The sequence below is a fragment of the Pseudorca crassidens genome, chromosome 15 (genome assembly GCF_039906515.1).
Source record: "Pseudorca crassidens isolate mPseCra1 chromosome 15, mPseCra1.hap1, whole genome shotgun sequence".
Taxonomy (NCBI): domain Eukaryota; kingdom Metazoa; phylum Chordata; class Mammalia; order Artiodactyla; family Delphinidae; genus Pseudorca; species Pseudorca crassidens.
The window spans coordinates 75,811,146-76,387,861 of record NC_090310.1 but is presented as its reverse complement, the minus strand read 5'-3'; the positions used below and the strand labels follow the sequence as shown (position 1 = coordinate 76,387,861).

At 46.7% G+C, this 576,716-nt stretch overlaps 2 protein-coding genes, 7 long non-coding RNA genes and 1 pseudogene across 24 annotated transcripts; 4 read left to right on the top strand and 6 right to left on the bottom strand.

Moving 5' to 3' along the window:
• Positions 1–55,334: 55,334 nt before the first annotated feature.
• On the bottom strand, positions 55,335–97,854 carry LOC137206470 (uncharacterized). Of its 4 annotated transcripts, none has more exons than XR_010934663.1 (5): positions 97,715–97,852; positions 71,177–71,295; positions 67,420–67,550; positions 66,611–66,724; positions 55,335–56,109 (listed from the first exon to the last, which is right to left on the bottom strand). It is a non-coding gene; the product is annotated as an uncharacterized lncRNA (long non-coding RNA). The 4 variants fall into 4 exon arrangements; XR_010934662.1 differs by having other exon boundaries at positions 55,335–56,072; XR_010934660.1 differs by having other exon boundaries at positions 55,335–56,072; positions 66,649–66,724.
• Positions 97,855–160,905: 63,051 nt separating this feature from the next.
• On the bottom strand, positions 160,906–163,447 carry LOC137206469 (uncharacterized). Its single transcript, XR_010934659.1, has 3 exons — positions 163,045–163,447; positions 161,978–162,155; positions 160,906–161,395 (listed from the first exon to the last, which is right to left on the bottom strand). It is a non-coding gene; the product is annotated as an uncharacterized lncRNA (long non-coding RNA).
• Positions 163,448–217,238: 53,791 nt separating this feature from the next.
• LOC137207957 (uncharacterized) lies at positions 217,239–227,351 on the bottom strand. The gene is made up of 7 exons (XR_010935393.1): positions 223,928–227,351; positions 222,460–222,559; positions 222,039–222,175; positions 221,652–221,809; positions 221,211–221,312; positions 218,631–220,222; positions 217,239–218,409 (listed from the first exon to the last, which is right to left on the bottom strand). It is a non-coding gene; the product is annotated as an uncharacterized lncRNA (long non-coding RNA).
• Positions 227,352–227,396: 45 nt separating this feature from the next.
• On the bottom strand, positions 227,397–230,942 carry LOC137207959 (uncharacterized). Of its 2 annotated transcripts, none has more exons than XR_010935399.1 (4): positions 230,806–230,942; positions 230,328–230,596; positions 229,301–229,433; positions 227,397–228,546 (listed from the first exon to the last, which is right to left on the bottom strand). It is a non-coding gene; the product is annotated as an uncharacterized lncRNA (long non-coding RNA). The 2 variants fall into 2 exon arrangements; XR_010935400.1 differs by having other exon boundaries at positions 230,328–230,407; positions 230,806–230,932.
• A 634-nt stretch (positions 230,943–231,576) lies between these two features.
• LOC137207958 (uncharacterized) lies at positions 231,577–261,257 on the bottom strand. 5 transcript variants are annotated; one of them, XR_010935398.1, is made up of 7 exons: positions 261,123–261,257; positions 253,133–253,931; positions 239,999–240,170; positions 238,307–238,469; positions 236,214–236,351; positions 233,087–233,932; positions 231,577–232,183 (listed from the first exon to the last, which is right to left on the bottom strand). It is a non-coding gene; the product is annotated as an uncharacterized lncRNA (long non-coding RNA). The 5 variants fall into 5 exon arrangements; XR_010935396.1 differs by lacking the exon at positions 261,123–261,257 and adding an exon at positions 259,969–260,815 and having other exon boundaries at positions 231,577–232,186; XR_010935394.1 differs by lacking the exon at positions 261,123–261,257 and adding an exon at positions 259,969–260,815 and having other exon boundaries at positions 231,578–232,183.
• A 9,384-nt stretch (positions 261,258–270,641) lies between these two features.
• On the top strand, positions 270,642–285,840 carry LOC137207956 (uncharacterized). The gene is made up of 3 exons (XR_010935391.1): positions 270,642–270,737; positions 276,618–276,694; positions 284,979–285,840. It is a non-coding gene; the product is annotated as an uncharacterized lncRNA (long non-coding RNA).
• An 11,456-nt stretch (positions 285,841–297,296) lies between these two features.
• SULF2 (sulfatase 2) lies at positions 297,297–437,960 on the top strand. Of its 5 annotated transcripts, none has more exons than XM_067708374.1 (21): positions 297,299–297,580; positions 328,232–328,507; positions 346,941–347,180; positions 388,769–388,920; positions 401,009–401,178; positions 405,770–405,920; positions 407,111–407,286; positions 411,529–411,657; positions 413,082–413,138; positions 414,335–414,464; positions 416,364–416,556; positions 431,067–431,283; positions 431,408–431,504; positions 431,970–432,064; positions 432,967–433,026; positions 433,434–433,603; positions 433,806–433,948; positions 435,008–435,131; positions 435,829–435,862; positions 436,104–436,157; positions 437,120–437,960. In XM_067708374.1, the coding sequence occupies exons 2-21, from the start codon at positions 328,333–328,335 to the stop codon at positions 437,148–437,150; spliced, it is 2,598 nt and encodes an 865-aa protein (XP_067564475.1). In that variant the 5' UTR covers positions 297,299–297,580; positions 328,232–328,332; the 3' UTR covers positions 437,151–437,960. The 5 variants fall into 5 exon arrangements, with proteins under 5 accessions (XP_067564476.1, XP_067564475.1, XP_067564472.1 ...); XM_067708371.1 differs by having other exon boundaries at positions 297,299–297,817; XM_067708373.1 differs by lacking the exon at positions 297,299–297,580 and adding an exon at positions 297,857–298,022.
• LOC137207955 (uncharacterized) lies at positions 418,960–428,116 on the top strand. Its single transcript, XR_010935390.1, has 2 exons — positions 418,960–419,557; positions 420,919–428,116. It is a non-coding gene; the product is annotated as an uncharacterized lncRNA (long non-coding RNA).
• A 597-nt stretch (positions 437,961–438,557) lies between the features above and the next one.
• Positions 438,558–560,915, bottom strand: NCOA3 (nuclear receptor coactivator 3). 4 transcript variants are annotated; one of them, XM_067708368.1, is made up of 24 exons: positions 560,756–560,915; positions 498,835–498,915; positions 478,114–478,198; positions 467,170–467,274; positions 466,117–466,289; positions 465,541–465,641; positions 464,156–464,330; positions 463,294–463,482; positions 463,021–463,122; positions 461,775–461,915; positions 461,356–461,503; positions 460,218–460,609; positions 459,166–460,037; positions 458,001–458,136; positions 456,838–457,032; positions 455,476–455,742; positions 455,251–455,377; positions 453,841–454,012; positions 446,977–447,270; positions 445,775–445,879; positions 443,961–444,192; positions 442,984–443,158; positions 442,358–442,499; positions 438,558–442,039 (listed from the first exon to the last, which is right to left on the bottom strand). In XM_067708368.1, the coding sequence occupies exons 4-24, from the start codon at positions 467,253–467,255 to the stop codon at positions 442,028–442,030; spliced, it is 4,236 nt and encodes a 1,411-aa protein (XP_067564469.1). In that variant the 5' UTR covers positions 467,256–467,274; positions 478,114–478,198; positions 498,835–498,915; positions 560,756–560,915; the 3' UTR covers positions 438,558–442,027. The 4 variants fall into 4 exon arrangements, with proteins under 4 accessions (XP_067564469.1, XP_067564468.1, XP_067564471.1 ...); XM_067708367.1 differs by lacking the exon at positions 478,114–478,198; XM_067708370.1 differs by lacking the exon at positions 478,114–478,198 and having other exon boundaries at positions 443,961–444,189.
• On the top strand, positions 469,979–470,535 carry LOC137206468 (ubiquitin-ribosomal protein eS31 fusion protein-like; annotated as a pseudogene).
• Positions 560,916–576,716: the final 15,801 nt, after the last annotated feature.

Genomic DNA, 576,716 nt, shown 5'->3' with positions numbered 1-576,716 from the left:
CATTGCAATACGAATTCTGGAACCTCATCTTCAGCAGATAATGAAATTACTTTTCAATTACAAACAGAATATGTGTGCATTCCCCTGAGTGGGCTCAGGCGGGTGTGGAGGGGAGAGAAATGAAGACAGCTAAGCAGGAAGGGGCCAGGCTGGCGTTTCCCGCCCACTTTCCCGCACGTCAGAATCAACACGGGCCGCCCTGCTGGGGCCCAGCGAGAATGGTCCCTTCCTCTGTCATGTCTGAAGGTCGTGAGCGTGTCCAGGTGCCCCTCCTGCCCGGTCACCAGTCAGACCCCTCAGATCTTCCCTCGGGCTCTGCTCCACGTGGGCAGCACATCCGCCCCGCAGCCCGCCCCCTCCTAAGGCCTGCAGCAGCTCCAGAGGGAGCACCGCCGAGTTTCAGCCTAAACAGGGAAAAGCAATCACTCTGCGCTGTCAGATGGGCTCAGGCTCCGGCCCAGAGGGGCGTCCGCAGTGAGGGAGCGGGTCCTCCTGACCCAGGGGCATCTGAAGCCAGTGGAGAGGCCGCCCCAGTGTGCGGTCCCTGCAGATGGAGGGACCGCAGACCTTCCTTCCTGGAGACGCGGGTCTGCAGTGGCGCTGGCACAGGATGGACCGTCCCCTCCTGCTTGCTCCCTGGGAGACCCCCTCCCTGCGCCCTTGACCTGGGCCGCCCCTGGCTGGAGTGTCCAGGCTGCAGGCCAGGTCAGTGCTGAAGGGAGACTCCCAGGGGGGCAGCCAGCAAGTGCTTCCTGGGGACTGTCACCAGCTCTGGCCACCAAGTGCCTGAGGCAGGATGGCCTGGTGGGGAGACCCTACAGCCAGAGGAAGCCTGTTCAGACCCTGGCTCCGTGGCTGCCCGCTGGGAAGGGTCGAGCACCCGCTGCATCAGAGCAGCCTGGCCCTGGGCGGGGAGGGGACATCTGAGAGGAGCTAGCCCAGAACCACCCGGGAGGGACGGGCACAGATGGTGACAGCGACCCCAAGTGGCCCTGCCCCTCAGAGCCACCCTCGTCCCTGAAAGCGCCTTCTGGTGGCTTCCTGCTCATCCTCGACCCTCCGCCCTTGTGGTGGGACCTGGGGTCCCAGCACAATGTGCTCCACGAGCAGATGGCGGCCCCCAGTCCCCGTGTCATGTCCCGCCTGCCTTTCACATGAAAATGGGGGGAGACAGCCAGACAGATGTCCACCAAGCTGGCCTGGCCGGGCAGTGAGGACCCGAGGCCGCGTCCACACCAGGTGCCTGGAGTGGCCCCTGGACAAACGGCCTCTGGTCGGTGCTTCTTCCGCCCGTGGTCTCGCTCCCTCCCAGCCCTGTCCATCCTCTACCCAGAAAAATCACACCTGTTTCCTCCCCCTCCCCCAACCCCAGCCCCACCTCTGAGGCCACAGGATGGGATCACCCAGTGGGCTGGACTGGCTGGGGCCCGGTGAGTGTGGGCAGGGCCTCCCATTTTGAGGGGATACCCAGTGCCCCCGACATAGTGAAGAGCAGAGCGGGCATCTCTGCTGGAGCAGAAGCAGCCCCCAAGGAGGGACTCCCACCCGAGCCCATCACAAGCCCCTCCTCTGCTCCCTCACAAGACCCCGGGGCAGCGGAGAAGGGGGTCACCCCACTGTTCTTCGTTCATTCAAGTGCTATGGAGTTTCCCCAACCAGAAGGTGAAGATGACAACAGTCCCCACTGAAGGGCCGTTGGAGGATTAACTCGAAGGTGCTGGGAGCCCCTGGCGGGGCCTGGCTCAGAGGGCACGGTCGCTAGTGTGTCCTCCCAGGCCGGGGTGCTCCCGGGTGCCGTGGGAGCCACAGGCGGTTCTGAGCAGGGAGGACGAGATCAGATTTAGGTTCCAAAGGGATCCCTATGGCTACACGCAGAGCGCAGTGCAGGCAGCGAGGGCGGGGGCAGGAGCCCAGCAGGCCCCTGCCCACGGGAGAGCAGCTGCCAGCGGAGCCTCCTGCCGGCCTAGCTCGAGCCGGGGTGGCAGAGCCAGGCACAGCCGGCTCTACCCTCCACACCGCAGCCGGAGCCCTGCCCGCCACCTGGAACCAGCTACTGGCACCTCCACCAGCCCACCGGGTCCCCGAGAGGAGGCCTGGCCTGTGTTCCCAGAGAGCCCTCAAAGTCACTCACCCCCCGAGTGTCTGCAGTGTAACGGGCCCCCCCTTCCTGGTGCGGGGTTCTCCTGCTCCTCAGTGGTGGCCAGCGCAGGGCCAGGTGTGGTCACAGCCGTCCCTGGTTAAGAGGAGCTGCAGGATGCTTCTTGTCTAAAGACTTCCCCAGAGCTTCGTGCCAGCGCCATGCAAAGGAGAAGAGAGTTCATTCTACTCCCCCAGATCTACAGACTGTGTAGAGAGGTGAAAAAGCAAAAGACGGGATCCCTGCCCTGAAGGATCCTCAGTTTCCTCATCTGCTAAACGGGCTTAGGGAGAAGACAAGGGTCACTCAAGAGCAATGAGAGAATTCTGCTGGGCTTGTGCGCCTGGAGGTCAGTGGGGATGGGGCTTCCCTGCCCCCCTCGGGAAAGTTACCCCCAACCCCCATCATTAGTCCCTGTTTTCTCACCCTGTGATGAAGCCCTTATCCCTGCCTGCCCATTTCCTCTACCTTATGTCTCCAGATCACTGTGAAATTACCTTTTTTATTTGTTTATTTACTTTTTCTCTATTTTCCCCCCAAAATGTGAGTTCCTGAGAGCAGGGAACTTGCTTGTCCTGTCCACTGGTGGATTTCCAGGGTCCAGATCTGCAAGTGCCCGGCACATAGTAGGGCTTCAGAAATATCTGTTGAGTGAACGAATGAATTGGGAGGTGAATGAATGAATAAGTGGGCTTTATGTGACCTTGGCCCTGCTCGCTCTCTGGACTCACTGCTCGGCACTTTTCCTCTAAGTCACTCTGGCCACACCAGTCTTTGCAGTTTCTCAAATGCCCAGAAATACCCCTGCCTCAGGACCTTTGCTCTTGCTCTCCCCTCTGCCTAGAAAGTTATTCCCCTAGTTATTTCTCATGGCTCCTACGCTCACCTCCTTCAGGTCTCTGTATATAAATGTCACCAACTGACTACCTACCTAAACCAGGAACTGGCCCCACCTCCTGGCATTTCCTCCCCTCCTCTCCATCTTTTTGCTTTGTTTTCTCCATAGCACTTGCCATCTTCGAATGCACTGATTTCTCTGTTTTGCTTATTGCCTCTTACTCCTCACAGGCAGGCCTGAGTGCCTGGCACATAGCCGGTGCTCAGTAAATATTTATTTACTGCATGAATGAGGCCATTGGAGGTCAGACAAAGGAGCATTCCCTGCAGGTTGGGATAAGCAGAGAGGGCTTCCTGGAGGAGGGGACTTGAGATGGGGTTGATGGGACTAAGAGAGGCAGAGTCTAGATGGGAGAAAATTCCAGATAGAACCAACAAAATACTAAAAACCAAATGCAGTTTCTGGGGCCATGAATAAGGGTACCACAGGCCCAGTCTCAGGTTATTTTGTGCTTTCTAAGGGGCTCAGATCTCATGCAGGCTGGTGACAGTTCTTTGGCAATTAATTCAATGTTTTATTCATCCTTGAATTCTTTAAAGCTGCAAATCAAACAGTCACTGGGTGCTTTGCTAACCATGTTCCCGGCTCTTGTGTTGCAAGTAACTGTGCTTTTTTGCATACCAAGCAGACCTTTCTCTGTCCCCGGAAAATGAATTTCTCATGGTGTTCATCACTCTAATTGCATCCACAGCGAGCCAGACCCAATATGTTTCCATCCTGATTCGCATTATGCAAAACCTTCATCTCCCCAAGTTTCCTAAATCGCTGTGAGTGATTCACAACCTCCCAATACCTGGAAATGCACTGTTTGATCTGCCAGTCCATGCAAATTAGATTTATTGGAGGGAAATAAAGGAGCCTTGATACCATAAACTATCAGGAAATAATCGCCCATGTGCACGTGTACCCCATAAATTAGCTACCTAGGAGGAAAATTGGGCAGCTGACCAAGCGCACGTTGCTGAATTTATGTCCTCAGTGCAATTATCAAAATAAGGAGGATGATAGACTTCTGTCTTCACAGAATTATGTGCAGTCGAGTGGGGGGGGGGCAGTCAACCCTCACATGCCCTGAACTGGGGGTAATTGGCCTAAGTAAGGCCCTGGAAAGACAGCAGGGATGCAGGATGCCCAGGGCTGTGGCATGACCCCAGCATAAGGAATGCTGGCTCTGTACTCTATTTGCTGTGTGACTTTGAGGAAGTCACGTACCTTCTCTGAGCTTTAGTTTCTTCACCTGCGAGTGTGGAGATCACAACATAACAGACCATGTTTGTGAGGAAAAGCTGAGGTCTTGGATGGAATCATTTTGGGGTGTCTTCTCTGTGCCAGGCTCTGGCCCATGCTCTTGGGGGGAGTAGAGGAAAAAGGCAGGCTAGGCCCCCACCTTCAGAGCTTAGAGAAAGCAGACCGGGGAGCAAATTCACAGCCTGGAGGAGCTCAGACAATAAAAAGTGAGGTGGTGCCTTGTCTTTATCCTATAATGCACTTCTAGTTGGATTTTCTATTACTTGCAGTCCAAAGCACTCCACCTGCGATAGTCAGAACTACTTTGCCCTTGTGCACAGTCCCTTCCATTAGGTGAGCAAAGACTTTGTAATTTACAAAGCACCAGGACTTGGTATGTCTGAACCCCTGTCAGGCGTGGGTTATGATCCCCATTTACAGACAGGAACACTGAGGCCAAGGAGGAGCCAGAAGGACTTGCCCAGTGTCAGATGCACATCAATGGCTAAGCTGGGACAGCCCTGGTCCTGTGCTGACCCCCTGTGCAGAGCTCCTCCACCAGCCCACACTGCATCTCGGAAGTCTCCTCACTTCTGTGATTTGATGCCTCTTACAGGCCTCCATGCCCTAAATACCCACGCCGCCCCCACCTCCATCGCCATCATTTTACATTCTCATTATTACTTCCTGGGGTTAAAGAACTACATCCCTGGGCATTCCTTATTGATAGCTACATGTGTCACCTAGAGAGAAATGGTACACATCCATTGGCACAAAGCTGTTCTTCAGATTAGGTCTAGAGGTGGTAGGATTTGGAAGAAATGGGACAGGTCAGTTTTGGGCAGAGTCTAATCGTGGTGCCAGGGTACACTTTCATTCATTTATTTATTCATTCATTTATTTATTCAACAACCACGTGTGCCCTAGATACTGAACACTGCTGTGTGCCACAGCAGAGGACCAGCCATGGCTCCTGCCCTCATGGAGCTGGTGAGTAGAGAGAAGACAGCAATCGTATAAACAAGATGATTTCGAGATGTGATATGAGCTATAATGTAATAACCCCAGGGAATGTGACAGAGTGACTGGTGAATCAGGTTTGGGTTCCCTAGAAGAAGACATCAGGCAAAGATTCCAGGGCAAGGGTGGTTTATTTGGAAGGTGATCCAGGCAACACAGGGAAGAGAGTGGGGAAGCAGGGAACTCTGGGAAACACACACACAGGCGAGTAGAACACACACCTCTTGAGTTCCCAGCGGAGGGGAGGGACCTGCGCTATTCGTTCAAGAACTGCTGAGAGGGCTTCCCTGGTGGCGCAGTGGTTGAGAGTCCGCCTGCCAATGCAGGGGATGCGGGTTCGTGCCCCGGTCTGGGAAGATCTCACATGCTGCGGAGCGGCTGGGCCTGTGAGCCATGGCCGCTGAGCCTGTGCGTCCGGAGCCTGTGCTCCGCGGCGGGAGAGGCCACAGCAGTGAGAGGCCCGCGTATCGCAAAAAAAAAAAAAAAAAAAAAGAACTGCTGAGAGTCGTTACTGAGAGCTGCTCTGCTGGGTGGTAAGTCTCTGGCATTTCCAGCCTGCGGAAAAGATAGAAGTGCCTTCCATGGTTCTGGGGCAGGGGGAGGTGGCTGGACGTCTGCAGTGCACACTCAAAGTTCTGAGCTTTATGAGGTTACTAGTATCTTCCATGGGGATCTACATCAGATATCTTGGGCCAGGTGCAGGGTCAGCCTTCATTCATTCATTCATTTGTTCACTCAGTGAATACCGTTTGTTTGGTTTTTTTTTTTGCGGTATGCGGGGCTGGGAGGGAAGTGCTTTTATTTATTCCCATTTTACAGAAGAGGAAACTGAGGCTCAGAATGGTCATGCATGTACCCAGGACCACAGAGCCAGTAAGTAGCAGAGCTGGAATCTGAACCAAGGCCCATCTGACTCCTCATTTCTGGTTCCCGCTGAAGTCACCCTGGGCACTGGAGGTGACCTAAGGGCTAGGACAGGCTGTAGGGTGCAGATGCCCAGGGGCTGTGTGTTCTACACCCTCTGCCACGTCCAACCCTGAGGGTGCCCACCAGGAGCAGCACAGGCTTGAGTCTTGCAGCTCCTGGCGACTGGACGGAGGTGACCCCCGTGGGCAGGGGGCAGCGTGGTCAGCACAGCCCTTCACCCACTCTGCATTCAGCCAGGCGGTGCTCCTCCACAATCTCCACGCCTCCTGGTCTGGAACGGACCCCTCCCTGGAGCTAACCTCATTGATTCCTCCTAATTAGCTCCTCCAAGGGAATCGTGGGTTATTTTGGGAGCAGCGACCTCACAATGTTTCCCTGGAGCACTCAGCTGGAAAATGCAGATAGACACACGTCTTTGTCAAATAAATGAATGCAGGTCGTCCCCAGGGCCCAAGCCTATCCCAGGCCCTGAGCTTCACTTTCACAAAAGGCGTGAATCTTAGACTTTTGGAGGTGCCTCCAAATGAGGCTGCGTCCTGAGTCAAAGAGAAACAAACTGTGGGCTGTGTGGCCGAATAACCATCGCAGCAACCTGGGCGGTTCCCGTGACCCAGCGCTGCTGAGGCTTTACCTGTGCTCACTCAGCCAAGCCCCAAACCAGCCCCGTGAGGAACTTGCTGTGAGCCCATGCTACAGATGCGGAGACTGAGGCACAGAAAGTCACGTCACTTACCCAGGAATTTGGACTCAGGAAGTCCAGCCGCAGAGCTCAAGCGCTAAATCACCTACGTCTTCACCCGTCTCTCCGTCTTCACCTGTCCCTCCATCCCCGTCCTCATGCCTGAGCGCACCTGGAATTGGTGTGGTTGTTTTTAATCAATGTAGTTCTTACTCTGTGAATAGCACCACGAAATGTGTTCATTTGTCCATCTCAACCTTTCAGACGGCCCATGGTTTTCACAGGCCTGTTTTGCCATTTCTTCATTTGTTATACACCAGGAGGCCCCCAGGAGAGACCCGCCCTGAGGCTCCCCTCTCTGATGGACCCTGCGCTCAGCAGCAGCATCTCTCATTCCACGAGTGGCGGGCAGGCCTGGGGATTGGGAGCAAGATCCTGGGACCAGACACCATGCTCTCAAACTTCGGCTCTGCTGCTCCGGAACCTTGTGAGGCTGAGCGAACCCTCCGGCCCCCCACCTCCTCCATCACCTCCGCCTGCACAACAGGAAGCTGGGGATCACAGTGCCCCTTCCTTGGGAGGAATCAAGGAAGTGACATGCACATGTGAACACCAAGCCCAGCACACAGTAGGTGTTCAAATAACACTGCATATCACATCGACTCTCCAGTCCCAGACAGGCACGGGGATCCCACTCCTTTATTAATCAGGAGGAGAGAGGCTAGATTTCCTCTGATGCCCAGCAGGGAGGGTCAGACATTCTGGGCCGCTGCCACTGGGTCGGACCCAGTTGGAACAGAGAAGCGGTTCGTGGGTGAGGGAGGCACCGTGGCCTGGGCCCCTTTTTACAGCTGAGGCTCTGCACACAGGACCCTGGTCTGGCTTGGGCCCTGCCGGGACACAGACTTGGCAGCCCTTCCCACAGCCCCCCAGGTGACAGCAGCCAGGACCCCCGCCAGCTCCCTGACAGCGGGTGGCATGATGGATGGAGGGGCAGCCCTGCCACCCGCACCTGAGCTCCCCCACCCCCGGCTCCAGGCGGGCTGGTCCCCAGGAGCCTGTAGCTCCATCGTCCTCCGGTGTCAGCCACACACCATGGAAACAAGTCCCACCTGCCACGGTCACCCCGCATTCTTTTCCTAAGGGCTGTTTGGGCCAAAAGCCAAGAAAGAGAGCGGCAAGTCTGTGCAGGCCCCCAGGGCTGGCCCTCCTCCAGCCTGTTGGCCTGCAGTGCTCCTGTCCCTGGAACAGCCCATCCCCCGCCCTGTCATGGTGTCTGAAAGACCCCCACTTGTCACTCCCACAGTCAAGGGGGGCTCTGGTGAAGCACAGATAGGGAACTGGGGGCAGCTCCCCGTTACCCATGGGCCCCCGTGCACTGTGATGTCCATGTCCCTCAGCAGGGCCAGAGCGAGGGGGACAGAGGGTGCATAGGCTTTGATTGGAGAGAGGGTGACGTGGCCAAAAGGATCTGGAAAGATCTGGAGGCCAAACCCAGGTCAGCAGGGACATGATGGGGATTCTGGGGCAGCTCTGTCCTGGGAACCTGGGCCTGGAAACTGCTGGACGGCAAACAGCAGGGAGGACAGGGCGGGGCCCTCCCCACACGCTGGGCAGAGGCTGAGGTCTGCCCAGGAGGGGACTGACTGGTGGGACCAGGCCCCTCACTGGGGCCCCTCGGGGCTTCTGGGCAGGAAGGCAGAAGGGCCGACCACTGCCGCAGGGATTCAGGGAGCGGAGCCTCCGACCTCCCCAACCCTTTCACCCCAGGACCTGCCCCTAGGCCACACCCCAACTGGAACCCTGGGCTCAAATCCCAGCCATTGTCCCTGTGAGAGGATTTTAGCGGCAATAACAGGAGATGAAACTGGTGAAGGTGCTGACACTTCCTCACCTCCGTCAAGGAGAATCTGGAACAGGAGGGCCCCGGCTGGCAGGAGCTCTGCTGAGTCATCGGGGTCCCGGCCCAGGCTCCCCATTCAGCTCGGGGGAGGGAGCTGAGGGGATTCCTGGGGAAGAGCATTCCCAGCACAGGGAGCAGCTTATGCAAAGGCCCTGAGACAGCTGCCTGGTGATTTCAGTGAGGCCAGAGTGGCTGGAACAGAGCGAGTGAGGGGGAGAGAAGCAGGGCAGGAGGTCATGGGGGGAGTGGAACAGGGGTCGAGTGGGGTCTTGTAGGGGATGGGGGGTTGGGCTCTCACTCAGAGTGAGATGGGAAGTCCCTGGAGGGTCTGAGTGAGGAGGGACATGGCCTGACTTAGATTTGACAGGATCCCTCTGGCTGCAGTGGGGGTGATGGGTGAGTGTGGCAGCAGGGATACCAGTGAGGAGACTGGAATATTCTAGGCAAAAATGATAGTTTAGATCAGAGTGGTAGCAGTAGATGTGGACAGAAGTATCCAAGTGTCCAATATCCAAAGCAGGAAGGCACAGGCATGGGGAGGAAAGAAACGTTCTTTATGAGCCCCGTCTTTCCAGGGAAAAAAGATTTTCCCAGAATCCCCCAGAGCATGACCCTTACACCTATTTGTCAGAAGTGGGTCAATGTCTACCAATTACAGGCAAAGGGGTGCTATCCCATGATTGGCTTAGGACTCTCTCTGGGATGAGTTCCAGAGAAACAGCGTTTCCAGCAGAGGAAGGGCTGTGGGGAGGTGATCACTCATGTTAGCCGTAAACAGTCACCCGAGCGAGGCCCCGGTACGTAAGTTTTTGTGCCTGTGTTTGTCCATAAAAATGAGGTTAACGCCGCAAAGAATCATAGGAAAGTTTAAATGAGAAGATGCATGTGGAGAGCTTAGAACAGTGTCTGTCATAGCTTAAGAGCTCAATCAGTATCAGCTAGTATTATTCTTGTGTCTTCTAAGGACCCAGATCCATCTCTTTCCCAATCTAATGGTGTCACATAATTGTAACCACAGTATTCTTGTAGAATTTCTCCTCCCTTCACCCTGTCACAGTGTCTGAAGTTCCTCTATTAGTCACACATCTAGCAGAAGGACCACGGATACCCAATTTTGTAGTTCACTTCAGAGACAGCTATGGAGAATAGAGGGGGAAATGTCTATATCATCACAACTCTACAGAATTCATGAAATTCGGACAATAAGGTATTTGCCATACCTACAAGCACAATAGAGAGAACTTCCTGCATCATTGGTGTGAATATCACATTGGCCATGGCACCTGCAGTGAACACCTGGTGTCCCCCCTCCACGTCTACTCCCCCTTCTCCTGATCAGGGCATGAGTGTCGTCCCAGAGACCACTTTCCTCTCTCTGCCATAGGTGGAGCTGGCCTCCACTCGCCTGGCGGTTGACATAATACCTAAGACTAGCTAATCAGAGAACTGCATCATTCCCTTAACCATCATGATTGGTTCATAACTCAAGGCTATCCAATCAGATTCAAAGAAGGTGATTCCAAGCCTTTCCCTGTAGGGATTAGAAAAAAGGCTCCCTCCTTCTTGCTGAGTTTAAAGCTGGAATTAATAATGAGCCTGGAGCTAGTGGCACCTGTCTTGCCACCCCATGGTGCCTGACACTGCAGCCCACACAAAAGTAATCAGAACTGAACTAGGAAAGAGACCTAGTCCTGATACCGTTGTTTGGGGTTCTAGATGCAGCCATGCCTGAAGTAAGGCAACACAACGTCTGACTTTTCCTTTTAGCTGAAGCCGGTTGGGGATGGCTTCCTGCCACTGGCAACCAAATGAGTCGTAACCTACACACTGTAACCTGTCACCCTCTGCAGCCTTGTCACTGTCCCCACCTCCCTTCTCATTGAATGAGAGTCAGCCACACCAAAGGGACAGTCTGGAGCAGTGGTCAGAAGCCAGACAGTCTATGTAAGCCTGGACCAGATATTCAGCTGCTCTGTGCCTCAGTTTCCTCATCTAAACAAACAGGGATAACAGTACCTACTCTGGGGTTTTGTGACGGAATGAATTAACATAATCTAAAGTGCTTGGCACGATGCCAGGCAAATAGTAAGCGTTGTGTGTTTTTAAAGAATTATTAACCTTAAGCTGCAGAAGGCTCCCTGAAGCAAGCCTCAGTCTTACTGCAAGTGGAAGGCAGCCTGGGAGCCAGTGGGAAGAGGAGTGGCGTGTGGGCCTACAGGAGAGACCCTGTCCTGGGCATCTCATGTGCCAGAAAGAGCTTACGGGAGCAAACTTCCGGGGGGCCTTAATGCCAAGTGTGAAAGTGCTGGGCAGCACCTTCCACCGGCATTCAAAGCACAAATGCCAGAGTCAGGTGGGAAATGGGTATAAAAATACAGGACAGAATCACGTCATTGGAGGATTAAATGAGATAACATATGTGAAGCCCTCGGAGCAGTGACTGGCACAGACTGGATGTTCTCTGGGTACTGGTTATTATTATAATTATTATCCCCTTGCTAAAATATTATTGTCTGGGGTGAGCCTATTCTTAGTGAATTAATTCTCAGTGAATGAATCAATCCCCTCCCCTGCAAATGGTCATTGAGCGTGTGCTGTGTGCCGGTCATGGTTGGAGATGCAAGGGAGACCTCAGTGCATTAGACTGACAGGTCCTTGTCTCCCAGATCTGACGTTCAGACCCACCAAGGAATCAAACAGATAAGAAAGGTCAAGCAGTATGAAGGGCCCTGAAGATGAGGACATGATCATGTGACCACAGGGCTGTGCTCAGTAGGGTGCTTGGGGAAGGCCTCCCAGGAAGATGTTGCTATGGGCTGAAAATCTGTGTCCTTCAAAATTCATATGTTGAAACTTATTCCCCTAACGTGATGGTATTAGGAATTGAGACCTTTGGGAGGTGATTAAGTCACGAGGGTGGAACCCTCATGAATGGGGTTAGTGTCCTTATGAAAGAGACTCCAGAGCGCTCTCTCCCCACTTCTGCCATGTGAAGACACAAGGAAAAGAGGGCCATCTATGAACCAGAAAGTGGGCTGGTGCTTTGGTCTTGGACTCCTCAGCCTCCAGCCACTCAGTCTCTGATATTTTGTTATAGCAGCCAGAATGGACTAAAACAGGCACTATGTGAGCTGAGCCCTGAAGGAGCAGGAAGACGCAGCCATGGGACCACCGGGCAGAGGGACCAGCAGGGACAAAGGCCCTCTGTGGGAATAAGCTGGGTCGTGACACCAGTGTGCAGTCAGGGGCTAGGGCAGAAGGTTGGGGTTGAGGGGAAGACAGAGGTGGCTTGGGAACCCAGGTCTCGGGGAAGTGGGGCAGCAGATGTGGACACGGCTCCCGAGTCCTTTCCCATGACCTTCCCCCAGCACTGTCCGGGGGCTGCATGCCAGGCAGATTTATGAGAAATCAGAGAATTGGCCATTGAAGCTGGGAGGCCATTAATATGGACTTTGGCTAAGTGGCCTTCTGGGAGCCATGAGGCAGAAGGAAAGGAGGGATGAGGTCCGGGGGTGGCAGCAAAACATTGTCCACAAGGCCAGACGGTGGAGGCCTGGGAGTCATAAATCCCTCCAGGCCGGAAGGGAAGAGGCACAGCTGGGGAGGATGCTGGTTCCTGGTTGGGACCAGATGGCGATGAGCTGGAGGGGCCTGGGGCGGGCAGGATGGGCAGCTATTCTGAGAGTCCTTCCAGCCTGGGGCGGTCTGCATGAAGTCTATCTTCCACCTCCTGAGAGGCCCTGGGGGTTTGGAAAGGAAGAGTATTTTTAGAGGAATTTGAGAGAAGCTGACATGTGATAACCCCAGGCCTTGACTTTGGAAGTCCTTGCTTCAGACCCACTTTGCACTGGATGTGGGGCAGGAGACTGCCACCCTGAGTGAGTTGGGCAGACTGTGGGATGCTGGGTCCCTCCACCCCACTGGGCAGAAAAAACTCCTTGGTGTCTCTGGGCCCCACTTTCCCATCTGGAAAATGGGGATAATGATAGTACGTAACTCCTAGGCCTGTGAACATTTGTACAATTAATTCATTCCAGCAACGTGCCAGTCCTTGTTCGAAGCACTGATAATGTGAGTTAATATTCACTGAGAGCTGCCTGCATGCCAAGTCCTGGGCTAAGAGCTTTCCATCTGTCACTCACGGAATCCTCCCCACAGCCCTGGACAGTAAGTACTGAGCTTTCCAAAGAGGCTCAGAGTGGTGCGGTACCTGCCCAAGCGGCAGAACAGGGATTTGAATCCGGGCCACCAGTCCCAGGGACCACACCACGCATCCTCACGCATGGCTGTACGCTCGTGTCTACTCTGGGTGCAGGAGGGGCGGCTGTTATGAACCCCATTTAACACATGGGGAAACTGAGTCCCCCGAAGATCAGAGACTTGACTGATGCTGCACAGTGACCAATCCCTGGGCTTTTTCATTCCACAGGAATGGTGGGAGGAGGGGTGTCCATGTCACTTTTCCGGAAGCCACTCCAAGGTACATGTTCCTGGGGCAGGATCTCCCCCGGATGTACCTGCCCCTGCTCCCGAGGGAAGCCCCACTGGTGACCGTGCTGTGCTCACCTGATCCTCCTTCCTGGAACTGGCGCTGAATGTCTGCACAATGCCTTGCAGCTCTACTCACAAAACTTACGCTCCAAAACGAGTCTGGTAAACTCACTCACATGACCGGTAACAGCATACTGTGGAACCGTCCGTCCATCCATCCACACATCCATCCCTCCTGTCCATCCGTCCATTCATCCATCCATCCGTCCATTTGTCCGTTTGTCTGCCTGTCCCTGGAGCTCTCTGGGAACAGCAAGGCAGCCACACTGAGTCAGGGAGATGGTGGTGAGAGATGAAGTTGGACATGTGCCCGCGAGTAGATCAGCGGCCCGGGTAAAAACTCTTCGCAAAGTAAGGTTTGATTAGATTCCTAAGCCGCAGAGCAAAAGACTCTCCCAGAATCTCTCAACAGACCCAGCCCCCCACACTCCTGGGGCTACAGCAGATGCAAGAGTGGGCGGGTTGGCTGGCAGCTGACTAGGGTGGGGGTAGGGTGGGAAAGGAGGCTTTGTCCCAAGCAGAGAAGAGACTCCGTCGCTCACTCACAGGCCCATCTGTCAGCCCTGTGCACCTCGCCCCCATCAGCACCCGTGTGATCCACACTGCCCGCCCTGGGAAGGTCAAGACAGCCCAGCGCAGTGAGGGACGCTCCGAAGGGAGCATTCTGCTCTGTTCTTCCCAGCTGCAAATATCCCCCTGGGGAGGAGCCGGCCTTGGTTCCTGGGATCCCGGACTCAGAGGAGGGGAGGGGGCCAGCAGGGTAGGCTCACCAGCTGGCGCCTGGTGTCTCCTCCTACGCACCCGCCCGCCCCCGCACCGCCCCTGCTTACCGCTTAACACCTTAGTGTACTCATCCCTAAAATGGACGCAATAACACCTCCCTCCTTGGGTTATGGGGACATGACACAAATGAAATACTTAAGTAAGTGCCTGACACATACATAGAGAGCCCTTCATATCCTATTGACCCATCAATTAGAAAGAATTCTGGGATGGCAGAGCAAGTACCTCCAAAAATCCACTCCTCCACAAAAGCAGTGAGAACACTGACCCAAAAAGCTCCCCAGATCAACTTTTTCAGAACTCTGGAGAGTAACTAAACGCTTACAACTACAGGCTTGTTTAGTCAGGAAAAATGGCGGACTCTGAAAGAACAGCAAACTTTGTGCAATTGTAACTTGCCCTCATCCTCCCTCCCTCTCCCCAGCTCTCTTACAGCCTTGAAAACCCACAGCCTCACAGTTTCAGTAGCTGTGAACATAAGCGGCCCAGCAGCCACTGGAGAGAGAAGAGTAGCCATTTCTCCAGAGAAGCCATACAAATGGCCACAAAGAAATGTTAGGGAAATACAAATCGAAGCCCCAAGGAGATGTTCCTTCACACGCACTAGGCTGGCTCAAATCAAAAAGACAGACACTAACAAGTGCTGGTGAAGATGCAGAGAAATTGGAAGCCTCATACCTTGCTAGGGGAAACGTTAAGCGATACAGCCACTTTGGAAAACAGTCTTGCAGTTCCTCAAAAATTTCAGCCCAGGGGCTTCCCTGGTGGCGCAGTGGTTGAGAGTCCGCCTGCCGATGCAGGGGACGCGGGTTCGTTCCCCGGTCCGGGAGGATCCCACGTGCCGCCGGAGCGGCTGGGCCCGTGAGCCATGGCCGCTGGACCTGTGTGTCTGGTGCCTGTGCTCCGCGGCGAGAGAGGCCACAGCAGTGAGAGGCCCGCATACCGCAAAAAAAAAAAAAAATTTCAACCCAGAGTTACCATACAACCCAGCAGTTCCATTCCCAGGTACATCCCCAAGAGAATGAAAAGCATATATCCACACACAGGCTTGCAGGGGAACGTTCACAGCAGCATTATTCATTGTAGCAAAAGTGGAAGTAATCCAAACGTCCAGCAACGGAGGAATGGATCAATGATAATACACAGTGTGCGCATGCCATGGAGTATTATTCCACCACAAAGAGGTTCCGGTACCAGCACAGGCGACAATATGGATGACCTGAAAACACTACGCCCAGGAAGCCAGTCACAAAGGCCACATGTTGTGTGGTTCCATTTATTTGAAATGTCTAGAACAGGCGCTTCCATAGAGACAGAAGGTAGATGAGCGGTTGCCTAAGGATGGGGGTTGGGGTGTGGAGCGCCTGCTAAGGAGTATAGGGTTTCTTCGGGGGGGTGATGAAAGTGTTCTGGAATTAGATAGTGGTGATGGTCACACAACTCTGAAAATTCTACTAGAAACACGGCATTGTATGCCTTACAAGGGTGACCATTATGGTATGCAAATTATATCTCAGAAAAGCTGTTATTCAACACATTCTACTAACATCTGGCCCAAGCACCATCATTTCACCTCTGGACCATCGCCGGGGCCTCCTCAGGGCCTTTCTGCTGCCACTCTGCCCCCTTCAAACCATGCTCCCCTCAGTGGACATAGCCGTTTTCTTAAAGTCAGAAATGTGAGCTTGTCTCTCCCGTTTAAACGCCCTCCACCTCTCGCTTCCGCACGCTGACACTTCTCTCTTGATTCCAGGTCTTAGCATGTGCTATTCCATGTCGGATGGGCTCTTCCCTACTCTCTCCCTGGCTAAGTCCTGTCCACTCTTCAGGACTCAGCCGAATGTCACCTCTTCCTCGAGGTCATCTAGAAATGCCCTGCCTGGAACGACTTGCCCACGGCTCATAAATGTTTCTTCGTGTGATGTTCGTTGCACTTGTTCAGTGTCTGTTTCTCCCTGTGGCCAGAGGGGAGGTCTGGCGCATCCACAGCTATAACCTCAGCGTCTCCATTCGTGTCTGGCACGTCACATGTGCTCAATCAACACCTCTGAGTCGACAGCAGCCCAGGCTTCAGCGCAACACAGGATCCTGCCTGGCAGAGGCTCCACTGTGTGACCTTGGGCAAGACACCACTCGCTCACCTGTGAGCACACCCTGGAGGGTTTCCTGGCGGGGCTGATACAAAAGTCTAAGTTAATTGGCGTCAGTAACCCCTGCGTGAAAATACATGGTTCAGCAAGAGCTTCTCTATATACAAGCTTTAGAGAAAAATAATCCCATCTCTCCTGCGGAGAGAGCTTGATGCAATTAGCACCACTTTGCAGATGGAGAAAGTGAGGCTTAGCAAGGTGACATGTCTTGCTTGAAGTCGCGCACAACCTGAAAGAGGCAGCGCCTTTGCTTTATTCGTTCATTCACACATTCACTCAATAAATGTATATTTATTATTCATGTACAAGGTGTTCTAAGCACTGGAGAATATTTTCATATACTTCAGATTATTTCATGCAAGAGATCTGTTGCTTCAAAAAATATGTTTGGAAACTACTGGTCTAGATCTGGGTTGGTGTTTTCAACTTTAAGATACCAGGATTCATCTTAATTATGCTCCTTCTTTTTTTTTTTTTGGCTATGATATGTTTTTCAGACTAGGATTTCTCCTGCTGCAAATCCACTTCCCTTTCTTCTTAAGATGAATCCTATTTTCCTTGGCCAGCCACCCCTCCCCCACTCTCTGTCCCTGTAGTTTGGCTGAGTCCAGGGCTGTGCACGTGACCTGGCCTGGCCAATCAGAAATCTATATTCCATGACCACAGCGATTGGCTAAGATATGGTCATGTGACCCAATTAGAATTAATAAAAGCCAATTCTCAGCTCTCTGCTGGAGTAACTGCAACAGTGCTCTCTTTATTTTGCTGTTGCTGAGACCTTACCTTGTTGACCTGGAGTAGCTGGTGGCCACCTTACTACAGGTGGACAACATCTGCCTAGATGCAGCCAACCCAGGTGAATGAAAGATGAAGAAAGAGCCGTATGGTCACAACCTCTGAATTCCTGGATCCAGTCACACCTGAAGCAAAAATCCCCACCCCCCTGCTTCAATCTGTGACCCAATAAAATACTTGGTTTCTTGAATCCAACTTGAGTTGGAGTTTCTGGCATTTTCAACCAAAGTATCCTGACTGATCCAAGACGCTCTTTCTCACGGACCCTTTCTTGAAACTATCTGATTACTACATGATCTCATAAACTGAAACTACAAAACATCAGACTAGGAAAGGAGCCATCTTTTAGGTCTTTGGAGGGTAGACGTTTTTTTCTCCTTAGAATTCAAGCAAAGAGGCCAGAGACTGCCATGTGCTAGTGTCTTGACATCAGCCACTTTCTCTTCTTTATTACTTTAAAATCATCTGACGTAAAAGCCTCCGTGTTGGTCTATAAGACATATGAAGTGTGAGTCCTCAGGGCTGCCTGAGGTCTGAGGCCCATTCCCTGCTCAGCTTTGCCCTTTTGCAAAACACTGGTCATTTTGTCTCTGAAGATGTGATTCCATTGCTCACATATCTGGCTGCTGCCTCCAAAACCAATATTTTCATTTTGGCTTAAAAGCCCGTCTCAACGTAAACATCTGAGCTCCTGGATGTTGCTCAACCAGCTTTGACAGCTCTGTAGGTGTAGGGCTGGCTGCCAGCCAATCCAAATCTTTCTGCTTCTTTCTTTTAGTATAAACAGGGCCTCTGAAGAACTGTGGATTCATTGAATGAACAAATGAACTTGTTTACATAAAACATGAGGGTGAAATTTCCACTGTGCTTTAGCATATAAGTTGAGTCTGTTTTCTGATGGGCCAGCACGTTATGGAGGTTGTTTTCTTAGACGAGGATGCTGTCCTCCATATGTTGGCCTAATCATTCATCCCTGCTGGTAGGTTTAAGATTGGGGGTGCAGGGTGGGGACACACAGGAAGGAGCAATATTAAATTCTGCTGTGTTGTTTCACAAAGAATGGACTTTTTTTAAAATAAATTAATTTTATTTATTTATTTATTTTTGGCTGCGTTGGGTCTACATTGCTGCACGTGGGCTTTCTCTAGTTGCGGCGAGCGGGGGCCGCTCTTCGCTGCGGTGCGCGGGCTTCTCATTGCGGTGGCTTCTCTTGTTGCGGAGAACAGGCTCTAGCCGTGCAGGCTTCAGTAGTTGTGGCTCACGGGCTCAGTAGTTGTGGCTCGCGGGCTCTAGAGTGCAGGCTCAGTAGTTGTGGCTCACGGGCTCTAGGGCGCAGGCTCAGTAGTTGTGGCACACGGGCTTAGCTGCTCCGCGGCATGTGGGATCTTCCTGGATCAGGGCTCGAACCCGTGTCCCCTGCATTGGCAGGCGGATTCCTAACCACTGTGCCACCAGGGAAGCCTGAAGAATGGAATTTTGAGCCTGGGAGACCCCTGCCCAGTTATAAGGAAGTAAGAAATAGGAGGGGACTGAAATCACAGTGTTTTTTTTGTTTGTTTGTTTTTGTTTGTTTGGTTTTTTTTTTTTTTGCACTACGTTGGCCTCTCACTGCTGTGGCCCCTCCCGTTGCGGAGCACAGGCTCCAGACGCGCAGGCTCAGTGACCATGGCCCACGGGCCCAGCCACTCTGAGGCATGTGGGATCTTCCCGGACCGGGGCACGAACCCGTGTCCCCTGCATCGGCAGGTGGACTCTCAACCACTGCGCCACCGGGGAAGCCTCGAAATCACAGTGTTTTATGGAAAGGCAGATTTTTCTGGGCACCCCAAATGTGTCCCCCAAATCTAGTTACTTACATTAATTTGTAGAAGGTAAAACCAGCATGAAGGTCACTCAGGACAGAGGCCGGGTGGGATGATTAATGATGATTTTATGTTATTTGGGGAAAAATAAAGGTTGCTTTATACAGACTCTTGCGTGGAGCCCAATGAATCATCTTTTGGTTAATGAAGAGGCCCCTCACATCCCTCTACTTGCTGATGACAAATCGCCCTGGGGGAGGCCGAGGGTTTTCAGAAAATGGTTTGTGTGATGATGTAAAACCCAGAGATAGAACACACTGGTGGGGAAGGAACAGAGGGTGGTGTGGGCATGAGATGGCCGTAGGGGTTGGGGTGACGTGGGAGGTCAGGGGAAGCAGGTGGCCATGGAAATATGCCCTTGGAGAGGCACTGGAGCATCTGTGGGAGTGACACGGTCTCACACGTGATGATCGCTGAGCTCGATGCCGGAAAGCCTCCTGCTACCCTCCCCTACTTTATGAATTATTTCTTTTGATCATGGGTCTATGGAGCGCTGGTTTGATCAACAATGGGAACCAGTCAAGTCTACTTATAAACTAAATAAATAAGTTCTCCTACAAGAGGTTACATTTTATCATGATTTCTTTTGAATGGCCCATAAATCCATACCTCTGAGATATTACCTTCTGGGACACCAAAATGAAATCAGAGAGTTCTTTAAACAGAGTTATCATTTCAGCTGAGAGCCTAGTATGCTCCTCCCACAAGCCAGATAAGAACAACGATGATAATAATTCTAATAAGAACGAATATTTAACGAGTCCTTCTGTGCAAAGTGCTGTTCTTAGTATTTTATGTACTGTATCTCACAGTCATTAAAGCAACTCTATGAGATAAGACCATCACGAATTCTATTTTGCAGATAAGGAAACTGAGGCACAAGCAAATTTAGCACCTTGCTGCAGCTAATGCATGTAATAAACGATGGAGCCAGGATTTAAACACTGGTAGATATTAAAAGCCCTGAATGAGAGTGGGGGAAAAAAAGGAGTGAGCGAAGGGTTCAGGTTTTTGTGGAATGAAGGGGAATGAGGGAATGGAGAGTAGTGGATGGGTGGTGATGGGTGGTGTAGACACAGAGCAAGAGATTCAAGTAAGACATGCTTTTGAAACCAGAAGAAGGCAAGTGGTTACATTAAGGGCCGTGGAAACAAAGAGGGCACTGACCCTACCTCTTGGCCTGAATCATGAAAAAACAAACAAACAAAAGAATCCTCCAACTTGAGAGAGATGCCATGTCCTTGGAGAAAGTCAGATTTCAGTTAAGGCTGGTCAGTGATAGGACTGTTAGGAGAGTCATCTGAAGATATTGGGGACGGAGGGAGATTGTTGATCAAACTGTTGATTCGAAGGTTATAGGAGGCAGAGAGGAGGATGGGTGAGGGAAAGGATCAGAGGAGGCAAAAATTAGGTGAGAAAGGAAAAAAAAATATTGATAGGGAGAAAAGAACCAACATACGGATAAAAGAAATCCCTGAAGGAAAAACTGTAAAAAAGAGAACAAAACAAATACTAGAAACCGTAATTCAAGAAAAATTTCCTAAAACTAAAACAAAAAGGGTTTGAAACTATTTATTGAAAAAGCATACTGCATCCTGAGAACTGTGACCTCAAATGAACAACACCAAGTTCAAGTCAAATTACTGGACTTCGGAGAAAATGAAAACATAGATCTTTTGAACATGTGATTGAAATGTCCAGAGGGAAGCATGAAATTCTGGCCTGGTTGGATCCATCGGCTTCAATTGTTTCATTAGGACTGACCTTTCTGGCTTCTTTTCTCTCGTCTTTGTTTCCATCGTGTGGCTCCGTGTGCCAGCCAATTTTCTCCATATGGCATTCCAAAGAATTTCTCAGCTTATATTATTACAGGATAAGCTCCCGCATACAAAGAACGTCTCTTTATTTAACAAGCTCAATAACAGTTTAGGAATCGCATTTCAGTGGACTAACTTGGGGTTAATCCAGGTAGCGAATGAATCTGATGCTCTGATTGGCCAGGCATGGGTCACCTGCTCACACCTGGAGTCAGCCAGGAGATCCCAGTGGGCTGAGAGAGGGAGAGGGGTGTATTCCCAAGAAAAATACAAATTCTGTCTTAAAAGAAGAAGAAATGTATAAAGTGCAGGTTAAACAACTTCTGTTCACCAAAATTCTTGACCCAGTCTTCCAGGCCTATGTGTTTCAGTCCATAACCTGGGAAGAGGCTCCATGGGTGGTATTGGACAAAAGGATGGGTTGATGTGTGGCTGGAAATACGATTCCATCCACCACCTTGTTCTCCATAATAAAGAGTTTGTCTGATGTTTGTCCTGAGTTCCTGGGAGGGAACTTCCTGGTTAGTGAACACATCAGTGTGTCAGGAGGGTGATGTGTTCTGATTCCATGAAAAGAGGACATGGGGACTCTGGGTTTCAGACCCTCGCAGCCCTCACCACCATGTGTCTTTTCATTTGGCTGGTCCTGATTTGTAGCCTTTATATTAAGAATGTAACCAGAAGTATGGCGAGTTCTGTGAGTCATTCTAGTAAATTATTGAACCTGCTTGGGTCATGGGAACCCCTGGATTTGTAGCCAGTTTGTTAAAAGTGTGGGCTCCCCGGGGACCCCCAAACTTGCAGCTGGTATGTGAAGTGAGGGCGGCTTGCTGGGAGCACTGCCCTGAACTTGTGGATTCTCATGAACTCTGCGTGGTTAGTGTCAAAATCTTGTTGCAATATTGCACCATCCCTTCCTCCCTTCTTTCTCAGGGCACTTCAGGTTAGAACTTGGAAATGAATCCCTAGTCTTAGAAGACCACACAATTTGATCCACAATCCTATTGTTGTGGAAAGGCTCAGATGGGGAAGGACCATGCTGGCAGCAGGCACGGCCAGGATCAAGGCCACTTGATCTGTCCACTCCCTTCTTGGCACTTGGGTCATGTGAGAGCTCACGTTGACCATTGGTTCCCAGATGCCCCTCCTCCTACCTGGCAAATGGGCAGTGAGATGGATGGGTGGGAGCTGCGCCCCCTTACCTGTCTACCTTTGCTGGAAACCGGAAGTAGACAGTGGCCAGAGGGGGAGGAAGGAGCCTGCGTGAGCTGCAGTCTCGCTTACCCTTCCCAGGGAGGTGGGAGACCACCGCTTGTTAAGCACCTGGGGTACCTGGAAATGGATGACAGATTCTTCCTGAAACCACGCTCTGGTCCCGCATCTCAGGATTTGGGCTGACTTTGACATTCTCGTCTTACCTCTTCACCTCTCTTCTCTCCCTTGTTGATTTTTTTCCTGGGCTCTGCCCCAGTTATAAAGAGGAGGCAGTAAATGGTCATCTAGTTTATCAGGGCAGTAAAAGGTATCAGGTTTCACGACCCAAGGATTCCTCTGGAATAACCACTGTGCACCTAAACTCACCTCCCTTGCACTGTCTTTTTGGAATCTAAGTGTGGTGAATAGGACACAGGAGGACACAGATTCCCTGATCAGCCTTGAGTTACTCTTGCTTAGGCATAAGAGATGACCACACTTCACATATTTACTGGTACTTCAACCAGTATACAGATCATTGTAACTAATCTACAACATGCCTCTGAATCCAAATACTGGACACCCTGTCCTGGAAATTCCTCTGACTGGGACTTCTCCCAATAACCCAGACCCTTTTCCATCGAGCAAGTCAAAGGCAGATGTGTGAGGGTGCTACTGACCCATGTTGGCTTTCATGGGATGGAAACCTACTTGGCTCTATCTCCGGTAAATATGCTTCAAAATACTTGCTCTTCAGCGGGTTAACTGTTTTCTCCTGACCACACTGAAGCTGGCAGCCAGGGACGGAGAGTTAATCTTAACACTCATTTTCCCAGGAAAGAAAGTAATCCAGCGTCATGTAGCCAGAAGTGTGGGGTTGCCAGGCTGGGACCTGGCGAGGAGTGGGCCAGACTGGGGTTGGTTTAAGAGCCAGAGAGGGCAAAGTGTTGGCCCTTCATGGAAGAGAAGGTGAATTACCCTGGCCTCTCCTTTCCTCCAGCCTCCAGTCCCCAGGCAATGCTTTTGATTGGCCAAACCTGGTCCAAAGCCCCATAACAAGGGAGCCTGGGGAAGCAGGGGTCAGGCTCCCTGTGACACAGAGCAGAGCGGGGGAATGGCAGGCAGTGACCCGCACAGAGAAAGCCGGAGACCGTTGAAACAACAGGCCTTCCTAGAAGCTGGGCCCCAAGGGCAGGCCTCTCATTGTGCACTTCTGAATCCTACTAGTCTCATCCAATTCTCCCAGAAGCCCTTCAGTATCACTCTTTAGAAGAGGATTTTTTTTTTTTCTGGCTCTTGGCATTGTTGTTATACAAAAAATATATAGCCAGCTACCCCTGTGTGTGCGTTTCTCTGTCACTCTCTCTTTGGCTCTCTCCTTCAGCTCTCCATACATCTTTGGGCCTCATAGTAAGTATTTCTCAAGCACCTTCTAACGGCTGGGGGCAGTGCTAGACTCTGGGAAATACAAATATGGAAACAGCAGGGTCTCCGTCTCCCTGGAATCCACCATCCAGTCAGGAAAATGGGTAGTTAAGATGCAGATTGAGGGTATCATAGGGACAACACGCTTTGAGGAGTCTCCAGAGAGGGACACACTTCTCTCTGCCTCAGACAGTCAGGGAACGATGCACAGAGACAAATGAGACAGATGGGTGCTCTTGGGTTGCATGTCCACCGTATCTTCCCTTTCTCACCTCTTTCTGAAAGAACATCAGAACTTTATGGCTGGAAGCACGGACTCAGGAGACAGCCTCTCTTTTCAATTCCTGGCTCCCCAACTAGCTGTGTGACCCCTGGAAAATGACCTCAGGGAAATGCCATCCTCTTCCCAGCCTCAGTTTCTCCATGTACGCAATGGGGATAATAATAGTACTTACCTTATAAGGTTGGTGTGATAACCAGATCAGGGTAGTCAGGGTAACTAACTAACTGCTGTATCATATAACCCTCTAAATCTAAGGTGGCCAGATTTCATTTTGTCTAGGACTTTGAGGGGTTCCCCAGGATACAGGGCTTTCATTGTTAAAACCAGCACGATTCCGAGCAAACTGGAACAGATGGTTGTCCTACTTAATCTCAATGACTAACATAATAGAAGTTTTTTTTTTTTTTCCTAGCTCACGTGGGTGTTGGGTGGCTGCCCTCCATGGGGTGATTCAGGGACGCAGGCTCCCATCTTTTGGCTCCACCAAGACAAACATCAGGTTGCCCTGGAGGGCTCTCTGGTCCAGCCACATGTGATTGGTCAAATCTAAATCACATGCCACACCTGACCGCAAGGGAGACTGGGAAATGTAGTTCTTGTTTGCCGGGAGGGAGAGGAAGGTGCTTCAATGAGGACATGCTAGTCTCTGCCTCGCGAGAGTAAATGAGTTGAGGGAAGCAAAGCTTTTAGAGCGAAGGTGACCGGTATGTGTAATGCCGTATATGCATTATTATTTGTGGTGTTATCATTACTCCTCCTCATATCCGCCTACTCAGAGAGGCCTTCCCTGACCACACCGGCAAAGCAACCCCTCCACTTCCCCAGCACTCTCTACCTGACAACACGAATTTCTTATTTACTTACTGTTTTTCCTGTTTACTACCCATCACCCCTCTCCAAGTAGAATAGGAGTCCCACTAGAGCCGGGGCACTAGACATCTCCTATGATGTCTAGGGCCCAGCTCAGGAAATATCTACCGAAGGAATACAGGGTAAAGAGTGGGCTGAGCCTTTCTCGCAGACACTCCTCTTTCTCCGCATTGCTCAGTCTGTCCGGTTTCGCGGAGTCCTCGGTCTCCTCGAACCCCCTTGGCCCCGCCTCTCCCTCCTTCCTGGTCTCACGTCCAGCCTCCATCTCCTGGGAGCACTCACTCCCCAGGGCACCCATCCTGCCCCCTCCCCAGCCTCCTGCTGCTGTTTCTCTGGAAAACGCCCCCTAAGTACTTCATTCCCGCCCACACCCCACACCCCTTTTCTGAAGAGCAACGTTTGTTTTGGTACAAATGTAATTAACACACAGTCAGTAAACACCTTATGTCACAAATTGTACCGAACTCCTCATTATTAGACTCTGCAGTTGGCTTCTGGGTACAAAATATTTACGTATGGTTTCCATGGCATATGGCCCAAGAGCGAAGAGTAACATGGATGCGGGTGCTGACATTTCTCCCAGGATGTCCCCTTCTCTGCTGCCTCTGGGGTTGCCAGCACACACACACCCCCTCCCTGTTTAGAGGGCCTGTGGGGTTTGGGATGAGGCCCCTGGGTGGCCCTCCCCAGAGATCGGGCCAGGATATGAGAGATTTCAGGGGATGTGTCTGGAGGGACAAAGCTGTGCAGAGTGTGCAGTAGTCTTGCAGGGCTCTATGTGCCTGGGGAATTATCCTGGTGCAATTCATAGACTCCAAGAAGAGGAGGGGTCCCAGGCTCCCCACCAGCCCCACCTTTTATTTGACAGATGAGGAAATAGCTGGTGGGGCTGAACAGACAATCTGAGTTCAAATCCCAAGACCTTTTTATTTTGCCTTAATTTTTCCATCTGAGAAATGGGGATAATAATAGAACCAACCTCACAGAGTTGGTGTAATAATATAATCACTTGCTGTGTTGAAAGTACCTGGAAAACCTCCTAGCATGTAGAAAGTGCTGAGTGTTATACTATTGTTAAAATCAATAGCCATATGCCCTGAAAGAACAGGAGATGGAAACACGTACCAGCTGCTCTTCTGTGATTTAGATCGTGAACCTCCCACTCACCTCTTTATGTAAGATTCTAGTCTTTAAAATTACAAGGCTGTTTCCTTCATCAGGGCCCCTGAATGCATGCAATTGCAAGTGCATACAAAAAACCCAGGCCTACTGCAGTTGATGGATGATTTAGGTGTATTCTGTGTTTTTAACTACACCTGGTTTCTGCCCTGTACTTGGTCTTTAGTCAAATACATGGGCCCCTCCCCCAAACCCTCTCCCTTAGATTCTACTCCTACTGAGCGTGCCTGCAGCCTGCTCCAGCCCCCAGGCCCAGTGCTGATGTCGTAGGAAGGAAGGAAGAGCAGAGGTGGCAGGGGACGGGAGATAGGGAAGGAATTGGGCATTTGATGGAGAAACGTGGTCCTTCTCTGGAAGCAGCTGAAATGGGGTTGCTTTCCAAGTTGTGCTCTGAGGCAGCCCTGAGCTGAGGGGCTGTTCTGTGTCTTATCTTCTTTCCATCCTTTTCAAGTGGCCTCTCCTTCCTCCCTCTTTCCTCCTTGTATCCCATTCAGAGGAGTCCCGCGCACCAGCACACGCACCGGATGAGCCTGCTCCTGCGTTTCCTTGGAGCTGGTCATGAAGCCGCCCGTGCCCCGTAATGCATCACTCTGCAACTGCCTCGCTCTGTCCTGGCTTCCCTTCCCTCTGTCTTCACCCTCTATACCTGGCTTTGTACTTCTGAAATAAAGGGACCACATTTTAATCCCAGCCTCTGTTTTCTAGAGGTCCCAGACCAAGGCACACCTTCGCAGCCTCCTCAGCAAACTGGGGGCTGGGCAAGTTCCCTAAATCTGCCCAAACCTAAGTGGATGATGCTTTGAAGCTGGGAAGCTACGAGGTTGTACAGATCAACAGCCTGACGCACTGCATGTCTGGCCTTGGCAGAGATCCCAGATGGTGTCTAATGAGCTATGGCCAGGATGCTCTGAAACGCAACTGTGGGTCCAGATCCTGGGCTGGCTGATTACATTGCGCTGAGGTCACCTGACATCCACAGAAAGGCGTGTTTCTTCTCTCCTGTCTTCTCCTGAGTTTGATCTTGGCGTCTGTGGAACCGCTCCATCCTCTTGGTGAGCGGACCTTTCCTGGTCCCATCTGCTCAGCCGACACGGTGTGTATCGCAGACACAGACTCTGCCCTTAAGATGAACAGCGAGTGTTTTGGAGACAGAACCCTCCGCTTTATCTCAGAAGTCATCTCAGGCTCTGCTGGCGCACAGGGGCTGCCCCTTTTTCTGGATCCTTCAGGCCACAATGAGGATTATGTCCTAAAGATTGGGTATATGGTAAAAATGGTGCATGGCTTAAACTGTCCTTGAAAACCCTTCGATAGAGAATTGTCAGAGCTGGCGCATGCTCAGAAGGACCTTGCACTTGTCTTTAGTACCCTGCAGTCGCTGTCTTGAAATTCTTAATCATTTGATCTTTGAACTTGTGTTTTGTAAGTAAAGTCCAGTGGAACAATGGCGCATGCTCGAAGCCTCAGCTTCTGAGCTCTTGGGCAGCACTACCCCCTCACTGACCTGGACAGGTCCTCAGCTGTGTGTGTTTCCCTGTCGCCTGGTGCCCCAGGCCCCCCACGCTACAGCCCCTGCTATCAGGCTGGAAGAGCCAGGGTGGTGCGTCCACTTCATGGCATGACAGGGAGGGACATGGGCTACACCCGCCCCAGGCTGACAGCTAGAATTTCCCTGTGTCTGAGCCATACATTCTTTTTTTTTTTTTTCCCTGAGCCATTTTGAACTGGGTTTCTACAGCTTCAAACCAAAAGATTCTCCTGGGCTCTTTAGGCAGCCAGCACTTTGCCCATACCACCTTAGCCCCAACATCGAAATCAGATTTTAGGAAATGATTTGAGAAACTTCTTCCAACAGGTGGCAACAGCTGATACACATGTTCATAGAGCATTGCCAGGAATGTAGAAAGTCGAAGAGGGGGCTTCCCTGGTGGCGCAGTGGTTAAGAATCTGCCTGCCAATGCAGGAGACACGGGTTTGAGCCCTGGTCCAGGAAGATCCCACATGCCGCGGAGCAACTAAGCCCGTGCGCCACAACTACCGAGCCTGCGCTCTAGAGCCCGCAAGCCACAGCTACTGAAGCCTGCACGCCTAGAGCCCCTGCTCCGCAACAAGAGAAGCCACTGCAATGAGAAGCCCATGCATTGCAATGAAGAGTATCCCCCGCTCTCTGCAGCTAGAGAAAGCCCGCACAAAGCAATGAAGACCCAACACAGCCAAAAATAAATAAATTAAATAAATAAATAAAAGAAAGTCAAAGAGAGGGATCTTAAAGATGTTGGGGAGATCCACATAATTTCTCTATATCAGTAAATGAATACTCAGAGAAGGCAAGGGACTTGCCCAGGGTCACACAGCAAATGAGGGCAAGAAGCTTGCTGCTCTGACTCATGTTCTCATATGGCTACAGAGTCACCTCAGACATGCACTTGACCCCCCAATCCCACCCCCAATTTCAATATGATCTCCTGCTGTGCTGTCTCTCTCTGTTTCTGTTATCGCTGTCTCTGTTTCTCTGGCTCTATCTCAGTCTCTCTGTCTGTCTCACAGTCTGTCCCTTTATGTCTCTCTCTTTCTCCTTCACATACGCCATCCCGTGAGGAACGGACAAACAAAATATGGCCTCTCCATGCCATGCAATATTATTTGGCCACAGAAAAGAATGAAGTACTGATACATGCTACAGCATGGAGGAGCCTTAAAAACATCGTGCAAAGTAAAAGTAGCCAATCACAACAGGTCATGTCTCGTATGATTCCATTTATGTGAATGGGAAGTAGCCAATCACAACAAGTCATGTCTTGTATGATTCCATTTATGTGAATGGTCCAGAGCAGGCCATCCATAGACACAAGTGGATTAGTGGTTGCCTGGGGCCGGGAGGAGGGAGGCATGGGGAGTGGCTTCTAGTGGGTATGAGATTTGTTTAGGGAATGATGAAATGTTCCAGAATCAGATAGATGGTTGCTCAACTTTGTGAACCTACTAAAGTCACTAAGGCTGGTACATAGGACGTGCACCCTTGAGGCGGGAGAGAGGACTGTTTTTCAAGGGTGAATTTTGTGGTGTGTGGATTATACCTCAGTAAAGCGGTTATGAAAACCACCATCATGTGACTTTGCACATTTATTCCATTACACACGTAAAGCGGCCGCACAGGTGAAACGCATACACCCGGGGCACTGCTCCAGGTTGGTGACAGGGTTTTCATGGCTGAGTTTGACTGTAGCGATTTCCGCTTAAGGTCAGCTTCAGGAGATCACACCCCAGGTACAAAGCGCAGCTCCTGGCTCGACGGCGATGGCCAGAAGAGAGCAGAGGGTCCTAAACTTTACAAATAAACACTGCTGTGGGCTTCCCTGGTGGCGCAGTGGTTGAGAGTCCGCCTGCCAATGCAGGGGACAAGGGATCGTGCCCCGGTCCGGGAGGATCCCACATGCCGCGGAGCGGCTGGGCCCGTGAGCCATGGCCGCTGAGCCTGCGCGTCCGGAGCCTGTGCTCCGCAACGGGAGAGGCCACAGCGGTGAGAGGCCCGCGTACCGCAAAAAAAATAATAAACACTGTTACTCAATTCTGGGTGGACCCTGGGTCCTGGAGGCTCTGAGCAAGGCTTACTTTCTCTTCTTTCAAAAGAGAGACCAGCATTTGTTGGTGTTAAAGCCTCCCTAGGACCAACCTGAAACTTTCTCCTTGAGAAAATCACAAGGTTGAAAATGAACTTGAAAGGGACCAGTTCTGGATGGGATACAGTGTCATCCAAATGCTGTTTCTCAGAGCCGTGGCTTGAGTACAGTGGAGTCCTCTCAGCTGCACATCCACCTCAGGCCACTTCTTCCGGATGCTTCCCACTAAAGGAAGCAGACCGGCTCACTGGCTGCCCCCGAGTCCCCGGGCCCAGGATGAGCCTGGAACGAGGCTCAGACCCTGCTTTTCCCGGCCTGCTCCATCCCACACTCTGCTCGATGTCTGCAAATTTACTGAACTGAGTGCAGTTCTGCCCTTTAGATACAGCTTTTCCTACAACAGGACCATCCCCTAAAGGCAGTCGATGCCTTCCTTTGGGACCCAGCTAAAAAAAAATGATGCCTCACCCCAACGCTGGAGGGAAATACTGCCTTAGACTTGCCCAGAAATGGTACATCTGGATAGACCAAACTCCCTGGGCAACCTTGACCCTGCGCCGTTTTTGTCTCGCACACCATCCTCAGAACTTCTTCCTGGCTATGCCTGGGAGGTCCCGAGGGAGGTGTGGGACCCCAGGATGGCTTCGATTCTGGCTAACAGCTGTGGAGCACTCCCCATGAGCCTGCGACATTCCAAGTGCCCTGCCTGCCCTGTCATTGATCATTGATCCTTACTATAACCCGATGAGGTCAATGCTGTTACCCACATTTCACACACAAGGAAACCGAGGCACAGGGAAGCTGATTAAATCCCTTGAGATAACACAGCAAGAGAGATGACACAGGATGTGAATTCCAGGGCCCCCTACTCTTAGCCATTTTAAGTCACGGCCTCCAAGGGGTATGGCTGGTGTGCTGAGCCACCCCCAGCCAGGGCAGAAAGAAGTCACGCCCAGGTGTGAATGGACCCTGCTTGTGGGGAGTGATTGGAACTCATGCACGCGGCTGGGGCCTATATACCCTGGCGCCAGCCCTTCCCAGGGCAGTTTGGCGTTGTCGAATAGCAATGGAGATGCAAAGACCTGATGGCCGGCCATTGCGTTCTTGGTGTATCCTCAACGGAAGTGCATTTCACATGTGCAGCAGGAGGCGTGTCCAAGGACATCCACCCCAGCGGCACTGGGAATAGCCCCGGTTGTCATAACCACCCAGGTGTCCCTCCTCAGTGGAATGAATAAAGGCGACGCGATGCACTCACCCAAAGGCATACAAACCATCAAGAGTAAAAGGAGGGATGCAATTACGTGCACCCCACCACTGAGCAGAGGAAGCCAGGCACCAAAGACTCTATCACGAATAATCCCACTCATAGTACCTCCAACAGCTGGCAACGCTAAACTGTGGTGTTTGTTTAGGCAAAGCAGGGTAAGGCAGCGTGAAAACAGGGAAAAAGAAGGAAGCTACTACCCGAAGTCAGAACAGTGATGACTTTTAAGAATTGAGGAGGCTGTGATGGGGCCAGGAGACAGAGAAAGCTTCTGGGAGGCTTGATATAGTGAGGGAAGGGGCACCTGAATGGTCTCTTGATAATAATCTGTTAATAATAATAAATGTTATGCACTTTTCTGGATTTTTAAAAAATAATGGTTCCACCAACTCAGTGGTGGGCGCTTCCACTTTTACCTCGATCCCTAATTTCCCACGAACACGTTTCCATCTAACCTCATGCTCAACCTACAGATAAAAGCAAATGATTTTGCGCCACTTTGTTGAAGATTGTAGGTTTGTCTGTCCCACCTCGTATTCCCAAGCGCTGTGGCTTGCAAAGAGAAGGGCATTCCAGTCTGTGCCAAGCAACCCTGGCAGAACAGCTGGGGAGCACAGGGGCACAAAGGGAGCTTGGTCTTGTTTTCTCAGGGGTGCCCTACCCCCAGAGCCAGCTCTCCAGCCTCAGTTCTCAAACACGATGTTTGCTGCTTTGTAAACAAAAAACCAGGGCTATGAAAACTTGCTCCGAACCCTCGGGGATACCACACTCCTGCAACTCCAGCCAAAACTGCTCTCGAGACATCCCTCCAGCTCCCCAGCGGTCTCCACCCGCCCTCAGAATGAGAAAACAAAATCATTTTCTTTTCAGTGTCCAATGGTGAGCCAGGAGAAATGCACTGTTTGTTTGGACTTGCAGTGTTTTGGGGTTTCGTTTTATTTGCTTACTTATTTACACTTCTTCTTTCTGGTCTGAGGTTGAGACCAGGTTTTAGTCCTGATGGCTTGTGTGTGACCTGGGTGGCTGTCCTGTTGGAAAAGAGCTTGGTACCCTGGCCCTGTGGAGGGAACCACAGTGCGGCCGGCGCTGCTTTGCAAGGAGCATTTCTGTTTCTGGTTGGCAGCCACGTTCTTTTTGGTTTACTTTCACCTGCTTCTCCCAAGGCTCTTGCTGGGATAGGATTAGCAGCCGAAGCAAATAAACAAAAACGACAGCTGACCTTGCTTGGTGGCCACTGTGTGCCAAGCACCACTCCGTTGTGTACTGTGGCCCATTTAATCCCCACACTTCCCTCTATGGGAGGGGCATTGACTATCATGCCCATTTTATAAATGAGGCCACTGAGGCACAGAGAGGTTAAGCAACTTGTCCAAGGTCACACAGCTACTCCCTGGCAGAGCTGGGGTTTGAACCCTGATGGTCTGGCTCCAGGGCTTTGCTCTAACTGTAGCTTCCTTCCACTCCACTGGAGAGATCGTCTTCCTATCCCACAGTCAGGGCATAGTGAGTAGGGAAGGCCCAGCCCTGGGAGAGATGCTCTGGGAGTTACATCTGCAGAGGCCATTGCTGCCCAGGAGATCGTCACCTTCACATGGGACCTGTCACTGTGGAGAACCAACTTCTCCTAAAAGGCCCCACCCACCAGGACACCAGGACGCCAGGACTTGTGTTTCATGGCAGGAGAGTCAGGTTATGTCCCATGACCTGCTGCTGGTTACACACCAGGCACAGTGCTGGGTTCTCCATGCAGCCATGCACAGGACCAAGTATAATATTTGCACCGGAAGAGCCACCCTTTTGGGGGCAAGGGGCAGAAACTCCAAAACGGGACTTATTCCCCCAATATGTGGCAGTTCTTCATTTAAAAAAACATCAAAGTGGGCTTCCCTGGTGGCGCAGTGGTTGGGAGTCCGCCTGCCAATGCAGGGGACACGGGTTCGTGCCCCGGTCCGGGAGGATCCCACATGCCGCGGAGCGGCTGGGCCCGTAAGCCATGGCCGCTGAGCCTGCGCGTCCAGAGCCTGTGCTCCGCGACGGGAGGGGCCACAACAGTGAGAGGCCCTCATACCGCAAAAACAAAAACAAAAAAAACACATCAAAGCAAAATCCAGCCCTGCCCTTACCTGCTCTGGCAGGAAATTGAATCTCTCTCATTTTGGGAGCTTCTCGCCCACTGTGGTTTAGAGCAGACTCGGGGGCTGACCTGACCCAAGAAAACCGCAAAAGGGCCCCTTGTGTCGAGGCAGGAATGGCTGGGCTGTGTCTCTGGAGCCCGTCACCTGAGTCAAGCCCCAGTTCTGTCACTTAGCATCTGTGTGGCTTTGGGAAAGTTATCCCCCTCACTCTCTGCCTCAGTTTCTTCCTGTGTAAAAGGGGAATAATAATAGTCCCTACTCATGGGGTTACCTTGATGATTAAATCTCATGATATGCAGGAAACACCGAGGACGCTGCTTGGCGTATAGTAAGCACTCTGTCAGCTAGGATGATAGTAATAATAATAGTTGTTATGGGAGTCGTTCCCCCTGCTCTCCGTGGCCTCTGTCAAGGTCGTGCTCCGAAGCTCTGCTGGGCGGCAGAGATACCCTTGCACTAAGCATCAGTTCCTGCACAGCTTCCGGAAGTGCCTCTGGAGTGTCCCAAGGATGTGAGTCAGTCTCCCCCAGGCTGGGCTTGTCTGCACAGTGGGACAGGGCTGTCATCACCTGTAGCTCTCCCAGGCAGCTTCATGGCAGTTGAGCAGGGCTTTGCTTCCTAACCTATTATTGGTGTTACAAAACCACTGAATCTGGTTTATTGCGTCCAGACCCCTGGCGGTATCGGTCACTGCCACAGCTAATGGTAGCCCCTGCAGACCATTAGCTGACCTTGGCTTTTCTTCTGCTGATTAAGGGCCCCGTCTGCCACAGGCTGACGGGACTTCACAGCCCCTGTCCCATTGCTCAGCACCTGGATGGGAGCAGAGCTCCGGGGCAGTTCTGGTGTACTTTTGAGGAGCCAGGCAGGTCTCAGGAAAGGGGGGTACAGGAACACAGTGGGAGGCCTGGGCATAGGAAGTCCTTTTCCTTCATTTCGCAGAGGCACAAAAATGCCTGTGCCAGAAGGATCTCAGAAGTCGCTGACCTGGTCCCCCCTGGGTCTTAAACTTGGTCAGCATTTGAGTTTGCTGGATTGGGGAGGGCTTCATGGAGGAGGTGGCCAGTGAAACTGTAGGTAATTAGTCCAGTCTGTTTCACCTGCCTTCAGTAATCAGGGTCATCTACAGAAGACTTGCATGTCCTCCAAGGGGCACAAAGCCTAATTGAGATGTTTCACTGAGGTGTTTTCCAGGAACTTGGAGTCAGCTGTGTCTAGTTGAGCTGAGCTGCTTAAGATTGGATGGAACCACCGACCCTCCAACTGCACATGCACTAGTATCTGCTCGGTGATCTTCTGGATGTGCAGAGAGGCCTGTAGCCTAGTCACACGTGCAGAACAACGATGACTGCAACTTTTTCCAATCACCTTTCCCCACACTCCCCGCACCTTGGACAGCCCAGCTTCTTTATTCCTTATCCCATAAATACCCAGAGCCCCTCGCCTTTGGGGAGGCAGATCTGAGACACGTTTTTCCATCTACTTGCTTGGCTGCCTTTCCAATTAAACCCTCTCTTTGCCGCAAACCTCGGCGTCCCAGCGTTTTCACTTGCTGTGCATCAGGCCAAACGAACCTGGTTAAGTAACACCAGGAAGCTTGTCCTTGAAAGAGTCACTGTTGGGCTTTAAAAGAGATGGAAGACTCAGGGAAAGCATCCCAGGCACAGGCTGGGGACGCGGGTAGAGGGCAGGACCTGCAGTGGGGCAGGCATGGACCACATCACAGGGGGCTTCAATACCAGGCTAGAGACGGTAATTTTTTACTTTTCCCCTTAACTGTGGAATCAGTGCTGCACATCCAGCTTCTACCAAGGCCAGGCGGTAGTCCTAGGCAGGGAGTGCCTAACCTGACCACACACGCCCTGGAAAGAGGCTGCTGCCAGTGTGTTTTCAGTCGCTACCCAGGGATGCCAGCCAGGCGTCGCCGGGCCCTTTGTCTTTGCAAAAGGGAAGTCGGAGATCTGGATGTCTATGAGAACACAAAACTTGAGCCGACTGGCACCCACGTAGGCCAGGGGGGCTTCTGCCCGGGCAGCTGGAGCAGTGGGAGACTGTCAGCAAGGAGTGGAGGGGCTTGGGGTCCTCAGCACACTCATGCCTGGCCTGGGTCGAATCGCTCAGCCAATGTCTGTGAGGACTCGGGGGTGCAGCTTGGGGCAGCAGGGCCCGTGGCTTCCTGGAGGCATCTGGTTTCCAGCAGCCTCTCTGCATGGGGCCCGCGGCATCTGGAACCACTTAGGAGCCCCCGTTCCCGCATCTCTGAGAGCCCGGGAGTCAGAGAGACTGTTCAGCCTTGTCTGTGACGGGGGTGGGCCAGGAGAGAAGGGCTGAGTCCTGTAAAGCATGGGGGCTCTGCTCTGCCCTTCGGCCTCTCTGACAGCTCTGCCCAGGCACCCCCGTGGGTCCCCTCGTGGGTCCCCCCGGGGGTGCATACATTAGCATCTATTATTTAATCAAGACTAAATCCACACAGCCTGCCCTTCCCTGGGGAAAGGGAATAGAACAGAGATGTCACTGGAGGACTACTCTGGCTTAGAAATCTCAGGGATCTGGAGCGCTGGGCTCGAGTGGATAGAAGGACAAACTGCCAAGGAGTGGGCAAGGGGGTGGGCGTGGAATGGTGCAAGCCAGGTCCTCTGAAGAGACCAGGAGATCCCTGGATTGAAACTCAGCAGGTTTAAGCGCAGCCTCCCTGGCTCCTGTTCTCTCTCTGAAGGGACTGGATATTCTCTGTGGGAGAGAGTGAGGGGGCAGGAACCTGGGGACACTTGAGGGCTGGCCAGGCCCCCTCGGGGGTGGTGATGGGGGTTGCAGATCACAAGCCTGCGGGGCTTTACTCTGGGTGGTTGGAGTGGGAGCATCGAGGAGGAAGAGTCCCAGGGCCAAAGCCAGGTTGGAGTCGCCCAGTGTGGGCAGCAGAAGAGATGGTCCCTGGTGATCTCTAGACCCTGTGATGGTGGCCCAAATCAGGCCGCAGCAGGACCAAGGAGAGTGTCAGGAAGACTGGGGAGAGAAACAGGACAAAACCAGGGATGCTCCACCGTGGCCTGTAGGCAGGCAGGTGGGTGGGAATCATGAGGGTGGGTGTCCAAGCAGGCGGCCTGGCTCAGAGCGTGGATGTGTGTGGTAGGGACACCCAGCACCACGGAGAACCAAGTGTGCTCGGAACTGGTTAAGTGCGTGATGGGAACCAAAGCCTTCATTTCTCCCCAGATCCTCCTAGCTGGGTGACTCATCGTGCCCAGATGAGGTCGTTGAGAAAGCGGTTTATCCAACAACTCGAAGCCCCTAGTGATGGAACTAGGGTGGCCCAGGCTCTCCCCACTCAGGCTTCCTCGGGTCAGCTCAGCCTGGCATGGCCTTTTCAAAGGCAAACGGCCCACGGTCTGAAAGAGCCCTTCACAAAGAAGGGGGTTGAGAGGGAACGCGGCAAACACCACGCCTGGGCGGACTTTTAAGTGTCCTCCCCATAGGTGGGACCAGGAAAGCAGGACCCAAGCTCCCAGGGCGAGTTTCAGGGGAATCTCTCTGCTCTTACTGAAGACAGCATCGTTCCGATGAACAAGCTACAACTCACTGCACACAGACACCCACCCACGTGCGTGACCTCATCCATCAGCAAGTACACAAACGCACCCACTTGTCACCCAAAGCCCGCGAACACAGGCACGTCCCCGATTCTACTTTCTAAACATAAATACGTGCCTGCTCGTATGTTGCAATTCATTGAACATCTCCTGAGCTCTGGAGGCTTCTTCGTAAGGCAGCCTATCAGATGCCCTGGGGAGCCAGGAAGGAGCGTCCAGCCACGTGTAGGGGGCCAGGGAAGGTTGCCAGGGAGAGCAGAGTTATGCCCGGTCTTGAAGGAAGAAAAGGAATTTGCCTGGAAAGTTGGGGAGACCAGTGATTCCTTCATTCGTTTTGGCTTTAAGCTATACCTTTGTTTGTGAATCATCCGTTCCCTCCATAGAATAGAAGCTCCAGGATTTGCTTTTCGCTCATTGTTCTGTCTCCAGTGTCTTGAACAGGATCGGACATATATCAATCTCTTAATAACTTCTCTTGAATGAATGAACTCATCCTCCCTGAAGGATTCTGATGAAGGCGACTTGGCTCCTATTTGATGTGATGGCTTGTTTCAAAATGTTCACAAAGAAGAAGGATACTTCTGCCCCCTTACAAAGAAGAGGATGAAATTAGTGGGTTTTTTACCTGGAGATAGTGGCTTGGAGTGAGTTAGGCAGAGCCGAGGTTCGAAAACCTGCTTGTATTTCAGAGTTATGGGAGGGGGAGAGTGTGGGAAATGGAAGAAGGAAAGGAAGGAGGGAAGGAGAAACGGAGGGAGGGAGAGAAGCAGGGTGGGGAGAAATCAAAGCGCCCCAAGACTTGAGTCTCTGAGAACTAAGTGGCCTTGCCCTGAGGCCTATTTTCCAAACATCAGCTGGGAATGAGCCAGCCCAGAGGACAGAAGGGAAGATGGGAATGTGCGGGGCTCTCTAATCACGCGGTTTTGAACAAATCTCTGGGTGTCAGCCGCGCAGGAACTCGGGCTGCACCAGAGCAGCATTTCCCCAAGTGTCACCTCTGGGTGAATTTTGTGTGGTACCCAGATGCACGCTTTTCATTTTAATAACTATTTATCAGAAATGAAAGAACTGCAATAATGTCATGATTACTACTCTCAAGGATGAGGTTATCTTCTGCGAGCCAGCCACTGTAAAGCTGGTTTGAGGAGACGTAGCTGACGATGGGCAGGTGAGATGCAGGTATGCAGCAACGGTGCTGGTGGGTGTGAATGCTGACGTTTAGGAAACACAGACCTAGGTGACATCAAAGGAAGCCTCTGGCTATGTGGTTTTTCAGGTATGACAGGACCTGGGTGACTTGAGAAGGGGCCCCCATGGAGCTCCCTGCGTCCCTCACTGCCCTCTCAGAAGAGGAAGGAAGGGCTTCCCTGGTGGCGCAGTGGTTAAGAATCCGCCTGCCAATGCAGGGTACACGGGTTCGAGCCCTGGTCCGGGAAGGTCCCACATGCCGTGGAGCAACTAAGCCCATGCACCACAACTACTGAGCCCACATGCCACAACTACTGAAGCCCGCAAGCCTAGAGCCTGTGCTCCACAACAGGAAGCCACCGCAATGAGAAGCCCGCACAACAAAACAAAGAGTAGCCCCTGCTCGCCGCAACTAGAGAAAGCCTGCGCGCAGCAACAAAGACCCAACACAGCCAAAAATAAATAAATAAATATATTATAAAAAAGAAGAGGAAAGAAACCTAATAAGGTCTTACTGGGATGAGAGGCTGCACCTACATTCTCACAATATCATGAAGCAACCTGAGTGGATGAGAACAATTCTAATGGGAAAATGCTTTAGACTCCAAATAAGGTAGACTCTGAGCCTTTGGACTGGCTGTTCCACCTCCTGGATACTCTTCCCTGCGCTCCTCATTTGGTTGCTCCATCTCATTCGGGGTGTTCACTGCTGGTACCTGGTAGGGGCCCTGATATTTGCTGAACCATTGAACGAATGGCCAGGCAGTATTCTGGTTATCTGCCTCTCCCTCTTGAATGTGCATTACATGTTCAAGATATGCCAGGGTTATCCTTTTTTTCTCTTTCTTCCAGGGCAACCTGGAGGGCCTTCGTATTATAACTAGAGCCGGCATCAGCATGTTTTAATAATAGGAATTGGAGGGATGGGAGGTGGAGCTGAACATTATTTAAGCAGAACCTGCACCTACGGCCTCAGAGAGCTCATCGAAGACCCTGCCTCTGCCACATCTGCCGCTGCTTTGGGTATCCTGGTCAGCCAGGCCCCCGGAGGCCAGGAGGGAAGCCCGAGTCCCTGTGGATGCCTGGCAGATTTGCTCTCAGTGTTTCCATTCAAGGAAAGGCTTTGCAAAGACAAAAGCATCAAGGCCAGGGCCCAGCTACCCATCAAGGTTGCCAGGTTGGCAGATCTCCATGGAGATCAAAGAAGCATAGGTGTTCCTTCTCACTTCCCAGGGAGGATTAGAGAGCTGATAAACATCCTGCAATGCACAGGACAGCCCCTGACAACAGAGAAGCATCCCACCCAAAATGTCAGCACTAAGGTTGAGAAACCTTGTGAGAAGAGACTGGGGCCCCGGGGAGCAGGTGACTCAAAGCACAGCGGCAGTCCCCCTGAGGAGGACCTGCAACTGGAGTGAAAAAGTGGCTTCTGCTACTGTGAGCCAGTGAGACACCTGTTAGTTATGCAGCTTGGTCTAGCCCATTCTGACTGATACAAGGTGCCTGGAGACACTTGACTGGATTTGGAACCCACCCCAACTGTGGCAGGATGAGATGCTGTGATCGATTAGTGATGTCTGCCATGGAGCAGAAAGGCAAAGTAAGTCAGAGTCCTCATACTTAAACTGCTTCTGACCTATCCCGTCCTACACAGAAAGGTGCTTTGTCCGAACTCACAGAACTGACAAACTAGTGTTCAGCATGGGGCTTGGCATGTAGTAAGTGTTCCTGAAATATTTGCTGGGTGAATGAGTCACCAGTGAGACTAATCAGGCCTCCAGTTATCTTTGGAGTGTACTGGGTCACATTCCCAGAGACTGCCATGCTCCCCAAATACTTTAAATCCTGGAACCGAGAATGCCACAAATTCTACTTTTCTCTTATCAACAGCTGCTCGTGAAAAAATATATTCTCACACCCTCATCTAAGAGGCTTAAATATAAGGTTTAAAGTGTCCTTTGCTCCAGGGTAATTTTCTCCATATGGGAATTCAACATGAGAATCTAATGCTGGCTTTTCAGGCAGCAATGATGACATGCGGAAGGTTCTGGAGGAAGGAGGAGTCATGCTCTTGGTGCTTGCGTATCACTATAGGTGGTGGAAGGCTGCTTACAGTGTCAGGCCAGCCTGGCCCTGAACATACATCAGTCATTCAGGGAAGATGGGGTTCATCTGCACACAGAAGGGATTAATCTAGGAAGGACTCATGCTTCGCATCTTTGGAACAGAGACTAAGAGGAAAAAAGTAAATGGCCTGAGAAGCCCAGCCCAGAGCGTGTCTGACCCAGCAGAGGGAGGGGCATCTCTGTGTCACCTTTGATGGAAGCTCTGCTGGAGATGGCATCTTACAAGGAGGTCTTTTGTCAGGATTCTTTTGGCTGCAAGTGACAGAAACACAAATCAAATAGACAGAAATGAAAGAGGAGTATATTGGCTTAAGCAAAGGAAAGCTTGAGGTGTTTGTGGGATCAGGTATGGCAGGGCCCAGGGCTTCAGTGGCCTGGATTCTAGAAACACAGATCTGTCTCTCCCCATCTCTCAGCCCTGCTTTCCTCCAGGTTGGCTTGATTCTTGGCTGACAGTAATGGAAGAGAGGATAAGCAGAAACCTCAGGGCTTTGTCCTGCCCTCACAGCAACTGTTACAGCAAGAGAGGCCTCTTTCCCAGTTGAGCCCGCAAAGATCCCAGGGTTGGCTCTGATTGGACCAACCAGGTCATATGACCACACCCTGCTGGTAACTAAGGCCAGACAATGGATGGGCCAGGCCTGGGTTACATGCCCATCCTTGGATCCAGAGGTGGAGATAGTCCCACCCAAAGCACGTGGACTGAAGGTTGACCCCACAAAAGAGAACCTGGGTGTTGTCACCAGAAGATGAAGGAATAGATGCTGATAGTCAGAAAAACCCAATGTCCATGACATAGACCGAGGACCCCATTGTAAAAATTCCTATTCCTAGCACAAGTGCCCCTGAGACAGCTCTTTCCTTGCCAATGAAATGTAATTTAAATTCCTTTTTCACACCAGATAGGTCAAGACAGCGTGTGGCTCCTTAAGAAGGATGAGCAGGTGCACACTGCTGGATTTTAATGCTTTGAAAACAACTTCGCTCATCTGTTTAAGGATTACTATTTCCTCCAAGAATTCAGCTCCACACGATAAGTGTTAATACCTTATTTCTTGGGGGACTCTGCAGTCCGGAGCTGGAATTGATTGCAAACAGAATAAAATAATTTGCTTTTTATCAGCATCCTCCACAGAAACTCGTTTCCTTGGAGGAAAATGCATTTAGCCTTACCTCTCTAATCCCTCTGTCAGATTCCTAAATCACCACCCATCATTCAGCGCCACTCAGCCAGAAATGGCCAACACTCCGTAATACTAAAAACAGAATTACGGTCGCTGTCACCTCCTGCTGATGACTCCTTTAGGACCAGATGGGAGTGAGATTCAGAGTCAGTGTCGTGGAGAGAAGCAAGGCCCTGTGGGTTCTGAAGAGAGGGGGGCATCCCATAAGTCAGGGCTAGTGCTGGTCTCTGTGTTCCTGTTTCCCAAAGTCAGAATCAACAGGCCTTTCTTGTACCCTGAAGGTGGCGGGCAGGCTGCCAATTTACAGACTCCCAAGGGGTTTCATTTGGTTTTTAGGAAATAAATAAGTCACCAAATCTAACAATCAGGAATTTCTACATCAAGATCAGTGTCTTACACTCTTCTGGAAAATTAGGGAAAGCTGAAAGCTCTGCCTTTGGCTGGGGCCCGGGAGCAATGCCCCTCTCCCCCTCCAGTTCACCACTCCCTGGGGGTCTCTTCACTGTGTCACCTGTGGGGTCAGCACCACCTGCGTCAGAGAGCCCACTCCCGGTACAGTGAGCGGCTCAGAGCTCAGACTGCAGACAGACCGACTGCCAGCCTCCGCTGCTAGCTCTGACCTGCACCAGGGGGTGACTTATTTTCGTGTGTGTCCAGGTTTCCTCATTTGTAAAATGAGTCTAATAACAGCACCTGTTACCAAGGAGAGTAAACGTGTTAAAGGACATGCAAGGCACTTAGAGCCACTCCTGCACACAGGAGCGCTGAGCGTGTGAGCTGTGGCTGCTTTCATTTGGCCTTTGTACCATCCTCACCCTCTTGGGTCGTGCAGTGGGTTGAATTGTGGTCTCCAAGAAGACAAGTCTGAACCCCTGGTACCTGCAAATGTGACCTTATTTGGAAAAAGAGTCTTTGCAGATAAAATTAAATGAAAGGTCTCAAGATGATATCATCTTGGATTAACCATTTGGGGCCTAGACCCAATGACAAGTGTCCTTATAAGAAGAAGAAGAGAAACATGGAAGAGAAGACATGTGAAGACAGAGGCAGAGCCTGGGATGATGCAGCCACAAGCCAAGGGCTGCTGGAAGAAGCCAGGAAAAACTCTCCCCTAGAGAACGAGCCTAGGGAGCCTCGCCCTGCCAACACCTGGGTTTCAGGCTTCTGGCCTCTAGAACGTTAAGAGAATACATTTCTGTTGTTTTAAGCCACAAGCAAATGTGGTCATTTGCTACGGCAGCTACAGGAAACTGAGATGGGATGGCAGACCCTGCAGCTGGTACCATTTCTCACCATCCCTGACCCAGCCCAGTGCCTTGTGCATTGGTGCTAGGCATGCCTGGTTGACTCTGGAAGACTTCTCGGTTGAGAAGATGTAATTATGCCCCACAGGATGTTTGTGAGGGAGAGAGGGGTCTTTTGTAAGGAAAACTGTGCTGGGACCTGGAGTACAGGGCTGTGGGGCTTCCATGACCTGACAGAAAGACACACAGCAGTCGGGCTCTAGGGGGAGAAAATGTTGCTCAGGTGTTTGGAAGGGATGAAAAAGGCTTCTTGCTTCAGCCTAGTTCGTCCACCAGGACTGTACCCAGTATCTGTGTGCGGGCAGGAGCAGCTGCCTAATATGCAGGGCCCAGTGCAAAGTGGAAACGTGGAGCCCCTAAAGAGAGTGGAGAAACAGAGAGGCTAAGTAACCTCCTGAAGGTTGCACAGCTGGCTTTGATAAAGCTGCAGCCTGGGTCCATACTGTGGGCTGCTTACCTACTGCCCCTCAAGCAGAGAATTACCAGAAAGCTGGTACCTTGCACTTCACATATGCAACGCAAATGTGTTCAAATCTGAACACATTTAACCCTCCCAGGTGCCCGTGGTCAAAGTTATTATTATCCTCATGTTACAGATGAGGAAACTGAGGCACAAAGCACTTAAGTCACTTGCCTAACATCACGTAGCCAGTAAGTGGCAGAGTCAGGATTTGAACCAGGGAGGCCACTCTGGGATTCACACATAAGACCCCAGTTCTCTACAACTCCCACCGAAGAGACAGGATATTCCAATAACTAGTCCTAACTTGTTAGGTTATATTTTGACTAGTCCTAACTTCAAGTAATTGTGTCCATTTTGAGGAACTTTATGGAATTCAGTCTTGTTTTATTGATAGCATAAATGTGATCAGGAAACCACAGTGTTTTTTGCCCAAAGGGAAAAATATTACAAGAATTTGCCCCACATGGAGTTTCTTGGGAATGAGGAGGTTTTTAGGAAGAATCACCTGTGCAATGAGGCGGCAGCTTGAGTTCCTCACCTGCATTAGATCAGCACAGGCTCTGGCCCACATCTCCTTCCACTCCTGTCAGTTTCGTTCACTTATATGTTTATTTCCAGCTCCAAGCACAGTGCCCTGTACATGCTGGTTGTTGAATGAATCTCTCCCTCTCTCTGTCTCTGCCTCTGTCTCTCTCTGCCTCTGATGTCTTGAGGCTCGTCCCATGGAACATGCCGGAGACCCCGATGCTGATCTGTCCAGGTGGAATGTGAACCAAACGGGGGTTGTGACTCGGGGCTCCCAAGCCCAGTCCTATCACTCCAGGAAAAAGACGGATGGACCCGGGGCTGTGGTGATCAGTGCCTGGATTTGAGGTCTGATTACCTATCCATGGAACATTGATTTATGGGTAATTCTCCCTCTCCTCTAAGACTCCGGATTGCAGCTAATTTACAGACAGTCTTAAATCACCCCCTCCCCCACCATGCAGCAAAGCAAGGCGAGGCACCATCTATCATGTGCCTTCTGTAACCACTGGCTTGATTAAAACGGGGGCGGGGAAGAGAAATACTCACCTCTGTGCCGGGGCAGGAGGGCTCAGGCAGGAGCTGGCTGGGTAATTCATCCAGAAACAGTGGCGGCCCCCACACACGGCCCGCTTAATTTCATGTTTGGCTGCTGGTGGGTTTTCATTTAGAGATAATATAAACAGGTTGACAGGGCCCTAATTAACTGATTTGTGGTCCTCTGGGAACAAATGGTTATTAATATTCATAAACATTTGTAACACTCAGGCAGATGCCCGGCCCTGACATAATCATAATATGTCCTCTACCACGTGCACTTGTGATTTCCAATTTGTCTCTTGCCCATGGACCCTGGTGGGTATTGTCAGGTGCTGATGGCCCTTTGCCAGGAGACAGGTCCATCTCTTGATCACGACATTAGTGCAAGATTTGCCAATTACCACTTGCTGGATTTTCCACAATCCTTTCTTCTTCCTGGGTGTCCCTGGCCCAGTTCTCCTCCAATCCCACCCCCCACCCCAACTCTCCTTGAGACAAGCTGAGAACCCCCTCCTCTGGGAAGCCTTCCTGGATTGATCTCTCCCCAGAGCGACTCTAAGTATGCTGTCTCTCTGTAGCATAATTCCCTGGTGCAGTGTCATTGTTTACATGAGGATTCGTTGTCTGATGGTTTTAGGTTGTTTTATCCAAGAAGGTGCTGCCTCATGAACTTTTGCTAAAATCAGGGACACATCAGTTTCTCCCTTTTGCAGTGGAATTTCATCTTGTGCAAAGTCAGCTGTACAGTAAAAATTAAGTAACAACCCCTAAAGCAATAGCTGGCATCTACAGGGCTCTTTATCATATGCCGGACAATATGTTGAGTCTCTTACCTGCTTCTCACCACAGCCGTACGTACAGGCAGGTACGAGGATCCTCACCATTTTCCAGATGAGGAAACTGAGGCACAAAGAGGCCCAGGAACTTACCCAAGACCACAAGTCAGTGAGTGGCATGGTCAAAATTACTCTTAAAAAAAGCCCAGAAAGCACAGTCTATGTAGTTTAATGCAGAGACTTTTAAACTTTGTCTCAACACATAGCATGAAATGTATCTTTCGTTGTGACCCGGTATGCACACGTGCAGAGAGATACATGTGTGGGCAGACACACATGGGACAGAACTGACAAGCATCATAAAGTAATATTTACCTGATGATGTGTGAAGCGATCAGTTGTTTCCCTCTCTAACCTATTGTCTTCCACTCTATTCCATCCTATTAAGAAAAATTCTGACCCCCTGATTTTATTTCTTAACCTCCTAACAGCTCACAACCTTCTGATCCGTTATGATATAGTTTGAAAAATCACTAGTGGGAAGCATGTCACACAAACATGTAAAAAAGATGTTATACGTTTTTTTTAAAAAATCTTTGGAAATAGCGATACTGACACGTATTTAGGGCTTATTATGTGCCAGACACTCTTCTTGGGACTTTTTAATTATTAACTCAATCCCTAGCACAACGCCATGGAATATTAGGTTCAACCACATGACATTGACAATATTTAACATTTTCCTATGGAAAACAGCAATTTCATATGGTTGAAATCATGACAATTCCATTTTATACACAATAAAACTAAGGAACAGAGAGGTTAGGTAACCTGCCAAGTTTGCACAGCTGGTACGTGATGTTGCTGCGACTCACTCCCAAGTAGCCTGGCTCTAGCCCATGTCCTCCTGACCGTTGTTTGGCCAGTGCTTTTTGGTCACTGACTCCTCAAGGACACTGAGGAAGCTTGCAGCAGCCACGTGAATGAGCAGTGATTTCCCTCCTTTGCTTTATTCCTGGGAAAACTTTCATGGCCTCCAGTGCCTGGGGCACCCCCCTACAAACTCAAGGCCTGGCTGGATCCCCACCTAATCTAGTCCTTCTCTGCACTTCCTTTCCCCTCCACGAGAGCAGCTGAATTTGTCAGTGAGTTAAGTGCAGTACGGTACGATTACCTGCTGTGCTCTCCTTGGGATTATGCTTGGGTGTCCATCATCGGATGAATGGATAAAGAAGATGTGGCACATGTATACAATGGAATATTACTCAGCCATAAAAAGAAATGAAATTGAGCTATTTGTAATGAGGTGGATAGACCTAGAGTCTGTCATACAGAGTGAAGTAAGTCAGAAAGAGAAAGACAAATACTGTATGCTAACACATATATATGGAATTTAAGAAAAAAAAATGTCATGAAGAACCTAGGGGTAAGACAGGAATAAAGACACAGATCTATTAGAGAATGGACTTGAGGATATGGGGAGGGGGAAGGGTAAGCTGTGACAAAGCGCGAGAGAGGCATGGACATATACACACTACCAAACGTAAGGTAGATAGCTAGTGGGAAGCAGCTGCATAGCACAGGGAGATCAGCTCGGTGCTTTGTGACCGTCTGGAGGGGTGGGATAGGGAGGGTGGGAGGGAGGGAGACGCAAGAGGGAAGAGATATGGGAACATATGTATAACTGATTCACTTTGTTATAAAGCAGAAACTAACACACCATTGTAAAGCAATTATACTCCAATAAAAAAAAAGAAAAAAAAAAGTCGTCAGAGGCTCACTGAAAAGTCAAGCCACATCCTGGACAAGAAGTACCTTTCTCAGACCTAATGCATTTACAGAAAGCTTAGAGCTGGGGGAGCCATCAGAGTTCTGATGGCCTGACTGCCCAGCACGAGTCTCGGCATCAGAACATCCTCAACACTGGATGACCCGCCCCGTCACAAAGCCTTCCAGTTTCACGGTGCGCCTTTGCACCAAGGCCTCATCCATCAGCTTCTGGAAATTTGAATTCTATTTTGTGAGCGGTGGGGTGCTCGCTTACCATTTACTCACCTCCCCCGGGATTTTCATCTCCTCTTAAGTTTGATGGGTCTGTGAGTTACAATCAAACAGTCCAGTGGGGTAGCACCTGATGCCGGGTTTGGGCTCAGGTTCTAAAATTACTAAACAAAGGGAACATCAAGTGTAGGAACCACCTGCATGTTCAAACCCCGGAATGGTACTCAGTGTGGGTAAATGAGCCCATCTGCAGCGGCCTTTGGCAGCTGAGACCCGATGGAGGAAGAATGCATCCATCTGCCATCTCCCCCTCCACCGGGCAGGGGCCCAGGTGGGGGGCGTGGCAGGCAGGATTATTTGCATGCATTTAAATAGTCAATGTGTATTAGCATGACATTTACTACTATACGTGTTGTAAAACGAAAGATAATCTTCCCATGTTTTGTTCGCTGTCAAGTGTATTTATTTCTGATGCAACTCTGTGGTAATCCTAACAATAGATCTGCTCTCGGGGGGACACTGATGGATTTTAAAGAGCATCGGATGGGATTGAGGAGACCCGGATGCTGTACCTCTTTCATTTACCGACTGTGTGACCTTGGAGAAGTCATTATTTCTGAGACACAGGTCCTCTTTTTTTCCTAGAGTCTCAACTGGGGTCAATTTTGCCCACAGGGGCCATTTGGCAATGTCTGGAGACATACTTGGGGCTGTCACTACTTGGAGGGGAGGGTGCTACTGGCGTCTAGTGGGTAGAGGCGATGGATACTGCTAAACACCCTACAATGCACAGGACAGGTCCCTACAACACAGAGTTATCCAGCCCCAAACACCAACGGCGCTGACGTTGAGAAACTCTGCTGTAGACATACAAATGGTATGAAAAATACAATATCAATATACACATCTCTACCCGGCAGACATCAGGAGAGAGTTGAAGCTCCTGCTCTCCATGCATGCCCCTCCTTCCCGGCAGAGGTAGCCGCTGTCCTAAACTGTGTGATTATCATGCTCATGCATGTCTTATGTGTACACACTCCCCATAACAAGGGAATGATAATAGCAGATTGGTCTCATTAACAGGGCTGTTACAAGGCATTTGCAACGGAAAGCCCAAGAAAGTGTCTTAAATATTCCATAGCATAAGTTATAATTTGGAATGATTACTATGACTTTATTTGCTTTTCCTATTGCCCCTTTGAGCATTCAGAGTAGAAATCATTCTGCCTCGTTTGACAGAGGCAGACATGAAGCCCAGAGAGGTTGAATGACTTTTCGTTGGCTGCACAGCAAGTTAGGACCCAAGCTGGGCTCAAACTCTGGTCCTCTGAGTCAACTTCTGGTTTCAAGAGTGGAGCTTGAAGACACTTTCAAAGAATTTGAACCATGGGAGTTAATAGAAGCTGATTCTGGGCCTTTCACCCCAGTTAGCAGTGCTCTCGGGTGTGTGTCAAAAGCATTTCAGTCCGATTTATTTGCCTCTCCCTAAGTTGCCATTTCATTTCATGAAGCAGCAGTGAAGCCGCTGTCTCTCCAGGTGGGTTGAAAATTGAAGTCTGATCCAAAGGCATTTGCCCTTTCAGGCCAGCCCCCTCCTGAGAGCGAGAGCCAGCAGGGACAGCAATTTGCCTCTCATGTTCATTTTTGTTCCTCATGAAATACGGTTAAAAAGAAACCAGATTTTGAGAAAATGACCCAGGTGATTAGGTGAAATCCCTTCTCTTGCCTTACGCTCCTGCCGAGAAGCTGCAACCAGATTGGGAGGGGGAGGCAGCGGCAGGAGTCAGGTGGGGGAGGAACGTGGGTCAGAGTTACTGCCCATCCCCCCAGGAGGTAAGTTTGGGACGCAGACCCACTTCACAGATGACCCCTATCTTATTTTTCTATTTAATCAAAGGTATGTACACACAGATTAAATGACCAAATGGTTCTATAAGATTTGTTACAGAAAAGGCATTTTCTCACTCCCTTTGCCCCAATTTTCTGGCACTCTTAGGAGACTGCTTTCAACTCTTTTAGCTGAGTATGTTGGTACTTAAATCTAAATAGCATGCTTATAAAAAGTCTCCCTGTCTTGGAAGGCTAAGCAGTGACCAGGGAGATATAATCGGTTGTTACTAAGTGAAGGACACGTTCAGCTGCACGTATAGCAGCAGCAACCTTATGCTCGTGAAGCGTGCAGCTAATGATGCTGAACGTAGAGAAAGGAGCCACCTGTGTCCCCACTGGCCATGTGGAACCTACTCACCGGAAGGGCCAGGACTATAACCCAGGTCTTCTGTAACTCCCAGTGTGGCGATCATCTTCATTGCAGTAGAGCCGATGATAAGGGTCAAGTTTCCATAGGGTTAGCAAAAGTGTCTAGTAATCATTACAGTAGTAATAGTAATAGCAGATGCTCTTGCTTGTCTACCCAACAGCCATCACCTCTCGCTTCCTACAAACAGATCCCTGATTTTGTGTTGAGATAGGAGTTAGTGACCTCGAGATCTCTGGGAAGCTAGCCCATATTCAATCCCAGAGGATTAATTTAGTCTATAACCACCATGGTACATCCTTTTCCCCTTTGTCAGTGATTGGCTCAGGAGTTGGCATGTGAATCTGTTCTGGTTAATGAGATGTAAGGAGAAGTATATTGGGGACTGAAAGAGACAAAGCCTTATGACAAAACCTTTTACCGCTGAGTCTTTCTCCCTTCTAGGGATGGGAGAGCAGAATGTTGGCAGCCACCTTGTGACCATGAGGATGCAGGTGTGAGGATGAAAAGCCAATACACTGAGAAAGGCAGAGCAGAAGTGTGGAAAGATCCTGCGTCCGTGGTGACGTCACACTGCTGCTACGCCAGCCCTGAGCTCTCGGGCCTCCAGATACCTTGTTCAATATGAGACAAGAAGGTGTTTTTAAAGCCTAAGACAGAGTTCGTCAGGGGCTCTGTAATTGCAGCCAAGTGCATTCCCATTGCTATAAGCATCTTCCCATTTAGAGTGGGCTCTGATTGAGTGTCTCATTTCCTTGGGAGGAAATCAACAAATACTGTAGCCAGCCACAATGATGGGCCAGGGATTTCCTAGGCCCTCAGAATACAAAGATAAATTGAACTCTGTCTCTGATTTCACAAAAACTAAAAACATAAGAGAGGAAACATGCAAAATGGTTGTATTTACAATAGCTGCTACCCTTATGCATCAACACTGCCCTGAACACTGGACATGTGATAACGCATTTGACCGTGGGTGGAGGGGGTGGCAGGCAAAGCTGGTTGAAACAGCACCAGCCTTGCTGGACAATAGTGGTTCTGCTTCCTGTTTGTAACCAACCCGGGTCCAACATGAGTCTAGAAGCTGAACTTCAAGGGTGTGACGATTCTGAGGGTTAACGGTGGGCAGGAGCCCGAATCCCTGACTCTCTCATCTTTACTGAAATGGAGTGTGCAAGCCTCAGCGGCAATGAGGGGAAATGCCAGAACATTCCAGAAACTCCAGCTTAGGAAGACTGGAACCCACCATGCCGCATTGGACTCTTGAGTTCCAGCTCCTCTGCCCTTCGGGATGGGAACACACATCTGTTGGCCTCCACAACGTGCACGTGGCAGGAAGGGTTATAAATAAACTGTCCTCCCTCCCTCCCTGCTGCCCTCCACCCTCTGACAGCTCAGCTTGTGGTTTCCTCTCCCTTTGAAAGCCTTCCCCAGCCTGATGCAAATCCTAATTAAAATCATGCACAGCGTGACTTTTAATTAGCCTGAGCAACCCCAAGAAAGGCATCAATATTGGAGCAGGATAATTGTGCCCAGGGCCTCTCCCCCAAGGATCAACACAATGCCGCAGCTGGGGGAGGCCCTAGCGCCCATGCTGGGAAGGGCCACCGAGGGGTCAGGCTGGGCTCAGCAAAGCACAGTTTCACTTGGGGCGGCCTCTTTGCAGGCAGGAGGCAATGACTTTGATCAGGGGGTTTGCAGATTGATTTTATGTAAGCTAGATGGGATTTCAAACAGGTCCCAAAGGGTCTGGGGTTGGGGTGGGGGACTCGGAATCGAGATTTGGAGGAGGGAATAAATGGAAAACAAAATCCTTTTTTTCCTGACAAATAAAATAATTGGGGCACAGTGATTTCTTAAAGCAGAAATTTCGCTCTTCCTGATTCCCTCAAAGCCATAGATGTTTTCTGTGCCTTTGCTCATGACTCAACTAGAAATGTGACTGGGGGAGGGGGACGTAACAGCGTTTTTTTGCTCAGGAGAATTCATTAGGAATTCTGGAATGCTGACGTAAACTCACCCCTAGGGCTGCCAGCTTGAAAGTTCCTAGAACCCGAGGTGGGGGAACCCATTTAAAACCGCAGGCAGCCTTCCTGCAAAGAGACCCAGCTCAAAACGGATGCCTGGTTGTAAGCAGGACCCTGGATGCCTTCTTAGGGCCTAGACTCTTAACAGGTTCCATGGTCCATCTAAATGCTGGCTTAAAGATGGACTTACACATCAGGGGGCAAGCCTGGGAAACCCTAGAGCTAACAGGGGAGAAGAAGGTAAGTTCCACAGGTCAAAAATCATAACAGGAGTTAAAGGGAAAATGGGATTCGAATTGCCAAAAAGCAGATTTTCATAAGACACATACCTACACGTTACTATTTTGCAGATCTAGGTGTGACGTATACTAAAATCAATGTAAAAGAGTTGGCTGTTGACAATCTTTTCTCTTAAATTCTTTGTGTCTGGCTCCCTTATTTTATGACCTTGACATTTTTAAGGAGACAAGATAGATTACTCAAGTCAACAAATGGATAGGCTTCCACAAAAGGGACATCTTATTTAACCTGAATCTCAGAAATGAGAGAGAAAGATGTTTATGTCGTAGGTGGGGATGGGGGTAGTGGGGTGGGTTCTTCACGTCATAGTTTCCAGGGCAATACAGATCTGATATGTTAGGATGACAATCTCTGCTGTCTTCAAATTCCCCAGGGTCATGAAATGCCCCTGGGCTATGCTGCTTCCAGCAACTGTCCACATCTGGTGATCACTTCCCACCAAGAACTTCAGTGACAGGCGTGAGAGCCTTCCAGAGTAAAGGACATCACCCCGCGATCATTTGTTCCTTCCTTGATGGGTGTCACCCTCTGACAGGCCATAACTGCTTCCCTAATACTTTTGTGAAGCCTCCATCCCATGCGTACAAATGCCTTTGTCTGGCCACCATGTTCCCCAGGATGTGCAACCATGGTGGAAAGAGAAGCAACGGTATCACTTTGCTTCTCCTCTTTCTCTCACACTCAGTCCAACATGGCTGTGAGTCCTATTGGTCCTTCACTGAAAAATATACATCATCCGACCACAGCTCCCGACCTTCATTCAAGTCCCATCTGTCCCCTCTCTCCTGGTTTGCAGTATTAGCCCCCTAAATGGGCTCTTCGTTTCCATCCTTGTCTAGAGAAACTGTCCTGTTCAAGACTATACTTTTTAACCTTTTCATTTAAAAATTAGACACAGGTACCCAAAATCCAACAAAAAATGTATAGCTTAGTGAAATATATCAACAGACATTCGTTTAATCAGGACCAAGTCAAGAAATAGCACTTTGCTGGAAGTCCCTCCATGGCGCCATGGCTGCATCCCAATCACAGCCAGACCCTCCCTCCAAAAGTAACCACCCTCTGACTCTTTCAGTTAATAGCTCCCTACAATCTTTATGGCGTCATCACCCCAATGTGCCTCCTTAGATCCTACAGTTAACATAACCCAGTTGGTAAATCGTGGCATGTCTTTTTAGTCTACGGGTTTCCTGTCCATGCCTCTTTTCCTTAGAATCTCTCTGTTGCAGTGCCTGGGCTGCGTGACCTATAGAGTTTCTCACAGCCTGGACCTTGGTAATTTCATATTCATGGTGCAGTCAACACCTCCTTCTGTCTGTCCTCCATCTTTCTTGGAAAATGGCAGCCGGACCCAGAGGTGTAGTCAGAATTATGTGTGATACTGAAAAGGTTCTAAATTAGAAAGGAGCTATTGGGGAACTGAAGGGGATGAAATTAGAAAGTTGGATGATGATATTAAAGTCCACCAGTCAGAGACCACCGGGAACCTCCCTGCAGCCACAGTTACATTTAGCTAACCTGCTGCAACAAAGGAGATCACACCCATAGCAACGCAGGACAATCTCCGTAAGAGGCACAGGGAAGAGCTTCCTATAGGATTTGGGCCTCCACTGAATGATTCGAAGGAATTAAGGAGGCAGGGTCAAAAAGTGGGGGCAGTTTGGTGATTGGGTATCTTTTTTTTTTTTTTTGGCGGTACGCAGGCCTCTCACTGCTGTGGCATCTCGCGTTGCGGAGCACAGGCTCCGGACGCGCAGGCTCAGCGGCCATGGCTCACGGGCCCAGCCGCTCCGCGGCATGTGGGATCTTCCCGGACCGGGGCACGAACCCGTGTCCCCTGCATCGGCAGGCGGACTCTCAACCACTGTGCCACCAGGGAAGCCCGGGTAGCTTTTTTTAATAAATATAATTGACGTATAACATTATGATGTGATGGGGTATCTTAAATATTTTTACCTTGCAGGGAGGAAGATGAATGCAGGGCTAGGGTGTCATTGGTAAAGAGGCAGCCACCACTCGCACTAGCAGAAGAGCACGTTCAGTTATTTCTGTACGTGCGTGGTCTTGTCTCTGCCTAGTTTCACACAGGGTCGTGCCATGGCCTTGTCTGAACATGTTTGTGTTCCACAAGCTTTGTTCCTGTTGATTGGGAGCATCACGGCCTAGCCGCCAGGTGCCAGGTGGGTTATTTTTCCCTTTCTCCGTTCCCCTCCTGGTTTAGCTGCAAACAAGACTGATTTTACTTTATCAGTGGTCCTATTATGGAAGGCCTTACCTATCCGTTTGAGGAAGTTTGTATTTCATTTGGTACATAAGAGGGGAGCTACCAAGGATCCTTGGGCTCTGGAGTGAGGAAGTTAGCATCGTACTTAAGGAATTGGGTGTCAGTCTATTGGGAGAGAAAAGTTAGAGGCAATTATCAAGAGCAAAGTGAGAGGCAGTGCCGTATGAATAAAGGTGCTGGCAATGGGAATAAAACAAAGATGATGGAGCCATTAGAGGGGAGGAAATAACAAGGCTGCACCCTGGACGGGCTGTGGGGTGAAGACAGCGTGGCAGGCACTGATGTTTGCTGACCCAACACCCATCCCCCACCCTTCTTGCCAACAAAACCCCGATGGCTTTTCCTAAGCCAATGGCAATGAATCATGATTGGTCAAAACCCATCTTGACTCTCCCAGGCACCATACCAGCTGCTTGCCCTGCACCCCCTGCAGTGAAGGCTGCCCTGTGACCTCACTCAGGACAAGGGGACCAAAGAGGATGTGTGGTGGGGCTCCTGGGAAAGGTGTTCATTCCTTATAAAAAGGACAGATGTGGGAATTCCCTGGCAGTCGAGTGGTTAGGAGTCGGCGCTTGACACTTTCACTGCTGGGGCCCGGGTTCAATCCTTGGTCAGGGAACTAAGATCCCGGAAGCCGCACAGTGCAGCCAAAAAAAAAAAAAAAGGAAAGAAAGAAAAAAAAGGACAGGTGTAAGGAGAGTGCTCCCTTGAATTGCCCCCTTTCCCTCGTTTTTGGCAAAAGAGGAATATGTGATGCCTTCAGCTGCCCTCCCAAGTGTTTTGCTAAAAACACTTGTTTTTGTGAACTGCTGTTTGTTGGAGTTGCTGTGACTTGTGGCCTAAAGCATCCTAACCAACGCCCAGGGGGAGCCAAAGATGACTGGAATGTCTCTGAACCTGGGTGACTGACTGATGCGGGGGTCTGGGTAGAAGCATGGACCTCTGGAGGAGAAGTGTATTGGGGGTGGGTAAGGAAGATGGTGATTTTGTTGAATCTTCTGGGCTTAAGTTGAGAGCAAATACCAAAGTCTAGGGCTTGGGACAGAGGCTAGAACTTGAGAAGGAGGCGCTGGGATCCACTGATTGGCTGGAGGTTGAAAAATGATGCCACGGGTGAGGAATCCCGCAAGCGTTTGAAGATCTGCCTCATGTCTGTTTGGGGGGGCTCCTTGGTAAATATATACTTTAATTCTTTTCCAGATAGTCAGACATGACTTTTAGGATGTTGCGAGCTCATAGCTTGGCTCGGTTTCTGCATTTCCGAAGCCTGGCTGGAAAATAAATTTGCATCCCTTGTCAATACCGTCACCAACCAATTCCCAATGGAGAATTTTCCCACTGCATTTGTTTCCTTTTCGAAAAAAAATTTTTTTTTTTCATTTTTCAACCTTCAAATGCAGCTGTGGCCACAGTTTCTGGGAACCTGTACATCAGTGGAACAGCCTACAGGGAATGGTGGGTCCTGCTGAGCCAGGAGGAGGAGGCATGAGGGTAAAGGGCAGAGGACCCTCTGGCCCGGGCCCCAGGAAGGGGGATCGAGACAGGGAGTCAGGGAGGGAGTGCAGAAGAGTTTGGGGACCCCTGGATGGCTGACCCCTTTACCTCTTAAAATATCCACATCTAACCATTTGAAACAGGAGAGAGCTGCCCATTTTTCCAGAGTCAGGGACAACGCTGGCTCCAGATCCAGTTCTCCTAACTCTTGGTCCATTGTTTGCTCCCCGCCTTCTCATTCCGAATGAGATGAGACATCCACGGAGGGCTTTGAGCAGAGGAATTGTTAAGGTCTGATCTGCATGTAAATATACCACCCAAAGCACTCCAATAAGGAGAAGAGATGAGCATAGACGGGCAGGGCAGGAGGTGGGAGACCAGTGAGAAGCCAACGCAAAACCCGTGTGAGAGAAGATGGCGGCTTGGATTCTGATGGACTGGACGTGGCATCTGAGAGAAAGGAAGGAGATAAAGATGACTTCCATACAAATTATTATGTATAAAATAAGCTACAAGGATATATTATACAACAGAGGGAATATAGCACATAATCTATTGATACAACAACTATAAATGGCGTATAACTTTTAAAAATGGTGAGTCACTGTATTGTACACCTGTAACTTCTATAATATTGTACAGCAACTCTACTTCAATTAGAAAAAAAAGAATAAATGAATAAAAGATGACTTCCGGGTTTGGGTCCTGAGCAACTCGACAGCCTTGCCTTTCTCTGAGATGCGGAAGACAGAGAAGAAGCGGGTTTAGAGGGAGGCGTAAGAAGTTTCATTTTGGACAGGCTGAGGCTGATATGCCTGGGCAGCTGAGTGCATGGGTTGGGAGTTGAGAATTCAGGGGAGTTTCAGGCCAGAAATATACATGCGGGCGCTGTCAGTAGGTAGGAGATGTTTAAAGCCTTCAGGCTGGAGAAGCTCTCCCAAGGAGAGAGTGCTGTATGGGTAGTTTTGAGAAGAGTCCCTCCCTGTCCTTCTCAGACATGGGTTTCCTGAGTGACCTTGACCAAGTCCCTTCACCTCCTGGGCCTTTGGCTTGTCTGCAGAAGTATGGACTGGAGCACTTGGTCTCCAAGACCCTGCCCTGCTCTGCGATGCTGTGATAGAGGCTCTTCGAGGTGCATCACCGCCTGGGATGTGCAGGCAATGGAACGGCTGCTGTCCTCCATCAGTGTTGATCCCAACGAGGACAAAGATTCAGATGTGGATGGGCTACCACCACGCTCAGCGAAACCTTCGTGCCGCTGGAGTGAGACCTCAGATGTCCTCCGTTCTTCAAGCTGTGAAACAAGCAAGCCCTTCAATATCTCCAGTTTTCTACAACAAGAAGTCAGAACCATTAGAGAAATCTGTCCACCTGGGAATCTCGGGAGGACTGGAGTGGCCAGCAGGGTCAGGCAGCCCTGCGATCATGTCACCAGGAGATCGTTTGCAACCTGCTTATCCACGAGCTAGGAGATGGAGGGCTGTGGTTGCAGCCTGGGCCCTTCTGCTGGGCATCCTCTTTCCCATCAGCAGAGCACTGCCATTCTTACCTCCAGATGTAACCATTTCCATTACACTCTAGGGTGACCGGACCCTGAGGGGGCGGAGTCAACATCTGTCCTAATGACGCAGTGTCTTCAGCGGGTGCCTCAGAGATGGGGCCCCGGACAAGGGGGGAATCCTTTGTTTCTAGGTCATGCAGGCTATTTTCATAGAGAGCAGAATGAAATGGAGACCAGAATAGACTGGAAGGGCTTATTGGGTTGAACTGAAAACTTCCTGGCACCCAAAAGGTCAAAGTCAGCAATGATGAGCTGATGAGACCAACAGGAAAATCCACGTGGGTGGCCCTCCCATAGGTGGTGGGTGCCATGGTCTCAGAGCACGACCTCTGGCAGACGCTCCCTGGCTTCAAATGCTGGCTCTGTCGTTTTTCTAACTGTGTCACCTTGGACCAGTGACATAAACCTCTGTGTGTTTAGAAGCTCCACATGAAAAGTGGATGCATAATGGTCCCCACTTCATAGGATTGCTCTTGGGATGACGCGAGTTCACACGTGTCCAGTCCTTAGAACGATGCCCGGGGCACTGGGAGTCCTGTAAGAAGCTCGCTGTTCGTAAGGGTGGATCCCTTAACCAAACTCCATCCCACTATTTGAAACATCACCAGGGACACATCGGGACCCAGAACTCCTAGTAGATGAGAAGAAGAACTCAGCTCACACACGTCTTACTTCTCTTCTCGCTCTTGAATCAGATTTAAGCCAATGTTTTTTGTGGTGTTTTTTTTTTTTGCGGTACGCGGGCCTCTCACTGTTGCGGCCTCTCCCGTTGCGGAGCACAGGCTCCGGACGCGCAGGCTCAGTGGCCATGGCTCACAGGCCCAGCCGCTCCGCGGCATGTGGGACCTTCCCGGACTGGGGCACGAACCCGTGTCCCCTGCATCGGCAGGCGGACTCTCAACCACTGCCAATAGTTTTTGACTTGGTGTCTGCAGTGTGAGGGACTCTGGCCGGAAACACAGAACCTTCTGATCAAGACATGGAGCCGAGACACAAGAGTGTGACTTGCTGAACAGAACGCGAGGTGCAAGTGACGCGCAGATGGTGACGGGGAAAGTGTCAAAGGGCAGCAAGTGATCAATGCAGACACTGGGACAGACTGGGAGAAGTAGAGGAATTTGAACAAAGAGTATCAGTGGGTCATCCACTCGGAAAACCCAAGAGAACCAACCAGAACTTTCAGAGCTTATAATTGTGCCAGAAATGCCATGAGCTACAAAGTCAGCCTATAGTTAGGGAGCCAAGCAAGTCAATTATGACATTTCCATAAAGAGAGAAACAAGTAAGGAGAACCTAAAAGTTTGTTGAAAAGGAAGGAAATTTAAGAGGAACTTGCTTTACCAAATTTGGTGTTGATACAGGAATAAAGGAAAAGATCGATGGAACAGAATCCAGGTGCTAATTAATGTATCCTATGTATGAAGAATAAGCAAGTTAAATCCCAAACAGAAACAAATCCAATTTTCAACAGCAATGATATACAGGACTTAGGTATTATTGTTATAACAAGTCCGTGGGAGCCATGTGAATAGAGCTATGCAAGGGAAGAATCAAATGCTAAGTTTCATAGCCTATTACTGGATAAAAGTTAATATTGACTAGATAGCTATTTCCTTCCTTTCAAGCTATAGAATGTGAAGTTCCATGCAGTTATCATGAGAAAATGGTCTAAAGTGAATTTGGAAAAGAAAGTCATAAAAAAAATTTTTTGAATAAAAAAGAAATTATGGAGTTAGTTCTATCAGATATTCTCACACATAGAATCATAATAACTGAAGTGTGGGGCTGATTGAGAACAGAACTCAATAGAAAGTTCAGGAAAAGATATAAGATTTCACAATGTGATAAGCTTGCATTTCCATTATTTGGCGGAAAGTAGATTATTCAGTAAATGACATTCAGACAATTTGGAAAGGACCTAGTGATCTAGACAAAATATTAAATTCGATCCATACGTCATTACGTCCGTTGAAATAAATTCTAGACGCACTGTTAATGTAAATAGAAAACAATGCAGTCCTGGTAGAAAATAAATGAATGTTTATATAACATGAGGGAATGTGTGAATATGACAGTAAATGCGGACAGCACAAAGGAAAAGTTGGCTGCATGTGAAAAGCAGATGAGAAATTTTCTTACATATCTCTCAAATTCATTCATTTCTCAATTCCACAAACTTATGCCAAGATATCATTTCTTCCCTGAATTCATTCATTCATTCATTCACTCATTGAGTGCCCACTCTATGACAGATGCTGTTGGTGGTACCAGGGATAGCGTAGTTTAAAAACAAAGGGGCAAAAATCCTGACCCTCTGGAGCTCTAATACTGTTGGAGCAGACAGAGTATAAACAGGATAAATAAGTAACATATATAATAAGTCAGACTGTGTTTGGATTTTTGAAGAACGATACAGGAAGGGAAGGAGATACGTTTCTGGCAGGGAGGGAGTCGTTTGCAATTTTAAACAGTGGTCAGGAAGGCATCTCGGAGAAGCTGACATTTGAGCAAAAAATCAGAGGAGGAAAGGGGGTAATTTCTGTAAATAAGAGCAAAGGCCCTGGGCCAGACGTGTGCCTGACCGTGTGTGGGGATCCCCAGGGAAGATGGTACGTGAGGGAAAAGAGTAGCAAAGATGAAGACAGGAAAAGTCAGCCCTGGGCTGAGGGCTGACCACATGGGCTCTTATTTCCCAGGGTCACAGAATAAAATGGTCTTAGAACCAAGACTCAGATGGAAGTTACCCAATTCCAGGCCTTTCTTACGTGTTCCTTGAGCCCGGCTGGTCCCACTCTGCTCATCCACCTCCTTGAGGCTTCGGCCCCCACTGGGAGGGAGGGTCCATGGGCTGACTATGTGATTCATCCCCCAAACTGGATCCTTGTTGAGCACGCTGGAGGCACCATTAGCAATTATTCCAGGACATGGCGCCTGTCCCAGGCAAACTGAGCATGACTTGTGGTCACCTCACCGGCACCATGTTTGCACAGCACTTTCCATAAAATTGAGGAAATGCCCATTGTCTGCACAGAGAATGGGGACAGGCTGATGGTCCAAAAGGGTGGAAACCCAGGCTCCACCCTTCCCAGCTCTGTGACCCTGGGCAAGCTCTGTGCTTTCCCTAGGCCTCAGTTTCCTCAATTGTCAAATGGCTGAGGCAATAATAACCCCCACCTTTCATGGTTTCTCTAAAGATGCAATGAGGTGACACGTGTGAAGCTCGTCAAACCATGCCCGGCTCGTGGTGTGCGCTCTACAAGGACTGACTTTCATTGTCACGGGTCTGACATGGGTCTCAAAGGTCTGAAATGAAAGTATCAGCAGGGCTGCTCTAAGGGAGAATCTGTTTTCTGGCCTTTTCCACCTCCTGTGCCACCCACATTCCTTAGCTCATGGCCTCATCCCGCCATCTTCGAAGTCGGCGATGTAAGGCTAAGTCCTTCTCACGCTGCTTCTCTCTCTCTTCTGCCTCCCTTGTCCACTTGCAGGGACGCTGCTGCTAACACTGGTCCCACCCAGGTAACCCAGGATCATTCCCTATTTTAAGGTCAGCTGACTAAGCAACTTAATTCCATCTGCAACCTAATTCCCCTTTGCCATTTAACGAGCATGTTTAGTTTCCAAGAACTAGGACATGGACATCTTAGGGGACCATTATTCTGCTCACCACAGGGGTAATTGAAACCTAACCTCCTCCCATTCCCCAGGTGGGAGCACTGAGGCCCCTGAAAAGGAAGTGAGCTGCCCAAGGTACCATCAATGGTCAGTGCAGTGACCAGACTCCACCCACAAACCCTCGCTCCCAGACCAGGGCTCTCCCAGGTAGAGAAAGTTCCACGCAATCGATTTCACAGCTGGGGTATTCAGAGAGAGATTTACTGCATTACGGCCGTGGGAAGCACTTGCTCATTTTCCTAAGCTGCTCAGCCTGGGGTCTTTCCTCTAGTAAGAGGTAAGTGACAGTTGGGGACTTTCTCTGTTGCTGGAAGTCACACCAAGTTCAACGATAATCATTGTGGAAGCACCCTTCCCCAGTCACAGATTCATTACAAAAAAATGTTTCAAAATAAATGTCCATTTCCCACACCTAGAATAGAAAATGGATACGGCAGTCGTGCTCAGGGCACGTGACTGATCCAAGAGCTGATTCAGTCATATTCCTGCATCTCAAAGGTCACTCAGGAATCTTCAAGAGCACAGCCCCCTCGTGCAGCTGGGCGGGGGAGGGATGAGAAGGCGGGTAATTTATACACATAATTATCCTCCTGGAGTGAACAGATGGGAGTCTTTCTCCAGGAGACGTGGTGTACAACGTCCCATTTCTCACTGGGGCAGCAGGGACAGTTCCAATTAACCAACTTCCCATGAACCGGCCCCCAGCAGAACTCAGGGGAGGGAGAGGAGGGAGAAAAATGTTCCGTGTTTGTGTTCGCATCTGTCCAAGCGAGGCGCCCACTTGAAAACTTAACGTTCTCCCCACAGTTAGAAGCGACGTGCTGGGGTTTCTAGAGTCAGAGGCTCACAGTCGTGCTCACACGCCACCTCCAGCCCGCAGCAGTCCCTCCGTCCTCAGCCAGGAGGCCAGGGTTGAGGGGGGTACTCTCCCCCTTGTATGGGAACACAGGAACCCCACAGACCTTAAGGAATGTGCAGTATCGTTGGGAGAGATGAAGCAACAGACAGGAGAACTGGCTGTGAGCCGACAGTGACCATTTACCCAGGCTAACTGGAGTTCCATGGGAACTGGTGGATGGCAGAGAGCGTGCACTTGCCATTGAGAAAGGCCCAGGTCCATATTCCTGCTAAGCCCTGTACCTAGCTGTGACCTTGGGCAAATCATTACTACCCTCTGAGCCTCAGTTTCCCTACCCAGCAAGGATGTACCATCACCACCACCTGAAAGGGTTTGGAGGGATGACTCGGGTGGGTATTTCATCAGATTCTTCTTCCTGCTTCCTTTTTCATGTTAGTTTCTTAGAAGGGAAGGGGAGCCCATTCCCTTGGGGTGAGTGTGGAAGGATTTACATGGGAGTGTAGTGTGATCCGAGCTGTAAAGAAGGGTGTGGCGGACACAGCTAGTTGCCCCCTAAGCATCCGCTTCTCCCTCCTCACCATCAGGACCCCAGCTTTGATCAAGATGTCATTGTGCCCAGCTAAGATGCTCACTTTCCCAGACTCCCTTGCAGCTAATGGTAGCCACATGACCCCATTCCAGCGAATGGAACATACATGGATATCCACATGGTGTTCCTGAGAATGCACTGCTGCTTCTGCGACACAGCAACCTCCCCTCCTTCCTTCTCTCTCATTCCCGCCTGGAAGTGGAGCTGCCACTTTAGAACCAGAAGGTGTTTGACGAGCCTGTGGATAAAAACCACTATGCGGAGGATGCAAAGTGGGGAGACAGAAAGAGTCTGGTCCTTGGAACATGAGTGAGAGATACAGCTCTGGCTCTGTACTGCCTGCCTCTGGGCTTCTTCCTGTGATGTAAGAAAAACAAACCCATCTTCATTTAAGTCACTCTTAGTTGGGTTGCCTGTTACTTGCAACTGAAATGGTTCCTAAATAATACAATGTCATGATGACACCAAGGAACAGGACAGGCATTCCTGCAGGGCAAATGGCAGAAGTGAGTCAAGGGAAGTAGAGAAGCACCAGGTCTGTGCAGGGACCAGGGCTGCTGCTTCACCCCCAGCCAGTCAACTCCAGATGACCAGTCAGGGAGGTCACAGCCCCCTGCAGGGACTGGTCTAGGAAGGAGCACGTGACCCACTACTGGCCAATCAGACGTGATGGGAAGTCTTCTGGAAGACTCTACAGAGTGTTTTCAGACTCCTAAGAAAATACCCAAGAACGGACAATCACTCCCCTCTCTTTCAGACATTTTTCACATGCAGAACTACCTGGAAGTGTTGGCAGCCACCTGGTTGTCAAGAGGGGAGCTGGTCTATGGACAAAGCTGGCGTCCCAAAGATCACAGAACACAAAACGGGAAAGACCCAGGTTGCTTAATGACATCCCTGAGTCACTGGATTAACCAAGCTGCAGCAACCTAAACTCCTATGTGAATAATAATAACCACTGACGTCACCAATGTTGAAAATACTTGGGAGTAGGGTTAACTGTTACTTGCAGCCCAAATCATCCAAACTAATGCCTTGTATCTGAGGGGAAAAAAGATGGGTCATCATCAGTCAGCTAAGCTGAGGGTGTGCGGTTGCTTTGAGTCGTTGCATACATGGCTTTCTTTAACCTTCCAGAGTGGATCATAAGTGCTTGCTGCAGGGCAAGACTGTCATTGATGAGGTCTCTGTCTTATTGTCAGGCAGCACGGCTCCATGGTAAGAACACGGACTGTGGACCAGATTGGCTAAGTTTGAATCCTGATTCTGCCAACTTCTAGCTTTATGACTTTGAGTGAGTTGTTTGAACTCTCCTTACTTTGCTGATTTAAAAAATAGAGATAATAATAGCACCTCCCTCTTGGGGTGGTTGTAGGATTAAACAAGAGAATCCACGTAAAGAACAGCTCCCGGCATGTGGAGAGCGCTGTGTGAGTTAGCCGTTGTCATAGTGACAACACAGGTGAACAGAATGTTTTACTGCTGTTACAGCACTAGTATTCCCATTTTGCAGACAGGGATACTGAGGCACAGAGAATTAAGTTCTTTGCCCAAGGTCCATACAACTGGTAAGTGGAGGAGCTGAGGTTTGAGCTCAGGCAGTGATCTCTTAATCACCACTCTATCCCATATCCTCTACACAGTGGTCAGATGGAATGAACCAGACAGCTAACCAGGGTGGTCATTAGCCGGCTGGAATCCATCCTGCTTCGCTGGTGCGTGAGTGCGTCAAGTACCAGCAGCAAGGGTGTGCCCCCTCGTTGCCAGGCTCCACGCGGCTTCCAGCTCCAGTCATTTCAAAGCACGTTATCATTTCTCCTTTGCATCTTGGAGCCTCTGAATGGGTCAGCGGGCTCACAGATCTAGAGGGAGCCCGGCCAAATCCCCACCATCTGGCATCGCCCGAGAGACAGCATATGTTGTGGCCCCCTGCGTGATGCCTTCCCCGAGATGCCTCCAAATGAGACCCTAAATGCTCCCCTGCTGAGGGCGGCTGGTCCGCAAGTCCCCTGCCGAGGAGCGCCAGTCCCCACAGCTGACGGGCTCCCCAGGCCCCGGGTCTTCTTGGGCTTCCGGGGCCAGCAGCTCCCAAAGGCACCAAGCTTGGATGGAGGTACTCCTTTATCTTTTCAGGCTGGAACAGTGTCCTCCGGGCAGGGAGAATGAAAAAACTAGCTGATATGAGATCAGACTGCAAGCACGGGGCACTCATGTGGCAACGACCAGGTCCAGGCACTGTACGAGGTGCCAAGAACACAGAGATAAATAAAGCCTGTTCGTGCCCTTCAGGTTTAGAGAGCAAGACAGACATAAACAACGAATAAGCGCCAACATTATGGAGTTGCTCCCCGTGTGCCAGACGCCGCCTTAAGTATTGACACATTTGGTCTCCACCACTACTCCATGAATTGGCTCCCGTTATCATCACCATTTCTCCCAGGAAACTGAGGCACACATAGAGAGGTTAAGTCACTTGCCCAAGATCACACAGCAAATAATAGGTGGCTAGAGCCAAGGTATGAACCCAAGGCTTCTGGTTCCATGCTGCAGCCTCTTCACCACCCCCGCTGCTGCCTATGCCCTGAGCAGGAAGCAATGAATCCTCCTCACTGGGGAGGGGCCACCCAAAGGGAAGAGAAGTCAAGAGAGGTGCTCGGGGCTTCCCTGGTGGTGCAGTGGTTGAGAGTCCACCTGCCGATGCAGGGGACGCGGGTTCCTGCCCCGGTCCGGGAAGATCCCACATGCCGCGGAGTGGCTGGGCCCGTGAGCCATGGCCGCTAAGCCTGTGGGTCCGGAGCCTGTGCTCCGCAACGGGGGAGGCCACGGCAGTGAGAGGCCCGCGTACCGCAAAAAAAAAAAAAAAAAAAAAAAAGAGAGGTGGGCAGACACGGACATTGCCAGATGACAATGACAATGATGATAAGAATGATAGCAGCTAACAGTTGCTGTGCGCTCACTGAGCGACTCATCTGAGTTTCCACCCAACACGCTTAAGAGGCTTACCATCATGACCCGATTTTACAGATGAGACAACGGGGGCACAGAGAGGTTTGGTGACCTGCCTAATCTCACGAGGCTGGGAAGAGGCAGAGCCAAGACTTGAGTCCAGAAGTGTGGCTTCAGAGCCTGTGCCCTCACCACCAGGCCAACGGGACGGGGAGATGGTCCCGGGTGAGGAAGCTGCCTGGGCCTGGGTAGAGAATAAGCCAGAGTACGTGGGGTGGTAAGGGGTTGGGCTGCGGGTGTAGGGGCACACGGGGGAAAGGGGCTTTAGGAAGGCCTTGAACTCCAGCTAAAAGGAGACGGGATCTCAGGCGGAACATGGAGATCCGAGTTCTGGTTCTGACTCTGGGGTCAATATGTGACCACGTTGCTGAGACTCAGCTTTCTCTTCTGTAAAGTGGGCACATCCCAGCCTATAGGAAGATAAAAATTCCCTGAACAGAGTAGTGTAAGGAGAGGGAAGCAAGGGGTCCATACTTGGTAGTTAGAGTACAAAGTGTGAGATGGGGTCACCAAGCATGAGGCTGGAGGAGCGAGCAGGGCCTGGTGGGCAGGGAAACCAGTGAAAACTATTTAGGTAGGAAAGTGATGTGGTTTGTATCCATCAGGCTTCTTAACTGCAAACAGCAAACACCACTCTGACTGGTTTAAGCAAAACTCAAATTCGTTAAAGGAGGGCAGGCAACATGGAGAATCCTCCGAAGGTCCAGAAAGCTGAAATCAGGAGACACAGCCAGAAGCAGCACCCGACCACAGGGCACTGGGCACCAGCAGGCGTACCCCACTCCCTCCAGAAGGACCAGATGCCTCCACGGCTTTGCTTAACAAAACTCAATTCTGTTTGTCCCTGCATATTCCCTTCGAAAGCATAGTCTCAAATGAGAGCATCTGATTGGAGAAGCCAGAGTCACCTGGCTGCCCCTCGCAGCAGAGGAGGCTGGGAGAATGCCATGACTGCCCTCTGGGGACGTGGCAACTGCACTATGGGAAACTCCCCAACACAGGGTGAGCATTCAGAGGGTGCTGGGCAGCCTCAAACCTTCCCCAAAGCCCCTTCCATAGTCCAATTTGCACTGTAGTCTGATTTCTCCACTGGGAGCCTGGAGTTGGGATTTTAGGAGGTTAAGACTGAAGATAGGGAGACCAGGAGGTGAAACCGTGGGAAATTAGTCAAATCCACTTTACCCACCTTCGCTAATCAAGGTCATCTGCAAAAGACTTGTATGTCCTTCAAGCAGCAAGTGGCCTTAGAGGCCTGAATCAGCTGTTTTCTAGGAACTTGGAGTCAGCTGTGTCTAGTTTTTGAGCTGAGCTGGTTAAGACTGGGTGGAACCACTGACCCCCCAACTGGGCATGCGCCAGTGTCCGCTTGGTGACCTTTTGAATGTGCAGAGGCCTGTAGCTTGGTTACACCTGCACAGAATGACAATGACCACACTTTTTTCCAATCACGTTTCCCCAAGAAACCCACGCTCCCCACGCCTCGGACCGCCCTGCTGCTTTATTCGTTATCCCGTAAATACCCCAGCCCCTCGCCTTCAGGGAGGTGAGTTTAGGATGCGTTTCCCCATCTATTCGCTGGGCTGCCTTGCAAAGAAACCCTCCCTGCTGCAGACCTCAGCAGCTCAGCATTGTGGCTTGCTGTGCCTCGGGCGAACTCAACCTGCTTCGGTAACAGAAACAACGGCAAGAAATGATAGGGACCTGAATGCAGGCAGTGGTGGCCAAGATGCAGAAAAGGGGCTGGACCTGGGAAAGATTCAGGAGGTAGAATCAGCAGGACTTGAAAACGAGAATGGCTTTACAACAGGGGCACACACATGGGACCAAAGACGTGGTCAACGTTTGAGAGTATCATAATCCCACCCAGGCAAAAGCGACACTGTTGGAAGTTGGCAAACGATGCGGGTGGCTGATTTCAGGGAGGGAAGCGAGGGTGAAGGGGATGCGTGGGATGGGCTCTAAGGGCTGTACTCATGGTATATTGGTTTTCTTTGAACCCTTTACAATGGGGATGTTCTCCTGAGCCAGCCTTCCTCTATTCTCTGCTCAGATATTGTTTTTTCAAGGAAATAGTTACCACAGAGGCTTGGCACGGATAGGCAACGAGATCTCTAAGGGAGCTGAGGCCTGTGGTTTGCTCACCGTTCGATCCCAGGGTCTTGGCATAGAGGCTGACCCACCTTGGGCACACGGTGACTGCCGATCATGGAATGACCGTTCTTGAAGTTCTGCTAGGCTAGATCTTCAAGAAGGTTGCTTCCATAAGAGAAATAAGAAAAAAGGGGAAAGTCATTCTGTGTCCCTTGCCCTCGTTGAAGCAAGGGTGTTCTGGATAGGATGAGAAGCATTCAGTCTTCACTGAATGATGTTTTATTACACCGGGGAGGCAGCCTAGGGATTAGGGGTGAGGTCGAGCCATAGGAAGGTCCTGCCCTCATTAGCTCTGACCACACTCTCAACCCAGGGCAAGATTTAAGGTTTGGCAGTAAACCTGCCGAAGTGCTATACCTCCACTTTGGGAGTGGAGGAGGGGAGGGAAAGAGAAAAGAGTTCAAAGTCCGACTCCATTGTTTACCAGCGGTAGAGACCCCGGGCAGGTGTATTTAGCATCCCATGTCTCTGTCTGATGCCTTAAAACAGGTTCTGCCGTCACCATACCTAACTCCGGGGTGAGGGATACACATGCGCACTTAGAAGGGAGCCTCACACACAGTAAACACACTACGTTCACCCTGATGATTGTGAGCTTTTCCGTATTAAGTCAGCCAAGCTCTCCCTTGCCTCTGGGATCTTGCCTCTGCTATCCTGTCACCCGGAAAGACTTTCCTTCTGACCTTTCCATGCAGCTCCTTCCCAGCACGTAGTTTCAGCTCCAACGTCACCTCCTCTGAGGACTCAACTTGAAAGCCCCTCCGTCCCGACTGCCTGTTTAATTTCTTCGGAGGACTTACCACAGGGCGCCCGAGGTCAGCTTCTCAGGGCGATGCCAGGTTGCAGAGGGATCAGCCTGTAGATGCTGACTTGTGAGATGTAGCCTGCAGCTTCTGGTGGTCACCTCTGCCATCATGAGGGAAAAGTCGGCCTACAAATGAGCCAAAGAGATGGAAGAGAAGCAGAGAGGTGGAATGTGAAAGGCGGGCTCCTGATTTCAGCCGTGCCTGAAGCCCACGTTGTCCCTTGGTGTACTCCTCCCATGATCCAATGGATTCTCTCTTGACTTGCACCAGTTAGGTTCCTGTCACTTGAAACTGAAAGCTTTCTGCTTATGGCTCTGCTTCTGGATCCATAGAGAAGCCCACAGGGGACTAGGGCATAGGGAGCGGCCACAGTTCCCATCTCTGTGGGCGTCCCCTACTGACCCTGGGTTCCGCCTTGCTGGGTCTGCCGTTTCAACAGTCCATCACCCCAACGGTGGCCCAGCCTCAGCCCCCCGTCGGCTTCTTCTGGCTTTCTCCGGCTTCTCTCTCCCTTTCCTCCCCGTTGTCAGTCTGAGGCTGAGACCCCTTCAGCCAACCCCCGAAACAATTCCACAGCTGCCAAAGACTAGTATTGTGATGTGCAGTAGGGCGTTGCCTTTCTTAAAGCCCTATCTCTTTCTCTCTCTCTTTTTAAAGCTAATACATTTTAAATTGTAATTGTTTAATTATACATATAACAACAGTTACTATTTTAAACATTAAGGGTACAGTTCAGTGGCATTAAGTACATTCACATTGTTGTGCCACTGTCACCACCAACCATCTACAGAAATTTTTTCGTCTTACAAGATGGAAGCTCTGTTCCCATTAACACTAACTCCCCATTCTCCCTCTTCAGAGCCCCTAGCAACCACCTTTCTAATTTCTGTCTCTATGAGCTTGACTCCTCTAGGTACCTCATGTAAGTGGAATCATATTTGTCTTTTTGTGTCTGGCTTATTTCACTTAGCATAATATCTTCAAGGTTCATCGTGTTGTAGCGTGTGTCAGAATTTCCTACCTTTCTAAGGCTGAATAATTTTCCACTGCATGTATAAACTACATTTTGTTTATTCTTTCATCTGTTGATGCTCACCTGGGTAGCTTCCACCTTTTGGCAATTGTGAATAATGCTGCTATGGGCATGGGCGTATGAATGTCTGTTCTTGTTCCTGCTTCCAAATCTTTGGGGATGTATACTCAGAAACGGAATTGTTGTATCTTATGGTAATTCTATCTGTAATTTGTGGAGAACCTGACATACTGTTTTCCACAGCAGCTTGACAATTTTACTTTCCCACCAGCAATAGCACAAGGGGCCAAATTTCTCCACATCCTTACCAACACTTTTTTCTGTTTGTTTGTTTGTTTTTATAGCCACCATCCTAATGAGTGTGAAGTGGTATCTCACTGTGGTTTCGATTTGCATTTCCCTAACGATTAGTGATACAGAGCATCTTTTCATGTGCTTGTTGGCCATCTGTACATCTCCTTTGGAGACATGTCTATTCAAGTTTTAGAGCCTTCTTTGTTCATTTCATTCGCTCTTTAGTCATCCATTCAGTAAATATTTCTTGAGCATGTACTATATGCCAGGTATTGTTCTATGCACTATAGGTACAACAATGACCAAGACAAAGCAAACAAACTGAACAACATAAAACATAAGCTCTTTTCTCCGTGGAGTTGCCGATCTTTATTTATAACATAATTCTTGCTTCCGAGGGCTTGTTGTGAGAATGAAATAAAGTAATATCTAAGACCCCAGCAGAGGCAAGGCATCAGTCAGCCCATCCCTTATCCTCTCCCCCGACTCCCTGTACTTCCACCTTTCCCCTTCCTGTGCTTCCTCCATCCCCTCTTCCGTCTTCTCCTCATCACATTATCCTGCCTTTTCCCTTCTTTGTGTGCATTTCAAGAGCTGGTGAATTTCAAGATCTCTGTGCATTTCAGTAGCTGGTAGATTTCAGGAGCTTTGTGTGCATTTTCCCAGAGCTGGAGCCACCAGGGCTGCGGCTGGGAGATTTCCATCCTTCCTTCAGCTTTGTTCCAAAACATGAGAAAACATTTTGAGAACACTCACCCAACCTTACTTTTTAACTCTGCCACGGAGCAGTTGTACTCAGGCTACATGGAACCTCCGTGAAGAAAGCTACCGTTTCACTATAAAGTCCTTTTTTCTGATAACATTTCTTGAGAATCTTCTATGACTCGGAAGACATGGTGAAGCTGGGAGAGACAACTCAAATATTTACGAAGAGCCGGCCTGTAGAGCCGGGAAGAGGTGGCTTGTAGGCAGGAGGTGTCTGACTAATGAGTTGGGGGGTTGATCAGAGCCTAGAGCAATGGTTGAACTGCAGTGAGTAGACAGGAAATAAAGTGGAGAATTGGGCTTACCAACTGGCCTCCCCTTCTGATAACTAATGACTATTTAATCCCTACTATGTCAGGCATTTTTAAAGAGCTTTATTTAGATTAACTTGCATAATCCTCACAACCACTCTGGAAAGTGCAATTAAACCGATTTCTAGAGTATGAAACCGACATGGGAGAAAGGAAGGCATTTTTCCAAAGTCATAATACTGTTGAGTGACAGATACAGGATTGGAACGCAGGCTGTCTCTGGCTGCCTCTGTGGGCCGGACCACTGTCCCCTTCCCCCTGTGCTCAAGGGCAGAAACTGTTCCTTGGAATCTAAGTCTAGGCCTGTCTGACTTGCAGTAGGTGTTCAATAAGTATGTGTTGAGTGTTAATGAATATCTGAGAAGAACATCCCAGTTTATAAAACACTTCACCTCTCTTAGCTCCCGTGTCCTCCCCGGAACCCTGAGAAGGAAAATCAATATTCTATAGATTAGGAAAATGAGGCATGAGCACAAAGCAACCAAGTAGTAGAGTCGGGGCTCAAGCCAGTATTCTCTGACCTCTGCTCCTGTGTCGTCTCCACCAGGCCAGACCATTAGGAACCATCAAGCCCAGAGCAGGAAGGGCCCTGGGGCAAGAACATGATAAGGTGGCAGCCGGAGAGGAGCTTTGATGTTGGAACAGATGTTTATGAAATTCTAGCGTCCAGGGAAGAAATTAACGTAGAGAGGGTGCTTACAAAGGAAAATGACAATGAGGTGGTTCCTTTAACGATCTAGGAAAGGATCTATCTGGGCAATGAGGGGTGCATATGCAAAGGTCCTGAGGTAGGAGTGAGCTTGGTGTTCAAGGAACAGAAAGCACCCCAGTCCAGCTGGAGTGTTGCAAGCGTGTTACAGAGGGGCCAGGAACACAGAGAGTTGAAGCCAGGGAAGGAGGTGGGATTTTATTCTGGATGCAACTACCCGCCCCTGGAAAATATTAACAGGCAAGTGACTTGGTCTGATATATCGTTTCAAATGATCCTTCTGACCATTCTGTGGAGGATGGATTGCAGAGTGCAAGATGGAAGAGACAAGTTTGAGGTGGTCCAGGTTAAAGATGGTGGTGGTTTGGATCAGAGTGGACTTGATGGAGGTGGAGAGAAGTGGACAATGCAGGGTCTATGATGGAGAGATAGAGCCATGGCTTTGCTGATGCCTTGGAAGGTGGCAGGAGGAGGGAATGTGAGCAACCAACTGGGCATTGATCCGGAGTCGTGGACAGCTGGCTAAGGCAAAGCCCCTGGAAGCTTCTCCCAGTGGAATGAGCAGGTCTCTCAGCAGTGGCTAAACAAGTCATCTCATGTCCTTAGGAAGAGGTGAATGGGACCCTGATAAATGCCCACCTTCTTCTCCAGGCTTCTTCTCAGGGCTCGTTTCCATGTGCCCAGTGAGGGGTCAGGCCTCAGAGGCTGCCAGACTTCCGAGTTCTCTGGAGGTGCGCATACCGCTCTGTCTGCTGCTCCTGGATGGAGAAATGTGAGACAGGAGGGAAAACATACGAGGCTGCCAGCCCCATCGCCCCGCTGCTCAGGCCTGTGTCCTGGCGCCAAGCAGTCCGTACAGATGGGCTCTGTTAGCTCCGGGCACACAGGCCCCAGGTATTGGATCCATCATCAACTCGTGATGAATGGTAATCAGAGCAAAGACTTCGCCAGCCGCAGAAGACTTGGAGGTGTTCAGATGGCAGATGGGGCAGGCATGAGGGCCCGTAGTGTACCTTTCTATTGGAACAGAGCATCTAGAAGAGCCTAGACATCCCTCTGCAATTCCCTCTGCAAAAATGGGGGGTGGCAGTGACTCTGGGTTCAGTATGTCCCCATCACTCTTCTACGATGGCGACTTCCCAGGATTCCTTTGACCTAACAGCTGTGCCTTCCCTGTCCCCCAAGTTCCTGGGGGCCCAGCCTTTGGCTTTTCATCTGGGCTTCCCGTCCCAGGTATGGAAGTTTCCTGCACTCCTCCCCATCAAAACTTCTGCATTTTATTTTATCAATGAAGACACTGTTCTTAGAGCTTAACTAATCTGATGAATGAATGTGCACAAAGGGGTTCAAAGACTCTTTGGCCACGTAGGCAGTGATTTGGTTTCCTGTCCCAGAGTCACCCCTAATGAGCTTGGGGGATTAGAAAGCCCTGGAGAGATTATAAGGCGTTCTGAGTACCCAGCTGAGACGCGCTCCTGGGCTTAACCAGAAGGGTGGAAGAGAAAGAGGGAAGACAGTAGCTCTGTCACTGTGTAATCCACCCACCGGCATTTAAGTTCCTTCCTCGGATGCTCTGTGACAGAGTGGACACAGACGGGAAAGCATTACATCACCTGCAGGGGGCGGGGAGGACGGTGGTGTGAGCATCATCAGGCTTTTGCAACAAGTCGCACAAGATGACGTCATGTAAAACTCTGAGCGTTCACTGACCTTCCACCCCTTGTCATTACCCGAACTGATCTTTTTGAGTTGAGGGAACAGGATTCTCCTCAGGGTAAAGTTTCAGGAAATGAGTGAAAGGCCACTGACAAGTGAGAAGAAGTATTCTACTTTTTAAACTGCTGTCAAGGCTACTGTTAATCTCTGGGCACCATGGTAGTTTTTATTTTCATGCCTGTACATTAGCTCGCTGTCCTTTAGGAAGTGGAAAGTTGCTATGCCTGATGAATAAATTCAGCTGGTCTTTTGGCTTAAAAAAAAAAAAAAAAAAAACGGAGTGTTTTTCATGATGCTTGTTGCCTGTTAGATCTGACCGGGGCACAAACTTCGGGGAAGCCACAAGCTTTGCTTTCTCTGTGGAGCAGTCCTGTGTCTGACCCTCCGCTCTGGGGGCAGCAGAGCTTTAGCCGCTCTCCAAATTCAAGTGCCAATTTGAAGTCGACTAATCCAGACCCCATCATGATAATCACAGCTGCTATTTATTGAATGCCTGCCATGGGTCACCTCTTCTGGGCATTTTAACGTGTATGTCCTTATTTAATCCTCCTTACAGCTCTGTTGAGATTGGGTCTTGTCATCCCATTTTCTCAGACAAGAAAGCTGAAGTCCAAGTGCTTGCCCGAGGCCTCACTGTGGGAAAGAGGCTTGAGCAGGTGGGTGCGCCTCACAGCTCACTTGACCCCAGCATCCATGTTCTCTGTAGGACCCACGCTCTCCCTGCTTTGTAGTGAGAATGTGTTCCAAACAGGCCCAACTCAATTATCCTAAATTTCACCACATTTCTATATTCCTACTTTGCTGGACTTCTCTAAGGCTCACAGAGAACGTCACTGGATTAGAGGCTGGAATTGCTCCATCTCCTGATGTATCATTTAACCACACAGCATGTGCTCTCGTCTCTCCTCTCCTTTTCTCCCTATTCCCTCCTCTCTGACTAGCCAAATCATACTCAGAAGACTCCTTTATTACAAGCAACAAAACCTCCAATTCAAAATGGTTTATGCATATAAAAATTTTTTAGAAAGAAAAAAAATGGCTTATGCACTAAGAGAATGCATTGACTTTTGTAACTGAAAACAGCAGGAGTGTGCTAGCTTCAGGTACAGTTGATCAAGTTTCAGGTACGGGTTGATCAAGTTGTCCAAAGGATACCATCAGGATCTGGTTTCTGTATCTCTTGGCTCTGTTCTCACATAAATTTTCCCTTTGTGGCTGCAATATATTTCACTTCTTCTCAGACTCAAGGCTTCTGGGAAAGAGGGAACATCTTTGTGCCAACATTAACTTATGCATTCAGCCAATATTCAGGGAGTATCACTTTGTTCCAGAATTTTTTCTAGGTGCTGAGGATTCCTGAGACAAAACAGGCTCCTGCCTTCCTGGAGCTTCCAGTCCAGGTGGGTAACTGACAACACAGGCATTAACAAATAAACATGAAAGATGTCAGCTGTGACAAACATGATGAAGAAAAACAGTACAAGGCAAGGAAATAATAAAAAGGGACTATTTTAGAGCAGTTGGGAAAGGAGGTCAATTTTTAGAAAAAAATCTACATGAGGCGAGCTCTGTGAATACTGGAGAGAGGAATGTTTCAGGCAGAGGGACCAGCAAGGGCCAAGGCACAGCAGAGGGACCAAGTGGGGTATGTCAGTGCAAGAACAGGAGATGAGAGTGGCTGGGGATAAAGGGTGAAGGGGGAGAGAGGCTGGAGAGGTGAGCGGGAGCCCCATCAGGTCGTGGGAGGGGCCTGAGTTTTATTCTACACGTGAAAGAGCAGACAGTGGAGGGTGGAGGGCAGGCGTGAGGAGCTCTGATCAGCACACAAAGGACCCCCTGTCAGCAGCAAGTCTCACGGGGACTTTGGGGCCACATGCTCATTCCTAGATCTTTACTGAGACCGGGGATGTGCTACCCTGGTGGGCTGAGGTCTGAGCTGAGGCGGGGGCAGCAGTGGTTCTCCAGAGAAACACGCGGTACTGCCAGCAGGAAGATGAACAGATTCCAGGCGGCTGAAATAACGGGGTCCGCTCTGGCAGCTCCTGAGGCTGCTCTCAAGTGTCACCTCCAGGAACCCGCCCCATGCCCACCCCTCCCTCCACGTGGTCTCTGCAGACACACACGTGTGGCCAGCGCAGGCAACAGGAAGCTGTCCCTGCCCTCTGCTCACCCATCTGTGTCTTGCCTTCTCTGATGGATCTGGGGTTTGCAAACAAGTGCCCTGGGCCAAATCCAGCCCACACAGGCTGTTTTTGTCCAGCCCCTGAACTAAAACGGTTTTTACACTACACACACACACACACACACAAATATGTGACAAAGACCACACTTGGCCCGCAAAGCCTAAAATATTCACGATCTGGCCCTTTTACAGAATAAGTTTGCTGAACTTAAGCCATTTAGGGAGGTTTTTTGTTCCATCTCTGCATCTCTAATGGGATGTGTTCCAATGGCAACATCTGATTGCATCAGGCTAGAATCAGTCCTCTTTGATCACTGAATGCACGGAGCACGTGGAGGGTCCAGTTTTGTGAGCCAGGTTTTCCTACAATAGTCATAGTAAACGGTGGATTCTGACGGGTGAACGGGACGTCAGCTGTTTGTCCCTGCATAGCACCCACTCTGCTTTTCTTTATCACAGCAGTCTTGTCTCCATTCTTAGCACTTGAGTTTCCTAGGGCATCACCCCAGGTTCCAGAAAGGAGTTCTAAACCCCTACTGAGACAATGAATTGAAATTCTGTGATTTCTGGCAAAAAAAAAAAAAAACTTGGTAGGGGCTGGAGTAGGGGTCTCTTTCCATTGGCCCGGGAAATGGGAGGATCTCAGCCTGGACCCCTGGCAGTAGGGAGCCCCAACAGAGGAGGGCAGAGCTGAGAGATGGAGAAGGAGGAAACCTGAGTCTGGTAGTGGCAGCTGCCCCTTTTAGTGGCCATTTGTCATCCAAGCTTCTCTGCCCAGCTGTGTGAGTGGGTAGACTAACCATGGAATTCATTGGCCAAATCAGACCACTTCTGAGCAAAAACGGGGTGCTCATAGCATTATATGGGGCCTGTCCCAGGCAAGCCAGGATGGATGGTCACCTAGATGGACCTGGGCAAGTTATTTAGGTCTCCTTATCTCAGATTCTTCATCTGAGGAATACCTATCTCCAAAGGGATATTACAATGAGTAAATTAATTGATGTAAAGTACTTCAAAGACTGCCAGGCACATCATAAACTACTGACGTGTGTTAGCTACTGTTGTTGTTGATGGCATTGTTGTTTTCATCATTGTTTGTCCTGGAGCATCCTTAAGTTTCCTCCCATATTTAGAGAAGTTCCCATCTTATGGGTTCATGTTTCCCCAAATGAGAAGTCAGAAACATATTTTCCTGCACCCCCTAGGGTGCAGGAAGGTGACCCAGTTCCGTGAGTTAGACGCACCTTGCAATCCAGAAGCCGGTCACCTGGAGAAGGCACCACGCAGATTCTTGTTGGTAAGGGGCCCCTGGGACACACACCCCTGTGGCATCAATGTGGGGGCTCCAGTGCTGGTTCCTGGGCTCAGCTGCAGTGTCCTCAGGAGAGGGGACAGTGATGTTTGCTCTGGGGCAGCTGTGCACTACAATCTGGATGTCGCTCCTGGTTTCAGAGCCACCAGACCTGTTTCTTTGCTCTTCCCAGAGATCCTGTAAGCCACGTGATAGCCTTCAATAAGCCTTTTTACACTTAAACAAACTAGATTGAGGTCTCCTGTTTGTAGCTAATATGTAACTGATAAAACCCCCTAGATCCAACCATGCCTGCAATCCTCCCCCAGACTTTTTCAGTTAAACAAGCCAGTCATCCTGACCCATCTCCCCTTGTCTTCTAATTCAGTTTAATTTGGATCCCTACCATTTATAGCCAATGACTATCACTAATACACATTCCTGCTATCAAAATTTGGAGGGAAATGTAGAAAATTTAAAACCATAGTTTTTGTACAAAGTCTTAAAACACTCCCCTCCCCACCATGTAATATGTCCATTTTCACTCATCAGCCATTTAAACAGAGTTCCTGGATACCTAAATCCGAAGCCAAAGATAGACAACAGGTGTCGCCTATTTTTGTACTGATATTTCCCAAATGCTGGCTTAGGAAATGCAAACTAAGGCTCTGGATTGCTGCTGTCATCTCTGGCAGAGCTCCAGGAATGAGGTGAATCCGTGTGGGTGATTTGAAAGGCGATTGTCTCTGGAGAAGCCTACCTTCCTTCCCACCTTGAACTTGTGGTTGCGTGATATCCAGAGTGCTTTGTGAACAAATAAAACGGCAAAGAAAACACACTAATTGCCATATGCCCTCCCACCCATCAGCAGCCCCCCAGACTCCCTATAAAAAGTTCAGCCCTGAGACTGGCTGGTTTTCTGAATATAGACCTTTGTGAAAACCCTCTAAGACGTATCCTCTTATCAACACCCCCAGATAATTTATCTGGTTATGAATGAGGGTTTCAGCCCAAGAGGAAAAAATGTTAAACATCTCTGGAAATAAAATTTCCAATCACACTCAGAGTTTACATTTCTAACATTATTTCCATGTGCCCGTCAGAGCTGGGAGAAGGAAGAGAAAAAAACTGAGCCTTCAGACCAAGACTTTGCCCGTCCTGTATTTTTATGGGCAGGCAGTGTTTGATGCCACCTTTGAGGGAAGGGATTCCAGCACTGTCCTCCTGCAGGGATTTGGGATTTCATTTTGAAAAGTCAGGCCATACCTAGGTGAGGGCGGGGCCTGTGGGAGAATCTTTTTTTTTTTTTTAAATCCAATTAATGCCTTCAGAGACATCAGTTTTGCCTGTGTGACTTAAAATGTCATTTAAAAATATTATATAGTGTAATTGACCTTTTGTAGTGTACAGTCTATGAATTTTAATGTATGTATGTGTTGTGTAATCCCCATCATAATCAGGATACAGAAGAGTGCTATCACTCCCCCCCAAAAAATCCAACCTCCTGCTATTTCCTTATAGTCACAACTTCTTCCCCACATATAACCCCTGGCAGCCCCTGTGCTGTTCTCTAACACTGTTTTTTTCCCTTTTCAAGAAGTCATATAAATGGAAATGTACAGTAATCTTTGAGACTGTTTTCTCTCTCTCAGTGCCTTCCAGATTCAAAGAAGTTGCCGTGTATATCCATAGTTCGTTCCTTTCATTCCTGAGTAGTATTCCATCATGTGGATGAAAAGACTGTTTAACCATTCACCTGCTGACGGGCATTTGGGTGGTTTCCATGTTTTTGCAATTATGAAGAGAGCCGCTGTAAACTTTTGGGCACAGGTTTTTGTGTGAACATAAGTCTCCTTTCCCCTTGGGTAAATAGCCAGGAATGGCATTGCTGGGTCATCTGGTAAGTGTATGTTTAATTTGATAAGAAACTGGAAAACTGCTTTCTAGAGTGACTGTACCATTTTGTATGCCTAAATGCAATCCATGAATTCCAGTTGCTCCACAAGCTTTTACATATATTGATATATGGCGCTTGTGCTTGTATTGTCAGGTTTTTATAATAGCCATTCTAACAGATGTGTAGTGGTATTTCATTGTGGCTTTAATTTGCATTTCCCTAATAGCTGATGATACAGAAACGTTTATCATGCGTAGCAAATGTCAGAAAATCCAGCTCAAACCATTTTCCTTAATAAACGGTTTTGGTGTTGTTGGCTGGGTTGGGTTTGGCGCCCATAACAAGTCCAGAGGCAGCATGCCTCGTGGCAGGTAGAATCCAGGATCTTAAGTGATTTGACTTCTCTTGTTCACCTCTGCTTTCTGGAATGTTGGCTTCATCTTTGGACTCTATCTTCTGGTGGTTCTGGGTTCTCAACGGGTGGCAGCAGAATCGCTCCTGGGTGTCTAGAACACAGATCTTTACACCACACAAACAAGAGGAAGAAAGGAGGTCTCATAGTATCTAGTGTGTAAGTCATAAAGTTTGTATCCTTTTGCTAGCCCAAATTGGGTTATGTGTCTATTCCTAAACCAATCATCCAAACCAAAATGCCAGAGTGTGCCGTTTGGCATAAGCTCACATGAGCTCCCCTGTGTATCTGAGCCTGGTATCAGTTCCACCCAAAACATGTGTCTGGGAATATAGGAGGGATAATTTTCCCAAAGGAAAATCAGAGTATAAACAATGGGAGAAAGGATAGACAGACAGATGCTCTGGGGCCAAATCATTTAGATTGATTATGAATGCAACATCAAAAGTACTAACTTATCCTAACTTAATTATTCAGAATGATTTGTTGGGCTTCGCTGGTGGCGCAGTGGTTGAGAGTCCGCCTGCCGATGCAGGGTACGTGGGTTCGTGCCCCGGTCCGGGAGGATCCCACATGCCGCGGAGCGGCTGGACCCGTGACCCATGGCCGCTGAGCCTGCGCGTCCGGAGCCTGTGCTCCGCAACGGGAGAGGCCACAGTAGTGAGAGGCCCGCGTACCGCAAAAAAAAAAAAAAAAAAAAGATTTGTTGTTCATGTAAGCAATATATTCAGAGGTTCAGACATCAGGAGTGACTTGAATAAGATCTCTCTCCATTTTATCTTTCATTTTCCATGTTGTACCCTTCTCCTCCTCAGCCTGGCTTCTCAAAATGGCCTAGCAGTGCCTGGACTCAAATCACCAATTCTCCCATATCCAGAGGGTGGGTTCCAAGGAAGATATTAACTCTGCCCTGATTGGACCACCCTGAACCTAGGAAAATATTACATGCTGATTGGCTCACGCCTAGCTTTGCTGAACCAATCATGTGGCAAAGAGGGTGGCATTATGCTAGTTAGCTTGGAACGTTCAGGTCCCACTGTAGTTGGGCATGGGGTCAGTTTCCCTGAGAGACATGGGTGACTTGGGAGAAGGGTGAGCATGACCAACACTGAGGTTATTGCATGGCAGGGGTATGGGTGGCCAGATACTGGGTGGGCATGAAAACTATCTACAAAAACCACCAAACATAGAACCCAGGTCTTTCCAAAGCAGAGAATGGGTCTTCTTCATTTCAAATTTCCACAATATTCGCAGTTAATGGCACTTGGCACTCAATCAATTTTTGATGACCGGATTAACAAGTTAAAACAATCAGGCTATAGGGAATAAAATTCTAATCACATTTAAAAATAAGATTCACAGTCCTAGGGCTAATTCCAGTTGTGACACTATAACTGAGAGACATAGTTGCTATAGCTGTGTCTATGAAGAACTGTCAAAATATCTTGAAGTTAGGTAATAATTTGGTATCTATTAAGATTCTATCTTCAAAAGTCATTTTTCAGTGCACACAGCATGGAGGACAAGGCAAACCAATGTCAAAACATTCACTTTATATCATTTTATCTCAGCTTCTAGGCTAAGGGCTGTGATAAACTGACACATGTCACAAAACTCACACAGTTCTTAGGAAGAAAACAGATGATCATTTAAGACGCAGCACCTGATGGATGGTTGTGGAAGTTAATGCTGCAGAATCTCAAGAAGGGTGAAAACCCTTCACAACTCTTGATCAAGGTACGATTTCAACAGAGCCCTATGGGTGAGTAAGATGATCCTAAAAGTCAAGGATGGTGTTAGAGGTGGGGGGAAGGGTCCAAAGCCAAGCCTTAGAGTCAAGAAAAGGAAAGGGATGCTGTGTTGAGGGTCCCCAAGACCACTGTCAGGCGTGCTGACTCACTGGGAGGACTCAGTAGGACTCAGCTTACAACCATACTCGGGGCTGTGAGTTATTACAGGGAATCGGTACAAAGTAAATCAGCAAAGGGAAAAGGCATATGGAGTGAAGTCCAGAGGAAGTCAGGAGCCAGCTTCCAAGGGTCTCTCCCAGTAGAGTCACACAAGCCTGCCTTTATTCCTCCAGCAACAAGATGTGACAACATGCGTGCAATGTTGCCCACCAGGCAAGCTCATTAGAGACTCTGCCCGGAGGCTGGGCACGTGGCAGCCTCTGCCTCGTTCGTACCAAAACCCCAGACTCCCGGAAGGAGAACAGGTGCTCAACATAAAACACATTGTTTTGTATAAACAGTTTAGGCAGAGGGAGCCACTCTTATCAGTCAGGGTGTTGAGAACCCTCCCGAAATCCAAGTTCCCATATACCAGCCAAGGGCCAACCCTGCAAGCAGGCCCTTCAAAGGACAGCAGTCAGACCTGCTAGAGCAGCTCTCTTCTGCACAGATGTTCAAGAGTTCAATCTTTTCACTTCCCTAATCACGGGGACCTGGCATAATAATAATTAACAGTTACTGCTCCTGCCCTGTGCCAATAATTGGGTGAGTTATTCTCTCTCTGAGCCTCAGTTTCTTCATCTGAAAACAGAAACGAGGTTAACCACAAAGTGGCTGAGTCAACCCAGGCAAGAGGTGCGAACACCTGTTCCCCACAGGGGAGACGGTGAGCATCACCTCCCTTCCCTCTCCCTCCCCCACAGCCCCTGATTTAATGCAGGGGGATCATCTGAGCCTATCCAAGCAGGAGCAGGATTCCTTTCCACTCACCCCACCCCAGCCTGGCCTCAGAGGGTCACGCAGCCGAGCAGAGCAGGAAAAACGGGCTGGGAAACAGGCTGGATTTATACCCTGCCTTTCAAAGCACTTTAAGGATGTGCACCTGCATAACCTCATTTCTCTCCTCAAGATCAAGGGACAACACAGACACACAGAGATATATGAGTCTCTCTAGAGCAGTGCTTGATACCTAGGGTGATCAAAAAGCATTTGCAGAATAAACAAGCACATTCACAAATAAATGCCAGGATGAATGAAACCTGGTTTTGAGTGGAGTCATGAACACTGCTTCCCTTGGGTTCAGCAGAGCAGAATTTGCAAACGCAGTCTTTTCTCGGGCGTTGCCAGCCCAGCTCAGTGGTTGACAAGGAGCACCTATCCCCACACTCACAGGTCCATGGGGTCACCACAGCTCAGATGATCTTGGCGGGCCTCTGCGGGGCTTGCTCCACAAGCTCAGGGGGAACATCTACCGGGGCACGCTCTTCTCGTGGCAGATCCCCAAAAGCAAGAGCAAAACAAACTGCAGGAGCACATTGAATGCCTTTGCTCTGTGTCACTTTCACCGATATTCAACTGGTCAAAGCAAGTCACAGGGCCAAACCCACATGGAAGGGGGTGTGAAGCACTACTCACTCACAGGATGAAGAGAAGAGTGTGAATAGTTGCTGAACAATAATTCAAACTATCATGTGAACCATAACCCTAGATAGATAGATGATAGATAGATGATAGATAGGTAGGTAGATAGATAGATAGATGATAGATAGATAGATGATAGATAGATAGATGATAGATGATAGATAGATAGGTAGACAGGTAGATAGATAGGTAGACAGGTAGATAGATAGATAGGTAGATAGGTAGGTAGATAGATAGATGATAGATGATAGATAGATAGGTAGACAGGTAGGTAGACAGGTAGATAGATAGGTAGACAGGTAGATGGTAGAACCTGAAACACCTTCATAAAGGAAAATAATCACAGTGGCAGTTAATGCCACACCTACAGCCATCTACCAGCAGCCTCAAGTCTCAGTGGCACCAGGCAATAGCCCCCAGGGGCTTCTAGACCATTCCAGGATGGGAGGTGCAAGATCATCGCTCCAACCTCAGCAGGTGGACCCAGCTCACATTTTAACTCCAATTTAACTCAAACGGCAGCTGCTGTCGTTGCCTGGGGACCCCTATCTTTTTGCATGTTATTGTAGATCAGTTGCCCGCCGCTGCAATAAAGAACTCTCGCTGGGTTGTCTGGAACTCCTAAATCAGCGCTGCAGAGAGGCCAGCAGAGAAACCAGGCAGGCTCCCGTCACGGGTGACTGACGCCAGACTCCAGAAGGCAGTCATGGGGTCCTGGCTTTTGCGAAACCAGCCCCGGCCACATACCAGAGCTCAAAGGAGGACTTCGGCTGCCCTTGCAGGTGAGGCCAGTGGTGGCCGTGGCTGGGCAGCAGGAGTGTTTGGAAGATGCTGGACACACATCACAGCTGGATGGGATTCACCTGTATCCACTGGCGTTCGTGAAAAAGCACTTGCCAGCTTTGTCTAGTGCCTCTTTGGTTCCCAACTGTGTCCTTACCGTTATACAGTGGAGGGGACAGAGATGGATGGTCGGGTACCAGATGGCCCATCATCAAATTGGAGCACCCAGAGCCCCGGTGGGGCCGGGGCATGAAGATTTTCCAAGGGTTTATAGGCACAGAGGGTTCTAAGAGAGTCAATTTCCACGACAATTTCCAAGAGACCTTCCACTGACATGTGTTCTATCTGCCACTTCATCTTTCACACATGTCTTTCTTCCACTATATAAAAAGTAGGTTTATCAGTCAGGGTGCCAACACGAAACAGAAAGTGCACTCAAATTGGGTAATTCGAGGAGAATTTAACAGAGGAAATAATTTACAAAGGGGTAGGTGGGGTAAAGAAAACTACAAAGGATAGTGCCGCCTTTGGGCTGGTGTGGCCCTGAGTAGGGCGAGGGGAGAGAGAAGTTTCTAGAACCTGGAGACGGGGAGGCTGCCTAAATTGCGAAGGAGGTGTGGCCTTCTGGAGAAGAGGCAGCCACCCTGGGTCACCTCGCAGATAAGGCCAGGGAATAAATGCCCAGTCGACTTTACTCTCTCCTGGCTTCCACCAACGCTGCATCCCTCATTGGCCTTAGGAGAACAGAGCCCATTGGTCTGTGCAGTCAGCCTCCTGGGGAGTAAGGAAGGTGGAGAGGAGTGGGGGATGGGAGACTCCCCCCTGAAAAGGCATCACCCATCCTGAATCTAACAAAGGTGCCGTCCCCTGCTGCGAAAAAAAAAAAAAAAAAAGTCCTTCAGGGCACCAAACAAAGGCACATTTTGAAATAGTCACCTTGCGTGGAGAACACAAATGTCTGATAACTGGGTACCACGTTTGGTGTCTAACTGGGAACCACCTCCTTTTAGGAGTTAGACTGTTTTCAATTCTTCACTGTCACTGAAATTGGAGAAACTAGTACCTATGTCAGCTCATAGATTATCAAAAAGCACTAAGTAATTTTTGGCATATAACTTGAAAGGAGCCCAAACAATTGCACAGCAGACAACAGAAGCCCTTCCGAGCCCATCTGTTTGTTCTCATGAACAGGATTTCCGTGCTGACACCAAGAGAAACAAATGGTATGAATAGAGTTGACACTGACGCCTATCTTTCTAAATTAACAATATTCATTCATGAATACATTCTTTGAAAAAACAGTCCCACCTCTCATATTAAGAGAAATATATCCCAAAGTATTGTACTTTATGGATTGATCATTCTTTATCACCGGCTGTGACATGCTTAAGCTGTTTTGATCAAGTGTATTCTACTAACCACCATAACGATCATTGAATTTAAAATAACATTTTAAAATTTAAAGACTTGTAGTCAATGAAAAATTTTTAATTTCAATTTTAGGCACATTTTTTTGTGCAGTCAGTGATGGATGATAAAGTGATTAATAAAAGACTTCCAAGAATAAAAATCTATATTAAGACCAAATTTCTGCCAGGGTAGTACAAGTTGATAAAAAAAGAACGATGCAGAATTCCTAACAATTAAAACAAAGCTTGTATATGTATTAATTTTATCCATGATGGTGGGTATCAAACCGCAAATGAGCTTCAATGGACATACTTTGAAAATTACATTACAGTCCTCTTTTAAAACACCAATATTTACATGTCAAAAATTATATCCATTTATACAAATTTTATTTACTATATTTATATATAAAATAAATATGTATTCTATTTTGATAATATTTACGTATATTAACATTCTATATAATTTAATTATATCCAAATATATATTTAAGCCTATTAGACAAAATTTAGATGATAACTTAAAAATGTGAGAGTATGTGGGAAGTATTATCAGAAGCATGGAATTGTTCACACCTTTTCTCTGATTATCACATATTAATAATTATGAATATTTTAAAAATATAGTTTCAAAGATATTAACAGTGAAAAACTAGGGGGGAAGTGAATGTCCAGCAATAGAAGAATGATTATTACACATCCATTTAAAAAAATGCAATAACTAAAGGTAAAATGTGAGCATATGGATGTGATTTTCAAAGTTGGAGGAGATGCTACAAGATAAGTCTGCAGAATCAAGCAGGGCTCAGATATTTCGAGGGGTCTCGTTGGCCCACCGAATGCTGGGAAAGCAAGGAATGAAATAAGGTAAAATCTATCCAGGATGGCACAGGACAGCTGCGTCCAGTGCCCGATGACAAGGTAATAACGTGCTGTCAGAGCAGGGGAAGATGGCTATGGAGCAAGGTGATCACAACTGCTGTCCTAGAGGAACAGAAATTAACCGAGGACCTGAAGGAGCATTGAGCTGCATCTGAGAATGTGGAGGAAAAACTGCCAGGGAAGTTTTGAAAGAGGCAGTGGCTTATGGACCCTGGCATATTTCCCTTTGCAATCAGATCCACCTGTGGACACTCAGTTACTCTCAACCACAACAACAACAACAATGGTAGTAGTAGCAGTAATAATAGTACTAGTCTATATTTGTTGAACGCTATTTTTAGGCATTGGTCTGAGATACATTGATATGGATTCTAGGAGTCTAGCCCCCATTCTTAGCCACTATTCCACACTGCTTCTCTTATTTCTCTGGGTGCTATTCATGCCATCGTTCCTTCTTTATTTCATTCAGCAAATAACTGTTACCTGCTGACTATGCGCTGGGTCCTGTAGATACAGCGTTCAAGGTATCTTAACTATCAGCAAGTTCTCATCTGCACTGGTTTCCTCGTAGAATCTTACTCTGGTGTGGTTTGATTCTCCCCTTCTCCCTGGAAAGGATGCTGACTTCCCCCTCCAAGCTGTGGAAGACAACCATCCTCTCTCTACACTCCTCTCCCTCACTTTCCAGTCTCAGGACCGAGCTCCCGTGCTCAGCTTTTCTTGGCCAGTCCACTGAGTGTCCACCTTTCTCAGAACCCAGACATCTCTTACAGTCTGTCAACCATCCAGTCCTCAGTCCATAGAGTTTTGCACTACATGCTTCCAATAGAGTGACCATTGGTACTGCCTATTACATTCGGAATCGCCCCAAGATTTCTAGCTCAGTGGCACCCACTGAGATGAGATTTGAGATTTCATTCAGCTGTGAGTTCCCCCCGCCGCCACAGTGGACAGGACCCTTGAACAAGATAAAGGTGTATTTCTGTCTCATATAAATGTGGACAGTCCAGGGCTACTACAGTGGCTCCAAGACATCAAGGGCCCAGGCCCCTTCTATCATGTTGCTCTGCCGTGCTCAGCATAAGGCTTCTCACTCATAGCTCTGGGCGCCTGCTCTACATCAGACACCCGAGTCTGCATTCCAGCCACAGGAAGCAGGAAAAAAGCTGCGGAGGGGGGACATGCCCTCTCTCCTTAAGAGGCTTTTCAGAATTTGAATACAGTACTTGGGCGTATATCCCACTAACTAGAACTTAGTGATCTGGCCGCGTCTACCGGCAAGCCCGAATGGGAAATGGAGTTTTTCTTTCACACAGTCGTGTGCCAAGCAAAATACCTGGGCTTCTAATACAAAAGAAGGGAAGCACAGACATTACGGAAGAGCCCCCATAGCATCTCACATTCCCTTTCCTCCAGAATGGGCCCATTTCTCCAGCCCAACCACCACCCTCTGGTTTCACTTTTCCATGGATCTTAAGGACCAAGCAGAGTCTCTTTGGCTGTGACCAGCCCTCCTCCCCAACCCCCCAGGAAAATCCTTAGTATTTACTAATACGATACAGTTCCCCAAGGACTTGTCCTCTGACTTACAACATCTAGGATTCATGAATACATGTTTGCAGATGGGCTTTCCATTGGTGCACAACCCAACCCTCACACTTTGAACCAAAAGCTAAATGTTTTCTGCCTAGAGTCAACAATACTTAAAAATTTGTTAGGAGGGTAGATCTCACGTTAAGTGTTCTTACCACAAAAGGTAGGGTGCAAGGAAACTTGGGGTTGATCGATACGTCTATTACCTTGATGGTGGTGATGTTTCATGGGTGTTTGCATACGTTCAAGCTCATCACATTGTGTACATGAAATTTGTGCACTTTGTCATGTATCCACTACACCTCAACAAAGCGGTTTAAAAATAAATAAGGAAATGTTTCTGCTCAGCTAGTCTGTCATCTGTCATGGGGAAGTGAGCAGGCATGGCCGCTGCCCGTCAGACACTTGGGTGACGGCTGCAGCATGGCCAGCAGCTGCGGAGACTTGGGAAGGACGAGCATGTAAAGCGGGTGGTCTTCCCCAGGACATCTGTCAGCGTGCTCGCTTGCCAACAATGGAATCCACCGTAGCTATTTAAGCAGAAAAGGAATTTCATAAAGAGTGTCGGGGAACTCCCAGACTCTCCGGAAGGAACAGCAGATCAGGCTTCTTAGAGTCCACACAACTGGTAATAATGCTGTGTGTTTCCCATGGCAAACTGACAATTTCACAAAAGGCAGGGGAGCTACGATTAGGGCAGAAAACCTCAGAAATTTCAAATTTAAAGAGAAGATTTTTAAAAAATAAGTACAAGCAGCTTAGTTGTTGGTATCTGAATTAGCTCAAACCTTGCTCCTGAGTCCAAGCGGAGTCACTGAGGAGCTCAATGTAGTTATGATCTCAAATGTTTGGTTAAAGAAATAGTCCCATGTCCACACTGCCCAAACCAAAGGCACTTTTATTCTAATCACTTGGTTAGGAAGAAATTCAGACATGGCAGGGACTTCCTGAGCTATTTGTAAGGAAGAGCCAAGAAATGGACAATCATAAACTGGGGGTCGGTTTATTCCTCCAAGTTACCACAAACCTCATTTACCCTTATCTTACGCATGTGTTTCCTTCCAAGGAAAATTGCTCACACATTCCTTGGGGCATTTTTCCCCACTTTTTCTTTTCTTGACTGTGTTTAAATAAACTACTAATTTTGTTTTCACGGTGATTTAAGAAGTAGTACAGTTCGGATTGGATAACTACCATCTTAATGCTTTCAGAGCAAACAAATTTTAGGGTTTCGTTTTGTTGTCATCAAAATCAACCACATGGTGACTGGCCCTGTGGAGTTTTCTAGGTAGACCGGATGGACATGAAGTTGTACGTGACGTTAAGGATTCAAAGACCAATCGCCAAGACTAAAATTTGTATCGGAGGCTGTGAAGGCTCTTTGGAAATGTGTGCTTTTCGAGAGCAAATTAACATTGGATTTCTTGGGTGTGGGGGGCACTGAATCGGAATGTGATTTTTGAGAATTCAACAGAATTTATTCTCATTAGGTCAAAAACGTCTATCAAGTGTCTTTGCAGAGTGAAAGTGTTCACTGAGAAAAGAAACACCAATCATCAAAGAGGCACATTCTATGTTTTAGAAGACATTTGGTGGTAAGTGACAGAAAACCCACGTCTATCTGGTTTACACAAAGGGAATTTATTGGCTCATGCCAACGTGAAGCCAGGGATGAGCTGGTTTTGGGTGTATCTACATCCAGGAAGGCTCAGGGTTAGTTCTCATTGGCTCTGACTGCAGTCACATGCCATTCCTGAGCCAATCATTGTGGCCAGAGGCGTGTGCTATCTGATTGGCCAAGCCTGGGTCACATGGCCACCACTGGAGCTGGCCTGGGAGTAGCAAAGCCTGGTTCCCAGAGTTATCTGAGTCCCGTCCCTGGAAGTGTGGGGGGTGACTGCTGGGCGGGCACAAAGACAACCATCTTCCTTGCATCCACCCAGACATGTTGTCCTCCAGAGTCAACCTAGACTCCTTGCACTCCTTGGCCTCTCTTGACCTTTGGCATCTGGACCTCATTTCCCAGGACCCCTGCCCTCCACCATGGCCACCTGCCTCCTCCTTGAGCTGCTGCTTCCAGAACATGGCTTTTGTCCAGATGCCTCCCTTTTCTGCTCTTCCTCAGCTCTCACTCCCCCGGGGATGTCTCATGTGCCCTCTTTTGACCCCAACCTCGCTCTCCTTTCTTCATGCATATCCTGACTCCGAATTTCCAGCTACCTCAGGGTTCAAGCATCCTAGCTCCCTGACTCATGTGTCCTCTCTGACATCAGATCCCCACGGGCCAGTGGGCACACTGGCCAGAACTGTCATTGAGAACAGCCATCCTCTCTTGCTAGCATGAGGAAATGCCAAACATGCGCCCAACATTTTCTCTTTCCATCATTAAGTGGCCTCAGGCCCAAAGCAGTAAAACTCTGACACCGAGTTTTTATGGGAATCGTGCAAAGCAGTGAGCTGCGTATACTGACGTATGGTGTGTGCATGTGTGTGTGCATAATTATGGAATAAAATGGAAGGTTATTGTTTCAGCCAGATCATGCATTTCTACTAGCACTGAAGTATCATAGCATAATACTACTTATATTAAACAGACACAACACACACAAATAATACTTTTTTGTTCTATGGGTAGATGACATCATTATCACTATGTTGATAGCGAACATTTTTGGTTTATCATCACATTTAATTCTCATGACAATGCCACAAACAATGTTTCTGTTTTCATCGAACAAAGAAACTGAGACACAGGGAAATGAGTGAAGTTAAGTGACTTGGCCACAGTCACACATATAGGAAGTAAGGAGGTCAGGCATGTGATAGCATTGAACTTCCTCCTTCTGGTGAAGTCAGGGGTGGCCATGTGGCTGGCTCTGGCCAGTGACATGTGAAATTAAGTGTGTGTGTTACTTTGGGGTTGATCCTTTAAGATCCAGTGTTTCTTTCCCAGGCTTTCTTTCCTTTTCCAAATTCCAGATGGTAGAGGAACTGTCATCACAGGTATATAAGGGAAGGTACTGTGGAGTAGAGATGTCCACTTCCCTGAGATAGACGTGGATTTGAGCAAGAAATAAACTTTGTTGCTTTAAGCCATGAAGATTTGGGCTAATGAATAAAATAATAATAAATGCCCTCATGAATGAGATGAGTGCCCGTGTAAAAGAGACCTCAGAGAGCTCCCTCATCCTTCCATCACATGAGGACACAGAGAAAAGACAGCTGTCTAGGAAGCAAGTCTCATCAGACACCGAATCTGCCGGTGCCGTAACCTTGGACTTCTCAGCCTCCCGAGCTGCGAAAAACAAATTTCTGCTTCTTTATAAGGGACCAGTTTATGGTATTTTGTTATAGCAGCCTGAGCAGAATAAGACAAATTACCTGAGGTAACACATAGAGAACTTTAAACGGTACCTGGCACATAGTAAGTGCTCAGTAAATTTTGTTCAGGGGAGAATAAATAAATAAGAGAATAAAAATACAGTACAAAATGTCTTTATACTATGGGATAAAATTCAGGTATTTTCCCCTCAACAGTCTCTGAATAGAGAGCATTTCCTCTGAGAAACTCCATCTCCATCATTCCATGTAAGGGATGGAATTCTAGCCACAGGCATCATCAGAAGAGTCTTATTCTATTTTTTTCCAGAGGCTGCAGCATGTAGAGTTCAGTGTGTGGCTTCTAGAACCCTCTGCCTGGGTTTGAAATGTAGATACTGGTTGTGCCAGCAACTATATAACCTTGGGCGAAACACTTAATCTCCATGCCTCAGTTTCCTCGTTGTCAAATGAGGATAATCTTGCTGTGAAGATTAAGCAAATATCTGTAAGGTATTTAGACCTGGAATGTCTGTCCAATGTAATGTTAATAGTCAGAGTTGATTCCATATCTTAAAATGCTTTCCAAACTGTAGAGTCCTGTGCACGGGTGTGTTGTTGGTATTATTCTTTTTCCATCCATGTGAGCTTAGGCAGATGGGATGATTATTATTAGCAAAGCCAAGTCACGCTTTCCCAGCTAGTTTCCTGGTCTCTCCCATTTGGACATAATTTTATTTGTGTAATCCAGACATCCCCGGTAGATATCAAGCCAGATCCTTTCTTCGTTCTACTTGTCTAATAAAAAGTTTAGTCTTTTCCTGGCTTCCTGACTCCAGATAATTTCCTGGTGCTTCTCTCTGCTCTGCCCCAGTCTCCACCTCCAGATGGCCACTACCCCTGTCCAGTTCCCCCATGCAAGAAACAAGTGGCTAGAGCAGCTCCAGGCACATGTCTGCACAACACACCTGTTCCTTCACGCACAATGTCCGTGGGGCTTAGCGTCTTGCTCCAGCTCACAGAGCTGTCAGCAGAGACAGGGCTAGAACCTGGATCTCCCATCTTCCCAGGGCCGCCCTCTGCAAAACACTGTCAGCATCCCAAGAGGAGTACTGATACAACGGGAGAGGCATTGCATGACCCTCATTCATTCATTCAGTCATTCAGCCACTCATGAACTTATGAATTCATTCAACAAATATTTATGATGCCTGTTATATGCCAGGCACTCTTCCAGGTAGAAGGCATGGGCCCCACCTTGTGTAAAGGAAAAAGGAAAAAAGGAGAATTGATTATTTCTTTGGAAAATATCTTTGTTCCATGTTGTGAAAAGCATCAGTGGCTCCAGAATTTGTTTACAGGAGAGTCTTAGAAGCAGCGATTTCGTGGAAAGGGGAATAGTAGAAACTTTGAGTGTTCCTGCATATCTGGTTCTTCCTCCTTCTGGAAACAAAAAGGGATGCCACTTCCGGTTCCCTGGAAGCTAGGTGAGCTGTGGGGCACACCCTAGACAATTGGTGTGGATGGAAAAGGTGTCACATGTCACTGAAGACTGAAGGGTTCAGACAGGTACAGGAGCTCCGGGGCTCACAACCCTGATCTACGTGGTGGAAACAGGTGTGGCGAGGTTGACACTGCCAGATGGAAGCCCCTGACGGGCTGAGTCCATGCAGGGACACTGCCCTCCAGGGTCCTCTGGACCAGCAGTCCACTTTGCGTGAGAAAGAAAAATAGATCTTGATGTGTTAAGTGACTGTGATTTGAGGGTTATTCGTTATTGTAGCCCAGCCCAGCCTTTCCTGACTGATAGGAGGCTGGGGGCGAGAAGCAAGGTTAGGATACTGGCTTGAAGCTGAGTTTGCAAAGCCTCACCCTTGCTACCTGGAGTTTGTTTCCCAGATAAATCACAGTAAACAGTTTCCTAAAGATAATTTTACTTGACCTTGCAAATATTTCTTAGCATTATACTGATGACGTTGAGAACACTGATAGATGTTATAAGGGCATCAAAGGATCCTTCTCCATGCTATTCCTTGGAAGCACTATTAATTTAAAAATAATAAATAATATAATAATTAAACACATTTCATTTTAAATGAAAGAAAATTAAACATTAATTAATAAACTCAAGTGTTTACAGGTTTCTTAAGGGCCAACTCTTACTGCAACTTAATTAGGAAGCTCAGCTGAGAAGCGATTAAACAGGTTGATGCAGCCCCGGTTGATTCAGGGCTGCATAGAGACATAGCCTTTATTAGTCTTCTCTGCTTCTATGAAAGCAAAGTAGGTTTGTGTTCCACCTGGGGACTAATCCATTTGTCACTGTGAAATCTCTAAGGACAGGGATGTCCATTTCAAACCTAATTTGCTGCTGCCTTTTCATCTTAGTGGTTTGGGAATGGAGTTTATCTGCCTCGACCCTAGTATATTTTGGTTCCCCCATGCACCTATCTAGTGCCCTCAGTGAAATTTCAGTAGAACATTAACAATTTGTTTTCTCTGATACCAGCTGCATCTGTCAAAGGCTTGGACCCAGGCCCTAAAGAAATGTCACTCTTGCCCCCTTTGTAATGGTTTTATGCAAATAACATCCAAGGCTTAGTTTTGTGATAACAATTTCAAGGAGAAAGATGACTGGAGGAGAGAAGGAAACAGAAGAAAGAGAAAGACAGAGAAGGAGAGGAGAGAGAGAGAAGGAGAGGAGAGAGAGAGAAAGGGAAGGGAGAGAGGAAGGAAGAGGGAAGTGATGAGGAGATGGGATCTTGGAGAGAAAGGAGAGAGGATAGAAGGGAGGTGTGGGGAAGGACCAGTGTGTGGATGTCCAAACAAAAATATACCCAGTCAGGGCTTCCCTGGTGGTGCAGTGGTTGAGAGTCCGCCTGCCGATGCAGAGGACACGGGTTCGTGCCCCGGTCCGGGAAGATCCCACATGCCGCGGAGCGGCTGGGCCCGTGAGCTATGGCCGCTGAGCCGGCGTGTCCGGAGCCTGTGCTCCGCAACGGGAGAGGCTGCAGCAGTGAGAGGCCCGCGTACAGCAAAAAAAAAAAAAAATATATATATATATATTTAGAGAGAGAGAGAGATATAGATATAGATATAGATATAGATATAGATATAGATATAGACACCCAGTCCTACACAACACGGCGGGATGGCGGCGAAGACCAGTTCCTGCTCGGAGCAACTCTCAGCATTGTTGTGACGGGAACAAATGAGACACGGTGTGACAAATGCTGTGGAAAGGGTCCAGTGTTCCTTACACAATATTAGTTGCTCCGGCGCAAGCCAGGGGAGGGAAGCCATTCCAGCAAGTCAGGGAGTGGAGGAAGGATTTTCAAAGCGAGGCCGACTTTCCCGTGGGGGCACACAAGCACTTCCCAAGAGCACGTGGGCACCGATCCTCAAACTCCATGCGATAACATTCCCTACTGACCCACCTGAAAGCGCTCTCGCTGCCCACCTTTCCCATCTCCCCTTCACAACCGGCCTTTCCCATTTTAGAAGGAGAGGTGAGATCTTCACCCCCCCAGAGTCTCCGCACGGTGCTTTGCTTCAGGGTTGGTGGGCCTCCCACAGGTTCAACAAGGGGGCAGGTTGTTACATTGGGGGCTGAGGCGGTGTCCTTTCACTAAGACTTCCCGATGCCCTCCATCCGCTTCATAAAGATGTGCATCTCCAATAAAATGTTGCTTTGATGTTTAATAATTATTTATCCAAATACGTCATTTTGATCACTTGGATGTTACAAATTCCAAAGATAAATCCAATTCTAAACATAGTTAGTTCATAAGTAAAATAATTTACAGGGTAAAAATGTATTGAAATAAGACAAAATCACCAGGGAGATAGAGGAGGGGATCTTCCGAGGAGAAAGGGAAATGATCCATATTCCTAATGGTTAAGAAAAATGTAATATATTTTTTGGAAGGATAGTGGCTGTTAAACGACTATGCTATTTAGCTTTAATTAGATACATTTGAAAGGCTGATACAGCAGTTTTATGCAAAATATCAACATTTACGCTACTCTGTCATTTACACAACTTTGTCATTTTGTTCTTTGCATTTGACTCTAGGTTTTTCCGGAAGAGCTGTTTGCTAACTAAGAACCCAACTCCTTTGAGCCTCTTCTCTTGTTCTTTGCTTCCATGACTAGACCTGACTTCCTCTTTGGGGATAATTTTTCACCCCCCAAATCTGCATTTGTATCAATTCATGAGAATGATACAAAGTGGATGAGAGTGCAGCCCAGATCTTTCTGGCACCCTGAGCCTGAGCAGTGAGTGGACCGAACTCGCTCAACAGCCACAGGGCCTGGGCCCATCCACCAGCTCTACTGTAAGAGAGTGGAACTCATGCCTTGTAAAGCTAGCCGTTGCCGCCTGTCATGGGCTGTGTGGGTGTCCCACTCACGGAACATTTCCTGTCTCCTCCCAGGCTCTTCCCCATCCCGGTGGAGGCCATATAATTGACATTGCACATGAGATGGGGAAGGACGTTGTGGTGTCCCTCTTGGGCAAATATTTTAAGCCATGTCATCTTCCTCTTGCCACAGTGACTGTAGGAGGAAGCGCCAAGATAGAGCCTCTGTGAGCCTAGGTCCCAATAGGAAGAGGTCCCAGCTGACCCTGAAGCGACAATGCAGCCTTCATGAGAAGGAACTGGTTCGTATTTTCAGCCACTGAGATTTTGATCTCGTTTGTTACCGAAGCACAACCTCACCCACCCTGTAGAACGAGTCATTTGCAAATAGCCGAAACTTCAAATATTGAATCTGTAAAAATGCAGAATTATTTATATTCAGCTCATTGTTGTAACCATTTCTTTTCCTTCTACAAAACTTGCAGCCCTTCATCAAGTGGAATTTTCGCATCTGCTGTTTTGGAATAAATTCCATAAATGGACAAATCTGCATTCTCTCCTCTGATTTGCCTTCATAAAGGACCCAGGGATTCACCACTGTGATGGTTAATCTTATGTGTCAACCCCACTGGGTCATGGGGTGCCCAGATATTTGGTTAAATATTGTTTCTGGGTGTGTCTTTGAGGAAGTTTCCAGATGAGATTCTCACTGAAATGGGTGGACTGAGTAAGGCAGATTGCTTCCCTAATGTGCGTGGGCATCTTCCAATCTGCAGAGGGCCCGAATAGAACAATAGAGGAAGGAGAATATGCTCTTCACACCTGATTGCTTGAATGGGGACATGGGTCTTCTCCTGCCCTTGGACTAGGACTTAACCATTGGCTCCCCTGGTTCTCAGGCTTTTGGACTCAGACTGGGACTATGTCACTGGCTCTCCTGGGTCTCCAGCTTACAGATGGAAGATCATGGGACTTCTCAGCCTCCATAATCATGTGAGCCAATTCCTTACAATAAATTGTATAAACACACAAACACGCATACACATCTCCTGTTGGTTGTTTCTCTGCAGACCCCCGACTAATAAAACCGCCCTGTCGGATTTTGCTACTTCCCATAGATTCTTGAGCACTGTGATTACTTCTTTACTCCTGCCTTCTATGACCTTTGTGACATTTCTGGAAAAGCCCATTTCCTGCTCTGACCCAGGGTCAGAGGCTCTCGTCAATAAGGAGGCCTGGTGTCCCTCAACATTTGCTATCAAATAAGAATGTAAACATGAAGGTCTTTCTGACAGAAACACCATGTGTAGCTAATGGAGACCAGAGAAAGTGATTTATTAGCCCAGAAAACTCAGGGAAACTGATTAGTGAGTCAAAAGGGCACACTTTTGCTGCTCTACCAAAGCACGTGCAGACGAAGACACCGTCCTACATGTGCCAGGTCACTTGATGAATGGCCAGCCCTGAACGCTGGTGGGAAGCTTTGCTCCTTTAAGTCAACCAAGCAGCTCATTTACACAATTTTTTAAACCTCCATCTTAGACAGTGATTTTCTGGATTAATGGTGGTAAAGCAACTGAAATTCTCACTTTGCAACTGAAAGAGCTTTTTCCCTCCATGCACATAAATGTTTCCCCACCTATCTGAGGTCTTGGCAGATCAGGGATCCAGCATTCTTAAACGCTGAGGGAAGGGGGCTTCCCTGGTGGCGCAGTGGTTGAGAGTCCGCCTGCCGATGCAGGGGACACGGGTTCGTGCCCCGGTCCGGGAAGATCCCACATGCTGCGGAGCAGCTGGGCCTGTGAGCCATGGCCGCTGAGCCTGCGCATCCGGAGCCTGTGCATCCGGAGCCTGTGCTCCGCAACTGGAGAGGCCACAACAGTGAGAGGCCCGTGTACCGCAAAAAAAAAAAAAGTTGATGGAAGCCAGAGCACCCAATCCAGCATCGAAGTCCTGAATGACGTCAGCCCCACCTGGGTAACCCGCACTTCACCACATTCCAACGGCTCTGGCTTGAGTTTTTTCCTCAGTCTCTCCACTGTTGGACTAATTAAAGCCATCCTAAGTTACTTGTATGCTGCCTTAAAGGGACAGAAGGATACCTTCTGGAGGAATGAAGGGAGAGAATTGATAACTTGAGGACTCCTCTTGCAGAACCAGCTGAATCTGAGGCTGAGTAGTAACCAGCTCTCCGGGATGACATCAGAGACCCTCTAGAACCTATTGCCATGTGTCTGCAATCCTACGGTCACTACTCCTTCTGGACTGAGACACTGGACAACCCTTTTTAGATGCAAACATCATATAACTGGATGATTGTATCAGTCAGGACACTTGGTTGCATGCAACAGAAAAGCCAAATTAAATAACTTCAAATTAAAGGAATTTACAACATCAAATAACTAAGAAGCGCAAAGAGTAGTTTCTTAGTTTCAGGCACAGCTGGATCCAGATGCTCAAATGATGTCCTCAGGTCCTGACTAACGTCTCCTGGTCTCTCACGTCCTCCTTTCCCTCTCAGGTTCATTCTCAGAGAATCTTCTGTCAAGGCTGCAGGAAAGACTAAGTCCAGTGGAAATGAATCCCTGCCTCACTCCCACAAGCCACAACAACAGACACATTGCGTCTCATTGGTCCTGTTGGGGCCCAGGGCAGGCTGCCCCAAAATATGCTTCAATGGCATATTGATTGTTTTGAATTGAAGTTACTTGAGAAACAGCTGGTGGAAAAAAAATAATATAAAAAAACACAGACCTCCCCACCTTTCTCTCTAAAAGTGGTAAATAAATCTCGCATGTGAAGGTATCCTCCCTACACCAGGAGGAGAGACAGCATCCTTATCACCAGAGTCAGGGAACTCCAGGCTAAGAAAGCCGTATAAACTAACTTTGTTACTCCTTCATTAGTCTGCTGCCCCAAGCGCCAGCCCCTTTGCTAAATCTTCACAAATAATTGTTTCTTTGTCTAAAAATGATTTACAAACAGCCTGCTTTGGTCACTTCAGGGGTCCCACTTGTCTGAGACCTCCGTGTGTAGGAATTACATTGGTTTTCTTCTCCTGTTTATTTGTCTTGTGACAATTTAATTAGACCAGCAACAAGAACTCATGAGGGTGGGGGTACATTTCTCCTTCCCCAACAGTCCTGTTGTCACATGCCCATGCCTGGACCAATCAGAGTCATCAGGAAAGGAAAGCCCTGATGGCCTTAGCCCACCTGACATGAAGGGCTGGTCAAACCATTTGGATGAGAGTCAGGGAATGGTTTCCCAGGGAAATTGGGATTTGGATAGCAAAAGGTGATACAGTGGATTCTGGGCAGCCAAAGAAATACTGTACATTACAAAAATCATATTCATTAAAGAGATTTATAAACTGAAGTGGGACGCACAGAAACAAAGTTTCCCTGTCCTTCTATCTGAAGGGAAACCCATGAACCTGTTTACCTGGGTTGACGTCTCATAATAGGTACCTGTGACCTTGGAAAGAGAAATCTCCTTAGTATTGAGACACAGAGAAGGAAATTTGGCCCATAGAAAGGAATGAAAAAGTCCTAGGTGGAGTAGGAACCAAGACAGCAAGGTGCTAGGGAATGGTGGCAACCAGCAGGATGGAGGGAGATATCTAGACGGGATCATCAATATAAATAACAACATAATAGTGATGAAAGCTACCACTGATACAGGGCTTACTGCATGCCGCTACCCCAATCACTCTGCATGCATTAACACATTCACGTCTCACAACAATTTTACGAGGGTCATATTATCTTTATTTCCATTTTACAGTTAAGACAATGGGGACACAGAGTAAATTGCTCAAAGTCACAGCTAGTGGTGGGGATACTGAGATTTGAACCCAGGCAGTCTGTCCCAAAGTTCACTCGCCCAGAAAAGAGAGTGAGGAAATCACCCAGAACCAGAGAACCAAGATGGTGCTGCTGGAAGGGAATGCTGAAACTTACTAGATTCTGAAGTCAATTCAAAGAGATTCACTTTTCGCTGGTGCCTTGGAGCTATCTCTAACTGTGTTCACTCCATTCCCAGGTTCCAGGTGGAAAGGTGGCTGCGGCACCTCCAGCTTCATCCTCCATGTTCAACCCAGCAGGAAAGAGCCGGGAGCTTCCGGGCAAGTCCTGAGACTCATGCTGTCATGTGCTCACCCCGATGAATCACTGTTGCTGGGAGCACCATATACTGATTGGCTTAGCTCTAGAAATGCTACATGCTGATTGGGTCAGCTCTAGAAATGCTACATGCTGATTGGGTCAGCTCTAGAAATGCTACATGCTGATTGGGTCAGCTCTGGGTCTTGGGCTTGCCTTCTGACGCCCAGATGCTATGGATTGAAAGTGGGGAAGGAAGGAAAATGGGGGAGGGGGTTGAGAGTGCTCTGTTTCCAAAATAAAGTGATAGAGGTGGGGGGTATTAAAGACAACTATTCACAATACCCAGGCTACTATGTGAGAAAAGTTCATTTTTTTTCTTATATAACTTGGAAGCAATCAAAATGCATGTAACCCACAGTGACCTCTGCCAGAGTGTCATCTGTGTCCTTCAGATTCATCTGTTTGTCTTTGGAAAATGGATTTGAAATCACTGACCTATTGTTTATGGGGTCTCTTGATTCACTGGGTGTATGAGCTCACCAGTCACCGCTGGTGAGTTCATGTGTTGGTGAGGTCAAGCCGCACGTTTATGAAATGTCTTGTCTGCCTTAAAAGAAGGGACCATTCATTTGTAGTGAGGTGGATGGACCTAGAGTCTGTCATACAGAGTGAAGTAAGTCAGAAAGAGAAAGACAAATACCGTATGCTAACACCTATATATGGAATCTACAAAACAAAAAAGAAAGGGTCATGAAGAACCTAGGGGCAAGACGGGAATAAAGACGCAGACCTACTAGAGAATGGACGTGAGGACATGGGGAGGGGGAAGGGTAAGCTGTGACAAAGTGAGAGAGTGGCATGGACATATATACACTACCAAATGTAAGGTAGATAGCTAGTGGGAAGCAGCCGCATAGCACAGGGAGATCAGCTCGGTGCTTTGTGACCGCCTGGAGGGGTGGGATAGGGAGGGTGGGAGAAAGGGAGACGCAAGAGGGAACAGATATGGCGATATATGTATATGTATAGCTGATTCACTTTGTTATAAAGCAGAAGCTAAACACACCATTGTAAAGCAATTATACTCCAATAAAGCTGTTAAAAAAAAAAAAGGGACTATTCCTTCTCCCCATCCTTGGGGGCAGGCCAGAGTGCAGAACGATCCTTCAATGGAAACCACATCTTCTACAAGACCTCAGCAGGGGAAGGAATTGAGACAATGACCTAGATGGATATTTCTTTCCTGCAAATGCACAGGTAAGGGAGTTTTCTCGCCACATCCATTTGGATGAACTGTGGTCCCTTACTGAGAACACAAGATTCTACCCGGGCCTCTTCAAGGATGAAGGATGTGTCTTCCTTGTTAATACAGTGCCTAGCTCCACATTGGTGCTAGATAAATGTGAACTGATGGCTGAAAATGCATATTTAAACGTAGGGGCTGGCTACTGCTCGAAACAGCCAAGCCCCCGACCCTCTTCAGGGTTGGATGGTCCAAGGCCGTGGTGTGAATACATTGGGAGAAAGAACAAGAAGGGCTTTTCTTGTCTCGGGTGCCCTGAAAACCTGCCCGCCTGCCACCCTCGGAGGCTGCGTCACTCAGGGATCTTTGTTTGCATCCCATAGACGCTGAGTCCAGCCAACTTAAGGGGAAAAAAGAAGTTCCTGGAAGGACATGCTTACGTTCAAAAAAGGAAGAACCAGGGCTTCCCTGGTGGCGCGGTGGTTGAGAGTCCGCCTGCCGATGCAGGGGACGCGGGTTCGTGCCCCGGTCCGGGAAGATCCCACATGCCGCGGAGCGGCTGGGGCCGTGAGCCATGGCCGCTGAGCCTGTGCGTCCGGAGCCTGTGCGTCCGGAGCCTGTGCTCCGCAACGGGAGAAGCCACAGCAGTGAGAGGCCCGTGTATTGCAAACAAAAACAAAAACAAAACAAAGCAGCTTTGTCTATGATAGGGAAAAACATGGCGGCCTCTAGAATATCTGTTGGCCGAGACAATGGCGTGGTTACAGATGTTAAAATAAACTAGAAAAGTAGATATCAGTAAGAATCAAATTCAAAGACGATGTTAAATAAAACCAAGCAAGTTAGAGAAGGATGCATACAGTAAAATACCATTAATATAAACATTTAAAATATACCAAGTAATATATTTATTTGGGAGTATAAATAAGTTCATTAAAAGTGTAATATGCATGAGCATGGTAAGAAAACAGTTATGGGGATAGTTATTTCTTGGGGAGAAGGAGGGAAATACATGGGAGAGGAGAGTGCAGGAGCTTCAAATGCACATCTGAAGTCGGATCTCTTATGATAGAGTGGTGAGTACCCAGATGCTTGTGACCTAACACTTTTCTGCATGTTTAAAATGCTTCCTTAAAAAAAAAAATCAAGCGGCAAGCGTACAACCATTGCCCGAGTTCTCGTCTGCTCTGCCCTGAAATGATCTCTGTCCCCATGAGTCTGCTCATCTTCTTAGATGACCTCAGAGGCGTGGGCAGTCTCGCTGATCCCACTTAGCGGCAGCTCATCCCTGCTCCACTTTCAGGATCCTTTTGCAGTTTCTGCGGTGTTGCTGGGGAGTGAAGATGCCCTCCTGCCCACAGCGCTTGTCTCATTGTAATTTCTCTATTGATCATCAGTCAGGATTCAGAAAGGAGCTGCAGGCACAGCCATCTCCCCAAGGGAACCTGGACATCGTCCAGCTGCACAGAATCAGGAGATTGATGGTCAGGTCTGATCGGTGCTGGGATCCGCGTGAGCCTGCAGGTCTGGGCAGGAGTAGGCAGGCGGAGAGCGGAGAGCGGAGAGGTCTGACACTCACACGGAGAGATGCAGCGGGGGACTTGGTGCCCCACCCTCTCTCTGTCTCCTGGGCTGGACTGGTAGAATCCTAATTCCTCCTCACTGAGACTGATGGGGGCAGGTGGGGGTGCCCATCTCCGCCCTCCTTCCCCCTAGCCTGCTGTGAGCCTGGAATTCCATCATCAGAGATTTCTTCCTGTTTGGCTTTCTACCGGTCCCTTCTTGGTGGGATGGTGGGTGGAGCGATGTCTGCCTACACTGTAGCAGGGGCTTCTGGAAGGCAATGTGGGTCTACCTCTGGGGGTGAAACAGAGGGCAGAGTAGGGGGAGTTGGGAGGAAGGAGAAAGCCCTGTACTAGATGCTGTACAAGCTTCCATCCTCCCAGTTTTCCTGGGGGCTAACACAAGTCTATGCTGGGGAGGAGAGGGGTGGGTATGAGGCAGAAGGAGAATTACTTCACCTCAGAGTCAGTAGTTAATGTCACCTCCTATGGCTGAGTATTCTTGCTTGTGTTGGGATGGACCTAACAGATAAATGATTCTAAAGAAAAGTATAGAATAGCCGTTAGTAACCAGAAGCTCCTGCTATACAGAACACACACAATCGCCCTCAGGCAGAAGCGGAAGATCAATTACAAGGGAAGGAGAGGTTTACTCCGACTCTGAGTCAACAAGAAAAACCCCAGTGGAAATCAGAGTGTCAGTGTATGTGCAGAATATTTCCTCGGAGCTCTGCTCCCTACTTCTAAGTGAATCTGACATAGGAAAGTGTATCTACTAAAATGTGTTTGGATGTCAACAACCAAAGACCCCGTTAACACAGACTTAGAGAGTCATATTCATTGTCCCCTCTAACAGAAACGATGATTAATTCAGCTTAACCACACCCATCTTTCTGCTCTGCCTTTGCTCACTACGTTGGCTTGGCTCGTAAGCGTGTCTCCTCGTGCTCACATAATGGCTGCTTTGCTTCCAGCATCTTGTCCTTGACCAACTGTTTTCAAAGCCAGGAAGTAGAGTTTCTTCTTGTGCATCCATTTTATGAAAGATGAACGCTTTTCCTAGAAGATTCTCCAGACCCCATAATAAATGTACTCTCCCATTGCATTGGTCAGACTTGGATTCCACAGCCACTCCTGGTTGCAGGGGAGGCTGAGTAAGATGTTTCTGGCATATTTATGCTCTATGGTGGGAGGAGTGCCATACTCCTCCTCCTGGGAGGGAAATGGGGACTAAGGTGGGGCTGGTGAACCTTAGCTCCTGCCCCTGGAAGAATGTGTCTTCATGGGGGCTGTATGGACATTTAAGCAGGATAATTATTTGTTGTGATGGCTGTCTCATCATTGCAGGTCATACAGTAGCATCCCTGACCCCACTAAATGCTAGAAAGGACATCAGCCATTCAGTTATTAGGACACCCCAAGCCTCCCCTAGATGTTTCCAGATGCTCTCCAATGACTGGGACTGTCCCCAGTCTGTACCAAGGATTCTTAAAACGTGTGAAATGTCTACAAGATTCAGAGATAATGATTGGCGTGGGTTGAGGGCAGGGCCCACCCCCAGACAAGCTCAGTTTCTGGTCTATTTTACAAGTTGAATTTTTATCAGGTGTTTTCTTTGATAATAATGTTTATCCCTAGAAATAGTTGAGAATGACTATTCGATTCTACACTGGAGTTATGGGGATTCAAAACTACCTTTTTCAATGTGAGAAGAAGCGGTCAACATGGTAATTTTACTCAGCAAATATTCTGACCAAATTTTTACAGTTGATAGAATAAATGGTGTTTTCTTCTATTCCTTACTTTTAGGGGGCCTCTATCTCCAGGATTCACGCCTCATTCACATCAGAGATGGGTCTTAGAAACTCTTGAGTGTGCTGACCTCAAAGTCATAGAAAACTAAAACATTTCAGGTAAAGAAATCCTGTCAAATTGTTTCTTTTGTTTTCAGGGTTTTTTTTCCCCCTTCTAACTCATGCATTTACAGCATGTTGCAAGAATGGGAGAATTCAGCGTGCACTTTTTTTTTCCCTCCTTTAAAATGGAAAAAATAAAACTTGGCTAGAGTTGAGTGCCTCTTAATCCCCAATAGAAATCTGACATTTTCATTTCGCTTTTTCACCCTCTCTAATCCTCACACAGCCCAAGGTGGGGGAGCGGTTCGCCCCTCCAGCAGAGTTACAATAATCCCACCCAGTAATAACAAAGACATGCCTGAGGGTTCCGGTGGAGATTGAAATGTCCCAAGCCCATCCCTTTTCTAAGGTGATGAAAAGTTGATCTGGGCATGGCCCCAAGTGTTACTTCTCAGATTCCAAGTGGCATTGTCCCTGGCGCCTCACCCTCTCGGGGGAGGGGGGCCGAGGTGCTTGTTAAGGGTGGGCTTCACCCAATGAGCAGGAGGGGTGACCGGGCACCAGGCTTGGGGGACTCAGGATCCCTGCAGCAGTTCCTGACTGGGGCCGCTGTTTGGTTCTGTCAAAGACCAGGGCACCCGCGGAGACAAGGAAACAGACAACATGACTCATCCTGGCTCCGAGCCCAGAAAATGCATGCTAATGCCTTCATGCAGACAAAAATAAGATTATAAGAGATTGAGTGCAGAAAAAGCCCAACCTCAAATGACACTTATCTTCAGTCCATTAACAGGGAGAACCAATAATTTGCTGAGAGTCAAAGAGAAAATCTTCACATGAGTGAAGTTATGTATTAAGTCAATTTTGTCCTCCCCACACCCCCGCTCCTCTGGATAGACTCTGCCGGAGCTCACCAATATCCCTAGCTCCCCACTTCCAGGCCCACAGGAGGATCAGACTTCCCCACCCCGTTATAGTCTGAGAAGGACATGTGACCGCTCCCAGCCAATGAAATCCAAGAGAAAGTGACAGTTGCTAAGTCCAGGCAGATGCTTATAGGGGCTGGAATATGATGTGCTGTGCTCCCTTCCCATGCCATGGTGGTCAGGGTGGGCCTGTACTGAGATGGTGCAGCCTCCATCACACTGGATCACTGAATGACTGCAATGAACAGGGCCCCCCAAACAACCCACATATGGACGTAAAGTGTGAGAAAACTTCTGTTGTGATAAGCCATGGAGATTTCTGTCTTGTTTGTTACTGCAATCCTGATTAATATCCCCAGCATCTTCCACCACGATATCCTACAGATGGACACATGAAAAGCCCATGACTTCCTCTAAACATACATGCAAAAGATTATTGGTGTTCAAGTTCCTCCAGACGAAAAAAAAAAAAATCAGAAGTGTTACAGATGAAACAGTGGCTGTCTTCAGCAAGTCAGAACTATTGCCCCAATATTGAATGTGATGAAAGGGAAAGAAGCATTTAAAAGTGCTGACATCGGGGATGGACACTTTAATGGCTATGTCAAAGGAGACCTAAATTTAGAAATAGAGTCTAGTGACAGGTAGGAATGAACCATTGGGACTTGGGTGCTTGGTACCATTTGGGGATTATTTGAGCTACATAACTGTCATCCATGTTATGAGTGAGACAGCCTGGGACCTAGGACCCTTTGCTGCAATGCTTGCACCTAGACAAACGTCTTCTTAAGCAACAAAATACACAGAAACTATAAGGGACTAAAAATAACTGTGTGCATGTGCAGTTGGGGCAAATTATGGACAACAAGATACAAAAAGACCAAAACAATACCCAACTGCCACTTCTGAAGAGCCAGGAGCAAAAACAGAGTGTTGGGAGCAAAAGCAGGGTACTGTGCATGCCCCCTGCACACAAGCCCACCTAGCCACCCTACCCGACCTCTGGACACACCTCTGCCCTCACCCCGTATAAGGAACTAGCTCGCCCCCCTCGGGGAGCGAGCAAAGGAACCCGTTACTAGTTTTTGCTCCCCACGCTGCTGCTGCAGCAGCGGCCCCAATAAAGCCTTGCCTGAATTTCTTGTCTGGCCTCTGGTCAATTTCTATTGATTGGGGAAGGCCAAGAACCCTGGTGGGTAATAAGAGTATATTACATCTTAAATCTATTAAGAAGTAGGAGGAGAAAACAGAGGAAATATATTCTTCTCAAGAGGCTGGTCAACATGTCTTAGCCACAACTGCATAAATCAAAAGAGACTCAATTGTTTTTGTTCCGAAGAGTGAGATATAAAGAGATGTAAGAAGGTTGGTGAACTGCAAGTGTAAAACACCAAAAATGACTTTATTTTATGAAAAAAGCAAAACCAAAAAGCTTGGCTCAGTGTAGTAGACAAGTGTCGATTTTGGCCCCAGCACACACACTTACACTATTTTTAGTAACAAAACATTCCCCATATATTTTCCAGGAGACCCCTGCCTACCCTGCAGTTGCAAGCCAAGAAAAATGGAAACATATGTCCACACAAAGATGTGCATATGAATGTTTACAGCAGCATTATTCATGACAGCCAAGAAGTGGAAACAATCCAAATACCCACCCAACGGGTGGATGGATTTAAGAAACAAAAAACTGTGCTGTATCCATACCACGTTCCTTTTTGTTGCTAAATAGTATTCCAAACTATTGGTACAAACCGTCCCCTAGGTGAATCTCACAAATATTACGCTAAGCAAAAGAATCCAGGCTTAAAAAGTCACAAGTGAATGATGCCATTTATATGACATTCTTGAAACAGAAACTAGAGGGATTGGGGGTCAGATCAGTGGCGGCTGACAGTTGGGGACAGAAGAGAGGTTGGCTGCAAAGCGGCCACACAAAGAAATTTTGAGGATTATGAAGCTGTTTTGTATCCTGATTGTCATGGTGGACGCACAGATCTATACAGGTCTTACAGTGCATAGACCTACGCACCCGTGAAAGGATTACTGTCCTGCAGGATCATTTTTAAAATAAAAAAAATTTTTTTTAAACTCACTTTGTTTAAATTGGGTTTTGGGACTCTGAAATGGATCTGCTGGATCAGAAGCTCTTTGGAAGATAATCCGATGGTATCGTTTTTTAAAAGTTGGATCATTAAAGCAAATATACATATTCAATTCTTGAGCGAATTGATTATTTTTTGGAGGGAATCAGGGAATAAAATGTAACAAATATAGTGTTGATTTTGATGGCATTCCAGCCAATTAGCACGGTTCACTTGAGTGTTTAGTTCAATTTGGGTGGCTAAAAATATTTACTTATATAACTAAATGTATATGTCATTTCAGAAAATATGCAAATGCAATTTTTTTAAAACGGAGGTGCCTGATTTCTATGGGTGGTCTTTCGTCATATCACTCTAAAATTTCCAAACCTTCTGCAGTATTTATGATTGTTCTGCTGTGTCTCTTAGATAAGAGACCATGGTGTCTTTGTAACCCAGATCCTATTCAATATAAACATTCAAGGGAGGAAGGAAGGAATGCAGTAGGACAGGAGTAGGTTCTGCTGCCTTTTTTTTAAAATGGAGTTTGAAAGATAAAATTTTTTTAAATGAAGATGATAAAGGGGGCACCGGCAAGGAGGAAAGGGAAAAATCAAAAGCTCTGCCGGTTCTTCAAGAAAACTCTATGTAAAGAGATATCTTTCTTCCTTATTAACTGAACTCTGATGTTATTTGAAGAAGTTGTATTCCCAGATAAAAAAAAATTTCCCAGGCTCTTTCGCATCCAATGTTCATGTGACATAGATCTAGCCAATGGTTACTCAACATAAGCTTCCAGGAAACTCCTTTAAAAGAGCTGATTCAGCAGGCAGGTGGTGCCCTTTCCCATTGCCTGCCATGTTAGCTGGAGCTCTGGCAGCCATCTTGAGAGCAGAAGGATGGAGCCAATATACAGATAAAGGAGTGGGAAGCCAGAAAATGCTTGGGTCCCTGGTGTTGCCATGGAGCCAATATTCTAGTCCCAGACTGCTGCTAGACTCATTTAACATGAGGGGAAATAAGCCTCTAAGTTATCCGAGGAGGGGTTTCGGGCGGGAGGGGGGGTGGTCTCTGTAACTTGTAGCCAAAGGAAGCCTCAAGAAACGTTATCCTGGGCTTCCCTGGTGGCACAGTGGTTGAGAGTCTGCTTGCCAATGCAGGGGATGCGGGTTCGTGCCCCGGTTCGGGAAGATCCCACATGCCGCGGAGCGGCTGGGCCCGTGAGCCATAGCCGCTGAGCCTGCGCGTCCCGAGCCTGTGCTCCGCGGCGGGAGAGGCCACAACAGTGAGAGGCCCGCATACCGCAAAAGAAAAAAAAAGAAAAGAAAAAAAAAGAAACGTTATCCCTATTTTTCAACTACCCATAATAAAACACTCCCTGATGTGACAGTGTATATATTTCTCTTTGCAGGTAGGCCCTTCCTTGAACTGAAAACACAGATATTTCTGCTACTTTTCCATTTGCATAGAAAATGTCAAATTATAATGTATCATTTTCATTTCCCCATCCTCACAAAACCTCCTTTGAAGTCAATAACAAGAAAGCTCATCTCAGGAGTAATTTCCTGATCATCAAATTTTTGAATATATATATTTTTAATTTGCTACCCCTGCTGGCATGCCAGCTGGTAAGTATGCTAATCCTTGGGGATTTTGCTGTCATTTTTCTAAGATGGATACAAGTCAGACTCCAGATAACCTTCAGTGGTATGCCTTTGTTAAGAAGCATCACAGAATCAGGAAATCAAAGAGCTGGATGGAAGTTCAAGAATAATTAGAGTTGAGATATTGCTTATGTAATAGGACAAAACAGACGTTGTCAGCAAAGGAATCTGTGGGCACTGCAAAGCTTTGCTCAGTCCTGTGAAAAATGACAGGTATTCCAGAACACATCCAGAAGAGTGAGTTTCCTGTCCCTCTACACGTCTGTCTCTGATCCAAACATCTCTGAGGTCCCCATATCCCAGTTATTCACAGTTTGGGTCAGGCATGGGTCTGAATTGCAAACAACAGAATCTACTCTATCTAGTGTAGGGGAGGCCACACTTCCTTCTACCCTCTTACATCCGATGGCTGAGCCTGAGAATTAAACTGACGTAAGACAGATTAACAAGAGAAAAGCATACAAATTTTATTTAATATTTTTATGTGCACATGGGAGTCTTCCAAAGGAAAATAAAGACCTGAAGAAGCTGTTAGGCCAAATCGCTCATAGACCTTTTGAAACAAAGAATGATGTATTGTGGGGATGTGAGAAGACAAAGTGGCTTGGGCTGGGGCAATATGTTGTGGGACAGTGACTAGAAAATATATGGGATGTTCCTGCAATCCCATTCCTGGACATATATCCAGACAAAACTATAATGCAAAAAGATACATGTACCCCAATGTTCATAGCAGCACTATTTACAATAGCCAAGACATGGAAGCAACCTAAATGTCCATTGACAGATGAATGGATAAAGAAGATGTGGTACATATATACAATGGAATATTACTCAGCCATAAAAAAGAATGAAATAATGCCATTTGCAGCTACATGGATGGACGTAGAGATTATCATACTAAGTGAGTCAGACAGAAAAAAATAAATATCATATGATATCACTTACATGTGGAATCTAAAATATGACACAAATGAACTTATCTGCAAAACAGAAACAGACTCACAGACATAGAGAACAGATTTGTGGTTGCCAAGAGGGAGGGGAGTGTGGGTGGGATGGAGTGGGAGTTTGGGATTAGCAGATGCAAACTATTATACAGAGAATGGATAAACAACAAGGTCCTGTTGTATAGCACGGCGAACTCTACTCAATATCCTGTAATAAACCATAATGGAAAAGAAGAATATGAAACAGAAATATATAAAACTGAATCACTCTGCTGTACACCAGAAACTAACACAACATTGTAAATCAGCTATACTTCAAGAAAGAAAGAAAGAAAATATATGGAAGAAAGTAGCAGAGGATACTGGTTATTTTAGTAGGTTTGTTTGTACAGATCCATTTTGGTGTCAACTCCCAGTCTCTGGTGATAAGATTGCTCTTCCCTTCCTGGTACAGGGAGGGCACCTTTCTCATGAGAAATTTTATGAACCCTTTTTAGGTAGAAATGGGACACCAGACAGCCTTTCCTGCATCTGCAGTTTCTTACGTGTCTTCATCTCAAAAGAATCAGAAGCCAAAGCGGCATATTTTGAGGGTGGCATGTTCTGAACCCCCTTTACTTGTTTAGGCCAAATAGGGATTTATTTAGTGGCTCCCAGAACCAGTAGGCCAGAGAATCAGACTTGGAGGTTATAACCAGGAACAAGGCAGGCTCATCACTGGTCCTGGACACAGACCCTGCGACTCCCACCGCTGACACTGAGTGCAGGGCACAAGGGGACAGCCCTCTGCCTCCCCGGCAGCTTCTGAAAGCCCCACAGATCTCCAGTCCCCTGCTCAGAATGAACCACAGGCTGCCAGATTCATGCCTCTCTCTCTGCTGCATTGAATCTTCTTTGTCTCCATCCGGTCAGTGGAATCCACGCCAAGTGTCTGCTCCCTTCCCGGGAGACTGGGAAGGTGGGTTTCTGGCTTTTCCTTTGAAGATGGGCAGACACATAAGTGCAGACATGCCCCTGAACATAGAGAGTTTACAGAAGGTTCTGGAAGACCACAAATTATGACAAATCTCCACTCCCCAGTTATTATCTCAGCCTAGGTATCCTATCCTTCCTCTTGACCACAGTTACATCACTTTTAAAGACCGGCAAAGGAGGGACGAAAAATGCAGTGTTAAATTCCCAACTCCCTGATGCAGAAATTGAGAGGGGGAAGCCAACACTTGAGAAAAGTCACAATATAAATTCCAGATGTTTTTCCAGGAAAAGGTGTTTTTGGCATGGACTTGCTATTTTAATGTAATGAAAACCATTCCATTTTAGAAGAGAAAGATTCTAGTTTCCCAGGGGCGGGGGTGTGTGTGTGTGTCTATGTGCATCAAAACATAATTCTCAAGACGATAAAAACATAATTCTCAGGAACTAGATGACGAGCATTGGTCAAATCTATTTAACTAATTAATGATGGAAATAATAGGACGGCCAAGCTGATTCAAAATAGGATATGAGCACAGGATCCTACACAGCCCAGGGAAAGGCAGGAATGCCACAGTACATTTGCTAAGTCAGAGATGACTACGTCACTGTTTCACTAACAATAAACCTATAACTTTGGGGTTATCTTTAGTACTATCGGAAAAGAAAACGATTTTACTTTACAATTTTTCTATGGGTTAACCTCTAACTTTCCAGGGCTGTCTGGGCCCCAACCGATATTAATAGGAAGTCAGACTCTCATTTCCTTAGAGAGTCAGACGTCCCTTCCATGGCCTTGATACACTGTCGTCTCCTCTGACACTGAAAGGTCTCACAATCATCTTTATACTTTACTTCCAAGTTTTGGATATTTTTTCTTAGCGCTTATGAAGTTTTCTCCTATATCTCAAAGATATTGGTTTGACTAGGGTTTCTCCCTTTGAACACATTCATCTATTCCACGAACATGTACTGGGCTTCCATTCTGTGTCAAGAACTCAGCTGACCATTGAGGAAACAAATTAGACACAAATTGAACTAAAAGAAGCAAGAACATGACTCTAACAAAGTATGTTAATTGGGTTGTTAGAAGTAACAAGTGCTGTGGGGTGGACGGGGAGGGAGCAATTGTGTCTCAAGTTTGGGGGGCAGAGGTAAGTTGGGCGAGTTCAACATTTCTTGAAGACCTACTAAGTGCCAGGAACATCCCAGGCTGCAAAAATCCCAAGATGGGTCAAGTAGAAATTGGCTGGCATGGGTTTCTGGTGCTACAGGCTGGCCAGCACCCCTGTTTCCTACTCTTCTGCCCCTGGAACCTCAGTTTTCCCTTGAGGATTCCATGCCCACTTTGTTACCATCTTGATGGGACAAACGATCAAGGTGCTCTGGCCAGAGGGTAGACATGGGGCTCAAGCTCAGACTTCTGGGAAATTTTATCTTGAGATGAGTAACACAAGAATGATGGCTTATCACCCCAAAACATAAGCCCTAAAGAGATTTCCCAGGAGTTCCTGGTCCCTGGACCCCATAGCTGACACTAGTCTTATCCTTCCAGAGCCTAGTCCCCCAGCCTTTCCTTTTATTCTCAGAGTCACACTACACCTTCCCATAGATTCCTGTTCCAAAGCCAGTTTCTGTTGCTTGCAACCAAAGATCCTGGCTGATGGTTATTGCCACCCATGGAATGTGCCACCCATGGAATGTGCCAAGGATGACATGTAGGTGGGTCTGCAGCAGATACAAGCCTGGCAGCCCTCTCAGCACTCTCCTTCCCAGTGTGTTCACAGTCCTTACCCTGGGGATGGAACCATGGCATGGCTCTTTCGAGAGATGGACAAATCCCAGCCAGGAGAATTCACCTTATCAGACACAAAGCCACATTTTTCAGCCCCTTCTGGGGACCAGGAACTATGCTAGGAAGAAAATGATGTAATCCCCGCCCCAGAAGAGCTTCTAGTAAATGATTCAGCTAAACTCCCAGGGGGGACCAGAGTCCATCAACATTAGCTCAAATGAGAAAATCCTCCAATCGTGTGCATTTCTCACAGGAAGGGAGGATCCATTTGGAAAGTAACTCTATCCTGTGGAGGTTTGTGGGAGACCCGGCTTCCTCTAGGTTTTCTCATGCCCAGGACCCTTACTTCACTGGGAAAAGGAACGTCCCTTCTTGTAAGGCAGGCATCAGAATTCCTATAAACATGGCAGGACTGAGTCCAGCTCTTGAGGTATCGGAAGGGTTAGTGTCATCAGTGTAGGAAAGACATAAGCCATGGGTCAGTGACTTCAAATGTGTTTTTCCAACACCAAAGGATGATTATCTTGGGGGAGGTCACTGTGCTTACCTTTATTTTGAGGCTGCTTCATGAAGCATTTGCAGCAATGAAGTGTATCATATTTCACACAAGAGACTGTGTCAAGAAAAATTGCTATTTGTCTTCTCAGTATTTTTTCATTCAACAGATATCTAAGGAGCTTCTGTCATGAGCAGGTATTGCTCGTGATGCTCAAAATACAGCATTGGATAAAATACACAGAAATCTCCGTCTCGGAAGGACAGGAGAATGCTTGTGGAGGGGGCGGAGTTTATGGCAACAGCTTGACTTTCATTTAGAAGACCCTACCTTCTCGGACACAACTGATATGATGTGAAGGTGTTACCAAACCAAACTTCGGTCTGCTCGCCCGTGCGCAGTAAAGCCAATCTGCTGACACCGGGCTGTGGTGAAGGAAAGTACAGCGTTTATTGCAGGGCACCCAGCAAGGAGTCTGGGGACAGCTAGTGCTCAAGACACCCAAACTCCCAAAAAGCATTTTTAAAGACAAGGTGAGGGAGGGGAGTCCCAGGGTAGGCGATCAGCTCGTGCACAATTCTCTGATTGATTGATGGTGAGGTAACAGGGCGGTGTCACAGGGGTTAACCTTAGGCACCAGTAGGTCTGGGGGCTACTGCTCCTGGTCATTAAGTAGTTAATTCCATTTTGGTGGGGGTTTTAGCATCTGTAAAACAACTCAGGAAATGTGCACCAGATATTATTATCTCCGTACTTCATAGAGGAGCTAAAACAGAAGATATGGGGGAGGGGTCTGTGCCGGGAAGCCTTCATAGCGTCCTGCTTGGTTACACAGGGAAAGGCACCGCAGTCTCAGGAGGTGATACCTACAATCCAGGCTATACCTAACAGGCACGTTGCCCTGGCAACGGGAATTCATTACCAGTGGACACGTGACCTAAGCTGATCCAATCAGAGCTCAGCTCAGGGCTTTTGTGAAAGCCACAGGAAGACCGGTGACCTTAGCCCATTGTTTGAAAACCTCAGTAGAATGGGGCCATTTTACACCCATCTGGTCCCCAAGAGTTAACCCAGCACCTATGCGTCCTGATGACCACTGCATTTGATGCCTGAATTTTGCTGGGCCTGATTTGGACCTAAGATGACCACGCAATTTACTGTCTAACCTAGGATTCGTGTGAGAGTGAAAGCCCTCTTCACTATTATGCCGGAACAGCAGGCATAAACGAGGACCAACTGAACAAACTGGGCTTAGACGCCACCACCCCCTACACATGACTGATATTCTTTCGTCACAAGAGGCAAGAAGTTACCTCTTCATAAAGGCACTCCATCTCTTGCAATGAATTTCCTCGGCTTAAGTTAGCTAGAGGGCAGTTCTGAGGCTTAGTGAAAGGTAAGATTGGAAGAGGCTGCTATTAATTATTAAGGAGGCAAACAGGCCCGCATGGGGACTTCCCCACTCAGACCAGGACATATGCTCACCCTCAGTACCGAGCATCTGAGTGCCGGGCCCCGAGCTCGGCATGAAGGATTCCAGGATGAAAAAGACAGGAAGGCACAGGTGCCTTCCTAGAGGCGCTCAGTGTGTTAGTAAGAGACATAAACACCTAAAACCACGATGGCAGCAGCAGATGCTGCAGGAGGGACCACAGGTGAAACCTATCTGCTCAGCTGCCCCTTTGAATTGTGATCACGTTTTCCGTGTTTGCTTTTGTTCAGTAAAACCTGGCGATGACGGATTGCTGAGCACAGCTGACTGGACCTCCTCCCTTCCTCTGGCATTTCCTGAAAAATTCCAGCACTTCAAGTAAAAATGGCGGGCCATCTGTGGTTTAATATCTGAGCTCCTTTCTGTCCCTCTACGATGAGAATTTCAGCCCAGAAGGCTTAGAGATGGAAACCCTCATCTTAGGGTCAAGAAGATGGCGGGGATGGAACCAAGAGAAGGCTCAGCCTCCCTCTCCACCCCTTCCACTGAAGGCTCCCGAGGGTGGGGGAGGTGGGGGGGGGGGTCGAGGGGATGGAGCAGAGGTCAGGGGGAGGGGGTTCGGGCAATACCCACTCTTGATAAGACCTGTTCTTGATGTGCAGTGTATCACCAGGGTGCATTCTCAACCATTTGCATTTCAAAATTAAAACATAAGCATCGTTTGGCAAAAAGGAGAAAAACACCATTTCTCTGCCCGGGAACACCTGCCAGTCTTGGGAGGGGGAGGGCCCTGGGCACTGGAGTCCAGTGGGGTGGTGTTGGCAATATTCCTTTGTCTTCTGTATTTGGAAGAATACAGACCATTGCGTTGAATGGCCACACGTGCCGTGGTCAGCACACCAAACTGGCATCTCTTCCGTAACACGCCATGAGGGAAAGCAGAGATATGATTTCTCTTCTTCCTGAGCTGTACAAGCCATGTGTCAAGTTAATGAGTGGATCTGATGAAGTGTAAGACAGCTTGTCAGCCAACAGTTAAGTGGCCTTGTTTCCTTTCCCTGGGATAATATTGGATTTCAAACTGATAACATCAACAAGAGAAAGGCACAGAGCTAACAGCTAATTTCTGAAGAACATATGTTTCTGCTCAATTTTTGCACCTTTATTGCTCCATGTGACACTGTAATACTTTCTGCTACATAACAGCCTGATTCCCCTCATCTGTCTTCCATCTAATTCAAGTCAAAACCAGGAAAGAGAGCCAATTCCTGGCCTATTTGTAACAATTCCACAAATTATTGTCGCTGATTCCCCTGTGCTACAATGTTTTTCAGGAACCAATAGCTGAAAAAAAAAACTGATAAAGTTGAAGGAGATCTCATTTTCTTTTCTATATTGTTTTATTAAAAAATGAAAACGTGGGATCTAACAAAATGATACAAATGAACTTATTTACCAAACAGAAACAGATTCACAGACATAGAAAACAAATTTATGGTTACCAAATGGGAAAGGAGGTAGGGGAGGGATAAATTAGGAGTTTGGGATTAGCAGATACACACTACTATGTACAAAATAGATAAACAACAGGGTCCTACTATATAGCGCAGGGAACTATATTCAATATCATGTAATAAATTACAATGGAAAGGAATCTGAGAAAGAATATACAAGTGAATCACTTTGCTGTACACCAGGAACTAACACAACATTGTAAATCAACTACACTTCAATTAAAAAAAAAAAGATAAAATATGAAAATGGCAACATGAGCCCCGTGATGAGACAAGTTTCATCTGCATAGATAATTGTTATTTTTATAAAGAAACCACGAAGCAGGACGATATGTCTACTTTTAATTCCACAAACACAAAATTACTTCTTTGGAAATCTGTATCCTTCTTGATAAACTTGATAAGCTGTCCCAGCTCAAAATTCAAGTTGCTCAGACCAACACATTCATAGCCATCCTGGAGACCTGTGTCAGGGTTTTATTTTTCTCATTCAATCCATTTTACAAAAACATTTCTGTTTTACAACCACTTTAACCATACTGCAACCACTTCTGTCACCTCCCACCCCACGTGGACTCCTGCTCCTACCTTGGTCAAAGCCACTATTAAAAACTGTCTCCTCCCGAATCTCCCAGGGTCTGTCCTTGCCCCCTGCCCCATCCCTTCCCCCAGGCTACTCTTAACACATTGAGCAGAGTGATCCTTTAACTACAAGTCAAATCACTCACTCTGTCACAGGCAGGCTTCTAGGATGGCCCCAAGATTCCTGCTCCCTGGTGTATAATCCCTTCCCCTAGAGCCTGGGCAGAAACTGCAATTTCACCACCTCCCCCCCTTGATTAGGTGACACCTTGATTAGGTGACTAATCAGTCAACTTTAAACGAGTCAGAATGCAGGGTATATGGGTGGGCCTGACCTAATCAGGTGAGTCCTTGAAGGGAACTAGATCTTCCTGAAGGAGCCATGGAGGCAGCCACATGGCACACACCTGAGAGGGACCTCTAGGAGCTGAGAATAGTGTCTAGCTGGCAGCTCACAAGACAACAGGGACCTCAGTCCTTCAGCCACAAGGAAATTAATTCTGTCAACAATCTGAGGGGGTTTGGAAGTGGATCTTTTCCTAATGCAGCCTCTGGATGGGAACTCATCCAGCTAATATCATGATTTCAGCCTGTGAGTCCTTGAGCAGAGGGCCCAGCTAAAACATACACGACTCCTGGCCCCCAGAAACTATGAGATAATGGATTTGTGTTGGTTTAAGCCAGTAAGTTTGTGGTCATTTGTTACAGAGTCATAGAAAATGAAAACCCTCTCCTCAAAAGCCTCCAAAATACTCCCAACTCACTCAGATATAACCTAGATCTTCCCAATGGCCTACAGGGTCCCATGTGGTCTGGTTTCCCCACCTCTCTGGCCTTTTCTGTCCACCTGTCTCCTTCCTTCACTCTGCTGTGGCCACACTGTTCACGCGTTGCTACTCAAACATGCCGGGCATGCTCCTGCCTCAGGACCTTTGCACTTGCTATTCCCTCTGCCTGGAATACACTCTCTCCCCACATATTAGCCTGTGTCCCTCCATCACTGCTTTCAGGTCTCTGCTCCATGTCAATGTCCTCTGAGGAGCCCACTTGCATCCCAACCTCACCATCCCCTGCCTCACTTTCCTTCTTAGCACCTGCCACCTCCTGGTTCACTCCAGATACATTTTATCTTGTTATTGATTGTCCCTGACCAGAGGTGAGCCCTATAGTGTCAGGAGCTTCACTGATTCCCTGCTTTACACCTGGAGCCCAGGACAGTGCCTGACACATAACTGACACTCAAAAACTTTTTGAATGAATAAATGAGGGATCCAGGGTTTTGTTGGGAAACACAGGCAAAACAGAGCAGTCATGGGAGCCCCAAATGCCAAGTGAAATGAGCCACATGAACTTTAAAGTGTCCATAAAAAGAAAAGCCAAAACCACAGAGTTCTATGAAACCTTTTTTTCTTTTTAAGTACCTCCCAATCTTTACGTTTTTTGGAAGAAACCAAGTACACTTTCAACAGCCTTGACTGTTTGTCTGGGGTTTGGTTTTGTTTTGTTTTTTGTTTTTTGTGGTACGCGGGCCTCTCACTGTTGTGGCCTCTCCCGTTGCGGAGCACAGGCTCCGGACGCACAGGCTCAGCGGCCACGGCTCACGGGCCCAGCCGCTCCGCGGCATGTGGGATCTTCCCAGACCGGGGCACAAACCCGTGTCCCCTGCATCGGCAGGCGGACTCTCAACCACTGCGCCACCAGGGAAGCCCTGGGGCTTTTTTTAATAGATGTTTTCTTGCCTCCCCAGCAGCCACTGGAGCTCCTGGGTCCCCCAGATGCCCGTCTGGTTGTGGGGTCATTTGCACCTTGGAGAAAACGAGGCCAACGTGAGAAGTCACTGCATTTGTCAGTCAAGGCCAAGACCCACAGCACCAAATGTCAGCCAAAGACGGGCTCTGTAATAAAGGCTGCTCTGCTGGAACATTTTGCATAATTGGAAGGTGACGTTAACGGCAATAAGGAAAACTAACGTGGACCTCCAGCGGTTCATGAAGCAGATGCCGGAAAATAGAGCAGAGGGCGTCCAACCAGCTCAGCCTGACTCTGTTATTTACTTATTAATTTCAGAGCGAAGGAACAGCATGGAAGGGAGTGGGAAGGACGTGGGTTTGGGCAAAGTAACGGCTGTGGAGTCAGTCGAGGACTCAGTTGAAGTCCAGCTGCCCACTCTCCAGCTTCGTGGCCTCTGACCTCTCCCCATGTTGTAGAAGCAGAACAGCATTGACAAGAGCTGTGAGCTCCACCACGGGCCATGTCCCATCGGCCTGATTGCTTCTATGCAAAATTACTCTTTTCTCTCTTATTGTATCATTTGTGGCTGAGGTCTGGGATGTGAGCAGCGGCCGTTCCCTGAGCCCTGAATCTGGGGGTGGATGCCACAGCGGCATGGCAGGGCTGCGAAGACCTGGTTCCCCTGAGAGGCCCACCCAGAGCCAGGCGGGATGGAAACACCTACTAAGGACCCAGCTCAACCAAAGCACAGCCTCCATCGCTGAAGGGTGCACACAGCAAGGGGTCATTGTCCCGGCCTGAGCCAGGGACCATGTCACATGACACAGATCATGTGTCATGGTGGAAAAGGAATTCTCTGCAGGTCCTGAGATGTGGGCTTTTTCCAAGAACCCAAATGCTAACGAGAAAGGGAGTGGGACCAGGGGACAAAGCACTTATTTCTTTTAAAAGAGGCAGACACCATTTACATTAGTTGTCTTGCCAAAGTTCATGAAATCATAGAAACTCTTTCCAGTAAGCTTTTCTTAAAAGGATCCCAGAGCTTAAAAGAAGTGTCAAGAGTTTGAATCTTTCAGCATTTCTACATCAGCCTCTTTTTGTTTGTTTAACGCTGTAACACATTGCTGAGTTTCTTTTTATCTGTTCAAAATATTGCAAAATTAAAACAGATTTTAAAGGATTATGGCTTAGGCATTATTCCTCTGAATATTGTCTGCTGTTATGCTGTGGGGTTTTTTTTAATTGAGGTATAGTTGATGTAAAATATTATATAAGTTTCAGGCATACAACATAGTGATTCACAATTTTTAAAGGTTATGTCCCATCTATAGTTATTATAAAATATTGGTTGCATTCTGTGCTATACAATATATCCTTGTAACTTATTTATTTTATACATAGTAATTTGTACCTACCCCTATCTTGTCCCTCCCCCTTTCCTCACCCCACTTGTAACCACTAGTTTGTTCTCTACATCTGTGAGTCTGTTTCTTTTTTGTTATAACCACTTAACTGGTTTTATTTTTTAGATTCCACATATAACTGATATCATACAACATCTGTCTTTCTCTGTCTGACTTATTTCATTTAGCATAATAGCCTCCAAGTCCATCTAAATCCCAGGGGCTTAAGTGGTGAAGGTTGACTCTCTCATACTGCACATCCGTCACAGGCAGCAGGAAGGCTCTGCCCTACATTATCCCCACTCAGGGACCCAAGTGAGGGTGGCCCCTTCTTGTGCTCTGGTGACAAGCAGATTTGTCCGTTACTGCAACAGCATCTTTTCTGTCCTGACAGACACAAATTCCTCTGTGGTCAACTGAGTAAGGACCCCAAAGCTCTTCACTTCCCAATCCCCGGAACCTATGAATGTGCTGCCTTACGCGAGGAAAGGGTCTTTGCAGATGTGATTATGTCAAGGGTCTTGAGACAGGAAGATTAACCTGGATTATTCAGATGGGCCCAGTGTAATCTCAAGGGTCCTTGTAAGTGGGAGGAAGGAGAATCCGAATAAGAAAAAAGGTAATGTGACCACAGAGGTGGAGAGATTGGAAGTTGCTATGCTGCTACTGGGTGTGAAGATGGGAGATTGGCCATGAGCCAAGGAAGGCAGGTGGCTTCTGGAAGCCGGAAAAGGCAAGACAATAGATTCTCCCATCAATCCAACCCATTTTAGACTTCGGACCTCCACAACTGTAACTGAATCAATTTGTATTTTAAGACACTAAGTTTGGGGTAATTTGTTACAGCAGTAATAGGAAACTGATACGTCTCCCTGTGCTTTTTGTAAGCATCTCTTTGATGTCGGTGTTCCTCAAATTTAGATTTTTGAATGAAGGATGCCTCCCACAAAATCATTTTTTTTAAGTAGTGAAAATGAACCGCTAAAGAAAATGTCATTGCAAAGTTCTGAAATGTCTGAGATTAAACACACGATACCACTTACTAATCCATCCCTCTCAGTTTAATACACGAGCTCCAGGTAACTGCCATCCACTCTCCCCACGACATTTTTGTTGAATCCGGCACAACTGTTGGCCCGGGATGGAGTCCTCAGACCTGGCCTGAAGGAGCTCACAGAGGCGAGACCCCCTTACTGAGGAGAGAAGAACCCGAGTGTCCCCATCCCCACCCTGTACTTGCCCTAACAGCAAACATGCTCCCCTCCATTGCATTTAGATCCACAGCTGCAGGAAATGGCAGGACAATCACCTTGCAGGGTGTCAGAGCCCCAGTGTCACTTTGCATTTTGCTCCCCTGCATTTAACCCAGGAGGGGGTTAGGGAAAGTCACAAACCACCAGCGCAATGAACAGTCCCCAACCTCGCCAACCTTTGTCCAGCCTGTCTGCATGTTCCCCGTGTTTCTGGCTAAACCCCTTTCCTTTTCATTTTTCTCCCCAGGAACCCAAGATGAAGCAGGCCCGTGGACTCGGTGGGATTCTGAATGGCTGGTTTGATTGCTCGTATCTGAGCTGGTCTCTCATTTTGGTCACAAAGGTTACCTACCTTCAGAAACAATCAATGGATCACTACATATGCAGGCATTAGTCCACGTGCCTCTCCCTTTCATAACACAGGACGTGTTATAGACAGACTGCCAAGTCTTTTTAAAGCCGTGAACATTCAAATGGCTTTTATAGCTGAACCCATGCTGGAACGTACTAATTTCAAGCCTTTGTGCCCCTCTGACTCTTCATAAGCTGGAAAGGCGAGATTGGATGTCTTCCATCTAGGAAGGCAGAAATGGAGCGTCCGATAGAAGATGGGGAGATACCATTCCACTTCACAGGGACACCTACCTCTATTGAGGCTCTATGAGGACATGGGCTGGAAGTGAGATCTTTAAAGACATCTATGGCTTTAATGGTCATTCAACTTAGCCAGCAGTGACACTGGTCTAGGCCAGGGCTCCCTGAATTCTTACCTAAAAGACAAGCATTTCCAAAGGTGCAAGTGGCACAGGTGGGAAGACTGAGAACAAGGGAAACTCAGAGGGAAAGGAAAAGAGCTTATCAGCAAGTCCTTTTCACCATTCACTTCGAGAAGATGAGAGAATGAAAGTTAGCAAAAGTCCAACATTCACCAGAAATTCACTCTCAGAATTGACATTATTCTGAGCAATGATTATTATATGTTCATGTGGCTTCTCAGTGTAAATGTCCTATTTTGTGTTTCCAGCACACATTCCCTCCATCTTCTAGTAACCATACCCTGATATATAGACAATCACTCTCCATCCGTGGGGTCCAGGAGGAGCACCCTGTCTGAGGGTGGAGCATGTGACCTGGCCTGGCCAATGAGCTGGCAGATACCCTACACCCGGAAGTGGTTCAGGATGACTGCATGGCAAGAATTGGTCTAAGCAGAGTAAATCCTGGAAGGGGTGTGATTGGGAGAGATGCTCTCTGGGGCAGGCACTGCTGGAAGTCCACCCAAGAGCTCCCCCAACCCTTATTCCTGGCAGCAGAGCCCAGCCCCCAGTCTAGAGGCAGAGAATGCATTACTTGCTCTCCCATCCTCCTTTGCAGCAAGTTGTGGGCACATGACCCAGTCCCAGCCTGTGATCCCAGGGAGCATCTATTGCTGGGGGGTGGGGAGGGTCCGGGGAAAGATTTGACCCTTCTGGAGAAACAGAGATGTCCTTGACAAGAGGTTCCCTTACCTGCTTTCATGGATGCTGCTCGAAAATATAAACATGCTGGGCTTCCCTGGTGGCGCAAGTGGTTGAGAGTCCACCTGCCGATGCAGGGGACACGGGTTCGTGCCCCGGTCCGGGAAGATCCCACATGCTGCAGAGCGGCTGGGCCCGTGAGCCATGGCCGCTGAGCCTGCGCGTCTGGAGCCTGTGCTCCGCAACGGGAGAGGCCACAACAGTGAGAGGCCCGCGTACCAAAAAAAAAATATATATATATATATATAAACATGCTTAGAGACACAGCAGCTTTGTGGAGACTCTACCAGAAAGACTAAGAGAATCACAAAGAAATCCGCCCAGAACCTTTCATTCTGAGTTACTGAATCGCTCTCATAACTAACTACCTTTAGTCTTCTTGTTAAGTGTGTCGGAGGAGTGGGGTGGGGGGAGGGAACTAGTATTTCAGCCACTTTCTAGACTGAGGTTTTATTAGTATAGTCAAATTATTTTAAGTGGACTAAAAATATGGTTGGTTCCAGAGAGCCCAAGAATGACGCTCTCACAAACAGAGCTGAAATAAAAGAAATCTTGATAACATTCTTTAAGCCCCTGAATCCATGGGGACCTGGAGCCTTACCTGAGTTTTTCAACTACATGAATCAAAATAATTTTACTTTTGCTTAAATCCATTAGAGTTAAGTTTCTCTTGCCATTTACTACATTGCTTTAAAACTTCTGCATAACAAAGGATGCCATTAAAAATGTGAAGATATATATTCTCTACAGCAAAAGTAAAGGAATGAATCAATACACAAAGAAATGGAAAAAATCCACATGACTGCAACACAATGGTTAAGTCAACTGTGGCCCATCCATTCTATATACTACGATGCCGTCATTTAAAGGAATAAGGTGGACCAACATGTACTTACAGAGAATTATATCCAAGACATCTGTTTTGTGAACAGTAAGTAAAGAGTAATATTTATACGTATGCATGTCTTACACACACACATATATTTGCACATATTTATAGAGGTACGTGCATAGGAAATAGTCTAGAAGAATTCATATGGAAATAATAATAGTGTTTCGTATGGGAAGGGGAGTGGAACAGTGGGAAAAGAGGGTATTTATACCCTGTACACTTGCAAACTGTTTCAATTTCAATAAGAATATGTTTTTCTATTACTTGTAAAACTAAACCCCCCCCCAAAAAAATCTAACATATCCACATTGCTTGAACTGGGCTCTACTTAATACAAAACAGTCCCTAACGAAGAAAGAAAACTGAAAGGCAGGAAGCAGGTTGGGCCCTTGGACATGCAGCACGGAAGCTGAAAATTTCTGCTTGGCTTTCCATTTTCTGTCTGTAGTCTCCATGGCTGGAGCCTGGAACCCGCTAAGAATACCACTCCAGACAGCTTGTCGGGAGGCCCCCTGGTCCTCAGTCCTGCCTGGTCCTGCCCAGCTCGGACCCTGTGTCTGCTCCCCGCCAGCTAAGTCCCAGCATCTGAGAGCAGGTGTCTCAGGCCCCGAGCTGGACTTGGCTGTCAGTGAGCATTGCTGTTGAGACCCTCCCAGCCTCACGTCAGCTCCAGCCAGCCCGGACTGACTCCTCCAAGGCTGTCTTTGAAGGACTCAGGTCCACCCTCATTTCACCTGTCAAGCGACCAAGGGGAGTGAGCCTCCATCATTTTGTTTCCCTCCCCCTTAGAAGGCAGGAAATTGTTGTAACCTGCTTCCTGTGTATAAAGCTGCCACTCAAAATGTATGAAAATTCAGTACCAAACTCCAAACAAGCCAGCAATGTCCCACATGCTCACTGTTGGAGAACAGTGGTGTTTTCAGTGACTACAATAGCAGGGACCTCATATACCTGTTCCCTGAGGAGAAGAAAGTTCTGCCCTGAGCCTCGGCTGTCTTGTATCTGAGGGGCAAGCTCCTCTCATGTTCCAGTCAGCAGTGTCTCTCTTCATCTCTACAGCACTCTTTGGCACTGACCTGGCATCAGACTCTAGGACAGGTAGAAAATGTGATGGGAAGAAGTTTCTGCAGGGCTTTGCAGACCCTTGTGTCTTGGTCAGCTCGGGCTGCTGTAACAAAGCACCATAGGCTGGTGGCTAATAAACAACAGACATTTCTTTCTCAACAGTGCTGGAGGCTGGAAGTCCCAAATCAGGGTCCCAGCTTGGTCGAGTTCTGGTGCAAGCCCTTTTCCAGGCGTCAGACTGCCGACTTCTCCCTGTGTCCTCACCTGGTGGAGAGCAGAGGGGAAGCAAGCTAGCTTGGGACTCTTAGGAGGGCACTGATCCCATTCGTGAGGGCCCCGCTCTCACAACCTCACCTAAACCTAATCGTTTCCCAAAGACACCATCCTGTTGGAGGGTAGGGGTTCAACATATGGATTTGGGGGGACACCAGCATTCAGTCCATAGCTGCTTGTGATGTCATAGGCTTTTACTCTAAGGAGATGGAAAGTCATTTGTCGCTCTGAGCTGAGGAGTGGGGGAACAGGACTCAGCCGTGGGCCCTGTGGGGAGTGTCTGTAGGAAGCCAGGGAGGAACTAGGTGACCGAGAGGAAGCATCTGCAAGAACACAGTGGGAGGCCGTGATGGTCAGGGCCACCATGGTGGAGGCGGAAATGTCGACAAGCAGACGGTTTCTGGATCTGTTCTGAAGGGGGAGCCCGCAGGATTTGTTGCCAGATTGGGGCTGGGGAGGGACAGAGAGAGAGGAATGAGGGGATGACTCTGGCTCCGAGGTTTCTGGATGGAGCCTCTGGAAGGAGGGAGTTCTGAGATAAAGATGTCCTGAGAAGGAGACCAGCCGGTCATGGGACGTGTGATCCCACAGCTGTTCCTTCTTTCCCCATAACCCTCTTTGTCCTGTACTTTCAGCATCTCTTCACATGTCTCTTTCCAAGCTTTGGGTTCTCAAGGACAGGGCCTGTACCCTCTGTCACCAGGTGGCTGGTGTCACAGCCAGGGCCTGGAAAATAGAGCAATCACTCCGTGTTTGTGAAAGAAATAAATAGAGGGTACAGGGATGGTGGTGGTGGGATGAACTGGCAGACTGGGATTGACATATATACACTAATATGTATAAAATAGATCACTAATTTAAAAAATAAAATAGCCTGTACTAAAAAAAAATCCAGAAAAAAAAAATAGAGAGGTTGAGCAGATATATGGCGGATGCAACCAACCATAAAGTTATTAGTTTAAAATAAAAAATAAGGAAGAGAAGAAAAGAAAATTGAGCTTCAGTCAGATACATTTTTTTAAACATGTTATTATTATGGTTTCGGACACGTGCTTAGTGATTTGGCATTATCCGTTAGAACTAAGCGGTGAAGCCCTCTGACCCAGCAAAGACAGTCTTAGGAATCAAACTTGGGGAAAACACACATGTACACACACACACACACACACACAGGAAGATGCTCCTAGCAGCCTTGTCTATAAGAGGGGAGACTTGGGGACAAGCCAAGTGCGTATTATTCAAACAAGGTGGCAGTGACATTACAAAGGAATCCTATACAGTGAACAAAAGTTCAAAACTGAGTGTCTCACCATGAATCTCAAAAACGTACCATGGAATGAGAAAGAAATTAGGAAAATGGCAGAGCATGTTTTTATTTACATGTGAAACTTGGGGTTAAATCTGTTTCATCTGCTTTCACTAATCAAGGTCATTTTAAAACTTGCATGTCCTCCAAGCTGCATGTAGCCTACATAAGGTGTTTGCTTGAGGTGTTTTCCAGGAACTTGGAGTCAGCTGTGTCTAGTTCAAGCTGAGCTGGTTAAGACCGGAAGGGGCCGCTAAACCTCCAACTGAGCATGCGCCATGTGTCCATGCTCGGTGACCTTTTGAAAGTGCAGGGGCCTCTGGCTGAGTTACACCTGCCCTGAACAATGATGACGGCACCTTTTTCCAATCACCTTTCCCCACGCTCCCCAGACTGAGACCAGCCTACTGGGGGGGGGGGTGGGGGTGGTGTGTGTGTGTGTGGGGGGGGGGGGGGGTACGCGGGCCTCTCACTGTTGTGGCCTCTCCCGTTGCGGAGCACAGGCTCCAGACGCGCAGGCTCAGCGGCCATGGCTCACGGGGCTAGCCGCTCCGCGGCACGTGGGATCTTCCCGGACCGGGGCACAAACCCGTGTCCCCTGCATTGGCAGGTGGACTCTCAACCACTGCGCCACCAGGGAAGCCCCCAGCCTGCTGCTTTATTCGTTATCCCATAAATACCCCAGCCCCTCACCTTCAGAGAGGCAGATCTGAGACTGGTTCTCCTATCTCCTCCTTTGGTTGCCTTGAGAATAAACCCTTTGTTCGCTGCAGACCTCGGCATCTCAGCGTTTTGTCTTGCTGTGCACCAGGAAAAACGAACCTGGTTCGGTAACTTACGTAAAATCTACTGCAAAAGCCACCTATTCTTTTTACTTAATTATAATTTTTATCAAAGTCGTAGAGGATTAGAAGGCTGATCAAGAAAAACTGCAGATCCTGCCCCACCCCTCACAATTTCTGCTCTCCAGAAACAACCATTTTCGGCAATTTTAGTGTTTCTATGAGTATTTACTTCCATATTTCTAAGTACTATGTTTATGTTGCCACAAAATCATCAGGATTTCATTCTTAGACCAACACTGCTCTCCCCTTCACTCTCCCCCATCATCCTGGTAGAGTCATATCAAGACCTCATGGTACATAAGAAACATGCAGTGTTCACACTACCGTAACGGGGTGAGACGCGTCCACAGATGAGCTGTGTGATGTGAAACTTAACTGCCTCGCCTTACAATTTTTCTGGGGTTTCTTTTCCTCTAAAACGAGTAATTACCATGATCTCCCACTTCCTTAGTTTTCTAGGTATCGATCATTAATCCATCCCTAAATTCTCTGCCCTGCCTATAACCAACCTCTCAAAATGATGACACCATCACATGGCGGGGGGGGGGGGGGGGGGGGGGTATGGTTTCCTTGGCCACGCCCCTCCAGGGAAAGGCTGGCCTCAAGATCTGCTTCAGAGCTGTGATCCTGACATTTCCCTGGTGCTCTGGATTCATCCTGGAGACTCTGTCCCTCTCCCTCGGGAAGGATCTCCCATGTCCTTGTCTGGGATCCTACGGCACCTACTTTCTTAACCGACTCTTTGCTGGTGGAGCACATCCTCCGCCTATAGCTTCCCAAGAAAGGTCACAGAGAAGATGAGCCTATGATCTTGCGGGTCTGAAGTGTCTTTATTCTGTCCTTGCCCTTGATCTGTACACTGGCTCTGGTTCACCCTCCATGCTGGAGTAAACTTCCCAAGAAGTTTGAAGCCATGCTTCATTCCAGGGATGTGCTCTGAGTCCCTGGTCCTGAACTTGAGATCCACTCCCCCTCTCTGGAGGCTTCTAGAGTTTTCTCTTCCTCCTGGATTTTTGTGAATTCACAATGACGTTCCCAGTGCTGGGTTTTGTGTGTGTGTGCTTTTTTTTAATTGTTCTAAGCACTATGGGGACCTAGAAGGTGTAATAGAAATTCATTTCAAAATTCTGAAAAAGCCAAAAGGGACTTTGGAAGACAGTTGGGTAGTTTCTTACAAAACTAAACATACTCTTAACATACGATCCGGCAGTTGTTCTCTTTTCATTTACCCCAAAGAGTTGAAAACTTAAGTGCATACAAAATCCTGCACACGAATGTTTAGAGCAGTCTTATTCATAATTGCCAAACCTTGGAAGCAACCAAAGATATCCTTCAATAGGTGAATGAATAAAAAGTGTGGTACAGCCAAACAATGGAATATTATCAAGCCGTGAAAAGGCATGGGGAACCTTAAAAGCATATTGCTAAGTGAAAGACGCCAGTCTGAAAAGGCTGCATACAGTATGATCCCAACTATATGACATCCTGGAAAAGATAAAAACTGTGGAGACCATAGCTCCAAAGATCAGTTGTTGCCAGGGGTTCAGGGGAGGGAGGAATGAATAGGCAAAGCTCAGAGGATTTTTAGAGCAGTGCAACTATTCTGCAGGAAACTGCAGTGGTGGATACATGCCATTTTATGTTTGTCAAAACCCATAGAATATACAACACAAAGAGTGAACCCTAATGTAAACTATGGACTTTAGTGAATAATAACATATCAATATTGGCTCATCAACTGTAATAAATGTTCCACCCTAATGCCAGATATTAATAGTAGGGAAAAGTCAAGGAGGGAGGGGATGAAGGGGGTATTTGGGAATTCTCCATACCTTTTGCTCAAGTTTTTTTTTATAAACCTAAAACTGCTCAAAAAAAGAAATAAAGTCTATCAATGGAAAAATGGAAAAAGATAAAGGGGGAAATTCACCTATATCCTATCTTTTTTTTTTTTTTTTTGGTAGAATAAGCAAAGCTAGCATGGCCAGATTCACTGCCACCACCTCCTCCCTGGGTCAGACCTGGGAGCTGGGCCATGGTGCTGGGGGCAACCTCCAGAGCTGCCCCTCCAGCCCCGTCAGGCTCACCAGGAGATCCTCACAGCTGTGGGCATGCACCCCGGGCAGCCTGAAGCAGGACAGGCCTGCGCTCCCCACCCTGCATGGCTTCTGCCTCAGTGACCCCTTTCAGGTCCCCCTTTATGACTCCCTAGGCACAGCCAGCACTGCAGGAGCTGTCCCAGAAACAGCCCCCCTCACCACAGGGCTGGCAAGACCCCTCCTGTCTCGGGATAAAATCTGTATTTCACTTTTTCATGTCAAGGGCCGGAAACCTCGGGGAGACCAGGGTCCAGAGGACAGGCCAGCTGCTGTTGGTCTTGAAACCACAGCGCCTCCTCATCTGTGACCTCTGTCCAGCAGGGCCTTGGCCCAGGGCACAGATGGCCCCAGCAGAGCCAGCGTCCTGGACCAGATGCAGCCTCTTGTCCTCACACAGCCAGCCCGGGGTTAACGTTCTTTGCTTGAGCTCACCAGTAAATAAATATCTAAGCACACTTGGACCCCTGCTTGCTTTGGATGTTACCTGCAGCTGGTCTGTCCTGAGTGGCCGCTATCAGAATAGTTAAAATAGGGAAAGACCTCTGACTCCCCATTTGCACGAGGGCAAAGGTCCTCACTGAGACAATCATTGTATAGATTCTTCAGTGCATTTACTGTGTGCTCTGCAAGAACTAAACTATGTGCTTTCAATTTATCCTCATTCCTACCCCCTCCCATTTCACACAATAGGCTATGGTCCCTCAAAGACAGGTCCGGGGCTTATTAAAGATGCAGCTTCTCAAATCCCACCCCTAAATATTAAAGTCGGGCCCAGGGCATCAGACACTTCCATGAGTTCCTCGGGTGATTCACAAGCACATCTAACTGAAAAACTTCTCATAGTTGAGAAACAGATCTGTGTTTCCCTGCGGATGAAAATAAGATTGGTCCTTCTCTTTGGAAATTTAATCTGTTTACATTTAATGTAATTATTCATATGATTTAAGTCTACTTTCTTACTATCAGTTTTCTATGTGTATCACATTTTTCTCTCCTGCCTCATTTTGTCTTTTCATTATTCATTTAGTAAACTCCAATTAGATTGTTCATTTTGATGCCTTCATTATTATTTTAGTGCATGTAATAGGGAATAGAACATATACCCTTCACTCATGATAGTCTGTCCTATGTTAGAACCTTATCACTTCCCAAAGAATGAAGACCTTTAGAACACAGTAACTCCACTTGACATTCCTCTGGACATTCATGTCATCACTATCATGTAATTTAATTCTGCATGTATTATAAACCCAGCAGACATTGTTATTATTTTTGCTTTGCATATTCATTAAATCTACCCACATAGTACCTTTTCTACTGCTCTTTATTCTTTCATGCATTTCTGCACTTTCATTTAGCATCATTTTCCTTCTGCCTAAATAACTCCCTTCAGGGATTATTTTAGAGCAGATCTGCTGGTAAGAAATTCTCTCAATTTTCGCTTCTCTGAAAATGCCTCTATTTCAACTTCACTTTCAAAATATATTTTTGATGGGTATAAAATTGTGAATTGGCAGTTGATTTCTTTCAGTTCTTTATTTCATTATCTTCCGCTCCATGGTTCTTATTGAAAAGTTAGCTATTTACTTACTGTTTCTCCTTTGAGGGAAATGTATGGTTTTCCTCTGAATGTGTTTAAGATTTCCCTTTTGTTTTCAGCTGGGGGCAGTTTCACTAGAATGTAATTAAGTGTATTATTTCCTTGTTTTTATTATGCTAGGAGTTCTTGAATCTGCAACTTGATGTATTTCATCAGCTTTGGGGAAGAAAAACCCTCACTCTCTCTTCATATAGTGATTCTGCAATATATTCCCTTTCCTCTCTTTTTAAAACTTCAATTACACATATTTTAGACCTTTTCACAATATTCCATATTTTCTAATGTTTTTTTCCCTTTATTTTCAATGTTTTTTACCATGCTTCAGGATAAATATTTTCAACAAACCTATTTTCTTCTTGAAAATAGGTTTAAATTGCTGATATACCAACCTCTTGTGTTTTTAATTTTACTTATTTTATTTTTCAGTTTGAGACTATTCATCTGATTCTTCTTATAAACTGCATTTCTCTGATAAAATACTCCAGCTGTACATCTTTTTAATTAACATAATAATAATTATTTAAATGTTTGTCTCTAATCATTTCAACACCTAGTTACCTGCACGTCTTTCCCTGTTTGGTTTTTCACCACTTGGTTTTTGGTCATTGGCTCCTTCTCCTGTTATGTCTGGCAAATTTTTATGAATGCTGGATATTTTAAAAATTTACTGTCTCATGATGATGTTATCTTTTCCTAGAGAGTACATTCTTCCAATAGCCACTGTGGGAGGGGCAGATTTCCTTAATCATATCTGAGATTAAGATCATTTAAGGCTGATTTCCAGTCTTTATAAGGCCTGGTTTATTTTGCTTTGAACTTACTCCCAAAGTCCTTTGAGAGTCTCAGTCGAAAGACTTGCACGTTTTCCAGGACCCCTATTTTTTGAGCCTTGAACTCTAATATTTGTTGTTATGACAACGTGATATCGGAGGAAACTCTGCTTAGTTCCTTAGCTTCTCTGCAGCCCATTTTCAGCTTGGCTTCTAGGCATCTCATTCCGTGCAGCTTAGGAATCAGCAAACACCTTAAGAGGAAAAGTGCTGCAGAAAGTCAGACTCACTATTGGGGGAGGCGGGGGTCTATTTCCTCTGATGTCTTGGGTCTTCAAATGCTGGCTATTTTTGGTAGCCTTGAATGTCAACTTGTGTCTCTCCAGATCTGTGAACTTAGCATAAAGCTCTGAAATGCCACTTTCTGATTTCTGGACCCACTCCACTTACAAATTTACAACTAGCTCAAGGGGAAAAGGAGTAGAGAACAGGGGGCTCACTGCAGTATATTTCACTTCTCTCTGGAATTGTGTTAATAGATCCTCCAGTCCTAGCAGCCTGGGTTGCTTTCTGATATCTTCAAACATCTTTCTTTCTTTCTCTTACTTTCTCTTTCTTTCTTTCCTTATTTCAGCTTATTAAGCTCTGCTAGGTGTTCCTTGGGTTGGATACAAGTTATTCCATCATATCTAAATATAGAAATCCTGCCTATTGAACTAGATATAAATACCTAGAAAGCTGGGGTTCCATACCTCTTAAGTAGATAAATGGTAAATTGTTTTTGTTTCTAGTTTCTCATGAAACCAAAAATTCCAGGACTCCAGCAACAGACAAAGATTAAGACAACACCTAGCCTAGAGGTTACAAACCTAAATGCCTACCAGTACCAGGCAACCAAGTCAAATAGTGAAGCAGTTCAAGCATCACTAAAAGGGCAAATTCAATCATCTAACACAAGTGAAACTCAGCCAGTGATGGGCAGACTGTGGTATTGATGGGGTTGAGGTAGAATATTCCATCCTAAGGGGATGTTGGTACCAGCTGCTTGCGGCGAAGTGGAAAAATGGACTGAGAATTAAGAGAAGTCAATCATTTTATACATAAGCTATACTTTATATAAAAATATGCACTTTTAAAATTCTGAAAATTACTTTAACACTGTGCTTCCAAAAATGATAATAACAATAGCAGTTTGGCAGCGAGGTATAGTGTTTAGAGCTAAGCTCTACAGCCAGAACACCTGGGTTCAAATCCTGCCTTTGTCCTGAGTAGGTGACCCAGGCTAAGTCATTTAACTCCTCTTGGTCACAGTTTCCCTGTTTATAAAGTGGGAATGATTAGAGTATCAACTCCTGGGGTGGATGGGAGAATTAGACACATTAATACACATGAAACATGTAGAACCCAAGATCATAAGCCTAGGAAAGTGTTCATTAATCAAATGAAACAGTTTGCAGGACAGAGTCCCTCTGGAAGCTGATTTCAGCCCACAGGCACGAGTTTTAAGCACCTGCCCTGATCCAACCTCCTTGCTCTACAGATGGGGGCACGTTTGGGGCACAGAAAGGGGAGGGGATCTGAACACATACAGCTCGTTAGTCTTAAAACTGGGTCCAGGACTGAAATTTCCTCTTGAGCATTTTATCGATTAAACCTGTGTGCCCTGGAAGCCAAGCAGCTAATTTCCATTGAAGGCAAAGGGGTCAAGGCTCCCTCAAACTACAGGTAATTCTCTAATTGCCGTGTCTGCCCGACTTCCTTGTGATCATTAGCAGAGCCCCTCGTGCTCCGGCTGAGAGAGGAGAGGGAGGCCAGACGCATCACTGCTCATCTAAATTTTTAATAATGCTCCAATCTTCAGATCATCAGGTAATCAAACCCAAATCAGCCCGATACTCGAAGCCAAGAATAATGAGGGGAGTGAAAGGGATAATGTTTCTTTAATGAAATTTTCATCAATGCAGATTTCTCATTGAATATTAAGGTCTTGGCTTGAAGCCAGCATCAGAGCCGACTGCTGTGACATTGACCTTTGTCCCTCCGGGGAGACACAGGGCAGAGTCTGGCTTCACCAGCTCTCTGATGACACAGGTGGTCGTCCTTGCAGCTCTCACAGAGGAAGCGCGGGAGCCCAGGGCAAGTTGGCTCAGGCCCCTCCGTCCTTTCCAGAAGGTTTCTCTGCATCTCAGCCCCTCCTTGGCCCCCACCTGCCCCTCCTGAGACGCACACACCTTACTCTACAGCACCTCCATTCTCCCAGCTGCTCAGGCCAAATCCTTGGAGTTGACCTCGCTTTGCTTTCCTCTCACCTGCTCTGTTCCCTCCATCAGCGAATCCCGTCAGCCCGACCTTCACAGGTGAATCCCAAAGCCGGGGCCGTGATGAGCCCGCCCTGTACCTTCCCGTCCCTCCCAGCATGGCTTCCTCACGGGTCCAGCTGCCGTGCCCTCGGTCCCAGAGTCTGTCTCCCCACACGGCCTGAGGGTCCTTGTAAAACACGCTCAGAGCACGGCCCTCCCCTGCTCAGACCCGCCCAGGCTCCGGTCACACACAGCGTCCCTGCAGGGGCCGACAAGGTCGTACACAGCTGTGGCCCCGTCCGCTCCCTGACCTCAGCCCCGCCGGCCCCCTTGTTACCTCCTCGCAGCCACTCTGGCCCTCGCTGCCCCTCACACGCAGGCCCCGCCCTGGCCGTGCGCTCGGCCTGGAGCCACCTCCCCCGGGATCCACGAGCCCCGGCTCCTGTCTCCAGGACCCTTGTCCCTCGTCACCGTCTCAGCGAGCCCCCCCAGCAGCCCCTCTGACCCGCACCCCTCCCGTCACTCCCTCCTCGTCCTGCGGCACATTCCGCTCAGCAATCGTCACCTCTAGAACCCACATGCCGTCCGTTTTCATGATCATTGTCTCCCGCCGACACGTGAGCTCCAGGAACAGGGGCCTGGCTTACTGTCCTTCCCCGCTGCCCAGAGGAGAGCTAAGCACAGGGAAGGCGTCCCACACGACTGGCTGCACGCATGCACATACGAAGGGCAAGGTCTGACCACGCTTTCTAGAACAAGTTCACAGTATTAACAGAGCACCCGCTATACGCTGGGCCAGGTCAGGTCCTGGGATGCACCAGAGAACAAGAGACAAAGAGCCCTGCCTCGTGGCTGCACTTACCTCCAGCGCCTGGACGGGGACCGAACAAGCCAGCCCGCGGGGCCCAGCATCAGCCGCAGTGGAGCGCTCGGGAAAGCGCTCCGCACAGGGCCCCTCTGAGCTGAGCTCTGGAGACCGAGGGAACCCCATCACGTGAAGAAAAACCCGTCATGTGAAGACTGGGGAAGAGGCAAAGGTTTAGAGTTTTCCAGAAGCAGGGCGGAGGGCTTGCCTCCCAGCACAGCCACCCGGGGTGGGGGGCGGGGCAGAACGAGCTGGGAGGGGCCCTCGCGGTGATATCGCAGCTGATGCTCATCGATATTCACCAGGAGCCGCTTCACACACAGTAGCTCATTGACGCTCCACAGCCACCTGACTGCTATGAGCCCCTCTGACACACGGCGAAACTGAGAGAGAAAACTGTATGTCTCAGCCATTGTCCCAATAACGATCCACAACTAAACCCCCAAACTCAGTGACTCCCCACATCTCAGTTCACAGGGCTGCAGGTCCTCTGGGTTCAGCTGATCCGAGCTGGGCTCCTTTGGGCGACTCTGCTTAGCGTCACTGAGCTACTGGGCTGGACCTCGGGCTGGGGACCAGGGTCGAGTCAGCCCTGCAAAGCCCTCATCTGCCTTAGAAGGGCAGTGCCCTGGGGCAGGACCTTCCAGAAGCCAAGAACCAAGCCAGACCTCACAAAGGCACTTACAGCCTCTCACTGCATCGAGCCCACAAGGGCCCCATTGGCCAAAGCGGGTGCCCTGGCCACCCCGCATCATTGGGAGGCCTTTGAAGAGTTGGGAGCCGCGACCCACTGAGCACGAACACGTGGGGTGGCGCCCGACAGAGCCGCGCGCTCCCGGGCCGCCCAGCTCCACGTCCTCACTCTAAACAGCAGCCTGCGCGGGCTCGCAGTCTGGGGAGGGGAGGGGTTTTAGTGTGGGAGCAACGGGGAGCTGTACTGGGGTTGAATAACCTCTTCCCCCAATATTCACGTGCCCCTGGAGCCTCGGCATGTGACCTTCCTTGGAAAGACAGCCCTTGCAAGTGTAATCAGTTAAGATGAGGTCCCGCCGGCTTAGCGTGGGCCCTAAATACCCTGAGAGCATCCTTGTACGAAGGCCATGGGAAGACGCACAGGGAGAACATCACGTGACCATGAAGCAGAGCCGGGAGGGATGCGGCTCCAGCCAAGGAAGGCCAGGGCTGCCGGGAGCCATCGGAAGCTGGGAGAGAGGCCAGGGCCACCGGGAGCCATCGGAAGCCGGGAGGGAGGCGGGGCCGCCTGGAGCCATCGAAAGCCGGGAGGGAGGCGGGACGGATGCTCCCCGGAGCCTCCAGAAGGGGCCAACACAGCCACACCTTGATTCCAGATTTCCGGCTCCTAAACTGGGAGGAACCGGTTACCATTGTTTGAAGCCACGCAGTCTGTGGTAATTCATTAAGGCGGACCTGAGAAACTCATCCTGAAGCCTCCAGAAGGTTCTCAGCAGGGAGCACCTAATCTGATGAGCATTTTAAAGACCTTTTTGCTGTGACAGGCAGTCAGTAACTTTTCTGTCCCCAAGTTCAATTCCTGAGGGATCTGCCTCACCCAGTTCTTGCCTCAGGCCCTCCCATAAGGTGACGTCAAATTCGGGGGTTCCCCTGCTCTTTACGCCCTTCAGACCTCCTCGTCCTCGGGGGGGCCTTTCCGGGGCCCTGCCCGCCCCGCCGCCGGCTCTGTCTCCTCTGAGCCGCTGCTCTGAGCCACTTAGCCTCCGCCATGGCCGCGCCTTCCTCCCTGCTTTCCTCAGTGATGCGTCAAAGGGTAGAAGAAGCTTCCACAGCCCCCCGTCACCCCAAAACACACCCCGCTAAGCGGGTCCCTCTCCTAACACAGCAGGAGCCTCAGCCTCAGGTGTGAGTAAACCTCCTTTCCTCCTGAGCCTCCGTTTACCCTCCCACAAAACGAATGGGTTTAACTAAACAATTTCCAAGGGCCCCGTCTGACTAGAACGTTCTCTGATTTAAATATTTAGTTTAGAATTCTTAAGCATCCATTCTCTGATTCTTCTCACTCATGCAGTTACTCAACAAATGCACATCGAGAACTTGCTGTGTGGTTGGGCCAGTTCTTAGGGCAGGAATCCAACAGCAAGCAGACCATGTTCCTTCTCTCCTGTGGGTGACATTCCTTGGGTGCAAATGACCATAGAAGGTATAAAAACGAGTAAATCTAGTTCAGACGGTGACAAGTTCTGTGCAGGGGATGCGACGTGACGCAGGGATGCCGACACTTCTTTAGACGGTGCACAGGGCTGTTCCCTGAGCAGAAGATGGAAGGTCGTGGGGAGAGCTGAGGAGGAGCAGCTGGGGAGGAGCATTCCAGAAGTGCAAAGGCCCTGAGGCAGGAAGGCTCTGGGATCTGGAGGAGGAGCAGGAGGCCAGTGGGGCTGGAATGGAGGGAGTGAGGGGGGCAGTGAGGGACACAGTTCAGGGGAACCTGCAGGAATGGGGCTGGGCCTTGTGGGACCAGTGAGGGGTGGGGTCTCCTTTCTCCTGGGCACAGTGGGAAGTCACTGCAACATTTACTCAGGGGTGACAGGGTCTCCTTTGAGTTTACGGAGCTCACTCTCCCTTTGGGTGTGAGCAGAGGGTAGATTTTGGGGTGGAGAGAGGAGGGGGCAGGAGGACTTGGGGGGCAACTGCCATGACCCCAGGAGGAGGGAGATGCCGACTCAGGTGAGAGCAGGGTGGGGAGAGGGGCAGACAGACCAGTGCATGTTTGAATTTAGTGCGTTCACTGTGGCTGGAAAAAGAGGGGGAACCCCAGGACGACACGTGGGTGGTCACCGGCCCGAGTACTGGCGTTTGGGGGCGTCACTTACTGAGAAGGGGGCACTGGGTCATCTGAGCTTCGTTGAGAACTGGCCAGATCTGAGAGCCTCTGCCTCCCGAGCAGCTGGGGGAGCCCCTCAGGGCCACCGGGAGCTGCAGGGACCCCTGCACAGGTCACCAGCACCGACCTCGGCCTGAGGACGGACCCGACCCAGACATGGGGGCAGCAGGAAGCCCGGCGCCCAGGGCGGCCTGGAACGAGCCCTGCCCGGACTCACAGAGGGAACCCTGAGGGGCCCGTGATCCTTCTAAGAGCCTCACTCCCACATCCTCCATGACCCCAAACCAGCGCCGGAGGAGCCTTGATGGTCAGACCTGACAGAGTGCTTCACGGCTGCCACCGGACTTGAACGAGGCCGCCTCCTCAACAGCCTCCTCCAGGAGCCTGTGCTACAAACGGCGTGAATTTAGCCACAGGAAAATGGCAAGATCTCAGAGGCTCGGCTTCACCAAGGACTCACTTCTCATTTGTCCGGCTCTTCTGCTTCTCAGAAGACGTGGGGCCTTCATTTCATACGAAAAGGCACGTTTTCAGGGCAATTTGAAAGAAAGGAAGAGGAAAAGAGGGAGGGAGGGAGGAAGGAGAGAAACATGAGGAAAGAGCAAAGGCTGCTCGACATCAGGACGGGAATCCAAGATCCTCAGGCCTGTTGGATGCTCTGCTGACCGGGTGCCAAACGTTCAGCCAGTTCTGCTCGTTTAAATTTCTGAGACATCAGTGCTGCTTGGTGTTGGGTTTTGGGCAAACAAACATCCTTCTGTGAACCCAAACTTTGCCGCATTTTCCTTTTTGAGACATTGGTAACATCCTCAGCTCAGCACCAGAAACTCGCCTCTGGTCATAACGATCGCCAGCATAAGCTCACCTCAGACCGCGCAGCCCTGCTCTGTGCTGTTCGCGGAGCTGGGCCCCTGGAGCCGGGGCGGCCCTGCCAGGACCCATGACAGAGGAGCTGCTCTCGGCCCTGCTCCCGGTAGGGAAGGAAAGCCCAGACGCGGAGGACTTCCCCGGGCGGACAGTGGCCTGGGGAGCAGATGGGAACCCAGCGCCTCCCCATCCACCCGCCCCTCTCTCGCGAAGAGGCAGCCTGGAGGACTGAGCTGTGTCATGTTCTGAACAAACGGGCGATTCATTCCTGGTTGGCCTCGGCCTTCAGAGGACCTGACCTGGATATAAATAGAGGGTTTGCAAGTTGGGCAGGACTGGCTTTCCTGGCTGAGTCCAACTTCTGGACGGAGTCCCGCAGGTGAGACCCATGCTGCCCCTCGGGTGCCGCGCTCCCTGCCCCCAGGCAGCCGCCCACCCTGCAGCCTCGGGGTCAGAGCTGCGGAGGATGGACGCTGCTCCTGGCGGTGCATCCTTCATCACAGCCACAGGCAGCTGGTCCTCAAGATGCATCCCGACATCATCCAGGAGCCAAAGCCAGCCTGTGTCTAAGAACCTCAGGCCTCCTCCTGGCAAAAAGGAATTACAATCAAAACAGTGCGTTATGGAGAATGCTGTAGGGCTCCTTGATTATTACACATGGGCACGTCCACAAAACGCTGAACCATCATTGTTCGCTTTGAGCGGAGCCCCAGCTTCAGTGAAGAAGTCATTTCTCTACCCTCTTCTGAGACCCTGCCTTACATCTTTCTCTCAAGACAATCCTGGTCCTTGTGACTTCAGCTTATGAAAACCACTGGTTGGAAAGATATGAATATTTGAAATTCTTTTTTCCCCTAAGATACACACGTTGTGACAGGTATCGCAAAGATTCATTTGTGTCCCTCTGGATAAAAGCAGATTTCAGACACTAATAGCAGATATATCAACGGTTGGAAAGTACTTATTTCGGGGCCATTGGGGAAGCAGATATGAATTATTCTTTCCTCTTAAACAAATTTTGTGTGATGTGACTGCAAACTATGAGACAAATAAGGAAGGGTGTGAACATAGCTCTCAGAAGGAAAATCACTGTTTCTTAAAGAAATATGTAAACAGCAAGTAAGAGAATGCATAACGAATTGCGTTTCTGGATCCTGACTCTTGCCAAAAGCAACACAATTTTTAAGGAAATCTTTATAACATAATCGGTAACTTTGAAGGTATCGTGTTCAAATGTCTTTAGTAGATAATGAGGCCACTGGGAATTAAAGTGAGTATTTGAGAAGGAATCAAAAGTTAAACCGGAGCTACCATTCTGAGCTCATAATGAGAACGAAAAGTGTCGACACAGAAAACGAAATCCAGCTCAAACAAGATTCATTTGAAGTTTCTAAAAAATTAAGTGTCTTCCATTTCAGTGATGTATCTTTTTCTGCCAAACATGAACAATCACACGCACACTGTATTTCTTGTCCTTTGTCCTTCAGGGAAAGATAAATGATAAAGAAGCAATGAGTTTCAGGCTTCGTTTAGCCTCACGGTCTCCCTATGCACGGGAAGCCTCTGCTGGATTTCCACGGCATCGGGGGCTCATCCAACACACCAGGACCCAAATCAAGTCCTGCAGAAATGAGAACAATATTAAGATGAAAGCCTAACTCAGCCCCCATTAAAAAGTAACATTTTCTTTTTATCAAAGAAGACATTCTCCTTGAAGTCTTATAGCTGAAGTCCTCAAGCAGTAGACTAGCATCTGTCAGTGCATCTCCGAACTTTTGCAGGTTGGTCTCAGGATTAATCAGGACTCTTGATTACAAGTATCAGAAATCAAGTCAGATGGCTCAAGAAAATGGAGATTTACTAGCTCATGTCTTTTAAGAAGTCCAGATCTCGATCCACCTTCAGGCATGGCTAATTCCAGTCCTCAGCTCCAGGCAGCATCTCTCTCCATCCTTGGCACTGCCTTCCTGTCTGTTGGTCTCCTTTGGGCAGCCCTTCCTCCTGGCCTGTCTCCTGGCAGATCCAGCTTCACAATTCAGCAACCCCAATAGAAACATGACTTTTGTAGTCCCCGGTTTCCATGGAAAACTAGAGTCTCATCAGCTCTAATTGGGTCCCTTGTCCATCTTTGAGCCAACATCAGTGACCAGGAGAACGGCACGCTCTTCATGTGGTAGACAGGTCTCCAGTCGCGGAATTCTGAAGCAAGACTTGGCTCCTTATGAGAGCTGTGTTACAGGAAGGAGGGAAACTCTCCCCAGTTCCCCAGTACGGCAAAACCTCAAGCTTCCTTCTAGACCTGAGTCTACCTGAGACCCCTACAAGGTTCACCTGGAAAAGAGAAACTGCAGCTCTCAGGTGGGGCAGAAGCTAAGTAGGGGAGGGGAGCGTGGACCTCCTGGTCACGGATTAGCATCTTTATAGAGGCTTTCAAAGGGACCTGACAGTAAACAGTTGAAAGAGTTTTACAGTATTTTTCAGTAAGACATTCAAGATCTATTAAAAGGTCACAGTATTTGGCCAGGGGAAAAAAGAATTAAGAATATCCTTGTTCGTTGAGATTTTAACTTGCAGAATATGTGACCTAAAATTCCATTGATTGTGGAGGGCTAGGGCCTTAGGAAGAGTGGCCACCTGAACCACCTGCTGAAGGACAGGTGAGGGCTGGGCCACTAGAGGAAAACAGAGGGGCTGATGCTTGAAGAAGGGGGAACAGATGCTAAGAGACACACAGCAGATACCGCACTAGCTCTCAAACATGTTATCACTGCTGTCAGATACCTTCTCTTTGCTCCTTCAGGAGGGAGGCTTCAGAGGTGAACCCACAATTCAATTCAGCCAAGTCCACGGGTGAGGAGTGGATGCTGTGTATTGCGCTCAGTGTCCGAGAGGCACAGGTACATCGGGCCTCTGGTCCCCAAGGACCTCACAGGATAGCAGGAAAAACAGATCTATAACCTGGGGAGTTATCATTCGATGAGTGATAAAGATAATCAGGAAATGTTATTTGAATATTTGTGATAAAGAAGAATGTGTATTCCTCAGGGATCTTGGATAGACTCAGAGCTTTGCACCATATGGCCCCTGCCATCTTTCCAGCCTCACCTCCTGTCACTGTCCCCTGACTCCCATTCTTGGCACTCCAGCCGTGTTAGTTTTAAATTCCTGAATGTGACCTCAGGGTCTTTGCACAGGCTGTTCCTTCCACACCTCTAGGTGGACTGTGGAACACTCCATACCTCCAGCTGACTAGCCCTTCCAGGTCCAACTCTATCGTCACCTCCTGCAATAGACCTCCCCCAACAACTGTGTCCAACGTTGGTCCCCCACCCCCAATATTTTCAATCTCACATCACGTTTGTTTCTTTTGATAAATTTTTCTGGAGTACAAGCTATATACCAGGCACTTTTCTAGGAGCCAAAGGTAAATCATTGAGCAAACAGACAAACATTACTGCCCTCATGGAGTTTACGTTCTAATTAGGGGAAGAAAGGGGAAACCCAAATAATAATTGTTAAAGGGTATTGGGTGCCATGGAGTTAAATAAAGCAGGAAGGAGAAAAGTGCCAAAGGGGTACAATATAACAAGGACAGGCAGAAAAAGCCTCCCTGAGAAGGTGATATTTGTGCAAAGATCTGATAGCATGAAAGATGCAATCATGCAACTATCTGGAAAAAAAGTCCATGCAGAGTGTAAGATAAATTCAGCTAGTGCCAGCGTGGGATGAGAGTGAGCCTGGAGTCAGTAGGTGAGCATTCCCCTCCCAGCATCTCGGCAGAAAATGGGAAGGCATGGTTCCTGAGAGAGACTCCAGGGGGACAGTCACTCACACACATGTCCCAGTTATGCTTTGCTGCACAGCAAACCGCCCTGAAAATTACTGACATAAAACAACAGCCAGTTTATTATGTTCATTGATCATATGGGTCAGGAATTCAGATAAAACACAGCTCCAGGGTGTCTGAAGACCTCTGCTAGGAAGAGTTGAATTGCTGGAGGTGACTCACATCGCTGAGGGATTGAAGTGTCTGGAGACTTCTTCATTCACCTATTTGATGCCTGCTTAGAAAGGCTCAAAGTCACTAGTGGGACTACCCACCAGAGGGCCTACATGTGGCCTCCCCATGTGAGTTGGGCTTCCTCACAGCATGGCAGCCTCAGCAGAGTCAGACTGCTGGCATGGTGGCTTAGGATCCCAAGAGCAAGTGTTCTAGCAAACAAGGTGGGAGATGAATGGACTCTTCTGACCTAGCCTTGGAGGTCACATAGCATAACTTCCACTAGCCAAAAGAGTCACAAGCCAGGAGACGGGACATTGATCCCACCTCTTAGTTGAAAGAGCATCCAAAATTTGCAGCCATATTTTAAAACCACCACACACAGTAACTAACTCAGATCACATCCATGGATTGGCTTCTCTTCTTTCTTTCTTTTACTCTTCCTCAACCCTACCCCCAACCCCATCCCGTTTCAGTTCCTAGACTAATTTCCCCAGTCTACCTAACACAAACCCTTGTCTCCAGCTCTGCTCTGGGGGAAGCCAAGCAAAGACACTGTTTATAGAAAATGGCTTATAAGATGCGATTGAGTTTAGCTAGAAATGAATTCTAAACTGAGCCCACTTCAGTTGGAATTTGTGTTGGTCTCTGGGAACAAAGGAAACTCACCCAAGGATATATGCCGACATAATCACACACGCTGGACTACTTTCTTTCATAGGACTACTTGGGTCGTCCAGTTTTATTTCTCTCCCCCTTGGGAGTCTACTTGTCCTGTCTGCTTTCCCTGGACAGCACAAGGCATGGGAGAGCTGTATAATAACTTAAATTCTCTATTTTGTGAAGAGAAAGAACAATGATGTACACATGAGTATTAACAGAGGTAAAAGATGCCTCCCTCCTTTGATTTGGCTTCATACATCCTGCATCGACATGGCAGGACTGGAATTGACTCAAAATGCATGAGTGGCCCCATTAAAAAAAAAAATCCTCTGGGAATTTATGTTTGTTTTCTCTGAAAGAGATTCACTTTGTTACCCAAAAACTGCGTTCACCTCTTAGTAGGCATTGAGCCAAAAAACACAACCAAGCCAAAGAGCGGGAGAAAGGATTTATTACTTGCAGCAAGTAAGAACACCGGGGGTCTTTTCCAAAGCAGTGTCTCCCCGAACAGCAAAATTGGGCAACCTTTAAGCTAAGGGTGCATGAATATTCATGAAGGGGCAAGGGTGCATGTATATTCATGAAGATGAGAATTCTGCACAGAACTGGGGCAAGGACTTCCCTGGTGGTGCAGTGGTTAAGAATCCACCTGCCAATGCAGGGGACATGGGTTCGAGCCCTGGTGCAGGAAGATCCCACATGCCGCGGAGCAGCTAAGCCCGTGCGCCACAACTACTGAGCCCAGGTCCTAGAGCCCACGAGCCACAACTACTGAGTCCACGTGCCCCAGAGCCCACGTGCCGCAACTAGTGAGCCCGCGTGCTGCAACTACTGAAGCCTGCACAGCTAGACCCTGTGCTCCGCAACGAGAGAAGCCACTGCAATGAGAAGCCCGCACACCGCAACGAAGAGTAGTCCCCGCTCGCTGCAACTAAAGAAAGCCTGCGTGCAGCAAAGAAGAACCAATACAGCCAAAATAAGTTAATTTAAATAAAAAGAAACCAATAATAAAAAGAAAAATTAAAAAAAAAAACGAACTGGGGCAAAGGTTGACAGAGTCCAGGCTCTAGTTTACTGAAGTCACAAGGGTCAGCAAAGGTCAGCATCATCGTTCCTCAGGTTCCAGTTAACCTGCTGGTTGAGCGCTCAGAGGGGAGTTGGATCCTGCAAAACAGCTCAAGAATGTGTTTCAGGTTAATCTTTACCTTCAAAACAGAACTGAGAGTCTCTATAGCTGATATATTGTCTCCAAAATGGTTAAATTATCTCCCTGGCCTGGTAAGAGTTGTTTGTTTTTACATTCTTTTGTCCCCTTAAAATCATTCACTACTGAGACCTATTCTGCGAGGGTGAGCATTGTGGCCAGACTTAGATCGCAAAACGGCTTCAGCCTAAAATGGCTTCTCTTATGTCAAGAAAGCCATGCCTTGTTCTCTTTCCCTGGGGAGCCCCCACCCTCTCTGCCTATGACTTTTCGCTCATCCACTCTGAACATATAAAATCCAGAATACGTCAAACAGAGCACCAACTCACTTCAAGGTATTTTCCATTAACTAGGGCCACTTCCAGGCCTCATGTTCCTGCACTTTCCTATAGGCAGCCTGCAGCATTTTTATAATAAAGAGAAGTTAGCATGCATTAAATCTTCCCTGATTGAGAAATTATTTCCAAGAAATCCACTGGTTGGTTTGTTACCAGTATTTTTTTTTTCATTTGAAGTCTGCTTTACAAAGGCATTGTCCTACATCCTCCAACTCAGAGTAACAGTTGTTGATTCCGGTTGTGGCTGAAACAATGATGATGGAGGTGATGCTGTTGCTGCCGATGGTCGGGATGGTGGGGATGAAGGCGATGGAGGTGTTGATGACTGTGGTGGTCCCCACACATTCGGATACACTGGTTGAAGATGGAAGGCATTAGCTGTAGATGGTTTAATACAAAATACTCCCTTCACATTTTAATTCCCCAGTGCACATGGTATTCATAGGTAATCACATAAGAACCTAATTCGAGAACCTTAACGAACCAGAAACACCTGAACCCAGATGGGTCCTACAACCCAACATGGAGGTCACGTTACTGGGTCAGGGTGTCCTTGAATGGTGTTTCAGAAGTGGTTGTCAGGGAGGGCTCTAGGAAAAGCATCACCTCAGCCCAAAGGGAATCATTAGGAATTCCCAAGTTGGGTCAACTGTGGAACTTTTGGGGAAAGAAGTCTACCTAAAGGCACACCATATAGGTGAATCCCCTTCTTAAAAAATGAGCCCTTCCCAAGGGGCTCACCACATCATGAATAGACATCAGCCTTCCAGAAGCATCTCAGATGGGCTCGCCAGGTGGAGGCTTGCTCTTGCCACCTGTGGGAGGGACAACAGAATCTCTTGGGCTGTAGGGCTTTCATCCAAAGTGTATCAGCCAAGTTCACAAGCCACCTCCATGAGCCAGACCAGTATCCAGCGACCCGCATTTACATGGCTGACCAGGAGGAAGACATAGATGAAGACTCAGCCAACCCGGGAGCCACTGCACCTTATTTTCCTTTTTTTTTCTTCCTTCCAAAATAAATAAATAACTCATGCAACACCTTCATCCATCATCTAAGGCAAAAATGAGACGAGTAGAGAAATGAATATATTAATCAGTCTCCACTCACAGACCTGCTCCCTTCTTTCGTTAGCGACTATAATTTGGGTGCTGTGATTTTCAAAGTCAGTAAAATACTAAATAGAAGCGTGTCAGCTGGTGTCAAATGGAGCCCCAAAGTAGCATTGCTGGGAATGTATCACTTGATAAAATATTCCTAAAGAGTGTCAAGACAAATAATGAGGTTTCTTCAAACAACAAACTTGGCAGAATTTTCCTCCAGTTTCCAGCTTTCCAAGTATGGCTTTTATTCCAAAATACTTTAATGGTTGCAAAATGAGCTTACTGCTTACCTTCCCCCTCTGCTGAATTGTCTCTTCTACATTTTGCAGCTGATTTTAAACCTGAGATTGATGACGTCTCTCGTGCTGAGTCACGAGAAGAGGAGTGGCCAAATTTTCAATTACATGTGGGCAAAATGAGGAGTCTGGAACTGGTATACAGGCAACATTCAGCACCTTCCTTAAGAGACTAGAAATGACAAATGCTGTTGACCAAAAGAATTTCTGTTCCTCCCCAAGAATGGTCTTTCTCTTGCAGGTTTTTCCTGGCAATGGGAAAAGGGAGTTTGGGGGGTTTTCCAATTAAATATCTCTTGTCTTTCCAGGTAGACCAAATGTGCTGTGAATCAGAATCAGTGTCTGGTTCATAAGGTCTTAGCATCATCCATTATTCCTTGAACCTGAGAGCAAGAAGTTCTCAGCAGATTCTTTCTGAGAGCTTGATTAACAACTCTAAGAATCAGGAGACGATGAATCTGAGTGCAGGCTGGGATGGCTGAAAAAGGAAAAATTTGCTTTTGTGAAAAAAGAAATAGCTATTATGGGCTGGATTGTGCCCCCCCCCCAAAAAAAATTCATATGTTGAAGTCCTAACCTCCAATACCTCAAAATAGGACTGTATTTAAAGACAGAGTCTTTAAAGAGGTAATCAATGGTAAATGAAGTCATTAGGGCAGGCCCTAATCCAATATGACTGGTGTCCTTATAAGAGGTTAAGACATGCACAGGGCTTCCCTGGTGGCGCAGTGGTTGGGAGTCCGCCTGCCGATGCAGGGGACACAGGTTCGTGCCCCAGTCTGGGAAGATCCCACATGCCGCGGAGCGGCTGGGCCCGTGAGCCATGGCCGCTGAGCCTGCGCGTCTGGCGCCTGTGCTCCGCAACGGGAGAGGCCACAACACTGAGAGGCCCGTGTACCGCAAAAGAAAAAATAAAAAGACTTGCACAAAGGGAAGACTATGTAAGGACACATGGAGAAGACGGCCATTTACAAGCCGAAAACAGAGGCCTCCAAAGAAACAGCTCTCCTGACGCCTTGATCTTGGACTTCCAGCCTCCAGAACTGTGAGACAATAAATTTCTGCTGTTTCAGCCACCCAATTCGTGGTACTTTGTTATGGCAGCCCGAGCAAACTAACACAATAGCTATCTTGCCTTTAACTGGGGTTCTATTCTCTGAAAGCTGACATTGTTTATAGGCATGCAGCCCATGGGCGAAATATGACATGATTTTATGTCAAAGTCAAGGATGAGAGACGATTGAATTTGAGTGTAAATGTTCGACGTGCACCTGGTCAAATAGAGCTTCTGTAAAATGCCTTGTCCCCAAAGAGTTCCAAATGATTTATCATCTTCAAGAGTGAAAAAAAGGAAGTGATCTTCTTTTACTAATATTTGAAATACCCCTACTCCATCTCCTACTCAGGGGACAGACAGCTGAGCAAACTGTGATCACAGCCCCATGTCATCATCCAATCCTGTCAAAATTGAAAGTGATTTAAGAGTTGGGGGCATCTGAGCAAATGTCTCAACCTGTGGATATTTCTCTCAAGGCAACGCTCCAGAAAGGGGGAGATGCTGCCTTTCTGAAGCGGGTCACGGCCAGGCAGCCCAATCAGAGAGAAACATGCTCGCTGCTTCTCTCTCCATCTTCTCCAGTCTTGACTGGATTATGAAGAGATGATTGTGCCGTGGAGAGGAGCGGGGAGAGGCCCAAAAGTCAGCCGAGCCCAGGGCCTCTTCAAAAACATATTAGCACCAAGCCGATCTCCCTGTGCTATGCGGCTGCTTCCCACTAGCTATCTATTTACATTTGGTAGTGAATATATGTCCATGCCACTCTCTCACTTCGTCCCAGCTTACCCTTCCCCCTCCCCGTGTCCTCAAGTCCATTCTCCACGTCTGCGTCTTTATTCCTGTCCTGCCCCTAGGTTCATCAGAACCATTTTGTTTTTTTTTAGATTCCATATATATGTGTTAGCATATGGTATTTTTACTTTTAATGGAGTATAACCTGTAGGAATACTGAATCACTAAGCTGTATACCTGAAACTAATCTAATAAATGAAATATGCTTCAATGGAAAAATTTAATAAAAAATAAATAACTGCATAGAACGTGAAAAAAAAAGAACAAACATATTAGTCACTCAAGTCCTGGAGGCGATGGGTATTGATTTCTCCTCCGGCTGATGTGCTGGGACTCGGAGCCCTGACTCCAGAGAGATTAACGTGAGCTGCCTTTAGTGCCCTGGTGTGGCTCTGACTGCTCCAGGGACCTGCTGAAATCTGGGCCTGGGGTCTTCCTCGGCCTGTCAGGGGTCCTCCCCACAGATGGGGGCAAGGACTGGCCCAGTGGTCAGGTGGACACAGAGGCAGTGGATGATTGCAGACGTCCTGGTGCTCAGGACCTGCAGCTCAGCCCCCGCTTGAGGTTGGCTCAAGCTTTCTCCTGTCCCTGGGGCTCAGTCTCCCCATCAAACAAATGGGTAGATTAGCATGCATCCCCTGGGTTACCTCAGAGAACAGTGGATGGAAACATAAGATCCCAGCGGTAGGATCCATGGAGGAAATGATGGTGAAGACGCAAAGTGTTGAGCCCCCAGAGCTCCAGCTGGCTGCATCCTGCAAAGCCACATGGTAAGATGGCTTTTATTAATTCTACAAATTAAGCTCATTTATCATAATAAATTGCTGAAAGAGCAAATGTTGTCTCTGCCTGCCCAGCTTCCAACCACCATTTTTTCCCCATATCATTCCAGTTTCCTTGGGGAAGCCTCTCTCCCCATTCCCAAACCTTGAGGCTGACCCCACTCCCAGAGGGCATGTGATCCAGGTCTGGCCCATCAAAGCACCACATTTCCTGACCGTAGCAATTGGCCTAGGATGACAGGTGACCCAGCCTGGCCCAATGACTGTCCTGCCTCAGAACAGTTGGGAAAATGAACCTCTTTCCGGTAGGGCTGTGAAGCTGGTAGAAGATAAGCCTGGTGATCCCCTTACTACAAATGCCTAAAAAATGACTCCAAAGTGTCAGGGCTTAAAATCACCATTTTATTATCTCACGGATTCCGTGGGTCAGGAATTCAGACCGAGCAGAGCAGGATGGTTTGTCTCTGTATCCCAGCGTCTGATGCAACAAGGGGCATTTTTAAGTTTCATGAAGCCAAACAGAGGAACTGGGCTGAAGAATAATGATGATAAAAAAAATAATAATGCTTCCTCGCAAATCACAGCTGCCACGTTATGCCAACATCAAGGTCTCCAGCGTGGGTGATTTGGATGTGCTGCTGGGTGGAGTAAGCTCCGGGGCACATTGTGGTGGCTGCAGGCTGGATGGCGTGGACCCAGGATGGTCTAGAATCCCAAGGAGGCAGTACTGCAGACACATGCCAGCCAGGCCAGACCTATGGGCCCCTGTGGTTGCCCCAGTGACAACCGGACACGATGCGGTCAGGAGAGAGAACACAGCAGCTTCTCTGGTCCTGGGGATGTGCTTGTGGTCCTGGATTCTATACTACCCTCTTCAAGGGCAAGCCCAAACACAGTGAAGCAGAGATGCTGAAGCAGTTGCTTTGCCTCCTCTGTACCTTGGTCAAGTTGTAGCCTGGAGACCTTTCCTCTGGTTGGCAGGAGGCCAGGAGCTTTCCCATAAACCACAGGCGTGCCCCATCCTACAGCACGAAGCAGCGTCTGAGCTCCTCTCCCAACCAGCTTGATGGACATTTTAAAACCACATTAGTGTTTCTTTTATCCCTCTAAGAAATGACATCTACTCTCCCACCTTCACACACATGCACATGCAAGCACATTTTCCAGAGAACACGTGTCATTTGTCATGTCATTGAGTTGGAGGAATTTTATACAGCTTTTCACAGCCCCATCTTCTACCCACAGCAGAAATCCCTTCCTCAATATCCCTGACATCTTCTCAGTCTCTCTCTCCTTGAGCATCCTGGGAGTGTATCACTTAGCACGTTTGGGGTTGAAAATAATAACTGAAAAGTCAAATTGAATTAAACGTTAAAGGGATGGCATTGGCTTCTTCAGTTGGGTAGCATGGACCTCGGGCAGGTTTGACCAGCCTTCAGCTCTACTTCTTTGTGATGGTCCTGCTCTGTCCTCTGGAGTCTTCATTCTCTCTGGCTTTTCTCATGGTCACAGACGGCTGTCTGCATCCTCGCTCTCTAGAAGGGAAAACATTCCTGTTCCCCAACCATTAATCAAAAGTCCTATCTTCGAAAATCAATTAATGTAATCTATCACATCAACAGGAGAAAGAAGAAAAATCAAAAGATCATATCAATAGCTTCAGAAAAAACGTTGGACAAAATTTAACATCTATTCATGACAAAAAAAAAAAACTCTCAGTAAACTAGGAATAGAGGGCAGTTTTCTCAATTTGATAAAGAAGAGCTACAAAAACCCTACAGCTAAATCACACTTAATGGTGAGAAATTAGAAGCTTTCTCACTAAGATCAGGAACGACGCAAGGATGCCCCCTCTCACCACTCCTTTTCAACACCTAATGCAATCGAACAAAAAAGGGAAATAAAAATATACAGATTTGGAAGGAAGAAATAAAATTGTCTTTGTTCACAGCTGACATGTTCTATGCATAGAACATGTAAAACAAGAACAAGTAAAAACAACAAAGAACAAGTAAAAACAACAAAGAACAAGTAAAAACATAGAACAAGTAAAAACATAGAACAAGTAAAAACAACAAAGAACAAGTAAAAACAACAAAGAAACAAACCTGGAGCTAATAAGCAACTATAGGAAGGTTGTAGGTTACAAGATTAATAGTATACAAAAGTCAATCACCTTCCTATAATATATCAGCAATGAACGAGTGAAATTTGAAATTAAAAACACAATACTGTTTACATTAGCACTCCCCCAAATGAAATACTTAGGTATAAATCTAACAAAATACGTATGAGATTTTTCTGAGAAAAGCTACAAAACTCTGGTAAAAGAAATCAAAGAGGAACTGAATACATGGAGAGATATTCCATGTTTATGGACAGAAAGACTAAATATTGTCAAGATATCAATTTTTCTCAACTTGACCCATAGATTCAGTGAAATCTCAATCAAAATCCCAGCAAGTTATTTTGTGAATATCACCAAACTGATTCTACAGTTTTTACAGGGAGGCAAAAGGCCCAGGATAGCTATCTCAATATTGAAGGAGAACAAAATTGGACGACTGATACTACTTCAAAACATTATAAAACTACAGTAGTCGAGACAATGCTTCATTGGCAAAAGAGTAGACAAATAGATCAATGGAACAGAATAGAGAGCCCCAAAGTAAACCTACGTAAATATAGTCAACTGATCTTTGACAAAGGAGCAAAGGCAATACAATGAAGCAAAAATAGTCTTTGCAACAAATGGTGCTGGAACAGCTGGACATCCATCTAGACACAGACTTTACACCCTTCACAAAAATTAACCCAAAATGGATCTCAGACCTAAATGTAAAATGCAAAACTATAAAACTCCTAGAAGATACCACAGGAGAAAATCTAGATGACCTTGGGTTTGGCAATGCCTTTTTAGATACAACACCAAAGCCATGATCTATGAACAAAAGGGTTGATAAGCTGGACTTTATTAAAGTTAAAAATTTCTGCTCTGTGAAAGCACAGTCAAGAGAATGAAAAGATAAGTCACTGACTGGGAGAAAATTTTGCAAAAGACATATCTGATAAAGGACTGTTATTTAAAATATATAAAGAACTCTTAAATTTCAACAATAAGAAAACAACCCAACTAAAAAATGGGCAAAACCTTAACAGACGCCTCATCAAAGAAGATATACAGATGGAAAATAAGCATATGAAAAGATGCCCCTCATCATATGTCATCAGGGCAATGCAGGTTAAAAGAACAATGAGGTACCACTACATACCTAGTAGAATGGCCAAAATCCAGAACACAACAACATCAAATGCTGACAGGGATGAGGAGCAATAGGAACTCTCCCTCATTGTTGGTGGGAATGCAAAATAGTACAGCACTTTGGAAGACAGTTTAGCAGTTTCTCACAAAACTAACCATACTCTTATGATTCAGCAATTGCACTCTTTTTTTAAAATTTATTTTATTTATTTATTTTTGGCTGTGTTGGGTCTTCGTTGTGGTGCACGGGCCTCTCATTGCAGTGGCTTCTCTTGTTGTGGAGCACAGGTTCTAGGCACATGGGCTTCAGTAGTTGTGGCACGCCGGCTCAGTAGTTGTGGCTCATGGGCTCTAGAGCACAGGCTCAGTAGTTGTGGCACACGGGCTTAGTTGCTCCGCAGCATGTGGGACCTTCCCGGACTAGGGCTCAAACTCATGTCCCCTGTGTTGGCAGGCGGATTCTTAACCCCTGGGCCACCAGGGAAGTCCCAGCAATTGCACTCTTTGGTAGTTACCCAAAGAAGTTGAAAACATATCCACACAAAAACCTGCACATAGCTGTTTATAGTAGCTTTATTCATAATTGGCAAACCTTGGAAACAACCAAGATGTCCTTTAGTGGGTAGATGGGTAAATAGATTGTGGTACATCCAGACAGTGGCATAATATTCAGTGCTAAAAAAGAAATGAGCTCTCAGGCCATGAAAAGACAGGAACGAAGCTTAAATGCATATTACTAAGTGAAAGAAGCCCATCTGAAAGGTTGCACACTGGATGATTCCAATTGTATGATATTCTGGAAAAGGCAAAACTACGAAGAAAGTAATTGCCGGGGATTGGGTAGAGGGGAGATGAATTAGGTAGAGCACAGAGGATTTCAGGGCAGTGAAAATACTCTGTACGATACTATAATCATGGATACAGGGTATTATACATTTGCCCAGACCTATAGATTTTACACCACCGAGAGTGAGCCCTAATGTAAACTGTGGACTCTGGGTGACAACGATGTGTCAGTGTAGGCTCATCAGTTGTAACGAGGGTACCAACCTGGTGGGGGAGGTTGTTAATGAAGGAGGCTGTGCGTGTGTGGGGTCAGGATCTCTGTACCTTCTGCTCAGTTTTGCTGTGAACATAAAACTGCTCTAAAAAATAAAGTCTACTTTTTTAAATGTCCAATCTTCATTCTGATTGGACCAACCTGGTCACATGCCCCGTTCTGAACCGGTTCTGTTGGCCGAGAGGAATGCCACACGTTCATTGGCTTAGCCCCATGTTATCGATCACCCCTGAACCAATCACAGTGATGGGGGGAATGTGCCCCGCTGTGGACCTATCTCCAGGTTCTTCAAAGTTTTCAGTGATGGAATATTAATCCTTCTGTCAGCTGGTTTTGTAGCTAACAGAACTCAGGGAGGAAATGGATGCAGAGGCCTGGCCCCCGTATCTACAGGCACACGCATCCCAGGACACACACGCGCGCGCACGCACACACACATCTCAATACACACGCACAAGTGCACACACACACCTGGGTAAGGAGGGTCTGGATGGTAATCCTCTACTTCCTGGGACCCCAGCCCCACAATAACTTGTAATGTCTCCACCGCTTGTTCAGCTGTGGGGTGACAATCTCGTATGTGGGTTAGTCCACTTCTGAAAACTTTAAAAGAGGTGGGGTTCCTAAACTGTTGGACAAACACTGGAAGCTGAGATGGTGTCCAGTGAGAAAGTCATCTTAAAAGAAGATTCACTCTTACAGCAGGGGCGCGGGGGCGGGGAAATGTACCTGGAGGGCTCCAGGCAGATGGGAGGGGATGAGGCCTGATGCTGTGAGCCTGGGCCCACCTACCCTGTGGTCCAGCTTCCAAGTATGACCTGAGGGACTTCAACGCTCTTTGTGGGGGGGGTCTTCACTCTTGGAGCCTGAAGCAAATACTATGTTCCTCCTCCAATCTGCCCTCCCCCCACCCTTTTTAAGTGGTTTTATGAGTAAATAGAGGCTTGGAATGAGGAATCACCTACCTTTTAAAGTTTGGGGCCTCTGTCCCTAGAGTCACCTTGCCTCTAAATTCAAACTTCCCTCTACAAAGAAAATGACTAAGCTCCGTAACTAAGTGCTTTTCCAGCTCCAGCTCAGCTCACCCTTGCAAAGCCAGCTGCCCGTGAACTTGAGGATGGTGTTAGAGCATGGCCGACGCCCACTGCAGAATGAGACAATGACAAAGGCTTGTCCTAGCTGACTGATCGCCCCGCCACAGAGGTGAGACTGCCGAGGACGAGGAACGACTTTCTCTGTGATGTAGGCATGACATTCATTTCCACTTTCAAAACACTTTTCTGTGGTTCTGTCGCCTGTGTGAAGTGATTTGCAGCCAGGACTGCAGCTATTAATCCTCTCACTCCCTGCCTGGAGGGTGGTGTGATGTATTTGCACTCCCAGCAGGAGAGGTGACCCCTTGCAAAGAAACCTCAGCTCTAGGGACTAAGCAGTCGCAAGCTCGGGCTCTGAAAGTCACCGCAGGCTGTGGCGTGAACAGCATCAGTGGAGCCCCAGAGGGGAACCTGTCTGCAGCTCTCCCGTCCCTAAACCTTCCTCCTCCTCCCAAGGGGTGATTTTTCCAGCATTTTCCCCTTGCCAGTCTCAGAGCCAGAAACTGGTTCTACTCCTGGGTCAGGGAACCTCAGCGTAGACCTGGACGGGATCTGTGTCATCTGGGAGGTGGCTGAGTGAGCACACGCACGCGCAGAGCTGCTGACCTTTGACTCCTTCACGGAGAGTCTCCCAGCCTGACCGTTCCTGCCGCAATGGCATATTTCAGAAAGCTTTCTTGAAAGTCTTTTGATCATCCTATTAATATCACTCACGTCAACATAATACTTCAAGAAGATCGTTGTTGCAAAGGTACCCTTTGTGGAGAATGTGCCCAGGGTGAAACTACCTCCCAGCTTCCTTTCTGCCTGCCTCCCACCTATATTTCCCCTCTGGACATCACAGCCCTGGCTGTGGTGGTGGACCCACATGAATACCCAAGGATCTCACCCTGATAAATCCCAAAGCGTCACTTAGAAGCAGGATCGTGTGGAAATCAAGAGGACAACTGCCTTATTCTCTAAAGGCTGAAGACAATTTTCCTCGCTGTCCCACAACACAGATAGAGCTGCCAATTGTCAGAAAATAGGTGGCGCCTCTGGGACAGGAACGCGGCACCGTTCATCAAGGCGAGCCTGTTTCTCGGGAGTCACGTCCAAGTTGGCCGCTCAGCTTGCGGCTCTCCCTGAAACAAATTTCCTTAAACTGACTCTGCAGAATCCTGTTCCACAACTTGCCATCATTTCTAATGAATGTAAATCTCTGTAAGAACTTTTTAATTTGGCCACTAGCAACACAGTTTAACAGCATCCATAGCATAAATTTTACAGGTTTTCAAACATGCATATATCAAAAATGAAAAGACCTGAGCTTAAAAGCAGAACTGAACCATCCTGTTCTCCAGCGCTCAGAAAAGCATTTAATTGGAGTCATCGACACACGGTAATAAAAGCGCTTTTATTGTCACTTCATGATATTCACTTGTAAGGATGCTCCATTGAAAACCTATTGATTGATCAAACATTTAACCACTGAAGTATTTTTTTTGAACAACTACTCTGTGCAAAACACTGTTAGGTGTGATGAGGTGTGCAAAGATATATAATGCGATTCCATGAAATGAGGCAAATAATGACGGGTTCCTGCTAGAAGATAGAGAATCCTGTAGACTCTGAGACACACGCAGATCTGATCTCTGTAGGGACGATGCAGCAAAGTAGTGCATCCCCTAGGCACCTCTAATAAAGGCTTTGTGCTAATTAGGAGATGAGGTAGCATTGGACGCAGGCGAAGATGGGAAATGCCTTCATTTCCTGCAAGTGGACTCAAGGAGACTGGGGTCCTGGTGTGAGAATCGTGGGGTGAACACTGCCCCTGGGTTGAGAGCCCTCGGCACAAAGCCAGCTCTGCCCCCTACTCACTCTGCACGTGCACAGGACAAAGAAACGCTCCGTGCCTCAGTTTCCCAATCTCAGATAACTGGGCACTCGTACCTAATTCGTTGTAAATGAGACAGCGTGTATCCACAGCTGCTGAGAGCTGTGTCTGGAGCACAGAGGGGACAGTGGTGACTGTCACTACTTCAGGGTCACGGCAGGTGTGGGTTTCCACTGGTTCTATTGATAACTCTGTCGTATGCTGCGATCAGTGATGCCATCCTGAGAAGGACCGTCCCAGGTCAGGGACTGGCAACGCATGCAGATGCAACACCAGACCGTGAGTGCCCCCGCCCCCAGTCTAGCTGTGGTTTCAAAACCAGCCAGCCACAATGCGGGGCCACAGTAACCTCCTCTCCCCGACCATCACTGCGCGGTGTGAGGGCAACTCCAAGTGCAGAGGGAGGGCAGCGTGGCTGCCCTCCTGGATGGCCACAGTCCCTCTGTGAAGGCAAGGAGCAGACAGGAAAAGTCAAATAAATGTTAAAATGGCACTAAATGCTGCGGCAGGAAATCTTAGTGACTTGTGTTCGGAAAAGGCAGAGTTTCGCAAGTTCTCAGGGACAGATTTGCTCCTTCTCTCCCCAGACAGGGGACACTGGGCGATGTCTGGAGACATTTTTGGTTGTCACAACTGGAGAGGATGCTACTGGTATCTGCTGGGTAGAGACCGGGAATGCTGCTAAAATCCTACAGCTCACAAGACAGCCCCTCAGAGCAGAGGATTATCCAAGCCCAAACGCCAGCAGCGCTGAGGTTCAGAAGCCCTCAGACAAGAGAAGCAGAAACGGTTGGTGCTTATTGGAGAGGGTGGTGGATTAGACTGAAAGATAATGGAAGTCCTTTCAACTTTCAAGAGAGGGAGGCCTTCCAGGAGGGGATCACAGCACCAGCGAAAATGAAGAGGTGGGAGTATGAAAGAGGGCAGGGGCCTCCGCTGAACGGGCAGTGATGCAGGTGAGGATGGGCAGAGGCTGTGTGTTTTCTCTGTTGGCACCGTTCCCTTTTCTGACACCAGGTCCTCAGGCTTCCACTGAGGAACTTGCCCTCCCTGTTGCTGTGGTCCAGGGGGGACTTTCAGCAAACAAGCACACCCTCCCCAGCCCAGGGGTCGACATGTGATCCACACAGTCCAGTCAGGTTCTTCTCTGGGGATCTGAATCCTGTGCAGAGTGATATAAGGTCCTAAAAGTTTGGAACAGATTCACTGTGATGGCGGCACAGGAGACCCCAGGAGCTGCACTGATGCCCACCCACACCCCAGGAAAATCCCCCAGTACTTCTTCCCATCCTCTGATTTGGACGTGATCTGATGATGCTGGAGCCACAGCAGCCACCTTGAAACCCTGAGGTGAAAACCAGAGAACCTCAGAGATGCAGAGAGACGTGCAGGGAGACAAGACCTGAGATCCTTGAGATACTTAGGTGAACAGATCAGAATTGCCTTTTCTGGGCTTCTCGTTATGTGAGCAAAAATATGTCTTTGTAACTTAGGTCAGTGCTTCTCCAACTTTAATGCGCACGTGAATTATCTGGGTCTCTCATGCGAGTGCAGATTCTCATTCAGTAGGTTCGAGGTAGAACCTGAGAGTCCAGATTTCTCCAGGCTGATGGTGCTGACGCATGGACCCCACTTTGGGTAGCAAGGGTGAAAGCCACGTTTAGATGGGTGTTCTGTTGTTTGCTGCCAAAAGTATCCTGACTCATAACCATTTGCATATTAGTCCTGCCCACTGCATGGAGATCAGGCCTCACCTTCCCACCAATTGGATACACTCTCCTCCACCTGTGGGAGGGGCCAAGAGACAGGCATATGGAGGAGGAGACACTGGTCTCCTTCCAAAAGGCAAGAATGCTTGTTCCGAGCTGAGGTGAGAGAGAGAATGTCGGTGATGGAGGGCGAACCAGATGATGGGGACGGATGTTGATTTGGGGCTCTTCTGGTTCTTCTGTTGCCTCTTTATGGTCTATTTATGAAACCCAGATGCCCTTTCTATGAAGGGCATTTTTGCCATGTTTATGTCTTTTGGGGGGGAAAAGGCCGCAAAACCCAAATTGTCATCTGTTGCCCGATCTTTTCCTGGGTTTCCAGGCACATCTCCATGTCTACATCTTGGAAAGCATTCCAAGCATCCTGGAATTTTCCTACAAAGGAAGGGCCTCAGGGTCTCTGCAATAGGATGACTTGCTGAGCCATGAGGACGCCCTGGGATTCCTTCCTGGAAGTCACAGATCCCATTGCCACTCATACCCAAAGCTCCCGAGAAGTCTAGAGCTTCACCTGATCTCTGAGGGAGGTTGAGTAGTGGAGGGAGTATTTGAAATGGCTCTGCCACTCGTGTGCTGTGAGGCACTGGGCAAACAACACGACCTCTCTGGAAACCATCTCCCTCCTCTGTGAGGAGCAGAAGTTAGGCTGGTGGTCCTGAGGGCCCTCCTGCTCTGGAGTCTGTGGTCCTCAGTTTCTCATAATGGCTCCTGGGATGGTGGGCGTCAGTTCAGATCAGGGCTCTCTGTCTTGACTGTACATTCCAGTGACCTGAGGGGCATTAAAGATACTTATCAAAGTCTGGGTCCCCCTCCCAGAGGTGATCTGACTTGGGCATCAGGAAGTTTTCAAGCTTCCCAGGACTAACTAACATACAACCCGGGTTGAGAGCCACGACCAGATCCGATTCTACCAAGGAAACTGAGCTCGCGCCACTGTTCAGCAAGTCAGCCACCTGCGGGACCCAAAGGATTCCCGCTTGCAAATATGGGGACCTCGCAGCCGCCCTCTGCGGTTGGCGCTTCCTCTAGGAATCAGTGAACATCCCCTTTCTGTTCTTCCAGAATCTTCTTTCATCCTGGTTTTCTCTCTCTCTCCCACTCCCAACAAGCTCCCTAAACTCTCCAGTGAGCAAAGTCTTTCCCAGACAGGAAGGACTGTTGCTCCTGTCCCGGGAAGGTAACTTCCACAAGGGGGGCCACCCCTGGTTCCCTCCCTGGGATGAGGGGACCATGGGCAGAGATAGGCACCAAGAGGTCTTCAATGTGACCCTGCCTCCACCTGACACCGGGCTCGGCGCATGGCAGCTGGAAGCTGCTGTGACAAGTCTGGGGTTGTTGAGAAAGTTGGAGAAGAGGAAGGAGGAGGAACAATACGTCTTTAATTCAGTGTTGTCCGTGGATACTTGCTCGCATGTTTAGAAGCGCTTGCTCTGACCCAGGGTCACGTGTAGCTCTTTGGGCCCCTGGTGTGTTCAATCCAGAGCCAGCAAGAGAGCTTTCATCACGCTTCCTTTTAAAGTGACATTGATGTCGGGTCTGTCCTGCCCCACAGGCTCCGGCCCCACAGGCTCCGGGAACGCGGCAGCTGAGCAGATGCTTCTGCGGGCGAGCTGCTGAGCTTCCGGCCTCACGCTCTTGACACTGAATCAGGGAAAGTGCTATTCCTTCCTGGTGAGGTTTTCCCAGCTCCCAGGCTCGCTGAGAAGGAAGGGTGGGTGAGAGCTGCTTCCTAAGGGCCCTGCTGGAGGCCTCTTCATGGGGCAGCACAAGTCAGCACTTGTCACACCCCGATGACCCTTCTCCTTCCCCAGGCCGGCACTGTGGCCACGTGGAAGCCTGTGCAGTTCCCTGAGCACCCAGCTTCCCCTGCCTCTGGTCTTGTGGTCCCTCCTCTGGAGCCCACCCCAACTTAATCCCCTGGAACTGGGGAGTCTGTGCGGAAAACACACCCAGCGTCCCCCTCACCGTGGGGCTGGGGCAGGTATTCCCACACTCTCAGCCACTGGCCGTGGGAGGTGGACACAGGCGGCCAGAGCAGACCCTCGGGGGGACAGGCAGGCCTGGCGGCTGGAGACGGAAGCCTGGCACAGGGACAGTGAGGGAGGGCCGCCCCGGCAGACCCGAAGAGTCTCTCAGGGAGGGAATGAGACCCAGGGGAAGTCAGGGGGCAGCTGGGAAGTTCTCCTGGTGAGGGTGACATCCATGCAGGACCCCCTCCTGGTGAGAGGGTCCCACGGGACGCCTGGTGCCTGAGGCTGAGGCCGCCTCTGTGACAGGAAGTGGAAACTGAGGGCGAGGCTGGGAAGCTGGCCCTGGACCCTGACACGGCCAAGCTGCCCCGAAACCCTCCTGCATCTATCTGAACTTCTGACCCAGGACAATGGTTCCTTTGATTGGGTCTTTATTTCCTGTCCCAGAGCCCCTGATGCCCCCAGCTCATCGCTACTCATCCATCAGGTCTCAGCTCAGATGTCACCTCCTCAGAGACTCCTTCTCGGGCTCCTCAGGGTTGGGGACACCGTCCTGGGGGCTCTGGACCATCACCCTGAGTCACACTCCATTGTGGACAAGCCCAGGGGACGGGGCCCCTTCCCCACTGCGTTGCCCACACCCGGTACATGGCAGGGCTCGGGGGGGTCCAAGCTGAGGGACCGAGGATGGAGGGGTGGGGACACGGCCCTGGGCCGGGGGAGTGATGACAGGGGCCCCGCAGGACGTGACTGGGCTCCAACCCCTCGTTCGTCCTGCCCCTCAGCCCTGGGCAGGGGGTCTCTGTGTGTTGATTTTCCAAGTTTCTGTCACTAAGAAGCTCTAATCAAGCCCTTCTACCCTCTTTCCCTCTGTCCATTCTCCTGCCTCCTAGAGGACCAGGCCACCCCCTCACCCAGAGCATCACTTCCCACCCGAGAAACCCCAAAGGAGATTTCAGGACAAGCAAATGCACAGCGTCCACCTGACTGTTTTCCTGGGACCGTTTTCCATCCTGCTCATGGGTGACCCTCCGCCCCTCCTGCGGTTCAGCACTAACTCCCCCGGTCTCCTGGGGGAAGACTGGAGCCAGGGGTCCAGCACTACTGGGGCTTCTCAGACTCTAGTGAGACTCTGGACCCCCTGGAGGGCTTGTTAAAACTCAGATGCCAGTCCCAGCTCAGAGGCTCTGATTCAGTGGGTCTGGGGTGACGCGAGAGAATTGGCAATTCTAACAGGGTCCCGGGAGGCTAATGCTGCTAACCTTGGAATGACACTCCGAGAACCACAGCTCTCCACTAAGCCTGTCCACCTGAGACAGGGGCATGAGTCTCTCTCTGCCTCACTCAGGACCCCCTCCTGCCTCAGGCCCTTTGCACCTGCTGTTCCCTCTGCTTGGGGAGCTCTTCCCAGGGCTTGCTCACCTCCTCCGAGAGGGCATCCCTGCCCACTTATGCGACTTTGTCCATCAGTTCTATTTCCTGTCTAGCAACTCTCACCTCCCTACATGTCAGACAATGGTTGGTCCAATGGCTATTGCTTGTCCTCCAGACTAGAAAGTGACCTCCGTGAGAGTGGGGACTTTGTTTGGTTCCCTGCCCTGTCCCGGCACCCAGAGCAGTGCCCAGCAGAGACGGGTGCTCAGTAAATACCTATTAGTAAGTGACTCAGGGCAGAGCCCTTCCCTCTAATTTCATAGGTCGCTCTTTCTCCTGTTGATTTTGAATGGTGTTTCCTACATCACCCACTTCTTTATTGATTCTTAGATCATAGAGCCTCGGAGAACTGCTGGGCAAAAAACTCTCGTTTCAAAAAGGAAACTAGTCTTCGCTTGTGTGGGGATGGGCATGAAAGGCCCCTCCCCCGCCTGAGAAGGGACATTCAGCCCTGCAGTTGCCTGGGGTTCAGGCTCCACGCGGGGCCCTGCAGTGACTGCTCTCATTCATTTATTTTTCTCTTTTCTAGCTCTCAGCAAGCCAGCAGCTCTCTCCTGGCTTTCATTTCCATCCATTTAAGTTGGAGAAAAATTAAAAAGAAATGAAATGCACTTAAGAGAATGCCTTGAGGAGTTACCAGTCCACCCGGGTGCAGTGAATGGGCTCCTTCTGGGGTCTTTGTGATCATCAATTATTTACTGAGCCCTGATTATGTTCCCAGTGCCACCAAGACAGAAAGGAGACAGGGTCTCTGCCCCGGGGGCTTGCCAGGGAGGAAGGGACAGTTTGTGAGGCTAAAAAATTGTTCCAGCTGAAAAGAAAGTGAAATGTCATGGCTCAAGGCTTCTCTATGCCTTTATTATATTTTTCTTTTTAATTATGTTCATTTACTTTCTGATCCAAAAGGTAACAAAGTTTATAAAATATTCCTACAAAATACAGAAAAAATAAAATCCAACTCCAGTATTCTACTGCATATATAAAACGTCTACTTATTTTTTTAAATTATGGTTTAGTTTGAATATGCAGTCTTCAGATCCTGCCTTGTTACTTCACAGTATATTGTATGCATTGCTCAGTACCATATAGTAGTCTTCAGAAACATAAATGTTAACAGCTCTGGAATAGTCCATGCTATAGATGTACAATGATTCCTCTATTGTTGGACTGTAAGGTTGTTTTCCCTTCTTCTTCTCTTTGTTTTTGGATAGTATAGATACTATTGCCATGAACATCCTTAGTTAGGAATCTTGAATCACTCTTGTGATGTTTTAAGGTCCGAATGGGGAAGAGGAAAAACCCAAGCCCACACTGGACATAAATCGCATGTGCGTGACAGTAAAGCTCTTTGAACACAGACAAGAAGGTCCTGGTGCCTGTCCCCTGGAATGCGTGCCAACACAAGACAGCAGTCAGGGCATGCCGTCTAACGTGAAGATGCTCGGGGGCAGTGGGACATGTGGCGTGGCGGGGAGAAGATGGGCTCCTTCCCTGGTGCTGAGGGCAAGTGGTGTGGATGCTCCGAGGGCTGCAGTGTGTTCACTCACAGGGGTTTGTATCCGTTAGCTATCGTCCCAATTAAGCTGCATAACAAACCGCCCCCAAACTCAGTTGCAAACAACAACAAGCATTTATTTCTCATTCTCATGTCTACACGTCTGCTGGGGTTCATCACATCCAGGCCGGGCCTGGCTTTACTTGGTTTCAAGCTAAGGGTTGAGTCCGGGTCTGTCCACGAGTCTCTCATCTTCCCAGGACCAGTGACACCAGAGGCATATTCTTCTCATAGAGAAGGCGGAGCACAGGAGGTCAGGACCAGCTGGGCAAGCACATTCAACCCTCTGCCCACATCCCATCAGGCAGAGCAAATCACATAACCAAATCTAACCTCAACGAGACAAGAGACTCCGCATCTAGAGGGGAAAACTACAAAGTCACGTGACAAAGGGCAAGGATCCAGGGAAGGGAGGGTGAAGAATTAGGACAATGATGCCCAACAATGCAACTTCCCATAGGCGTGAAAATCCCCATCCTGGACATATTTCCAGGGAAACAGAATTCTGGACGCGGGGTTTTGGAGCAAGTGATTTCTTTTCTCCCTGATGAAATTTCCACATCTGTAAAACAGGGGTAATGATGTCACATAAAATCATCTCACATGAGTTTGTTTAAAGTTTAAACAGTGAATCCCAGCAAAGTGCTTACAACAGAGGGGCAGATGTTAATATTAGCTATTAGCATTTCTGTTAATGCTCAAAGTTGTAGAAATTCCCTTGAGCATCTCGTTAGAAAATCACTCTCCTGACAATTTACATTTTCTTCTTTAATGTGAGGAAAACCTGATTGTCACGGGGTGGAATACGCCCTCTGAGGAGGGTGCAGAAGAAGGCGGGGCCCTGTGGAGTCACACAGTCCTGGGTCGCAGTCCCACCCCTGCCACGAGCAGCTGTGGATCTCAGCAAGTCACGCGGCCGCTCAGAGCCTGGCTTCCTCGTCTGTAGAATGGGGATCATCTCGGGCTCCTGTGTCAGGATGAAACTCACTGAGGTAGAAAGTGCTCAGCGCAGGCCTGGCCTGCGATGAGTGATGCCGGCGGCAGAGAAAGCGCTGAGGGAGGAGTTGGGGCTGGGACCTCGGGCCTCGGCTCTGTACCCGTCACCCGCGGGCCTGGAGGGGTCCCTCTGCCCCCTGAGCCTCACCTGCCCCACATGCAAGGAGGTGGCTGGACCAGTCGGATGTCCTGCATCTCTCCTGTGGCCTCTTATTCCGCGATCTGGGCACGGCCCACTGTGTTCAGTGAAGGACAGACGCTGGGCCGGGGCCAAGCTCCCCCAGGGGCCAGGGGCAGCCACGTTTAGCTCAGGCCTGGACGCATTTCTGCAACAAAGGCTGAGTTTCACAGACAACATTTCCAAGGGGTTTCTTTCTTCACTGAGCGCCTCCCTCTCTCCGCCTGCAGGCGGGTGTTTAGACCTCTGCCTGCAAGGGCCTCTCGGAGAACAAACGGGAAGGTCAAGCTCAGCTGTGGTGCAGCCTCTGTTCCTCTGTCCTGTCGCTCGGGGGCTGCCCTCCCCTGAGTGACGTCCCCAAGGACCCCACATCCCACCCGGGACGGGCAGCGGAGCCGGCCAGGGAGCAGTGGCTCCTCCCAGCCCCGCCAGAAAGGCCCTCCTTCCCCAGAGCTGGGCTCCGCCGCCCCGGGGCTCCTCCTCCCCAGCGAGGACCGTCTCTATAAGACACCTGTCCTCCCAGACCCCACCACCCACACCGTGAAAACCACGGACACTCACTAGACTGCACTCGGACTGATCACATAAAGAACTCTTCTAAGAAGAACGTGGGAGTCGCGTTTAACTTCTAAAATGTGTGTTGGGATCTGTGGCCGCTAATGAATCCCGTGCCTCCCCCGCTCCTGGTCCAGAAGCCAGAAGCAGAGATGCGAGGATCGCATGGGGGCCGAGGACACACGGTGTCTCTCCCGAGGCTGCTTTGGACAAGGCAGCTTGACCTGGGGCCACAAACGGACTTCCTCGTGCGGCCTCCATGAACGGAATTCTCTCTGCCAATCCGGACAGGGAAGGACTGGAGAGCTGAACGAGCAGGTCCGTGGGCCTGGCTTTGAGCTCTGCTCGACGGCAGAGAAGGAACGTTATCGTCTCCCAGCCTCAGGGCTTAAGAGCTGAGAACCACGTGAACTCAGGCCGCCGCACCCTCCCAGCCCGCCCGCCGCCCAGCCCCCTGCCGGCACCCCGGTGCCGGCACGTACCTGTGAAGCCTCTCCCGGCGCACAACGCACTCACGTGCAGGCGTGAACACGGAGACTTGAAGCACCACGTGTCCCGAGTATGTGGGGAGCCCAAGTGTGAAACAGCGCCTGCAGAGAGAGCCCAGGACCCCCTCCAGCCCTGCCCTGGGCGCAGGAATTGCAGGATGAGTGCTTAACCCGTAAGTATTGCAGGAACCAGTGATTTTAATTAAGTGAACCACAGGGCTGCCGCCTCATCCATTAATACCTCCCTCTAGGGCACATGATGTGGGGCTGTTCCAATTCTGAAAGGACTGTCAAGTTACTCTCTGCAAACGAACTTGCTGAGACAGGATGACGAATGACGACGTGGCCGATCCCCACATTTCATCTCTGCTCAGAGCTCCTCCTGCGTCTTGTGTAATCAGGTCTCCGGTGTGTTTCCTGACCCGGGGAAGGCTCGGGATTTACCCGGGATTACCGAGCAGGGGCAGCGGGACTGTGACACGTGGAGGGGCCCAAAGCTGGCCTCCAGCCCAGGGACCCACCCCCGGGCTGACAAAGGAAATGCAGGAACACTGTTTTGAGGAGGCTGAGAGGCAGTTCTCAGGAGGAGGAAACAAACATCTGTGCATCCCTGCTAACCAGCTGCCCGACGTTTTTATGCCACTTTCGCTGATCTGCACCGGATCAGCCCTCCTGCTGGTTTATGGTGGTGAAATTCCAGTCATTAGAGTGAATGACTTGGTCCCTCCGCTGGTGTTCCAGACTCAGACTCGGCAGCACTGGCTTGATGAGAGACCGGCCACTCTCCCCGCGCCTCAGCCTGTTGGGCGGGGACAGGCCTGCTCTGAACCCAGGGGACAGTCAGCACTGCAGTAAACCACTCCTGCCTCTTTTGCAAGGAATTCCTAGGTCAACGTTAGACCCGTAGTTGTGACTTTGGTTTCAGCTCGGTGAGTGACACATCTTGGCCAATTAACTGTCTCAGTGGCAGCTCTGGTCACCTTTTCCCATGGACCTCATCTCAGATATTGATGCTGAAACAGTACAGTAACATGTCCCCAGGTGACAGTAAATGGCCCATTTTACTAATAGCTTCATGAGCCCCAGGTTATTTTTATTGTAATTTGCTAGTGAGCCTATTAAGAAGAGGCAGAGTCAGTTCCGGGCCATCAATGATTTTAGTTTTTAATAACTTTATAATAACTCAGAGGAGGCCGAGATCAGTCCTCAGGAGCACTGAGTCAGTGGAGAGCTGGCCTGGAGCAGGCCCTGGGCTGCCGGTTTGCATGAGTCCCCGTGGCGTCCCACACACAACCAAGGCAGTAAATGACAGGCGTCTGCTCATTGTACCTGCTGCGGCTTCTGGAGGATGCGATCGACCAACTCAGGCTCTGCCTGATGCATCGTCCATAGGCCATGATGCTGCCTGGAATCACAGGCGCAGGCAGAACCCAGACCTTCAGAGCAGAGATTCCAGCCAGGGGTGGTTTTGCCCTCAGGGCGTATCGGGCAGTTTCTGGAAATACTTTTGGTTGTCAAAACTAAGGGAGGGAGGCTCCTGGGATCTCATGGGTAGAGGTCAGGGATGCTGCTAAACATCCCACGACGCTCAGGACAGTCTCCACCACAAAGAGCCATCTGCCCAAAGTCAAGCTTGCTGAGGTGAGACACTTTGATTTACAGCCACAGTGAACATTTCATTCCATCGTCTGGGTGTCGCCAGAAATGATACATGGCTGGAGGCCTGGCTTTTCATCTGAGTATCCTTGGCTTCGTGCAGAACCAAAACCATGCATAAATCAATTCCCCAATTTGCTCTCTGACTTCTTCCTATTATAATTTTCTCCTTCACCCTTTTATTTTTCTGTTACTGGAGAAAAGGTGAAAAAAATCAAATAGGCTGAAGAGTCACTACAAATTTTATTTTCCTCAGTTAAAAAGAAATAATTTGGAAGTGACTTGTGGAAAGCAGAAAACTGATGAAAAAGTAGTCAGCAAATAGTGGAGAGGAGCAAAGAAAAGTCTCCAGATGAGAGCTGGTCGGTCACAGGAGAGTCACCGCTGCCAGGGAGGAGCTGGGGGCCCGGGGAGAGCGGGGCTGAGCTGGGCTAGTGCGGAGCTTCCCAAAGGGCAGGTCGAGGCAACTTAGCAGGGCCTCACATCAATTCCATGAGTCTCAACCAGCATTTTAAAATGTGAAATAACAGAATTGAGTAGAAACTATCAAACGGTATCACTTACAGTGAAAGTGAATATTGTTTTGTGAAATTCTAGCTTCCTATATCATGTGGGGCGGGGGTGTGGGCGCGCGCACCAGCCTCATTGTACAATAGATTTCTTGTCATGGGTTGTGGTCAAAACAGGTTGAGAAACACTGGACTGGAAGGAATGATGGAGGATCTGGAGAGAACGAAGTATCTGTAAGCAATTTTGCAAGTAAAAAGAACAAGGAAATTATTAACTCTGGGGAAACAAAAGATGCAGAAGAAAGAAAATGCAGCCGTATCACAGAAATGGGTTCTGCAGTGAATAACATCTACCTGGTCACGTGACATAAATGCTGCTTATGATGTAATTAAAATCATGATTAGCCTGTGGAGGGTGGTGGGAGGTGGGGTGCGTGTGGAGGAGGGACGCTGACCCCTCATCAAGGGTGCAGACATTTGAAAGACATCAGCACAGCTTGAAAGCACCACCAACAGCTCACTCTTACAAGACCTGGAAGAAACTTGCAGAAACGGCTAAAGGAATACTGTAGATGTCTCTGGAAAGAGACGGGCGGGGAACAGACAGATTCAACAGTGTTTGATTTGGTGATCATGTATCCATTTACTTAAAAAGGGGGCTCACAGGCAGGGGAACAGGACCAGTGAGGGTGTGGTGGGGTCTCTGAAACGAGTCCGAGGATTGAAGTGGCTTTTGGTTCCATCACTTACAGCTGTGTAACCTCAAACCCGTCCCTTCCCAGCTTTTGACTCCAGGTGAGCAGTCTCTAAAACAGAGGTCGGACCGAATTATGTCGACCTCTCCTTCAGCCCTGGGGTCTGCGTCTTGCTGTGAAGTAGCCCGGGATACTGAGCATGACTCGCCTTGTCTCTGTGTCAGGTAATGTCGACGCCACGCGCACGAGGCACAGAGCAGGCGTCAGGAAATGTGTGTGGGTTCCGTCGGTGCTGGTGGAATCGTGGGCAGCCTCTGCTCCCCATGCTGAGTGAGGTCCTGTAGCCACGATTCACGGGACTGCTGATCCCCACCCCCATAGCAGTGTCAGAAAGGACGCTCTCCTAAAAGGCTGGTTTTCACGCCCCTGGTGGTAGAGGAGATGATCTTAGGAGACCACAGAAGGGGCAGAGGCAGCTGGCTGTCCCTCGGTATCCATCATCCCCTTCCTGGAATATTAGAAATCCCCATTTTCAGCTGCGCACATGGCCACCTAGGCTGTAACGGAATCTCCTATCCCATCTTGCAGGTGTATCCTCCCAGTGCACCTTCAAACAATGAATACACCCCCCTGCCCTTCTCTCCTCCCCTCCTGCCTGATGTGACCTGCACTCCCTTAGACCAGGTGGACAAAAATAGGGTCCAAAGGAGACAGAGCAGCAAGACAGAAGAAGGTCAAGGTCAATCCCTTTGGAGCTGCCACCCAGCCCTAGGCCTCGATGCCAAGGCCATGCCTCGGGAGAGAAACAAACTTCTGCCTCATTTAAGCCACTGGTATTGGGTGGTATTGGCAATGGCCAGTGAGCTTATACAGCGATAAGTGAGAGAGTACATTTTTGCTTTGTTATTTTTTCACTTAAATGTGATTTAGGGGGGAAATTCCAGCTTGTTCCTCAAACCTGTGATTTCATTAAGATGGGGGATTAGGTTAAAGTAGGTAGCACAAAAATGAATGGATTTATTTAAGAAAGGTAGGAGTTGGTCTGGCTTAAAGGTAAATATTAAATAAGGTAACAGCGTGGACGCCACAGTGAGCAACAATTGTGAAGGTGCCCTTGAGTGGCCCAAGCTTGGGAAGCACCGTGCCCGACGGGAACTGACTTCTGTTTGGTGGCTCCGTAGGTGGCCTGTCCCTGGAATCCATGTCCACCTGGGAAAGGTGACGTGAGGGACCTGGGAGCAGCAGAGCAGCCGGGTGAGGGGTCAGAGCACAGATGTCCTCTCAGGACAGCACAAGCAACCTACATCAGCCCAGAAAATACTGAGGCCCCCGCAGGCGCTGTCCCAGCTCCTGACACTGTGGGGGGCACAGCACGAAGCCACCAGATGCTGGGCTGGCCTGACTCCTAGAGCAGCATCTCTGAGCACCTGCCGCATCTAATGCGGCAGATGCCTGCTGCAGCACCCACTTTGCTGTGCTGCGGCCCGACCTCTGGGGGTCCCTTTCTGAACCTGCTCACTAAGGCCTGTGCTGCAGACCCTGCAGGGAAGCCCTGTATCCCCACCCCCTCCGCCCTGGCCCCTCCCCCAGTTGCATCCGCACAAAAGCTTCTTTGTCCCCTAGCGCCTGACTCAGATGCACACTGGCTTTTGGTTTCCGCAAATGCCCACCTCCGGCTTTGGGTCAGAGGTCATCCCGAGCATCCACTGGGTCTGGGGCGGTGGGTGCGCTCCAGTGACCCCGAATTCCTATGCGATCCAGCAGCCCCCAGGAAGCCTGGGCCCCACGGAACCCGAGAGGGTCCAGAAGTGCACCAGATGCCCCGTAGACTGTAGATCGTGAGAGGATGACATCTCAGAACAGTGGGGAGGGCTCCTTTTTACTAAACGGTGCTCTCTCCCCAAGCTTAAGGGGACATGGTGTCTTTACTGACTGTGTCTCACACTTTCTAGGGAGCAAAGGGAGGCTCCCTAGAGGCAGTGATCTCCACCTTCATTCTGGCTGGAGATTATAAACCCCTTCATGTACATCCTCAAATGTGCACGCACCAAAGCATGTGTTACATCCAGCTCCGCGTGACCTTGGGGGGCTCTCTCACTTGTGTCCTTCACCTGTGAAGTGGGGACAGTGCCACAGGGGCAGCTGGAACCGGGAACCACTGCCCTGAGGGTCGAACTGAATTTCTCTAAAGAGGCTGGTGTTCGTCAGCGGCTTGGGGTGAGCTGATGGTGAGGAAAGGGAAGAGGGTTCTCAGGGACCCTGGGGAAGCCCTCCCTGGCGCCCTGAGACCTCTCCTAGGGGCAGAGGCACCAGCCCGCTCTGCCTTCCCTCTGGCTGGCTAAAGCCCCTCCGTCAAGGTCCCCATTGGGTGAGTCCAGCAAGCGGGGTCAGGAGTTCCAGAAGCCCCGGCCTCACTCCCGAAGCCCTGGTCCACGTCCACCCTCACGCAAGCCGCCCTGCTCACGTTCTCAGGAACGGGCTGCGGGAAGGTTTCCACGGTTCCCTTGTCTTACAGGAGCCCGAGCTCGGGGGACGCAGAGCTCAGGGTGGCAGGAGACGCCCCCAGATCCCACCTGCGAGGACAGCACAGTGTGGCTTTCGTGGATGAAATTAGCAGCCTCGGCAACAGGAACGAGTTTCTCCCAGTGACCGAGACGTTGTTTGGTAGAGGGATCAATAGATGCGAGCAAGCGTTCCACGTGCTGTGGAGGGGCCTCGGGCGCTGACAGATGATAAATGAGAAAATTAGAGGCTTCAGGAAAATGTAAATATCATCCTTTGTAAGTCTGTCCCTTGGCAGGAAAAAAAAATGTTTCCCCAAAGCAACGAGGCCCTTCTGTTCTTTTCCCCACCAGGAAAATGCCCGGGACTGTTTTACATACTTTCACTTATCTTGAGTTCCTACCAGGGCCTTGGCAAAATGTGGGAGGAAAAGGCTGCAGTTTCAACTGATTTTCCTTTAATTCAGTGTTCCTCAAACTCTACTTCATTATCACCCCTAAGGAGCCATTTCAGACATTTTTCTCCTAATTGCCCCTCATGGAATTTTAATACTACAGAACTACCAGACAATGGTTTATGTACTGTAGGTACATCTGTGTGTTTATATAAGAGAGTAAGATCCTATCATGCCCAAGAACCAAGTTTGCCCTCCTGGGAGCAGTATAACCCTGCTGTGAGCACACGATCTCATTCATTCATTCACCCAAACACGCAGCACGTATGCACCTGGTGCCTACTCTGAGCACTGGGGACTCAGCCCTGAGCAGAGCAGGTGGCCCTGGTCCCGTGGAGCTGACACTGTGGCAGGACGAGGGACAGTGACAGATCACAGGGGAAACAGGCACCACACCCGATGCAGGTCGATGCCATGGAGACGATGAAGCAGAATAATGGGAGAGGGGGCGCAGGGGTGGGTTCCAGGTGGGCCAGGAGGCCAGGGAAGGCCTGGCTGATGAGGTGACATCTGAGCTGAAGCTGGAAGGAGGGGAGGGGGCGGCCTGGGGTTTGTGGGGACAGGGTGTTGCAGGCAGAGAGAACAGCAAGGGCCTCCCGGAGGGGAGAGGAGGGATACGTTTGAGGAACAGTGAGGAGGCCCGTGTGGCAGGAGCCAAGTGGGTGAAGGGGAGCGAAGGGGAAGATAAGTCTAGAGACGCAACAGGTGGTGGCCGGAAGTGGAGACAGATCATCTCAGGCCTGTGGACCACTGTGAAGGTCAGCTTTTCCTCTGAGGGAAGTGAGAGTCATTGAAACAGGATCTGGTTTATATTTCAACTGGATTGTCTGGCCAAAAATAGGTTGGGGGGGGAGGGGGGAGGGCTGGAGCAGGGGGACTGGGGGGTGCCAGGAGGAGGTGATGATGGCCTGAGCCAGGTGACCATAGTGCAGGCGGTGGGAGGGGGTCAGATGCTAGTGAAACAGGTAGATACAGGTAGAGCAGGAAGGGTGTGCTGCTGGATGAGAAGGGGGGAAAGGAGTGGAGGACAACTCCCGGGGGCTGGCCTGAGAGCCGTGAGGATGGGGCTGCCATATGCACGGAGCTGGGGCAGGCTGGGAGGAGACTGTGCCTCCAAAGAGTTCCTCTGCTGACTGTGAGAAACAGAGTGGAGAGAAGACAGAGTGAGCGAGGGACACTTTTCTCCAGATAGGTCCAACTACATAATTTGTGTGGCCCGGGCAAAGGGACAATGTGCTCACAAGCAGGACCCAAATGCCATTAAAAGTCCTAAAATTAAGCTTTTGCTTTTCTTCTCCGGTCTCTCTCTGGAGCTGTCATGGTGTTTGTTATTCACTGTATAAGGGATATGCAGGGGACTCACGGGCCTCATAGGTCAGGCCCTCACAAGAAGCAAAGGATAGAAGCAGTTTCTGAGGGACTTCCCTGGTGGGGCCGTGGTTAAGAATCCACCTGGCAACGCAGGGGACATGGGTTCGAGCCCTGGTCCGGGAAGATCCCACATGCCGTGGAGCAACGAAGCCCGCGCGCCACAACTACTGAGCCTGCACTCTAGAGACCGCAAGCCCCAACTACTGTAGCCTGCGTGCTGCAACTACTGAAGCCCATGCACCTAGAGCCCATGCTCCAACCCCGCTTGCCGCCAACTACAGAAAGCCCGCAAACAGCAACAAAGACCCAACACAGACAACAACAACAAAAAAAGCAGTTTCTGGGCCGGGTTATTCTCACGAGCAAAGTCTCTAAAGTGGCTCCTTTTCAATAGTGTTTTTTTAAAGAAACGTGTAGTCATGACAATTGTTAAGACTGATGAAAATTATCAGCGGAGCAGTAAAGTAAACGTGAGACCCTGGACTCAGCCCTTCACCAGCCTACAGCAAGGCCCCGCCCCTGCCACGGCCCCACGTCCTAAACGGATCTGCCTCCAGCCTGGCCCCACCCCTGGCCTGGCCCTGCTCCCAGCTTGGCCCCGCCCCTGTCTTGGCCCCAGTCCCAGGTTGGCCCCGCCCCCAAGTGGCCACACACCCTAAACTGGCCCCACTTGCAGCTCTGGCCTCGCCCCTGCCTTGGCCGCACACAGCATGGCCCCGCCTCTATTCAGGTCCCATCCGGGACTTGGAGCACCTATTTTTAGCTATCGCAAACCCTGTCAGTTTCCAAAGCCTTCAGAGAACATTTTGATGTCCCGTTATGAGCAGATAATTGGTCCAGACTCCTGTTCCTTAGTTTCTGCCATAGCCACCTCACCTCCTGCCCACTGTCCAGTGTAGTCGGGACAGGCGGGTTCATCAGGGACTCACGGAGGCCTGCTGACGCATGCTCTTCAGGGAGCTCTGGGCTGTGGGCCCCCAGCGGTGAAGGAAGCTCTCAAAGCTCCCTCTTTCTGAGATGACTGCCTGGTGGCCGGTCTCAGGGATTCCCGGAACAAGAGGACGTGGGTGAAGAACAGACTAATGGCAGAAATACCGAACCCACCGAATCGCCCGTCAACACGGAGGGGCTAAACCAGCTGCGGTAGACGTGCCTGAGAAACACTGCGCACAGGGAGGAATGAGGCGGAACGTGGTGACACAGAACGGACGTGGACAGAGTCCGTGGGAAAAGGGAAAGTGCAGAAGGGTACAAACAATATAGAAACACATACACATACGTATATACACGTACATATATGTATCTTAAAACGCACAGTTCTATGACCTATACACATCTAGGTAAAAACATTTATTTCCCAAAAGCCTTTAGAGTTCACCTACCAGCCCAGAGCCCCTCCGACCCGGCCCCCCCCCACTACTCCCCAATCCCCTCCCACCCCTCTCACCCTCTCTGTCTCTGCTCCCTGGAAATGCAGCGTGTTCTGTCCCAAGGTCTCTTCTCCTGCCTTTCCCTCTGCTGGACCAGTCCTCCTCCGGTAGCCTCCTGACCCCTCCCTCTGCTCAACGCCACCTCCTCCAGAGGGCTTCCCTTACCGGCCGCCCACCAGTTCCCTCCAATTCTTTACCCTGCTCTGTATCCAGCTGTTCATTTTCTGCCTCATTCGGTAGAATGTATGCTCCGTGGACGTTGTGCTTGGCACAGGGTGGGAACTCAATAAGCATTTACTGAAGGAATGAATACTTACATATTTTATCTGGGTGTCCGTATGGACAATTGCATAGAAAAAACCCCTGTAAGGGTTTTCATCACACTTACTGATAACAGTGGTTACGTGTGAGTGGCTGGACACCAAGAGGTCAATAGTGACTTGGGCCTGTTTCTGATACTCTGATGTTCTTACAGAGGGAATATACTTTGGTACTGATTGTGTAATGAAAATTAACTTTTTTTTTTTTTTTTTTGAGGTACACGGGCCTCCCAATGCCGTGGCCTCTCCGGTTGCGGAGCACAGGCTCCGGACGCACAGGCTCAGCGGCCATGGCTCACGGGTCCAGCCGCTCCGCGGCATGTGGGATTTTCCCGGACCGGGGCACGAACTTGTGTCCCCTGCAGCGGCAGGCGGACTCTCAACCACGGCGCCACCAGGGAAGCCCGAAAATTAATTTTAATTAAAAATCAATGTCATGCAATATCGACTTTACAATAGAGAAAGAATTTTCAGCTTCCTTGATTGAGATATCTGATATCAAGCACTCTGTCATCCCAAAAGAACCAATTTCACAGTAACCAAACAAATTTTGGTGCATAAATAAAAGTAACAGTAATAACCACGACATCTGCTCCTCCTGCCAAGTTATACGGAGCTTTGCTGATTCCAAAGGACTTTCCTCCCGTGACCTCCTGATTTGACAACATTGGAGAAAGTTGGAAGAAGTTTTGATTATTGTCATTATCGTCATTCCTGTTTTGCCAAAGAAGGAAATCCAGTGACTTTGTCATGGGCAACTGTCAAGGGATTACAGGCCACTTTTCACCACCCCCTTCTTCATGCGACCCTGAATTGCTCAGCCCCGTGGCCCCAGGGGCCTGCTACCCCGGGCCCAGCTCTAGGAGAGGCCCGTGATTGGTCTAACCAGTGAGCTCACGGCACGCCCCCTACCTTGACTGGCTCAAGGGGAGGCACCTGCCCGGGTGGGCAGTGGGCTGTGAGGAGATGTTTGCCTGGACTCGTGGGCTCCTCTGAGGTTCGCTCTGGACAAGGAGGCTGCGGAGGCAGCTCTCAGAACCACGGCAGCCTTCCCCCACTACCGGGAGGGAAGGCAGTCTGAAATCAGCATTGACCCTTGAGAGAGGGAGGAAACAAGAAAACTTCGGGGAAACTGAGCCACAACCTGATCCAGTCATTCCAGAATCCTTTTATCTCTGGGATTTCCTAAGGCTTGAGCCCATAAATCCCTGTATTGTTCAAGCCTGTTTGCATCGAATCCTCTGTTCCTTGCAACGCCAAGCCATCTGTCTATTTGCTCAGAGTCACACAATAGTAAGTCGTAGATGATTAAACCAAGGCCTTCCCTTGCTGACTCCTTGAGTGCAAGGCACACCTCCTCAAAGCCAGCCTGGTTCTTGAAATCAAAACGTCAGACTGAAGATCCCTAAAGGTCACCTCGCACAGCCCCGTAGGCCAAGGAAGGGCGGGAAGAAGTGACCAGCCCAGGTCACAAGGGAGGGGGCGGCAGCGCTGGGCCTTCTGCCGCTGCTGCTTGTGTGTCTAGGTGACCACAGCACAGGAGACCACCTGACACAAGACAGCCTGGACTCCATCTATCAACTGGAAGTTCATGTCTGCACTCCCAAAATGAAGTGACAAATGTCCACAGCCCTATAGCCCATTTAGCAAGAGACCCTCCTCTGCCCCACAGACCTGACAGTCCCGATTGTAAATCGGAGGGTGACTCTAGTATTTGTCTACCTGGTATTTTTTCTTTGCTAAATCAGATGAGTTAATCTTTTTTTATTTGCTACTGTGTTGCTTGGGTGTAGATCTGCAGGGCTTGGCTAAGCACTTGTTCCCATGTACACACAAAAAATTTTTAAAGGAGACACAAATGGAGAATAGATTATGAACATACATTTTATTCTCTCCTCACTCCCTTTCAGACGCTGATTGGGGTTTCCTTTCCGTTGCTGTTATCTGTTTGTTTTGGTGATCGCCTGTCTCCTAATTTCTCCTAAGGCAGGGACACGTGGACTGACGTTTACCCTCTTGGGGACCGTGAGAGGCAGACCCCAAATTGGATTCTGTGGGGCGTGGTCACTGTGCAGCACTTGGGGGCAAAGAAGCCGGGAACCAGGCGAGAGGCTGCAGCTTTGTCAAGGTCCATGTCTCATCCGGGTGACAGTTCTCTCTCCCAGGGCTTCTCCTGGTTGAAATCGCTCATCAAGGTAACAGCAGCCCCTTCAGGTCTGTGCGGCTCTTCCAGGACAGATTCTGTGTTGAATTTTTATGGTAAAAACGACTGCAACTTTAGGCCGTTGTAAATGCCTTTCGGTTTCTGCTGAGCTATTGACAGTAAGAACTCATGTGAGAGATGTTCAGCCTTTACCCTCCTTCCAAAGCGACCTGAATGTTCCCTCACCTCTGAATCCAGCCAGAGCAGTGTAAGACAGAAAGCAATTTTCATAGTCGAGTCCTTGGGGGAGGGGAAGTCATCTTATAACCAATTTTTAATTAAGAATACAATGATGCAAAACGGACTTTAAGGAAAAATTATAGAAAGATCACCCATGTCGTTACAGTTACAGGAGGGTGTCATTAAAACTGGCAGCTTTGGAAGCAGGGCGATCCCTATTCAAATCCTGGCTCCATCACGCACCTGCTGTGTGACCCTGGGGAGGACACCTACGCAAGGACATCACTTACCTGACAATATCACTCACCTGAGAGGTCACTTAGCTTCTCCGAACCAGTTTCTGGCAGTTTGAGGATTGTTATGAAGGTTCAAAGTCAAAATGAATTTAGCCCTTGCTTCTCCAAGTGTGGCCTGCAGACCAGCAGCATCTTCATCACCTGGAAGCTAAAAATGCAGACTTTCAAGTCCCATCCAAGACCCCCTAAGTCCGAATCCAATTCTCACAGGATTCCCCGGTGGCTCATGTGTACGTGGGCGTGAGAAGCTGAGAGATGAGGCAGCGACCAGGCGGCCAGGCACCCGGTGAGGAGGCCAGTGCAGCCTGGAGACTGACGGAGGTTCGTACCACGTTATACTTATTTGTCACGTAACAACACTGTTTCTCGCGCTTGAGTTTTACAGTTTTCATATTAGTTCACTTCACAGTTTACATAAAGCCCACTAAGTAGCTACACGCGCCTCACCCCCTGTTTCCCATCCTGATTGTTCTGGGCATTTTGCTATTAGAAAATAGGACCCAGTGAGCAGCCTTCTACATAGACCTTTCCTTTGGGAGAACCCGCCCCCTCAAAAAAAACCCACAAAAGAAAACAGGGAGAGAGAAAAAGGGAAAAAAGAAAGAAAAAGCATCCATCTGTCCCTCTAGAGTCCGGGGACTGGAGTCTTCTTGACTCATGTTATCAGTGAAGGGAGCAAACCGTCCTCTGCTGCATCTCCAGGGCCATCAGGGCCACAGAAACAAGGCCCTCCAGGTGGGTGCAGAGCTGCGAGGGCACAGGACGTGGCAGGCGTGGCAGGGCCACACCATAGGGCACAGCTGCCCCCTCACCTCCTCAGGGCGAGGCTGCCCCTCGGCTGCTCAGAATCGAGTGGACAGAAGCGCGGATCGCTGGGGGCTCGTGCTTTCAAGGCCCTGTGACAGCGTTGCGGTTACAGTCACCTTTCAAGTTGGGAGTTCAGAGCCCTTTCCCCTCACTGATGTCCTGGCTCCTGGGGATGATAGACTTTTGCATTAATGAGCGACCCGATTGCAGGGAAACCTGGTGTCCTCACGTGCTCAGGGCAGGGCCCCTCTTGGGACCAGCGGCACTGCAGGCCATGAGTGTCCCCTCACCCTTCCCATCCCCGGTCAGCAAGGACAAGGACGTGCAGAGCCCGGCCACGCCCCGGGCCTGCCCTTTCTTCCACGCAGGCCGCCTTCTACTCCGAACCCTGTTTGTAGGAGGCAGGAATGTACAGTGGAGAAAGGACAGCCTCTTCAATAAGTGGTGCTGGGAAAACTGGATAGGTACATGTAAAAGAATGAAATTAGAACACTCCCTAACACCATACACAAAAATAAGCTCAAAATGGATTAAAGACCTAAATGTAAGGCCAGACACTATCAAACTCTTAGAGGAAATCATAGGCAGAACGCTCTATGACATAAATCACAGCAAGATCCTTTTTGACTCACCTCCTAGAGAAATGGAAATAAAAACAAAAATGAACAAATGGGACCTAATGAAACTTAAAAGATTCTGCACAGCAAAGGAAACCATAAACAAGACCAAAAGACAACCCTCAGAATGGGAGAAAATATTTGCAAATGAAGCAACTGACAAAGGATTAATCTCCAAAATTACAAGCAGTTCATGCAGCTCAATAACAAAAAAATAAACAACCCAATCCAAAAATGGGCAGAAGGCCTAAACAGACATTTCTCCAAAGAAGCTATACAGATTGCCAACAAACACATGAAAGGATGCTCAACATCATTAATCATTACAGAAATGCAAATCAAAACTACAATGAGATATCATCTCACACCAGTCAGAATGGCCATCATCAAAAAATCTAGAAAAAATAAATGCTGGAGAGGGTGTGGAGAAAAGGGAGCACTCTTGCACTGCTGGTGGGAATGTGAATTGGTACAGCCACTATGGAGAACAGTATAGAGGTTCCTTAAAAAACTACAAATAGAACTACCATATGACCCAGCAATCCCACTACTGGGCATGTACCCTGAGAAAACCATAATTCAAAAAGAGTCATGTACCAAAATGTTCATTGCAGCTCTATTTACAATAGCCAGGACATGGAAGCAACCTAAGTGTCCATCATCGGATGAATGGATAAAGATGTGGCACATATATACAATGGAATATTACTCAGCCATAAAAAGAAACGAAACTGAGTTATTTGTAGTGAGGTGGTTGGACCTAGAGTCTGTCATACAGAGTGAAGTAAGTCAGAAAGAGAAAGACAAATACCGTATGCTAACACATATACATGGAATCTAAGAAAAAAAAATGGTCATGAAGAACCTAGGGGCAAGACGGGAATAAAGACACAGACCTACTAGAGAATGGACTTGAGGACGTGGGGAGGGGGAAGGGTAAGCTGGGACAAAGTGAGAGAGTGGCATGGACATATATACACTACCACACGTAAACTAGATAGCTAGTGGGAAGCAGCCGCATAGCACAGGGAGATCAGCTCGGTGCTTTGTGACCGCCTAGAGGGGTGGGATAGGGAGGGTGGGAGGGAGGGAGACGCAAGAGGGAAGAGATTAGGGGATATGTGTATATGTATAACTGATTCACTTTGTTGTAAAGCGGAAACTAACACACCATTGTAAAGCAATTATACTCCAATAAAGATGTAAAAAAAAAAAAAAAATGGGGGAAATGGGGCTGCTCCCCTCCCGGAGCTGCTGCCCATTTACATGAGATAAAAACCTGCAGACAAAAGCTCTGAGGGCAGGAGTTTGCCTTCTAGAACTCAGACGAGTAAATGAGTAAGTTACCGAGTGTGCGCAGGGGTGGACTTGGGGTGGGGAGAAAAATAGTGGGGAGTGGGGCAGGGGTGGGGGGGAGGGGCAAATGGAGAGGGGGACCAGGAGGTTCAGGGGAGGGGAGGGGGGAGGGCGCTTCTCACTGGCTAAGCGGGGGCTCGAGTCGGGATGAGGTGGACTTGGGCCCTGGGTTTCCTCTGAAGATTGACCTGAACAGACACAAAGGGGGAAATGAGAACAGCCTGCTGGTCTGCAGGGAGGTGACGGCAGAGCAGCACCATGAGAGAACAGGGAGGGAGCTGGGGGTCTTGTCAGCGCCCCCCTTCTGCCCACCTGGAGGGGGTCTGGTCTACAGAATGTTCTGTGGTGTTGCTGCGTACGCGGAGTCTGAAGAATCCCAAGGATGCCCCACAAGCCAAAGCACCTCCCTTAACCTCTTCCCTGACTCAGCAGAGGGAGAACCTGGGGCCACCACCTTCTGGAACATTCCCTCCAGAGGCAGCTGCAGGTGGATTCTCATTTCATAGGAGGCAGCATCCCTGAGAGGTCCCACAGAGGCCACTGATTAAACGCCACCAGGGGCAGCTTAGCCACAGCAGGGCCAGCAGGATTTACGGCCCCTGCTTTCACAAACACCTCGCAGCCTGGCTCCCTGCCCTCGGGCGAGTCACTCTGGAGTTTAAGAGTAATTAAGAGTAGTGTATCCTTTTTATAACCAGTTCCCCTTTCTCTCGGGTGCTGAGGTGATTCTGGGATAAAAGCATCATGAAAACGACTGGAGGTCACTGACACAAAGCAGCGGGTGAACCTGGCTTCACAGAAGGGACACCTGAAGTGAAGCAGGAAGAAAAGGCCACCCTTATCTGCCTCCAAACGCAGGGGCGGGAGGAAAAGAAAATGCCTCCCAGGCCCCAGCTCCCCTGCGACTCCTTCCGAGGGATGAGAGCCCTGGTCAGGGTCTCCGTGACTTAATGAGTCCTGAGCACGTGCCCTCGGGGTGGGCAGGGGATGAGGAAGGTCCTGAGATGAAGAGCAGAAAAATAAGATAGCGTTTCTCCAAGGCCCTTTGGAATTTAACAAGTAAAGAAGAGAACAAACAACCAAGGGTCCAGATGCCCCACGAGGGCCAGAAAGTGATGGTCGTGCTCCCAGCAGGGCAGGCGGGGTCCTGTCCCTTATAACGTGTCTCACTGCTCCAGCAACCAGATCAGAAAGAGAGACCAGCTATGAGATGCCACTTGCCCGTTAAAATCCTCACGTCCCATTTCTGCTTCTTCAAATAGAATGAAGTAAACATACAGCCCAGCTTCCTGCGAGCAGACTCTCTCTTTTCTTTTCTGTCCTTTTTTCTTTTTCTTTTTTCCTTAATGACTTCTTGAGAAAGATCATTTACATTTACTGTGAATTTTATTCATTTATTTGAACCTGTTTCATTTACTTATCCACTATTTTCTGAGTAAATATTTATTGATCACTTTCTCTTAGCGCTGGGGGTAGAGGTTTGAACGCGCAGACCTGGTCCTTGCCCTCAGAGGGAAACTTTCTAGTAAAGGAGACACATTTACAAGGAAGTAATAAACAAGATTGATAAAGAAGGTGAAACTGCTCGACAGGAAATAAGCTGGGAGTTGGGAAAGAAGGGAATAGAGGCCGAGCTACACAGGGAGGTCGGGGATGGCCGCTCTGAAGAGGTGACATCTGAACTGAGATGAACACAGAAGGTTCCAGCAGGCAGAGGCCGGCAGGAGAGCATTCCAGACCAAGGGTACAGCATGTGCAGAACGGCCTGGGGGCAGGACTGGGCTAGACAAGTGCAAGGAACAGAGAAGAGGCCAAGAACTGGGAGCAACTGTGGGGAGTGGCTGGAGGAGTTTACACAGCGTGACACATCACGGCTGATTTCATTACTGAACAGCCGTTGACTGGCTGCTGGGCGGAACCCATGGTGAGGTGATAGGCTCATCCCCAGATCTCTAAGATGTGTGATCTTGAGCAAATTTATCTTCTCTGAGCCTCAGTATCTTCATCTGTGGAATAAAGGAATCACGATCCAGGATTTTATAAGGTGCTGCCGTGGTGGAGCCCAGCCCACAGCGTCTGTGTCTTTCGGTAACTATAACAAGTGAACATTGACCTTCCCAGACTGAAGCCCACGACCCAGAAGGTAATTGAGGCCAGAATAACAGGCCCTTGGGTTGGCTAAGTACATGTGCTTGTCTAACACAGCCCCTTTCACGAGGCCTTCATTCCGTCACAGCTGTTCGCAATTCCTCACAGGCACTCTTGAAAACAGGGCCGTGGCTTTGGGACTTGAGTTCCAATCCACGTCTCAGCTGGGAAAGGCAGGCAGCTAATTCATGCGACTCAACCCGGAACAGAGCTGACGTCAAATGAGGTGGTAATGCTTGGGAGCAAACACCCGCTTTGCTAGTTCAACAATAATCCATGAAATGTTCTTAAATCACACACATTCACTTTCTCAAGCAATGGCTCCGTTGCTCCCACACCCCAGGCTGGGTATAGTTGAAACCTGACCCCCCCCCCCCCCCCCCCCGCCAAGGGCGCCCAGTGTAAGCCACTTCTCCTTCCGGGTGGAGGGAATTCGGATGTGACACGTGAGGCAGCAGACAGACAAATCCAGAAAGGGGGGCACCCACGGGACCACTGATCCTGGAATCAGCAAGGGAGGGGCATGAAAAGTCAACAGAAGAAAGTGGGTCGCGTCAACCAAGAGACTTTACAGACTTCACCACATGCCGGGCAGCCCTTGTTTAAATCCTGATTCTGGAAAAGCCATGAGACTTCAGAGGTGATGAGGAAGTTGCAGCCGCCTTAGAAAACATCCACATGACATCCGGGATTTGCTTTCAATACGTTGCGGGAAAGGGGAGAGCTGGAGGGGATGGGGCGGGTCCCGGTAATTGTGGAATCTGGGTGATGGGTACGTGGCGGTTCATCATATTCTGGTTGAAATATCCATAATAATTGATTGTACTCAGTTTATTATGTGATTGCTGTTTACTTGGGGAAGAACTGCACGACACTGCAAAACGCACAACAGGGATCTCCGTTCTGTCATTTCGACTCCTCCCCACGTGAACTCGTGGGGACAGGGCATTTCCCCCGGGTCTGAGCCGTGACTGTACACGTTCCCGCTCCTTCTGCAGACAGGACTCTGGAACCTTCGACCAAGCCCCGCCCGCCGGGAAGGGATTTTATTTACCCTCCATCTGAAGCTAGCAGCTTGCTCATCACAGAAGTCCACTGGCTGACGGCGATTTTATGCAGAGCTGAGCACGACAGCCGGGGCCTGTCACCCAGCTCTCAAGTGAAGATCCAGGGGTATTTGCAAGCAGAAATAATGGGCCGCTGCAGCTTTTTAAAGAGACGTGATTTATCTCCGGGACGGCATCCAGGCTGGAGCTGCTGGAGGACAATCCCAGGCTCTGGCCGGGGGGACGTTGTTCATGCCTCGGCGGCCTGTCTGCAGAGGGGGGACAGCGAGGCTCCGCCTGCCGGGGTGACCGGGAGTTGGGGTGACCTGCGCCGGGCAGAGAAACGCACCCCACGGAGGGCGGAGATCTGGGAAATTTCTGTTGAATTTGAACCATATGATGGTGAACTGGGTGACTCAGAGTCCAGGTGGAACGTCTGCAGGCAGAATCACGTGGTTTGGGCGCCTTCATTTCTCTAGAGCAGGAATGTGTGCTTGCGAAGATGCAAGTGATGTACCTTTGATTGAAAACAGCTGCACGCAAGTGCAAGCCTTTTTCGCCAGTTAACTGGACTGTGCCGACGCCAGGTGTCCACCCAGGGCCCTTTTTTCTCACTAACAGGACCCTGATGGCCACGCGCTCCAGCCATGGCCAGCCCCCCAGCCGCTGTGCCCGTGTGACCCCGTTCTCGCCCCGAGGTGGAGGCAGGCGGCCGCTGGGGATCCTGGGAAAGCGCGGCTGCCCCGATTCAGCCTCTTCCTCCTCTCGCCGCTCCTGCTTCCCTCCTAGCGGGGGGCAGACACGACGCCGAGGAGCAGCGGCATCCGCAGCCACGGGGACCCTGCAGGAAAGGCGCAAGCCGAGGGCGGAGGCAGAACGGCGGAAGGAGACGCGCTTGGCGTATCGTGCAGCCCTGCACCAGGCCTGGACCGCCGCCCCCTGGCCTCACTGACCCGGAAACAGGCCAGTCACCCTGGGTTAAGCCACTGGAACTGGTGGATTCGAGCCGAGGGCAGTCCCGGCTGGAAGCGGTCACAGCTGGCCCTTGAGAACGGCGGCCCTGAGGTCCGCTCACCTGTGAACTGGGTTCACAGCAGTGGGGGTCCCCAAACTCATTTGGCCTAGGATGGAGACTGAATGCAGCATCACGGGACACCCAGCGACCCCCTTCACGGGCCAGGTCAGCCAAAGCTTTCAAAAATAAACCCAGAATTAGGGAAACTTCTTCTGCGCCCGCCATCTGAATCCTTCCAGACTCTCTGGAAGTGTGATACCTGCACGTTCCCTTCGTGGAGAGAACGTCCCCCGTGCATCCTCCAGCGTCCACTTCCCCTTCTTGAATGAACAGAACCTGATCATCATTTGAGAATTCGCCTTCCTACCTCAGCCTGCGTGTTTGGGGTGGGCTGATGCAGGACCCCAGGCCTGGCCAGGGGCGGACTCAGTGATGGGACCTAAGCTGGCCACTCAGTGACTTGGGGCTCTCGTGGCACCTGCTCTTGTCCCTGGACTTGAACCTGAGCGAGTGCAGGGCAGGAGCTGTGTTGGAGCCGCACGGGGCGCCTGCAGCCCCTGGGCCCCAGCGGAGCCTGGCGGGAGCCGGCACCGTGGTGGGGGTTGGGGCCACTCAGCTGAGTCCAGGGGGCGGCGTGTGACACGCAGACCCGGTTCTGCCTGAAGACCTAGCACCGTGCACCAGCCTGTTGATGCCCTCGGCCTGAGCCACCCGAGGCAGGTCTCTGTCCCTTGTCACCGAGAGAATCCTGCAGGAAAAGATTCCGTTAGGGGCAGGGACTTCCCTGGCCGCTCGGGAAACCTCCAATCTGCCCAGAAACCAGGAGGACATTTACACCTGCTCAGTCTTTTCCTCTGCGAGGCTTGCCCTCTGCCACGTGGAGTCATCTTCTTTGGCTGAATTCAGGGAGCTGTCAGGGAACCGTAACTGGGGTTGGCTCTGCCCACTTCTTGCCAGGAGAACACACTTGGGTCTGTTTTAGAACCTGAATAATATCATCGTGCCCTCTGTGTGCAGCAATGGAGTGTTCTTACTTGAAGAGGGAATTGTGGGCACCTTGACTTTTGAGGTTTGTAAGCGAGCAAGCCTACCTCGGACCCCTGTGCCGGGAGGTCAGAGGCTGTGGTCGCAGCTGCTCCGTGGCGCCCTTCCCTGCACCCCAGCATCCAGGGCTCTGCCCCATCCCTTCCCCGGGTCTCTCAGCTCCCCCTGCACCACCACCAAAGGCTCTATTTCTGGGGATTAAAAAGGCAGCGATGGGTTTCCCTGGTGGCGCAGTGGTTGAGAGTCCGCCTGCCGATGCAGGGGACACGAGTTCGTGCCCCGGTCCGGGAAGATCCCACATGCCGCAGAGCTGCTGGGCCCGTGAGCCATGGCCGCTGAGCCTGCGCGTCCAGAGCCTGTGCTCCACAATGGGAGAGGCCACAACAGTGAGAGACCTGCGTACCACAAAAAAAAAAAAAAAAGGCAGCGATGACAGGGCAGCTCTGTCTGCAGAGCTCCAAGGAGCAGGGGTCTTGGTTGTCTTTTTGTTAAATGGAAGCCGCTGCCTCATTGAAGGGGCAAAATGAGCTGAGAGCCCAGACATGGTCCCCTGCAGAGGCGCTAACAGGAGAGATGCAAACACCCCTGGGACTTGCCTCAAGGATCGACCCTCACAAACTGCGAGTGTCAGGTCCCGGCCGAGGCTGGGTGGGCTTACTCCTAACAGGCCCTCTGTTTCTGTCCACGGAATAACCTCTGCTGATGGCCCGTGGCCGCTTCTGCAGTCGCTGCTTCTCTGCTTTCTGGGGTCCCCTGTCCACTTCAGGCCTTGGGGCGGGGTCCACGTTCTAATTCTAGAACTCGGTGCTTCAGGGCACCAGGCCTCTCCCAGCCTGGGAGCAAGGGGTCCCTAGAGCATCACACTCCTCCCCTTTGGGTGGCCTCACCTTATTCCAGGCCCTATAATTTATGGTCGCCCAAGATGACATGTTTCCCTGAACTAAGGCCTGGCCCTCCCCCTGCAGACCCCGCGACTGTTATATTACCTGCTCTCTTTGCTTGTGGCATTTGTTATTTTCTGCAATTGTCTTGGGTATTGATGTATTTACCTCCTTCTCTATTGTCCGCCTCCCAGACTATAACACTAGCTCTCTGGGGTCGGGCTGCCTCTGCCTCCTTCTCTCTTATTTCCCTGGAGCCCACGGCAGCAGTCGGTACCCAGGAGGAGCTCAGTGAATGTGGGATTACTCAGACGACTGACAGAAGGAGTGAACACATGAGTGAGTGAGAGCAGACCTTTGGTCAAAGCTCTGGTGTTTATTTCTCATTTCCTTCTTGCCTGGCGACTCCTTCCAACCTGATAACTTGCTGGACTCAAAACCTACTCTGTCTGGCCAGCGCTGTCCATGAGAACTTTCTGTGATGATGAAAATGCTGCATATCTGTGCTGTCCAATATGGTGACCATTAATCACATGTGACTAAGGGCACTTGAAATGTGGCCCGTGTGACTTAGGAGCTGAATTTTAAAATTTATTTCGTTTTATTCATATGAACTTAGGAGCTGAATTTTAAAATTTATTTCGTTTTATTCATATGAACTTAAATAGCTACAAGTGGCCAGTGGCTACCGTGGAGGATGGCACAGGACTCCATCCTCGGGGTCATTCCTGGCCGTGTTCTCTAGATCTTGTCCTTCTGTCTGCCTGCCTGGCCCATCTAGGCTCCCAGCTCTCATCCCCCATCCTCAGCCTGGGGGTCGCCAGCCTCCTGCCAGGCGGGCCCCTCATTCGCCTTTGGTTCAGGGCCAGTTCAGGTGCCCAGGCCCCAAGCTGATGAGAGCCTCCAAGGCCATCTCAGTCTGGACTCAGCTCAGAGGTTTCCCGAGAATACAGGACACATAGGACCGCCTTCTGCCAGTCTGGGCTTCCCCACAAAAGACCCCAAAGCTCTAGAAATCTCTGAGACTAAAAGGGGGGCTGAGGTGTGTCAGCCAAGACTCTGGATCACAAGGGACAGAACACCGTGCAAACTGACATGAGCTGAAATAAAAATCCGCTCACTGCAGGCACGGCGCGGTCCAGCGCTACCTGGCTGCAGGCGCGGCCGGATCCTGGGGCGAAATGACGTCATCGGGAAGTGGCTCTCCCATCCTTCAGGCCCCTTCCTCCTGGGTCGGCTCCATTCTTGGTCACATGTTTCTCGTGACGGGCAAAGATGCCCCAGCCCAACGGAGTCCCATCCCACTGGTCCAGCAAGGACAGTAAAAAGAAAGGCCTCTTTCCCAGTATTCCAGCGAAAGCCCTGGGACTGACGCAGATCAGACAAGCTGGGCTCACAGACCCGCCTCGTGATGGAAACAGCGCTCCTCCTCCTGTTCTCCATCTCCTGCCCCCCTGCCCTCGCTCCGTAGGACTGGCGCCGTCGTCCTGACCACAGACGACACAAGGAGGGTGCAGCCATGAGGACGTTTCCACCAAAGGCGCTTCTGCTCACAGCTCACGGGGGGTTCTTGCCACCTGTTGGGAGAAAGATGGTCGGATCCGAACAGCTCTCAGGACGCAGCGTGTTTATGTCCAAGCCAATCTGAGGCCCTGGTCACTTCACAGCCCAGGTGAGAGTGAGAAGCAGGGGTGTTCATGTGTCTGGGGCCTCCGAGGGCCAAGTTCTGTGCTCCAGGCTTTACTTACAGCAGATGGACTTTGAAGGTCAGAGTGGTCAAACATGGGCGCCTTTACATGGTGCCCCTGACATGATCTCCCTCACTTCTCTAAACCCCTCCTGTGTCCTCCCACTCCTTCCACAGGTATTTATTGAGCTGCTGCTGGGCTGCAGTGGCCCTGGAGATGGGGAAGTGAGCGACAGCACGGCCTCAACCTCTCCAGGCTCGCAGTGGAGGGAGGGAGGTGAGCGGGGGCCCCACGCCCAGATGATCCCGGCCCCATCGATGCACTTTCTGGTTTTCCCTTCGTGGAGCCCGTGTTCAGAGCACAGAGACACCCTGTGTTGTGTGCATTTTATAAACCTGGGGGACTTAACAGTAACATGTAGCCGACAGTGGTGGGGGCGGGGCACGGAGGGAGGATTTGAGGAAAGACCAAGAACAGCGTGGAGATGCCAGTTTCTCCACCGACAGCTGTGGGCAGATGGTGTCTGACGGGATAAACGGGGCCGCAGGGAAACACTGTCCTGTCCTGCCAAGCATTTATCGAGTGACTGCTGTGTGCATTGCACTGAGTCCTGTGTGGTGGGCAAAATGGGTGGGAGTGGATCTTCCTTTGGGGGCTTTGCCATCTTGGAGGCCGCCTCATGGTGAATGGACCCCAGACACCCAGGCTACAGGGACTTCCAAGGCCTCCCCCCGGCCACTCCCTACGCCAGGGAGGGACCAAGGTGTGGGAGGGCGTTTTAGGCACAGTCATGATCTCTACTCCCCTTCTCGGCCACCCAGATGAGCCTGGAATCCTTGTCAAACAGGGGGCTTGCTATGGGGGCAGCCTCTGCAGGACCCCCGGGCCCCCCTCCAGTGGGACTGCCCGCCCCCAGCCCCAGCCCTAGAGAAATCCTGGAGCTGCACTGCTCGCAGCTTCCGGGCATCATCTGGGCTCCGAGAACTGTGACCCCCGGGCTGGTGCCGACCCCCGAGCCCATCGGCCCTGAAAATGACAGGCAACCCTCCATCCCGTATGCAGAACTCGAGGGCAGCCACCCGCTGCTTCGGGGGCCCCGTGCCCCGGGCGGTCATTAGCCGATGGGCCCCGGTCGGTTGGCCAGGAGAGCGGGCCGCAGACAGGAGCCGAGCCCGCTGCCTTCGCGGAGCCCACCCTCCTCTGCGTGGAGCCGCGTCCGCCCTCGGGGTCACCCCTCCCCCCACCGTGCAGCCCGGCTTCCCATGCGCGGCCGCTGGGTGGTTTGCAGCAGGTCTGCCTGTCGTGTCCCCCACGAATCATGTCCTCATCGAAGTGGGCAGCGAACCTTACAAACCTGCCCCGGGGAGGCCTGAGAGCCGCCCTTGGGGGCGTGGGCACTGCGCTCAGGCCAGGGGGGAGCTGCCTGGACCCTCAGGAGTCTCTCCACCCCAGACCCCTGGAGGGTGAGGTGCGGGCTCCTGCAGATTGGAACGAAGGTCCCTTTTGGGTTCCTGTCCCAGATTGGGGGCCATGAGCATGGCCAGGGAAGGGGCAGGGAGGGAACACCCAGGCTTCTTCTAGGGCTCTCGGGCCACAGGCTGCACACAGGCTGGACAGTCCCCTGGAGCAGGGACCGTGGTGGTTCAGAGGACAAATGGCGGGGAGGGGGGCAGGAGGCAGGGCTTTAACCCTGGGGCGGGGCCGGCAGAGGAGGATGCCAGGGAGGAGGGAGGAAGAGGCTCAGTCCAGGTGGTGAACCAGGTACAGAGACCAGATTTAAAGCCCTGAACAGAATCCTGTCCCACACTACTGTATTCTGGGGTGAAAGAGACAGGGTGGGAAGCGTGAGACTGGGGGTGGGGGTGGGGGTGTGCACATCTGCGCACAGGGAAGAGGGGGGAGTCTTATCTGGGTCAGTCTGCTATAATATTTTTTTCTTACTTGCTTGTGTAAGATGATAACAGAAATATTTTCAGCAATTCCAATGTGGTCATACGTGGAGATTTCATTTGTGGCTCAGAAATAAATTCTAGAGAGAGTATAGTTTTATCTTCCAGTGCCTAAATTCTCTTCTAGAGCCTGAAGAACAAAGGCAGCTGGTGATGGGGCGTCATCAACAAACCTCAAAGTATGGTTTTTGCTAACGCCTAATGCGGGAGGGGCTGCCCTAACAAGGACACAGGCCCGAGCCACCCCTCTCTTGGAGTCTGGGATGTGAGCGTCTATGGTGAGGAATCCAGCTCTGTGAATTAGATATTGGTCAGCTGCAGTTTCCTTCTCTCTCGTGGAATCATCTGAGAGCAGGCAGCCCAGGGCTGGCATGGCAGCTCTACAGGGTCAAGGTCCAGGTGGTTCACCATCCCCTGGGGTCTGCTCCCGTCCACGTGGTCCACCATGACGCAGCGCCATGTTTGCATCTGGCCATCAGGAAGTGGGTAAAAGGAGAAGATCCTCACCTCTAAGGGCTCAGCCTGGAAAAATGCACATCGCCCTCCTCTGTCCATCCCCCTGGAAAGGACTTGGTCACATGACCACAGACTGCTGCAAGGGAGGCTGGGAAATGTAGGCTTCATCCTGAGTGGCTCGATGCCTGGTCCCCAAAGCCGCATTCTGTTCCTCTTAAAGAAGTGGGAATGGATATTGGGGAATAGCCAGCAGTCTTCAGAACAGAAGCTTCTGACTGGTTGAACTACAGGAAGCTTGGCCCTGCCAGAGTGAGGGGAAAATTCAGCAAATGTTACCCTGTGGAGGGGTTAGCCTTTCCCAGTGGAGTCCAACTGGTCTCCCCTCCCACGCAGAACATCAGTCTGGAACATTCCACACTCCCTGTTTCATAGGGGGTGAAATCTTTCTCAAATACATCCTTATTCACTGCAAAGTCGAAGGATTTACCTGGGAGGAATGACGTGGCTTACAAAGCCTACTTTCACACAGATTTTACGGTGGGCCAGAGACACGGAGCCTCTATGGGTGAACGCAGGGATGAAGTGTGTTCCTCTACCCAGTTCTTGCAGGGGTACAGCCTACTCCACCCACTGCCCCGTTGGGGGAGGAAGAAGAACATATACAGAAGACACAGAGAATAGAAGCCGGGGCAGTGCAGCTCTGGAGCCAGGTGCCTGGCTTCAAATCCAAATCCTCTCCACCTGCCTGACGTTAGGCAGGTGATCCAGCCTCCCTGGGCCTCGCTCTCTTTCTCTGCAGAGCAGCAATGACGATGATTATAGCAACACTTACATACAGGTGCTTGCGAGGATTAAGTGAGTGAATACACGCTCGGCAGGTAGTAATCATTAGCTGTTGCTATTTACGGGGCCCAAGCGGAAGTTACGCCGCGTGTGCCTATGTGCGCATGCGCTTACATGTGCCGAGCGCTCCTGGGGGCAGCCGACCTGGGCTCTTCCTAAGCCGTGACTCCTGTCAGGTGTGAGCAGGAACTGCGATTTAGTGGCTTCACTTCCATAGCTCTCTGAGTGGCCAAGCACTTTGCTGCACGTCTCTCTGTCTCTGAGCCTCGCAACTGTTGTGAGAGGTGAGTACGCTGGCACCAGCCCCATCTCACAGAGGAGGAAACCTTGACCCAGAGAGGAGGCGTCCCTGTCCCACAGTCAAGCGGTCAGTAAACCGCCAGGCCGGGATGCGAGCCCAGGACTTCGGAGGCCAGGCTCACCCACTGAGTCGTCCCCAGTCACTTGCTGGGCAGAGCCCCGTGCCAGGGGCAGCTGGAGGTGCTGGGCACACGGGGCTTAGGACAGGCAGGCCCCTGCCTCCTTGGAGCTCACACTCAAGTGGGGAGGGGGCTGCTGTGGGCAGGGTGGTCGGGAGGGGCTCGCCCAGCGACAGCGTCCCAGCAGGACGAACGGCCGGGACAAAGGCCCTGGGTGGGGATGAACCTGCTATGTAAGTGGCACAGAAGGAAGGGCAGTGAGTCCAGGAGGAGTGGGGGAGGGTGGACAGGCCCCCCCCCCCCCCGGCGCTTCGACCTCAGGGCCTGCGCTTCTGGAAGCATCTCTGTGTCTTCAAGCATATTTTCCAGGCAGAGAACACTCCCACGTGGGGCAGGGAGGGCGCCCTGTGTGGACGGGGAGGGAGTGGGGGACGTAGAGGACATGCCTCTGATGACTCTGGGGGAAGCCCAGGCCGCCTAAGCCGCCCGCCTCAGCCCAGGCTGGGTCCTTCCTCATCAGGCCTCTGCTGTCTGGGTGGGGCACCTCAGAATGAGGAGCAGGAAGTGTGACTGTCACTGCGAACACCTGCCTCCAAATCTCCTGACTCAGGAGGCGGCCTGTGACCGGCTTCCCTGTGCCAGTGGCAGTGACACGGGCAATCTTGCTGCCCCTGGAGGGACTGTCTCTCCCAGAGTTAGCCAGTTTTGAGAGATAATAAACAACTCACCTGTGTGTGTGCTTTTCTCCTGTAAACCAACCAATCCACAGCCCACACCCCCAACCACCTCCTTTATCAGGCTTTCACGCTCCAGGCCACCATCCACCTGCCCTAATCACTGGAGGGCCACGCACCAGACAGCTAGGAACAACCCCTATGCCCCAGAGCCTGCTGAAACCATTCAAACAGCCAATCCTAAGCCTACGTACCCTGCCTCACCTGTTCCTTCCACAGAAGCCACAGTACAGACTCTTGCCACTGTTTTCTCCTCCTCCCTCTGCCTCCTGCCTGACCCTGGTGCTTCCCCACGTGGCCCTGCATGGAAGGTCATGCCTCCTGTTTCTATGGATCTGTGAGTATAGTAAACTTTTTCCTTTGTGAGAGTCATTTCTGTGTCTACCTGATTAAAACAAATTCCAGCCACCTGACAGCCTCCGCATGTCCCACTGGCAGGCACGCCCATACAGCACCACACAGACTCACTGGGCCCCTTGTGTGTTTAGACAACATGTCACTTTGCATCACAAAAACACCCAGTGATGTCAGAGGCACCATGAATCACAGCAACGGCTCCGGGCCTGGTATCCAAGAGACTTCGGCTTGCTGCTAAGTCACCGTCCCCGCTGTGAGAACCGGTGGCCGTATCGGGGCCTCCCGTTGAAGGGAACTAAATTACATCTAGAATGACCCACATTGTGCCGCAGCCAATGACCCAGTTAACCTCTGGTTCATTTTCTGCTTCTCGGTGTCCTGGGAACGGGTGGTGTTTACTCTGATTGGGACAAACCCTCATTACTGTGCGTTAGTTTGCCAGTGCGTTGGCTGTGCTGGGCCCAGTGCTTTAATAGAAACGGCGGATGGGCCAGGGCCCTGCTGAAGCTGCAGAATAAGAATGAGGGCCTTTCCTTTACCCTCCCTCCTCCGCCCTGATTTGCATGGCTAAGCGTTTTTGCCTTTTTAAAAGATGTTTGTTTGTTTCTTGATTGTCGCTCTGTCTCCTATGAAGGAAAGAAATCACTTGCTCACCAGGAAGGGGTGTAAATGTGGCCAAGCTCAGGCCCGCACCTCCGGCCAAGGGGAGCCAGACAGCCCTACTGCCGTTAGTAGGTACCATTCCAGGAGAGTTTACATGGCCCAGGGATGTGGGGGTAAAAATTGCACTGGTCTCCAGCAGACTTGTTTAGAAAGGGGTGTTGATCCTTGCAAAGGAGAGCTAGATGGGAGAAAACCCCTTCATTATGAAATTCGGCACAAACTAACTAATAGCTCGAAGCTGTCTCTAAATGAGGCTGCACTTTCCCTGGGGAGAGAGAAGACATTGCTGATTCTATTCAGACGTGTGGTTCGCGACTCAGTCAGAGCCACTGCCTGATTTTTAAAACAAATATTCTACCATTTCCCCTCTTCTCAACTGGAATGAAATTCAGAGATAATATAACCTACCTACAGGCATATTTTGTTCATCAGCGTAAAATCCCAACTATAATATAAAGGGAAAAGGAAAGGAATTCATACTAAAATAAAACATTTCAACACGGAAATGCTCTGGCGCAACTCGGCTAGAAGACGTAATAAAGCCATCACATGCTTGGACCTGGATGCAGAATCCCAGTGAAAGAAACTACAAACGCAGAGCGGTGGCAGCTGTGCTGTTTGGGGCGATTCAGGTGCCAAGACAGGCTTTGCTATTAGCAATGCAAGTTTCTAACTGGTGACCAACCTCCATGAGCCCTGAACAAAACAAAGTACTACAGTCTTCCTTTACTTAACACCATGGCTTCATCCCTGAAAAACTCGGTATATTTCAGAACAACGAAAAGCGCACTTTTGTGTCTACGTCAAATGGAATCTGGTTCAGGATCATGTCGTGTGAAGGAGCTTTTTAACCTACACGAACATCCAGTGGGGCATTCAAAATCAGTGCCAATGCATGAAGAACAAGTAGGGGTGTGCGCAGGGCATGATCCCAGAATCAGTCCCTAAGGCAGGTGTCCGGCTCCCATTTCCAGACCAGGAAATGAATCCAGAGAGAGGAACAAACTCACCCACGTTCCCACAGCTGGAGAGGGGCAAGGTCGGGGCTTCAATGGAATGGACGTCTAATTCTACCTCCAGGGTAATTTCCTGCATTTTCGGTCACACCTCTTGGCACACTGCTGCAGCAGCCCAGGAAACCTCGAAGCCCCCAGCAGGAGACCGACAGATTCCATCTCTGCCTTTTCCCTGAAACTGAAGAGGAGGACCACCTTGACCACCCACCTCTTAGTAGACCATTAGAAGAAAGCGTGATGCTGTTGGTGCCCTGCCTGGACCCCTTTCCTGACCTCATGGACCAGCTGCTTTGAGTCAAGGCTGATAAAGGCTCACAGGAGCCCCCTTCCCTCTGCCAAATGGGATCTTCCTTGCCCAGGAGGTAACAACCCACTTGCACATCCTAGGGCAGCCCATAGGCAATGATGGAGTGACATAGAGATATAAATGCAAGCCCCCTTGCCCGAAGTCGGGACCAACGCTGGGATATAGATCATGCTCCCGGACTCTCCGTGGGATCAGGCTGAAGTTACTGTCCTTCCTTGCTTAGCTTCCCTCCCTTGCCCTGTTCTGCACCCTCACTCCCTTCACTTATGAGCATCTCCTCAGTAAATCACACGTGTAAGGATCTCCATCATAGGCTGTGCTTCTAGGGGACCTGACCTAATACAGGGCCAAGATGGAAACAAAAAGAAAGACCAGTTAGGAGACTATTGCAATAATCAGGTGAGATGACGGTGGCTTGGACCAAAGTGGCAACAGTTAAGGTGGAGAGAAGGAATTGGTGACTTCAGAATGTTGGTGACTTCATTAGGTGCTACTCCAGGATACCAATGAGCTAAGTCAGGGGTCAGCCAACTACCTTCTACAAAGAGATCTGAACCCTAGTCTGGGGAAGGGACCCCCCCCTCCAAGTTTGTCATTCCTTGGGCAATCTCCTTTAGCCCTAGGGAACCATACAAGACTTTTCTTATACCATATAGTTACTCTTTTATCATAGTTTAATAATTCTTTATGTAACATTGCCCCTGGTTTTTTTTTTTTTTACATCTTTATTGGAGTATAATTGCTTTACAACGGTGTGTTAGTTTCTGCTTTATAACAAAGTGAATCAGTTATACATATGTTCCCATATCTCTTCCCTCTTGCGTCTCCCCATTCATTGCCCCTGTTTAAATCACTATATGGTTTCTGTCTCTTGACTGAGCCCAAGATGGTGGAACCATCCCCAGTAGGTGGAACCCAGCAAGAAGCCCACAGATAAAGGATCATTGGAGTTTGTAGAGTCTCAACCCCAGCATTACAGAACAGAGTTGAGAAGGTTGGGTTTGAGGCTAAAAAATAGTAGCTTAATAACCTCACAGGATCATTTCAAGCTTTATCATTATATTACTTCTTATCTTTCAAGTCATCCCATCAAAATGGCATATTGGAAAATCGCTTCCTTGGAAATCAAGAACATAGATTCCAGCCTTGTGTCTACAACTAACTCTCTAGATAACCTTGAGTGAATCACTTCCTTTCCCTGAGCCTCAGTTTCCTCATCTATCAAAGCAAGCAAGTATACTACATGCTCCTTAAGGTCCTTTCTTCTTTTTTTTTTTATTTGTTCATTTTTTGAAATTTATTTTATTGAAGTACAGTTGATTTACAATGTTGTGTTAATTTCTGCTGTACAACACAGTGATTCAGGTATCCATATATATACATTCTTTTTCATATTCTTTTCCATTATGGCTTATCACAGGATATTGAATATACTTCCCTGTGCTATACAGTAGGACCTGGTTTATCCATTCTCTATATAATAGTTGGCATCTGCTAACCCCAAACTCCCACTCCATCTCTCCGCCACCCCCCTCCCCCTTGGCAACCACGAGTCTGTTCTCTGTGTCTCTGTGTGAGTCTGTTTCTGTTTCATAGATAAGTTCGTTTGTGTCATATTTTAGATTCCACATATAAGTGATATCATATGGTATTTGTCTTTCTGACTTACTTCACTTAGTATGACAATCTCTAGGTCCATCCATGTTGCTGCAAATGGCATTATCTCATTCTTTTTTATGGCCGAGTAGTATTCCATTGTATATATGTACCACATCTTCTTCATCCATTCATCTGTCAGTGGACATTTAGGTTGTTTCCATGTCTTGGCTATTGTAAATAGCGCTGCAATGAACGCTGGGGTGCATGTATCTTTTTGAATTATGGTTTTCTCTGGATATATGCCCAGGAATGAGATTACAGGATCATATGATAGTTCTATTTTTAGTTTTTTAAGGAATCTCCATACTGTTCTCCATAGTGGCTGCACCAATCTACATCCCATCAACAGTGTAGGAGGGTTCCCTTTTCTCCACACCCTCTCCAACATTTGTTATTTGTAGACTTGTTAAAATTTATTTATTTATTTATTTATTTATGGCTGCATTGGGTCTCTGTTGCTGCGCACGGGCTTCCTCTAGTTGCAGCGAGAGGGGGCTACTCTTTGTTGCGGTTCACGGGCCTCTCATTGCAGTGGCTTCTCTTGTTGCAGAGCACGGGCTCTAGGCACATGGGCTTCAGTAGTTGGGGCACGCGGGCTCAGTAATTGTGGCACACGGACCTAGTCGCTCCACGGCATGTGGGATCTTCCCAGACCAGGGATCGAACCCATGTCCCCTGCATTGGCAGGCAGATTCTTAACCACTGTGCCACCAGGGAAGTCCCTGTAGACTTTTTAAGGATGGCCGTTCTGACCGGCGTGAGGTGGTACCTCATTATAGTTTTCATTTGCATTTCTCTAGTAGTTAGCCATGTGGAGCATCTTTTCCTTAAGACCCTTTCCATTGTGAAATTTCTGTGGTTAAGTGAGAGAGGGATGCAGCACTGTTTTCTAAACTCTGAAGCGCTTAGTGATAATAGTCGATTCTTCCTCTGATGATGATCTAAGTCTGGCGCCTCCCTTTCTTACACCACCACACCCTATCCATCAGCACCTCCTGACAGCTCTACCTCCTGAGTAGATTCTGGGTCCACTCACTTCTCTCTTCTCAACCCCTCCCCACCTTTCCCAAGCCACATCATCTCGGGTGGAAGGAAAAGGACAACAGCTTCTGCACTGCACGTGAGGTGCCTTATGCCGAACATCTGCCTGCCTTCAGCATGTCTGGAATCTTAGCTGAGCAGGGCGTGCCTACGTGACCAGCCCCCAGTAAACACCCTGGGTGCTGAGTCTCTAATGAGCTTCCCTGGTAGATAACACTTCACGTGTGCTGGGTCTCCCTGCTGCCTGCGACCCCCACTTGTACGTATCAAATCATGTCACTCCTTTGCTTCCATTTCTCCAATGATTTCCCACTAAATAAAATCCAGCTCTGTACTGTAGCCCACGAGGCCCTGCATGATCTGGTCCCCTAATGCTCCTTTAACAGCCAAGTCCTTTCGTGCTCAATGCCATTGCATTCACTACTTCTCCCCCCACCCCACCCTCGAGACAAGTGCTCCCCAGCTTTCGTCCTGGCTGGCTGCGTCTCATCCCTAAGATCACCTCCCCAGAGAGCCCTACCTTGACCACCCTGGAAAAGGTAACCTTCCATGGTCATCATTTTCTGTCTCCTCATCCCGTTTTCTTCATAGCACTTATCACAATCTGAAAATACCTCATCTATTCACTTGTTTGTTATCTCTTGCTGTCTCCTCAACCAGAATGGAAGCTCCATGAGGACAGAGACCTCATCTGTCTTGTTCAGTGATTTAGCCCCACCAGCCAGTACAGTGCCTGGTATCATCAGAGCTTAATGGGTATTTGTTGAATGACTAAGAGAAAGTAAGTGTGATCAGTTGTGGACAGCCTGCCTTGTTTACCTGGTTCCTGTTTCCAGGTGCCCAGTCCAGAGCACACACACCCTTTTATTTACCATCTGCCTCTCTGGTACTTGGCAGGCAGCTCCGTACATCTGTACCATGTATGAGTCAGGGCGGTTCATTGAAAACAACAGAACTCACACAAGTACATTTAAGCCAAAAAGAAATTTACTAAAGCATAGTGGGTGGCTAGGAGATTTCCCAGAAGGGCCAGATAATCAAACTTAGAGCCCACATAGCTAAGAACTTGGTCCAAAAATCATCCCACAGAGTTCTTCACATGAAATACCTCTGGTACCTTGGAGACTCAATGGCTTCCATTACTCAAAGCCCTAATAAATAGCTCCTCCCATTCACGGGCCATCCCCAGAATTGACTTCATGAGGTTCCCATTTCTTAAAGTGACAAGATTCCAATTCAAAATGTACATATACTGGTGCAGATGACAAGTGCAATCAGAGTCACTTGCCCTCACCCTAGCTGCAAGGGAGTCTGGGTAGCTGAGTAATTGGAGTCACGGTAAGATGCAGCCATTTATCAGGTGTAAAGTTTGTTGAACACAGTAAAGTCGTTCACAGTTTCTGTACAGCTGCATAAAGTACAAATGCCCACTAAACTCTTCAGGCACGTGGCCAAGGCAGAGCTATTTTCTCCTTTAAGCCGCTGGCCCTTACCACACCAGAAGGTTGCAATAAATCATCCTCTGGTTATCTCTCTCCTCTGCAGTGACAGACTGTGCTATAACGACTTCCCCCAAAGGCCTTTGTCTTTTCAGCCTCTTTCCTTTGAAGCAACAAGGAGAAGGTCGAATTGTTGTCAGCATGGCTCTGATCATTACTTGTTCTTGCTCAGCCAGAGTAAACCTCAGGGTCAATGTGGCTGTGCCTGAAAGAGTTTTATATGCTAAACGTCAGACATAGACACAGCCTGGGGGATCACGGGGTCCACCCAGGTTTGCACGTATGAAAGCAGGAAACAGGCAAAGAAAGAGCTGCCCTAGCGTCTACGTGAAACTTTCTGTCCCTTCCTTCTTTCCTTCCATAACAAATCATTTCTGAGTGTCTTCCGTGTGCCCAGCAATGTGCTGAGAAAAACATAGTCATGCTGCCTATTTGGGGCACATCATTTGAGGTAGAGGTGGGGAGGGCAGGTATTAACCGAACAGCCATGCAAATAAATGTAAACTGTAGACTAAGACAAGCGTGCCCTTTTAAAGTCAATAAAATCATGCTACTCGCCTGCTCAGAGCCCTCTGACTTCTGCCTATGTAAGGAGGGGCTAAGGAAGCTTGGGATCCTGATTTTCATAATTCCAGCACATCATGTGCTTTGTTCTGCCAGTGCTGGGCTTTTCAGTTTCATTGTGTGCAGTAAGCAGGCTGCAGCTAAACCCAGGTTCCATCTCTTACCAGCTCTGTGACAAACAGCAAAACATTTCACCATTCTGGGCCTCAGTGTCCTCATCTGTGAAATGGGGCCAACGAGCATCCTCCCCGCAAGGGCTGTTGTGAGGATTAAATGAGGTGACACCCGTGAGTGGCTAGAGCCAGGCCTGGCACACAGTAGGTGTTCAGTACCTGCTGGCTGATATAATTATTGCCCCAAGGATAAGCGGGCCCCTCCCCGACTCCACTGCCTGCCTTCCTGAAGGAGAGTCCGCTGGTATCATTGTTTCACAGCGTCCTGGCTCCAAAAGCCCAGTGAACGGTCACAACCAGAGACTCGCCAGCCTTTGTCTCCCTGCACTGGGCTGACATGACCCAACGCCAAGGGATTTTATTCTTTTCTTTCCTTTGCCTGTTCCTTTCCTGTCCGGATCAACAGTAAGATAACAGCTGCACCTGGATCTTGTGTTTTCACAATTTTAACAACGCACAGGAAATTGGGTGGCTTAGGGATGCGGCGTCAGGGGGCGAGCTGTCACCGTGTGGACAGACCAGGTGGAAGACGGAGGGTCAAGGGCAGGAAGGAGAAGGACCCGAGGGGATGGGAACAGAATAACTTGATAGGCTCCAAGGGCCCAAATTAAATTAAATGCAGGGAGTGCTTTCTTCTTGTGAGAAGTTTCCAGTCAGAGGAGGAGTGGGCACCTCCCAGAGGTGAGTTGAAAACGAAGGATTCGGTCCTTTGTTTTCCCTTTGGGGACAGAGTGTCTCCCCACCAGGGCTGCGAGCCTGACCCCGGCCCTGCCGCCTCCCCGTCTTACTCTGCGCGCCCTGCTGTTCACCGAGACACAGCCAGGTGATGTCCCCTCCCCAGACTCTGTCACTGATGCTCCCTCCACCCCACCTTCACTCGCCGGCCTCCACCTCCACTCTCGGCCTCGGCTCTTAACAGCGGCTCAGAGGGACACAGTGTTTTAGGGGCCCCGATGCTGCCCCCGCCCTCTGACGGTCCACCGGCCTGCTGGATTGCCTCGTAGCCTTGTCACCAGCTGGAAAGGTCTACTTACTCATCTGTTCACCCGTATTTGGCGTGAATTTTCAGTGTAAGCTCATGAAAGCAGGGATCTCACCTTTCCTATTCACCTCTCTCTCCCAAATAACTAAACTGTGCCAGGCACATAATGTTCAGTGCTCAATAAATCTTTGTTGGGTAAATGAATGGATGAATGAATGAATGAATGACCTGGTCACTATCTAAAGAGGTTTGCTAGTCTTTCCTTACCAACTGAATTGGGCACAAATCCACAGCGTGTGTGCTCAGTGCTCATCTAGTGATGCCTTGAACATACATCAGATCTTGTGACTCTCCCTTCCTTTTACACGCCTGCCTGCCTTCCTGGCTAGACTCAGAGCTCCCTGAGGGCAGGGGATGTGCTTTGTGCTTGTCTGCAGCCTCCCCAGTGCCTTGCACTTGACCAACTCTTTTTTTTTTAAGTCACCCCCTTTATTCTTTTTTTTTTTTTAACATCTTTATTGGAATATAATTGCTTTACAATGGTGTGTTAGTTTCTGCTTTATAACAAAGTGAATCAGCTGTACATATACATATATCCCCATATCCCCTCCCTCTTGCGTCTCCCTCCCAGCCTCCCTATCCCACCCCTCTAGGTGGTCACAAAGCACCGAGCTGATCTCCCTGTGCTATGTGGCTGCTTCCCACTAGCTAGCTATTTTATATTTGGTAGTGTATATATGGTACTTGGCCAGCTCTTAAAAGATAACTCAGTATTGGATTGAATTGGATTGGAGAGGGCCATGGGAAGTTGAGGCATCATTTAAAAAGCTTGGTCGCTTTCCCAGACATCATACTGTTTCATCAATAGTGGCTCTTTGATCTCCATAGACTTTGCATAAACTCTTCCCTCTGCCCAAATGGCTTTCCCTCTCAGTCCCACTTCTCCCTGCTAACTCCTACTTATCCCTCTGCATCTGTCACTTCTTCCATGAAGGCTTCTCTGATTTCTCCCTCATTGTTCTACTACCATCCTTGGCCCAAAAGTTAATGCCTCCATCTCTATTATAGCACACACCCCACTTTACTACTGTTTGCATTGTCGTGTCTGCCTCTACCACTTCACTACTCAGTATACTGTGAGTCCTTTGAAATTAATTCTGATCACCTGTTCATTTTTTAGTGCCTAGCTCAGTCTCTGGCAAATGGTCAGCCCCTCCCCCACACAAATTGGGTTTTTTTGTTTTGTTTTTTTTTTGCGGTACGCGGGCCTCTCACTGCTGTGGCCTCTCCCGTTGCGGAGCACAGGCTCTGGATGCGCAGACTCAGCGGCCATGGCTCACGGGCACAGCTGCTCCGTGGCATGTGGGATCTTCCCGGACCGGGGCACGAACCCGTGTCCCCTGCATCGGCAGGCGGACTCTCAACCACTGCGCCACCAGGGAAGCCCACAAATTGTTTTTTGAACAAATGATCAGAGCAACTATAAGATGAGCCAGAAGGACATCTAAGAACTAGACAGAGATACAAGTCACATGTTTCATCCCCAATGCCCCTCTGGAAGATGGCGGCTCCGCGAGGCAGGGATTCTGTTGTCTTTCCTGATCTGGTCCCCTGGCTGAGTGTAAAACCTTATGCCCAGAGGCTGAAAGAGCATGTGTGGGCTGCACGAATACAACGAGGCCAACGAGGCCGTTGAGGAAAGAGGGACTGACTCTGATGACCATCCCCAAAGGCTCAAGAAGGATGTGAGTCCAAGGCTGGTACTTTAAAGAATAGTGGACCCACGTAAAAACATATACTGGTTGAGGACCGTGCGCCAAGGTCTGTCCTGGGCACTGCAGCTACAACAGTGAACAAAACAAAATCCCTGACCACTTGGACCTGACCTTGAATGGGAAGAATGACAAGAACCAATTAAAAAAAATAGAAATTCAATATAATGTCAGAAGTGAAAATGTTATGGAGGAAATAAAGCGGAATAAGAAGATGGAGAGGGATGGAGATGTTATTTTAGATGGGTGGCCCCTCTCGCAAGGGAGAGGATGTTAGAGAAGAGACCTGGATGAATGAGGGGCGGGGCATGCAGCTGAGTGGAGTGGAGGAGACGGGGAGGGGAAGCAATGCAGCCCGGGAGCTGTGCCAGGAGCACAGGCAGGCCCACGTACATAATATATGGGAACTGACGCCTTGGTCACACACTGTCTTGCATTCAGATTACACTTTGGGTTATGTTTTAGTATTTTTTAGTATTTGAGTCTTTGACAGCAGTCATTACTATTCTAATATCGTAAAGCCCTCCAGCAAAGGGCTTTCCAGAGACACTCTTCTCTGTATTGGAAATATGTCCCACTTGAGGAGGGCGTAAAGATTTGAAGGAGAGGGCTTCCCTGGTGGCGCAGTGGTTGGGGGTCCACCTGCCGATGCAGGGGACACGGGTTCGTGCCCCGGTCCGGGAAGATCCCACATGCCGCGGAGCGGCTGGGCCCGTGAGCCATGGCCGCTGAGCCTGCGCGTCCAGAGCCTGTGCTCCGCAACGGGAGGGGCCACGGCAGTGAGAGGCCCGCGTACCGCAAAATAAAAAAAAAAAGATTTGAAGGAGATCTCATTCTCCTCACCCTGACCTCCTGATCTGTTGGCACGACCCTAACTCGTCAGGACGCTGACTTTAAACAGCAGAGCACAGAAATGTCCACGCACCTTTCCCTGTTCTGCTCTTTGCTTTTGGTGATGATTTTCTGCCTCTTCCCCTTAAAAGGCCCAGGGCTATACAAATGAGCACTAAAAAGATCAAAGGGAGGGCTCCTTCCATTCCAAGTAGCCTGACCAGAATACCAGGAAAACAGGAGACTCTCCCCATCCCCTGCTGTCAGACGGAAGGAATCAGGGTTACAAAGGAACCCACAGAATCTCACCACTAAGACCCTGGTCTTTTCTGTTTATAAGCTTACGCCGTCAAGCCCTGGTGGGTTTGGTTTTGTCTGAGGTTTAACGGGATTGCAGGCTTTGGGGGTGGTCTCTTTGGATTTTCTCCTTCTTTTTCCTTTTGATGCTTAAAAGTACCCCACGAGACCAAAGAGACAACCGTGACGGAGAAGGTTGGAGTTACACAGGCTGTAATTCCCCTTCGCGTAAATGTGGAGGGGTGGCGGGTCATCTCTGGAGTTGTGATTTTCTTCACATAAGAGGCAAAAAGCTGAGGATTTTGGTTAAATAAAAATATTAGCTCTGAATATAGTGTGATCTCAAGGACCCCAATTTGAGGTTGGGGTCTCAAACCCTAAAAGCTCCAAGTGGGACACTTGTATAGTAGGGGCAATGATCAGTCAACTAGTGCCCCACAAGGCCACAAGGTAGAGATAAGAGATGGGTTAAGACCCTTTAGGTTTGCTCTGTGTGTGTGTGTGTGTGTGTGTGTGTGTGTGTGTGTGTGAATGCAGCGACTCACAATGCATACAGTCTGGGGAGTTTGCGAAGAAGTCAGTCTTTGGTTGCACAATGATAGAGATTGTTAAAGAATATTTTTTTAAAAAAAGGTAAAATCATGAATGGACGTCCTACAAACATGAAGTGAATAAGTCAAAGGTTTTATTTAACTCAGTTATGAAGGAGGGAACCGGCAAGGTTTTAAAACCAATTCAAAGGAAAATGCAAAGTGTAGACACATTTCTAGGCTGAAATGAACTTGATTAATGGACGCAAAACTGGCTTCTTCCATAACGGGGGAGGGTTGTCCATAAACCCCTACTGGATATAATGTGCATTTCTAGGGACAGGAATCGTTTGCATTCCTATCAGTTTGCTACAGATTAACTTGTAGCGTTACAGGATTGTAGAATAGCCTAGTCAAAGTCAATGGGAGGCAAAAACTACCTGGGTTGATGAGGTAGTCAAAATACCCTCTAAATTTCAAAATCTTTCCCAATTTCTTTCTTACAGAGGCCACTGACATTTAATGAACAGGAGCCCAGGGATGCTCCAACTCCTGCAACATACAAGACAGTCCCACTGTGTCCCCCGTGACTTTTTAATTCCCCTCTAGATATTCCTTCAAGTAAAAACACTGTGGATAAGTCATTGTAACTCAAACCCAACTCCATGAGATCACAAAGTATTCCTTAGCAGCTGTTAATGTACTTGAATAGTTTTTACCTCAGTCTCCACTCCACATCTGTTCTTTCATTTCCCTTATTTCTTGTACAAGTTGTGGCTTCTGATCATCTCGCTGCTTTTAAACCCAGACTAATTCTTCAACAGCAGAAGCAAACATCTCACTGATTCTTTAAATCTCATGGGGTAGCCACTCCTAAGCGTGTAATTATTATCCTTGAATTTTGTGTAATTCTATTGTTTTGTTATTTTTTATGCTAAGCAATATTCTACAAGTTAGTTTCCTTCTATTTCTCCTTGATATTACATCTAGGACAGTATTCTGATTTTCTTTTAAAGTATGCATATAGGTAAGTCATATTATTCATGAATTTCATTCCAGGAGTATAAGGCAGCATTAGACAATATTGGTCATAAAAGGAAGTGCTGAGTTAGTCAGTTGGGTTGAGAAACACTGTTTTCAGGCAATAACGCTATTTCGCTTTCTCCAGTAACAGCATCCCACTTCTCTTTGGGGGGACAAAGCTTTCCCCACTGGATACAGTCTGGAGGACCTGTCAGTCAAGACGCCCCATCCCCCTTGAGGGGTGGGCACTGACCCAGGCCTGGACAACCTGCCATCTCTTCTCAGAAGCCATGTTTTGGTACTTCCCTCGTGGTCTAGTGGTTGAGACTTCGCCTTCCAATTCAGGGGATGCAGGTTCAGTCCCTGGTCTGGGAGCTGAAATCTCACATGCCTCGTGGCCAAAAAACCAAAACAGAAAACAGAAGCAATAATGTAACAAATTCAATAGAGACTTTAAAAAATGGTCCACATAAACAAAAAATCTTAAAAAAAAAAAGCCATGTTTTGCAGCTGAGTCTTAAGCAGTGAGACCACAACATCAAAGGCACTTGAAGCAGGCTTATCCTGGCAACCAGAGTCAGTTCCTATGACTTACAAAGAGTTCTGACCCCCAAACAAAATAAAACAAAGTAAACAAACAAGCAGAAAACCAGTAAAATGTTACCCAAGTCTTACCAAATGTATACCCAAAATATTAATAATATAGCACTTAAAAAAACACTAATTTGGGGCAAAAAAAAAAAACACCTTTCATTCATTCTTTCACACAAGAATTATCTGCTGGACTCCTGTATGTGGCAGGCCCTGCCCTGAGCAGTGGGGATAAAACAGTGACCAACCAGGGGAGGATCCCATCCCCCTCCAGGATGTGGGTTGGACACAGACAACGGGCAGGTTAAATCCTGCAGACAGGCCTTACGATATTTATGGAAGGAGGTGTCTAAAAAGAATTTGTGTAAAACAAATCACATCCTAAGGTCTGCTTCTTTGTAAAATGATAAATGTTTACGTAATGTGAATGGCAAACCTCTTTTTTTTTTTGGTCTCTTTTTGTTAAGTTCTGGATTCACTCTCTGGAGCTTTCCAAACGCGGAGCGCCCTGGTTCAGCAAAGTTTGTTTTCATTTGCATTTTGAAATCCTTCAGAGACTGCAGTGCCCATCAGCATGAGGAACAACTTGCTTAGAGGATCCTTCATTTATGAAAATGAGCACGCTTCCTCTACTCCTCATTTTTAGTTCATTTACAGGCTCCAGACTGGGGCTCTGTCAAGGCTGATAGCAGCATCCTTCAGGGGGCACACACGACCTCTGGGTGTGGGCTTCATTCTCAAGGCCATTCTCCTGTGAGATGCCCCCAGCTTGTCCCTCCCAGGAGTGAGCCATCTCTGCTGAGCCTCTCTTGGAATAGAGCCACCAAGTCCTGGTCACTTAGATGATGAATGTCCTTGGCTTTGAACTGAGTTTTGCAATTCTATGTGTTTGATCTCCATCTTTTCCAAACTGGACTCAAAATGTCCAAGCTGAACTTGAGTGAGTGGAGCTTCCAGTTCCTTAACCAAACTTTGACGGAGGGTCCATGGGCAGAGAGAGGAAACAGACCCTTTTAGTGTTAGAAAATTAAATAGTACATGATTTTCAAATTACCAGAAGTACAGAAAGGCTGAAAATGTAGCAACTTGTCCTTGGTCCCGCCTCCTGACTTTCAGTCCACATCCAGGATCAGCCACTTTTGATGGCTTCTGAACTTTGGTACTTCTGAAAGCAAGACTTCCAATTAATAATAGCCCTTGGGTTTCCCTGGTGGCGCAGTGGTTGAGAATCTGCCTGCCAATGCAGGGGACACGGGTTTGAGCCCTGGTCTGGGAAGATCCCACATGCTGCGGAGCAACTAGTCCCGTGAGCCACAATTACTGAGCCTGCGCGTCTGGAGCCTGTGCTCCACAACAAGAGAGGCCGCGATAGTGAGAGGCCCGCGCACCACGATGAGGAGTGGCCCCCACTTGCCGCAATTAGAGAAAGCCCACGCACATAAAAGAAGACCCAACACAGCAAAAATAAAAAAATTAAAAAAAAAAATAGCCCTTATCCACATCGTGGCGTGCGTCAGTAGTGGGTCCCTTTTTACAGCTGAGTAGTATTCCATTGTACTAATATCCTGTGGTTTGTTTATTCATTTACCTGTTGATGGACACTGGGAGTGTTTCTATTTGGGGCTATTATGAATGAAGCTGCTATAAGTATTCCTGTTCACATCTTTTTGTGTTTTCATTTCTCTTGTATCTTACATAGGAGTGGAATTACTGGGTCAGGGGACAGATGTACATGTAATTTTTTTAAACTTCCAAAGAGTTCGTCAAAGTGGTTGTACCATTTTACACTCCCACAATCAACGTATGGGAGTGCCTTCTGTCCCACATCCTCCTCTTATCAGCTTTAGACATTGGCTGCTGGCTTCCTGCCTTAACATCTGAAAGACTGAGCATTTGATTCCACCACTGCCACCCCCGCTCTGCCGCCCCAGCTGCATAAATTTTCCCTCCTACTGTAGAAATAGGAAAGATGGAGTTTGAAGAGAAACTGCATGGATTTGAAGCTCAGCTCTATCCCTTACTAGCTGTGGGAACTTGGATGAGTTATTGCATTTCTTTGTGTCTCTGTTTTCACATCTGTGAAATGGGATAATAATAGTACCTACCCCATAACATTGTTGAGAGCACCGATTTCAAGAATGTCTTATATGTAGTGAACGATACATGTGAGTTACTATAATTCTACAATCAGAATAGTCATCGCTTGTCATTTTGAGCAATACTTGAACATCTTTATTTCTTTGTCCAGCTAGGAAGTGTCTCATGTCTCCTCACTTTGTAAGACAGTGCTTGTAGAAGACACATAAAATGCCTTCTATATGCCAGGCACTGTTTGGGGAGTATCATATATAAGTTATCATAATCTTTACATCAAACTTCTGAGTCAGGTGTTATTAATTATGCTCAGGTTAGAGGTGGGTAAACTGAGGAGGAGAGAAATGAAATGGCTCACCCAAGGTCCACAGCCCAGAGGTGGCAGAGCCAGGATTGGTACACAGCCATGTGGGAGCCAGGTCTATGCCCTCCCCCTCTGCCCTGGGCCCTGCTCCTCCCATAGGCTCTCCTCGCCCTCATCCACTTCCCAGAACTCTGGCATCTGTCCTTGTCTCAGAACAGCAGGCACACACTATAAAAGTTTAAAGGAAAGTGAAATTAGTTTTAAGTATCAGACACCAACCCAGAGAGGGGAAGGGTATTCTGAAAGGGATGTTCTCCCCGGTTTGTTCTAATAGCTGGTCTTTGACCCAGGTTCCTGACACAGAGCTCCTAAATACCTTGGAATTTCCTGGGTGATAAGAGTGCCTTTTGTTCTAATGAGGCGACTCTTGGTGGGCTCCTGCGTAGCTCCTGGATGGGACCTGGTCACCAGAAAGACCGAGCATGATTAGAAGTTTGGAACTTTCAGCGGCGTCCCCCATCCTCAGGGGAGAGGAGAGAGACAGGAAATTGAGTTAATAATTGATCACGCCTACATGATGAAGCCTCCATTAGCAAATCCCTCATCCGTGCAGTCCAGAGAGCTTCCGGGTCGGTGAACACATCCACAGGCTGGGAAGGTGGTGTACCCCACCTCACAACTCCACAGGGACGGAAGTTCCTGCACTCAGTGGACCTTCCCTTATGTATCTCCTCACCTGGCTGTTCATCTGTATCCTTTACTATATCCTTTATAATAAACCAGTGAACAAAAGTAAGAATTTCCCTGCGTTCTGTGAGCCACGCTAACCAATTATCAACCCCAAGGAGGGGATTGTAAGAACCCCAAATTATAGCCCGTTGGCCGGAAGTACAGATGACAACCTGGGACTTGGGATTGGCACCTGAAGTGGCAGCAGCCGTGGGACTGGGCCCTTAATCTGTGGGGTCTGCCACTTACGCCATACAGATGGCTTTAGAACTGAACTGAATTGTAGGACAAGCAGCTGGTGTCGAAGAATTGGTCAATGTGGGAAAAAAAAAACCCCACACATCTGGTCACGGAAGCATCTGTGTGAGTAGTGAGTGGGAAAAGAAAAAAGAATTTTCCTTCAGTGAGGGTAGGGAACAGTGAGTTTTTCCTAGACGGTAGTGGATATCATGGATGCCTACCAGCATCTACAACCCAGCCTCACAGAACAAGTTCCTTGACATCTCAGGAACCTCCCGTTCCCCTGCCAATCCATGGAATGCAGAGAAGCCAACCCCTCCCCACCCCAGCGAGGGTGCTGGTCTAAGGTAACCCCACCCATTTCCCTTGACAGTGACTTGGTGGAGAGCAGACATGTGATGCAGTTGGGCCCAAGGTAATTCAAGATGCTGGTGCTTTCTAAGAAAGATCCTGCTTGCTCTTCTGATTCACTTCCAAAGCTTTCTTTGATCTGATTTCTGGACACCACTGGCCTCCAATACCCAGGAGGATTTCCAGCCTCAGGCTGAAGCCAATGCAGAAGGACAGGGCAGAGAAGGAAATGATCTGTTCCTTGAAGACATCTTCAGAGAGCCGATTCACCTTTTGACTGATGGGAACCAACATACTTTGTAATTGTTTAAGCCAATTTGAGTATGAGTTTCTGTGATTTCTTCCAAAAGCATCCTGACCCACAGTTGATTTGCAGTGTGTGTTGGAGAGCTCTGCACTGATTCTTATTTTATCTCAAATTTTCCACAAGAGTGTTCAAAGTTCAAATCCTGTTTGGGAACCACCAAGCACCTACCATCCCCAAGAAGGCTCTGAAAGAGAGATTCCATGTGAAAGGGAACTGATTTGTTCATCACTGATGCTGTGTTTTATTTAGAAAATAAATAAGTTAATCAATAAAGTTAATCAATAAAAAAAAAAGTTAATCAATAAAACAGTCCATGTAAGCAGCTCTTTGCAGGAAACCACCCTCAGCAGGAAGCCCCTTTTCTTGTCACTTTAGCAAAACTATATTGTTTTAAACAGGCACGCCCACGCTCTACTCATCTCCAGCCCACGCACACCTTTCAAATCTTTGAACCACACAAAACCTCGCCTAACGTGTCAGTTCTTTCCGTATATCAAAGAAGTAGAAATGAAGAATAAGTAATTAACAGATGACCAGACCTCTTCCCTAGCTTCCCCTTCAGTAACCTCCCAAACAAACTGGGTGACCAAACTGTGTGAATAAGAAAACATGTAGAGGAAGAGAACAAGAAGTCGAAAAGACCGCACACAAGCCTGCACGCAGCGGGGTTGGTGGCCATCTCTGACACCCCATCTCAATGATTAACCGAGACTACTTCTCTGTTTCCCTTTAAAAACTTTCATGACCAAGCCGAATCTTCAGAGGTGGCTTTTGGGGGATGCTGAGTCCACCATCTCTCCAGATTGCCGGCATTCTGATTAAAGGCACCTTTCTTTTCTTTTTAATTTTTTTTATTAAAGTATAGTCGTTTCACAATGTTGTGTTAATCTCTGCTGTACAGCAAAGTGATTCAGTTATATATACATTCTTATTTTTATATTCTTTTCCATTACGGTTTATCACAGTATATGGAATATAGTTCTCTGTGCTACACTGTAGGACCTTGTGTATCCATTCTATATATAAAAGCTTATATCTGCTGACCCCAAACTTCCACTCCATCCCTCCCCCCACCATCTTCCCCTTGGCAACCGCAAGTCTGTTCTCTATGTCTGTGAGTCTGTTTCTGTTTTGTAGATAAGTTCATTTGTGTCATACTTTAGATTCCACATAAACGTGATATCATATGGTATTTGTCTTTCTGACTTACTTCATTTAGTGTGATAATCTCTAGTTGCATCCATGTTGCTGCAAATGGCATGATTTCATTCTTTGTTATGGCTGCGTAGTATTCCATTGCATATATGTACCACATCTTCTTTACCGATTCATCCATGGATGGACATTTACGTTGTTTCCTTGTCTCAGCTATTGGGAACAGTGTTGCTATGAACATAGGGGGAAAGCACCTTTCTTTTCTACTGTTTGTATGTAATTGATCTTGTAAGCGACAAGCAGCAGGACCTGATTCACTCCTAACATCCAAAGTGCTTCCAAAGATGCCAGTGTGACTGAGATTGTCTCTGGAGACGAGATCGTTTCCTCTGACTATTGGGGTAACTGTATTCTGGGGCCTGTTAGCTGAGTTAAGGAGGATCCCTTTACCTGGGGCCGAGCTCAGTTGTGCCCACCTAACTAAAAGTGTAAAAAGTCACAATTCCACCTTGGTTTGGTTGCCTTGTGTGTAACCACATAGATGAGACCAAGACAGACAGGGAGAAGATCAGGAAATACAGTCACATCTCCCAATTCACCATTTCCCAAATTTTCTCTCTTCTGTTAAACTTCCCCAAACCAACTCTCAGAACCATGGCATGATGGGGAAGGCAGACACAATGATCCATTGTCTCAGACCTGAAACCCAAACTCGAGGAGTCTTTGTCGCCCTGGGAGATATTTTAAGGTTTAACTTTTTTAAACCATATTCCTATTTTCTATACATTTCCCAACATTTCCACTGAATGTAATCCATCCGGATGGGTTTTTTCTTAATAGAGTAAATAGGAGGTTGGTGACAATGCTGGTCTCCTAGATGCTCCCAGCCACCCACCGCCCCGCCCCAACGTGCACTCAAGCATTAGAATCACTCTGTTAGGAGGGAGAGGCCGCGTTCCATATAAATGCAAAACGCTCCAGACATTCGGGATTAGCTGTGCTTTGCATGAATAACGACAGCAGCTTGCAAGTGGGCAGGACTTGGCGGAGAGGCCCCGTGGCAAATCCTGGGCGGCACCAGCACGCTCCCCCAAGTGCCTGTGAAATCTGCCTTCAGTTGCTAATTTCACTCTCCAGGGACGGAGCTGTGAACAGCTCAGAGCACAGAATTCCCATTTTCAGAACAGTTTCCTTACCCTCAGACCCCCCTTGGATGGAATTTTCTCCACCTTTTAAAAACTGTAAATGCTCAATGTTTTTTCAGGTTAAATCTCAGGTTTGTTTTTGCTTCATCATCTCTTTACTGCTTGACTTTGCCAACAGCAGACGTTTTATTCTGGCTTTAGATCTTTTGTGAAACTCTCTGGCTCGGTTGCATTTTTGAAAAATCAAAATGAATCAGTCGCATATTCTGCCTTCATTGTTCCCTCTCCTGCAGTTTTCTAAATAATGCAGGGACCGGGGAGGCTTCTGTGATGAGCACAAATGCATTTGAAATGTGCTGTTAAGACATGCCTTTCACCTTCCTTCAGATCAGAAAATGAGTTTTCTTCTCTGGGTTTCCGCAGACCTGAGAAATACTCTTCACTTCTAGAATGTGTCAAAAGACGCCGGGTGGGTCCTTTGGGCCCTAGGAAGCGAGGATTCTGAGTTGACTGCAAGAATTTTGGTAGCTGGATTTATAAACCCCAAAAGGGTTGCAATCGGGAATAGGATTTGATTGTTCCCGTTGTCAACGAACCCAATTGGGCATTTCTATCAACTCAAACATAATATCTATTCAGATCATAAAATATTGTGAAAATCTGGTTCATTTGTTTTAGGAAAAAAAAAATCACAGGTTTGTTTCTGATATAAACTGGCTTCTGAGGGTTTTGTGTGTTTGTTTAAGAAGCCATGGTTCTCATTGTGATACTTAAAAACAGGATTGGTTTAGCAACGAGGAAATTTGAGGCAGACATGTCAAATTTTAATTCCTAGTAAAACAACAGTTACTGTCTTATTTTAAAATTTGGTATTTTGTTCCTTAAGGATTTTTTGGCATCGGTTTTGATTTTTTTAATATTGCATTAAAATCATATTTATCTTAATTACCCCAGCATTTTTGTGCCTCACCTGCCTTACCTTAGTCCCAGCCCTGAAATCATTTCAAGATCAAGGAAGTGGTGAGTGTAGGAGTCCCCAGCTGAGGATAGGAGCTCTGGGACCTCAACTTTTCCCTCATCAAAGATGGTGGTGAATTGGGATCTTCCCTGGAGAAAAGGGAAATTTGAGTCTAAGGCCCCAGACTCAGGCCTCCTGCATTATTTCTAAACACCAGGAATTATATCTCGAATGAACTGCTACCTCGATGTCATCGCCTGCCAACCTCTTGCGTCTCCTGCACTCTTTCCTTCTCTCTGTGTTCTCTTGACCTGAGATGGGGCCGGTATCACACCTCCAGCTTCATTCCAGTTTAAACCAGTTGAGTGCCAGAACATTCTTTGGGTGAGGGTCTCTCAGGTGAAACATCAGCCAGGATCCCAACATCATCATTGTATACACAGTGGGGTCCCCACAGGGACTGGGGAGAAGGGGGAGGATTTCCAGGCAAGACAGGCCTCCAAATTGCCAACTATTTTTATTTGGGGGGATGTCTGGAAATATCTACTTGTGTCAGTGATCTTTGCCCCCATTTTTTGCAGATGATTGAAGCCCTGTACATGTTTGGGACTGGTTAGTAATCACCCAACAGACATTACCCTGCTTTCTATAATAGCTGCAAGGGATCTAGCTGCCATGGCACCCTGGGGTCTGGCATGCCTCAAGGACAAGGCTGGAACAGCGGCTCATCTGAGACCTGGCAGAACTGTCTTACGGGAATGGGAGGGTGTGGGAGGTGTCCCCAGGCCATCTCCCACGCCTCCCTCTCTCCCTGGGAAGCCATCAGGAGCAGTTTCTCATCACCAGCTGGCTGAGGTATGAGGCTGTCTGTCTCACCCCCTCAGAATACAGCTGCGGACTATAAAACTGCTCAGCTCAGTCTAGAACTGGCTTCTTGGTAACAGGTGTCCCGTCATTCATTGCAGCCATCCAACCCCTTTTATTACAGGTCAAGCTTTCCTTTGAGCAGAAAGCCCCTTGGAGACAAGCACAGAAACCCAACTCAAAAAGGAATCGGCAAAAAAGGACATTTAGTGACCCACATAACTTATGGGCAATCAAAGGCAGTGATTCTTAACGCAGGTAATTTTGCCCCTCCTCCCCCCCAGGGACGCTGGGCAATGTCTGGAGACAGTTTTGGTTGTCACTGGCGGGGGAGGGGCAGTGTGCTATTGGCACCTGGCCATTAAACATGCTACAACGCACAGGACAGCTCCTCACAACAAAGAATTATCTAATCCCAAACTGTCAATAGTTCTGAGGCTGAGACAACATGCTCTAAAAGTAGTGGCTTCAGGCATGGCTGGATCCAGGAGCTCAAATCATGTCTACAAGACCCCATTTCTCTACAATGTTTGCCTCTGTTCCTCTGTATTGACCTCACACACACAAGAGGATCTCTGCTCCATGGCCTGGTTCATATTCTCACGGAAACCAATCTGGAGAGAAGCAAGGTGTTCTCTCCAGTAAATCAAACCGTGGCTGGCATTGAGTTTCGCGTGTCATCCAGGAGTCACTGAGGTGTGGGTGGAGAGGGAGAACACACTGCTTGTCAAGGCCAGGGTCATGAGGCCAAAGCTAGAGCTGGAGGCTAGTGGAGTTAACTCTCCCACACAGATTGAAGAGGAGAGGGATTGCTTGCCCAAAATAAAATCAGTGCAGTGCTACACTGGACAATGGACATCCATCACCACATGAACGAAAGGGGTGGGAGAAGAATCCATTTATAGGGTTAAACACACACTATGGAGAAAGAAAAGGATGAAATACGAGACAAGGAAGGAATGCAGATACGAGTTCATTGTGCTTTACCAGGAAGAATGCACAACTGAAGATCTGCAGGCATTTCCTTGTTTTCTGTTTTTTTATTTGATTAGGAACAGAATTATAAATATGTGTGACGTGTGAATACCTTCCACACATTTCAGTGAGTACACATGAACTGGGGCAGGAGAAAATATCTTTGCAAAGTGTAACAAATGATACAAACAAAAGGGAATGCGGAAATATTGCCCAAAATGCTGGAATTATAACACACGTATTTCCCTCGGGCTCCTGTTTCCATAGAAAGATCAAGTTTTATTTCTTGTTCTTTAAAGTATGGCGCCTTGATTCCTTAACGAGAAAGCTTGCATATTTTAAGGTAATGATGATCAGTCAGCAGCCCCGTTTGATTCAAAACACTCTGATTCTTCAATCTGCTTCGAGGCGCCATGGATGTATTTTAATGTACCTGCAAGAGCTGCTGATAAACAGAGAAGTCACAACCAAAGCCAACTTGCTGAGGCTGATGGAGATTTAAGGGAGAAGGTGAGGGCTCTTCGTGAGTTGGAATCATAGGAAACCCCTCAGCTAGACTCAAAGGGGATGGAGACTTAAAACAAACAAACAAAAAACAAAAAAAAACCCACCACTGTCATTTCAGTAATAACAACAACTCTATTACCTTCCCTTTCACTTTGTAAGGTCTATCCATGTCCCCATCGCCCACCACTCTCCCTACTCCTTATGCCTTATACACACTGGCCTCATTTCTGGTCCCTCGATTCTCCAGTCCTGTTCCCTCCTGTGGGCCTTTATACTTGCTGTTCCCTCTGCCTGGCACACTGTTCCCTCAGACCTCCTATGGTGGCGCCTTCTCATCCTTCAGGACTCAGCCCACATGTCACCTCCTCAGAGAGGCCCTCCCAGACCCCCTAAAATGTAGCAGTAACCCCACCCCAAGATACTCTTTATCCCATCCCCAATCTGTTTACATTACTGCGTTTTTTTACAGTCTGAAATTATCTGTGTATTTATTTGTTTACCTGTATAATGTCTACGCACATCGACTGGAACTTCATGAGAACAGATGGATTCAGTCATGAATCCATCTCAGTCATGGCTATATCGCAATAACAAGCGCAACAGCCTGGCTATAAACGTGCTCCATCAGTATCTGTTAACGTGAGTGAACGGGGGACGTTAAGTGGACAATTATGTTGATGGTGTTCACGTGGGGGTGTGCTGCTTTGCATTTATTTCGTTGGCTCCATTTTTCTTATATAATATGGACCTGACCAGGCAGAGATGGTATCTACACTCTATGAAAAAACTTCACATGCTCTGGTTGGACAAAAAAAAATATGTAAACACCTCTTCTCTACCCATTATTCTGTACCTTTAAGGATAAATCACTACACCTCGCATGGGCCCAGGAATTTTGAAATACTTGTTTTTTAATTGAAGTATAGTTGACTTACGATGTTGTATTAGTTTCAGGTGTAACAGCACAGTGATTCAGTTATATACATACTTTTTTCTTTTTCAGATTTTCTTCCCTTATAGGTTATTACAAAATATTGAGTATAGTTCCCTGTGCTATACTGTAGGTCCTTGCTGGTTATCTATTTTATATATAGTGTGTATATATTAATGCCAAACTCCTGATTTATCCCTCCCCCCTTCCCCTTTGGTAACCATAGGTTTGTTTTCTATGTCTGTGGGTCTATGAAATACTTTTTTTTTTTTTTTTTTGGCTGTGTTGGGTCTTTGTTGCAGTGCACGGGTTTCTCACTGCAGTGGCTTCTCTTGTTGTGGAGCATGGGCTCTAGGCACGCGGGTTTCAGTAGTTGTGGCTCCCGGGCCTCTAGAGCACAGGCTCAGTAGTTGTGGCGCATGGGCTTAGTTGCTCCACGGCAGGTGGGATCTTCCCAGATCGGGGATGGAACCAGTGTCCCCTGCATTGGCAGGCGGATTCTTAACCACTGCACCACCAGGGAAGTCCCTGAAATACATTTTTTAAACAAATTGTTTATGTAGACAAAGACCCTTCAAAAAAACAAAACGAAACAAACAAAAATTATATATAAATACATATACGTATTGCCTGGGTCCCACACATTCTAGTGTGGGAGTCTCAGCGGATTCTCCCCTGGAGCCTCTGGAAGCAACCAGCCCTGCTGACAACAGGGCGTTAGCCCAGTGAGACTGACTGCAGGCTTCTGGCCTCTGGAGCTGTCAGGGTATAAATCTGTGTTAATCGTCCACATCTGCGGTAATTTGTTACAGCAACCCTAGAAACTAACACACCCTCCCACAAAACTGAAGCCCCCCGTCCCCCTCCTGCTTTATTTTCCCCACGGTGTGTATTACCAGCTTACACGCGTGTCATTTACAGATTTGTCTCTCTCCACTACTTGAACATGTTCCTTCTCGAATCACAGCTCTGATTGCCAGTTTTCAGTCCATCCCCTTGGTGCGGCGAGGCTGCAGCACGAAGAGTCTCCATTCGGTCAGCACCAAGTTCAAGTCCCGGCCCGCCACGGACCAGTGGGGTGACCCCTCGGGCAAGTCAGTTTACTTCTCAGGGACTCCATGTTCATTGTCTAAACTGGAGATCGTGACAGTAGCCTCTCTCCTGGAGTCCACGTGGAATTAAATGAGTTTGGTACCTAAAAGGCTTACAACAGGGGTGGCATATAGTATGCATCCTGGATATATTTGTGATTATTATTACTATCCATTCACCAAATAGTGACTGGACCCTGTTCAGGCTGCAATTGTGAATGAGGCAGGCGTGGTCCCCTTCCTCATGAAGGTGACATTTTATTGGGGTGACACATATGACAATGACATGTAATCATCGTACTATGGAAACCGTGGGTAATCATCACTTCAATCTATTACACCTGTAACCTGCCTTCACTAATCAAGGTCTTTTTTTATCTTTATTGGAGTATAATTGCTTTACAATGGTGTGTTAGTTTCTGCTTTATAACAAAGTGAATCAGCTATACATATACATATGTCCCCATATCTCTTCCCTCCTGCGTCTCCCTCCCTCCCACCCTCCCTATCCCACCCCTCTAGGTGGTCACAAAGCACCGAGCTGATCTCCCTGTGCTATGCGGCTGCTTCCCACTAGCTATCTACCTTACATTTGGTAGTGTATATATGTCCATGCCTCTCTCTCGCTTTGTCACAGGTCATTTTAACTGTTGCTACAACAGACTGGCATGTCCTCCAAGCAGCGCGTAGCCTAAACAATAAGATGTTTGCCTGAGTTGTTTTCCAGGGACTTGGAGTCAGCTGTGTCTAGTTCCAGCTGAGCTGGTTAAGACTGCATAGGACCACCCACCCTCCAACTGGGCATGCGTGAGTGTCTGCTCGTGACCTTTTGACTTCAGAGGGCTGAAAACTCCACCCTCAGATCGTGCTACATGCCTCATTTTGAACACGTGTCCCATGAAGAGCTCTGTGGTTTAGTTACGCCTGCGCAGAACTACAATGAACGCACCTTTTTCTTATTTACTCTCGCCACGCTCCGCACGCCTAGGACCGCCCAGCTTCGTTATCCCATAAATACCCTGAGCCCCGGGCCTTTGGGGAGGTGGATTTGAGACGCGTTTTTATCGTTTGTTTGCTTGGCTGCCTTATGAGTAAACCCTGACTTTGCTGCAAATCCCGGCGTCTCAGCACTTTGACTTGCTGGGCGTTGTGCAGATGAACCTCGTTTGGTAACACTATGAGGAGGATAAAATGCGGTGGTGTGATGCACAGTGAAGAGGAGACCTCTGCAGACGAGGTAGTCGTAGAAGGCCTCATGGCGGAGGTGTCTTTTCAGCTGAGACCCAAAAGATGAGTAGGAGCTTGAAGTGCCAAGAACCAGGGAAGGAGCATCGGGGCGCGGGGGGACAAATGCAGCAAAAGCCACAAGTGAGGGCCTGAGTGTTCGAAAGAGCAAGGCCTGTGTGGACCGCGTGGAGGAAGCTTAGAGAGGCAGGGAGCGACCAGAGTGAAGAATTTCAACGTACATGTCTGGGGAGCCATGGAAGGGATCTGCAGCAGAGAGCTAGGGTGTGATTTACTCCCTTCCAACATCCCTCTGGCTGGTGAGAAAGGCCACAAGTAGAAGGGGGGAAACCAGGGAGGCAGTCAAGATGCAAGCGTGGCTGGTGCCGGGGACAGGCAGGGAAATGGAGCAAAGTGGTCCCATGTGATGTACCTTCCAGAGGCATCTCCAAGGAAAGAGGGGGTGAGGGAGACCAAGGGTGCTGGCCTGAGCTCCTGGCACGTGATGCTTGATTGAGTGAGGATACCTGGGGAGGAGAAGGACCCGCTCTCAAAAGGGCAGCAGCGTGATAGTTTTTCATTACCCCGTTCCCAGGGAAATGCTCCCAGACAGCCCAGAGTCCCGACACATGTGTGCAGGGAGGGCGGGATGTACCCCTTGTGTCTGGGTAGTGATTAGGAAGGCGTGCGGGGTGACTGCAGCAGATTTACCCAAAAGGAGCGAGCGTCTCTCTCCCCACAGTAATTAGAGCCCCCAGCGCAGTCTACCCACCGGGGGCCTGGGAGCTTGGCTCTGTGGGGACTTGCAGTTCCTGCAGCCTAACCTGGCTGTCCAGGGCCAGGCTTTTCTCTACAAGGTGCCCCCCAGCTGTCTCAGGACTAGCCTCCCCAAGTGTGAGGCTTGTTGACTGATTATTTGGAAAAACTGGAAAGTTAACAGGGGATGAAACAGACCCTCCATCACCCTTTCTATTTCAAATCTCAGTTGGTCTTGGTCAGAGTGTCTCAATGGGGACATTATTAGCACTTTGTACGTGGTGATACATTAAGGGACTGTCCCAGGCACTGAAGGACTTTGATCTTTACCCCGAACATTGTAACAACTGAAAACACCCCACTCATTTCCAATCACTGGGTTTGCATGCAAATCTTAACCCTTAAAATGTCTTAGAACCCTGGGGAAAGACAACGGGGGGGCTGCCCTACCCCCATGGTACCATTTGACAAGCGTGCCAAACCGGTTAGTTCCGAGCTTGGGTACCTACAAATATTCCATTACTGATGGCCACATCTCCAAAGAAAGTGGATGCCACTTACTGAGCATTCAACCCTGGAAAAACAGTTGTGACAAAATGGGAGAATAGAAAAAGGGACCCAGACATCAAGCCATCCAGGCAGTGGGCATTTATGAAACACTGAACTAGGAACAGTGTGCGGCGTCAGGGCCCAAGGAAGAAGAAAGACACCATCCCGTAGTGCAAGGAGCTCACAGTAGGTCCAGGAGATAAACAGAATTATGACTGGTGCAAAATCAATGAGAGCACCTCCTTATGCAAGATGAGGTTTTAAACTGCAGGTACTAACGGATCCGTTTTTGAGCTGTTCATTTTATCACATCTTGAAGAGTATTTTTATGTTGGAATAGAATGAGATGGGATGGGATGAATTGGAATACAGTGGAATGGAATGGAACAGAATAGAATAGAAAATACCAGAGTCTATCCCAGTTGGCAAAACTAAGTAGCGTGTTCTTAATATTCGGATTACGTAAAGATGTACATTGTCTTGTGATATAAAATGTATTTCTAATGTTCGGTCACGTTCAAAAAAGTTAGTTTGAACCGCATCGTGTATATAATTGGTGTCCTGAATGGGACTGTAGAACAGAAAAAGGACTTCAGGGAAAACTAGTGAAATCAGAAAAAAGTGCAGAGTTTAGTCAACAGTACTGTAGCAGCCTTGGCGACAGAGGAAACTGCCTTTGCAGCATGGACTAGAAACGGGCATGAAGACATGTCATGGACTAGAAACATGAGAATTCCGGAATAATTTGCACGTGTAGCGCAGCTACACACACTGCAGAGTCCTGGTGTCCGTCAGTTTGAATGCTTCCCCAACACATCTGGGAGCAGTCAGGACAGGACCTTTCTTCAGTTGCAAAGATGAAGAAAAAGGAGACTTCATCCAAGACACTCTCCAGAGGACACGGCGCTAAGAGGCCAGAGCCCCAGGCCCGGGACCTGCACGCCCATCTGTCTCCAGGCGCCTCTGCAGTTAAAGCCACTGGCCGGTAGAGAGGACTCAAGTAGGCTCTAGGAAGGTCCCCGCCAAGACCTCATGGGCACAAACTCCCCACAGTCCCCTCCTGGGAGAAAAGCTTCCTCCTGTGACCGTGACGCTTTTCTTCAACGCCACCGACTGTCAGCTCCTAAGGACGCCACCTGGTTTGAGCTCAGGATGTGACAAGGGAATAATAAAACCTCTCCCAGAGGTTTTATAATAAAAACCTCTCCCAGGTTTTTATTCCACCACAGCCCGTGGCTCATCATGACTCCTCAGACTAAAAGAGCCAAAAAAAAAAAAAAAGAAAGAAATGTCAGGATTTTTTCCAGAGGAGAAAAGCCACACGAAATGGGGTAAAGAGTGAGTCATGCCCCTCCCCCATTTATGTTCCATCCCCCCCAGTACAGGTGTGTGTGGAGGGGTCCTGTCCACGCACCACCTCCCCGCTCAGTGTCCCTCTGAGGGGCGCAGGGCCGTGGTCTTAGGTTTGGAGCTTACACATGAAGTGGGATCTGGGGTCTGAGCTGAGTCTTGGGCACAGACGGCTTCGTTCTTGCTGGAGGGTCAATGATGACCTGTGTCATGTGTGCCCAGGACGTGTGTCCACGTGGCAGTGCAGCCGGGGGGGCAGGGCACACGTCCTCTGTCGAGTGAGCAGGTTGGGGGTGACCTTGGGGATTTCTCCGCGTGCATGTCATCCATCCCACAGGCGCTGGGGAGCCCATGCTCTGTGCCGGGCACCGTGCCAGGCCCTGGGGATGCAGCCCAGACCTTGCCCTCGTGACGGGAGACACACAGTGAGCAAGAAATCAAGGCAACCCTGCAGACGATTCCAGAGAGTGAGACATGTACTGGGAAGAACTTTAACCAGGCTGAAGTGATGGAGTGGCGGGCGGGGGTGGACCTGAATAGGGACTCAGGGAATGAGGAGGGGACATTGGCCCTGAGTCCTGGAGGAGAAGGAGCAGATCGTGGGAGGGGCCAGGGGCGGGGCTCCCGGCAGAGGCAGTCACAGCATCCCGCCCTTTCCAGCGGGCCCTGCAGGACCCTGAGAGAAACAGGCGCTACCGTCCCCTGCACAAAAGTCCCTGCGCTTGCAGCCTGGGGGTCATTAGGAGCCCCTGTAATGAGTGATTAAGGGCATGGACTCTGGTGCCAGGCTACCTGGGTTCAAATCACACCTCTGCCACTTACTAGCTGGGTGAAATCTCTCTGTGCCTGTTTCCTTATCTGTAGAAAAGATAGAGATTTTTATATAGATAAAAGAGAAAATAATAGCACCCACCTCACGGGGCTGCTGTCAGCATGATGGGTTAGCACACTTCGCACAGTGCCTGACCCCAAGTGTGTGTTGTCCACCGTTACTGTTAGGGTGGAAAAGTCCAGCATGTTGCGTGGGATTCCAAAAAAGCAATGGTAATAGACCGTGATGTCCAATTTGACATGTAAAGGGTGTACATGAAACAAGCACAGTTGGCACCAGAACATGTTTTCCTAGAACCTGTGCCTACATTTTTAGATAGACAAGGAATTTAACAGCATCCCAGCAACTCTTAAAGAAAAATTACCCCTGTGCTTGCCTTTCCCTTATTCTCCCTGTTTAACCTGCACTCTGCCACCCCCCCCCACCCACCCCTAGGGGGTCCTGAAACTGCAGATTACACATGTACGGGGGTGGGATGTCACCGGATCTTCAGACAGTGAGACACAGCGAGAGTAAGCAGGATCGGGGCAGAGAGCTCCGCCCCCTGTTGTCTGACCTCCCTCAGTCGTGTCCTGCGCACCCGACCCCACTTTGTGCCCATGTGAGGCCTCAGACGGGCGCCCCTCGGGATGGGGAAGGCCCGGGACACTGCCTGTGGCCCCTTCCGACAGCAGGAAATGGTGCTGGAATCACTCCTGTCACGCCTGACCCCGGGGCTCCTGGAGACGCAGGAGAAGGCCTTGAAGCCGCATCCCCCGGCCAGAACCATCTTCCATCAGGGGATGAGAAGCAGAAGAGGAGGCGCCTGGCCGATCCCAGCGCCCACAGTTTCCAAAACATCTCCCACCCGCGGACGAGCACCCTGCCCCCAGGTGCACCCAGGCGCCTTAAACCAGCAGATAATAGGTGCCCGTGAACTTGCAGAGTCCTGCCCGGATTTCAATCTTAAGAGTTAATTTGAAAGAAATAATTTGCCAGATTGACCAGCTGCCAGGAATCTGGGCTGACCGGCGTTTTCTCTTGGCCTCAGTTCTGGACTCCGGAGCCAGACTGGGGCTGGGGGCTGCCCCTTGGCCTCAGTGGGCCCTCACGGTCTGCGGGGAGCAACAGAGCGCACAGGCTGATTTAATGGACGTTTATGCAGCCCTGCAGGAGGCCATAGCTGAGCATGGCCCCTCCTGATTAAAGGACAGCGGCCAGTTGTTCCCCAGCAGTGCTGACAAAAGAGGGTTGCTTTGGTCCTGGGAGCTTATGGGAGCTCCTCAGATGCCCAAATCTGGCACCTGCCAGCTGGTGTTCTTAAAGTGACCCTTTCAGGAGAGATGCCAGTGTGGGGGGACGGCTGTTATGGGGCCTCCACCCAGGCTGGGGGGGGGTCGCTCTGCCCACGTAGGGGCAGGAGGACAATGTCCTAAACCTGACCCTGCCCTGGCCTGGGGGGGAGAGAGGGGGTTTGCATGGGGGCGGGGCTACAGATGCAAATGCCTACAGGCCTGGGGGTCAGGGGACTCCCGCAGAGGCTGGGGGAGGGGCACGGCCCACAGGATGAGCCCATCTCCAGCGTGGAAGCCACGTGGAAATACAGGCCCAGCATTGCCCGACCTTCCGGCCGCCGGGGCAACCCCGGGAAAGTGGAGGTGACTGTCCACTCCGGGAGTGTGAGCTGCGTCAGGACAGGGCCTGTCCCGTCAGGTCCCTGTAACCCCGAGCCCCGCCCCACCTTCCCTGCAGAGAGCCCTCCTCGGCCACCCAGGGGGAGCGAAACAGGCGCCGCCCCAAGCAGCACCAGCTCGGTGGGCGGCGCCCCCTGAACGTGACAAGGTCTCGGGGGAAGAGCCCTCCTCTCACACCAGCCAGCCCAGCGCCACACTCACCTGATGCTCACGACTTTCCAGAAGGATTTTCTCTCAGGGAGTCAGAGGTCACACTGTGGACCCAAACCAGCAGCAGATGTGTCGAGTGTGTCCCTCCTGGTGCTTTTTGAAAAATGTGAAGCCGATGTCAACACGTGAAAAACCTGAGATTTCACTTGAGCATCTGATGCTTTGATTCTCTTCAGGTGTCAGGACACGGCGCCACCCTGCGCCCAAGTCCTCCCCTGGTAGCTTGCGGTGGCACCGAGGCCGGGGCAGCAGCCCCTTTAGACAGGCTCGTGCTCCGCAGTTTGCCACCGATTCCACCCCTCCCCCTATCGTCCCCACATGGAGACCGAGGATCTGCCACCCAAACCCCTGTGCCGCATTGTCCACAGGCCGCTTGCTGGGTCCCTCCCCGGGTCTTTCCCCTTCTACAGGGAAACGGTAACGAAACCACACCGCACGGCTGGGGGACTGGCTGAGTCAGCGTCCGGAACCTGCTTGGACCGCGTCTGGAGGGCGGGAATCCCTCAGGAAGTGCGGGCTGGTGGCTGGTCTAGCCCTCTTCACTCCTTTGTTACCTGCCGGGCCCGTGGGGACATTGGCTTTCAGACCTGCTGCAGACGGAGGAACCAGACCTGGCCGTTTCTCTCCAGCTTTCTCCATCTCCACCGCTTTCCCCCACCCCACCTCCCACCTCGCCCACCTCGTCCCACACCCAGAGGGTGGGGGACGCAGAGCCTGGAGTCCCGCCACGTGGGTCCTGGGTCTTCCGTTGTCCTGACCCCCAGCGTCACTGCCAACCCGTCTGATGGGCATGTTCCTATTTTCTCCCACATCACCTACCTGGATGTTAATCCCTCCGTCCACCAGCGACTTCAGCACCGCATGGGAGATTTGATCAGGTTTGCAAGGGTGTTCTTTCTTCTTACAGCCCATGTTCTATCAGTGACACACTTCAGAATTCACTGGATGTAATATATCTTTAGGATTAATATACTGTGTTAAGTACTTTGAATGCAATCAACAACTATAATCCAATTACTACTGACTGCGTTTTTAATGCTATTTTGCCCCCAGCCCCTCATCTCAACTGTGCGCCAGACTCACTCCCACACACACACACACACACACACACACACACGCACAGCACATGCCAATTTTGTGCCCCGCCGCCTCGCCTAACAGTGAGAGCACTGAATAGGGAACAGCTGATCTGCGTGAAGTAACGTGAGAGCTCCTGTAGTCCTGGAGCTTTTAAACTTACAAACAGGTATCAGCCAGGTTGCCATGGAGAGCAGTGGACCGATGCCAGGGCTCACCCTCCGGACTCGTGGCCTCCTCTGATCAGCAGGGTCACGTGGGCTCTGCGAGGAGGCAGAGGCATGGCCTGGCATTTTAATGACACTGACTTGCTGTCTGAGCGGCGAGTGTGTAGGGGTGAGACAGGGCACGTGTGTGTGTGATTGTGCATGTGTGTAAGTTCGCACGCACAGCCCCACACATACGGGATGAAAACTGAATGGCCCCAAGGATCTGCTGGACACCTTTCATGTTCTAACAGAGACCGTGAGGCCTGAGGGGTCACTGGATGGACAATTCGAGTTTCTGAGTCAGGGCGGCTGCTGACTCAGCACCGAGGAAGCTGCTCCTCTGGCCCCATCAAGACCCCCCTCGCTCCCTCCTCTCTCTCACGGGCACCCATCCCCCCTTTTCTCCTTCCTCTCCCCCCTCCATTCACCGTCCTTGCCTCCCCCCCATTTTCCCTCACGGCGGCCTTCTTTGTCCTGCAATCCCCTCCCCCGCCCCGTTATGATGATGGGAGGGGAACCGCATCCTTGCCGCCTGCCACATCAAACCCTCGACACCGGTTTGAACCCATTTTTTGGTCTTGCAAATCCACCCCAACTCAGGGAAAATACATATATACACGCATCACATGCACAGAATGTAAACACAGACCACAAGAAAGCCCTCCATCCTCTGTCTCTGTTTTGGTTTCTCCAGAAGCCGACCCCGAGGCAAGGCTTCAAGTCCAAGGATTTCCTCTGGGGGCTGATCACAAACATTACCGCTCGGGCGTGTGGGGCGGGGAGACCAGACAGGGAAGGGGGCGATGAGCATTCTGCCTGTTCCTCTGGCAACCAGCCGAGGGGTGTCTGCAGCCCGTGGAGTCCAGCCCCAGGGCGCAGTCAGAAGATGGGCCTGAGGTTCTTGGGAAGGGGCGTGTGCCCACCTCCAGCAAGTTACGTCCGTGGGAAACAAGAGGCCCGTCCCGCTGGGGAGCTCGCAGCACAAACAGGCACCGCAGCCAAGAGAGCCGGGCGCGGCCCCAACTCCATCAGGCCTGGGCCCCCCGGGGCGTTCATTTCCAGCCCCTCCGGTCTCTGGGGCTCCCACACAGCCCAGCCTGGCAGCTGGGACCCTCAGGGGCGACGCAGGGGCGGCTGCAGGAAGCCAGGCAGGGGGCCCGTGGTGGGCGGGGCCAGGGGACTCGGGGACTTTCGGAAAGAGGAGCCCCTCCCCCTGCCGTGCTGCTCTCTGGGGCTCACCCCTGCGCGGCAGACCTCCCCCCACCCCAGACATCCTCCCAACAGGTGAGTCCCTACTGTGCACCACGCTGGGCTCGAGCTGGGGTGCATCGGGAAACGGGCTCCCGTGCTGGGGGAGCCGGCGCTCCAGGGAGGCTCACAGAAGAGAAACAAGAGCCGGAAGTCACCGTGGTAACATCTGACCTGATGGGCGCTGGGAAGAGCAGAACGCGGGGACACGGGCTGCAGAGAAGTGACAACGGGGCAGAGCGGCTTAGCCAGGGCGGGAAGGAGCGGGGGCGGCCCGGGAATCATCGCTGCACCAGCCCTGGGAGACCCGTTCTCTCCCACCTTCATGCTCCCGGCCTTACAGTCTCCTCCCCAAAATCAACAGAGCGCAGACCTGCTGGGCCCCGGCGTGACTAAGTGTCACACTTACTCACACAAGTGTCACACTTTGTGTGCCACGAAGGCCATGAGACAGTCTGTCAACCATTTTTTAACGCAACCGTAGTAAGAAACACACGTCACACGGTGTTACACACACGCCTATTTCTGTGAAAACCAGGCAGAAGTTTCCCCAAACACCCCTTCAGTGCACACCACGCGCTCTGATATTTCCTCATCTATTCTATTCTGGTCTATTGCAGAGTTTAAGCGCAGGGCTCCGCCCTCTAAATGGATTTCAAGACCCACTCATGCATCACAACCTGCAATTTGATACACTCTGTACCAGGAAACATCCGGTGGTGGGTGTGTTGGGCCAGAAGCCCTTTGTCCCACTGTGAGGCTGGGGATGGGGGCAGGAGGAGGGCCGTGCCCACTAGAGCCTGAGAAGTCACCCCCTCCAGTGTTTGCCCAGCAGCCTGCAAGTCCGGGGGGCTGGGGTTGGGGGCACAGGCCAGACGGCAGGAACTTGGCCTGTGGCCGCTCAGCCCGGCATCCTCCCGAGCCCACCAGGAGCAGCCCCCCAGCATGGCTGTGGCGGACAGGCCCCCGAGGGAGGCCTGAGCTGGGCGCGCCCGCCCCTTCCCAAGAACCCCAGACCACCCCCCGGACCCGCACTGGGGACCAGGCTCCGAGGAGCTGGCAGGCAAGCCCTCGGCCCGGAGGACAGGCAGGAGCCGCCGCAACACCCTCAGCCAGAGCTGCTCCTGCTGCTGCCACGGGGTCGCCGGCAGCTGACTTGGCCGCAGCCAGTGCCCTGGGTCCTACGTGCGTCACCTCGCTTCCTGCTCGCGACGGCCCTCAGAGGCAGATACGGTGGTCTCACTCCTGGCACTCTTGGTGGCAGCAGCACTGATAGGATCGCAAACAGCACCTGACGTTCCCGAGCACCTGCCAGGCCACCAGCACGGTGCCGAGGGCTCCATTTGATCCCCGCTAGTCTGGACTCCTAACCACAGATAGCATCTGTGTGACCCCAGGTAAGTGACTTAACCTCTCTGTGCCTCTCTTTTCTCAGCTGTAAATGAGGCTGCCCCTAGGAATTAAAGATGCTTAACTAGGGCCTCGCACCAGCAGGCAGTCCATATAGGTTGATATTAGCCCCACTCGACAGCTGGAGAAACTGAGGCTCAGAGTCACTGGCCTGGTGGGAAGTGGGATTCGCTTCCCAGCCTGTCCAACGCTGAGCTCTTTGGCTTCCCTCCCTTATGGCCACCTTCAGAAGGACAGGGCAGAGGGCCATCACCCCCACACACAAAGGGGCTGAGCCTCTGAGGAGCCCACCACCTGGCCAAGATGCCCCCCCCCCAGCTCCCAGGAGACCACCAATCGCTCCTGTGTGTCCGACGTTCCGGCCTCAAACCACATGCTGCCCACCGCGGGGGCATCTCCCCGTCCCGGGCCAGTTCTCTGCAGACGACATGTCTGCTGGGGGCAGGCCTGTCCTCCTTCCATCGTCCACGACATTCCCTCCTCTAGCTCCCCTCTGGACAGACGCTGTCCCTCTCATCTCCGTCATTTCCATGCAGCTGACAGTGACAGCCACACTGGCCATGCTTGTGACACAGCCTTTTGGTTTCTGAGACTAATTTACAGCCAGATTTCACCTGATTCCACTTACAAGGGAAGGTTTCCTTCCAGTCTCAACTGGGTGGTCTTGGGTTTGGAGGCCTGGGGCTGGGCTGCAGGCTTGGAGGATTAGGGGGGAGCCAATAACACAGCCCTCACCCCGGGAAGGGGCTAGCGGAGCTGTTCCACCCTGGCCACCTGGGGACAGCCAGCACTCTCGGCCACCACAGGCCTCCCGCCTGCTCTGGGTGTTCTGGGTCCCACAGCCTGGGTCCAGGTCCCACACTTCAGACTTTGCGTCATCCTCTCACCTCCCAGAGAAATCTCGATATTATTCCCGGGAAGACGTTCTCATTCCCTTTTGCGGCCCAGGAGGTGGCAGAGCCGACTGGGGAACAGTATGGGCTCTGGAGTCACCTCCCTGGTTCAAATCCAGCTCTGCCACTGCCTGCTGTGTGACCTTGGGTAAGTTGCTTAAACTCTCTCTGCCTCCGTTTCCTCATCTGAAGTGCCTGTTGGTGTCAGGGCAGAGGAGAGCAATCTGTGCTTCCCAGCCTCAGACATTTAGGCTTTTATACTTTTTCCTCTTACGGAAGTCCTTAGAGATCCACCTTTGCATATTTTTCTCATTATTTCATTGGGATAAATTCCTATAAATGGACTTTGGGGCCCGAAACTGGGGCATTTGCAGTTGCAGTTGCTACATATAGTGCCAAACTGCCCTCCGGAAAGACTGTACCAATGAACCCACCCAAGAGGTGTGGTTCTATTTAATAAAACTTTCTCCACCCCACATTGCCTTTGATTAGGCTTACACATCTCTTCAAAATCCTTGTTTCCTAGATCATAATCTTAGAAGTTAATACATGTTCTTCTTTCGGGTTATTATTAACATAAGATTTATCAGACTGTGTGAGAGCCCAGCCAGAGCCTTAGGGAAGGAGGTGTTCCTTTCAGAGCTGCAGGTAATAAAAATTACTAAGCCACGCAGATTTGGAAACAAAAGTGACCAGGGAGGAGTAGAAAGAATTATCCTTGTTATGTTAAAAGCATGGTTGGAATTTTCACTCTGCGCCTGGCATGTAGTGTTTAGAACAGCGGCTCATACATGAGGTGGGCACCCAGTAATCCTTTCTGAATGGAAGGAGTTGTGGAAAGTGTGTTCCAGACAGAGGTAACAGCACATGCAAAGGCCCTGAGGCAGGAACGTGCTGGGCCCGTTTGGGGATAAGAAAAGAAGCCAGCGTGGACAGTTCCTCCTATGACTATCCCAGGTCTAGCACTGCAAGTTCTGTGTCCAAAGAAATGCCTCAGCAAAGCAGGACAGTTGGTCACCGCAGGCCGGAGCAGTGTGAGCCAACTGGGATACTGTCTCCCAGCATCCACTGTCCCCTCCCAGTAACAGCCTGTTTCCTGGGCACACAGCCGGGCAGAATGAAGACTGCACTTCTCAGCCCCCTTTGCAGTCAGGGGTGGTCATGCGACTGGGCTGTGGCCAGTGGGAAAGAGAACTGTGTGCTCAGCTGCTGGGCCCCACCCTTAAAGGGAAGGCTTGTGCCCATCTGTCCCCTCTGCCCCTCCCTGCTGGCCAGACACTGGGATGTGATCCACCTTGTGGGAGAAGCCACACCCCACACCAGCCACACTCTGGTGACAGAGCAGCAAGGTGGAAGGAGCCTGAGACCCTGAAAACTACAGAGAAGAATCACCCTACGGGCTTGGATTTCATGCAAAAAAGAAATAAACTGTCTTATTGAAGCCACTGTAATTTGAGGTCCCTGTCATGCTCACTGAGGCTCTAACCTACTTGGTAGAAAGGTGGGGTTGGAGAGTCAGGCAGGGGCCGGGAGGCCAAGGTGAGGGAAGAAACCAATGAGGAAGGATTCCAAGGCCCACCTGCTCCAGGTGAGAGTCCCAGTGGGTGCCCCTCCCACCGCTGAGTAATAGGATTTTCCCCACGTTCCCTTTAGGACGTTGCAAGACACACAGCCTAGTCTCTCGTGCTTATCTCCTGAGATGTCCTTTAAGATTACTTAGATACCCTTTCATTTTACCCACAGGGAAACTGAGGCCCAGACAGGAAGTAGCCCGCCCTTGTCCTCAGGAAAGAGCCAGTTCCCTTGAATATCCTCCTGCGTCAAGTGGCCATAATTTGCTTCTACATCTACTGAGAATCAGACCAGCTGATTCTCATTCATTCATTCATTTATTCATTCACACGTCCATCTGTGAAATACTTTTTGTAAAGCAAGATGGTCACAGGAGCCTCTATTGTAGGGAGGGGAAAGTCCTTCCTAATCAACGCCTTCTGCACCCAACGAGGTATTTCTAACCCAAAGATGCAGGGGAGAAGGTAACGACATGGGGCTGCCCCTAGCCCGCCGCCCCCCACACCTGCCCCAGCCTCACCCCAGCAGCACCTCCACCTCCTCCCCGAGCCCTTGGGGTTCCTACCTTCACGGCCACCGCCGTCTCCAGCCTCTGGCCTCGCCTGTCCCCTCCCAGTGGTCAGAGGAGCCAGGCACCATGCGCCATGAATCCGAGAAGAGACCCGATCCCTGCCCTCCCGGAGCTTACCGGCCTGAGCGTGGGATCCTCCAGATCCGCCTCTCCACACACACAGGGCTCACCTGGGAGCAGCTCAGGGCTCACCTGGGTGGAGCCGGCGGGGGGCTGGGGGGGCCTGACCCCGACCTCTCACCTGGGAGCAGCTCATGTAAAGCGCTCGTAGCTCACCCCGGGCTGATGGTTCCAGCCTCCAAGACACCCCGAGGCCTCCTTGGCTGCTTGGTAATCAGACCAGGTACCTGTAAGGAGACGTGACTCTCATTTTCACTTAACTGGCAAATCCACATCATCAAAGAGGCGTAGATGCTCAGTGGCCCTTCCTTCCCTCGCCAGTGACCATTAACCTTTAAAAAGATGCTTCCTGAGCCGTTTGCTGAGCCTCGTTCTCTGTGCCAGGTGTGATGAGGCCCATACGTGGGCCAGACTCGGGAGGGGGTGAACGTGAGAAATGCCACAAACGAGAGACCCGGGCAGAGCGGGCCCCGGAGTGGGTGTGTCAGCCGCCACGCCGGAGCCCAGCCCCGGGGCTCTGGGACAGCGAAAGCCAAGTCTCGTTCAAGAAGTGAGTTCTACTGAGACAACGGCGGCAGAAATTAAAAAGCCAGATGCTGTCGCTCCTCTGATCTAAGCCCTCTGCTTCCCCTGACTCGGCGTAGAAGCCAAGTCCTTACACCCACCTTGGGGCCTTTCTGACTCGGCCCCTCCGCACCGCTCTGACTCCCCTGCCCCTCGGCCCCTTCCTCTCTCCTGTCTGGTTATACTGACCGCCTTGCTGAGCCTGGAGGTCCAGCTCCACGCCCACCCCAGGGCCTTTGCACGAAACCTCCTCCCCCAGCTAGTCTTAGGGCTGCTCCCTCTCTGTGGCTTTCTCAGGGGGCCTCCCTCACCCCACTTTTAAAATAACACCCCTACCGCATCCTCCACACTCAGGGTCCCCCTCCCTGCTTCACTTCTCGCCAAAGCACCGACCAGCACTGACACCATCCCTTTTACCAGTTGACGTCGGCGTTCGTCCCTCTGTGTTAGGAAGTACCGATCCTGTAGGGAGGGATCTTTCCGTCTTGTTCACGGCTTTGTTCCCAGTGCTCAGAACAGGTCAGACACGCAGCGGACACTTCATAAACATCTGTGGAATGAGTGAGTGAATGCATGAATGAATGAAGAAAATCATACCTGAAGGACAAACCCCTGAGACCTGGAAGAACTTGTTGATTAAAGGGGTGAAGTTCCAGAGTCCACGTCCCTCCATTTGCTGAAGGGAGAGATTAAGAAATACAGTTATCCAGTGGGACGGCCTCGTGCCCGGGGCCTGAGTTGGCAGCAAACTGGCCGTCACGGTGACGCCCTCCGTGCACAGGGGCAGAGACACGGGCGGAACAGCAGGGCCAGCTGCGCGGCGGCTGCTCCCCCAGAGCCACGTGCTGCCGATTTAGAGGCTGCGGCATCTTGCTCCCGCTCCGCTCTGCCTGAGCCCTCCCCGCCCAGCCCTCCCCAGGCAGCTCCTCTCCATCGTCTGGGGCTCAGCTCACATCCAGCTCCGCAGAGAGCCCGCTCCCCACCTCGGGATCCGGCGTGACGCCCCCTCCCCCAATCACGCGCCGTGGTTTCGATTCCTCAACGCGCTCATCGCTCCCTGACTTTCTCTGGTTCACTCCTTCATGCACTTGCTTGTTCTCGCTGAACCCCCATGAGGACATCAGCTCCGTTTGGAGGGGGACCTTCCTGCCTCGCTCACTGCTGAACAACCCCCAGCCCCGTTCAGGGTCCAACACACGGTAGGTGTTCAATAAACATTTGTGAAATGAATGGCTGGAGGAAACAAGTGTGCATACACTTTGAGGATTTATAAAGTGACATGGAAATTACCAATTCTTTGAGGGCCTGCAAGTAACATTTACCGTCATCCCGGGGGGGTTAGTTAGATGTGGCCTGATGTGAAGATAGCTGTGAAGACGGAAGGGTGGCCCAATTAGCTTCCCACACCCCCTCGGGCTTTTCTGTACTTCAATAAAAATGTTACCTTTCCTCCTTTTGAATCTGTCTTCATCGAAGCCCCAGTAACGATGGAATACAGCAATTACTTGCTTTTTCTTGTTTCCCCTTTAGGACACAACATGATTGTGTTACTGTTGGTTCAGTGGCTGAACGCCCTCCTCTGTCTCGGGAGGACCACGGTGTAGCATTCAGGGGGTTGGGCCACCCAGGAGTGACCAGGACTCTAGTGCCCCTTCTGCTCCTGCTACCTGCCCAGGCCACGTCACGCCTGGGCCTCAGGGCTGCTGCTGCCGCCTATGGGATGAAAACTGTGATGAAATGACCCCTGAGGTCCCACCAGCTTTGACCTGCTTTACTCAATGGCTCCCTGACAAGGTTGTAGAGGGTAGAATCTGGCTGGGGACCAGCTCCTGGAGTGGGCGTTGGTGCAATGGCCCTGTTCCCTCCTATGGATAAGGGCCCGTCCATCCTCCTCGGAGGATCTAATTCACCCCGATTCCTACCTGTCTGCCCGTCTCCTCCTGCGGCCCAGACCCCAAGGACGCCCTGGCTCCTCCGAGGCCCGGTGCTCTGCTCCCCCGTTTCCTTCTAGTCAGTTCCTCTTGTCCTGGCCTCAGAATCCAACCTGCAACCTCAGATCCCGAGTGACTCAACCACCACCTTTCACCAGGACAGGTTCCCGAGTCTTCAGGCCCCCAAGGGGCCTTCCTGGCACATCTCAGATGACGGAGCACCTCCAAGGAACCCCAGGACCTCAACACCCTCATCAAGAGCTTCAGGAGGGACCCCCGTTGGGAGACCACCATGGGGACCTTGGGGACCGTGGGACAGGCCAGGCGGGGCCCCCACTCAGGCCTCGGTGTGTTGACTCAGGTCGTGGCTTCTGTTCCCCTGCCTCGACTCTCCCTCCAGCAGACCAGCCCCCGCTCTCCCGCCCACGCCCTGTGTCACCTGTTGTGACCTGCGGGCTGGCCAGGCTGTCCTCACGACCCCCACAAGGAGCAGGAGGTTGTGGGAAGGGGAGGGGCGGTGACGCCTGTGAACGTGGGCGTGAACGAGGTCAGGAGCTTGATAGTCCTCTGGGGCTAAAACTGCTCCGGGAATAATGCTGCCTCGTAATATTTAAGTAGACATTTATCAGATGTGTTTCCATGGGGCCCCACCTTCAGGAGGGATTGGATCCCATCACTGTGGGTGTCACTTCACACGTCAGCTGCATCGAACGATCAGACACTCTGCTGCCCTCCCCTCCCAGCCCCAGTCCCCCGACCAGGTGTCCCCCAGGGCCCGGCCGCGCGGCTTCTGCTGGGGCCCAATGTCCCCCAGGGCCCGGCCGCGCGGCTTCTGCTGGGGCCCAGCGCAGAGCTTGGTGCGGTTGGTGCGGTTCCATGAGACCCGGGAACCGGGCCGTGCTGGGATCCGTGGTGACCAAGTCCCTCGTGAATTAAATCATTTAACAGATGAAATGGAAAAGGGCTCCTCGCTTTCCTTTTGAATGAGCCGTGAAATAGGCTCCGGGACCGGCCTCCAGGGCGAAGCAGTCAGCAAGGCCTGGCTCCCAGAGGGACTGATGAGGTGTCAGAAGACGGGCGCCAGGAGGACACGGCGCTCGGGAGCACCTGTCACAGTGCACAGTAGTGGAGCCTGTGTCCACAGGAGCCCCGGCCTCGAGAGGCTGGAATGGGCGAGAGGGGTGTCTCCGGGTGCCCACTGGCCACATGCTGACGGGCGTCCCCACTCTGGGCGACCAAGCACCAGAGCTGAAATCCTTGGCCTCCCATCAGGGAGCGGGTTTGGATTCTGGTCAGAGAAGCTCCTGTCCACACTCTGGGTCACTGACGCAATTCTTCTCCAAGTGCTGGAGTTCCTCGTCAGAGGGAGCTGCTGGGGCACAAATGACACTCAGTCAGGCAGCGACTTGGTTTCCTCATTGGTTCGAAGGCAGGTCCATCCAACCCTGAGAAGGTGGAACCCAGGACTAGCGGGTCCCGGCAATGAATTCTCCGCAAATTAAAGAACAACAAAGCACAGTAAATCGGACTTGCACAAATGCTTTTCAACACGTACTACTCTGTGCCTGTGAGGACACAGCCACATGGACACAGAATGCCCACCAGTGGGGGCTCTCAGTCCCAGTGTCTCCAAAAACAATTTGGTGGCCATATCAAGAGCTTTTTAAAAAGCACTAACTCCAGATGCACTCATTGTACACATAAGACTTTATTTTAAGGAACAATTCATAAATGTGAACAGAAGTTACTCAGTAAGATGTTTTACTGCAACGTAAATTTTAACAGCAAAAGGAAACAACACAAGCGTCCAACAAAATAAGAATGGAGAAGATTGCATAAATTGTCTAGATAAGGGAATGTTGAAGGATAATAGTATAATATGTTTACAAGAAGTTTTTAATAGCATAGAAAATGCTCATGGTATCACATGAAGTGAAAAAAAAGCAGGTTATAAAACTATGAAATGGTACAGATGAACCAGTTTGCAAGGCAGAAATAGAGACACAGATGTAGAGAACAAATGTATGGACACCAAGAGTGGAAAGGGGGGGAGATGAATTGGGAGATTGGGATTAACATATATACACTAATATGTATAACATAGATAACTAATGAGAATGTGCTGTATAGCCCAGGGAACTCTACTTCACTTTGCTGTACAGTAGAAACTAATACAACATTGGAAAACAACTATACCCCAATTTTAAAAAAGAAAGAAAAAAGAAATAAAATAGTTTGGTTAAAATAAAATAGATAACCAACAAGGACCTACCGTATAGCACACGGAACTCTGCTCAATATTCTGTAATAACCTAAATGGGAAAATAAGTTGAAAAAGAATAGATACATGTATATGTATAACTGAATCACTTTGCTGTACACCAAAAACTAACACAATGCTGTTAATCAACTACACTACAATATAAAATAAAAATTTAAAAAAAAGAACTATGTTAAGCTCTTGTCACATATACACTCATATTCAGAGAAAAAACTTGAGTAAGAGATAAGTCAAGATGGCAGCAGTGGTGACATATGAGTGGTACAATCATGTTGGTTTTCATTTTCTCCTTTAGAGTAATTTTCCAAATTTTCTAGAATGAACAAGTCTTTTAAAATCAGAAGGAAAAAAAGTTATTTAAAGTTGCCAACAGCCACCAGGTAAAAAGCACAATATTCTTAGCAGTTTCTGCAAAATATAAGACCTTTCATAAAATATACAGGTCTTTTAATAATTGATATTTCATTTTCAATTAAAATTCTATCAAAGCTTATAAAATGATTTGAGGAAAGGAATGTTCAAAGCATTCATTAACATTCTCTATTTGTGTTTGAGAAAGAAACCCAGCAGTTGAATTCCTTTGGAAAGTGTAAAAATTGGTGGTTTGGTTTTAAATCAATATCTCTAACATATTCATGCCACTTGGTAAATTTTCTGCTCTCTGTCAGCTTTAGAATGCATAACTGTCATGAATTTGAGAAGTAAATCTATCATTTTGAACAGCCTTTAGAAAATAGGGTTGAGGGACTTCCCTGGCAGTCCAGTGGTTAAGATGCCATGCTTCCAAAGCAACGGGTGTGGGTTCGAACCCTGGTCGGGGAACTAAGATCCCACATGCTGTGTGACCAAAAAAAAAAGGAAAGACAGAAAGAAAAGAAAAAAAATAGGGTTGAATACTTTTTACATGATTTTCTCACACAGTTATAAAACAATCTCATTTGTCTCTGCAAATACAAATACCTTCTTAACATTTAAACTATGAATTTACTGAGTCCCAGAATACGCAGTATCCCTGAATGTTACTCTCTTCCCTAAAATCCTTTAATACTTTCCCATTGCCCTAGCACATCCCAACTCTCCACCAACTTACTACGCCCAGGGTGGTCTGGCCCCACCTTCTCCTCTCTGCTGCCAGGCTGCTGCCCACTAGCCTTATCACAGTTCCTCAAACAGAACAGACTCAACCCAACTCAGAAGCTTTGCACTTGCTGTGCTCTGCAGAGATCCCCATTCAGAAATCTTAGCTTATCCAATAAGACAAGAAAATGAAATAACAGGTATGCAAATTGGAAAGAAGAAATAAAACTGTCCTTGTTTGCAAACGACATGATAGTCTGTTTAAATAATCTGAAAGAGTCAACCCACAGCTCCAAGCTGTGGTCAGTGTCATGCTGACTGGTCAGCCCCACTGTGTGACAAAGACAGGGGTGTGGGCAGACATGTTATGGCCACTCTCAGGGGTAGGGGTGGGATTGGCCCAGAGAGAGTGTCTGAGCTGCCCTGGAAGCCTGACGGGAGACTCATGGCACCTTCAGCATCATTATACTCAGACCCCAGACAGACCCCTGACAGCTTGGGCACAGGGTCCCCAGGTCCCTGCTGGGGGACACACCTGTGTCCACGCTGGTTGATATAGAGCTGCTGTCTCCATCCCCAAGTCACCCACACTGACATCCCAAGATGCAGCAGCTAAGGGGGCATCGCCAGCCCAGCGGGGAAGTAGAGGGGAGGGAATCAAATTATTTTTGAAACTTCTCACATTATTGAGGGTTAGACAGACCCACTGCTTAGGAAACTGTTGCTCAAAACCACTGATAATTCGATAGGCTTCTGAAAGAGAAATTCTTCTGGAGTTCTTCCCACAAAAGTAAAATTAATGGTTTATGACAGGTGTTACAAATCAGTCCTTATCTCAAAGGGAAACAGACTTTCACTGTAAGAACCAGAGATCATCTTTCTCCTCTGAGCATTTTCCAAAGAGACCATTTATTAAAAAGTAATCTTGTAGATTCCACTGATAGGAGGGAAGGTTAATCCGTTCACCTGATTGGTGAGGGAGGTCTGTGTGTCGATGACCCACATGTCATCCCCAGGACTGGCACACACCTTAGGGCTCTGAGGTGACCAGGCTTTGAGGCACAAGCCCAGCCCTGGCATCCTTCTCCACACATTCACAGGGGTCACCTCCAACAGCCATGCTTGACCCAAACTCCTGCCCAGGGCTGACTGGATGAGGGCAGAGCTCCTGACCTGGTCAGGACCAATCAGAATCTGCTTGAGGTCACTGAACTAAGGAGACATACATTGGGTTACCATGGGACCACCATTTCCAGCCATGTCCTCAGAGGGACAGAAAGAAGAGTAATGCAGTGGATGACCAGAGAGGATGTGTGGCTCCAGGACAAGGGACAGACGGGCCACGTGGTATCCTGATGGCCTGCAAGGACTCGGTCCTGCCCTCCTGAGCCTGGGCCCCACCTCCTGCTTCCCTCTTCCGGCAGATGGCCTGTGTCCGGGCAATGCATCCCCTGCCTTAGGTCCAGCTGGTCTGACTGGATGTCTGCCCTGCTCCACCAGAAGTTACCTCAACAAGTCCCCTTGTTTTCTCCCATGGAGACAAGATCTCAGAGTTTCAGTGGAGGGATGCTGGTAAGAGGTGGCACCGGAGGGTTACCGTTTCTTCTGGCAGCAGGAGGGTGGGTGGCGAGAGTGTTCTCACCCGGATGGCCAGACGGGCCGGGGGCAGTCAAGGCTCTTGGCTGGGAGCCGTAGTGACCCACGTGGGTGACGTGAGCACAGTGGGCTTTCCCTGCAGGATCTTGAGCCCCACAGACTAGAAGAGACGCAGAGGACCAGGCGGAAACCACAGGACTCCGTGGGGCTAAGAAGGACCATCTCGCACCAGAACGGGCTGATCAGGACGCTGCCTGGGAAAGTGACCTCCTGCGATCCCTCTTCTGTTCTTCACTTGCTCAAAACAGAGTTCAGGAAAGAGCGTGTAGGGGCCAGACTTAGACCAGCGCCCACCCCTCAGGAAAGCCGGGTGGAGAGGGAGGACCTCGACCCTTAGCTTTCGTGACAGGACGTGTCACCAGGGGCTATCCCGCACCCCTCTTACCTGGGGGAGGAGTGATTCCCAAAAGGACGATTGGAGCTTCAGCGAGGGGATCCAATTGTGGGCAGCCAGAAATGATCCCTGCGCCACTTGGGACAGGACCACGGTGAGCCTTGGGTGCCGGGCTCATGTGAGCTTCCCCTATAGGGGCACCGGGGGGCAGGGGACACATGGTGTTTATGGAAAAGGCAGCTCTCGGGACTCTTGACTCCAACTGAAATGCTACAATGTACTCGTGGGGTTATTTCTTTTTACAATGAATATTTATCACTTTCATAGTAAAAACGATTTTTCATTTAGAAAATTAAAAAGCTACCGTCTCGGGGCTTTCCTGGGGGCGCAGTCGTTGAGAGTACGCCTGCCGATGCAGGGGACGCGGGTTCGTGCCCCGGTCCGGGAAGATCCCACATGCCGCGGAGCGGCTGGGCCCGTGAGCCATGGCCGCTGAGCCTGCGCGTCCGGAGCCTGTGCTCCGCAACGGGAGAGGCCGCAACGGTGAGAGGCCCGCGTACCGCAAAAAAATAATAACAATACTAACAACAATTTAACGCTGTGCGTCCTCATTCCTACTGTGAAGCAGCGGCCTGGGCTCAGTGGAAGAGCTGGGGTGTGCTGAAGAGAAGTATCAACGGCAGCAGCTATGAAAGTCTCTCCCCAAGGTGAGTGAGGAGGCTGGGAGAGGGGGCGACAGGGAGGGGAGAAAGGAGGGGAAAGATCACCCTGTCCCCCATCCACCTGTCCGCACCACCTCCACACAGGGAGGCAAGATACAGAGGAGGGTGAGCGGCTGCAGTTCAACAAAGACCTGAGGTCCTGCCTCCACACTGCCTTTTTCAAGGCAATGATAAACGGAAGACATTCTGGTCATTTTTCCCCACAAGGTCTAACATCAAGAACCATGTCCTTATTCGTTCCCAGCCAAGGTTGTTTGGTAACTGCATTAGTTTGTTCATTTATTCATTTCATAGATATTTATTGAAGGTCTACTATGTGCTAGAAATCCTGCAAGTGCTTGAGATGCAGCAATAAAACATACAATTCAAACATCTGCCCTTAAAAGCATATTGTCAAGTAGAAAGAAAGTGGCAAACGACGACACAAAATGTAAGGGATGTGTATCAGATACGTGTTACGTGTCGTCTCAGGTATTTTCAGCCCTACCGTCTCCCACTGTAGAAACTGGCTTATTGAAGGTCCACAGGTGTCCTATCACCTCCTATTCACCCCATCAGTGAGGGAGAGATCCCCCACCCTAAACTGCTGAAATAGCTAAACACACAACACCGGACACTGGACAGAGGAGCCTGACAGCAGTTTATTAGTCACATATACTCAAAGCCCAGGAGGCAGGACACTCCACGTCAAGCAGAGCCACGTGGGGGCTGCACCTGGGAACAGAGTGAACAAGCAGGGGCTGTGGGACGCAGGCTTTATAGTAACAAGAGGGTGAGGTTGTCCCTGGTTCCCATGGGAGGATGTTATTGAGTTATGTGAATAATTCCATGGGCCAGCAGGGAAGTGAAACCACAGGTGGTGGCAGGGGCTGAGACCTGAACACCTGCCCTTGGCTCAAGGAATTTCAATGATGCTTCCACATTTCCACTAAACATTGGCATGTCCCTGTGGTTCTTCCACAAGAAGAAAGGATGGAGAAACTATGGCAGAATCAACAAGCTGCGCCTGGATGACTATGATGCTTCCAGTAAAAGTCTTTTTAACCTGAATTATCTGGGGCATCTACCCTGCTTTCCCTTTCTCAGTCTATGCTGCTTTCATGAATCCTTGGACATAAATCCACATTTGCATCTAAGCCTTCTGTTTGTTTTCTTCTGCCCGTTGGAAGGAAGGCAAAGTAGGGGACATTTAATGACCTGCTTCCGCTCTCTGGTTCCATGATATTAATCTGACCACACAGGATCCTTAATGCTTCACCATCACAAAGACTCAGTTTCATACATGAATGAATCGATGTCAAATGGGAGGGGGGGCACGTGCCATGTTTTCCTGACACCTCTTAAATGCGTTCTTATTTCATATTGATACAGATCAGGGGCCGTGGGTCATGCTGACAAGCTCGTGAACTACCTGCTACTCACCAACAATACGAGGTCCTGTTTTCCTGATGGAGCAGTTGATGTTGATTGCAGAGGATGTCCGTGAACTTGAAATTGTTTTGATTGTTGTTTACCCGCCAGGGACCTTGAGCTTGAGACCTTCCTACTCCACACAGAGGTGCAGATGACACACATGGTGGGAGTACTGTCGAGAGACATAAATTAGAGCAACTAGAGTGAGATGGAGAAAGAGAAGGATGCGTTTCTAATTGGGGCATCATTACAGGGCTTCTGAGAAGCTAAGAGAGATACAGCATCGACATCGAAACCCCCGAAGTGACAGGCAGAAGTGACCACATCTAGAGCCAGAGGCCATGAACATAACTGACAGGCTTTATGACCCTGAGGGGGAGGCAAAATCACTCTGACGTGACAATATGCTAAAGTGGGCGTTTCATTGTTTTCCAGAAGCTGTAATTTTCAGATGATGACTTCAGGGATCCTTTAAGGAGGATAACTGATTACCCGACAAAGAACTTGTAGCGTTTCCTCTTTACAGTGGAAGAGAGAAAAAGCAACAACTCAGCTCTTTCAAGCCGAAATGGAGCATTTTTCAGAAATAACATTGCAAAGTTTATAACAATGGGAGCCGGAGGAAACACAAATACATCTCGCCTTCTTGACAAATGAGATTTAATTAAGAGACTCTTCATGCTAGAAAACAAAGTCTTGCCTGTGCCACGAAGGGAAAAGCGACAGGCTGAGGGGGAGGGTGTCGCTGACAAACAGCCCTGCGTCGGTCCATTAATTATTCATAAACGTCCTTGTGATGGAATTCCACTGCTTCACCTATTTTTAGTTAATTCTCTATTTTTTTACTCCAAATGCTACTTGTGTTAATTGATGAAATAGTTAATCCAGACTACAATAAGCACAGATGAAACAGAGAGGCTTGGGTTTATCCGCTCGAGGAATTTTAATAATTTTACACTTTGCAGGGATGTAAAGCATGGGCACTGAAGGTATTTGCACAGAGATGCACCTGTGTCTCCCTGCTCCCCACGCAGACCTGCAGTTTAGTGGGATCTAAACCTCCCGGCCAGCTGGTGCTCGCCAGCCGACACTCCCAAAGCTGGGGGCTTCCATTCTGACCCTTTTGCCGGTCCCCACAACCATGGTCCCTGTGATTCCAGGTGGTCCTGAGGCTTCTCCTCAAAGCCCTGCGTCAGGCTCAGTCCCAGAACAAGATACATTGCTGACTGACTCTGAGATCCCTGCTGGCCACGCCAGAGCTCCTTTCTGCATATTTCCTGACCATCTCTCTGATTTTCTCCTGAGTTGTGACCAAGGTCCTAAAACTGAGGTCTGCCATCCCACCCAGGTTCTGAGCCATGAAGCTGGCTGTGGTGGGGAATGAGGTGGAAAAGAACAGCCCTAGACAAGGAGAACTTCCCATTACAACTGGAAACATCCGAAGAGGCAAATCTGACCCCAGTCACACCCCTGTTTCAAACCTTCCGGAAGCTGCCCACAGCCCTTAGGATGGAGCCCAAACTCCCAGGCCCCTGCCCCTCACCAGTCCCACCTCCCACCACTCACCTCTGTGTTCACTGGGTCCCGGCCTTGGACATACCAGGCTCCCAGCACCTCGGGGCCTTTGCACATGCTGTCCCCTCCTCCTGGAATGTTTCCCCACCCCCACCCCAATTCCTCACCTAGTTACCTGCAGCTCACCCGTCATGTCTCAGATGAAATGTCACCTCCTTGAGGGATTCTTTTGTGTCTGTCATTATCCCCGCATCCTGGCCCAGGTACCAGGTCAGTTCCCCCGAAGCTCCTCTCATGACACCACAGTGTGTTTCTTTCCCCGCAAAGACCACATGTAATGACATGAGGTCTTTATTAGCTGAGGACAATCCAAACAGATAAAAAGCCATTTGAGGCAAATCCAATTAAATTAGGTATCAAAGCTTCATAGCAAATGTTTTGTAATTTAACAAATATGTATCTGGGATTTACTTTCGGCCAAGCGCTATTCTCAGTAACCTACCCATGTTGAATTGCTCAATCTTCCGCACCATGGATACTGGTGCTATTATCCCCATTTACAGGTAAGGATACTGAGGCACAGGAAGGCTGCCCAGCTAGTAATTGGCACAGTCAGAGTTCCTGCTCTCAACCACCTCTTCTGAACTAAAGGCCTCGTCTAGAAAAAATGAAACTAAATCCGATGACAAATAAGTTTTTATTTCATATTTAACAACGTGTAGGTGATAGTGGAAAATTTGCCTTAATTCTCAGAGTAATCAAAGAATGAATCAAGCACAAATTTTTTACATCATTTTTCTGATAAAACTGCAGCACGGTTGACATCCTTCCCTCCAGGCCTGGCTTTTGCAGCCTGATCAAAGGAGCCTCATTTTCAGAAAGACTCAAGGGCTTCTGGAGCCTCCCCAGGGGTCTCTCCCAACCCTCTCAGCCCCCATTCTCTCTTGAAGAGCCTGCTTCATCCTCATCCCTGCTGGCTTCTCTTCTCCAGTGTTAATTGGCCTGAATCTGCCAGATCCTCATTGTTTGTGACTTTGTGGGTGATTCCTTCAAGGAACACCCCCTGTTGTGTGACGATATGTACAAGCTCACCCGCAGCCCCACGGTGCCCCCCATCTCTGCTGTGAGACCCCCTAGTGGGGACCCGCCTGATCACTCATACTCGGTGGTGGGCAGAGGACAGACAGCTCTGAGAGCCAACTGTGAAATGTACAGGAATTTTACTAACTGATGGCTTGGAATCAGCCATGGTAAGAGAATAGACACCATGGAAATCAGCAAACCAGGGGTTTTTTTTTCCCTAAAGCACCAGTTTACAAACATACCACTGCAGTCTCATCTCATGTACAGCCCTGACTTTTGGGTGGAAATCCCTGTTATCAAATTTGGGCCCCCCCCTCCCAGGGGCTTCCCCGTGCAGACCCACTTCACTAAAAGTGGGTCGTGAGCCCGGAACCCACTGTACTAAGACCACTTCTCCTCCTCTTCGCTCCATCCACTAACAGCCCCCTGGGTCTTTGTTCTAGGACAAAAATTCATGCTTTACACGGATGTGCCTTGAGGGCTCACTATGTGCCAGGAGCTGTCCTGGGTGCTGAAATTATTTGCCTCGGGGGCAATCGGACGCTGGGTGGTTCTAAGATCTCAGACCCATGACTCTAGTTGAATTCACCTATCAGACAAGGAAAGGGGTGTTACAGTTTGTAATAAATAGGCCTGTCCTTGAGGGTCAAGCACACACAAAAAGAAGGCGAGAGTCCAGCTCCGTGTACTATTCATCCTACCCTGAGGACCCACCTCTTCTGATCCCCACGGTGGCCAGTGGTCAGTCACTCCACCCAGTCCAGGACTGCAATGGGGGGGTGGGGGGGGAGAGGAGGACAGGAGTCCCTCAGGATGATGTAACCTCAGAAAGGAGCATCTAAAATACAGTCAGGGGCTTCCCTGGTGGCGCAGTGGTTGAGAGTTCGCCTGCCGATGCAGGGGACACAGGTTCGTGCCCCGGTCCGGGAAGATCCCACATGCCGCGGAGCGGCTGGACCCGTGAGCCATGGCCGCTGAGCCTGCGCGTCCGGAGCCTGTGCTCCACAACGGGAGAGGCCACAACAGTGAGAGGCCCGCATACCGCACATAAATACATGATAAAATACAGTCATACCCACCACCTTCAACTTGCTGGCTTCAACTGCCAGCAAACTGGCTCTACCTGCTCAGTCTGCTTTCACACACGGCAACCGCTGCCTTCCCAGACTGTTGTTACCTGGATCTCAAGAGACCCCAGACCCCAGGAGGTATGGACAGAGGGGTCAGATCTGCCGCATCTGTTTGACTGATCAAGAGCCTCCTTGTTCTCCTTGCTCCAGTTTGTTCATGTCACACTTGACACGTCTTAGGCCCTGAATAAATATTTTCCTGAAGGAGTGACAGGAACTTTGTTTTGGGAAGGTGCTGCAGGCTTTTGACTTCGGACTGAGAATCGCCTTCAATAATCAAGAGATCTTCCGTTTTAATTCATTCATCGAACATATTGTTTCTTTCTGAGATGTTGATTTGATCCCTTTCTTAGTTTCTTTGTCCGTGTGGGAAGCAGACAGCGAATTGCCTGAATACGGAGCCGTTAGTGGAGCTGCCATAATTGGCTAATTTGCTTCTCTCTCTCCCGTAGCGCAATCAGAGAGTGTCTTCACGGGAGGCTGGTTACGCTATGGAGCGTGTCCTTTCCTTCTGCAGCTGCGGGTGGCCTGGAGCGGGGGCGGGGGAGGGGCCGGGGAAAGGTGGAGCATATCCCCACCGTTCACCCCAAACAAAACATCCTAATTCTCATGCACCAGCCACTACATTGTAATACAGTAGAAGGCGGAAACCTGCGTGCATCCTAACAGTCCTAGGAGCTTTTCAAACGGGGAAGGAAGCCTCTTAGTTTTCCTGGACTTGCCCTCTGGGCCCGAGGTTTAGCCTAGGTGAGAGGTCCAGATGTCCTTACCGATGTTTTAGCTTAAAGGACACAATTCTTCCTGCTACAAAGCTTTCTTTCAAAAAACAATAAACCATGGGCAGGAGTTTAGAAGCCTCTGTGCTCATGTGACTTTTGGCCCCCTCTTCTTATGACTAATTGGTCTAATTGTATTTCTTTACTGGACATCATCATCTGAGATGACCAGTGTTTATTTTGTGGCCAAGGGACAGGTTTTTGACTTCTCTAAGCCTCGATTTTCTGGTCTTTTAAAGGTTATTGTTAGAAGCAGATGAATAATGTAGACGGATCTATCGCAGGGCCTGCCTCGGATGTGTTGATCAGTAAATTCCTGCCTTCCATCCTTCCTGCCCTCCTTCCATCTCTCCTTCATTCCATCCTTTTTTTTCTTCCCTCTCTCCCTCTTTGCCTTATTATCCTTCTCCTGAATGATAGGGAAACAATTGCTCTTCAGATCTGTCTAGACCTATCCTTTGGTTGGTAAAAGCAAATGGTGTGTGATTCCTCATGTCACACAGAGGCAGCTGCGATAGGAGCTGTTTTTACAGGGCAGGCAGAGGGTCACAGGCTTGTCCCCAACCACAATTCCTGTTCTCTGTCTGATTTGTTTTATTTTATTTTATTTTCCCCAACTTATTATTCTGAAAGATGTTACAGCTCCAGAAAAGTTTAAAGAGTAGCACGATGAACACCCACATATCATACCCTCTTTATCTCAGTCACCAGCTGGTAACACTGAGCCATGCTTCCTTCAGTCTCTGTGTGTATTATTTACAATATGTGTCTGGATTTTTTTTCCTTTTTATTTTTGCCTAAATCATTTGAGAGTATGGTACAAACAACACGGTATTTCATGCCCCAACACTTTAGTGTAGATGTCATTAAAAAAATGATCTCCTGCAAAATGTCTAATCATTTTTACCCTCATAATATTTAATGTTGATGCAGAAATATAGTTTAATATACAGTCCAAGTTTAGAGCTTTTTCCCTTAATTCTGTAATCCTATAAACAATCGTACCTTGCCTTTGGTAGTCATGACTCATCTCCTAGAACAATGAACCCTCCTTTCTTGTTTTTCATGATTTTGACATTTTTTAAAGATTTTTGTCTTGTACCAGAAAGCTAGGAAGTACTCAAAGGAGGATGGGGATAAATCAAGGAAACAGAAGCTGGAATAAAGGGGCTCCTGAAACAGTGCATAAAACATGGACCAGCTTAAACTGGTTTTGCCTCCTTAGTAGGTTGATTGAGTATGCAAACCTTGAGTTATTTTACAGAGACAGCACTGCGCATCTGCAAGGTAGGAACCCACGTCTCCAGGATGACCTCAGAACCAAGAATCTTCAGTCTACAGAACTCAAAGAATAGAAATGTTGCCACCTGAGCCATTTACAAAGTAAGAAGCCCTTCAATAAGGAAAACCTGTCTTCCAGCAGCATGAGTAGCTTATACAGATTGATTCAAGACTAGCGAATCAGCTTCCAAGTTTGAAATTCCCCTAAACCTTTAAATTTCCCCCTGAACCCAGGATCACAGAGATATTTGAGAGCCTTGTGTTCCGTTTCCTTGCCAGTCGATCTCACAGAAAAAACTTTATTTTCCCAAAAGCTGGTGCCACAGTGTTGGCTCCTATGTGTGTCGGGTAGCAAGCCGTCACTCGGTAACAATTTTGGCAACAATTTTTGGCAGGTCTTGTGACTACCTGCCCAAGGCACTATAGTCCCCAGCAGAGTGTGTGCTCTCGTCACCAACCCTGAGTGGTCCATCAGACTGAATTTGTCTAGAGGGTTGGCTTTTGGGTTCCTGCTTCCCCCGCCTCCACAGTACTCCAGGCTCCTTGGTGCTACTTTCAATTTTGAGAGAAGAAACAGCTCCTGCTTCAAAGGTCTTTTGGGTGAGTAACCTCGTTAAAATGTGCCTGTGCCTAAGTTATTTAATAACCTCATCAGGATTGTGGGTTAGGGGCCCACCCTGGGGAGATTTTGTTCAACTTAGAGGTCAAAACTTTGGGTTGGATTCCCAAGGCCAGGATCGTGGGTCAGTAGGCCCACCCCAAAGAGACTTTATGAAGGGCTTAGCTGCTGAGATATTCAAACCCTGGGTTAGAGTCCCAGGCCTTTGGGGTCTTTGTCTACGTTATCTATGTTTGATTGTTTTATTTGGTAGGAATTGGCTAATTGTGGTTAACTATTGGATGACAGCAGCAAAACTTTATTGAAGCTGCTTTGTGTCATTTTGCTCTGGTCATCCTGAGAGAAAAACTTTCCAAAATGGGGAATGTCAACAGTACACCTGCTACTTTAACAGGAAGAGGAAAAAAGGAAGAAAAATGTGATTGTACCAGTCAATCTAAGGAATAGAGTAGGCACATTGGGCTTCCCTGGTGGCGCAGTGGTTGAGAGTCCGCCTGCCGATGCAGGGGACACGGGTTCGTGCCCCGGTCCGGGAAGATCCCACATGCCACGGAGCGGCTAAGCCTGTGAGCCATGGCTGCTGAGCCTGCGCATCCGGAGCCTGTGCTCCGCAACAGGAGAGGCCACAGCAGTGAGAGGCCCGCGTACCGCAAAAAAAAAAAATGCATTACAATATACATTAGGTACAGACAAGTACTGTTTGCTTCCACTTATACCAGGTACCGAGAATAGTCAAATCTATAGAGTCAGAAAGTACATCGGTAGATGCCAGGTACCAGGGGTGGGGAGGGGAATGGGGAGTCGGTGTTTAATGGGGACAGAGTTTCAGTTCAGGAAGGTGAAAATTTCGGGAGATGGATGATGGTGAGAGTGGCACAACAATATGAATGTATTTAGTGCCACTGAACTGTACAGATAAATATGGTTAAAATAGTATGTTTTATATTATGTGACTTTTACCACAATAAAAAAACATTTTAAAAAATAAATAAATGGGAAATAGAAGGAGTAGAATCAGTGAACTGGGAGCTAGGAGAAATCCTCTATTTCCAATGGGTGGTCAGCACAGATGAAAAAGCACAGCTGTGTGTCTTTAGAGTGATTTAACGAAAGGCAGAGATTAGAGAGAAACAAGACAGGTGGGGCAATGTTACTAGATGAACAGGTATTTAAGAAGGTTGTAATTAAGGCAGGAACGGGACAGATTTTATGTAATTATTTGCAGTTTAAATAAGAAATATGGTAGTCAAACTTGGCCTACATTTAGGCAATTGTAAAGCAAAGCAAAAGTTTTCCAAAATGCAAAGAAAACTTGGTAAGAATTTTAGTGGACTTGCTGAAAATAGCCCTTAATTGTTATACATCTAGAAAGTGGCCTGAGAAGGTCAAAGTATTTTGAAGATGGAGATGATGTTTCTAATGCAGGTAGTATCTAACCATCATTTGGGTACAGGACTCTGTCAGCAAACGTGTGCTTGGTTCTGTTTGTACCTGTCCCTGTTGATAACAATATGGTGGTTCTAGCTACGTGCTTTTATTTGGTAAATCTTAACATATTAAGTTCTTGGTGTTTCATGTGACCTCCTACTCTATATGGTATACTGGAGTTATGAAAAGGAAAATGTTTCTTTTATAACACTGCCTAGTCCCAAAGTCAGCTGGAGTTTGGGGGAAAATGGCCTGAAAATGGGTCTTGGAGTTATAATACTATTTTCCAATTAAATTTCTTTTGCAAAAGAGGAGAAAGGGGACAGAATTGATTTTTCTCCCCATTTCTTGCAAGGGAAGATCCTTTATACAATTGGACACATTTTGGGTTTTCCTCACTGAGAATTTTAACCCTCTTTTATATGAGCCAAACTGGCAGGGAGTTAGCCTTGAACTGCTTTTAGGTGTGTGTGTGTGTATATATATAAAAGAGGAAATTTTGCCAAGAGGGACACACACATTGGTGGTGCCAAAGGCCACGGGCTCTATGGAGGACTTGGGCTGAGTATATTCCGCCTGGAAATTGCCCAGACATCTAGATGAGCTTGTCTGTGATCTCTGCTGGGGAGGCAAATGTTTTGGTCCTCTACCAGGAGGACCAAATTGATTAAAGAAGATCAACTTCCTCAGAAAGGAAGTGAAGGTTTGGGTATTTCAACCTCTATGCTCTTGAATTCCTCTCTCAAGCTCATCTGGGTCTAAGGCTCCTCACTTTATTTTTCAAGGTGATGCAGTCACCTCTTCTACCCTCCTTCTCTTGGGGCGAGTTTTTCCAGGCGGCAAGTGAGACAGTCGGGGCTCTCATAGGCCCCTCTGCAATGATCAAGCCTGCCTTAAGTACATGGGGGAAACTGTTAGGAACCTCTGACCACATTGGCTACAGTCTTGGAACTGCTGGGATAGATTGCTTGGCGGTTGGGTACCATGTGTGATTTTCAGGCCATGGTTCTCGACAACCACCTCTAATGGAAAGCTTCTCAGTGTTCCCTAAGTGAATCCTCAGACCCAGGCTGGTCTTGGAGACTGTCCATTCTCCTTGGGGCTCCCCCAGGGAATTCGTACAGCCGACTTGTGAATAGTTGCTACTACATTTGCTTGCTTGTTTCCAGAAACCTAACTAGGAGGTGGAATTGGTTCCAAAATCCTAAGGTTCTTGCTCTCACACCTCTTGAGGCTGTTTGATTTCTCCCTGCATTTGGGGGGAGTAAGGGAAGGCCATGTTCTAGAGACTTGCAATCCATAGACTGTTCTCAGCTCTTGGGTTTGAAACCTAGGATCCTGACTAAGCCTTTGACCTAGGGGTTGCTAGCTCATGCTTTCTCCAAACCTCCATTCTCAGAGTGGCCAGCTAACCCCTCAGAACCAGCGCCAAGGTGGAAAGCACTTGAGGCGGAAGCCCGGGTGCTTCCTATAAGGGAATAAAGTGTGCTCTGAGACATAGATTGGCAAACCCTGGTGCTTTCCTTCAGCTCCCATGAATTCAAGGGTTTTCCAGGTGACGCCAACTTTGCTACATCACATGGACAGTGAGTTTCTGGTAAGACTGCTGGTTGACATTGGGCCCAATTCATGAAGGCGAGGAAGAGGCCCTTGCTAAAGGTGGCTGTTCAGGCTCTTCCGTGGTTTTGCCGGCCAAGAAGTAAATTCTCTTGAGCGCTGCAATGCAGGAAACCCACTCATCCAACTGCAAAGCTCAGACTCCACTAAGGGTGTGTTTTTCTTCTGAGGATGGACGCCCACAGAGAGACCTCCTGGCTGTCCTACCACCAGCTCTGCCTTGCCCTGTGGCTATCCCTCTTCTAAGATCAAGAGAAGGCAGGGGGGCTTCCCTGGTGGCACAGTGGTTAAGAGTCCGCCTGCCGATGCAGGGGACACGGGTTCATGCCCCGGTCCGGGAAGATCCCACATGCCGCGGAGCGGCTGGGCCCGTGAGCCATGGCCGCTGAGCCTGCGCATCCGGAGCCTGTGCTCTGCAGCGGGAGAAGCCACAGCAGTGAGAGGCCCGTGTACTGGAAAAAAAAAAAAAAAGAGAGAGAGAGAGAAGGCAGGTACAAGTAGTGGGCTTACAACATTCGACCTCAACTTGTGTAAATTATTTTGTATGTTTTTCAGCAGCAAAATGAAACTGGCTGTTCATCAGAATGAGGATTTGCAGGAGGCATGTAGACCTATGGTTCAGGGGGAAGACCCTCAGAAAGAGCCTGTCTTGCCTGAGTTAGAGCCTAATGACCTCAACTTATTACATCTGCCTCCTCCTTGGGTGCCTCCTGCGGTTCCCCTACCATATGAAGGGGGAATCCCTGCGAGTAGCTGAGGCTTCCAACAGCCCTCCTCAGGCCACAGGTCCAGCCCGAGCCCTGAGCCCTTCCTTACGAGACAGTCAAAAGGAACCCGTCTCCCCTCCCCACACTGGCTGGGGTACTCAATTAAACCCAGGGAGCCCTCTGCCTCAAGCAGGGCAATATCTTCTGAGACCAATGCCTGCAGGTCTAGATGGTCAAGGTCAACCCAGGGGATGTGTATGTGTGCACTCCCGCTTTTCTACCTCTGAATCTATATAACTGAAAAAAAAACATTTAAAGCACAGCTTTCTATATGTGCCTGAATGCCCTATTTCTTTATTGGGGTAATATCTAACAAAATTAAATGACTTTCTCACCAGGGAAAAGTAGGCATTAAAGTACTCCCGGATCAAGCCCATGCTCTCTGAGCTGTGCTATTACAGTCAGGAGATGAGCCTGAACCACAAGCCGCTAAAATTCTAGAAAAGGTAAACACAGAGGCCAGGAAGGACCAAGACAGCTGACTGACCCAACAGTGGTAAAACTCTGTCCAGGCACCAAGGCTCCCAATTTAAAGCAATAGCCTTTAAAGAGGCAGGTAAAGAAAGGGGTAAAGCCTCCGCTAACCACATTTCTTAAATGCCAGTTAATCCAATCTTGTCAATCCCCATGTAACATTCCAATCCTGCCCGTACAAAATCCCGGACTGGAGATAATCGTTGTACACAGGATTTGAGAGCCATTAGCCAGATTGTAGAAGATACACATCCAGGGGTACCAAATCCTTACTCTTCGCTTACAGCTTTATCGGGAAACTTGTGCTGATTTATAGTTCTGGACTTAAAAGATACCTTTTACTGTAAACCCTTAAGTCCTGAGTCTCAGGAACGATTTGTCTTTGAATGGAACGGTCCAGAGACTAATATAAAACAATCTTTTTGGATGGGACTCCCACAAGAATTTAAGAATGCCCCCATCATCTTCAGGGGAAGCATTAGTCAAGGACTAAAGTGATCTCCAATTCAATTAGGGAGTCGTACTCTGATAAACTAACTGCTAGTAAAACTAAGGAAGCTTCAGACCAAAACATAATCCTCACTTTAAAGTTTCTGGCCGACCAGGGGTATAAAGTCTCCAAGGGAAAAAGCACACATTTCTCAACCTAATGTAAAATACCCAGGATTTGGGTGATCAAGAGGACAAACTTCCTGGTGGATCAAAAGGAAGCGTTAGCTAGGGTGACCGTACCCACCACCAGAAGCCATTGCGAGGATTCGTAGGCATGGCTGGGTCTGGATTCCTGACCTTGGACTCATGGCTAAACCACTACGGGAGGCCCTTAAGGAAAATGACAGTGAGCCATGAAGCTGGATGGCAACATGCCATAAGGCGTTCGATAGAATCAAAAAGGCAAAGAATTGGAGTCTAGTCTAGTAGACCTGACCTGACTGATCAACCTTTTAGAAAATCTAGATATGGAAATGTTTATGAAAGGGAGCAGCTTCATGGACTGGGGACTCTAAGGCCAGGGATGCAATAGTAACTCATCAGGACGTTCTAGAAGCAGAAGCCCTCCCTCCAGTTACGTCTGCCCACAAGGCAGAGCGCAGAGCCCTCACAAGAGCCCCGCACCTTGGAGCTGAGAAAAAGGTGATGGTTTATGCCGCTGCTAAGTATACCTTCTCTGCCGTGTATGTTCATGGGACCATAGGGAAAGAGATCTGATATCAGGAAGGAAAGAAAAACACGCAGAGGAGATAACTAACCGTATTAGACTGTTATAATGCCAGAGGAAGTAGCTATAGTACATTGCCCAAGCCACCTAAAGACTGATAGTTATATAGCTAAAGGAAATTGGCTGATCAGACTGCAAAGCACGTGGCCAGAACCAAAACCCAGATCCTAAGGCCCTAGCTTTCATCCCAAGTGTGGACCTATCCCCGTTTAAGCCTCAGTATTCAGAAGTGTACTCTACAGACAGCAGACAGATGGGGGGTTTCATGCTGACTGTCAACTTCAATGGTGATCAGTACCAAACAACCAAAGAAGACTGGATGTATAAGATGTATAATAAACCGGGACAAGTGCTTATACTCAAGCATTTAGTGGAAAGAATTCCTACTCATCTGTATCAAGGAGCCGTTTTGGGAAGGATGCAACCTTACACTGGCTACAAAAGTTTATTGCTGGCCCACAAATGCAAAGGACCATCCAAAAGGTGGCACAAAATAGAGACCATCCTAAAACTGGGCCGCCCCCAAGGATCAAAGCGGTGTAAACCCGAGGGAAGAAAACAGGAGATTGGTAAATAGACTTGACTGCTACACCAAGAGCCACGGGAAGTTAGATGTCTGCTTGTATTTGTGGCCGTCTTTGCAGGATGAGTCAAAGCTTTTCCATGCTGGACGGAGAAGGCTTCCAAGGGAACAGAGGCCTTACTAAGAGAAAGCATCCCTTGTTTTGGGTTGTCTCCTTCAATTCAAAGTGACAGAGGAGCTTTTGTGGCCAAGGTACTCAAGGGGTGTTAGGGACCCTCAGAATATAATGGAAGTGACATGCGTCATGGAGACCTCAGTCTATGGGAAAGACTGAAAAGATGGATCATATCTTTTTTTTTTTTTTTTTTTTTTTTTGCTGTACGCGGGCTTCTCACTGTTGTGGCCTCTCCCGTTGCGGAGCACAGGCTCCGGACGCGCAGGCTCAGCGGCCATGGCTCACGGGCCCAGCCACTCCGTGGCATGTGGGATCCTACCGGACCGGGGCACGAACCCGTGTCCCCTGCATCGGCAGGCGGACTCTCAACCACTGCGCCACCAGGGAAGCCCGGATGGATCATATCTTAAAGACAGTTGCCTAAATGTCAAGAAACCAGCTTAACTTGGGATAAGGTCTTACCAGTTGCCCTGCTTAGAGTAAGAGCAACTCCTAGAAACAAACTCTAATTGAGCCCTTATGAAATGTTATATAGGAGACCCTACCTTAAGAGTAAGTAGTAGTGCAGTCTTGAATGATCATATTCTAAAAGAATTATTGTGACATGTTTGCATGGATTCCCAAAGGAATAAGGTCTGTTTTTGAAGGACTGTTATAATTAGGCATCATACTTCTGTGTATCTTGTGTTAAACCTCTACTCATCAAATCTTGTACTTGGCTGTCTCCTAGATTTAAAAAGCGTTCCCCCACTTGCATGATGATTGCCCAAGACTTAAGAGTTCAGGGTGGGACTCACAAATATTTACAATTAAGTGCAAAACAACTTCATTTCTCTTATAAAAAGCCACACCTCCAGGACTTCCCTGGTGGCACAGTGGTTAAGAATCCGCCTGCCAATGCAGGGGACACAGGTTCGTAGCCCTGGTCTGGGAAGATCCCACATGCTGTGGAGCAACTAAGCCCATGCACCACAACTACTGAGCCTGTGCTCTAGAGCCTGCGAGCCACAACTACTGAAGCCTGCGTGCCACAACTACTGAAGCCCAAGTGCCTAGAGCCTAAGCCACCACAATGAGAAGCCGACGCACCGCAACAAAGAGTACACCTGCTCACCACAACTAGAGAAAGCCCGTGCACAGCAATGAAGACCCAAGGCAGCCAAAAATAAATAAATAAAATAAATGTATTCTTTTTAAAAAATCCACACCTCTAATTAGCAGGAAGCAGCTAGAGAAGTCATAGCCCTTATTTCCCTCAAGATTGAGGAATATACAAAGAAAAAGGAATGGAAACGGCTCATAAAACATTGACCAGCTTAAACTGGTTTTGTCTCCTTAAATAGGTTGATTAATCAAACTCTGAGTGATTTTACAGAGACAGCACTGTGCACATATAACACAGGAATCCATGTCTCCAGGATGACCCCCAAACCAAGAATCTTCAGTCTGCAAAACTCAAAAGAAATGTTGCCACCAGAGCCCTTTAGGAAGCAGGAAATCCTTCAATGAAGAAGATCTAGCTTCCAGCAGCACGAGTAATTTACATGGACTGATTTAAGACCAGCCAATCGCCTTCCAATTTGAAATTCCCCTAACCCCTTAAATTTCACCCTGAGTCAGAGAGACAGAATTGAGCCTTGCCTCCTGTCTCCTTGCTGGTTGAACAAGCAATAAGGCTCTTTCCTTTCTCAAAAGCCAGTGCCACAGTCCTGGCTTCCATGTGTGTCTGGCAGTGAGCCCTTGCTGGGTAACACTCCCACTGGTGGCCAAATTTAGGAATATTTGCACATAAAACAATTATAGGAATGGATGTGAATACGTGGACTAAAAAACATCCTAGTCCATAGTGATCTGAAAATAGTGATTAGGAGAAGAGACCCTTCTCCTTCATGGAGGAAGGCCAGCTAATAAATGTACAAGGGTTGAAAGAGGTGGAAAGTCATTATTTGCAACTATCAGTGTAATCAACCTTAGTGCAGACCATCAGTGAACCCCAAAACCATTGGGGGAAAGATTTGGGGACATCCTTGGATAGCCACAGGATCCCAAGGTATCACGTTACTTAGCAATTACAAAGGGGAAAAGGATTCTATACAACAGAGACATCTGGTGAACACCACCTTAACCAAGGACTCAAACCTGACATCCCAATGACAGATGAGCGGACATTATGAGGCTCCCTCTGCAGAAATCTCGGCCTTAATCTACCAGGAAACAGTCACACTCACCCATTCTGTGGGACGTCCTACAGGCCAGTGGGCCGGCTCCTGTCTGACCTCGCCTGGGCAGTCAACAGACACTCCCTGCTTTGAGCTCTGCCTCGTGCCAGGCCCTGCGCTGGTGCTGGAGATGCAGAGATGGAACCTTGTCCTTCAAGGATGGAGACGATGCTCAGGAGTCCGTGTCCGCGGGGCCTCAGGCATTTGGATGACCTTGAAATGATTTCTAGATGACTGCAACTTCTCCGCCAAAAGGAAAAAGGAAAAATACATATATTTGTTGTTTTCTTCTCCGGATCAAACCAGACGGGCTGGTTTCAGAATCATCTGTCACTAGAGAGGCGCACTCAGGAGCAATCTGTGGGCCCTTGGTCGCCCCATCAAGCGAGACGGCTGGGGTAGCTGGGACCGTTACCATCACGGCTGCCATCAGGATCTGTGGCTGTGACATCATCACAGGGCATCAGCCAGGCACCCGCTGGAACGGGAGCTTCTATCAGCGGGTCCGAGCCCCTCTGCAGCGCTGCTGCTGTTGACAAAGCAGACTTGGCCACAGATGGCAGCAGCCTCAGAACCAGCCGCAAAAGCAACGGGAGGAAGGTCTGCGAAATGACAGAGTCAGATCATCCGGTCTAGAACCGGGGATGTTTAAGGGTTCTCAATCTCCTGCTCTACAGGCAGATCTCTGAGCCTTCACTCATTCCTTCTGCACATATATCAGGAGGACCAGCTATGTGCCAGTCACAGCTGAGGTCCCTGGAGATGCAGCAGAGAACAGATAAAGACCCAGGCTTCGGGAGCTCGTGATCTACAGAAAGAGATAGATAGTGAGTGACAGCTCAGGACAGTGTGCACAGCACGCAGCAGTGTGGCATGTCCCCTCATTCCTCACCATCTGCTCATACTGTTTCCTTTAGCTAGGATGCCCTCCCAGCACGTCTGCATGTCCAAATCCAACTCATCCTTCAAGGACAGTTTAGCCTGCTCTTCCCACCCCTAGGATCCCCCATCACCACTGCCCAATGAGCTTCCCAGCTGAAAATAAAATATTTTCTCCGAGCAACCAGAGCAGTCCTCTGGTATTTCTCTCCCCTCTCATAGATTATAGTTGCTTTGTGTAAAAGAGTCCTCGTCTTCCAAATCGTTATCAACTGAGTCCCCAGAGTTATTACAAAGTTGTATAGAGCAACGAAGCCATCACAGTCCAAAAGTGCCCACTAATGAACTGACCGCTTATAAAATCTCAAGTCCACCCCCGCCGATTCACACCAGCTTGTCTCCCCTGTATCAGCCACAGCCATGTCCTCACAGGCCAGTGTCTCTGAGGATGACACAAAAACATCTACCTACATAATGTAAGTAAATGAGACCCAGTTTCAAAGTGCAAACGCAAATTTGCGAAGGCTACAGCCTCTCATGAATTTCATGAGTGTTGGGTGAGAACAGCTTGTGAAGCCATGGATACAGGGCAGCAGGGCAGTTAGACCAGTTAACAATGCACCAGCCGATGAGTGCTTTCAAAGAGAGTTATTTGTGCTATGAAAGAGTTAAGAGTCCTTTGGGGAAATCAATCAGCCCTGAAATATTTTGCAAAACTGAACTTCCTTTGTTCAAACTGACCATGAGATGTGAGGTGCAGGAAAGTTGCAGGAAAACGACACCTCTCGAATCAGTACTTCATTCTCTGTTCTAAGTATCAGTGGATGGTTGCAGTTAAAGCATCGGTTTTGTTAAGTGTAAGAAAATATACTTCCTTTAAAACTTTCCATTTGACTTTTGAAGTTAAAGTCTCAATCACACCCTCCTTCCCCTCATTTATTTTGAGTTTTGAGTCCCTGTCCTCAGTAAATTCGCTTGAAGGGAATACTTTTCCTGGTTGACAAGGACCTCCCATGCTTATCTCCTATTCCACCAAAAAATAGTGAACATAGAATGGACATTGTTCTTCAGCCTTGAACATAGTGGATGCCAACTAATGTGAAATGGAGAAAAAAAACAACCTGAAGCATTCCAGTTCGCTCTGCTTACTCAAGCTGGTTAAAGAGAAAAAAGTTCATACCCAAGACTTACCATCCTGTGGAGAAAACAGAATTCAGGGCTCTGGCAGGGCTGCTTCTCTGGCTGAGCCCCCCCAAAACTACCAGGAAACATAAGAGGACAGTTTGAATCCCTTGGAGGCTGAGCTGTTTAAGAAACGATGCCAGCAAAACAGGTTTCCCCCATGCAAGAGGATTAAAGTTAAATGGATTCCATCTCGTGCCTCACATAAAGTTAAATTCTAATGAGTTAAAGACTTCATTGTGAAAAGTAAAAAATCTTAAAGAAAAGGTAGGATAACATAAGGTACAATATAGAATCTGTAAAGGAGAACTTACAAATCAAGAATGGGAATCCAGAAGGTGAAAAAGAAAAAGACATATTTGAATAATAAATTTTTGTTTCTTTGTTCATTTTGTTTTTGTGGCTGCACCGCGCATCTTACAGGATCTTAGTTCCCCGACCATAGATCAAACCCATGCCCCCTGCAGTGGAAACGCGGAGTCCTAACCACTGGACCACCAGGGAATTCCCTTGAATAATAAATTTTGTACGTATTATATAAACAGTCTACATAAAAACTATACGTCTCAAATTATGTGCGAAGCAAATAATAAAGGATTAATTTCTATAGTCTACAGAGCACTCTTAAGTTAATCAGAGAAAGGGACAAAGGTTATAAAGAGACCATTTGCTCTTTCCAGAAGTGCAAATCCCAATATTAAAAGGAGAGAAGAAAAAAGAAAAACAGTAAAGGAAAGAAAGGAATAAGGAAAAGATGTTTGAATTCACTAGCAGTCAGGACATTTCATATCCAGCTGTGAGTTATGACTGTACTTAGAAGACTAGCAAAAATTTTAGAGGGCTATAAATCTCATTGCTAGCTGGGCTATAGAGGTAAGTGCACTCTCCTATACTCTAGTAGAAATGTGGAATATTAGTCCTTTCTGAAGGTAGTCTGGCAATATTTAGTAAATTTTTTTAAAAGTACAAACACTGTATGTATACACCAAGCTCTCGAGCTACTGGAAATCCATCCTATTTGTACCAGTAGGTACAGAAATACTTCCTGTAGCATTATTCAAATGGCACAGAACCAGAAGCAAACAAATTCCCTTTTCTGGAGAAGTAGCTGAGTACTTTGCAAATATATCCATCCCGTGGAATATTGCAGAGCCATGAGAAGAATGAACTTTAATTGCAGCTATAGAGAGGACTTGAAAGTTTCTGCAAGTTATTGAGTAAGAAAACCAAGATGCAAAAAGTGTGTAACACCATTTATGTAAAACAGTGACTCCCCACTCCCCCAAAATGCCCTTTATCATCTGTGTGTGTGTGGAAGAGATGCACTCTGTAAGATTATGGGATTGTATGAGTGCAAAGGAAAACATGGAAGGATATGTATTTTGTTTTTTAATACAGATTATCTTTGGAGATGGAGATAGCAGAGGTGAGGGCAAGTGGGGAGGAAAGAAAGTGTCCACCGTAGGCAGCGTGCCCCATATGATCCCATTCATGTGTAAGTACGTGTCTATACGTAATAATGCTAACAAATAATAAACCATCTGGACTCAAGGTGAGGAAGGTGAACCCAAGTCTTTATCTGCCTGAGACAATGAGGAAGCCATAAATGACAAGGGAATCTGAGCCAGGTCTCAAAAGATAAATGAGGTTTTGACAAGCAAAAATGGCATCAAGAAAGAAAGATGGAAAGAGTTCCTGGCAAAGAATCCTTTTAAATAAAGGATTTGGAGAAGAGAGAGTGTTTTATTCATTCTACAAAATTTATTGGAGCCTATGTGGTAGGCACAATTCTAAGACGGCACCCAAGATTTCTGCCCTTAGTGTGTACACCTCTTAGTGTATAACATCCTACCGTTCAGTGTGGTGGAACTTGTGAATAGATGGGATTTCACTCCCAGGATTGTGTGTATATGGCAAAGATGAAGAGATTCTGCAGATGTAATTAAGGTCCCTAATCAGTTGAACCTGAATTACTCAAAAGAGAGATGACCCTAGGTGGGTCTGACCTAATCAGATGAGTCCTTTAAAAGAGAGCCTAGGACTTCTCTAAAGGGAGAGATTTGAAGCCAGAGAGGTGCTCTCCTGCTGGCCTTGAAGAAGCAAGCTGCCATGAGTTCTATAACTACAAGGAAATTCATTCAGCCAACAACCACGTGCACTTAGAAAACCCTGTGCCTCAGATGAGACCCCAGTCCCCTCTAACACTTTGTAGCCTTTGAGACCCTGAGCAGAGGTTTTCAAAATTGAGATGTCTTTGTTTTCATACACTTTCAAAATATCTGTATTTCTTTTTATGGTTGCCTGCTATTTGGCAGGGAGCACGGATTTTCCATTAATGGCAATGACAGAAAGTTGCTTTTAAAAATCAGCTTTTTTGCAGTATAATTGCATGCAATAAAAGGCACCAATTTTAAGTGAAAATTTTGAGTTTTGACAAATGAACACAGTTATGCAACCACCATGACAACCGTGATATAGAACATCCCATCACCCCAAAAAAGGTCCCCTCTGCCCTTTTACAATCAATCTCTTCCCCCAACTACTAGACCCAGGAAGCCATTACTCTTTGTCACTTTGATTTTGAGTTTTATAGAAATGTGTGTACATGAAATCATACAGTACATAGTTTTTGTGTCTGGCTTCTTCACTTAGTACCTGTTAATGGGCATTTGTGTGTTTCAATTTGGGGTTATTATGAATAAACCTCCTGTGAACATTTGATGACCAATCGTTATGTGGACGTATGTTTTCGTTTCTTTTGCATAAATACTGAGGAGTGAGAATTTAAGTCAAACGATAAGTGTGTGTTTAGCTTTATAAGAAACTGAAACTATTTTTACATAGCAACAATACCATCCGAATTACCACCAGAATTGTAGGAGTGTTCCACATGCTCCAAGTACTTGCCCACACTTAGTCTTCTCAACCTTTCTCACTTTAACAATATAATTGGGTGCGTAGTGGTATCATATAGTGATTTTTGCTTTGCATCAACAAAGATGTTAAGCATCTTTTCACGTGCTTAGTCCCATTCATATATCATCTGTGGTGAAATGTCTTTTCAGATTTTTTGCCCTTTTATTATCAGGTGCTTTATCATCTCAATATTGAGTTGGCCCCCATAGTTGTCACCATCTAATGTGACTTCCATTATAATGTCACACTGCATGGCAAAAGGGACTTTAATTGTATTGGAGTATAGTTGTTACAATGTTGTGTTAGTTTTAGGTGTACAGCAAAGTGATTCAGTTATACATATACATATATTCATTCTTTTTTAGATTCTTTTCTCATATAGGTTATCACAGGATACTGAGTAGAGTTCCCTGTGCTATACAGTAGGTCCTTGTTGGTTATCTATCTTATATATAGTAGTGTGTGTATGTTCATCCCAAGCTCCTGATTTATCCTTCCCCCCACCGTTTCCCCTTTGGTAACGATAAGTTTGTTTTCAATATCTGTAAGTCTTTTTCTGTTTTGTAAATAAGTTCATTTATATCATTTTTTTAATTAGATTCCACATGAGTGATATCATATATTTGTCTTTGTCTGTCTGACTTACTTCAATTAGTATGATAATCTCTAGGTCCAAATTGCTGTAAATGGCATTATGTCATTCTTTTTTTTAATGTCTGAGTAATATTCCATTGTATGTATGCACCACGTCTTTTTTATCTATTCCTCTGTCGATGGACATTTAGGTTGATTTCATGTCTTGGCTATTGTAAATAGTGCTGCTATGAACATAGGGATGCATGTATCTTTTCAGATTATGGTTTTCTCCAGATATATGCCCAGGAGTGGGATTGCTGGATCATATGGTAGCTCTATTTTTAATTTTTTAAGGAACCTCCATACTGTTCTCCATAGTGGTTGTACCAATTTACACCCCCACCAGCAGTATAGGAGAGTTCCCTTTTCTCCATACCCTCTCCAGCACTTATTTGTAGACTTCTTGGTGATGGCCATTCTGACCAGTGTGAGGTGGTGCCCCACTGTAGTTTTGATTTGCATTTCTCTGATAATTAGTCATGTTGACCACCTTTTCATGTAAAAGGGACTCTATAGATGTAATTAAGCTTACTAATCAGCTGACCTTAAAGTAGGGAGGTTGTCCTGGGTTATCCAGGTGGGTCCAATGTAATTACATGAGCCCTGAAAAGCAGAAGACTGAAGGCATGGAGAGGCAAAGCATGAGGAGGACCTCGCCCACCATTTTGCCCACTTGAGGATGGTAAAGACCACATGGAAAGCATGAGGGGGAAATGAGTTCTGCCAGCAACCAATGAACTTGACAGAGGATCCCGAGTTCCAGATGAGAATCACAGCCTCCGTCAATACCTAGATTATAGCTGGTACGACCCTTCACAGAGAACCCAACCATCATGCTGGACTCCCGACTTCCAGAACTAGGAGATAATAAATAGCTGTTGTTTTAAGCCATTAAATTAGTGGTAATTGATTAAATTACCGTCTCTCTACTAAAAGCAAAAAAACTCACAAAAGTTAAATTAAGAGATCCACATGTTTCAAGAAAAAACATAAGTGCATTTGTGCGTGTGGAATTGAAGGATTTACCATGTATTTACTAAGCAAACAAAACGCACTCGTGTGAAAAGCTACAGCCCACCCGCCGTCTTCACACACACCTCCCACCCGGCCCCAGAGGCATGTGAATGTGTGACTCCAGTTTCCAGAGTCTCTGGACACTAATTTCTCTTCTTCTCTGCTCTCACGATGAGACCAGGAATCTTGAGGCCCTTCATTCAGGGAAACCTACTCACAGTTTCCAAAAGACGTCATCCCAGCGGGAGCCAAGTCTCTATTTGGAGGTGTTCTCTTCCATTCTTTGTTGCTTTTTCCTTCTTGGACCCGGGCAGCAACTCAAGCCTGCCCGCTTCCCCAACATGTTAACACAGACAGCCTGCTTCCCCAACTAGAGAGGCACATGCTAGCTTAATTACAGTGAGGGAGACTCAGTTGCTATTGAAACAGTCGAGTGATAGACAAAACCCTTCATTTGGGAGGAAAATGAGTTGTACACAAACAGGAACACATTTCATCTTGAATTAAAAGCTGCAACACTCCCCTGGCACAGAACTCCGGCTGTTTGTTTTCTTTTCTGCCTCCGTCTCCTCCTCCCCTGAGGGAGTTTCTTGGCAATGGGCCGGGCTTTGAGGCCCCACGAGGGTCCCTCCTGTAATCTCCCTTCATCGGCCAGCCGTCCTCTTGCCTTTGTGGAAGCTTCAGTTGCCCCAGCCCACCTGGAGCGGGACCCTCCCTCCCAGCCCTGTCCCTTCCTGTGCCCGGTCCCCTCCCCGCAGCCCCTGAAGAGTAAAAACTGTCAAGTCAGGGACAGCTGCTCCGCCCCGGGGCCCGGCTCCTGGAGGTGAATGAAGGGTTAAACGTGATGAATAACAGTCAGCTAAGGCGACACACGCGGGGAAAGCGCTCGCTTTAGCCCAAACTCCCAGATCGATAGAGAGGGCCACAAATAACGAAATCATCCATCTTCCACCCACTAAAGAGGAGTCCGCTGCGGCCAGTTGGAAAAGGGCAGCGAGAGACGTCCCGCCTCCGCCTTGCAGCGATTCGCGCTCTGGGATGTCCCTGCTCCCGCTGCCCAGCGAATCCCCGGGCCCCTGGGGACCGTGCCCAGCGGACGCCCCACAGAGGTCTTCCCTGAGGAGGAGAGGGGTGGCCAACAGCCTAACCCCACCCACAGGGGCCGGGTGGTCCCTGACCCCATAACCTGCTAACTCATTTACAGAGGGAAGGGAGGGTCTCAGGTCCCTGTGACCATGGGAAGATGTGTACCTGTGACAAGACCCACTCAACCAGAAGCATTCCCATCTCCCATCTGCTCCAAGCCCAGCATGAGTGACCGCACAGCACAAGGTAAAAATCTCAGCCTTCAAAATACGATACCCGACCCAACCTGCGCTCTCCGCCTCCGTGACCATTGTCTGCTCCAGACCACCATCAACTGCATCATTTCTCCAGCCTCTGAGTTCTCCCTGCTCGTGCCTTTGCGCTGCTCTCACCCACCGCTGCTGCGGGGCTCCTGCCAGAACGTCAATCAGATCACGTCCCTCCTTTACCAAAACACTCCTCCAGCTCCCAGCTCCCTGGAAGGAAAAGCTCTTGCCATCTCAACTCCCATCACCTCTGACCTCATCCCCGCATCTTCCCCTCAGCCACCCGTTCCAGCCACCCTGGACTCAGGTTATTTGCTTTTCTTCAAACAGAAGAACAAATGTTGTTCAACAGAACAAATATTTGTTGTTCAACAGAACAAATATTCGGTCTGTGTCATCCTCCTGAGTGAAAAGGAGCTGGTACGGCGTTTCCCAAATGCAGCACATGCACCTCCAAAGATTGTCCGGATGCTTCTCAGATGAATGTGCTTTTTTTTTCAACAGTGTAAGAGTATTCAATGTGTATTAGACCATGACATGTATGAATAAAAAGTTTAAGTGAAGAGATTTAAAGATAAATAATAGAAGAGATGGTATAATGCAAATGATAAAAATCATGAAGGTAGCTTCGGGATGCCTGAAGTTTGGGAAACTCTGTTGCAGGAGAAAATTCAAAACTCTGGGAACCTGTGGGCTTGGATACACACCCTCCCTCTGCCACTTGCTGGCCACACTGAGTGGCTTGCTTGGACCTCCAGCGCCTCATCTGTCACATCAAGAGATTGCAAAAGCTCTGTGGTTCCTTCGCCTACAAGTCCCAAGACTGAGGATGGTGGGGTCATGGATTCCAGAGGCAGTGCCTGGACCAGGGTGCCCCACTGTTGGTGCTGCTGAGACCTCCTGGGGGTGGCCCTGGAAGTGTCCTTTCCACACCTGGTCCCCAGCCCTCCCTGTGCCTGAGAACATCCCGTGGAGCTGTCCCTTGAATCCCTGTTTGTGTTGAGGTGGGCATCTGTCACTTGCAGCCAAATGGCCTTCATGGATTTAAGTGACTCCAGGCTCTCACATCTTCCTTGATCACTGTCTAGAACAGGTCCCTCCAGCCTTGCCAGCTGCACTTTTGCACGTCTTCTTTCTCCTTCTGGGATCCCCTTCCTCATTCTTCCACCATCCCCGTCCAGTCCAGCCCACATGTCTACTCCTCTCTGGAGATCTCCTTGACCTCCCTTCTCTGGACCACATGGCATCTGCAATCCTGGACGGGCACAGCTGAGCAACTCTGCCCAGCGAGGCTCTGCTTCCCCACGGAACTGACCAACTACAACTGCAGTCTGGGTGCTGTCAACTGCGCCCAGCCAGGGGCTGGGGGACACGAGACTCCTCCCTCTGTTGATGAGGGCGGCTAGACAACCTACGTTGGTTTACTCATCCCAAGACACTCCATCTTCCTGTGTTACCATCCTGTCTCCCTGCTGACGCAGACGGTCTTCAGATTTGTAACGAAGAGTCTGGCCGGTTCCCAGCACATAAGTAGCCAGAGGACAAGTTCAGTGATTCATGTTCGATATTAAAGCACACGTCTTATGGGTCGGAGGATGAACATCAGATGGGTGTGGGTCACACTCGAAGCTTTGTTTTTCATCTTTAGAACATTCTAAAGAATGCCTGGAAGCTTAAAGTATCTGCCAATATACTCTTAATTGCAAATGGATCACAGTTAATAAATTCTCATGTTTTGAGCACATCCCCATAGGAACTGTGTAGAATGACCTTGGATTTGTTCTTGACTCCTTTCTCACACAGCATTTTCAACTGATCAGCAAACCTTGCTCGTTCTACTTTCAAAATATATCCTGAATCCGACCCTTCTTCCGCCTCCACTGACCCTGGACACGTCTCCCCATCATCTCTTCCTGAATGATTGCCACACCTCCTCACTGGTCCCCCTGTCTCCATCTCGCCCCCTACAGGCCATTTTGCGTATGGCAGCCACAGGGATCCTGTGAAAACCTCTGGAGCAGGTCCCTTCTCTGCTCAAAACCCCCAATGTCTCCAGTTCCAGTCGCCCCCAGACTCCTCACAGAGGCCCACAAGTCCCTACACCTGGTCTGGAGTCTTTCTAACTTTCCGAATGTATCACCAGCCTCACTGCTCACTGCTTACCCAGCCCTGGCTCACCGGCTCCTTTGTGACCATCCTCCTCACGCTGACGTCCACTCAGGTCCTGTCCTGGCTGGGACACTGACCCCAGTCCCCATGACTGACTCCTTAGCTCAGCTGTGGCTTCACACAGTGGCCTTTCCTGACTGCCTGCTTGGGGTGACCCTCTGTTATTCACTGTCCCCTCATGCCATGTGCTGGTTACTTTCTCCTTGCTTTCCAACCTCTCCACGGGCCGCTGGGCCCCAGGAAACTGATTTCTAGGGACTGCCTAAAGACTCAGGGAAACAAAACAGACATTTACATGAGGCAGAGTCTGCAGAGGTTTGAGATGCAATAGGACCCATCGGGTGGAGTTTTTTTTTTTTAAAAAGGGCTTCAAATGCTTGGCTTTTAAAAATATTTATTTATTTATTTTTGGCTGTGTTGGGTCTTCATTTCTGTGTGAGGGCTTTCTCTAGTTGTGGCAAGCGGGGGCCTCTCACTATCGCGGCCTCTCTTGTTGCGGAGCACAGGCTTCAGACGCACAGGCTCAGTAGTTGTGGCACATGGGCTTAGTTGCTCCGCAGGATGTGGGATCTTCCCAGACCAGGGCTCGAACCCGTGTCCCCTGCATTAGCAGGCAGATTCTCAACTACTGCGCCACCAGGGAAGCCCTTGGGTGGAGTTTTTTATAGAGTTTTTTTTTTTTCACTTTTATGTCTGTGAACAGACATAAACCCTCTTCTTCATTTGAATTTTCCAGACTGCGAAGGGGATGGGTGTAATTCTTAACTCCCCCACGTGTAATCAGGGGCCCCTGTGAAGAAATGAAAGGTCCCTTATGTGTCGGGGAATGAAGTGGTTGCTAATTCGTTATTCACCCTGCACAGGCCAAGGGAAGCCCGACGTCCCTTGCCGTCTGCCTGTCCCATCTTGACAAATGTGAACCAACAGGCAATGGCTTGATAAGAGCATAATGATCAACATTGTTTCAGTTTTAAAAAAAAAGCATGATGGGGGACTTCCCTGGTGGCGCAGTGGTTGGGAGTCCGCCTGCCGATGCAGGCGACACAGGTTCGTGCCCCGGTCCGGGAAGATCCCACATGCCGCGGAGCGGCTGGGCCCGTGAGCCATGGCCGCTGAGCCTGCGCGTCCGGAGCCTGTGCTCCGCAACGGGAGGGGCCACAACAGTGAGAGGCCCGCGTACCGCAAAAAAAAAAAAAAAAAAAAAAACATGATGGGTCTAGTCAGGCTTTTAGTAGGAGAGGAAAAACATGGGAATGTCAGTGGGCAAGGAAGTACAGACAGAATGGGAAACTAAGGCAAGGGATAGGGGAAGATGGGAAGCCTCAAGCAGAGCCGAGGATGGGGGCGGGTTGGTGATGGGGTCTTGGAGGCTGGGCCAGTGACAAGGAAAATGCAAAGTTGCCGACAGATTTAAGATTGCCCGTGCTGGGACACACACGAAGCATTTTTCAAGGATATAGGGAACAAGAGATCATTAAACTAAGTTACCAGGGCTTCCAAGAGACAGTGGGACTAATTTAATGAGAGAGGCCCCGACACTGCAAAAATCTAAATTAATTCTTTGCTCGGCTGTCCACAGGGGAGGATGAGGAAACGGTTACCTTCAGAAACCATAATCCATTTTCTTACTGAGGCAGAATAGAGAGAGAGAGAAAGAGGAAGGGAGGGGAAAGAAGAGGCTGGGATGGTGGAAGGTGGGGTTTATTGTCCTTGATGTCATGGTGGGAGTTTCTCTGACACAGATCAACTTTAATACCAGCTCAGACCAGTCCTTTGAGCCCTCCCCGGCCCCCTCCACAGGTCCCAGCCCATTCAGGGCTTCCAGGAAGCAGCTCCCAGGCCACAGTGGCCATCCTGGGACCTATGAGTCCTTTGTCCCCACTGTTGGCCGACTTCCCTCTCATCATGAGAGCTGGGCTCCTGCTTCAGTTGCACAACTCTCTGGGCAGCTTTCCTTCCGGTGGTTAAAACAAATATCTCCATCTTTTCCAGATTTCCAGCATCACAGTCTGTGATTTGGAGTACCGGTTGCCCAGCGGGGTGGAATCAAGATGAAACTACAACCTGAAAACACCAGGTCCATTTCCGGAAATCCGGTATGTAAAACTCTGCACGTAGGATACTCATGTGAAACAGCTGGGAGAGACTGAGGCTCTTTGGGATCCAACCTCCCTTACGTTGAAGATGATGATGTGCCCCCTCCCCCCAAGAGTGTATCCTGATGGCCTTTGTTTACTGGTGATGCTGTCTCTTGAGCTGAGGACTGGCTACAGGTGTGCCCACCTCATCTCATGATGATTCATCAAGATTGCATTTGTGATCTGGGTACTTTTCTTATGTAGGTTATACTCCAAGAAATGTTTACACCCAGTGAGATTTTGATTGAGGAAGACAAAGACATTTATTAAAGGTGAGACACCAACCCCCCAAGGGTGTTTGAGCCAATCAGCCAGAAACCACCCATGGCCTTCTCCCAAGGGGATTTGCTCCAGCCCCTACTGGTCCAAGATTCCATACCTGGCTCTCCTCCCACCTTCCTGCCTTGTCATGTCCCTTGGACCGTCAAGGTCCTCAGGGACCTGGCTGGGCTGGTCCTTCCCATCCCAGAGTTCCCTGCAGCCCTCCCTGTACTCGCTCTGAGAAACGCCTTTCCCATCATGAAGAATCCAGACAGGCCTGTCCTGGCCACTCCACCTGCCTCCCCCTGACAGTATACAAGTTCATCGTGGACCCCACCAAATCACGAATGTATTTAGTTATGATGGGGCTTTAGGAAGATGAATCCACCCTCTCACAATTTCATTTCTGGTTCGTGCATCCCAGAGGCAGGACAGAGCTAGCACCCAAACTCTCCGTAATAGTTCAGAAAAGGACAAGAGGTGCTTAGAGCCCAGGAGAAGGAGGAGGGAGGGGCCATACAGACTCTCTATCTCAGCTTCTAGTTTCCCTGCCTCCGGCCGCTTCCCTCCCTGAGTGAGAGCCAGCTCCGCTCCAGACACGTCACTCTCCTACCTAAAAGCCTTCCAGCTCCTGAAATGGAGAAATACATTCCCTAACCTGTGTTCTCACATCACTAACTCCTCTCAAAACCTCATCTTCTAGACACCAACCGCGTGCATATTTGATTTGGGTTCTCATCTTTATTAATTCTCTCTCCCAGTTTATCTTCATTTACTTAATTCTTCCTCCCTACCCTATTTTTAAAGCATGAAGTGTCTTTCCCATTGCTCTTTCCTCTGGAAGAACGCAGGCGTTTAAAAACAAGAATTTTCTTCCAAGTCCAGCTTAGCCATTTCCTCAGGCCTGGGTGAGAGCTCTTCTCTTTTTCATTCTTTCCTACAAATGTTTTAGCTTTGATTTCTACTTTGGTATGGGAGTTATTCGGGAGCGGATTCTCTCCAATAAAATGCACCCACTTTAAGCGTCTGGCTCAGTGAGTTTGGACAAATGTGTCCGCTGGAGTAAACTTCACCACGATCAAAACATAGAACACTTCCAGCCTGAATATCTTTTTATGGTTTGTTTTAATATTGTTGGATTATGATCAGAGCATAACCTGTAAAAAGTCTTTATTTTTTAAATTTTGTTAAGGTTTCCTTTGTACCCAAAGAAACAACAGCAAAAACAAAAAAGGAATGATTTGGAAAAAATATTTAAATATCAGATATTCTGTCCCTGGCGATCTCTCCCTAGATCATCTTCACTCTGCTCCTAAGACAGTCGAGTCATCCTTTTATTAAACCATAGTCATGCTGCGGTGTTGCGAGGCCTTTCTGTGTCTACCCAACCCCCTTCGCTAGAGATGAGCTCCTTGAAGGTCAGGGCCACATCATCACTGAGTCCCTAGGGCTACAGTGGGACTCCGTGTGGTAAAGATGCTTGATCAATATTCATACCTAGAGTTGAATTAAGTACACCTTGCCTGTGTCCTGGAGAACTCACCTGGGTGGCAGGTGGTTTAGGGACCCCCAATCACTACCCCAGGCCCTGTCTCTCCAGTGGCTAATTCATGTTAAAATATCTCCCCTGTTCTTTAGAGAATAATTGAGGGAAATCATTCTAACACACACCTATTGACTTCTCTGCTCTGACCCAGGGGCTTGAAATAAGTAAATCATTGAAACCATCACATCCTGCCTGTTTCAGGGAAGGCATTGATAGAAGGGGTATCAGTGGATTCGATCATGGCAGGAGCAGGCGGGCAGGGAGAGGTCCCTGGCCCAGGCGTCAGTGCGGTCCTCAGGGCTTCGTGAGGTCTCAGAAATCCAGCCCAGGGTACTTCACAGGGAACGGCAGGGGCTGCTGCAGCCTGTCTTTGCATCCTTTCCCTGAGCTGGACAAGGGAAGACTGACATGTGGGCTCAGGAAATGAGATTCAAAGTCTCCACTTATCCCTCAGCTCAGCCTCTTGGGGATGCAGTGGGCACCTGCTGGAGAGGGGTGTCTGGGAGCTGGGAGGGAGAGGTGGGTGACAGTCTGGGGATGGCACGTGGGTCGGATGTGGCCCCATCTGGCTGGAGGTCTCCATCCTCTTCCTCTCCCAGGGCCACCTGGACTTCAACAGCACCCACCTGAGCCCTCCATGCCCTGGCTTTGCAGCCCTCGCATGGCTTACCCATTGCCACCCTCGGAAATCTTGACCCTGGCCTCCAGGCCCCTCCTTCTGCCCTGTCTCTGCACTGCCTTCTCTCTGCTGCCCATTTGGGCTCCTTCCTTTTCTCAGGTCTGGGCAATGCTGTTCCCCCTGCCTGGAAGGCTCTTCTTCTGCCCCTCCCAACCCCCTTTGTCCAGCTCAAGGTCTCCCAAACAGCAAACGTGAGATGATAGAGCCAGTGCACACGGCATCCAGTAACACTGAATCCTATCGTGATTCTTCTTTCCTTCTTCCAGTTACCTCAAAGACAACATCTTGATTTGGTGCTAATATGCCTTTAGCACCTCTCTAAGCCTTGCTCATCATCCTTTGAAACAAAGAAAGAACAGGCCCCGGCTTAGTGCAGAATGCCCCTGTTTAGGTGTATTGTTTTTATTTCCATGGTTACCATCCTCCTGCAGCAAGACGTGCTGGTTTCCCATTTACACTGCTGATAGAGTTTTCCTTTCAAATAAGTTTCCTAGTAAAAACAAAAATAGATCTAATTAAAGAAAAATATTAAACAAAGGATTATTCTGGTGGTGTGTGGTTGTGGGGAAAATGGAGACAGTGGCCTTTGAATGAATAAAACTGGGTAAACAGTTTGGGGGGGCAAAATGGGTGAAGGTGGTTAAGAGGTACAAACTTCCAGTTAACAGATAAATAAGTCCTGGGGATGTAACGTACAGCGTGGTGACTATAGTTAAGATACCGTATTGTATATTTGAAAGTTGCTAAGAGTAGATCCTAAAACTTCTCATCACAAGAAAAAAATTTTGTAAATATGTGTGGTGATGGATGTTAACTTATCGTGGTGATCATTTTATAATATATACAAGTATCAAACCATTATGTTACACACCTAATACAATGTTAGCATCAATTACATCTCAATAAAAATAAAATAGAGAAAGCAGTGAGCAATGGCTAGGAGCTTGGACAGGGTGAGATAGCACTGGGCAAACCCCAACTCAATCACTTACCATCAGGGCCCTTCTCCTGACCTCTCCTTAGCTTCCTCATCTGTAAAATGGGAAAACAGACCCCACCTCATAGGGGCTCTTGTGCAGAATAGTGAGAGAATGTGGGAAAGCCACAGGCCCAATGCCAACATAGAGCAGACAGTCCACATGTGGCCACGATAATTATCACGAGTGTTGATGGGAAGAAAACACATCTCTTACCAGCTGGGATGAGAGCTGCTCAGAGGAGAGGAACTTTCACAGTGCGGGGAAATAATCTGAAGGTGTGGACTGTGTGGTCCTAAGGTTGGAAGGAGCCCACAAAGCAGTAGCTGAGAAGCTACACAAGAGATGTGAGCAGCATGGGGCTGGGGGCAGTAGCAGGATCCAGAAGAAGCCATGGAAGGGACTCTGCAGTGTTGCTAAGCAACACATCCTGATGCTGGAGTTGGCAGAGATGCAAAGGGACCGAGACATCAATAAAATCAGCTTCCTCTGTGCTGCTCCAGAATCATGAATAAAATGTGCCCATCACAGCTGCCATCGGGATACGGAATCTGGGAAGGTAGAAAACAGGAAGGAGCCCATGCCATGTGGAAGATGGACCCCTGCAGAAGTGGGAAGGGCAATGCTGAGATGCAGAGAGGAGAATAATAGCTCAGTGGAGGGTGGAAATGAGAGTGGGAGGAACAAGAGATACTTCAGCTCGGTGAATGGCAGAAACCTTGAGGACGGCGCCCTTGGACTTCCCCTAAATGCAGGATTTGAGCACGTCTACCAGCCAGCACTTGGGTTACAATGAGATTCTGTCGTCCTTTCAAGGCAGAATTGTTTGTGACCTTAACAAATTTGCTATGAAAATAACAGGTGCAGGTAAGATACGCTTGAGTCCCCAGGCCAAGGGTAAACAGCCAGGCCTCTTCGCGAAACTTTTTTTTCCACTTAGCTGAGCCAATAAATCCCCCTTGGCCTTTGGATACTTGAGGTTGAATTTCCTGTTACTTAGCAGATGAAAGAATTCTAATTTATAGAAAACAGAGGCATAACTACTCTCCCATTTTACAGACGAGGAAACTGAAGCTCCACCTCCTTCTATCTCTTTACTCTGATTTCTGAGGCTGTAACCTTTCTTCTTACCTCAGACATTCCTCCTCTGTTCTCTCTCAGCCAATGGAAAGAGAAAGAGATGATGCTCACACCCCTTTGGCTACTTTTTGTCACAAGGGAGTCTGGGAAATGTAGTCTTTCTTCTAGGCAGCCAGATTCCTGGCTTTTATGAGAGACCTGAGGGATGGGGGGGCAGGGGGACAACCCACAGCCTCTGATGCAGCTCAGCTTCCCCTGCCCTGTCCCCCACCAGGACAGAAGGGAGACAGATGACCCTCAAGCCCGACACCAATGTGACAAGGCATCTTGATCACAATGGCCTGGCTGGGTCGTCCCTGCAGGAGGACAGCACTTGATCTGGGCCAGGTCATGCCTTCTGCAAACAACAGGCCAGAAGGGGAAAGGCGGGGAGCAAAGATGAGGAGCACCTCCTGCAAAGGACTTCGTCCCCTTCCTGGGACTCCTGGGGAGTCCAGGTCTTCCCTCCATGCAGCTGGTTCCGTCCCACATCAGACACCAGAGACAGATGCTGAGCTGAGGGGACCCTCCCCTCCCCCACCCAGGGCAGTCACTCTCTGCATTGGGTTGGAAATTCCACCCTTTGGACGAGATGCTAATTATAGTTCCCTGTGTGCCATCTGTCGCCTGCTAAAAATAGGCTGTCTTGTGTTTTCATCTCCACAGGTGCAGCTGAGTTTGGGGAAATAACGACGCTTTTAGCACTGGTGCAAGTAGATGACTGACTCCTGGACTCAGAGAACCAGGTCTGTCTGTGCGGGAACTTGTTTCCGGGAGTAAGACCCATGGCAGCGGGCCAGTCAGAAGAGGTTCTGCGACCCCACGGGCTCAGCTGGGGGGTGGGTGATGGTGGGAGGACAGTGCTCCTGGGTCAGCCTCCCACGTGGAGGTGGCCTGCAGAGCTGGGAGCATCAGCGATGGGCCGCCAAGGCTGAGAGTCATTTGTCATCCAGGCAGGAGGGAGGCAGTTAAAGAAGGTCACTGGCGGTGCACAGGGGCCCCAAATCCACGATGAAGGCCAGGAAACAGGGATGTTGGAATGAGGTGGGGAGGGGGTCCTGAAGGCGATAGAGGTGTGGGGGGAGGGGGGAGGGGATTGAGAAGTTTCATTCATTCATTCACTTATCTATCTGACAAATATTTATTGAGTCCTACTGCGTGCCAGGCTCTCTGCTAGGTGCTGGGTTGAAAGGGACAGATAGGATCCCTCATTCATTTATTAATTTAATAGTCCAACAAACACATACTGAGCCAGACACTGCCCTGGGGATACAACAGTGAACAAAATCCCTTCCCTCCTGGAGCTAAAATTCTATTGGGGGTGGGGTGGAGTCCAATACACTCTTCCCCCAAAAGAAAATTAATATCATGAAATACCATGATCCAGTGATTTTAACAAAGGAAAACACTCGCTTCCCAGGAGACCAGAGCCCACCAGGCTCTAAGAAAGGGGGTGGGAGTTGGAGGAACAGGTGTAGCCTTTATGACAAGGAACCTTCATCCCGATCTTCAGGGGAACCCAGTGTTGACTGCAGCCTGAGAGAGGGACCCATGGCTCCAGGGCCCCCTGCGCCCCTCAGATGAGCCCCTCCCAGCACCCGAGGGGATGCCCCAGACAAAGAAAACTCCCCCACTGGCCCACCAGGCCCCTGTGTGCAGCGAAGCCCCGAAGCCGGAGGACTCTCAGCACAGGGTGCAGGCTTCAGAGGGTCTGACCCAGGATGTATGACATTGTGAATGCAGCAGAAGGGAGGCCCCACAGTTATAAATTTCTCAGAATTTCAAGGAGGACCCAGCTCTCCTGCCAGCTCAGTCTCAGGGAGCCACTGCTGGGCTCTGTGTGGTCAGAAGGGTTTGCTGTGCCCTGTAGACACTGCACCAGCAGCCTGCAATGTCCAGATGGCAGGATTCTGCTCAGCTCAGACGCAGCGTTCACCTGGTGTGAATATTTAGTGGCCTGGTCCCTGGAAACTGCGCTTCCATCTTTACTGCTCTGGGACTGAATCACCGCCAAGCGCCTCCTGTCCCTGGCAGGCACTTCTGTGAGCGGGTCGGAGACAAGCCTTAGGAAACTGCTCCGGCCCAGCGGGGGTGGGTCTGTCTCCGAGGCACAGAATGGGGCTCAGGTTCAGCTACTCTCCGGCCCCCCGGGAGGGGCCCCCGTTGCTGTCGTCTCTGGTTTTATGGTCTCACGTGAGAGATGAGAAACCTCTCAATCCAGGAATAACAGCTCAAAGCCCCTTGCTTTCCCCGCTGCGGGTGGATCCCGGTGTGTAGCTGAACTTGAGCGCAGTCCCTCTTGGTCATAAAGCTACAGATCCTGCTTATTCTCAGCTGGAGGTGAGGGCCCAGACCCCGCCTGCCAGTTCTGCAGCCCCGCTCTGCAGGCACCGGGGAATCAGCGTTTGCCTGTTCTTAGCAGGGGCGGTGGATGAGACAGGAGCAGAGTGGGAGGTCACAGAAGGGGTGCATGGAGTCTGGAAAAGAGGAAACACCTGGGTGAGGTATTTCCATTTTGCCTTTTTGGAGGCCAGATGTTGGAATGCCAAGAAATGTGACCTAAGAAGGTCACAGAGTGAAACCGTTCCTGAGTGTTTTCTGTGCAGGCAGACAGCACATCACAACAGTTAGCTTCCTGAGAGCACGGCCTCTGGAGGAGGACTCTCTGGGTCCAGATCCCAGCCGGTCACACCACTTACTAGCTGTGTGACCTCGGGCAAGTTATGTAACCTCTCTGTGCCTCAGTTTCCTCACCTGAAAAACGAGGATAATGAGAGTCCCTGTTGCATAGGATCATGGGACAGATTAGAGCAGAAAGTGGCAGTAAAGTGCTCAGCAGTGTCTGCCCATAGGACTCGGGGCTTAAAATGTTAGATGACATCATCATCATCATCACAGCTGCATTTGATGACACGCTGGCGACCTTCATTCCTGGCCTTATCAGCTCCATGTGGTTTTTTTCTGGGACCAGTTCCATCCCCTGGTTCAGACCTTTATCCTGTAGAAACGCAGGCTGAGAAGGATGCTCTGAGGTCATCCCCCCTCATCGCCATCACCATCAACAGCCTCAGGTGTCACTGAGCCCATGGCAGGTGCTAGCCCACCGTCCCTCAGATGGCAGCACTCTACAGTTTGCAGAGCGTGTAATTTCTCATTCACCTTCCCAGCATCAGCTGATCCTGGACGCACAGATTCCTTGATAAATGTTTATTGAATGAACTGATCAAAGATGAGACTGAGGCACCGGCAGATGTAGGCTCCCAGTCTCCTGGTGATGATGCTTTCTCTCTAGAGCTTTCTTCTCTGCCTGCCCGTAAAAGATCTCCATCCAGCTAGGTCGATCCTGCGCTGTCCTCTGTAATTGTTTGGAGTGGCTGGAGTTGGTCATCTTAGAGGGGCTGCATCACAGTGGCCCAAGACTGGGACAGGCAAGGAGCATGACGTTATCGTCATGGACATTCATAATAATAACACCATCACATTTGCAACCTGCTTTACAGCCTTCAAGGAATTAAGCATCCATCGCCCTTGAAAGAGAAAGATAAACACTTAGCCAGAAAAGGGAGGAAGGAGAGATTTAAGAATGAGCGAGGGATGCATTTTCCAGCATTGAGTGAGAACACGTGTTTCTTCCTGGTCTCAAGATCAAAGCGGATACCCAGAGGACAAAAGCCCTCGAGAAGGACTATGCTTTATCCTGAAGATTAGCCCACAGCAGAGAGTCAGGGAATCTGCAGGAATGGAGGCTTTGGGATTGTTGTTTTTTAATTAGGAAGCAGGAGGAGAAAGGGCAGCAGGCCCTGAGCCCAGAGCTTTGGAAGGTGCGTCTGTGTCTGGCCACCTGACAGCAGCTCAGGGCGGGTGCACCCCGGGGAGCCAGCCCGCCGTTCCTCCCCACAGCCCTTTCTGCTCTCGGCTTAAGGATAAACAACCTTCTAGGGCTTGTCTCTCGAGAGCTATTGGAAGCAAAGCCACCAATTACAGGCTAAATCTCCAAGCATCCCTACAGAAATCTCTCTTCCTAAACCCAAAGCCCTGATTCCAGGGCAGCCTCTTGACCAGACTCACCCGTGAGCCCGATTAGCGATCCGCTGACGACAATGGGCTGACCTCACAGGCACTTACTGTGTGGGGCCTGGGTCCTGAGCGCTCCTGTGCGTTAACTCGCTTAATCCTCACCTGGATGCAGTCACACGGGCCCCATCGGGAGCCTCAGGTCACAGGGGCAGAGTCAGGCTGGGCAGGGTTGACACCCCCTGGGGCCCGTGGCTGCAGGGCTTCAGAGCCAGAGTCCCGGCCCGCAGCACTGACCCCTGACCGCCGGCCGAGCACTGACTGTGTCCTCGCTGGTGGAAGAGGAGCTTCAGTGACAGCCCCAGACACCAATATTGCTACCGACGCCTCTTTCCAGGAAGAGGTCCTTCTCTCTTGAGACATTGAATCCAGTGCAACTGGACACTGAAGGAGACTTTCCTGGAGGACTTGGAATTTTTGCTCAAGTCCCAAAGCTAGAGGAGTTGGAACCCACTCATTCTAAAGAGAGTTCTGGAAACATCCTTGGGAGCCCGTGACCACCACCCACACGTGAGAGAAGAGGGACGTGTGGAAGGAGATTCCCGGGAGGGAATTCACAACAGGTGAATTTGAACAGCTCAGATTGTTGTGAGATTGAACGTTGACATATCCTGCACTGGACTCCTTAGTTCTTAAAAGATGCACCTGTTCTTAGGGCTGAGCAAGTCTGAGAGGCTTCAAGATCTACCCAGGATGTCAACCGGGCACAAGGGAGGAACCATAGAGTCTTAGTGGGCTCAGGCTGCTATAACGAATTACCATAGCCTGGGCAGCTTCAACAACAAATATTTATTTCTCATAGTTCTGGAGGCTGGGAAGTCCAAGGTCAAGGTGCTGGCCAGTTCGGCTCCTGGTGAGCACCCACTTGCTGGCTGGTAGACAAGCCACATTCTCGCTGTCCCCTCACATGGCGGAGCAGGGAGAACAGGAGCAAGCTCTCTTTTTATAGGAGTCTCTTCTTATAAGGGCACTAATCCCATCCTGAGGGCTCCACCCTCATGACCTCATTGCTTCCCAAAGGCCCCACCTCCTAATACCCTCACATTGGGATTAAGGCTTCAACATATGAAATGAGTGATGGACACACACGACATCCAACACATGGCACACAGTTAAAGCCACCAAAGGAAGCATACACTTCATTCAATGAGTATTTCCACTTCAAGATGACAACCCACGAGTCCCAGAAAATCAGTCCTGGTCTCCTTGAAAGCCTTCAGGTTAGAGAGACTGGTGAAATCCCCAAGGTAAGTTATAATTGGTTTATTCCACTTATAACCAGAGCACCATGTCCAGGACACCAGAAGTGTCGGGGGGGAAAGCGAAAGCCTGGGGTGATGTCAGGTAGCTTGGGACTCAAGTCCCCCTTGTCCCTGGACTCCCTGCCTGAGGGACCCTCAGCACATTGTTCTCCCTTCCTGAGCCGCAGTTTCTCCCATCTCTAACATGGGAATCATCATACCTGCCCTGACCCCCACGGGTGGCTGTAAAACCCAGGAGGAGCCCTCTTATCCAGAACAACTAGGACCATTAGAGGGTCCATTAGTACAACTAAACTGACTAAACTGTGGAATTTTTTAGAAAGGTACAGTCACATCCTTACACAGGTTAACAGAAAACACATACGTGTGCATTAATTAGTGAAGATTTTCATAACAGAGACAATGAGTTTTTTTTAATGTAAGTCTGCCATTGGATTCTCCCATTGTCTCCTTTCTTTTATATAATCATACAGTGTTCAGTTTTAGTTTCTTGATAGCGGGATCACGACTTAAAGATGCTTGCAAAGCAGTCTGAGTGCAGAATCTTCTAGACCAGAAGCAGGTGAACCACATATGTAATTTTTAAATTTCTAGTAGCCACATTTGAAAAAAAAACTTTTAAAAAGCAGATGACATTAATTTTAATGATATATTTTATTTAACCAAACATATCTGAAACATCAGTTCAACATATCATAAATATAAAATTCAAGATACTTGACATGTTTTTCATATAAATCTTCCAAATCTGGTGTGTATTTTACACTCAGTGCCTCTCTGTGTTTATCAGAGACAGTTGATCTGCACTTAGATTTCAGAAAATTTAAAGTTGAAAAAGTAGATTCATATAAAGAACTTGTCCCAAATACATTGGAAAGTTTTTCAATAACTGAATCACGTATCTGTCTTTAATCATGTGAATCGATTACAATGAAACAAAATCAAAGCCTCAGGTTTTCAGCCACGCCAGCCACATGGCAAGTGCTGCATAGCCACGTGTGGCAAGTGACTATTGTATCAGGCAGTGCACCGCTAGTGGTATTATATCTCATCTATTTTTCCAATCTCTACTTAAGCTTTTTTCCCTTATCAAATCTTTCTCAACAATTCAACTTGGTTTGCATAGAAGCAGCTTCTCCCTCTCCTTCTGTACTCCTAGTTATCCATTTGCTATATTTATTTAAGCTATGTAATTACAATCTCAGGTGCATCTGGACTAAACAGGTTTGGGAACAAAAGCAATGACTTTCAGTAAACAGGCAACTCAGTCATTTCCTTCCTGCATTTCAGACAGGAGCCGATGGCCCCAAGCTGTAGCCTTATCCATATACATGTTTACAGAGGAATGGCGAGCTTCAGATAAACAGGTGAGTCAGGTAAGAGAGGTTGGATAAGGGAGGTCCTGCTCTGCATTTAAAGCCCTGCATGCCATGAATGGATTGCAAAAAGTGCTCAAAACTACTGCTTATTATTATTAAATTATGATTGTTGTTACCTCCACTAGTATAAAAGCCCACCAATCCACCAGTGCCCTGCTCAGATGACTGCCTAACCAACATCCTTTCCCTCATTCCTCTTTTCAAACACAAGCCCAACTTTGCCTTGTTTTTTGTTTTGGGTTTTTTTTTTTAACGGCAGTTTTATTGAGATGTAATCCACACACCAAACAACTCACCTATTTAAATCCAGACGTGCTGACGGTGGCCCAACTTTGCCTTGGTGGCCACCTGTACCCATGCAGCCCCTCAGCTCAGGGGATGCTGACCGGGTCCTCTGCTCCAGGGTCACCCCTATTAGTCAACGGTAATTAGTCTACAGCCATCCCCTAGAGATTGTTAGTGGTCCAAGGTGGGCACATGGCCCAACATGGCCAGTTGTATCAGAGAGGAGTGTATATCTCACACTCCAAGTAGAGCTTGCTCTCTCAAGGCCAGTAAACCTGGACAAGGAGACACGTGGTCCCAGTTGCCAATGGCGGTTATCTCGTGACCAAGAGGGGAACTGACTTAAGTATGAAAGCAGAGCAGCGGCTGGCAGAGCAGAGAGGCTAGTGGTGGTGTGTAGCCGCCGAATCCCTGGATTCAGATGCTGGACCCACCCTGAAGTCCTCCTGACTGGTAGCCTCCATTACAGGAGAGAAATTCCTTTGCGGTGTAAATCAGACTCATTACGGACTTCAGTTACATGCTGGCAAATGCAAGTAAATGGACACACCATCCCTTCCAAAAAGCCTACCCTGGCCCCCCAGCACCCAGCAATCCCTCTGCCTTCGGAACCTCAGGACCTTTCTCACTGAACTAACCCACTCCACCCTGTGTGCTATTTATGTCCCCCACCAGGCATGAACCTGCTGAGAAAAAGGTCTGATTCATCTCTCTCCCCTCCTTAGCCCAGGGCTCTGCACTTAGTAGGTGCTTTGTAAATGTTATTGCACAAATAACCGTATATTTGTATTGCAGTTGCTTTAGAAAGCCAGATAGAAGGGTGAAAGCACTGCTTTGTTTTTTGTTTTTAAGAAACTCATCACTGAGATGTAAACTGTTCCGTTAGACAACACTGCAGTACTTTGATGCCAGTAAAGACAGGTTTTAAGATGTTTTATTTTATTGGGACAAACTGCACGTCCATAAAAGCTTCATCCGTCTTTTTCTCAGTTGATGGCATTTGAAGACTCAGTAATTTCCTTCCTACAACTGATATCCCTCTTTAACATTCAAACTCCCTTTAACAGATGCAGCACTTTCCAACCAGCCCATCTGGACAGGTGGCAGGCACGCTAAATCTCCTCCGTGGGCCTGGGGTATTCTGGGCACTAATGGAATGTTTATCCATTTATTCTTTAACTGCGGGGGCTGCCCCTCCTTAGGGGGAATGAACACCAGCCATTAGATTAAAATGCAGGCTGAGTCTTTAAAAGAGAAAGCCAAAAGTGCCCTGGAAACTTTAGAGACGGTGTTTCAGAAGGGCAATGTTAGTTCCAGGTTAAATCCAAGGTTACCGTTCCAGGGCCCTCCTGCAGATGGGCAGAGGCCGCAGGGACCAAGGGCGAGAACACCCTCAGCATCAGGGCCCTAGGTGCAGATTTCCAATGCCCCCATTTCCACCCGCGCTGGTCATTCCCATAGTAAAAGGCAGCTCCATCCTTCCAGGCGATCAGGTCAAATCTTGAGGTTGGTCTTCATGCTTCTCTTCCTCTTGTTCCCCCACAACCAATCTATCAACCAATCCTTTTGGCTTTACCTTTAAACTATGGCTGGAATTTGATCACCTCCCACCTCCACCACGAATGGTCCAAGCAGTCATCATCTCTCACTGGACTGTTGCAGTTGCCTCCCCACTGGTCTCCCTGCATTGACTCTCGCCCCTCTCCCCTCCACAGTTCACCCTCCACAGGCAGTCAGAGGAATCCTTTCAAATAACATGTCAAAACCTACAAAGTCTTCTGCACAAAACTCAAATCACATTCCATGACTCTTAAAATGTGACACAAATTTCTTTGCCATGGTCTAGAAAGCCATATCTAATCTCAGCTGTGGCTCCTCTCCCCCTTGCTCCCTCATGCCAGGCACACACCCACCACAGGGCCTTTGCACATGTTGTTCCCTCTGTCTGTAACATTCTTCCTCCAGATATGCACATGGAAGACGCTCTTCATTCCTCAGGCCTCTGCCCAAATGGCACACCTCAGAGGGGACTTCCAGGACCTCCAGTCTAAAGTAGCCCCCCAAGACCTCTCTATCCCAATACCTTGTCTGATTTTTATAGCATCTATTACTACCTAGAATAACACACAGTTAAATATGTATATGTGATGTGTATAAGTGTGTGTGCATGTATGTGTGCACACACATATATGTCTATAAGACTGTACTTGTGGGGAGGAGACCTTCAAGATGGTGGAGGAGTAAGACACGGAGATCACCTTCCTCCCCACAAATACATCAGAAATACATCTACACGTGGAACAACTCCTACAGAACACCTACTGAATGCCGGCAGAAGACCTCAGACTTCCCAAAAGGCAAGAAACTGCCCACGTACCTGGGTAGGGCAAAAGAAAAAAGAAAAAACAGAGGCAAAAGAATAGGGATGGGACCTGCACCTCTGGGAGGGAGCTGTGAAGGAGGAAAGGTTTCCAGACACTTGGAAGGCCCTTCACTGGCGGAGACGGGGGTGATGGAGGGGGAAGCTTCGGAGCCACAGAGGAGAGCACAGCCACAGGGTGCGGAGGGCAAAGCGGAGAGATTCCCGCACAGAGGATCGGTGCCGACCGGCACTCACCAGCCCGAGAGGCTTGTCTGCTCGCCCGCCGGGGCGGGCGGGGGCTGGGAGCTGAGGCTCGGGCTTCGGAGGTCGGATCGCAGGGAGAGGATTGGGGTTGGCTGTGTGAACACAGTCTGAAGGGGGCTAGTGCGCCACAGCTAGCCGGGAGGGAGTCCAAGAAAAAGTCTGGAGCTGCAGAAGAGGCAAGAGACCATTGTTTCCGGGTGCGCGAGGAGAGGGGATACAGAGCACCGCCTAAATGAGTTCCAGAGATGGGTGCGAGTCGCGGCTATCAGCGTGGACACCGGAGATGGGCATGAAATGCTAAGGCTCCTGCTGCAGCCGCCAAGAAGCCTGTGCAGCCTATCCACACCTCCCCTCCCGGGAGCCTGTGCAGCCCGCCACTGCCAGGGTCCCGTGATCCAGGGACAACTTCCCCAGGGGAACACACAGCGTGCCTCAGGCTGTTACAACATCACGCCGGCCTCTGCCACTGCAGGCTCGCCCTGCCTTGCAATTATAACTACTGTACCCCTCCCTCCCCCGGTCTGAGTGAGCCAGAGCCCCGCCATCAGCCACTGCTTTAACCCCTTCCTGTCTGGGCAGGGAACAGATGCCTGAGGGCAGCCTACATGCAGAGGCAGGGCCAAAACCAAAGCTGCACCCGGGGAGCTGTGCGAACAAAGAAGAGAAAGGGAAATTTCTCCCAGCAGCCTCAGAAGCAGTGGATTAAATTCCCACAATCAACTTGATGTAGCCTGCATCTGTGGAATACCTGAATAGACAACGAATCATCCCAAAATTGAGGCGGTGAATTTTGGAGTAACTGTAGACTTGGGGTTTGCTGTCTGCCACTGATTTCTTTCTGATATTTATGTTTATCTTAGTTTTTAGTACTTCTTATCATTGGTGGATTTCTTTATTGGTTTGGTTGTGCTCATTTTTTTTAATTTTTTTTTTATGTTAATAATTTCTTAAATTTTTTAAATTTTATTTTTTTTTCTTTTTTTCCTCCCTTTTCTTCTGAGCCGTGTAGCTGACAGGGTCTTGGTGCTCTGGCCTGGTGTCAGGCCTGAGCCTCTGAGGTGGGAGAGCCGAGTTCAGGACACTGGACCACCAGAGACTTCCCAGCTCCACAAAATATCAATCGGCGAGAGCTCTCCCAGAGATCTCCGTCTCAACACTAAGACCCAGCTCCACCCAACGGCCAGCAAGCTCCAGTGCTGGATGCCCCAGGCCAACAACCAGCAAGACAGGAACACAACCCCACCCATTAGCAGAGAGGCTGCCTAAAATCATACTAAGTTCACAGACACTCCAAAACACACTACCAGACACAGCCCTGCCCACCACAAAGACAAGATCCAGCCCCACCCACCAGAACACAGGCATCAGTCCCTTCTACCAGGAAGCCTACACAAGCCACTGAACCAACCTCACCCACTGGGGGCAGACACCAAAAACAACGGGAACTGTAAACCTGCAGCCTGTGAAAAAGAGACCAAAAACACAGTAAGTTAAACAAAATGAGAAGACAGAGAAATGTGCAGCAGATGAAGGAGCAAGGTAAAAACCCACCAGACCAAACAAATGAAGAGGAAATAGGCAGTCTACCTGAAAAAGAATTCAGAGTAATGATAGTAGAGATGATCAAAAATCTTGGAAATAGAATGGAGAAAATACAAGAAATGTTTAACAAGGACCTAGAAGAAGTGAAGAGCGAACAAACAATGATGAACAACACAATAAATGATATTTAAAATTCTCTAGAAGGAATCAATACCAGAATAACTGAGACAGAAGAATGGATAAGCGACCTGGAAGATAAAATAGTGGAAATAACTACTGCAGAGCAGAATAAAAAAGAATGAAAAAATTGAGGACAGTCTCAGAAACCACTGGGACAACATTAAATGCACCAACATTTGAATTATAAGGGTCCCAGAAGAAGAAGAGAAAAAGAAAGGGTCTGAGAAAATATTTGAAGAGATTATAGTTGAAAACTTCCCTGACATGGGAAAGGAAATAGTTAATCAAGTCCAGGAAGCACAGAGAGTCCCATACAGGATAAATCCAAGGAGAAACATACCAAGACATATATTAATCAAACTAACAAAAATTAAATACAAAGAAAACATATTAAAAGCAGCAAGGGAAAAACAACAAATAACATGCAAGGGAATCCCCATAAGGTTAACAGCTGATCTTTCAGCAGAAACTCTGCAAGCCAGAAGGGAGTGGAAAGACATATTTAAAGTGATGAAGGAGAAAAACCTACAACCAAGATTACTCTACCCAGCAAGGATCTCATTCAGATTTGATGGAGAAATTAAAACCTTTACAGACAAGCAAAAGTTCAGAGAATTCAGCACCAGCAAACCAGCTTTACAACAAACGCTAAAGGAACTTATCTAGGCAGGAAACACAAGAGAAGGAAAAGACCTACAAAAACAAACCCAAGGGCTTCCCTGGTGGTGCAGTGGTTAAGGATCTGCCTGCCAATGCAGGGGACAAAGGTTCAAGCCCTAGTCCAGGAAGATCCCACATGCCGTGGAGCAACTAGGCCCGTGTACCACAAATACTGAAGCCTGCGTGCCTAGAGCCCGTGCTCCGCAACAAGAGAAGCTGCCACTATGAGAAGCCCACGCACCACAACGAAGAGTAGCCCCTGCTTGACGCAACTAAAGAAAGCCCGTGAGCAGCAATGTAGACCCAATGCAGCCAAAAATAAATAAATAAATTTATTTTTTTAGAAAAAACCAACACAACTAAGAAAATGGTAATAGGAACATACATATTGATAATTACCTTAAATATAAATGGATTAAATGCTCCAACCAAAAGACACAGACTGGCTGAATGCATAGAAAAACAAGACCCATATATATGCTGTCTACAAGAGACCCACTTCAGACCTAGAGACACTTACAGACTGAAAGTGAGGGGATGGAAAAAGATATTCCATGCAATGGAAATCGAAAGAAAGCTGGAGTAGCGATTCTCATATTAGACAAAATTGTCTTTAAATAAAGACGATTACAAGAGACAAAAGAGGACGCTACATAATGATCAAGGGATCAATCCAAGAAGAAGATATAACAATTGTAAATACTTATGCACCCAACATAGGAGCACCTCAATACATAAGGCAAATGCTAACAGTTATAAAAGGCGAAATCGACAGTAACACAATAATAGTGGGGGACTTTTAACACCTCACTTTCACCAATGGACAGATCATCCAAAATGAAAATAAATAAACACAAGCTTTAAATGACACATTAGGCAAGATGGACTTAATTGATATTTATAGGACATTCCATCAAAACCAACAGATTACATTTTCTTCTCAACTGCTCATGGAACATTCTCCAGGATAAATCATATCTTGGATCACAAATCAAGCCTTGGTAAATTTAAGAAAATTGAAATCATTTCAAGTATCTTTTCCAACCACAACACTGTGAGACTAGATATCAATTACAGGAAAACAACTGTAAAAAATGGAGGCTAAACAATACACTACTAAATAAAATGGAGGCTAAACAATACACTACTAAATAACCAAGAGATCACTGAAGAAACCAAAGAGGAAAACAAAAAATATCTAGAAACAAATGACAGTGAAAACATGATGGCCCAAATACCTATGGGATGCAGCAAAAGCACTTCTAAGAGGAAAATTTATAGCAATACAATCCTACCTCAAGAAACAAGAAAAATCTCAAATAAACAACCTAACCTTACACCTAAAGCAATTAGAGAAAGAAGAACAAAAAAACCTCAAATTTAGCAGAAGGAAAGCAATCATAAAGATCAGATCAGAAATAAATGAAAAAGAAATGAAGGAAATGATAGCAAAGATCAATAAAACTAAAAGCTGGTTCTTTGAGAAGATAAACAAAATTGATAAACCATTAGCCAGACTCATCAAGAAAAAAACGGAGAAGACTCAAATCAATAGAATTAGAAATGAAAAAGGAGAAGTAACAACTGACACTGCAGAAATACAAAGGAACCTGAGAGATTACTACAAGCAACTGCATGCCAATAAAATGGACAACCTGGAAGAAATGGACCAATTCTTAGAAAAGCACAACCTTCCGAGACTGAACCAGGAAGAAGCACAAACAGACCAATTGCAAGCACTGAAATTGAAACTGTGATTAAAAATCTTCCAACAGGGCTTCCCTGGTGGTGCAGTGGTTGAGAGTCCGCCTGCCGATGCAGGGGACGCAGGTTTGTGCCCCGGTCCGGGAAGATCCCACATGCCGCGGAGCGGCTGGGCCCGTGAGCCATGGCCGCTGAGCCTGTGCATCCAGAGCCTGTGCTCTGCAACGGGAGAGGCCACAACAGTGAGAGGCCTGCGTACCGCACAAAAAAAAAAAAAAAAAAGGGCGATCACCAGGAACTTGCAGTGGATTAGGCTGGGGGGAGGAGGTTGAGGAAGAGGGTGATTTCTGACTTATAATGAATGGAATTGTCAGTCACCCCAAAGACAAGCATGGCAGGAGGAACTGGTTCAGGGAGGGAGGTCATGAGTTCAGAGTCAGACATGTTGAACTTGAGCTGCCGTCCAAAGATCCAGGTGAAGATGTCAAGAAGTCTGTTGGATATATGGTATCAGAACCCAGAGAAGAGTCAAGAACAACAGGGACCACCTGCCAGCAGATGTGAGGGAGAGGGTGGATTTTAAGAGGTGTGTGCGGGGGGGCTGTTATTTTCTTCTTAATTGTGGTAAAATACAACATAAAACTTACCATCTTAACTGTCCATCAGTAGACACTTGGCTTGCTTCCACCTCTTGGCTATTGTGAATAATGCTGCTATAAATATGGGTGTACCAACACCACTTTGAGACCCTGTTTTCAGTTCTTCGGGGCATATACCCAGAAGTAGAGTTGCTGGATCATGTGAATTCTATTTTTAATTTTTTGAGGAAGCCCCATACTGTTTTCTGTGGTGGCTGCACCATTTTACATCCCTACCAACAGGGCACAGAGGTTCCAATTTCTCCACATCTTTACCAACACGTTATTTTCTGGGTTCTTTGATATTAGCCGTCCTAATGGGTGTGAGGTGGTTAAAAGCTCTTAGGTTACAGATGTGGAAAAGGCACAGAGGAAGAAAGGGACTTGAGCAACGTTATAAGGCAGGGATACCTTCATGTCAGTACTTAGATTCTCATCAGCCTTGCGAAACTGGATCTGTTGGGGATGCTCTTGGCTACAAGCTGCAATGCCGTGAGGGCACCACTGTCCCCTTCTTCATACAAGGCCCCAAGTGGTTGGGCAGTTCAGGCTCTTTTCTGCTCTGCCATCCTGAGCCGATCGATGACATCGGCTCCTCCTGGCCATGCGATCTCTCTCTCTCTCTCTCTCTCACCAGGCATATGTACAGACACCACCACCTCCAGAGCAAAGGAATGGAGCATGAGGCAGGAGCTCCACCTTCTAAGACTCCGACCTTTCGAACAGAAAGAAAACTATTTCCCCAAAGTCCCCAGCAGATACCTCCTTACATCTCATGGGCAAGAACTGGCCATGTGCCACGAGTAAGACCGACGGGGGAGTATAAAACAAAGATTGCTGGCTCCACCCCTGGAGCTTCTGAATCAGTAGGTCTAGGGCGGAGCCGAAGAATTTGCATGTGTAACGAGTTTCCTGATGATGCCACGCTGCTAGTCCAGGGACCACACTTTGAGAACACCCCAGTGTAAAACGATCCTGAGCCACCCCTTGAGTGGGGTGTATTGCCACCCAAACAAAACCAAGTTTCTGTTGGCAAGGGAAAAGAAGAAGCAGAAGAGGATAAGAACCAAGATGTTCTGCCACAAGCGCTCTGTCAAACTTGCATCTTTTTCACCTACTAGACTCTAAGCCCCTGGGAGCTGGAGTCATGAAAATCATCTTTTGGGTCCTGGGGTCTGAGACTTAGTTACTGAGCCTTAGTAGCAACTTTAAACAGATTTGTTAAATGAATGAATAAAGGAGCATCTCACCAAAGCCGTGCAAGGCAGCCCTGTGCTCTGATAACCCTGATCAAAGCACCTTCCCCAGCAGCTCCAAGGCACCGGGCCAGCCCCTCGCACACCAGGCGCAGCCATATGGCTCCGCCCAAAGCAGCTCACATGGCTTCCCTGTCAATATCCAGGCTGAGGCAGACAGCCTATGGCATTCAGTCCCCAGTAAAGCCTGTTAATGGCTCACAGGCCTATGGTCCCTGCTCGAGGCAAAGAACAAAGCCCTCAACCCACTTACGGTCTTTTTTTTTTTTTTTTTTTCATTCTTCTTAAAAGATATAATTATTACACATGTATAGGTATCAAACTTCTGAAATGTTAAATACATTGTTATTGAAAAGAGCAGACATTTCACTTACATAGAGGCTTTTATTTTGGTATGTTTTGCTTGTAAACTGAAGGACATAAAATTTTAAATGCTAGGGAATACATTTTAGTCCATTTCAAATATTAGAACAAGTATGTGAATGCCTTAGAAAAGTGCTCTCTATTTTGACAGATAAACGATAACTTACACAAAGTACTGAAAATGAAAGCAAAAATCCCTTTTAAAGAAGCAAATTTTTTTTAACATCCTTGTTGGAGTATAATTGCTTTACAATGGTGTGTTAGTTTCTGCTTTACAACAAAGTGAATCAGTTATACATATACATAAGTTCCCATATCTCTTCCCTCTTGCGTCTCCCTCCCTCCCACCCTCCCTATCCCACCCCTCTAGGTGGTCACAAAGCACCGAGCTGATCTCCCTGTGCTATGCAGCTGCTTCCCACTAGCTATCTATTTTCCATTTGGTAGTGTATATATGTCCATGCCACTCTCTCACTTCGTCCCAGCTTACCCTTCCCCTCCCCATGTCCTCAAGTCCATTCTCTACATCAGCATCTTTATTCCTGTGCTGCCCCTAAGTTCTTCAGAACCTTTTTCTTTTTTCTTAGATTCCATATATATGTGTTAGCATACGGTATTTGTCTTTCTCTTTCTGACTTACTTCACTCTGTGTGACAGACTCTAGGTCTATCCACCTACCACTACAAATAACTCAATTTCGTTTCTTTTTATGGCTGAGTAACATTCCATTGTATATATGTGCCACATCTTCTTTATCCATTCATCTGTCAATGGACACTTAGGTTGATTCCACGTCCTGGCTATTGTAAATAGAGCTGCAATGAACATTGTGGTACATGACTCTTTTTGAATTATGGTTTTCTCAGCGTATATGCCCAGTAGTGGGATTGCTGAGTCATATGGTAGTTTTATTTTTAGTTTTTTAAGGAACCTCTATACTGTTCTCCATAGTGGCTGTATCAATTTACATTCCCACAAACAGTGCAAGAGGGTTTCCTTTTCTCCACACCCTCTCCAGCATTTATTGTTTGTAGATTTTTTGATGATGGCCATTCTGACTGGTGTGAGATGATATCTCATTGTAGTTTTGATTTGCATTTCTCTAATGATTAATGATGTTGAGCATCATTTCATGTGTCTGTTGGCAATCTGTACATCTTCTTTGGAGAAATGTCTATTTAGGTCTTCTGCCCATTTTTGGATTGGGTTGTTTGTTTTTTTGATATTGAGCTGCATGAGCTGCTTGTAAATTTTGGAGATTAATCCTTTGTCAGTTGCTCCATTTGCAAATATTTTCTCCCATTCTGAGGGTTGTCTTTTGGTCTTGTTTATGGTTTCCTTTGCTGTGCAAAAGCTTTTAAGTTTCATTACGTCTCATTTGTTTATTTTTGCTTTTATTTCCATTTCTCTAGGAGGTGGGTCAAAAAGGATCTTGCTGTGATTTATGTCATAGAGTGCTCTGCCTATGTTTTCCTCTAAGAATTTTATAGTGTCTGGCCTTATATTTAGATCTTTAATCCATTTTGAGTTTATTTTTGTGTATGATGTTAGGAAGTGTTCTAATTTCATTCTTTTACATGTAGCTGTCCAGTTTTGCCAGCACCACTTCTTGAAGAGGCTGTCTTTTCTCCATTGTATATTCTTGCCTCCTTTATCAAAAATAAGGTGACCATATGTGCATGGGTTTATCTCTAGGCTTTCTATCCTGATCCATTGATCTATAATTCTGTTTTTGTGCCAATACCATACTGTCTTGATTACTGTAGCTTTGTAGCATAGCCTGAGGTCAGGGAGTCTGATTCCTCCAGCTCCATTTTTCTTTCTCAAGTTTGCTTTGGCTCTTCAGGGTCTTTTTTGTTTCCATACAAATTGTGAAATTTTTTGTTCTAGTTCTGTGAAAAATGCCATTGGTAGTTTGTTAGGGATTGCACTGAATCTGTAGATTGCTTTGGGTAGTAGAGTCATTTTCACAATGTTGATTCTTCCAATCCAAGAACATGGCATATTTCTTCATTTGTTTGTATCATCTTTAATTTCTTTTATCAGTGTCTTATAGTTTCCTGCATACAGGTCTTCACTTACTGTCTAAACAGAAAACACCTATTGCCCAGCTTATGATTCCTTATGAGCCCCAGTGAATGCAGCTATACTCAGACCATACAGATTCCTTATCCACAGTTTGCTGATGTGTAACAAGATCAAGGAAGAAGAGAACTGTCCTGCGTAGAGTTTATCCCTTTATTCCAGCTCACATTCACATTTTAACATTTGAATGATAGTCATGGAGGGAGTGAAGTGGGGCGAGATTTTGGTGCCCATTTAACAGATGAGCAAATAGAGGCTCAAGGCCACGCAACAGGAAGTCAGAATCAGAGTCCAAGTCTTCTGACCTTGGGTACCCAGATGAATTTTACATGATCTGGCTGTTCACAAATGGACGAAATGTAAGTAGTTTCCTGCTTCAATCAGGACTCAGTGAGCAAAGGTGCAGAGCCTGTCCTGTGACTGCACTGGCCACACGAAATTGGTTAATTTGTAGCTGAGGCCCCAGGCCAGCATTAGGGCATCCAGATGGCTGGGGTCTGGAGAACTCTGTGTCATTTTCCATCTAATCCTGCCTTTGGAAGTTTGGTAAAGGTTCTGGAGTCTGAGCTCCCTGAGACCTTGGACAAGTCACTTCCCCTCTCTGATACTTGGTTCCCTAACTATAAGGAGGAGGATTAAATGAGAGGCATTGAGTGCTCAGCCCACCTGCTGGCATGCTACAGGTGGAGCAGGTGTTTGTCTTTTTTGGCCATCCAATTCCCTCTCTCCATTTTGCTAACATCCCACAAATGAGTCCTGCCTTCCCAAGCCAACGGCAGAAACTCCAATTCCCACACCTCTTTGTGGCTTGGATACGGTCACGTGGCCCACACTCTACCAATCAGACACACCCGTGGGAGACAAAAATTCAGAATGGAGCGTTGTGGGGTGGCCACTGTGCCCAAGGGATCTGAGCTTCTAGAAAATACCGTGGCAAGGCTATCAGTCTTTCTGGGGCCTCAGCAGTGGCTGGGACTTCCATGTCTGGGCCCAATTTCATCAGGACAGACACGGCAGCCTTGGTGTGTTACCAAAGCAGCTCCCATGGTGTGGTTGAAGTCTCTTCCTGCTGCCTAGCTTGCAGACTGCATTCTGACACTCCCCTCAACCTACACGAGGATTTGGGAACACTTAATATCTTTCAACAAATCCCTCTCTTGCTTTAACTGGCCAAAGTGGGTCTATTGTTTGCAGCCGAGCCCAGACAGTGTTCTCTAAGTGGCAGGTGTTATACTCCGAAGTCCTCCCTCCAAGGTGAAGAAGACGGAGGATAAACCAGCTCTTCGCAGAGGCCTCTGCGTGCAGTCTTGGTCGGCAGCCCAGCCCTGGTGGGCGCTAGCGCTTGCCAGAGCCTCAGACGACTGGATATCAGCACAAACAGATGAGTCACCAGCAGCAAGCACAGGGTGTCAGTAAACTTGAGCGCCAAGAGGCAGAGATTCTGCCTGGCCGGGGCAGGGGACGGCGCTGTGACTAGAGAGGCACCCCTCGGGGCAGAGCGGCGGGCAAGGTCCTGATGGAACGAAGGTAAGGGGACACTTTGGGGGTCCCAGACACTGAGCAGGATGGAGCTGGTCCAGCTGCTCTGCAGAGTCCTCCCGGGCCCAGGGAGCTGCACCAAGATGGAAAGAGCAGGACCCCTGGGTCCTTTCCTCTCCTCTGTTTTTGCCCCGTGTGTCCCCGAGGATAGTGCTTCACCCCCACCCCTGCAACAGTGACCCCGGTGGGCCTGGCTCTGGGCCAAGCAGGGGGTCCTGCAGGCTCCTCCACACCCACCCCCGTTCCCAGCCACCATTCCCCCCTCCTGACTTCCAGGGGAGGTACGATGTGTGGACTGGGGAGTGGGCACAGGCCTCTCCTTCCAGGTGGAAATGTGGAGGAGCCCCCACTCCACTCCCCACTGCCAGCGCTACCTGCAGCCCAGATGGACCTTTCTAGACCAAGGTCTGGGCTTCCACCAAACCGTCTCAGCGGCCCAGCCTCCATCCCTCTCCCCTTACACCCCAGCCTCCCCACAACCAAAACTGCTCCTGTGGGTGTTCATTTACATTCATTTTTAAAAATTTTTATTTTATATTGGAGTCTCGTTGAGTTACAATGTTGTGTTAGTTTTAGGTGTACAGCAAAGTGATTCTGTTATACGTATACCTATTCATTTACATTCTTTTAAATTAAGTACATTCATTATTTCAGTGTCAACCAGGTGCCCAGCACTCTCTGGGCCACCTTATGCCGCCCTCCTCTGGTTCCCAAGACCCCACCCCTGAGCAGGGCTCTCAGCCTGGCTGCAGGTTAGAATCACCTGGAGGGCTTTAAGATGACCCATGCCCATAAGGGATCTTATTATGAGAGGTGATGAGAAAATTCTAGAACTGGGTTATGGTGATGGTTGCGCAACCCTGGAGATTTAAAAACCATTTAGCGGTACCCTCAAAATGGACGCATTTTATGGTATGTGAATTATACCTCTGTAAAGTTTGTTTTTTTAAAAAAAATACCCATGTCTTTTCCTGATGCCCTAACTCATTTGTTATTGCAACTTTAGCTGAAAAACATGTATTTACCTATGTTCCCCTGCATATTCGACAGCCAGCACTGAATATCCTTTTTTCAAAATGTACAGGCCAGTGATAAGGTAGAATTCATGACAGAGTCTACCTACCCTGGGGGAGCTGGTGGGGGGGACCCACGGAGTCAGAGCCTAGGCCACTGGGTTCACTCTCCTCCAGCAGGGAGATGGGTCTCCTTTTGTCCCCTCCTCCCCAGGTTCCCATGCCCCCATCCCGTGTGAGCCTCCGAGGGCTGGTCTCAGGGGTGAGAGTCAAAATATTTAACCACGGGCCGGGACCATCAGCCCAGATGCCCACTATAAACAATCAGGGCCTTTTTTCAGGCCAAATGTTGACCTGGCTGGTCTCTCACAGGGCAGCATGTGGCCCATGGTGCATCGGACCTCCCAGGAAGTTTTCCCCAGGGCTTTCTGTTTGGAGACCGGTTCTATGTGAGCCTGTGCGTGGCCAATGGAGCTTAAAATCATGGGCCTCTTATAAGTGCACAAGGAAGGTTGGCTGTTACGTGCTGGGCACTGTTCTAAGCACTTTGTAGATAAACTCATTAATAACTCACAACAACCCTGGGAAGCAGAGATGATCGTCATCATCCCCATGTGGCAGAGGAGTTTAAAAAGGGACAGAGGGCTTCCCTGGTGGCGCGGTGGTTGAGGGTCCGCCTGCCGATGCACGGGACGCGGGTTCGTGTCCTGGTCTGGGAAGATCCCACATGCCGCGGAGCGGCTGGGCCCGTGAGCCATGGCCGCTGAGCCTGCGCATCCGGAGCCTGTGCTCTGCAACGGGAGAGGCCACAACAGTGAGAGGCCCGCGTACCGCAAAAAAAAAAAAAAAAAAGGGACAGAGGCCCAGAGTAACACAGAGCTTGTGAGTGGGGGCACTGTGATTGAACCCCTACGGATTTGTCTCTAGACACTGGTATCCCAATGCTTCCATTTACGACTTCTGTTTGAAAACATCACACACAGGGATATTCACTCCTTCACTTAACAAATATCTACTGAATAGCGACTGTGCGCTAGACGCTGTTCTAGGCACTGGAGCTACGACAGTGAGCAAATCAGACACAGCTCCCGCTCTCCCGCAGCTAGTGTAGGGTGGATGTGGGGAGCAGGAAATAGACCATGGTCATGGACATAAAATAAATACAGAATTTCAGACAGTGGCATGCTATAGGAAGACAATAAAATGGGGAGGGAAGATGGAGAGTGAGGGAGATCAGGGGACACCTTTAGGTGAGACAGGAGACAGCTCTCAGGGAGGTGACATTTAAGCTGAGATCTGAATGATGACAAGGAGATGATAGAGAAAAATCTGGGGAAAGAGTATTCCAGGCAGAAGGCACAGCAAGTGCAAAGGCCCTGAGGTAGGCAAAGGTTTAAGGAACAAAGAGAAAGAAACCCTTGGGGCTCCATTAATGTGAGCAAGCCGGGGAGTGATTATGGAATTACTGTCCATTTCCTTAGGTGTGATAGTGATGGGGAGGTCATCTGAAAGAACAGTTTATTCTTAGGAGATGCCCACTCGAGTCCTGAGCGGTGATTTGCCACGATGTCCTCAACTTCCTTTCAAATCATTCAGCAACATATCAGGGTACATGGCAAACTATTAACACCTGTTGATTCCAGGTGGCGGGTATAGCATATCCACTGTACTATTCTTTCAATTTCTCATTTGAAATTTTCATAATAAAGAGAGAAGTAAGTGAGCAGAGAAAGATGGTGGTAGGTGGCCAGAGTTGGAACCATGTAGATCTTGTGGTCCTGCTCAGGAATTTGGATTTTCATCTAAGCAGAAGGGATTTTAAGCCTGGGAGTGGCATGAGCTGGTTTGCTTTGGCATCACAGCAGCTGTCTTGGATTTGCAGACGATGGAGGAGTCTCTCTAGAGGCCCATGGTAGCACATTTCTGATTTTTTTTTAATAAGTTTATTTATTTATTGACTTTTGTCTACGTTGGGTCTTTGTTGCTGCGCGTGGGCTTTCTCTAGTTGTGGTGAGTGGGGGCTACTCTTCATTGCGGTGCACGGGCTTCTCATTGCGGTGGCTTCTCTTGCTGCAGAGCATGGACTCTAGGTGCACGGGCTTCAGTAGTTGTGGCACGTGGGCTTCAGTAGTTGTGGCACGCGGGCTCAGTAGCTGTGGCTCGCGGGCTGTAGAGCGCAGACTCAGTAGCTGTGGCACACGGGCTTAGTTGCTCTGCAGCATGTGGGATCTTCCCGGGCCAGGGCTTGAACCCATGTCCCACATTTCCGATTCCGATTCAACGAACACTCCCAGCCAGGCATCGTGCGCACATTTACCTTCATTAATCTCACTTAGACCACATGAAAACCTGCAATGTCCTCAATATTATTCTCATTCTTAAAATGAGGAAACTGAGCCCCGAGGTGATCGGCTAAGGAGTCACCAGCCAGTGGGGGCAGAGACCAGGTTAGTAAGAACTTCAGCCCTGGGGCAGGGCTAAGTCATTATTTCACTTTTCCTAAATCAGCCACCAGCATTAATCATAATTGATAAATTGACTAATTACAACCAAAGTTCAAAAGTGATTTTTCTAGAAAGCAATTGTAAAAAGGAGGGGTGCTGTCACAGAGAGAGACTAAATTGAATTGCACTTATGGTCAAATGGACCCAGCTTTTCCCCTTTAGAAAACCATGGTCCACCAGAGACGCACAAGCTCTGCCTTGTCCACGGAGATCTGCAGCTGTGCTGCCTGGGGCTGCAGTACTCATTTTAATACACAATTACAGGAGGACTAACACAGTTTGTGTGTCTGTTTCATTCCATCACAAATTACATGAAATTCACCTATTTAATCTTTCTTGATCATTTATCCAAAAGAGAACTATTGGTGTATTGTTAACCAACCAGACAAATCATCACTGTTACCTGTGTTCTTAACTGGAGGCAGCCTGTCTTTCATTAGCAAGAATTCAGAATAAACATCATTGCTCTTTGAGATCACTCATAAGCAGCCCCCCCCCCCGAGACTGCAATTATACCCGTTTATAATTCTCCTACCTCCCAATCTAACCCTTGATTCATGAATGTGCACTTTTAGGCGTCGGGCGTTAGAATAAATTAGACTATACAATTACGTGTAATTAAGGAGGGAAATGGGTACCTCATTGCAAAGATGAGCCCTGTTTTGCTGAAGTAAAGCACGTCTGTGTGAGCTGCCAGCCCAGCATGAAATATACAATTAATGTTCTTTTGACTTAATGGAGGTTGATGGTGCTGTTTTTCATTATCACAATATCTCAAGAAATGTAAACAGTGTTTCTCTAACGCAATTGCAGTTCTACAGACAAGACAGCTTGGGTCTAAGTCAAAACTCAGCAGAATTAACCGCAAATTCTCCATGTTATGGAAGATGCTGGGATTCGTATTTGAAAACCCATGCAAAACTGTCCCCACTGAGGAGCTGAGAAGTTGGATCCCAACCCCCCGGGGGTGACTGCCGCCTCTTTGGGTTTGTAGAAGCAAGTTACAGTCAAACTCGTGTGGGTTATTGAAGCCACCTGTGCCCCACTTCGGAGGCTCACTCGCATTTCCAAACCTCCCCTCTGCAGTCCTGTTTCTACTCTCAGCGTTTCTCCTTGACACGCAAATTTGTTCGAGCTAGTTAAAAGCTCGATTTTTACAGTCTCATAAAATCCCATCTACTCCAACCCAAATGCAGCCAGAAGCACTTGGACAATCAGATTGAGTTTCAGCCTCTTGATGGAGATAAACACACAGCAGGATGATTTTTTTTTTTTTTTAATTGTTGCATAGGAGTCCCTGAAATAGAAGAGCATTCTGGCTGAGCCAGGTCGATAGAACCAGACGGGGGTTCTGCACAAAGGGAACACACGGGAGGAGGAAAGGGGACTTGTGGGTGTCAAGGGAAAGGTACCCTGAGGTTAAAGCAACAAGGAGGTGGGGAGTGGTGTGAGAAGCCTGAAAAGCCCGATTACCCAACCAGGACCAGGGTCATCACAGCGAGAGGTGCCACCAGAGTGAGGAGGGACACGGAGCTGAGACAGGCCGTCCCCGACGGTGTGAGTGGAGACCGGCAGGGGCTGCAGAATCAGGAGGTGGAAGGGCCTGAGACTTATACTGAGGCCGCACCCAGGACCCCACCCAGTCGTGGCTGAGTGACTTCCCAGGCTGGGGGGCATCTGAGCCCCTGAGACCCCTTGTGTCTCCCAGGCAGACCCTGAGCTCCCAAATGGGGCCAGGAGTCCCCACCTGCCTGGAGGGAACCTGGAAAACTTAGGCCGAGGCCTCGGACCGAAAGGACCATGGGTTTGCTGAGAATTATAGGACAACGTGGCCAGAGGGCACTTTGCAGACCTCTGGGCGTCTGAGCTGGCGAGTTAAGTCCTGACCTGAAGCCGGATCTAGAGCAGCTGCCTACAATGGACACACGTACGTGGTTGCACACATACACGGGCACGTGTACACACACACGAAGAGGCACTCACACAACAAGACCCATCTCCTTCCTAATAAAGGACAAGGGGCAAGTCACAGACATCACAACATTTGGTCTATGAACAGCAACAGCGGAAAGAATAAATATCCAAAACAGATAATCAAATGACACCATCTCAGCCCCACCTATAGCCCCACAAAGGTGAGCTGCCCCTCCGCTACTGGGGTTCCCTGATGAGGAGACAGGATGGAGAAGAAAACTGCAGGCGCAGCCCATTTAGGGAAGGGAGAGCCATTCATCAAGATGTGAGGCTTTACCTCTTCACCATCACCAACAAAAAGTGGTGGGACCCCCCCACCCTTTTGGCCTCATCTTTGCAGAAGGGACACATTTGCTGCAGAGCCTCTATTACCGTGCTATCCGGGAGAAGTATAAAGCTGGCTATGTATGTAACTTGTTTTCTTTTTATTTCTTTTTATTTCTTTCTTTTTTTTTTTGTTTTGGCCGCATCCTGCAGCATGTGGGATCTTAGTTCCCCAACCAGGGATCCTGGACCAGGCCTCATGAATGTGAGGCCTGAAGGAAGGCAGTGTGTTTCTGAACTTGTTTGCAGTGGAATTCCCCTCTACCTCTGCAATATTCTCCAGAACCCAACATAACAAGTAGGCAAAAGGCAGATCTCACCTCCTTCCACCACCCCAGGCCGCTGAGACACCCCCATGGGGCTCTGAGGTCCCAGTTAGAAAACTGTTGCCCCAGGGAAAACATGTCCCAAAGCCAGGCAGAGCCTCAAGTGGGTCAAAATCCCGTTTGTCAACTTTGTGACCGTGATTAATACCCTTTTACCTTTCTGAGCATCAGTTTTCTTGCAAGATGAAGAGGATTACAGGAGGTAACCTGGTACAAACACTCAGCCGTGGACCACAGAACCTACTAGAGCTGCACTGTCCAATATGGGGTCCCCTAGCCCCATGTGGTTGGTCTGAATTGAGAGCTGCTGTAAGCATAAAATCCATACTGGATTCCAAAGACTTAGTAAGAAAAAAGAATGTCAGATCTCTCATTAATAATGTGTACACTGATTATGTGTTGAAGCGATAATATTTGGGATATACTAGGTTAAATAAACTATTATTAAAGTTAATTTCACCTGTTTCTGTTTCTTTTTCCAAGGCAGCTACCAGAAAATGTTAAATTACATACATAGCTAGGACATCCCCGGTGGTCCAGTGGTTAAGACTCTGCCTTCCAATGCAGGAGGCGTGGGTTCCATCCCTGGTTGGGGAACTAAGATCCCACATGCCGCAGGGTGCGACCAAAACAAAAAAAAAACACGGAAAAAAATTACATACTTAGCCAGCTTTATACTTCTCCCGGATAGCACGGTAATAGAGGCTCTGCAGCAAATGTGTCCCTTCTGCAAAGATGAGGCCAAAAGGGTAGGGGTCCCCACTATTTTTCATTGCTGATGGTGAAGAGGTAAGCCTCACATTTTGATTCAAGGCAAAAAGAGGGCAGAGGAACAGCAACCTCAGTGGTCCCAAAAGGTGGGCACCAGAATCTGATTTGGAAAAGCAAGTTCCAGGTTTTTCTGATTTACTTAGACTGTAAATTGATCTGGGGTAGCTAAGGGAGATTATGGCGGGGAGAGCCTAGAGCCCCCGCCATAAAGGAGTCAGGACACTCAATTTGAATTTCTGATGAACAATGAAGAATTTTTTAGTATAAGTATATCCTCATGGACCTTCTGTATTTTTATTTACTAAATATGACAACCCCAGCTAGCATGAAAGAAGACTGCGGCAGAGAAAAGAGACGCTGTGTTGGAAAGTAACAATGGCCTGGAATTTTAAAAAAACTCTGAAGCCAAATGTGTTGGGTTCAAATCCTGGGTCCACTACTTACAGTTGTGTAATATTGGTATAATAATACCTCGTAAGAGTGTTACCAGGTTTACCTCAGTTACTACTGCCTGCAAGTATACCTATCTACAGCTGAGTCTTTTTTCCCTTAGCAGCTCAGCTGTGCTTTCTGCAGCTACTAGTTGGTTCTCTGCCGGCTCATTGCCCATCCCTATCAGCCAGGTCCCCCTCTGGCCTCTTCTGCGACGCTGGGGACAGTGGAAAGCGCGGTAGACAGCACCACCTTGAGTCGAATTCCTCCCCTTTCGGAGGAAGCCACTTTCTCCTCCTTTCTTTCCTATTCCCGAACCATTTCTGGGCAACGGCAGCTATTTTCACGTGAGCTCAAGTTAATGTCTCAGGGAGATTCCTGGGCGCGTGGGCAGTTCACCCTTCGACCCAGCCGCGGGCCACAGCTCGAGCCGGCGTCTCCAAAAGCTAACGTGTGTGGTTAGAGGCGAGCGCCGGGCTTTCAGCGAAGGCGGTCGGGTGTTTGCAGGCCGGGGCGAGCCCTTGTGAAAGCAGATAAAACATTTATTAACGTGTCATTACGAGGAGAGCGCCCGGCCGGGACCGTCGTACGTCCCGAGGAACACTTGGCTCCTTCCAGCTCAGAGGGAGGAGAAAAAGAAAGCGGAAAAGAGGCAAGGATTCTTTCTCTTCGCTTCCAGCCAAGTGGACCTGATCGATGGCCCTCCTGACTTTATTGCAATATTTGAGTTATTAGAGATGCCCCCCTCATGTGTGTGTGTGTCAACACACACACACACCCTCACACGCACGGCTCCGGCCCGCGTCCCTCCCTCATTTCCAGCTCCTGGGCGAATCCCACAGCTGTTTCAACTCTCCGCCGAGGGCGAGCTGGAGCGAGTGTGTGTCGGGTGAGTGTGCGTCTGTGGCCCGGCGAGGGTGCGCGCTCGGCGCCGGGAGCGCGGCCAGCGGGGTCCCGAGGCATCAGGAGGCAGAGGGCTGTCCGGACCCCCGCTCTCCGCCGTTGAGCCGTCCGGGGCCAGACTTCGGGGCCGGGGCCGGACGCCGGGGACAGCAGGGCCGGGCCAGCCGGGCCGCCCGTCCTTCCAGCCAGAGGTAAAGAGCTCGCGCGCGCTGGGGCACCGGGAGGGCGCCGCGGCGGGGTCCCCCGCGGCTGCCGGCCCGCCGCTCCCCTCCGCGGCGCGCGCTCGCCTCCCCCGCGCGGAGCTGGGCGGCAGGCAGGCAGTCGGGGGGCCGGGCCGCACGGTGCCAAGGGGCAGGCTCGGGCGGCGCGGCGGCCAGGCTGCGGCGATGCGAGAGCCGCCCGGGCAAGGTGCGGACCCGGACTTTGGCGAGGGCGGCGCGCCGGGGCGGGGGCCGGGGGGCGGCGGCGGCGGAGCCAGAGGGCGGAGAGGCGGGAGGAGGCGGAGGGAGGGGAGGAGGAGCGGCAGCAGCACTCGCTGGGGATGCAGCAGCGGCGGCGGCGGCGGCAGCAACAGCAGCAGCAGCAGCAGCGGCGCGGACTCCCCTGCGCCCCGCGGCCCGGCCGGGCTGCGGTAGAGGCGGCGTCGCCCAGCGCCCGCTGAGGCCGCCGGGGCCGTGCGCGCTGGTGAGTGGGGCGCGGGGGCCAGGTGGGCGGGGCGGGGGCTCCCCGCGGCCGGAGTCGGCTCCGGGGCGCGCGCGGCCGCGACTGCTTCCCAGGTGAGCTTGGGGCCAGTCCCCACCGCTAGGCTCCGGCCCCAGCGCAGAGCGCGGGCTGCAGGGTGGCTCCGGCGCCGGCGGGCCGCGGGAGGATGACCCGTTTGACCCCTCTGGCGGGTTGGGCGAGCGGGCGAGGACTTTCCACCGCGCCCCTGACCCGCCGACGCGCCTCGCGGAGCCTTGGAGACCTTGGAGGCAGCGCTCCTGGGCTCGCCGGCCGCAGGGGGCTGGCCTCTTTGACCCCTTTGAGTTTAGACCCAACGGACCGGCTAGAAGCCAGACCACGTGGGGCTTGTCCGGGCAGGACACGGGAAAGCAGTGGACCGGATCTTCAGAGTGATAGGGAGCTCGCACATACTGAAAGCAAATGGGATTATAAAAACAAATCTCCTCCTAGGCTGGGTCGGAACCAGTTCTCATCTCCTTGTAGAGAGATGCTCCCGTCCAGCCGCCCGAGGATTTCGGAGTGTGACAGTGGAGCCGCAGCGATTTCTAGAACTGTACTTTTTCTTGTCTTTTAATATTCTTTATAGTAGTTCATTCATTCGTTCTGCAAGCCTTTATGGAGCACCTCCTGGTGCCCGGCACCGCGTTATGACCTAGAGAAAAGCGATGAACAGGCTCGAGTTCCTGAGCACCACAAGCTTTCAGTTCACTTTGAGGGCAGCTAGGAAAAGAGATGCGGTCTAAGGGTGGGAAACAGTAAGGTGACACCCACAAATCCTAGTTTTGCCCAGTGACCTCTGTCCGCAATTCCCCGTGTAGAGACTGAAGACCATGGCCCCTGCACACAGTAGGACAAGCCCAGACATTCATTTTGACAGTCCCCTTTTTCCTTCTCCTCTTCGCCCTTCCTGAAAGTTCTGAATCAATTCCCTGCCCCCTCTGCTCTCTGGACAGCCTTTCCTGCAGCTTGTTTTAATCACTTTTTGAGTTAAAAGTCAATATTTAATTAACCAAGTCATTACATTTAGCTTACATTTGAATCTGGGTATTTGCACATCTGTGCATGTCGGGACACCCTCCCGCGTGCCCCTCCATCTGTCCCCTGCCTCTTTCCCACAGCGCCACTCTACCTTCCTTTGGGGCAGAGAAGGGAGGCTGCTCTTGGGCAGGTTCTCTGGGGGCCAGAGAAGCAGGGAGGATGGGCTTTCCCTGGAGGACACCCAGTGTCTCTCCCCGGAGCAGGAACAGTTACTCTCATCTTGTAGATAATAGTGAAGGAGATTTGCTATTGCTGCATCTCCACTACCCATTGTGGAGCCACTGGAGGGTTTTAATTAAATTAAAGGCATTCATTCCATGTAGAAAGGGGGTGGGGAGGACAGACTGAAGACCACTCACCTGGTGAGAGAGGTTCTCCCAGCTGTGCTTGTCCCACGTGTGGAGGAGAGAACTCATCACAACAGCCTGTCCGGGTGTGTAACTTAGTGTCCTCATAGCAGCTCGAGGGGAGATGGTGGCAGGCTTTGCTGATGGCAGTTGGACGTTTGCTCACGAAGGATCTTCCTTGGGCCAAGTTTATGCACATAAATGCATGATGTCGGCATGGCTGCCATGGCTGAGAGTCAGTGTGGGTTTGGGCTTTGGGCTTTGTGTATATTTTTCGGTTTTTTTATTTGAATTTATGGCTTTGTCTGAAACCTTAATAGCATGTTAAGTTTTCAAACTTGAGGGTTGAGTGATGAGTTAATTGTAAAAAGCCTCCGCCTGGAGGAGGACCAGGCGGCTGTGTGTGAGACTGTGTGTGGTGTATGTACATGTGTGTGTCCCCTGCCCAGCAACTCCCTTTAGCCGCCATCCCTAGGACCTAGCTGGTGTGCGGTCGCACACCCTCACACTTGAAGATCCTTTAGATTTGGGAATAATATTTCCCTCTTCCTTTCCCTGGATATGTTCGCTTTTTCTGTTTGGACCTGCCTCAAGGGGGCAGCTTCTGGTCTTCTGAGTTAGCCAGCCAGGGAATCTGGCCCAACTCCATCCAATCTGTTTTTAGACTTCCTTCCCTCAGAAAGAGACTGAAAGCCTTGTCCTGCAGGAGAATATCATCATTTCTGACCATTTTGTATTTAAAAGAAAGGGTTTAGTCTAGACTTGATATGATAGTTAACACTTATGTAGTGTTTCAGGGGCCAAGCACTGTTCTAAATCCTTAGGCATGATAACTCATTCACTCAAAACACCTGGGAGGTAGGTCCTGTGATTGTCATCGTGTTAAAGAGGAGGAAACTAAGGCACTGAGAGGATCGTGACTTTCCAACAGCTGGTCAGTGGTACAGCTGGGATTGGCAAGACCCTGGGCCTCCGGGGTCCACTCTGACCCACTGTACTCGCTTCCCTCCTTGACCTTTATTCCAAGTGTAGAAGAAACAGATATGCAGTGGGGAAAAAAAAGAAACACAATTAGACGATCAAACTTTGAAAGGCAGAAGCCCCTCAGTAGTCCCACTTCTCTCCAAAAATCTCCAGTGTTTGGGGGAGGCTGGGGTTTGTATTTTGGTTTTGGGGGTGAGGGATGCCTTGAGGAAAATATGTGATTGCCTGGCCATGTTCCCTTCTCCCTGCAATTACGCACACACTCTCCCTGAGTCAGGATGCAAAGGGATGTATCACGCGGACTGACAGCCAAAAGCCATGAGATCTGAGGGGAGGGTTCGTGCCCACTGAAGGCACAATGGCAAGAGGGTGAAAATTCTCCAAGAGGTGTGGCCCTCTTGTGGTTGGTGATGGAGTCGCATCGGCCTGTCCCTGGAGGGGTGGGGGAGGGGAGGGGGTCCAGGGCCCTTTGTTTCAGGCCTGGGCCCTGTGTGACCAGTGGATGTGGAAGGTAGGGCCTCCTCTCAGTGCTGACCTCCAGGTGAGGGAGGCCTCACCCTGGCCTACCTTCCACGCACTTCCTTGTGATGGGCCCTGGCGGAAAATCTGCAGTGCCCCTGATCCAGATGCAAGGCGCTGCCTAATTGGAAGATCATTAAGATCATTATAATTAATTGGCATCCTGATAAATGGCGTGTTTGCCTAACTGGGGTGGTTGCTAGGGAACCAGGCCTCACTCGGAGAGGAGAGGGGAAGTGGCGTTAGGCTGGCTGCAGGTGGGTGTCAGGGTTACAGACCCAGCGGGTTAACGGGTGGGAAGCGAGAGCCGTCCTCACCCGCATCTGCTGGTGTTTACTGGGCAGCAGCTGTGTGCAAGTCGCAAGTGGATTATCAGGGGTACTTTCCTAGAAGGACTGGGAAGTAACCGGGACCTTTTCTCTTGTAAGCAACAGAAAGTAGGGGGAAAAAATCACAAATCAATTTAAGAAGAGAAAGGGACTTACTGGCTTTCATGACCAAAAAATGCTAAGGTAACAGCTTCAGGCGCAGCTGAGTCAGGGCTCAGATTTTGGCCTGAAAATCTGTTCCTCTCCGTCTCTGCTCTTTCTTCCACGGGGCTGGTTTCTCTCTCCAGCTCTGAGAGGCGGGCAGCCTCTAGCACCGTGGTCAGGAGAGCAAGGCTGCGTGGCTACCTGCCCGGTTATGTGATCCACGGCACGTTACTTAACCTTTCTATTGCCTCAGTGTTCTCAACCAGCAAGTGTCGATAATCACAGCACCTCTCTCCTGGCTGGTAGGAAAGGCTAAAATGAGATCATCAGTGTCAAGGGCTTTAACATGGTGTCTGACACAGGCAAGCCCTGGGGAAACATTGGCTGTTCTCATGAGTAAGGAGTTGAGCTCAAGAGCTGTCCTCTCATTCTCTCTGGTTTGAGCCCACCAGGAAAGAACAAGCCTCTTTTCTGGTAATGCCCACCCAAGCCCCAACCGTCCCTCTGATTAGACTGTTTTATGTCACGTGCTCACTCCAGGTCAGCCACTGGCCATGGAAATGAGTCAATGACCATGGGCTTAGGCCAGGCTCCCAGGGCCCGCCCTGGAGCTGGGGGCAAACCAACTAAGACCCCAAGGCCCCAGAGGACACCAGGGAAAGGGAGGCTGGCTGCTGGGGAGGCAGACCACCAGTGCCTATGATGAGGGGGGACATGAATGTGACACATGATGGCCAGATGGACCTGCTTCCAGTTTGGTCGAGGGGGTACCGCAGAAACAGCTGCTTAGTGGACAGCCTCCCCTGCCCCTCCACTGAGGTTAACAAGTGCTGGAGGCTGGACTTTTCTGCCTTAGTGTCTGACAGGTGCTACCTGGCCTGAATTTTTTTTTTTTCAGGTAAGGCTTTATTGGGGCCCCTGCTGCTGCGGGGGTGGGGGGTAAGAACAAGTACAGGTTCCCTTGCTGGCTCGCTCCCTCCCTCAGGGTGTGTGAGCTGATTCCTTATATGGGGTGATGGTAGGGGTATGTCCAGGGGTCGGACTGGAGCGGTGGCTTAGGTGGGCTGCCCCCCCCTTAGGTGGTGTTGTGTGCAGGGGGCATGCGCAGTGCCCTGTTTTTGCTCCGGGCTCTTTAAAAGTGGCAGTTGAGCTTTTTGGTCTCTTTGTATCTTGTTGTCCAGAATTTGCCCCAATTGTGCATGCGCACAGTTATTTTTAATCCCTTATAGTTTCTTTGTATTTTGTTGCTCGAGGAGACGTTTGAGCAGGTGCAAGAACTGCGGCACTGCAGCAAAGGGTCCCAGGTCCCAGCCTGTCTCATTTCCCGCGAGAGACTCTGCACCTTTATCCTTAAGGGGTAAGGGGCTGAAGGTCTCTTCTTCTGAAACTCTTCCTCCTGGATGGGCTACAGACCCTGGTGTCTTCTAGGCTCCAACGGTTTGAAGTAAGGCTCATGACGGCTCAAGGCATTTAGCCCATTCCAGCAGAGAGTGGCCCGGGTCCCTACAGGTCCTTGAGACAGTCAGCGAGGGACTTCTACGATTCTGTGACTTCTGGTGGGGCAGTGTTTGCCCAACCTTCCACCATGAGAGTCGTCTGGAGGTATTTGTTAAAAAGCTCAAATTCCAGACCCTGCTGAATCAAACTCCCAGGGAGGGCCCTGGCTGCTGGAAGGGAACCAGAGTGCCCTGTGTGTGTGTGCGTGTGTGTGTGTTCCACATCAGCAAAGAGGTGGAAAGAGGGCCCATCGAGTGTGCATATCTTGTACTCCTGTCTGATGCAGGGGCAGCCAGAAGGCAGAGGAAATGCTCTAAATGAGATCAGGCGTATAAAGGTGTTCTGGAAACTGCAGTACAGATTAAGAGGTCATTCCTCTTATTTGTCAGTGCACACGTGTTTATTGAGCAGCTATTGTGTGACAGGCACTGTGTTAGGCGTTAGGATGAACAAGAGAGAACCCTACTCTCATGGAATTACATTCCAGAGGGTGAGAAAGCAGATAATACACAAGCAAACGAGTCCGAGGCTCTTTCAGAAAGTGCCAGGCTGTACGGTGGAAATAAGATAGTGACATGATGGGAAATTATGGGGAGTGGGGGAGGGCAACTTTTGGCAGGTGGTCAAGGGAGGCCCCTCTGAGGATGTGACTTTTGAGTTTTGACCTAAATTTTGAGATGAGCCAACCTGGGGAAGATGTAGAGGAAGAGCATTCCAGGTAGAAGGAGCAGCCAGTGCAAAGGCCTGGAGGTGGAGAGGAGTGGCCTGTTCAAGACACCTGTTTAAAACACAAATAGAAGTCCAGTGGGGTGAAGGGTAGTGAGTAAGCGGCGGGGTGGGGTGGGGGTGGGGGTTGAGGTCAGTGGTGAGAAATGGGGGCCAAGGTGAGAAATTTAGAATTTATTTCAAATGAAATGGAAAACCACTGGAGAGTTTTAAGTCAGGGAATGACAGGATTGGTGTTTTAAAAAGATGTCAGTGGCTACCATGAGAGGGATGCTTTGCAGGTGGAAGCAGAGACATGAGGATGGTGAGCTGATATGGGCCAGGATTTTGGTGGTAGGAATGGAGATGGAGTGAAATGGGTGGATTGGAGATATATTTGGGGGGCAAAGCCTGTGGAACTTTCTGGTGGATTGGATACTCAAAGTGAGGGAAGAGCTGTAGTTTTCAACCAAGGACAACTTTGCCCCCCAGGAGACATTTAGCAATGTCTGGAGGTGTTTTTGGTTGTCACAACTAGGGAGGAGATGCTACTGGTATCTAGTGGGTGGAGGCCAGGGATGCTGTTAAACACCCTACAATGTGCAGGACAACCCCACAACAGAGACTGACTCAGCCCCATATATCTCTAAGGCCGAGGAGTCAAAGATGACTGGGCAGCTTGGAGTATGGTGATTCCTAAGTAGGGAAGACGAGGAGAGAAGGTTTGGAGGAGCGAGGATAATCCAGAATGTAGTCGTGGAAATGTTGGGTTTGAGATGACACTCGACCTGGGTGGCGGAAGGCTCACTGGGTGCTGGATACACAAGTCTGGAGCTGGTTGGTACTGGCAAGTGAAATTTGAGAGTCATCGGTACATCCATGTTATTTTAAGCCCTGGGACTGGACACAATCATCTAGGGAGAATGTATTTTGTTCCCTGATGGGCTTTCCTCCCTCGTCCCCCGCTCCAGTGCCTGTCATGCATCAATTGGATGAATATTTTTAGACATCCCACACGCTCACCTCTTTATGATCCTCCTGAGAAATTCCCAAAGGCCCAGGCTGAGCCCCTTCACCCCACCTTGTCCATCTACTCATTGCTCAGTGATTAGCAGACAGAGCTAAATAGTCATCACTCTGCAGCAGATGCCCTCGGGAAACTGCTGAAGTTCAAATGGGATCCTGGGCCTTACAGGCAGCACAGTGCCTCCTTGGTAGAACAGCTGGTCACATGGTCTTCAGAGCTTCTCCTCCAGCCCAGACCCAGACTTCGTGGAATTCTCTCTAACCAGTATCTGCCACTGTTTTGAATTTTCCACGGTCTCTTAATATGATTCCAAAACACATGCTGCCCGGTGGCCCTGGCCTCTGACGTGTAGCTTCGTCTTACGAAAGGCCTGTATCCACTGCTTTATACGCCTGGGCCTTGATTGAAACTTGGATAAGTTCTATCCCAAACTCAGAGTCGTTATGAGCAGGGCTTGTGTGTGTGAGTTGATGGATAGGGCTGTCCCCGGAGACCATGAACAGTACCCGAGATGTGTTTGGCCAGGTGGAAGCCAGATGTGTTAGGAGAAGAATGCTGCCAACAGCCTTTCTTATTGGCTGGAGACCAGGGTCCCAGCGGGTGACTTGACCCACCTCAGCAGCCAGAACAGGGGAGTGTTTTTAGCCACAAAAGTCCAGGAGATGTTCATGCTCTGGTGAAAATCACATCATCCAAAAGCAGCATTTCTGGCCTGTTCTAGAGACGGGCACTGTCCACAGACTTCTGATTGCAGGCCACTTACCTTGATATTTCAGAGAGGAGGAGAGCCTACTAGAGTCTTAGTGGTTTGGAGTCCTAATCACTTGAGTGTGAATCAAGATGTGTTCACTGCAAGTAATAGAATTCCTGGCTGAGAGTGGCTTGTGCAGTAGCAACACTTAATTCTCACATAATGAGAATCCAAAGTGGGGGAGCCCAAGGGCCAATTTGTTGCTAAAAAATAATGTCCTCAAGGACCCAGGATGTTCCTAGCCTGTTCCTCTGTCCTCAGCTTCATGGTCTTTGTTGCTTCATGATCTCAAGATGGCTGCCACAGCTCCAGACATCACATCCCCCTACAAAATGGGAATAAAGAGCAGGATTCCTTGTGATCTCTCTTTTAATTAGAGAGCAAAATCCTTCCAAGAACACCCCCACCCCAGCAGACTTAGGTTTAGCTTCATTGCCCTGGGGTTGGGTTTTGTACTAGCCTCTAAGCCAAACACTGACAAAGGGAAATAGGGTTTTTATGTTCGGTTTAGCTTAGTTGTTCCCCAAATTAGCAGGTCAAACACCTTCTTCTTATAACAAACAGATTTTGACAAGTTTACCTGAAGTAAATTCATAGATAATATAACCTGTCTACACATATATTTTAATCAATAAAGTACCCTCACTGTAATTTAAAGAAAAGCTAAAAAGGAAAGTGATTTCTAATTAAGCATATATATTGCAGCCTATGAACACTTAGACACAACTACATTAGAAGGTGTAAGAAGCAGTCAGATGCTCACACTAGTATAGAATCACATAAATCTGACAGCTACAGATGCAGTGGGATACAGATGTTTGGGTTTGGCAACTTGAAGACCACAAGTGCTATGGCCATAAGTAATACGATTTTCCAAAGCAGAACAATTTACCAAATTTTCCAAAGGAAACAAACTACAGTCTTCCCTCAGTTTACTTAGCGGTTGCATTCCTGGAAAATTCAGCATAGGGTAGAACCACACAAATACATCTTTGGCGTTTATGTGTGAAGCGGAGTTCATGTCTAAGATCAGGCAATGTAAAATCTTTTTCACCTACATGAGTGTCTGGTGGGATGTCCAAAAGTCATGCTGGAAATGGGGCGACTCTTCACTGCGTGGAGCATTGCATTATCCGCCATCCCTGCAACCCCACTAGACACCAGAAGCATCCCCCAGTCATGTGACAACCAAAACCTCACAAATTCCAGAGAAACGCCTCTTTGGGGAATGATTTCACCCCCTGGAGAACCACTGGCTTAGACTAATGCTGGTTTGTTGCCAGGGTGGGGGAAGATCCACCCCCTGAAAAAACTGGGGTCCTGTAGACCAGGGAATGACCGGAAGGGGAGGCACCCACAGTTTCTGCCTCAGATTTGTCCCCAAGCCCCTCTTTCTGCCCCTCACCCTTCCTGTTGACGTGTTCCTAAAATGTCCCAGTCCAGCCAGTGAAATAAACGCATGTGGTTGGCGTGGACCAGGCTCTCCAGTGAATGGGGTGATGAGTTCTCGGGTTAATCTGGGTATTAGTGGTTTCCACCTGGACAGGAGATGAAGATGGTACAGATGATTGAACATAACGCCCTGAGAATCCATGTGTCATCATGGTCAAGGGCGTAGACTCCAGAACCAGACTTCCTGGTTCAGATCCCAGCTTGGCCATTCAGAAGCTGGGTGGAGCTGGGCAAGTCACTTGACCACTCTGAGCCGAGAGCCCTCTTCTGTACAATGGGGGCAATCCCAGTAGACTCCTCCTAGAGTTACTGTGAAACACTGGAACAGTGTGTGGGTACATGGAAATTGCCTCAAAACGTAGATGTTATTGCCGTCATAGTTATTATTGCTTATATTTGTAGATACTTTTTAGCTTTTTTAAATTGAGATATAATTGACATGTAACATTGTATACATTTTAGATATACAACATAATGATTACAATGTAATGATTTGATACATGTACACATTGCAAAATGTTTACCCAGTAAGTGTAGTTAAACATCCATTGCCACGCATAGGTGCAGTTTTTCCTTGTGATGAGAACTTTTAAGATCTATTCTCTTAGCAGCTTTCAAATATATAGTACAGTATTGTTAACTGTAGTCACCATGCTGTACATTACATCCCCAAGACTTATTTATTTTATATCTGGAAGTTTATATCTTTGACCACCTTCACCCATTTCGCTCATCCCCCACCCCCCACCTTTGGCAACCACCAATGTGTTCTCTGTAGCTATGAGTTCAATTATGGGTTTGTTTTTTGTTTTTAGATTTACATCATGCAGTATTAGTCTTTCTCTGATTTATTTCACTTAGCATAATGCCCTTAAGGTCCATCTGTGTTGTCGCAAATGGAAAGAGTTCCTCCTTTTGTATGGCTGAGTAATCCATTATAGACATATACCACATTATCTTTACCCGTTCATCCCTCAGTGGATACTTAGATTGTTTCCATATTTTGGCTACTGTAAGTAATGCTTCAGTGAACATGGCAGGGGGGTCAGTGCAGATAGCTTTTCAAGTGATTTGATTTCCTTGGGATAAATACCCAGAAGTGGAATTGCTGGATCATGTGGTAGTTTTTTGGTTTTTTTGTTTTGTTTTTTTGGCTGCGTTGGGTCTTCATTGCTGCACCAGCTTTCTCTAGTTGAGGCGAGCAGGGGCTACTCTTCGTTGCGGTGCGCGGGCTTCTCATTGCGGTGGCTTCTCTTGTTGCAGAGCACGGGCTCTAGGCGCGTGGGCTTCAGTAGCTACAGCGCATGGGCTCAGTAGTTGCGGCTAGCGGGCTCTAGAGTGCAGGCTCAGTATGTGTGGCATATGGGCTTAGTTGCTCCGTGGCACGTGGGATCTTCCCAGACCAGGGCTCAAACCTGTGTCCCCTGCATTGGCAGGCGGAATCTTAACCACTGCGCCACCAGGGAAGTCCCTCATGTGGTAGTTCTATTTTTAATTTTTTGAGGAACCTCCACACTGTTTTCTATAGTGGCTGCGTCAGTTCTTTTTAACTTTTGAAGTGCTTTTACGCCTAGCATCCTGTATGGTCTTTTCAGCCACTCCGTTCATAAGAAAAGCCATTGGTTTCCTTCCTGCTGATGAGGAACGTCCAGCTCAGAGGGACAGGAGCAGGCTGAAGGCATAACTGGGCTTAGAGATTGACTCTGTGGCTTCCTGAGCTGATGAGCTACGTCATGTCCACCCCTAACCCTGCCCCGCCCACCTCCTCTTTTAGGCCTCAGTGAGTCCATCTCAGGAAAGGAGCTGACCTGTAGGGGAAGGACCTATAGGACAGGGCCCTGAGTGTGTCCTAGGAGCCCAGGATGGGGCTCCTCACTGTGTGCACAGGGAGATGCTTGTGAGTGGAGCCGGGGTTCCCAACAGAATCTCCAGGGGAGCTCTTAAGTTCCAGTGCCCAGGCCATACCCAGACCAATTAAATCAGCACCCCTGGGTGGAGGGGAGGGGCAGACATCAGGCTGTTTTACAGCTCCCAGATGATTCCAATGTACAACTGAGGCTGAGGGCTGCTGAAGCAGGAGAGTAAGTGCTAGAAAGGGTGCATTTCTGCAAAATCCCAAAAGGGCTTGTAGGAGCTAGCAGCTCCTCGAATAAAACCCTCCCTCCAGGGGCCCGCTACACCCGTAATAAAGTCTACCTTGCCCTGCACCGCCTGGCCTCCACCTCCGTCTCACTCCACTCAGCATGCTACACCCAGTCACGCTGGCCTCCTCTCTGTTCCTTGGCTGCATCAGTGCTTGTTCCGACCTCAGGGCCTTTGCTCTTGCTGTTCCCACTGCCTGGACCGCTCTTCCTCCAGAGCATCACAGGTCGGGCCCCTCTGGATGCTTCAGGTCTCAGCTCAAATGTCACCTCCTCAGAATGTCAAGAACGCCTCCTCGGTTTATGTTTATAGCACTTTTCACTCTCTGGAATTACCTGGATTTACTTACTTGCTTCTTTGTCCTCTTGCTAAAAAGTACACCCCATGGTTGTGGGGACCTTGTTTGTATCCCGGCACCTAGAACAAGGCCTGGCACTCTGAGTGCTCAGGAAATATTTTGGGGAAGAAAGAATCAAGGCAGGAGGCTTGGAGATGTGCTGGTGGATCTGAATCTAGTGTTTGGGGTCCTTGTTCAAGGCAAGGGAGTCGAAACCTGTTTGTCATCTGCCAAAAGCACAGGTGAGAGTGGAGGGGGTTGCTCTCACCTAGTCACCAGTCCCTGTCCCCTCCCGGTACCCAGCCCAGTGGAGGAGCCAGGCTTTGTGCTAACATCCTTTTCACAGCGGCAGATACCTCCCTCATACCACAGCAGGGACATCAGGCCCTGCAGAAGGGCTGGTGGAATGTTCTGCTTCTGACCAGTCTCAGACCACCTGAGATACATAAGTTAATCCGTGAGATCAGTGGCATGACATTCTAATGAGGGATCTGTGACATGACCTTGTAATGAGGGCTCTTAGATCGAAGATTTCTGCCCTGGGCCCTGGGAATGACAACTACCCCCCCCTTTCCCCAAGTTGTCCCCTCCTGGAGGAAGCGATCACCGTGCAGGAGACCTACCTCTCTCACCTCCTTTCCGGGACCCACACACAACTGAGAAAGTTCTGCATGCCAGGTGGTGGTCTAAGTGCTTGCTCAGGGTGTCTTAGTCCATTCTGGCTGCTGTACTAGAAAACCAGAGACTGGGTGGCTTATGAACAACAAAAATTTATTTCTCACAGTTCTGGAGGCTGTGAAGTCCAAGGTCAAGGTGCCAACAGTTTCAGTGTCTGGTGAGGGCCTGCTTCCTGGTTCATAGACGGCACCATCTTCTCTCTGTGTCCTCATATGGCAGAAGGGGCAAGGGAACTCTCTGGGGTCTTTTATTAGGGCACTAATCCCATTCCTGAGGGCTCCACCCTCGTGATCTAATCACCTTCCAAAGGTCACAACTTCAGATACCATGATATTGAGGATTAGGTTTCAACATAGGGATTTGGGGAGGATGCAAACATTCAGTCTATAGCACAGGGATATTCTAATCCCCGTTTTACAGATGAACAAAGTGAGAGGTCTCCTTGCTCTGCCATCCTTTAGGAATAGGACATCACAGGCTGGCTGACCAGTGCCCATATTCCGCTCACAGAAATGTTTTGTTTGACTTACACACTATTTTTTTTTTTTTTTCGGTACGCGGGCCTCTCACTGTTGTGGCCTCTCCCGTTGCAGACCACAGGCTCCGGACATGCAAGCTCAGCAGCCATGGCTCACGGGCCCAGCTGCTCTGCGGCATGTGGGATCTTCCCGGACCGGGGCACGAACCCACGTCCCCTGCATCGGCAGGCAGACTCTCAACCACTGCGCCACCAGGGAAGCCCCTGACTTACACACTATTTTTAACATTTTTTGAAGTTGGCAGATTTTTAACAACTGTGAGACTTCACATTTTTAAAATGAGAGTTTCCAGCTTCTGAAAAATAGACGTGGGCTATATGTGGCGGCACTGGGCTCCTGTCCCCACTGATGGTATATTTTCCACTTTGCCACAGTCCTCCTCACCCCCATTCCCTATTGTCTGAGGGTACAACCAAGTTCATTTGCCATTTATCATTGCACTTGCCCTGCTGCTCGTCTCTCATGGATCAGTATTTCTGTGTTCGAATGCCTCTATCAAAAGTGGTAAAGTGAGAGATGGAAAGAAGGAGGCGTGTGGGTTTCAAGTTTTTCTTATACTTGGTTACGTTACCTGCCTGGCCCATGTGGGCATTTGAGTTTTTCCTTTGCTGTAACACTTGGTTCATACCAGATGGCCACCCTTCTAGGGACAATGCGTTGGAACTTCAATTTATTATAATAATAACAAAATCTAGTATCTAATGGGTACTTGTTGCCAAGCATTTAATCGTCATGACAGTCCTCTTAATCAGGACCTGTTATCGTCTCCATTTCGTACCTGAGGAAACTGAGGCAGTGTGTGATCCCCCCACCAGAATAGGAGCTCCTTAAGCTTGTTCATCTTTGTGCCAGCTTACCGCTGTTCGGAACAGTGATTGAATGAATGAATGAATGATGTTCTCCTCTAAGTGTTCATCTGCTTGGCCCCAGGAAACCAAAAATGTTGACTCATCATAGGTCATCTGAGACCTTCCCGTTGGAGGAACAGGCTCTAATCAGTGTCATCGTGGATTCTTTAGCTGTGTGTCCCCAGCTCAGTGGCTGAAAGCAATGATTATTTACTTCGGGTGAGTTTGTGAGTTGCCAGGTGGTTCTCCTGCTTCAGATGATGTCAGCTGGAAGGTCCAAAATGGCTCCACCCAGACGGCTGGTAGCTAGTGTTGATCAAGAGGCGGGAGCTCCTTTGGGGCCATCAGCTGAATGGCTGCATCCTCCTCCACGTGGCCTTTTCCCATGGCTGCTTGTACTTCCTCACAGTATGGCGGTCTCGGGGTAGCCTGACTTCTAAGAGCGCACATGTAAAAGCTGCCAGGCCTTCTTAAGGCTTTAGCTTCAGAAGTTCTAGGGGCCTAGGAGCAGGAGTGACTGGCAGCCTCCTGAAGGAGGGGTTCCAATGAGATAAATGCACCCCTGCTTTTTTTTTTCCTGCTCTTGACATTCTATTTGAATGTCAGGGGCCCAGTGAGAGAGTCTGATTGGCCAACTTTTGTCATAGGATCACCCTTTGGTCACATGGCAGGAGAGGGTGGGGCATCTTGGCAGGGGAGAGAGAATCCTCAAGAGGAAATTAGGGTACTGTTGTCAAGAGAAGGGGACCAGATGCTGGACAGACAAAAATAGTTAGAAAACCTCTGTACAGCCCCTGAGTAAGTGGCTCTGCCCCAGGATGAGCAGTTAACATTTTTGAATGAATGAATGGAGGATGGATGGATGGATAGATGAATTTTTTTTAAGTCTGGTATAAGTAGAATGCCCAATCTGCGCGGCAGCTCTTCCCGGGCAGGGGCCCCGCAGTTCAGGCACTGCTGAGGGTTTGGGAGCCCCCCCTCATTTTATGGGCCAAAGCCAGCTCCCAGAATCCTGGCTACACTCAGCATCCGCACCCCGAAGGTGGGGCTGATTGGAGCTGGCCCCGGAAGGGAGAGCGTGCACAGTAATAAGGGCCCGGCCTGCGCAGTGGGTGGGCTCCTGCCACCCCCAGGCCCCGCCCCACCATGAACACGGGCAGCCCGGCCCTCACTCCCTTTCTTCCAGCCACTGGGCACCTGGACACACAGTAACACCTGGTGACACCCAGTGAGTCCCCCAGAGAAACTGATCCCAGCTCAGAGAACACCTGTGACCCAGGCTGTCCTCCCACGTGACGGTCTATTTCCAGCTGCTAATTAGACAGCACAGCAGTCCAGGGTTGGAAACACACCTGTCATTCGAGATTCTCTCTGACTCCCATCTCTAAATTTAGTGGGTTATTTGGTAAAAGTTGCTTCAGACTCCCTCCCCTGCCTGTGAGTACAGTCTTATCAAATAATTGCCAAGCGTCAGGCCATTTCCAAGGTGAGCTAATGAGACGTGCATCTCCTAATAGCAGGGGCCTGATGGGTGAGCACGGTGCCCATGGCTGCAGATTGGGTGAAAGGGAAGAAATAATTGGATTATTAATACCGAGCAGCTAAAATAGCCTTTCATCCATTTTATGTTCTTCTCGAAGGAGACTGCAGTCTCTGGAAACCTAAATGTGGGTTCTGTGGGGGTAAACAGTGCTGAGAACGTGCGGGGTTAACAGGTGGGAGGGGCAGTGACCGGCATCGCCAGCCCTGGCCGGGCCGTTGAAGCCGAGAACCAGCCTGCAATTAGGCGTGAATAATGACTCTGTCACGGTCCGACTTTATTGCCTTTGGCCAAAAGCCCTTTGCAGAAATAACTTCGTAGCTTGCTGCCAGGGAAGCTTTTGTCCGAGGCCAAGACAAAACAACAAAGAACAGAGGTGGGAAGAACTGTATCTGATTCCCGTTTCCCCTAAGCACCTGGGAAGGGCAGCAGGTGTGGCCTACCTGGAAGGCCTGGGCAGGGGGCAAGTGACGTCCAACCTCAGGTAGGCCAGGCTGCCACAGCTGCTCCCTGCTGCTGCCATTCTGGTCTTTATTACGGTCTTCAAACCGACCCAGCTCATCCCCACCACAGGGCCTTTGCACTTGCTTTTCCCCTTGCTTAGAAAGCACTGTGCCCACAACTGGCTTCTCACCCACCTTCTGGTGTCGGCGCAGACATCACCTCCTAGAGGTCTCCCCTGATTTACTCTATCCTGTCATCCTGACAGCTCCCTTCAAAGCACTTAAGATCATCTGAAATTCATCTTCATTTGTTAAATCTGTGTCTCCCCCACCAGAATCTCAGCTCCTTCAGGACTGAGGCCTGGCCTGCCTGGTGATCGCAGCTGTTTCCCAGCATTCCACACAGCACCTAGCACAAAGTAGGTGCTCAGGAAAGATCAGGTACCTTCGAAGGGCTGCAAATGGGCCCCCAGCCAAGCTCCAGAGGAGCCTTGTTTGGCCCGCTCAGTGTTTAAAATGTATTGACTGTTTTTACTCTGAAAATGGCATCCCCACGGGTGTGGTCCGGTCCCCACCCCTCCCTGTGACCCTAAATCCAGGCCATGTCACTCACTTCTCTTGCCTGGGCCCTGCAGGCATTTGAGTTTGTGTCCCCACTTTAGACAAAGGCCACTGCACACAGGTGTCTCTCCACAGGTGACCAAACAGCATCTAGAATTCCTGTGAGCCCAGGCGGTGGGCCAGTCCACTGGCCTCCGGCCCAGCCAGTCCCACTGACTGGATTGAGGCATGGTTCCCAGTGGGCAGGGCCCAGTGGTCCTCATCTTAGGAGTCCATGCCCAGGCCATTAATGGCATTGAACGTCATCGTGCTCTCTTTTGAGCCTTCTGAGTCATCAAGGAGGGAATTCCATTAACCCCTCTGTTGTGGTCTTCAAAGAGGCCTGCTCCCCTTGCAAGAAAATGTTCAGTGCCCTTGGCAAGCAGGAATTTAACCGTAACGTCACTACATTTGTTTCTTTGTGCTGCTATCCATTTATGGCAGGGGTTCTCACCTGGGGGCAATTTTGTACCCACCCCCCCGCAGGGGACATTAGGCAATATTTGGAGACTTCGGTTTTTTTTGGCTGTGTCAGGTCTTAGTTGCGGCATGCACGATCTTCATTGTGGCATGCAGGATCTTTCGTTGTAGCACACAGGCTCTTCCTTGTGGCACACAGGCTTCTCTCTAGTTGTGGTGTGTGGGCTCTGTAGTTTGTGGCACGTGGGCTTCTCTCTACTTGAGGCGCGAGGGCTCAGTAGTTGTGACGCGCAGGCTTAGTTGTCCCGCAGCATGTGGGATCTTAGTTCCCCGACCAGGGTTGGACCCGTGTCCCCTGAATTGGAAGGTGGATTCTTTACCACTGGACCATCAGGGAAGTCCCTGGAGACATTTTTATTGTCATCGTTGTGGGTGGTTGCTACCTGCATCTAACGGGTAGAGGCCAAGGGTGCTGCTAAACACCGTACAGTGCACACAACTGCAGAGAATGACGCAGCCCCAGATGCCAGCAGTGCCCAAGTTGAAAGACCCTGGTTTAGGGCAAGTGGTGCTTATTCCCCATGGAGGGAGAAAACTGCCTTTGTAACTAAATTTACTGAAATAAGAAAGGGAGCGGACAGAAAGCTGTATCTGGCACAAACAAGAGTGCAGGTGACAAGCAGAATTTCCGAGACCCTGACGTGGGATGCTGGGGTCAAGGTCAGTCATGTCGCCCTTTTGGGGAGCAGAGCAGACTGTTGGCTTCACACCAGAAGCCCCGACCCTGGAAGCTGCCCATCTCGCCAGAAAATTCCTGGGAGCTGCCTGTCAAACTGCAGTGGTTGCTTCTGGGAGAAGCTTCATGTCTCAGGCTGAGTTCTAGAAGGTTGGAGCTGTTTGCAGCTCTGCTGCCCAGCCAGGCTATGTTAACGTTCCTCCCAAACCCTGCCCGGCACCCCCCAGTCGAAGTCTCCCCCCAGGACAAGCCAGTGGCCACCCAACGAGACCAGGGACGGCAGCCTCCTGGACCGGGCAGCTTCCCGGCAGACGGTGGCCCTGAGCTCCTGGGGCCAAAGGGCCAACCCTGAGGAGGGTCATTGCTCACGTCAGCAGGAGGAAAGGTCTGGGGGAAGTGAGGGCCAGTTCCCCAAAATCAGGTCACCCAGTTCTGTTTGGGTTTCTGCATTTATGAGGTGGCTTCCTTTCTGCTTAAAAAGACGGGACTTTTTAAAAAGTGAAAATAAATCAATGTTTTCAATGCCGATGTAACTGGGGCACCTCCATTCTCTGCAGCGAGGAGGAGAGGGTGTCACTGTGCTTTCACATCCAGGGCGAGCTTGCTTTCTGCCTCTTCTGCTCCCTTCAGAACCGCCTCAGCACGGGCCCCATTGATTTAACCCCTTTGGGTCATTCGAGAAAGAGGAGTGGGCATGGGGGAGGCTTCTGGTCACCCCAGGGCTTCCTGAGGCTCAGGGATCTTTGAAATGGGCCTGGGCACAAACTCCAAAGCTTGGCAGACACAGACACGCAGAATCTGACTCAGATCAAGTTTCACTTCCTAGAAGGGGTGACGTGTGCAGGGGAGAGGCTCTCACCCACGGCCGAGCCCAGGCCTCCGTGACTTGGCAGGGCCCCCTGTGTTTTCCAGGGGCCACAAGATAACACCCCGCATGCTCATCTCCAGTGCGATCTTCTCACCCCTCCGTCTGGAGGTGGAGCATCCCTGGTGTCCCGTCCATGAATCTGGCCAGGCACGTGTATCACTGGTAACCAGTAGAATGGCGGGATTGATGCTGGGGACAGCAGAAAAGATGAGGTTCCGTCAGAAAAGATGAAGTGGCTCCCCTTGGCTGCTGGGATGCTCAATTTTGGACCCCTAAGCCGCTGCGTAAGAAATCAGCCGCCAGCCTGAGGCCTCCATGCTGTGAGGAAGCCCAGGCCGCATGGCAAGGGCCCCCCGAGTCCCCAGCTGACTGCCAGCAGCCGCCACCAGACTGGGGATTCAAGTCCCCAGCTCTTGCGTCTTTTCAGCTGTGGCCTCAGACGTGATAAAGCAGAGACCAGCCATTCCTGTTGTGTCCCGTCGGAATTCCTGAACCCAAGTCCCTGAGCATAAAAAATATATATATATATATTTCCGCTGCTAAGTTTGGGGGTAAATTGTTACAGAGAAGTAGTCATTGGAACACTTGGCGTGTGCCTGTCTTCCCTCTGTTCAATAAGTTATTCATTTATTCTACAATATCCGGAATCTCCCTTCTCACCCCTTCACTGCCCCCACCCTGGTCCAGGCACTGTCTATGGCAGTCATCTCACTGGCCTCCGTGTGTCCACCTCACTGCCTATAGTCTGTTCTCCACACAGAGCCAGACGGATCCTGTTAAAATCTACAACCAATCACGGCACTCCTGGGCTAGAACATTCCAGGTCCCACTCCCACTCAACTCCACTCCGGCCACACTTGCCCACTTTATGTCCCTCAAACACCCCAGCCACACTCCTACCTCAGGACATTTGCACTGGTCCCTCTGCCCGGAATAGTGTTCCCCTGAATATCCACAAGGCACATTGCTTCACCTCCCTGAGGGCTCTGCCCAAGTGTCGTCTCTCAGAGAGGCCTTTGCCACCCTCCTATTCAAAGATGCGAACTCCCCCCACCAGCACTTCCAGCCTCCCGCTCGTCACCTCAGGACTCATCACCTCATGCGCTCGTCATGTATTTTGGTGTCTGATCCGTGACAGAGTATTGGTTTCTGAACCTGCAGCACGCAGAATAGGGCCTGGTGCATAGTAACTGCTCAGTAAATATTTGCTGACTGACTCAAAGAATTAGCACCCAGGCTCTGCCAGGGACTGGGGCTGTGGAGTGAGGAAGAGACAGCTCCTACCTGTGCAGAGCTTCCAGCAGGGAAAATGACCCCCTACAAGATACAAACTCGAACAGAAGAATGCCTCAAGGAATCAGAAGTTGTGATGAGTGCTCTGAAGAGAACAAACCTTGGATGAGGCCAGGAATGACAGAGGGAGGCCTGCCACAGTGAGGGAGGTGAGGGAAGGCTCCCTCCCCACCTGTCAGGCTCCACCCATCCCAGGGTTCCAGGCCGTGCCCAGGGAGCAGCCTGTTTTTCTTGGCAGGTGAGGAAACTGAGGCCGAATCAGGACAGAAGTCAGGACTCCCACGCCCACATTTCTTCCCCCTTTCTGCACCGCCTTTCTCTTATCAGCTGGCAAATAAGGATGAGGAAGGTTTGCCTGTGATAAGGCAGAGTTGGGCCCAGGCCAAGGGTTAGCAGCCCTGTCATCAGATCTCTCTGTAGACGGAGGCAGATGGTGTCTGGGAAGCCACCTGGGTCAACACTTTGCCCCCAGCTTGCTCTGCCAGTTGGGCTCATTCGGTCGCAAGTGACAGAGAAAGCAACTCCGAGTGACCTAAGAGAAAAAGAATTTGATTCATATCCTTAAAGAGTCAAAGTATGAGAAAGGGACCTGAAAGAAAATATCTCAAAGCAGTTGAAGGAAGGGCTTCCCTGGTGGCGCAGTGGTTGAGAGTCCGCCTGCCGATGCAGGGGACACGGGTTCGTGCCCCGGTCCGGGAAGATCCCACATGCCACGGAGCGGCTGGGCCCGTGAGCCATGGCCGCTGAGCCTGCGCGTCCGGAGCCTGTGCTCCGCGACGGGAGAGGCCACAACAGTGAGAGGCCCACGTACCGCAAAAAAAAAAAAAAAAGCAGTTGAAGGACATGGAAGAATTTACAGGGGCCTGAAACAAAGAACCCAGAAGTAAATCTTCCTCCTTCAGGCTTAGCTGGATACAGGTCTCGGATGTTGGCAAAACCCAAGTACGTTCCCTCTCGAAGCTCTGTTCTCTTCTGTGTGTTGGCTTCATTCCAACTCCGTATGAGGCAAAATGACGTCAGTCTTCCCTCATCCTCATGGTGGACTGACATGGACCGAGTTAGCCAGCTGGAAAGAGGAGGCGCCTCTTTCTAGTTGGACCCAAGTGCCTGGATTACTCTGATTGGCCAGTCACTGAGGCAGGGGGATTGGAAGGCTCTGATTGGCTTAGGTCTGCATGCCGTGGTCCAGTCTTGGAGCTCTGAAGCCAGGGCCTAATTTGAACTTTATGGACGAATAACTGGGAGAAGAGGATCCCTAAAGGAAAACTGAGTGCTGTTACAGAAAGGAGGGTGGCCCAAACTCAACAAATAACACTAACCAACATTTATCAGGCACTTACTGTATACAGCTCTGTTCTAAGGACTTCACAGACATTAAGCCACTTCATCCTCGCAACTCTGTAAGTGCTATTATTGGCCCCACTTCGCAGATAAAGACACTGAGGCCAAAAGAGGTTACGTTACTTGCCCACAAGCTAGTAAGTAGTGGAGCCGAGACTCGAACCCAGGCATTCTGTTTCTAGTTCCCATCTCCACCCCTCCTCCAGCCTGATCCCTGCTGCCTTTCCCCCAGCGCTTAGCAGCCTCTCTGTGCGCCTTTCTCCACTCTGTCAGCTCCGTGAGAACAGGGGTTTGTCTGCTTTTGTTTTCCCCCACTGATCATGATACGGTACCTGGTACGTAGCATCTGCTCATATATTTGCGTGTGTGAATTATATGGTCGTGCACTTGACATGCAAAGCATTGTGATACTCAGCTTCCCAAGACTTCAAATGTATCGTTTCTAAACTTCCTTTGAGCTCTAACTATAATCCATGACCCCATTCTAAGAGTTCACTCGTGGTTTACTATTACTTCCAATCCTGTTTTCTGACCCTTCTCACCTTTAGCAGGAGTCTTTCAACTCCAGCTTCTTATATGTTGACTCTTTAGAATGTCAGCTCCGTGAGGGCAGGTACTTTTTTTTTTCACTGTTTTATCTACAGTGCCCAGAACGATGCCTGGCACATAGCAAGCCTTCAAGAATTTCTTGTCACGTGAACAGTTAGGCAGGCAACTAGATTCTTAGGTTCTTCTCTTTATGCCCTAATTTCCTTTCCAGATCCTGAGCCCTTGTCTTGAAACCTGACCTCTCTCTCCAACCTCTAAGGACCCCTCTCTTGTCCCCTGTCCTGCTGGCTTGGTCCTCTGCCTCCAGCTGAAATTCCAAGAACAGGCACAGAGGGCCACCTGATGCCCTTGGACTTAGGTAACGGAGACAGGGAGAGTCTGTGGACTGTAGGTTCCGGGAGCTCCTGTCCTTTCTTTGACAGCCCTGGAGAGGAGGAGAGAGGCTGGCAAAACCTGTTGGCCAGGAAGAAGAGGAGATACCAGGGGAGTGTAAGTTTTAACAGATGTGCGTGTGTCATCCTCTGTCTAGACAGCTTCTGGGCTTGGGAGGTTGGGGACCACACATTTCCTTTCCTCCGTTCTGCTTGCTACTTGCTAAAGCTATTTCCCCTGCCTGAGGCACTCTGTCCTCCACGCCTTCTTTGGAGCCCACCCAGATCCTGTGGAATTTTCAGAACTTTGTTCCTCTTAGGCTTCTCAAACTTTTCTCTGTAAGGACTCCTCCATGCAGCCCTCCCTGAATGCCCGCAGGCCAGCAGTTCCTCCCTTTTGCTTCCTGTTCGTACCACACACTTAGCCTCGGCCTCTTGTATCATTTCTCAGTTTCCAAGTAGGCATGGGAGTCAGGAGAGGACTCGTGGGATCAGAATATCTGGGTGCACATCTCGGGCGTGCTATCCGCTTGTTTTATCAGTATAGATGCCCTGCAGGAAACAGATGACGCCTCCAACAAAGGTATGAGCAGAGTGTAAGAAAATGAATAGTACGGATCTCTCGGGCTGGGAACAGTGGGGAGCATTTGCTGGAACCTGGCAAGGGCCGCCCACAGGAGCTGTGGCCTTCAGTAGAGCAATAAAGGGATATGGTCGGTTCCTAGCAACTGGGCAGAGAAGGCCCCTGGAAAGTACCCAGGCCTCTCTGTCTTCCCATACTGCCTTCCCTGGGCAGCGTCTCCCTGAGCCACATCCAGCCAGGAGCCAGAGAGCACAGAGCCCATTGATGTGGTCCATCCAAGCGACGATATTCAGCACCCAAGCAGCGCAGCCTTGGGGAAATTCTCGAGCCTCCCCATGCCTCAGCTTCCTCACCCGCAAATGGAGACTCCTAACTCATAATGTTGTTGTAGGGTGACCTGAGTTGACACAGGAAAAGTGCTTAGAATTTAGAAAAGTGCCCAGGGTCCGTGATAAGCACATCATACAAATTTTACTTATTTCTTCATTATTCTTGTAGGGTATTAACTGTTGGTCTGGGCATTTCCTGTTGCAAATGACAAGCCCAGTTCAGATTAGCTTCAGCAACAAAGGGCACTTGTTTGAGCCTGTAACTGGCTACAAGGTGGAACTGGCTTCAGTCCACCGTCAGGAGCATCCTCTCTCGGGGGCCAGTTGGTAGCTGGGCTGGGCTTACCCCTTCCCAGTACCCACCCAACTGTTTCTTACTTCTCTCTCATTGGCCAGGCTTGGGTCACATGTTTGTCTCTGGGCCAATCACTGGAGCTAGAGAGATGAGGTGTGCCGATTGGCTACACTTGGGTCACATGTTCTGTCCTGCACTCACACTGCAGGTAAGCCAGAAGAAAAGGAGTTGTCAGTGCCCCTAAGCAGGGCTGGAGTACGGGTACTGTTACCAGGAGGGAGAAAATCCTTTGCCGAGACAGTAGTGTTGTCAATGTCTGCTGTGTCCGAAGCACTGTTTTAGGTGTTGGGATACAGATGTGAACAAAGCTGACAAAAATCCGTACCCTCAGATTATGAACTGACTTTCTAGTGGGGGAGACCGACAACGAAACAAGGAAAATAACTCGCTGTCAGAGGTGGCAGGTGCAACTGGGGAGGAAAGAGATTTCCGTTTTAACGTGCAAAGGCGAAATTTGAGCAAAGACCTGAAGGAGGTGACGACAGGGCCGTGAAGAGATCCGGATGAAGGCTCCAGGCAGAGGGAGCAGCACATGCAAAGGCCCTGGGGTGGGGACATGGCCTGGCATGTGCAAGGAGCAGCACAGACACCGTGTGGCCAGAGCCAAGTGGGCAAGGGGGAAAGTGGAAGGCGATGAGGTCAGGAAGGGATGGGCAGACTGCGTAGGGTCTTGTTGGTCCTTTGGAGAGTTTGGAGGTTTTTATTTGGCATTAGATGGGAGCCCTTCAGGACTTTTCAGTAGAGGAAGGCAGACTCTTGCTTTTGTTTTAACAGGATCCTTCTGCCTGCTTGATAGAAGGAGGTGAAGGTAGAAGCAGGGAAATCAATTAGGAGGCTGTTATAATCCAGGCAGGATTATCCTATAACCTAACCCTATGACACAGTAGGCCCTAAATACATATTTGTAAAGTAAATGAAGGAAGACATAAGTGGTCTGGCTCTCTAGACCACCTAGAAAGGTCCACAGGTCTGGTGCAGGGGCTCCGGCCCCAGCACAAGGCACCTTCACACCCCACAATTTCCTTTCTTCTCACCTCCCAGGGAACTTCTCCCGTCTGATCAATGCCTTGTTCTGACCACTTCTCCCTCTCCCTGGGCTGCCTGATCGCTCCCAAACTCCTCTCAGCTACTCTTGTTGGATTTGGGGCTCCTCAGAGGAAAACAGCCATCGGGATCTCTCTGGACAGGCCTGGGTGAGGTCCCAGGCGTTTCCCCAAAGCTGTGATGCACAGTCAGCCTGAGACCGACTCCTCCCTGCAGGTCAGATAAATCCAGAAGCAGGAGCGATGCTTCTGAACGCTCAGGATACTAGGCGTTGCCAGTGATGTCTTCCTGGGCTGGGAGGGCTTTGCCAAGGTCTGTGAGAAAGACACAGGACAAAGAGAGGAGCGGGATGGACCTTTCCTCAAGCTGGTGGGAATGAGTGGTGGTGTCCGCGGGATGGACAGAGCATCGCTCAGCTAGCGCCGCACAGATTCACCAGATACTCTCTCGGTTCAGCCACCTTGAATCTTTACTAAGAAGGAGGAGAATGGAGGCAGAATCCCTTGTGTCATTTTTAATTGATTTCTCCAGCATACAGAGAGGGGCTGGCACAAGTCCAGGGAAAGTGGGAGCTGGAGGAATTCATCAAAAATCGACCTACTGATGACTTGAGCTGATGAAATAATTAGCTCCTATTATCCTCCAGTCTCTGGTCATGGAGATTTGACTTCCATGCAGAGGAGCAGCATCCTGTCTGAAGGGTTACAGCTGCCTGGGAGTGGAGGGGAGCATTGCTAAGAAGACCAACATGGGTGCCAGGAAGAGTCCAGTCGACCATATCCCCCAGCTCCACCCACGATCTGGCCCGGCCCCCCTGTACCTCCGCATCACAGGCCAGAGCCAAAAAGGCCCTCCAAGGGCACCTGGCCTCCTACTGTTTCAGAGCCAAATGAGGAAACTGAGGTTGGGAGACTCTTAGGAACTTACCTGGAGATCTGCTTCCAGGAGGTTCTGGTTGAGCAGCTGACTCAAGCCAGAGTGGGTTTGAACCCAGTCTCTGCCCCTTATTTGCCCATGTGATCATGGGAAAGTGCTTTTAATTCTCTGTGGCTCAGCTTCCTCATCCATAAAATGGGTATAATGTCGATGGGTGGATATGCGGATTAGACAAGTTGATATATCGATACATAAAATGCTTAGAGCAGGGACTGGAGCGTTGCAGGCCCTCGATAAGCATTTGCTGGTACGATTCCTGGTATAAGAGCGTTGCTGTTTGTAGGGCATCCGTCAGCAATTCGCTATTTTATCGCTCGATGTCTGTCTGAAGGAACATGAATGCGTATTTTTTTTTATTTAACTATAGTTGGTTTACAATATTGTGTTAGTTTCAGGTGTACAGCTTCGGATCCTTTTCCATTATAGGTTATTACAAGATACTGAATATAGTTCCTTGTACTATACAGTAAATCCTTGTTGTTTATCTACTTTATATATAGTGATGTGTATCTGTTAATTCTATACTCCTAATTTATCCCTCGCCCCTCCCCTTTTCCCTTGGGTAACCGTAAGTTTTCTGTCTGTGAGTCTATTTCTGTTTTGTGAATGAGTTCATTTGTATCAGTTTTTTAGGTTCCACGTGTGCTATCACATGATATTTGCCTTTCTCTTTCTGACTTATTTCACTTAGTATGATAATCTCTAGGTCCATCCATGTTGCTGCAAATGGCAATGTTTCATTCCTTTTTATAGCTGAGTAGTACTCCATTGTATTTATATCCCACATCTTCTTTATCTGTTCACCTGTGATGGACATTTAGGTTGTTTCCATGGCTTGGCTATTGTAAACAGTGCTGCAGTGAACATTGGGGTGCATGTATCTTTTGGAATTAGAGTTTTCATCTTTTCCAGATATATGCCCAGGAGTGGGATTGCTGGGTCATATGGTAGCTCTGTTTTTGGTTTTTTAAGGAAACTCCGTACTGTTCACCAATTTACATTCCCACCAACAGTGTAGGAGGATTCTGTTTTCTCCACACCCTCTCCAGCATTTATTATTTGTTGAATTTTGATGATGGCCATTCTGACCAGTGTGAGGTGATACCTCGTTGTAGTTTTGATTTGCATTTCTCTAATAATCAGCGATGTGGAGCAGCTTTTCATGTGCTTCTTGGCCATCTGTATGTCTTCTTTAGAGAAATGTCTATTTAGGTCTTCTGCCTCTTTTTCGACTGGGAAGTTTGTTTTATGAATGGCTGGCTGGAGTGTCAGTCAAGCTCACGGTTTCAGTTGCAAAGCACAAAGCATCCCAGTGTGTTTCCCGAGGTAGGGAGACATGGACTGATAAACAACGTGATTCAAGGATCCCCCCCCCCCCCCATGATTTGGGATAATTCAGGGACCCATTAGAGTCTAGGGCGCGTCTCCTTTTCAACCCTCTCAAGCCTCCCATTACCTCCAGCAGAAAGTCTCTGGATGGTGCTAAGGTGCCTCATTGCCTTTCAACACCTGCTAATTTCCCTTAAACAGAGACAGTACAAGTCTGAGAGCTGCCGGCCCAGAGCTCAGCTTAGAGCCTTAAATGTGAACTAGAAGCTGTTAGACGGACAGAGTAACACAGTTTCTGCTCTGTTTGACTTTTTGTGTGATTAGTTCTACAGGAACGGGACGCTGCTTTTCCATTTATTCTTGGATAGAAAGTCGCCTTTTTCAAAACTATGTGTTTCGCCTTTTTCAAAACTATGTGTTTATGTCTTTATTTTTAAATGAGGCTATTTAAAGGAGCATGTGAACCAAATGATAGCAGAAGGGTTGTGCAGGGCCGGCAGAAATTGGGGCTATGGCCCCTGAATGTGAGAAGCTGGGAAACGAGTTCAGTGGTGAGAGGCCCTCACCAAGCTGTCGGGGAGAACAGAGGTCAAACACTGTCCCTGCTGTTTTCTCTCCAGGTGACCTTAGGACAGTGATTAGGCCTCAGTTCTCAGTTTTTTTTTTTTTTTTAATTAATTTCTTTGTTTGCTTTTATTTTTGGCTGCGTTGGGTCTTTGTTGCTGCGCCTGGACTTTCTCTAGTTGCGGTGAGCGGGGACTACTCTTCATTGCTGTGCGAGGGCTTCTCGTGGTGGTGGCTTCTCTCGTTGTGGAGCACGGGCTCTAGGCGTGCGGGCTCAGTAGTTGTGGCACGCGGGCTCAGTAGTTGTGGCTCGCGGGCTCTAGAGCGCAGGCTCAGTAGTTGTGGCGCACGGGCTTAGTTGCTCCATGGCATGTGGGATCTTCCCAGGCCAGGGCTCGAACCCGTGTCCCCTGCATTGGCAGGCAGATTCTTAACCACTGTGCCACCAGGGAAGCCCTGTTCTCAGTTTTTAAATGGGGATAATAGTAGTACCTGTGTGAGAGGGTTATTGGGGAGATTGAGGGAGATGCTGCGGAGTGCCTGACACGGGACCCAGCTGCAGTGGTGCTGATAATAATCTAATAATGGTTTTCACTGTGAATGATGTGTTCCAGTCAGTACACACCATGTGCCAGGCTCTGGACTCAGCATTCTGCCTTAACTCATTTAATCCTTCATGTCCATTTTATAGATGGGGAAACCGAGGCATAGAAGGGTTGAGTTACTTGCCTAGGGACACCCAGCAAGTAACTTTCAAGTCCATGAATTAAGTATCATATAACATGGGCACAAAGCAGCCACCCAACACATGTCACTGCAGCCACCCTTTCTATTGCAAGATGTGGGCTCTAGCAGATAAAGAGGTGGAGGTGGAAGTCGAGGCCTGTCCGCCGGTCCCGTGAAACTCACGGCTCCCAGGTCAGCTTCCCGATAATGTGGGCTTCATCTCATCTGTCTGCACAGATGTCCTTTCAGAGGCCCCTGGGGTGGGAAGCCCTGTGTGGAGCTTGCTCTCTGTTCTCAGCCTTCTCTCACTCTGTAGCACACAGAGAACCTCACCAAAACCTCCATTCCTTTATTTATCTGAATATTATTTGGCACTGTTCTGTGCCAGGCATGGTCCTAGGTGCTGGGGACAGAGCTGTGAGCAACACAAAGCCAGCCTCTGCCCTCGTGGAGCTGACCCTCCCCAGGGGAGAACTGGGCAATAAATAAGGTAATTGCAGGTGTAGTAGGGACTGTGAGGAAATAAAGCAGGTTATAAAACACAGAGAGTGCCTGGGGCGGGGGCAGCACCTCAGATAGGGCAGTCAGGGCAGGCCTCTCCAAGGAGGCGACATTTGTGCCAAGACCTGGCAGAGGAGAAGGAGCCCATCAAACAGAATCTGGGGAAACATTCTTTCAGGTTTAAGGAAGAGGAAGTGCAAAGGCCCTGGGGCAGGAACAAGCTTGACTTGTCTAAGTGACAGAAAGAAGCCAGGGCCTGAGAGCAATCGAGAGGACCGGGGAGAGGTGGACAGGGGTCGGATCACACCCGCCCTGTGTGGGCTTGGTGGAGAGTCTGCATTTTGGACCCCAAGCCATGAGAAGCCAGGGGAGGGTCTGAGCAGGTGAATGACAGGGCTGGGACTAAGGTGAGCTGAGTGCCTTGCACCCGTCCACCTGGAGTGGGTGCCCCTTCAAACCTGTGCACTGAGCACCTCCCTGGTCTCACCTAGTCCAGACCCTGTGAGTCGTATATTTGGATTTGAATTTTAGAAAGATCCTGCTGGCTTCCCCTGGGGGGCATGGAGGGTGGGGGCAGGGGAGGAAGTGGGAGACCCCTTAGAAGGCTGGTGCTGTCCCTGGGAGAGGTGATACAGGTCCCCCTGTGCGGAACCTGGGGTCCGTGATGAGTCCGCTGAGCTGTGGCTTGGGGTGGGGTGGGGTTGCCCATGACAGCAGGGGCAAATGGAGTCGTTCAAGGTCACGGGAACGGTGGCTCAGCCCGACTCCAGCGACCTTGGTTTCCTCCCAACACGTCTGCTTGCTTGCTTTTTCCTTCCTTTGAGACAAATGAGACCAAAAGTCTATATCTGGACAGGACTTGAAGGCTTATTTCCTCAGGGAGTAGAGAAATGACTGCAGAGAGCGAAGAGCAGAGTGAGATCTGAGACCCGCCTGGGCCAAGGTTAGCCGGCCCGCCTCCCCTCCCCTACCTCTGCTTGTGACCCCATCTGACCCGGGGTCAAGGGGGTGGCCGAGCTTGCAGTGGAATGTGACAGTTCTTCTCCCTCGGCTTTTTAGCTCTCAGTTTTCTCTGTTGTCATTTTGTTTATTTTGCCACGTAAAACCAATACGAATAACTTGCCCAGTTACGGGATCTGTTGATGGGGGGACCTTTGCAAGCATCCCCGTTGGGTTGAGTTCTTATAACAGTCATGTACCCCCATTTTATTCGTGGGGATACTGAGGTTCCTCGCTGGCTTATCGATGGGGAGACCCAGCTGGTGAGTGACAGGGCCAGGCCTGAAACAGAGTTGTCCAGCCCAAAGCATCAGCCTGGCTCGTCCAGACCCCTCCCCAAATCGCACGCTACCTGAGAGCTGGGGCTCCGTCCGCTCACCTCTGCATCCTCCGTGGGGCTGGCAGAGAACAGATGACCAGAAATGTCTGCTCCTCCAGACTGGGCTTTTTCCTTTCCTTTCACTGGGGGGCAATTTGTCTTGCATTGGTTGGACGGTTCAGAGACAGGCTGACTACCTGACTCGGGACTTGGGCTGCCGCCAACGCATCCGGAGGATCGCTGGGTCCAAGAGAGGAGTTCTGTCTGCAGAAGTAGTCTCCGAAGGCTTTCCTGCCAGTCTGTTCTCTGAGCCAGTTGCAGATACTTTCCTTGTAACTTTAGCCGAGTTGGGTTTTTGTTCTGCTGTAGCTGTCCCTGATCAAAGAAACTCTCACTGTCACTGCCAGAAGGCATCGTAGAAATCATTATGCAAGTCTGAGCAGTTGGGCAGCCTTTACAGAAAGATTGACCTGAATCTTTTCCTCTTACTTTAGATCCGTGAGTAGAGAGGGAGGAGAGAAAAGAAACAAATCCACAAAACACAGCTCCAGACTCCTGCATCCTGCCAGAAACAAGGGATCAGCGGGAACGTAAAATGGCGCCCCCCGGTGTCCTGCTTTGCTTGCTCTCTGCAACTGTCTTCTCTCTCCTGGATGGAAGTGTGGCGTTCCTGTCCCACCACCGCCTGAAAGGCAGGTTTCAGAGGGACCGCAGAAACATCCGTCCCAACATCATCCTCGTGCTGACGGACGACCAGGATGTGGAGCTCGGTAAGACCCTGGCCGCTGGCAGGCGGTATCTACCAAGCTCACCGTGCTGGCTCTCAGGATCCTGATGCAGGATGCTCGGGTAGACCCTGCAGGGTTCATGTCCAGTCGATTGAACCAAGTCCTGGGGTGGTCCCACACGCGTGAATGCACAGCTGGGTCCTCGAGGTTAGGGGTCTCCAACCTTTTTCTAATGCGGGACCATTCCTAGATTCCTCCAAAGTCTTAAGGAGAAGAGATGTTAAGACCAATTCATTATTTCTGTCCAATTTCTATTGAGAACCTACTACATTCCAGGCAATATTCTAGGGCCTGGAACTTCAGTAGTGAGTCAGGCAGGCACAGTCTCTACTCTCTTGGAATGAGGGAGACGGATAATCAGAATCATTGCTAGTTCACATGGAAGATAATTTCAAGAAGGGGTATGCTTCTTGCTCTGGGGTAACTTCTTGCTCTGGGGTAACTGAAGAGGGTGCTGGATGTGGGGGAGGGATGGTCAGAGCTCTTTTGGATTAGTTATCAGGGAGGGCCCCTCAGAGGAGGTGATATTTGAGCTGACGCTGAACAGAAAGAAGAAACCAGCCTGGGGCATGTGTGTGCGTTTTATGTGTGTGCGTCTGTGTGTGTGTGTGTGTGTGCACCCCTGCTCCACCAATCTTAACAGGTTTGGGTGGGCTCAGCCTTCCCTGGTGGCATCTAGGGGAAGGGAAGGTGGGCCCTATCGCCGGTGACCCGACTCAATTCACAGGTTTGATGCTTCAGGAGGGTGAGGGCAGCCGCCTCTCGTCCTGAGCTGCTTCCCCTCTTAGTGCTGTGGGCTCCAGGGAGAGCGGGTGAGGACAGGGGCCCTTGCCAAGATGTAGTTCATTTACACCGATGGCAAGCAGGAAAAGGGCACCCTCCCTTTATCGCCCACACAGCGTCCTCCCTGAGCCGTATCCTCGCTTCACTGTGTAAACCATCCTGGAATTCTCCCTGTCCCTGCCAAGCAAGGCCCTGGGCTCCTCCACCCAGCTGGGCGTCTTCATTTACATGAGGCATTTCTCACCACATTTTCATTCGCCTGAGAAGAAATCCCCATAAATGAGGCCACCAGGAAGGAGGCCCCCAGAGTCAACCTCAGCTGGACCTTCTGTTCCCCAGGGTCAAACTCCACCTACATTTCCAGCTTACCTTTGGGGGTCTCTCTCAATGTCAGTCTTCTTTCTCCTTTTCTTGTGTCTTCTCCCCCTTCGAATTCACTGATTTTACTGGTTCCATTTCTCCACATTAAACCCTACACAGCGCTGCCCTAGAGGTGCATCTAGGGAGGCGAGCCACAAATGCAAATCACATCAGTAATTCTAAACCTTCTATACTTTTTTAAAAATTAAGAAGAAACGGGGGAAATTAATTTTAAAGACATATTTTGCTGAACCCAATATATCCAAATTATTGTCATCTTAACATATAATCAATATAAAAATCATTAATGAGATAGTTTACATTTTTTATATTGCTTTTACAATCTGGCATGTACTTTACACTTCGAGGACATCTCAGGACCAGCTACCGTTCAAGTGCTCAGGAACCATTTATAGCTACCGTACTGGACAGCATACAAGCCCCTCTGCATTTTCCTTATCCTATAAGTTAGATTTCCCTTCTCATCATTAGTGATGATGACAGACATACTACTGGGTATTGTGAAGATCTGGGGAAAAGCCTTCCAAGCAGAGGGAACAGCGTGTGCAAAGGCCCTGAGGCAGGACCAAGGAGACAGATGTGGCCGGAGCCTGAGGAAGGGTCATAGCATGACCCTGGAGAGAAGGAAGGGAGCCAGATCTTGGAGGTTCTCCTGGGTTGTGGTAAAGAGTGCCAGTAGTGGACCAGGTGAGTGGTGGGCCTTTAGCCTCTGTCCACTATCGAAGGGCAACTGACTGTTGTTGGTCGCAACAAATTTAAAGGTTTACTGGAAAAGCCTTTGCAGCCAAACATAAGATTGCGGTGAAGATCCAACTGCGAGTCTGCACCCTTTTTGGATCCATTATTAAAAATACGAATCAGTCTTTTAAGCACCAAGTAAAGGTGATTTCTGTACATCCGAGCCATTCCTTATCATGATTCGTATTAATGAACGCAAGTATAGATGTTTCTCAGGGAATTTATCTGTGCAAAAAGAATTTGCAGCCAGGAAGCAGTCAAAGCCCAGGGCTTTTATTGACAGTTTGACACACATGATACCTATCTCACAGGCAGCATTTAGAATGAGCCACATTCGATAGCCATGGGGAGCCTACGGAAAGTGTCCATAGGACTGTGAGTATTGTTTCTGGCAGAATTTTGCAAAGAGTGCTCACAGGCAGCACCTGACCTCAGGGCACCTTGGTCTTGCCTCATGGGGCCCCTCAAGCTGTTTCCATCGTAGTTCTGCCTGGGGACCCCCCCGGACGTTTATTCATGCATTCAACAGATATTGATTAAGCATCTACTCTGTGCGGCGCACTGTGCCGGGAGCGGGAGATCTGGGGAAGGATCCCTCCAGCTGGAGAGAACAGGAAAGGCAAAGACAGTTAGAAATGAGCTTGGTGGGTTGGGACAGAAAGAATGCCTGTGAGCCAGGTGGAGGGACCCCGGGTATAAGTGGAGAGAGATGAGGCCAGGTCGTGCGGGACCTTGCAGCCATGGTGAGGGTTTTGAGTTTTATTCTTAGTGAAACAGACATGAGTGAAAATGGGCCTTGAGCAAAGGAGGGGCTGTGACCTGACTTAGGTTCCAGTAGGATCCCTCTGGCTGTTACGTTGAAATAAATGACATTAGGAGGACAGGACCATAACGGGGCAGGCGAGGATGGAAGCCTGGACCAGGGCAGGAACAGTGGAACCCGGAAGACATGCGTGAACGGGTTGGACGGGGGCTGTGGGTGGTGAGGAAAGGAGGCGCATTAGTGGCGACTCCTAGATCTTTGGCTGGAACCAGGTGAATGATTGAACATGCACTCTTAGGAGCGCCGCATTTTTGCTGCAGCTGCGTGATCTAACTAAGCCTCGTGTCAGAATCTGATTGTAAGTTTGCACCTGTGACTCTCAAATAAAGCCAGCAGCATATGCAAATATAAGGAAAGGGCCTCCAGGTGTGATGAGGACATGGGAGAGAGGAAAGCAGAGAAAACCAGGGCTAACTTACAACATCCTCTTCACTTTAGATGGAGAGACTGAGGCCCAGAGAAATGAAGTCACTCGTCCAAGGTCACACAGCTAGAACGTGGCTAAATGAGATTTGAACCCAGAGCCTGTGGTCTTAACCACTCCTCTGCTTAACCAGTCTCCTGGGATGGCTATTCAGTTGTTTCCACATTGGGAGTGTGTTTGTTAGTAGTTTCCACTATTACCAATACCGTTGCTGAGAATGTCTTTGTACGTGCATCTTTGCATAGGTGAGCGAGGATTTCTGAAAGATAAATTCTGGGAAGTGGACGCAGTAGGTTTGGATCCCTCGTGTTTGGTGGTATCTGTCACTTTCCCCCCGCAGCACTCACTTGCACAGATCGCTGCCTACAAGTCTTCCCTTCTGCGAAGGAGCCACAGCCCCTCCAACAGCATCTGGAGGAGGCTGTGCTTCTTTTAGGAGGTGAGGGATGATGGCAAGGTGGTAGAGGGGGGAGGGGGGATTTTTATAAACCACCAGACAGACCCAGATCAATAATGCATGTTCCCCCAAAAGGCCAGCACATTATCTCACAGTCAGCAACAACTGGCACACAGAGGGTAGTCCTAAAAAATTTATCATCTGCTATTTTCTGCTCATCCAGGCGGCAGTTCTGATGGTTCTTGGGGCTGGAGACTTCGCAACTAAGATGATTCCAGGCCTTTCTTCCAGTCCCGGGGCGGAGAACAGCCATCCATCCTAATTAGGGTCTGGATGAGAGAGCTGGTATGGGACACAGCACAGAAGAGGGGCTCTTTCTGTTTCCTAATTGTGAGGGGGGTACATTTAACATGCCTCCCTGAGTTGTCATTTGAAAGTGTCCAGTGCCCAGGGGAACAGGTTCCAGGGCGTATTGGTCAGTAAGTGGCCTCCATTATTAATGTATTTTTCAGAGTGATTGGGAAAATCCCTGTGTTTGGATGACCCTTGGAGACCAGCAGGGTCTTGGCCACCCTCTTTACCAGGAGGGTAGAAGAGGGAGAAGAATACAGAAGCCAAGGTCTCGTTTGCATGTGTCCTTCAAATAGGCCTTGAAACCGGTGGACTCTGCCGGGTTTACTAGTTTAATTCAATCCAGGCAAACCCTTGGTGAGCCTCCAGGCCTGGAACAGGCTCTGAGACACCAAGATGAGTTGGACATGGTCCTTGCCTGGAGCAAGAGAGTATTTGCGACATCCCAGGACCGTCTGTTCTATGACTTGAACTGGACTTACCTTTTGAAGCTTAAGTATTATTTTAACAGGAAGCTTTAATTATGACTGTATATGAAACACTGGTATCCACTGGTTTTTCACTAGTGGATACTAGTGAAGGTCACTGCAAGACCAAGTCTAATGAGAACAGCAGTGTTTTCACCTCTCAGCAAGATGTTGCCTCCCCTGAGGCCGAGGCCTGGATGGCTTTGTTATAAAAGGTGATGGTTTCCTTTGCTGTGCAGAAGATTTGAAGTTTCATTAGGTCCCATTTGTTTATTTTTGGTTTTATTTCCGTTTCTCTAGGAGGTGGGTCAAAAAGGATCTTGCTGTGATTTATGTCATGGAGTGTTCTGCCTATGTTTTCCTCTAGGAGTTTGATAGTGTCTGGCCTTACATTTAGGTCTTTAATCCATTTTGAGTTTATTTTTGTGTATGGTGTTAGGGAGTGTTCTAATTTCATTCTTTTTTTTTTTTTTTTTTTTTACAGAACTTATAATTTTATTTTAAAATTTTAACCATAATATGGGTAATTGTGAGAAAGATACTTAAGGTTTTTTATTTGCCCAATTTCCAAATAGTTCCTTATTCTTTATTTTCTAGTCTAGGCAGAGTTTTAATTTCCTTCTTAGCTGTTTACATTTTAAAAGCACGGTTAAGATTTACATCTTCAAGGGAAAGTACACAATTTTTCTCTTAAAAGTTTTGGAGCATGGACTTCCCTGGTGGTGCAGTGGTTGAGAGTCCGCCCGCCGATGCAGGGCACACGGGCTCGTGCTCCGGTCCGGGAAGATCCCACATGCCGCGGAGCGGCTAGGCCCGTGACGCATGGCCGCCGAGCCTGTGCGTCCGGAGCCTGTGCTCCGCAACGGGAGAGGCCACAGCAGTGAGAGACCCGCGTACCGCAAAAAAAAAAAAAATTTTGGAGCATATTTGTCTATTAGCAGAAATCTAGGGTATTTACTATTTAAATTTTTCCTTCTATTTCTTAGGTGAAGTACAATTGTACTTCCAATGTCCTGATTTTTTTTAACAATATCTGCAAATGTCTGAGGGAAAATAGGAAAGAGTCTGAGTGGATTTTGAGTTGCTTTCAGAGTTATGCTTCTGTTTTTCTAAAGAGTCAACTTGTAAATCAAGAATTGCTAATTCCAACTCTTTCTTTGTCTGCATTTCTGTAAGTCATCTTCAAAGAATTGGATAGACTTTCCCATTATAATGTTTATGAGTGATTAGCCCATCTAACCACATTATTTGAATTTGCCTTTTTATTTTTTTTTATTTTTTTTTTAACATCTTTATTGGAGTATAATTGCTTTACAATGGTATGTTAGTTTCAGCTTCACAACAAAATGAATCAGTTATATATATACATATGTTCCCATATCTCCTCCCTCTTGCGTCTCCCTCCCTCCCACCCTCCCTATCCCACCCCTCCAGGCGGTCACAAAGCACCGAGCTGATCTCCCTGTGCTATGCGGCTGCTTCCCACTAGCTATCTACCTTATGTTTGGTAGTGTATATATGTCCATGCCTCTTTCTCGCTTTGTCACTGTTTACCCTTCCCCCTCCCCATAGCCTCAAGTCCATTCTCTAGTAAGTCTGTGTCTTTATTCCTGTTTCACCCCTAGGTTTTTCATGACATTTTTTTTCTTAAATTCCATATATATGTGTTAGCATACGGTATTTGTCTCTCTCTTTCTGACTTACTTCACTCTGTATGACAGACTCTAGGTCTATCCACCTCATTACAAATAGCTCAATTTCGTTTCTTGTTATGACTGAGTAATATTCCATTGTATATATGTGCCACATCTTCTTTATCCATTCATCGGATGATGGACACTTAGGTTGTTTCCATCTCTGGGCTATTGTAAATAGAGCTGCAATGAACATTTTGGTACATGACTCTTTTTGAATTATGGTTTTCTCAGGGTATATGCCCAGTAGTGGGATTGCTGGGTCATATGGTAGTTCTATTTTTAGTTTTTTAAGGAACCTCCATACTGTTCTCCATAGTGGCTATATCAATTTACATTCCCACCAACAGTGTAAGAGTGTTCCCTTTTCTCCACACCCTCTCCAGCATTTATTGCTTCTAGATTTTTTGATGATGGCCATTCTGACTGGTGTGAGATGATATCTCATTGTAGTTTTGATTTGCATTTCTCTAATAGTGATGTTCAGCAGCTTTTCATGTGCTTCTTGGCCATCTGTATATCTTCTTTGGAGAAATGTCTATTTAGGTCTTCTGCCCATTTTTGGATTGGGTTGTTTGTTTTTTTGTTATTGAGCTGCATGAGCTGCTTGTAGATTTTGGAGATTAATCCTTTGTCAGTTGCTTCATTTGAAAATATTTTCTCCCATTCTGAGGGTTGTCTTTTGGTCTTGTTTATGGTTTCCTTTGCTGCACAAAAGCTTTTAAGTTTCATTAGGTCCCATTTGTTTACTTTTGTTTTTATTTCCATTTCTCTAGGAGGTGGGTCAAAAAGGACCTTGCTGTGATTTATGTCATAGAGTGTCCTGCCTATGTTTTCCTCTAAGAGTTTGATAGTTTCTGGCCTTACATTTAGGTCTTTAATCCATTTTGAGCTTATTTTTGTGTATGGTGTTAGGGAGTGTTCTGATCTCATTCTTTTACATGTAGCTGTCCAGTTTTCCCAGCACCACTTATTGAAGAGGCTGTCTTTTCTCCACTGTATATTCTTGCCTCCTTTATTGAAGATAAGGTGACCATGTATACAATGGAATATTACTCAGCCATAAAAAGAAACAAAATTGAGGTATTTGTAGTGAGGTGGATAGATCTAGAGTCTGTCATACAGAGTGAAGTAAGTCAGAAAGAGAAAAATACCGTATGCTAACACATATATATGGAATCTAAGAAAGAAAAAAAAAAATGTCATGAAGAACCTAGGGGTAAGACGGGAATAAAGACACAGACCTACTAGAGAATGGACTTGAGGACCGGGGAGGGGGAAGGGTAAGCCAGGAGGAAGTGAGAGAGTGGCATGGACATATATACACTACCAAACGTAAAATAGATAGCTAGTGGGAAGCAGCCGCATAGCACAGGGAGATCAAGGAGATCAGTTCGGTGCTTTGTGGCCACCTAGATGGGTGGGTTAGGGAGGGTGGGAGGGAGAGGCAAGAGGGAGGAGATATGGGGATATGTGTATATGTATAGCTGATTCACTTTGTTATAAAGCAGAAACTAACACACCATTGTAAAGCAATTATACTCCAATAAAGCTGTTAAAAAAAAAGGTGATGGGCAGTTTTGAGAGAGGCGGTAAAGGTGAAGCAGCCCCTCCCTGAGACTCTCTCCTTGACATAATCAACAGGATGGAGACTAGAAAAGGAAAGGACTTTCTCGAGTGTGAGTCACGGGCTTTGAACGTTGGGGCCACGCTTATGTAACTGCCACCTGGCAGTAACTCTTGTGTCTGAGGGTTAAGGAGACCCTGTTGGTCTCCAAGGGTCATCCAAACACAGAGATTTTCCCAATCGCTCTGAAAAATATATTAAAAAGAAAGGAAGGGAAGTCAGCAAGGAGGGGAGGGGAAAGGGAGGGTTGTGATTTTATGTAGGGCGGCCTCACTGAGAAAGGGAAATTTAGGCAAAGAAGGTAAGGGAATGAGTCAAGGAACCTCCCCCAGGAAGAGCATTCCAGGCAGAGGGAACAGTGAATGCAAAGGCCCTGAAGCAGAAGCAGTCCCAGCAGGCTCCCAGAGCAGCAGATGGCCCACAGTGGCAGAGCAGCATGAGCAAAAGAGACGGGAAGAGATGAGGTCTGAGAGGCAATGGCGGGGGGTGGGGGGATCATGCAGGACCTTTGAACCGGAGGGAGGACTGTGGCTTTCTAAATGAGATGGACACGAGCAAGGACATTGACATCACCTGACTTACGTGTTAATAAGACTCCTTTGGCTATTTTATGGAGAATAGATTGAAGAGATATAATAGGAGAAGTGAGGGGTCTACTGCAGTGGTCCAAGCACAAGATGATGGTGGTTCAGACCAGAGTGGAAAAAGTAGTCAGACGCTGCCCAGAGTTAGAGGGTGGAGCTGATAAGATGTGCTCATGGATCTGTTGTGGAGTGGGAGAGAAGAGTCCAGAATAACTCCAAGGTTTTGGTCTGAACAACTGCAAGGAGGGATTTTCTGTTTACAGAGATGGGGAAAAGCTTTGGTCTGGAGCTCAGTTCTGGACCTGGTAAGTTGCAGATGCCCATGAAAAGCCAAGAGGAGCTGTCCAAGGCAGCCAGCCTTCAGAGACAGAAGCTCAGGGGGGAGGCCCAGGCCTGGATGGGCCTGGGGTGGGGGAGGGTGGGAATTATATGCAGATCGTGTGCCTGTTTGTGCTTTCCTGGGTCGGAGACCCTCCCTGGATTCTCAGAGGGGCCTGTGATCCTGAAAACGGCAGGCCTTCAGCCTGGAGGGCTGTCTTGTAGGAGAGGCTGGCTCTTGCGAGAGAGGCTCAGGGGGGCTTCTGGCCAGGCATCTGTTTGCCTCTTTTCTGTGAACACAAGGAAACCACACCCTGTGCTGCAGCCTGATATCCAGAAATCAATTCTAAATTGCAGGCTTGGGTGCTTTGCAGGGGCCAAATGGCTGGAAGCCCAGGATAGTGTGCCCAGATTCCGGACGCCAGATCGGTGGTAACTTCCAGTGTAGCCTCTCTGAGATACCAAGTCCTGACATTCCTGCCGCTGCTCACTGGAGTTAGAAAAACATGTAGATGCAGGTTATCTCAGGAAGAAGAGAGGCTCATGTGGACCCACCCCGGTGTTCAACTTGCCAAGCACATTCCTGCAACGTTTTTTCTTTTTAATTCAGCAACACTTAGGAGATCACTTAAGTTCTGGAAGCTAAGTGTGTCAGCATTAGGTTTGGCTGCATGTAAAAGACATTATAACAGTGGCTTAAACAAGACAGGGTTTTGCTGCTTACTCACATAAAAACGTCTGGAAGTTGGCAGTTCAGGGCCAGCCTGGTGGCTTCAAGGTTATGAGGGACCCGAGCTCCTTCTCTACTTTTGTATTCTACTATGCTTACTGTGTGGCTTCCATCTTTAAGGTCACCTTCATCATTCAGAATAGCTGCTGGAGCTCCAGCTATCACAGCCACGTTCCAGGCAGCAAGGAGGAGGAGGAAGCAGAAAGGGCAAAAAGGATGGACCTTCAAGTTAAGTCAGCTCCCTTTAAGAACCGCATCCCAAACATCACCTACAACACGGACAGAACTTATTTAATTAGCCACACAATCTCAGCAGGAAATACAAGACACATTCAAACTTGAGTTATTCAAGGAGGGTTTAACTTTTTTGCTAAGGTATGAGCAAGTGTGGGGAAATCACTAGTGATAGTGCAGCACTCGAGGCTAGTTAGTAACAGTGGGGTCATCCCCACTCCAAGACCAAGAGGGTGAGGGCAGCAAATGGTTACTGGAAACTCATGACACAGGGCCATTCAGTAGGAGCTGTCACCCTCTGTTGACACCACAGGGAGCAAGATGGAGGAATCCATACCCGAACCTCAGTTCTTCCTTTTGCTGATCTCCTGCCAGGACGCCCCATTAGCCAAACCTAGTCCAAAGCCAGTGTATAAAGCCCCTTGTGGATACAGCCTATCCAGGTCAGCTCCCTGGGCTGGAGAACGAGGCAGACAGTGGATCTGGAAGGTTAAAGGAAGGACCACTTCCACATGTAGCTACAAGAGAGTCTGGGAAATGCAGTTTCCTAGCTGGGTGTGTTGAAGATTAAAATCAGGGCGTGTTAATAAGGAAGAAGGGGAAACAGTTGTTGGTGGACAACCTGGGATCTCAGCCACACCAGAGATCAGGAGCAAGGGTACCCCGAAGGGGCAGCGCCCCCAGCAGGGGGTGTATGGTTAAATGATGGGCACCACGAGGTGGTATAGGACACACGTGCTTCCCCACCGAGCTCACGGCCCCCACCCCCGGCCTGTCCTGGTCAAGGCTCTGTACCAGCCTTTACCCAAACCCACACACCCTCTTTGCTCCCTTAAAGCCTGGGCTCTGTGGGTCTCCAGGCCACAGTGTTACTTTGCGAGTTTACTTAGCTGGTCAGTTCAGCTGGAGTAGAATCAGCTACCGGTTGCAAACCCAGTGCCTGCAGGGCCAGGCTGGTACCACAGATGAGGGAAGTGGCCCTGATGGGGACCATGCAGAACCGGAGGGGAGCCCTTCTGAAGCCAGCCTTTGCTACTCAGATCCACCCACCTGTGGGCCCATCAAGCCCAGATCTGTGTATTTTCATGCAAAGCCTGAAATCAGGATTGATGTGAAATCTCCCAAATAAAAGTTAGCAATTAATTCAGATTTTTAAACACTTCTGAGCAGACCTAAATCCAACACACGCAGACAAGAGTCTGTCCAAAGGCTCTTGCTTTGTGAGCCCTGTGTTACACCATATATAGTTGGGAGCTACTGTAATTTAAATTTTTTAAAGCTAACATGTTTTGAGTCCTTTCTGTATGCCAAGCATTGAACTAAAGGCTTTGCATATATTTTTCTCAGTTAAAATTCTGCAATAGTCTAGGTAAGAAAAAGCCATGGTTAAACATAGATTTAAGTCAAGACCCTGGGTTTGCTAACCGTGTCTCATCTCCCACTACTTCCCAAGGAGGGTCCGACATCACAGACTCCAATTATTTACCTATAATTTTAAGAAAACAAACATCAGAAAACATCATCTCTTTAGTTATCCATCAAAACCAATGCCTCCTATGTAATGCCACCCAAGTTGGGGGCCGCAGGACTTTGTCTTGGGGCGGGGGTGGCACGTAGGGTGCATCTTCTCCTAGTTGACACAGAGCTCTAGGACAGAAAGTAGATGTGAGCCACCCAAGTCCCAGGAATGGCCAAAATTGGGTCATATTTTGAATCTTGAGAGCCCCCAGCACCTGCTAAGTCCCCAGAGATAGCAGTTGCCCTGACCCAAACCTTTAGAAGAGCACATTAAATCAGCATCTCCCAAAATGCCTTTTTAGGACACAGGCCGTGCACGAAATCGTCTTGTGTGACAGGTCGACAAACATTGATTTTACTACTTACAAACTTCTTTCGATATGCACCCAAAAAAAAATCTAAGTAGCACATCAAATGCAGAATTTCACATAGTTACTTGGGTTGAGATGAAAGTTTACTTTTTTAAAGTCACATTAGAGAAAAATATCCAATCAAATAAATAGTAGCCCAGGTGGTACACTGAGAGCCCCCCGCAAAAGCAATCAGAAAGGGGACGGGCGGATGAGTACGTGGAGGAGGCACCGTGTTTCTGGCAGGTGGGTGGTTTGGGCACCAGAATTTAAGTCGCCATCATAGGGGGGCGGTGAGGCCTCCGCAGTCTATTAGAGTCACCGAGGAAGGTGTCAGGGTGACCTCACCCTGGCCCAGCGAGGGCGGAAGGTTTGATCACGGAAAGAAGCCAGGTCTGTTTTCGTCTGCATGTCCCCAGGCTTGTGTTGGATGACAGAAGTTTTGGTTGGCTGGCCTTTTTATTTCTGTGTGGCCTGGTCTTCCGGGCCCTTCCCTCCCCTCAGAGCTGTCCATCTGCATTAGGTCTGTGCTGGGCAAGGAGATTAGATCATATGTTTTCCTGCTCCAGATGTGGATTTATCGAGCCTCATCAACGTGGCAGCTTTAATAAAACAGGTTACGGTCCCCAAGGGGAGGCTTAACATGTCGTGCTGCTTACGCACAGGTGCGGCTGTCATTTCAGGGCACTGTTAAATTGTGCCTTAATAGTGGATTGACACAGCTCCCCTTCAGCCGGCTTATTTGGGCCGGGGTGAGCGCCCCGAGCAGACAGGTGCGGGGAACTGCTGGAAAGCGTGGACCATCATTCATTTGCCTTGCAATAAGGAGGATGGCGGTGCAAGGGCTTTGAGACCCTAGTTTGGAGCCCATTAAAAGAAAGAAACAGTTCCTCCGGTAGTTTGCCTTTGGCCAACGCAGCATTCGAGGCTGCTGACTGCAGGTGAATTATTCACCAGGTGGCGGCCCCCTTGCCTTCCAGAAGGGTCTGACAGGTCGGGTGGATGGCCAGCTTTGTCCTTTCTGCAGTCTCTGGAGCCTGCGCAGGGCCAAGTCCTCACTACCAGCTGCTTCCTTCTTTCTCTTCAGTCCGTGAACAGCAGTCAAAGGCTTGATTCTGCCTGGAGCGCCCTAGATTCATGCTTTCGAGCAATATTTATTGAGCACCTACTATGTGCCGGGCACTGTTCTAGGCTTCAGGGCTGTGAGGTGTGGTCAGTGGCCCTAGCTCTCATGGCTGTGACATCTAGGGCTGCAGGGGGTGACCAGCAAGATAAATATGTAAATGTGCCGAAGTGTATAACGTGTTAGAGCAACACGTGCGGAGTTGAAAATGTAAAGCGAGGAAGAGGATGTGAAATATCGGGCAGGGGAGTAAAATTGCGGATGTGGTGGGCAGGGTGGGCCTCACTCAGAAGAGAACTTTTATTCTTCTAATTGAAGTCTAGTTGCTGTACCGTATTCAGTTACAGGCATACTAGGTAGTGATTCGCAGTTTTTAGAGGTTATACTCCATCCACAGTCATTGTGAAACGTGAGCTGTATTTCCCCGCGTTGTACAATATATCCTTGTAGTTTATTTTATACCTAATAGTTTGTACCTCTCAATCCCCTACCCGTATGTCCCCCCTCCCCCCAAGAAGAGACCTTTTGAGTAGAGACAAGAAGGGGGTGAGGGCACGGACCCTGGAGGTGCTGGGGAAAGGCGTTCCCAGCGGGAGGAACAGCACGGGCAAAGGCTCTGAGGCGGGAGTGAGGCTGCCGTGGCTGTGGAGACGGGGTGCGGAAGGGGGCCCGGAGCCCGCAGGGCCTGCGGACAACCGCGGGGACTCTGCTCTCCGAGCGGGTGGGAGCCACGGAGAGTGCTGAGAAGAGGAGGCTTTCTGGCTACTCCTCGGGGAATAAACGGCCGGAGTCCAGGCAGGAAGCAGCTGACCTAATTCAGAGGAAAGAGGATGACCGCTGCCCGGCGAGGAGGCGACAGGACTCTGAGTCTCGATGTTCCTTGAAGAAAGAACACCAGGCTTTGCTGATGGATTGGATGTGGGAACAGACAGCTGGGACCAAGGAGTAGCCAAGATCGTCGCCTGTGTCACTGGAGGAGAGGGGAGGGGCTCAGGGTACACCCGAGGTGTCTCTTAACCAGTAACGTCACCGGGTAGACAGTTGCAGGTTGTGCCAAACGCCAGCCATCCCCTCACCTTGCCACCTCGCCACCTGTACTACTATTTACTTTTTTTTAAACAGACGTGATTGTTTTTTAAGAACAGGATTCCACTGCCCTAAATGAGAGAAGCTAGCATCGCTTGCCCTAAGTCAAAGGAAATTAAATCGGGCAATCCAGTATAAGCTAACACAGCTGCCCGCCCAGAGCTCCAGCCGGGTGGCCGGGGCTCTTCCTGTTGAAATAGGAGGCGTGAGGGTGTTAAGGACGTGACCACGTGACCGCAGCCACCCGAGACTTTCTCCTGGAGTTGATCAGAAGGAGTGAACGGGAATCACTTTCCCACTGCTGGGGTCCCTGGCATTTGGCGATGTGACCCTGTGCCAGTCTCACTGGTGTGCCAGCTAAAGTCCCCTCTGGGATGATGAGGGGACCTGATAGTCCAGGGGACGATTCTGAGCCTCATGGAAGCCGAGAGTTGACCAAGTGTGTGGGGACCTCTGTGCCCTTCCTGGGTTCATTATCACCACCTCCTGCGTGCTATAAACTGGACGTTTCCTGAACGTGACACCCAGCGTCCACCTCTGCTGTCAGACAAGCTTGGGTTGGAGTCCTCACATCCCACTTCCCCAGCTCTGTGGCTGTGACCAGTCATTTAACTCCTGTGCTCAGTTCCCTCTTCTGTTAAATGGTTTGTTGGGAGGACTAAGTAACACGATGCACATTGTGTGCCCAGCACAGTGCATACAGCAAACATTCAGCCAGTGACAGTCACCACATTAATGGTAATGATTGTTATTGACGTGGAACACTGCCCTCTACCCCAGGGACAAGTCGGAGCTGTCTCAACAGCTAAGTTATATTAAGAGTGGCCAAACCAGGGTGTTCAGGGACCAGGCAGGTAATGTGAATGGGCAAAGTTGGTGTGAGACTATAGAGAGGGCTGGGGAGTGTGGCACAGTAGAGTGCACATCATCTGGTGCTTTTTAAAGTCAAATTTTTTAAATCCACTGCACACGACACAGACACACGCGTGCGTATCATGGACACAAACCAGCGTGGGCTCCTGAATTATATGGAAACGCAAAGAGTGAGATAATTTTTTTTGTTGATTTAGCAGATACTTGTTGAGCAGTCAGTATGTACCAGGCACTGTTCTGGGCTTGGGAGGACAACAGTGAACAAAGTAAGCCTAGATCTCTGCCCCTGTGGAGCTGTCCGGTGGGATCAGTGGGCAACATGCAAATAAGAGAACTGTCCGAGGGCAGTAAGTGCTGGGGAGCAAGTGAAGCAGGGAGGGGGTGTAGGGGTGCTGGAAGGAGGGGCGGCAGTTTCAGTGTGAGGCCAGGGAAGGCCTCTCAGATATGTGACCTTTTTTTTTTTTATTGGAGTATAATTGCTTTACAATGTTGTGTTAGTTTCTGCTGTACAACAAAGGGAATCAGCTCTAGTATTCGTATATCCCCTCCCTCTTGGACCTCCCTCCCACCCCACCCCCATCCCACCCATCTACGGCATCACAGAGCTGAGCTGAGCTCCCTGGGCTAGGCAGCAGGTTCCCGCTAGCTATCTATTTTACACCTGGTAGCATATATATGTAAACCCTAACCTCGCAATGCATCCACCCTCCCCTTCCCCCTCTGTGTCCACCCGTCCATTCTCTACATCCACGTGTCTATTTCTGCCCTGCAAATAGGTTCATCTGTACCATTTTTCTAGATTCCACATATAAATGGAATCAGATATGTGACATTTGATGCATAACCTGAAGGAGGCTGGAAGGATGCACCCCAGCGCCAGTGGGGCCCGGGGCTCTGCTGGACCCTGAGGCCTCGGCCCGCTCCCTCTGCAGGTTCTGATGAGTTCGCACCAGCTGGTGGAGGGCAGCGTTGGAAAGCTCACCTCCTCCATCCCCTCCAGAGGGAGACTTCACACCTGGTAGAAACCCTATAATTGCCACCAGTTACAGGTGGGACCCTTGGGGACTTCTCAGGAGGGCATGTGACCTTGACAACAGACGTTCATGTAGTTCCAGGCCTGACGATTCCCGTTGAGACAAAAAGCCGGTTCTTTCCTCTATCCACTGGGCTGACCTCGGCCAAGAGCCTCAGGGAACACAGCTGGCTCCCGGTGGGCGTCCCTTATAAAACTGCCTCAGCACTGGGCTCGAAAGGGCAGGCTGCGCTCTGTTTCCTTCGGTCGTTCAGTGAGGTGTTACAGAGCATCACTGTATGTTCCTGGGGGTAGGGTGGACAGCGCCCTGGATCACCCAGAACTCTCAGTGCAGAAGCAAAGGCAGGTCATAAACAAGTGAACTTGTAAAGGAGACTGTTTCAGAAGGACAGAAATGCTAAGAACAAACAGACATTGGTATGATAGCAAGTAAACAGGGGGCTCCTTCTGATGGGGAGGTCGGCCAGGCCTTGTTGAGGAGGTGACCTCTACGTTGAGATCTGAATAATGGGACAAGCCAGCAAAGGGAAGTGTCGGAGAGGGAGTCCAGGCAGAGGCAAGAGCAAGTGCAAAGATCCTGGGGCAGGGATGAGCTTGGAGCCCTTGAGAAACAAAGAAGAAGCCAGTGTAGCCAGGGGAGCAAGGGAGAGGGAAGAGATGAGGTCAAAGAAACACGGGAGGTAGGTTGGCAGGGAGGGCCGGTCTGGAAGGCTCTTAGGCCACAGTAAGGAATTGGGGTTTTCTTCTGAGTGTGATGGGAAGCTACCAGGTGGTTTGAAACAGTGAAGAAATATGATCTATGTTAGCCTCAGGGAAGCTCTAGCTGTTTCCTTCCCTGTTTGGTGGAAAGATGGGATAAAAGAATCATGTAAATCTCCATTTCACTCTTAGCCTTTAGGGACAGGGTGCCAAGGGGGGTCTGATTTGTTGTTTTCAGGTCACTAGGGGGTGAGCTAGTTGGTGAATTGGGATCAGCAGCTCCCTGGCAAGAATCCAAACCCTGGATTGGTTTCCTACTGCTGTCCTAACAGATGGCCGTCAACCAGTGGCTTAAAACAACAGAAATTTGCTCCCTCACGATTGTGGAGACGAAGTGTGAAATTAAGGCGTTGGCAGGGCTCTGATTCCTGCAAAGGCACGGGCGTGAATCCTTCTCAGTTCACCAGCTCCTGGAGGCCCAAGGAGCTCCTTGGCTTGTGGCATCCCTCCAGTCTCTGCCTCCATCTTCACATGGCCTTCCCCTCCGTGTCTGTGTGTCTTCTTCCTTCTGTCTCTTGGAAGGACACTTGTCCTTGGATTTAGGGCCCACCCAGGTAATCCACAACGATGTCACCTCAGGATCCTTTAGTACCTCTGCGAAGACCCTTGGCCAAATTAGGTCCTATTCACAGGTGCCAGGACTTGGGACAGGGGCTTATCTTTGGAGGGTGGACCATCATTCAACCCACTATAGACCCTAAGAACTGCAAGGAAAAGAAAAAAACAGAGGATGGCCTTAGAAGGAAAAGAAAAAGGATTTCCGTTGAATATTTCTGTTCAACCTACTAAGTATCTGGGTACCAGCCATGGTATACGATTTCACATCCATTCTTCACACATTTATTGAGTACCTACTGTGTGTCACACACTGTAGGGGCATTGGGGATTTGGCTCTGAGCAAGGCACGCAGTCTTTGAGCTCCTGGAGCCCTCAGTGGAGCAGGCAGTGTGCAGGCACCGGCACACAGTAGGGTTTCTACACAAATTCCTTTCCTTCCTATACCTTGCTCTGCTCACAGCTTCACTGAAAAACAAGAATAGGCATGAGTGAAATCACCATACCTAGTGGTTTATCATTAAGTCCTAATAATACATGCGTGATAAGAGTTCAAGGGAATCAGAAGCCAAAAAAAAAAAAAAAAAGGGGCTTCCCTGGTGGCGCAGTGGTTGAGAATCCATCTGCCAGCGCAGGGGACACGGGTTTCAGCCCTGGTCCGGGAAGATCCCACATGCCACGGAGCAACTAAGACCGTGCACCACAACTACTGAGCCTGCGCCCTAGAGCCCGTGAACCACAACTACTGAAGTCCACGCACCTAGACCCCGTGCTCAGCAACAAAGACAAGCCGCCACAATGAGAAGCCTGCGCACTGCAACGCTCGCCACAGCTAGAGAAAGCCCACCACAGCAACAAAGAGCCTACGCAGCCAAAACTAAATACATAAATAAATCTATTTTTAAAAAAAGAGCCATGAGAAGAGGTGCGACTGTACTGATGGGTCAGATCTGGGGGGGCGGGGAGATGGGAAGTGGGTTCCAAGCTGGAAGGACCATGTGGACAAAGGCGACGACAGTGGGTTATGACTGATGCAGAGCATGTCCGCTGAGAAGTATTCGGAGAGAAGGTGGAGGGGGGAGGGGTTGCCAGGTTGACGTGATCGGATTTCATTAAGACGGAACAATTCTTGGGGAAGTTCCAGATGAAACAAAGTATAATCTTCTCTCTGTTTACATAGTGGTTGCTTTCCAAAAAAAAAGTCAGCATATATTAATACCCTGCAAAAAAAAGATGTTCTGTTTGTGCAAGACAAGAGTTCTTCACTGGGCTCAGATGACTTATAAGCAGGTTTTTACCCACCCGCCCCCATGAATGTACCCTGGGGACCCAGGGCACTTCCTCATTGCACAGGACCATCCAATTGTGCATTGCTGGCCGCTGCCCAGAAGCGCCAGGGGTGCCCCCCAATCTGTCCCTGGAGATTTCCAACATACACTCCCCTCCCCCGGGATGGGGGTGCTGCCCTGTTGAGGACCACTCAGAACCCACCTCTAATTGTTTGGTGCCCGACTGGGACGCACTCGTTGGAAAACTGGCTCACATGTCACTTCCGCTCTGGTTGCAGGTTCCATGCAGGTGATGAACAAGACACGGCGCATCATGGAGCAGGGCGGGGCGCACTTTATCAACGCCTTCGTGACCACGCCCATGTGCTGCCCCTCGCGCTCCTCCATCCTCACCGGGAAGTACGTCCACAACCACAACACCTACACCAACAATGAGAACTGCTCCTCGCCCTCCTGGCAGTCGCAGCACGAGAGCCGCACCTTTGCCGTGTACCTCAACAGCACGGGCTACCGGACAGGTGAGGGAGCCAGGCTGCCACGGGCGGGCACACGAGTGGGCTGGGAACCTCCGACGTGGTACCCGCTGTCCTGCCTCGGACCACTGTCTTTCCCACTGTGGTCCCTGTACTGCGAGGGGTCCCTGTAGTGCGTGAACAGCTTTCTTTTGATTTAAAAGTTGTGCATTGACTTCTAGATGTGTTCGAAAAATACAGATTTATTCGCCTACGGGAGTGATAGAAAGTGACCATTCCAAAGGAATTTGAGTTAAAAAAAAAAAAGTGAGTCTATTTAAAATATGAAATATACTACAGAGAGGCCTTGAAGTACTCGGGCAGGAGTATGAGTTCTCTGTGAATTGTGCTGTTTAAGTCGTTGGGGGACTAGTTCGTTAATTTGAGGCCATCAGCATGGAACAAGCTTCCAGAACATTGGGGCGGGGGATGGAGAGGAGTGTACGTGGGGCCTGTGGCCACTCTACAGACGGCAAGGGACTGTTCGTCTACACTTGATCGTCTACACCGCCCTAGGTGCTCCATCCCTCCTGCAGCTGGTGCCCGCAGTGTTGGTTGCATCCGAGGTGTAGAGCGAGCAAGGTGTCCTGTCTCTTCATCCTGCAGGAGGTACTTTCGTGCGTTCTGAAGTCACCTGCCAGGCTGGTTGCCTGAGGCAGAGGGACAATTACAGTCACTTATCTGCAGCACGGCTGCAAAGTCCTTCAGACTCAATGAAACTTGCTCTAATTTAGAAAAATAAACACTCCTCACCTTGGGTAAGGAGCCAAGGCAGTTGTGAAATCAGATACTGTGGCTTGAACATTGTAACCCTGGGAAGTTGTGTTCAAGTGACAAGGGGCTTGTTTGGGTAGGAGTGACATGAGAGAAGGACGGATACCTCCCTGAGCTGGGTTCAGGGCACTGAAGCCGTCCTGGAAGCTGGGCAGCTGCCCCTCACGTACACGGTGTGGCTGGCGTGGGCACATCGGAGTGAGGAGCACGCCGGTGAGGTGTGTCGTCTTGCAGACTGTTTCCACTGCCAGCATCACCCAGCAGGCGGGCCCCGCTGAGAGAACTAGGAAGGCCGCAGTCCTATACACATGACCCTGTTGGTTCCGGGATCTCTGCAGAAAGCCACATGGCTCAGAGTTTACCCCAGGTCACCACCCATCTGGTTGCAGAGACCTGGATATAGATGGAGGAAGCAGGACAGACCAGGGCACCTACTGAAAAGGGGCATCTGCCACTCAGGTCCAGGTAATTATAGCCATTCGTGCTCAGAGTTGCCAACCTTCAAATATTTCTAATCTGAATTCTTGGCCAAAATCTGATTTTAAAGCATGTTGGCAAAACTCAGTTTGTTTTGTTTTGTTTTGTTTTGTTAATACACAGTGTGGACCCACAGAGAAAACATGTCTGAGGGCTGTGAGACCCACTTTTAGAACCTCTAGCTGAATGGTCTGTGTAGAAACCTTTAGCTTTGGATGCCAAAGGAACAGTAAGGACCCTAAAAGTGTACTCATCCACCCCCCACATTTGACAGCTAGGGCAGCTGCAGCCCAGAAAAGAGACTTGCTCATCGTCGTAAAAGCAGGTGCTTGTGGCATCACCAAAATGGAAACCAAGACCGTAGGACTTCAAAGGGAGTATGGATGTTGTTACATCCATCAAATTGAAAGGAAACCTGTATCCTGCGATATCTTAGGGGCTCACGATAGGGGCCAAAGCCTGGTGTTTCAGAATCATGTAGCTGGCACTAGGGAAGGAGCCATCTCTCAGGATTTAACATTTCTTCAAAATTGATTTCCGCAAACTTTGTCCTTGAATTTAAACAAATCACCAAAAAGCGCTTTCCCCAAAGAATTGCTTTCATCCAACTATGCTTGACTGTTACACCCTCAGTGAAGACTGGGAGTGTAATGCCGAGTATAAATTGCCATATATAGGACATTTATGTTTTTTGTAAAACTGTCCCTGAGAGTTTTATCCGTTATGTTTAGAATGGCCCTCTCTGCAAGGAACTCTGTTCTAACCTGACATTGAGAACTCAGGACCCTGAAAATGTCTGTTTACTGTGATGAACTTACGTGCTCTTGTCATTAAAGAATAAGAGCTGTGTACCCTGTATACTTTCCCTTTTTGCCCTGGTAGTTAGGAAGCTCAGATTTGAGTTTTATTCTCTTTTATGGCTGAGTAACATTCCATTGTGTGTGTGTGTGTATATATATATATACACACACACACCACATCTTCTCTATCCGTTCATCTGTCAATGGAAATTTGAGTTTTATATTAAGCCACTGCTTAAAGTGAAAACATGACCAGTTATGCTGGTCATTGTAGGTTGATTGAGAAAAATAACAGAAAACTAGAATGAATTCAAAATCCCTTTTAGATTAACTTGATTTGTATGACTCACATTAGAATAATTAGACTCATATTAGAATAATAGCTTTTTAGCTTCCCAGGGAACAACAGTCAACTGTTCTTACCAGGTCGTTGGACACATTCAACCCTGCATTCTCATGAGTGTCTAGGGCAACTGATTGAATTAGATTTAAGTTTTTTGGCTGTGTGTGAGAGACCCAAGACAGAAGTCATTTATTACTCTCTCAACTAAAAGTCTGTGCTGCTTTGATGGACCTGCCCATGAATCGATCAGAGACTCAACCATTTCCTTTTCTTTTTTTTTTTTTTCCTGAGGCATAATTGACATATAACGTTATAGTAGTTTCAGATGTACGACATGATGAATCAATATTTGTATATATTGCAAAAGGATAACGACAATAAGTCTAGTTAACATCTGTCATCATACATAGTTACAAAGGTCTGGGTGCGTGTGATGAGAATTTTTAAGATCTACTCTCAGCAACTTTCAAATATACAGCGTAATATTATTAACTGTAGTCACTATGCTGTACATTATAGCCCCATGACTTATTTATTTCATAACTGGAAGTTTGTACCTTTTGACCCTCTTCACTCATTTCACCCACCCGCTACCTCCCACCTCTGGCAGCCACCAATCTGTTCTGTGTATCTATGAGCTCGGCTTTGTTTTAGATTCCATATGTAAGTGATATCATATGGTAATTGTCTTTCTCTGTCTGACTTATTTCACTTAGCCTGATACCGTCAAGGTCCATCCATGTTGTTGCACATGGCAAGATTTCCTTCTTTTTCATGGCTGAATAGTATTCCAGTGTGTGTATACCACATTTTCTTTATTCTTGCATCCACTGAGGACACTTAGGTTGTTTCCATATCTTGGCTATTGTAAATAATGCTGCAGTTAACATGGGGGTGCCGATATCTTTTCAAGTTAGTGTTTTCATTTTCTTCAGATAGATACTCAGAGGTGGAATTGTGGGATCATACGGTAGTTTTATTTTTAATCTTTGAGGAACCTCCGTACTGTTTTCCATAATGGCTATACCAATTTACATTCCCACCAACAGTGAACAAGGGTTTCCTTTTCTCTAAGTCTTTGCCAACATTGTTATTCTTTGCCTTTCTGATGATAGGCATTCTAACAGGTGTGAGGTGGTATCTCATTGTGGTTTTGTTTTTTTGTTTTTTTTGCGGTACGCGGGCCTCTCACTGTTGTGGCCTCTCCTGTTGCGGAGCACGGGCTCTGGACGCGCAGGCTCAGTAGCCATGGCTCACGGGCCCAGCCGCTCTGCGGCATGTGGGATCTTCCCGGACCGGGGCATGAACCCGTGTCCCCTGCATCGGCAGGTGGACTCTCAACCACTGTGCCACCAGGGAAGCCCTCATTGTGGTTTTGATTTGCATCTCCCTGATGATTAATGATGTGAAGCATCTTTTGATGTACCTGTTGACCATCTGTATATCTTCTTTGGAAAAATGCCTATGTAGATCTGTTGCCCATTTTTTAAATTGGATTGTTTGGTTTTTTTCTATTGAGTTGCATCAGTTTTTTGTATATTTTGGAAATTAATTCCTTATCAGATGTATGAGCTGCAAATATTTTCTCTCATTCGGTAGGTTTTCTTTTCATTTTGTTGTGCACAGTGTTCCTTTACTGTGCAGAAGCTTTTTAGTCATTCCATTTATTTCCTTTTGCTTTTATTGCCTTTGTTTGTGGTGTCAAATCCAAAAAAAATCATTGCCAAGATCCATGTCAAATGATGATTTCAGGTCTTATGTTCAAGTCTTTAATCTGTTTTGAGTTAATCTTTGTCTGTGGTGTAAGATAGTGGTTCACTTTAATTCTTTGACATGTGGCTGTCCAGTTTTCCCAGTTCCATTTATTAAAGAGACTGTCCTTTCCCCATCATACATTCTTAGCTCCTCTGTCATAAATTAATTGACCATATATGTGTGGGTTTATTTCTGGGCTCTCTATTCTGTTTCATTGATCTATGTCTGGTTTTATGCCAACACCATACTGTTTTGATTACTACTGCTTTGTAATACAGTTTGAAATCAGGGAACATGATGCCTCCAGCTTTGTTCTTCTTTCTCAAGATTGCTTTGGCTCTCTGAGGTCTTTTGTGGTTCCATACAAATTTTAGGATTGTTTTTTCTGTTTCTGTGAAAAATGCCCTTGGAAATTTAATAGGGATTGCACTGAATCTGTAGATTGTTTTGGATAGTACGGACATTTTAACAGTATTAATTCTTCCAGTCCACGAGCATGGAATACCTTTCCATTTATTTGTGTCTTCTTGTATTTCTTTCATTAGTTAATGTCTTATAGTTTTCAGTGTACAAGTCTTTCACTACCTTGGTTAGGTTTATTCCAGATATTTTATTCTTTTTGATGCAGTTGTACATGGGACTGTTTTCTTAATTTATCTTCTTGATAGTTTGTTTTTAGTGTATAAAAACACAACAGATTTTTGTGTATTGATTTTGTATCCTGGAGCTTTACTGAATTAATTTATTAGTTCTAACAGTTTTTTGGTGGAGTCTTTAGGGTTTTTTATGTATAATGTCATGTCACCTGCAAATAGTTACAGTTTTACTTCTTCCTTTACGATTTGGATGCTTTTTCTTTCTTTTTCTTGCCTAATTGCTCTGGCTAGGACTTCCAATACTAGGTCAAATCAAAGTGTTGAGAGTGGGCATCCTTGTCTTGTTCCTGATTTTAGAGGAAAAATTTTCAGCTTATCATTTGAATATGATGTTAGCTATGGGCTTGTCATGTATGGCGTTTATTATGTTGAGGTATGTTCCCTCTACAGTCACTTTTTTGAGAGTTTTCCTCATAAATGGATGTTGAATTTTGTCAAATGCTTTTTCTGCATCTGTTGAGATGATTTTTATCTTTCATTTTTTTTAATGTGCTGTATACATTGATTGATTTGGGGATGGTGAACCATCCTTGCATTCCTAGAATAAATCCCATCTGAACATGGTATATGATCCTTTTACTGTATTGTTGAATTCAGTTTGCCAATATTTTATTGAAGATTTTTGCATTCTGTGTTCATCAGAGATATTGGCCTATAATTTTCTTTACTTGTGGTGTCCTTGGCTGGTTTTGGTATCAGGGTAATGCTAACCTCATAAGATGAGTATGGAGGTATTCCCTCCTGTTCTATTTTTTGGAAGAGTTTGGGAAGGATTGATATTAATTCTTCTTTGAATTTTTGGTAGAATTCACCTGTAAAGCTGTCTAGTACTGGACATTTATATTTGGGGAAGTTTTTGATTATTGATTCAGTCTTCTTTCTAGTAATTGGTCTGTTCATATTTTCTCTTTCTTCATCAGTCAGTGTTGGTAGGTTGTATGTTTTTAGGAATTTATCCATTTCTCTAGCTTGTCAAATTTATTGGCATATAATTGTTCGTAGTAGTCGCTTATGATCCTTTGTATTTCTGTGGTATGAGTTGTAATGTCTCCCTTTTTATTTCTGATTTTATTTATTTGAGTCCTCTCCCTTTTTTTCCTGGTTGAGTCTAGCTAAAGGTTTATCAATTTTGTTTATCTTTTCAAAGAACCAGTTTGTAGTTTCATTGATCTTTTCCATTGTCTTTTTAGTCTCTGTATTTCATTTATTTCTGCTCTGATCTCTATTATTTTTTTCCTTCTACTAACTTTGGGCTTTGTTCTTTTTCTGGTTCCTTGAAGTGTAATATTAGGTTATTTATTTGAGATTTTTCTTATTTCTTGATGTAGGCATTTGTCACAAGGAACTTCCCTCTTAGAACTTCTTTTGCTGCATCCCATATGTTTTGGTGTGTTGTATTTCCGTTTTCATTTGCCTCGAGGTTTTTTTTTTCTCTTTTGATTTCTTTGACCAGTTGGTTGTCCAGTAGCATGTCGTTAATCTCCACGTATTTGTGAATTTTCCAGTTTTCTTCTTGTAATTGATTTCTAGTTTCATACCATTGTAGTTGGAAAAGATGCTTGATATGATTTCAGTTTTCTTAAATTTATTAAGACTTGTTTTGTGGCCTAACATATGATCTCTCCTGGAGAATATTTCATGTGCACTTGTAAAGAATGTATATTGTGTTGCTTTTGGATGGAATGTTCTGTACATGTGTGCTAAGTCTATCTGATCAACGTATAGTTTAAGACCTATGTTTCCTTATTGATTTTCTGTCTGGATGATCTATCCATTGGTGAAAGTGGGGTAATAAAGTCCCCTACTATTATTCTATTGCTGTCTATTTCTCCCTTTGGGTCTATTAGTATTTGCTTTATATGTTTAGGTGCTCTTAAATTGGTTAGAGACTCAACTGCTTTCTGTTTCTCCTTATTTCCCACTGATGAGAAACAAGTCACATGAGCACGCATGATTGCAGAGGAAACTAGGGAATGTAGTCTTTATTCTGGGTGGCCATTTGCCCAGCTCAAAATTCTATTACTATGGGAGAAGAAGACATGGATACTGAGGGAAGATTAAAGTCACAACCTCAATAATGGTTCTTAGTCCCTTTGTGTATGTGATACCCTTTTGAAGACAGGAGGTTAGCTGGAACTGTGGAAGACTGGAACCAGAAAACTGTTCCTTAAGTGGACCAGCAGTTCATGTAAATAGTGCTTTTAATGTATTTAATTAGGTATTTTATCTTGAAAAAGTGAAACTACACAGTTTTAAAAATAACTTTATTCTGTGTTATATTCTAATAGTATTTAACAACGATTAGGTTATAATTGTGTCGAATGGGACTTCCCTGGTGGCGCAGTGGTTGAGAGTCTGCCTAACGATGCAGGGTGCCCCAGTCCGGGAAAATCCCACATGCCGCGGAGCGGCTGGGCCCGTGAGCCATGACCACTGGGCCTGTGCGTCCGGAGCCTGTGCTCCGCAACGGGAGAGGCCACAGCAGTGAGAGGCCTGCGTACCGCCAAAAAAAAAAAAAAAAATTATGCCGAATGGATTGATTCTTTAATCAAATGAATTGATGAAGTGTCAGTTAAAGGCAGTGGAGGGGATAACTTGTTCAACAAATTTAAATGATAGCACAATATGATATCCTTTACTTCACCTTCAGTTTTCACAGCAAAATCATAAAGGGTCATTTTTGCAAAAGTATTTGAGGATTCGATCAGTTTTCCCAAGGGCCTCTCTTAATCCTTTGACATCTGAATCTTCCCTGTGAAGTGCTGATTCCCTCATCATCATTTTCAGTGGTCTCTTCTTCAGTTATCTCATAGACCAGATGATTGTTTGTCAGTGGATTTGCACATGCTTTAAGCTGTCCTCCCGCATCACTTTAATTAATTTCACAAAACCTTGCATCTTTCATAAGATTTGCCATTTCATTTTGCTGTCATCTTGCTCTGTGCTTCCCCGTGTTTGCAGTAGAGATTGACACAGGATGAAGTGAGAGGTGCTAAGTTTAAGCAGGATAAATATCAATTTGTTCATGGGTATTTCTGTGTGTTGGCTTCCTCTCACTTCAGGGACTCAGATCTCAAATATAAATACCCTTGAAAGTATAAATTGTATCCTACATTTTTACAAAATGTGCTTAGTCATCTTTCAGCACACTTCAGCTGCCCTGACTGTGCTCCCTTATATACCCACGAGTTAAAGTCATATCATCCGTGGAATGAGATGCTTCCAGGTTTTTGCAAAGCAGTTGAGAGCAAGGACTCTGACTGCGTTCAAATCTGGGCTCTGCCACTTACTAGCTGAGTGAATTTGAACAAGTTATTTAACTTCCATGCCTTGGTTACTTCACCTAGGAATAATAATGTTACTTCGCTCGTAGGGTTTTCTGAGGATTAAATATGTTAGAACAGTGATACCTAGTAAGCACTTAAGAAACATTAGCAATGATAGACACAGCACTGCACAATCTACCCCAGACCAGCATTCAGATGAATGTCACAACAGGTAGCATCACGTGATGAAAATAAGTTTATACCCACGGATCAAAAGGTAGCAGCATCTGCTCAGCCTCTCTGGTAATTAGTGAAATGCAGATTCAGCCCACAGTGCACTATCACCTCTCGCCCATCACCACAGCAATATTCAGAGGTCCTGTCACACCAAATGATGGTGAGGATGAGAGAAAACAGGAAGACCAGCAGTGGGAATGCGCATTAGCACCTCTGCTTTGGAGAGCAATTTGGAAGTTTCTGGCAAAGCTGAAAACATTCATCTCTTTCCATTCAGCGATTCTCTGGCTCTGCACCCCTCAGTTCTGAGGAGGTGATATGTAGTCCTGCTTAAGCAAGGAGAGGGTATTTCTTGGTGATGCTCATGGCTGGTAGATAACCTTCAGATCCAATTGACAGAAACCCCAGTTTCCAAGTGGTTTTGACGAGAGATTGAATTCTTTGCTCCCTAAACCAAAAAGATACAGGTGAGCTTTATACAGAGACACATTCCGTGGTTTGACAGTGTCACGATTTTATCATAAGGCCTGAGGTCTCTAGAGGATGACCGGCACTGGGACGGGCCCCACGCCTCTTCCTTTGTATGGTACCTTAGCATTCAGCAGGGTTTTTTCCCAGAATGCCCAAGTGGTGAGAGTCTTTCTGACTGGACCAGCTTGAGTCACATGCCAACCCCTGAACCAGTCGCCACGGAGAGCAGACGGTATGTGCCAATTAGCTTAGCCCACGTCACCTGTTCCTGGAGCAGCTGGGGGAGTCTTTTCCCCCAGCACCTGGGTTCCCAAATAGAAATCAGGAGCTGTTGGAAAGGATAAAGGAGAAACACATACTACAGTGACATTCACACATTTTCACTACCTTGCCGTGTGCAAAGCAACCACCACCAAAGGGGAAAGAAAGTACACCTCTTCTGGCCCCTCCTGATGAATTGGACGGGAGTACCCATTTTCTTCTCGTTAGGATACTGCTTTCTCGTTCCACGTTGCCGTCAGAGTCTGGCAGTTCAGAAGCTGTTTCCCCACCTAGCTCCTGCCATCTGGTGCAGACTTTTGTAGAGATGTGAGCACTGGGGGTGAGCCTCCTGCCTTTCCCTCATCGTGTTTAAATGCACCATGGGAGGAGGGGAGGAAGCCCCTCATTACAGGCCCCAGGTGTGCCAGGGCTCCCAGTTACAGCTGTTTTGAAACCAGGCCCTGAGCACCCCAATTATTTTCACTCTTCTCCTCATACAAAGCTGGGGAGGGGAGGTCAGCTGAGGACCTAGACTACTTGGCTGTCAACGTTGGGCAGCCACCCTTACTTGGAGGGGGGGACCTCTGTGCCATGACACCTCCTGTGGCAGGATGCCTGGGGCGTTGGTGGAGGCTGAGGCATCCCCCTGATGTAGGAGGATGGAAAGGAATCTGCTTGGCATTTGGGCATCCCTGACAAAGATTTGCTGCTGGCGTGTAAAGGGGTGCGCGTGTGTGTGTGTGTGTTTGCGCGCGTGTGTGTGATTTATTTTTTCCCCAAAGCGGTTTTAAGACCACAAAGACGTTAGAGCTGGTGTTCTTCTATGAAGTAATCCTCACCCCTCCCTCTTTCCACCACTCGGTTTTGATCTGCTTTTAGCCTCTTGCCCTGAAACCCACACACCAGCCTCCAGCTGCCTCAACATCTGCCTTTGGATGTCTCCCTGGCATTTCGAACCTGGCATGTCCAAACTGACTTCCTGACCCTGTCCCTCCCCCTCCCAGGCACCTCTCACAGTCTTCCCCTTGGCAGTTCCAGTGTCCCAGCTGCTCAGACCGAAACCTTAGTGTTATTCTTGTGTTTTTTTTCTCCCTTTCACACTCTACATTCAATCCATCAGCAAACCCCATCAACTCTCCCTTCAAAATACACCAGAACCCTCTCTGGTGCCACCATGCTTATCTAAACCTCCATCATCTCTCGCCTGGGCTGCCCCAACTTTCTTGTCTCGGGCCTCCCTACCTCCGCCCTCACCCCGCTAGGGTCTGTTCTCACCACAGCAGCCAGAAGGATGCTGTCAACCTACGTCAGATCCCGTTTCTCCTCTGCCCACAGCCCTCCTAAGACTCCCCCCTCACTCAGGGTAGAGGCTCCCACAGTCACCTCAGGGTCCTAATGATCTGCCCCCCTGTCCCTCCCCTCTTGACCACCTCACCTCTTGTCCTCCACCTTAGTCACTCCCCTCCTTCCTGTTCCTCAGACCATCCATTCCTCAGACCTTTGTTCAAATACCACCTCCTCAGGGAAGCCCTCCTTGACTATCCATCCGAAGGAGGCTTCCCTTCCCCCTTTTTCCCCTCACCCTGCTTTTTTAAGTCAGAGCCCTTGTTGCCACATAACATATATTTGAATGTTGTCTGTCCAACTTCCCGTGTTAAGTTACATCTCCTGCCCCCTCTGGTTCTCCCTGCCCTGGTTCCTGCTTTATCCGCCTCCCTGGCCCTTTCACCGCTGATGATACACTTTGCCACGTATCTTGTTGGTTGTCTCCCTTCTAAAATGTCAGCTCCATGGAAGCAGAGATATGTGGTCTGTCCTCTCCAGTATCCCTGTGCTGGAAGGGGGCCTGCCCCGTAGTAGCTGCTCATTGAATGGTTGCAGGATGAGTGGATGTATCTGTATTCTGTCCAGAACTGGCAGCGCCCCCGACCCTCCCCCATCTCGTCTGTGCTCCTTTCTCCTCTCCCGTTTCTCTCCTCCCCGCCCCTAGTCCCGCCGCCTCAGCCTCTCCTCCTCTTTCTCCTTGGCCCTTCTGCCTGCACAGAGGAGAAAGGACTTAGACTCTTCCTGGGACGATGCCTCCGGGCCCCCGTGCAGCTGTCCCGCGTGTACAATGGCAGCCTTCTCTCTGCTTGGCCTTTCTCCTGGTTTCGCTCCCCACCCTCTTCCTCTCCCCTGAGTGTACACACAGCTCCCTTCTTCCCTCCGTCCAGCTGCCCCCCTCCACCGCCCTGCCCACCCCCTCTCCAGCCTGTGGTGGGACACTAGAGCGTCTGCATTTGCCCCAGGAAGTAGGGGGCTTTTCCTCTCCTGACACCACGACCCCGCCTTCCCCACCATGAAAGTCAGGCTTGGTGGTGGTGTAGCAGCCCCTTCCAGGGCCCAGGGCATCCTTAGGGGGTACACATTTGTCCCTTCCACATACACATTCAAGCTACATTTCTTTAAACTCCAGTGTAATAGTCACTCCCTTCCTCCAAGACCTTCAAGCTTCAAAACAAGTAAAACATTGGTGCAGGAGCCCAGAGAATTAGGCTCTGCGTCTAACTTCTCTGTTATCTTGAGCAGAGACCTGCCCCCTCTGGGCCTCAGTTTCCCCATCAGTGCAGTGGAGTCGCACCATCTGTATGTAAATTGCCCGATGCCTCTTTGCTATGATTTTATCCTCAGGGTCATGGGACCAGTGCCCACAATCTTGGGAGGAGAGCCACCCGGGGGCCACAAGAGGAAAGAGGAAACAGGTGGTCATGCTTCTCCTCGACTTTTCAAAAACTGGGTGTGAGGCTAATGGGACAAGATTTATACACTTTCGAGCACCCTCTGTCCCAGCCCATTAGCTGGTATATTCCTTTCCTATGGCTGCTGTAACAAAAGTGCCACAAACTGGGTGGCTTAAAATAAGAGAAATGTATCCTCTCAGTTCTGAAGGGCAGGAGCCCAAGAGCAAGTGTCAGCAGGGCCGTGCCCTTTCCCAAGGCTCCCTGGGAGAATCCTTCCTTGCCTCTCCCAGCTTCCAGTGGGCACCAGCAAGCTCCGGCGTTCCTTGGCCTGTACCTGCATCACTCCCATCTCTGCCACCGTGTTCACACGGCCACCTCCCTGTGTGTCCTCTCTTCACATGTCCTTCTCCTCTCTGCATGTCTGCCTCCAAATTTCCCTCTTCTCTAAGGACACCAGTCACCAGATGAGAGCCCACCCTAATCCAGTATGACCTCATCTTAACTTGATTACATCTACAAAGACCCTATTTCCAAATAAAGTCACCTTCACAAGTACTCGGGGTTAGAACTCGAACATATATTTTGGGGGCCACGATCCAACCCACACCAGCTGGGTTCTTTCCCACACACCACTTTATTTAATCCTCAGTGGTGCGTTAACCTCCATGTAGGCTGCAGGGGTGCTCAGAAACCAGGTGTCTCCCCGTCGCCACCGGGGCTGTGGACCTAAGTGCGGGGCAGTGTGGCCGCCCAGCCGGTCAGCTCCATGCTTTGCTTTTGCTCACGGAGGTCATTCAAATGACCTTAGAAGTCGCATAGCACAGGGAGATCAGCTCGGTGCTTTGTGACCGCCTGGAGGGGTGGGATAGGGAGGGTGGGAGGGAGGCAGACGCAAGAGGGAAGAGATATGGGAACATATGTATATGTATAACTGATCCACTTTGTTATAAAGCAGAAACTAGCACACCATTGTAAAGCAATTGTACTCCAATAAAGATGTAAAAAAAAAAAAAAAAGTCAAAATAGAAGTGAGAGGAAGGACGACTATGGTGGGTGAATACATAACCTTGTCCACCTAGAGCCTCAAGAGGCTATGAGGGAGTTTTCAGGGTAAGTGTGACCTTTTGCAGGCCCTTCCCCAGCGCAAACTGCGATTCCCCTGAACATCCTAGAAGGGTTTAGACTAGAGCCCAATATGGTAGCCACTAGCCACCGGGAGCTACTTAACTTTCAATTAATTAAAAATAAATCAGACTTTAAATTCCATTTCTCAGTCGCAGTAGCCATGTTTCAAGTGCCCCCGTAGGCACACGTAGGTGCCAGGTGGGATGGTGCAGATATAGAGTGTTTACCTCACTGCAAAGTGTTCTATTTATTTGGACGGCCTTGGAATAGTGTAATTCAAGCAAAATCTTTTTGGAAAGGGGCACAAACCTTTGGGAATATGATCATTGCAACAACAATACTAAAAAACAAAAACGAATGCTGGTTGTTATTATGCAGCGTTTCCCATGCCCAGACCTTGTGGCAGGTGCTTTACATAATTCATTCTACTGAATCCTCGCACAAGCCTTTGAAGTAGCCGTGCTCCCTCCTATTCCCATAGTGCCCCCTCGGATCCCGAGCCCGGGGATCCAGTTCCTGTACCTGCCTCTCTAAGCCTTCCCAGGCCATCCTATGGCTGTGTCATGGGTCAGGGTCAGGACCAGGGGCAGCCACAAAGGAGCCCTCCATCCTGGGGCCTAGGGGCCCCACCTGTCCGTAGACAGGTTCTTGTTCTCTGAGCACCCGGCAAATCCCATCCTTTGGGCAGCAGGTCGCTTCCAGCACACACGTCCAGCCCTTTCACAATGCATCTGTGGTTTTGTGGCAGGGGTCAGAGTAGAAGCAGAGAGGGCTTTCAGCAGAGGAGGGGAGCTGGGCACCGCAGGCGTCAGCCCTCCCAGCACCAAGGAGAGGTCTGCTCGCTGCCGTGTCTGCGTGAACCCTTTCTACCCGGGAAAGACAAACTCTAAGGCATCAGGGGGCCGGGGCGGGGAAGGGGGCAGCATTGTACAGCCCACCAGGTGTGCCCATTAGCCGATGAACGGGCCCAAAGTTCCCAGATCTTCTGATTTTGTCGGAAGTGTGATACCCAGATTTTGATTGAAATTGCCCAGATTTTTAATGAGGATTATTTGCTCTACTTTCTAAAAAAAAAATCAATAAAAGCACCAGGCAGGTCCAAAGCAAACATAATTGTGGGATGGATTTGGCCCACAGGCCACCATGTTTGCAAACTCCTTTCTAACCTGTTAAGAGAGCACACCTCCCCCTAAGGCTTAACATCTATGAAGGCATTTCCGGTGGTTATAAAAGTTGAGGGGTGCTACTGGGGGCAGGGACCGGGGACCTTTGTGCCCTGCTCTGCACAGGAAAGCCCCACACAGCCCCCAAATTGCCTTGCATTCCACGTGGCTTCTGAGTCTTCTACCAGATCATTATATGAGTGGATTATTTGATGTTTCTTGTTATCTGAGCCTTGACCATAAGTCCATTTTATATATAAAAACTGAAGGGGTTTTTGCACTCTTTTAATACACTCTGAATTTTCCAGGAACATAAGGATAAGTAGATGGAGGGTCTATTGTACTTGAATGCAGAACTTTTCCCAGAGTTATTCCCTGTTGCTGACAATCTCCTCACTGATGGCAGGGCCACCTGAAGCATCTGACATACAGCCACGCCCACTCTGTGTTTGTTCGACATACAGCCACGCCCACCCTGTGTTTGTAGCCGTCACACTGCCCGTGAATCTAAGCGCACGCATCCGACTGCTCCATCCTGTCTCCCTGATGGGTGTGTTTGAAAGTTCACGCTGAAATTTTTCGTTATTATAAATTGCCTTCCTTTTTTTTTTCTTGTAGATTGCAGTTAGAGCATTATATTGATTTTTTGGAAATGATGTGCATACGTAGCTTTCATTACCTATAAGTTTCCCTGCAGGAAAATAAAGGAGCATTACAAAATATTTGTCACAGAAATGGGGCATCAGTCTAATGGCGATGAGAACAGCTCTTTGAAGGATCAGCTTAGTGTCACATTCCTCCGAGGTAATAATTAAATATCCGTTGATTGATGGTCTTCCCGGGCCTTGTTCTAAGGGTCTCTTGTGGATTTTCTCCCCTTCCTTTGTCCCATCCTTCAGGACAAAACCTTACCTTCTTTTTTTTTTTTTTTTAATTGAAATATAGCTGATTAACAATGTTGTGTTAATTTCTTCTGTACAGCAGAGTGACTCAGTTATACATATATATTTTTCACATTATTTTCCATTATGGTTTTTTTGTGAATTTTATTTTATTTATTTTTTTTATACAGTAGATTCTTATTAGTTATCCATTTTATACATATTAGTGTATACCTGTCAATCCCAATCTCCCAATTCATCCCGCCACCACCACCACCCCCTGCACCACTTTCCCCCCTTGGTGTCCATACGTTTGTTCTCTACATCTGTGTCTCAATTTCTGCCCTGCAAACCGGTTCATCTGTACCATTTTTATAGGTTCCACATATATGCGGTAATAGATATTTGTTTTCCTCTTTCTGACTTACTTCACTCTGTATGACAGTCTCTAGATCCATCCACATCATTACAAATGACCCAATTTGGTTCCTTTTTATGGCTGAGTAATATTCCATTGTATATATGTACCACATCTTTATCCATTCATCTTTCGATGGGCGTTTAGGTTGCTTCCATGTCCTGGCTATCGTAAATAGAGCTGAAGTGAATATTTTGGTACATGACTCTTTTTGAATTTTGGTTTTCTCAGGGTATATGCCCAGTAGTGGGATTCCAGGGTCATATGGTAGTTCTGTTTTTAGTTTTTTAAGGAACCTCCATACTGTTCTCCATAGTGGCTGTATCAGTTTGCATTCTCACCAACAGTGCAAGAAGGTTCCCTTTTCTCCACACCCTCTCCAGCATTTACTGTTTGTAGATTTTTTAATGATGGCCATTCTGACCGGTGTGAGATGATATCTCATTGTAGTTTTGATTTGCATTTCTCTAAAGATTAATGATGTTGAGCATTCTTTCATGTGTTTGTTGGCAGTCTGTATATCTTCTTTGGAGGAATGTCTATTTAGGTCTTCTGCCCATTTTTGGATTGGGTTGTTTGTTTTTTTGTTATTGAGCTGCATGAGCTGCTTGTAAATTTTGGAGATTAATCCTTTGTCAGTTGCTTCATTTGCAAATATTTTCTCCCATTCTGAGGGTTGTCTTTTGGTCTTGTTTATGGTTTCCTTTGCTGTGCAAAAGCTTTGAAGTTTCATTAGGTCCCATTTGTTTATTTTTGTTTTTATTTCCATTTCTCTAGGAGGTGGGTCAGAAAGGATCTTGCTGTGATTTATGTCATAGAGTGTTCTGCCTATGTTTTCCTCTAAGAGTTTGATGGTTTCTGGCCTTACATTTAGGTCTTTAATCCATTTTGAGCTTATTTTTGTGTATGGTGTTAGGAAGTGATCTAATCTCATACTTTTACATGGAGCTGTCCTGTTTTCCCAGCACCACTTATTGAAGAGGCTGTCCTTTCTCCACTGTACATTCCTGCCACCTTTATCAAAGATAAGGTGTCCATATGTGCGTGGGTGTATCTCTGGGCTTTCTATCCTGTTCCATTGATCTATCTTTCTGTTTTTGTGCCAGTTCCATACTGTCTTGATTACTGTAGCATTGTAGTATAGTCTGAAGTCAGGGAGCCTGATTCCTCCAGCTCCGTATTTCGTTCTCAAGATTGCTTTGGCTATTCAGGGTCTTTTGTGTTTCCATACAAATTGTGAAATATTTTGTTCTAGTTCTGTGAAAAATGCCAGTGGTAGTTTGATAGGGATTGCATTGAATCTATAGATTGCTTTGGGTAGTAGAGTCATTTTCACAATGGATTCTTCCAATCCATGAACATGGTATATCTCTCCATCCATTTGTATCATCTTTAATTTCTTTCATCAGTGTCTTATAATTTTCTGCATACAGGTCTTTTGTCTCCTTAGGTAGGTTTATTCCTAGTTATTTTATTCTTTTTGTTGCAATGGTAAATGGGAGTGTTTTCTTGATTTCACTTTCAGATTTTTCATCATTAGTATATAGGAATGCCAGAGATGTCTGTGCATTAATTTTGTATCCTGCTACTTTACCAAATTCATTGATTAGCTCTAGTAGTTTTCTGGTAGCATCTTTAGGATTCTCTATGTATAGTATCATGTCATCTGCAAACAGTGACAGCTTTACTTCTTCTTTTCCAATTTGGATTCCTGTTATTTCCTTTTCTTCTCTGATTGCTGTGGCTAAAACTTCCAAAACTAGGTGGAATAAGAGTGGTGAGAGTGGGCACCCTTGTCTTTTTCCTGATCTTAGTGGAAATGGTTTCAGTTTTTCACCATTGAGGATGATGTTGGCTGTGGGCTTGTCATATATGGCCTTTATTATGTTGAGGAAAGTTCCCTCTGTGCCTGCTTTCTGCAGGGTTTTTATCATAAATGGGTGTTGAGTTTTGTCAAAAGCTTTCTCTGCATCTATTGAGATGATCATATGGTTTTTCTCCTTCATTTTGTTAATATGGTTTATCACATTGATAGATTTGCATATATTGAAGAATCCTTGCATTCCTGGGATAAACCCCACTTGATCATGGTGTATGATCTTTTTAATGTGCTGTTGGATTCTGTTTGCTAGTATTTTGTTGAGGATTTTTGCATCTATGTTCCTCAGTGATATTGGCCTGTAGTTTTCTTTCTTTGTGACATCTTTGTCTGGTTTTGGTATCAGAGTGATGGTGGCCTTGTAGAATGAGTTTGGGAGCATTCCTCCTTCTGCTATATTTTGGAAGAGTTTGAGAAGGATAGGTGTTAGCTCTTCTCTAAATGTTTGATAGATTTCGCCTGTGAAGCCATCTGTTCCTGGGCTTTTGTTTGTTGGAAGATTTTTAATCACAGTTTCAATTTCAGTGCTTGTGATTGGTCTGTTCATATTTTCTATTTCTTCCTGGTTCAGTCTCGGAAGGTTGTGCATTTCTAAGAATTTGTCCATTTCTTCCAGGTTGTCCATTTTATTGACATATAGTTGCTAGTAGTAATCTCTCATGATCCTTTGTATTTCTGCAGTGTCGGTTGTTACTTCTCCTTTTTCATTTCTAATTCTATTGATTTGAGTCTTCTCCCTTTTTTCCTTGGTAAGTCTGGCTAATGGTGTATCAATTTTGTTTATCTTCTCCAAGAACCAGCTTTTAGTTTTATTGATCTTTGCTATTGTTTCCTTCATTTCTTTTTCATTTATTTCTGATCTGATCTTTATGATTTCTTTCCTTCTGCTAACTTTGGGAGTTTTTTGTTTTTCTTTCTCTAATCGCTTTAGGCGTAAGGTTAGGTTGTTTATTTGAGATGTTTCTTGTTTCTTAAGGTAGGATTGTATTGCTATTAACTTCCCTCTTAGAACTGCTTTTGCTGCATCCCATAGGTTTTGGGTCGTCGTGTTTTCATTGTCATTTGTTTCTAGGTATTTTTTGATTTCCTCTTTGATTTCTTCAGTGATCTCTTGGTTATTAAGTAGTGTGTTGTTTAGCCTCCATGTGTTTGTATTTTTTACAGATTTTTTCCTGTAATTGATATCTAGTCTCATAGCATTGTGGTCAGAAAAGATACTTGATACGATTTCAATTTTCTTAAAGTTACCAAGGCTTGATTTGTGACCCAAGATATGATCTATCCTGGAGAATGTTCCATGAGCGCTTGAGAAGAATGTGTATTCTGTTGTTTTGGGATGGAATGTCCTATAAATATCACTCACGTCCATCTTGTTTAATGTATCACTTAAAGCTTGTGTTTCCTTATTTATTTTCATTTTGGATGATCTGTCCATTGGTGAAAGTGGGGTGTTAAAGTTCCCTACTATGATTGTGTTACTGTCGATTTCTGCTTTTATGGCTGTTAGTATTTGCCTTATGTATTGAGGTGCTCCTATGTTGGGTGCATAAATATTTACAATTGTTATGTCTTCTTCTTGGATTGATCCCTTGATCATTATGTAGTGTCCTTCTTTGTCTCTTGTAATAGTCTTTGTTTTAAAGTCTATTTTGTCTGATATGAGAATTGCTACTCTAGCTTTCTTCTGAGTTCCATTTGCATGGAATATCTTTTTCCATCCCCTCACTTTCAGTCTGTATGTGTCTCTAGGTCTGAAGTGGGTCTCTTGTGGACAGCATATATACGGGTCTTGTTTTTGTATCCATTCAGCCAATCTGTATATTTTGGTTGGAGTATTTAATCCATTTACATTTAAGGTAATTATCGATGTGTATGTTCCTATTACCATTTTCTTAATTGTTTTGGGTTTGTTACTGTAGGTCTTTTCCTTCTCTTGTGTTTCCTGCCTAGAGAAGTTCCTTTAGCATTTGTTGTAAAGCTGGTTTGGTGGTGCTGAATTCTCTTAGCTTTTGCTTGTCTGTAAAGGTTTTAATTTCTCCGTCAAATCTGAATGAGATCCTTGCTGGGTAGAGTAATCTTGGTTGTAGGTTTTTCTCCTTCATCACTTTAAATATGTCTTGCCACTCCCTTCTGGCTTGCAGTTTCTGCTGAAAGATCAGCTGTTAACCTTATGGGGATTCCCTTGTGTGTTATTTGTTGTTTTTCCCTTGCTGCTTTTAATATTTTTTCTTTGTATTTAATTTTTGTTAGTTTGATTAATATGTGTCTTGGCATGTTTCTCCTTGGATTTATCCTGTATGGGACTCTCTGTGCTTCCTGGACTTGTGTGGCTATTTCCTTTCCCATGTTAGGGAAGTTTTCGACTATAATCTCTTCAAATATTTTCTTGCGTCCTTTCTCCCTCTCTTCTCCTTCTGGGACCCCTGTAATGCGAATGTTGTTACGTTTAATGTTGTCCCAGAGATCTCTTAGGCTGTCTTCATTTCTTTTCATTCTTTTTATTCTGTTCCGCAGCAGTGAATTCCACCATTCTATCTTCCAGGTCACTTATCCGTTCTTCTGCCTCAGTTATTCTGCTATTGATTCCTTCTAGTGTATTTTTCATTTCAGTTATTGTATTGTTCAACTCTGTTTGTTTGTTTTTTAATTCTTCTAGGTCTTTGTTAAACATTTCTTGCATCTTCTCGACCTTTGCCTCCATTCTTTTTCTGAGGTCCTGGATCATTTTCACTGTCATTATTCTGAATTCTTTTTCTGGAACGTTTCCTATCTCCACTTCATTTAGTTGCTTTTCTGGGGTTTTTTCTTGTTCCTTCATCTGGTACATAGCCCTCTGCCTTTTCATCTTGTCTATCTTTCTGTGAATGTGGTTTTTGTTCCACAGGCCGCAGGATTGTAGTTCTTCTTGCTTCTGCTGTCTGCCCTCTGGTGGATGAGGCTATCTAAGAGGCTTGTACAAGTTTCCTCATGGGAGGGACTGGTGGTGGGTAGAGCTGGATGTTGCTCTGGTGGGCAGAGCTCAGTAAAACTTTAATCTGCTTGTCTGCTGATGGGTGGGGCTGGGTCCCCTCCCTGTTGGTTGTTTGGCCTGAGGTGACCCAATACTGGACCCTGCCCAGGCTCTTCGGTGGGGCTAATGGCGGACTCTGGGAGGGCTCATGCCAGGGAGTACTTCCCAGATCTTCTGCTGCCAGTGTCCTTGTCCTCACGGTGAGACACAGCCACCTCCTGCCTCTGCAGGAGACCCTCCAACACTAGCAGGTAGGTCTGGTTCAGTCTCCTATGGGGTCACTGCTCCTTCCCCTGGGTCCTGACGCACACACTACTTTGTGTGTGCCCTCCAAGAGTGGAGTCTCTGTTTCCCGCAGTCGTGTTGAAGTCCTGCAATCAAATCCCGCTAGCCTTCAAAGTCTGATTCTCTAGGAATTCCTCCTCCCGTTTTCAGACCCCCAGGTTGGGAAGCCTGACGTGGGGCTCAGAACCTTCACTCCAGTGGGTGGACTTCTGTGGTATAATTGTTCTCCAATCTGTGAGTCACCCACCCAGTGGTTATGGGATTTGATTTTATTGTGATTGTGCCCCTCCTACCATCTCACTGTGGCTTCTCCTTTGTCTTTGGTTGTGGGGTATCTTTTTTGGTGAGTTCCAGCATCTTCCTGTCGATGATTGTTCAGCAGTTAGTTGTGATTCCAGTCCTCTCACAAGAGGGAGTGAGAGCACGTCCTTCTACTCCGCCATCTTCTGCTTATCTCCATTATGGTTTATCACAAGATACTGAATATAGTTCCCTATGCTCTACAGCGGGACCTTATTGTGTATCCATCCTATGTATAATAGTTTGCCTCTGCTAATCCCAAACTCCCACTCCTTCCCTCCCCTACCCCCCAACCCTTGGCAACCACAAGTCTGTTCTCTATATCTGTGAGTCTGTTTCTGTTTCATAGATATGTTGATTTGTATCATATTTTAGATTCTACCTGTAAGTGATATCATATGGTATTTGTCTTTCTCCTTCTGACTGACCGCTTAGTATGATAATCTCTAGGTCCATCCATGTTGCTGCAAATGGCATTATCTCATTCTTTTTGATGGCTGAGTAATATTCCATTGTATATACGTACCACCTCTTCTTTGTCCATTCATCTGCCAATGGACATTTAGGTTGTTTCCATGTCTTGGCTATTGTGAATAGTGCTGCTATGAACATAGGGGTGCATGTATCTTCTCGAATTAGAGTTTTGTCTGCGTATATGCCCAGGAGTGGGATTGCTGGATCATATGGCAACTCTATTTTTAGTTTTTTGAGGAACCTCCATACTATTTTCCATAGCGGTTGCACCAGTTTACATTCCCATCAACAGTGTAACAGGGTTCCCTTTTCTCCACACCTCCAGCATTTGTCAGTTGTAGACTTGTTAATGATAGCCATTCTGACTGGTGTGAGGTGATACCTCATTGCAGTTTTGATTTTCACTTCTCTAATGATTAGCGACGTTGAGCAGCTTTTCGTGTGCCTCTTGGCCATATCTGTATGTCTTCTTTGGAGGAATGTCTGTTTAGGTCTTCTGCCCATTTTTGATTGGGTTGTTTGGTTTTATTTGTTGAGTTATATGAGCTGTTTGTATATTTTGGAAATTGAGCCCTTGTCCGTCACATCGTTTGCAAACATTTTCTCCCATTCCATAGGTTGTCTTTTCATTTTGTTTATGGTTTCCTTTGCTGTGCAAAAGCTTGTAAGTTTGATTAGGTCCCATTTGTTTATTTTTGTTTTTATATCTATTGCCTTGGGAGACTGACCTAAGAAAACATTGGTATGATTTACGTCAGAGAATGTGGACAAAATCGTACTGTGAAAGGACCAAAAAGGGACTTCCCTGGCGGTCCAGTGGTTAAGACTCCATGCTTCCACTGCAGGGGGCACGGGTTTGATCCCTGGTCAGGGAACTAAGATTCTGAATGCTGTGCGGTGTGGCCAAAATAAAGAAAGAAAAGTATCAAAAGATTTTCAGATACAGCTCATCCCAATGAGGGCAGGTGTGGGGGAGGGGTCCACTCCCCACTAATCGAGTTTCCAGGGAACGGATGGGCCTCGGTCCTCATTTACTGAAACTGCATGACCCTCCCAGGGAGCGGGTGGCTGAGGCCAGCATTTAATTAGAGGCCCAAGCAGCCCACCCTCGATGCCGCCAGCACGGCAGCTCGGCCAGGGCCTCAGCGTCATCTACAGCCCAGCCTTCCTCGATAACAACGACCTCCCCCAAAGCAGCAGGGAGAACACAGGGGCTGGTGAAGGGGCACGCAAGCGGCAGCCCCACCCTTCCCTCTGGGTATTTGCTTGTCCTGCGTCTCCCCAGTGGTGAGCCATTCCTCCTCCCTACTCAGCAGCTAGACGAGGCTTTGCAAAGTGGACATATAATCATGTCACTCCCTGCTTCCAGCCCTCTACGGGCTGCCCACTACTTTAAGAATAAACTCACAGGGCTTCCCTGGTGGCGCAGTGGCTGAGAGTCCGCCTGCCGATGCAGGGGACGCGGGTTCGTGCCCAGGTCCGGGAAGATCCCACATGCCGCAGAGCGGCTGGGCCCGTGAGCCATGGCTGCTGAGCCTGCGCGTCCAGAGCCTGTGCTCCGCAACGGGAGAGGCCACGGCAGTGAGAGGCCCGCGTACAGCAAAAAAAAAAAAAAAAAAAAAAAAAGAATAAACTCACAGCTCCTTGCATGGCCTCGGCCTCCTCACTTCTCTGTCCACATCTCCTACCCCTCTTTCTTCTTTCTGACAACATTCAGACCACCTGGCCTCTTTGCTGTTCCTCAAACATTCCCAGGTCAGACCTTCCCCAGGGCCTTTGCACTTTCGGTTGCCGCTGCCTAGAGCATGGCTCACACAGCTTGTTCCTTGTCAGCCCTCAACTTCCGTCTTGGCGTCCCTGCTGCTTCCCTGTGTCACTGAGTGCTCCCCACCCCCACCACTCTCTACCATGATACCCTGCTTATGTTCTTGTAGGACTTATCACTCACCTTGAAATCATCTCAGGTGTTCTCTTGTTGTTGTTACTGTTGTTTTCTCATGGGAAAATAGAAATACTCATTTTCCTGATACGTAGTTGTGTTTTGAGCGATAATACAAAATGCGAATTACATACCACTTGTGACATGTTTTTCAAGAATAATTTACATGCTCAAATGTGCTTTAAGAGTCCTTGCTAAACATTCCTCAACACCGTGCCGATTTCAGTGAAGCGTTTCTCAGGCTTTCATGGAGATCTGAGTAAAATGGAAAAAATCAAATAACCCCCTAGAGACTCGCCGTCAGATGGCTCTATCTTACGGCAAGAAGCACTATGAAAATGTGGATAATGCCTTTGTGTGAAGCTGTGGTGTAACTCTCTGGTGCTCTACACAACAATACAGGTATAAGAAATTTTATATTTGCTTAAGGGAGGGAAAAAATGACTCTTTTCTTTTTTCTCAGATTGGGGTAGGATTTTGGCTGGCTTTGTTGGTGGTCTTTCATAAAGCAGAATAAATCTTTATCACCCGAGTCTTGAAAACTAGATCAACATAAAAAGGTGCTTCTGTGAGTGCATTCATGGTGAAAGAAGTGAAGTAAAATGAAACGATGTTGTCCTCAAACTGACAGTTGTTTGTGACCTATATCTCAGGTGTTTTGAACTTATTTCTCACCTGTTATGTTCATTACGTACATCCCCAGATCCAAGAACAGTTCCTGGCAGGTGTTAGGTACCCAATAAAAATGTGAATGGATGGATGACTCTTCGGCGTTAGGCTTGAAGTTAGCAGAAAATGAAAACAAAGTGGAATTGGGGTTGCTCTCTGACTTTCTCTGCCGTAAGAAATATAATTGAAATTAGTTCAGGCAAATTTGGCTGAGTTCCAGGGCTCAAATATTGTCATCAGAACCCAGTCTTTCTGCTTCTTGGATTTTCTTTCATTTGGGTTGGCTTTATTCTTAGGAAAGTTCACCTTTGTGATGTTAACATGGCCCCACACGTCCCATCTTACCAGGGTAGTGACCCTGCCTGAAAGAGAGAGCTTCTTTCTGATGCTCCAGCAAAAGTCTCAGGGGAGGCTTTCATTGGCTCAGCTAGAGTCATATGTCCCTCCCTCACCCAATCACAGAGGCCAAGGGACGTGGGATACCCTGATTGGCCAGGCCCAGATCATGTGCCCAGCCCAGGAGCTGGGAGCTAGATGCAGCCTCACCTGAACAGGTAACACTGAGAGAGAGGGGAAATGTTGGTTCCTTCAGAAGCACACTTACGAAAAGACAGGAGAATTGATGCTGGGCAGATGAATAAAACAGATGTCTACTACAGAAACCCAAATCCAGCTTCCACCTCAAGAGGCAAGTGGAAAGAAGGCTTTTCCCCAGCCCCCAGCTCTCTCTGCTTCCAGCCCAAGATGCCTCCTTCATGCATAATCATGCCCCCGCCTTCCTCATTCGTTTTCCCACAGTTCTCAGTTCGGCACAGTCCCATCTCTGGCACCCAGAACTTTTACAGCATTGATTTATCACTTCATGCAGCAATCTGCGTTTGGTGTCTTTTCAAAAGCAGAAGAAAGAGATTCATGTTACCTTGTAAGCAGCCCAAAGTTGAAAGGATCCAGTTACAGAAGATCAGAAATGCTCCAGTCCTAAGAGCTTTGGGGCTCTGGGTTTATTTAATGTATTTCTTCCCAGCCCTGCTTCCTCAGCCAATTTGTCTGCCACGAAAACAAAAGACTTCAGCCCTGTGGCATTTTGCATCTAATATCTGTAGCGTTCTGGAGTTTGCAAAAGCACCTCCTTCTCATTTATCACTTGTTCCTCAGGAGACCCCAGCTTTGCCCCCAGAAAGTTAGTGGGGTTGTTATATTCTGCTCCGACCAGGAGCTCTGAAAGACAAATGACAAATGGCTATGGTCTCACAGCTCAGGGCCCTTCTACCGGCAGCAGGGGTGGGATGGGAATGTGGCCTGGGCCAGCTCAGTTTCAATTCTGCACCCTTAGGACCAAATTTGGGTTTTGCAAAGTGGCAGCCACACTTCAAGGCTAAATATATTGTTTGAGTTACAAGGTGTTTTTTAAAACCTAGAAATTTCACTCAAAACTTCAGATTCCAAGCTCTTTAAAAAAAAAAAAAAAGATGATCTTGCCAATATTGGCAACATTCCTGAATGGTAGGGGTCAGCAGACTACAGCTCACAGGGATCTATCAGCTGTTTTTATAAATAAAGTTTTATTGAAACACAGCCATGCCCATCCATTTATGTATTGTCTGTGGCTGCTTTTGCTCTACAGTGGTAGAGTTGATTTTGTAACAGGGACCATATGGCCGCAAAGCTGAAAATATTTTCAGTTTGACCCTTTGCAGAAAAGGTTTGCTGACCCCCTGGATGGCAGTAGCCAGCTGTGTCTATATCTCAGCTACCCCCAGTATTTTTAGAATATAGGTACAGCTGAGGGCACATCAGTCCCCAACTAACAGTGGTTTAGGGATGATAGATGCTTATTTCTCTTTCTCTCATTTGACAGTTTGGGCATCACAGCCCAGGTGTGATACGGCACACACAGGATTGGTACCCAGGCTCCTGTCACATTGCTCCACCCTCCTGGGGGACTGCCCTTGTCCAAAATGGCTGACCACGTCCACATCCAGCCAGCACGAAGTAGAAGCAACAGAGGAGGCACACCCACTTCCAGTAGGGCCATTATTAGAATTCACATACCACAGCTATCCACATCTCTACTGAAAGTTGGTCATGGCCACCTCCAGCTGCAAGCAAGGCTGAGTCTGTAAGCTCCGTTCCGGCAGCCTTGTGCCCAGCTGGTAGTTCTCATTCTGTGGAGAAGGAACACATAGACCCTGGGTGACACAGCGGATTCTGTGGTACTTCATCGGCAGGGCCCAGATCTCCATTCACAGCACACCTCTCCTTTTCTTATTCTTGGTCCATTTCATTCATTCATGGGAGCGCCTGAATCTTGTTCACATTTGCCCTGTTGTAAATTATATACGTTCTCTCCCAGGGGAGAGGAAGAAAGGGAGCCAGTGAACTCCAAGGGCAGAGGAAAGGTTGCAGGCGTGGAATCATGCACAGTGTGTCCGCTTGTTATCTAAACTAGTGACTGGGAAATGGTTGAGCTGAATACACTCTCAGATCTAACGCGCAAAGCTCTGGGGCTGGGCGGAGGAAGAGATGCATTCTGGGAGCTGTGATACATCAGCTGTGAGCTGTGATTGTGGTCAGTATGTCACTCATCCTGGGGAGGGGAGGGCCATCATCCTGAGCAGCGTGGAGCTGAGCTGACAGCTTCCTACATCTGGCTTCTCACCTGGTTCTCCTCCTGTGCCACCCGCAGCTCCAACCAAGCCTCCTAGGGCTGGCGTCTCATCACCCTGACCCCTGACTCCAGAGCCCAGGACCTGGGCCCTCTTCTAGCTATCCTCATGCCCTAACTGGGGATTTTACCCCTTTTAGTGCCATGGGACCCCCTTGGGGCCTGGTGAAGGCTGTGAATCCTTTTCAGAATAATATTTTCAAATTAAACGCATAGAAGAAAATACACAGAATTACGAAGGAAGCCAGTTACGTCAAAATACATTCACCAAAATACTTTTTAAGCTGTGATAGGTATTCTTTTTTACACACTGAATAGCACGACGGAATAGTTATTTAGCTGATAACTGATAAGTGTGATAACTGTGTGATTTGGAAGTAGTGCTGGCTTAAATGATATTTCAAGATGTCCGCATTAACTGTCCTGGGATATGAAAATATCTGTCTTGTGTGGGTAACAAAGGCACAGGGCCTACTGTTACTACGACTTGTTGCTTTCATTCATAATTGAAGGCAATGTCAGTTAGAGGACCAGGAAAATAAAGAAAGATGTGGTTTTCCCATCCAAGTTCACAGACCTCCGATTAAGAACCCCTTCCTTAGGTGATCTCACTCTCATTAGTCCTGTGGCATTAACTGTCATCTAAATGCTGACAACTCCCAAATTTCTACCCCAGCCCAGACCTTTCCCCTCAACCTGGACTCAGATCTCCAGTTGCTGTCTGTCGGGCACCTCGAGGTTAACGGGTCTGACCCTGAGCTCTTTATCACCCCCGCTGTGGAACCTGCCCCTCCCATGGCAGCCCCTTCCTAGATGATGACAGTCTGTCCTTGATGCTCCGGCCGAAAACCTTGAAATATCCTTGACTGCTCACTTCTTTCCTACACCACATCTAATCCATCTGCAAATCCTGTTTGTTCTGCCTTCAGAAATAGCCTGAAACCAACCAACCCCTCTGAGCCCACCTGGTTAGAACCATCCCAGTCTCTCTCCTGCATTACTAGGACAGCCTCCTAGAATCACAGTTCCCCACTTTGGACTGTTCCCAACTGTAGAATGTTAAGTTCCATGAGGGCATGATTTGGGGTTGTTTGTTTCTTAATTTCTTCTGTTTTGTTCAATAGTATCCTTAGTTCCTAGAACCATGCCTGGTACATAAGAGTGCTCTTCTAATATTTATTGACTGACTCACTGAATGAATATGTAACATCTTGATAAATCATAGTTTTATAATAAAAAAACAGTAATCAGGGACTTCCCTGGTGGCGCAGTGGCTAAGAATCCTCCTGCCAATGCAGGGGACACGGGTTCGAGCCCTCGTCTGGGAAGATCCCACATGCCACGGAGCAACTAAGCCCATGTGCCACAACTACTGAAGCCCCCGGCACCTAGAGCCTGTGCTCCGCAGCAAAAGAAGCCACCGCAATGAGAAGCCTGTGCACTGCAATGAAGAGTAGCCCCCGCTCGCCACAACTAGAGAAAGCCCGTGTGCAGCAATGAAGACCCAACGCAGCCAAAAAAACAAAAAACAGTAATCATCATTTGGGAGCAGTTTCCCTGCATTTTCTCACTAAATCCTTCCCAGCAACTTAGGTAGGCATATCATTATCTCCATTTTACAGATGGGAACACTGAGGCTGGCAGGTGAAACTAGCTGGATTTAAACCCAGGATGTCCATTCCAGAGCTCACGCTCAGCCTTCATGCCTGACTGCCTCCCAGGATAAAAATGCTCCCTCCAACCCCATACGCCTGGAAACACTGATCTTGATGATGTCTGTGGTTCCCTCCTGGATTCCCAAGCCTGTGCTTCAAGAAGGGCAAAGAGCTCAGGCTCTGGGAATGGCCGTCCCTCCAGCCCACGGCCAGATGAATCCTGGAAGGGTGGAGCGACCTCAGTGTGGACTCTCTCTTCTGTCTGCGCTTCTGGCAGAAAGCACTTTGGAGGGTAGTCTGAGCCCATCAAGGAGCAGGATCTCTCGGATAACGAGGTCCGTTTATCCTTCCCGCCTCTGGCCGTTGAGCTGTCCACTGGCTGTTTCCTGTTTCCCTGCCTCTCCCTACTCCATCGGATGGGAAATGCTCCAATCTGCAGGGACTGGGTGGCTGCCCTGCCAAGATGCAGGATGAGGTATAGTCGCCAAAAGTCAGGTTGGAGACGGACCACCTGGGTTTGAGTCTCAGCTCTGCCACCCGCCAGCTGGAGGATGTTGGGCCGAAGGGGACTTCACCTCTCTGTTCCTCCGTTTCTCCAATTGTAAAATGGGGACAGAAATAGTATCTGCTTCATGGGGTTGTTGTGGTATGTCATCACCTTCTAACCCAGCGGTTCTCAAAGTGTGCCCCAGGAACCCTGGACCCCAGACCATTTGCACGATAATACCAAGACATCATTTGCCTTTTAACTCTCATTTTCTTCCTGGTGTTTCTGATGGGTACAGAGCATACCCACAACCATCTAAAAAGGGTATGAAGAGACTCCCCCACTTTCTGTGTGCATTTCTACGTGAGGTTGGATTTTTCACAAAACACAACCTGATCAACGAATCACGACAGATCGAATTCAGGAGTAGATGTGAGAATCCAGCTCTCTCCTCCTGTTCAACCAGATACTTGAAGATATTTGCTAAACTATAAAACAGTCCAGCTCTTCTCACTCATGTTATTTTGTTGGGGGAAAATATATTTATTTATCCTTTTGAAATACATATATTAATACCAACAAGTAGGTTTATTATTACTATTTTTAAATGAACTCATACGTTTTAAATTTCTGTGTTTATTTCTAATATGGTAACTATCGCTAGACATAGTCAACTCCTTCACATCCTCAGTAACAGTTAAGAGTCTGAAGGGACCCTGATACTGAAACACTTGAGAGTGATTGCTGTTGACGAACACTGGCCTGGGGCCCTTCTTCAGCTGTGCAGGAACCCCCTCCACCCCCAGGGAAGCCCTGCCCCACGTGGATGGAAGAGATCCCGATTCAGCCCACCAGACGCCACAAAATCAAATAGAAAGACGACAGTTTAACAATTCCACCTACTCTTCTGCTCTAGGACGGTGCACCCTGGGTGCTGGGCGACAGGAATCTGCGAGTCCCTCAGTTGGACAGGATTCCCACAGGCCTCCCATCACCTGGGCATTCGTTGGTTCCATCATTTCATCATTTATCCCACAGATACCTATTGAGGTCTTCGTGCTTGCTGGGCTCTGTCCTAGATGTAGAGATACAGTGGGAACAAGGCAGGCAGAAACCCCTGCCCTCATGGAGCAGGTGTTTCAATTGGGCAGGCAGGGGGGAAAAGCCACAAGACAAATTTGTCAGGTGGTGCTAAATATTGTGGAGAAACAAAGTCAGGAGAAGAGGGAGAGCCAGGAGCGGGGAGAGGCCATTTTAATAGGATGCTTAGGGATGTAACCCAATAAAGTAACATTTGAACAAATACCTGGGAAAGGTGAGGAAGTGGTCCATGCAGGTGTCTGAGGAAGATGCTTCCTTCAGCGGGAACAGCAGGGGCAAAGGCCCTGAGGCAGAAATGAGCCTCAAGGGCTGGGAGGACAGAAGGAGGCCAGTGCGGCGGGAACAGCATGGGCTAAGGCAAAGCGGGGAGACGAGGTCCAGGACGGAGCAGGAGACAGATCACGTGGGATCTTGTGGGACACGACAAGGACTCTGGATCTCAGTTCAAGTGTGACGCGTAGCCGTTGAAGGGTTTGAATTCGGGCTCGATCTGTGACTTAACAGGATCCTTCTGGTGACTATGGAGGCTGGATGGGAGGCTAGAGGTTGGGGCAGGGAAGCATCAGGACCAGGGAGGAGGCCCCAGCAAGGTCCAGGCGAGAGAAGGTGGGGGCTTGGACCACGCTGGTCCCAATGAGATGTAGGAGGTGCTCAGTCCTGAGTCTGTTCTGAACATGGAACTACTGTGATGTATCGTCAATATATATATCAGTGAGGGGAGAGGGCCACTGAAGACCGCTTTGGGGTGTGTGGCCTGAGCAGCTGGCTTTTACCAGAATGTGGGGAGAGAAGCAACTTTAGGGGAACCAATCAAAAGTCCAGTTTGAAATGCCTGTTTGGCATCAAATGAATTGACCTGAAGGAAAAGATTAAGTTTTGTTAACCATCCAAACGATACGTAAAAATGGCCAGATATTATCATCTCACTGGGAGAGGGATAAACACAGGAAATAATCTGGAACTGGGAAGTTTGTCTGTCTTGTTCACCATTTCACCCCTAAGACATAGAACAGTACCTGGTATGTGGTAGATGTTCAATAAATATTTAATTAAACAATGGCAAAACGTGTGAAAGAGGCACGAGCCAACTGGAATTTGGAAGAGGTCATGGAGGGTGAAGACCCCTTTGTGTTTTCCCAAACTCCTTGCCTGTGAAACGGGGTGGTTTATCCTGGGAAAGATGGACTTTTCCAGCGTTCTACTTCATTTTTCACTGACCTTTCCAAATCGCTTTGGCAAACGTTGTTTATTGTCGTTGGCTCGGCTCCGCGTTCTGGCCCATCTCCGCTAATAGATGTGTGTCATGCTCAGCCGGTGTCTTTGTGCAGTGTAAACATCCTTCCCTGAGCTCATTACTGGAGTCTCCAAGGGGCCTTGTCATTTTCCAAGATGCCGTCGAATCTGGTTTCTAACAACCATTTTCATTTCTCCAGAGACCTGAGTTCTCATCACACACACACACACACCCGCCCCCGTAAAGGCTATATTTTGGGAACTCACAGTTCCTTTTTTTGGAGTTCTTACTCTTTGACAGACATGATCTCATTCGCTGTGGCCCCCATTTTACAGATGAAGTCACTGAGGCTCAGAGAGGAACACTCGTCTGCCCAAGGAGGCAGGGCTCAAACCCTGGCCCTCCAGATTCTGGAACCCAAGTTCCTCAAAGCCACACCGCACCCCTGTCCCCATCGCCAGAGACCCACGTAACTTTTGAAACTGTACACCCAGCACAGAGTTTCTTGACCTCGGCGCCGCTGATGCTTTGAAGTCAGATCATTCTTTGCTGTGGGACCGTCCTGTGCACTAGAGGGTGTCTAGCAGCATCCCTGGCCTCTACCCACTAGATGCCAGTAGCACGACCCTCCCCTCGTTGTGACAAACAGAAAAGACTCCAGACATCGCCGGTGTCCGCTGGGGGGTGCAGATCGCCCCAGTTGGTCTGATACGTGTTCCCTGTGCTTTGCACACAGACAGGCTTCGGACTGACATCTCCACCACCTCCACGTAGCCTTTTTCCAACGTGTAGCATTCCCTCCTGCAGATGTTGTGATAGAAATCCCTTCTAGTAAAACATTTGGCTGCCACTTCTCCAGCCCTCCTGCCCTCCCAGGGAGGGTGTGAGGCTTAAGACACTGGACGGGGGCAGTCTTGCGCTGCCCTACCTCTGTGCCTCCCCGAAGTCCATCGACCCAGGCACCCTGTCAGCAGCTGTCACTGTGTGCCCACTCTTAGCCAGGTACTGGGCTAGGGCTACAGCACCCAGAAAAGGCCTCTGCCTTGTGGACCCAATATCCTTGGGGAAATGATGATAAACAAGAAAACAAACACACCTACAGGATAATTTCAGAGAGCGCTGAGTGCTACGGAGAAGATAAATAGCCTGGTGAGAGGGCTGGGTGGCCTTAGGCAAGGTGATCAGAGACACCTTCTCAGAAGAGGTGACGTCTAATCTGAGACGTCACAGTGAGAAGGGGCCAGTCCATGTGAGAAGGGAGAAGGCAAGTGTCCGAGGCCAAGGGAAGAGCAGGTGCAAATGCCCTGAGGTGGCAGTGAGTTTGGAACATTTTAAGGAACAAGAGGCTGGGAGTGGCCAGAACAGTGAGCAGAGGGGTGAGTGACGGCAGATGTGGGCAGAGGTAGCAGGACAGGCGGGGGAGTCACTGAAGGGGAATGACCAGAAGGCTGTTGGGTTCAGAAGGGTCCTTCTGGCCATTTGGGGGCGGGGTCTGGGTTATAGGGACAAGAGGGGCGGCACCAAGTCCAGGTGGAGGCCATTTCCTCTGTACGCAAAGACATGAGGATGGAGGAGCAAAAGACACATTTCTCTTTGGGGACTACATCATCCTGATGGCCTTGCCTCTTTCATCTGGATTCCCAAACACTGGATCTGAGGATTCCGACTGCAGCTTTTGAGCAACTGTCTCATGGGCGGTGTTACAGAAATCCAACCCTTTCTTCCACTTTTGAGTCTCCTAGCTCAAGATTCAAAGTCCCAGGGCAGAGTCTGATTGGCCAAGTTCAGACATATACCTGCCCCTTGGGTGGGGAAGGACACCTTGATGGACACTTGGGACCTTTGTATTTAAGAGGAACCAGGGGTGTAGTGGCCATGGCTTTTCAGGGGTCACCTGAAAGAGAGAGAGAGAGAGTGTGTGTCTGTGTGTGCACGCACACGTGTGTATGCATGTGTGTATATATTGGTATATTGGCTCCAAATTATGGGGGAAACTACCAATCAAAATGAATAAATATTTAATGAAATGTTTATATTTGGATATAAATAGTGAAATGTAGCATGATCAACCAGTCCATTCCAGAATTTTTTTTTTTTTTTTTTTGCGGTACGCGGGCCTCTCCCATTGCGGAGCACAGGCTCCGGACACGCAGGCTCAGCGGCCATGGCTCACGGGCCCAGCCGCTCTGCGGCATGTGGGATCTTCCCGGACCAGGGCACGAACCCATGTCCCCGGCAGGCGGACTCTCAACCACTGCGCCACCAGGGAAGCCCCCAGAATATTTTGACTCAGTTATTTATCGATTCTCTCTAATGTAGGACGTGGGCGAAGATGGTGTGGGATGAATGTGTGCTCAGAGACGCCAGTGTCCTTGAAACAGCCCTGTTGACAGTTCCATCCAGATGTCCCACAATGGGGGAGGGGAGGGTCCCAAAGGTGGAGGTGCTGTCGGTCCCGCTCACCGCCACTTGCTAGGTACTTGGCATGTGCCAGGTACAATTTTCTGTTCCGTACACATGTTGGGTCTTCCGCTCCCCGTGACAGCAGGCAGTGGTGTACTATCATCCTTGTCCAGTGAGGCACAGAGGGGTGAAGTCACTTGCCTGGGGTGAGTGTTAGGAGGTAGCAGACGGTTTGGCGCGCCTGGCTGCTCTCCTGAACCACCTCCCATGTGATACAGTCACCACCCAGACTAAGGGGAATCACTGCCTGGAGGTGCCAAACAATAGTGCCCCCAACCCTGGCCCGATCTGACCCGCTCTGCAGCACAGAGAATGACCCGGCGTGCCTGCTTTACTCCAGCTGCCGAAACCCTCCGTCTCCCCCGTATGCAAAGTGATGCCCCCATCTGCCCTCCTGTGCCAGGTTTACCGCCAGCTAGTATCAGTCTCCGGTCGCCGCAAGACACAGTTTTTACAGACCACAAATGCAATCATTACGAGGCAATTTCAGTTAGAATCAGGGCTAGGAGAGATAACAGAAGGGCCTGGTTCTCCCATCAGCCTCTGAATGGTTCCCCAGCAGCACTTAAACTCAGACACACGAAGAAAGCAGCAGTCAGGAGGGGAAGCAGGCGCTCAGCTTTCCGACAAGAGCTGCCTGCCCGGGCCTGCAGGACCAGGAGAGAGCGATAGGGTGGGACCTGGGGGATGAGAATCCCCTCTGTGTGGGGAGGGGGAGAGGCTGGGTTCTGACATCTGTCTCTGCAGGGCTTCCATTAGACATGGTATTAACGGAGGAAGAAGTTGGCCAAAAAGGGGGATGCGTTGGTGCTAATGAAACTATAACACTTAGTGGGCACTTGTCATGTGCCATTTCTAAGCAATGGGCATGTATTAGTTCTCACGACCACCCCAGGAGGTAGATACTGTTGTTATCCCCATTTTATAAATGGAGAAACTGAGGCATGGAGAGATTAAGCAACTTACTCAAGGTCACACAGCTTTCAGTGTTGTGCAATATCTCCAAGAATCCCTTTAACATCCCTTCCCCTGGGATATCTTCCTCCTTGTCATCACAACCACTTTTCCTCACTTACATCGATGATTAAGTTCACCTTTGGCTAAGTTCGTTCAGCCACTTGTCTAGAGTTTCCCAAACAGTGAGTGTCAACATTCCCACGGTCAGCTCCACCTCCTCTATGACTCCGTTGACATTCAACTCAGGTTTCAATTTCAGCGTTCAAACTTTTCATTTCTTTGCTGCACTTTCGCCTCTGGTGGCCAGCTGTCTCCTTTTGAGAATTCACTTTTGTAAAATGTCTTGTAGGTGTATCCCTGGGAGACAGGGAGGCAACACAGCTACTTGCGTTGCTGTCTGCACGTGAACTGAGTAACAGGTGGACGGTAACCAGTCACTGATGGACCTCGCAAGAGATGTGGCTGACCGTGATGGGCATCTGTTATTGACACAGTGATTTGTGGACAGAGGAGCTAGTAGTGAAATTTGTACTCCATGCAATTACAGTTAGTATGCTGCCGTAGCTAAATTTGAACCATGCCGTGGGAGACTGGTATCATTTAACCAAAGTGTGGAAACTGACATTTGTGCATATCGGGACCGTGCAGGGGCGAGGACAGCCCGTAACTGGCGGCTCCTGTTCTGTTGTCGTGACCATCCCCCTTGTGTCACTCCTTTGCACTCTGGAGCCCACACCACCCTGGCCCAGTTCAGAGTCTACTTCTGCTGCACTGGCATCACCACTCCAGGTCACCACAGCCGTGTTTCAGATCCCAGAGGGACCCTTCACCCCATGCAGGGAATTTTGCTCTGCACCCAGGGTGAGAAAACTTTTCCTGCAAAGGGCCAGATTGTAAATATTTGGGACTTGCAGCCACATGGTCTCTGTTGCAGCTACCCAGCTCTGCCATTGCAGTGTGCAAGCAGGCATGAAGGCACGTAAACAGGTGGGTGTGGCTGTGTTCCAGTGAAACTATTTACAAAAACAGGTGGCGGGCCAGATCTGCTTTGCCAAAACCCTGCTCTACACTGAGCACCTCACTGTCTTCTCCTTGGGTCTTTTAATTGCAGGTGAAAGACCTCAACCCAAAGTGAATTAAGCAAACAAAACAACAACATAAGTGGAGTGGTGGGATTTATTGGTTTACCTAACTCAGGGTTTTTCACCCTTGGCACTGCTGACATCTTGGACCAGATAATTCTTTTTCCTCGGGAGCCATCCTGTGCATTATAGGATGCTTACCAGCATCCCTTGCTTCCACCCACTTGATGCTGGTTGTGACAACTAAAAATGTCCCCATTGTCCAATGTCCCCTAAAATTGGGAAACACTGTAACTGAAAATGCTAGCATTAAAGGTGGCTTCAGGTAAGAGTGGACACAGGAACTCACACCAGCATATTTCTCTCTCTTTCCACCTCTCTCTCTCTCTCCATGTCTCCATCACTCACCTCTGCTGCTTTCTTCCATGTTGCTTCACCTTCAAACAGACTCTCCCCTTCTTGGTGGCAAGATGGCTGCCAGCAGTTTCAAGCTTATATCCCACCAGCTTCAAGCCCCATGAAAGAAAAACTTCTTCCCAGTAGCTCCCTAAAATCCCAGGGCTGACTCTCATTGGCCCAGCTTGGGTCACATGCCTATCCCTGAACCAATGGTAGGAGCCAGAGGAATGTAGAGCTCTGATTCGTCAGGCTGAGATTATGCATGCAGCCCTGGAGTCAGGAGTTAAGAGCAGCCATGCATACTTACAGAAGGAAGCAGTGGTACCCAAAGAATCGTAGTCAGGACGAGGCAGGCAAAACAAAAGTCTCTGTTGCCAGGTGTAAATTTCTACCCAGTGCCTGGTACACAGGACCCAGTAAGTGCTCTGTCCCTTCCGTTGATGCCAGCCCTGCATCCTAGGGGCAGCCATCAGCCAGCACATTGTCAGTGGTGTTTCCTGGCCTGGCATTTAATTCCTCTTAATCTGCCTGCCAAGTTGTTACACCCCCGCAGCAGCCCCCAGTTTGCTCTTCCTTTATACCATCCCAGCGGCGAAGGCTCAGCGACTCCAGTCTCCAACCATGACATGGGCTGTATTTTTAATCTTGATTTTAATTCCAGCTCATTCTCCTGCCTGTATCTCCCAGTCCCAGTGCCCCAGGGGCCCATGCTTATTTGCTTCTCACACCTCAACTGGTACCGGAGTAACCATTTTAAAAACTGCCTTGGTGAAATCTAATCAAGTGAGAGCAAAATCTAATTTGGCCCTGAAAGCCTTTGACTGAAGCCCTGTTTTCTAGGGCCTTGTGGAGGCTGAATAATAAACTCTGGAGTTTTGAAGGATTGGGGGTTAGAAAGAGGAGGGAGATGTGAAAGAGAAGATTCTAACAGAGGAAGCAGCTCCGGATGTGTTGACACCCATGGCATTGGAAAATAATAGGCAGGGGTGGGCTTCCAAAAAGTCACCCCACCTCCCACCCCCAAGAAATATCTATCCCACCAGCAGGGCCAAGAATTTAGGCCTTTAGCATCTCAAGTTGCACATTCATCAGAAAGACCTTAGCCTGTATCTTCAGGAACAAACCAGTAGGATCATGAGCTGGGGACTGGAGAGACCTGGGAGGGAACCTTGTTCCCCCAGTGGGGGATTAAGTGAGCCTCCTTCTCTGGGCTTTCGTTCACTCTTCTGCAAACCAAGAGAGTGAAGTTCCGTGCTTCTGAAATGACCTGTGGTCCTGTCTTCCCTTCAAAATGTGTCAGAAGCTGTGTTTCCAGGAAAATGCACACGAAATGAAAAATCTGGCATGTAATATTTCAGGGGATGTGTGCCCCCAAGCTTGTTCCTGCCTCAGGACCTTTGCACTTGCTGTTCTTTCGGCCTGGAGAAGTTTTCCTTATATTCCCATATTCCCTCTGACGCATTCTCATCATTCCTCAACCCTGACTACCCAGCCCAGTGGTACCTCCCGTGGTCCATCTCTGGCCACTTTGTTGCATCATCATCCTTTATTTTCTTCATCGTGTTGTCACGATCACCACCATCTTTATTTGTCACAGTCCTCCTCCCTAGAAAGTGAGTCCCGTGAAGTCAGGGATCCTGAGGGTCTTCTTTACTGCTGTGTTTCCAGTGACTAGACAGCTCCTGGCATACCTTAGGTGTTTAATAAATAGTTGTTAAATGGATATATTGATCTTTACATGCCTGGGACACTGATTCTATTATTTACTTAATATTTTTCTCTCGATTGTTTTACTCTTTTTAATTCAGTTGTTTGAAAAGAAAACGTTTACACCACCACCAATATTATTTATCATGAGAAAGTGTTGGGGAGCTTTGAGGGGATGCTTATTAAGATCACCTTCTTCCTTGTTGAAGTTTTGAACCAAATGAGAAATCAAATTAAGGAGTCAGCAGATGGAAGCCAAAATAGTACTTTGAGGAATCTGATGAAGTCCAAGTTGGAGGATCTGGCTTCCTTCTGAGGGCATTTGGGCTTCCTGATGCTAAACTCCAGAGTCAGACAGACTTCTCACTGAGCCAAGCCCGCTTGAACTAGCAGTGCCTGGGGGTAGATCACTCCCCACAGGAAGGCAACGGAAGGATTGGGTTACGTGTGTCCAATTTGTCCCACCAAACTCACCAGACACATATGCTAAGGGTCAGCAAACTGCAACCCACAAGCCAGATCCGGCCCTCCATCTGCCTTTATAAATAAAGTTTTATTGAAACACAGCCACACCCATTTGTCTGTGACTGTTTCCCGCAACAGCAGAGTTGAATAGTTGCAGTAGAGGCTGTCTGGCCTTTGAAGCCTAAAATATTTACTCTCTGGGCCTTTAAGGAAAGGTTTGCTGCCCCTGCTGTGTCAGTCTTCCCCAAGGCAGAATAGGAGAGAAAGGAAGAGGCTAGGCGTGTTATCAGAGTAGAGCTCCCTACCTATGGAAAGAAGCATCGGGAGTGGGGAGTAAGGTTATTGAGCTTTGGTAGATCTTGTTTCCTGGACTGTGCTTGGTCTCCAGGGGCCGTCTCAGCTCTCACAGTGTGGTTCTTTTACTGATGGGAAGGAGGTGCTGAGGGCCAGGTGGAGTTACTTAAATCAGGGTTTTTCTCAGCTCCAGGGTGTTGACATTTTGTGCCGGATGATTCTCTGTAATGGAGGCTGTCCTGAGCTCTGTCGAATGCTTAGCATTCTCCCGGGCCTCTGCCTGCTAGATGCATCCTCTTCCCCAAGTTGTGACAAACCTAAAATGTCTGCAGACACTGCCAAGTGTCTAAGGGGCAAAACTACCCCTGGCTGAGAGCCACTGCTTTCCGGGGGCGGACGGAGCAAGTGTCTGTGCCACGTTCTAGAGAAGGAGGCTCACGCCTTGAGCTTACCTGGTGCTTTTATGCTGCCTCTTGCCTCCAGCCGGCATCTCCATCCTTGATGCCCCAGCCAGGACATGCAGGTGCTGTTGAATTGGGCACCCCTCACCTGGTTACGTTTCACTCTGTGCATATTGGATGTTACCCAGGACTCAGCCAGGGCAGCCGGTTTCCCAGCTCCCCTGCTGCCCAGGGCTCCTTTCCGTTTATTTTTGCACTGTCCTACCACGTGAAGGGAGGCTGCGCCCTGGGCCTTCCCCCGAGGCTGCTGGGGGTCTTCCCTTCCTATTTTCACCTCCTCCTCGTGCCCACATCCTTCTAGGAAGCAGTTCATCAGCTCCTCCGTCATGAGCACTCACTTCCTGGTCCTTTGTGCCAGGGGAGGATTTCATGGAAACGCTTGCCTTTGCCTAGAGCCTGGGGGATTCTGGAATCCAGCTGCTTAGGGGCTGAGGGGTCTTCCTACCCCTGGGCAGTGCCGGCCATCTGCCAGGTGTCCAGGAAAACCCCATAGAGGGCTCCGGCTCCATGGCAGCCTCTCCTGGCCCAAGCCTCTCTTCTCTGGACCAACAGGTCTCAAGCAGCCCTTCATGCTTTCTAGAAGGTTCTAAGTGGAAGGGCCCATCTCACCTCTGCTGGCATCATAGCAACCCTGGCCCACTCCTCCTTCCTCTATGCATGTTCGCCTCCCCGTCTGTCTCTTCTCATCTTGGGCTCTGAATTGACACCTACTAGACCCTCGCTTTTTGCCAGGAGGGGTGCTGAGCCCTCTGCTTGCAGCATCTCTTCCAGTCCTTCCATAGCGCCGCTCTCTCAGCAGTGGTTCTCTGAGTGTCTCGGAGCCCCAGTGCCCTCATCTGGAAGAGAGGGCTGGCCTAGCGCCTCTGTCTCTAGAAAAACTCTCACAGATTTTTCCATTGCTAAAAAATGGCTTTATAGGTTATAATTATTAAAAATCACGCTTGCTCACTGAGGAGAAAAAAAAAGAACAAAAAAGTATCGCAAAGATCTTGTGTTACCTCACCACCCACAGAAAGTTCGGGGGTGTATCCCCGTCCCGATGAATTAGGGTGATTCTTTTTTTTTTTTTTTTTTTAATTTATTTATTTATTTTTTTATTTTTGGCTGCATTGGGTCTTCGTTGTTGGGTCTTCGTTGCTGCGCGCGGGCTTTCTCGTTGCGGCGAGCGGGGGCTACTCTTCGTTGTGGTGCGTGGGCTTCTCATTGCAGTGGCTTCTCTTGTTGCAGAGCGCGGGCTCTAGGCACGCGGGCTTCAGTAGTTGTGGCACGCAGGCTCCGTGGTTGTGGCTCGCGGGCTCTAGAGCTCAGGCTCAGTAGTTGTGGTGCACGGGTTTTGTTGTTCCGCAGTATGTGGGATCTTCCCGGACCAGGGCTCGAACACGTGTCCCCTGCATTGGCAGGCAGATTCTCAACCACTGAGCCACCAGGGAAGTCCAGGGTGATTCTTTCTTTAAGTAAGCTTTGCTGGTGGTGTGAAGCGCGCCTGCAGAGACGTGCACTTTAGCCGCTCTAAATGCCCAGCTCCGTGGAGTTTCACCAACTGAACCACCCGTGTTCCAGCAAGAACCAGAACAAAACCATCATCACCCGAGAAGTCCCGCGCCCCCTCCATCCCCCTCGCCCCACGTCCAGCAGTAGCCACGGCTTTTCTTCTCAAAACCATAGAATTCTTTTGCCTGTCTTTGAACTTCATGTAAATGGGATCATACTTTTATATCTGCTTTATTTCTCTTGACACTGTTTGGTTGTTGTGATGTGTTCGTGTTAGTGAACGTGGCACTAGTCCTTCTTATTTCTATGTCATGTTCGGGTATACAGACATGCGGTGTATTTCTCCATTCTTGTGTGGATGGACATCTGTTTTGTTTCTAGTTATTTGCTATTGTCAGTAGTGCCGCCATGAGCCTGTCCTGCCTGTGACTTTTGGCGAACCTAGGAATGCATTTCTTCTGAGTAAATACCCAGGATGCAAATCGCTGGGTCAGAAGGCGTGACTATGGTCAAGTTTAGCAGACGCTGCTGAGCAGTTTTCCACCGCGCCTGGATCGGTCTGCACGTCCACCTGCAGCGTGTGAGAGCTCCAGATGCCCCATGCCCCCACCTACAATCGGTCTCGGTCCATTTTTTAAATGTTAGCCCTTCTAGACGCCGTGTAGTAGATAGAATCCAAGGGGGTCCATAAACTTGAGTGGGAAAAAATGATGCTCTGGTTTTCCCTGACCTACGACTGACACTTGACATTTGCTTCAGTCCTGAATGTAAGCCCCTAACCACGGTGCATCGGCAGAATCTATACCGTTGTCATCGTAGAAATCGCTGGTGTTTCAGTATTCCGTTGCAGTTGCTGTAGGTGTCGCGAAATCAAATATTCTCACTCATCACTACTTTGAAATGATCATTCCTTGCAAGGTCTTGCGTTTAATCTTCGTTTTTTTTAAGGACACGTTACTATATGGCAAATTCTCCTAATATTTTGATAACTGTATTTCAAAATAATTGATTTTCTCTGTAATCTTCTATATTTTATTTTCTGCGCGTGAGAACATTTGAGAAGGGGGTCGTAGGCTGCACTTGCCTGCCAAAGGGCTCCGTGGCTCAGAGGGCAGTGCTGTCGCCAGGCTCTGGGCCTGCCATGGTTTAGAAATGGTTGTCGGCTGGCGGACAGAGATGGCTTTTGCTCTCTGTGTGCTCACGTGGCCTCCTGGTCCTTCTCCCCTCCAGCTTTCTTTGGGAAGTACCTTAATGAATACAACGGCTCCTACGTACCACCTGGCTGGAAGGAGTGGGTCGGCCTCCTTAAAAACTCCCGCTTTTATAACTACACACTGTGTCGGAATGGAGTGAAGGAGAAGCACGGCTTTGACTACTCCAAGGTGAGTCCCCCTTCCTGGCTGGGAGAGGCGGTGGGGCTCGGCCCTGGCGATCACGACACGGGAGCCCGACTACCTGGGCTCGGACGGCGACACTTATTACATGTGTGACCTTGAGCAGCTTACTTACATCCTCTGCTTCAGTTTTCTCATTTCTCAAATGATAGTCTCTGTTTCTAGGAGTATTGTTTTATTTTTCATTTTTTGAAATTGAAGTAAAGTTGACTTACAATATTGTGTTAGTTTCAGGGGTACAGCAGAGTGATTCAGTTATATTTTTCCAGATTACTTTCCATTATAGGTTATTTCAAGATATTGAATATAATTCCCTGTGCTATGCAGTAAAGCCTTGTTGCTTATTTGTTTCATGTGTAGTGTTTGTTAATCCCGTGCTCCTCATTTATCTCTCCCCCCATCCCCCCATCCCTTTCCCCTTGGGTAACCATAAGTTTGTTTTTCTGTGTCTGTGAGTCTGTTTCTGTTTTGTATTAGATTCATTTGTTTTATTTTTAGATTCCACATATAAGTGATATCACATATCTGTCTCTCTCTGACTTACTTTGCTAAGTGTAATGCTAGGTTTATCTCTGTTGCTGCAAATGGCAATGTAAGAGTGTTGGGTTTTTTCAATTGAGATATATTTGACATACAACATTGTGTAAGTTTAACACATACAACATGCTTATTCGATACATGTGTATAGCGCAGTGTGATTGCCATTGTCATGTTAGCTAAACCTTTATCACGTTGCATAACCTTTTCCGTTCTGTGGTGAGAATAATTGAGACCTAGTCTCTCTTAGCAAGTCTGATGTCTATAATACAGTACTGTTGCCTAGAATCACTGTGCTGTGTATTAGATCTCCAGGACTCACTTATTTACTAGTTGTAAGTTTGTCCCTTTAAACAACACCTCCCCACTTCTCCCACCCCCCGCCCCTGGTTACACCCATTCTACTTTCTGTTTTTATGAGTTCAGCTCTTTTGAATTCCATATACAAGTGATATCACACAGTATTTGTCTTTCTCCGACTTACGTCACTTAGCATAATGTCCTCAAAGTATGTCCATGTTGATGCAAATGGCAAGATTTCCTTCTTTCTTGGGACGGAATAATGTTCCATTGTGTGTGTGTGTGTGTGGTGTGTGTGTGTGTGTGTGTGTGTGGTGTGTGTGTGTGTGTGTGTGTGTGTGTGTGGTGTGTGCCCGGTGATGTGAGGGTACTATTTTATAACATTTTGCCAAAGCAGAACTTTCTTACAGAAAGTGTGCATATAGAGTGTACAGTTCAATGAATTTTCAAAAACTGAGCAGACACATGTAACCAGCGCTCACGTAGGTCATGAAGTTCCCCTCATGTAACTCCCAGCAACCACCGCTCCCAAAAGGACACCCATTACTCAGACTTGCAGCATTGTAGACTGATTCTGTATCCAGCTTTTGTTGCTTAACACTCTTGACATTCCCATGTTGTTACGTGTGAGTGTAGGTCCTTCGTTCTTGTTGTATAGCCTTCCATTGTGTGATTATACCTTAATCCGTTTGTTCCCTAGGACATACTTTTTCTAGTTCTGATTTGTTGAACTGAGATAAGGTGAGGAGCATAGACCCTAAGTGAATTCTCAGGGAATTCTCACACGTCTGTGCGTCTGTGTAGGTGCCGCCCAGGTCAAGCTGCGGAGCATTTCCAGCCCCCAGCAGGCTCCCTCATGCGCCTTTCCAGCCAAAACCGCCACCACCTCTATTTTGACTTTTATCACCGTGGATTGGTTTTGCCTGTTCGAGAACTTCACATAAATGGAATCATATCATATGTGCTCTCTGTATCTGGCTTTTTTCACTCAACATCACGTCTGTGCGATTCATCCACATGGCTGTGTATGTCAGCCACGTGTCCTTTTCATTGCTATGTAGTATCCTGTCGTATAAACAGATGACAGATATTCATCTATTCAACGACCGATGGATATTTTGGTTGCCTCTGGTTGGGTCTGTTGTGAACTAAGCTGCCGTGAGCATCCTTACACGTGGCTTTTGGTAGACATATGAACCCATTTCTTTGGCTTATCCACCTGGGAGTAGAATTGCTGGGATATAGGATATGTGACATGGTTGAACCAGTTTACACTTCCCAGCCAGAAATGTTTAAGCGTTCCAGTTGCTTCACATTCCTGAACACAGGTATTGTCTTTTTTATTATAGCCATTTGGCTGGGGGCATAGTGGTATTTCATTGTGGTTTTTCCACAGATGTTTTTGAGGATCACATAAGTTAATACATGTAGAGCATGAGAGGAGACCATTGCATATATAGTAAATATTCAGAACATATTAGTCCAGGTCAGACACCAAACTTGCTCTGTAAAGGGCCAAATACTAAATATTTTAGACTTCACAAGCCATAGTCTCTATTGCAACTGCTCGGGTCTTGCCTTGCGGTGCAAAAACAGCCATAGATGATATGTAAACCGATAAGCATGGCTGTGTTTCAGTAAAACTTTATTTACAAAAACAGGCAGGGGGCCTGACCTGGCCAGTGGGTGGTAGTCTCCTGACCCCCGGCTTAGATAATGATGATGATGGTGGTAAGGAGGGAGAGGCTAACACTGACGGTTCATCCAAACTTACCATTAAAAAATATATATCTGGAGACTCACAGATATTCCTGCCTCAACTAAATCTTCAGAATCGGCTCCGGCATCCCACGCAGCAGATACATTATTTCTCCGGTCTGTCAAATCCACCTCTTTCTCTTCCCCATTCCCACTGCCACTAGCCCTGGGCCTGACTTACTGTCGTAACCAGGGTTCTCTGATGACGATTCCTTGGGGCCTTCCTCTCGTTGTCTCTAAAACGCCACACAAGGCTCCTAGGCAGAAGTCACCAGGGGACAGGCCGTCACGCAAACAGGAGAGCAGGCTGGGAGCAGGTGAGACAGCGTGGAGCGGGGGGGCCTGTGGAGGACTCAGCTGTCTAAGACGGTGCAGCAAACTCTCGGATCAGGACTGTCTGTCCCACGTAGCATTGTGGGCCCGAGACAGCCAGGTTTTCTGATTTTTCAACAGAAGCCACAAATTTGTATATTTTTTTTTCCTGTGAAGTCGAATTTTTAAGGATTGACAGCTAATTCAGACATTTCTAAAATACTGCATGAATCAAGGTCACCTGAGGCCCAGACCTGACCCATGGATTTGCAGCCCATTGTATTCTGCTGCCCGTTGCCCTCCAGGGGCTGTGCAGTGGACTGGGGGTTCAAAGCCCGACTCTGAACATATTGTGTGCTGTTGGATATGTTACCCATTCCTAAGAGCCTCAATTCCCAAATCTGGAAAATGGGCACATCCTAGCATCTTAATAATGCGCGTTCCTATTTACTGAGCACCTACTATGGTCCAGGCACTATGCTGGGTGTTTTATATACAATATATCTAATCTTCACAACAACCATATCAAGTGAGTGCACTAGTGGGAGTTGATTACATTAGTCATTTATTCCCTCAACAATTATTTATTAAGAGCCTACTATGTGCCAGGTGCTGGGTATCCAAGGGTGAACAAAAACAGACCCAGGTACCATCCTCATGGAGTTTGTGGTCTAGAGGTGGAGGTGTGTTATGAACTGTGAAGTGATGGCACCTGTATTAGAGTCAGAACACCACACATACTGTAGAAGCGCACACGCACACGCACACACACGCGCACGCCCGCACACAAGCACATCAGCCCAATCTCCTATTTTGTCATCCCCAGTATGAGCCATTTCAACCAGACCAGCCTTGTCAGTTGTTACAACCATCTCAAAACCTTCACTAGTGCTTCCCTGTCCTGAGTTTATCCAAGTTTTGTCTGTCTTCTCTTCCATGAAGCGTTTCTGGATTACTCTAAACTATAGGAGTTATCCTTTTTTTTTTTTTTTTTTTTTTGGTATGCGGGCCTCTCACTGTTGCGGCCTCTCCCGTTGCGGAGCACAGGCTCCGGACGCGCAGGCTCAGCGGCCATGGCTCACGGGCCCAGCCGTTCCGCGGCATGTGGGATCTTCCCGGACCGGGGCACGAACCCGTGTCCCCTGCATCGGCAGGCGGACTCTCAACCACTGCGCCACCAGGGAAGCCCGAGTTATCCTTTTTTTGAATCAGACTGGCCTCTTTCAGTTGTTTGTGAGCAGAAATGAACAAAAACTCAAATCAAAATGGCTTAATTGAAGAGGAAACATATTAGCCTTTTTAATAACTGATCCAGCAGTAATGGCATCACACATGGCTGGATTAGGCAGTGGTTTCTCACTCCTTTATATTCTGTTTTCTTCTCTTCGACCTCATCCACAGACTGTATGTCTGTCTCTCTTCTCCTGGTACCAATATGGCCATCCTTGCATCCTCTCAGCTTCCTGCCCAGCTGCAAGCATGGGTGTCTCCTTCCCAGGATTCCTAGCTAGTTTCATGGGCTCTGGATCAGTCACATGTCTGTCCCTGAACCAACCAGTGTGGCCAGGGGAACGCAGTGTTCTGATGGGCTGTAAATCACACGCTGCACTCCTGACCCAGAGGAGGGTGTAGCGGGAGCCCTACCACTGAGCTCAACCCTGGAACATCAGCTGAGAATAGAGCCCCAGATAAAAATGGAGAGTTTCCACTGGAAGGAGGCTGACTACATGCTCAACAGCCAAAACACACCCAATCCCACTCCCCTTCTGGGAACACCAGCACATCTGGGGAGCCCTCCCACCTTTGACAGGTAATCACCGCCCACGTGCCCCCTTCCTGAGTGTGAGTCTGATCAGTCCAGGCCCCAGGTGGCAGGCACCACACGTGACATCACCCGGGCAGTGCCCTCTCCCTGACCCTCTGTCTCCCCCTGCACATAGTAGGCCTGCCTTCAGGAGCTCCCGAATGAATTGGTTCCAGAGTCCCGGTTGGGAGGATTTAGCAACTCTGCTGGGCTCCTTGGCAGTACAAAGCACAGTCTCTCAGTGCAGAACATACCTTTTCTCTCCTCCCAGCCTCAGTGCAGGCAGATTCTCCAAATACCCAGAAAAATCCACTCCCTCCTTTTTAAAATTCCTCACCGTGTCCACGCCTGGCCTCAGCACAGCCCAATAATGAAGTCATCCAGGGATACTCCATCCCCTTGGCGCTGAGGATGGGACATGCAGTGGCTGCTTTGTCACCCCATTTCCTACCATCCATACATCTCGGCCTGTGAATGAGAGGAGCCCCTGTGCCAAAGGTGGGAGAATTCCTGGAGCCCCAGTTACCAGAGGCCTGGAAACGGAGGGGTGGGAGGCCCTGTGGGGTCAGAGCTGGCTCAGGTCCAGAGTTCAACTCCCAAGGGTAGCGGTGGGCAGCGGAAGCCAGAGCACCGGGAGGGAACAGGAGTGAGCTTGGAGTTTCCAGCTGAGGCAGAGCTGCGGGGCGGGAGCCCCACGCTCTGGGAGGCCCAGTGCCTCCGTCAGGTCAGAGCATCATGCTGACACTGACCTGGGGGGCCTCGGCGGGAAGCCCAAGTAGGGAGGAAGTGGCAGCCCTTCCCAAGAGCCCCTCAAAAGGCCCTCTGAGGACTCTGTCCCACATCGCTAATCCCAAAGGTGGGCAGATGCCACCAAAGGGTTCCTCGTGGCAGAGTGGAAAGAGAGGCAGTGATGATGAGAAAAGAATAATGCAGAGCCAGCACTAATGGTCGAAGAGGGCGGGAGAAGGCAGCGGAAGGGAGATAGGCGTGACCAGGTCGGGAGATGGAGGAGGGTCCAGGTGAGTCGGCGGGGGGGGCGCTCTGCAGAAACGGCGGTCCCCAGGAACCTGAGTGCACCCCCCCTCAGCCCAGCATGTGCACTTCTCTCTCTGTCTGTTCTGGAGAAGCCTTCCTTGTGTGCAGAGCGGGTATAGCCAAGCTGTGGGCTGCCACTTTGTCATGGAAAGAACTCAACCAAGAAAGCCCAGTAATGCGGGAAGCGACTGAATGACCGTGGAGAAGTCTGGAAAAAGACAAGGGGGATCTGTGCCTAAAGCCATCAGAAAAGCTTAGGACATAAGGCTGAGTGGGAAAAGCAAGTTTCAGGACTCCTTCAGGTCCCTGGTCAGATGTTACCCTCCTAGACCACCCTGTATTCAGGGTAACCCCCCCTCGACCCCCCCATCACCACTGATGCGCCAGACCTATATATATATCGTGGATTCATGCGTTCATCGTGCTCTCATTCGAATACAAGGCTCATGAAGACGGGAGTGTGCGTTAATCTCGTTCACTGCTGTGTGTTGGATGAATGAATGAATGTACACGGTGTGATAGGATTAATGTAAAAAGATGCATAAAGCGATATACTCTAGCGTATGTAATAACACATCTGGAGAGACACTTATTTCTCAGTAGAGGACAAAAGAGGCCAAGATTGGGAGTGGGGATGAGAGGAAATCAAAGGGAACTTCAGCTTCGTTTGTACTGTTTTAATTTTCACAAGGAAAATGCAGGCGTTGTGATTCCTGAGGACTGATGGCTAACACTCTTTTAGAGGGTATCACGCACCAGATACCGCTGGAATCGTTGTACACGAATTAACCCATGCATTTCTCACCAGAGCCTATGAGGTGTCTGCTGTTACTATTTCCAATCACCAGAGGAGGAAACTGAGGCCCAGAGAGGCTAAGTAACCAGGCCACACAGCTAGTAAGGGGTTCGTTCAGGATTCGAACCCAGGCCATCTGGCTTCAAAATCCATTCTCTAAACTACAGCCCATGGGCCAGCCTGCCAACTGTTTTGCTACAACACTTGAGCTTAGAATGGTTTTTACATTTCTACGCAGCTGAAAAAAATCAAAAGAACAGCGATTTTCATGACGTGAAAATTACATGAAATTCAAATTTTAGTGTGCGTGGATAAAGTTTTACTGCAGCCAGACGCGCCCATTCATTTATGCAGTTGCTGCTTTTGAGCTTTAATGGCAGTAATGAGTGATTGTAACTAAGACTTCTGGCCTGCAAAGCCTCAAATATTTATCATCTGGCCTTTTACAGAAAAGGTTTGTTGAGACCTGCTGTAAACCACCATCTAAGCCTCCCATTAATCTTTTTGTTTGTGGGGGAAAAAAAGAGAGAAACCAGAGAAGAAACACAAAGGCCTGAGCTCTAGCTCTGAATAAATTGCTTATTAGTTTTGTGGCCTCAGTCTCCCTATCTGTAAAATGGGCATGGTGTCCACTTCGCAATGTTGCTATGAAGGTCAGTCGAGCAAATACCTGATAACAGTAAGAGCCAGTGTCCATCGTGGGTTCCCTCAGTACCAGCCTCCATGTTAAGTGCTTTATTCACTTAGCAAGTCCATGTCAAGTGCTCTTGTCGCCATCTGAACAAGGGACTGTTATTGGGCCCATTTTCGAGATGCAGAAACTGAGGTGCAGAAAGGCATTGTTTGCTCACAGCTAGCGGGTGATAAAGCTGGAACTTGAACCCAGTGTTTCTGACTCCAGGGCCCTCACCCTTTGTAAAATGATTGCTCCTTAGAGATGTGAATCTCTTTTAAACACAAACTGCTGTAGACGCTTCCGAAGGTGAGGGATCAGCATCATGATTGGGAATGAAAGTTGGACAAACCTGCTGCCCAGGGAAGCCAAGGGCTCAGGAAAGGAGACCCTCTGTCACGCAAGGTTGACTTGCCAAGTGAAGAAAATACGAAGAGGTGGGCTTGGGAGCTGCCACCTGAGGCCGAGACAACCTCCCCTCCTTGCTCCCCCCCACCCCCACCCAGCCTTCCACCAGCTGTCTGAGAGTAAAGCCACAGGTTTCCCGGCACAGCCCTAAAGCCACCCAGTGGCGCTCGGGTGGGGCTTCCCAAGCAGAAAATTGAGTCCTGGGAGCCAGGGGACTCTGATCTGGGGAGATGTCCTGTGACATATGGGGTGAACTGGCTTATCTCACCCAAGTTCAAACAAGAGGCAGAAACTCGAGCTTCAACGGGGCAAAGTGTGAGCGACTCCCACCAGCACCTACGGAAGACACGTTTCTCCCCACACCCGGACCCAGACAGAAAGAGGGGCTTCCTGTCAGCCACGCCCCCCTCTTGTCCTTACAGTCTCTGCCCCCCCCCCGCCTCCACCCCTCCCCAACCCCCCTGCTTCCTTCTCCCCTCTCTTAACGGCACAGCTTTTCCGCGCCCTGCACGGGACTGTACCCTGGGGACAGGGACCCGCGGCCACACACCCACCCTTAACAGGGAGCCCAGCACCCCGGGAATAGGCACCCAACATCTAAGTGAGCTCAGAAATCATAGCTTCCGCAACAGAAACAGTGGCAAAGGCCAAGCCTGGGAAAGAGGCAGGGAGACTCGCAAGCCCACCTGTCACTGGGGTCCCCAGTCCCCAGGAGCGCCCCCCTCTTCCTTCCCAAGAAATCCTACTGGTAAATGACTGCCTGAGGAGGACAGCCCAGAGCCGCAGGCTAGCAGTCTCCTCGGGTGCACTGCGGTTCCTCTTGGCTACCTGAGCAAATTGTCGAAGAAGGTCGGGATGGTGGGGGAGGTGGGGATACGCCCTCCTGGGTGTCCGGCAGGCTGTCCTTGTCCCTGGCTGCCAGCTGTGGTTGCGAAACTCTGAGCAGAAGCAAAGTCCCCGGGACCCTGGCATCACCGCCGCCCTGCACAGGTGTGGCCAGGAGTACGGAGGTGGGGAGGGGAGCTCTAGCTCCCGAATACCCAGGTGTGCCCGCCTCACCTGGGAGGTGGAGTGCGCCTGGCCCAGAGCCAAAGGGAGGCAGGGGGTGACTTCCTCATGGTCTATCGGCCAGTCTCCAGCTTCTAGAAAGTTCACCTTTTGACCTTCATCATCCTCCCACCTGTCTCCCCCTTTCTGTGAATAACTCTGAATTTCTGACTGATCCCAGGCACCCCAGACTCAACCTGTTCAAGGCTGAACTCTGCATTTCCACCCTCGCCCCAACATTCTCCTGGACCCCCGTCTCTGCACCCTTCACCTAAACCAGAAAGCAGGGACGGGGGTGGGGCCTGACTGCCCCCTTCCATGCACCCCACACATCCAGTCAGTGGACATGACCTATCTGGTGGGGTCCGCTCCCAGCTGTCACTGGACAGTGCCACCACTGCCCTGGCCCAGGCCCCGGCCCCGGCCCCCTCGGCCCTCCCTCTGAGCCAGGACTCAGCTCACGTACTGGGACCAAGGGCTGCTTCTCACTGGCCCAACCCAGGCTCATGCCCACCCCCAGAGTCAGGATGGTGTGGTCCCCTCCAGTCCACGTGGGTGGATGGGGCTGCAGGCACCAGTGTCAGATGTCATTGTAGACGCCCTAATGCAGACAGAGGGGACCAGCAAAGGCTTAGCGTAGGAGTGGCTCTGAGGAGGACCAGGAAAGATAGGAGACTCATGGACGTGCAGAAAACCTGCCCCGCCCCCGAGACGGCGTAATGTTCACTGACTCCTGCCGAGAGCTGGCTGCGTGCCGGGCACCGTGTCACGAGCTTTAATCTCTCGGCCCTTGAAGCCCTCTCACACCATCCTTGAGGGGCAGACACAGTAACCACCCCACACGCTTCCTAATGTACAATGTCACAGAGACTGTTGGAGCCCCTCCATCACCCTTCCAGCTCTATTCCTGTCCCGCTGCCCCCTCCCAGGGAGGTCCTGTGGTGGCCGCTTATTCCCACACATGCATTTAATTCTTTTATTCCATATGCAGACATCTCAAACAATATAAAATATTGTTTTGTGTTTTTAGACTTTATATCAAGAGTATCATATCGTACATAGCTCTCTACATATCAGGTCTGTGAGATAGATCCATGTTGATGCGTGTACCTCTAGTTTATTCTTTTTCACTGCTCCATCATTGCATTGTCCTGGTGACGGATAGTATTGGTGGCTTTAAAAAAAAACATGTTTAATCACAGCCAGTCAAGCACATATATGGTTCTAAAAGCGAATAGTGAAAATGGGTTTATTATGAAGAACAGCAGCTCTCTTCCCGCCCCTCCCCACCCAGGGTCCCAACCCCTCCTTTTCACCTAAGAGGGTTTTGCTCCATTTTTAGATCCACTGCTAGTTACAAGATATTTCTAACACCTTTAGATCATGTTCCACAGCTATAGCAGCAGCTCTTTGATTTATGTCACATAGAATATTATTTTTAGGTAATAGGTTCTACAGGACCCCCTTATAAAGCCTTTTTTTACTCCCCAAAATTATTCATAAAAAGTATTCAAGGAAAAGTATATAAAGTAGCAAGTGACTTTCTCCCCTCTCTCCCCTTATCCTGGTCCCCAGTTAGCACTTTGGTATCTGTCCTGGATTTTCCCTTGGTGCTCAAAAGCATATGAAGGTAGGGGTTTGGTTTCTCCTCTCTACCCTGCCTCCTACTCTCTCCCACAAAAAAAAAAAAAAAAATAGAATCTTCCAGAGTTTGACTCTGTAGCTTGCTCTTTCCCTTAACAGTGTATCTTGGACAACTTTCTACCTCAGTAACTACAGACCTACTGCCTTTTTAATGTCTGCACAGCGCTGCACAGTATGAAAGCAGTGCAAGTTCATTAATCATCTTCCCATTACTGGTCACTGTGATGCAGTGACTGTCCTTGTGCACACAGGCATAGAGCACAGATGTCCCTGGAGGCATGTACCTCTAGAGGCACAGGTACACCTGGAGTATGTATGTATTTGGTACAGTTCACTTCAGGGTGGAAGCTGTAGCCACTTCTTCACCTTTCTCTTTTCTCTAAAATAATATCTCTTTTTGAAAGTTATCATTTTGGACAGAGCTGCTTCTGGAGAAGCAGAAGGTAAATTTTTAAGAACTCATTACCTTCAAAAGAAATCAGCAGCTAAAGATTTACCAAATTCAGGAAGAGTTTAGGCAAATCTCAGCTTCTTAGCTGAGCTTTTAAAGCCCTTGTTTCCTGTCCATCACTTTTCCTCCCACTCTTCTCTCCTCCTGCCCAGTATCTAAGTGGGTCTCACTTTTCTGGAGACACTACTACATGCCCGTGTTTGTGCTGCTCCTTTGATTGTCGCGGCATTGTACCTGATGATTGTTCACCCTCTTTCTATTCCTCAAACACAAGGCAAGTTCATTCCTGCCTCAGAGGCCTTGCATTTTCTGTTCCCTCTGCCTGGAACACTTCCTCTAGATCAGTGATTCTCACTCCTGGCTGCACATTGGAATCTCCTGGTGAGCTTTTAAAAAGTCCAGTACCCAGACTGAACCACAGACCAATTAAACCAGAATCTCTGGAAGAGAGCCCAGCCATCAGTAAAGCTCCCCTGAGGATTCCAGCAAGCAGCTGAAAGTGAACTCCAATGATACAACAATAGATCTTCCCATGCCCAGTTCCTCATCACTCAGGTCTCAGCTCAAATGTCACCTCCTCAGAGAGGCCCTCCCTGATTGCCCCAGCTAAAGTATTCCTCCCACTCCAGCTCCCAGTTACTCTTTGTCACATTTTGTCTAATTTCCTTCTTCTGTCACACGTCGTCACTATCTTGGCTCTTCGTTTATACGTTTGTCTGCTCCCGCCCCCAGTACAGACCCTCCAGGACTGCAGGGATGTATCCACCCTGCATGATGGTATCCCTGGAGCCTTGAAAAGACGTCAGGCTTAGGGACCAGCACTCAGGAGGCCTGGCTGCAACATTTATCAGCTGTGTGACATTAGGCAATTCACTTAACTTCTCCGGGTCTTCATTTCCTGTTCTGGAAAACAGGGTTTATCATCACACCTACATTCTAGAGCTATATAAGAATTAAACAAGCTAATACATGTAAACACAGAACAATTCCTGGAGCACCATAAGAACTCAATAGTGTTAGCTATTATTATTTTAAGATCTATCATGAATGAGTGACAAATTGTAATTCCTCTCCCGTCCTCCCTAACCCCTTCTCTGCTTTTTTTTCTGTTGTGCATAACATCATTTGACATTCCCTGTTTTACTTGCTTATTTATTGTCTCTTTGCCCCTAGACCGTCGGCTCTGCGAGGGATTGTCTATTTTGGTCACTGCTGTGTCCCCGATGCCCGGCACGGCGCCTGGCACATGGCAGGCACTCAGCACGGATGCCCAGCTCCTCACACCTTCTCCTGTCTCTCCCCACCCCCCAGGACTACCTGACAGACCTGATCACCAACGACAGCGTGAGCTTCTTCCGTACATCCAAGAAGATGTACCCGCACAGGCCCGTTCTCATGGTCATCAGCCACGCAGCCCCTCACGGCCCCGAGGACTCGGCCCCCCAGTACTCAAGCCTCTTCCCCAACGCGTCTCAGCACATGTAAGCTTCGGGGCGCTGCCTCCAGAGCTGCTGGGTGGCACGAAGGTGGGAGGGTCCGGCTCGGTCACAGTGATGTAATGACAGAGACAAGGCTGCCTCTTGTCTCTAATCCTCCCGGTTTAAAGAAGCCAGGGACACACAGCTGATCTCTGAGGAAACTGGGATACAGATCCAGTAATAACAATGCAAAGCAGGCAACAAGAGTTTTTGACTTGGGACCCACATCCTCCCACCGAGAGGTCTGTGGGTAGAACAGCATTTCAGGTGTATACCCGTATAATAGTTTTCCTTTGCAATCTGTGTATTTTATTTTGCACATTTTAAAACACTTTTGAGAAAGGGTCCATAGCTTCATCAGACTACTAATATATTCACAGCCTTTATAAGCTGTTGACTCCATGGCAGGCTCTGTGCTAAGCCCTGTACGTTGCAGGGAATCCCTGAATATTCCCAGTGACCCTTGGTGTATCAGTTATCTATTGCTGCATAACAAGTTACCCCGAAACTGAGCAACTTAAAACACCAACGCATATCACCGCGCAGTGTCTATGAGTCAGGAATCTGGGAGTGGCCTATCTGGAAGGTTCTAGCTCAGGGTCTCCCGAGGTTGCGAAAAAGGTGTCAGCTGGGGCTGCCACCATCTGAGGCTTGCCTGGGGCTCACTCACACGGCTGCCCCTCAACCAGCAGATCTCACCATCGGGCTGATGCTGTCTTTTATAACCTAATCTCAAAGTGACACACCATCTCTCCCACAGTCTATTGGTTGCCCAGACCAGTGCTCCTGCAGTATGGGAGGGGGTACAAGTGTGTGATTACCAGGAAGTGGGGGCTATTGAGGGCTCTCTTGGAGGCTGCTTGTCACACTTGGTATTCCCATTTTACCAACGGGAAAACCGAGGCACAGAGAGGTGAGGTAACTCCCCTAAGGTCACCCAGCTGGTAAATGGCAGAGCTCGAATTCAAATCCGGCGCCCATTCCTGCCTCCCATCTCTCTGCTCACCCCTCCAGTCCTCCTCCCTCCAGCTGGCTAGTAAATCCTTCTGGAAAGTTCTTCTGCTTTTCTCTGCCTCAGACCACCTCCTGCTTAGCAGCAATACTCAGCAGCCCTTGCTGTGACATTGGGGCGACAAGGACTGGGTGATTTGGAGTCCGCCTGAATATTCCGGGTGTTTAATTTTCATTGCAATCAGAATGCACTGCCCTCCTCAACCCCCTCGCCGTGATTACTTTCTGACAGAGCCCAGAGTGGCTCCGAGAGGATGAGGCAGTGTGTTAACCTGCTGATCCCCTGGTCTTTGGGGAGCAGGATTTGACAGATGGTGGAGAACTGCATTCCAGGGACTGCAGCACCCCTCTCACTCCGCAGACGGCAGCACTGCCTCTCTGCACATCTGCCGTGGCTGCCCCCACCCCAGCCCTCTCCTCCTGCCTGAGATGCCAGCCTCCCACCCTCACCCACAGCCCACCTTTGAGGGAGGGGGCGTGTGGCCAACTCAGTCCCCCTAAGGGAGGAGCCGCGGAGTGGGGGAAGGTACACTTTGCTTCTTCAGTGTCTCCTCTAAAAGGGGTGCTGGCACCCTGCCCCCCAGCAGCCCTGGAGTTTCATGATGAGATGGTTTGACATTGCCTGCTCATTTATTTTCCCTTTGAAATGAAAATTATAAAAATTGAACATGAGCAACGCCTGCTGCCATTACTTACCCAGAGCACCCCCTGTGCCTTATTAGGGCTATGTGTGAAAGGCTCTCTTATCTCTGGGGTATAATCATTTTCAAAACAAAACCCAAAACCAGAAAGTTCTGCAGCTGGGATGTTTAATTATGACAGTCAGGAGAGCTGAGGAGGGGACAGAGTTCCAGATCTTTCTATCACGAGACTCCTGTCAGAGACTCACCCCATCAAGCCTTGTGCCATGTTCTCGGGCTGGGCTTGTGGGTTCTGAAAAATGCTGCTCGTTGCAATGTGGTCCCACTGCACCAGCCCGGGGCCCCATCCAGCTCCGTACACGCATAGAGATGCAAACAGACGCACGCAGACACACACAAACACATACACACACAGATACAGACACAAATACGCAAAGATACAAATAGATACATACAGATAGATACACAAATGCACACAGACACACAGAACTCAGACACAAAGATACAAATAAATACATAGACATATATAGACACAAATGCACATACAAACACAGGCATATACATACAAGCTCATATACGGACACACAGATACACATACACACAGTTATGCAGACATACACAGAAACACACGCAGATACAAAGATACAAGCACATATACACACAAACGCACATAAAGATAAACACAGATGCAAACACAGATACACACAAACATGAAGATACACAAGCATACAGACACGCACGCACAGAAACAGACACAGACACACAAACATACACAGAGACACACACAGACAAAAGACACATAGGCACACGCACCCACAGCCCCCAGAGCTTCCTCTGACGCGTGGCATCTGAACGGGTTCACGGACGCTCCGTTTATCACGCCTGGGAGCCAGGCCCGAGCTCACATCCTCGGGGTGGGGCTGGGAGCCAGGGCTCCGGCCCCTCGGCCTCCAGACACACGGTGGGAGGGGCCGGAAGGGCCCCCAGCCCAAGAGGGGATGTTATGCTTCAGGCCGGTTGTGAACGAGCAGACATTCGTCGGATTCTTGTGGAGGTGAGGGTTTCCACTCTGTTCTGCAGGCATCTGGGTTCATGTGAAAATGTGACACCATCCCGGGGTAGCAGGGGGAGCCTGGCCTCAAGCAGGGGACCAGAAAGCCGGCCTCGGCCCCAAGCGGGACCCCAGGCTCCGCAGCCTGCTGGCCTCCAGATCCTGCTCGAAAGACGTCTCCAGAGAAACGGCCTCTGAAATCAGACTCTTGACAGACTCACCCCTCACTGTTCTCAAGGGCAGACACCAGCCCGAGAGAATCTAAGAGATTCAGGGATGATTGCTCCAAATTACATCCTGAATTGGGCCCCTGGGGCCACGGGAACAATTTTCCCAAAACCCCCAACAGCCCCGAGGGCATCTCTTTGTGCAGCCCCCGGCCCAGCAGCACCCCTCCAGCTCCTCGGTGGGAGAGGGCGGCGAGGGGGGGTGGCCCTGCTCCTGGGATGTTCTACACGAGGGTCAGGCCCTAAGCCGGCCCACAGGAGAGAGCGGCGTTTCTCATAATCAAAGGGCAGCAGGAGACCAGCCAGAAACTCAAGCGAAGTCCAGGAGGAATCTTATGACTCACCCCCGCTCTACATAGCAACAGTCTCCACAACTGTCAGGCTGCACCACAAGCCGCAGCGTCCTTCCTGCTACCCCGGGGAGGGAGGGGCTGAGGTCCTGACGAAGGAAGGGAGTCTGGGGCCCTCCTACCCTCCCCCACGCCCCGCAGCCCTTGCCCGCTGAAGCGCCGTCTCGAAAAGCTTTTTGTCTTCAAGCAGTGGAAACTTCCTCTCTTTGCAGCTTTGCCTGGGGAGGGCGTGGGTAAGACCTGAGGGGAGCCTGACCCTCAAGGATCACCAGACCCAGTGCGAGGGACACCCAGCCTTGTGGGGTTTCCCATTCCGGGAGCTCAAACCCCAGCTCTGCCTTTGGCAAGTCTGTCCCCTCACTGAGCCTCCGTGTCCGCATGTCTCACACAAGGAGAAGGAAAGCACCAGCTCCTAGGACTGTTCTGAGTATTAAATGAGATGATGTAGGCAAACCCTTCTGGGTGTGGCCAGCGCGTGGTCAGTGCCCATTCGGGGCTGGTCAAAGATTACCATGTACTTGTTCGTTTATCATTAGGCATCACAGCTGACCCCACAGCACAAGTCACAGAGGCCAGTGGCTCCACCGTCCACTCAGTGAGACCATGGGCAGGTCTCGGAACTCCTCTGACCCCGTTTCCTCTTTTGTAAATGGGAAATTAAACCACGCGGGAAGAATAGCTGTGACAGCTAAGTCAGAGAACGTGGCGTGTCCCAAATGGACACATTCAGGCACCATCCTTACAGTTTTGCCTATTATGAACCTAATTTTTAACCAGTTTCCTCTTTTTTAACCAAAATCTATTGCAAAAGGAAATTCGGTAGTCACGCCTTAATTAACCACAATAACTGTCATTTGCCATCTACCCAAGGTAACTGAAGAGTAAATGCAGTGCTAGTAAATTAGAGTTGGGTGCTGTGCCCACAGGAGGCCCTCTCCTTCTTTCAAAAGGGAGGCGAGCAGATTCTAGAGAGGTGCTGAGGAGAGCCCGGCACAGACTGAGACTTTAGCCTTCACGTGACGGGCGTGCTGACCGGGCTTAAATGGGAGGGACGTTCTCCCTTTGGGGCTCCAGGTTACCTACGGCTGTGCCCCCCAGTCTTCCCACGTGCACACCCCGCATGTGGAGAGATGCTGACCTGACGTGGGGCAGAGCCCCCGACGCTCTGGCGTCCAGGTGGGGGCGGCTTCACCCTGAGCTGCAGCCCCAGCGCGGGGAAGGCTGCTCCCCTGAGGCGTGGGGGGACCTGGGGGCGGGGCCCAGGCACCCCCCACCCCTGGCCTGACCTGACCTCTGTGCCTGTCTGCCCGCCAGCACACCGAGCTACAACTATGCACCCAACCCCGACAAGCACTGGATCATGCGCTACACGGGGCCCATGAAGCCCATCCACATGCAGTTCACCAACATGCTGCAGCGGAAGCGCCTGCAGACCCTCCTGTCCGTGGATGACTCCATGGAGACGGTAGGCCGCCCTCCTACCCCCAAGCATCCCAGCCACGCCAGGCCGGCAGCCTCCCTGCCCCTCCCCCCACACCCCTCCGAGCATCATCATCTGGAGAGGAATGGAAACAGAGGCAGAAGGAAGAGGCGCCCTTCCGGGCCAGGGAAACAGCTCTGAGCAATCCAGACGAAACCCCTGCCCTCGGGGAGCTTGTATTCCAGCTCTGCTCTGTTCACTGTAGGAGCCGCCCGCAGCTGCGGACGTTTTTTTAGCAGCTTTATGGGGCTATGATCCACATACCCCCTAGCTCACCCAATTCAAGTGTATGTTTCAGTGGTTTTCATATGTCTGCAGGGTTGTACGATCACGGTCGATTTTAGAAGTTCCATCACCCCAGAGAGAAACCCCGCAGCCCTTAGCCATTACCCCAACCTCCCCCCACCTCACCCCTTCGCCTTAGCCACCTGCTCATCTACTCTGTGTCTCTGTGGATCCTGGACATTTCATGTAAGACGAGTCCTACAATATGTGGTCACTCAGTGTGATGATTTCAAGGTTCATCCGGGTAGGGGCATGTTCAGCGCTTCATTTTTTATTACTATTATTGCTAAATAATACTCCATTGCATGGATATATTTCTTAAATTTTATCCATGACTATTTAAATTCAGTAAAATACAATGACATTTCAAATTTAGTTTCTCAGGTGCACTGGCCGCGTTTGAAGTGCTGAGTAACCAAGTGTGGCTGGTGCCGTAGGTGTCAACACTGCCAGCGTTGCAGAAAGTTCTGTCGCGCAGCGCTGTTGTAGATCACAGACTCCTGCCCCAGGCCATTCACTCATTCACTCATTCACCCAACAGCATTTGTCGAGTGCCAGCACACATGGGACACAGCAGGGAATAAAATGACAGCAGTCCCTGCCCTGATGGGGCGTACATTCTGATGCAGGGACACAGTCTACGAATAAGTAGAAGAGAGGGAGGTGAGAAGTGCTGGGAAGACAAGTAAAGGGGGACAGGAGGTGGGGAGGCTACAGTGATGCATGGGTCAGCCCCAGGGGCCCCGCCGAGAGGTGACAGTTGAGCGAAGACCCGAAGCCGGAGGGACAGGGGCCTGAGCCCCCAGCACAGCATCGTGTTTTGGGACAGTGGGCCGGGCGCACTGCCCGCCTTCCCTCCGCGTGTCCTCACCACCCCGCCTGCGTTTCAGATTTACAACATGCTGGTTGAGACAGGTGAGCTGGACAACACGTATGTCGTGTACACCGCCGACCACGGCTACCACATCGGCCAGTTCGGCCTGGTGAAAGGGAAGTCCATGCCCTACGAGTTCGACATCAGGGTCCCGTTCTACGTTAGGGGCCCCAACGTGGAGGCCGGCTCGCTGTAAGTGCATCACCCACCCCTCCCCAGCACCCCAAAGTCCCAGGGAGGCCTCCAGGCTCCACTGGCACCCGGATGGGCAGGCAGCTCAGCGGGCAGCCCCGTGCCACTCCCCGGGGCGGCACACGATTCAGGCAGGCGGACCTCGGTGCCGAGCGAAACGGTGGTGATGCCACCCGGGGAGGATTGCACACCCCTCTACTGGGGAAGGAGAGGCCGGGAGCTGTTAGCACCTGTGAAAACAGACCATCCATGGTGGGCACTGTGCCGGGGAATCGGGGAGCTGTTATCACCTGTGAAAACAGACCATCCATGGTGGGCACTGTGCCGGGGAATCGGGGACCTGGACTGTGTATGTGTCACCACCAATGCATGGGCTTGCCACCTCGACTTCTGTCTGGCCTGAGCGGTCTTTGGGTCTGGAGGTTGTCAGGGAGGAGCCCAGCCATCTCGGCCCGGGCGGCGTCATCCACTGAGATCAGCTGGGCCAGCTTGGCCACAGCGCTAAGGGAAGCAGCCTCCCCCATCCTTCCTCGAGGGCCACGTGGGCCCTTGGCCAGCATTGCCCTTGGGTTAACCTTTGAAATGATATGTTCTGGCAGCAAAAATGCCGTGTCTGGGGCAGGGAGAGGTAGAGAGGCCAGGAATCACAGCAGCAGCGTCCTCGGATGAGCCCAGACATCATGGAGACCAACTCGGACGTGTTTTGAAATGCAGATAAGTCACCGCTCAGGTGCGCATCAGGTCTGACTTCCCTCTGAGCCGAGACCACACACGGGCACGGACTCGGCTTTGTTCAGAATTCCTCCCGAAAGGGCGTTGGCGGCGCCGTCTTAGGACCAAGATGTTCCCACCGCCTGGGATGTTTGGTGGAAATTCCAGAAAGCAGACGGTGTGAGCTCTAGCCCAGCCTCATCACTGTTCCTCTGCCAACCTCATCAAATCCCTGCCTGTCTGGATTTCAGGGCCCCGCCTATAATAATAGCTATTATAGCGATAGCTGTGCTGATCCAGTGCTGATTCTTCAGGCTTTGGTCTAAGCCCTTATATCCAGGTAATCCACTTACGCGTGACAGCAACCCTGTAAGGTGGATGCTAGGATTGTCCCTGTTTTAAACGCAAGGAAACAGAGGCACAGGTTAAGTTGCCTGAGGTTACATGGCACAGGGGGGAAGGAGCTGGAATTCGTCTCAAAACTGGGACTTTGATATTTGTAAATGTTTTTCCTTTTTAGGTAAGAATATATAGGACCATTAAAGTCACTGGGATTATTTGCTTTCGAAAAACGAAGGTGGACAGAACTATAATCCAGCATCTCTTATTGTATTGGTCAGCCTCAGAGTCTGTGATCTGGTTCTTAGGACCCAAAACCACAGAGAAAGAGAGTGCTAATGTCAGACTTGGGGCTGACAGCCAGGACTCCTTGAGTTGTAAACGGAAATGACTCTCAAACTGAACAAGGCAAATAAAATAGGATATGAGGAATGCAGTCACTAAGGTAACTGGAAAGTCCAAGGTTAGTGCTGGCTTCAGGTATGGTGGGATCCAGCAGTCACACAATGACAACAGGAAGCTCTCATTTTCCATCTCTCAGTCCTGCATCCTCTGAATTGGCTTCATTCTCAGGCCAGCTTTTTTCTCATGGTGGCAGGGTCACCACAGCCCCAGACTTTTAGGCCATTCCGCTTGGGAAATGGCCTAAAAGTGGTTTGAACGGAAGCCCTGAGGCTGACTCTCACTGCCCTGACTGGTCACGTGTCCATCCCTGAGCCACTCACTGTAGCCAGGGTGATAGAAAACCTTGTGTGACCAGGCTGAGTACATCAGGCGGTGGAATCTGAATGGGGCCAGGTAGTGCCTCCAGAAGTGGAAACTATTCCCACCAAGCAAGGTGTGGGTGCTGGGTGGGAAAAGCAGTCCTGTCCGTCCCACCCAGCCTGGGGGCAGCAGGACCCGCGGACAACCTCAGGTCAATCCAGCTGCTAGTTGCCAACATTCACCCTGGCGCCCCCTCACCCAACGGACTTTTCCAGCTCCCTTCTCCTGCCTGATTAAGTGGTCTGGTCACGCCTCTTGCCAGCTTCAAACCCCTCCACCAGGCAGCCTCACCCACCTTCCCCAGCCTCACCCCCATGACCACCCCAGTGTCGCAGGAATGGGGACCCCTTCCAGAACCCAAGAGTGGGCTCCTGTCTAACACTCAGAAAGGAATTGTCTGAGGAGACACAGGTACTGACAAAGCAAGAGAGAGAGCAGCCTCACTCTCTCTCTGAGACAGGGGAGAGCAGGAGGGTCGGGGACCCCAGGAGAACTGCTCTGCCACGTGGCTCACAGTCTGGGGTTTTACGGTAATGGGGTTAGTTTCCGGGTTGTCTCTGGCCAATCATTCTGACTCAGGGTCCTTCCTGGTAGCCCGCACATCGCTCAACCAAGATAGATTCTAGCAAGAAGGATTCTGGGAGGTTGGTAGGACATATGGACTGGCGTCTCCTCTCTCCTTTTGACCTTTCCCGAATTCTTCTGATTGGTGGTAGCGTGTCAGTTCCGCGTTCCTTACCAGGACCTCCTGCTGTAAGATAACTCATGCAAATGATTACTACCTGCCTGGTCAGGACGGGCGGTTTCAGTCAGTGGTTCCCCTGAAACCAGCACACCTGACTACCTGTCCAGTGTTCACAAGGTGCTGGGCTAGAGAGAGAGAGGAAGTGAAAGACATCCGAGACCCTCGGACCCAGGCCCTGCCCCCCAACCCCAGGGAACCAGACAGGGGCCGGGAGGGCACTGTGCCACCTTGATGGAGAATGTGTCCATGCGGCCATGATCCATCCAACCGGTGCAGGCCCTGTGCCGGGCACAGCCTGAAAGTCACTTAACCACCATGTCGGGAACACCCCATGTAGAAGCAGGACACGGAAGAAGTGACAGACGCATGGCAGCGGTAAATAACAAAACTCACTTAACTAACACTTACTGAGCACCTACTGTGTTCTCTAAGTGTAAAAGTACTACAGATAGAGAAGTGAACAAGACAGACAAAAACGACTGCCTTCCCATTAGATTCTAATTGGGCAATAGACAACCAACCAGTTAAATGAGTAAAATACATAGTAAAACGCGAGCGTGACAAGGCTTCAGGAGCAAGACAGAGCAAAGAAGGGGCTGAGCACAGGGAGGGGTGCAGTTCTAAATGGGGTCCTCAGGAAGGGCCTTGTGTCCGTAATCTGTGCTGTGTAACAAATCACTAGAAACTTAGCAACTGAAAGCAACACACGTGCTTTATCTCAGAGTTTCTGTGGGTCAGAAGTCTAGGCGTAGCTTAGGTCGGTCCTCTGCTTAGGCTGAAATCAAGGCATCAGCCAGGGCTGCTGTCTCATCTGGAGGCTCAACTGGGGAAGGACCTGTTTCCCCACTCCGGGGGCTGTTCAAGTGCAAACAGAGGACTTGAACTCACACAGCCTGCCTCTCAGAGTACTCAGCAGGCGTCCTTGCTAGGGGTGATCTTATGGCAGCTTTGTTCTTCAAAGCCAGCCAGGGGATACTAAGAAATGAGGGCGGGTCAGCTAACAAGACAGAGTCGTATGTCTCGTGACATCACCTTGGTCTGACATCCCCATCACCTTTGCCATGTTCCAGCGGTTTGGCCCACCTTCAAGGGGAGGGGATCACAGTGGGGTGTGAGCCCCAGAGCATGGGGATCTTGGGGCCACTTGGTAATCGTTGAGGGAAGAACTAAAGGTGGTGAGTGAGAGTGCTCACTGGAGTCTGGAAGAAGAACATTCCGGGCAGAGGGGACACAAGGACAAAGGCCCTGAGGCCAGACTGTTCTTGGCCTTCTAGGAAAAGCAAGGGGGCCAGTGTTTGCCTCAGAGGTTCAGAGAAGGGTCCGGGGGAAGATCCAGGATTTGGGGTGTGTCTTAAAGGAAGGTGTCCTTTGCTCAGAGAGTGGGGGCAGGGAGGGCATTCCTGGCAGAAGAAACAGACAAGCAGAAGCCAGCTGGGGCCTGTGAAGTGCAGCCCCTGTGGTGGTGTGGCGGGTACAGGTTAGGGGTGGGGTTTAGCTGAATTGGGGCACAGAGGGGAGCTTTGACGGCTGAGGTGCAGGAGAGTGACACGATCAGTGGCAGCTTTCCCACCTTCAGGGCGTCAGCCCCTGGCGGTCTCCATCCCTCCGGCGGCCCCTCTCCCGAGGGAGGCTGGGTCATCACTGCCCAGGTGACTGAGTCCTGTTCTCCATGCCTCCCTCAGGAATCCCCACATTGTCCTCAACATTGACCTGGCCCCCACCATCCTGGACATCGCAGGACTGGACATCCCCTCGGATATGGATGGGAAATCCATCCTCAAGCTGCTGGACACAGAGCGGCCAGCAAATCGGTGAGGGGCCGGGGTGGGTGCTGGGGTACCGGGCATCCCGAACTGTACAAACTCGTGGCCGAGCCATGTGGATCTGAGAGGGGGTATTTCCAAGGTCAGGAGCTGGGGCTCTAGGGCCCCCCATCCTGACCACTTAACCTGCCGTGGGAGAGAAAGAAGCCCCCTCTCTAAGAGTCCACCTTCCCAGCTGGAATATGGCCACGGTGACCAGTCGAGGACCCTCCAGCACTAAAATTGTATAAAACTTGAAAAAATATCCACACTAATTAAGCACGTACTATATGCCAGGCCTTTGCTATGCTTTGTAGGGGATTTTATCATTTTGATCCTCACGGTAACGCAGTGAGGTAGGCATTATTATGATCCCATCTTAGCAATTTGGAAATTGAATCCAGAGAAGTCAAGTGACTTGTCAGAGGTCTCTTAGCAGGTCTGGACCCAACTCCGGGCATTCAGCCTCTAGGCTACAGCTAGAGTCTCTTAATCGTCATGCTCTAAGGCCGGATGGTATGATGGGAACATATTCCTAGGTGTGCTGGAGGCAGAAAAAAGAACAGTGATGGTGAGCAAAAACTAGGTGGGAAGGTGAGTTGAGTCTGGCGGGGACAGGAAAGGAGGAGGACACTTTCACTGCTGCGGCAGCAGCGACATCTAGTGGCCACCAGTGCTACTGCCCACTGAGTTAGCCTCACAGCACTGATGCAGCCTCCAGCTTGTATCTCCTGCAGCTCAGCGGGTCCAGCCCTGATGGGCACTGTCTGTCCACATCCGATTGTCCTGTAGGAGGAACCACCTCTGTTGAGCCTCCTCCCTCTGACTAGAAGGTGTTATGAGCTTTAAGAGTACAAAATGGGCATGTTTTGGGGGGCGGGGGCACTGGGTTGGGAGCCAGGACACCCCGGAGTCAGGTGCAGGATGGAAGCTTCCTCTCTCAGCCTGAGGCCCCATCTGGGAGATGGAAATGATAGAGTGAAACGACATGAAATGCACACTTAAATTACACAAATCCAACTGCAGAGGATCAAAGAGAAAAAAATCCTGCCAAAACACAATGTAATTAACCTGAAGTCAGGACAAGTTGCATCTGGTGCTGAACTAAAGAGGAAGCGATCTCTTCTGACACTGGGGAACTGTTGGACTTCCTGGGAGGCACGGAGACACACACACACACAACTATGTGTGACTTAGAGCAACTTTGACCTGGGTCATTTCTGCCCCATGTACCTTCAGACCCAAGTCTCTGGGGAAATACAGCTCTGCCCTGGGGGGTGTGAGCATCCTCCGCTCGCCCCAACTGGCCCCCGGGTCTGTGCTGATTGTGAACCAAGGCTGGCTCTGAGCACCATCCCTGCCTCTGGGAGGACAGAGGGACACATGAGCCCCACACATTGATGAGAAGATGGAAGTGTGCTTTTTTCCCCCAGGTTTCACTTGAAAAAGAAGATGAGGGTCTGGCGGGACTCCTTCCTGGTGGAGAGAGGGTGAGTGCCAGGGCCTGGAGGAGCTGCCCCAGGACATTTGAGCTGAGCAGCACCTGGGTAACCCCCTTCTGCCCTGTCCCAGGAAGCACCTGGCAGCCCCACCTGCACCCATGATATTAAAGATCTCACTGTCGAGGGCAGGAGGGATCCCATTGCTATTATGACACCTTCCACCAGGGGCTGGGAATTTGTGTCCACAGCCTCCTGTATACAAGGAAGCCCGTTCGCTTTTCCTATGGTTGACATAGAATTTGCATCTGGAGGCCACCTGTATCCTTCAGACACGTTTTGTCCTGTCTGTATAATGTCTCACATGCTTTTTAACTTATTGCCAACTCATGTAATTTGGGAGAATTTTTATTAAATCCCCATTTCCTTTTATTTCTTTTTTGAATTTTTGAATTTTATTTTATTTATTTTTTTATACAGCAGGTTCTTATTAGTCATCCGTTTTATACACATCAGTGTATACATGTCAATCCCAATCTCCCAATTCATCACACACACACCCCTGCCGCTTTCCCCCCTTGGTGTCCATACGTTTGTTCTCTGCATCTGTGTCTCAATTTCTGCCCTGCAAACCGGTTCATCTGTACCATTTTTCTAGGTTCCACATATATGTGTTAATATACGACATCTGTTTTTCTCTTTCTGACTTACTTCGCTCTGTATGACAGTCTCTAGATCCATCCACGTCTCTACAAATGACCCAATTTCGTTCCTTTTTATGGCTAATATTCCATTTATATATGTACCACATCTTCTTTATCCATTCGTCTGTCGATGGGCATTTAGGTTGCTTCCATGACCTGGCTATTGTAAATAGTGCTGCAGTGAACGTTGGGGTGCACGTGTCTTTTTGAATTATGGTTTTCTCTGGGTATATGCCCAGTAGTGGGATTGCTGGGTCGTATGGTAATTGTTTTTAGTTTTTTAAGGAACCTCCATACTGTTCTCCATAGTGGCTGTATCAATTTACATTCCCACCAACAGTGCAAGAGGGTTCCCTTTTCTCCACACGCTCTCCAGCATTTGTTGTTTGTAGAAAATCCCCATTTCTTAAGTCTGTTGACAATCAGAAGATGTGGCCTGGCTGGACCTGCATCCTCCATGGTGACCCTATACCAGGGCTGAGCGGGGCCGTGCACTCCTCCAGGGCTGGGCGGCCAGCCCCACTTCCGCTCTCTGCCCCACAGCAAACTGCTCCACAAGAGGGACAGTGACAAGGTGGATGCCCCGGAGGAGAACTTCCTGCCCAAGTACCAGCGTGTGAAAGACCTGTGTCAGCGGGCCGAGTACCAGACCGCGTGCGAGCAGCTGGGGCAGGTGAGGATGCTCGGCTGGTGCCCTGGGGCTGGGGATGGTACCCCTGCCCTCCCTTCTTCCCTCCCAGTGGCCACCCCGGCTAACCACGACTCAGGCCTGCTCCTCGGCCTTCAGACCAGCGGAGCCAGTGGGGCCAGCGCCCCTGCTGATGTGTGAGACGCAGGGTGATGCCAGGTGGTACAGGCGACACTCAGAAAGTTCTTCCAATCCTGCTCACATTAGAGGCAAAGTCTCCTGGGGGTGCACGTGTGTCTTTAGCTGCTGTGACTCATGCCCAATCCCTCTTTAACAAAGACATAGCCAACCTCTGCACAGTATTTACAAAGTTAAATAACCATTTACATTGTATTCACTCTCCCAGAGCATCATTGTGGCTGGTTTTCCACTTATATAGGAATAATAGGAAATTACCTTTTTAAGTAAATAAGTTTTAAAAATGTGAATTGATTTCAAGAGAAATATTAAGGAAATTATAATCCAAATAGTATTTAGAGGTAGCAGAAACTGTGACTGATGTTTCGGAGAGTCTGAACTTTCTGAGGAGGCCGAGGTGGGCGCTGGGGAGGAGAGGGGAGGGGTGGGGGCAGAACCTTGTAAAGAGGGACCCAAGCAGGAGGCGCGGTTCGGAGGTTGCGGGGAGGGGAGGGCTGACGAGCAAGCAGGGCAGACAGGAGGTGCTTCCCTGCCTCGGTCTGTGAGCTGGGACTTTGAGCTCGTCCACAGCGGCTCAGGCCTGAAGATGCATGCCTGTTTCACCAGTAAGAATAAGTAAAGCCAGGGCCTCCCCATTCCATTTCTCATTAATAGACCAAGGCTGCCAAGGCCAGGGCATGAGCTGGGTGGGTCTCACAGGCTGCATCCAGGCAGCTCTGTCTTATCACTAGACTCAGAATTAGCAGCCACCTGTCCTCGTGGCTGTGCCCCTGGCCGCCCAGCGTTTGTTCACAACCCCCGACCCCTCCCCATGCTCTGGAGGGCATCTTGTCTGGGAAGTACCTGTCTGTGCCGCTGAGCGAGAGCTTTGGTTTACACTGGAGCGGCATTCAGTGCTGCCTCTGTAGCCGGGCACGGTTCCAGGCACTGGGGCAGCAACAGCCTCAGACGCCCTGGACAGAAAGCCCTGCCCTCCTGGAGCTGATGATCTGGGCAGATCCCAGAAGCGGTTCCGATTTCAGTTCTGAGCTACAAGAAATGAGCCGATGAGACCAAGGGGCCCTTTGTCCCCCTGGGATTGTTGTCGAATCCCCCTGCTGGTCCCTCCCCCCTCTCTCCCTGCAGATTGAGGGTCTGGTAGTCCCAGGAAGGGGAGAGGGCAAGTATCGGCATCTTCAGAACAGATTATCTGAGCGCACTGCTTAACCCAAAGGAAAGGAGCGCCGGGGGTGGGTTGGGGGCCTAGACTGGCAGCAGAGGCATCGAGCCATGGCCCCCAGACTTACAGCTCTAGGTCCTCCAGGACCCCAGCCCAGCCCAGACATTCCCCTGCCGGCAGATGCAGTCACAGCCCTGCTCAACTGCCCTCCCTCCCCCATCCCCCCAGCCCCAGTGCCACTGCCCGTCTCATGCTGCACCTTCCAGGAAGGCCCTTCCCTGCACACGAGCCATGCCCTGCGGCCCCGGAGCTTCGCTTAGAGGGGCCTCCCTGTGACAGGGCTCACCCTCGGCCACAGCGCATCACCCTGGGTACCATTTCTGTGCTCCTCCCACGGTGGACAGGTGTCCATCCATGATGGAGCAGCTCGTTCCAATCACAGAGCCCGTCTGAGCCCGTGTCCAGCTAAGGCCGCTAGAGGGAAGTCTCCGGGGTGGACGGGAACGGTGGGGCAGCCGCCAGTCAGGAGAAGCGGCCGAGCAGGTTGGCCCAGGCCCGGAGGGCTGAGGACGCGGTGTGTCTTGCAGAAGTGGCAGTGCGTGGAGGACGCCGCGGGGAAGCTGAAGCTGCACAAGTGCAAGGGCCCCGCACGGCCCGGGGGCAGGGCCGTCTCCAACCTGGTGCCCAAGTACTACGCACAGGTCGGCGAGGCCTGCGTCTGCGACAGCGGGGATGAGCAGCTCAGCCTGTCCGGACGCCGGAAGAAGCTCTTCAAGAAGAGTACGCAGGACGGGAGGGGAGGGGATCGGAGGGGAGGGACCGCACCTGGGCAGCCCTAGTAGTTTCTTCAAACGGATCCACATCCCACCCCTCTCGATCCACCCGTCCCAGGGGGCAGAGAGTAATAAAGAAGGAAGATAAGCTGACCGTGTCCAGGGCCAAGAAGAGCAGGACCAGAAAGAGAAAGTGAGGAGAGAGGGATACGGCCCCGCACCACGTGGTGGGGCCCCTCTGAGACCAGAAAGAAGCCCCCGGAGGGTTTTGAGCAGAGGAGCCGGGATCAGATTTGTGTTTTCAAAGGATCCCTCCAGCTGCACTCCGGGCACTGGACGGGTTCACTTGCCAAGTGGCACAACATTTCGAGTCACCCAACGTGCAGGCTCCCAGCCGAGGTTGGGCCAAGGTGGCGCTCTGCCTTCTCCCTTCAGCCCTCATGTCTGTTTAGTGTCATGTTTGCGGTGCCGCTGCCGTGAGTTCAATGTCGGTGAATCAACACGTGCGTTAAATCGGGTGTCTTTATTTTTTTTTAATTTATTTACTTATTTATATATTTATTTTTGGCTGCATTGGGTCTTCGTTGCTGTGCGCGGGCTTTCTCTAGTTGCGGCGAGCGGAGGCTACTCTTCGTTGCGGTGCACGGGCCCATCACTGGCCGTGTGATGGCTTCTCTTGTTGTGGAGCACGGGCTCAGTAGTTGTGGCGCATGGGCTTAGTTGCTCCACAGCGTGTGGGATCTTCCCGGACCAGGGCTCAAACCCATGTCCCTTACCGGCAGATTCTTAACCGCTGCGCCACCAGGGAAGCCCAAATCGGGTGTCTTTAAACAGACATGACAGAGACACACATGCAGTAAGGCCCAGTACTGATGGTGGACAAGCGTGTTGTGACCCGAAGCTCGCAGGAATCTTACCCCGTATTTCCCCCAGGAACACTGGTTCCACACTCGCTAGTTCAGCATCAAGGTGACGCTATAGAACAGGACCACCGCGAATGACAGGAATCGACTATACAGTTGACCCCGAACAATGCGGGTTTGAACTCCACAGGTCCGCTTGCACATGGATATTCTTTGATAGTAAATACTACAGTTCTCCACTGTCTGTGGTTGGTTGAATCCACAGATGCAGAGAAACCACGGATACGGGGCTCTGACTATAAGTTAGACACAGATGAACCCCACGTTGTTCGAGGGTCAACTGTACTTTGCAAGGAGGAAGAGCCCCCCATCCCAACTGGAGAAGCTGCCTTAACCTTCACCCCTCCCCCCAGCAGGGACTGAAGAAGGACAGAAAGTTAGAAAACCAGCAAGCAGAGGAGGGGAAGGGGGGACCTGGCTGCAAGACTCAGCTGTCACACTGGGTAGTCATGACCCCGTTCTGAGGGTCAGCTCCCCTGGGAAGCACGCTCCCTGCCGAACGTTCAGATAAGGATGCGCCCGGACTTTGAGGATGCTTGGCAGGTTGCTGGGTGCCAAGGACTCGGCGTCAGTGAGATCCAGTCCCCTGGCTAGCATGTCTTGCTCCCTGACCTAATGGGAGCCAAAGCCTCATTGGAGATTTTAGTTCTGTTTTCTTTCATTGTGGTACAATACGCATTATCTAACACTTACCGTCTTAACCGTTTTTTAAGTACATTGACATCGTTGTGCAACCATCATCACCGTCCATCTCCAGAGCTCTCTTTTTCTGGCAAAACTGAAACTCAGTACCCATTAAACAACAACTCTCCATCATCCCTCCCCTGGCCACCACCCGTCTGCTTTCTCTGAATTCGACTCTTCTAGGTACTTCCTATGAGCAGAATCACGCAGCATTTGTCCTTTTGTGACTGCCTTACTTCACACGGCATAATGTCCTCAAGGTGCGTCCTTGCCGTAGCCTGTGTCAGAATTCCCTTCCTTTTTCAGGCTGAATCAGATTCCCTTGTAGCCTAATTAGAGACTGGGTGTCTGGCGACAGGCTGAGGTCTCTTCCTGTCTTTGCAGAGGACACCTTCGTTACAGAGCAGGTGTGTCTCCATAACAACTCGGCTGCTGCCTCAAGTGGCGCATCCCAACTGATGATCCCCCGTTATAAATCCTCCCAAGCTGATTAGCAACTACTAAGCTAATCTTTCTTTAGCGGATAAAATGATTGGTTGAATTACACAGCTAACCTCTTGCTTCAGCACGTGGCACACTGGGTAATGTTTAAGTAAGACAAGAACTTGCGACTCAGTTAAGCCTTTTTTTTTTTCCTATTAATTCTTAGAGGAAAGAAAAATGCACCTAAATAACCGAGACTCGGCTCAACCCAGGCCCTCCTGTGAGGACGGTGTGACATCACAGCCCTGTCTGATACGCCCCTCACAGCATCCTGGGAGCAAGGCGAGGGTGGCTCCTCACAGCAGACAGGAAAGGTCAGCTCACACGGCCACCTGGGCGACTTGGGCCCCATCGCCTGGCCCAGTATTCTTCCTCCTGCACGTGCCTGCCAGCAAGATGGTCTCTGTCACTCCTTTCTGAGCAGCCAGCCTAGAGCAGGGGTTTTCAACTGCGGGCGATTTTGCCCCCCAGGGACACTTGGCCGTGCGGTGACATTTCTGGCTGTCGTAATCATGCGTGATGGGCAGCGGGAGGGATGCTACTGGCATCCGGTGAACGGATGCTGTGGACGCTGCTAAGCGTCCTGTGAGGTACAGGTCAAGTCTCCCGCAGCCAGGATTTATCTGGCCCCAGAGTGTTGCCAGTTGTGAGGTTGAGACTCCCTGGCCCAGAGCAGCTCAGACCCCGGCTCACCCTAACCCCCTGGGCTGTGGGCTGTGGGCTGAGGAAGCAGGCAGAGCAGCCAACCCAGAACACGGGGGAGACCCAGGACCCAGGGGGAGGAGATGAGGCCTCGGGGATGGGTCCAGGTGGCCGGTGTTTATTCATTTCTTCTCCCAACAAATCCGCAAGCCCTGCCGTGTGCCAGCTGCTGAGGTTACAGAGGTGAACTTGAGAGACACGGATCGGACCTCGTAGGTGAGACCAGGTGTCAGCAAGTTAACAAAGTGGGAAGATCACTTCCCTGGGTGCAAAATGCATGGAGGAAATGAAACAGTGGTGTGACCAGGTGGAGAGGGGCGGCGGCTGTAGGATGGGTGGTCGGTTGACATTTAAACGAGAGCCAAGTATGTAGAAGGAACAGGCCATGTGACTAGCAGAGGGGAAGTGCTCTAAGTCAGGGGAAGAGGAAGCACGAAGTTCCTGTGGGTCCCACCCCAGAGAGCGGGCCACACTGCGTCGGGCTTCCCAGGCCTGGGGAGGTGGGAGGGCCCAGCTGTGACCTTGGGCGAGGATGTCACAGCTGCAGTGTCCCTAACTAGCAGAGAAGCTGCTGGATGCCAGCTTCCAGGTGCTGAAATATTTAGCAGGTCTGTTTCATGTCAAACTCCAAAGAGCCCTGGAAGGCGGGTATCGTCATGAGAATGTAGCTGCTTGGAAATTAACTCACTTGCCTGTGCGTTGGCTCAGGATTTGCACCCAGGCAATCAGAGTCCAGAGCCTCAGCTCTTTTTTTTTTTTTTTTTTTAATATATTTATTTATTTATTTTTGGCCGCGTTGGGTCCTCGTTGCTGCGCGCAGGCTTTCTCTAGTCCCGGCGAGCAGGGGCTACTCTTCGTTGCGGTGGGCAGGCTTCTCATTGCAGTGGCTTCTCTTGTTGCGGAGCACAGGTTCTAGGCACACAGGCTTCAGTAATTGTGGCATGCGGGCTCAGTAGTTGTGGCTCACGGGCTCTAGAGCGCAGGCTCAGTAGTTGTGGCACATGGCCTTAGTTGCTCCACGGCATGTGGGACCTTCCCGGGCCAGGGCTCAAACCCGTGTCCATTGCATTGACAGGCGGATTCTTAAGCACTGCGCCACCAGGGAAGCCCCCAGAGCCTCAGCTCTTGGCCACTGAGTTAGGAAGTGCCCCGTTCCCAGTACATGTGGTAGGGAGGGCACCTCCAGGACCCTGGAAATAAAGACACCTAGGGTGACAAAGAGAGCAAGTGGTATGGCTTCAGTCCCAGACAAGGTGTACACCAGGGCTGGCAGGTTTTTGCTGTAAATGGCCGGAGAGTAAATATTTGAGGCTGTGGGAGCTAAACAATCTTTGTGTCAAATGCTCCATTCCATCACTGTGGCAAGAAAACGGCCAAGGGCTCTGCAAATGGTTGAGAGTAACTTACGTACAAAATCAGGCAGAGGGCTGGATTGGGCCTGGAGGCCATAGTTTGGGGACCCCTGGGTGTATGGCTGGGGGCGTGGAGAACGCCAGAGCAAGCAACACAGAGGAGCAGAAAGAACCCCCTGGGTCTGCTTCCTGGGCCTCTTAGGCAGGGGTGTCCTCCTCCCGCAGGGAGATCAGCTCAGTACTGTGTGCGTTTCGGGCCCAGGCACTATGGCTTCATGGAGACTGAACTCAGGGAGGAAAAAGCCAAGGAGAAAGCTGCCCGGAGTCAGAAAAGGCCCAAGGCTTTGTCAGAGAAACGCCTCTCCTGGACCTGGACCCCCAGATCCTTTGGCCCATGAGACTCTGATACAAGGAGGAAAGGTACAAGCCACCGCCCCGGGGTCGGGGGGTTGGGGGATGTGGCGCAAGACCAGATCCTGGAGCCCTGGCCTGGGCCCTGCGGAAGAGGGAACCCCCTCCTCCCTTCTTGGGCCCCACCACCTGGCCTCCAGCCAGTCCTCGACCTTTGGTCGCCACCTGGTGGTCATTAGGAGCCCAGCAGAAACCCGGGTCGGGCCTGCCTCCAGGCCCTGCTCCAAAAACAGATGGATGTTTCAGGGCACCGGGGTTACAGGCTTGAGGCCGGCCTAGGTCAGACCTAAAATGGGAGGAGGAGCGGGGACTGTGGCCAAACGGGAAACACTCCGCCCCGTAGGAAGAGGCAGCGCATCAGCTCCTGCCCCGCCATCCACGCTGCCGGTGGGCCCGGTGTGGGCAGCACACCTCCCGTTTTCTCTCGAGAAGCTGGAAATCTGTGCTTCTCCGTGACCACCCTCCCCCAACCCCTTTTTTCTGAAGTGTTAGCAACTTGATCAATTTTGTCTTTTAAAATACAGAAGATACGAGAAATCTGGGCTCTGACTTGAGCCTGTGTTGAGGAGGGGGAAATTCACCCCCTGCCCCTCTCGAGTTCTCTTGGCTGGTCAGATAATTAACTTGACACAAGACTGATGAACAGGAGAAAAAAGTTAGTTCATACACACAGAGGTCTCATAGAAATGGGACCCCAGAGCGACCAAAGCACGTTGTTTACACATCATTTTTAGACAAGGAAACAATTATTTGTGAAGATGTAAGAGCAAAGGGGCTGGTCCTTGGGGCAGCAGACTAATGAAGGAGGAAAGTTAGTTTATACAGCTTTCTTAGCCTTGAATTCCCTGACTCTGGTGATAAGGATGCTTTCTCTTCTCCTGGTATAGGGAAGGGACCTTCACATGCGAGATTTATTTCCCACTTTTAGGGGGGAAAGAGGAGGGTCAGTGTTTTTTTATGTTTTCTTTGGCCACCAGCTGTTTCTTAAGTAACTTTAATTCAAAAGAACCAATATGCCATTGTGGCATATCTTGAGGTGACCTGCTCTGAGCCCTAACCGTTCCTCTAAAATTGACCAGGAAGTTTCACATTTTAAAAGGAGAGTTGGTGGCCATGGAGAGAGAAATCCGGTTAGGAGCTGAGTGCTAAGAGCTCTGCAAAGGGAGAAAAGAACGGAGATTAGAATGAGGATGAACAAACAAAAGAACAAATCGAAGCCCCTTCTCCACCCCCATTAAACCAGTCCCTAGTCCCGGTGTAGGTCAGTCCAATAAAATGGCCATGCTTCCCTCCACTGATGCAAAGAGTTAACCTTCTCTCTTACTAGAGGTAAGGTGGACACTCCTTGTCCCATTTGGGTTACACAGGAGGAATGTTTTCACCAGTGATGCACAGGCTCCTCCTTGCTGAGCTCCTTTAAAGCTTGGTTCTGTCACTGAGCCAAGGAAGTCCAGATTTCTGGTCCACCCATATATATAGTGTGGTATTGGGCAGCTTAATCAGGGGAGCAGCTGTACTACCCCAAGGGTGGCTGGTGAGCCATCCAGGACACTTGGTGAGTTGGCAGATGTTTATACTAAAAAGGGTAGTGCCAGGGTCATTTCCAGTCTCCATGAGAGGTTTGAAGATGCCACCTGTGGAATCAAACCCCTGAGTCTGACTGCAGTACTGTCCTGGCCTGTCACCCAGGAAAGGTCCAGTGTTTGTTTTCAATGCAAAGGGAAATTTTTCACCTATTGTTTTTAGCCTGGGCGAGGGACAGCCCTTGAGCTTCTATAGAGGTTTTCCGGGGCCCCGATAACTCCCCAGAAGGAGAGACAGAGCGATGTTTTTCGGTCGTGGATACCATTCCCTGTCATTGAACCATCTTCTGTACCTAGTCCACAGTGTGCATCTTGGCAGGAACGCAGACCAGCTCAGGGGCACTTGTACCGTCTAGATGTTGACACAACCAACAGTCAGATTGATTGATTAACGTGGCCAGGCTTTGGTAAACTGGCACAACGGGGTGTTTGCTTTATGCCTGACCTGTTGACAAAGTAAAGGTTACTAAGCAAGACACAGGTTAAAAAGGAGCCCATAGTGGAGACTTTTAGAGGGGAAGTGGGCTAGATGGACAAGCACTGTCCGCTCAGCCTCCTGATAATGATAATGAATGTGGGAAAGTGGTCATTAGTAAGAGAAGGTGCATGTTTGTTTGTTTAGTGTGTGAATATATAGGGAGTCTTAAAGGGGGGGGAATAGGTAAAAACGAAGTTTTTTTAATTTATTGAAGTATAATTGATTTACAATGTGTTAATTTCTGCTGTACAGGAAAGTGATTCAGTTACACACACACACATACACATATATATATACCCATGTTTTTTCATACTCTTTTCCATTATGGTTTATCTCAGGATACTGAATATAGTTCCCTGTGTTATACAGTAGGACCTTGTTGTTTATCTATTCTGTATATAATAGTTTGCATCTACCAACCCCAAACTCCCAATCCTTCCCTCCCCCACCCCCTCTCCCCCTTGGCAACCACGAGTCTGTCCTCCATGTCTATGAGTCTGTTTCTGTTTCATAGATATGTTCATTTGTGTCATGTTTTAGATTCCACATATAAGTGATATCATATGGTATTTGTCTCTTTCTGACTTACTTCACTTAGTATGACAACCTCTAGGTCCATCCATGTTGCTGCAAATGGCATTATTTCATTCTTTTTTATGGCTGAGTAGTATTCCATTGTATATATGTACCGCAGTTTCTTTATCCATTCATCTGTCCATGGACATTAAGGTTGCTTCCATGTCTTAGCTATTGTAAATAGTGCTGCTGTACGTAGGGGGTGCATGTATGTTTTCGAATTAGAGTTTTCCACAGATGTACGTCCAGGAGTGGGACTGCAAGTGAAGTTTCTTGATCCATGATCTTGGGAAAAGCTGTCTAATTCGTGATGCCAGCTTCTTCCAGGCCTGGGAAGTGGCCCTGGAAATCCTTACTTTGAGGTCACCTGTGGGGACTGTCTCCCAGCTGTTTTGAGAGCGATGGTCTAGGCCAATTTGGCATGACTTGCATGAACCCGGGAGGATTTTCCCTTTATTCTGGTGGTAACATAGGGAGTGTAGGTAGATAGCAGTACCTCATAACGTCCTTCCCAGAGAGGTGACAATGCATGTTTTCTTCTAAAGTCCTCGATGTAAACCTGGTCTCCCGGTCAAAAGGGACGTCAGGGTGTCAGTCGGGGAGGCCACGCCCCTTTTCCCTCTTGGCAATAAGCTTAAAGTACACTCGTCAGTTCTTGTAGGCAGCTGGTCAGAGCATCAAATTATTCACTTATGTTCCCACAATGTCCACTTAATCCAGAAATAGAAAGTTTAGAGATGCCAGTAGGCATGGGTTATCCAAGCACTATTTCAGAAGAGCTTAATCCATGTCTCCTGTTGGAGTGTTCCTGATCCTTATACAGGCCAGGGGCAAAGCTTCTGACCATTTAAGCCCAGTTACTTTCCAGAGCTTTTCCTAAAGTCCTTTTATATCTAGATTTTTATGTTCCACTTGCCCTGATGGTGGAGTTATGGTACAGAGTATGGAATTTTAATGAGTACCCCAGAGATTTTGCAAGCAGATGGTTTATCTCTGCTATAAAATGAGTTCCTTGGTCTGATTCAATCCATAAAGGAATGTCAAAATTAGGAATAACCTCAGTTATTAAGTTCATTACCACTGTGTGGCATCACCACATCTAGTCGGATAGCATTCAGTCCTTCCACTAACCATGTAAAAGATAACCAAGTAGCAAGAATAGCCTAAAGCTGGGGGCGAATCTATAAGATCTGTTGGAGTGCCACAAAGGGCAGTGTGGGCCTGGTAAGACTTCTGAGGGCACACCGATTTCTCCCGGAAGTTAGGCGCAATTCACTAGTAGTGCACTGGGAAATAATTTGGTCAGAAATTCCATGGCTGCCAGGGCAAGACGACTCTCCTGTCTGCACAGTACATCTCATTTGATGGGAGGTAAGCTCAAGCCACAAGGTGAAAGGAAAAGGAACCACCTGAAGTACATGTGGCCCAGTGTCTAATTTATCTGAGCATTGTCTGGTACCTTTTTTGTGTCCATTTGTCCTTTTTAGATTGTGGGGCATTTGCCTGATAGTTAATATCAGTCAGGGATAAAGGCAGGTTTAAGAATTGGGTGGAGAGAGGATAAAGGGGGCATGTTGAGCTGCAATTTTAGCAGCTCTTTCCGCCCTATCATTTCCTAAAGATAAAGCATCAGTCTCCTGAGCAGTGAACAACAGCAGCGTTAGAAGCGAGGTGATAACAGGGCAGCAATTATATACCCGTTAGCGCCAGGAGGACCTGCAGAAGTCAGCAATCCACGGGATCTCCAAATCGTACCCACAGCATGGTGGACTCCAAAAGCATCTTTGGAATCTGTGTAAACCGTGGCAGTTTCCCCTTTGCTCGTCTGTGTGCTCCAGGAAGAGCGATGCGTTCAGCCGCGTGGGCTGGTCTCACAGTGGGCACGGAATATGCCTCACGTGGTTCACGTGGGGAGCCACAGCATAACCAGTTATTATGTTTCGCTGGAAACTTCGTTTACAGGAGCCATCACAAAATTGAAGTAAGTCTGGGTTGTCTAAATGTCTGAGAGAGCATCTCGTGGCTCTGAGACCGTTCCTGTAGTTGCGAGGCACTCGTGTGGCATGGAGTGGGGCTCTCCACCATCAGGGAGGGGGGTAAAGGAGCCAGATTTAGAGTATTAATGATGGACGGTGATGGGTAGATTAAGAGCCTGCTCACAGGTGGTCTCTCGCCACGCAGAGAAGTGCTGCATCCTGTGAACTTGTAACATAGCAGACACAGCATGGGAAACAGAGGTGACTGGGGGAGCCTATGGTTAGAGCACTGGCTTTGTAGTCAGCATGGCCACGTACATAAGGGGGGCGTACCTGGTGCCGTAGAGTCTAACTGACATGAGAAATACGCTGTAGGACTTAACTGAGGCAAAAGGCTGTCCTAGAATGCCAGCAGTAATCCCATCATTTCCATGGCCAGTGTAGATGAAAAGGTTTATCACGATCAGGTAAGCCAAGAACCAGAGGTGTGGACAGAACTAATGTAAGGCTTCGTAGGGGAGCAGAATTTGCTACCCTAAAATACATCTCTTTGGCACATTATCTTGAGCTGGTTATTTTCTAGGAAACAGCAGACACGGCAAACTGAAAACCTAGTAGGAGTTGCCCTTTTGCAAGAAACATTGACGTCTGTAAGGGAAATCTCCATTTGTAACGGTGTCTCCCTCTCTGTCCCTGTAAGAGGAGGTTGACCAAATCTCTGGAAACTCTTCTCCATGGAGAGGGCCAGGGCTTAAATCTGTGTCACAGCCGCCCTTGTTTACTGTGCTTTTCCTGGTCGCCTCCCCTGACTGGATCTCCCACCCTCTACATCCTCTTTTGTCTTTGGCTGAGGGTTTCAGGTGAGGGCTTCCAGGTTTTTCTGGGTTTCTCCCATGGATACATTATTAAACATTTGTTTGATTTTCTCCTGTTAACCTGTCTCAAGTCAACTTAATTCTTAGACCAGCCAGAAGAACCTAGAAGGGTAGAAGGAAAACTTCTCCCCGACGGCTATGCCAGTCCTTCTTACCGGTCTCCCTTGAGAGGTAAATGCAGACAAGGTGTGCGTCAGGAGCATGGGATTGAAGAGGAATCTGAGTGGAGCTCAGATTAACCAAGCTGGGTCAGCAGGAGTCGAAGTGAGGGTAACAGCTGGGTTAGGGACCACAGGGTGCCCGGGAATTACAAGAGTTTATGGCTCTTAGGGTTTGTGCAAATCAAGAGATTCGATTCCCGACTGGGCCTAATTTACCTTCTTTCATTACAAATGTACCTACTTTCACTTGGAGTGTGACAAGGTGAGGAAGTAAAAACAAGCACACCCAGCTCTAAGAGAGTCTATCATAGGGTTAATTCCTCACTTTGTATCTCTTTGCAGAGAAGGGACCTGTTTATTTTTCTTCCAGGTCATGCATACAGGCTCAGCACTTGGTAGCAATCCAACTTCATTGGCATGTGTGGCCCAGGGACTAGTTGGGACATCTGTTAAAGACTCACCCTCTTCAGAGGAATTTAAATCAGGACGAGTTTCTAATAAGGAAAGTCGATCTGGGGTTTGGTCTGAGGGCAAGGAAATAAAAATGCCCTTCTGATTACATTTTAGAGGAGCATCACGTTTACGTAACAAATCTCTATCAAGAGGTTTGCTGGTGAGCAGCTGGAAATTAGATACGATGGGTGTTAAGAGGCCCTAAAAGATATTAGGGTGGGCTGAGATGTGGGTAATGTAGTAGGTTGTCCAGAGACTGACTGACTGTATAGAAGCAGCAGTGACAGGTTGAGATAAATCCTCTGAGCGACGGTAGAGGAAGGCACACGGGTGTCAATTAAGAAATCCAGTTCCCGATCCTCTATTTTAAGTAGCCTCTGGGGTGCAACTGAGGATTGGCTGACCCCATCATTTGAGAAGGAATTGTCCCTCAGAAGGAGAAGAATGAACTTTCTGGGCATGCTGGGGCCTAGGGGGACTGTTTCTTAAACTTTCCTTTCTCTCGAGTGTAGGACAAATTTCTCTTCCATTGTCCTGATTTCTTAGAATATCTGCAGTTGTCTGGAGGCAAACAGGAAGAGCTCTGTGTGAGCCTGGAGCTACTCTCAGAGTCATGCTTTTGTTTTCTATTTTTTTTTATTGAAGTATAATTTACAATGTTGTGCTAGCGTCTGGTGTACAGCATAGTGATTCAGTTTTATACATATAGTCTATTTAGTTCCCTGTGCTATATAGTAAGACCTTGTTATTTATCTGTTTTATATATAGTAGTGTGTTATCCGCTAATCCCAAACTCCTAATTTATCCCTCCCCCACCCCCTTTCCCCTTTGGTAACCATAAGTTTGTTTTCTATGTCTGTGAGTCTGTTTTGGAAATAAGTTCATTTGTGTCATATTTTAGATTCCACATGTAAGTGATATCATGTGGTATTTGACTTACTTCACTTAGTATGATAATCTCTAGGTCCATCCATGTTGCTGCAAATGGCATTATTTCATTCTTTTTATGGGTATTATTCCGTTGTATATATATACCACATCTTCTTTATCCATTCCTCTGCCAGTGGACATTTACGTTGCTTCCATGTCTTGGCTATTGTGAATAGTGCTGCTATGAATATAGGTGTGCGTGTATCTCCTTGAATTATAGTTTTGTCTGGGTATATGCCCAGGATTGAGATTACTGAATCATATGGCAACTCTATTTTTAGTTTTTTAAGGAACCTCCATAATGTCTCCCGTAGTGGCTGCGCCACTTTACATTCCCACCAACGGTGTAGGAGGGCTCCCTTTTCTCCACACCCTCTCCAGCATCTGTTATTTGAAGACTTTGATGATGGCCATTCTGACCGGTGTGAGGTGATACCTCATTGTAGTTTTGATTTGCATTTCTCTACTGATTAGTGATGATGAGAATCTTTTCATGTGCCTATTGGCCGTCTGTATGTTTTCTTTGGAGAAATGTCTATTTAGGTCTTCTGCCCATTTTTCGATCGGGTTGGTTTTTTGTTACTGAGTTGTATGAGCTGTTTGTCTGTTTTGGAAATTAATCCTTTGTCAGTTGCATCGTTTGCAAATATTTTCTCCCAGTCCTAGGTTGTCTTTTTGCTTTATGGTTTCCTTTGCTGTGCAAAAGCTTATACGTTTGATTAGGTCCCATTTGTTTATTTTTGCTTTCATTTCTATTGCCTTGGGAGACTGACCTAAGACAACCTTGGTACGATTTGTCAGAGCATGTTTTGCCTGTGTTCTCTTCTAGGAGTTTTATGGTATCATGTCTTATATTTAAGTCTTAATTAAGCCACTTGGAATTTATTTTTGTGCACGGTGAGAGGGTGTTGATTTAGAAGCGGCCGTCCAGCTTTCCCAACACCACTTGCTAAAGAGACTGTCTTTTCTCCATTGTATATTCTTGCCCCCTTTGTCGAAGACTCATTGACCATAGGTGTGATGCTTTTGTTTCCCTAAAGGTTCAAACTGCAAAGCAAGAATTGTTGCTTTTAATTCTTCTTTTCTGCATTCCTGGAAACTATTTTCGAAGAATGGAGCTCCAGCCTCCATTATTACACTTAGCAGTAGCCTAGACCAACCTACCACACTGTTGTGAATTTGCTTTCTGATATCAGGGAGCAGTTTCCCATTAGAGCAGATATGAAGAGATTCCTGTGCACTGGGGCTTCCAAGTTAAAGGCAGTGTGCCTTTGAAAAGTTTGCATGAAATGTTCGAAAAGGCTTTGGGATGCTTTCCTCCCGAGTACAGAATTCAACCTTAAACTAATTAACTTTAGGGGGAAAGGCCTCAAGTATCGCTCCTGTCAAATCCTGACTATCAGCCTCCGTCCAGCTGAGCCTCCGCCTGGTCATTTGCAGGCCGAGGAGAGGTTCCCGCATTCAGGGGGAAAGAGGTGGAGTCAGAGTGTTTTTTAATATCATTTTTTTCCCCACCAGCTGTGTTTCAAAGAACTTTAATTCAAAATAATCAATATGCCATTGTGGCATCTTGGGGTGGCCTGCTCTGAGCCCCAGCACCTGCACGCCCTCAGTTTTCCATAGGTGACTTAGAGCTTAGGAAAAAATACCTCTCAGCCCTGCCTCACTGCCCACCCTGTGGAGAGCATGCAGCTCACTGCTGGGGAAATAAACTCTGAGAAGATCAGTGACCTCCCCAAGCCCCCCCCTCCCTTTTCTGTCTGGGAGAATGTGCTGCTTGGTTCTTTTTTACCCAGTTCAAATTAATGGGGTTTTTTAATCTTGTTTTGTGGAGTTTTACTGCAGTATAATTAACATGTTACATCAGTTTCAGGTGTACAACATTGTGATTCCATATCTGTATATATTGCAAAATGATCACGCCAACAAGTCCACTTAACATAGTTACAAAAATTTTTTTTCTGGTGATGAGATTAAGACGTATTCTCTCAGCAACTTTCAAATATGCAACAGAGTATTATTAACTATAGCCACCATGCTGTACATTACATCCCCAGGACTGACTGATTCTGTAACTGGAAGTTTGTACCTTTTGACCCCCTTTGCCCATTTCGCCCACCATTCCTACCCCCCACCCCCCACCCCCACTTGGCAACCACTCATCTGTTCTCTATGAGCTTGCTTGGTTGGTTGGTTGGTTTTAGCGATTCCACAGATAAGTGAGATCATATGCTATTTGTCGTTCTCTGACTTATTTTGCTTAGCATAATCCCCTCAAGGTCCACCTCTGTTGTCGCCAACAGCGAGATCTCCTTCTATTTGATGGCTGAGTAATATTCCAGTGTGTGTGTGTTGTGTACGTGCCACATCTTCTGTATCCATTCATCCATCAGTGGACGCTTAGGTTATTTCCATATCTTGGCTATTGTAAATAATGCGGTGAACAGGGGGGTACAGATGTCTTTGAGTTCGTATTTTTGTTTTCTTCAGATAAATACCCAGAAGTGGAATTGCTGGATCACCTATCCTGGCTGTCGTGTAAATAGAATCATACAATGTGTGACTTCTGTATCTGACTTCCTTCACACATTAGTGTTTTTAACATTCGTCGGCATTGTTGCTTCAGTTCTCTGTGTTCGAATCCTCCATCGTGTGGATGTCGCAGTTTACCTATGCACAGCTCCTCCTTGAGATTATCTCAGGCCAATTCCTTCTTAGCTCTGGGACTTCAGTTTCCCCAAGTGAATCACCTTGAGGTCCTTTCCACTGGGGTCCAGGGCCCACTTTCCCGGTAGGTAGGTTTCCTGAGCCCCCCAGTCTCGGGCAGCACTGAAGCCCTGGCTTGGGAGCACAGCCCTGTCTGAATCAAGAGTCTGCTGCCCAGGGAGCCTGGCCAGCCTCCCAGCCCAGCCACCCCTCTGACCCCACAGAGTACAAGGCCAGCTATGCCCGGAATCGCTCCATCCGCTCAGTGGCTGTCGAGGGGCACCACGTCGGCCTGGACGACTGGTCCCAGCCCCGCAACCTCACCAAGCGGCACTGGCCAGGTGCCCCTGAGGACCAAGACGACAGGAACGGCGGGGACTTCAGTGGCACCGGGGGCCTTCCGGACTACTCAGCCCCCAACCCCATTAAAGTCACACATCGGTGAGAGTCTAGGGTGGGGGTTGGGGGGGGGCTGGACCTTGGCAGGGGTGCCCACATCTCTTGGGCCCCTGCCTGGGCCCCCTCAACGCCCCGAGGGCCCCACGTGACCCCTTCTCTCGAACAGGTGCTACATCCTGGAGAACGACACGGTCCAGTGCGACCTGGACCTGTACAAGTCCCTGCAGGCCTGGAAGGACCACAAGCTGCACATTGACCACGAGGTGACAGGAGTCTGGGCCGGGAGGGTTCTCACGACCCCGAGCTCGGCGGGGCCACCAGCCACAGCCGGAGGCAGGGAAGCCAGGCCCAGGGGAGGGAGGCCCCGCAGAATCCTTCACCAGGGCCGGCAGTGTCGGTCCTGGCCTCAGACAGACAGCTCCTGCCAGATTGGGGTGGGGGGAACAGCACAGCCACGTCGTACCCCTTTGTGATCTACAAGATGCTCACACCACACTCAGCCCTTCCAACAGGCCTGGGGGGAGACCTTGAAGCCCCCCATGGGCTCAGCGGGTTCTCGGACAGGACAAGACAGGAGAATGACCCACAGTTCCTTCGGCGGGTGGAACCAAGGACCGCCCCCCCCAGCGCCCACAGACGCGCACAGTGGCTGGGAGGCCCCGCCAGGCCAGCGCTGCTGACCCAGCCCCCCAGAGGCTCACGGCCTCCTCTTCTGCTCCCTCCCTCAGATCGAGACCCTGCAGAACAAAATTAAGAACCTGAGGGAAGTCCGAGGTCACCTGAAGAAAAAGCGGCCAGAAGAATGTGACTGTCACAAAGTCAGGTGAGGAGGGAGCAGAAAGGCCCCGGGAAGGCCCCAGTGCTCTTGCGGGATCACTCTAGAGATGCAGCATCCCCTCCTCTGTGACTCCTTTCATTATTTTTATATCCCTGTCTCCTTGCTTAGGATAGACAATTAGTAATAATTCAGATCCCCGTTGTCAGCCACTGGGCAGAAAGCACCGCCCCTCGGGTACCACCCAGATTCATGCACTGCTGACAGGCAGGCCCTTGATTGTGGAGCCGGTTCCCGGGAGGGAAAAGTGCCTCTGCTGACTGCCCTTCCGGGAACGGCCCACGTGGCCCAAGGCCCACATTACCAGCTCAGGGAACCCCCAGCCCAAGGGTCTGAACTCGCGAGCAGTGCCGTCCAACAGAACCTCTCTGGTGATGGAAGCAGCTGTATCTGTGCTGCCCCGTATGGTAGCCACCAGCCAACCACACGTGGCTACTGAGATCTGAACTGCGGCCACTGTAGCCGAGGAACCGAATTGGTAGTTTAATTAAAATTGAAATAGCCACATGTGGTTAGTGGCTACTATAGTCACTGCTGCCTTTCCAGAAAGGGCTTACAAAATACGGGTTCCCCCAGGGCTGGCCCTGAGCAAGCGTGAGGTGGGTGGGCACTGCAGATGCTGAGGCTAAAGCCACGCAGAGCCAGGCCCAGCCTCCAGACTTGGTTAACTCGCCTCTACCCCGACCTTCTGTCTGGCTGAGGCCTTCAGCCGGGGGCTCCCAGGTCACATATGGAGGAAGGAGTTGGGCAGGCTGCCACTCAGGGGATAGCACCTTCCCAGCACCACCCCAGAAGGAGAAACAGGGATCCCAGAGAAGCGCAGTTCGCAGCCACCCCACGGTGTGGCCTTGGGCACAGTGTCTGAAAGCCAGGCTGGGGGTCTGTTGCAGTTACCACGCCCAGCAGAAAGGCCGCCTCAAGCACAAAGGCTCCAGCCTGCATCCGTTCAGGTAAGGGCAGCGGCGGCCGGCCCTCCCTTAAGCCAAAACAAACAAGGACAAGCCAAGTCCTGGCCTTTCCCTGGGAGGCGCAGAGGCCCGACTGCCAGATCAACAACGAGCAGGGGTCCGGGTGCCCCTCTGTGGCCGGAGCGGGTTACTGCAGGGCAGGGCGGGACACAGGCCCCAGGAGCGGGTGTGAGCAGGAAGCGCCCTAGCCCTGTGCTGCCGCAGGAGCTAACGTCGGACGACAGGAGCCTCGTCTGGCCCCAGCCCTGCCAAGGACCAGCAGTGCGACCTGGGCAAAGGGCCTTCCCTTTGGGAACCCTCCAGGGCCATGACCCTGGCTCCCTGGGCAGGAAGAGGCTCCAAGGTGGGGTCAGGGGAGGTGTGAGGGGTGCGGCCCTGTGTGCCCCTAGGAAGGGTTTGCAGGAGAAGGACAAGGTGTGGCTGCTGCGGGAGCAGAAGCGCAAGAAGAAACTCCGCAAGCTGCTCAGGCGGCTGCAGAACAACGACACGTGCAGCATGCCCGGCCTCACGTGCTTCACCCACGACAACCAGCACTGGCAGACGGCACCCCTCTGGACGCGTGAGCCAGCCGGGCCCAGGGCGGGGGGTCCTCCCGGGGGTCCCAGGGCCCCAGTGCCCCCAGCTTGTGAGTGCTTCCTGGACAGACCCTGAGGGTCTTTCAGGAACAGGCCCCCCAGCAACCTCAGGGGTCAAGTGCTCCGGCAGGAAGGGGCTGGCAGCCAGGGCCTCTCCGGCTCAGGGCGTGCTCTCCTCCCTGGCAGTGGGGCCCTTCTGTGCCTGCACCAGCGCCAACAACAACACGTACTGGTGCATGAGGACCATCAATGAGACCCACAACTTCCTCTTCTGTGAATTTGCAACCGGCTTCCTAGAGTACTTTGATCTCAACACAGACCCCTACCAGGTACGGACAACACAGGCTGGAGAAATGGGGCCCCTGCCAGGTAGGCCCCCCGAGGAAGTGATAACTGGTTTTTCAAGTCCCACTGAGTCCCTAAGACAGCAGAAGTGAGTTGAAGCCACCAGGAAGGCTGGGACTCTGTGCCATCTGCCCTTCCTGCGTCCGGGTACAGCCTCTTCCCTCCAACTTACGCACCTGGCACGGTTCCAGCAGGTTTTGTGGGATCTTGGGAAGACGCCTAGAACTTTGGAGGCTCGGGGGTCCTTAGGGTCAGGCCAAACCCTACAGACGACAGGCCGGTAACTAACACTCAGGCAGCCCTTACTCCGCGCTTCCCCTATATTAACCCAACTGAATCCATGCGGGACTGAAGCGGCCACGGAGCGTGGTGACTGGAACGTGCGTGTCCCTTCTGAAACAGATGGTCACGACCCAGCTTCAGCGCTAGAGCTTCTCAGTAGCAAGGCCTCGGCATTGCCCAGTCTTCCATGTTTCAAGAAAAGTCTGAAAGTAATCTTTTACACAATTTGTAAGTGCAAGCAACTCGATTGTCTTGTTTTGCTCTAATTACCGTACAGGCCACCAGTCTTTCTCCTTTGATAGGTCATCCCTGTATTTTACAAAAGGGGGTGACAGAGCTGGTAGGTTAGTGGGTCACCAGCGGCTCCCAGAGCAGGTAAGGACAAGGTCACTCACCCAGCCCTTCGCCAGATGGCTGCTTTTCCATCAAGAGGCCCTGAGGGGCTGTGAAGGAAGGCTGCTTAAAAATACGGGGCTGGGTTCCAAGCTTCTTTCCAGGCTTGGTAAATTTCCTGACCAGTGGCTCCAGGAGTTCAATGTGACGTACACAGAGGCGGTTTTTATTTTGAGATTTCATGCACGTGGGGCTAGAGGCAAAAGGCAGTTCTAACTGTTCCAAACCCCAGCTCTTGTGGAAGTACAGCTCACCATCCCTCCACACCTTGTACTCCCCACCTGCCTGAAGTCAGTCCCCCAGATGGTAGAAGGGGGCTGGGTGGGGGAGTCTTCACCTCATTGATAACCTACCTTTTTTCCAACCAGTTGATGAATGCAGTGAACACCCTGGACAGGGACATCCTCAATCAGCTACATGTGCAGCTCATGGAGCTGAGGAGCTGCAAGGGTTACAGGCAGTGTAACCCCCGGACCCGGAACATGGACCTGGGTGAGCAGGTGCCCCAGCGTGGTGCGGGGTGACCACGGGAGGGGACGGAGGAGGTCCTGTCTGAAGAGGGAACCCAGAATCACCAGGAGTTGGTGAATTCTCACCAGTAGCTATAATATCACCTTCCTAACATTCACCAACCACGTGCTACTTTTAGGATAAGTGCCTTCACTGTCAGCCCACCAGGGTGCTGAGTGCTTTACCTGCATTAACTGACAGGCCTCCGACAAGCCTCTGAGGTGAATCTGCTTGTCCTCGTTTTATGGATGAGTGACGTGACTGGGTCCAGAGCCCACGCACTTGGTCACACTACCACATCCTCTAGGAAATTTGCCGAGAGCCCACACTCAGGATCTCCCCGCTGCCCTCGGCTTTCTGTCCGCTGTAGCATAGGTGTTCCGTGCCCACATGCGGCTCCCCCGCTATGACCAAGGTCAGTGCTGAGTGACTGCAGCAGGAGCCTGAAATCGATAAGAGGCCACGAGAGTGTAGGCGACCTACCAAGAGTCTTAGGGACAGCTCACCTGGTAATTCAGTCCCCTCTGTCTAGGAGCCACTACCAACATCATGGGTTTGTGACAAAAAAACCTGAAGTGTTTTAAAGAAGAAAAAGAGGCAGTTATAAAGTTTGTCCTTGTTTGTGCCACTTTTGCCCTTATTTACCTGCTTCCATGTCGTGCATTTCTCTCTCCTTTAGGACTGAAAGATGGAGGAAGCTATGAACAATACAGGTATTGCTTTTGCTTTTAAAGCCTGACAGTCGCCCCATATGGTGGCCCATCCTGTAGTCTAACCTCAAGGCTGCACGTGTGAGGTTGGGATGCTACCTTTCTCTGGTCTGCCAGGGGCCTAGCTCACCCACCAGCGATAGGTGTCCACTAAGCGACCTTCTTTGTCTAGTTCTTTGGGGGTCACTTTTTCTTTCTTGGTGACGGTTAACACTCTTTCTCCTTTTGACACTCGAAACCTTAGGCAGTTTCAGCGTCGAAAGTGGCCAGAAATGAAGAGACCTTCTTCCAAATCACTGTGAGTTGAGGAACCAGTTTACCAATCGACATCTGGCCTGATCCACTTTGTTTTGCCGAGGCTGTTCTGCATGCGTGCCCTTTCTCACTTATTCCTCTCATCTGTTCCCGTAAGAGGGGAAGCAGTCATGTCAGTCTTTCCCATAAAATAACATACTTGGATATATTTCATGTTCTAGATTATACTTTGTCTAATACACCGTTGTTCTCCACGTCATCATCTGTGCTTGGTAAGCTCCAGGCCTTCCTGAGAGGCTGAGAACCATGTCAGTCAGCTAAGTGCCAGGCGTCTTGAAGGCTGTGGCTGCAGAGGTGCTACTTGGTCCACCGTGTCAGCGGCAAGGTGGCCTCATTGAATAGTTTCCAAAACATCCGTGCTACGAACTCCAGGGCCAACAGGGGCTGGTAGGGGCCAGGAGGCTGTGGCAACCTGGAGAAGTCACTCTGGTCTAAAGAGAATGGAATGGGATGCAATTTGAATCCTCTGCTTCCTCGAGAAAATCCAGAAACGTAGATATGTGTGACGATTTGTTAATGTTGGCAACTAATCTGACATGAAGTTACCATGCAGGCCAACCAGCCCCCTGGGTGAGCTGCCATTTGCAACCTGTGGCCTACTCATTTCTGTCTTTATAGGCATATAAACCTGTGTGGCTTTAACAGGAAAAATAATGGGCCAGTTAGTTAAGCATTTCTTTGGTGCTACCAGAATGAAAGCACTTGATCTTTATATCTCACTTTCTCCTTAGCCACTATCCTATCCAGATCTTTAAATGACATCTTTGCCAGCCACTGACTCTGTAAGCCAACTGACAATCCAGATGATTAGGTGATAGCAAGCCCTGAGGGATCTAGAAATATTCCTTCTCAGCAGCCACATCCTTGAAGCGAAGCTGACTCAGCTGTAGGACCAATTAAGAAATCCATAAGCAGCGTGGTAAATGAGTTTGCTTTGTTCCACAGGGGACAACTGTGGGAAGGCTGGGAAGGTTAAGAAGCATGAGATGGACCTCCAAAAACAGAGGCATCACCTGTACAATGAAAAACTCTGAATGACTTCCAGCAGACCTATGATGTTAGCCAAGAAGCCTGAGACACACAGAATTCGCTTTCAGTCAACGTGGCAGATTCTGGAAGAGAAGCATCCAGGAGTAGTGAGACTTGGGAGTCCATTTTTGCCCCTGCTTTTGCTATGGAGTATACCTCACCAGCTGCACAAAATGCATTTTCATATCAAAAGGTCACCACTAACCCTCTCTGAGAGGCTCACAAGGGAAGAACAACAGAGAGGTTTTCTTGGAAATTTTCCCCAAGGGTGAAAGTCACTGGAATTTTTTTAAAGCACAGGGTAAGAACCACCCTGTTTTAAATCCTCTTATTCTTTTGGCCGTTCACAAAGAAGGAACTAGGAAGCAGGACAGAGGCAGGAAATGGTGACCGAGTTTCACAATGAGTCAACAGCACAAAAGTCATAAATTTATACTTCACACTAGAACCCTGGCTGCCTCTGAAGAAACTGACTTCACTGTATATATGTGACTATTTACATGTAACCAGCTCGGGAACTTTTAGGGGGATTTGACTAATAAGAAAGCCCAATTTTCAAGAGTGGTGGTGTCAATAAACGCTGTGGCCCATGTAAAAGAAAAGCCCGTGCAGTTGTAGACTTTCCTCTTCTGACCAGATGCCATTTCTCCCAGGATTCCTTTGTTATCTGTCCCAGAACTGATGTTTTTTAAAGTCCTGCAAAGACACGAAGTTGATGTATGTCCCAAGTTTTAATAAAACTGTATTTGTAAAGAAATTTTGTAGTCTAAGTATTGTCAAACAAACAACGTTGAAAACCCCAGCCAGTGACCAGCAGGTGGTATGAGGGAACCTTTGACATTTTCTAAAAGGCCACTCTTAGGAGTCTTTTGGGTGTGTTTGGTTTTTTTTAGTTAAAAAGCATTCAAGATACCACCAGTCAACACCTTTTTGGAAGGAGACACCATGGGTTTAGATGGTTTTTTAAAAGGGAATACGTGGTTATAAATTGACTAGAATTTACCATACTTCAGGGACCTCAAAGGTAAGTGTCTCATCACACCAGCTTTAGGACCCCACTTTTATAAAAGTATTAACCAACTGCAAAGCAACTCACCTTATCCAGCCCTGCGTCGTATACTGGGTAGTCCAACGGGTAAAGGTAGCTGTCGGAACGCTAGACTGGGAGGAGGAGGAACTTCGGCCATCACCTGGCCCAGCACGTTTCTCCCTAACACATGACCCCCAAGCACTTACCTCGTGTAAGAACAGGGCCATGCTTTCCAGATTTCTCTTAGCCTCACAGAAACTGCTACTATTATCTGAAATAGGATTTCTTGGGATTTAAAAAAAAAAAAGTGGCACACTCTCAGCCTTCAATTTTAAATAGAAACCTTTATTTACAATGACGTCCAAAATGATCAACAAAGGAGTCACAGCTTACCACTCAACCATCTCATAAGTTATCCCACGTGGTTTGGATTCTTTGCAGTGTGGTTTATATTTTTTAAAAACAACATTTAATGTAAAATTGAAAGTGAATTCATTCTCAACACTGTAAGTCAATTCCTGAGAATTTAAATATTGCTCTCAGAATGACATGTCCATCTTCTTCAAAATTCCAAATATTGGAACGAGAGAAAGAAAGAGAAGGAAGGAAAAGGAGAACAGCCTGCTCACGATGAAACAGTCTGCCTCGGGGCCACATAACAGCCCCTGCTCCTCTGCAGCAGGGGAGAGTTCATCTACCCAAGAGGTTTTACTCCTGTGAACTTCCCACGTGTGAACAAATGCACGGATTCTGCAAATAAAAAGGGAACTGGACAGGCATATGGGTAGCTGGCAATCCATTCTGTTTACTTTCCAGCTGCATCTGTCTATGGATCAAGGAATTTGTAGGACAGCAAGCCAGCTATGTTCTGTAGTACCCCGCCCCTATACATCCCCAACTCACCTTAGATATTAAATACTGATTAAGCAGTCCTATTGATTGATATTTACACCTTTCCATCAAGATGCACAGTTTAGAAAAGTGGCATCATAATATGAACGTTAACAATGGATTTCTATTTGTTTTTTTAAAGGAAGAAACGTATCTCCTTTATATCATTTTGATCTTTATAAAATATATTTATATTTATATATCTTTGGATTCAGCAAAAAAGTAGGTACTGGAAATATCTCACATTCTAAAAGCAGATGAAAACATTACTTACACTGTTCACCCAACAGATACTAAGGTTTAAAAAAGTGGTGGGGGTGAGGGGAGGAGGAGTGAGGAGAGGTAGGCAGAGGAGTACAAAGAGAATTATCCGAAAAAGATAAAACGGGAATAAAGGTAAAAACAACAAATTATCTCAAAGACTGCATCTATTAAAAGGAAACAAAATCTCAATTTGCACCAATAAAATGAACAAGTAGAAAATATAAAAACTTATAATAAACTTCATTTTTCTTCCATATAAAAAGGGGGTGCTGCCTTCCACTTAGCCTGGAGTCAGGACTGATTGAGGAAAAGAATCACAAAACTTTTTGTTTTTAATTAAAAGTCAAGAAAGGGTAAGAGCACCATTCTCTTTCTCCCACACACGTGTGACTTCAACAAGAAGGGTTCAGTACATCTGATACAACTGTGTTTAAAAAGACAGAGACTCTCATTCAGCTCTGCCTCCGTCTCCAGACCAGAGGATGTGTTACCTAAAAAGTACAGGCCACTCGGATGGAAGCTGATGGATTTATAATCTTAGATTTGTTTTTAACCAGGTGGGGGGAGTGTGAAACTCAACTCCACTCTAGTGGTGGTTCTGGAAACACAGGTTTCACTTACTCATAGGTCAAAGAAATTAAATGATCTCACCTTCAGAGACACCTACAAATATTGGCTAAACGTGTGAAAAAATTTTAACTGGCTCTCAGTTATTGCTAGGAAACGACACCAAGGCTAACAGACATTTGAAATTCATAGCTAGTCCAAAAACCCAATTTCATTCAACTGTTTGAACCTGATAAAGTAAACCAAGTAAAGGGAATTAAACTTGACTTTCTTCCCTATTCCCAACCGACAAGTGGCAGCAGCAGAAAGGGGTGGGGGCAGAGCAGGGAGGGAATGCAAAGGCGCCCAGTCAGACCTCGGCTCTGAATCGCATGAAACTGGCTGCTATGGAGACCGAACTCCTTAGGAAATAACCATGATGCTACTCCTCCAATTCTCGTGGGAAAACATCACAGTAGTGGAAGGACAAGACAAGCTGAGCAGACACCAGGAACCACACACTGAGGATTCTACGCCTGGGATCTCAATGTGGGACTCAGGTCCTAGCAACCAAAACCTTAGAGCACTCCTAAAATGGATGAGAAGACAATGTATTCACTTTTTAAAAGAAAATACCACGAACTGCCATTTAATTTATGGACTGCTTAAAATCCAAGATTCTTCTTTGAAATCAAATTGCTTGATCTTTTAAAATCCTTGATATCTGGGTTTTTTTTTTAAAGTTTATTTCCCCGTATCTATTCTCTCCCCCAAAATTAACAAAGTGCTTAGTTCTGGTAGAGAAATTTTTTTAAAAAATTTAAATGTCTACATCTAAATGATCTCTTTAAAAAGCACTGAGATTAAGAGACTGAAAACAAGCGAGGCATCTCAGGCTGGGGGCAAGGAAAAGCTGTTGGCCACTGCCCCATCCCCCAGGCCACCAAATTCAGGGGATGACTTCTGTTGGTAACCTCACCATGCTGAACTTACTGAAATCAACGTTAAATATTTAGTTTCACAAACTCTGTAAAAATGAGTTGTTGTGACCTACAAAAAAAGGTATATACATATTTTACATAATACAATATCTTAAAGGTCATATTTACAAAAGAAATTCTATTCACAGAAACACTGCGAAATTCTGATTCAGAATGCAGTACCTGGCCTTGGGTTTTCTGCAGTTTATTTTCAAAAAGCATTATTGCTCTACCATATAGGCAAAGGGTGAAACCAGTACTTTCAACAACAACAACAACAAAAATCATAGTTCTTGTCCAACAGATTAGTTTAGACAAAAACTAGGTATGTGGTTCACCGTTCCTCAAGACCTCGAGAATATTGCATTTATCCATTACTTTTTAAATAAAGTGCACTCCGCTGCACATTAGCATACGAAAAATTGCCACTGACTGCTGCAATTAAATACTGTCATCTACTTTCCCTTCTGCGATGCCATCTGACACCAAGGACAATTCCTGGAGGTGAAGTATTACAGGACATTAGGGGCAGATAAAAATGCTATTTAGGAAAAAGCCTAGGACAACCAAGAGTAGGGTCAGAGCAACTCAACACCATCCTTAAGGGAGAACTTGGAAATGCCCACTCCCGGGACAGAACCTGACAGTGACAAAAACACTCGAGGTTGGGACCATGCGCTTCACCCAATACAGCAACTATCAAGAAACCGGATGTTCTAATCTCTTGATTTCTCCAATGTTCTCTGGCCCACCTACATTTTTTCCAAAGACTTTGGATAGCCAAGCAGAAAAAAGTTTCTGACACCGGACAGTTCTGTGATCAGTAACACTCCGTACCTCCAGAATCACATCCTGAAAAGGCAGAACGCCAAAAATATTTGTTTTAAACACCATGATACATAGGAGGAGGGAAAAATAACAGGTAGATATCACGCTTCAGCTTAAAATCCAGTCCTGCCTGCTCAAATGACATCACTTGAAATACCCTTGATGGGGATCAAAGCTGGTCCTTCCTTCAAAGCTGGGCGCCTAGACAATGATTCTTTACTCCCAATAATCCTAGTGCAGTGTCATTTGTACAGTGATTTCCTTGGAGGTCCTGGTGTAGAGACGTCAGCAATATTTCTGTTGGCAACCAGAAGTAACATGAGTAAAACACACACTTTGCCCAACAGAAAAGAATCCGTTATGTCTACACTGATGGCTTCCAACATGGCTCTGGCTGACTGATTCAGTTCTTAGATCCCACATTTCTGAAAGTATCAACTGGCCCAATGCCTTCAAACCAAAAGTTTTTTCAATTATTACATATATTTTTAAGTTATACATCCAAGTTTAAAATCTACCTAGGACCTTTAACATTACAGTTGAGGCTTTGGTTCTCTCCAGAGAACAGGAAAAATTTTTTGAGAAAGGTAAGGAACAGATCCCCCCACCCCGTACCTGATCAGGACCCATCGGCATGCCAGTCATGGGCATGGAGTTCATGTTCATCTGTCCCATGGGACCACTGCTGCCATTCATGTGCACCATGCTATACGCTGCAGGATTCCCCTGGTGGGCAAACTGCTGCTGGGAAAAAGAGCTGTAAAGAAAGTGGGAAATTACCTCTTGGGTCATTTTCATAACACAGGACACGCACACAGAGACTACCGCAATTTTGTCAATGTCGCTGTACTCAAGCAGAGAACATGGGCAAGAAAACTCTGACAGCCTGCCTTCTATCTTTCACAGCTCTCTGTACTCACTACCCTCGTGGAGATGAGCACAGTAGGAAGGCTTCTCAAAACAGATGAGCCAAATCACACACTCTCTAACGTAAGCCTAGGACCTCTGCGCTCCCCACCCAAACAGGCTTGGCTGAGAAACACAGAGACTAATTCCCTGAACTTCTGGCACTAGAATGTGGCCGACTTTTATGAAGTCCCTATTCTGGGAATTCCCCAGCAGTCCAGTAGTTAAGACTCTGCAATTTCACTGCCATGGGCTTGGGTTCAATCCCTGGTCAGGGAACTGAGATCCCGCAAGCCAAGCCGCCCAGCCAAAAAAAAAAATTCCCTGTTCTTCACCTGTTCCTGGTCAGGGTTCCTGACGGCCAGCCCTTCATTTCCGAGGACTGATACATGGGTGCGGTCTGAGGGTGCTGCATCATGGGATTCTGGGAGGGACCCATTCTTGATGATATCATCGCACTGGGAGGACTAGGCCCTCGACCAAAGGCTGGATCTGGCTGCTGTCCCATCCCTTTAAAAAAGAAAGAAGAAGAGAAAGAAATTACAATGCTCAAATGCTACCTCCTTAGAATATCAGCTTTCTGTAGTAACTTGAGGTTCTTTTTTAAAGGTGGGGGAATGTGTTAAGTATAAGGTATAAAGATGCTGCCTGCCAGTAATTCTTGCTTCTCACCAAGGTGACAACTAGAGGCAGGCTTACTACAGAGATGCACGCTGTGTGGATCCCCCGAAGGGCAGTTACTTCAGTGAGCTTTCTCTATAAAAAGGACACCGTATCACGCTGCTCCTCACTCCATCCCCCTTTAGAGGGCAAAGAGCTGTGTCCCCAGCTGACAGGGACGCATCCTCAAATGTCATCTCTGTAACAGATACCTCTAGCCCCACTCCCACCATGCTCCTGGAACCTCACAAAGGTATGACTGTAATTAATATGTCCAAGCCACCAAGAAAAGGAACTCAAAAAGCCCACACAGTGCATTGCTCTCACTGTTCGGAGATGGCAGAGTTCTACTAGGCTGGGACGTACTGGACAGGACCTGGTAAGTCTTTCTTCCAAATTAAGATGTGGGGAACTGTAAAAACAAGACCTGGTGGGAAAAAACCTGAACTATGATAGATCATCTACCTCAGTGACAATCATCTGTGCACTGCAGTAGACATTTTTGTTCTGTTATTTTTTAATTAATTTTGTTTCTCTTGTGAAATAAAAGAGAGTGAATAGCATTTGCTTTTAATCTACAACAGACCTAGTGACTCTTACGTCCGTAGGAATGTTACTTTGAGGAAGACGTTATCATCCCTGACAAATTTACCATAATTTGGTGGATATGGAAACTGCTGGGGTGGAGCTTGTGGCATGGCAGGCCCTGCCAGGACTCCGTCCATGGTGGGGGACGCAGTCACGTTAGGGGGTGGACTGAAGGCCTGGGTTTGCTGCTGCTGTTGCTGCTGCTGCATCATCATCGCCACCCTCTGCTGTCGGAAGTGATGACTCAGCAGCTCTCTGCTGCGCTGGGCGACCATCTGGGCGTTAAGGAAACCCTGCTAACACCCAAGAAAGAACGCAATTACACACATGTGGCAAGAGCTAGCCAATTTCATACATACAGTGCCCCCATGACACGAGGTATCAGAGAGAAAAAACACCCAATGCCTTTCTATATAATTACAAAAAAGGAAAGGCACAATTCTCATTATGGTAAAGGCTTTCTGGCTTGGTGTGGGTATGAGCGTTGGGGGAGAACAGGGACCTGGAAATTACTGGGGGCTAGGGGACGAAAGCAGAAAAGTCATCGGGCTTTGACATAGTTAGAAAACATTCCTCAAAGTGAGAGAACATTTAGGAGTAGAATTTGAGGACAAACTTCAAAAACTATGAAATAAAACAGCAAGAAGAAAAGGGGCAGGAATGAGACTATGTTTGGGGGAGAAACAAAAAGAGAAGCCAAAAACAAAGCAAAGGGATGGGGTTATACTCAGAGAAGCAGGAATCCACCCCAGAAGCTCTTGTAGTCTCTCTAAACCTTCTGACAGAAGAGGTGAAGGGTAAGGAGGTGACGGGATCAAAGCACTGAACAAGGAAGCTGACCTGTTGATTTGCCAGCTGGGAGAGATCATCACCCAGGATAAAAAGCAAACATTTATCCTCTTTTTGGAAAGCATCCTAGCTCAGCTTATACAGGAGATCTGACTATCAAGAAAATATATAGGTATTGGTACTTCCGAGTAGGTCTAACAGCAAAAACTAGGCATTTCAGAATTGTTGTCGTTTAACAGTATTTCAAACCACAGTAGGGATTTTCGTGTAGTCATCTGCCTTGTGCACACTAAGGAAATGCCTTAATATAGTGTCCACCATGCGCTGGGGGCAGACAGAACTTTAACAGCATTCCTCCCACTAGGGGAAATCAGGTCATCTCAGAGGCTGTCACTGAGAGTGGGATTATAAATTATTTATTTTCTTCTTTATACTTCTTATAATTTCAAATTCTACGCAGTGAGCAGGTGGTTTCACAATCCAGGAACAGAAAAAAGTTTACAGATTTGTTATTTTCAATTCCTGAAAAGTAAATGGTAGCTGTTTTCACAACACAGCAACTGATCACAAAGGGAATTAATTTTTTTATTAATTTTTACTGGAGTACAGTTGCTTTACAATGTTCTGTTAAGTTTCTACTGTACAGCAAAGTGAAGCAGCTATATGTATACATATATGCCCTCTTTTTTTGGATTTCCTTCCCATTTAGGTCACCACAGAGCACTGAGCAAAGCTCCCTGAGCTATACAGCAGGTTCTCATTAGCTATCTTTTTTATACACAGTATCAATAGTGTATATATGTCCATCCCAGTCTCCCAATTCATCCCACCCCACCCCCGGGGAACTAACTTTAAAAACATGAATCCGTGTTTTTTAATAAAAGAACCTCTCTTCCTCTGATTCTTCCTAGTTACCAGTAGGAGAGACAAAGGGAAGAAAAAGTGTGATGGGACCGTGGGATGGGTTCTTACACAAGAAATTTGGGATTATGTACTGTCTTTGTTTAATAAACATTTACTGAGAGTCAAGCATTGGGCCAAGCCCTATGCGGGGCATTCAGCCCTGAACACGGAGAGACTTATTCTCACCTGGGAGTTGACCTGAGGCTGCATCATGGGCCTCATCACCGCAGCCCCACCAGCAGTAGGGTTTTCCATTTTCATTTCAAGTGCCTGACGGCTCTGATTCAAAAACTGGGGAGAGACAGGGTGGTTAGAATGCAAGTGGAGCACGTTAATGAGCCCAAACAGCTGTCCACACCCTTGGCACCACCCAGCGAGGTCATGAAGACACCTCTGAACCCATTAACCGGGCTAAGTCATGGCTAAGCTGAAGAGCACACTTTCACATTTCAAAAAGGTTGGTGCTGGAAAGCCCTGGGCTGGCATGTGTGGCCTTCATGTTCAGCAACAGGAAGAAAAGTGAAAGTGCAATTCTGCAGCTTAAAGAATGTCTTCAGCAGGAACTCAAAGAATTTATAAAGTCAGATTTTCTCTGGGATTACTTAGGCTATTGGGGAAATAGCTTTAATTTGATCAAAGGTAACACTGGAAAAAACTACTTCTGCTACCTTTTCCTGGGTAATTTTTAGTGGAAAGAAATGGTAAAAAATGATACCATGAACGCATTAACACAGCTTTCCTGAGTACCTACGCTTTTAGGAACATTAATACACTGGAAGGGTCTCCAGCTCACTGGATTCTCAATTCACTCATCTGCTTATGTGGTTCGATCCCCCCACATTTAAGAACTCAGTGCACTCAAGATACAAAATAAAAATAAATTTTTTTAAATAAATTTTCTAAAATGTGTTACAAAGGAAACGGAAAAAAAAATATTAAAAGAGCTCAAGTTGTATAACACATCTAGAAAGCAGAGGTTCCTTACTCAAAAGGTTCCTTACTCAGAGGTTTCTGCTCAAATCAATAAGGTTTCAACATCTGGCTATTAACATTAAGGACTCTTAATAATAGAAATTATCTACCTCTAAGACTACAAAGCCATCAAGAAACCTCTTCTCCCCCAAGAGCAATCCTCTCGGACATTGTTTATTTTTCAACCTGTACAATAGAATATTCTTATAGAAAGGTATCCAACTCTAGTACAACCACTCCCTAGCAAGGAACCATCCATACAAGTAAAATGTTAACAGAAATGAAAACGAAAGGAATTTCTTCGGTTGACGGGGGATAGAGAGCCAGTGGCAAGAGCCCTGAAAGAACACAGTCCAAAAACAAATGAAAGAGGAGGAGGCCAAAGGGAAAGCTGCTTCGGGCATGTGACTGGTTACCTGCTGGCCCTGCAGCCTCTGCTGAAGCTGCATTCTAAGTTGCTTGGGAGTGTTTGTCCGGGGTCTCATGATGTTGGCCCGAGGGTGCATTCCTTGGAGAGGAAAACCTCCTTGCTGGTTCATCTGATTCATCATTGAGTTAAAAGGTGGTGATTGTCCCGGAAGATTAAAGGCTCCTTGCATTGGAGGCCCCTGTGTCGGGTACGTCTGCCCATATAAGGCTGCCTTCTGCTCCATCATTACTGCCGCTTCTTGACCTTGGAAAGCATCCTGTTTGGACTCCAAAGCTTGTCCCTAAACATCAAACACATAAATGAATAGTAAAGTACACGTGGGAAACCAACAAAAATACAATGCTCTAAAGAAGGTGAAAAATATAAGTCAATATATGTGAATGATGACGTTGCAGAATTCCAAAAGCGAAATCAAATTTATTGTCTTAAATTCCATGAGACCAGACACCAAACCATCTTTTAATAGCTGTGCCCTAGTGCTTACGGAGCACAGGGTCTCACGCAGGGAGACACTCAAATATTTTCTGAGCCAAATATCTACGACGTATTGAGTACCTGGAGAAATACTATTTGTTCCAGACAAGATTTCTGTACCAACATTGACCTCCCATGCCAAGTGTAAAATAAATCAATGAAAATCACTGTGATCAATGAATTCTCATGTAATCTGCACAAGAATGCTTTTGAAGGTGGCAAGAGGCGAGTTTAGTAGAGACAGGTAAATCAACAACAGCCCATGTCCCCTGAGGTGTATTCACCACATGAGCAAAACCTAAAGGTGGGGCGCTTCCCTGGTGGCGCGCAGTGGTTAAGAATCCGCCTGCCAATGCAGGGCACATGGGTTCAAGCCCTGGTCCAGAAGATCCCACATGCCGCAGAGCAACTAAGCCCGTGCACCACAACTACTGAGCCTGCGCTCTAGAGCCCATGCTCTGCAATGATAGAAGCCACCGCAATGAGAAGCCCGCATACCTCAACGAAGAGTAGCCCCCACTTACTGCCAACTAAAGAAAGCCCATGCACAGCAACGAAGACCCAACGCAGCCAAAACTAAATAAATAAATAACCTAAAGGTGGTCAGTCATCCACTATTTGTACGTGAGAAGGAGAAAGAAACCTATTAACTCAACAAGTATTTATTAAGTGTGTTACATGCCAGGTATCACTTCTCTATGTGCTAACCATGCATACAAAGCAATGTCCAGCAGAAAAAGAAGTAAAAATAAACACTCTGAAGGAGGGGAGAGCCTGCCATGTTCAGACAAGAAGAGCCAGGCAGGTGCTGCATCCACCTTTAACTCCTCATCCTCGGGCACAGCACAGGATGCCAAGTGTGCAGTTGACACTTCACCAAGTCTCATCCTAAAGCACACCTCACCCCGCGGTGACCGTGACACCATTCTCTATTTTCTCCCCCATCTCGGGCCTTTCCTTGGAGGAATGTTAAGAGTTCATCCGCCCTAGGCCCTCTTCTTTCCTCTCGCTACCTTTTCTACTCGGTCTCCTCAGCCACTGGTGACAACTGCCAAGTTTCTTTCTCCAGCTCCAATGCCTCGGACTCTTAACTGTGCTCATACAGTTAAGAGTGCTCAACATCTTTACCTGGACGTCTTGGGCATCTCAAACTTAACATGTAGAGAACAGAAGGCGTGATTATCAACAGTCCCTCCCACAAAAAAAAGAAAAAACCCGATTCTTCTCCAGTCTTCCCTACATCACAATAGATGGTAACACCATTCACCCAGAGCTAAACGCCAGCAACTCCGATTCCTCAGTCTCCCTTCCCAACTGTGAGTGCATATGTGTGCAGACAGGGCGCAAGTCCTGTCAGCTTTTCCTCCGTGACATGTCGCATGGCCTTCCCTTCTTTTCATTCTGTTGCCATGACCCTTCCCAAGACATCTCCCTGCCATCTGTGCGTCTGCTCTGTGCCATAATACCAATTCCCTACTCCAGACGGCAATCTGAGATTTCTGTTTATAAAGTAATCACACCATAATATACTCTTTCTTGCTAACCCTGATAAAATGACAGCAAAAAGTTAAAAGGTAGTATTTATCCAAAAAAAAAGAGAATACTGAAGGCAACAAGATAAAAAATTTCAACAGGCATCTGGAAGACAGAAAGTGTAGGGAGGAGTAAGCAACTCAACACAGCAGAAAAACTGAGACCCATGTGCCTGCAGAGAAAACCCACCTGAGGACTGAGTCAATGTCTCGCATGGAGCCAAGGCAGCACTCCACTGGGGACAGCAGAAGGTCAGGGAGGGCGCCCAGACAGGGGGCTAGTTAGGAGGCTGACTACAGACCGGGGGAGCCCTCAGCCATCAGACTGCAGTACGACTCAACGGCAACACTGGATGCCAGAAAACTATGGAACTACTCTTTCAAAATTCTAAGAGGAAATTACTTTCAACTTAGAATTTAATACACGGCAGCCAGAGGTGCAATGGGGTGGAATAAAGACATTTTCAAACACAGAAGGACCCAAAACTTGCAAGGACAGAGAAGTTAACAGAAATTTTGTTTCAGCAAACAAAGGAGTAAATCAAGAAAGAAAATGACTTGAGATTCAGGAAACTGAGGATCCAACACAGGAGAAGAGTGACAATTATTAATTTCTAGAGCAGGCTCAAAAGGGCAGAGTTAAACAGAGGGACATGGAACTATAACAGGGAGAGAAAGAACTGAGGAATTATCTAATGTGTCTGACCACGTGAAGAAGAAGAAAAAAGTAAGAGAAACTTTTAGCAGTAATTATGTAGAAAACAAAGCAAATAAAAAGACAAGGCAATTAACTCAAACAAACAAACCCAAAACAAAAGCCTATGTAACTACACCTGGCTCAGCAATGAGCCAAAATGATGTAAATATGGGGTACCTATTTATTTAAAAACAAGGGACATAGTCACCTTGAGGGGAGAGAATGCATGTGCCCACGCGTATGTAGAGGGTATGGGTGTGAGGGTGCGTACTAGAGGAAGGGGGTATAAATACAGATCCATAATTTCTTACCTAAAATTCCAAAAAATTTTTAATTCTTTAAAAAAGACTAACAATTTTTCATTAGTGCCAAATGTATTTAACAGCAAAACCTGGCCTGAACTTGTACGAAGCAACACATAATCTCTGTAATATCCCACTTAGTGTGATTATGTATTTTGCTGTACAAGTATTAGCATGTTTGATCACAGGCTATTGCCCAAAAATTACAGTATTGCTCGAAACTCTATCAGGAGTATGTTGTAATATATGGTCCCATGCACAATTTCACCCTTCTAAGATCCAAAAATTCCTCAATTCCAAAGCATATCTGATGTCAAGGTTCTCAGATAAGGGACTACAAACGCGTAGTCAACTATCATATCTGGAAATCAATAGATACAGACTGAAGTTGATAAAGAAATAGCCGCACAGTCATATTTCTTAGAAATATTACCAAAATAAAGAGGTGAGTTTCACCATCTCCCAGTGGGGCAAAGGAACTGTGGTTCTTCAGTAAGCATATTTTCCTATCATTTTATTTTTAAATTAAAAATGGATTACTTTGCTGAAAAATAAAAATTACAACAAAAAAGGAAAACTGGTCTCATCCTTACCCTGCTTACAATCCTTCCATGGCTTCCCAATACACAGAAAAAGTCCAAACTCTTAAGATGGCTTTGTAGAACCTAGCCTCCATGTACCTCCCCCAACGTCATCTCACACGGCTCCCTCTCTGTTCTCACCAACCTCAGCCACTTCCTAGAACCCGCAAGCTCTTTCCTGCCTAAGCAACTTTGAGTTAGCTGTACCTCTTCTGGATTGTTCTTTCCCTAGGCTGTTTGCCTAGCTAGCTCTTTCTCATCCTTCAGGTGTCAGCTTACATGTCATCTCTCCAGAAAAACCTTTCCTGACTATTCAAGTCAGTCCCCACTTATTCTTTATCTCATAATCCTGGTTTTGAAAACACAAACATTTTTAAACTGAAGAACAAAACTATAAACAAGCCCCCACTAAAAAGAAACTGGATGGACTTCCCTGGTGGCACAGTGGTTAAGAATGAACCTGCCAATGCAGGGGACATGGGCTCAAGCCCTGGTCCAGGAAGATCCCACATGCCGTAGAGCAACTAAGCCCATGCGCCGCAACTACTGAGCCTGCGCTCTAGAGCCTGTGAGCCACAACTACAGAGCCCGCATGCCACAACTACTGAAGCCCTTACGCCTAGAGCTCGTGCTCCGCAACAAGACAAACCACCTCAATGAGAGGCCCGCTCGCCGCAACTAGAGAAAGCCTGCATGCAGCAATGAGGACCCAACGCACCCAAAAATAAATAAATTTATAAAAAAAAAAGAAACTGGGCAAACTATTTACAATATAGACAGGTTAACAGTCATCCTGCAAACATGCTTTTTTAGAGAAATTTTTTTTTTTTTTTTTTTTGCGGTACGCGGGCCTCTCAGTGTTGTGGCCTCTCCCGTTGCGGAGCACAGGCTCCGGACGCACAAGCTCAGCGGCCATGGCTCACGGGCACAGCCGCTCCGCGGCATGTGGGATCTTCCCGGACCGGGGCACGAACCCATGTCCCCTGCATTGGCAGGTGGAATCTCAACCACTGCGCCACCAGGGAAGCCCTAGAGAAAATTTTTGACATCCCACCCTATCCTAAGAAAAGGTCCCTGTATTTAAAGGTCTCGCAGCATCATATGCCTTTCCTCATAACCTCTCCTTCACCATGTCTACTTCTGTGTGGTTCCTTGCCTGAGTTCTGGGAGCAGGAAATAGGTTGTTCACTATTGCTCCTCAGTCTCTAAGGAAAGACTGATTGGCATATAGAAGACAAATATTTGTTAAATGAAGTAATCAACAATCAGTAACTAAAGCATCGCTACAGATCAACAAAATAAAAACCCCATCAGAACTATTAAACTATTAAACACATCTCAATGGCCAAAAAATATAAAGTATGTTCAATCTTGCTAACGAAAGAAATACAAATTAAAACAAGAATCTTTGTTGCCCATCAGACTGGCAAGGATTTGAAAGAATAATCATGCTCAGTATTTGTCCCGTCACTTGCTCTTTCACACTCTGGGTTCTTTCCTCTTCGTGGGCCGTGGCAGCAGTGCTGGTGAGGGTGATGGACTGGAGTCATCACACCCTGCTGTGGAAAAGCAGCTATACGACCATCTAGGAAAGCTGCCTGAGATTATGTATATAAACCTCTAAAATAAGCCCTCTAACCCAATCATCCTTTTTCTTGGATTGTAGCTACTAGGAAAACAGAAAAAGTGAACAAGATGTAAGTAATTCATAGAATTATAACAGAAAGTATTTAGGAACAATTAAATTTTCATCAGTAGATAACTGGTTAAATAGTGTTCAATAAGATGGATACTATTTGGCCATTAACATTAAAGATGTATACATTAAACAAAAAAGATGATTGACGATGACTTTCATAAAGTAAAACAGGCCACAAAAGTATTTTAAAAGTCTGCTTCCTTTTTTTTTTTTTTTTTAATATACACACACAAGTTACTTATGATTCTTTGTGCCAAGATTATGGAGGATTTTCAACTTTTTAAAAAAATACGTACTTTTGTGATTGTCAGATTTTTATATAAGGACCGTTAACTATTTTACATGAAGACAAAGAAAACTATTTCCAGCTTAAATAAAATTCTAGGGGATTTTCCTGGTGGTCCAGCAGTAGAGAATCCAGCTTCCAATGTAGGGGACGCTGGTTCGATCCCTGGTCGGTGAACTAAGATCCCACATGCCGCGAGGCAACTAAGCCCACGTGCTGCAACTACTGAGCTCATGCACCTCAATGAGAGAGCCGTGTGCCACAAACTACAGATCCCACACACCCTGGAGCCCACGCGCCACAACTAGAGAGAAAATCCGCATGCCACAACGAGAGAGAAGCCCACGCGCCACAACGAAAAGCCTGCACCGCCATGTCTCAACGAAGATCCCGAGTGCCGCAACTAAGACCCGACGCAGACCAAAAACAAAAAGAAATTCTAGTGGCAGTTAAAGCTTCTCGGTCTTCATGTAACCCTCACTTCCTCCCCCAGCCAGGTCAGACACGGCTCCTCGGTCAGGGTCACCGGTGGCTGGTACCCCCAGGTGTACATCATCACTGCCCCGTGTTTCTCAACCACCCTTTAAAAAGTTCTGTGCAGTGTTTGCCACACTGAAATGTAATTCTTTTTATACACATTTGTCTCCCCAACAAAGCCTGAGAACCCTGAGGATCTTTCCCATTTATCATTAAACACACAGACTTACACAAGTGCCCCCAAACACACATCCTATAATGAAAAGATCCACTACAAAATGTATGTTTCAAAAAAAAAAAAAAAAAATACAGATTTGTAAATGGCATATTTTCATAAGGCTGAATAGGTAACTAGGAATAGGAGATGATGTTGTTGGGATATTCACAGATTTACCAGTGTAAACAGGTTTTGTTTAACACAAAAAAAGCTTGCCTCCTCAGAGTATACACTGGTTGTCCAGATAGTAGAAAGAGGTAATTATAAAAATGAGGATTCAACTAACATAAGCAAAAAGCAGCATTTTAAAAACTGTATAGTAGTTTTAGTGGACCATTTCTATGGTTGCCTAAAATCTGACATTTTATAAAACAGTAAGTTACTGGAAGTTCTATCACAATTATAAAGTATATTTTCTAAATTTAATGCTGGTATCCATGAATGTAGTGCTGTACATAAAGAAAAGATACACATATAGGCACTGTTGTACATGGCTTCATGGATATATGCGAGCACGCATGCACACAGACACAGACACAGACACACACACACACACATTTCTACGTCCACAGTACTGCTACCTACTTGATTTACAAGTTCAGGAATGCCGAGAGCTCTGTCAATTTCTTCCAGGCCTGTGGCATCTGTGTTGCTCAAGAGTGTGTGCAGCTGGTCCAACAATGCTCTTTCATCACTCTGGCCTTCAAGGTTAGAAGGTGGCCCAAGGAGATCATCCAGGGAATTCCTAAGAAGTGGCCTAAAAAGAGACTTAGATTCAATTTCAATGGTGCTTTTCCTCTTAAAAAAAAAAAGATCAAAGTAACTCCGCACAGTATTTTTAATGTGCAATAACTCAAATAATACAAGTGTAAATAATAAACTAACAGAGTAGCAGAAAAGAACAAACAGCATCAATTTAAATTTAAGACCCACAATTTTAAACCTCACCAGGTCATCTTCGACCACCATATCTAGATTACAACTCCCAACTCCACCACCAAAATGTAATTGCTAGATCCCTTGACATTTAGAGGATAGCAGAGATTTGGGAAAGGAGATTGGAGGGATGAAGAGGGTGGTGTTTTCAAGACCCTACAAGAACAGAAGTGGTAGTAGTTAGGATATTGCAGGCTGGAGAAATCAACAAAAGAATGGGAAAAAAGGTAGAAATGCTGAACTGAGCCCAGGGTTCTACCAAAATAACTTTGTTTCATACACGGCCCACAGAGCTCATGTATCGACAAGTGTAATACAAACCCCACAGCAATGCCACAGTTCTCCAACACATTACAGGGGCATGGAGCTAGACATTTAAAAATTCTGTGATGAAACTATTTGTTCTCTACTGGGTAGAGAAGCACTCAAGTTAATAAGCTCATGTAGTTACATTTCTGTCTACTCAACAGATCAATTCATTTTTCTTTGCTTAATTTATTGTAGAACTCAAGTCAGAGTTGACAGTGACAGGTGGCCTCTTTCATGCCAATGAGTTACTGACCAAACTTAAAAAATGAAATAGACATAACCCACAATCTTTCTTTCACAGAAATAGAAGCGTGCTATATTTCACTTTCACCTTCATCCCTGAAACGTTTTAAATAATTTTAGAAAAGAATTATCGAATCCTAAAAAATGAACTTTCCAGAAAACTGAGGCTCACCCTCCGCGGACCATTTATCTTGTCAAACTAGTGCTAATTTATCCCTCTCCTCATGGAGGAGGATTGTTACATTATGAGAGACGACCATGGCACATGGAGGCTCCCAGGTGTGACCACTCAACAGTCCCGATCGCTGAGAGATACAGTCCTGTCTCCTCCCTCTCCCATGAACGCACGCTGTCTCAGACTCAGCCTCGCTTTTACACACAGACGGCAATGAGTACCTCAATTACAGAGTTTTTCTCATTCTCTTTCAGGTTTGTTCCTGTGCTCTCACCCTTTTCTAGATAATCCAATGCTTACATTTTCCACAGGGTCACGTAATAGAGCCCCACCTATTTTGAGTCCCATGAGGGCCTTGTTCCATGGACAACATGCCATCTGGCCAGGAACCAGGTTGGTTCGATGGTGCTGCTTGGCCATAAGGACTGACCCCCATCCCCATGGGAATCTCACCGGGCCCTGGGGGAACAAAAAGAAAGGATAAATTTTCAAATAAGCCAAAGGCAAAAGTTAGCCTAAAACATCTAATTTTCTTTTCTTATGAAAGGAATGCTTACGCATCTGAAGCATCTGCTGCTGTTGCTGCTGCTGATGATGCTGCTGCTGCAACACTGGTCTCACACCTGGGATGCTACTGGACCGAAGAGGCATGGCGGGCACTGAGCCACCCATGGCAGGCCTGGGTAAAGAAGCATTATAATCCGTTCCCGGTCTCCCCATGGAGCTTGAATTCATAGGTTCCATTCGGCTGGCCTTTGAGTTTGGTAAGCCCCAGTCTCCTGAGGAAGGAGTCTGATTCACAGTCACATTTCTGTTTGGTCCACCTAAAACAGAAATTAGGTATTTTCCATGTTACAATGAAATTCTTCTTATGTACAGGTGCAGTCATTAGACACATGAGCCTTTGTCATTCTAAGAAGAGGGCGGGCCAACTGTTAAGACATTTCTGATAGGCCACCACAGGCATACCTTCACTGTATTGCGCTTCAGAGACACTGCGTTTTTTACAAATTGAAGGTTTGTGGCAACCCTATGTTGTCGGATGATGGTTAGCATATTTTAGCAATAAAGTGTTTTTAAATTAAGGTACGTACATTTGTTTTTAGACATAATGCTATTGCATACAATATAGTATAGTGTAAACCTACATTTTATATGCACTGGGAAACCAAAAAATTAACGTGACTCACTTTATTGTGATATTTACTTTATTGCGGTGGTCTGAAACAGAACCTGCAATACTGCTGAGGTATGCCTGTATTGCTATGTATTCATTACAGATTAGAAAATGTCTTGCAAGACTTCCCTGGGGCACAGGTTCAATCCCTGTGAGAGAACTAAGACCCCCTCATGCCCCACAGCGTGGCCAAAGAAAAAAATGTCTTGGACCGAAAGTCTCCTTGAGAGTTTAAATCACCAAGACACAGAATAAATGAAGAATACTCATGAAAGAAACATGCTACTGTTATTCAAAATCCTATTAATTCCAATTAAGTATTTTAAATTTGCTTTTCCCAAAAGAAATTTTTAATCATTAATATTCATTAGAAATAACATATCAGGGACTTCCCTGGTGGCGCAGTGGTTGGGAATCCTCCTGCCAATGCAGGGGACACGGGTTCAAGCCCTGGTCCAGGAAGATCCCACATGCCACGGAGCGACTAAGCCCATGCGCCACAACTACTGAGTCTGCCCTCTAGAGCCCGGGAGCCACAACTACTGAGTCCACGTGCCACAACTACTGAAGCCCACGCGCCTAGAGCCCGTGCTCCGCAATAAGAAGCCCGCGCACCGCAAAGAAGAGTAGCCCCCGCTCGCTGCAACTAGAGAAAGCCCACGCACAGCAATGAAGACCCAAGGCAGCCAAAAATAAATAAATAAAATTTAAAATAAAATTAAAAGAAAAAAAAATAACACACCCATGTTTGAGCCATAATTTTCCTGACTATCCATCATTCTTGGATTGCCACCCAACATGGGTTGCTTTGGTAACATGGGGAAAGCACCAATATTCTTTACTGGAGGGCTTGAGCCGACGGAAACAGGGCTGTCTAGAGACACTGCTCGGTTATATGGAGGACGAACAGACTGCACAGACTGTGGACTCCTCAAACCTGTTAAAAAACATAAAAGCACAATACATAAATATCCTCTGATGATTCAGTACATAAATAATCAAGTACAAGACATAAATACCACCCACCCAAGAATGTCTTTCTTACCAAAATAAACACTGTCTTCCTTTACAAAATAAATAAGCCCCCCAAAAAAAGAAAGAAAAAGAAAAAAGAAGCCTTGTATTCCAAATAAAGTAAAAAACAAGAGTCTCGGTCTTGGCTGAAGTATTAGGCACTGTTCTCTAGCCTGATATGGTCATTCATATTCTGCTTCACTTAATAGTAAAAATTTTACCAATGTTTCAAACTCCTGGAAGTTCTTTAACATGCATATTTAAAGTTTAAAATTTTACAACTAAATGTAACCAGGTAAGTTGCCTTCTAATCAAGCAAGGAGTAAAACAAAATTTCCTAACCTTTTTCTTTTTGTTTTTTCTAACCTATTTGATTGATCTAACTTTCCATTTCAGTTTCGGAAATAGTGCCACTAAAAATGAATAACCACCTTTCCAGATAATTGTGGATTATTCTTTTTCAATTGATACATATAATATATCCTTGTTAAACTGATGAATCAAGAAACACTCAGCTATAGGACAGAGGTTGGGTAAGAACCAGCAAACACCAAAGTAAGTTAGTGTCAAAGGACAGGTTTTGATTTGCTTTTTAATCCAATTCTCTGTGCCTAAGACAAATCAAGGTACTGGTAGGTACAGAGTACCTACTACTCACCTGCAACAACCAGAGAAGAACATTTTCCTATAAGCCCTGTGATTACTGGCATCATATTAGTTAGAAATGGGAAACTATCCAAAAAGCTTTTAAAATCACCTACATTATAAATTAGTAAAAGAAACTAAGGTGGAGCACACATTTTAAAGTTGGATCCTAGTTTTAATTAAGAGTACATACAGGTGTGCAGAAAAGTTCAAAGGCAGCAAGAATAAAATCTAGTTCTTTCTTACCCAGAGAATTAGTTCCTTGAAACATTTGTTGCTTCGTTACCAGATTACTACCATTTGTGGATATGGAATTACTGTAGAAGTCAGAATTAGTCAGATCACCAAGAATAGCATCTAGATTATCCAAGTCTCCAGATCCCTGAAAATAATTTTTTTTAATTAACCTGTGTACATTACTAGATACATAGGTATAAAACATACTCATCAGAGGAAAAGAGATGAAATGGGAACCAGTAAAACACAATAGTTACCTGAAATGGTAACACCCAACTTAGAGGCTAGCTAGCTGATTATGACCCCTATCCCTACACTACTTCCTTGAAAGTAAAAACATAAAACAGTAAAAACAGTTGAAAATTCTGGGATAAATCCGTGGGTTTGGAGGTGCTTTCAAAGGGGCATTTTTTAATTTACCCTATATGTTTAATTCTCAAACTGCAGGATATTTTCCAGCAAACATTAGTCAGAATCATGAGCTGACAGAGATGTCTGCCTCTACACATACTTCTGAAAACATGTATGATTAATAATAAAAATTTTTTTAAAAATTTTTAAATAATAATAATAAAAAAATAAGCTGATGTTCAACAAGATATTCATAGCTATGCTTTAAAAAGGGCTTTTGGTCAATACATTTGGGAAACACTAAACAAAGTTTAAACAAAGTTAAACATACATCCTAACAATAGGACTTCTCCAAGACTTTATTTTCTCAGGTGCATATTAACGTCTTCCAGAATAGTGTTCCTCAAGAGGAGTCTGGGAAATGCTTGTATAGAATGTGATCATGTATATGAAACTTGATCTTAGGTAAAAATCAAAATTCTGTTGCCTAATACAAAAGGTTTTTTCCCATTTCTACCATACACTTAATGACCCAATGTGCTCATTCCAATAATAAAAACTTCCATGAAAGATTTCAAATTGCCTACTAATGAGGTACAGTCACATTTGAAAGCACACATATCTGATTATTTCTACACTGCATCATAGTACACTTTACTGATGCTCAGAAGAGCTACCGAAAAAGTGACAGCTCCAGATTAACTTCCATTAAATAAACCTAAAACAGAAGGTAAGAATCTGTGCATAACACACTGTCTTTCTAACACAGAAATGCAATGCTGAAATACAATGCCTAAGCTAGAATATACAGAAGACAAGTTACCTCTTCATTTGTTTCTGTCTTAATTTTGGCGTCCTTCCCTTGACTTGAGCTCGGGATGGTGGAGCTGCTGCACTGGCTCACTTTACTGTCTACGCCGCCTTCCACTTTGGGCTGTAGTTCTTTGGAGAGCGTGTCACTAGGATCATCCCTGTCCAGCAGGTACCTAAGCAGAGCATTATTTTCCTTTCTCTTAGGGCTTAGTTGCTCCTGCTTGACGTTTCCTTCTACACAAGACGTTGTACTGCTAGTGTCTTTCCCAGTGGCTTCGGCGGTAATCTTGGCTACCTCAGCCGGTGAATTCCCATTCTGCAGCAACTTGTGCAAAATCCGGTGCTTCTCTTGCAGCAGTGACCCGTGCATATTGGATGTGGAGGACACTCCTCCAGACGTCGAAGAGGAGACCCCAGAGGGGCTGGTGACACTAATGGAAGAGTCTTTACAACTTGAATCCAGGGGCGAGTTGGTCAAGGAGGAATGACCCCGGTCCTCAGAAGAACAGGTAAGTAACTGCAGTAATTTTTTGTGACCTTTGCTTTCCAGAGGACCCCGCTGATTCTCTGGCCCTTCCGCACTGCTCTCCTTACTTTCTTTGTCATTGAGGTGATCTCTGCTATTTGACTGACACACTGAACTCTCCACTGGATTCTGGTCGCAATACAAGCCTAGGGGACTCTTGGAATCTTGACTGTTCACTTTACTTGGTTGACTTACATTCATATTGGGAGAGTTATCCAATTTGGGACCTGGTGAAGACAGAGTAGATAAAAGAGAAGTCCCTACTCCCTCACTGATAGCTTGAAGGGCACTGAGAGAGCTGCTAGAAAAGCTGTGACTCCCAGTATTGCCAGAAGATCCCATGGGAGAGTGCACACCTGGATTTGGAGAGAAGTCAGGAAAAGAATTAGACTATCAGATGCTATAACAAAACACTACTTAACACTTCAAAGTTTCTGTTTTAAAATGAATTAACTTTACAAGAATTACAATGGTATGGATAGAGAAGAATTACTGAAAAAGAAAAAAATAAAGAAAAGGAAATGTAACACAAATACCTGCAACAGGAGAAAACTGATGTGAGGCCATCTTTGGACTCCCACGATTACGCGGAGAAATCATAATATTCTGCTGGCTGGAGCCAAGACCAGGACTCCCATGTGGAGGGCTACTCATGTTGAGACCATAGTTGTTGTTCTGGTAGGAAGATGGTGACTGCATGCCTGGCCCAGGGTTCACTGAAGCTATGCTACCGGAAGGCCCATACCTGGCTCCACTCATCTGCCCCGTGGCACCGGGCTCAGCCACACCGTAGGTCCTGCTGCTCAGCATCTGCAAGCCGGGGTTTGGCGACATGTTCATGCTGCCTACTGAACTGTTGCATCCAGCTGCTGGAGGTCTAATGCCTTGTCCAACAGGATTCGGGTTTGGTCTATACCCATTCTGTTCCCTGCAAAGAAACAGAACAATGTTTTACTAAAAAATTACAGGCATGCGTTAAAAGCCTGCATCAGATTTTTTTTTTTTTTTAAGGATGAAGTAAGTGCCCCAGAAACTTAACTTCTTAGGCGCCATTCCAATGCCTAGTGACAATAACAATCTAGACACTGATCAGTTATTAATCTAATAACATACTTTTAATAAGCCACAGAATCTAAATGAGTGACACCATCAGAGCGCCACGAGAGGCCCCAAGCTATGTTAGCTGGAATCGCAGTGGGGCTTTACAAGAGTTCTCATATACCAAGGGGTTAACCTGGAGGCGCCTGCAAATTACTCAAGATGATTAATGGGTGAATATCCTGCTCCTTCCTGGGTTGCTCATTTACCATTAGCAACAGCAATAGTAACTATTTCTTCTTGAAGTCTACCTTCAAATTCTAAATTCAATCCCTAAAAGCAATGTAATATATCATTAGAAATGAAAAGTAACAGAGGTAGTCAGATTTTATGTATTCTTTTATCCACTAGCCTTCCCATCCTCCAGCTTTCCCAGGAATTAATTAATGAACAAATCCTCATTTACACATAAAAATATAACCTTAAAGAAAACATACTTTAGGAATCTAAGTGCACTTCAGCAAACCCAACCACTGCCTGCTTTTCTTAATTTTTCTTCTCCCTTTTTACACTAATAATAAAGCACCTCGAGAACATTGCTGCATTTAATGAGAATACAAAGTAATCTATCATTACCTCTGAAGAAAGTGGGTTGAGACAAAGCCGTGACGATCATTTGTCACAGGATTTCGGAAGAGTTTGCTTTTTGTCTGTGCAGTCACTACAGTGCCATCAGCCAATGAGAATCGATACACTGGGGTTTCTGCATGGCCATGGATATAAGCTTTTGGAGAAAATATCCCATTACTAGTAACTACAACTGGCAGAACAAATGCATACAGGAGAAAACAGAAAGGAAATATACAAATCCAACATTTTCAAAATCCAGTGAAAGACTGGACCCCACCAAAATTAGGCTAACATAAGAATGCTCAAGAATCATCTTCCTACCCCACACAGACAAAAACAACTATGGTCACGTATATACTTATTGCTCTATAGCACATCAAACACAATGACAAACAAGATCCAGAATTAACCTCCAAATTCTTTACCTTCTTGATAGTGACGTTTCTGGGACCATGACTGCCCATCATTAAGACTAAAAAATCTCTGGATACACCTTCGGATTATATCTTCAAAACCAGGCCTCATGGAAGACCTCAGTGAATTTGTATCTATGTTGACAACTTTTCCTATTAAACAGAAAATTGCCACTGTGTTTAATTTCATCATTGTTCATTATCAACTGCACTGACTTTAATTCTTTACTCTCATGGGCAAAAAAGGGCAGACCAAAACTGAAATTCATGTTGATGTCAAGAATTACTCCCAGTAATTCCCATTAAATTACCCGTCTTTTTGAAGTGCACTTCTTTATGAAAAATGGATTTGAAGTTACAGAAAAGAAATACTGGCTTCTGATTTGAAATGTTATTTGGAGAGAAAGCCAGGTGCGTCTACTTTTTTTTTTTTTTTTTTTTTGCGGTAAACGGGCCTCTCACTGCTGTGGTCTCTCCCGTTGCGGAGCACAGGCTCCGAACCGCAGGCTCAGCGGCCATGGCTCACGGGCCCAGCTGCTCCGCGGCATGTGGGATCTTCCCGGATCGGGGCACGAACCCATGTCCCCTGCATCGGCAGGCGGACTCTCAACCACTGTGCCACCAGGGGAGCCCGCATCTACATTTTTTTGTGTGTTTATCTGAGGGATTTTAAGTGTCAAACACACCCAACTTAAATGCCCAAGGTTTCGTTGAATCTCTCCTAGGGTTGTATAAGAAACATAAGGGACTTCCCTGGTGGCACAGTGGTTAAGAATCCACCTGCCAATGCAGGGGACATGGGTTCAAGTCCTGGTCCAGGAAGATCCCACAAGCCGCAGAGCAACTAAGCCCATGTGCCACAACTAGTGAGCCTGAGCTCTAAAGCCAGCAAGCCACAACTACTGAGCCCATGTGCCACAACTACTGAAGCCTACGTGCCTAGAGCCCATGCTCCACAAGAGAAACCACCGCAGTGAGAAGCCCGTGCACCACAAGGAAGAGTAGCCTCCGCTCGCCACAACTAGAGAAAGCCCCTGCACAGCAATGAAGACCCAATGCAGCCAAAAATAATAAAATAAAAAATTAAATTAAATTAAATTTTAAAAAATAATAATAATATTATAAGAAACATAGGAAATAATCCATGCAAAGTATTTGTTACAGTGTAGGCACTTAAATGATAGTGCAGGCTGTAGAAAGTTAACTTTTATAAAAATTTTCAAAATGAACAAAACATACACACACGCACAGTTTTTACCTGAAAGATCATGTCTAGTAATAAAGCTCTCAGGATTTGATGGAAATGCTCTTTCTCCTGTGGTAATGCGGCGTGCCACACAGATCATACAGGATTGCAAATCTGCAATAGAAAATTTAACCAGGTAAGGATTATACTTAACCTTTGGATGTGTCTATTCAATAGGCCAGTAAGAACATGGAATTCAGTAGGAAGAATTACAATGGAAATTACAAAACTACAAATTGGGCTGCTATTGTTTGATAATCACCACAAGCATGTGATGACTCTCACCTTCTCCTTCCTCCATCATAGCACGTGGCTGGGACAGGGCAAAGCACTGCATCGTTTCATATTTCTGGCGCATTTCAGGACTAGTGTTTATGTCTTCCAGAACGTCGTGTGGTATTTTCATCAACATACGGCAATTAAATGTATGGCTTTTTTGTCGCTGGGTCTCATTTGTCCAGGTAACTCCATTAACTTTAGAAAACAAATTGAAAGGAGATTTTTAAAAGCTGGCAATTCAGTCCATGACTATCATCAAAAATTTAAGCTATAAATCAACTATACCCCAATTAAAAAAAAAAAATTTAAGCTATACATATTTTCTCATTATACATCTTCCATAGTAATTTCTACAATAACATTTCAAAGTGGCAATATATAGAACACTGGAATAATTTCAAATTCAACAGGTATCTCACTTCTATTTTGTAACTCACTGTATATCTTAGACCCATGAAATGTATACCAAACTCTAAATTCGTATTTGAAATTTTGCTATCTACCACTTGCCCTGTTCTACATAAATCATCACTTGGCTTTCTAAAAGGTATATTCAATTTTCTAAGAAATGATCAAGAAAAAGAAATTTTTTTAACTTACTTAGAAAATACAGGGAATTCCCTGGTGGTCCGGGGCTAAGACTCTGTGCTCCCAATGCAGGGGGCCCAGGTTCGATCTCTGGTCAGTGAACTAGATCCCACATGCCACAACTAAAGATCCCCCATGCCGCAACTAAAGATCCCCCATGCCGCAACGAAGATCCCGCATGCGGCAACAAAGATCCCGCGTGCCACGACTAAGATCCAGCACAGCCAAATAAATAAATAAATATTTTTTTAAAAAAGGAAGATACACATTAAAAGCCTACCTGTAGATTTTGGTAAGTTCTTAAGAAAATCCTTTCTGTCTTCTTCATGCAAAATATTGTAGACACTTGTGTTTACCAGGTCCTCTTGCATATATTGCAGGTACTGGGTGACATTTTCTGACACAAACACAATGTTTCCTTCACGATTCACCACAAACAGGAAGCCATCCAATGCCTGAAGTGGGATATGTTAATATTGGCTATTATGGACTGAACTGTATCCCTTCCCCCACCAAAATTCATATGTTGAAGCCTTAAACCTCAATGTGACTGTATTTGGAGATAGGGCCTTTCAGGAGGTAATTAAGGTTAAATGAGGTCCATAAGGGTAGCTCTAATCCAATAGGACTGGTGTTCTTACGAGAAGAGAGACAGATACCAGAAATGCACACACACAAAGAAAAGGTCACGTGAAGACACAAGGAGAAGGCAGCCATCTACAAGCCAAGGAGAGAGGTAGGTCTCAGGAGAAACCAAGCCTGCCAACACCTTGATCTTGGACTTCCAGCCTCCAGAACTATAAGAAATAAATTTCTGTTGTTTACGCCACACAGTCTGTGGTATTTTGTTATGGCAGCCTTAGCAGACTAAGACACCAGCCATAGTACTAAATAGAATTTGAAAAAAACTGTTGATTTAACAACTGTGAGCCATCATTTCTATTAACATTAGCACCATCAATACAGGGCTGTATGAAAAAGACAATGTGAAAAGATGACAGTAAAGACAAAATCTGAATTATAACATCTAATCTAATTTTTGAAGAATTACTTCTTCAAAGGAGTTTTTAAAAATATGAAAAATCATCCTTAGTGCTTCCCATTTTTCCATTTGTTACCAAGTCAAGCTACAGGAACTATACCACTCCTTAGTGAGAATTTACAAAGAGGAACTGAACTGATCAACTAAAAAGTAGCTGGAACAAACTAATTGGAACAAAAACAGTTGATAAGTGAACCTGAATAAAGGGCTTCAGGTCATGACTTAAAAAGAAACATTCTGTAAGTGCTATAGCTTAACTCAATCTATTTAAGACAACTACTTACAAAAAAACACGTATTTTAAGTCTTAAAACTTCCTCAAAAATATAAAACTGTAGTGTGCCATACTATCAATTATGCAAAAATACACAAAAAGGTCTGAGCTAAAATATGCCCAAATGCATTTTTATTGCGGGGAGGCAGGGCACCACAGGACCTCATGAGTTATGTATATTTTAAATACAAGAGCATTTTTTATCATACTCAGAATACTGAGTTCTACCTCATGAAAAGAAACATTTTCTTTTTGCTCTCATATCCTAGCCAAAATTTTTTTCTTTCTTTCTTTCTTTCTTTCTTTTTAAATCAACTCAGCTTATCGTATGGCTAAAACCTTGTACTTGCCTGAAGTAAAAGTGGTCCTAAGGAGTCTTTATCAATAACTCCTTGTCCTGTGGAAGATACATCAGCTTTCTGAACATCATCATCACTGGAAATAGCTTTTCCTAAAAAGACATAAGGCAATACTACAAATAGCATATATATATCAGTTATAGATTAAATCCACCTTCAAATTGTTCCCCGAACAGACACAGACACGCACACAGATGTGCATAAGCACATACACATTTCCTGATAAGAAAATGATGCTACAGTTTTTAAAGGTTAAAATTAAACTTCCGAGTCACCCAGGAGGACAGAAGATACTCTAAATTTTCTTTCCCTACTAAATGTACTATCCCATTGCTTCCTGAAAGGGACCTAACAAGTGACAGGGTGAGCAACACTGGCCTTCTTCCAATCCTGGTGACTGTTTCCTAAAGAGCAAAGCTGGTCAACTCATCTGTCCATCTAGCCCCACAGAGGACAGCCCTCAAGGAGCAGCAGTTCCCACCTAAGCAACAGGTAGCAAAAGGCAAATGTGAACACAGTTAACAAGTTCCTTCTAAAAGACTTGAGTGTTTTCTTACTTTGTATTACCTTGCTCTTTTATTTGACGTATCTGTCTTACTGTTTCCTTTAAAATTGCACATTTATCTGGTTTGACATTGAAGTTGTCAATATCACTAAGATTAGCAGATATCAGTTCAGCCAATTCTTCAATATATTTACTCTCCTGCTCCCGTCTCCACTTTTCACCACTGCAGGTAAGGCTGGGGGGGGGGGGGGGGGGGAAAGGCCATAAATATATCTATCACAAAAGGGCTATGAGCAGAATCAGTACCTACACAACACCGTTACACTCATATATAAACAAACTAAATTCAGCCCATAAAGACTACCAAAACATTGTCTTGGAGACCTAGTACAATACAGTTGAAATTCATGCAAACCTAAATTCAGATCCACCTGTTGTTAGCCTAGTGGCCTTAGGCATTAGTCTCATTTCATCATCTGGAAAATGGGGATAAATAGTCTTTACCACGAAGAGACAATAAAATTAACAAATAATAAAAACATTAATAGCTACTTATTAATTATGAGGTTTTATGAATTATAGGTTTTTTTATTTTGCAACCATCACAGTGAAATTCAAGTGATACTGACCTTGGCAAATACTAAAAAAGCTATGAAGTATCACTACATAAAATAGAATATTTTATTTCTATTTTTTAAACTTCTAACTTCATTCAGGAAAAGAATGATGAAACCTCACAATTGCCAAAATATCAACTTATAACATGTTCTTAAAGGATACTAAAGATTCTTACTTGTAATAATCTTGTTGATCTATTCCTAACTCTTACGTCCTCTATTGAGAAATGCTTCTTACAATATCACACAGTTAGTATAATATTCTCATTTCTATCTGAATCAGCCATAAAGCCTCTATTATAACATAAGAATGTCCCCATCTCATCATTGTACCACTGTACTTACTACAAAGCAAAATCATATTATTTAAACAAAGACAAAAACAAACAAATAAATCTAACCAGAAAATGCAAATAAAGAAAGCTGAAATGGTATCTTCAAAACAAATAAAGGCGGGGGAGGCGCCCTTGGTGAAGTATCAGGAAATAAACTGCTTACCCTTGTCCTGGAGTATCACATGGCAACTTGCGTTTTCGTGAATCAGGGGCAAGTGGATCCAGGGAGTTTTCTCCTAATCCGCTCATCTTGAATATACATCAGCAACTAAGAAAGAATAATAAGATACAAACATTATAAAATATTCATGACTCTCATAAAGGTGTCATATGCTTGAATGGCTGCATTTTGTAATTCAGAACTGTTTTCCCTAAATGGTTAGATAATTCTCAAAATTCTTTATAGTACACAACTGTTCTGAAGACCTCAAGAGTTCATATTCCAGTTTAATTATGCAGAATGTCCATCCAACCCCAGGACAAATGTTTCTCAAGACTGAGTAAAAATGCGTATATTTACCAAACGTAAGGTAGTTAGCTAGTGGGAAGCAGCCGCATAGCACAGGGGGATCAGCTCGGTGCTTTGTGACCGCCTGGAAAGGTGGGATAGGGAGGGTGGGAGGGAGGGAGACGCAAGAGGGAAGAGATATGGGAACATATGTATATGTATAACTGATTCACTCTGTTATAAAGCAGAAACTAACACACCATTGTAAAGCAATTATATTCCAATAAAGATGTAAAAAAAATGCGTATATTGAATACCTCACAAAGAACAAGGCATCTTCTGCATAGTTAATAAGAAAAAGAGACTGTCAACTCTCCAACTGATAAAATCCTAAATTTTACTTATACACAAATGAGATCTTATCTTGTCAACTGGTTAGAAGTCTTCAAATGATAAATACCTAAACTATTTTCAGGCTATTTTCAAGGTAGCACATTTTTTCCTTAGACCATTTCTTTAGTATTTATCATCCAATGTGTTTTTCTTCTGCTACTTCAAAATAAACTGAGATTGTGTAAATAACATGTAAACTCCATACATTCTGCTTACAAATTAGATGCACAACAATAAAACTCCAGGTGGGAGGATTTTGAGAAGATCCACAGAACAACAATTATTTTAATATTAACTGATGGAAATATAATATGCCTTGGTTAAAGTTGCATTGATAAAATAAATGCAGGCTATTGTTGAAAAAAGAGCAGATTTTAATACTCAGTGGCTCATAATTTTAAGACATCTACTAAGCCTTCACTTAACAAGAATTTTATTTGTCTTAAACTCTTGTTTACGAAGACAATCACTGCTATAAAGAATTGCAAGTCAACGGAGAAGTTCAAATACTCCAAACTACTTTTTCTTCATTTGTTAAAATGCATCTTGCATTCCATCTAGTCTGAGACATACATTGAAGGATATAAATTTCCACTAGGTGGCACAATACTGCCAGGATGAGAGACAAATAGAAATGCAAAATTTTACACAAGATCCTGATCAAACTTAAAATATGTAGCTTTAAAAAATCAAAATCGGAAGTTTTAGATTACATTATCATCTTTCAGATGTTCTAGGTATGAATTAAACACCAATGAAATTTATTCTACCAATAATTTTGATAGTAAAATGTAAAGGCTGAAAAGCTGATACGTTTTAAGAACTTGGTGTGGTTTTTTTCTCACATCGTAAGTTAAAATAAAAGAGAAAAGAACTTAAAATAACTTTCACTAATGTGGCTTGCTTATTTATTTACTTGTTTATTTATTTATTTATTTATTTTTGGCTGTGTTGGGTCTTCACTGCTGTGCACAGGCTTTCTCTGGTTGCGACGAGCAGGGGCTACTCTTCGTTGCGGTGCACCGCCGTCTCACTGCAGTGGCTTCTCTTGTTGCAGAGCACAGGCTCTAGGCGCATGGGCCTCGGTAGTTGTGGCTCGCAGGCTCTAGAGCGCAGGCTCAGTAGCTGTGGCGCACGGGCTTAGTTGCTCCGCAGCATGTGGGATCTTCCCAGACCAGGGCTGGAACCCGTATCCCCTGCATTGGCAGGTGGATTCTTAACCACTGCACCATCAAGGAAGCCCCCACTAATGTGGCTTAATGTCATGATTTTAAAGTGTTAACCACGGGGACTTCCCTGGTGGCACAGTGGATAAGACCTTGCGCTCCCAATGCAGGGGGCCCAGGTTCGATCCCTGGTCAGGGAACTAAATCTCACATGCGTGCTACAACTAAGAGTTTGCATGCCACAACTAAGGAGCCAGTGTGCCACAACTAAGGAGCCAGCATGCCACAACTAAGGAGCCCATGTGCTGCAACCAAAGAGCCCTGGAGCCGCAACTAAGGCGCCTCCCTGCCACAACTCTAAGGAGCCCGCTTGCCACAACTAAGACCCGATGCAGCCAAATAAATTTTAAAAAATAAAATTAAAAAATAAAGTGTAACCAGATCCCACAATGCCACAATACTATATTCTTCAAAAATGACAATGTCATAAAAGACAAAGTCTTTAAGTATTCCAGATTAAAGGAAGCTAAAGAGAAATGACAATTAAATGCAATATTTGATCCTATACTGGATCCTGTACTAGAGGGGGAAAATGCTATAAACGACACTATTGGATCAACTAACAAAATTTAGAATATGGACAATAGATAAAGTATTTTACCAATGTTAAATTTACTGAAGTTTATTTCTGTACTGTGGTTATTTAAGAGACTATCCCTATTCTTAGTATTTAGGACAAAAAAGCCATTATGTACACAAAGGACCCTCCAATGTTTGGGGGGGAGGTTACATACAAGTGAGTGAGCGAGTAACAGGAGAAGAGAGGGGAAGGGAAGAAGAGAAAAGAAAGGAGGCCAGCAAATTGTTGACACTGGTTGAATCTCAGCTGGGCAGAAATTTTAAAATTCTTTGTACTATTCTTTCTCTTGCAACTTTGCTTTAACTTTAAAATTATTTCCAAATAAAGTTAAAAGTATGTTCATCTTTTCGGATCCGCCATCTGCGGTGGCACCACCGCCAATATGCAGATTTTCGTGAAGACCCTGACGGGGAAGACCATCACTCTCGAGGTCGAACCCTCGGATACAACAGAAAACATAAAGGCCAAGATCCAGGACAAGGAAGTAATTCCTCCTGACCAGCAAAGACTGATCTTTGCTGGCAAGCAGCTGGAAGATGGACGTACTTTGTCTGACCACAACATTCGAAAGGAGTCCACTCTTCATCTTGTGTTGAGACTTCGTGGTGGTGATAAGGAAGAAGTCTTCCAACACTCCCAAGAAGAATAAGCATAAGAGAAAGAAGGTTAAGCTGGCTGTCCTGAAACACTATAAGGTGGATGAGAATGGCAAAATCAGTCACCTTCGTTCGGGAGTGCCCTTCAGATGAATGTGGTGCTGGAGTTTTTATGGCCAGCCACTTTGACAGACATTATTGTGGCAAATGTTGTCTGACCTATTGTTTCAACAAACCAGAAGACAAGTGATTGTATATTGGTTAATAAAAGACATGAACTAATGAACTAACGTTAAATGTTGAGTTTTATTCCAGTGATTTTAAAAGTGGGTTTTAAGCATCAAATTAATCGCACTATTTTCTTAGGTAACCTGTACTTGGCAGAATTATGTTGTATTTGATACCAGCTGTCTAGATACAGGCCAGTTTCTTTGTACCTCAGCAGTATTGACATTTTTGACTGATAATTCTTGGTTGTAGGGACTTTCCTGTGTATCATAGGGTGATGAACAGCATCCCTGGTCTGTACCCACTCGCTGCCAGTAGCACACCACCCCTCCCCACAACCAAAAGTATCCAGACATTGCCAAATGACCCCTGGGGGTGGGAAGGAACCTCCCCTACCCCCAGATTGAGAAACATTGGTTTGTGTGAATTGGTATTATAACCTTGCCTAAAAAGAAGCTACAACATATTGACACTTGTTTCCTACAAAGGAAGTTTAATGGCAGCAGAGCTCTCAAGTCACCACTTAAAAAATTCATCTGCATATGGCTGGTTCACTTTGTTGTACAATATAAACTAACACAGTATTGTGAAGCAATTATACTCCAATAAAGATCTATTAAAAAAAAGTATGTTCAGTTTTGATTTCCAATTTTCATGTTTAAAAAGAAAAAGTGATTCCTTAAGATCAGAAATAGAACATTGTAAAGCAACTATACTCCAATAAAAATTAGTTTAAAAAAAACAGAAAGAGTAGTCACGACTCAATACATTTAGTTTTATATTTGTTTCATTCAAAGGTTATTTTTAAATTGAGTGGCCAACCATCCAGTGAATAATAGCATTTTATTTTAAAAATATAATTTACTCCACATTCTAGATATTATTTCCTTACTTTGACGTTAAACACAAGCTGAATCCTCAAAACTGAGTAATGAACTCTTTAGTGGATAACAGCATTTAATTTGAAAGACATAATTTATTCTATGTTCTCAGTATCATTCCCTTACCTTGCTGTTACACCTAAGCTGAATCTCCAGTACAGTTTAAGGTGCCTAGCATATAAGAGGTGATCAATAAGTATGCCTTGAAAAGTACTGAGGAAATGGAACATTCAACTTATCAAGTCATATTTTATAAAACAGATTTTCCTCCATTCTGATTTCTATAAAAGTTCAAAGGTTACTTTAAACTTTTAAAATTTTTTACTGCTACGGTTGATATAGGATGTCACTGAAATGAATTTTAGAGACGTAAATTACATCAATAGAGAATCAAAACCATGACAGTCTTAGTATGAAAAAAAATAATCACAATTATCATGTAAACCAGAAGTGCATACATGTCATTCATGTTAAGTCAATGTTTATGTGCATATAAGAGAAACCTAAATATGTCTACCTATGTCCAAATACACATGTGGCTCCTTCTCTTGATGTGGCAGAACAACAAGCTATAATGTGCACATGACTGTGCAGTCTACATGCTACCAAGTTTACTGTTTCACAGAGTCCAATGATCTCTAGTAGCAGAGGTAATTATCCAGAAATGTACCAATGCAAGATCCTAATTTAAAAACCACAGTAGTGGGACTTCCCTGGTAGGTCCACTGGGTAAGAATCCACGCTGCCAATGCAGGGGGCCCGGGTTCGATCCCTGGTCGGGGAACTAGATCCCACACGCATGCTGTAACTACGAGTTCGCATGCTGCAACTAAAGATCCCGCATGCCACAACTAAGACCCGGCACAGCCAAAATAAATAAATAAATACATATTTAAAACAAGAAAAATAAAAAGTAAAACCACGGTAGTGGTGTTTACTCAAACATGAAGATATCAATATAACTAAGATATAAAATAATTTTCACATTCTATTTTTTTAGGAACAGGTTTGACAGATTTCTTTTTCTAGTTCTTAGATAGGGACCAACCTTGGTACTACAATCACTGTACCATGCCTAAAAAACCACATGATGTCCAAGTTTGAATGACAAAATACTGTATAACAAAAAAATCAAAGTAGAATAAATACATCCTTTAAATTTCATTTGGCTGAAGAAAATGTTCAACATTAGAAATAATAAACAGAAGCATTTCCCACACCCCCAAAAAAATAGTTGCAGCATATACAATAATATAATAATTCCTGAGCACAGATGACTATGACAAATTCTTTATGTACAGTTTTCTATTTATTTTGCATTAATATTAGTTATGAACATAAAAAAGTATAAATAGCATTTGTTTTACTTGCCAAGTCTGTTGTCTACTCACTGGTGGAGCCAGACTCAAACTATATTTATCTGGGGGGATATATTACCTAGTTTGGTAAATTATTCTTTTGAAGGTATGAAAGGTAAATGCTTAGCATATACACACTAAATCTAGACCATTTTCAGTCACTAGTCAAGAATTAGGGTAGGAGAGGGGGACAGAACATGTACCAGGCCCATGAGTAGATCAATTCCCCCCCCGCCAATAAGTTCAAAAGGTTAAGAAACACAGATCAGTAACTGTACAGCTTACATTTTTACATCTTAAATTACAACCCATCTAGTTTGAAGAATATATGGAATTGGTAAAATCCATATCCAAATGGGAAATAATATAGCACAAGAGTCTCCCAGTATCTCTGACTACAAGAACAGTCTATTAATATTGAGCCCCTTCTAAATTCTGATTCCTTACAATTAAAGATTATCACCTACACAGTTGAGTAGAAAAGAAATTAGGACCACAATATATACCTGCCCTACCCCTGGGCAACCTGTACTCTTATCCAGTAGTGAGGTGCATACATGTATTTCTGTGTGTGTGTGCACATTTTTTTTCTACATCTTTATTGGAGTATAATTGCTTCACAATACCGTGTTAGTTTCTGTTGCACAACAAAGCAAATCAGCCATATGCATACACATGTCCCCATATCCCTTCCCTCTTGAGCCTCCCTGCCACCCTCCCTATCCCACCCCTCTAGGTCATCGCAAAGCACTGGGCTGATCTCCCTGTGCTATGCTGCTGCTTCTCACCAGCCAACTATTTTACATTCCGTAGTGTATATACGTCGATGCTACTCTCACTTTGCCCCAGCTTCGCTCTCCCACCCCATGTCATCAAGTCCATTCTCTATATCTACCTCTTTATTCCTGCCCTGCAACTAGGTTCATCAGTATTTTTTTTCAAGATTCTATATATATGCATTAGCATACGGTATTTGTTTTTCTTTCTGGCTTACTTCACTCTGTATGACAGACTCTAGGTCCATCCACCTCATACAAATAACTCAATTTCATTTCTTTTTATGGCTGAGTAACATTCCATTGTATATATGTGCCACATCTTCTTTATCCACTCATCTGTCGATGGACATTTAGGCTGGTTCCATGTCCTGGCTATTGTAAATGGTGCTGCAATCAACACTGTGGTGCATGTCTCTTTCTGAATTATGGTTTCCTCAGGGTATATGCCCAGTACTGGGATTGCTGGGTCGTGTGGTAGTTCTATTTTTAGTTTTTTAAGGAACCTCCATACTGTTTTCCATAGTGGTTGTATCAATTTACATTCCCACCAACAGTGTAGGAGGGTTCCCTTTTCACCACACCCTTTCCAGCATTTATTGTTTCTAGCTCTTTTTTTTTTTTTTTTTTGGTGGTATGCGGGCCTCTCACTGCTGTGGCCTCTCCTGTTGTGGAACACAGGCTCCGGATGCGCAGGCTCAGCGGCCATGGCTCACGGGCCCAGCCGCTCCGCGGCATGTGGGATCTTCCCAGACCGGATCACGAACCCGTGTCCCCTGCATTGGCAGGCGGACTCTCAACCACTGTGCCACCAGGGAAGCCCTGTTTCTAGCTCTTTTGATAATGGCCATTCTGACCAGTGTGAAGCAATACCTCATTTTAGTTTTAATTTGCATTGCTAATGAAGAGATGTCCCCCAACTGACTGTTAAACTGGAGATACACCTCAACCACACTTCCAGGTGAATCGGATCCAAAGACCAAAATGTATTCTATCCTTCAATGTGAACTGGACTGTCTAGATCCTTGAGCCATTTTTACAATTATTTTCCTTGTATAAAATATTTCTACTTAAAAGTTCTATGCTATACTACTTAAATATATTAATATGACAATGCACACTTTAAGATTACATTTAAGCAACATATTCTATACAACTACTTTAATACAGAATAATAGCAATTTACAATAAATTCAATGCTCTCAGAATATGCTACCTATTTCTATATTATTTGGAAAAGTCGTACGCAGATTCATGATAAATCAGATTTAAAATGAGCAAGAATCTTACAGCAATTGGATAAAATTTCTCTATAAATACTATAGGGCTTTCTACATAAAACAATCATGCTGTGGTACAGGTTCAAGCTTAGACATGCACAGAATACAATAAACTGCTAGAAAATGAACATGCTTTAACTCTAAAAGCAACAAAGAATTATATCCGCCAGCTCAAAAGCCATGAAAATGATGATATGTGGCTTAGCAGCATTAACTAGCTTTCCCTTTGGTTATTCACAGTTAAGACAGGATGGGAAATCTTGATTATGTACAACAAACTAGCCAGATGGACAAAGATACAGGAAGTACTCCCTGTCCAAAAGGAAGAGACATCAATCAACAATGCTAGTGTCCATCAGGTGAGCAAGAAGTTATTGGGGGGGGGGGGGGGGGCGGGGAGACCCTAAGAAAAGCCATGCCATGCCATGCCAAAATGGGGAGGAGACAAGTTACCCAGTAAATCTCAAATGGCCTGAAGACCAACTAAAATATTTTATTTTCCTAAATTAATAAGGGAGAGGGAAGAGGACAGATAACTCTTGTGGCAATACAGTACTGGGCATATCACATATTCTGTATAATTTCTCACGACCCTCCAAAGTATGTATTACTCTCATTTTACAGATAAAGAAGTATCTAGATCACAAACAGATACTAGATACCAGAGCTGGGATTATAATATTTTCAGACTTTATAATCAACAAAATATGTACCAAATGTTCCTTGGGCATTTTATCCACCACCACCCCCCCCAAAAAAAATAAACCACTTATACTGTTGAGTCACACCATTTCCAACCAATTAACCAGAAAATGTCTCAGCTCATCAGTAAGGACATTGAGAAGTTGTTTCATGCAGTGTTTAGGGGCATGCAGTATTAGGGTCAGAGGCAAGGGGACGCTCCAGCTCAGCAGGTACTAATGCTGCTATTCCCCTCAAGCTCCTAAAAAACAACCATTACTCTACAGATCACCAGATAAATGGCCCTCTGAGGTGGTCTACTATGAACCATGACCTTTATTTCCAACTGAAACCAACAGTTAGTGGCTTACATGGCAAGAAGGAAACTTAGATCAGAAAAACATTAACTATACCCAAAATAATCTGTCAAATATTTTCATTCTTGGGTTTTCTAAGATTAAATGCTGGAGCCAAGAACTTTTGAATATCCCACCAGTAATTCAGTTTATTCATCAGGCTTGTTTGCCTGATTTATACAAGGTATGATTAAATACGCCAATTAGGGAGTATTTCTGGGTGTCTCCTGAGAATCCCAGTAACTTAAGGAAATTTTCATACAACTGTGGATTTGAACTGATTTACTGAAAACTGCTTGAAGCATTATGTAAAAGCAGAGGCTGATCAAAGCCAATTAGAAAAAAAATTACCCTCGGGAAAGATTTATGAGACATCCATACATAAACGAACTACCCAAAATACAAGTTGCAAATTGATGCTCTTACTCAAAAGACAATTTTAGTATATAGTCATCACCAGTTAGGCTTAATCCTACAAGATTATATTTTCCAAAATATAAAATGAGAGGTTTATTTCAATCTTCTGTGCAGCTCCAAGAGAACCAGCACCATGGAGCAAAGAAAGGACACAAAATAGAACCTGTGTGTGTTTAGGGGACAAGAGGAGGCAGGGGAAGAAAAGTCAATAAACATGGAGCCACTATGGACATTTCCTCACCAACCAGATGACTCTTCCAGTGAGTATCTCCTACCTTTATGTTTTAATTCAACCATGGTATAAAGGATAAGAACTGAAAGGAGACAAGGCGGGGGGGTAGTTTCAAATAAAAGCTAACTTGCAATATCCTTTTGTTGTGTTGTTGATAACCTGTCATGTTTAGTAGGATAAAGTATGAACCACCTAATGCAATCCATTTTTTAAATTTAATTCCATTTCCGTTCAAACATTTGCATGCCCAGACCATTTGAGGACCAGGAAAGAGATAAATGACACCACACATTGCTAGAACTCTCAGGCAAGCAGAAGAGAGGAACATACAATTATAACAACATTATTTGGTAAGTGTTAAAATGAAGGCACAGCTGATAGGAAACCTACCAGCATACAGTTTTTTGAAAACAGAGAAAATGCATATAAACAGTATCTACAATAAACTACCTTGGTGTAGACATACGCCAGAAAACAGTGTAAATCTCAGGTCCTGGTCATTCTTTTCCTCTAGCTTTAGTTAATAATGTCTGCAAATTTGGAAAAGGGCTAGCAGGGAGCAATAAAATATCTTATTTTTAATACGTAAGTTGAGCTGAGAAGCATCCAAACGTGAATTAACAGCTATTTCATCCACAAGGTTTCATTCTCTCTTCTCCTGTTGTATGTCTTGCCTTTTCATTCTCAATCAACAGGATGACCCCAAAGCCCCTTTACATTTATGCTCCGGTTTAAGCCTGATGACACTGAACTCAAACACAAACTCCCCAGAGGTTCTAGTACCAGAACTGGGCATACCAATTAGCCAAGGCAAGTGTTAGCTACAACTGGAAGCTTGTTGCCAAGAGACTTCTCAACCTCTACATGAGCAACAGAGTTGAAGTTCACAAATACACACTGTGCAGAGGGAGTTAATAATAAAGCCAATTCCACTGAAATCAAATTACCCTCTCCTGACAGCATACTAACTAGCTGGGTAATTCTTTCGCTGTTTTAAAGGTTACAGTGACTCTTACAATGTAACACGCTGAATCTCTCTCATTCACAGGAACAGACCTAAACCCCAAGTTCGTAAACCTCATTTTGGCTTCATTCCTGAACAACATACTATCTAGTTGTACTTCTTCCTCACCACCACCTCCACTACCCAAGTGGCTTGTGCTAAAAGAGATTTTGACAAAAGATATGGAAACATTTCCTATTTGTATGCAACCTTAAGTCATTTATTTCTTTTTAGATCTCCCCTTCATCCCTCTTTTATCTAGAATACTAGAATACCTAGTCATCCTTCAAGATCAAACTCAACTGTCACCTCTGGTGAGATCATTCCCAACTCTCCAATTAGAAAAAGTTATCCCTTCTTTATCCTAATGCATTTTCCATAGTTTATTACGACATTTTACACACTACACTCTACTCTTGTACACTTTTCTGTTTCTACTTTCTACGCTATAAGCTCTAAACCATAATAAAAACTTGTAAGAGACTTTTATTACAAACTCCTTCCTCTCTCTTTTCACTCCTACTACCACCATTCCCCTTGTTCCTTTTTCCAACTCCAGTTCTCCTTTTCCTTCCCATCCCATTAGATGTACTTTTGACCACCTACAATATTCCTAAAATATAGAGAAGATTGGGGGGAAGGGGCTAAATACCTTGCAGAACAGTTCTGCTTCCTTCTGACATGTCATTTTTCACTTGGATATTCCCATTCCAAAAAATATGGTGGCTTCAAGGTATCTATCAAAATAAAACTCAAGGGTTTGAATCCTTCACGGCTGATGTACTATGATACAATAAAAAAGACAACGGGGCTTTGTTAGACTCAAACTTGTCACCTATAAAAAGCTTATCACCTCTAAAAACTGGGGATAATCACATCTCACATACTCTTATGCTTATTATGAGAATGAAAAGCAATACAAAGCAAGCAACTGGGACAGGGAATAATGGTGATCCCTGAGGTACACGATACCAAGAACAAAGATGTATGTTCACAGCAACATCAATTTTGCTCTCATTTGAAAAACAAATAGTTACAAATATACCATACAGCAACAAATTAAAAAGCTTCAGACAAATCAATTAGCCAGAACTATTCAGGCTATCTTCAGCGTACAGAGAGCTGACTGGAATTTAAAACATTTTCCCACTGGAACAGTGTGGTGAGTGGCAGTTAGCAGCTAACATAAAGCCATGAAAATAGAATAAAACTATTGTCACAGATGTCTGTGTCCTTAAGATAAACAGGTATAATTACAGAATAAGTTGGCACCTTTTAGAAGATTCTGAAGAGGTTATCCAAGTACTTTCAAATGTGCTAGGTAAAGCAAACAGTGCTGGTTCTTTTTTATATCTTATTTTATTTCTGGATTTGTGGTTTAATTTTTCTTGGACAGACGTAAATATCTCTACATCAAAAGTATTATTTACACCTAAGGTTGTCCCTTGGCACATAATGAAAACATAAGAAGGAAAGGAAGGGAGGAAGGGAGGGAGGGAGGGAGGGAGGGAGGGAGGGAGGGAGGGAGGGAGGGAGGGAGGGACGGAAGAGAAAGTGTTCAACCCCCTTGAGGTAAGTGGTAAAGCTCTGGATTAAGATAAGCAGTGGGGAGTTAGAGGAGTATGTGCACTGAGCAGAAATAAAATCTGATATAAATTTAATTAATAAGCAATAAAGATACAAACGAGAGATGATCACAGCATGTGCCCCATTCTCTCCTAATCCACTATTTCTATCTGCCTCGGAGAACAAAGAAATTTTAAGAAACGTTAAAACTAAAGAGCTGATGCCATTAGCCACCTGGTAACCAAATGACTGAGAGCCGCAGAGCTGCTCTAGGAAGGAGCACTAACCAAGTAATGAATGATACAGGGAACGGTAGCCATGGCTCAACTACAAGACAGGTATTCCTAAAACGGAGTGCCTGCAGAGTAAAAAGCTTGAAGTAACAAGACACCTCCCCTACAGTACTGAAGTTAGCCCTGTCCACCAATATCAAAAGCATAAAGAAGCTACACTCACGTCTCAAAAACTGACATTGTGGAAATATAAAGCTGATGAAGCACTTTGAATTAATTTTCCAAAGAAAAGGTACTGAAGGTGGAAAAAGAGAGAAAAAGATGTATCAAAGGAAAAACACATCTTAGCTAGATTTCCTTCTCTAAAAGCAAAGAGGCTGAGGCAGATGGTCTCTTATGCCAGCAACACGGCATGGCAAGTCTGACTCATAAGGCTTCCTGAACGGGTCACCGTGCAGACTGCAGGTTAGTCTGTGCTCAGTCCTCGATGTTTCCATTGTCTATTTTTTTTCCTGACCTCACAGCTTGTTACCCTTCAGTAATTATAATTCCACTCCTAGCCTAAATAACCTTAAATTCAAAAGAATCCTTTTTTAAAAATAATGCTTCCATATCCCTAGAAGTTATATGTCTGATGACAGAAGCTATCTCTTCAAATAAATCTCCAAAAGTCATTACTGACTTCAGGATGACAATAATACAAATAGCGAATGAGAGCATATATATCAAAGTCCACAAAGAAAATAAGAATGAACTCCTGGGCTTCCCTGGTGGTGCAGTGGTTGAGAGTCCGCCTGCTGATGCAGGGGACGCAGGTTCGTGCCCCGGTCCAGGAAGATCCCACATGCCGCGGAGCGGCTGGGCCCGTGAGCCATGGCTGCTGAGCCTGCGCGTCCGGAGCCTGTGCTCCGCAACGGGAGAGGCCACAACAGTGAGAGGCCCGCGTACCAAAAAAAAAAAAGAATGCACTCCTAACATCATTTACCTGTTGGAGGGTGGTGTAGCACTTGCAGCAAGGTTGAAAAGTATCAAAGTCTAAATTTAACTTCAACTGCCTCCCTATTCCCCTCCAAAATATAGCTACTATACTATGTGGAGCTAAAAATCTGGTAATGATTGTTCAAGGGAAGAAATTTGCAGCAAGCGAGACTATAAACTACTGAGGAACAGGATGAAAAGATCATCATCATGCAAATAATCTAAAATAAAACATAGCGTGTTTTTTTTTTCTTTCTGTTCAAAGGTCAGTTCCATGACTCATGACTTTAAAGAGCTTCTCTGTGCACTTCACAAACCTGCCTATGCATGTGGAGTAAATAAAGCTGGGGGCACCTCATTATCGTGAGACAACACTTGAGGCAAAAATTTAATTATGGGGGCTTCCCTGGTGGCGCAGTGGTTGAGAGTCTGCCTGCTGATGCAGGGGTGACGGGTTCGTGCCCCGGTCCGGGAGGATCCCACATGCCACAGGGCGTCTGGGCACGTGAGCCATGGCCGCTGAGCCTGCGCGTCCGGAGCCTGTGCTCCGCAACAGGAGAGGCCACAGCAGTGAGAGGCCCGCGTACCGCCAAAAAAATTTTTAAAAAATTTAATTATGAACTCTTATAAAAACCATTCATACAACTAAACTGGTTAAAACCAAAACCCAGGGAATGTAAACTGATACAGCCACTACGGAGAAGAGTATGGAGGTTCCTTAAAAAACTAACAATAGAACTACCATATGACGCAGCAATCCCACTACTGGGCATATACCCAGAGAAAACCATAATTCAGAAAGACACATGCACCCCAATGTTCATTGCAGCACCATTTACAAGAGCCAGGTCATGGAAGCAACCCAAAAGTCCATCGACAGACAAATGGATAAAGAAGATGTGGTACATACAATGGAATATTACTCAGCCATAAAAAGGAACGAGATTGGGTCATTTTCAGAGACATGGATGGACCCAGAGACTGTCATACAGAGTGAAGTAAGTCAGAAAAACAAATATCGTATATTAACCCATATATGTGGAATCTAGAAAAATGGTACAGATGAACTGGTTTGCAAGGCAAAAGTAGAGACACAGATGCAGAGAACAAACGTATGGACACCAAGGGGGGAAGGGGGGTGAGATGAACTGGGAGATTGGGATTGATATATATACACTAATATGTATAAAATAGATACCTAATGAGAACCTGCTGTATAGCACAGGGAACTCCACTGTACAGTAGAAACTAACACAACATTGTAAAACAACTCAACTAAAAAAAAAAAAAGTAATATAACTAGCTGACCTCCCCCGGAAAACAAAAACAAAAACAAAAACCCACTTCAGCAAATGTCTTGAGAGGGGTCACAAAGTAATAGGGATGTGATATACTACTATGGTTAACACTGCTGTATGATATACAGGGAAGTTGTTAAAAGAGTGAATCCGAAGAGTTCTCATCACAAGGAGGAAATGTTTTTTCCTTTCTTCTTTCTTTTCATTTTATTGTATCTATATGAGATGACGGATGTTAGCTGAAACTACAGTGGTGATCACTTCACAATATACGGAAATCAAGCCATCATGCTGTACCCCTTAAACTTTTTCAGTGACATATGCCAATTAGTTCTCAATAAAACTGTGGAGGGGGGAATGTTTTTTTGTTTTTTGGTTTGTTTTTTTTTTGGTTAGTCACTCTTAGGCAGCCTGGGTGATGTCCACACAAAGGAGATCTCATTCCCTACACCAATACGCCTGGGATGAACTGTTGATCAAAAGAGTCAAGTTTTTTGTTGTTGTTGTTGTTTGCTTGTTTTTTGTTTGTTTTGGGGTTTTGTTAGTGTGTGTGTGTGTGTGTGTGTGTGTGTGTGTGTGTTTTGCCTTCAACAAGCTGTTGACCCAGTGCCAGGAATCAACAAACTAGTACATGTAGAATCACAAATTGTATTTTGTGCTATAAAAGGTCTCCACTGAAAAGTAATGGCTGATCTGTAATTTAAAAGCAGGAACAACCGAGTACCAGACATAGCACACCATGTCATACAGCTACTCAAAGTCCTAACCTCCTACAGTCAATCTGGTTCTTACTACCAAAAGAGATGGTTTAAGTCAAAGGCTGCTACAGTCCCAACCAAATTCACTAGGTCAGTAGTTCTCAACCTTTTTGATCTCAGGATTTCTTTATCTTTTAAAAACTGGGAACCCTAAAAAGCTTTGGTTATGTGGGTTATTATCTATCAATATTTACTGTATTAGAAATTAAAACTTAGAACATTTGACATATTAATTCATTTAAAAATAAGTTCATTATATGTTAACATAACCAATTTTATGAAAAATAACCTGAAACAAAACAATTCCATGAGAGGTGGCATTGTTTCACATTTTTACAAACCTTACGTCTGACTTTAATAGAAGACAGATGGATCCTCTTACCTACGACACCATTCAATCTACTGCAATACTTCATATTGATTGAAACACATGAAGAAAATTCAGCCTCATAGATACACGTACTTGTAAAAGGAAGGACTATTTCAATAGCCTTTAACAATTAATTATAAATAATTTTCCTTGATATCGTGCTAAAACGACAAGTGGTACTTTCAGGTTTTATTTGAAAATACTTTCAAACTTACAAAAAGTTGCAAAAAACGTAACAGTAGAAGGCATACCCTAAATACCCTTCACTCAGGTTTGGTTACTGTATTAGTTTCCTGTGACTACTGTAACAAATTACCAATAACAACAGATATTCTCTCAAGTTCTGGAGGCTCAATGTCCAAAATGAAGGTGCCGACAGGGCCATACTCTTTCTGAAGGCTCCAGGGGAGAACTGCTCCACCCTCTCCTAGCTTCTGGCGTTGCCAGCAACCCCTGGCATTCAAGGACAAGCAGTATTTTCTTAAAGATTAGCTGCAAAGTGAAATCTGAAACCCTACCAATGAACTTTCATACTATTACATTAAAATACACAAACTTACACTCTGAAAAAAATCTTTAACCCATGCATGATTTTGTAACATCACACACTGTCATTTGGATAATACTAGTTCACTGATTAAGCAGATTTTCAAATACTGATACATTATACAATATCAAAAACTCCAGGAACTTCTCTGGTGGCGCAATGGTTAAGATTCCGCCTGCCCATGCAAGGGATACGGGTTCGAGCCCTGTTCCAGGAAGATCCCACATGCGGCGGAGCAACTAAGCCCGTGCACTGCAACTATTGAGCCTGTGCTCTAGAGGCTGCGAGCCACAACTACTGAGCCTGTGCACAGCTACTGAAGACCGTGCACCTACAGCCTGTGCTCTGCAACAAGCCACCACAATGAGAAGTCTGCACACCGCAACAAAGAGTAGCCCCGCCACAACTAGAGGTAGTCCGCGCACAGCAATGAAGACCCAACACAGCCAAAAATAAATAAATATATCACCACCCATCTCATTCATAAAGTCTTTAAGTACTGAGAAGCTGTCACACTCATGGTGACAGATTCAAAATTAACATGATAATTTTTACTTGAAAACTCCAATTTTATCACTGTCAACAAATACTCTTGGATGTCTTTCTTGAAGTGATAGGTTTACCTTGCTCAATTTCAAGAAACTTTCTGCCAAATACCCAAGTTCCAATAACCACAGTTTGTTAGTCATTCTTTCAAGTAAAAATGATATTCCATGAAAAAAGTGGGCTGTTCAGTACACAAGCCAACCACACAAGTGCTTTTGCCCAAGACAACCATCATACTTTGGTAGGCAGAAGTGTTTTCTGCATATTTTCCATTCTCACTAGACAGAATGTTAAAAATACAGTACTCAAAGGCCAAGGTTTAATGAAATGAGCAAATTTTGCTCCTTCATCAAGGACAATCCTAATTGAGAAACGAGTGGGGTTTTGCGGGGGGGTTTGTTTTTGTTTTTTTCCTTTAAGTCTGACTGCAGAGCAGTGAAGAATGCAATGACTACTAGTACAGTCTGGTAGTCCCACTGCCTTGATTCATGCTAAGACACTAGCAGTTTTATGCATCACTGCTTTTGTACCATCAGTGCAAACATCAACAGGATGAAAACAGAAAATATATTATTTCGGAAATAATTTTAACTCTGTGGACTCCATAGAAGGTTCTCAGGGACTCTCAAGGGTTCACAAACCACAATGAGAACCATTGTCTTAGATTAAGGTAGGGGCTGAGGGTTTGAAATTGGTATGGTTTCTCCCAGATCCTCTACATACTCATTTAATAAATACTTCAGTATCTACTACATGCAGGCCTAAATAAATAAGCCATGTTGTGAGATCAAAATAACAAAGGACTTCCTGATAAGATGGTTTAGTGGACTATTGCTTTCAACCAACCACACTCTCCCCCTCTTGCTCTAAATATAATAATGACAAAATATGTATTTTCTTTAATCTTGAAAGACACAGCCATGCTCAAACATAACAAATACGTCTACGGAGCAAGACACAGAGCAAGCATACAGCAATGAGTTGACTCTATGAACCTACTGAACTCTAGCATTAGAAACTAGCAAAGACACTCAGGAAATCAAATCATGTGCAACGCAACAGAATCAAAAGCAAGGCTCATAGGTAGAAACCAAACAAAAAATTTCTGAGAGAGAGACGAAAAAAAGCTCTATCAATAGCTATCTAGATACCTGATTATATCAAACCGTTACCTGTAGCTGTGGAAGAAAAAGCAAAGGGTTACATAGTTGGTCCCCAACTTACAAAGGTTCAACTTACAATCTTTCAACTTTACAACAGAGCAAAAGCGATATGCATTCAGTCAAACCCTACTTCAAATTCTGAATTTTGATCTTTTCCCAGCTAGCGATATGCAGTATAATACGCTCTCATAATACTGGCAGTGGCAGTTGCAGCCCATTTCAACTTACAGTGGGTTCACTGGGATGTAACCCCCATCGTAAATCAAAGAAAATCTGTACATACAAAACCTGGGTGACACATAGCTCTGATATTGCAATAGTACCTCAGAACAGAATCCTGAACGTAGACTGAAGGTATGGTGGATATGGTTTTTGAAGGCAACAAAAATAAGCTAGGATTGCCTGGGGCAGGGAGAGGGGGACACATGAAAGGCACCAAAAAAAGAAAATTTCCCACTCAAGATGCAAATTGTAAACTAAAATTCCCAAGTGGATTTAAAAACTGAACTAAGAAAGATGGCCAAGAAATGCATCGATTCCAAAAGATGAATTCGCCACCCAATAAAAGGAAATCTTGAAATAAGTTTAAAATAAATGTTTACAGGACTTCCCTGGTGGCACAGTGGTTAAGTATCTGCCTGCCAATGCAGGCGACACAGGCTCGTGCCCTGGTCCAGGAAGATCCCACATGCCGTGGAGCAACTAAGCCCATGCGCCACAACTATTGAGCCTGCGCTGTAGAGCCCACGAGCCACAACTACTGAGCCTGCGTGCTGCAACTACTGAAGCCCACATGCCTAGAGAGCCCATGCTCTGCAACAAGAGAAGCCCACACACTGCAACAAAGAGTAGCCCCTGCTCACCACAACTAGAGAAAGCCCGTGCACAGCAAGGAAGACCCAAAGCAGCCAAAAATTAATTAATTTAAAAATAGAGATTTTTAAAAATAAATAAATGTTTACAATCCTTAATGAGATAAAGAATCAACAGCCATGAAAACATACATATAAAGAAATAGAATGTGAAAAGAATGAGTTATAAAACTTCATAAATTATTAAGTACAAAAAAAGATGGTACTGCCCATTATCTGAGCACCAAATATCTGAACTCTGAATAGATTTGGTTAGCATGGGATACTTAAACCCATATCCGAAACAAAACTCAATAGATGGGATTAATTCCTAGACTGGACACAACACACACACACACACACACACACACAAAAACCACACACACAATCAGTGAACTGGAAAATAAAACTGATGAAGCCAACCAGAATGCAGCACAGTGAAGTAAAAAGGGGATATACCATCACCTGTACAAGGTTGCTGAAAGAATCTAAAAAACCACACACTGGGCTTCCCTGGTGGCTCAGTGGTTGAGAGTCCGCCTGCCGATGCAGGGGACGCGGGTTCGTGCCCCGGTTCGGGAAGATCCCACATGCCGCGGAGCAGCTGGGCCCGTGAGCCATGGCCGCTGAGCCTGCGCGTCCGGAGCCTGTGCTCCGCGACGGGAGAGGCCACAACAGTGAGAGGCCCATGTACAGCAAAAAAAAAAAAAAAAAACCACACACTGAAAAAAAAACACAAACTCAGTAGTGGGCAAGTGGTAGACTTGAAAAATGGCTCCCTCAAGAATCTTATGATTTACAGACAGAAACAAAGTTATTTTAAAAAGAGAATTTTTAAAATAACTATGTCTACAACCCAAATAAAATCAGGAAACAATGTGTGTTTTCCAACTCCAATATTAGATGAATAACTTAAGAAAATCTAAACCTTGGGACCTAAAAGGAGATTAAAGAGATGTCTTTTGAGAAGCACTGAATTCTCAAAGATGCTAAGATCTACAAATACAGTTTTGGTAGTGGTCTTAAGCTGTTCTTACATAAACATTTCAAATATTTTCCTTAAACTTCTCTGATATTGTACATTTCTCCCTCAAAAGAATCTGTAGAAACAGTATCTGTTACTATAAAGGACACTTGGGTCACAAGTGCTTAAGGACAATTTCTTCTTTGAAAAATCACGTTAAAATTGATAATTAATTCCTCTGCAATTTTTTAAAATATAAAGACACTAGCAATTTAACTAGCCTAAATTTAAAATTCCATTCACTATTCATCATTCTTAATAAAATGGCTTCCTTTTCAACTGCCAAAAGGAAAATGGAAAGGGATGGAACTCGGGCTTCTTATACTTCAAATGGAATTGGGAGTTATTTAAGTAATGAAACGTCTACAATTTACATGATACCTTCACACCACAAAACAGGCTTATCAAAAGCCGAAGTAAAAACTCTCATACACACAAAAAAATTAAATTTCAACTTACTTCCCAAGGCCTAGGAATCAAAGGCCTTATACTACTAAATCATGTCTGGAAATGAAAAGACAGTAGATTACAGCTGTGCATGGCCAATTTATCTTCTGAAGTCAAAGCATGTCTCCTGTTACCTTGCAGCAAGTCACTGTGATCTGCATATCAATATATCGAAGGGTTACAGAATCTGAAACCTATTCCAACCATAAAAGGTGTTATTTTAATTAACAAACTTGCCAACACATTAGGAACTTTGCAGCTCTATACTAGAATTTTTTAAATTATTATCACGATCTCATTTTAAAGAAAACTTTAAAAGGTTAAGAACCAAGACTAAAAATTATTCAATTCCAATTCTGTTTATGGTCACCCTCCAGTAAAATAAAATAACTAGCTCTATAAAAATCTTTTTAAACAGGAGAACAATATGCTAGCAGTTGATGTAGAAAAAAATTAATTTCTGTAATTCAGTTTTCTACATTAGAGCCGAATTTTAGAGTAGGGGAATGAAACAAACGACAAATCACACATTATGTAACAAGAGTCCTACCTGGAATACATTAGGTACATGTACATTTTTACTTGTAATGATTGTTCAACTATGCAAGATAAAATTCTATGGAAGTGAATTAAATAACCTACACTTCTGATCTTTAGATGATTGTGGGCTCACATCATATAAGCTTAATATATGAAGCTCATTAAAGAATGATATATGATGGAAAATATACTTAAATCTTAGGAACATATGTGGAACATGTGTGCACATGCAAAGCTTTCAAAGTCACTTTAAAATGTGAAAATGAGTAAGCCTGTTATCCTTGATAAATGTCAGCTGTCATGCACTCATGTCCAATACATACTATTTTTCACAAAGCAGAGTACCAGAAAAGGCAATTTTGAATCCACCAGCTGCACGTAATGGTTATACATAGAAAATTCTATTCAAGGTCAGAAGTTTAGAGGTTTTCAATATCAACTTCAAAATAATGCAGGCTTTATATGTTAAATATTACACAGATTCCAAAACATATTCTTTTTAAAACAGTTTTTGAAAAGAAAGAGTCATAAGAAAGTAATTACTCTAAGAGTTTGGCTCATGAGAGACAGGGCCATTTACAACAGCGATATAAAGAGGATTATTTGTAATTTTGGATCGTTGAGCTGATATTTAGGCCAATTATATTTCTTAACTAAGTTACAAAATTAAGTACTACAAGAGCTACATTATTACCAATCTGATGAGTTTTTATGTCTGTATTTTCCAAGTCTAATAAAACTGTCCTTTTAATGAACCATGACTGAACAATTACTACAACCTTATGTCCATCCATTTTTACCAAGAGCGGGGGGAAAAAACAGTGATTAGATTAGTACAGCAGTTTAGATAGTTTGTTGTTCGTGCCAAAGACGGATGTTACAACTTTAACAGTTTTCTCTACATATTCTGAAAGCTTCATCCTTAAAAGCAAACCAGCTTAACCATCAGTTTTTTACTTTAATAACAGAATAAAACTATCAATAGGAATTTTCTTTTAAAAGCATCTCTGTATAGCATGTGACCTATGCTAAAAAAAAATATTATCTTCTAAAAGTATGCTGTTTCACCAACATTCAAACTATTTAAGCTTTCAAAATTATAAATGCACTGACATTCTCCTATATATCATCATAAAACTAGTGACCTCCACATTTTAAATATATCACTAGTAATCAATCTTCTTTACATAGAAGGAATCTCTTAAAAGTTTAAAACCTAAAAAGAAAATAAAAAAGGAGTGAGGGACTAAGTGTGGTCAGATTATCTCAAGTAAAATAACTTTGGCTTTTCCACTTAAAACCAAAGCACTTCATTAGCCCAAGACAGCAGATCCACCAAAATTATGGCTTTCTTAGTAATTTTTAATTGCTCTTATAAGCTTGAGAGCAAAAATTGATCTCTGGGTGTATTGCTGTAAAATAGCCATAAGTAACTCACAAATATTTAATGTAGAAATAGAAAAGTATGGATGGGTCTGGGTATAATTTTGAATTCTTTTTTTTAAAGAATAAAGTCTTTTTGATATAATCTTTCTTGACAAATGAAGAAGATATGGTGCTGGAATTAACATTAACCCTATAATTACAGGTTGACTACTTACTCTAACAAAGACTGGATAAGGTTTTCAAAAAATTGAGGTGAGTTTAATTAACATGTTATTGTTGAAACTCAGAAAAGTTTGAGGTAGACAGCATACCTTCTGAGGTCAGTGTCATGAGAAAAGTAATCGTATTTTCCCATAAAATTCCTTTATGGCATCATAGAACTCTTAGTATTCCTCAATACATCAGTTACATTCTTTAACAGCTTCATTAAGATATAATTCACATATCATATACTTAAGGTATACAATTCAATGGCTTTTAGTACATCCAGAGTCGTACAATTGTCACCACAATAATTTTAGAACATTTTAATTATTGCGAAAAGAAAGCCAATACCCCTTAGCTGTCACTCCCCTAAAGCCTCCCATTCCCCCCAGCTTACAAAACCTCTCTCGCATCCCCACCCTAGAAAACCACTAATCGACTGTACTTTCTGTCTCTATGGATTTACCTATTCGGGACAGTTCACGCAAGTGGAATCATACAACATCTAGTCCTTTGTGACTGGCTTAGCCGAAAAGTTCATCCATGTTGTAGCATATATCAGTACTTCATTTCTTTTTATTTCTGAATAATACTTCATTGTATAGATATACTTTATTCATCCATTCATCACTTGATGGACATTTAGGTTGTTTCCAACCTATGAATATACATACTGTTATTATGAACAGTACAAGTTTTTATGTGGCCACCTATATTCTTAAGTGAGAAACCATGAGCACTAATGAAAACAACTTTTGATGATATACATAAAGAAGCCTCCAAAGATTGCTGGTCAACAGGAAAAAGGCCAGGTTCTTAAAATTTTTTTTAAGTGGAAGCAGTTGTACAATTTTTAACTATGATTAATATGCTAAGGGCTCAAATGGTAAAAGTGAACAACATACAAGAACAGATGGGTAATGTAAGCAGAGAGATGGAAACTCTAAAAAAGCAAATGGGAGTATTAGAAACCAAAATCCCTAACAGAAATGAAGAATCCTTTTGATGGACAGAGCTGTGGTGGGGGTGATGGAGGTGGATCAGTGAGCTTCAACACACACACACACACACACACGCACACATACACGCACGCACACACATACACACACGTATACACACAGCACATACACATACACACACATACACATTCTCTCTCTCTCTCTCTCTCTCTCTCTCTCTGTCTCTCTTCCAAAACTGAAATACAAACAGGAAAAAGGAAAAGAACGGAATATCCAGGAACAGTAGAACAATTACAAAATAATATACACACAAGGGGATTACCATTTATATGAAATTCAAGAAAAGGCAAACTGTAGTGACTTAAAGCAGCCCAATGGCCACCAGCTACCAGTAGAGGGGACAGATTGTAGAGGGGCACAAAGGAACTTTAGGGGGTAGTAGAAGTGTTTTCTATCATAATTGTGATAACGGTTACATTTGTCAAAACTCACCAAATTGTAAATTTAAAGTTGGTGAATTTTATTGTACGTAAACTACACTTTTATAAAGTTGTTTAAAAATTAAGTACTTAAAAAGTTAGGTTAAGGAAAATCACAGTGCATACTGCAAATCCTGTGATAAACAATAAATGACTAGTATGAGATAAATTAGCTTATAAAACATAGGGCTATTTCAGCAAGAAAATTTACTTTTTTCTAAAGAAGTTCCACATGAAAAGTAAATTTATTATATCAGCGTTAAAAATCAAGTTTATGTTTAAAAACTTTACAGCAATAACAATTCTCTAGGCAACAAGAGACCTACACAAAAATGTTCACTGAAATATCATTCATACATCAAAAGCCAGAGGAAACTAATGTTCAATCCCAAATTTAAAAAATAAATTCTAATAAAGCCATACAAAAGAATACAATATAGTAGTAGCAAAAATAAATAAATCATACACAACATGGTAGAAACTTACAAGCAACCAAAAGTAAAAAAGCAAGTACCTTACATTCGTTATATTTTTGTAAAGCTACGAAACAAGAAAAACTAAACATCGTTCAGGAACACACACGTGTGGTTTCTCAAACGTTTTTAAAAAGCAACCACAATTAAAGATAACTGTGACTTCTGGGATAGAAGCAGGATGAGTTCATGAAGAAATACACAGGGAGTTGATACACCTAACAACCTTCCAGTTCTTAAGTTCAAGTAGCAAGTTCACGGGTGTTTTTCAAAGTATACTTCAGGGACTTCCCTGGTGGTCCAGTGGTTAAGAATGTGCCTTCCAATGCAGGGGATGGGGGTTCAATCCCTGGTCAGGGAGCTAAGATCCCACAGGCCGCGGGGCAACTAAGCCCGCACGCTCTGGAGCCTGCACGCAGCAACTAGAACAGAGAAAACCCGCACGCCACGACTAGAGAGAAGCCTGCATGCCACAACGAAAGATCCCACGTGCTGCAACTAAGACCCAACACAGGCATAAAAATAAATAAAATAAAATAAAAATAAATAGAAAAACATTTTAAGTGGCACCCGATCCGATGTCCTCAAATTTCAGGGAAAAACACAAATATAAAAGTAAAAACTGAGTCTCTCTACTTTTCATGTCAATAATATTAACTGCATAGGTTTAATAAACATCTGTCAACCTATTTATCACGATAACTGGACAATCCAGTCCATATCATGAATGTCATAATTGAGATTAATTCTCATTTAATCAGGCATGACAAGCCCATCATTAACAAGCAAAGACTTCACACTTTATAAGTCAATTATGGGCCTATTCTTGGCTTATAGGGACCAGCCTCAAAAGTAGGCCAGAGACTCAGTAAATCTGAGGAACCGGGAGAGGAGATGACTTCACTCATATTTATAGGACTGCAAGTGAAATCTAGTAGAGTTTGTTTGGACTGGTTTCCTAGTCTCAAGATACAAGAACAAATAAAAGAGACTTTAGAAATGCAATCCTATATTCCTCAGGAAAACTTCCAGAGAGAAATTAATCCTCTGGTCTCAGAAGTTGTTCAATAAAATACGCTCAGGGACTTCCCTGGCAGTCCAGTGGTTAAGACTCCACGCTTCCACTGCAGAGGGCACGGGTTCGATCCCTGGTCGGGGAACTACTGGTAAGATTCCCGCATGCTGTGGCCAAAAAAATAAATAAAATACGCTCAAAGAAGCTTATATGGTTAATAAAGACATCTTTCTGTACCTTTTTGCAAAGAATGAAAAGAGGCTTTTTTTTTTTTAATGTAACTCAAGAATCAACTGTGGGACTTCTATTTTAGACCAAGAGAGAATAATAGGATTCATCCCACCATGAACTGAACAAATTGTAAGAACAAACTATATTCAGATACCAGAGAACAAGCAGTGAAAAACTGTGGTCCCTGAGATCAGGAAAACAACTGGGAGTTGGGGGGAGATGGACCAATATGACAACATGAGCCCTACCACCAGCCAGGCTTCCTACCAGGAAGCAACAATTTTTCCAGATCACAGCACGAGGATAAGGAACCCAAACAAAGTCCAGCAATCTTGCTGAATGGACAAGATAATAACCAGCATTCAGGATGGCCAAGCTGGATGTATTCTGCACGGCAGTTTCTCAGAGTGACTGACAAAACTGTAGGGACTAACAAACTGATCCTGAAATTTGTATCAAAAGATTTAGATTACCCAGAGCAATCATGGCAAAGAAGAAAAAGTTGAAAGACTCACATTACCTACTTTCAAACCTTACTATAAAAGCTGCAGGAATCAGGACAATATATGTGGGCATAAGGACTGTTATACAAATCAATGGCCAGAATAAAGACCAGAAATAGATCCTGATTTTATATATATGTATACATCTGTGTGTATGTGTGTGTGTGTGTGTATATATGTATGTATATGTATGTATATATGTATGTATATGTTTGTGTATGTATTTACACACACACACACACACACACACACACACACACACACACACACACACAGTTAGTTGATTAAGTTACCAAAAGCAATGCAATGGGAAAAGGAGAGTCTTATTCAATAAATAGCCATGGAACGGAATGTCAATATTTTAAAAAACTGATCCTCAATCCTTTCTTCACACCATATGCAAAAATTAAATCAAAATGGATCACAGACCTAAATGTAAAGCTAAAACTATAGAACTTCTACAAGAAAACAAAGCAGAAAAATCTTCATAACCTTACAATAGGCAAAGATCTCTTAGCACATTAAAAAAGGATTAATCCTAAGAGAAAAAAATTGATAAATCAAGAAAATGAAAAGGGAAGACAAAGGTCAGAAGAAAATACTCTCAAAATATATGTGAAAAGGATTTGTATCCAGAACATTTTTTTTTAACTCATACAATAAGAAAACCACCCAATTTTAAAAATGGGCAAAATTTGAACAGACACTTCATAAAAGAAGAGAGATATGTGTAACCTGAACTCTCATATATTGCAGGTGGAATATAAAATGGTAAGCCACTTTAGAAAACAGTTTCAATTTCTTATAAAGATAAGCACACACTTAACAGAAGACCCTGCAATTACACTCCTAGGTATTTACTCAAGAAGGAAAAAAAAATCCAAAGACTTGTACTTTAATGTTCCTAGAAGCTTTATTCATAGCAGCCCAAAATAGGAAACACAATGGAATACTACTCAGCAATAAAAAGAAACTTCTGACAGAAAAATGTGGATCCATCTAAAAAAACACGCTGAGGGAAAGAACTTTTACAGTGTGACTGTGGGGAAACAGGCGCTCTCACATATTGATGGTGGGAACCCATATGGTATAATCCTTATAGAGTGTAATCTGACAATATCTTACAAAAACTATATATGCATTTACCCTTCAACCTAACAATCTCACTTCCAAGAATCTATCCTGAAGGTATACTCCCAACAATATGAAAATATATATTCATGAGGTCATTCGCTGCAGCATTATTTTAATCACAAAATACTGGAAACAACTAGGTAATATCCATACGTATGAAACTGACTGAATAACCTACATGCACATAATGGAAACTATACATCTATGTAAAAAATAAATGAGACTGGGGCTGGGAAAAGAGGCAGTGAGAAATTGGTGTTTAATGGGCACAGTTCTCAGTGTAGGGAGATGAAAACATTCTGGAGATGGATGGTGGGGACAGCTGCAAACAGTGTGAGGGGACTTAATGCCCCTGAGCCGCACACTTAAAAGTAGTCAGAATGGTGAGTTTGTTATGTAAAGTTTACCATGATTTTTAAAAATGAATGGGAAAGATCCCTTTGGCATGATATGGCATTATTTCCAGGAGATATCAGTAAGTGAAAAGAGCAAAGTGCAAAAGAATATACATAGTATGCGACCTTTTGTGAAAACAAAAGGAAAAAATAAAACATATTATACATATATCTGTTTGTCATTACAAAAAGAAACACAGGGAAATACTTCAGAAAACACTGAAGATAGTTTCCTCCAAGAATGGGGAGAATGGGGTAGAAAGGATACAGAAGGGAATGTGTATCTTCTGTAAAATTTTGACTTTGGAAAATGTGTTCATATTCTACATAATCAAAACATAACCAATCAGAATGGGAAGGAGCACTTTAAAACAAACTGAAACTCAAGCATACAAATAAATAAATCTCATTTCATTTCAAACAAATACCATAACTACATTATGCAGAAAGTAAGGGTGGGAAATAAAACTGGGGAAGGAAGGGAAAGTAGGAGGAGGGAGGACTAATTCAAGTAATTTAAGAATACAGGATTTTACACCTGAAACTAACACAACATTGTAAATCAACTCTAATAAAAAGTAAAAAAAAAGAAATACAAATATGCAAATCTTACAAAAAGGTTGAGCGGGGGGGACTTCCCTGGTGGCACAGTGGTTAAGACTCCACACTCCCAATGCAGGAGACTTGGGTTCAATCCCTGCTTAGGGAACTAGATCCCACATGCATGCCGCAACTAAGAGTTCTCATGCCCCAACTAAGGAGCCCACCTGCCGCAACTAAGGAGCCCACCTGCCGCAACTAAGACCTGGCACAACCAAATAAATAAATTAAATATAAATCAATCAATAATTAAAAAAGAATACAGGATTTACTCTCAGTCTTGGGGAAGTGGAGAACTATATACAAATTCTTCACTCACTTTAAGTAAGTTTGTTTACTGTCAAATGGTCACAGTGAAATGGTCAAGCAATTCTGAAATTATTTTAGATGTATTATAGGATAGAGCAAAAGAGTAAATGTACTGGCAATGTTGGGAGCCAGAGCTCTCATGGCATAAAAACGAACATAAAGGGACTTCCCTGGGGGTGCAATGGTTAAGAATCCACCTGCCAAAGCAGGGGACATGGGTTCAATCCCTGGTCCAGGAAGATCCCACATGCCACGGAGCAACTAAACCCATGCCCTACAAATACTGAGCCTGCGTTCTAGAGCCCGCGAGCCAAAACTACTGAGCCTGTGCTCTACAGCCCAAATGCCACAACTACTGAGCCCGTGCGCCACAACTACTGAAGCCCGTGCACCCTAGAGTCCATGCTCCGCAACAAGAGAAGCCACCACAATGAGAAGCCTGCGCGCTGCAACGAAGAGTAGCCCCCGCTCCCCGCAACTACAGAAAGCCCGCACGCAGCAACAAAGATCCAATGCAGCCAAAAATAAATAAAATTTTTTTTTTAAAAAAAGGACATAAAGGGCTTCCCTGGTGGCGCAGTGGTTGGGAGTCCGCCTGCTGATGCAGGGGACACGGTTCGTGCCCCGGTCTGGGAAGATCCCACGTGCCGCGGAGCAGCTGGGCCCGTGAGCCACGGCTGCTGAGCCTGTGAGTCCAGAGCCTGTGCTCCGCAACGGGAGAGGCCACAACAGTGAGAGGCCCGTGTACCGCCAAAAAAAAAAAAAAGACATAAAAATATGAAATGAGAGGTGCAAAGAAAGAACCCTGTAGATGTGGAGTGAAATTGGACATACTGACATAAACTCATGATTTCTAAACTACATATATTCATGTTGCTATGAACATGTATATATGAACAAGTATATTTATGTATGTATGTGTATAGACATTCATATATTTTCTAGCTGTGTCACTGTAAGTGTCAAGAAGAGAAGACAACCCAGAAGCAACAAGGACACCTACCCTCCACCACCCAGGGATCTTGGTCTCTAATACTGTTCTCCACAAGGACACAGGAGCGTGATTAAAAGAGCTCCACTGGGAATGGAATAAGAAAATGACCATTTTGGAACCATTACGGTAAAAAATTAGATCAGACAAGAATCATCAATGAATGCTAAATCTAGGGCAAATTGTGACGAGAATTGTGGTACCAGCATTGTCTCCCCCACAGACTGCTTACTGCTTGCAAAAGAAGGAAAAAAAACTATACAGTGGAGAAATCTGGCAACACCTTGGCCAAGTGATCAAAATTAACATCCCAATGAGGGACAGAATACACCATGTGCCTCCAGAAGTTGTGCATCTTTCTCGGAGGATCACATCACCTATGCAGTATTCCAGCCAAGAACGCATAACCACATTCTAATTGCAAGAAAACTTCAGACAAACAGAAAATGAAGAACATTCTAATAAGGGAGGGGAAGGGTTGTGTTCTTCAAAAATGTCAATGTCATAAAAGACAAAGGCTGTGGAAATATACCAGGAAAAGGGAGGCTAAAGAAAAATAATAACTACATGCAGTATCTGACCCCAGACTGGTTTCTGTTACAAGAAGTAAGGGAAATGCTGTGAGTGACCTTATTAGGTCAACTGACAAAACTGGAATATTTTGTCTGAATGCAATAGATTTGTATCGACATCCATTTATGAAGCTTATAACTATACAATGGTTATATGAGAGAATGACCCTATAAAGCAGAAGTATTAAGGGAAAGAAGCACAATATATACAACATACCCTCAAATAGCTCAGAAAAGAGAGAAAGAGAGAGAAGAAAGAGTAAAAGCACACATGAACGTAAATAATAAAACCAGAGACTGTATCTGGCTAAAGAATATCTAGATGTTTTTCATACTCTTATTTTTGTAACTTTTGTAAATTGCGAAGTATTGCCAAATAAAGTTTTGTTTTTTTTTTTTTTTTTGCGGTACGTGGGCCTCTCACTTTTGTGGCCTCTCCCGTCGCGGAGCACAGGCTCCGGATGCGCAGGCCCAGCGGCCATGGCTCACAGGCCCAGCCGCTCCACGGCATGTGGGATCCTCCCGGACCGGGGCACGAACCCGCGTCCCCTGCATCGGCAGGCGGACTCTCAACCACTGCGCCACCAGGGAAGCCCAAGTTTCTTTTTTTTAAGATAAATACTATGGAGATAGTTCTCTACTATGTTCAGAATATAATGGGTATATACCATAATTAATTGAAGGATTTTATAGGGAAATAGCAAGAGCTGAGGACGGAGGCTTAGATAAATTCCCAAAGGACTGTTTCAAATACAAGAGAAGGGAGTTTGTACTTTTTTTTTCTGTAAGCCAGGGACCAGTAGCACAAAGCTTAGAACAGAAAAGAGGCTTGGTTAAAGGGGTATATTTAAGAAAATTTTCTAGCAAACCTTCAAGTAGGTAGAAACACTACAGATAAGAAGCAGTTATGGGACATTTGGACAAACACAAGCATGAAATTAAGGAGTCTTGGCCTAGGAAGCTAAGATTGGTAACAGAAAGTTGAACAAATACACGGGACATGAAAACAGAAAACCAGATAAGACCTGTTTATTAAATATATCAAAGGGGGGTAGGATTCAAAGATGACTCACATTTCAAGCCTAGCTAACCAAGAGAATAATGTTACCACGGCTTCCCTGGTGGTGCAGTGCTTGCGAGTCCGCCTGCCGATGCAGGGGACACGGGTTCGTGCCCCGGTCCGGAAAGATCCCACATGCCGCGGAGCGGCTGGGCCCGTGAGCCATGGCTGCTGAGCCTGTGCTCCGCAACAGGGGAGACCACAACAGTGAGAGGCCCGCGTACCACAACAAAAAACAACAGTGTTACCAGCAAAAAGAAATTTAACTAGCTAAGAAAAGCATAACCGCTTTCTTAGCTATCAGACAACTTTTCTCTTCTCATTTTTCCTATTCTGATGCAATAATAAAAGTCAGGAGAGGAGTCAGATGAAATGTTGCACACTAGCACAAGCAATCCGGTGAAACTGGTCTTCACAAGGTGAAATAGTCAAAATGGGTGGCGCTGACTCAGATTTTGACTATGTGCCATTAAAATATTCACACGTAAGGAAACAGTGGGCAGGTGGTAGTGTCTCATATAAACCGTAACATACAGTTCCAACCCTTCCCCCAAATTTATGTTTGTATATAGAATACACATATATATTCACTTATTCCTTCGTTCAACTAATAGTATTATTAAAGAGGAAAGCATGACACATAAAATAAGCTTAAGATTAAACCATAAATCAAGAAGAGGGCAGGACCTTCAGAGGGTGAAGTCAGAAAATTACAAAAGATCCAAAGTAAAACTGAATTACCTGGCTAACCAGTCAGATGATGTTCAAGTAGAGTTTATTTTTATTGGTCTCTGATTCCACTGTTCAGCAAGTATTTTGATCCTGAGGACAAAAAAAAAAAAAAAAAAGGGTGTTGATTTTTATTGCCCTTTCTTTATATAAGTACTATTATTAGTCACACACAAAATAACTTTTCCCACCTTTCCCTTCCCTGGACATAAGAAACAAACAATAACAACAAAAAGCTATCAAGTATAAGGCCTCTTCCTGGGAATTTGAGCTTGATGCCTTATTTTGCCATATATTACTACTTCTGCTAAAAAAAATTTTTTTTAATAAAAAAAAATAAAAATCAGGCAGGGCATACACAATACAGTCTGTCACAGTTTGTAAACATGGATAACACAAAGTGGAGATAAAGGAGATCACCTTCAAGTCCTGAAAAGTGATGAAACCAGCTGGGTAATTTGAACTTGGGACGTTCCCACCAGTCCAAAAGTAATGTTCAACAAATTAACAATCTAAAATAATATAGGACTTCCCTGGTGGCACAGTGGTTAAGAATCTGCCTGCCAATGCAGGGGACATGGATTCGAGCCCTGGTCTGGGAATATCCCACATGCCGCGAAGCAACTAAGCCCGTGCACCACAACTACTGAAGTTCGCGCACCTAGAGCCCGTGCTCCGCAACAAGAGAAGCCACCACAATGAGAGGCCCGTGCACCACAACGAAGAGTAGCCTGATCACCACAACTAGAGAAAGCCCGCACGCAGCAATGAAGACCCAATACAGCCATTAATTAATTAACTGATTAATCAATTAATTAATTAAATATAAATATCCTGTCAGAAGCTAATTAAATACTGAAGCCAAAAAAAGATAAATACCCCCCAGATGGATGGATAAAGCAAGCAAGGAGAAGGGTAAAACAAAAAAAAGCCCTGGATATTTTCTTCCCCTCTAGGAAAGGGTGCATCATTTGAGTCACCAACAAAAAATAATTTGAAATGGGAGACAGGTAAGTGAGGGGCAGTTCTTCAAAATAAACTGCAATAAATACATGAACATAAAGAACAGCAGACTTTGCACTTGAGGAGATGTGGAGCAGGCTCTAGTGCAACAAGAAAGTGAGCCAATAAAAACATTCAACATCACTTATGATTTTCCAGATGTATCAATAAAGCAATAATTTAACTATTGCTTATTCTACAGATATCTATAAAGCCAAGAACCATAACTATGCCCTTAAATTAATAGCATTCACACTGGAATTGGCAAGTCTGTTGAGAAAGGATGGAAGAAAAAAATGATATATTCACAAGTTCCGAGTAACAAATACATCACAGCCATGGCCAATCCACATGTAGCATAGAGAAGACAACCAACCACAATCTAGCTGCATGATGTGAAGGGTCTGTTGCCCCTTTTTTTTTTTTTTTTTTTTGCGGTACGCGGGCCTCTCACTGCTGTGGCCTCTCCCGTTGCGGAGCACAGGCTCCGGACGCACAGGCTCAGCGGCCATGGCTCACGGGACTAGCCACTTCACGGCATGTGGGATCTTCCGGTTCCCCTACAGCAGCAGGCGGACTCTAAACCACTGCGCCACCAGGGAAGCCCGGTCTGTTGCACTTTTGAAACTCAAAAGTGCGAAAATGGGGGAGTGGGGGTTGAGGATGGAAGGATATCACATTATAATGTGGATCACAAAGGGAAAAGAGGAAAACCCTGGTAATATATCAGTGCCATGCAATTAAAGTTATAAAAGGAACTGATATATCTAGTACCAGGTCTACTGATAAGCACAGTAGTCTCTAGCTTATAACTGAGATACATGCCATAAGTAAGGTGGTTCTTGGACTACATCTTCCAATCCACAATAGTATAGCTAGTTGTTAGCATAATGGCTAAAGGGCAGAAGCTTCAGAGCCCACCAGATCTCGTTAGGTACCCCTGGGTCAACTAAAGACATCTTTGAGCCTTAGATTTCTCATCTTAAAATGGCTATCACACCTCCTAAGGCTCTTGTGAACATTAAGTGAAAATGCTTAAATTACTTATTAGTACCTAGTATACAAATGCTCAATAAATAAAAACAATTATTAGCCAAACAAGACTATCTGACACATAACATAACAAGAATTACCAAGCACAGTGAAATTAAAAAATAGGAGAAAACACAATCATCAGTTTTAGTTTTTAAATGAATTCAATGTTTTACAACGTGAATTTTTTTTAATTTTTATTTTATTTATTTATTTTGGCTGCATCGGGTCTTAGTTGTGGCCCGCGGGATCTTCATTGTGGAACACAGAATCTTTAGTTGCGGCAATGCGGACTTCTTAGTTGCGGCACGCACACAGGATCTAGTTCCCCGACCGGGGATCAAACCCACGGCCCCTGCACCGGGAGCATGGAGTCTTACCCACTGGACCACCAGGGAAGTCCCTATAACTTGAATTTTTATATCCAATTTAATTAGAGGACAGTGAAGGGGGAAAAGGTAGGCAGAAGTCCTGTAAAGAAAATCCAAGGTTTTCTGGCCCTAATTTTAAATAAAGTTTCATTTCAGAAATGGTTCTTTTGTTGTTGCTCCTTTTGGGGGGCTAACGGGGGTGGTGGGGTGGCATTAGTACCTAAGAACAAGAGGGGTGGGAAGGAAAAGGAATTTGAGTCAGAATGTACCTAATACCCTAATGACTGACCCGGGAAACAAGTCTGCTGCCTAACGTGAAAGGTTGGCGAGACAGCCTACATTAATACTCAAACATTGTCGTACTGCTGGTGAGAACTATCCAAAGGAGTGCTGACCCAGCCAATCTGTACCCACAACCCTCAGGACCCAAAGGAACACCATCTACAAAATTCTCCTCTCCCAGGAAGTATGCAGTTGGATTAGAGAGGTCCCCAAATAGTCAAAGATCAATGACTGGCCTGCCTACCAGGAACCTGCAAGGAGCAGATGGTCTAAAAAGTACTATATACCAGGATCCCGTGAAGTATGGAACTGTTGGGGAACTGCAGTTAACTTGCCTAGAACCAAGATTCTGCAAAGGCAACAATCAAAGCATATTTCCTGGGACTGTACTTATTATCTTCATCAAAAATAAGTTTATCCTGGGAATTCCCTGGCGGTCCAGTGGTCAGGGCTCTGCACTTTCACTGCCGAGGGCTCAGGTTCAGTCCCTGGTTGAGCAAGCCGCGCGGCACAGCCAAAAAACAACCTTATCCTTACTCCTTTTCATAGTTTGGACTTTAGTCAATCACACACACAGTCAAATCAGACCGACATAAAAATTGAATGACACAACCCCAAAATATTAAATATCGCAGTGGGGGAGGGGACAGGGTATGACATTAATTTTTCTACTAGAAGTAACAGAAAGGTGACTGATGAGATCCCCATTATCAAAACCTGCACCACTAGAAAGCTATCGGGGGGCTTGGGGGAGATCAAACTGAGCTTTGTTAATAGCTAGTCTGAGAAGGTGTGCCTCGAGGCCAGAACAAAGATTCAAACTGGGGGAGAGGATATGACAGAGAGGAAAATCCAAACTACATGATGCTGATGCTTGGAAACACCGACTGGACAAAAACAGGCCACTGAATATTATTGAACGTGTTTTTCTTTTGCTGTTGAACATGGAAGGGGGCAATGATTCTACTACTAATCATATTAAACTCATTGTTCTTTCCATGTTGCTGCAGGCAGGACTCCCAGGTACTCCCTCCTCAGTTCCCTAAAATCACAGATAGAGATGGGGAATCACCATCTTTGGGAAAAGCCAGCTGTTGCCCACAAATCTTCAAAGCACTACAGAGTAAGTTTGTGCACCAACTAAATATCAGGTTACTTAAAGATTACATAATATTGGCATAAACTAAACTTAAAGTATTTTTGCAGTTGAGATTATTTACCAAGCAATAAATATATCCTTTGTCAAAACTGTAACACCAGATTTTACTTGCAACAATCAACTGCAACCAATTTGTAGCTATAATGAAACGGGAAAAAAGGATGTAAGTTTAATACCATATGAAAATTTAAGGGCTTCCCTAGTGGCGCAGTGGTTAAGAATCCGCCTGCCAATGCAGGGGGCACAGGTTCGAGCTCTGGTCCGGGAAGATCCCACATGCCGCAGAGCAACTAAGCCCGTGGGCCACAACTACTGAGCCTGTGCTCTAGAGCCCACAAGCCACAACTACTGAGCCTGAGAGCCGCAACTACTGAAGCTTGCCTGCCTAGAGCCTGTGCTCCGCAACAAGAGAAGCCACCACAATGAGAAGCCCGTGCACCGCAATGAAGAGTAGCCCCTGCTCGCCACAACGAGAGAAAGCCTGTGCGCAGCAACAAAGACCCAACGTAGCCAAAAATAAATAAAACAAATAAATTCATTTTAAAATATATTTATTTTTAAAAAATAAAACAAATTATTTTAAAAAATAATTTGTCTTTAGAACAAAAGACAAATTATTTTATATAATTTAAAATTATATAAAAAGATGCTACTGTTTTTGAAGCTGTATAAACTCAATAAAAAGAATTTTCTCTTTAAAATTTATTATTTAGCCCATAATTATGTGCTCAAGTAAATAAGGAAAAATGTATTTGGTACCCAAGAGAACACTGGTAATACACTGATGACAAACTTTCAAAAAAACCATAATCTTTTTGACAGGGGGAGCAGGAATTATTTCAAATTACAGCATACACAGGCCTAGTAAAGTAAGGACAGGGTTAAAAAAAAAAAAAAACCTGACATGTATTACCACCTATCCTGTGATGTACACTAGAAAGGAGCAAGCTGATTTGTCGTAATTTATTCTACACAGTCATTTAATAAGTTATAATAAATGTTTAGTTCTATGTGGAGCCAACCTGAAAATTTAAATGAGGCAGTTAAAAAAGAAGCCTTGATTTCAGAAAACCTAGTTTTTGGAAGTTCAGATTCATAGTGATCTTGTGGGAGGCATCTAATTCACTTAAATGTTTGTTCTGCACCTATTAGATGTCAGGCGCTGCACAAGCACTCAAAAGTATAAGCAAAATATGGTTCCTGCTGCTAATTAGGAAAGAAGCAGCTACAAATAACCACTATAGTTTCCGAAATGAAAACTGTGTTCATTCAGTAAGCATCTGCTGAGCATCAACCTGCTACGCTGCACCGGAAACCAGGGACACAAGGAAGAACCAGAAGATGAAGACAGAGTCTGATAATAATATTAAAGGAGAGAAGAGAGAAGGGTGGCCCTGCCTTTTTCATAGGATTGCTCTGGTAACTATAAAGCACTATTTACAGGTGAATGAAAGACAAATCCGAAACCATTTACCTCTGCCAAGAAAAAATAAAGGGGGGAGAAAGAATTATTAACGAAATTTGAATGTACAGATAACTTCTGCAATTATTTTCCATAGTTAGAACCGAAATGCCATTTGAGTTTCTTTATAACAAAAGACAAAAGCAAAGAAGAAAAAAACTTTTGTAAAATGTTATTTGTGTAAAAATCATGAGAGACAGAGGAAACATTAATGGGGTGTATAAAGGTTGCTGAATATGAAAGCTATTTTTAACTCAACACATTCAGGAAATCATGCCATACATTTTGCTTGCACTACCATACTATCCACTGATGAACAATGGCAGTAAATATAACCATTCTGCATTTTTTAAATTACCTTGAGATTAAGGAGAAAACCAAAAAACTCCGGTTGGCAGACCAGTTTATTAACAAGCCCCATATCTCTGGCTGAGCTGTAGTTAGTAATGACATGGTTGCTAAAACAGGCATGAAGCCAGCCGCTTGCTGGTGCTTGTTCCACCTCCCTCTCCCCCATCTCCTGGAAAAACTGCATGCAGTGCTGCACGATCACACAAAATAAATACAGGAAAGGGGGTGGGAGGGGTTGGGTGGAGAGGTGAGCTGAAGCTCTGGGCTCCACCAGTGGAAGGCGTTCCACAAGAATTGCTACAGGGTCAAAAGTTTACAGTGGTTTCAATTTCACCTTTTAGCAGCCAATCAGGAAACAGAGACTGTACGCTGACCCTCAGGCTGCAAATGAACATTAACTCATTGGCCACCAGGATTGCCTGTATTCCTTTTCTTGCAAGGCTTTCCTTTTTCTTTTTTTTTTTTTTTTTGGTGGGGGGGGAAGGGGAGGTAGCAGAGGAGGAGGCAAAGAACATTTTAAGTTCAAGATGATGATTTTATTGAAGACCATGTATTTTAAACAGGTATTTGAGGGGAGAAATGATCGAGTAATTTTCCTTTAAATTATCCTGTAGTATCTAACAAACCAATCATTAATGCTGGTATCGAGACAAAGGGTGAACTTATTAGGCAAGTTAAACAGATAGATTTATCTCCATGAGGCTGCAATTCTAAGAACAATTTACAATATGATGAAAGATAATGCTGGTTATGTTTCCAGTAAATGCTTTAAAAAAAACTCAGATATTGAAGACATTTAATCAAAGTATTTATCTAACCCCAATTTTTTATTTGCATAGATTCTCCACCTCCTCTCCTAATCATTAATTTATAAACGTGCAACATGCCTGTACTTTTCGTACTGTACATCTACCAAAATGCAGGTACAGCTCCTAAGGTTTAAGCTTTCTTTTCTTGTATTTCTCTCCTCAAACAGTTCAGTACACAGAAGTGACTCCTATGTACAATAAACTCAAGAGTGAACCCCTTGGCAATAGACTCAACTACTCTCCAATTCTTTTTTCTTAATGTAAATTTCTCCCAAATGCAGAAAACATCAGTAAATTAATCCATTACTCTTTCCAACATTCTATATTTAACATTGAGCAAGGTTAAAATGAAGATCTGTACTATACACACCTTAACTACCCTACATTTAAAAACTAGATTTCTGTGACGCGTTACATGATAAAAGTGAAAGAGCTGTATTAACTGCTCTATCACAATGATCAGTTAAATACCAATAAGCAATTGTGTGAATTTGTAGTCAGAATATTTCTCATTAATACAATAGGTGGTCGAATTTTACCAGTCTTGTTGACTTAATTTTAAGTTATATTTATAAGGCCCTGTAGGTGCTACCACTACCTAAGAAAATGATTCCATGTAGGGCATTAGTTTTCTTACCCAAACCAACAGAGTAAGACACCACAGTCATTTCTGAACACCCAAAGATAACCAATATACAAAAGTATCTTACTTAATATATAACTACTAAAGGGCCCCAAAATAAATTCATAGGTATAAATTTTCCACAGCAATTTAATGTAGTTAAGATAGTAAATAAACTTGATCCTAATGTAGAGGGGTTTTTTTTAAAATTCAGCATTAAAACAAGTAATTTTCTAGTAACAACTCCCAAACCTTCATGATCTAAGTTTATGCATCTTTGTCTATAAAGAGTCTTTACTTTTAAAATCTAGGTGTTTTTTTAAACATGGTTTGCAGAAGCTTTTTTAATGTATTAAATTGGAGGAGTCTTCTGTACATCTTCTTTTTACAAGATGGCCTCATTCTGAAAGAAAATGGATGCGATAAAATTTTACATCAAGTCAGCATGTTAGCAAGAAGCTTTTTGTGTGTTCTGAATTTGATTAATACAAGCCAAGGTCACTTCCTGAAAGATGCCTACCATTGCAGCTGCAGGCAAACTAGGCTCCAGTGTAAAGCTGGGGGAAGGGAATGGGTAATGGCATTTATTAACACTGAGACGGGCTTCCATCTCCACCAGCAGCAGTTTAAGGAGGGGGAACAAGAAGATCCCAGAATTCCTGGCATATAAAGATTAAAATATTTGCACTCCTTAATATTTAGAAACAGAAACTTAATCAATATGTAATACTCATGTCAAAATTACATCAAAGATATCCTCAACACTACAATACATTAAAACATTTCACTTAATACTATACAAATCATCTAACACCAGACACTAAAGTAAACTTCGCATTCAACACAAAACGACCTGTACTTGCTATGCAAAACGCCTACAAAGGCAGAACAGGCCCTTGAAGAAAACAGAATCAGAGATTCAAATTTTTCTTATCTAAAACTAACAGTGGCCTAAAAGTCATGAAAGCAGAAATCCAAAACACAAAAGTCTGTATTGCAAAGTATTTGCAGAAGTTTTGTACTGTAATTCAACTTAATTTTCTTCTTACCAGCATGAATACAAATATTATGTCTCTGTGCTCAAAAACATCATCAAGATATACATTATCAGCAACCAGAAACTTCTCCCTGAATAATTAATAATAGCAAAATTTAACTGAGCGATTACTATGTACAGCTAGGAAACTGTATTAAGTACTTCACGTGTCCTCTTTGAAGTCCATATACATTTCAACTAACTGGATAAAATATTAGGTAGAGTCTGGAAATCTACACGCTCCTTATAATTTTCTGTATGTAACCTTGGACAAATTAGATTGATTTTGTGTGCCTCATTTTTCCTACCCACCAAATGGGAGATATGCCTGAACCAAGATTTTCCAGAGATATATCATCAGCAACGTGCTTTTAATGATTGTACAGTAAACACAAAACCTGGCCTTTTTTTTTTTAATTCATCAACATGTCCAAAGCCATTATGTTTCTATTTTCTACATAAATTGAGAATATAATTTTGTCCCTCTCTTATGCTCCCCACACTTTCATTCTGATTGAAGTTTGGTTCAATTTTAACAACAAAAATAAACAGATATTACATGTGCAAGTTCAAACAAATTGATGCTATTTTTTTTTTTTTTAAGTCTTATACCTTTCAGTGACTGGCAGGGAAAAGCTATCATTTAATGGGCACAGAGCTTTCTATATACCTAAAGGGCTTTTTAAAATCATCTTAGGAAAAGGAAGGCAACCAAGCAAAAAATACTGTAAGAAGTCCTGAATTCAGAGAATCTAGTAGCTGGGTATGGCCAAGGAAGGTATTCAGAAGAATTCAACAAGACCTAATCATATGTCTTTGAGATGGAACAAACTCTAAAAACAGACTAAGGGTAAAATTAGTTATTCAAACTCCTTCTCCCCAGGACATCTTGTGAAACACTGAAGGGGAATAAATTTTTCCTCAATTTCTCCTATCCTCTATAGTCTTTCTTTCCGTCACATGACTTATTCCAAAAATAACTCAGAACAAAGCATAGAGTTAAACAGTAGGTAGCTAGCTTCTTGCCACAGACCAACCAGGGTATCGAAGGTGCAATTTTCCCTCGCACCTCCAACTAAATCATTCTTCTCCCCTGGTTTTATCCAAGTACCCAATTCAGTCCTCACTTGGCAAATAAGACAAACTACATTGGGGATGCAACAGTAGTTGCCTGGTCTTCCTCCCGTACTAATGCAGCTTCTGTGCCAAAAATAGAACCTAAAAGGAAATACTGGCTATAAAATAAAAATAAACAAAATATTGGCCTGCATGTCTTCTTGCTCTGTCAGAGTGGTTCACAGACATAAGTTTGAGAATCACTCTTTAAGATTCACAGAGTGTTTAAAAAAAAAAAAGATTCAAATATTTTCTATGGCTTCAAACCAAATAGACCAGCCAACCCATAACTGAAAATTTCTGTTTAAAAAAAATACAAAGTAGTATGACACATAAAATGGTATTATTAATCAGTAATAATGCAGCTACGCCATATGCTTATTCTTTGAAAAGCACATTAGACTATAAGCCCCAAATGCACCTCTCAAGTGAAAAAGCCAGTATGTTGTCATTACATTCAATGTTTGCTGAAATTATATCATATTCCGCAGGACTGCTATTCAAGGTTCTGTGGATACAATGGTAAACAAGACACAAGGCCCTCACAGAAGTCCTTAAATTCAGAGAGCCTCATTCCTGGGCAAAGGAAGGTGCTCAGAGGAGTTCGAAAAGACCTAAGCAATGAGATAAAATAAACCCTAAAGATGGACAAAGGATAAAAAAATCACAGAGCTAACATTTTACTGGTTATTAACAATACACAAGATATTTCCAGAAGGTATTTCCAAAAAGTGATTAAGCCATAAAGGAAATAAATAGGGTGTGTGATATAAAAGAGGAGGGAGGTAGGAAGAGGGAAGTAATTTCAGGTCAGGGAAGGGCTCTCTGAAGAGGCAACATCTAATCTGAGAGCTGAAAGGAACCAACCATGCAAAGAGGGTTCCAGGCAGATAGCATTGTATATAATAGCACTAACAGATAATGAAATTTATGTATTTATGTACATAGGTAGACATATAATTATTATTTTTTTTTTTTAGCCACGCCACGAGATCTGTGGGATCTTAGTTCCCCAATCAGGGATTGAACTCCAGTCCTCAGCAGTGAAAGCGCAGAGTACTAACCACTGGACCACCAGGGAATTCCCATGAAATTAATAATTATTAATGATAATAAAATAGATAATTGATTAAGTCTAACAGTCTCAACCTTCTTCCCACTTCTAGTCTGAGACCCACACTGTAGGCCAACAGGAACTTGAAAATTATGTGCTAGTAACCTGCTTCATTTTAAAACTTACCTTTAGGGCTTCCCTGGTGGCACAGTGGTTAAGAATCCACCTGCCAATGCAGGGGACATGAGTTCGATCCCTGGTCCGGGAAGATCCCACATGCCACAGAGCAACTAAACCCATATGCCACAACTACTGAGCCTGCACTCTAGAGCCCGTAAGCCACAACTACTGAGCCCGAGTGCCACAACTACTGAAGCCCATGCGCCTAAAGCCTGTGCTCCGCAACAAGAGAAAAGCCACTTTAATGAGAAACCCGCACACTGCAAGGAAGAGCAGCCCCAGCTCGCTGCAACTAGAGAAAGACCACCACTGCAACAAAGGCCCAACACAGACAAAAATAAATAAAATAAATTTTTAAAACATAAAAAATAAATAAAACTTACATTTAATAAAAATCCATGAGAGATCCATACTTAAAGCCAGTATACAACATAGCTTTCTAGAAAGTATTATTCGTAATAGATGGGACAAGGAAGTATTACTAAAAATAATACTTAATAGATTTAGAGGAAAAAAACAGATTCAAATTCCAGCTCTCCTAATAATAACGTTACCACCACCACCCATTACTTCCTCTATAAATTACAGAGAGCATCTCTTGCCCTACCTATTTCAAAGAGCAGTTATGAATGACTGAGATCCTTACTGCCACCCACATTGTCAGAAAAAGCCATGTCTCTTAGTGGAAAAAAACATACAGCCCAACCACTCATTAAGGGAGACTCCCAGGGCCTCACACCTGAGGGTATTTGTTATTTAAACCCAGATTATTAGAATATTGTGGGTATCTGGCTTCCCAACTTTACAGCAGATTAGAAAGGAGGGACTATTAGAAGCAACAAAGTAGTAACAACAAGAAAGCAGAGCTAACTGGCAGGCAAAAGACAGTGAAGGAAAATAGGTGAAAAAAACTTCTTTTAATTTAAGAATAGCAAATACAAAAACTCTTAAAATTAAAGTGGCCTAGACTTAGTCATTCAACCTTATGAGAAACACTCCTGTTCAATTCAGGAGGTAGAAGAGGTGTCACTCACAGCAAAAAATAATAATAATAATATTCCTAATGTCCTGAATCGTTAAGAAAAGATTAAATACACTTAGCACACTGCTTGAAAGGGGAAAGTTTGAATACGCTTAAGGATTTCAATTTCCGAGGGTTAATTTTTTTTTTTTAAACAAGCTCTGTGCTATAATGGTTGTTTTTGGCTATGCACAGCAACCATCTGGGCTTCTCTGCACCGTTCTGTTCTATTCCCAGCCACTCCCCATTGTGGTGCTTAGAGGCAATGGAAGTATTCACAAGGCAAGCAGCAAAGGTTAGAAAACCTGGGACTTAGATGATCAACAGTTTAGGCAAGAAAGAGCTTCCACTAAGTACAACGCAAAATCCAGAAGCCAAAAGAAGTCAGTTTGTTTTGTTTTGTTTTTTGGCCACACCATGCGCCATGCGGGATCTTAGTTCTCCAACCAGGGATCGAACCCATGCCCCCTGCTTTGGAAGCGCCGAGTCTTAACCACTGGACCACCAGGGAAGTTCCAAGAAATCAATACTTTTAAACATATTAAAAATTATAACAAAAAAAACATAAAGTTAAACATTAACTGGATAAATTTGGTACAATTTGAACACCAAGATAATGGTAAAGAATTATAATCTACTGAATAAACTAAAATTTCATAAATCCACAATAAATATAAAAATATATACACAATGGGAAAGCTCTTCTTTACAGCAGAGAGCCAACAAATATAGAAGGAATGATCGAACTGGAAAATCACCATTTGGAAAAGTCATAATCATCAGTCATTCAAGAGGCAACAATGATCAGTGGAAGCTACAACTAGTGCTATAAGTTTACGGAGTAATAGGGTATTTCCATAATCACAGGCTCAAAACCTCTAAACCCCACAGCAAACTTTACGGTTATCTCCCAAAAATAACCTTACAATGGAAAAAGCAGCAGACACCACTGCAACCAAATGGTCAATGTTAGCATCGTCAAAGATGGGACTGATCTGGTTAGAGGAACTGAGAGCACATCATGTCCATGGATGGCATTCCTCCCTGAAAAGTGCAGAACTTGAATCTAAACATGAGCAAACACCACACAAGCACAAACTGAGGCTTTCCTAACACAACTGAAGTATCAATGTCATGAAACAAAAAAGCAAGCAGAAACTGTCCCAGATTAAACGCGACTAAAGAGACATAAATGAATGCAGTGCATACAATCTTGGATTTCCCTTCCCTCTAGAAGACATTATTGAGACAACTGGTGAGATCTGGATAAGATCTACAGATTGTGTCAAAAATAATTTCACGATTTTTATAATCATAGTGTGATAATATTAAAAAAGTCCTTGTTTTAAGAAAATAAAATATTTAGGAGTAAAGGAGAATCACGTCTGCAACTTACTCTCAAACGGTTCAGAAAAAATACTTTTTTTAATTTTAAATGATAAGAGAAAGCAAATATAGTAAAATGTTAACATTTGAAAAATGTGAGTGAAATGTACCTGGGAGTCTTTATATTAATCTTGCAACTTTTCTGGTAAGCCCCAAATTAAGAAGAAATAAAAAATGAAAGATGCAGGGGGCACAAGTTCAATCCCTGGTTAGGGAACTAAGATCCTGCATGCTGCACAGAGCAGCCAGAAAAATAATAATAATAAATAAATAAATATTAAAATTTTTAAAAATAAAAGATAAATAACAGACTGGGAGAAAACACCTGCAGTGCAATAAACAGACAAGGAATGAAAACCCAGAATACACAGGAGCTCTCACAAATTAGCAAGAAAAGACAACACAAGAGGAAAAATGGGCAAAGAATCAAAATAGGCAGTTCAAGGCTTCCCTGGTGGCGCAGTGGTTGAGAGTCCGCCTGCCGATGCAGGGGACACGGGTTCGTGCCCCGGTCCGGGTGCCGCGGAGCGGCTGGGCCCGTGAGCCATGGCCGCTGAGCCTGTGCGTCCGGAGCACGGGAGAGGCCACAGCTGTGAGAGGCCCGCGTACCGCAAAAAAAAAAAAAAAAATAGGCAGTTCACTGTAGTACAAATGGCCAATAAACACATTAAAACATGCACAACTCTTCCAAGGATTAGGGAAATGTAAAATAAAAACAATGAAAGAAAATTATACCAGTTGGCAAAAATTAGTAATTTTAAGCAAGTATCCTTTAGGCTCAACAAGCCCATAGCACAAGTACATCAAGATACAAAAGATATGTACAAGGATATTCAACATATCACCCTATAAAAAGAGCAAAAAAAGGGAGGAGGGAACAAATAATGAGCATCAATAGGGGAATATAAACTTTAATTAGATACAAGCTCCTTGAAAGACTAGCACGTTTTTTTCATTGATATTTGTCCCCAGTAACTGACACATGACAAGTACTCTATGTATATTTGCAAATGAACGGATAAATGGTTAAAGAAAAGACACACAAAATGGTGTGTTACACAGCCATTGAAACAAACACAGTAGATCTACAAAATAATCACCTAAAAAGATGCCCATGGAACAACTAAAAAAAACACTTGCAGGCAACATATAACATGATTGTTTTAAAGTATAAGAACATGTCTACATAGATACATATGCTTATTCTTGGGGGAAAAGTAGAGAAAGGTACACAGAATTTGATGAGTGATTAAACTGCCAGAATACTTTAACTGCTGTACTTTCATTACTGAACAGAAGTTCTTGTGCCACAGGCCCAGTAGCTCCATGGCATGTTGGATCTTCCCCGACCAGGTCTCGAACCCATGTCCCCTGCACTGGCAGATGTATTCCTAACCACTGTGCCACCAGGGAAGTCCCAGGGGAGAAGGTTTTAATAGGCAAAATTTGGGGTAAGAGCTGCAGGGTGTGTGACTTTCTTCTGATTAGTTGGTGGTGAGGTAACAGGGCAGTGTTCCAGGAATCTTGTGCTCAGCCAGAAGTTACCATCCTCCACCTGGGTGGGGGACTTAGTTCCTGCAGAAGATATTATGTATATTCCTTCAGGAGGAACCAGGAGCCAGCCCCAAGGCTGTACTATTGTTTCTTGACTGCTCCTCCTTTCTTTCTGCATTCCCTCCCTTCCCTGATTAACAACTGTTTGATTCTGCCCTTTGGAACTCAGGGAAGGTCAAGGAGGTTAAATGAAGCCTATTTCCTACAAACAAGAAACAGGGGACAAGGAAAGGATTTGTACCAGGGAGGGCCCCAAGGGTCCTGCTCCGTTTCACTTTGAGAGGTGGGATTATGACTAACTTTGTGTTATCACTATGTTTAAGTAAAAACTAATTTTTTTTAATATTTATTTATGTATTTATTTGGCTGCACTGGGTCTTTAGTTGCAGCAAATGGGATCTTCGTTCCCTCGTGCGGGGATCTTCACTGCAGCATTCGGAAACTTTTCTTTTTTTAAGTTGCAGCATGCAGGGTCTTCAGTTGTGGCATGCAAACTCTTAGTTGCAGCATGCAAACTCTTAGTTGCAGCATGTGGAATCTAGTTCCCCGACCAAGGATTGAACCCGGGCCCCCTGCATTGGGAGCACAGAGTCTTAACCACTGGACTACCAGGTAAGTCCCAACACTGAATTTAAAGAAGATGCCATTTTAAAAAACTAAGCTCTACAAAATGTGAAACTTCCTAATGTAATACAAAATGAACAGATTAGGAAAACAATTATGTAACACACACCAAGAGTCTTAAAAATCTTTGATCCAGATTCTGCTTCCAGGAGTCTATCCAAAGGAACAGAAATGCAGACAAAGCTTATGTACCAAATGTTCACACCAGCATTACTCTTAACAATTATAAGACAGAAGCAGCCTTTAAAATATTTAAAGTTCTGTACAATTACACATAAAAGGAAGACGCAGAAATATATAGAAAATATACACACAGGAGAGAGAAGAAAAATTTAGGAAATGGCCCAAAATATCCCCAAGATCACTAGGTACCTTTTCCCACTTTGAAATGGCCCACAAATTTCCAAAACTGGCTTGTTTGGCTTTTATAACCACACAACAATATGGAGCATGTGACAAGGTTGTAATTTATTTATGTATAAACATTCCTAAACCTTATTTTACATTTAAAATACAAAATACTAGCTCCTTACCTAAGTCAGATACCAAGCCCACTTCCTCAATTGCCAATTTAAACCAAAAAAAAAAAAAAAATCAAGACAAGTCACAAATTGGGAGAAAATATTTGCAAAACATTTATCTGATAAAGGACTTGTATCCAAAATATACAAAGGACACTTAAATAACAACAGTAAGAAATAACATAATCAAACAACCCAATTTTACAATGGCAAAATATTGGGGCTCCCCTGGTGGTCCAGTGGTAAAGAATCTGCCTTCCAATGCAGGGGACATGGTTTTGATCCCTGGTCGGGGAACTAAACCCACACGCCGCAACTACTGATCTTGTGCACCGCAACTACTGAGCTCACGCACCTCAACGAGACAGCCCTCACGCCGCAAACTACAGAGCCCACGTGCCCTGGAGCCCGCATGCACCGCAACAAGAGAGAGAAAACCCTCACACTACAACTAGAGAGAAGCCCAAGCAACGCAACAAAGAGACTGCGCACTGCAACGAAAGATCCCACGTGCCTCAACGAAGATCTCAAGTGCCACAAGACCTGATGCAGCCAAAAAAATAAATTAATGTTTTAAAATTTTAAAAATAAAAAAATAAAACGGCAAAATATCTAAATACCTCACCAAAGAAGAAATACAGATGACATAAGCATATGAAAAGATGCTCAATATCATGTCTTTGAGGAATTACAAATTAAAACAAAAATGAAACCACCACACATCTATTAGAATGGCTAAAATCTAAAAAACTGACAATAACAAATGCTGACAAGAATATGAAGCAACAGGAACTCTCATTGCTGGGGGAATGCAAAATGGTACAGCCACTTTAGAAAACTGTATTGCAGTTTCTTACAAAACTAAACATTATCTTACCATATGATGCAACAATCACATTCCTATTTAAATAGCCAGCTGACTCAAAAATATGTCCATACGAAAACCTATACACAAATGTTTATAACAGCAGCTTTATTTATAACTGCCCAAAACTGGAAGCAACCAAGATGTCCTTCAACAGGTGAGTGGATAAACTGTCATATGTCCACACAATGGATTATTCAGAAATAAAAAGAAATGGTCAAGCCAAGAAAGACATGGAGGAACCATAAATGCACAATGATAAGTAAAAGAAGCCAGTCTGAAAAGGCTTCATACTATATGATTCCAACTATACGATCTTCTGCAAAAGCCAAAGCTAAAGAAACAGTAAAAAAAAAAAGGCCAGCAGTTCAGGAGGAGAATGAATAGGTGAAGCATGGGTAGCTTTCAGAGAGGTAAAACTATTCTGTATGATACTGTAATAGTAGATACACGACACTATGCCTTTGTCAAAACCTACAGAACTATAAACACAAAGAGTAAATCTTAATATAAACTATGGATTTTATTTAATATTATTGGTACATTAATTATAACAAATGTACCACACTAATGCAAAATGCTAACAGGGGAAACAGGGTGGGGGCAGGGAGAGGTGTGGTAGAGACACAAATGGGGACTGTACTATCTGCTCAATTTTTCCATAAATCTAAAACTATTCTAAAAAGTCTATTTTTTTAAATCATGAGAACTACAAAGAAATATGCTACTTTATCAAGTGGATATCTAACACCAATTAAGCAACAAGTTTTGTAATATGTCTTTTTATAACTGAGTTGTATAAAACTTTCCAAAATAAGGCTACAGAATTTCTTTACCATACCCTCACTTCTATAATGCTACCCAATGCTCCCAAAAGGAAAAGTAAAATGAAAATTTTTCAGTGAAGACAAAGCAATGTCTGGTTCATTAATCCAAACATGTTAAATTGTTTAAACAATAGCTTAAATAATAAATTTAAACTTGCTTCAATAATTAATTTAAACTTTGTTCAACAGGAAGATTTTTCTTTTCTTTTTTTTTCTAATATTTATTTATTTATTTTGGCTGTGCCGGGTCTTAGTCAAGGCATTCAGGCTTCTTAGTTGCAGCATGAATGTGGGATCTAGTTCCCCGACCAGGGATCAAACCCCGGCCCCCTACTTTGGGAGTCTTACCCACTGGACCACCAGGGAAGTCCCGGGAAGACTTTTCTTTAAAATTCTCATACAACTGTCCTAAGTCTTTGCAATATCATCTGCAATTTTTTTTAAGATTTTTAAAATTTTCCCCACCAATTCAAAAACATTTATCAAGTGCCTACTACATACCAAGCTGAATATACTGTGATAACCGTTTTTGCCTTGTCAAGGAAATTTACCTGATTTTCCCAACGAAAATTTCCTCCAATAAACGTTTTTTTGAGGACTATTAAAGTAGCGGGAAAATACAATATTCAGATGTTACCAAAACATGCTGCAGAATTACAGACTGCTAATGATTCACACAAAAACGTCGGAGCTATCTTACCAAGAAGAAATTTAACTTAACTAAATTCAATAAAAGCACAACCATGCCGTTAAAATGAATCAGAAAAGGGAATTCCCTGGCGGTCGGATGGTTAGGACTCAGTGCTTTCACTGCGAGGGCCCAGATTCGATCCCTGGTCAGGGAATTAAGATCCCACAGCAGCATAGCCAAAAAAAAACAGGAATCAGAGAAGAAAATATTTTAGACCATTTTCACAGGCAGCTCTCCTCACCCTCATCGATAGCCTGAAGTAGCTGGGTAGATTCACACAATAGGAAAGCAATACTGACCTTGACAATTCCTAATAATGACAAAGTCTGTAAGTACCAAGCGAGCACTTAAGGTTTTGCTGTTTATTACACAAATATCTTTTCAGACACGCATAAACAGGAAAACTCCACTTTATCACAAGTCTTGGGGAATACAAAAGTTTGCACAAAGGCAGTGCTTTCAAGCACTGTAGTGGGAAAATATGTTCAGGCTTTCAAAATAAAAACATTAATTAGAACTTAAAACTTCCATTATAAAGAGACTTGTAGAATACAAGCAGAAAATATAGCAATAACACACTTGTATTTTTACCATACTATAAATTAATTATAATAATATACATCAACTTATGAGGAAAGTATCTCATTTTGCAGGTAAGAAAGGACTCCAGAAGCTGTGACTTGTCCATTCTGTTGAAGCACACCCTCAAGTATGCTAAGATACTGTCTGTGTTAAGTGGGAATTCCTAACATAATAAAAATATTCTAAGTAGATTTACGGCGATCAGCTTAAGCTCATCTGCTGATATTTAGCTATGTTAGAGCCATTAAATTAGATTCATTCACATTAAAACCCAGCAAAAACTCAATTCTGTAAGTCCTATACAGGCATACCTCAGAGATATTTCAGATTAACTTCCAGACCATCATTATAAAGCAAAGTCACACGAATTTTTTGGTTTCCCAGTGCACATAACAGTTATGCTTACACTATACTGTAGTCTATTAAGTAGGCAATAGCATTGTATCTAAAAAAACAATGTACATGCCTTAATTTAAAAATATTTTATTGCTGGGATAATTTAAAAATATTTTATTGCTGGGAATTCCCTGGTGGTCCAGTGGTTAGGACTTGAGCTTTCACTGCCAAGGTCGCGGGTTCAATCCCTGATAGGGGAGCTAAGACCCCACAAGCAGTGAAGTAAAGTAAGCAAATAAATAAATAAATACTTTATTGCTAAAAACTGCTAACCGTCATATGAGCCTTCAGCGAATCGTAATTTTTTCTTTGCTGGTGGAGGGTCCTGCCTCCATGTTGCTGGCTGCTGGCCGATCAGGGTGGTGGCTGCTGAAGGCTGGGGTGGCCGTGACAATTTCTTAAAATACAACAACAATGAAATTTGCCTCGTCAATCAGCTCTTCCTTTCACAAACGATTTCTCTGTAGCATACAATGCAGTTTAACAGCATTTTACTCATAGTAGAACTTCCCTCAATATTGGAGTCAACCTTCTCAAACGTTGTTGCTGCTTTATCAACTAAGTTTATGTAATATTCTAAATCCTTTCTTGTCATTTCAGTCAAGTTTTCCACATTATCTGGGCATGGTTTGTGGTGCCCCAAAGCAATTACAATAGGAACAAAGATCACTGATCATAGAGCACCATAAAAAATATAATAACAATTAAGTTTGAAATATTTCGAGATTACCAAAATGTGACAGAGACACACAGACTTTCTTGATGCAAGGCTGCCACAAACCTTCAATTTGTTTAAAAAAAAAAAAAGGCAGTATCTGTGAAACGCAATAAAACAAAGTATGGCCATACTAACATTTTAATTAGAAAAAGCTACTAAAAAACAACTATAAACAACTTTCTAATCACATTCTTCTTTCTTATCAAATATCAATGAAAAGCAAAAGCAAAGTAATATTCAAAATTAAGACAACCTCAAGTCCAATAATACTGAACAAGTACAATTACTTAGCATCTAACATAGCCCCTAACCCTGAATAGCCCAGATTGAACTTGCATTGTTTCAGATCACCTAATATTTGTTTATACTTTTTTTTTTTTTTTTTTTTTTTTGCAGTACTCGGGCCTCTCACTGTTGCGGCCTCTCCCGTTGCGGAGCACAGGCTCCGGACACGCAGGCTCAGCGGCCATGGCTCACGGGCCCAGCCGCTCCGCAGCATGTGGGATCTTCCAGGACCGGGGCACGAACCCGTGTGCCCTGCATCGGCAGGCGGACTCTCAACCACTGCGCCACCAGGGAAGCCCTGTTTATCCTTGTATTAAAAATAGTTTTTGCAATATCTAATGTAATCTGCCTAAAATCTTTTTAGCAACCACATCATTTACCAAAAAGCTTAATCATTTTTTTTAACTAGAACTATACTGCTAGATGTCATCTTACAGTTCATATTCATTAAAAAATACGGGATACATTACTTGCCCAAAAATAATTTATTCAGTGTTTCCCTACATGCCTTAGATTGAAAACTAGATTAAGAAAATCTGGGTAGCACCACATATTAACTGATCTTTATTATATGAAAGATTGTGTTTTGTATACAAGTAATCCCAAACAACTTTTACCCCTGTTGTCACTCCAATTATTTTCATTCATCATTTTGAACCTAGAGAAACAAACTGTTTAAATTATTTTAAACTAGATCCTACCATAAAGAGACGGAACAGAACAAACATTTACTAGACTCCTGCGGGTGCACAGTATTTCACTGTCCATGGATAAGGAAACTAAAGTTCGGGTAGGTAAAATAACTTGCTCAAGGTCTCACAACTGATGCAACAGGGATTAATTAGAACTCAGCATCACCTGAATTCCAAGTTCATGCTTTTTATACTACCCTTCCCCCCAAATTTTAATTGTACTAATCACTGTGATTGTATAAATCTCAACTATAAAATTACCCAACAGCGGCGCTTCCCTGGTGGCGCAGTGGTTGAGAGTCCGCCTACCGATGCAGGGGACACGGGTTCGTGCCTCGGTCTGGGAAGATCCCACACGCTGTGGAGGGGCTGGGCCCGTGAGCCATGGCCACTGAGACTGCGTGTCCGGAGCCTGTGCTCCGCAACAGGAAGGGCCACAACAGTGAGAGGTCCGCATACCGCAAAAAAAAAAAAAAAAAAAAATTACCCAACAGCAACTACTTTGCAATTGAGTGGGGGGCGGGGGGAGCCCACAGGTAGAAAATAGATACACAAGAACTACCTAAAACTGAACTTTTCCAATATGTAACCAAGGGGTATTAGAAGTATAGTCTCATCCCCTCTGTTTCAGAGTAAGGAATCTTAGATCTAGAAACCATTAGTTGGTGACAAGATCCTGCCAGAATCAGAAACTCCATCTCCCCACTCAACGCGTGAAGTACTTCCCTTATCACTCCATTTGTCATAGAGCAGTGATTATTCAATTGTGGTCCCCAGACCAGTCCCATCACCAACACCAGGGAATTTAGAATGCAAATTCTTGAACTGTAAGCCAGAACTGTAAACTCTGAAGGTGGGACCTGGCAATCTGTGATTTAAGCATTCAAGTGATTCTGGTATGCTCTAAAGTTTGAGAACCACTGCTATGGAGGAAACCTGACTGTTTAAAACAGACCGCCCTAGAGCATAAGCTCCTGCACAGAGGAGTTAATCAACTCCTAAAAAGAGAAAACAGACTGAGTTAATCCTCCCTTCCTATTGTGTAGTCCAGAACAGGGCTTCTCAAACTTTAGGAAGAACCACCTGTGGAGAGAGGAGCTGTTTAACAAATTCCCAGGCCCCACCCCCAGAGATTACGACTCAGTAGGACTGGGACAGAGAGAGGCCTTCTAACATCACCCAGATGATACAAATACCGCAGAAAAGCAGACTACACTTTTGAGAAACAGGACTAGAGCAAATCCTCTTTGAGATTTCACATGGCCCAATGTGAAGAACATTTCCATCCTTCCTTTCTCATCCTTCCTGCTTGCCCTCTGAGATTCTTAATCTGCTCCAAGATTATTTTTGAAAGTCACAACCAATTTTGTATATTCAATCCCATTTCTCAAAATACACCAACAAGGGCTTCCCTGATGGCACAGTGGTTGAGAGTACACCTGCCGATGCAGGGGACACGGGTTCGTGCCCCGGTCCGGGAAGATCCCACATGCCGCAGAGCGGCTGGGCCCGTGAGCCATGGCCACTGAGCCTGCGCGTCCGGAGCCTGTGCTCCGCCACGGGAGAGGCCACAACAGTGAGCGGCTCGCGTGGGGCGGGGGGGGGAACACCAACAAGGTTAAGTTAGAGTTAAGATTTAATTTATTCTCTTTAGAACAAAATACCAAAAAAAGCCTTCAAAAGGGCTTGTATGGAAGTTTAATATGATTCAATTAAATATGTTATATGGCCACAACAAAAGAGTATCCTATGAGATACCACAAAGAACACCTGAATTGAGATCTCAGTTCTATCAGGAGGCCTGCCACTTGTGTGACCTTAGAGGGAAATATGAGGAAATAATGACGCATTGTCTTTTTTTTAATATATTTTATTTATTTATTTATTTGGCTGCGTTGGGTCTTAGTTGCAGCACACGGGATGTTTCATTGTGGCACTCGGGCTTCTCTAATTATGGCACGTGGGCTTCTCTCCCTAGCTGTGGCTTGCAGGCTCAGTATCTGCGGCGCACAGGCTTAGCTGCCCCACAGCATGTGGGATCTTAGTTCCCCAGATAGAATCGCGTCCCCTGCATTGGAAAGCGGATTCTTTTTTTTTAATTTAATTAATTAATTTATTTTTGGCTGTGTTGGGTCCCCGTTTCTGTGCGAGGGCTTTCTCTAGTTGCGGCAAGTGGGGGCCACTCTTCATCACGGTGCGTGGGCCTCTCACTATTGCGGCCTCTCCTGCTGCGGAGCACAGGCTCCAGATGCCCAGGCCCAGTAGTTGTGGCTCACGGGCCAAGTTGCTCCGCGGCATGTGGGATCCTCCCAGACCAGGGCTCGAACCCACGTCCCCTGCATTAGCAGGCAGATTCCCAACCACTGCGCCACCAGGGAAGCCCGGAAAGCGGATTCTTAACCACTGGACCACCAGGGAAATCCCACAAGTTGTCTTTCAACAGCTTTTTATATAAACTTATGTGAAAATTCCACTACTACATTCCATAATGGCAATACTCAGGCATCCAAAAACATGTAGAACTGAAAAAAGGTGTATGTTAGACTTATAAATTCTGATCATCACCAAAATTATCTATTTTATTCATTTATTATTCAAAAAACAGTTACTAAATGCCTACTATAAGCAAACCAGGAACTCAGAGACACAAGATGCTCTTAAGAGTTCATGTCCTGCACCTCCCTCATTCCATGCTATCATTATAGTTTTTAATATCTCTCAAATCTATCCATTTCTTTTTAACCCCATTCCTACTACCGTTTAGTGTCCAGGTAGCACATTTTCCCTGGATTACTCCAAAAGTCTACCTTTATTCTAAAGACTTCTCCTTGTATGTAATGATCCAGCCACACTAAATAACTAACCGTTTCCCAGAGGACAACCCAACTGCTCCAAGTCTTTCTGCCCAAGCTGCTCCCAGTTAGAATGCTATTCTACTGACCCATCACCCACCTTCAATTTATACGTTATAACAACTCCTCCTGAAAGCTTACTCAGATGCTTCAACTTTGTCTCTTTCAGCTCTCTCTCCCAATCCCAAATTAGGTTATACACTCCCCTGCAAATAGCTTGATAACTATCAACTTTGAACATCCCTATCGTGCTTATCACCTGGTAACTGCCTCTCTTCCTGCTCTCCTCCCTTCTGAAGGCAGAGCCCAAATCTCTGTATTTTGTTTCATCCACAGCACCTAACACACAGCAGGTACACAAAATTTTGTTCATGAGTGAGGGGAGGAAAGAGACATTCAAGTGAATATGTACAGGATGCTCAGAGATCTTGGAGGAATCATTCCTGCTAAAGAGGTCAAAACACTCAGAAGTTGCTTACCAACAAATAAGGTTTTGCAGGGGTTCCCTGGTGGCCTAGTGGTTAGGATTCCGGGCTTTCACTACCGTGGCCCAGGTTCAATCCCTGGTCAGGGAATATCCCTCCACAAGCTGCAAGATGTGGCCAAAAAAAAAGGATTTACATAAAATTCTATAACATTTGAGAAATTATCTGAAGAAGACATTCTACTATGATACAGAAGACTATCTTTTTGATTATAAGCACAAGGGAAAATAATGGAAAGCACTATAGAAAAACAAGAATAACTCTGCCATCAAATAATTTGTGGTACTGATATCTCTTGGACTCAAGAGGTTAAAATATAATTAAAACATGCCAACACAGCTACTACAGTTTCTGGAATTTAAAACACACACACTTATGACTTAATGTCATGCTATAAAACACCAAATGTCTTCAGTTTTCTGTTCCAGGAATGATGTTTGGAAGTCCGCCAAACACAGAGGAGAAAACCTCTGGCTCCTCCATGCTTTGCAGTATGTGAGGAAACTAGCCTGTCCAGAAAAGATGAAATCATGTATAATATGGTAGAGAGCTCTGTCATAAAATGACAAATTTAAGTAAGCAGAAAATGAGAAGGCAGTGCAGTAAAATTTACAAACTTTGGATACAGAATAGTCTGTCCGGTTGAGGGCCTCAGCCTAAAACGGGCATAAAGAATACCTTATGGGGTTGTCGTGAGAATTACATGAAGGAATTACATAAAGCATTTAAAATACTCAGATTCTGATAGATGTATCCAGTGTTCAATAAAGGGTAACTACTGACATTATTATTGCTTTACGATAGAAGAATCTTAGAAAGCAAAGATCCAAGTAGCAAAAGTTATATTCTGAGAATTCAGGCTTTTCCGGTTACTTACTGTTCCTCACTCCCTTAGCTTCTTTTCTTTTTTTTTCTTTTTAACAAATATTTATTGAGCACATACTATTTGTTAAGTCCTTTATTTATTTATTTATTATTCTCTATTTTTGGCTACATTGGGTCTTCGTTGTTGCGCGCGGCCTTGCCACTCTTCAATGCGGTGCGCGGGCTTCTCATTGCAGTGGCTTCTCTTGTTGCGAAGCTCAGGCTCTAGATGCGCGGGCTTCAGTAGCTGTGGTGCACAGGCTCAGTAGTTATGGCTCGCGGGCTCTAGAGCACAGGCTCAGTAGTTGTGGTGCACAGGCTTATTTGCTCTGCGGCATGTGGGATCTTCCCAGACTGGGGCTCGAACCCAGGTCCCCTGCATTGGCAGGTGGACTCCCAACCACTGCGCCACCAGGGAAGCCCTAGCTTCTTTTCTAACGTGAGTACTTTACTTCTTTTAAACTGCCTCCCCCCAATAATAATTTTCTTATTGTAAAAACTAGTTATAATTACCAGCTAAATTAACTATGTTTGCTTTTAGAAGAACAGAAAAATCTGTTAACAAAGTATTTAGAATTCTCATAATACTAAATCAGTCATTTCAAATACATAAAGGGCATTTAAAATACATGTTTAAACATCAGAAACATAAAGATTCCAAAATCCTTAAAATATGGAAGATAAAATATAATACGGTGTATATTACAGACTGAATTGCATCCCCCCAAATTCATAAGTTGAAGTTCTAACTCCTACTTCCTCAGAATGTGACTGTATTTGGAGATAAAGTTTTATAGAGGTAAATAAGTTAAAATGAGATCATCAGGGAGGGCCCTAATCCAGTATGACTAGTGTCCTTATATGAGGAGGGAATCTGGACACAGACATGTACAGAGGGAAGACCATGTGAAGACACTGGGAGAAAACAGCCATCTACAAGCCAAGGAGAGAAATTTCATTTCTTTCTCATAAGAAATCAACTGTGCAGATACCTTGATATTGAACTTATAGCCTTCAGAACCGTGACAAAATTTCTGTTGTTTAAGCCACCAGGTCTGTGGTACTTTGTTATGGCAGCCCTACCAAACTAATGTAGCCTACTCTTCCTAAAACCAGATTGGATTTATAGACTGGGAGTATATTTCTAGTCACAGTCACTGATTCCACAAGTTAACCTCAGTACCACTTAGAATCAGACGCATTTCCAAACTCAAAAAATCAAATACCTAAAGCCAGAATCAGGATTTGTACATCATATATGTTTTTTAAATATTTATTTATTTCTTTGGTTGCACTGGGTCTTAGTTGTGGCAGGCGGGCTCCTTAGTTGCGGCACACAGGCTGCTTAGTTGCGGCATGCTGGCTCCTCAGTTGTGGCATGCGAACTCTTAGTTACGGCATGCATGTGGGATCTAGTCCCCTAACCAGGGATTGAACTCAGGCCCCTGCATTGACAGCACAGAGTCTTAGCTACTGCACCACCAGGGAAGACCCCATATATGCTTTTTTAAAAATAAAGTGCATTATCTATACTATTTGGGCTATGGCTGATCTAAAACACTATTAACAAGTAATGTTAATATGTTTATGTGGCTATATCACTTGTATTGAAGGAAAAATGCATATTCTGAATTTTTATGTGCACCTATTAAAGACAGTCCTCTCACCTATTAAACAGTCCTCTCAACCTGAACGATTTTAGAAATACTGTTTTTCGACAGAGGAAACAGACTTTGGATTCAAAGAGATGGGGATTAAAAGCCCAGTGTTGCCATTTACTAGTTACATGGCCTTAAGGAAGTTATTTCACCTCTCTGACCCTCAAATTCCTCAACTGTAAATGGTGATGAAAATAATAGCTTACCAGATTATCAGATTAGTGAGAGATAAACTAAGCATCTGGCACAATTCGTAACACAAGGTAGGTACTCAATAAATGGGAGCTATGACAAGATCATCATCTAAATGTACATGAAAAGGAGGTGTTACTGTTATGGGAACTGTAAACTTTTAAACCTTTCTGGAAGGCAATCTTGAAATATCCACCCGAACATTAAGGATATCCCTCTGACCCAGAAATTCGACAGAGTTCTATGGAAATATGTACACAAGTGGGTAAAATGGAAGAAAAAGAATGTTCTTTGTGGCACTGTTTTACCAGAGGTCTGGCTTAGTATTAGACTATACTAGATCCATATTTTTCATTAATTTTTAAATGAAGTAGATCTCTCTGTTCTGACCAAAAGATGGCAATAACAGAATAAGCACAATACAATCCAATGAAGTAAAAACTATGTGCTTATATATGCAGCAAGTGGATACGAAAAGATCCAATACTAAAACACAAATAGCCTTCACTTCTTGTTCATATATCCTACATATTGTAAAAATTTTTTAACTCATTAATTTTTTTCTAATAAAAAAGAAACACAGGTGTGCACCATCTTTTGAGACTAGTGCTTTCCTGTGCTATGGAATGAGTTATGTTAAGGAAAACTGCAACGAAAAACATATTACACACTAACCCTCCCTCCTCAATGAAAATGTCTAGAATCTGTACCTATATTAAGTACACAATGAAGATATTCAAAATCAATTTCTATTTGACATTTTTCAGTTTCTACAGTCAGTTCTAACTTTGTGGAGTTAGTCACAAAACATTTTAAAAACTGCTGTTTATCATAAACCAGTCACACTCTCAAACTCTTCCTCCCCTCCTTTCAAAATAATCTACTTAAATATGTACCTAGAACACAAAATTACTTGAATGTGACCTAAGAAAACATAAAATAAATCTACATCTAAAATTAGTCAGAAAGAGTCAACATTTTAGATTAAGATGAACTGCAATCTTCCTCCACTTGATATAATCCAAATTTAAACACAGAACAATACTGAGACTGGAATCATGGAAGGTCACTATGGAAATGGAACCACTTTGTTTTAAAGATGAGAAAAATGAAGCACAAAGAGTGATTTGACCAAGTTTACAAAGTAAGATAGATGGAGTATCACTGCAGAGCCCTGACCTCCCAGTCTAAAATTCTTTTCTCTAGATCATATTGCTTCACATCATAGCTTAATTTTAAATCAATTCCTTTTCCAAATAAATTAGCAAAAATAGCATCAAATAACATACTTGGTTTCATAAATATGTATAAATGAAACAAACGTTAGCTGGCATCTACTACCTGGCATATTTGCAGTACTATCTATAGAGCTCTGCATTTCTGAAATTTCAAGCTTGTAAGATATCTTGATCAGACATTACAAAGGTGTCTGCTCTGCAAAAGCAGAGAGGAAAATGCTTTATGAGAACGAATTCATCCAATTCCCCTGGAGGAAGAGCAACTGGTTAGATTCTAATTAGCTGAAAGACCAAATTTTCTAGTCACATGTGTTTGAATAGCATTTTGTTTGTTTTGGTGGCACGTTCCTTTTTATAAATAATGTTTCTCATCTCTGATTTCAAAGTCACCTTCCAGCCTAATGGAGGCGCATGGCTGACTCTTCTCTCCTTAGAACAAGATTCATAAAGAAAACAAACATTAATGCAAAGAGGTATTTTGTTTCATATTTTCCTTCACTGAAAACCAGTTTGATAGCAATATATGAAAATCTCTGATGCTGCAACATCTATATTTAACGAAAATATAAAAATCCAGAAAGTAAGGACAAGGAAAACTAACAGCAGTATAAGACAAAGAATACATGAAGTAGAAATCAGGTAGACAACAGATCTCTGAAATCTAGTTTGGGGAAAATAAAATGATCATCCTAATATGAACAAAAGCTGATGCAACTGGCAACTTCAGGCCAAGTTCACCAAAAAGAAAAGGAATGTTAAGAAATCTCTGCCCTTGTCTCGTATCAAAAATACAAATACTGAGGCAGGTATGTTTAGACATACTCAAACATAAATGCAATAAAATAAAGTTGTTCCATCAAAAAAAAACAAGGGTCACAAGTGAAATAAAATCAAATTATTACAATATAAGGCTATGGGTAATTTTAGGTGTACCATTAGCCTTCTAATCTGACCAGATTAAAATGCAGTATCCAAAGAAAGTAGTTTATCAATACTGTCAACACACAATATGGTTTAAAGTATAATTTTGCTAGATTTGATTGAATAATGCAATGTGATAATTAACTTCATTTTATCCACTGAGTGTTGATATTTTTTCTCTAACAAAAACCAAGTATTCAGGGCTATGAGTGATGAGTGACCTTGAGGCAGCACTTGGAAAGCAGTCACCATGGCAACACTACCACAAAAGTGCCTCATCCTCAGCAAAAAGACCAACCTGGTGCATGAAGATTTAAAAACCTAGGGAAACAGAGCTTCCTTCAAGCGCCCCTCCCCCGCAATAGAAAAAGGAAGAAGAAATTAGTTTTAAAAATGTTTACATTAACCTTTCTATTTTAGCCTTCCTATTTATTCTTCATGGAGGGGGACCATACACATTAAATTATCTTAATGCTGAAATATTAAGTCATGTAAAAATTCTTTTCCTTTCTTTTATCCATTTCCTATATGGGCAAAATAAATTGCTAAGATATGAAAGAACAATGATTTTTGTTTTTAAAAATGCACATTTAAAATTTTTCAACAGAATCATTACTATTCTCATCTTCTTTTAATCACTATATCAATTTTTCTTCCTTTTAATAAGAACATTTCTTTTCCAACATGCACCTTGATAAAGAAAACACGAGGAAAAAAAAAAAAAGAAAGCACAAGGGAGGGTTGATTTAAAATTCCAAATATAAAATTGTAATTCTGCATATACACACTAAAGGGCCAGACACTTGTTTGCTAAGAATGTGGGGAGGGGGGGTGTGCGGGGTAAGCAAGCTTCTTTGCACTTAGAGTTTTGATATATATAAAGTTATGTCTTTGCTTCAGACACAGATGTAGTTTTTCTAGAGAATCTACTCCTTGAAAGCCAGGATAACACTCCAGTCATTTTATCACCACATAGTAAGCACAGAGCCTGACATAAGTCAGTTCCAAAGGACTTCAAACTTTTTGCTCACATACCCACCAAAAGAATCTGGAAAAACTATGTAACCCAGAAGATTTGTAAATTGACATTTAAATTTTTCATCAGCTTAACTAGTTACAAAGCAGTAATTTCCAAGATGTTATAACTATTCGCATTTTAATAAACTGTTACATCATTCTCAAGTATTCAAAGGAACTTGGATTATCATCATCCCTCACTAACAGCCAGAAATTTTATAACTGTTCCGTTCTCCTGGAATACAAATTTCCATTCTTCTTCTCTCACAGTATTTGATCATAATGGAATATCATTTTATGCTTAGAAGTATTTTATTAATCATTCCATCTCTGCAACAAAAGGATATATAAATTGAAAACTGAATTCCATCTGATCACAGGCTTTAAGTTTTGAAAACATTTTATTTTGAATTATTACTATAATCATTATTAGGATGTTAATTGTTTAAAATATAAACAGTGCGGCTTCCCTGGTGGCGCAGTGGTTGAGAGTCCACCTGCCGATGCAGGGGACACGGGTTCATGCCCCGGTCTGGGAAGATCCCACATGCCGTGGAGCGGCTGGGCCCATGAGCCATGGCCGCTGGGCCTCCGCATCCAGAGCCTGTGCTCCGCAACGGGAGAGGCCACAACAGTGAGAGGCCCGCGTACCACAAAATAAATAAATATATATAAAACAGTGTATTATAAATTTTGATAAAATACATGTAAAAAGTACTTTTTTCATTGTAAGTGAATCTGTTAAGATACAAAGGCAGAGGTTCTTCTCCACCCCTGCCTCCTGGTGCATTCAGATATCGCAATGAATAATATTCATAAACTGCAACAGTGTTTGTCAATTTCTACATTTTGTTTGTAAAATTATAAATAAAACTTGCTGACATGAGTAGATAATTAGGCGGAAGGAGTTATGTGAAAGCAATGTCACTCAATTCTTTCAATGCAATCTTAGTTACATGACAAAAATCTCAGTGAACTACCATCAAAAATTATTTTTTCATTATCTCCCAGAGAGCAATTTGATTAACCCTCCCTTCAATTTTGATTTTGATGAAAACAGACTCAGAAGCACCTGACAGACCACTTGTTACCCAGCCATTAGAGTCCTTCACTTTTTACACCCTGACACCAATATTTGTAATTGCCCATGTGTTTCAAAACCCAGATTTTTTTTTGGCTAACACCCAGTGTCAATGCAACACAGTAAAAAGAGAGTTATTCCTTTCTTTTGGCAGTGAGAAGAACAATTGTGAAAGGAGACATCTGGAGAAAAAGACTCTGCAAAGCTTTCTCAAGCAGACCAACTTAAGGATTTAAGAGAACAAAAGTTTATGAACCTGGAAACTGATCATCTTTAAATGATGTGTTAAAGCCTCTAGATCCAACCACCGATTTATAGAAAACACAGAGCTCAGAAGAATGTGCTAAATGACACCAATCAAATACAAAATGGAAAGTTTTCCAAGACATAATCTCACTTTTTCCAACAAATAAATTGCAAGGGAAAGAAAGAGAGAGAAGCAGTAGGAACCTAAATTAAGAGACATAAAAGGGGAATTTCCTGGCGGTCCAGTGGTTAGAACTCTGCGCTTTCACAACCCAGCCAGGGAACTAAGATCCCGCAAGCCACGCAGCACAGCCCAAAATAAAAACAAACAAAAAAATAATAATAACAAACTTTAAAAAAAGAGAGACATAAAAGATATAACAAACTGTAATATGTGCATCTGATTCAAACAAACTATAAAACATAGTTATGTTTCAAGCAGTTGAAAACCTGAACACACCTGGATATTTGATATTAAAAAAATTTTTAAGGTGAGGTAATTTTTTAAATAGTCCTTATTGTTTAAAGATACTTATGAAAACTTTTAGAGACAGAACAGTATGTTATCTGGGACTTCCTCAAGACAATACAGAAAAAAAAGAGTATGAACAAAAATAAAATTGGTCATGAGTTACTAATTGCTGAAGCCAGGAGACAGTTTCATGAGAATTCACTATAGTATTCTCCCTAGTTTTTGTGTTTAAAATTTCATCATGAAAAGTTTCTTAAAATTATTTGCACTCACATACCCCTTGCGAAGTCTTCATGCACCCCAAGTGAGATCCAAACCCACATCAAGACACCATATGCAAGTGAACTTTAACAGCTCCAACTGCCCAACAGAAGTCAGGCGATCAACATGCAGAGAAGCACCTTGAGCCTCTGAACATTTATGAAAACTGTCTTTTCCTCTACAAATTTTCAGCATTAATTCTGAAGCTCAAACCTCAAAAAGAGGAACAAATAATACTTTCTCTTGAATGTTATCACTTAATGTGCATCAGCATATATTGGAAAGATATATACCAGAAAACCACTACTTGCTTATCTTCATTTTAACATGAAAACACATTTATCAGCTCACAGGTAAAGTTTAAGTGGTCTAACACTTGTCAACAATCTTATACGGATTATATATTTCTGCATATTTATATAAATATATGTGTGAATTAAAAAATGAATATAACTATATATACTTATGTACATAAAGTATACCCTCCCAACATAAGGCTAGCAACAGGACAAAAGAATTAAGACAACAAAATAACATACCAAAGTGAGTATAAGACTTTGCCTTTTATAAATTCTAGTTATCTTTATTCCTTGCCATATAAACTTCTACCTCACAGTGGAAGCTAACACAACATCAATACATTATAAACCTCTGACTAAATAACCACTCAAAAACCTACTTCCGGGGCTTCCCTGGTGGCACAGTGGTTGAGAGTCCGCCTGCCGATGCAGGGGACACGGGTTCGTGCCCCGGTCCGGGAAGATCCCACATGCTGCAGAGCGGCTGGGCCCGTGAGCCATGGCCGCTGAGCCTGCGCTCCACAACGGGAGAGGCCACAGCAGTGAGAAGCCCGCGTACCGCAAAAAAAAAAAAAACCCTACTTCCTATTACAACTTTTCTTAAGAAGTAAAATGGAGGGGGAGAACTAAGTTATCTTATACATTAGTGCTTTGTTAACTCACCTCAAAGCAATCTTAAATTCAAATTTCAAAAACAGAAAACTGTATTTTGTATGTACAGACTTCCAGATTTATTAAAATTAAAATGCAGTATTTGAAAGTTCCAAGAATTACAACACAGTATTTCCAACTACAACTGCCATGTGAAGAAAAACTGTCCCATCACTTTAAATTGTCTCCTTACTGATTTAATAAGTTTTTTAAAGGGGAAAGGTGTGTCCCTCTCCTATGTAAAATACCAAAGAACTCGGAGGCAAGATGCAGGATAACTACTTAGAAAGACTATACCACAATATATGACCAGAAAACCACTACCTGCTTACCTCTATTTTAACATGAAAACACATTTATCAACTAACAGGTTAAGTGGTTTAAAACTTACATAAACAATCTTATTTTAAAAACACGTTTAACCTTTTAAGAGAAACAAATTGAAAAAATAATCTATTGGACATGCTCTGCGGTCAGTTAGCATTCAATATATTGAAAACCTTAACTAAAACTGCATAAATATTTAAATCATTCACACCCAAAGATAATTCACTTTTCACTTCAGCAGTATACACTTTCATAAAATAAGACCTTTCGGGTTTCCCTGGTGGCACGGTGGTTAAGAATCCGCCTGCCAATGCAGGTAACACAGGTTCGAGCCCGGTCCAGGAAGACCCCACATGCCATGGAGCAACTAAGCCCATGCACCACAACTACTGAGCCTGCGCTCTACAGCCCATGAGCCACAACTACGGAGCCCACGTGCCACAACTACTGAAGCCCACGCACCTAGAGCCCATGCTCCGAAACAGAGAAGCCACAGCAATGAGAAGCCCACGCACCGTAACCAAGAGTAGCCCCTGCTCGCCACAACTAGAGAAAGGCCGCATGCAGCAACAAAGACCCAACGCAGCCAAAAATAAAATAAATAAAATAAATTCATAAAAAATAAATTAATAAGACATTTTTCCCTGTTTTTTTTTTACTTCAAATAAACTCCCTAAGGTTTTTTCAATTAAAAGAAAAAAAAAAGATGGAGGAGAGAGAGTAATTTTTAAACACAAAGCCAACTATGTAAGTCTTAGTCCTGTTAAAAAGTTAATGAAGCATTTAAAGCATAAACTTGTAACTGGAAACAACCTAACATTTTATCAGCAAACAGATTATTTAAAGGATGGTGCATACATGGAAAGAAGGGGGGAAAAATGTCAAATACATAGTACAAACCATAAAAATAATATTGATTTCAACTTGTTAACCTGGAAAGATGTTCACCACATAAAAGGGAGTAAAAGATTACAGAACACCATGCAAAAATTCCTTATTTCTAACATGATAAAGTCTACATAGAGAAATGTAAAAAGATACATACAAAAATATCAGTGCTAGCTTCTCTTAGATATACTTTTCTGGGCTTCCCTGGTGGCACAGTGGTTGAGAATCTGCCTGCCAATGCAGGGGACATGGGTTCAAGCCCTGGCCTGGGAAAATCCCACATGCCACGGAGCAACTAGGCCTGTGAGCCATGGCCACTGAGCCTGCGCATCTGGAGCCTGTGCTCCGCAACAAGAGAGGCCGCAATAGTGAGAGGCCCGCGCACTGCGATGAAGAGTGGCCCCCGCTTGCCACAACTAGAGAAAGCCCTAGCACAGAAACGAAGACCCAACACAGCCAAAAATAAATATAAATAAATAAATAAATAAATAATCAGAAAAGAACAAATCATTTTCCTTAACTGTGTTAAGAAACAATATGCATAAAATAAACTGTAAATGAAATTGGTTGGATGGAAACTTTTGAAACTTTTTCAAATAAAATTCTATAACTATTTTAAACAAATATGTAAATAATTAATTTATATAATAACGTAACATTAATTTAATATTTTAAAGCAAATAATAAGCTCTTCATGGTACCACACAAGAATTTTTAAATATGTACACATAGGAGGAAGGGGCACAGAGTACCAATTCTTGCCTAAATCAACAGTGCATTAGGGAGAAGTTACAGCAGGCTTCTTCTCTTACACTTCTCAGTACAAATATCTACTCAAGCATTGTCTCATGTACTTTAAAAAAAACTCCCTGTAGTTGGTTGAAGGCATGTTGGTTATTCACCTAAAGCAACCTTCATTCCAATGTTTTACTTACCAAAAAGACTGTAGTAAGAACTCATTACTGCAAATGGCAAATTGAACTTCTAAAGAATTTTATTTTAACTAGTATCAATAATCTAAATGATTCCTAGAACTCTGTCCTCTTTTCATGAAGGTTACTGTAAAATTTTAATTTCATGTACAATTTGAAAAAAATATAAATTTCTTAAGGATAATTAAACATCCATAAAGAAGGTTTCATTCAGCTGAATAAAACATCAAGTAATGAGAAACTTTCACTGCGATGTTATTTTATAATAGAAAATAAAGATAACCTAAGTGAGCAACATCAGAAAATTGAATAAATTATGATATATTCACTTAATGAAACACTAAGCCTCTTAAAATGTTCACAATATTTTTTAACATATAATATCAATATGATCTCATTCCCATTTCTTATGTACAGTGTATACATAGATAAAGACTGAAAAGGTGTGCACCAAAATGATCTTTCCTGGGTTTTTTTTAACATTTTAATTTCCTATCACCTAGAGAGAACATGTATTAACTTTGTAATAAGAAACACTTTTATAACGCCTTTGAATTTTTTATACATTATATCCAATCCAAATAGAGAAAAGGAATACTTAACAAATGTTTTCAATAATAACTAATGTTTTTTAAAACCGCACTAAATTGCATTTTTTTGAGACCCTTTAAAACACTAATTGATTTTATCATGTTCTCCAACTGAAGACCTCACTGCTATATCCCACATCTTGTACCTGATAGCAGTGTATAGAATAGAGTATCCTTTCTTGGGGAGACTACTGAATAAACTGTCATGATACAATGTTTTCTGGACTACTGCAACTCTTAATTTGATGAAACAAAATTACAGAAACATTGGGAAGACATAATATACATGTGTACTTTATAATAAAGCAATTTTCAATGAATGTTAATGAATGCGTATACCTACCAACCCTTTCCTCAAACTGCCATTGAAAATTTAGTAAAAGATACTAATCTTTTATTATTGTGCTGGCAGACTAAGACAATAAAAAAGAAATTCCCCTGTACATATGATAACATATGATAACTACTGCTCGCAGATTCTTCAAATTAACAGACTGCCCTATCTTTAACCAATTTCAGCGTAAACTTCCATCCTGACTGGATATCTAGAACAAGTTCCAGACTAAATACACCAGGAACTAAAATGAAACCAACAGAGACCACTGACTTCCTTAATGTAGTCCCATGGAGTTTGAAGATGAAAGACAGGCTATGCCCCAGAAAACCACCATGCCACAGATAGGGATGGGAGAATAGTTTGAGAAGAACATCCTTTCAAGGAAATATAGGGCATATTTATTCACTCAACAATTGAATAATGAATGTCTAAAATAATGCCAGGCACTTATCTAAATTTTTGAGATATATCAATGAGCAAGAGACTAAGATCTGAGCTTCCCTGGTGGCGCAGTGGTTGAGAGTCCGCCTGCCGATGCAGGGGACGCGGGTTTGTGCCCCGGTCCGGGAGGATCCCACGTGCCGCGGAGCGGCTGGGCCCGTGAGCCATGGCCGCTGAGCCTGCGCGTCCAGAGCCTGTGCTCCGCAACGGGAGAGGCTACAACAGTGAGAGGCCTGCGTACCACAAAAAAAAAAAGAGACTAAGATCCCTGTCCTTGTGGAGCTTATATTTTATCAGGGAAAAACACCATTAAGCACAATAAATAAGTAAATTATATGGTATGTTAGAGGATTAGCACTATGAGGGGCAAGGTTGCAGTATTAAATAGGGTGGTAAGAATGGGCCTTACTAAGAGGGTGAGATTTGAGACATAAAGAGATAAGGAAGTTAAGTCAAACAGATATACAGTGAAAAAAGCACTCCACACAGAGGGCACGCCCAAAGGCAGGAGTGTGCCCACATCAGATAAAGAACAGCACTGGATCAAGAGTGAGGAAGACAGAAAGAGGAACGAAAGGTGAAACCAGAGATGTATCAGGAGCAAATCACACAGGGCCTCATACACTAAGTAAGGACTTTCTTTTTTGATGAATGTCAAATGGCTTAGGATTTTAAGAGTCCTCCAACTGTTATGTTATTAAAAGATAGTAAGGAGTGACATTAGGATGTCACTACAGTAATACAACAGTAGACTCAGTGGAAGTATTAAGATTTGATCAGATTCTAGATACATCTTAAAGAGAGAGATATAGAGATGTGAGAAAAAGGAGCCCAGTTTCTTGGCCTGGGCCAAAAAACGTGGAAGGTTTCTTAAAGGAAATTTCGAAGAGAAGGTCACAAGTTCAGTTTTAGACATGCTTACTTTAAGGTTTCATCAGAAATCCAAATGGGAACATTGAGAAAACGGGTGGATATACAAGTCTACAAAGAGAAGAGAGGTTTATCTCACATAAACAGCATACAAAGATCCAACTATGTATGGAATATGTCCCGAAGAAGAAAACCAAGGCAACAGAACAACAAAAACAAAAGGCGAACAAACCCTCCAAGTCAAGAAAACTGTCCTGATGTTGAGAGAAAAAGGGGAAGGGGGAGAGGAGGGCCTTAAAACTACATATTGAAAGGACTTACTACTTGCTTGGAGAAAAATGAGTCAGAATGGCCAATACCAATACATAAGACTACCATGAAAAGAACCCTTTGGACATTCAGGCAAAGACAAAAAAGCTAAGTCACCTAAAAAGAAAATCAGATTGACCTCAGACTGTGACAGCAATGCTCTATGCCAGAAGACAATGGAATCACAGACACTCTAGAAAGAATTTTACAAACAGCCAAACCAGCTTTCAAGTAGTAGAGCTGCAGACAAACTTTTAAACAGTAGAACTCAAGCAATACCGTTTCCGTAAACTCTTCCTGTGGAATTTATTAGAGAATGAATGTTAGACAACCCAAATGACTGGAAAGTCCAGATCAGCATAAAAATAGTGGTGGGTATTAAATACATATTTACTTATTAAAAACCGAATGATGTTATAAGATAGTTATAACAGCTGTATGCTTTGATAATGTAGACAACATAATTGTCCAAAAGTGAGGGGAAAATAAGAGAAAAATTAGAATAAGCTTGCTGAATGCCTTACAGATATTAATTGAAAGTAAAAGAATAATAGTTTTAATCAAATGCTGGGGAAGAGAAAGGAGATTACTAGGTAACTTCAGTAGTACTCAAAGAAAGACAGCAACACACAAAAACCAAAAAAGAACAAGGAGGAACTAAGTGTATTACAGGAAAGTTAATATACAGGCAATAGCTAGAACAGAAGTACAAATGTTAAATATTTTTAACCTAAAACAAACAAGACAAAATATTACATAAAAGACAAGATATATTCTCTCACACTTCATACCCAATTCAAATTTTTTTTAATTGAAAAATAAAACCAAAAAAAGCAAAGAGGAGAAATTTTAATGGAGATGAGAGTAGGACTGGATCCTGGAACCAAAAAAAAAGACAATGGTGGAAAATGTAGTAATATCTGCTATTTAGTTAGCAGTACTATACCAATGTTAACTTCTTAATTTTGATCACTATACCATGGTTAAGCAGTTAACATTAAGGGAACCTGGATGAGGAGTATACAGAACACTCTAGTATTTCTGCAACATTTCTGTCAATCTAAGTTATTTCAAAGTAAAAAAAAAAATTTTTTAAGTTTGAGAAACAATGTTTTTCACCATTAGAGAATGCTAGGAAACCAACTGGTTATTTTAAAAACTAGGAAATAAAGAAAATGAGCCGAACATTCTGCCTTCCTATGTGAATTGTACCCACACCGGGTGACCAAATAGTTGACTACAAGTAGTCTATAGAAATATTACAGCTGTTAAATGAAAAGGGTATGCTAGAGTATCAGCATTTGCTACTCCTAATAGATTAGGGGTTATTGTTATTGATCGGTACCCCTAATGAAGGGTACCGATCAATAACATCAAGTATCACAAAGTGAGAGAGAAGCAAACATCATGTGTCCCCTGATAAACACCACCACATCAGAAGTAGTCTCTCACTGCAGCTGCCAGTCTCCAAGATGGTCCCCAGTGATGCCCATCTCCTAAAATTCATATCCTTAAGTAGTCCCCTCCCACATAGTACCAGGGTTTGTCTGTAGGACCAAAAGAATATAGCAGAAATGACAGTACGTCACTTCTGGGATCATAAAAGGCATTGCAGCTTTTTTCCTCCCTATCTCCCTCTCTCCCTGATCACTTACTCTGGCAGAGTGCCTTGAGGATACTCAGGCAAAAAACTGAGACCTCCTACAATAGCCACGGGAGTAAGCCACCTTGAAAGCCAATCTTCCAGCCCCAGTCAAACCTTCAGAAGTCTGCAGCCCAGGGTGACAGCTTCACTGCAATCCATGAGAGACCTTACACCAGAACCACTCAGCTAAGCCACTCTCAGACTACTAATCTTCAGAAACCGTGGAAGATAATAAATGCTGTTTTCAACTGCTAAATCTTGGGATTATTTGTTACACAGCAATAGATAACTAATGCATTTGCCCAAAATAACTGAACCTGAATCTGATCAAACCTTGAGAGCCAACCACCAATTTATTAAAAAAATACAGAGGAGCAATTTAAACATCATCATAAGGATATACTCAGCAAAATCTAGGCAATAAGAAATTCTATAACAAATTCAAAGGAAAAGAGAGAGATGGAGAAGCAACCTATTGTTAAAAGCACGTTTAAGATACATAACAACCAAATTGCAATGTGTGAATCTTGTTTGGATCTAATTTAAACAAACATTTTTTAAAAAGGAGAAGAGAAAGAACTGGAAAACTGAATAGTGACTGTATTTTTGGTGCTACTAAAGGAATTACTATCATTTAATAATAGAATTGTGATTATGCCTTTTTTTTTTTGGAGAGTTCTTACCTTTTAGAGATACTTAGGAAATCATACGATGCCTGGTATTTGCTTCAAAATAATGTGGAGGAAGTAAACTGAGAGATAGATGAAACAAGACTGGCCATACATTGATAATTGGTGAACCTGAGTGATAAGTACATGGGGAACAATATACTATTCTACTTTATGTTTGAAATTTTACAAAATATAAAGCATAAGAAAAAAAGCAGTTTTGCTAAAAGCGGATCAAGCAAATAACCTAAAATGGAGATAAGAATCAGAAGAGAATCTTCAAAGTACAAAAGACTTTCACCCAATTAGAGCTGTGTCTCTTTCTCAAAACCTCTCCTTCAAGCAAGGATACAGAGTTCTGTGTCTCTAGGTTGAAAAGAGCACACATGAATCCTTTTAAATATGAGAGGTAGTTATTAAGTCATAAACTGAAATTGCTACCTAAATACATATTAGGTCTGCTTGGGATGATGAAAAAGTTCTGGAAATGCATAGTGATGATGGTTGTACAACACTGTGAATGTACTTAATACTACTAAATTATACACTTAAAAGTGGTAAATTTTATGTTATGTATATTTTACACAGTAAAATTCGGTATATTATGTACAAAATGTATATTAAAAAGTTTAACTTCATCTTGTATAAAAATGTACAAATGAACTATAAAGAATTTAATGAAAAATAGTGGAAAAGGGGGCATTTTAATGTAAAATTAAGCAATATTTATCTGCCAAAAAAAGTACAACTACTATTTAAAAAGGCACTGAAGTATCTGCAACAGGTATTTTTCAAAGGCAAATGCCTTTTTTCAATATACAAAATTTATTTTATGAAAATGATCGGTAAGAAAAACACCAATAACCTAAAGAAAAGTAGACAAGAAAGAGTTTATAGAATAAGAAAATACAAATGCCCTTTAAACATTTAGAGGGTGGGGGAGAATGTTTTATCTCATTCCTAATATTGGAGATGCAAATATAAACTACAATAAAATGTATATAAGAAAATTCACTGCAGCACTCTCTGTTGTTATATGCAACATATTAGTCCATCAATGATAAACTGGTTAAATTAATTACAGCACATTAATAAAACAATCTGCTAAAAAAGAAAAGGAACTAGACCTGCATGCACTGATATGAAACCATTTGCAAAATATAATGTTAAATGCAACAAGGTGCAAGACAATGGTTTTTAATATGCTACTACTTGTGCTTATAAAAACAGTAGATATATAGATTATAAAAACATATAGATATGGCAAAACATTGTAAATCAACTAAACTTCTACAAAACAAAGAAAAAATATATATAGATGTTTGTGAATATACACGAAAGTAAAATGTTAACAGTGATTGCCTCTGAGGAATTAGGAAACGAAAGAAAGTGGAAGGAACCCTCACTCCATAGCCTTTTGTAGAGTTTGAATTTTGTTAGCCTTCTACACGTATTACCAATTTTTAAAAAAAATAAGAAAAAAATATTCCAAAAAACATAGGGAAAGAAGCATAGATGTGACCTAACTTAGAAGGTTAAATAAAATGCCCAAGACTATCCAACAAGGTCCAAATGCAATTCTCTTGCTTTCCAAGCCTTCACTGTTTTGCTTTTGACTGGTCTGTAAAACAAGTTAACACACTTTACAACCCAATGTTGAGTTCTGTGTCTGATTCAGGAATGTAATCAGAAACACTGCCAGTCATATACTTCTGAAACACAGTGGACTATTCTTTGTGTACTGTGCATCTTTAACTAAGAGCTCCTATTTCAAAATACAGGAAACATGAATAACATAAAGGGAGTTAATGCTTGCTTCCAACCTTTAGAAGTTCATCATGAACTCTAAGAGCCACAGAAGGTATCTTGGTAATGGTTCAAAAGTGCAACTGACTGTAAAAATGTGGCAAGAGGGGCACAGCAAGCAAGGCATTCGGGAAGGAGAGTTCCTTCTTTTTCCCCCAAAGGTCCTTCTTCTTAAATGTACTTTCCCTATCTCCTTGATAACACTTGATGCCTTTTACTTTTCTAGGGCAGGCAGTTCCTTTACTCTCATACAGAGAGAAAAAACTTAATGTACCAAAATTCTTCATGTTCAACAGCTTGCAATTCCATGTGTAACATGCATTAATATAATTTTAAAGTAAGTAAATAATCTAACTGAAACTATCTCCCAGGAATTCACTTAAATCCTCCCCTGGATTACTCCGGCCTCAAGAGATCTCTCCTTCCTCTGAACTCCAAAAGCGATTATTTGTACAATTTATTTAGCAATTAATCCTGCATTGCCTTGTTAAACCTCTTTCATTATTCTCTGAAATGCTGTTTAAATCTTCTCTACTTATCTAACTTTCATGTTTATTTCTCATCTCCCCAAACAGACTGTAAATTCCTTGAGAGAAAAAGATAAGGCCTTATATTGTTTTGTATACACATAAAAATACAAACAGAGTAGCTGGCACATAGTAAATACTAAGCTATTTGTTGATTTCAAAAAAGAAAAGAGAAAAAATCAGTTACATTAAGAAAACATTTAAAGCCAGGCCACCTAAGAATCTTCAAGCCAGAGCTGATGGGCCAATGCACTATTTTGCTGCGCTGACTCCTGAAGCAATGTGGAGTGGTAAAAAGAGAATGGCCTCGATTTGGATCCTTTAGCTTGAGAACCTATGTACTTATCCTCTAACCTTCAATTTCTTCATCTCTAAAATGAGAATAATGATGCCTACCTATTGAAGGCTCTGTGATCTTTAAATGAGAGTTTACGTAAAACTGCTGATATTCCTTATTTTAGAGATTCTTCCATTGTTTTCACTTTTTTTAAAATTGAGGTATAGCTGATTTACCACAGAATTTCTTAGATTTTTTTTCATGTTTTTACATCTTTCAAATCAGAATGTGTCATGCTATTGACAATATCCCATAGTTAGCAGTTCTACTTTTCCTTACCTAGTGGTAGATAAAATAATGCATTGTATAACATGGCATCTTAAACTTGATTAAATTTGGTTAACAGCTGGCAGCTGTTCTCCTTCCTCCCTCACACCCATTCATACACTATCATATGGCTGGGAAACAGCTCATGCAATAAGATGTACATGCCACTTAATCCATTCAAAGTGCCTAGCACTTCGCCATATAGTACATGCTCAATAAATAGGAACTGTTGCTACTGCTACTCTGAATTCATTCAACTAATATTTGAGTACCTACTATGTGCATGCCACCATTCTAAGCACTAAAGATATAGTAGCAGTGAACAAAATAAATCCCAGCCCTCAAAGACTTTACGTTCTATTAGCACACATACTTTCCATAGAAAGGAAAAGTCAAAAAGCACAACTGAGTTAACATATTGTCCCCAAAACTGAAAAAGCTAAGCAAACAAAGAAAGACACTAAAACACAAAACTTCCTAGGCAACACTACCTAGATTTTCAGAGAAAATCTTACCGAAAACACAAAATGAAGTCCTGGAAGCAAAGCAGGGCATCCAAGTTTTTTTTTGCTTATTTAAGTAAAGGTTTGGGAAAAAGCAGAAGAGCCAGAACAGATGCTAAAAGTTAAAAAAACAAAAGGGGGGGGCGGATAGTCATCTCTAGTTACTGAAAATAAAACATAGATTTATTTGAAAGAGAGGAATTTTGGTTATTTGTAAAACACAACTCAAGGAGACAGAGAAAATTATATTTCAAAAAATCACCTTATGATGTGTCAGCAAATCATTTTCTAAGCAAATTTTTTAAAAATCATCTTACATTGTATGTCAACAAATCATTTTTCCAAAGCTTGTAGTTAAAGATTTGTTGTTAACTGTAGTTAAAGATTTAAACATCAGATTCTCTTGGATAAAAAAAAAAGAAAGAATATTGATGTAAAATAAGTCTTCCCAAAAAATCTCATGCAAATAAAAGTAAAAAGCGGGGGAGGGGGTGGTAAGCACACTTGACATCAGCGGGTAGCAACAGTCTGAAAAACTATTTTTAAAAATAAGAACCCAATCCTTAAAAAACTACAAATAGAACTACCATGTGGCCCAGCAATCCCACTACTGGGCATATACCCTGAGAAAACCGAAATTCAAAGAGAGTCATGTGCCAGAATGTTCATTGCAGCTCTATTTACAGTGGCCCGGAGATGGAAACAGCCTGGGTGCCCATCTTCGGATGAATGGATAAAGAAGATGTGGCACATATATACAATGGAATATTACTCAGCCATAAAAAGAAACGAAATTGAGCTATTTGTAATGAGGTGGATGGACCTGGAGTCTGTCATACAGAGTGAAGTAAGTCGGAAAGAAAGGGACAAATACCGTATGCTAACACATATATATGGAATTTAAGAAAAAAAAAATGTCATGAAGAACCTAGGGGCAAGGCAGGAATAAAGACGCAGACCTCCTAGAGAACGGACTTGAGGTTATGGGGAGGGGGAAGGGTGAGCTGTGACAGGGTGAGAGAGAGTCATGGACATATACACACTAACAAACGTAAGGTAGATAGCTAGTGGGAAGCAGCCGCATGGCACAGGGATATTGGCTCGGTGCTTTGTGACAGCCTGGAGGGGTGGGATAGGGAGGGTGGGAGGGAGGGAGACGCAAGAGGGAAGAGATATGGGAACATATGTATATGTATAACTGATTCACTTTGTTATAAAGCAGAAACTAACACACCATTGTAAAGCAATTATACCCCAATAAAGATGTTAAAAAAAAAAATAATAATAAGAACCCAAGCACAGAAGTTTAGCAACATTTAGTAAAGAGGCAAAGAACTCCTACAATCTTTAGAATGCCAAAGGCATTATAACAATTTGTTTTGCATTAATCATAATACAGTGTTATGTTATAAAGGAGACATACATTGGTATATAGGTTATGCTGTCCATACCAAAGCATAAGCTCCTTCCTGGGCAGGGACATTTTCTCACTCATCTTTCTATCTCCAAAGAAGGTTTACGTGTATCAGGTAAGCAATAAACATCCATTATTTAAAAAACAAGTCTTCATACTGCTGAATTCAAGAAAATACGTAACATTTCATGGAAATAAAAATGATGGTATTTTTAGACAGAAAATAACTATCAAAAACAATTCATCCTGCAAAGATGCCAGGATGCCAAAGTAAAGCTAGAGCGGGCATTTACTTTAAGATTTTTCTCGTATCTTGTTCTCAAGCCTGAGGCGTGTACAATTAAGCAACAACTGAATGCCCACAATGTACTCAGAAAGTTAGGAGTCCCAGAGCAGATTCACAAATTCAGCACAGTCCAATAAAACGCTGCTCACTACCTAGTTAGGAAGACTAATACTAATGAAACAATTTGTTATATATAACATCTTGTGGTGTATCCCAAGCGCCAAGCAGGGGAGAGCAGATTAGAAGCTTGGTGAAAGAAATAATCACGAGCTTAAATGAACAGGAAAAACACATAATAAAAGAGCCAGAATTGAACCCTGGATGGGTAGTTTCACAAGAAAGAAAAATGAAACCAAAGATCTCTAGTCACTTAAGCCAAAAACTTTTGAGTCACCCTTGACTCTTCCGTCCTTCTCTCCCACCAGGCCCCGCCCCACCCAGCCATGCCCCACTCTGAATCCATTGCAAAATTCTGTTGACTCTCCCTTCAAATATATACAGAATAGGATCACTTCTTATCACCTCCACTGCCACCTCCAAGGTCCAAGCCACATTACCTCATACCTGGATTACTGTAAAATCCTTCTAATAGGTCTCCCTACCTCCTGCCCTCTTATAGGCTATTTTTCACAAAGCAGCTGGAGGGATCTCTGTAAAGCCTAATTCAGTTTATTTGCTCTCCGATAAAACCCTACAGGGCAGGAGATGCACGTGCGGTATGTGTGATAGAGAAAAATGAGTGGGAAGATAGACACAAAATCTTCAATAATGGATGATGAGTTATACTGGTAATCTTTATTTGTTCTTTTTTTTTTTTTAAGTCTTGACTGAATTTGCTACAATATTGCTTTTTTTTTTTTTATGTTTTGGCTGTGAGGCATGTGGGATCTTAGTTCCCCCAACAGGGATCGAACCCGCACCCCCTGCATTGGTGTGCGAAGTCTTAACCACTGGACCGCCAGGGAAGTCCCTCTTTATTTGTTCTTTGATTTCTTTACTTTCTCCTTTGTATTTTTCTGTATTCTCCACATAAACATGAGTTACTTCTGTAATTTAAAAAACGAAATGCTTTAACGGGGTGGGGGAAGGATAATGATCACAAAACCTTTTTGCGATACCAAACATTAAAAACTGCGGTGGTTCCCCACTTTGCTCAAACTAAAAGCTGAAGACATTACAACTGCCTACAAGGTCCCACTGCTACCCTTCAGATTTCTTCTCTTACTACTTATTCCTTTGTTCACTGTGCTCCAGCACAATGGCTACCTTGCTATTCTTCAAATACAGCAAAGGGTCTTTGCACTGGCTGTTTCCTCTGTACCCAATGCTCCCACCCCGCCAATATTCACAAGGCTTACTTCTTCTTGGCCTCTTTGCTCAAATGTTACTTTCTCAGAGAAGGTTACCGGTTACCATGACTACCCATCTAAAATGTAAACCCCACAACACACACACACACACACACACACACACACACACACACACACACACACACACACACACACACACACACACCAGTTTCTGGTCCCCTTATGCAGCTTTTTTTTCCCCACAGCCATTCTGATCACTGGTATATCCCTAACATCTAGAGAAAAGCCTGACACATGGCTAGCACTCAGTAAATCTCTGTAAAATAAATCGAAACATGGAGGCAGAAATAAAGAGTTAAAAGATTTGGGAGAGTGTGAGGATGTGTGTGTTCGATGGTTCAAAGAAAGAAAATCACTCTGACAGACGCAGAGAAACTTGGAGCAAAGAAGCCTTCCAAAGGTAAAGAAGAGACTTGGTTAACAGCGAGCAACTAGAAAAAGTGACAGACCTGAAGGATGGAAAGTTGACAAAGAAAAAAAAAGGTTATGGGCCAGAAGAAAATTTAGGCTGAGAGGAAAGGGATAAAACAGTCGCAGATAGCATGAGGGCTGAGAAGAGGAAGTGCGTGAATAGGACAGGAGGAGAGTTACAGATAGGCGAGGTCAAGAGGAAGGGTGAGACTGTACAAGGGTGGAGGAATAGATCACAGGGAAGGGGTGGAGGCCACGGTTATGTCACAAAGCTGTTCTTGTTCAAATGTAAGACCTAATAGTCCTGAAAAAGATACACATCATATGCCTTTATTTCCAAAACGTGACTTACAAAGTCTTAAAACACTAAGATATGTACATCTGTTGTATCACTTTGAATGCTCAAATTCCCCACTGCAGAAATGCTTGAGTTTAAATTAATGAAATCTGAATTTTTTTATTTCATTCCTTAACACCACTGTTAGGCATTTGCCATGAAAGAGATGAAACAAGGTAGAAGTGGGTGATTACAGTACAGTATTTGTAATCTACTCATCATCATTCTGCTTTGCCAGCTTATAGAACTGGGCAACCTGGACTTCCCTCATTAGGAAAAGAGTGTAATACTGTTTGCCTTTAAATTTGAAAAAGCAAAGTAAAAACAGTTATCAGTTTTAATATAAAGCCTACTGACTCTTTGAAAAGATTAATAAGAACCTGAAATAGAGATTAAAGTGTTTCTTTGTTTTTTTAATTTATTTTATTTATTTTTGCTGTGTTGGGTCTTCGTTTCTGTGCCAGGGCTTTCTCTAGTTGTGGCAAGCAGGGGCCACTCTTCATCGTGGTGCGCGGGCCTCTCACTATCGCAGCCTCTCTTGTTGTGGAGCACAGGCTCCAGACGCGCAGGCTCAGTAGTTGTGGCCCACGGGCCCAGTTGCTCCGCAGCATGTGGGATCTTCCCGGACCGGGGCACGAACCCGTGTCCCCTGCATTAGCAGGCAGATTCTCAACCACTGCGCCACCAGGGAAGCCCTAAAGTGTTTCTTGAATCACACCAAGTTAATATTGAGCTTATGCAAATTTTTAAACTTTCTTTTAATTTTCTGAGCATTCTTCAATATAGTATAAAATCCTCTAAAAATGTACACAGTATTATGACTAAAAGAATGACTTTATATATCTATATTCTCAGCTATATAACAAACCTACTGAATATTTAAAAATCAAAATACACTTAAAACTAACAGAAATTTTGGAATCAAGATTTTTAAATAACTTTCCAAGTTCAGTTTTATGGCCACGCTATCCAGGCAGAGATGAAACAAACATAACAGTATGATGTGTGAATTTATGCACTGCTCACTAAAAGCTGGCCAGATGCCATTTTATCATTGATAGAGTAGCTTCAAATTCCACTCAGAGTGCAACTGCAGTTGCGCTGAATCCAGCAGTAAAAGCATGCCTGCATGTTATTACGGGAAATAGTGGAAAATTTCACAGGCTGACATCCAGAATGTCTGTGGTTCTTTTTCATATTTCTTTCTTCCTGCAAAGCAGTTATTAGACCAGTAGTTGGATTTTTTTTTTAAGCTGGAAATTTCCACTGGTTTTTTTAAATGAGCCTTCTTAAATGTAAGTTGCAAAATGTTCCAAAATCCCAGCATGACAAAAAGAATAAATCAGACAGAAAAGAATTAAAATACGTATGTTCAAATTAGGGTAAGGGGACTGGTTAGTAAATTAAGGTGTCACTCTATTCGAGTAAAGAAAAAGAAGTGTCTGGGAAGATAGGTGATTTAAGGTTACAATAATGTAATATTAATACTAACTGTGGGGCTTCCCTGGTGGCGCAGTGGTTGAGAGTCCGCCTGCCGATGCAGGGGACATGGGTTCGTGCCCCGGTCCGGGAAGATCCCACATGCCGCGGAGCAGCTAGGCCCGTGAGCCATGGCCGCTGAGCCTGCGCATCCGGAGCCTGTGCTCCGCAACGGGAGAGGCCACAACAGTGAGAGGCCCGCGTACGGCAAAAAAAAAAAAAAAAAATGGGCAAAAGATATGAACAGACACTTCACCAGAAAAGATATACCAATGGCAAGTAAGCACATAAAAATATATTCAACATCATTAGTCATTAGGAAAACTCAAAGCCACAATGAGCTACCACTATATACCCACTAGAACGGCAAGCATCAGAAAGACTCACCATACCAAGTGCTGATGAGGATGTGAAACAACCTGAACTATCATACGCTGCTGGGAGAAATATATAATGGTACAATCGTGTTGAGAAACAAGTGGCAGTTTCTTAAAATTTTTAAATGTTAAACATACACTTAGCATATAACCCAGCCATGCCATTCCTGGACACTTACTCAAAAGTAATGAAAGCATTTGTTCACACAAAGCCTTGCAACACAAATGTCATAAAAGCTCTATTTTTGATAACCAAAAACTGGACACAACCCAACTGTTTAATAGGTGAATGGATAAATAACTTGTGATATACCTATACAACGCAATAGTACTAAACAATAAAAAATGAAACTATTAACATATGCAACATGAATAAATCTCTAAATAACTATAAGTGAAAGAAGCCAGCCTCCCCCAAAGAAAATGTACATACTATATGTATAATTCCATATATTAAAAGTTCTCAAAAATACAAGTTAATCTTTAGTAACACCAAGCAGATCAGTAATTGCCTGAAGATGGGGGAGGGATGGATTACAAAGGGATACAGGAGGGATCAGATTTTGGACTTCAAAGGTAACAGGTGTTTCCGTTATTGTAATTATGACGGATTCATGGGTAGACATACACATCAAAACCCAAATTGTACAATTTAAATATATGCAATTAATTGTCAATTACACCTCAAAGTTGGAGAAAAAAAGAAAACAGCAAACTATAGTGATAGAAAGCAGAACAGTGGATGACTGAATACAAAACCCCGAACAGGACTGAACGCAAATGAGCAAGAACTTTCTGGGGTGATGGAAATGTTCTGTATCCTGATTATGGTGATGGTAAAACCGTTTACATTCATCAAAACTCAAGCTGCGGGCTTCCCTGGTGGCACAGTGGTTGAGAATCTGCCTGCCAATGCAGGGGACACAGGTTCGAGTCCTGGTCTGGGAAGATCCCACATGCCGCGGAGCAACTGGGCCCGTGAGCCAAAATTACTGAGCCTGCGTGTCTGGAGCCTGTGCTCCGCAACAAGGGAGGCCGCGATAGTGAGAGGCCCCCATTTGCCACACTAGAGAAAGCCCTCGCACAGAAACAAAGACCCAACACAGCCATAAATAAATAAATAAATAAATTTAAATCATATGGGCTTCTAAGAAGACCTCTGCTTAAAATAAAAAAAAAACACCTCAAGCTGCACACTTAAAATGACTGAATTTTATTATAAGTAAATTACACCTCAATAAAGCAGATTTCTAAAATTTAAAACAGCATACCCAAATGTTACCTAGGTACATTTTAAACAACTTTAAATATACTAAAAGGAACAAATATATACAGTTACAACATATTATAGTCTATCACACCTCATTAATCTATGCTACCAGTTTGACATCCTAACTGGGTTTTTTTTTTTTTTACATTTTTTAATTTTTATGTATTTTTTTATTTTATGTTAAAAACAAAAAAGCACTAGAAGAAACACATGAAAAGATTTTTTTAATTTCTCAAACTATAAAATTTGATGCCACTATATATTACTCAGAGATGAGGAATCAGGCACTTCACACACTGCTGGTGGATTTGTCAATTGATACAACCTCTAAAGGGAGCAAGCTGCAGTATCTATAAAAAGTTTAAATTCATAGTCTTTTTTTTTTTTTTTTTTTTTGCGGTATGCGGGCCTCTCACTGTTGTGGCCTCTCCCGTTGCGGAGCACAGGCTCCGGACGCGCAGGCACAGTGGCCCTGACTCACGGGCCCACCCGCTCCGCGGCATGTGGGATCTTCCCAGGTCAGGGCATGAATCCGTGTCCCCTGCATCGGCAGGCGGACTCTCAACCACTGTGCCACCAGGGAAGCCCCTCATAGTCTTTAAAGTAGCATTCTCCATCTACAAATTTTTATATACTTCATAACAAAACATGAGAACAAAGAAACATGTATGAATACACTTACAGCTTTGTTTGTAGTAATATGAAACTGGAAAAATTATGATATATCCATACAGTGGGACACTGTGTAACCATTAGAAAGAACTTAGTAGCTATAAATATAGATATGAAACCTCTCCAAGATCATTTAAAAAGTATACAGTCCAGAAGAGGGCTTCTGAGCGCCAGTTACATTGGTGTTCATTTTATGAAAATTTATCAGACTGTACTGTGCACTTTTCTGAATGTATATTACACTTCAATATAAAGTTTTTCCCAAAACATGGGAGAAATTCATTAAACTTAAAGTTTTTAAGCACATGCATTTATATGCCTAGAGTAACAATGGTTGCCTCTGGGCAGGGGATAAGGAAGTCAGCTGAGGAAGGTGCCTTACTTTCCACTGTATATCCTTTGGTACCTTTTGAATTTATCCCATGTGCACCTGTTACATATTTCAAAAAATATTTCTGAACTGAGACCATCTTGAACTGTATCTATGTATGAGTTGGGTTTTTTTAATACAGAAATAAACTCGAGGCAGAGATGGATTTAGGTCCATAATAGCTCTTCATAACCGAATTTCAAACTTTATACTCATTACAAGTTTCACCTTCACTGTCCTTATAACCAGTAAGCAGTTTAAATTTCAACCTAGAAAATAAATTTTAAAAGACTCACCTTTTCTACTTTGAATAGGGTTTTGTGTATGACTTCATCTGAAGAAGAAAAAAAGGGCTCTGCATCGAAAAACCCAGACTATTAAATGAGATCATGTACATGCAGCACAGAACAAGGTCCAGGCACACAGGCAATCGATAAATGGTAGCTTTTATCTTTCATATCTAAGAATATGAATCAGAACACAGGAAAGAGAATTTTATTCGGGTAAGAGGGGGAAGGTAGAGCAAAGGAGACAACTGCAACTAAAGTATAAGATACACAGATACGGGAATTCCTTGGCAGTCCAGTGGTTAAGACTCTGAGCTCTCACTGCTGAGGGCCAGGGTTCAATCCCTGGTCAGGGAACTTGGATTCCACAAGCCATGTGGCGCAGCCAAAAAAATAATAATAATAATAAAAATAAAGTATAAGATATACAGATAGAATTAAGGAGATGATGCTGGAAATGTAGATTAGAGTCATATTATGAAAGGCTATGGGAACTCCATAGGAGTTCAGTTGCAAACTCTGAGCCAAAGAACAACAGAAGATTTCATGCCTTCAAGCAGTCAAACAACATGAAAGGACAAAAAAAGAGAAACAGTCACTCTCATGGACAAAAGGTGAGAGCATTAGTATAACCTCTTTGGAGGTAACTGGGTAAGTGGCATTAAAGTTTTAAATGTACGTTTCTTTTGATTCAAAAATTTCATTTCTAAGACTTCTGTACTAAAACATACTCATACCAGCACACAGATCTACATATAGTTCACTGTAGCATCATTCAAAATAATAAAAGATTGGAAACAGCAATGAGGAACTGGTTAAATAAATTATATCCATTCATACAATGGAATATTATACAGCCTTTTTAAAATATGAGATATAGAAGGCTCTCCAAGTTCTTTTGCTAAATAAAAATAGTGGAAGCTCCCATTTGTTAATTAAAAAGGGAGGGTGAGAGAATAGAAAAAAAGAAACTAAAGAGACATCCATAATCCCATGTACAGAATTATCCTCTAACAGTAGTAGCCTTGGTGGGGGGGGGGGGGGGGTAGCTATAATGACCAAAGACCTAGGGGTAGCAGGAGCCTTACTTTCACTTTTTCACATATATTTATTTATTTTTTTTTTTTTTTTTTTTCAGCGGCCATGGCTCACGGGCCCAGCCGCTCCGCCACATGTGGGATCTTCCAGGACCAGGGCACAAACCTGTGTCCCCTGCATCGGCAGGCGGACTCTCAACCACTGCGCCACCAGGGAAGCCCTCACATATATTTTTAAATGAAATTTTTTAAACATTATAATTTTATGTTAAGTAAACACTACAGAATAAAAGAATTGGGCAAGGGAGAAGATTAGAAGCAGCAATTAGTTCCGTTCAGATCTACTCCATCTCCTCCATGAAGTTTCCTTAAAAATCCCAGCTGAAAATGACCTTTTCTTCCTCTGAACTTCTGAACCACTTTATGTTGCTGCAACTATGTTTTTTCAATTATACTCATTTCTCAGCTAGATTGTAAACTCCTAGATCACAAAGGGATTTTAATGCCCACAACATTTAACACAATTCTTTGAAGAACAGTGGTACTGAATAAAAACATTTGAGCAACTTACAGAAGGACTGCTCGGTCCTAGGGCAAGTGGCAAATAAGAATGTGGTATTCTAAGGCCCAGACACGATTTATCTGGGCCAACTCTTCGAGGGAGACACAAGTCCCAAGCAAACCGTTAGGACTCTAATTTTATCTCGATTTCCAAGTAGAAAATTTGACTTGAGAGCTGAACTCTAGAAACTTTCACATTCAAACACCAAGCATTTGGGGGGGACTTAAAGTGAGTATCACTGAAAAGAGGATTTTAAAAGCTTATAAAAGTAATGGTCCCTATCTCAAAGAATAGACAATTTGACTGAATCCGTCCTACCAATCAATAAATACTGGCTCTTGGTCTTCCCTGCTGGCGCAGTGGTTATGAATCCACCTGTCAAGGCAGGAGACACGGGTTTGAGCCCTCGTCCAGGAAGATCCCACATGCCCCGGAGCAACTAAGCCCATGCACCACAACTACAGAGCCGCGTGCCACAACTACTGAAGCCCACGTGCCTAGAGCCCACGCACCACAACAAAGAGTAGCCCCCGCTTGCCGCAACTAGAGAAAAGCCCGCACGCAGCAGCTAAGACCCAATGCAGCCAAAAATAAATAAATAAATTTTTAAAATAATAAAATGAAATAAAAAATTTACAACTCCCTTAAAAATATAAATACTCATGCACAGAAGGAGATAATTAAGATTCATATCAGGAAATAAGAGGTATATTTTCAGTTGTGGTAGTCTGGGAAATTTACTTAAATGAGATAGGATCTGAGCCGGGCCTTATGACTAGGCTAGATAGCAAGGGAGAAGAGCAGAAAAAATCAGCATGACTGAAACAAGGGGCAACAAAAGTGGGAAAGATTGATTTTAAAAAAAAAAAAAAGACTGTGATAAGAACTGAACATTAGGTTAAGGAATTTGGATTGTACTCTGCAGATTTTTAAGCAAAAAATGTGATCAAAATGTTTAAAAAGTTTAAACTGGCAGAAGAACAGGAGTAGCGAAAGGGCAGAGACTAACTGGAAAGCTATTATAGTAATCTAGAAATAAAGGGTCTGGACTACTTTTAGAAACTGGAATGAAAATATATTTAAGAAAAATGTATCAACAGGAGTTTACAAAAGCAAAATCAGGGCTTCCCTGGTGGCGCAGTGGTTGAGAGTCCGCCTGCCGATGCAGGGGACACGAATTCATGCCCCGGTCCGGGAAGATCCCATATGCTGCAGAGCAGCTGGGCCCGTGAGCCATGGCCGCTGAGCCTGTGCGTCCGGAGCCTGTGCTCCGCAACGGGGGGAGGCCACAACAGTGAGAGGCCCACGTACCGCAAAAAAAAAAAAAAAAAAAAAAAAAAAGCAAAATCACATGACTGAATTTTTTTATATATAAATGTATTTATTTATTTATTTTTGGCTGCGTTGGGTCTTTGTTGCTGTGCGCAGGCTTTCTCTAGCTGCGGCGAGCGGGGGCTACTCTTCGTTGCGGTGGGCGGGCTTCTCATTGCGGTGGCTTCTCTTGTTGTGCAGCATGGGCTCTAGGCACGTGGGCTTTAGTAGTTGTGGCATGCAAGCTCAGCAGTTGTGGCTCTCCCGCTCCAGAGCGCAGGCTCAGTAGTTGTGGCACACGAGCTCAGCTGCTCCACGGCATGTGGGATCTTCCTGGACCAGGGCTCGAACCTGAGTCCCCTGCATTGGCAGGCAGATTCTTAACCACTGCACCACCAGGGAAGCCCCCATAACTGAATATTTAAATAATCAAGTCTTGAAATGTTTTATCTCTGCACTCTTGCTAATGATTTCTCACCAAGAGGAACTGTGCTCTCTCCATAATAAAATCATAGTCATTCTTCAAAGCCCTGCATCCTGATCACCTGGTCCCTTTCCTCCACTGAACTTCTCCGAGATCTTTATAGGCAAAACAGATTACCTTGTTCTGAAGTGATGTGAGTACCTGATTGATTGTGTGCACTTGGAGGTCAAAACCTTTTTAACTGAGTGCCTTAAATAGTACAAGCTTAATAAACACTGATTAAGTATGTGTGTTTATGGGGGAGTGGGCAGCAGCCAAGCAGTAGCCAATTAAAGATGACTGAAGCTATAAAAAAAAATGATTGAAGCTTAAGGCCTCAGAGGTAAGAGAACAGTAGAATGAAAGTCAGTTTTAGAAGTCACATGTGGGAGCTATTTTGTACTATGGTTAAAAAAAAGGGAGACTGAAGGTACTGGGCAAGTTCATGATTTCAGGTTCACCTAATTTGGGGCCCACACACCTAAGGCTTCCACCATTCTCGATGTGGTTATGCACTTTGAAAGTAGCTTCCTGAATTAACGTTACTGGTTCCCAGCGAAATTATGTGTAAAACTTAATATACTAATAGTTCTGTCTCATATGAAAAGATACCACTGACCCTCCAACAGATGCAATGTGTGTGTGGAGTTATTTCGCTCACTTAGTGAAGTTAGATTTTCCTAGATGCAGCCAAACACTTGCTCTGACAGCACTGGAGCCGACTCTCTTGGATGGGATGAAAGTACTGTCATAAAACACAACCACCACCAGGCAGGTAAAAGAGGAGAGAGATGAGTCTGGTTGGAGCAGAGAGTGTGTAGACTAAATTTAGACACAATCTGGTTAAGAGAAAACTGGGTTATCCTTAAAGTATTTTCAAATACAGTTGCCAAATTTCAATCTAGAAACGAAACCAAGCTGATGTAGCTACTCTACAGAGTGACTTAAATTCAATAATCCATTTCACTGATGACAGCTTTACTGAGAGTAAAGAAAATATGACTTCATTTTCTTACACCAGAAGGAAGAGGTTGAAGAGTCTCTCCCTCCCGGCCCCCAACACACACACACAACACAAATTTTGCCCTTGTAGCATATATTACTATGGTGAAGTCAGGATCTCAAAGTCATCCTGTCCCCACATTCATGAGTCAGCACAGAAACCTGCATCTTCACACCATTATCTGGCATAAACTGCTCAATCCATTTGATATTTGACAAAAAAAAAAATTTTTAAGGCCATTCTACATATCTATACGATGTTTTAAGTTTATAGGATTTTCTAATACAAGGAACCTTGGAAGATCATATACGCCACCTCTTTGTGTTATAAATTTAAAAGCAGACCTAGAGAGGTTGATTTGCAATCTCAGAGTACAAACTTGCAAATTCAAACTCTTCACTGGTACTATTCTTTTCAAAATAACAAGCTAACAAATGATACTGCTCAGGTAACAAAGGGGGAAATATTTAAAGGATTTCACGTGTAAGGTTTTTTAATTAAAATTGTTTTAAAACTGGGCATATGATCACACTGCTCTTTCCACCAATAACAACTCTCTTCTATAAAAATGTCGGTTTTGGACACTTAGATTTTGATAAACATTTCCTCTCAAAGTAAAAATTACTTGGTTTTAGATTTCACTTAAACAGAAGAGCAAAGAATATTTACTCTAAAAGTCTCCCCCCTCCCCTTTTCTTGTATGTTAAAACCCTTTCTTCCCCTTCCCCAAGCTTTCTCCCCTTTTGTACTCAAGTTCTCAAATGCACAAGATGGAGGAACAATACCACAATACAACTGCAGGCTTCCTGCCTACTAGTCAGTCATTATTCTTAAGACTTGAGAACTTTCAAAACACTGGTTGGGTTGCTTTGAAATTCCCTCTTTCAGATTTTCCCTCCTTCATGGGACATCTATTTAAAAGAATGACTTCAAAAATGTCTTGCTGCACCCAATCAAAATGCTCTCAGCGAACTAAAAATGTTAGCTTTAGATGTGAAGGTAGGACGTAAATGCCTGAAGCTTGACAAACACCAATCTAAAACTAGAGGACGGAAAGAAAAAAGTATTTCTCGCCAAGCATAAGAACAGTATTTTTCTCATGTTTATTAACCCTATTTCTGAAAAATTCCACATTTATATGGAAGAATCTTAAAGATTACATTACCATCTCGTTCTTTTTAACAATACCATATAGAAATCTAAAGGTCTAAAACTACATTGAGCTGGACAGAAAAGGGTTACCTTAATTATTGCTGACAAAGAATAGTTCACACTAAAATGAGGTATATTTTATTTTTAAAATTTTCAGGGGCAGAAAAAAATGACCAGCAGCAGTCACCTGGAAACCTGGGGAATTTCCCATTTCCTATGACCACATTTGGATCGTGGCAGTAGTACTTACTAATAAACTTATTTGGTTGTTGAGATAAACTAATGGAGCTACTCTAGACAGAGACATGGGGGGAGGATGGGGGATAAATTATCTGCCCAGCTCACAGTGGGTTCCTTTTTAAAGGCAAAAGCATTAAAAATGAAGGTGAAACACACTGGCTCATGAGTAACAACTTGTCAAACTGTTACAATAAACAGTTTGCCATAAGAAACAAATAAAAAATTTTCCCACATCTCTAACAAAAACAAAAAGACCAATTTATTTCAAACAATATTCAATAAAGCTCAATCCCAGTACAACAAAATAATTTAGCTAGTCCCCTGGAGTTTGTTATAATGGGATTTAACCTGTACACTCAACGTTCAATTAACCATGAGGCTTATCCTAATTGAGGATTATGCTGACTTCTGCAGTCCTTTCCCATCTATCCAGCTACCACTCCTACTCAGCTGCCATAGCTACCAAAAGCAAAGCCGCAGGGAGCAGTAGATTATCCATTACTATGTGATACCCAGGCCAATATTCTCTCACCATGTGGATGATGAAGAGGTTAAATTTAGTAATCTAGTCAGCCTACTTTCCAAAAAGTGAAGTTTCATAACCCTCACTTGCAGTCTCTAACTAAAGAGATTAAAATTTTCTGAATTCCTTCATAGGTGAACAGTAAAATCACACTCTTTCCTAGAACATATCAATAAAAAATATTAACAGAAAAGAAAAAATAGGACACTGATGTTCCTAATGAAAAATAGGAAAAGGGACAAACAGGAAACACTAGTCCATTTGCTCTTACAGCATTCTTTGAAACAGGTAAAGCCTCTGTGCCAGTTAGGTCAGACTTCTTTCCTTTTCCTCTAGGCCACAAAGTTTACTACACAGGTAGTTAAATAAACCTTTATTACTGTCCCTCTGTAAATTGACCTAGACCAAAGAACCTACCAAACTGAGTTAATACTGACGAAATTGGGAACTGGCAGTATGTAGTCTAAGATTATCCGGTTTGTGGATAAATCAGCCTTCTAGACACTGCAGGTCTTCCTTTCAACTCCTGCTGTGTATCTTCTGGCAATTTTCCTGTTCATTTAACAACTTTCCACCAGAAGATTGGAAAGGGAAAGGCGATTAAATTCAAGTCAATTCCATCATTTGTTAGGGAGCTGAAAATAAGGTTAGGCTCTAGATAAATTATATCCTTAACCCAAAATAATCTTCTCCCAGAAACCCTGTCAGAAAACCAATGGGCCAAATGAATTTACCTAGCTATCATTAACAAAGTGAAGGAATAAACCTCAGTACAATCGAACCCCTCCTCCACCTGAACTGTAAAAGGTTCATTTTGTAATCCCCTCCCCCACCCCAAAAAGCACTCATAAAGGAAAAGAAAATGCCTACATTTTACTGCAGCACTCAACCTCAGCGCTATCCCTGAGAATCTAAACTGCCGTACACTCACCTATTTCCTTAAAGTGTTGAACTGTGAGGAAAAAGAAAAGTTAACATACATTTCCAATACTAATTTCCTGCTCCCAGAGCTTTAACCACTCAATAATGCAAAAAGGGAATATTCTACACCACAGAGTAAATTCAAACCAAACTGGGACAGGTACTCCCTAGTTTAACCTTTGAGAAACTCCAGTTCCTCTTCAATCATGATCAACAACTCTTGTTTCTCTAGGCCTAGGTAGCATTTAAAGAGTAACAATTGTGTTAAAGTGTGGTCACTTGGCTGTGTAGACAGCCACTGGAGGCTATATTCATTCTAAACTTGCAACAAATTAAAAGTTTGCAAAAGTAGTCCACATCCTCTGGCCAAGGCTTGAAATTATACAGTCTAAAAAAATTGTAGAAAGAAACCCTAAAGCCGTTTATTTTAACACCAATTAGGGATAGGACAATAGGAGTTTGGGTTTTTTATCTTACCCTATTGTCCAAGCTAAAATATAAGTCATTCTTTTAGAAGACTTCTCAAAAACCTACTAGTCTTCAAGTTAAAAGGAACTATTCTATATAGAATTATACTACTAATGCTCAAAGGACTGAATTTAAAAGAAAAATAAACCTCTTTATCTTTAATATGTCCCTGACATAGTAAGAAAGTTTACTTCAAATGACCAATCAAGAAGGCATTGGTAAGTAATCATTTCAGCAACTATTTTTTATTTACGTGACTCCTAGAAAAAGGGTCCAGGGTCCAACAGAACGTTCACTCTTTATTGAATGAATTCTAATTTATTTGCTTGGGGGTGGGGGATGGCGATGTATAGAAATAATTTCTATATGGGGAAAACACAGCATGCTCACTTTCAAAATATATTTAATATAATCCCTAATCTCCTAATCTTTAATATCATTGAATTTTTTTAATGAAGTTAGTGTTGATAAATTTAAAACCAGCATTCTAAAACACTTTTTTTTAATCCTGTTAATTATACTACGGTTGTTATGCATTTTCAAAGCCTCTGTAGTGAAGGAATATTTTATGGTAGAAACATTTCCTGTAACTGCTCTAGAAACATTACAGCTTCCCACTTAGTCCACAATCCTCATGTCCGATATGTACTTGTATATATCAGAAGCTATGCCCTTTTTTTAATGCTGATTAGACAGTTAAGTCATTTCTATCGATACATAAAATTCCCCTATAATTTAGGATCGCAGGCAATCTAGATTACTACTCATTTAAATGCAGAACCTGAAGCAACCTCCAGTAACAGAAGCTATAGTGTTCAATATCATTTTACATGTTACAGAGGCTTCATCTTACATACAAACAATGAACCCTGGCAGGGTTCTTCACCCTAAAGCCCCACAGATTGTTATTTCCTTAAGGGTGCTAATAGATCAGGCAACATAAGCAGTAAGTTTGGAAGAGCTTTTCTAATAGCCATCGACAATTGTTGAAAACAGTAAAGAGAAAGCAGTATTCCCACCCCATCTTCCCTTTCTTTGGTTCATTCTTTTTCCCTGCTTTTGGTATCCAACAGGGGTGTGTTTCGAATGAAAATTCTTTAATTATTCCAAAAACCAAGAATACTCTAGAAACCAGTAACAGTCGTTGCTTCCTGGGAATGGGAACTGGAGGGTTTAGAGTAGGACAGAGGTTCGTTTTTCTTTTTGTACCCTCCCAGTTGTCCCTAGACCAGTTATATTGGGTATAACCTATCCTAAACTAACAAGCAATAACTGAATTTGTTTTCAAGAACACAAACTTACAGATTTCCATTTCACATTTTGGTTTATGCGTCAATCACAAGACTTACGATTTTTTTTTTCCTCCCATCCTCTAAATAACCTGCTGCAACAAATAAGTGATGCGTTCCTGCAGCCAGGGACCAGTTAGGTGGATCCGAGACCAGGCGTCTGAATCAAGGAGATGAAGCAATCTCACTCAATACTACCAGCACTCTCACTCATCTCATTCAACTCCATTTCAAACCGCTGCAGCAAGACACAGCTGGTACTTGCCTTCCTGTTTCTTTACGGTACGGGCTTAATAACAAAAACAGGTTGGCTTTGAAGCGCTGCTGCTCAAAAAGTGCAAGAAGGAAGTCTTCACATTCGGGAAGGAGAGAGAAAAAAAAAAAGTTCCGACTTCGAGAGAATTTCAGACCTTTCGTGTCTTTCCATTTGAGAAGCCCCAACTCCTACTGCTAGTGAGATTTCGAGACGATGCTCTCTGCCTCTCACAGCTGCTCTTTTGGTTAACTTTTCCACCCTGAGTGCCCTCAAACTGCCTAGGAAGCAACTAAGCCCTCCAACTACTCGTGGGTTGTTTTTCTAAAGCATGTTTAAGACAAACTACTTAAACCATCACAAATTGAATCAATGTACGTAAGAAGATTAGAGATGGAGACAAGAAAAAAAGAGTAATAATAAAGACAGCCCAATCCCAAATTTAATTCACTAACTTCCACTTGCCATTTCCCAGCCTTCACACCGGAGGTAGCAAAATGCCTTTTTACTGAGAAAAACTGCTGAGAACCTACCCGTGCCCAAAATGGAAATCCCGCAGATAATTCGTGTTAAAATATTTAAAATGCCCAAGTGCAGGAGGAAACACAGCAACAAAATCCAACCCGATTCTCAATACGACTTGGAGGCTGGGCTGGGGGTGAGCGGGGGGTCTGTGCGGCCCCCCCCCGATTCTTCCGAATAACTACGAGACGCCGAGGCAGCGGGAGGAGGGGTCGCGGGGAGCTTTCAAAAGCACCCCGAGGGCTGCGGGAGGGTAAAACTTTAGGGACAGGCGGGAAAAATGGACCCCCGCGGTCCCCCCCAAAACTCCTCGGGGTGACCCCTCCACGCGGGGACCCCCCTCGCACTCCCAAGCCAGCTGCCGCCTAACCTCGACACCCCTCCTCCGGCCGCGGGCCGCCCCCAGGCTGCGAGGAAGCGGCGCGGCCCCGACACGCCGAAACTATCTCCGCGCGCCCCCCGCACGGCGCGTCCCGCAGCGCCTCGGCGGAGCCGGAGCCGCCGGCTCCCCGCAGCCCGAGAGACTCGCCCTCTTCCCTCCGCCTCGCAATCCACCCCCTTGCCCGCCGCCGCTCTTCCTTTATCTCCACTCACCGCCCGCCGCCATTTTCCTCGCAGCTCGGCTTTAAATCGGAAACTCGCCGCTCAGCACTCAGCCAGCAGCCGCTGCAGCCGCCGCCGCCGCCACCACAAACTCAGCAGCCGCAGCCGCCGCCGTTACAGTGGAGGGGCTGAGGCAGTAGCCGCGGGAGCCGAGGCGCGGGGGCCGCCGGGATATGTAGTCTCGCGGCCACGCCCAGCACTACCGGTCCCAGGGGGCCTTGCGCGGCCGGGGCGGTGGGTGGTCCCGCCCGGTCAGGCTTCCGTGGCGCGAGGGCGTGGCCGAGTGGACCCTGGGGCCGTTTTCGCTCACTTACCACCTGGGACCCGCGGCGGGATCCGGGGAACTGGAGTGCAACCCTAGCCTTGTCCTTAATTTTTTCATACTTGTTTTTGTCCAGTAATATCTAACACTTATGGAGCGTTTATTGTGTGCCAAGCACTGATCCTCAAAACAAGCATCCCTTAGGGACCACTGTTAGACTCTGTTCAAATGAGCAAACTGAGGCACAAGGTCAGAAGCCACGGGGCTGTTCATTAGATGCTAAAGTCACTGGGTGAAAGGTTGTTGGGCAATAGTATATTCACTATTTATTCAGTCCCAAAGTATAATATCAACCCACGGAGTACACAGCACCTACAAAGGGGAACAGCTGGCTTTGCACTGGGGCGATCTGGCAGACAACACCCTAACCAAGCGATCAAATCACCAGTCACTATCACTTAGCATCACCAATAATGGATCAAACTGAAATTATGCGTCTTCTGATATGATGCAGTGGGGAAAATGTAACGCCCCCTCCGTAGTATTGTTGCCAAAAAACAAAAAAAGCTAACCTGAACATAACTATGAAAAAAACAATTAGGCATATCCAGAATGGTGAGGCATGCTACAAAATGCCTAGCCTGGACTCGTAAAAATATCCAAGCGTGAAAGGTGAGAACCAAATGCAGGGCTTCCCTGGTGGCGCAGTGGTTAGGAATCCACCTGCCAATGCAAGGGACATGTGTTCTAGCCTTGGCCCTGGGAAGATCCCACATGAGGCGGAGCAGCTAAGCTCGTGCACCACAACTACTGAGCCTGCGCTCTAGAGCTTGCCTGCCACAACTACTGAGCCCGCATGCCACAACTACTGAAGCCTGCATGCCTAGAGCCGTTGCTACACAACAAGAGAAGCCACTGCAGTGAGAAGCCCGCACACCACAACGAAGAGAGAGAAGGCCCACGCACGTCAACAAAGACCCAAGGCAGCCAAAAATAAAAATTAATTAATTCTTTTAAAAATGCAATAGGTGGGCCTTGGCTGAATCCAGGTTTTGTTTGTTTATTATAAAAAGGATTTGGGGGGAAATTTTGATATGGACTGTATACTAGATAATAATATTTAATCAGTATTAAATGTCTTGAGCATGACTAGAATAAAATAAATAACCACTTGCTAGCTCCACCACCGCCATTTCCCACCTGGACTACTGCAGTAGCCTCCTCACTGTTCTCCCTGCTTGCATTCCACTCTTTCCCCTGGAGTCTATTCTCAACATAGCAGCCAGAGGGATCCTGGTAAAAACCAAGTCACTTTATGTCTGTCTTCCAAACTCTTTGCAGTTACCTGAAGAGCCCCATACAACCTGTCTCTGCCCTCCCCTCCCCCTTCTAAGCTCATCACCTGCTTCTCATCCACTCATTACTGTATTCCAGGAACACCGGACTCCTTGGGGTCCCTCCAACATACCTAGCACACTCTGGCCTTAAAGATCTTGCATTTGCTATTTCTTCTGCCTAGCTCACTTTTTTCCAGAAAATCCAAATCACTCACCTCCCCCATGGTCATTGTCCAAATGTCACTGCTTCAGTGAGGCCTTCCCTAATTTCTCTATTTTAAATTCCCACCTACTTCAATCCCAGCTTCCCCTACCCCTCCTCCTTGCTTCATTTCTCTCTGTAGCACTTTCTATCATTGGAAACACCAGGTAATTTTGTTTATGGTGCTAATTATCTCTTTTCCTCACTAGAATGAAAGCTCCGTGAAGGTAGGGCTTTCGTGTCTTCTGTTCTCTGATATATTCTTAACACCCACAACAGAGCTTAGCAATAGTATGGATGCAGTCAATATTTGCTCATCAAACAACAGATACCAAGTACCATGTTATATGTTGAGAACCCAGAGATGAAATACTAAGACCCTGGGTGACCTTTCACCTGCACAACTGCAGCTGTCCCCCAGCTGCTCTCCTTGCTTCTCTCATTAGTCATCCTATAAGCCACTCCCCAACTCAGCAGCCAGAGGGATCTTTCAAAAACCATACATTAAATTAGGCCACTTCCAACCTGAACATGTTCCAATGGTGAAACTGCACAACACAGAGTGGGACTTGAACCTAGCCAGAACCCACTCTTTTTTTTTTTTTCTGGACTTTTGGTTTGTTGGAAGATTTTTAATTACAGCTTCAATTTCATTACTTGTGATAGGTCTGTTTATATTTTCTATTTCTTCCTGGTTCAGTCTTAGAAGGTTGTGCTTTTCTAGGAATTTGTCCATTTCTTCGTGGTTGTCCATTTTATCGGCATATAGTTGTTTGTAGTAGTCTCATAATCCTTTGTATTTCTTCCGTGTCAGTTGTTACTTCTCCTTTTTCATTTCTAATATTATTGATTTGCATCCTCTCCCTTTTTTTCTTGATGAGTCTGGCTAAGGGTTTATCAATTTTGTTTCTCAAAGAACCAGCTTTTAGTTTTACTGATCTTTGCTATTGTTTCCTTCATTTCCATTTCATTAATTTCTGCTCCAATCTTTATGATTTCTTTCCTTCTATTGACTTTGGGCTTTCTTTGTTCTTTCTCTAGTTGCTCTAGGTATAGGGTTAGATTGTTTATTTGAGATGTTTCTTGAGAACCCACTGTCTTTTAAGTGAGATCACACACCTGGTCTCAGGACTTAATGAAGCTCAGGTTCTTTATGTCTCATCACAGAAAGAATTTAGTGAAAGACAAAGTGATAGGTAAGAAGTGGATTTATAGAGAGAAACACACTCCACAGACAGAGTGTGGGCCATCACATAAGGTGAGAGCCCCAAAATATGGGATGGTTAGTTGTTATGGGCTGGGTAATTTCATAGGCTGATGAGTGGGGGGATTATTCCACCTCTTTTGGAGAAGGGGCAGAGTTTTCAAGGAATTGGGCCACCGCCCACTTTTTGGCCTTTTATGGTTAGCCTAGGAACTGTCATGGCGCTGGTGGTTGTGTCGTTTAACATGCCAATGTATTACAATGAGCATATAATGAGGCTCAAGGTCTACTGGAAGTCAAATTTTCCACCGTCTTGGACTTAGTTGGTTCTAACCAGTTTTTGCCGTGTCCTCAATGGCTATGTCATTCTTTTAGAGGTTGTGCCCTGCCCCCTTCCCTCCTGTTTCAATGGCATCCCATGGCATTTGGGATAAAACGCAGACCCTAACTGATTTGGTCTCTGCTTCCCTCTCTGATCTCATGTAATCTATGTCTTCTTTTTTTTTTTTTTTGATTTTGCTTTTGTTTTGCATTTTTTTAACATCCTTATTGGAGTATAATTGCTGTATAATGGTGTGTTAGTTTCTGTTTTATAACAAAGTGAATCAGCTATACATATACATATATCCCCATATCTCTTCCCTCTTGCATCTCCCTCCCTATCCCACCCCTCTAGGTGGTCACAAAGCACTGAGCTGATCTCTCTGTGCTATGAGGCTGCTTCCCACTAGCTATAATCTATCTCTTCATATTTCTTACCCCATGCCAGACACTAACATTCTTGATGTTTCCTGAACATACCAAGCATGCCTCAGGGCCTTTCACTTGCTGTTCCCTTTGCCGTCTGGAATTTTCTTTCTTCCTGTCTTGCTCCCCATTGTCACTCAGATCTCTGCTAAAATGTCTCCTCCTCAGGTAGAGCTTCTAAAGCAACACACACACACACACACACACACACACACACACACACCCCAGAGTCACATAACCTTGCCTTAATTTCTTCATTATGATTAACACTATCTGAATTTTTTTTAAGGAAATCTTTTTTTTTAAATACATTTATTTATTTATTTATTTACTTTTGGCTGCGTTGGGTCTTCGTTGCTGCACGCGGGCTTTCTCTAGTTGCCGTGAGCAGGGGCTACTCTTCGTTGCGGTCCGCAGGCTTCTCATTGCGGTGGCTTCTCTTGTGCATCACGGGCTCTAGGCGCGCAGGCTCAGTAGTTGTGGTGCACGGGCTTAGTTGCTCTGTGGCATATGGGATCTTCCTGGACCAGGGCTTGAACCCGTGTCCCCTGCATTGGCAGGCACTCTTAACCACTGTGCCACTAGGGAAGTCCCAACAGTATTTCAATTTTTTTTTAATTATCCATCTCCCTCTCTAGACTGTAAGCTCCAAGAGGGTAGGAAATTTGTCTGTTTAGTTCACTGCAATGACTCCCTTACTTAGATTAGCATCTGACCTATAGCAGGCAATTAGTAAGTGTTTGTGGGGGAAAAAAGAACGAAAGAAGAAAGGAGGGAGGAGGAAAACAATGGGAAAAAAGAAAGGAAATCAACCATTTATTCTATCAATACTAATTAATATATATGTTCACAGAAAGTATAAATGACATTAACAATAAAAAAAATAAGCACAAGTTGTTTGAGAACCCAAAGATGGACCTCTAACTCAAGGCGTGTTGGAGAAGGCTTCCAGGAGGAAGTGACTTCAGTGCTGACTTTGGCAAGGTTTGGATGGAACCTGTACGTGATCCCACACTGACACCTGGGAAACACTACTATAGACTTAAAATCTAAGGCGAATGAGTGACACGCTCTAGTAAAAAGTCTGTGAAGATGGCTGCCATCATTCCTTCCTCCTTGTTTGCACAAGCCACTCCTCCATCAAGAGGTAAGTCTTATTTCCTCTTCCTTGAGTGGGATTTGCCCCATGACTGACCACTGGAAATGGTGGATGTAACATGGTAGGACTTTCAAGCCCGTGCCTTAAGATGATTGGCAGCTTTCATTTCCTTCCTCTTGGAACCCAGCCGCCATGCTGTGGGAAGCCAAGCCACATGTAGAGGCCACACGGAGGAAAACTAAGGCACTCCAGCCCACAGCCCCAGCTAAGGTCCCAGGCAAAAGCCAGTAGGAGCTGCTAGCCACGTGAGTCGGCCTTCTTGCACATTCCAGTCCCTACAGCCCCTATCAGTAAGATCTGGAAAAGAAAAACCACCCACTGAGCCCAATCGACCTACAATATCATGAGAGGTAGAACAACCATGAAATGGTTGTTCTTTAAGCCACTGAAGTTTGCCGTGGTTTATCACACAACATCGATAAGTCAAACAGTCTACACGTGTGGACTTCTGTTGAATTGTCTTTGAGAACTTTCAATAAGCAGGAAGAGTAGTCTCAGATTTTGAAATTACCCCCAATAAAATTGTTTGGCCTAGGAGACACAGAAGCATAAACTCAGTGCAAATGGGCTTAGAAGCTCATGTCGCTAAAGCCCTCCAAAAATTAAGAGATTCTCCCTACCACATTTCTGACCGCACAAAACCTCTGCTTCCATGTTCCCAGGAGGGGTGCTCCCTTCCTCGAGGGCAGCAACGCCAGTCAGGTCTCCTGGGTTGCCAGCAACAACGATAGACTCTGGAATGTAGTAAAACGACACAGAGGAACTCACAGAATCAAAGGGACAACCGAAGGCCCAGGGCCAGACATGTCAAAAACTAGGGGAAACGAAGATCCTGAACATCTTATCTGGGACCAGCAAGTAAATCTAGAGATCAATCATTTTATCCCATCTTCTCGTCACCTTGTTCTGAGATTCAAATTCAAAAGATGAATTTGTTCAATTGGCCTAGCTTGGGTCACATGTCGTATATGCAAGTAACACATTACCAGACTGATAATAATGCTAAGTAGCCTGCCTACAACTTACTCTCAAATGATTCACATGGGAAAAAAAAAAAATACACACACATACACAAACATGCACGCATGCACACACAGAGTGCATGTAAGCAAACGCAACACAATTTTATCAATTAGTATATCTAGTTTCAGGGGTACCTAGGTGTTTATTCATTATTCTTGCAAGTTTTCTGTAGACTTGAAATTTTCCAAAATAAAAATTAAAAGTTTGGGCAGAGGGGGAGGGGGTACTTATAGCAGCAAAAAGACTGTACTAGCCAGCACTCATAGAAACCCTATACTTACCAGGCACTATTCCAAGTCCTTTACATATATTAGTTCATTTAACCTTCACAGTAACCCTAACAATGGGCTTTTATTATCTCCATTTTACAGATGAGTAAAGGGGGGAATTGAACAAGGAATTAATTTGCCCAAGAGTATGAGCACTCATTGCTAGAGTGAGGATATAAACCAGAGCTCACAAGCTCATGTTCTTAACTATTATGCTTTACTGCCTCTCCAGAGACACAAAAACAATAAAGACATTTAATTGTCATACAAACTTGTCTAAAGGTAGAGTTTCAGAGTGTGTTCATCAAGGAACAGGATATTACAACTCTTCTGCTCCACCATCTTCAGAATATTTGCTTTCTGCCCTTAGTTCACAGCCTCATGGACACAAGATGGCTGCCACAGCTGAAACATCACATCAACTCACCATCAAGTCCAAATGCAGGAAGCAGAAGAGTGAATAGATGTCAAGAGAGACATTATATCTCTCAATTTATTTTCCTATATAAAACTCTTACCCAAAATTACTCCCTTCCCTCTCAGTGTCCCCCACCCCCCAAACAAACATCCCCTTCCACCTCATTACAGTGGAGGTATAGGCCACAGGGTCACCCTCGCTGCAAGGGAATCTGGGAACCTAAGCATTTACTACTTCAGTGACAGGCTTTAAATAATTGGATGAGTGAATGCTTCTCAGTTGTCTGGTCCAGCCAGCAGAGGCTCTGCTTCTGTCCCTGCCTTTCTCACAGTCCCCTATATTCTTCCCTCTTTCATTTTATGACCATATAGCCTAGTGGATAAGAGTGTGGGCTTTAGCAGTCACTGCCTGAATTGCTTAGCTGGTTCTGCTACTTATAAACCTGTATGCTGATGACCAGTTACTTGGACTTTCTGTGCCTCCACTTCCTAAAATGGGAACCACAATGATAAGAATAATACCTATTTCATAGGACTATTATGAGGATTTAAATAAAACAATACGGTAAAAGCCCAAAGAACAGTGTCAAACACAAAGTACACCCCCAATAAATTTTTTTTAAATGTACTTTATTATTATTATGGAGTTTTTTGGCTGCGTTGGGTCTTTGTTGCTGCGCGCGGGCTTTCTCTAGTTGCGGCGAGTGGGGGCTACTCTTCGTTGCGGTGCGCGGGCTTCTCATTGCGGTGGCTTCTCTTGTTGCGGAGCACGGGCTCTAAGTATGCGGGCTTCAGTAGTTGTGGCTCACGGGCTCTAGAGCGCAGGCTCAGTAGTTGTGGCGCACGGGCCCAGCTGCTCCGCGGCATGTGGGATCTTCCCGGACCAGGGATCAAACCCATGTCCCCTGCACTGACAGGCGGATTCTTAACCACTGCACCACCAGGGAAGTCCCTCAATAAACGTTAATAATGATTATGGATGGCAGTTCCAAAGTTGGGGCTTGCAGGGATTAATATCCAAAGGTTGGGAACAATTTCCTCCTTTTCTCCCCATTTTGCCTCATTATAGTGATTGCAGTCTGAAATTTCCCTGCAAGTGAAAATAGATTGCTCGGGTGGATACCTAAACACTGTACATGCCTAAAACTGTTTCAAAATACTTAATCTGAAAATGAACTGGCACTGGCCCAGGCCCCATGCCCAGACTGTACTCTGAACCACTCCTCTCTCCAGGTAGGACACACAGCTGAAGGTACAGACAGACAGAAGAGATTTAGAGGCAATGAATGCTTTAGTGTGTTGTTTTGCTTAAAAGGGGGGAAACACCTCTGTGAAGAATCACATTTAAGGCACATTTCTGGTAGTATAGAGCTGTCCAAGCCTTTCAATCCAGAGTAAACTTATTTATGCCTCTTGCTTTAAACCAAGATCAGGGGATGGCAACCTGTGATTTTTGTGCCAGAGGTGGCACAGGAGCCCGTTGAAATTGGCACCAGAGCTGGCTGCAACAGACCTTCCCCTCCCTACAACCTGCAAATGACTTTCCACAGCTAGAAGAATTTTAAGCCCAGCTAACTCTTGGCTTTTTTTCTTTCTGAGATTTCTTTTTTTTTTTTTTTTTTAATATATTTTCTTGGCCATGCCGCACAGCATGTGGGATCTTAGTTCCCCAACCAGGGATGGAACCTGTGCATTTTGCATTGGAAGCACAGAATCTGAACCACTGGACCGCCAGGGAAGTCCCATCTTTCTGAGACTTACTTCTTTTTTTTTTTTTTTTAATATTTATTTACTTTGGCTGCACCGGGTCTTAGTTGCCACATGTGGGATCTTCATTGCCCCATGCAGGATCTTCGTTGCAGCATGTGGGATCTTTAGTTGCAGCATGCAGGAACTACTTCCCTGACCAGGGATCAAACTCGGGCGCCCTGCATTGGGAGAGCGGAGTCTTGGCCACTGGACCACCAGGGAAGTCCCTGAGATTTACTTCTTAAATGCATTTGTTTTAGGAAGAAATAATTTGCTACCCTATGCTTAAAAAACATTTTTTAAGTGTTGGCAAGGATGAAAGGATGAGGAGAAACTGGAACGTGTAGACGCTGCTGGTGGGTCTATAAAATGGTGCAGCCGTTTTGGAAAACAGTTTGGCAGTTCTTCAAAATGTGAAATGCAGGGTTGGCACGTGACCCAGGAATTCCACTCCTAGGTATATACCCAAGAGGATTTCAAACATATGTCCACACAAAAACTTGTACAGAAATCTTCATAGCAACATTATTCGCAATGGCCAAAAATGGAAACAGCCCAAGTGACCATCAACTGATGAATGGTTCAGCCAAAGTGGTCTCTCCATACAGTGGAATATTATTAGGTAATAAAAAGGAACAAAGGGACTTCCCTGGTGGTCCAGTGGTAAAGAATCCGCCTTCCAGTGCAGGCAACGCAGGTTCGATCCCTGATCAGGGAACTAAGATCCCACATCCCGTGGGGCAACTAAGCCGGCGCGCCACAACTACTGAGCTTGCGCGCCTCAACTAGAGCCCACGTGCCGCCAAGAACAGAGCCCACGCACCCTGGAGCCTGCACGCCGCAACGAAAGATCCCACATGCCTCAACGAAGATCCCGAATGCCGGAACTAAGACCCAACGCAGCCAAAAATAAATAAATAATTAATTTTTTTAAAAAATAAAGGAACAAAGTACTGATAACATGGGTGAACCTTGAAAACATCATGCTAAGTGAAAGAAGCCAGCCTCATGCTATATGATTCCATTTAGATGAAATGTTCAAAATAGGCAACTCTACAGAACAGAAAGTAGATTATTGGTTGCTAGGGATCAGAGGATGGGGGGCTGGTGGTCAGTTGCTGGGGGCAGGGTGCTGGGTTTCTTTTTAGGCTGATGAAAATATTTTGAAATTAGAAAGTGGTGATGGTTGTGTGACTCTGTGGATATGCTAAAAACACTGACGTGTACACTTTAAAAGTGTGGATTTTATGGTATGTGAATCCTATCTCAATAAAACTTTTTTTTAAGTACCTATTGTGGTTAATGCAATTGTGAAATTTTCCTATCTTGTTTCCTATCTTGTTCAGAGACACGAAAAAGAAGAAATTTTAAATAATGGTAAAAACTCAAAAGGTATAAAAAGGTAAACAGTGGAAAGTAAGTCTCTCCCACCTGTGTTCCAGGGACACCACTGTCACCATTTCTTACTTGTCCTTCTAGAGACAGTCTTTGCATACACACAACCTTATTATGTGTGTTGCTTCTTGTACATACAAGAGCCTACTGTCCACCATGTTTCAACACTTGTTGTATCACTTAATAACGTATCATGGAAATTGCCCCACAAGGACCTTTATGGTAAGGTTCATAGACAGCTGTCTGGCTTTTTTTTTTTTAACAACTGTTATAAGTACGTGGATGTTACTAGTAGACATTCAGGTTGTTTCCTTTCTTTTACTCTTACAGTGAATTTCCTTGTACCTCTCACTTTAAAACAATGTTTTAATAGGTATTAGTAATCACAAAATACAAAGAAGGAAGCAAAGATCTCACTAATAAACTCTTTCTACATGACCTCAATCAATGATGTCAAGCTTAGGAGCTTCTCAGAACCAGCAGAGGAATGGGACCAGAGGGGGGCGTGGGGAGGAGACAAGGAAGTACGTTCTTTAGCATAATGGCAGTTGGTTTTCGCTGTTGTTGTTGTTTTGCTGTTGTTAGTTTGTTTTTGGCCTCACAGCATGTGGGATCCTAGTTCCTCGACCAGGGATGGAACCCGGCCCCCCTGCAGTGGAACTGCAGAGTCCTAACCACTGGACCACCAGGGAATTCCCAATGGCTGTGTTTTGGATCAAGGCGGTTCAGCATCTCAAAATGAAAGAATCACCGAGGCTGGAGCTTTGGGGCTCACCAGTGAAAGGACGTCCTTGAAGATGGCCAAATCAGTTTCTCCAAAAGGCAATACTGGAGTTGGCTTCGTGAGAACACATCATGTTTTCCAGATGGTGGGTCAAAACCCATTCTTGGGTTTGGAAATCAATGTCATGGGATTGGCCCATTATTTTTCTTTGTTTTAATAAATTTATTTATTTATTTTTGGCTGCATCGGGTCTTCATTGCTGCGCGCGGGCTTTCTCTAGCTGTGGCAAGCAGGGGCTACTCTATGTTGCGGAGCACAGGCTTTAGGTGCCCGGGCTTCAGTAGTTGTGGCACGCAGGGTCAGTAGTTGTGGCACACAGGGTCAGTAGTTGTGGCGCATGGGCTTAGTTGCTCTGCAGCATGTGGGATCTTCCCAGACCAGGGCTTGAACCCGTGTCCCCTGCATTGGCAGGAGGATTCTTAACCACTGCGCCACCAGGGAAGCCTGAGTTTCTTTTTTTTAATGAAGTTGAGTTTTAAAGTGATGACAGTAAGCTCATTTAAAAGGATTAACCCCTCTTCTAATTATTCAGTAATTACAGAGTAGGAACATCAGAGAAATGGAAATGTTGGGGCATAAAAACAATATCTATGCCAGGGGTGAAGGGATAAGCCAGTTTAAGATTCTAGCTTTAAAAAAATAACCCTCTGCCTATTATTAATCAACTGGATTGCAGAGTCTATTAAAGGTAAATGGCCATACGTACCAATCATGATACCTGCCCCACCCACAGACCCTTCTAAAGGAAGGGCAGAAGTCACTGTCCTTGGTATTACGTGACTGGACACTTCTGCTCACACCACGGCTGACGGGATCATATATGGGCCTCAGCCCCAAAGGCAGCCAACGCATGGGCTGGTGAGTGATTTCTGATGTAGCTGGGTACAAAAATCTTTGGCCAAACAGCAAACAGGTTGACTTGTCAGATTTCCATTGAAGATGACTTTAAATCAGAAACTATAAAGTGAATCAGCTAGTTAAAAAAGGACTCAAAGAAACGATATGAAAAAAGGAAAAGTGAAGGCAGTTCTTTCCCAGCAATATAGCAGATTTAGATAACCTGAAACACCCTACCCCCTACCCCCGACTACAAACACATCTGAAAATTCTGGGTAAAAGATAACAAATATTCTTTCAAATGAATAACTGAGTTCACAAGAAAGTAAGGGAAACCCCCAGAGGCCAAAAAAAAAAAAAAAAAAAAAAAAATAGAACCAAACCAGTTAAGTGCGAACTGATACTATGACGGCCAGGAGAGAGAGATGTCTCAGAGAGCAAGGGTCTCGGGTTGAAATGAAAATTCGAGGACAGGAAATGAGGCGTTGGGCTCATACAATACTAAATTACAACCCACAGAAACAATCCTTGGAATCAGCACACCAAGAAAAGGTGGTATTAGACCCCGGGAACTTCAGCAGACAGGATGCTAGGATCAAAACCATGGAAGAGATAGAATATCATTATTAAAGACAGAAGAGGGGAGGGAGAAATTGGGAGATTGGGGTTTTTTGTTTGTTTCTTTTTGGCTATGCCAGGTCTTACTTGCGGCAGGCAGGATCTTTAGTTGCAGCGTGTGGGATCTAGTTTCCCGACCAGGGATCGAACCCCGTACCCCTGCATTGGGAACTCAGAGTCTCACCCACTGGACCACCAGGGAAGTCCCTGGAGATTGGGATTGACATATACACACTACCATATATAAAACAGATAACTAATAAGAACGTACTGTATAGCACAGGGAACTCTACTCAATACTCTGTAATGACCTACATGGGAAAAGAATCTAAAAAAGAGTGGATATATGTGTATGTATAACTGATTCACTTTGCTGTACAGCAGAAACTAACACAACATTGTAAATGAACTATACTCCAAAAACAAATTTTTTTAATTAAAAGAATTTAAATAAAGACACAGAAGTCACCAAAATACGTGAAAAGAAATATATATATATATATATATACACACACAACACATATGCACATATATACATATAAATATATATATAAACATCAAGCCAGTTTGACCAGGAACCAAGCAGAGTAGAGGGTAAGGGAAGCCAGTAGAGGGTAAGGGAAACTAGTAGGTGGCAGGAAGGGAAGGAAGACAACCCCTAGACACACCAAAATAGAGAAAGAAATGGAGTTTGGTTAAGGGCAGGGCTCTAACTTTGCTAGTGGTAAGCGGTGCCCTGCGACCGTGTCGTCAATGCCGGCAGAGCTCTCTGTAGGACCTAAGTGTCTGTGAGGCCTTCTTCATTCATCCATCTTTTTGTCAAGTGCTTATCGAGTGCTGTATTTACTTCCTACTGCTGCTCTCACAATTTGCCACAAATGTAGTGGCTTAACACAAATATATTATCTTACATTTCTGGATGTCACAAGTTTGGAATGGGACTTATGGGGTTAAAATCGAAGGGTGCCGTCCTTCTGGAGGCTGTAGGGAAGATGCAGTTTCCTTGCCTTTCCAGCTTCCAGAAGCTGCCCACATTCTTTGCCCCATGGCTTCCTTCTGTCTTCAAAGCCAGCACTCACATCACTCCCACCTCTGCTTCTGTTGTCATATCTCTGATTCTGACCCTCCAGCTTCCTCTTACAATGACCCTTGTGGTTACATTGGACCCACTCGGATAAGTCCAGATAATCCCTCCATGTCAGAATCCTTGACTCCATTACATCTGCCAAGTCCCTTCAACCATGTAAGGTGACATACAGCCACTTATTCCAGGACAGAAGATGGAAGGGTGAACAAGACAGGCCTGTTTCCAGGGAGCTCAGGTTCTGGGGGTGGAGAGACCGGGCAGAGGGATGAATAATCCCTAAGTAAACACATAAATAATATAAGAAAGTGATCAATGCCATGAAATAAATAATACAGGTGATCGAACAGAGAGACTAGAGACTGGTGAGGCTACTTTAGGAAGTCAGGTCAGACTCCAGAAAGGAGGTGACATTTGAGGTGACCCACAAATGATGACAAGACAGCAGTCCTCAAAAGGGAATTGCCGACAGAGGGAGCAAAGGCAGGAATTTCCTTGGGGCGTCCCAGGAGCAGCAGGAAGGCCGTATGGCTGAACAGAAGGTGACATGCTCCTGATTCGGTTTCTCCTGCGAGGCCTCTTTATTTGACTGTTGCTGGCTTTCTATAAGGATGAAGCCACGAGTAAGATTCCTACAAATATCCTTACCACAAACCCACCCTTTCCCAAAGTCCATTGAGTGAGCTTTCATACCTTGCAACCAAAAGCTCCGAAGTAACGTAAGACACAAAATATTATGAGGTACAACTTAAAGAGTGCAGCTGCTTTGGAAAACAACCTAGCCCCTAAAAAGGTTAAACTCAGAGTTACCACGTGACTCCACAATCCACTTCTAGATATCTACCCAAGAGAACTGAAAACGTGTCCACACAAGATCTTGGCCATGAATGTTCATAGCAGCACTCTTTGTAGGAGCACAAAAGTAGAAACAACCCAAATGTCCAACAACCAATGAATGTATCAATAAAATGTGGTATATCCATCAATGGAATATTATCCAGTCATAAAAAGGAATAAAGTACTTGGGCTTCCCTGGTGGCGCAGTGGTTAAGAACCTGCCTGCCAATGATGCAGGGGACACAGGTTCGAGCCCTGGCCGCGAAGATCCCACATGCCACAGAGCAACTAAGCCTGTGCGCCACAACTACTGAGCCTGCACTCTAGAGCCCACAAGTCACAACTACTGAGCCTGTGTGCCACAACTATTGAAGCCCGCGCACCTAGAGCTTGTGCTCCGCAACTAGAGAAGCCACCGCAACGAGAAGCCTGTGCACCACAACGAAGAGTAGCCCCTGCTCACCGCAACTAGAGAAAGCCCACACACAGCAACAAAGACCTAACGCAACCAAAAATAAAAAATAATAAATACATTAATTTTTAAAAAATCATTTAAAAAAAGGAATAAAGTACTGATACATGGTGAGCCTTGAAACATTATGCTAAGTGAAAGAAGCCAGTCACAAAAGGCCACATGTCGTGATTCCATTTATGAAACGTCCTGATAAGCAAAACCATAGAGACAGAAAGTAGGTTAGTGGTTACCAAAGGATAGGGGAGGGAGAGATGGAAAGTGACTGCTAGTGGGTACAGGGTTCCTTTTTGGGGCGATGAAAGTGTAGTAATATTGTGATGACAATTGCACAGCTCTGTGAATACACTAAAAACCATTTTAATTTTGTAAATATATTTTTTATTTGAATTTTACACTTTCAATGGATGAATTGAATGGTATGTGAACTATATCTCAATAAAAGCTGTTATGTAAAATATGATATACAGTCCCTGCCCTCAAAGAACTGAAAGTTCAGTTAAGGACAAAAAAGATCAGATGTCAGTTGCCCCGGAAGTACATGGAGTCGATGATGACTGTAGAAGAGAAATGTTAGTAATCACAGACACATTTCTTGAGTGACACTAGGTGCCAGTCCCTGCCCCAGACACATGTGGCTGCAGCCCCGATTTTTTTTTTTTTTAATATTTATTTATTTATTTGGCTGCACCGGGTCTTCGTTGCCGCCTGCAGGATCTTTAGTTGTGACACTCGGGATCTCGTTCCCTGACCATAGATCGAACCCGGGCCCCCTGCATTGGGAGCGTGGAGTCTTAACCACTGGACCACCAGGAAGTCCCTGCAGCCCCTATTACCAAAGCTCACAATCCAAACCACTTGATAAATTCCCAGTGAGTGTCCTGGAGAAATTCCATTCCCCATCCTGGCCTCATTGTCTCCACGTTTGAAATGAGCTGCTTGAATTAGACATTTCCCCATGGGCAGGTGAGATGATTCTTGTAAAATACCCAGGCATCCCTAAATAGCGCTGTGAGAAAATCCCCCATTTTTCAATCACCTTCCAATTCTTCCACCTTTAGTAAGAAATCTCAGTGTAATTTCCTTTTTTTTTTTACAAAGGACACGCCATCTGAAATGCTAAAGTTTCCAGCAGGCAGCAGTAGCTACCTAAAATGTAATCACATGTTTCACTGCTTTTATTTTTACTCTACTTTTTGTTTTGATGCAAGTTTTCTGCTTACACACTGATAGAACATTTCCTTTTGAAATAAAATGTATATAACTAAAAATAAGTGAACTGATTTCAAGAAAAATACTAACAAAAATATTATTGGTAGGGAATTCCCTGGCGGCCCAGTCGTTAGGATCTTGTGCTTTCACTGTTGGGGCCTGGGTTCGATCCCTGGTGGGGGAACTAAAATCCTGCAAGCCGAGCGGCTTGGCCAAAAAAATAAAAAAGAAGAAAATAAAAATACTATTGGTGATCCAAGGATATGGCAAAAATCCTAAAGACAGCATAAGAAAGACTGAAGCCAACTTTAATTCACTCTGCCCATTTTGCAGGCAGGAAACCT

Bases quoted from the DNA above. Each gene is read 5' to 3' on its own strand.
- NCOA3 (XM_067708368.1), bottom strand. From the start codon at position 467,255: ATGAGCGGATTAGGAGAAAACTCCCTGGATCCACTTGCCCCTGATTCA. The intron at 461,916-463,020 runs GTAAAAACTGTG...TCTGTTTAATAG, and splicing joins TACTAGACATGATCTTTCAG to GAAAAGTTGTCAACATAGAT. The intron at 442,500-442,983 runs GTGAAGAACAGG...CTTTCTTTACAG, and splicing joins GGAACCCTGACCAGGAACAG to CTCTTTTTCCCAGCAGCAGT.
- SULF2 (XM_067708374.1), top strand. From the start codon at position 328,333: ATGGCGCCCCCCGGTGTCCTGCTTTGCTTGCTCTCTGCAACTGTCTTC. The intron at 347,181-388,768 runs GTGAGGGAGCCA...TCTCCCCTCCAG, and splicing joins CAGCACGGGCTACCGGACAG to CTTTCTTTGGGAAGTACCTT. The intron at 411,658-413,081 runs GTGAGGGGCCGG...TTTTTCCCCCAG, and splicing joins ACAGAGCGGCCAGCAAATCG to GTTTCACTTGAAAAAGAAGA.